This window comes from Dermacentor albipictus, chromosome 7, assembly GCF_038994185.2.
Source record: "Dermacentor albipictus isolate Rhodes 1998 colony chromosome 7, USDA_Dalb.pri_finalv2, whole genome shotgun sequence".
In the NCBI taxonomy this organism is placed as follows: domain Eukaryota; kingdom Metazoa; phylum Arthropoda; class Arachnida; order Ixodida; family Ixodidae; genus Dermacentor; species Dermacentor albipictus.
This window is the reverse complement of record NC_091827.1, coordinates 45385395-45918144: the sequence shown is the minus strand read 5'-3', so window position 1 is coordinate 45918144 and position 532750 is coordinate 45385395. Positions and strand designations below refer to the sequence as shown.

General features: G+C 47.0%; 18 protein-coding genes and 4 long non-coding RNA genes across 49 annotated transcripts; 12 read left to right on the top strand and 10 right to left on the bottom strand.

Moving 5' to 3' along the window:
* Positions 1-3338: 3338 nt before the first annotated feature.
* LOC139047401 (uncharacterized) lies at positions 3339-26923 on the bottom strand. 3 transcript variants are annotated; one of them, XM_070521226.1, is made up of 9 exons: positions 26771-26923; positions 25205-25314; positions 23604-23770; positions 20185-20282; positions 16240-16453; positions 14070-14246; positions 7997-8094; positions 6411-6639; positions 3339-3510 (listed from the first exon to the last, which is right to left on the bottom strand). In XM_070521226.1, the coding sequence occupies exons 3-9, from the start codon at positions 23700-23702 to the stop codon at positions 3484-3486; spliced, it is 942 nt and encodes a 313-aa protein (XP_070377327.1). In that variant the 5' UTR covers positions 23703-23770; positions 25205-25314; positions 26771-26923; the 3' UTR covers positions 3339-3483. The 3 variants fall into 3 exon arrangements, with proteins under 3 accessions (XP_070377327.1, XP_070377328.1, XP_070377329.1); XM_070521227.1 differs by having other exon boundaries at positions 25210-25314; XM_070521228.1 differs by lacking the exon at positions 14070-14246.
* Positions 26924-34633: 7710 nt separating this feature from the next.
* LOC139047399 (uncharacterized) lies at positions 34634-63398 on the bottom strand. Its single transcript, XM_070521225.1, has 10 exons — positions 63289-63398; positions 62504-62605; positions 60539-60719; positions 58264-58361; positions 56593-56809; positions 52509-52569; positions 50186-50238; positions 41645-41742; positions 37194-37422; positions 34634-34796 (listed from the first exon to the last, which is right to left on the bottom strand). The coding sequence occupies exons 3-10, from the start codon at positions 60635-60637 to the stop codon at positions 34770-34772; spliced, it is 882 nt and encodes a 293-aa protein (XP_070377326.1). The 5' UTR covers positions 60638-60719; positions 62504-62605; positions 63289-63398; the 3' UTR covers positions 34634-34769.
* Positions 63399-68600: 5202 nt separating this feature from the next.
* LOC139047398 (uncharacterized) lies at positions 68601-78149 on the top strand. Its single transcript, XR_011507143.1, has 3 exons — positions 68601-68715; positions 75407-75565; positions 77835-78149. It is a non-coding gene; the product is annotated as an uncharacterized lncRNA (long non-coding RNA).
* Positions 78150-90659: 12510 nt separating this feature from the next.
* On the bottom strand, positions 90660-114882 carry LOC139047960 (uncharacterized). Of its 4 annotated transcripts, none has more exons than XM_070522169.1 (9): positions 114788-114882; positions 112553-112665; positions 109143-109310; positions 107131-107220; positions 105509-105593; positions 97804-97980; positions 96712-96873; positions 93152-93241; positions 90660-90976 (listed from the first exon to the last, which is right to left on the bottom strand). In XM_070522169.1, the coding sequence occupies exons 1-9, from the start codon at positions 114822-114824 to the stop codon at positions 90762-90764; spliced, it is 1137 nt and encodes a 378-aa protein (XP_070378270.1). In that variant the 5' UTR covers positions 114825-114882; the 3' UTR covers positions 90660-90761. The 4 variants fall into 4 exon arrangements, with proteins under 4 accessions (XP_070378270.1, XP_070378272.1, XP_070378271.1 ...); XM_070522171.1 differs by having other exon boundaries at positions 114792-114820; XM_070522170.1 differs by lacking the exon at positions 93152-93241.
* Positions 114883-118815: 3933 nt separating this feature from the next.
* On the bottom strand, positions 118816-309335 carry LOC139047961 (BTB/POZ domain-containing protein 6-like). 7 transcript variants are annotated; one of them, XM_070522174.1, is made up of 6 exons: positions 309025-309335; positions 302727-302793; positions 281899-281964; positions 278210-278427; positions 275890-276181; positions 118816-120237 (listed from the first exon to the last, which is right to left on the bottom strand). In XM_070522174.1, exons 1-6 carry the CDS (start codon positions 309033-309035, stop codon positions 119941-119943), a joined length of 951 nt encoding a protein of 316 aa, XP_070378275.1. In that variant the 5' UTR covers positions 309036-309335; the 3' UTR covers positions 118816-119940. The 7 variants fall into 7 exon arrangements, with proteins under 7 accessions (XP_070378275.1, XP_070378279.1, XP_070378277.1 ...); XM_070522173.1 differs by lacking the exon at positions 118816-120237 and adding an exon at positions 270996-272532; XM_070522178.1 differs by lacking the exons at positions 275890-276181; positions 278210-278427; positions 281899-281964; positions 302727-302793; positions 309025-309335 and adding exons at positions 129204-129495; positions 145800-146017; positions 148961-149023; positions 174117-174156.
* LOC139047962 (BTB/POZ domain-containing protein 6-B-like) lies at positions 159995-174562 on the bottom strand. Of its 4 annotated transcripts, none has more exons than XM_070522181.1 (5): positions 174010-174562; positions 169363-169421; positions 168791-169008; positions 164347-164638; positions 159995-162654 (listed from the first exon to the last, which is right to left on the bottom strand). In XM_070522181.1, the coding sequence occupies exons 2-5, from the start codon at positions 169366-169368 to the stop codon at positions 162283-162285; spliced, it is 888 nt and encodes a 295-aa protein (XP_070378282.1). In that variant the 5' UTR covers positions 169369-169421; positions 174010-174562; the 3' UTR covers positions 159995-162282. The 4 variants fall into 4 exon arrangements, with proteins under 4 accessions (XP_070378282.1, XP_070378283.1, XP_070378284.1 ...); XM_070522182.1 differs by having other exon boundaries at positions 169363-169425; positions 174033-174562; XM_070522183.1 differs by having other exon boundaries at positions 174033-174562.
* LOC139047396 (BTB/POZ domain-containing protein 6-B-like) lies at positions 189410-197946 on the top strand. 2 transcript variants are annotated; one of them, XM_070521222.1, is made up of 5 exons: positions 189410-189548; positions 191419-191512; positions 195412-195629; positions 196509-196800; positions 197202-197946. In XM_070521222.1, the coding sequence occupies exons 2-5, from the start codon at positions 191507-191509 to the stop codon at positions 197637-197639; spliced, it is 954 nt and encodes a 317-aa protein (XP_070377323.1). In that variant the 5' UTR covers positions 189410-189548; positions 191419-191506; the 3' UTR covers positions 197640-197946. The 2 variants fall into 2 exon arrangements, with proteins under 2 accessions (XP_070377323.1, XP_070377324.1); XM_070521223.1 differs by having other exon boundaries at positions 189495-189570.
* Positions 203540-205599, bottom strand: LOC139047395 (uncharacterized). The gene is made up of 3 exons (XR_011507142.1): positions 205378-205599; positions 205184-205301; positions 203540-203840 (listed from the first exon to the last, which is right to left on the bottom strand). It is a non-coding gene; the product is annotated as an uncharacterized lncRNA (long non-coding RNA).
* LOC135903485 (BTB/POZ domain-containing protein 6-like) lies at positions 217065-223996 on the bottom strand. Its single transcript, XM_070521236.1, has 4 exons — positions 223991-223996; positions 220068-220285; positions 218903-219194; positions 217065-217663 (listed from the first exon to the last, which is right to left on the bottom strand). The coding sequence occupies exons 1-4, from the start codon at positions 223994-223996 to the stop codon at positions 217310-217312; spliced, it is 870 nt and encodes a 289-aa protein (XP_070377337.1). The 3' UTR covers positions 217065-217309.
* On the bottom strand, positions 235498-242543 carry LOC135903486 (BTB/POZ domain-containing protein 6-like). Its single transcript, XM_070522184.1, has 4 exons — positions 242458-242543; positions 238560-238777; positions 237392-237683; positions 235498-236153 (listed from the first exon to the last, which is right to left on the bottom strand). The coding sequence occupies exons 1-4, from the start codon at positions 242461-242463 to the stop codon at positions 235797-235799; spliced, it is 873 nt and encodes a 290-aa protein (XP_070378285.1). The 5' UTR covers positions 242464-242543; the 3' UTR covers positions 235498-235796.
* On the top strand, positions 291402-296141 carry LOC139047393 (uncharacterized). The gene is made up of 3 exons (XM_070521220.1): positions 291402-291487; positions 291915-292206; positions 295644-296141. Exons 2-3 carry the CDS (start codon positions 292033-292035, stop codon positions 296007-296009), a joined length of 540 nt encoding a protein of 179 aa, XP_070377321.1. The 5' UTR covers positions 291402-291487; positions 291915-292032; the 3' UTR covers positions 296010-296141.
* Positions 309336-309493: 158 nt separating the features above from the next.
* LOC139047959 (BTB/POZ domain-containing protein 6-B-like) lies at positions 309494-344202 on the top strand. Of its 2 annotated transcripts, none has more exons than XM_070522168.1 (5): positions 309494-309639; positions 314249-314307; positions 314667-314884; positions 334573-334864; positions 341511-344202. In XM_070522168.1, exons 2-5 carry the CDS (start codon positions 314302-314304, stop codon positions 341880-341882), a joined length of 888 nt encoding a protein of 295 aa, XP_070378269.1. In that variant the 5' UTR covers positions 309494-309639; positions 314249-314301; the 3' UTR covers positions 341883-344202. The 2 variants fall into 2 exon arrangements, with proteins under 2 accessions (XP_070378269.1, XP_070378268.1); XM_070522167.1 differs by having other exon boundaries at positions 314245-314307.
* Positions 344203-352057: 7855 nt separating this feature from the next.
* Positions 352058-386544, top strand: LOC139047958 (BTB/POZ domain-containing protein 6-B-like). 2 transcript variants are annotated; one of them, XM_070522166.1, is made up of 5 exons: positions 352058-352203; positions 356813-356871; positions 357231-357448; positions 376915-377206; positions 383853-386544. In XM_070522166.1, exons 2-5 carry the CDS (start codon positions 356866-356868, stop codon positions 384222-384224), a joined length of 888 nt encoding a protein of 295 aa, XP_070378267.1. In that variant the 5' UTR covers positions 352058-352203; positions 356813-356865; the 3' UTR covers positions 384225-386544. The 2 variants fall into 2 exon arrangements, with proteins under 2 accessions (XP_070378267.1, XP_070378266.1); XM_070522165.1 differs by having other exon boundaries at positions 356809-356871.
* Positions 386545-394349: 7805 nt separating this feature from the next.
* On the top strand, positions 394350-417409 carry LOC139047957 (BTB/POZ domain-containing protein 6-B-like). Of its 4 annotated transcripts, XM_070522164.1 has the most exons (6): positions 394350-394516; positions 399396-399458; positions 405157-405374; positions 408841-409132; positions 414068-414319; positions 416122-417409. In XM_070522164.1, exons 2-6 carry the CDS (start codon positions 399453-399455, stop codon positions 416140-416142), a joined length of 789 nt encoding a protein of 262 aa, XP_070378265.1. In that variant the 5' UTR covers positions 394350-394516; positions 399396-399452; the 3' UTR covers positions 416143-417409. The 4 variants fall into 4 exon arrangements, with proteins under 4 accessions (XP_070378265.1, XP_070378262.1, XP_070378263.1 ...); XM_070522161.1 differs by having other exon boundaries at positions 414068-417409; XM_070522162.1 differs by lacking the exon at positions 394350-394516 and adding an exon at positions 394607-394723 and having other exon boundaries at positions 414068-417409.
* Positions 417410-421724: 4315 nt separating this feature from the next.
* Positions 421725-441178, top strand: LOC139047954 (BTB/POZ domain-containing protein 6-B-like). 6 transcript variants are annotated; one of them, XM_070522157.1, is made up of 5 exons: positions 421725-421852; positions 422831-422893; positions 423261-423478; positions 424513-424804; positions 439876-441178. In XM_070522157.1, exons 2-5 carry the CDS (start codon positions 422888-422890, stop codon positions 440239-440241), a joined length of 882 nt encoding a protein of 293 aa, XP_070378258.1. In that variant the 5' UTR covers positions 421725-421852; positions 422831-422887; the 3' UTR covers positions 440242-441178. The 6 variants fall into 6 exon arrangements, with proteins under 6 accessions (XP_070378258.1, XP_070378253.1, XP_070378257.1 ...); XM_070522152.1 differs by having other exon boundaries at positions 439810-441178; XM_070522155.1 differs by lacking the exon at positions 421725-421852 and adding an exon at positions 422276-422294 and having other exon boundaries at positions 439810-441178.
* Positions 441179-453110: 11932 nt separating this feature from the next.
* Positions 453111-476863, top strand: LOC139047955 (BTB/POZ domain-containing protein 6-B-like). Of its 2 annotated transcripts, none has more exons than XM_070522158.1 (5): positions 453111-453272; positions 465487-465549; positions 470944-471161; positions 472346-472637; positions 474351-476863. In XM_070522158.1, the coding sequence occupies exons 2-5, from the start codon at positions 465544-465546 to the stop codon at positions 474645-474647; spliced, it is 813 nt and encodes a 270-aa protein (XP_070378259.1). In that variant the 5' UTR covers positions 453111-453272; positions 465487-465543; the 3' UTR covers positions 474648-476863. The 2 variants fall into 2 exon arrangements, with proteins under 2 accessions (XP_070378259.1, XP_070378260.1); XM_070522159.1 differs by lacking the exon at positions 453111-453272 and adding an exon at positions 453378-453499.
* Positions 453286-510173, top strand: LOC139047956 (BTB/POZ domain-containing protein 6-B-like). Its single transcript, XM_070522160.1, has 5 exons — positions 453286-453476; positions 498768-498830; positions 504251-504468; positions 505653-505944; positions 507661-510173. The coding sequence occupies exons 2-5, from the start codon at positions 498825-498827 to the stop codon at positions 507955-507957; spliced, it is 813 nt and encodes a 270-aa protein (XP_070378261.1). The 5' UTR covers positions 453286-453476; positions 498768-498824; the 3' UTR covers positions 507958-510173.
* On the top strand, positions 453514-457220 carry LOC139047953 (putative nuclease HARBI1). Its single transcript, XM_070522151.1, has 3 exons — positions 453514-455508; positions 455582-455723; positions 456175-457220. Exons 1-3 carry the CDS (start codon positions 454966-454968, stop codon positions 456663-456665), a joined length of 1176 nt encoding a protein of 391 aa, XP_070378252.1. The 5' UTR covers positions 453514-454965; the 3' UTR covers positions 456666-457220.
* On the bottom strand, positions 460837-463470 carry LOC139047392 (uncharacterized). Its single transcript, XR_011507141.1, has 4 exons — positions 462931-463470; positions 462779-462826; positions 461979-462087; positions 460837-461641 (listed from the first exon to the last, which is right to left on the bottom strand). It is a non-coding gene; the product is annotated as an uncharacterized lncRNA (long non-coding RNA).
* Positions 487355-490486, top strand: LOC139047952 (putative nuclease HARBI1). The gene is made up of 2 exons (XM_070522150.1): positions 487355-488992; positions 489444-490486. Exons 1-2 carry the CDS (start codon positions 488866-488868, stop codon positions 489932-489934), a joined length of 618 nt encoding a protein of 205 aa, XP_070378251.1. The 5' UTR covers positions 487355-488865; the 3' UTR covers positions 489935-490486.
* On the bottom strand, positions 494304-496751 carry LOC139047391 (uncharacterized). The gene is made up of 4 exons (XR_011507140.1): positions 496212-496751; positions 496060-496107; positions 495260-495368; positions 494304-494922 (listed from the first exon to the last, which is right to left on the bottom strand). It is a non-coding gene; the product is annotated as an uncharacterized lncRNA (long non-coding RNA).
* A 6313-nt stretch (positions 510174-516486) lies between the features above and the next one.
* LOC139047390 (BTB/POZ domain-containing protein 6-B-like) lies at positions 516487-528386 on the top strand. 2 transcript variants are annotated; one of them, XM_070521218.1, is made up of 5 exons: positions 516487-516677; positions 520068-520132; positions 520503-520720; positions 524874-525165; positions 526913-528386. In XM_070521218.1, exons 1-5 carry the CDS (start codon positions 516617-516619, stop codon positions 527297-527299), a joined length of 1023 nt encoding a protein of 340 aa, XP_070377319.1. In that variant the 5' UTR covers positions 516487-516616; the 3' UTR covers positions 527300-528386. The 2 variants fall into 2 exon arrangements, with proteins under 2 accessions (XP_070377319.1, XP_070377320.1); XM_070521219.1 differs by lacking the exon at positions 516487-516677 and adding an exon at positions 517979-518138.
* Positions 528387-532750: the final 4364 nt, after the last annotated feature.

Sequence of the window (532750 nt, the reverse complement as noted above, 5' to 3'; positions counted from 1 at the left end):
ACCCACGCTTTATCACATTACATGGGAGTGCAATACGAACAGGGCATTCCACAAAATGAAAAATCTGAGTGCGGAGCAGTGGGGGAGCGTGCTCTCCAGCGGCGACCCTATAGCCTCCAACGGAGGCTGGTGGATCATGCCCGACGAGCAGCCATTGCTCAGTGGTGCCCTGGAATAGGGGCGCCAACCATGCAGGCCGGAGATCGTCATCGACCAATAGAAGATGAAGACATCCGGTCCGACCGCTGAATCATTCTTTCTAGAGCAATAAAGTTTACGTCCTCCTTCTCCTCCTCCTCCTACTCCTCCTTCTCCTATGCCAGCGACAGGAACTGCTGTAACCGAAGCGGGAGGTATTTACGTCTGCGCACCGTTATTCATCTAGCGCTGCAACACGTCGTCTGCTACCGAGTGCTTGCGCGATGCCTGCACTTCCGAGGTAGCGAGCGCAGGAGAACCACGAACACGTGCAGAAATTTCCTTGCACTAAGTCTCAAATCGAAGAGCTCGGTGCAGGCGGTGCGCTCTGCGCTGTAAAATTGAGGACGCAAAAGTACCGGACTACCTGGACAAGCGCAAGAAGTGCAGCCAAATCAGAAGCGACCAGATAACTCTAAAGTACAAGCGCAGCGCCTTGTCTGCGGCAGGCCGTCCTCGGCATTTGATCGGCGTAGTAGGTGAGACTATTCTTTTCGCGTGATGAATGAAGCACGTGTCCTCAATTAGCCACGGTCGAAACAGGGTGACTGTCATTGGTGGCCGTCATTCCGTACTTACACACAGAACTTCACATCATCTTAAAGAAGATTGCAAATAAGGTTGGCATGAAAGTCGCTTTTTTTTTATTGAAGTGAATGTTAGGAGAGGTTGGCGCCTTTATGGTGGCACCGGCTACTCCTTGTCACTTGGCAAACGAAACAAATTTGCGTAAAAAGGTAGAATAGTGACACAAAATATAACACTCAGTAGAACACTGGATGAATAAAAAATATACAGTCCAACAGTACATGAGTCGCAAAGTTCTGTGCATTAGTTCAGTCCACGTACACATATATAAAGTCAGATGTTTTGAACAGCCAAAAAACACAACACATGTAATACACTGCAAGTACAGAACAGAGTTATACATATTGCGTAAAAGTTGCGATGACCACATAAACCACCTATGAATCACCAACAACATTTATGTAACTCATTTAGCGTATTCGAATCATCGGATACCTAATATTTTCCCAAAATGCTGGTGTCCTCTAAAACTTTTTCAGAGCAAGAAGTACTCTTTTTTGAAGGCCCGCAGTTGGCCATGGGCCAAGTATCTTTTTAAGAGTGAATGGTAATCTGTCTAATATACACAAATTAGCTTGCAGTACCGTTCTTTGTGTATCGTATTTCGTGCATTCGAGACGAAGATGATGCACATCTTCGTTTGGGTGGCCACAAGAACACTGCGGACTAGAGACACGTTTTATTCTGTACAAGAACTGTTCCGTAAATGCAGTACCAAGACGCAGTCGGTGTACCAATGCTTCAAATTTTCTGTTGCTTCGTCTGCCCCGTATAAGCAACACCACCTAGATAGCGCAAGGCCTGTTCACTACGTCATGCTAGTGGCCCAGAATTTTCACTGTCAAGGCTAGCGTGCCGAAAGCGGTCACGTTGAAATTACTGTTACGTACTCGGGAGCATCGCCATTAGATTCTATAGCAGTCGGTCTACTAGCATGACGTCAAGGATCTGAGCGAAAAGGCCTTGTGCTTTCTGGGTGGTGTTGGTACAGGTTGATCAAATTCTGCAAAACGACGTCACCGATAGTGAGGTGCAAAAGAGTGCGCAACGTAAAACGCAAGAACAGATTTTTCGTGTGCGTCGAAGGCGTAGTATACAAAAACACCACTGTCCTGTGGCAGTATGCGTGTCGGGAAGACTCAGCGTATTAGCTTAAGTGAACGCCTGAAAGAGAGCACAACAGTAATTAAAAATTAATATATGGGGTTTTACGTGCCAAACCCACTTTCTTATTATGAGGCACGCCGTACCGGAGGACTCCGGAAATTTCGACCACCTGGGGTTCTTTAACGTGCACCTAAATCTAACTACACGGGTGTTTTCGCCCCCATCGAAATGCGGCCGCCGTGGCCGGTATTCGGTCCCGCGACCTCGTGCTCAACAGCCCAACACTATAGCCATTGAGCAACCACGGCGGGTGGCGAGCACAACAGTAATGTGAGGAAAGCGGGAAAAAGGTCACCTTTCACCTCGTTGCCGCGATTGTGAGTGTGCCCCATATTTTGACCATGCTGTGGTTCTGTTCGAAGACCGAGATCGCCGCACGTGCGAGATTGTCGAGGCAGCAGCACTGGCGACATGGCGATTATGAGTGCGCGTTGAGTGAGTGAGTGAGTGAGTGAGTGAGTGAGTGAGTGAGTGAGTGAGTGAGTGAGTGAGTGAGTGAGTGAGTGAGTGAGTGAGTGAGTGAGTGAGTGAGTGAGTGAGTGAGTGAGTGAGTGAGTGAGTGAGTGAGTGAGTGAGTGAGTGAGTGAGTGAGTGAGTGAGTGAGTGAGTGAGTGTATAAGCTTTTATTTGGTCCAGCAAAACGCGATAAAACGCGCACCCGGCTAATCCCACGACGGGACTGACAGATCTAGTCTGCCGGCCCGATCGCGGGTGCGCTGGACGGCCAGGATTTGGTCCTCAAAGACGGGACTTCGCAGGAGCGCGTCCCACTCTTCCTTGGTGAACTTCGGGCCCAGCGACCCGCACTCCCAGAGCATGTGAGGTAAAGTAGCAACTTCACCACATTCCACGCAAGAACAATTCGGATAAATCTCGGGATATATTCTCTTAAGCGACGCCGGATTTGGGTAGGAGTTCGTTTGCAGGAGTCCGAGTGTGACCGCCTGCGGCAGTTCTCCGTCGGTTTCTTCATCTAAAGAATGAAATTAGTTTCCTTGGTGGCAGCTGATTGATGACAGTTGATTGTTTGTTCACAACGAACACGTGCTTGCACTGCCACCTTATCGACTGGTTACTTTCCGTTTCTGCTCCTTGTTCTTTTGTTCTTTACCCGTATTTCGTTCTTTACCCGGCTTGGATAAATATGGCTCTTCATATTTATCCAAGCCGTCTGCTAACTTCCAACTTTAGTTGGAAGTTAGCAGACGGCTTGGATAAATATGCCTGCCGTGTCGTCTTTCCAAGCGGCGTCCTAAACTTCGTCGCTCAAAATCTGAGGATCACGTGCTAGTCCGAACCAATGCCTCGCTAAATCAGGTCAGTAGTCGTTCAATAGAGGGATGTAAATGAAAGAAGGAAAGGGATCGAGGAAGCGAACACCTATGGAGGAGGAGCAATCGTTTATTGAACACCGTTCGTTCTCTTGCTCGGAGGCGCGAAGGTTGAAAGTAAACGTGCATACACAGGTGAGCCGCACGTCTCCAGCGTCTGAACGGTCGTCCAGTGTGCGTTCCGGCCCCTGCACTTGTCTCACACGCGTGATGAAAGGCCGGTGAACTGCGAACGAGAAGGAGCTCGCATGAGACAAGGCGAGATGATAAGATGTGCCGAAAAAAAATAAGATGCGCTCTCAGTGTAAGGATTTCTTAACTATAAGATTGATCCATCTGCCAACAAAATAATAGGCCCTCCTGCAGTTACTCGCTCAGTGATCGATCATCATCATCATCATCATCATCATCATCATCATCATCGTCGTCGTCGTCGTCGTCATCGTCATCATCATCATCATCATTTGGGGCGATAAACTGAAGCGATGTTGCGGCGGGGCTATGATTGCGTGGCCTAAATATTCCCATAGAATGCTCTATACGTGCTAAACAGTACAAAAAAACATATTGTTGCGGTAAGTCAGGGGGTTCTCGCGGCATTAATGGTAAATTCAAACAAAACATTACCTTTAAACAGCACTTACATTTCTAACAAGAGCACATCGTCTACATAAGCGGGAACCGTAAGAGATATCTGTTTGCAGACACTGTATAAACCTATAGAGTCACTAAATTGATAAGTAAAGTGGCTTCAGCCAGACTTATTCCGAGTCGGTGTATACACTGGCGTCGGCTCAATGGAGGCAACTGTCATTGCAGCGACTCTCGAAAGTGCAATAATTACTAGACGAAAAAAAAAGTATAGTTTCGATGCCCAATATGGCGGGTGAGAGAATCAGCACAGCGCGAGAATTGTGCGAGTGAATACGGTATATTTCCTCTCTCTACTACTCCTTCCACTACACCGTCTCGTAAGACTAGATGTGCATGAAAAAAATATTTTTTTGACTTTCCTCGTTGCTACAAGGTGTACGGAGAACTACCAAATCGATTCCAGGGGACAAAAATTTTGACTGTCCGACCCCTAGAATCCGAGGTACCAAGAAATTTGAAATATAATTTGAAAGTATGTTATTGGTAAATCAGGATTGTGAGCATCCTTGTTTTTTTTACTTGCAGTCTCCATTGCATTTTTGTTATGTTATCTGTTATCTATTGTAGTAGTGCGACTACTAGGACGTTCGTTCCTATATATATATATATATATATATATATATATATATATATATATATATATATATATATATATATATATATATATATATATATATATATACATGCAAAGGTGGTCGGGGGGTCAGGGGTCGACTTCTGGCTTGACCCGCTCGCGTCGAATGCACGTAAACTATGAGGTACAGTGATCGAGGACACAAATCCCAACAGCTCTCAGTCACTTCCGGATTCTGACCGCGTCCACTCAGGTTCTACTTAATAGTTTATCGCTGAAGAAACACTGGGTGCGAATTTTGTGACGTCACCATTTACCTTCCTTTCCTCCGCTCATATCAGCGCCGCGCCGATTAACTCTAATCTCAGCGATAACGGCGTCGCTCGAGTCTTGACGTAGCCAGCGGCGAAAGACGAAAAGAACGGAAAAGTTAGTGGAGCGTTAGAAAGAAACAAATACCTGGCATTGCACTCCGAGTGATCTAAGGACTAGAAAGTTTTGACGATTTTTTTCCGACGTTGTTTAACGACCCTAACGCGCGCAGACAACTTGAAATCCGTGAAGTCAGAGTTGCTCAGTGGCGCTAAGCTTTTTCTTTCCTTTGTGAAAAAAGAAATGAAAGCTTGACCTTCTCTATCCATCTCTGCGACTATTGAACTGATTTGGAAAGGAAAAAGGAAATGCTCGTGGCAGAAAGTTCCTTAGAAAGCTCGTAACAACTTCCAGCGTATCAAACAAAACTTGCTGTGGGGCCTGGTGAAGGGCTCACTTAAACGAGTAAAAGCGTCAATAGAGAGTTTTAACGCGAAACTACACGCGTGCGCTAACCGGCGCGCGAAATCTCGCGACCGCGCGCCTACGCATGCGCATACTTGGCGGGGACAGATCGTGCGCGTCCAAGCGTGGAGCGAGCACAGATAACTACTTTCATCATCATCATCATCAGCCTGGCTACGCCCACTGCAGGGCAAACGCCTCTCCCATACCTCTCCAACAGCCCCGGTCATGTACTAATTGTGGCCATGTCGTCCCTGCAAACTTCTTAATCTCACCCGCCCACCTAACTTTCTGCCGCACCCTGCTACGCTTCCCTTCCCTTGGAATCCACTCCGTAACCCTTAATGACCATCGGTTATCTTCCCTCCTGATAATTTCCTTAAGGATGGCCAATCCCCCACCGTGGGCATGTGCCACAGCCACCCAGAACAACAACAACGACGACGACGACGATGACGACGGCAACGACAACAACAACAGCAACAAATATCGGTGCTCTGGCTGTCTCGCGAAAATACGAAACGATGTCTACAAAGGCGAAAATACGGAGCCAAGTGGGCGCGCGCTGACGCGCGTGGCTTGTAGGTTGAAACTTCCCTTCCTCGCAAGGCGCGAGCCATCGCGCGCCGGCAAGGGCGTGTACATGTAGTTCGGTCTTGGGGTTAGGGTTATCAAGCGTTGGGGGTCGCAAATAGCCGGGCTTACAAAACAAAACACAAAAAGAAAACAAAAGTGCACGGGGCCTACAGTGGAGTTCGCGCCTCCGAGCGCTTAGAAGTACCCTAATCTAAAATTACCGAATAACATTTTATTAGAGAAAAGTACAAAAAGAAAGAACAAGACGACGCGTCGAAAAAGGAGGAGGAAGGCGCCTCCATATGCTCTCTTGCACAGTGCCACAGGGATACTTGCTCAACCATGGAGGATTTTATAATTGCTACAAAGAGATTGTCTTGAATTCTTAAACACTTTATTTTTGTTCGTTTCCTCCAGTTAGCTTCACCATTTTCAGTTTTCAATGAAGATAGCCTAATTTCATCCAAATCTTGGCCAATCCCCCACAGTGGGTGTGCGCCATCGCGTGAGGAATACCATACCACACCATAGCATGCGGCACTCACGATCTCCACGGTGTGCGTCTGAAGGTTTCGGCTGACCGTGATCTCCTTGGTGGTCGGGTCGGCCGCGGACCTCGTCAAGGGCACCACGACGGCCGACTTCGGCACCGGGGCGCCGAGCAGCGAGATGGCCATCTTGTCGGCGTGGAATAGAATGACGACCGTCATGTCCTTGTTCATCTGCAAGCCGCCCAGCGTGGCCGCAACCTGGCCGCCGTAGAACACTTTGATCCTGCCGGCGACGGGGTCGGCGAGAAACAACAAAAAAGGAAGAGGAATGCGGATCGCACCAGAAACGCGAAACAAAACAAAGAAGCGAACAAAAAGAAATTGTACAGACCCAACGCGTGTATATATATATATATATATATATATATATATATATATATATATATATATATATATATATATATATATATATATATATATATATATATGTATGTATATATATATATATATATATATATATATATATATATATATATATATATATATATATATATATATATATATATATATATATATATATATATTAAGTGAAGCTTCCGTTTCAGTGGTTAAGCGAGCGCTGCTGGTCTGCCAATTTCATTCTTGCGTCGCGCATTTCAGTCTTTCATTCAGGAAAGTGGCGAGTATTTCATTCTTTCATTCAGGAAAGTGGCGAGTATTTCATTCTTCCATTCGGAAAAGTGGCGCGCATTTCTTTCTTTCATTCAGGAAAGTGGCGCCTATTTCTTTCTTTTATTCAGGAAACTAGAACGACAGTGCATCTTTACAGGGATTTCGACGGCGCCTATTTCAAAATTCGTATGGCATGATGAACTTTGTTCAGGTACTGAAGATCAACCCTTAGGTTGACGCAGGCGGTTCCCAGGTAGGGACAATAAGGTTTAACCTTACCGCCGTATCGTGGGCCTTTTGGACGGCCTGTAGTTGATCTATAAGCACTCTACTGTGAGGGGCTCTTCACCCCCAGTCTCCTTCCTTGTCACAGTCTGTGAAAGACGCAGGACACTGCCAAAGCAAACGGTCCAGAGTAACGATGACATTACACTTCTCGCAATTGTTTGGCACCTCTCTTTCTGGATATAGCTTGTTGATAAAGTGTCGTTCTGAAAAGTCATCTCAAGTGAATACGCCTTGCAAGTTCGGCGGCTACAACTCGTCATATGCGATACGTGCCGAAAAGTAATAAATAAGAAGCTAATTATAATATTTGTTTCATTAACCGAATACGTATTTCGATTTCTTGCGCAACTGATATCCGCGTCTCAGGATAATCCAACTCACGGACTATAATTACGTTTTCCGCAACAGGCAGGCAATCGTTGATGATATGTAGTGTTTAATGGCGCAAGGGCCAAGTGACAGGCAATCGTTAAAAATTCTGTAAGACCTAAAAATAATCACCGCGTATGTACCGTAAAATAAAAAAAATAATTAAATTGCCCGTGCCAGTTTGTTATTTAAGAGGGAACTATAGAGTCACTGGCGTCCAGCAGTTTTTTTCTTTTTTCGTGTACTTCGGAAACAACACGCACTGAGTGCTTAAACCGATCGATTGATTAATCGATTGAAGCAGTCCTTACTCGCCCGTGCGACTCTCTCGCATAATGCACTTTCCGGTGAACCGCAGGACACCGCCGGCGCCCACGACGTACTGCGAGGGAAGCGTGTAGCTGTGGTTCTGCAAAGAAAAAGAGGCGGACACGTCGATGAGAGCAGTGACAGCGCAACAGCTCGGTACACTAAATATCACCACGGACCGAGGCCTATCCGCGGCATGTAGGCGATCCTTTTACAACGTCAAAGACATCTGGAGGCAACATTGAAAGGGCACGGTGCTAGAATACTTAGAACACCTTTTTCCAACGTCCAAGACATCTGGAGGTCACTTTGAAAGGGTACGGTGCTAGCATACTTAGAATGCCCTTTTCCAACGCCCAAGACATCTGGAGGCAACATTGAAAGGGTACGGTGCTAACACACTTAGAATACCCTTTTCCAACGTCCAAGACATCTGGAGGCAACATTGAAAGGGTACGGTGCTAGCACACTTAGAATACCCTTTTCCAACGTCCATGGCATCTGGAGGCAACATTGAAAAGGTACGGTGCTAGCACACTTGGAATACCCTTTTCCAACGTCCATTACATCTGGAGGCAACATTGAAAGGGTACGGTGCTAGCATACTTAGAATACCCTTTTCCAACGTCCAAGACATCTGGGGGCAACATTGAAAAAGTACGGTGCTAGCACACTAAGAACACATTTTTCCAACGTCCAAGACATCTGGAGGCAACATTGAAAGGGTACGGTGCTAGCACACTTAGAATACTCTTTTCCAACGTCCATGACATCTGGAGGCAACATTGAAAAGGTACGGCGCTAACACACTTGAACACCCTTTTCCAGCGTCCAAGACATCTGGAGGCAACATTGAAAGGGTAGGGTGCTAGCACACTTAGAATACTCTTTTCCAACGTCCATGACATCTGGAGGCAACATTGAAAAGGTACGGCGCTAACACACTTGAACACCCTTTTCCAGCGTCCAAGACATCTGGAGGCAACATTGAAAGGGTACGGTGCTAACACACTTAGAATACCCTTTTCCAACGTCCAAGACATCTGGAGGCAACATTGAAAGGGTACGGTGCTAGCACACTTAGAATACCCTTTTCCAACGTCCATAGCATCTGGAGGCAACATTGAAAAGGTACGGTGCTAGCACACTTGGAATACCCTTTTCCAACGTCCATTACATCTGGAGGCAACATTGAAAGGGTACGGTGCTAGCATACTTAGAATACCCTTTTCCAACGTCCAAGACATCTGGGGGCAACATTGAAAAAGTACGGTGCTAGCACACTAAGAACACATTTTTCCAACGTCCAAGACATCTGGAGGCAACATTGAAAGGGTACGGTGCTAGCACACTTAGAATACTCTTTTCCAACGTCCATGACATCTGGAGGCAACATTGAAAAGGTACGGCGCTAACACACTTGAACACCCTTTTCCAGCGTCCAAGACATCTGGAGGCAACATTGAAAGGGTAGGGTGCTAGCACACTTAGAATACTCTTTTCCAACGTCCATGACATCTGGAGGCAACATTGAAAAGGTACGGCGCTAACACACTTGAACACCCTTTTCCAGCGTCCAAGACATCTGGAGGCAACATTGAAAGGGTAGGGTGCTAGCACACTTTGAATACCCTTTTCCAACGTCCAAGACATCTGGAAGCAACATTGAAAGGTATATGATGCTAGCAGACTTAGAATACCCTTTTCCAACGTCCAAGACATCTGGAGGCAACATTGAAAGGTATACAGTGCTAGCACACTTAGAATAACTTACAGATGCGCGCGTTAGTACCGCCACGTTATTTTTTTTTCTTCGCGCCCTTGATCACGCTCGGTCCTTGAGTATATGCACAGTTGCGAAAACACGTAGACGTCTGGTTTGGTACGCCGCTTCGCCGAAGCGGATGGGTAGCGCAGGGACTCAAGGTACCTGACTTTGGCTGAAGAAATCGCATGTTTCGAAAATCACTGTCACTGGCTTCTTCTTCCTTGAGATTTATATCTTTTGTTATCTTAGTTTATTTTATTATTTTATTTTTTGTTTCGTTTTGTTTTATTAATACGACGTTTTCCTTTGTGCAGTGAAAGCGTAACGCGTCAGCGGCGGTTGTCCCGAGTGGGTGGACGTAGAAATGCTTGTGCATTTAGGTTCGGGACAGTGCGCTTACAGAGAAGTGTCACCACCGCTTTTCGTTCCACGTTCCTTGCAAAAGCAGGCAACTGCAGCTGCGGAAACCACAGTGGCCGGCAAGGTAAAAAAATTGATGGCGGTCTCACTGGCGCTGAGGCACATGTTTGGAGGAAAGAAGCATGGCTTCCGAGATGGGGCGACGCACGCGACAGATTTTAGTACTCAATCTTGGAGGCTATGGAAGAAGCGATCTCGTACCGAGCGTTATACAGAAGTAACAACCAAACGGCCCAAGTTGCGTTTCTTCCAATGGGTTTGCGAAATTTAGGGAGGGTTTTCTTTTGAGCAATGCCACTTGCATTAGCATAAGCGCATGACTCAGAAACGAATCGAACCGATTGTAATGGAATTTAGCGGTGAGCACAGTGTCGGAAATTAAACTAGCGGATCTTTGGCCAGGCCGAACGTTCCAAATCTGAAACGAGTGCTATTTGCAGTTGCTTCTAAATCTCTTGCGAGCAAATCGACAGCTCACCGCGCTGAATGAGAAAACAGCATCTTCTGCTCACACCGCTACACTAAAGCTTGCGACCAAAATGATATGTCGCCTTGGGGCATAACATGTGTCAAGATCAACTTTCGGACCTTAAGATCTACAGTTGTAATTCCTGCCACCGTTGCCTGCGGATAAAAGTACATTAGCGAGAATAATTCCTGCTGCTTAAGGCATTAGTAACGCAAATGCTGGGGCGGAGGAATGAACTAACCAACAGAATGAAGCTTAACCGTACACATCACTAATTTATGAAAGCGCCTGCCTAAACAAAGTACATTCCGTGATTCGAGACGCCAGCAACACGTTTAAGGAAGCAATGGTCTACTCTCCGGGAACACAGAAGTCGTATCCAGTGAACTGCTTCGAACAAGCGACCGTATAGTGTCCGCCATCTTTTTTTCCCAATGCGCATTTTTCGCATTCATGTCGCTCTCCGTTGGGCGTCGTCTGCTACTTTCGGGAAACTATGAAATGACGAGTTGCCGTCTGTCCGCCGCGATATGACCGTGATGATAAACAGCAAAATTCTTTCGATAGCCGTATTTTTCTTTGGACTCGTTCACAGCGGCATCACGACGTTTTGATAACTACGAGGCAACGCTGCGGTGCACGCCGTAACGTGAGAACTCGCGGCCGAACCTACATCAGCGGGTTCTCGGCGCGGCCGCTAGAGGGCTGGCATTTAGTTGGAGTAGCGAATAGGCTTAGGGAGCCAGAGTTGCGTGTCTGACTGAACTCGCCGCTCGCGCCGCTATTCGCCAAGCGTAATGAATGACGCCGAAGGCATCCTCCTTTGCAGGAATGCCAACTTCACGGTCGCGCCGTTGGCAGTAGAGAGGTGTGCTGGGTCACGTGTGCCCGCTAGGCGCTGAGACTGGCCGCACCCGCATTTCGCATTCTGGTCAACTTGTAGGAAAGCGGGATAGTACGTGTTTTTTTACCCTGCCGTCTCCGTTTGCGTTGCTTCGCTGTTGCGACATCTTTAAAGGGGTTGGGACACCAAATTTTGAGGCTATAAAAAGCATGTTGTAGGCTGCTTCGGTATGCAAGGACACCCCGAACGAGGTATCGGACGCTGCAAACATTTCAAAATAATTTTAATTCAGCTCCAAAAAGTCATTAAAAACTCCTTCTCGTAGTCGAGACCCATCGCTAGCGCGGCAGCTACTACGTCACAGAGGAGGAACGAAAATATTGACGTCATAGCACACCAGCTCAAAAACGTGACGTATGATGAGTAGCGATGAAATGCCGGTTACGGAGCCTGCTGAGCCGAGCGACCGAGCATAGCCTCCACTATGACCGAGCTACAGGCATATAGAAATCCTTTCTTAATACAAAGAAGGGGTAAGGCGTGCAGACACGGACACAGGAGAGAAGTGGACAACACGAACGCCGCACGGCGGCCCGCGAATGGCAAACTGCGTGCGGCGAGTTGCTGTGCCGACGGGCCTTTGCACGTTTGAGTGTAAAACAGTAGCCGGCCGACTCCGAAAGGGACCAGGGTATGCGGCGTTCGTGTTGTCCGCTTCTCTCCTCGCATAGTCGCATAGTTCGGCAGCTCGGAGCGGTCTGTCCTTCGCTTGGCCTTTCTCAGTGTGAAGGCCCGTCCACGTTACCGGCACGGAAACTCGCCGCACGCCGTTTGCCGTTCGGGGGCCCCCGTGCGACGGCGGTTTTGCTTGCGAACGGCGAGATTTCCTAGCCGTAGAGAGCACGGGCACGGGGCCCATTTGTGCGGCAGCCGTACGGCGAAGCGGCCAATCAGCGTCCGAGGAGTGCACCGACGGCAGCTTCACCGCCTCTGATCGTTCGGCGCCGCCGATATCGTGGCTAGGCCTTTTCCGGTTCACTTCGAAGCTAACGCTAACGGCGCTTCGGAATGAATCACCGACTCTCACAAGCCGCAATATTTTCTTACCGTTGTTGTCGCTCTTCGCAATAATTATAATAATCGCGACACGCACTTCGAATCGCCAGTTGACCTCTGCTGGCAGAGCACGCGTATGCGCGAGCAGACGACGCAGCATAGTTTTACGTCACTATTTTTTGTGGCCCACGTGACCAAGCCATGTTGCGTTTCCTCCTCTGTGACGTCATAGCATCCGCCGGAGCCCAGAAACCGAAACCGAAATCGCTCGGTATAATAATGCGATTATTAAATTATTTATCGGATATATATGAATCCCGCTGTGTGTATCGTGCTCCCTGAAGCATGACGCAACGTTTGAATCAACAAACGCATGAACGAAAATTTTGATGTCTCCACCCCTTTAAAGATGGGTCGGTGCTTTGCAGTGCCCCTGAGTCGCGGACATGACTGGGTGCTGTAGGAAATCGGGTCCCTCTACGTAATCAAACGATTGTGATTACTTCCCCATGATGTTATTTATTATGTCACACGCTAGTTAAGCCACGCGAGCAAAGTAGCAAGCCGCAGGTAGAAGCACGAAGAAAATCTAAATTTGCGACGCTGTGAGCATCCCTTAGATGCAAAACAATCCATCTATAACGACCCGGCTTGAAGCCATGCTTGAATCCATAATTTACTAATCGGGCGCTTACTTTGCTCGCGTCACATTGTAATGACGATAAAGAACAAGGCAGTGCCACAACTCGGTCACAAATTTATTGACGACGTCAGACGGCCCATTCCCAACGCGATCGCGTCCGATCCGGATCGAAATTCCGGATCGCGACTGCTCCTTGTATATAGGTTCATACATTGCACATATCCCTCAAGGACCCTCAAATACTAACTGCAGAGGGGGACCGATTACCCAAGCGCCACCGGCTAGACAGGAAGCTCGAATTCGCATATCGAATATAATTTGGCAAAGCCTGTATCCGTGTTATAAACTCAGCTATCTCCTGCACAGTTTCTTTCAAAGAGGCTCCTTCATGCCTAGAAAATTTTTGAAACAAAAGTGTGTACCGCTGACTGTCTACAAAAATTCGTTTCTCACTAGTACAATAAACATGTAGGACACATCACACCAAAAAGGGTGTTACTCGTACCTCTGAGATGCCATGTCGCAGTATCTGCCCGAATGCATAATCTACACCTCTGCATTTGTCGCGATAACCTGCACTTGTCATCGTTTCTTTGCTCCCTTATTCCTCATCGTAAATTATGTATAGTCTCCATTGCCCACCTGCTGCAATGCTTCGATGCAGCTGTATATATATTACAGTCTTTGATTACAGTCTTCGACCTCGGTACATCCTCCTGTATAACATTCCCTTGTACTGTATCTTGTCTGTTAATAATAAGAAACACCATTCATTCATTCATTCATTCATTCATTCATTCATTCATTCATTCATTCATTCATTCATTCATTCATTCAATGAGCAAGGGATATTGCCCACGTAGTCGAATACATACCAGTTCTGTCAGGGTCATCTGTTTAGGAGAAGTGTGGTGTGCTTCGTAAACTATAAAGCCGTGCATCTTCTTGGATTTGTCGCCTACAAACTCCTCGCCGGGGACCAGGCGCGCACAGTCCTTGAGTATGGACGCAGCGGGACTCGAAGCGATAGTGGGCGTCCCGTCCAGGTACACCTGCAATGGCGGAACGCCCGGAAGACGCGACCACGGAGGCGTTAAAGATGGCTCGCGTTTTGCAAGACCCTGCCAGGGCACACAATGTCGCAGGTAAAAAATTGGAGGACGCTTAAGCTTCGCCTTCAAGAGTGGAACGCGACAGCGTTCCCGTCGACCCGCCAAGGGGTGTAAGACAATGGGCTACGGCGCAGCGACTACGCGCCCCGCATCGGACGCGGTGAGCGTCGAGCAAGGCAGCGTTCGGCGCGGCAACGAAATGTGCGCCTGAGCAAGCGGCGCACGCCTGAGCCTTAGAAACAGCTCGTTTCTAAGGCAACATCGCGTTCACTAGAGGCGCTTTTGTACCACTTTGAAGCATCGAACTCGTGGCTGAGTGGTAGAGTCTCCGTCTCACACTCCGGAGACCCTGGTTCGATTCCCACCCAGCCCATCTTGCAAGTTGTTTTTTATTCATGAAGTGCCTGCTGGGATTTGTCGCTCACGGCCAACGCCGCGGACGCCGACGCCGACGACACCGGATTTTCTGCGACAAGAGCTCCTCAACGCTGTCGCAGGTAAAATGTCGGACAGGTAAAACCCCCAGCACAACGTGTTCGGCTTGATGCCTCTCTAAAGTTACGGAGTGCATTGCGAATCGCCCCTTGACTGCAGCCAAACTGCACGGCTCCAAGTGATAATAAATTTGGAATAGTCAGTGAGAACGCAAGATAGAGAGACTTTCAAGAAATTCAAGGTTTACATTGCACTGAGGACGACGCAACGAGCTATGGAAAGAAGAATGATAGGTGTAACGTTAAGGGATAAGAAAAGAGCAGATTGGGTCAGGGAACAAACGCGAGTTCATGACATCTTAGTTGAAATCGAGAAAAAGAAATGGGCATGGGCAGGACATGTAATGAGGAGGGAGGATAACCGATGGTCATTGAGGGTTACGGACTGGATCCCAAGGGAAGGGAAGCGTAGCAGGGGGCGGCAGAAAGTTAGGTGGGCGGATGAGATTAAGAAGTTTGCTGGGACGGCGTGGCCACAATTAGTACATGACCGGGGTTGTTGGAGAAATATGGGAGAGGCCTTTGCCCTGCAGTGGGCGTAACCAGGCTGCTGCTGCTGATGATGATCATGACATTGCATTGTACTGTCCACGGACAGATACGTCTATGATGTGTGTCTACGCTTGGTATGTTGTGAAATGTTCGCGTAGTATGTTATGTATGGGTAAACTTACGGTATGTGCACTCACTCGTCTGTGGAAGTGCGAACTTCTTTGCGCGTTCTCGGAAACGTACGAATCACGTGTGCTTACATACGGAATGCACGTTCATCTTTGGTGGGTCCCTAGACCCACGTCCTTCTGTCACATTGCCGACAGACTGTGTTTTGCGATTTTTTTTGTGTGCCACATTTTGTTACAAATTCCGTCGAGACCCCTGTGGAATAGCCGGTGCCACCTAAAGGCGTCAATCTCTCCTACTACATCGTGTCAATAACAAAAAGGGGAAGATTCTGCACAACCAAGTTGATGCAGAAGCAAAAAAGAAGTCTTTTACCTGGATTTTTTTTTCTCTTTTCCTTTTCCTCAATCTCGGCAATCAGAGTGAACAATGAATAAAGGGAAAATCAGACATCCACCCGTTCGTAGCAATTTCTACAAAGGAAACCCATACGGGTTCCTCGAAAGAAAAGCCTCATAGTTGAAGAAAAATTCGCCCTGGTCCGGGACTCAAACCCGGGACCACCGCCTTTCCGGGGCAGCCGCTCTACCATCTGACCATCTCTACCATCTACCAATGGTCCTGAGTTCGAGTCCCGGACCAGGACGAATTTTTTTTTCAACTATGAGGCTTTTCTTTCGAGGAACCCGTATGGGTTTCCTTTGTAGCAGTTGCTACGAAACGGGTGGATGTCTGATTTTGCCTTTACTCATTCTTCTCTCCACCTTGCGGGTTTCCGCAGAACTACTACGTCAAACAGAGTGAACAATCGTACGTACCTCGATTTTGTTGCTGGAATTCCACTCCAGCTGGATGACGTAAATTTTGCTGCTCATGGTGACGGGCTTCTTCAGAGTCAGGTCGTAACGGTGATGGTTGCTGTGCTGCAGGTGCTTGCTACCCACATACAGCTTGCGGTCTTGCGGATCCTGGCGCACGTAGAAGTATTTGTTGCTGTCCTCGACCGTCTCGTAGCAAAGCTCCATGAATTTGCTGCAAAGAGCGAAACATTACGTAGCTGGCCTCGTTTGAGTAACTTTCCCTAGCCGGCGAAATCTAGTGGGGCGCCTTTATTTGCTATCCCGTGTGTCATTTCTTAGAAAACTTTAGAATATAGGGACGGTAGGATCCAGATATTTTTATTTAAGCGATTGATTTTTTAACTACATAGTGTTGGAAATTGGAAAACTAAAAAAAAAATGGCTGTGGCTTAGCTAAGGTTAAGCCCAGGATGCGAAGCATACTAGCGTTTATTTTAACGCGACAGCGTTAAGGAGCTCGTGTCGCAGAAAAGCCGGTGTCGTCGGCGTCGGCTCAGGCGTGCGGCGCTTGCTCAGGCGCACATTTCGTTGTCGCGCCGAACGCTGCGTTGCTCGACGCTCACCGCGTCCGATGCGGGGCGCCTAGTCGCTGCGCCGTAGCAAAGCCACCTAGAAAGTCTCTGTAGCACGCCGCAACCTTCGCTTCTCATTCCAACGAGCAGCTCTGTCTCCAGGAGGCATCTCACCTCGTGAGTGTCTAGCAGAGGCAAGCGCAGCTGCCTCTGCTGCTTATATACCACCGCGACGCCGCGAGCGACGGCGCGAGTTGGAGCCCCGTTTCTCCTCTGTCGTGACGCCACGGTGTCACGTGGTCAGCCTTGAAGGCGACGCCGCGAGCGACGGCGCGAGTTGGAGCCCCGTTTCTCCTCTGTCGTGACGTCACGGTGTCACGTGGTATGGCATGGGGTCAAAGGTCATTGAAGGCGACACCGCCGCGCCTGAGGAGCTGGGTTGAGCTCTAGTAATATGCTTCGCATAAAAAACGACCGAAAGGGGAACTGTCAAGTTTTCAACTCTGTAACTCAAAAGCGAAAAAAGAACTTCATATGATAGTTATGCAAATTATGCGTAATAATGCATCTATAGGGGGGCGAAATTCATGTATTATACACCACTCTGAAACGCACCAATAATCTTGAAGGAGGTCGTTTGCAAAACTTGGGCGAACATTGTAACAATTTCGCGTAAGCTGTAAATTCACATATCAAATTTATCCCCTCAAGATGCTCTAACAGATTCGGTTTACGGAACTGCAGTCTCTGTTTTGGGGTGAAGGTACATGTGTGTGCACTTCGTGCTTCTATTTGTTCTTTTTCTTTTGAGACTTACCACTTTGCCACAATTTTCCCAAGGTATTCCAGTCGTAAGTCAAGATCTTGTTCATTAGAGTCTGGTAGAATTTAGCTTTCTCTCGCAAATGCAACGCATTAAATTAAAATTGGTTCAGGCGTTGTCTCGTAAAAGCATTCCTGCGTTTTACTTGTATTTTAGTAAGGCTGCATGGGAATTCACTACTCACTCTCACTACTTTCACTACACACTCACTACTTTCACTACTACTCACTACACTACACACTCTCACTACTTTCAGCGAAATTACTACGCACTATCACCTGGGTAGGAGGACTTATTCTCCCCCTCACAGCAAACTGGCTAGACCTCTGGCGTCCACTTTACGCATGCTTCAAACTAAGTGCTATCCAAATCTGGCCCTTTTCCACACGATCACTCCAGAGGCATTTAGCTCTACTTGCCCCGACTGTGAGGCTCTTAGCAATCTCGCACACATGCTCTGGCGATGCCCCTCGTTACAGTGACCCAATCGCATCACAGAAGAAGAATGGAGCTCTGCCATCCAGAGCTCAGACCTTTCGCGTCAAACCTGGGCTGTCCAGAAAGCCCACGATGCGGCGGTTAGGCTCGGCCTACCCGTCCCCACGTGGGAGCGGCCCACAGCTCTGCCCTAGGGCAAAGCTTCTCAGGACCTTGTAATTAAAGTTCTTTGTCTGTCTGTCTGCATCGGAATTGGCACCGAGCTACAACTGCCTATTTAGAGGAATCCAGCGTAAAAGTAACTGAATATTGCTGTCCTTTTTGATTAAAGACAACTAAGTACTACATTGCTACAAGGCAAACGAGACACGATCACCTGCGCTGTTTACAACCCCATAACTAACTTGATACATCCCCACAACCAACAGCATTGAATAATTTTTTTTCGCAGAATAGTAAGTGAGAGGAACAAACTACCACCAGCCCTAACACTGAGCATTTAAATAACTGATCTTATTTATATATAATACAGCCGTATGTTTCCTTGTTGGTCGTTTCATTATGGTGTTGGCACGTACTATCGCTGTTAACAGCGTTTCTATTGGCCAGTGTTTGTTTATGTTGATCATAGATCCATGTTTGCTTTCTACATCAATAACGTTTTTACTATTGAATGATTTACTCCCCATACAATCGCATTGTCTGTGTTCATAACTCAGATGTTTGTTATGCGAAAGCATCAAATGGCCCATCGAGCGAAAAAGCCGACGGTGTCTGTAGCAGCGAAAAGGCACCTAAATTCCCATTGGATGCGACGCCACGTCACGAAAGGGCCTCGACGGAGCACAGCGGGTGAATCGGAACACCTGCCGAAGCGATACCGCGCCAGGCGCTGCATTGCCGCGACGCCACGTCACCAGCACGCCTCGACGTAGCAGGCCCGGTGACGCGACGCCACGTCACGACATGGGCTGTCGTCGGCGGGCCGGTCACGTGACGCGCTCGCTCGCTCTCTCGTCGCGCAGGACGGCGTCGTGTGGCACGCGGCGTTGGCACCGCAGCCTGCAGCTGCTGTTGCTTGCTGGAGTGGACAGCACGTGCCGCTGTGCATACATTACTCGCAGCGCGAAACTCGAAGCACCACTCAGCGGCGTTCAATTGCACATCAATGCTTTCGCATTCACAACTCGGAAGAAGTGCTTAGGTGTCCGCAGATTTTTTTTATCTTTGTTTAATTGCCCCTCTTGCTGGCCCTATCAAGGACTGCTGTCTTCTGTAAACAAACAAACAAACAAACAAGCAAGCAAACAAATAAACAAACAAATAAACAAACGAACAAACAAATAAATAAATTCATTGTATCGGATACAAGCAATCCTCTAATGAAAGAGCAAAAAAGAGAACCGAGGGACCCGATTTTCGTTGCTCACAATCGTACAAAGCCAACAATGAAACCCCTATGCTTTCCTTGGTTTCATTGTCTGCGGACTTCATGTGGTTGTAAATGTATAATCCTTTACTGTCTTCTTTCTCCATTTCAAATACTTTTTCACCCCTGTATTTTGAACCTGGCTGTACAACTTCAAAGTATGTATTGGCCCGTGCCTGGTACTTGGTTACAAGTTAGAAGTTCCTGTAGCGTGAACACAATATAAACCCTGCAAGGCCCCTTCATACGAGATTTTGCAGCGCCTCTCCTGGAATCAGCGAGCCAATGAAAAGATGCACCGACTTCAGAAGCACCGTGTCTATCAAGTTCTTTTTTTTATGTTGAGATATTTTCCATACAGTCACCTGATCAAAGATTTTTCTTCCCTTGAATGCCTGAAGATTTCTTAGATCGTCTTAAACGACATACACAATTTGGCAATCATGGCTGTGTTCACAATGAAGTGCAACGTTCTTCGCTTACTTTTCAAACCAAATACTTTCCATTCAATTCCATGTTCCAAGTCAAATTTGGATTCGTTTTGCATTTCATGAATTATTCAGGAATTATAAGGAATGGGAATCGAATCGAAATCTCATCTGTACTCTATTCGATTTCAATTTGTTCAGTTGAATGTCCCTAGTGGCAGAGGGCCGCAGAGTCCGATACACAGAACATGCAGAAAAGTGGAGAGTGCTTACGAGGGTAAAATTTCAAGGACAACAGTGACCTTTGAGTCCTTCGCGCATTTATTCTTGAACTCGACTCTGAAATCCTTGTCTAGCGCATTGATTGGTTCCTGCAATATAAAAACAGCAAAAAAGCACAAATTCCTTGCAACGTTCGTACGTATAAACGACACGTAGCTTCTTGGAGTTTATGAAGAAAGTCTAAACCAATGGTCCCGCCTTAGTTAGTGTACACTTATGCTACACGCGTGTTTAACATGGTTGAACACTCGAACACAAAGCTCGCTAGTACGCATAACGACGCACGGGGACGCGATGATGTCTTGCGATTGGTGCGCGCGACGTTCATGCTTTTGTTCTTGCACGAGTTCCGTCATTTCTGGATGCGACTAGGACGTGCAAGGCACAATAGACACAAGGACGCTGAAGTAGGAAACGCATCTGTGCAAGTTGACCACCTGTATATGCCCCCTTACGAATGCGTGATCCGTACCACCACCGGTTGTTGACCAAATGTTGACCAAACGTTGAACGAATTTCGCAGGATGCGTTGTTGGGCAAGTTGGTTCATTGTAATAGGAAACATTGGTTGCGTTTTCTAGACAATCACATGTAAGAAGACAGGACAGGCGCAAACTTGCGCCTGTCCTGTCTTTTTACATGTGATTGTCTAGAAAGCGCAACCAATGTTTCCTATTACGTTGAACGAATGTTGACTGAATGTCCACCGAGTGTTGTACGAAGTCTATGCCATCATTGATGAGGCACATGTTGCTTTGAGGCCATACGCTTCAGCCACGAAGTAGACAAGCGAGCAACTTCCGGGCTTGAGAAGATTGAAATCGCCGCTTACGACTGGGGGACATTTACAGGGTCTGACTGGCTCGGATACGAAAATGTTTACGCACTCCACAAGCTTTTATTAAATGTCCTGCAGCACATAGCAAACTTTATTAATTTAGCGGGGTCACTATTAGAGACAGACATCACGGAAATTTGAAATGCACATTCACTTGAAACGATTTGTTTTAATCACCAGTTTTGAGATAAGCACTGTCAAACTTGCGGTGAAAATGCGCTGTCGCTGCATTTACTTTTTTTTTCTCAACAAAACGCCTTTTTTGCGCATTGAAGCTCGAGAATTACTGTAATGCCAAAGTATTTCGTCGCAATTTTTGGGGAACGTATATCTCGAAACTGGTGTCATCCTCTGAATTTGTTTTAAGAAGACATATATTTCGAAGTCGCCAGCTACAATGCGTAAACTGTATTATGTGCGGTGAAAAAATATCTTCAAACGTTAACTGCTGCAGCTTCGTTGATGAAAAATAGATTATGTGCAACACATTTTACAAATCACTGTTGCAGTGTCTCTATAAAACGGGCCAGCATGCTTATATTTAACTCCATTATGACGTTTTGCCGCGTGGCAACCCAAGTAGAACAAAAAGCTTCGTTAGCTCGTCAAATAGCCTTTTGATTTCTCGTGCACATTTTACGCCTAGTATTCTAGCATAAGAAGTAAACTTTTTTGCCTTATGCCACGGGGGGTTGCGAAAAAATTCTATTATCGATTGAAAAAAAAACAGCCAATGCACGCGCTGACTGGGCACGTGCTTCCACTAACTCACGCCGAGGCTTAAAACATCCTCTCGAGTGCCACGAGAATGCAACAAACTTTAGTATAAGTTGCTCGCTGTCCTCTACAGCGACTCAAATATATTTTACTTTCAGCCTATATAACTCAATAATTAACGGTCATTATCTAAGCAACTTATAAAGTGTTCCATTAAACAAAGTTTACTCAATAGAGAACTTGCGGAAAGTATCCAGAAATGTCCAAACAATTTCATTCCGCGAACGTATATCTGCGCGTGGTTGTAATTCTTTCCCGAGCTCCACAAAGAGCGCGCGAGATTTGAAAAAAAAAAAGTAACACGCGACTAGGTGCTTGGTGTCATTAGCGGTGATTGCGCGCGGTCACATTTAGCGCCGTCGAACGTGCTGACAACGAATGATCAATTCTGCACGCAGGACAAACGCACGAATAAACCGCAACCAACAATGAGAGGCTATGGCCACACCCTACGTTTCCGATGCGTCTCCTTCCAACGCTATAGAACCTTGTCGCCGTTAACGCAATCCAACAGCGAGAACGCTGACAAAACTTCAAGAAATGTCCCCTATGTGTTCATTCGGCTCCATTTGCTTCATTACCCGCCGTGGTTGCTCAGTGGCTATGGTGTTGGGCTGCTGAGCACGAGGTCGCGGGATCGAATCCCGGCCACGGCGGCCGCATTTCGATGGGGGCGAAATGCGAAAACACCCGTGTGCTTAGGTTTAGGTGCACGTTAAAGAACCCCAGGTGGTCAAAATTTCCGGAGTCCTCCACTACGGCATGCCTCATAATCAGAAAGTGGTTTTGGCACGAAAACGCCAAATGTTATTATTATTATTGTTTGCTTCATTTCATCAATAGATAACAGGTCCTTGCAAAGGAGGCAGCCAGGACCATTGTCTTCAGTCTATCGCCGTTGCTTAAGCCCTACATATGAGTTCGGCCTGCGTGTAGTATTGATAATTCGTTGATAGCGTGTTTGCAGGCACAACCAGATTTATTGCACCGCTGGGTCACGCGTATAAGTACATTTATTGCACTGTTCCACGCTAGCTTTATTCAACAGTTTTTTTTTACATGTGCTTTGTAGCGCTATGTAAGAACAGTGCAACAAACTTAATTAAACACGTGACCCGACGGTGCTATGTCTGTGGCTGTCCGGCCGCGGTGAAGACGCGCCCACTCCTTCCGTGTCATCTTGCTTCGCGAGCGGCGAAAAAAGTTTTCACCCCGTCAGGCAAACTACCGCTGACAAACTACCACAGTGCGTCCCCTCGCTCATCTTTCTTTTTCCACTCCTTGCTCCATCACCTTCGCTCGATCTAAGTTGCGTCAAGTTTTGCCACCGATGAAGGCACTCACATTCATCGTTGTAGTGTGACGTTTTTCAGTCAATGCAAAATTGTTTTTTTCGTCGCAACTTTTGCTCAGGGGTCAGCAGTTTCGGCAAACATCTTAGCACAATGGCTGCCTTCTTGTCCTGTTTGGTGCCGTTAACACTTTCGTTAAATGTTCTCAGCGTGCGTTTTAGATTCCCCTGTGTGTGTTTGTGTGTGTGCGTGTGTGTGTGTGTGCGTGCGCGCGTATATGTGTGTGTGTGTGTTTGTAAGTATTTTGCTAATATTGTTGTTTCATTTAAATTTGCAACCCTTGTGCAGAGCTTCGTCTCGGTGGTGTCGATATGAAGACCCTCGATCCTGTTGTTAGACACTCTTACATGACCCAGAAGATTAAATATTCGATTCACTACTGGCCCCATTGGGCTGGTTGACTGATAGAACGATATCTCAGCATGACGATAGGACGCACTTACGTTGAATATAATGTGCATGCCAAACTCTTTGCGCGCTTCGGCTATGAGGACCCGTTGCGCGGTGGTGATCCTTCTACCCAAACCCGGCATCTGGGCCATCTTTCTTGGAGGTGGTTGGGGGGTGCTCTCTACAACCTGGAACTCGACGGCGTCGACAGCTCTGGCGGCTGCCAGCGATTGCCGAGAAAAAAAATGAAAGAAAAGAACGAAAACATGACGTCATTGACCCGATCTTTTTCTACGCGTCACTGATAAGCAGCCAATTACAGTGAAGCGTTCCGGCCTCTTACGTGCCCGACATTTGTCTTCGCAATTATTTTAATGGGATTTGTAACGCGGGCCGCAACTGGAGGCTGCACAATTGAAGAGGTGATTGTATGAGCGTCGTTGTAATGCAGGCATGTTTGTAAAGGCTCCAGTGCGCGATTTATTGTGATGACATTGGAAATGTTGGCAGCTGTTGTGCCGTTGGATACTACAGTAACAGTATATCGTTTCATGTGCAAAGGAGGCTAACATGAGGTGATATAAAAAAAAAAGATGCAAGTGATCCGGCGAAGAAGTAAGCACATTGCGCACACAGGATTAAACAACGACAGTCACTGTAGAAACAAAGAAATAGCGAACAAATCGATCTATAACCCACACAGAATGCTGCGACATAATAATAACACTCAAAAGACATACAAAGTGTTAATATATAGATGCGGCGTCGCTTTCAACAAAGCAGTTTATCAAACCTTTCGGAACCGAATGCTTTGATGATGCCTTACTTCGTGGCAACTTTTCTACGTGAAAAGACTGTTCCTAGAATCGGCGTCAAATCGATAAACTTGTATTATAGAGTTGTAAAGGCGTAATTGTAATGATGCCCACATGCTTGTTTTTGTCTTTTTCAGTGTGTTCCTTTTCTTGCTAACTTCATCCAATCAGCTTCATGCAGTCGCCGTCGCATTCCAATTATGGTGCGCCGAAGCGCGTCCACCACGTTACCGGACCCGTCTGACAGGTTGGCGACCCCCACCTCATGCGCCGCACGTCGGCGAACTCCCGCACTCAACGGAAAGATCTAATAGCATCACAGGTACTCCTGAGGAGCAGGCAGCTGTCGATCAACAGCGCCGGGAGCAGAACCGGGAACGAGCTCGTCTGCACCATGACGATGCTGCAGTCTGGGCACAAGAAGAGGCTCGTGCAGCCGAACGCAAGCAGCAACTGGGTACCAAGGATCGGGCACCCTACCAAGCCGTCGTTTAATGAACCGTCGGTATTAACCCAGTGATAAACACCGGGGCTGTACGTTTCATCTACACTGGTTAACCATCTGTACGGAGTGCTTGTGCGGTGATTTTTCTTTACTTCTGTATGCGGATATGTAATGGTTAGATCCAAATGAAAAAAAAAAATTCAGTTGCGAGACAGCCACCAGTTTCATAGGCTTCTTTCTTCGTCTCTTGCCTGAGAGCTGAGCTTCGTTCGTAACCGTGAATCAATGGAAGCTGGCCAATTCGCAGCCATTATCACCACAACGGTATACATTTGAGCGATCGCATTGCGGTCGCTCAGGCGTATCCCGTGGGCCTTATAGTTTATTAACTCACCTTACCGGGATTCGGCGTCACTCTCTCGCCGAGCAGGCGTAGCTGGGGGGGTCTCTCACACAGCTGAGGCGCGGAGGGAGGTATCAACGGAGGGTAGCTGTGACGTTAGCCTGGAAGAGTCCCGAGAGAAAGCGCTTGCTTACAGTGGTGCCAGCTTGCACGTTACAAACGCTGATCTCATAGATTCGGTGCGTCCCTGCGGGACATTTACCAGCGTCTAGATTGGTGGGTGCAATTGATCGCGCAGCTTCAAGGGATGCAGACGAGTTACATGTCATGCTCTACGCTTTTTATTTCTCAGATGGCGCTGCCGTTCCATACGCGAGGGCGCGTTTAAGTCTCACGGAATTTTTGTCGCGTTTTGATGACTTTCTCGCTTTACCCGAAAAAAAAAAGAATTGACACACGATGTCTACCTTGGCTAAAAAAAGTCGTTTTGACGTTTCTTACGATTCTCTACAAGTCCCTAATTGAGAGCTTAGAAATTAGTCCATAATACTGAAACGTACGGCTACTTTTCATTAATTAACTAATTGCAGGTTAGGAACTAACGTCCCGGTTTCTCAACTGCACTCCGAACAACGTGCATTTTGCTTATTCACGTAGAGCGATCTGTCCTTTCTTCGTCAAACGTTCGTGCACGGTCACTGGGACGTCCTGTGCATACGAGGAAAGAGGAATCGTTTGCGTCGATATAGTCCTGTGCACCCGTGAACACGCAACTTCTTCTACAAGATGTGCTACCCCCGCTGGCTAGGCTGTATGTGATGCGGCGCTATTGTGAGCACTGGAAGTTTTTAAAGTCCGGTATATATTTGCGTATAAGGCAAACTAAAACCGCGGTCCCTGGACAAAGGTATGGAGAACCGTGCTGAAACTATCTGTTACTATATATTATTTGTGTACAACAAGTATTGACGCCATGACTCGCCTTCTCAACTCCTTGCGAGAGCAGGTCTTCTCACATTAAACAAACATGCAAAGCGTCTACGTCTCGAGTTCGTATTCTACCTCTTGGATAATGAAGCAAACGGAAATAACCGACGACTTCTACCGTTCCCAGACACCAGGCATACTAGAACAAAACATAGTAGACACTTGAAAGAGTATAGATTCCACAGTGATACATTTAAGATCTAATTTTTTCCACGTACGATAACAGAATGGAATGCACTACCTGAACACGTCATTCTTAGTAGTTCAACTGATAAGTTTGTCTCAAGACTAACCAATCATATTTCTCTACTACCTTAGCTTGAAAAATTAGATGTATGTATCGGTGTTTTTCATGTCAGTAATTGTTCGTGGTAAGTTCTCTTTTTTTTACATGTTTATAGTGCTATTGATAACTTTGTGTATACGAATTGCATACATTGACATGACTCACAGGAAAGTGTCTGTACTGCCTTTATTCTTTGTCCACAACATTTGGAAATGTTATCGACAGAAACTGTTAACCATGTTTGATAACACTTTCACAGCTGTATTTGTGCCCCGACACTGCTACAGCCTTACATATAAGGCGAGTAGTATGTATTAAATAAAATAAATAAAACAAATACTCACTCTTCAAGTTGCCGGAGCGAATAGTCGTCCTCGTCGAGCGGCTCGCGGTGGCTTCGTGGTGCGACGCGCAAGGCAAGCAGCAGGGGTCGGCTGTGATCGGGCTTCACGAACTGCCACTTCTCATATACATTAGGCATAAAAACAATGGAGAATGAATCAACCCTATGTGGAGGTCATAAACATGCATTCACTGGCGCCGCGCGCTTCAGTGTTGATCTAATGGGGCGCCCGTCAGACTGCATTGCCGGCTCGATCCCTTGCGCTTCGTGCCATACAAAGGCGCGCCTGCCGTCTCGACCATCTACCGTAATATCCCGTATTTAAGTGGGTAACTTGGCAGGACCTCCTCAGGGACACGCACAGTAGACTAGTATTGAGTATGGGTTGTACCAATAGCGAAATTTTCGAATAAAATATAACGAGAATATAGCGTGAAAACGCGCTTTTGCAAACTACGAAATGAATGCCCAGTACTGCGTAAAAATAAGCGAAACAATGTGATTGAAGACTGGGACAGCAAGGAGTGTCCTCGTATCGCTCGATATTGTTTCGCTTCCTATCACACCGTATCGAGCAGGAACCATCTGTCCCAATAACGAGACACGATAGCCAATATTTCCTCGTTGATACAGAAAGCGAAATATAAGGTTTGCCTGAAGTCCGTTTGCTAAGTTGAGGTTCATTTACATCATTTGCTATACGCATCTAACGCCGTTAACAACTTGGTTTTCAGATCAGCTAGCTGAGCTGCTCGTAAATGGTTAAAAGGAACAGATACTTTCTTCAGTATATCTGTTTCGATGGGGGCGAAATGCGAAAACACCGGTGTACTTAGATTCAGGTGCACGTTAAAGAACCCCAGGTGGTTGACATTTCCGGAGTCCTCCACTACGGCGAGCCTAATAATGATAAAGTGGTTTTGGCACGTAAAACCCCATAATTTATTTTTTTCAGTATATCTGGTCCACCACGACGACGTCAGTGAGTAAGCACAAAAGCAGCACTCCCACAGCGTGCATGCAAAGTGTTGTGTTCTTTTGAAGAAGCTAAGTGTAATACTGCACGCCACTCGACGCAGATTTACTCAGACGTAACATGGAATGAGATCGGCAAAATAAAACAATAACACTGCGCAGATCCAACGCAACATTTCGGAGTCTAGATGAGAGTGAGAGAGAAGCGGAGGAGCTAGCGTGGAGGCCACGTGATCTACGTGAAACGAAGCTGCCGTGACGTAGTTAACGAAATTTTCATAAAACTGCCCATTTCATTCCTGACTATACTTGGCGTAAAGAAAACTGGCGCGCGATGTGCCCATGTGCACCTATGCTGCGCAATGTGACAATTCCGACATTTTATTCGTGTTTATTTCGTAATCTTTGTTTATTTTGAACGCACACCGTCCGCTTCTCGGACAGTCCCCCTTTGTGGGCGTGTATGGCGCGGTGTGCAAATCGTGTCCCGCTTCAGGAATCGCTCCACTCGCGGGCGGATTTTTTTTGTTTCAGCGAATCGGCGAGTGCGACGGCTGACGTTGACAGCCGCTCGATGACGTAATCGCCACCGACAGCTTACGACGTCTCCGAAATTCAGCGAGCGCGGAAAAAAAAAAAGAAAACGCGAACGTCGTCGCAGGTCACAGGACTCGGTGAACATGCTGTAAACGGTCTGCTATGAAGGCGCTGCTGCGATACTTGAAAGACACGGGACTTTATGACAAATTGTGAATTTGCACTGTGTGACGTAGGATTGTACGGTGACACTGCGTAAGACTAGGAACGCCTTTGCGGGCTGCGTGACAGTGCCCACAAAAACAGTTCGTGTGTACATGCGTGTGCGTGTTTAGGTTTTTCTTGTCTTTTTTTTATCCTTCTCTCTCTCACCTATTGCATCCCCTTGCCCCTCCCCCAGTACAGGGTAGCCAACCGGAGATAATCTCGGGTTAACCTCCCTGTCTTTCCTTTGCCTTTCTCTCTTTCTCTCTCTCTCTCTGTAAACGAAACAATGATTTTCGACAGCGAGAGGGGCATTCGTTAGCGGCATAGCTCCTGCGTTTCACGGCGGCGCATGCTCTGAAAGTAGGTCCAGTAAGGTTTTGGCTGCAGTCGCACATTCTGTTAGACAAAGTGTACACAAAAAGAAAAAAGTAGCGGCTTATTTTACTAAGCCTCTCCTGAATTCGTGTTAAATAAAGATTTCCTTTTGTTGAACCTGCTCTGCCTGCTCTAGCGGGAGCGGTAAATGGTGGGTGACCTTGGCAACGAAGTGACCCGTATAACGAAATTTCTTGGAGGAACCGAGCACTTCGTTATAAAGGGAGTTAGACTGATCTGCCACGTGCAGAGGGGAATTCTCGCATGGTCGTGCTGTCGATTTTTCTCGCCCGAAAGATTCGGTGTGTGTGTGACGATGAGCAATGGCGACCGAGGGGGGCGTACGTAATTACGTGAACGACGTACGTAATTATCGGCTGATATCATATCGACCTCCCTATAAAGTAGCTCATGATATCGAACGATTGGCTTGATTTTCTTGTATATTGGCCTACCCGACCTTTTGGGGGGCAACTTGGCATGTGTCACCGATGCTCCCGTTTGAAAGAGCACAGAAATTTGTCATACAGAGTATTGCCAGTGCGCGTGTCATTGTGCGTAGTATCCAGAAATTAAATAACGACAACGTGCTTTTGACGTATTACCGGCTCGAAGTTACATCCAAAGCACACAGACCCCTTACGGGAATTGTGCATGATATTGAAGGGCTTCTTTTATGTCGCTACATTTCTGTCTATTTCTTCGGCTTGGTCTACCAAATTCTTTAGCCTCTGGGTATGAGTGGGAGACAATGTTAAAGGCACATAGCCTGGAAGATCAGTGAAGTCTGGTGGACCGGGCCCGGGCTGCAGTATTAGCCAACGGCTTTCTGGACTAAGAGAGCCGCCCACCTAGGGCGAAGAAAGGACACTTTCTCGCTGTTTCTTACAATAAACGTTCATTCCTCCTCCTCCTCTGGGTATGAGCCCATTCTTGAGCAATCCCACCGAATGGATGTAGACTACTCTCACGCATGGCAATAAAATCCTTAATTGTATATAGAGGGGTGTCGCGCTTCTCTGTGCCATAGTTCTCTTTAGTGCCAATCTTTCATGGGCAATCATCGTTCATCCCCATCTTCCTCGTGACAAGGCTTCGTCGGTTATTCACAGTATGCATGCTCCAGTTTTGGCGTTTGCATTTCGGCTTAGTTTGCTAACGGCGTAACGCGCATAAACATACACATCGCATGACATCAAAGTTTTGATCTGTGGGTCCCACAACGACGAACGTTGAGTGACATTAGTGGCTGTAATGACATTGACAATAATGACAGTGGTAGTATAATGACGCTGACAGTAATGACACTGACAGTAATGAGAATGAATGAACGTATGCAGCCACTAATGTCACTCGGGCGCCATTGTTGGTAACAGTTGTGGCAGGTTAATTTATTTATTACTTTTCTGACTTGTTTGTCGCGCCTTTCTCCACCGCGCTTTCAACGTGTATGCATGCGTATGTGATTTCTTGCTGCACATTGGCGCTTGTGGAGTACAGCGCGTGTTAAAACGCCTTCTATCAGGGGTTGCAGTAATTTGCCTAAACACAATAATGTGTGACCACGTTGTTGCGTGAACCATATTTAATATGTTACATGTATATAGTGTCCACAATTTTAACATGATCTGAGGCTGCGTGCTCTTGCTGGACTCCTGATGTGCTCCGGTTTTGTTTTTCTCTTCAGAGCTTCGTCTTGCCCCTGCAATGGTGAGGTTTTAAGTCCTTCGGCGAACAGCCTTGCGATTTCGTCACAGCTAGCTAAGAAAGAAACCCAATCGAGCCTTTTGCGTTAACGAAAACCACAAGCAGTGCTTTTCTTTCTTTTAACGTAAAATTCTTCTTCGCATTTCTTTCTTTCTTTTCCTTGCATTCATCGCATGCTCAGGCCGAAAGGTCAGTTAGAGGTCGATGCGTTCACGACCCGGAACCCTTAATTACTTGTGCCTCAATCACTTCGTCGCAAACATATGCTTAAACTGTTATCACGCACTGTAATAAAAGTTTAAGTATTGTTCGATAAAAAGAGCATTTTATGCGCGCCCCACTACCACAATGGCTTCGTAAGTTTCTTGCCCGCGGAATACGCCCTCGCTGCTTTTTTCTCCCAATATGGCGCCTTACGAAGGGCAACGAGTCTTTTCCCCCATCACAGGGCGAGCCGGTTAAGATCGCAAAGGGAACCCGTACGATAGACGACGTCGGAAGTCAAATTTAGCGTACGTCTGACGCTATAAACCTTTCAAAACACGCACGCGCGCACCTCGCTTTGTTATTCATGCAGCCTCCTTTCAAAGCTGGAAAGGGCTTGTCAGCGGAGATCTAAAGCGGCGCCAACGGGCTACGACCCGCTGCTGATTGATGCGCCGAATTCCAAAACCTGTAGAGCGTTCGAAGCTGTGCTATAAGGGGAGGAGTGGGGTAGCGTTTTCGTTACACAGGGTGTTTTTTTGTAGCTGCACCAAATTTTTAGAAATAGACCGAGACAGATAGCACAATTTTAGCCCTTCAGCTAAATAGTTCGGTGAGGCGCGGCCACTACTTCTACGATAAATCAAAATGCTTAAATTAATAATCACGAAAATTATGCGCTAATTAACTACATTATATTTACCTTACGGCACATATTTCAGTCTACGAATTATAAGCGGGTGAGTTCGCAAGGTGACGTGTCCAATTGAAACGAATTCCCCGGAACGAACCAGTCTCGAGATATTCATAGTTTTCAGTGTCCGACGAAGCGCACTGGTGTTCTAGTTACTTTTGTGCATGAATTGCATAAACTAGGGCTTTCCTTTAAAAACAAAGTGGAAACGTACGTACGCATGTATACACAGGAAAAGGCAGGGTGGATAAGGGCACAAGAACAAGTCGCAAAAGTAATAAATAAATAAAATTGGGACAACGCTCATCAAAATGGCGTAGAGTTACACACTAGTTGCTGTTGGTGGTGGGATATATATATATATATATATATATATATATAATTAGAGGCATCCATACAGGAGGTATTCTCGGCATAATGCATCTTTTTCATGGCTAAATAGCATTCTGATAGAACTGTTCGAGCTCCTCGATCATCATCACTGAACGTTTGGGTCAATGTTGCCCAATGAATGTTACCCGTTGTGTTCTTACAAATTATAAATTGTACCGTGTATTTGATCTGGAAGATCTCTGTAGCAGAAAACGTGTCGTATCGAAGCCCTGTTGTGCCATAGCGGTTCTATTCACCTAGCTATAGTCTACTGATATCACAGGAATCTTCAGCAAGCCTTGAAATCTACATAGATTCAGTCGAGAGTTAGGGTTCGCTTGTTGAATGTTGCCAGGTTCCGTTTCCAGTGGCGGTTTGTCAGGATCCAGAGAGTATTCCATTTGCTCGTCACGGGTCTGACCTTGGCCTTGGTCTTGTGCTCTGCAGCCGATTAGCTTGAGAGTCCGATGTTAAGAGCAACAGACGTGATAGAGGCAGTGGCCAAATACGTCACCAGGAAGGCCGATTCCGGCTCTGGTGAAGAGGTGTCTTGTTGGTTGGACCTGGTCGCAACCAAAAAGTTGCATTTGTTTGCACCTAGACTAGCAGAGTGCCACTGGCTCTCCGCGACTCTTTCTTGCTGCCAGTTTCAGGTGCCGCTCTAAGTGCTAAAGTGCGGTGGCCTGGATGAGGATTCAAACTTGGGACCTTAAGCATAGGAGCCCGTGTTCTGCCTTTACTCCACGCCGCCACCATTAGACGAGTAAGAGAAATGAATTCTCAATATTGTCATGAGTATACGCCATGTAGTGAGGCCTACTGCGTGGTGGTAGGAATAATGGAAAGTGCCAGAGCGCTCTAAATAATATAATATAACAGCTTTGCGCCAGACAGTCTCGGTTTGGTCTCGCAGAACGCAACTGTTCGTTTACGTCGTGACGCAGAACAGAAAGGCCACGAAATTGTTTTCCTGTGGCTACCTATGAATTGCGGAATCAGTGGAAGTGATCAAGCAGACAAAAGCTGCCCGAGAGTCACACCAAGAACACAGCGTTCACATTCTTCTCTCTAGGACAGACGCTGCAAGGCAGCTTAGTCACCTGGTACGCAAGCTCTCTTTAGCAGAGTGGAACAACCCAAATATAAGACGCACCAGGTTGCACGAAAAGAACCCTTCGCTCCAACGCCTACCTCCACCCGGGCTTCACCGACGTGAGGCATCTCTTCAAAACCGGCTGTGGCTGGGAGAGGCTTTCATGAAGGCGTACACAACTTTGATTGGAACGACCAACAGTGCTGCGTGCGACGTCTGTGGTGGCGAAGAGAACATCGAACATTTATTGTGCCACTGTCACCAGTTTCAGTCTCACCGCGTCTTTCCTTCCCCCTACCTCTCGCTATCTCATCTTTGTATTCCCTCTTTCCCGCCCCCAGAGTAGGGTAGCCAACCAGACGCGTTTGTGATTAACAACCCTGCCTCCTCTCCTTCCTTCCTCCTCCTCCATGACGCAGAAGGTGGCCCCGTAGGAGCAAGGTATCACCGCCTTTTGACGTTTGCTCCGGCTCGCTCGGTTGTCTGATGTGCTGCTGCATCGAGCCCCACATCGATTAGCAGCATGAGAGAAGACCGGGCGAGCCAGAGCTAGCGCCAAAACTACATAGCGAAACGCCGCGACGTCTGCTCCCACGTGACCACTTTCTGCGTCATGACGTCAGGACGCAAACACCTCCGGAGAAACAAAATCGAGTCTGACACCGCGAAACCTATTAAAATGTAGCACCGCATACATCCTTTAGAGACCATTGGTGATATTAATTCTCGTAGCAATTGTAACAGTTTGTGAGTAGTTGGTGATAATGCGTCTTATATAATGATTATTATGAAAGACGCCACGTACACAGTGACATATAGCCACTGACCCAAGTTGGCGTCAAATATAACCATTTAAGAGCAGGGCATATATCCTGTGGCAGGGAGCCTGAGGAATATATCCTGTGTCCCAAGTTGGGCGCGTCAAAGCATGGTTCATTGACACAGTGGCACATACACATCGGTCCCATACCCATTGCTTGAAGCTTGGGCGAAAGAGGGTTATTCAAGTGTAGCACATACGCACTGGCATATACCCAGTGAGCCAAGTTGGTGAAAAGACGTTTATTGAAGAGTGACAAATACTCCGAGCCAAATACCTTGTATCCTAGGTTGGCTTCGAAGTCTGGTCCATTGAAGAGCGGCCCATACACAGTGGCCCATACGCAGCGCTTCAAGCTTTCGCGAAAGATGTCAATTGAAGAGCAACGCATAGCCAGTGGCATATAGATGCAGTGACCCAAGTTGACGTCCAGGATGCTCATGGAAGAGCACCGCATACCCGTTCACATACCCAGTGTCGTGAGACGTTCATTGCAGGGCCGGTACCCCGTGGCGTACACGAGAGGTTGTTGACGTACGTACAAGAGAGGTTCATTGACATTACATACCCAAAGTTAACGAGCCCAGTTACCCAGGTTGGTCCGGCTGTTCGTTCTGAACCCGCTTCGCACAGAATAGCAGTCCAATGCTACACCTTTTCTGCCATAGACTACCAAGGGACCCTAGTCGTCGGGAAAGCGGTTAGGCGCCGATATAGAGACATTCTGCAAGCTGGGGTACGTTACCAGATGATGCTACTAGCACAAATAATTTATGTAGGGTGCTCTCAGGCTTGCCATTATTTCTTCTATCGTTTAGAGGTTTAGAATCAAAGATATCCAGTAAGAAAACCGGAAGAAAAAAATATCAGGAGAGACATCTTTTGTGGAACAATCGTTTATTGAACACCGTTCTCTTCCTCTGAAGCATGAGGGTTGAACGTAAGCACGTATACGGGCAAATAAGTGCACATCTTCGGCGGCTGAATGATGCGGCACGGGCCCGGAAGTTGTCCTTTCACGTGGATGGAGAAATGCCTGAGATCTGCAAAATAATGCGCGATGAGCCGGCATCAGAGAAACGCGAGTTGGTAAAAAAAAAGAAAGAAAGAGGAGAAGCTATTGTAACGTCTTCAGGTGCTGCGCGTGCAGTTGTGCATGCCCCAAATTGCGGGCCAAAAGCAAAAAAAAACATTGACAAGAATAATTATACATAAAACATATGTCGTGTAATATTGGGACACTTCTGATTCGAGCTTTTTTTTCTGCAAGTTTGAATAATATACATAAAGTGTTTTAGTAAAATCTGTTGCAAGGTAATTTCGCGCCAACAGGAAGATTTAGAAATATCGTCCCCAAGCCGCTTTGCGCATCCAAAATCTCAACTCTTTTGTATATCTAACAGGGTGCATTTCGCGTATGCTTTTCGCGTTTTTGCAATGATAGTCTGTCATGGGTTCACTTCCCTAGAAATTCTGACATTCGCCAGAGTCGTCGCTGAATCGAATCCCAGAAATAAATGCTAGAATTTCAAAAGAAATAAAAAAAAAACGTTCCAGTGCCTCGCCAGTATTCGGCGTCCTGGTTACTTCGCTTTCTACACAAATTTCATTTCAAGCAACTTATTTCTTAAATCACATTCGACAGGTCGTGTACGAGCGCTCCTGCGAAGGTTTTAAATTCATTTAACAATGTAACTACTCTTTATCATGATAATTAGTACGCTCGTGTAATGTGTTAACAAATGCTAAGTAATGCTGCTATAGTCCTGAGTCATATATGGGCCATTCCACGCCAACTGTCCCAACCTTGGCGCTCGACCATCAGCGATTTCTTTGAAAAAAAATGAGGACTATCTATTTAAAGCAAAAAGTCTTTGTGTAAAACATTTTCGTGAAAAAACAATTTTCAGCACCGCTAGGAACATGTGAAATTTTTTAGAAAGCTCGAAAGTGTGAGGCGTAACACGCATTGTCAAAAAATTTCCTCTTCTTAAATTAGGCGAGCACACGATTTTCCATTGAGAATAAAGATAGGCTTTTCACTTAAAAAAGGTTTTATCGATCTTTACGTTTCCGTGAGTTTCTTATACGACACTAAATATGCAAAATTTGGTGCATATTGAGAATTTTTTCGCAGAAAGGTTATGACGTCACACCGCCTTCCTCGTCGTTGCGCTCGCCTCCGCTCGCTTCGCCAGCTGCGTCGCACGCCTGATAACATGTCGGATTGAAAAGGAGAGCTCGCGTGCGCCGCAACCACAGTTGAGGCAGCAGTATGGACGGCGACAATTCTGAGAAGCAGGACGAGGCCTGGAATCGACATCGGAACGAGACGAAGAGGAAACTGATCGCCCAGGAAACAGACGAACAGCGCGCCGAACTACTGGCTAAACGCCGCAACATAGCTAGACAACCAGACTAACCTGGACTTGCAATCAAGACTAACCAAAGCTAACCATGCTATGCCTTAGCTATCGCTACCTATATCCTGGCATAGCCGAGCTAAGCCGCTGCCAATTTTTTCTCTAGTAAATGAAAGATTATCAATGAACTAGCTCTTTTTGCCCCTCAAACAACCAGAAATAGTGTTCTAAGGACGACATTACGAATGTAAACAGACTTTCTGCTATTCCGAAGCATCCCTTTACTACATAAGTCAGCCCGCACGCAAGCCTAGTCGACGCTCGTTAAGCGGGGTTAAAGTGACATTAGTATATTAGTATAAATAATTAAATAAGTCACGTATTTTCCACCTAAAGATGGCGATGGGCAAGCTAAACAAATGGCCAGTCTGTAGGATTTAAAACAGAGGAAGACTTTGTCGGCCAGTGGGGTCTTGCAATAGGGGCACCACCCTGCCGCAAGAACTACGCTTTTCTTTTTCACCCACCGTGGTTGCTCAGTGGCTATGGTGTTGGGCTGCTGAGCACGAGGTGGCGGGTTCGAATCCCGGCCACGGCGGCCGCATTTCAATGGGGGGCGAAATGCGAAAACACCCGTGGAACTGAGATTTGAGTGCCCTTTAAAAAACCCCAGATGGTCGGAATTTCCGGAGTCCTCCAGTGCGGCGTGCCTCATAATCTGAAAGTGGTTTTGGCACGTGAAACCCCATACTTTATTTGTTTACGTTTTTCACGCGCCTACTTCCTCTGAGGAACTGGGGCAGGAGCCCGTCCAGTTCCCATATAAAATAAAGTTTTTCTACTACTACTAGTACTAGTACTACTACTACTACTAAAACTACTACTACTATTACTACTACTACTACTAAAACTACAACAACAACAACTACTACTACTATTACTACTACTACTACTACTAAAGCTACTACAACTACTACTACTACAACTACTACTACTACTACTAAAACTACTAAAACTACTACTACTATTACTACTACTAAAACTACTACAACTACTACTACTACTACGACTACTCACAATTTCCACGTTGTGCGTTTGCAGGTTTCGGGTAATCCTGATGGCCTTGAGGCTTGGCCCGACAGTGCTTCTCACCAACGGTACCTTAACCGGTGGGGCCGGAACGGGTGCGCCGACGAGCGAGATGATCATTTCGGTGGCACTGAACTTTATCACGACCGTCATCGGCTTGTTCTTCTGCAGTCGCTTCAGTATGGCGGCCACCTTGCCGTCATAATACACTGTGATCCTGCCAGCGACGAGGTCGTGAAAGAAAGAAAGAAAGAAATGACGGCCACTTGAACACGAAACCGACAGAAAACAAACAAACAAAACACACACAAAAAGGAATCAGTGGCGATGTAGTGGTAAATTCGAGAGAAATGCGTTAACATTGCGTCGCACCTCTTCGATGTCCCGGATCCAACCGCGTTCGCCATATTGCAAGGTGTCTTTCAGGAGATCACTCGACACACGTCCTGCCGTTTCCAGGATATATATATATATATATATATATATATATATATATATATATATATATATATATATATATATATATATATATGTATGTATGTATGTATGTATGTATGTATGTATGTATGTATGTATGTATGTATGTATGTATGTATGTATGTATGTATGTATATACGCGTACAACTTCTACAGCGAAGCTGTTGGCCTCTAGTTGGAGTGGTCGGGAGTTTTCGTCGCGTGCTCACCCAATACAAGTGCAGTTGGAAAAAGGCTTTTTTGTTCGAGATTTCCGCGTAACAGAAATATGGCTTGTCGCATATTCTAGTTACAATTCTGCGTTTTTATGTATGTAGGTAGTGTGCAAGTCGTACTTTACCAATTTTCTGACACATTTTACTTAGAGAAGTTCAACTAGTTCAATAACGCACTTGCGCCAGGCGGAGGGCCGGCCGAAAAACAAAAGGCGGCTGAAAGGCTTTGTGTTTCGGCTTCCTCGTAAGAAGAATTACGTTTTCTCGTGTATACGAATTACAGTCCGATGCTGCCCTGTGTGCAGGTTGTGTACGTAAGTCGTACGTCACAAATTTTCTGGCGCATTTTACTTCGAGAAACTCAATTACTTCAATAAGGCAGTTGCGCTAGGCGCAGGGTCTACAAGAATGAGGATGCGTGCTGTGTTAAAGGTAACCATAATGCTCGTGTACGGCCAACCCAATGCAACCCCGAAACATCAAAGTGCCGATAGTTATTAAAGATTTGCGTCAGCCACCGGTATCGTTGTCACGCCGTTCAAGTCTGTAGGCTTGAAATTACTGCGTTACGTCTACGCTAGCCTCCTATACTAAGCCGATGGCGTTGCCCAGCACTGCGATCACTGCGCTTGGAACCAGCATGATGCATGTAAGCTCTTTGATTCGGCATTCCCTCTTTGTGACATGCACAGCAGTAACATCCGAATGAGGGATCACATAAAAAAGAATCCCGCGACTATTTGTGAGGACGCAATTTCCGCAAGACAGGTGACTGCATCATGGAGAACGGGACGGACAAGACCAAAAGAAATCGGTTCTCCCCTCTTTTTCTTTCGCGAGGAACAAAAAAGAAATGCGGCAGAACCCATCTCACGATGACTGTCGGCGGTAATGCGCCAGTTTAGAAACCACACAGCCACACAAGGTATTGCCACCGTTCAGCCGAGTTACATATGAGGCTGTACTGCAACAGGACTCTTCTTTCGCGCTTTTCTAGACACTCGGCGCCATCTACCGCCGCCGCCACGAAGACTGCACGTGACCTCCGAAATCCGCGGGGCGCCGGTGCGTGCGAATGCCGAGAAACGCGTCGTGCTGCAACGGGGCTCCTCTCTAGCGCTTCTTTCTGGACACGCTGCGCCGTCTAGCGACACCGTCGAGAAGTCCGCGCCTGGCCTCCGAGACTAGAAGCGCGCCACGCTGGTGCCTGCGAAACGCTTATAATTGCTGCCTCGCTTGCCGCACACTCAGTGGCACACACTCAGTGACGCAAGTTGGCGGCGAAGAGGCTCGTTGGAGACCAGCAGAGACCGAGTGGCAAATACCCAGTATATACCACATAACATGGTCACGTCAACGAACTGACGTAGTCCCAATCATATCGCACCCAAGCGCGGAGCAATGGGAGGAGCTGCTGTCCAGCGACCGCTGCGAAGACCAGCTATAGGTCTAGTGCGGCGTGCACGAGGGACAGCAGAGGCCAGTGGAGCCCTGGACTGGGGGCAACCGACCATTGCGATAGAGGATCGGACGAAGCAGCGGGTGAAGACCTCCGGGGAACACACCTGAAGAATGCGCCCCAGCCGCCGAAAAACAATTACTAGAGCTCTGTAAAGTTTTCACTCACTCACTCACTCACTCACTCACTCACTCACTCACTCACTCACTCACTCACTCACTCACTCACTCACTCACTCACTCGCTCGCTCGCTCGCTCACTCACTCACTCACTCACTCACTCACTCGCTCGCTCGCTCGCTCGCTCGCTCACTCACTCGCTCACTCACTCACTCACTCACTCACTCACTCACTCACTCACTCACTCACTCACTCACTCACTCACTCACTCACTCACTCACTCACTCACTCACTCACTCACTCACTCACTCACTCACTCAAAGACGGCGTCAGGGAATTTCTCTAACCGCGGCACCTACCCAGTCTCGCGTCCACAGTGATGCATGTCGGCGTGAAAGAGGTTCGTTGAAGATCGAGCTGCACGTACGCAGACGTTGCCAAATGCGCTCAATGGCACAAGTTGGTCGACGCGTGCATGATGTACCCTAAGAATGCAATCTCAGTAAAAAGAAAACGGGCTCACGCCCCAGTAGGACCTCGCATGGTCACGCCGCGTGGTTGGACAATGTACTACATCGAACCAACAGATCTATAACCCAGCATCCACTACTGCTTCGGACCCTCGCGCAGACCACGGACGGTCAGTCCACCATGCGGCAAGTGCAGTTCATACTCTAAGGCATGCTGTTATTACTACTCGAAACCATTTTATTCGTGGGTGGAAACCTGGTCCAACAGACGAGAAAGTTGCGCAATGCATCTCTACAGATTACGTTTTGAACGCCTGTCTCAGTAAACACCATAGTCATTCCGTATAACAGTATACCAATGCGTATGGGATCCTCGTATGTTTCGCCACTACTCAATGCTGCGAAACCGCAGCTTAGAGCTGCAGCGAGAACGGTGCAGTAAGCTCGCATTGGTGAAACAAACTTTCAGGAATGCGAAACTAATCTCTGAGGCCGACTGGAGGCTCAGAGACGCGCGCACGTCGCGCCCAGTGCTCCACCCGCCACAACGGACGCAGAAAACTGCGGCCACGCTGGGTTCAATTGCTTCAGCGTGCGCCTCACAGAACCGCTTTCCCGCGTAGAAGACGCCCCGTCATACTGAAGAGACCGCGCGAAGCGAGAACAGCCACCAGAAACTGCAGCTGAACTTGTTACCTGGCATACTACACGGGGAACGCTCACGGGGTCATAGAGTTTCTTAGGAAACTCTATGACCCAAGCCAGTCAGCAGGCCCACTGCCCAAAGATGGCGCCACTGCGGGCGAAAGATGGTGACACGCGTCACCAAATTGGTGTCGCCCATGAACACGGAGCAAGAAACATTTAGGAGTGGAAACTCCGCTGTTTGCGGCGACCAGAAAAGGTCACAAGCCCGCGGAGCCGTTATCGTGCTGGCGGCGCCTGGCGGCCTGGAAAGAAATTACCGCCGTTGAGAGCGCGCCGGAGCCGCCTGCCCGGGCGCTGCATTTTTTTTCTTCGCTGCGGCTTCCTCGACGCGCCGCGTGGCGCCGCCACCGTATACGGCCCCGTCGGCGCATACAACAATTGTGACCTTATCTGGTCGCCCGCGCTCGCTCGCGCTGACGGGAGTTTCACCTCCTAAATGTCTTACTCCGTGCCCATGTACAACAACAACAACATAAAAAAACGGTCTATAGAGACTGTGCCTGTAGAAAAGACGTGAGATTACAGGTGACCAAAAAAAAAAAAGCTTGTGAACTCACTTACGTGCTGAGTACGGCTATAAGGGTTATAATTTCGATGGCTATGAGGGTTATAATTTCGAACGCAAAGTAATCATTCCTACTGAAACGCTACGCGCTTCCAGTTTCATACTTTTAATGGCACGGAATCGCCATCGCTTCCAGTAATCAGCGTCGCGGACAAACGCGTACCTTTAGGAAAAGGCTATGCAGATTAAGAAAAAAAATTGTTCAACAAATTTTAACTGGATTTCGCAGAAAAAAGAATGCTGGTTCAGGCACTTAAAATTGTAGGTTTTGTATTGCGCTACAATGTATAAGATGTCCTTCAAAGAACAGTGGCCAGTCCCTTCAAGAGAACCAGACCCACTGCCGTACTGGCAGTTTTTGGTGTATACTTTAGAAATAACGCATCTGGATCGATTAATTGACTGATTGATTGAAGCAGCGCTTACTCTCCCGTTCGGTGCTCGCGCATGATGCATTTTCCGGAAAACCGCATGAGGACATTGGACGCCAAGACTTGCTGTGCGGGAAGCGTGTAGCTGTAGTTCTGCGAGGAAAAGAGGCGCCTCGATTAGAAAAAAAAAGTGGTCGTGATTGGCGAGCACAATAAAGAACAGCACAAATGGGCGTATATTTAAGCATTTCCGCGGAATATAGGCAACCCTTTGTACGCTCAAGAAATCTGGAGGCTGCTGTCAAATAGTAAACTGCACCCGCCGTGGTTGCTCAGTGGCTATGGTGCTGGGCTGCTGAGCACGAGGTCGCGGGATCGAATCCCGGCCACGGCGGCCGCATTTCGATGGGGGCGAAAGGTGAAAACACCCGTGTGCTTAGATTTAGGTACACGTTAAAGAACCCCACGTGGTCGAAATTTTCGGAGTCCCCCACTACGGCGTGCCTCATAATCAGAAAGTGGTTTTGGCACGTAAAACCCTATAATTTAAATAGTAAATTGCATGCGTATAGTTTGAATACCGTGTACATTCGTGCTAGGACAGCACTCTTCTTTAAGGCGAAAGTCTCAAGTACACCTCGTGGGTCGGAAAATGCGTTGTCCGGCGTTAACTAAAAATTGGAGGACACTTAAGCTTCGCCTTCAAGAGTGGGACGCGACAGCGTTCCCGTCGACCCGCCAAGGGGTATAAGACAATGCGCTATGGCACAGCGATCACTTACGATGCGCCCCGCATCGGGCCCACCTATCACGCGGTGAGCGTCGAGCAACGGAGCGTTCGCCGCGGCAACGAAAGGTGCGCCTGAGCGAAAGAAACGAACCAAAGAACTCGGTGTCTCGGAGGGGAAACGGTCTACGCCAGCCAAACGTCGTGATCGGCACGCGCAGAGAGATAGATAGTAATCTAAACCGGAAGCACGGCGAAGCGTCGTCAGGGGAGAGGGAGTCCCGCGACGCGCCTGGCAGCGGTCCCAATGCGCGCGCGGCGCGCCTCCTGTCGGGGCAGCGCCGTACATTGAGAGGAGGGGGTCTTCTGTGTTTGCCGCAAGATGGCTCTGCGTGTGCGGAAAGCGCAGAAGAAATTCAGCGGAAACGCACTTCGCAACTCGTGTAATTGTGACTTCTGTACGTTACATGTTCATAATTACCGATATACACCGCAGTATAACTTTCCACGGCTCGTTTCGAAGGCAACACCGCATTCACTAGAGGCGCGTTTGCACCGCTTGGAAGCATCGAACTCGTGGCTGAGTGGTAGCGTCTCCGTCTCACACTCCGGAGACCCGGGTTCGATTCCCACCAGGCCAATCTTGGAAGTTGCTTTTTATTTATGAAGCGCCTGCCGTGATTTATCGCTCACGGTCAACGCCGCCGACGCCGACGCCGACGACACCGGCTTTTCTGCGACACGAGCTCCTTAACGCTATCGCGTTAAAATTTACAGGGTTCTTACAGGGGGCGGTTCATGCCGTTCCCAAGGCGTATAGCTTTAATTCGTAACTCACTTACTTGTTGCACGCATATACATATCACGCAAATGCAGCCCATATGTAGTCCTATAACCACAGTCAGGGTCGTCATCGCACCCGCTCAGGCTCGTCAGCAGACGCTTGTGCTTATTAGCCCCGAGAATTAGGAGTGGCGCCCTCTCGCGAGTGACGTCACGGCCAGGACGCCGCTCGCTCCGGCTCGCTCGGCTGCCGCGCGCGCTCGTTCCATTCGTGTATGCTTGGGGCATGGGTGGCTCGAGCCGTACGTATTGAAGAATACGTCGGCTTCTTTCAGCTGCCATACCTTAACCACAGTTTCTTCTTCAAAAGCGCGTGAGTGGAGAAACTTTGCGGCTTGGATATCGCAAGCTAAGTAGCGTTAAAGGGGTCTACTAGGTTTTGCAATGCATATATGCGCCGTGTCTATCGGTAAATTTTGACTAAAAAAAGAATATCTGCAAATTCAACGCGCGAAGTTGTGTATGATGCTTCGCTAAACATTTAACATTCCCTTAGTATTTAGCTATGAGAGGCATTGCATTTTACGTGGAAGAAAAATTTGGTAATTGGCGTCAACATGTTATCTGATTTTAGAAAGACACTGCCCAGCGAAGCTCTCATCATGATTCCTATTACTCTGGTGTGTTGTTCTATTCAAATATGGCCATTCATTAATGCGCAAAAAAAATAGTTAGGCGCGCATTTCTTATGAAAAAGTTTGCTGCTACTTTCATCCCCCTCTGAAACAGGCCTCCAAAAAAAAACGAATTGCTCATGGCTGCTAACACGACGGCGCGTCGTGTAGAGTATTTACATAGTTAATTCACAAACACCATAGTAGCAATCACCTGAAAGAAAAGTTTCGTTGTTAAGATCGAGAGCCACTCAATTGAAAGTGATGAAATGTTTCATAGTGGCCCTCAGTAGCCTTTATCGACAATATGGCACACCCCTGATCACGTAACGGTAGCAATCGACTGTCCGTATGGCGAGGCACGCTATGTTCGCGAAACCCATCAGTTCACTACAACTTCGAATTAAAACCATAAAGCATGTTTTTTACAGCGCCAACTGGAATGGCTAAAGTATTCTCGAGCTACTACACCGCAGCTTAGATTTCCTGTATACAAAAGGAAAATTCAAGCACCTTCTGTCTCACCATGTCTCGATCCAGCGTTATTCAATTATACAAACGGATAACTATTCGCTTCGTCGGTACATAAAAGAGAACCTTGCAGGCAAATTAAGTTTGCTCCAATCCAATCGCAAACATTCATAAAGAAAGCACCACAAGCCTTGCGTATACTTTCACTTGATTTCTGACCCTCCACCGGGGGAATTTCGATATCTTCAATATGTCCCATACTACTAATCATTGACGCTTCGACTTCTTTCTGGCTGCAGCGATGCGGTCCAGCAGGCATACTTCACTAAAAAAATTGGGCCGAGCAGCCTGTGTCAGTTCGCCAAACAGATTCGTCATGTATATTCCTCAAGCAGCAAGCACCAGTAAATTTGTCAAGTGAGTTTGATTTGATTTAATAATTTCCATTTACACACACACTTGTACAGAGGAGTGGTAAGTGGAGGTGGATGAGGGAAAAAGTCGCACAGACGCGGCTTGAGGTAACCTCACCCCCTTAGGTACAATATGGCTGCATGGGGTAACACATCAAGCGCCATATAAATTACATTTATATAGTGGCCATAAAACATTGCAGTTATACAATATATGAAAGAACAGTGAAATATTTCCACAATAACAATACAAAACACACTGCGGCATTGAAATAAATAAATGATATACACTAGGTAACATAGACAAAAAAAGAGGAACATAACATACATTATTAATCATTAACAAACGCGCTCTAAAGAGGTGAGTTGAACGTGTAGCACGGAAAAGGGAACATATATTGGTACATTCCTATTTGTACTCTGTAAATAGCTGTAAGCCTTCATTAACTTTACTTCAAGTTTCCGCCGTTTAAAAAAAATGAACACGTGAAGAACCGCCCAATGTTGACAAGCAGTTAAAGAAGCAAGTGAGGCGTGTAGAATCTAAGCTCCAGTATTAGTTAAGTCCCCGTGCTACTGCCGAGCGTTTCTGTGAGGAAATGCGAAAATTCGATATTATACCATGAACTACTCGTCGTGAGCAAACCTGTTTTAGCGGAATAAAATCAACGTAACTGCTGTAGAAGTCATATATAGCCAGCTTTGTGACATACTTGTTGCACCGCGGCAGGTATGGTATCATAACTGGATTCCTATAGGCTATGCTCTTGCGATTGTCTATCCGCATATGAAAAACCCGCAATGGGCTGGTCTGCGTAGCTTCGGCTGGCACTGTAGCGTTGCCTTCGAGAGCTGCATTGTTGTCTAAGAAATTAGCTCTTTGAATAAATGTTCGCAAAGGAAGACGTCGTAAAAATATATTTGAGACGACCACCATAAGTATACAAGCAGAGAGAACGAGGGCGAACAAACGAAAACACCGCAGAAAGCGCCCGGACAACGCCCGAACTGTAGCAGACGACAGGCGCGAGTCCGTGCCCTGACGTCACGCGAGCGGCGCTCGCAGTGCCGCTCGTGTTCGTTCTCGGGGCTAATAGTCGTCCCCCATGCCATTCGCGGTGTTCGATATGTGTTTACATATGTATCCGACTTCCCCACAATGTCCAAACTTCGAGGACACCAAACGCCGAGCGCTCAGAATCAAATAGCAAACACGCTTTCTTTTTTCTTCTTTCTTTTCTTTACGAATTTGGGGTTGTCAAGTTGGGGGTGCTGTTGTTGCGCAATAGCGCGGCCTTTACTTGAGTGAATACGGTAGTCGTTCTTTTATATAAAAAATTTAAATGGCCATTAAAGGTCCGTAGATGTTCTCCTGGAAGTTCTGCAGAATGCATGCATATCGACTCGGCCTATCACCTTAGATATTTTGTTGTTCTTCCTGACTGGTGCCTAGAGTCTTTCTGCAAACAGTTACCTCTGAACTCCATGGACTAGAATAACTTTGCACGCGACTTTTGTTCAGGAAGAGCACATACCGGGTGTTTTTTTCGTAGACCATGCATAATTTTTTCAAAGTCGGCTGTGGCACGGAGCATGATTTTTTGTTCGTTGAGCTGGATTACTCAAAAAGGGGACACATTACTTGAACGAGAAATCAAAGTTCTCAGTCGACCTATTAACAAAAAGATACTAATTAGCTCCTAGGTTAATTGCATTAAGGCACATATAGCAATTTACGAGTTCCGGCCGCTGAATCCGCCCCCTCCCCCTATGCTGACAGAAACGAAACACGTTTTCCCTCAAAATGAATAATAATAATAATAATAATAATAATAATAATAATAATAATAATAATAATAATAATAATAATAATAATAATAATAATAATAATAATAATAATGTTTATGCCACACAATATACAAAACAACACAAGCAGGCCGGTCTAAGCCTTAGTTGGCTTGTAGGACCGTGCCAATGAATATGATAGACAAGGCAAAAGATGTACAAAAATTGATGAGAGATGAATAAAAAAAAGAAAAAAAATGAAAGGCAAAAAATTAAAATAACAAGATAACATTTGGTTATCTACATATAACAAAAATTGAAGAGGTAAATATTGCGATGCAAAAAAAAACAATGTACAAGAGGGTAATTTTACTCTAGCTGCTTTAAGATGTGTTTGAGCGTTCTTTTTGATGTTTGAATAATAATAATAATAATAATAATAATAATAATAATAATAATAATAATAATAATAATAATAATATAATATCCCCAATACAAACCTCTGCAAACACGCTCTGCCATTTTGGGGAACTATGGTGCACTTCGTAGACGATAAAGCCGCGCAAGGTTTTGTTGGTGTCTCCCGGGAACAGCTGGCCGGCTACAAGGCGCGCGCAGTCCCTGAGCATCGTTCCGGCCGGCTTAGTGCCGGTGATGGAGGCGGACCCGTCCAGGTAGAACTGCGATGGCGGAGCACCACGGCGAGGCGTGCAGAACCCCGCAGGGGCGTCTGCGCAAGCAGGCGTTTGGTGTGTTGCGACACCACGTACCCGAGCACACGAGGGTTGGACCCTCCCGCGTGTAGCCGTGCGCGGCTTAGCCGTGTCCGGGGAAAAGGGGATCCTGGGGGTTGAGCCAATGCCGGGTGTTTGGACCGTTACGGCCCCTCGGCGGCGGCAACACACCCCTTTGGCCTCGGCTTCACGTAGACGGCACCCCCGGACTGACCCACCCGGGGGAAATCGGCAGTCGCCTTTTCCTGTCCTCCTCTCCAATCTTCGTCTTTCTCTCTCGCCTTTTTCATCTTTCCTGTCTTCTCATCACTTCTCCTCACTTCCTAGTTTCCCGGCGGCAAGGGTTAACCTTGTGTAGCTAGCCAGCCTTGGCTATGCTGTATTTGGTTATAGCAGCGATGTACGGCTGGCGTTGGCAGGGTTTCTCTAGCAGCAACTTCTGTCACGTCCCCCTGTTGGGCTCCATGGTGGGTGGTCGGCATCGCGGCCGAAAACCCAACATTACTTATGGAACATGCTTTTCCTCAACTACCTGATCGCCCTCACAAACGAGGGCGCACCGAAGAAGTTTTTCAGTTTTTCGGACGCCAAGTCCACAATGTTCCCCGTTTTCATGTGATCCACGCAGAAAAACCAGCTAAGCAAGTGCGAACAATCTCCCCGTTCCTTGTATCTAAGTCTCTTACCGAAGTTTTTGGCCCAGGATATAAGGTGTCAAGGATGGCTAGCGGTGACCTCCTCTTGGAGCTCCGCGACCTAAAACAATTTGAGCAACTGCCTAAACTTGTATCATTTGGGGAGACCCAAGTAGTAGTAACCCCGCACCGCACGATGAATACCTCCCGTGGCGTTGTCTCCGATGATGATTTGCTAGAGCTCACTGAGGCTGAACTGTTGGATGGCTTCAGTGAACAAAATGTCATAAACGTCAAAAGAATCAAGATGAGGCGAGACGGTAAAGAAATTGCGACCAAACACATAATACTCACCTTCAATTCAAGTGTCCTGCCCGAGTCAATTGAGGCCGGGTATATCAAGCTTCGTGTAAGACCGTACGTGCCAAATCCCTTGAGATGTTTCAAATGCCAGCGTTTCGGCCACAGCTCGCAGAGCTGCCGAGGCCGCCAGACATGTGCGAAATGTAGTGCCCTTGAACACGCCACTGAAGCATGTAATAACTCTCTCCACTGTGTGAACTGTGACGGGGATCACGCCGCGTACTCGCGGTCGTGCCCCTCCTGGAAGAAGGAAAAAGAAATAGTAACTATAAAAGTAAAAGAAAATATAACGTTCAAAGAGGCACGCAGGCGGGTAGCATACCTGCCAAAGAAAAGCTTTGCCGAAGTGGCGCGTCAGGGGGCAGCGTCACAACGGCCTCCGGCGACTGTCCGACCCACACGCAGTGAGTCGGCAGTTACGCCATCTGCCCCCACGGTGGTTGCAGCTAGCGCTGCTCCGCCAACCGAGGAAAAGGGGCCATCGACCCCGAAGGTGGGCGCAGCCGAGGCTGCCTCAACCTCCCAGGTCCCTTCCAGTGCTGGCAATGGCCGGTGCAGCCAAATCCCCCAGGGAACCCCATCGACCTCCGGGCTGGTGGGCGCAGGGGTCTTGCCCTCCAAGGCGGGCCCTTCCCTGGTAACTTCTCGCTCGCAAGAGCACGTGTCCGGCGCCTCACAAGAGGCAATGGACACTACACCTACCCCCAAGGCGCCCCAGGCGCCTAAGGAGCGGCGAGGTTCCCTCGAACGCTTCAAAAAGAGCAAAACCCCGGTTACAGGGCCTCGAAAGGGCTCTGTAATCTAAGACATCCCTTCCGTTTCCGTAAACACAGCACCAATTAAATTTAAAATATGGATACACAAATCATTCAATGGAATGTCAGAGGTCTACTTAGGAATCTTGATGATGTTCAAGAACTTATCCATAAACACAATCCAAAAGTGCTGTGTTTACAGGAAACACACTTAAAATCCAAACACACAAACTTTCTCCGTACCTATGTTACGTTTCGCAAAGATCGCGATGATGCCGTCGCATCATCGGGTGGTGTGGCGATTCTCACTCATAAAAGTATAGCATGTCAATCTTTACAGCTACGTACGCCCCTTGAGGCAGTGGCGGTGCGAGCTGTTCTGCTAAACAAACTCATCACTATTTGCTCGCTTTATATACCCCCACATTACAAATTAACTAAACATGAATTTCAGTCCTTTATAGATGAATTGCCAGAACCTTATCTGGTTCTTGGCGACTTCAATGCACACAACTACCTGTGGGGCGACCCTCGTATAGATGCGCGAGGACGTCTTGTTGAACAGTTCCTTTTCTCTTCTGGTGCTTGTCTACTGAATAAGAAGGAAGCGACATACTATTCTCTTGCAAACAGAACATTTTCTTCAATAGATCTTAGCCTAGTCTCCCCGTCACTATTGTCTGAACTCGAATGGCAAGTTAACAACAATCCTTACGGAAGCGACCACTTCCCAATACTGCTTAGAACACCCGAAGAAAAGGAATATCCACCACAGGCTCCTAGGTGGAAAATTGACACTGCCGATTGGGAAAAATTTCGAACTCTATCTTGTATTTCGTGGGATGACATGTCCTCGCTAGAAATTGACGCTGCAGTCGAATGTTTTACAGCCTTCATAATAGATGCCGCATCTAAATGTACATCACAAGTAAATGGTCTATCCTGCAAACGGCGTGTCCCGTGGTGGAACGACGATTGTAGGATCGCACGTAAAAATCAGAACAAAGCGTGGGGGTTGCTACGCGCCTCCCCCACTGCGGAGAATCTTATTAACTTTAAAAAAGTAAAATCACAAGGCAGGCGAACCCGCCGGCAGGCCAGAAGAGAAAGCTGGCAAAAGTTTTTATCGGGCATCAACTCTTATACTGAGGAATCGAAGGTCTGGAACAGGGTTAACAGGATAAGAGGACGACAAACTTATTCACTCCCCCTGGTAAACCCACAAGGCGATACCCTGCTTGAACAAGCAGACTCACTTGGGGAGCACTTTGAGAGTGTATCAAGCTCCAACCATTATTCGCAATCATTCCTGAAATATAAAGAAATAGAAGAATGCAAGCCACTCATCAATAAATGCCGACAGAATGAACCCTATAATTGCCCATTTAGTGCTGCCGAGTTGAAAGCGGCCTTGAGCGCATGCAAGAGTTCCGCACCAGGATCTGATAGAATCTTATATGAAATGCTCAAAAACTTACACAATGACACGCAACTTACACTACTTACACTTTTCAACACCATCTGGGATGCAGGGTACCTTCCAACCGCGTGGAAGGAAGCCATTGTAGTCCCTATTTTGAAACAAGGCAAAGACCCTTCCTCGGTGGCAAGTTACCGCCCGATAGCCCTCACAAGCTGCATTTGTAAGGTGTTCGAAAAGGTGATAAATCGGCGACTCATTCATTTCCTTGAACAGAGCAAAATGCTTGATCCTTATCAGTGCGGCTTCCGAGAAGGGCGCTCCACAACCGATCATCTCGTGCGTGTTGAAGGGAATATCCGGGACGCATTTATACATAAACAGTTCTTCCTATCGATATTTCTCGATATGGAAAAGGCGTATGACACAACGTGGCGTTACGGAATCTTAAAAGACCTGTCAGAAATGGGCATCCACGGTAATATGTTTAATATAATCAAAAGCTATCTGTCAAATCGTACCTTCCGGGTAAAAGTCGGCAATGCACTCTCACGTCCTTTTACGCAAGAAACGGGTGTACCCCAAGGAGGCGTGCTCAGCTGCACCCTCTTTATCGTGAAGATGAACACGCTTCGTGCTTCACTACCACCCGCCATCTTTTACTCTGTCTACGTAGACGACATTCAAATAGCTTTCAAATCTTGTAACCTCGCAGTCTGCGAGAGACAGGTACAGCATGGCCTGAACAAAGTGTCAACGTGGGCAGACAGGAATGGATTTAGGATCAATCCTAACAAAAGCTCTTGTGTTCTTTTTACAAGAAAGAGAGGACTTATCCCAGATCCTTGCATAGAACTGCGTGGACAACAGATACCTGTAAACAAAGAACACAAATTTCTGGGTGTCATACCTGACTACAGACTCACTTTCGTCCCCCACATTAAATATCTTAAACAAAAATGTCTCAAAACAATGAACATAATGAAACTTGTATCCCAGACTACGTGGGGTAGTGACAGGAAGTGTCTAATGAATATCTATAAGAGCCTCATTCGATCACGACTAGACTATGGTGCCGTGATCTATCATTCTGCAGCCCCGAGCGCGCTAAAGATGCTAGATCCGGTCCACCATCTAGGAATCCGACTGGCCACAGGCGCTTTCAGAACGAGTCCCATACAAAGTTTATATGTAGAATCAAATGAGTGGTCACTTCATCTGCAGAGAACATACATTAGCCAAACATATTTTCTGAAAGTCCACTCAAATCCACAACATCCCTGTTTTAATACCATCAATGACATGACATATGCTACACTCTTTCGCAATCGTCCCTCCGTTAGACAGCCTTTCTCGCTGCGTGTGAGGGAGCTTAGTGATCAAATGCATGTCCCACTCCTCGAGCTCCCCCTAATGCATCCAGCCAAGCTACTACCTCCTTGGGAGTGGCAGCTCATACAATGCGATATATCTTTCATGCAAGTTACAAAACACGCTTCAGACATTGAAATCCAAATGCATTTCCGGGAACTCCAGCACAAACACTCCTGCACGGAGTTCTACACAGACGCATCGAAGTCACATGACGGGGTGTCCTATGCAGCCGTCGGGCCATCCTTCTCGGAATCCGACGTACTGCATCCGGAAACTAGTATCTTCACGGCAGAGGCCTACGCAATATTGTCGACCGTGAAGCATATAAGGAAATCAAAACTCAAAAAATCAGTTATATATACGGACTCCCTAAGTGTTGTGAAGGCTTTGATATCGTTCTGCAAGCACAAAAATCCTGTTATAATTGAACTCTATTCCGTCCTATGTAAAGCATATGTATCTAACCAGCATGTGACTATATGCTGGGTGCCAGGTCATAGGACCATCGAAGGTAATGTTCTGGCGGACCAGATGGCCACGTCAGTTGTACGGCCTTCTGCTAATCCCACTGCTCCAGTTCCTGTCACAGATCTGAAGCCCTTCTTACGGAGGAAACTACGGAACCACTGGCAACGCCTATGGGACGCGGAAACAAATAATAAGCTCCACGTGATAAAACCAAAGTTAGGATTCTGGCCCTCTGTAACAAAATCACGCCGAACAGATGTCCTATTCTGTCGTCTGAGAATAGGACACACATTTGGCACGCATAACTATTTACTCACTGAAAATGATCCTCCAACCTGCGGTAGATGCGGGGAGAGGCTGACCGTCCTCCACGTCCTCCTGGAGTGTCGGGAAGCCGAATATGAAAGAAAGAAACATTTTCCCTTAGCCTACCGGCAGCGCATCCCCCTTCATCCTGTTATGTTACTCGGCCAAGAACCTTTATTTGACACCAACGCAGTCCTGAGTTTTCTGAAAGATGTTGTCTTGCATGTTTTTAGCCCTACATGTTCATAGCGGGTCCTCTCTTCAGAGGACGCCGCTGTGATAGCTCCTTGGTATAGCACATGCCTCTAGACCCTTGTTTTCAAGGGCTCTGGCGAGGCAGCAGTGCTCCAAGTAATGTTACCATCTTATACATTTTATATTTTGCATCATTCTTGTACGATGGATTTTAATGTTCATAGTATTCATTAGTCATCGCCATAATTTTATAGTACGTAGATTTTACGCACTTTACAGCGAATATTTTTAGGCCACTCTACAGCCAAGTCACAGCTTCATAATACGCCGTCAACATTACCACTTGTCATGGCGCTCTTTGGCCAAACCTGGCCCTTGCGCCACAAAAACCACACATCATCAGGCGTGCAGAAACATATGATAGAATGAATAGCGTTTTTTTTATGCGAAGCATACTAACCGCACAACCACGCTCTTCCTTGCTGCGCCGCGCGCGGCCGCGTAGCTACCATATGACGTCATAATAGCTGCAAAGCGGACGCTCAAGCTTCGCCTTCAAGAGTGGAACGCGACAGCGTTCCCGTCGGCCCGCCAAGGGGTGTAAGACAATGGGCTACGGCGCAGCGACTACGCGCCCCGCATCGGACGCGGTGAGCGTCGAGCAACGCAGCGTTCGGCGCGACAACGAAATGTGCGCCTGAGCAAGCGACGCACGCCTGAGCCGACGCCGACGACACCGACTTTTCTGCGACGCGAGCTCCTTAACGCTGTCGCGTTAAAATAAAGGCTAGTAGGCTTCGCATCCTGGGCTTAACCTTAGCTAAGCCACAGCCATTTTTTACACCGCGCTGCCGAGACGTGCAGTGCGCCCCGAACCCGACCCTCATATTCTACAAAGAAAAAAACTGGCTGTGGCTTAGCTAAGGTTAAGCCCAGGATGCGAAGCATACTAGCCTTTATTTTAACGCGACAGCGTTAAGGAGCTCGCGTCGCAGAAAAGTCGGTGTCGTCGGCGTCGGCTCAGGCGTGCGGCGCTTGCTCAGGCGCACATTTCGTTGTCGCGCCGAACGCTGCGTTGCTCGACGCTCACCGCGTCCGATGCGGGGCGCGTAGTCGCTGCGCCGTAGCAAAGCCACCTAGAAACAGTCTCTGTAGCACGCCGCAACCTTCGCTTCTCATTCCAAGGAGCAGCTCTGTCTCCAGGAGGCATCTCACCTCGTGAGTGTCTAGCAGAGGCGAGCGCAACTGCTTATATACCGCCGCGACGCCGCGAGCGACGGCGCGAGTTGGAGCCCCGTTTCTCCTCTGTCGTGAAGTCACGGTGTCACGTGGTATTGAAGGCGACACAGCCGCGCCTGAGGAGCTGGGTTGAGCTCTAGTAATATGCTTCGCATAAAAGAAGAATGCCGATTAACTTTCATGCGAAGTTCGACCCACTTCCAATAGAATTTCTCGACGTCCTGTTCTGGTGGCTCTTGTTCGCAGATGGTCAAGAGAAATCGTCTGCTAACTGTTATTTTGTCTGCAGAAGGCTTTCTTAGGGACGTCGTTGGACGTCGTAGATACTACATTTCTTTTTCTGAAAAACACGTCTAAATGGCGCGTGCCTAGAAACTGAAGCTACTTTTACTGCGATAGCAATTATGTGGATACCGCATGCGCATTTCTGCCGTCGCCGTCGCCGTGATGTTCCACACAAATCGCAAGGCCGCTAACGCCGTCGTCGCGCGAAAGGCAGTGGTGGGATGGGATAGGAGGGAGAGGGAGAGGGGGTGGCGTTGTGCTCCGGCAGGCAACGGCGCATTTCGCGACCGGGAGCAAGGACAACTGGGGTGCGATCTTGTACGCGTTCCAAAATAGAACGGAGGCGGTCCGTTCCTCCGAGCCGCACACGCTTGGTCAGTTTGAACGGTGTCGAACGCCATGACGTCAATTGTGAAGTGATATCTGCTGTCGATCATTCCGTGTTGTCTGCTATCGGACGAACGCAACGGAACGGACCGCCAATTTCGCGACGGAAAGAACGGACCGCCTCCGTTCGAGTTTGGAACGCGTACAAGATCACACCCCTGACGATCGCGGCTGAATCTCGCGCGTCACATATGGAGGAAAGCGGGGAGGCAACGCGGGAAGGAGGGGGGAGGGGGGGGGGGAGTTGGCTTCGACTCCGACGCCAACTGCTGCCGCGCGCGCGCTGTCTTGACCGGGACCCGCAGACGTACGGCTCATACCTTCGTGCGCGATGTGTTCTCGCTGCTCTTGCGTTGGAGCGATAGACCGCACGAAGGTGACTTCGCTCGCCGCTGCTGCCGCGATTCCTCACGCCAGCGCTTCGACAGTGAGTGTCCGCTCGCTCATCGAGTGTGATGTGTTCAAGTTTGCTTACGCGCGCTGACGCCATGCTTGTTAATTCAGTTAGCAGGCGAATGTTTCCAAGTTTACGCGGCCGATAAATGTACTATCCTTACTTTCGCATAGCTGTCTATTATTTTGCTATCACAGTCGATGCTTCGCGTTTCGAATGAAACTCCGACCTTTTTTTTTTGTAATGATAGTTCTAAATAATTTTTTTAAGAAAAAAATTGGAGGACGCTTAAGCTTCGCTTTTAAGAACTGCGTCAGCGCCCCGTCGATCTCTCTGAGCAGAAAGGAAATGGCCTATCTGGAAAATGCTGGGTTTGCGCGTGCGACGATTTTCACTCGTGTGAGCCGGTATAAGTGCCATGCTTTTCTGAAATGAAATTCAGTTGATAGTTAGCGCATGTCCTGTCCTCTTTCCTGTCCCTGTCAATCCACCGCTATTACTTGAAACGATGCAACGAACCAACTAGCCCAAAAATCTGCACTCCTGAATTCTCACCATTCTCACCTGCGGGGTACAAGGCGTACCTCAGCTGTGATACGTTCTTAGTACGATGCGTCAAGACACGAACCACACAGGAAAAAACAACACGGACAGTAAAGAACGTCACTCGCAACTCACTTTGTTTCGCGTCTTGGCTATAGGGGTGGGCGAATTATTCAATTTTTCGAATGCGAATCGAATATTTCGCACTGACTATTAGCATTCGTACTCGAAGAGGAAGTGTACGGTATTGTCGAATATCACAAAATTACCGGTGTATTTCGGAAGAACCCACTGTTAAAACCTTTCCGCTGTTCTCCATGTGGATGACAAAGTGTCGCTAATTACCAGAGATGAAACAACCACAAATGTTTTTGGAACAACGCAGAAACAAAAATGTTTATTGGAAGCCTTGGTTTAGGTTTTGCGGCGGAAGCTTACATGAACAACTTGTAATTTTTGCTTGTATTATGTCACTGATTTTTTTTTTTGCAATCTAATTACGCGCAGTTTTATTTTTATGCTATAACCACTGATACTTTCCTTGCAAGGGCCCTTTCACAGGTGTCTACTGCGAGCAAGTCCTTAGATAGAGTTTTTTTCCCGCCAACTTCAAATCTTTTTTTTTTCAGTTACCAGTTATTTGTCGTTTTTGGAGAGCTAATCATACAGCAGCCATTCATTTTTGGAAAGCTTGTTTTCAACCAGGCTCTAAAAGCGTTTGAGATGATATTTGTGCAGTGACCAATTAGGAGTCCTGTGTTTAAAAGTGATCCTTTGTACCCAATACAGTTAGGAGTCTTCTTTATTTTTCTCTTTCTTTTTGCACTAGTAAGTACAAACGTGGTACCTAACTACATCGGAATACATATTACTGTTGCGAATGCATGCTTCTGACTATTCGACATGCGATTCTATGTTCGATGCTTATACTATCGGTGTTCGATGCGTACTCGAAGAACCCGACGTTCGCCCCACCTCTATAGTCGTATCGTAACACATCGTATCTGGCACGAACCAACTAACCCAGCCACAAGTGGAAAAGCGGTACGCACCTCGATCTTGTCATCGGCCTTCCACTCGAGCTGGATGACGTAAGGCTTGCCCGTGTCAAGCTTGGTTTTATTCAGGCGCAGGTCCTGACGGTGGTGGTTGTAGGGGTGCTGAAGTTGCTTGGTGCCCGCGTACAGCTTGCCGTCGACGGGATCGCGGCTGACGTAGAAGTAACTGTTGCTGTCCTCGAGTGTCTCGTAGCAAATCTCCATGAAGCTGCTGCAAGGAGCACGTAGCCGGGGAGTCCTTTGAGCAATTCACATAGCCTCCGAAATCGTCTAAAGTCTTAAGAGCGCAAAATATGCGAAATGTTAACATATCTTCACATATGTTAGCATGTACGCAATGTTAACATTTAACATGTGCGCGAGGCAAGTTCTGCTTCGCTTAGCCATGGAGTGAATTGTCCGTTGCTTCTCGTGTAGAGAACATAAGCAATAAAAAAAAAGAAAACGAGGGATCTGCTTGCAGTGTCAGCAAACATTTGCGCAACATGGTTCGCCAGCCTATAAGGTGCACCATGTGCAGGTTTGGCCTGGCGGTGCGTCGACGGATCGTAACTGATTACTGTCCGCTCTCTTCGTATCACCGCCTATGTGACTGCTGTGTGAACTAATTTAAGAAAAAAGGCTGTTTCTCTGTAAACTGGTGTTAACTAACCTGTTGCGCGAATCTGAATTAATTTTGCTTGTTGTTCTATAGTTTAAATACCTTGCATTTTAACTGGCCCAAACTGTATTCCCTTCGGAACTACCCATTTCTCTCAGACGCCCATACGAGATGCAATTGTTTCACTAAAACTTCTGGGCGCGTTAGTGCATACCTGACATAAAAGCTGTAACAGCGCCAATACATGCATCCACAAAGTAACAAGGACGAGGCACAATCGCTTTGTGTCGAGATGCAATTGCTACCACGTTAGCGCATTTTCAGAATGAGCGCCCACTAATCTGCTTTAATTAAGTGCGTCCAGGCTGCAAACGAGCAAAGAAGGCGTACCGAAATATGCCACCGCTAGTTACAGCTCACTCTGGCGCCTACGCCTTGTACTTAATGCAGAACGATTTACTGACGTCACTCGGGAGGCCCTGAAACTCCCAAACGTGTCGACTTTCGCCGATGTACAGTCAACCTCAACTCCTTGCGGACCACGGGATCTCGCAGAAAGTTGAATTTCCGAGTAGCCTGCGTCGTATTTCTAGTAGCCTGCATCACTACGTCGTTTGCATATACTGGCAGCGGCTGGAAATGCGAACATCAGGCTCGGTTGTGGGGCGGCTGGGATATTGAGCTTTGTCATATTACTTGGTCCGTGAAGTTTTGTGGGAGACTGTACCATACACGGAGGCCCCACGTTGTAAGCCGCGTGTATCCGGTGTAACAGCTTCGTTTAAAGATAAATTGAGTGCTGTGGAGACGGTTGCATCACAAACTGCATTATACCACGCCGGTTATAACATGAAACTACACGTTGCAACATGCCTACGCACTGGACGTTACCACGATGGCGCTAACAAACTCAACGCAATACTATCTGAAGTTCGTACAAGCAACAGGTTACTGTTCTCCCCACAAAACCAATCCTCGCCCGGAAAAAAAAAAGAGAACTGTCTGGAGCAAAATGTCTGACTCGTAGAAAAAAGCACGGGAGCGCATCTGGTGGTGAAGCTTACTTAGGCATAACTTCAACGACGATTGTGAGCTTTGAATTTTTCGCAAATTTCCTGCTGAGCTCGACTCTGAAATCCTTCGTGGCCGCACTGAATGGTTGCTGCAACATAAAGACAGAAAAAAACGTAAGCGCAAACACATTGCGACGTTGGTATGTAAATGATGCTAATCTTCTTTGAGACTATAAAGAAAGTTGAAACATATGCTTTTGTCTCTCTGTTTATGTGCACTTAATGCACGCATGTTTAACATGGCTGAAACGCTTAAATTCACAAGCTGCAGAGCGCCTTGACAGGGACGCAGTGATGTTTTTGCACTTGATGCGGTGCAACGTCTTCTGCTCTTTTTGTTGCACTAGTTTCATCATTCATGGATGCGACAAGTGCGTGGAGGTAGAAGAGACAGGAGTACGCTGAAGTGGGAAGCGTATCTGTGCAAGTCCACCGCCTCTCTCCCCATTACGAACACATGATCTGTAGCTTTACCAATTGTTGACCTGGCTAAGAAGTCTTTCCCATCTTCGGTGAGAGACAGATTACTTTGAGACCTTACGTTTCAACCATAAAGTAGGAAACCCAGCAACATGTGGGCTTGCGAATGTTGCAACCACCGCATACGATTGGGGGCATTCAGAGGGTCGAGGCAGCGTGCATTTGATGATGTATGTGTAGGCCTCCATTCATATGCTATACCGGAATACACGCTCCAAGTCAGGCGGATGCCGTACTGTTGGACACTAAGGAAACGATGTCATGAGCACGAAGGTGGTGTATGATGCTGGTGGTGGGAAGAACTGTGACGAGAGGTGTCATGATGACAGTGTTGCAGTGAACCATACCCATACCGGTTGTGACCAATACCAGTTGTGGGAGATTATTATTATTATTATTATTATTATTATTATTATTATTATTATTATTATTATTATTATTATTATTATTATTATTATTATTATTTCGTAGACATTCCGACCTAACTTCCAAGGATCAAAGTGGTATGTAATTTGGACATCTTTTACCGAAACGCTCGTGGACTTCGCTCCAAAGCACGTGAATTTTCCTGCAGTGTCATTTCGTCTTCTTTTGTTATTTCCAAAACTTGTCTCTGCAGTGAAATTTCCTCTTCCGACTTTTTTGCACCACACTACAAAGTCTTCCACAGTGACCGGTAGTTCAGTGGATCTAAACAAAAAAAGTGGTGGAGCCATGACTGCTGTCGACAGTTCACTGAGGTGTGTTCGCCACAAAGGTTAGACAGGGTACAGAAGTCGATTAGGCTAGAAATTAGCCTAACGCGCAGTGAAAAAAGAATTGATCTTTCTCTGTACCGCCGAATATTTCCCCTGTTTTGTTTGATGAGGTCATCTCTTCTAATGAAAGTACCCATATCTCCCCCTAGCAAGCACAAAGCAATCCTTCTTGGTGATTTTAATAAATCTGAAATTCATTGGAACACGCTTAGATATTCCCATTACAATTATTACACAGAGAACAAATGCAGCCTGTTGTTGGAGTTTCTGTCCTTCTGTCCCCTTCAGCAGCATTACTTGATCACCAATTCCTGTTCACTTTATCGTATGCTTATCGTAATTCCACTTTATCGCGAATGCAAGGTTTTGGCCAGAACATGGATTCTTTTTCACAATGGTGTCGTATTCTAAAACCGAATCCTTTGATTTGCGCTTTGTGTTTACCCCATGACAATGATAGTTTTGTTTCTCTTTTTACCTTGAATACTCGCACCTAGAAAAAAGAAAGGTGATCAGCTGACTACGGATCTGAAAGATGTACTGGTGAAGTATGATGTGTTAGTGTTAACGCAGATGTGGTTTGCACGTAATCCTTAAGTACTTGAGACTTGAAAAATATAGAAACACTGCTCAGTTCCTAAGTCACCAACGTGGAGGCAGTGCGTCTGTATACTTAGCGAGGGAAATTGTTGGTGATGTTATGCCTGATTCTGGTATTCCAAATGTTGATGTTGAAGCGTTGTGTATCAACGTGCACGTTGCTGTCCAAGTGATTTACCGACCACCACGTCCATGTCTCTACATACAAGGATGTCAACATCATATTATATTAATAGTAAATACACCCCCTAATTACTCGATGTTTGATTCGATTCGCTTTGCTTTTTACTCTAGGCAATTCACGCTTGATATCGTCTCCAAAACTTACTATTTCGCAGCCCCCTCCCTGCTAATTAGTTGCCCGACTGTTTGAATAATCCATTGATCGATCTCTCGCACTACTCTACCTGGCGCAGGGACTCACTTACGCTGAAGTACATGTGCATGCCAAATTCTTTGCGCGCCGCTGCTATGGCTTTCTGCCCACCGGAACTGAGGTTCCTAGGCGCTGCCGGGAGTAGAGACATCTTTCGTGGAAATGGCGGGGGTGGTGCACCACAACTTGGAACTCGACGGCGTCGATGGCTTCTTGCGGCTGCCTGCGATTTGCTAGAGAGAGAGAGAGAGAAACAAAAGAAACTGTGCGGCGAAAAAAAAAAACGCAGATCCGACGCAAGGTTTAGAATCTACGTGAGTCGAAGTTTTCGTGGTGCAGTTATAATGAAATCCCCCTCCCCGCCCCCACCCAAAAAGCAAAAAAAAGATTGCCCGTTATATTCCTGCCTCATCAGGTTCAAAGGGAACTGGCACACGTGGGTGGGCTCTACGCGGTGCGAAAACTCCAACATTCGCTCGCATTTTCTTAATTTCTCGTTATCTATTTTAACCACCGTCAACAGGCGGTGATCATCCTAAAGAGCCAGTTGGCCCAATATATGTAATGGCCGCTTCTTGACTATTCTTCCGTTGCGGGTACGGGCCATACCGTGGTAGTCGTCGTCCATAACCAACACGTGGACTATAGCTTCTTGGCCGATTTGTGTGTGTGCCCCAGTATATGGCCCCATATTATGTATGTGCCCCAGTATATGGCCCCATATTATGTATGCGCCCCAGTATATGGCCCCATATTATGTATGCGCCCCGGTATATGGCCCCATATTATGTATGCGCCCCAGTATATTGCCCCATATTATGTACGCGCCCCAGTGTATGGCCCCATATTATGTGTGCGGCCCAGTATATGACCCCATATTATGTATGCGCCCCAGTATATGACCCCATATTATGTATGCGCCCCAGTATATGGCCCCATATTATGTATGCGCCCCAGTATATGGCCCCATATTATGTATGCGCCCCAGTATGTGTGTCTTAGAATGGAAATCGTCAGCTAGGTGGGCGTTGGCACGATATGCCCTGCGCGCGCCTCGGAAGATCCTCTGCTGCGAGCATGGGCCTTAATTACGGAAATCATCGTCATGATCAACACGCGGCAACCATCCGAGATAGTTGGCGTTGGTACGATTAGAAGCATACGCACGCGCGACGACGATTGCGGGCCTACGTCGTATTTGGTTGTCGAGAATGGCCGATCGGTCGCATGCCGATTTGGACGCGAGGCCATTAAGGTGTTACTTTCGTGAATCTGCAGGCAGAGTGGTTTCAAGTGTATAAAATGCAAGAAACGGCACCACACTGGCTTTCTGGCTAGGTTAGAAGAGCTGGTGTACATGCCAAAGCTTTGATTGTTTCTCTCCTCACTCCTGGCCGGTCTGGTATATTTGTATAATGTATCTGTGTGAATTGAGTAAAGGCAATAAAAAAATGAAGTTAAACGTGCGAACGAAAAAAAAAAGTGGCTTACGCCAGACTGGACGTCCTTATTGGACGCTTGCGCGTGCTTGCCCGATTTTTGAATGTGTTGGCAACCTTAAATTTTTGTACTGCATTGTTTTCTGAAAATTCTGTTCCAATGGGATAAAGCGAAAAAATACATTCTGGCGTTATGGTTAGAGCATCGAGCAACTCCGCTGAGGGGCCGAGGTTTGAATCCCGCCGCCGGACATGTTTCTTTCATTATGAGGGAGGAACTTACTTGACGAGAACCCGACCAACCACCAGGAACAACACAGGAACGGGCGCTTAAAAGGTGCGCTCTTAAAAAAAAAATATCATGGCGTCATTGACATCCGTGAACTTTAGTAAAGCGTTCCGACCTCTTGCGCGTCTGATACGTGTCCTTACAAATGTTTAGATGCGCGTTGTTACAACACAGACCGATCTTGGGGGCTGTGCAATCAAAGGCGTGCTTGGGCAGATCCTGATGATTCTATCGCATTACAGTGGCTCAGGCGTATCATGTGGCCCTGTAGTTTATTTACTCGTTTTACCGGAAATTGGCGTCGCTTTCTCGCCGTATGGACGTTCCTCGGGATCTCTCACACAGCTGAGGCGCGGTGGAGGTATCAACGAAGAGCACCTGTGACGTTAGCCTGGAAGAGTCCCGAGAGAAAGCGCTTGCTTACAGTGGTGCCAGCTTACACTTTAAAGGTGCTCTCGCAGATACGGTGCTTCCCTACAGGACAATTGGCAGCGTCTCGATTTGTGGGTGCAATTGATTGCGTAGCTTCAAGTGGTGCAGACGGGTTAAGCCTCAAGCGCTACTTTTCCTATTATGCACAGATGTGCGCTGGAGCGCGTATCACGGCGTATATTTAAAATTTAGCGTACTTTCACTGTAGGAATAAGATAAGTACGCGATGCATCACACGTTTTTTTTTTAAGGATTCTCTGCACCTCCCAGAAAGGCAATGTCGTGTAAAGTTACTCATTACTGTTAGTTGCCTAATTTCAAGTCAGAGACGAATAGCTGCCGGTCTTTCAAACTCATTCTTCCCAACATGCATTTGGTCTTATTGACGTAGAATGAGCCGTCACCGTTTTTTAAACCTTCGTGCATGATCGCTGGGACACCCTGTACGTGCGGAAGGTAGAAACGCCTGCCTCTGGATGAACGACGGCCATAGGTCATTGCGAACGAGCAACGTCTCCTACAAGATACGATGCATTTTTTACCGCTAGGCTACGTCATCTGGCGCTGCTGTCGGTATCGAAAGTTTTAGAGCCCGGTATTCAGTGCGTACACGGTCAAGTTAAAAACCTATCTGCTACTTACTCTTCAAGTTCACGGAGCGAATAGGCTCTCTCGTCGAGTGGGTCGCAGTAGCTCGGTGGAGCAACGCGCAAGGTAAGCAGCAACTGTCGGCTGTGATGGGGCTTCACGAATTGCCGCTTCTTACATACATTGAGCGAAGATACAATTGAGAATAAGTCGTTCCTACATGACGGTCATAAAGAATGCATTCGCTGGCGCCGAACTCGTCAGTGCTGATCTAACGGGGCGCCTTTCAGGCTGCACTGCCGGCTGGCTACAGCATACTTCGTGCCTCAAACAAAGGCCGTCTCGACCAACTGCCGTAATATGCTGGATTGAAGTCGATTACTGGACAGCATTTTCTCGGGGACTGGAAATAAACTCATATTAAACACATACTGAAGAGGAAGATCTACCGGAATAACGGTGCTAGCATATGCATTCTATCGGCGCTAACATATGGAGCAGGAACTTGGATGTTAACTAAGATACATTAGAAGTAACGGGCAAGAAGTATTGAAATGAAATTGTCAGGCGTAACGTTAAGAAACAGTGGTTTGGATCGGATAGCAAACGGGGATAGCCAATAGTCTGGTTGACATTTGGAGAAAGAAGTGCAGTCGGGTATGTCTTGTAATGCGTAGGGTGGATAGCCGGTGGCCTATTAAGGTTACATAAACGGTGCCAAGTGAAGGTAGGCGCAGTCGACGACTGGATGGCGTGACGAATTTAGAAAATTGGCAACCATAAGGTGGGAATTTTCTCAGAGATCTCGCGCCTTGTCGTTATGCTCCCAAATTATCAATTTTTTTCACACCACCTATATAGTTCAATCCCGTCTGCTACGGCGCTTCCCTTCTCGCGGTACCCATTCTGTAACTCTAAGTGACCACCAGTAATCGTTCCTACAGATAACATATATTCTGTTCAACTACACTTCTCCCTCTTAATGTAAATTAGCATATTCAAACAGCAGTCTTCCCATCTCTTAAAAGGACACTAACTAGAAAAGCCGTACTGAAACCACATTAGTGAATTACTGTTCTACATTACCAACTATGCCACTGTTACCACGAGAAGAGCCTTGCTAAGCCAGAAAATACACAAAACACGAGGGACTGGTGGCGACGCCACCGTGAAGTTCCCGCACCAGCTCTACGTGAGGTCAAGAATTTTGACCGCGCTTGCTCGGACTCGGGTCTTTATCGGTAAATACCGACCACACGTTGTATTCAAGAAGAGAAAGAGACAAAGATTGAACTCTCCGAATAACAAGAACTTTCGTTGAGCCAGAGCGGCCCAAATGCGAAAAAGTACTTGGAAAACTGTGATGTTACGTGTGCAGCACTGAAGTCCCGACACTGGGATTTCAGCGTGAAAATTAAAAAAAAATCAATGGAATGTTGATTTTCATCGTCTCTGCTAATAATAAACCAATTACTGCAAAAATTAATAGAACACGCATTTATGAAGGAATACTTTATCAGTGAAAGCTGACTTGGCGTGTCTCTTTATTGGCCTTTTAACGCTAGGCCTATCATTTCCCGCTCCGCCATTCTTATTACAGCCTTTAAATACTTTTCTTCAGCTTCTTTTTTAACTTCCAAGTTTCTGCCCTGTATGTTAGTGCCGGTAGATAAAACGCAATGACTGCACACTTTGCGTCTTCAAGAATAGCGGCATGCTGCCGGTCATAACTTGGTAATGACTGCCGCGAGCGCTTCAACCTACTCTTATTCTTATGTTAAATTTCCTTCTCATGATCACGGTCTCTAGCGAGTAACCGACCTAGATAAACGCACTCTTCCACAGATTATGTAGGCTTACTGCCAATCACGGTTTCTCGTTCCCAGGCTCCTGAACATTATCTTAATCTTCGGCATAATAATTTTCAGGCCTACTCTTACCTTTCTTTTCGGCTACGGTCCTCAATCATTTGTTTCAGTTCCTGTCTATTTGTGCCGAACAGGAAATTGACATCTGGAAGACTCAGGTTGCTAAGATATTCCACGTTGACTCTCGCAACCTAATCTCCCCAGTATATCGACTTGAATACTTCTGAGCACGCAGTGAATAGCATCGGACAGTCTGTGCCTCTTTGCCTGACCCCTTTCCCGATCGGAGTTTAGGGGCTTTTCCAGTGAATAAGGTAGCTGTAGAACAATGACAGAAAGTTGCTCAGGTATTCACGTATGCTTCCTATACTCCTTGACTATACATACAATGCCTCAACGACTGCGGGTATCTCTGCGGGTTCGAATGCTTTATGGAAATTCATGAAAGCCATGCGAAGAATTTGCTTGTACTCCGCAGATTTTTCAACTATCTGATTGATGACAGGGGTGTGATCCATTGTAGAATACCCAATTCCTGAATACCCATGCCTGCTCTTCGGTTTGACTATAGTCAAGTGTTGCCCTGATTCTATTTGACACTACCAAGGTGAATGTCTTGTACGACACTCATAGCAACCTAATGGTCCCATCATTCTTCAATGGTTAATCACGTCCATTCTTATTGAATAATACGTTGTTGGCAAGTTTTCCGACTCTCCGTCAGACTTGAGGCTTTGAAGCAGTGCGGGCAAAAAAATGTCTCAAGCTTTAGGGATATAATATTTCCTCCCTTTTTTAAAAAATATTATCGTCTGTTCATCTTCTCCAGTCACTTTTTCACCAGACATGCGCTACCCTTGGTAGCTTTTTTGTAACTTCTCTTTCCATGCGTCACTCTGGAGCGCACGGATCTCCTAGTGGAACGGCGCAAGACATTCAACGGCTTCTTTAATATTTCTTTAAATATTTCAGCTACACCAATCTCTGGCAATCGGGTCTGTGCCACAGGATATTTCGGTTTAGCGAGCACGGCATTTTGACAAAAAAGGCTGTAGATATAACATCGGCTCGAAGTTGCCTCCAAAGTACACAGACCTCTTAACAGTAGGGCGCAGGATGTTCGTGGACTTCCTTGATTTTCTTAAATATCTAAGGTATGTGAGCTACACTATTCTTTAGTTCTTAAGTTCTATGAACCCATCCTTGTGCAATCGTCCAGATTGTTTCTTGGCCAGTGTCACACAAGAAGTTTAAAATCCTTAATTGTATGTTCGCATGCATACTATTCTTATGACCGCTCTTCTCTGTACAGTGATCATACGTCGTCTTCCTCGTGACATCACTTCGTCGGTGACTCACATTATGCATTTGTCTGACTTGGTATTTGCATTTTCGGCTTAGTTTGTTAACGACGTAGTGCTTAAGCGTACAAACTGCAGCAAACCGATGTTGTGATATGTGCGGCGCATAACACCAAACATTGAATGATGTTACAAGTAGCTTACACAAGAAATTTAGTTGAATACGATTTTACAGATTTCAGCATTATGCGTTGGATCTGCAAACTTTTTTTTCCAAATATCATCCACTGATCTCTTTCCCGCCAGCAGCAGCAATCATGTCAGTCTACATAGCTTCGTTATACTGATAAGCGTTGTATCATTTTTAATTTTTTGGTGATCTTTTATCTCTTGGGCCTTTTCTCCCCATTACAATGCCCGTTTATGTAAAAATCTATGGTTTCTTGTTGGCATATTCCCTGTTGTCTACTTCAGCCCCTGCAATAACGCCTTGTGTTAGGGGCTGATTAACACAAGTTACTCGCTAGTTACTCGCTAGGTTACTCACCAGTTACTCGCAAGGGACCCTGATCATGAGAAGGAAATTTAACAGAAGAATAAGACTGGGTTGAAGCGTACGCGGCAGGCATTACCTAATTATGACCGGCAGCATACCGCTATTCTTGAAGACAAAAGCTGTGCGTTCATTGCATTTTATCTACCGGTACTAACGTATGGGGCAGAAACTTGGAGGTTAACAAAGAAGCTACAGAAGTATATATAGACTGTAGTAAGAGCGACGGAACGGGAATGAAAAGACCCATAAAGAGACATGCCAAGTCAGCTTTCACTGATAAAGCAATCTTTCATACCTATGTGTTCTATTTTTGCGGTAATTGGTTTATTATTAGAAGAGACGATGATAGTCAACATTCCAAAGATTTTTTTAATTTTCGCGCTGAAATTTTCCCAGTGTCGGTACGTCAGTGCTGCACACGTGACAACACAGTTTTCAAAGTACTTATTCGCATTTGGGCCACTGTGGCTCAACGAAAGTTCTTGTTACTGGCTAATTTGAATCGTCGTCTCTTTGTCTCCTTGCATATGATATGTAGTCGGTATTTACCGATAAAGACTCGAGTCCGAGCGAGTGCAGTCAAAATTAATGACGTCACGTGGAGCTGGTGCGGGAAATTCACGGTGGCGTCACCACCATGCAGTCCCTCATTTTTACGTATTTTCTGGCTTAGCAAGGCTCTTCTCGCGGTAACGGTGACTTATTTGGCAATGTAGAACTGCAATTCACTAATGCGGCTCCAGTACGGCTTTTATAGTTGGTGTCCTTTTAATAGACAGGAAGACAGCTGTTTGGATATTCTAGCTTACATTAACAGGTAGAAAGGTAACTTAGAAGAATATGTTATGCGTAAAAACGATAACTGGTGGCCATTTAAAGCTACAGAATGGGTGCTGAGAGAAGGGAAACCCCGTTGCAGAGGGAAGTGAACTATGTAGGTGTTATGAAGAAAATTGGGAATTTTCCAGCATAACGACAAAGATAACGTGCATGAGATCTCTGGGAGAATCCCTACCTTACGGTTGCGAATTTTCTTAATTCGTCGCGCCACCCAGTCCTCGACTGCGCTTACCTTCATTTGGCACCGGTTATGTAACCTTAATAGACCACCGGCTATCCACCCTACGCATTACAACACATACCTGTCAGCAATTCTTTCTGCAAATTTCAACCACAATATTGCCTATCCCCGTTTGCTATCCGATCCAAACCGCTGTGTTCCTGTTTTCTTAACGTTACGCCTCACAATTAGGTTTCAATACTCTTTGCCCGTTACTACTAATGGGTCTTAGTTAACATCCTAGTTTCTGCTCCATATGTTATTGCCGATAGAATGCATATGCCAGCACCGGTGTTCCGGTAGATCTTCCTCTTTAGTTTATGTGTTTAATATAAGTTTACTTCCAGTCCCCGAGAAAATGCTGCCCAGTCATCGACTTCAATCCGGCGTATTACGGTAGTTGGTCGAGACGGCTTTTGTTTCGGGCACGAAGCACGCGGGAACCAGCCGGCAATGCAACCAGAAAGGCGCCCTGTTAGATCAGAACTGACGAGTTCGGCGCCAGCGAATGCATTCATTATGACCGTCATGTAGGAACGACTTATTCTCAATTGTATCTTAGCTCAATGTGTGTAAGAAGCGGCAATTCGTGAAGCCCCATCACAGCCGACAGTTGCTGCTTACATTGCGCCTCGCTCCACCGAGCTACTGCGATCCATTAGACGAGGGAGCCTATTCGCTCCGTGAACTTGAAGAGTAAGTAGCAGATAGGTTCTAGCTTGTCTTTTAGCTTCGTCGTTCAACCGACCACATTCCTTCTTTGTCATTCCATCGTCGTCACTGCGTCGTCAACAAGCTGTCATCGGCGTACCACCTTCGTCGTTCAACCGACCACATTCCTTCTTTGTCATTCCATCGTCGTCGATGCGTCGTCAACAAGCTGTCGTCGGCGTACCACCTTCGTCGTTCAACGGACCACATTCGTTCTTTGTCATTCCATCGTCGTCACTGCGTTGTCAACATCCTGTCGTCGTCGTACCACCTTCGTCGTTCAACCAACCATATTCCTGTTTTGTCATTCCATCGTCGTCACTGCGTTGTCAACATCCTGTCGTCGTCGTGCCACCCTCCTCGTTCGACCAACCTCATTCCTGCTTTGTCATTCCAACGTCGTCACTGCGTTGTCAACATCCTGTCATCGTCGTACCACCTTCGTCGTTCAACCGACCACATTCCTTCTTTGTCATTCCATCGTCGTCACTGCGTTGTCAACATCCTGTCGTCGTCGTACCACCTTCGTAGTTCAGCCGACCATATTCCTTCTTTGTCATTCCATCGTCGTCACTGCGTATTCAACAAGCTGTCATCGGCATACCACCTTCGTCGTTCAACCGACCACATTCCTTCTTTGTCATTCCATCGTCGTCACTGCGTTGTCAACATCCTGTCGTCGTCGTACCACCTTCGTCGTTCAACCGACCACATACCTTCTTTGTCATTCCATCGTCGTCACTGCATTGTGAACTCCTGTCGTCGTCGTACCACCTCCGTCGTTCAACCGACCACATTCCTTCTTTGTCATTCCATCGTCGTCACTGCGTTGTCAACATCCTGCCGTCGTCGTACCACCTTCGTCGTTCAACCGACCACATTCCTTCTTTATCATTCCATCGTCGTCACTGCGTTGTCAACATCCTGTCGTCGTCGTTCCACCTTCGTCGTTCAACAGACCATATTCCTTCTTTTCATTCCATCGTCGTCACTGCGTTGTCAACATCCTGTCGTCGTCGTGCCACCTTCGTCGTTCAACCAACCACATTCCTTCTTTGTCATTCCATCGTCGTCACTGCGTTGTCAACATCCTGTCGTCGTCGTACCACCTTCGTCGTTCAACCGACCACATACCTTCTTTGTCATTTCATCGTCGTCACTGCATTGTGAACATCCTGTCGTCGTCGTACCACCTCCGTCGTTCAATCGACCACATTCCTTCTTTGTCATTCCATCGTCGTCACTGCATTGTCAACATCCTGTCGTCGTCGTACCACCTTCGTCGTTCAACCGACCACATTCCTTCTTTATCATTCCATCGTCGTCACTGCGTTGTCAACATCCTGTCGTCGTCGTACCACCTTCGTCGTTCAACCGACCATATTCCTTCTTTGTCATTCCATCGTCGTCACTGCGTTGTCAACATCCTGTCGTCGTCGTACCACCTTCGTCGTTCAACCAACCACATTCCTTCTTTGTCATTCCATCGTCGTCACTGCGTTGTCAACATCCTGTCGTCGTCGTACCACCTTCGTCGTTCAACCGACCACATACCTTCTTTGTCATTCCATCGTCGTCACTGCATTGTGAACATCCTGTCGTCGTCGTACCACCTCCGTCGTTCAACCGACCACATTCCTTCTTTGTCATTCCATCGTCGTCACTGCGTTGTCAACATACTGCCGTCGTCGTACCACCTTTGTCGTTCAACCGACCATATTCCTTCTTTGTCATTCCATCGTCGTCACTGCATTGTGAACATCCTGTCGTCGTCGTACCACCTTCGTCGTTCAACCGACCATATTCCTTCTTTGTCATTCCATCGTCGTCACTGCGTTGTCAACATCCTGTCGTCGTCGTACCACCTTCGTCGTTCAACCAACCACATTCCTTCTTTGTCATTCCATCGTCGTCACTGCGTTGTCAACATCCTGTCGTCGTCGTACCACCTTCGTCGTTCAATCGACCACATACCTTCTTTGTCATTCCATCGTCGTCACTGCATTGTGAACATCCTGTCGTCGTCGTTCAACCGACCACATTCCTTCTTTGTCATTGCATCGTCGTCACTGCGTTGTCAACATCCTGCCGTCGTCGTACCACCTTCGTCGTTCAACCGACCACATTCCTTCTTTATCATTCCATCGTCGTCACTGCGTTGTCAACATCCTGTCGTCGTCGTTCCACCGACCATATTCCTTCTTTGTCATTCCATCGTCGTCACTGCGTTGTCAACATCCTGTCGTCGTCGTGCCACCTTCGTCGTTCAACCGACCACATACCTTCTTTGTCATTCCCTCGTCGTCACTGCATTGTGAACATCCTGTCGTCGTCGTACCACCTTCGTCGTTCAACCGACCACATACCTTCTTTGTCATTCCATCGTCGTCACTGCATTGTGAACATTCTGTCGTCGTCGTACCACCTTCGTCGTTCAACCAACCACATTCCTTCTTTGTCATTCCATCGTCGTCACTGCGTTGTCAACATCCTGTCGTCGTCGTACCACCTTCGTCGTTCAACCGACCACATACCTTCTTTGTCATTCCATCGTCGTCACTGCATTGTGAACATCCTGTCGTCGTCGTACCACCTCCGTCGTTCAACCGACCACATTCCTTCTTTGTCATTCCATCGTCGTCACTGCGTTGTCAACATACTGCCGTCGTCGTACCACCTTTGTCGTTCAACCGACCATATTCCTTCTTTGTCATTCCATCGTCGTCACTGCATTGTGAACATCCTGTCGTCGTCGTACCACCTTCGTCGTTCAACCGACCATATTCCTTCTTTGTCATTCCATCGTCGTCACTGCGTTGTCAACATCCTGTCGTCGTCGTACCACCTTCGTCGTTCAACCAACCACATTCCTTCTTTGTCATTCCATCGTCGTCACTGCGTTGTCAACATCCTGTCGTCGTCGTACCACCTTCGTCGTTCAATCGACCACATACCTTCTTTGTCATTCCATCGTCGTCACTGCATTGTGAACATCCTGTCGTCGTCGTTCAACCGACCACATTCCTTCTTTGTCATTGCATCGTCGTCACTGCGTTGTCAACATCCTGCCGTCGTCGTACCACCTTCGTCGTTCAACCGACCACATTCCTTCTTTATCATTCCATCGTCGTCACTGCGTTGTCAACATCCTGTCGTCGTCGTTCCACCGACCATATTCCTTCTTTGTCATTCCATCGTCGTCACTGCGTTGTCAACATCCTGTCGTCGTCGTGCCACCTTCGTCGTTCAACCGACCACATACCTTCTTTGTCATTCCATCGTCGTCACTGCATTGTGAACATCCTGTCGTCGTCGTACCACCTTCGTCGTTCAACCGACCACATACCTTCTTTGTCATTCCATCGTCGTCACTGCATTGTGAACATTGTGAATGTGGTCGGTTGAACCACCTTCGTCGTTCAACCGACCACATTCCTTCTTTATCATTCCACCGTCGTCACTGCGTTGTCAACATCCATTCGTCGTACCACCTTCGTCGTTCAACCAACCACATTCCTTCTTTGTCATTCCATCGTCGTCACTGCGTTGTCAACATCCTGTCGTCGTCGTACCACCTTCGTCGTTCAACCGACCACATACCTTCTTTGTCATTCCATCGTCGTCACTGCATTGTGAACATCCTGTCGTCGTCGTACCACCTTCGTCGTTCAACCGACCACATTCCTTCTTTATCATTCCACCGTCGTCACTGCGTTGTCAACATCCTGTCGTCGTCGTACCACCTTCGTCGTTCAACCAACCACATTCCTTCTTTGTCATTCCATCGTCGTCACTGCGTTGTCAACATCCTGTCGTCGTACCACCTTCGTCGTTCAACCGACCACATACCTTCTTTGTCATTCCATCGTCGTCACTGCATTGTGAACATCCTGTCGTCGTCGTACCACCTCCATCGTTCAACCGACCACATTCCTTTTTTGTCATTCCATCGTCGTCACTGCATTGTCAACATCCTGTCGTCGTCGTACCACCTTCGTCGTTCAACCGACCACATTCCTTCTTTATCATTCCATCGTCGTCACTGCGTTGTCAACATCCTGTCGTCGTCGTACCACCTTCGTCGTTCAACCGACCATATTCCTTCTTTGTCATTCCATCGTCGTCACTGCGTTGTCAACATCCTGTCGTCGTCTTACCACCTTCGTCGTTCAACCAACCACATTCCTTCTTTGTCATTCCATCGTCGTCACTGCGTTGTCAACATCCTGTCGTCGTCGTACCACCTTCGTCGTTCAACCGACCACATACCTTCTTTGTCATTCCATCGTCGTCACTGCATTGTGAACATCCTGTCGTCCTCGTACCACCTCCGTCGTTCAACCGACCACATTCCTTCTTTGTCATTCCATCGTCGTCACTGCGTTGTCAACATCTTGCCGTCGTCGTACCACCTTCGTCGTTCAACCGACCACATTCCTTCTTTATCATTCCATCGTCGTCACTGCGTTGTCAACATCCTGTCGTCGTCGTTCCACCTTCGTCGTTCAACCGACCATATTCCTTCTTTGTCATTCCATCGTCGTCACTGCGTTGTCAACATCCTGTCGTCGTCGTGCCACCTTCGTCGTTCAACCGACCACATACCTTCTTTGTCATTCCATCGTCGTCACTGCGTTGTCAACATCTTGCCGTCGTCGTACCACCTTCGTCGTTCAACCGACCACATTCCTTCTTTATCATTCCATCGTCGTCACTGCGTTGTCAACATCCTGTCGTCGTCGTTCCACCTTCGTCGTTCAACCGACCATATTCCTTCTTTGTCATTCCATCGTCGTCACTGCGTTGTCAACATCCTGTCGTCGTCGTGCCACCTTCGTCGTTCAACCGACCACATACCTTCTTTGTCATTCCATCGTCGTCACTGCATTGTGAACATCCTGTCGTCGTCGTACCACCTCCGTCGTTCAACCAACCACATTCCTTCTTTGTCATTCCATCGTCGTCACTGCATTGTGAACATCCTGTCATCGTCGTACCACCTTCGTCGTTCAACCGACCACATTCCTTCTTTATCATTCCATCGTAGTCACTGCGTTGTCAACATCCTGTCGTCGTCGTACCACCTTCGTCGTTCAACCGACCACATACCTTCTTTGTCATTCCATCGTCGTCACTGCATTGTGAATATCCTGTCGTCGTCGTAACCCCTCCATCGTTCAACCGACCACATTCCTTCTTTGTCATTCCATCGTCGTCACTGCGTTGTCAACATCCTGCCGTCGTCGTACCACCTTCGTCGTTCAACCGACCATATTCCTTCTTTGTCATTCCATCGTCGTCACTGCGTTGTCAACATCCTGTCGTCGTCGTACCACCTTCGTCGTTCGACCGACCACATTCCTTCTTTGTCATTCCATCGTCGTCACTGCATTGTGAACATCCTGTCGTCATCGTACCACCTTCGTCGTTCAACCGACCACATACCTTCTTTGTCATTCCATCGTCGTCACTGCATTGTGAACATCCTGTCGTCGTCGTACCCCCTCCATCGTTCAACCGACCACATTCCTTCTTTGTCATTCCATCGTCGTCACTGCGTTGTCAACATCCTGCCGTCGTCGTACCACCTTCGTCGTTCAACCGACCACATACCTTCTTTGTCATTCCATCGTCGTCGCTGCATTGTGAACATCCTGTCGTCCTCGTACCCCCTCCATCGTTCAACCGACCACATTCCTTCTTTGTCATTCCATCGTCGTCACTGCGTTGTCAACATCCTGCCGTCGTCGTACCACCTTCGTCGTTCAACCGACCATATTCCTTCTTTGTCATTCCATCGTCGTCACTGCGTTGTCAACATCCTGTCGTCGTCGTACCACCTTCGTCGTTCGACCGACCACATTCCTTCTTTGTCATTCCATCGTCGTCACTGCGTTGTGAGCATCCTGTCGTCGTCGTGCCACCTTCCTCGTTCGACCGACCTCATTCCTGCTTTGTCATTCCATCGCCGTCACTGCGTCGTCAACACGCAGTCCTCGTTATGCCTCCATGGTCACACGAACGACCCTGGTGAACTTGCGTCATTGGAAAGTGGGCCGATCCCGGAGACATGCAGCGTGTGTCGCAGATAGCCGAAGCAGTGGCAAATCGAAGAATGACCACCACAGATCCTAAATCAGGCATTGTTGGCGTGCTGATCGCATTACCGTCGATAGTTTTTTTTTATGTGGGTGCTGCCTGACTCGGTTTACCAACATTTTACGCCACCGTATAGAAATATTAGTGCTTAGCGCGGTTTAATTGTTCTTCGCAACTTTTTCTTGCCTATACCAGTTCTCGTTGTTGGATTGCATTATATCTGCACTACTTATCGCTTTGTTGTGGCTGTTATATTCACTAAACCAGTACTGTTACTGTTGTCCATAAATGTTCTAATCCACGATATGAATTACATTTGATTTCAGTTTAACCTTAACCTATCCATTGTTTCCTTAATTGACATTCAGTGTGTTCACTTCTATTAATTCTACAAGTTAAAGCTTTGCTGCCAACCGTCTATTATTGATTATGCACACATTCTAGCCCGAGGTTGCCATCGCAGTTTATTTGGGAGCTAGTTCTGCGTTATGGCACTCCATACAATTAAAAGGAGAATGTAATGCTTCGAAAAGTCGTATAAACTTGAGACTAATTGGGTGCGTCTTGTGAATCGCAGTTGGGAGGCCTAGTGTTGTACTTCATTATGGGCAACATGGAGTCGAAAGCGCAGAGTTGCCTGGAGGGTTCTGCGTACTCCTTCTTCAAAGGCATCTTCATGCTCGTGTGCAGCTTCCTGAGCGCCACCTTTGCCTACTACCTGCCCATCATTTTCTACGTGAGTATCCGTGCTCGTCGACTCCAGTCTCAGCGCCGAATATACAAACGCTGTCCAGCTCGAAGATCTACCAGCCGTTCGGGCGAAACTAGCCAAATTACTTCGAAAATTGTCTGCAGTGGTTGGCATAGGAAAATTTTGATCCTTGAGGAGGATTTCTGGAAGAGGCCGATGTGCGCGAGAAATCGAAGTACTTAATTGATCAATTGAAAGAATTTCCCAAATTGGGTTGGGGAAGGTAGCGAAATCAGGTTTCGACATTGCACCGACCTTGTTTCGTTCCTTACGCGCACAAACGAGGGGGGAGGGGGGGAGGGAAGAAAGCGCAGATTCGCAGTTTCCACGCAAGCGCATTAGAAACTTTTCGTGCTTTGATCCTATCAACAGACCGGTCATCTGTATTTGAAAAACAAGATCCAAATGCAGCCCACGAATTGTTCTTTCATAAAATTATTTACGTGCTACGACCTAGCGTTTCCGTTGAAATCGTGCAATCAGAGGAGCAAGGAAATATGAAAACCCTGGGTAAATGCTGCTTTGCCAAAATGATAACAAGAAAAAACAAAATGTATCACCTGTTTGTAAAATGCAGGAGTGCGCAGTTGTTGACTGATTGCAAAAAATACAGAAATAAGGTCAACAGTGAATTAAAGCAAGCAAAAATTAAGTACTATGAACTGTTTTGCTAAAAAAAATGACCCTAGGAAAGTTTGGAATGAAGTTAGAGACTTAACATCTACCAAAAGACAGAACACGGAGATAAACATAAAGGCGGCCACTGGCGTGTCGACAGGCAGAGAAGCAACAGCTGCTCTGAATGAATATTTCGTCAGCAGTACCCAGCATTCCGACAGGGAGGAACCCACGGCAACATATATAGTGAATAAATTCAGTCTTACTAACTCAGTGATACTTACACCTGTTACACCTGCTGAAGTTGTGCAGCTGCTGTTTAAAGTAAAAGAAACAACGTCTCTGCCGGGTATGGCGATGTGAGACCAGTACCGATTAAATATACTGCCGACTAATTGCACCTGTCATTGTTCACATCATAAACAGAATGTTTGAAAGCGGTATATTTCCTGATTTTCTCAAAATAGCACGCGCATGCCCTATTTACAAAGGTGGTGATGATCATTTAATGACGAATTTCCGGCCGATATCTGTCTTAGCTGTTCTATCAAAGGTGTTCGAGAGTGCCCTGAATGTTAGACTACAAACATTTTTCAGTAAATATAGTGTAATTAGTGACATGCAGTATGGATTCCAAAAAAATAAATCTTGTGAAGCAGCTCTTCTCAATATCTAACATAAAGTAATAACAAATATTGAAAATAAAATGTACACGCTAGGATTATTTGTAGACATTAGGAAAGGCTTTCATTCAGTATGCCACAGTTTATTAATTATCAATTTGGAGCAGTGCGGTGTACGAGGTATCGTATTGGACCTTTTACGACATTACTTAACCAATCGCTATCAATATGTCTGTGTAAATATTGATGTTTCATCTTACCCGGAAATCGTAACGGGTGTTCCACAAGAATTAATACTTGGACCTTTTCTGTTTATAATATTTATTAATGATCTGTGTGACATCCCCGAGTCTCTTGAACTAGTTATGTATGCAGATGATACTAACATATTATATAAAGCTGCTACTTTAACAGAGCTCGAATTAAATGTTAACAATTATCTGAAACAACTCTCTTGCTGGTTACAACATAAGCTACAAATGAATTCCTCCAAAACAAAATATATGATATTTGCTTCTACTAATAAACCACGTAAATGCAATGCGGCAATTCTTGTTGAATAGCCGCATTGCATTTATATCTGTATATATAGCATCTTATATCTGTATCTCAAATACTTGTTGTCCGAGTACCTTGTATCGCGTCGTGATATAATTCCAAGGTGTCTTTGCCCAGCACCGGAGCCAACATGCTGCAGGGGTAATTGAGTTTGCTCCGAAGATTCAACCGGGGTGCTGCGATTGCAACAAGCTATACGGTGTTGTTATGCCATTTGGCATTGTGGCTAGCAACGAGACGACCACTTCGTATTTGTGCTGATGCGTCTTTGAGGAAGTAGAACGTTTAATGAAAAAAGAAAAAAAAAGGCGAAGCGCCCGCAACTGAGTTTAGTGATTCATGGTTGGCATCGGGATATGGAGCAGTTCAAACAAGAAAGCTATCTATCGATGGCTTTAACTATCATCTTCGATGATTTGTGCCATAATTTTTTTTCCTGTATTACTCTCACGCAGGTCGTTGTTCTAATGACCGGAGGCATTCACGCCTTTCATTACGCCTACTCCACGTACAAGATCTACTACCAGTGAAGCTGGGACCGACGAAAGCATCGGTGCCTATCCGTCCCATTGCAGCGGATGTATATCATCGCCTCCGGCGTTCCCTTTGTTTAGCAGCGGCTGCTAATAAACTACATAGCGCCACGCGTACCGATAGCGTCAGTTATTAAACAGTGTAAAGTGGCTCGTCCTACTAGCATCGATTCTTCGGTGTCTCATTGTGCATATGTAACGTTCCAGAAAGCATATCATTAAAGATTGTTCCTCTTTTTTGCCTCTCCCCAGAAATATGGCGTTACGGGCCACAAATTAAACGCGGGCATGTATGGCGAATGATTTAATTGAGGTTAACCATCACGGTGCAGTTGGGAAGGCGTTATTGCACGAAATCGAGCATCGTTGTCACTGCGTCACACACTCTTTAATGAATTCCTCGCTTAACCAGCCTGGGCTGGATGACTTCCTTGGCGGCGGCGTGCGCGTTACAAGACACGCCATGCATATTTCCGTTACAAACGCGTCCCTCAGCCACCACGGTGGGCCTCGTGGATTCAGCGTTAACCCTCGTATTCGGGAGAAGGAGGAGGAGGAGGAACTCTATTATTGCAGAAACCGTTGCGCGGTGTATTCCTGGGTGGTTCCCTCTGACAGGGCTCCACTGGCGATCGCGGCTCGCCGGGCCTGGTCGAGGGTCGCCAGTTGGCTTCCCAGGTCCAGTTCGGAGAGTCGGGAATGCACCCTACCCTGAAGCCCACGCTTGACTCGATCTGAACGACGCGTGACGCGAACCTGCCGAAAGACGGTCACTGTGTGTTTGCTACGGCGCGTTCACGACAGGCGCGTCACTTACATTAAGTCGAGCATCGGCTTCGTAGTTGGGATGTATTTCAGACTACGGGGAGGCAAAACGTGTTTAACCACATGACACGACTCGCTTGACCAGTTGCGGAAAAGCGTCACAGCGGTGTGATAGGCGCACAGCGATCTGACCAATGTGATTCGTGTAACTTCGTCCTTCGTCGTCAGCTAGATGAAGGGCGCACTTAAACTTAAGCAAAGACCGCGCGTACGCCTGCCGACGCTTGGCGACGCGTGCGAGTGCGCGCCCACATGGCTCACTCATAGTCGTTTTGACGAAAGTCGTCTCGCGCTTTGTCATTGACAGTGGTTCAGTGTGCTGATACATTGATGCACGAAATTGATTTATTTTTTATAGCCATTAGGGGCCGGCGCAAAAGAAAAGTAAAGATAACGGCAGAACCCATCTCATCGATGACTGTCGACAGTAATGCGTGAGCAGTGAGCCGCTATAGGGACAACGTATTGCCACTGTCGAAACGAGTTAAGCGTAAAACTGGACGAGTCGGTTCATCTTCGTGGTAAAAGCGGGGCAAAATATAACGGCAAACACAAGTTAGAGAAATACAAAGGGCAGGCGCCGACCTGTGTATTTCCCCGCTCTGCGTTGCCGTTATGTTTGCGCCGCTTTCACCGCGAAGAGTTGTGTGTGAAATGAGAATGAGCGAACGAAACACGCGGACAAAAAAAAAAGAGTACGTAGGGCGAATGCTGGACACCTACGTAGGTGTTGTTCTTGGTGGATTGCACATCTTGGTGATATCTCGGTGAAGAAAAGCCATGCCAAAGTCGGCGAAGTTCATCGCACTGCTGCCATGAATGTTACGACGTGGTAGTTAACTTGTGCCCTTCTAAGGCCCCGAAATATTCCTTGGAGGCACAGGTCACAATGTTCTCACAATGTTTTCTCCCTTTTGTTGCAAAGTCAACGAATCCGAAAGAAAGGCTGGAAGCATTATACATTACACTTTATATTTCCGACTCTCCCAGAAATCTACAGTACAATGAACCACAGCCACTCAAAATGCGAAAAAAGAATTCAGGTTACCTTTTCTTTGTGTGCTCAATATATAAAACAAAACAAAAAGAATGATTGAAGCCTCACCATTGCAGTCACCCTTAAGACGCGCGGGATACACGTGTCAATAGGTTAGAATTAATGTGCCGAACTAACCCCTCAACAATGTAGTGAAATAGGAAAACCAGCCAACTCACGCGCAAAGCAATCGCCAGCACTCGTTTATTAGAGTGACTGTATTCTCACAAAGCCTCAAAAGTGGAGCGAAACGAGAAAAGCAACGAACTTCCGCGTGAAGGAATGGCCAGCCCATATATGCTGGAATTAATGTACTCCTATAACCCCTTAAACATGGAGTTAAAATGGAAAATCCATCAGCTCCCGTATAAACGAGTTGCCAGCATTCGTTTGTTAGAGTGAATGTACTCCTTGCAACGTTTAGAACTGGAACGAAACGAGAAAAAAAAAGAACAACTGAATCCAATGTACAGGAGATGCCAGCACGCCTGCATTCAGGTGAATAGACAAGGAGAAACCTTCAGCAGTGACGTTAAATTTGAATTCCAGCGAGATTTCCCATTAAAGAATTTTGTCAGCACTGCCTTGTTAGATTGCATGCGCCCCGAGAAATGCTAAGAAATAAAAGTTTAATCCGAAAAGCAGTCCACGTAAAGCAATGGACAGTGCTTCATTATAAGTGCAAATGTACTGCGAAGACCATTAAAATTTAAATGAATATATGTTACAAAAACAAGCAGTTACTCCCCCATAGTGTAACTCCACGCACTGCACTGTTTTTAGCACGTGAAACGCTTCGTGTAAAGTGGGGTGATAGGTACAGCGTGGTGGCGCCACTTTAGATCTCCGCATATGACAAGCTCTCGCGTATATCAGAGGAGGCTATTTGAATAGCAAAGCGAGGAGTACGAATGCAGGTTGAATGATGAAAGGTTTATCGCATTAGCAAGACGTTCAATTGAGCTTGAGTCGTCGTTTTTTGTGTGCCTTTTCTATGTGGTTTGGTTAGCGCTGTGACGGAGGGAATAACTTGTTTGCCCTTAGTGTGAGGCTCCGTGGGAGGAGAGCAGGTGGCGAAGACATACCGTAAGATCCCCTACGTTGCCCACCACGATTCGAATCCGTGCAAATGAGCGAGCGGGTGTTCAGTAGGTTTTTTTCTTCGGCCGTTTAACAGCCTGCATTTGATCGAACAGTACATGAATCTATGTCAGTGAGGTGATTACAACTTGCGCATATATTTAGCACGAAGGAAATGAAGAGCATGTTAGACCCCGGATGTGTACCTAAATCAACATGGTATTTCCAACTGCATCAACCACAACATGGATACAAATCCAGCGCGGGAGATGGAAATTGAAGACGATGAGCAAAACGAGAACAAAGTGAAAGCAGGAGCCAGCGTTTTGACAAGTGGACTTGTATTCTTAAAGGCGACTGGTGGAGTTCTCTTCTTGAAGAAGACAAATCCACTTGTCGAAACGTTGGCCCCTGCTTTCACCTTGTTCTCGTTTTGCTCAATATGGATACAAAGGAACAAAAGAAAGAAAGGCGGAGTGTTACTAATCAAAAAGCAGACATTATTATTATTATTATTATTATTATTATTATTATTATTAATGTCTGCTTATACATATATGGATACATATATGTATAAGCAGGCAGGTATATGGATACATATACATTATACAATATGGATACATATAATAATATATGTATCCATATATTATTATATGGATACATACAAGCACACAAAGGAAACAGGGAGGGAGCAAGCTCACAAAGGCCACCGAAAAGGGCACAGCGCCCGTCTACTCTTATTGGAGGATGGAATGAAAAGAGGTGAAGATAGGAAACAAAGAAATAGGAAAGAAAATAGGAAATAGACAAACGACAGAGACACGGACGAAAGGAAGTAGGAACACGGAACGAACGTCTATAAGCGGGTGCCAAATCAGTTTTCTACGTGAAAGTGAGCAAGTATCTATGGACCCGGTCACGTTGAGCAGCACTCCCTCTCGGACACAGGCAATCGTCAATGGTCGACACTTGAGTCAAATAGGTCAACATTCCTTAATTAGCAGTGCACGTTGTGTGACGAATGCGGGACAATCCAACATAAGGTGTTCAGGTGTTTGACAGGAGCCATGGGACGTACACGACGGACTGTCACACGTCCTTGACGATACAAGTGTTCGCACACGAACAGAGAGTCGTTATGTTAGTCAAGACATAAGTCTCAACCTGCGTCCTTTTCAGCTCTGACTAAAGCCTTGTAATTATAATATCATAAAGCCTCATAATTTTACCGGCAACAGCATGTTGTTAAGCAGAAAAGAAATGCCAAAGCAACTCATGAGCTAGAAAGAGCAGCACCATAACCATGTTCAAATAGTAAACATCAGAGCGCAATAGGTATCCTTGACGCGAGAAAGTCATCATGTACTTATTTTTACGATGATGGTCCGAGTACGATGATGGTTATATTTTACGATCAGGGTCCCTAGCGAGTAACTGGCCTAGACAAACACGCTCTTCCAGATTATGCAGGCTTACTGCCAACCACGGTTTCTCGTTCCCAGGCTTCTGAACATTATCTTAACCTTCGGCATAATAATCTTCAGGCTTACTCTTGCATTTCTTTTTTGGCTAAGCTCCTCAATAACTTGTTGCAGTTATTTTCTATTTGTGCCGAACAAGAAATTGTCATCTGGAAAACTAAGGTTACTAAGATATTCCCCGTTGACCCTTGCACCTATCTTCCCCAGTATATCAACTTGAATGCTTCTGAGCATGCAGTGAATAGCATTGGAGAGGTCGTGCCTCTTTGCCTGACCCCTTTCTCGATCAGAGTTTAAGCACTTTTCCAGAGAATAAGGTAGCTGTAGAATCTTGATAGACGTTTGCTTAGGTATTCACGCATGCTTACTATACCCCTTGACTACACATACAATGCTCAACGACTGCGGGTATTTCTACGGGATCGAATGCCTTTTGAAGATTCGCAAAAGCCATGCGAGGAATTTCCTTGTACTCCGCAAATTTCTCAATGAGCTGACTGATGACGTGGGCATTATCCATTGCAGAATACCCAGTTCATGAATACCTATGCTTGCTCTTTGGTTTGACTAAAGCCAAGTGTTGGCTTGATTCATCTGAACAACGAAGGTGAATGTATTGTACAATACTCAGGGCAACCTAATGGTCCCATCATTCTTCAACGATTAATCACGTCCGTCGTTATTGAATAATATGTTGTTAGCAATTAAGTCTTCCAACACGCCGGTAGACTCTTTGAAAGAGTGCGTACAATAAAATGTCGCAAGCTTTAGGGCTGTAATTTTTCCTCCATTTTTTAAAAATAAGGTTGTCTGTTCATCTTCTCTTGTAACTTTTTCACTAGACATGCGCCGCCCTTTGTAACTTCTCTTTCTATGTGTCACTCTGGCGCACACAGATCTCCTAATAGAATAGCGCAAGACATTCAACGGCTTCATTAATATTCTCTCTGGCAATTGGGTTTGTGCCACAAGATGTTTCGGTTTAGCGAGCAAGGCATATTGACAAAAAGGCTGTAGATATAACATCGGCTTGAAGTTGCCTCCAAAGCACACAGACCTCTAAACCGTATGGCGCAGGATGTTCATGGAATTATTTGATTTTCTTAAATATCTAAGGTGTGAGCTACCCTATTTTTAACATCTTAAGTACTATAAAGCCATCCTTGTACAATCCTCCAGAATGGTTATTGGCTACCGTCACACAAAGAGTTTAAAATCCTTAATTGTATGCTCCTATACGTACTAATCTTATCGCCATTCTTCTGTAGACAATGATCATCCATAATCTTCCTGGTCACATCACTTCGTCGATGACTCAAATTATGCATCTGCCTGACATGGTATTTGCATTTCGGCTTAGTTTGTTAGCGGCGTAGTGCTTAAGAATATAAATTACACGAAACGAATGATGTGATATGTGCGGTGCATATTGTCAAACGTTGAATGACGTTACAACTAAATTACACATGAAATTTAGTTGAACATAATTTTTCAGATTTCATCATTTGCGTTGGATCTGCAAACCTGTTTTCCAAGTATCCTTTATATATCTCTCCCGCCAGCAAAATCAATTTCTGTCATTCAACATAACGGCGTTATACTGATAAGCGTTGCATCATCTTTAATTTCTTGATGATTTTTAACTCTTGGGAAGACTCCTGCCTTTGCCGCACTTCTCGCTGTGCAGGGCCCAGGCAGTCACTCTCAGACTTCTACAAACAAGCACTTACCCGAGCCCCGCGGCACTGCACACAATGCACCCCGAGCGGTTCCCAAGCCCGAACGGTGTGGTGGTTATGCGGACTTCGAGCATGTCCTATGGGGCTGCGCCTCTGCCGGTCCCCCTTTCACCCAAGAGGAAATGATGAATCTCATTAGGGCCCAGGACCAGACCACTCAAATCCTGGCAGTCCAGAGGGCCGCGAGAGGACCTGATGGTCCCCGAGTAGGCCTAGCCAGGTGACGTTGAGTTTACTCGCGTCTCTTGTGGACAGAATGAAGTTGTTTCACTCACTCACTCACTCACTCACTCACTCACTCACTCACTCACTCACTCACTCACTCACTCACTCACTCACTCACTCACTCACTCACTCACTCACTCACTCACTCACACACTCACTCTTGGGCCTTTTCTCACCATTACACTGCCAGTTTATGCAAAAATCGATTGTTTCTTTTTGGCATACTTGCTGTTGTCTACTGTAGCCCATGCAATAACGCCTTCTATAAGTGGCTACCAGTTATTATCGTAAAAATAAATACATGATGACTTTATCGCGTCAAGGATACTTAATGCGCTCTGATGTTTATTATTTGAACATGATTGGGTGCTGCTCGTTCTGGCTCATGAGTTGCTTTGGGATTTCTTTCCTGCTTAACAACATGATGCTGAAGCTATAATTATGAGGCTTTATGAGGTTATAATTATGAGGCTTTAGTCAGGCTAATAAAGGGTACCAGTTGAGACGTACGTCTTGACTAACTCTACGACCCTGTGTTGGTGCGCGAACGCTTGTATCTGTGGACAGTCCGTCATGTACATCCCGTGGTACACTGTGGTACACTGTGTACACTGTGGTACATGTTCCTGTGAGACCCTTGAACGCCTTATATTGGAGTGTCCCGCATTCGTCACACAACGTGCACTGCCAATAAAAGGAATATGGACTGACTGGACTCAAGTGTACGGTCCTTGACGATTGCCTGTTTCTGAGAGGGAGTGCGGCCCAACGCGACTAGGCCCATAGAGCCTTGCTAACTTTCATGCAGAAAACTGATTTGGCCTCTCGTTTATCGACGTTTCTACCGTTTTCCTACTTTCGTTTGTCCGTGTCCCTGTAGTTTGTTTATTTCCTATTCTATTTCCTGTTTCGTTGTTTCCTAACTTCTCTTTTCATTCCCTCCTCACGAAAGAGTAGAGAGAAAGAGAGAGAGAGTAGAATTCAGGAAGGCAGGGATGTTAACCAGTCAATAGACTGGTTGGCTACCCTACACTGGGGGATGGGAGAAGGGGAAGAGAGAGAAGGGAGAGATAAGGTGTAGATACGTGTACGGACAGCACTTCAGTTAAAGACGCTTGAGCAAACCAGAAGTTCTGCGAAAACACAAAAGTGCATTCACTGCCTTCTGAGCCGATGATCGGTCGGGACGGTGCTCTAATATGGCCTGTTCACTCAGAGGACGATCATCTAGTTTCCTCAATGTGTTGCACAAAGACTGTCTTCGTGATTGAAATTGAGGACATTGGCAGAATAAGTGGTCAATGTTCTCCTCGCATCCGCAAACATCACATGCAGGAGTATCAGCCATTCCCATTAGTGCTGAGTAGGCATTCGTGAAGGCAACTCCAAGCAATAACCGACACAGAAGAGACGCTTCACGTCGGTGTAGACCCCCTGGAGGTCTGAGTTGAAGTGACGGGTTTAGTCTGTGAAATCTTGTGCGCCTTATATGTGCGCTGTTCCACTCTCCCAAGGAGATCGTGCGTGCTAGAATGCCAAGTTGCCTCGCGGCGTCGGTCCTTGAGAAAAGAATGGGTACGCAGCGGTCTTAGTAGGCACGCGTTGTGCCCCTGTGGGTGGCAGTTGCAAGCTTGCTCCTTATGTGTTTCCATATAATAATAATAATAATAATAATAATAATAATAATAATAATAATAATAATAATAATAATAATAATAATAATAATGTCATCTTCCCTTTAAGTAGTAACACTCCGCCTTTCTTTTGTTCCTTTGTATCCATCTTGTTTTATGCAGTTGTAAATACCATGTTGATTCAGGTACGCCTCCGGAGTCTAACATGCTCTTCCTTTCCTTTTTGTTAAACACATGCGCAAGTTGTAATGAGCTCACTGACACAGATTTATGAACTGTTCGATCAAAAGCAGGCGGTTAAACCGCTGAATAAAAGCCCTACTGACCGCCCACTTGGTCATTTGCACGGATTCAAATCGTGGTGGGCAACGTAGGGGATCTTACGGTATGTCTTCGCCACCTGCTCTTCTCACGTGGCGCCTCACACTAAGGCCAAGCAAGTTATTCCCTCCATCGCAGCGCTAACCAAACCACATAGAAAAGGCACACAAACAATGACGACTCAAGCTCAATTGAACGTCTTGCTAATGCGATAAACCTTTCATCGCCTGCATTCGTACTCCTCGCTTTGCTATTCAAATAGCCTTCTCTGATATACGCGAGAGCTTGTAATATGCCGAGATCTAAAGTGGCGCCACCACGCTGTGCCTATCATCCCACTTTACACGAAGCCTTTGACGTGCTGAACTCCAAAAAACAGTGCAGTGCGTGGAGTTACACTACGCGGGAGTAACTGCTTTTTTTTGTTGCATATATTCATTTAAATTTTAATGGTCTTCGCAGTACATTTGCACTTATAAAGAAGCACTGTCCATTGCGTTACATGGACTGCTTTTCGGATTAAACTTCTATTTCTTAGCATTTCTCGGGGCGCATGCAACCTAACAAGGCAGTGCTGACAAAATTCTTTAATAGGAAATCTCGCTGGAATTTCAATTTAACGTCACTGCTGAAGGTTTCTCCTAGTCTATTGACCCTAACGTAGGAGTGTTGGCAGCTCCTGTACGTTGGATTCAGTTGCTCTTTTTTTTCGTTTCATTGCATTTCTAAAGGTTGCAAGCAGTACATTCACTCTAACAAACGAATGCTGGAAGCTGGTTTAGACGGGAGCTGATGGGTTTTCCAGTTTAACTCCATGCTTAAGGGGTTATTGGAGCACAATAATTCCAACATATATGGGCTGGCCATTCCTTCGCTCGGGAAATCGCTGCTTTTCTCGTTCCGCTCCACTTTTGAGGCTTTGTGAGAATACGTTCACTCTAATAAACGCGTGCTGACGATTGCTTTACTTGCGAGTTGGCTGGTTTTCCTATTTCACTACATTGTTGAGGGGTTAGTTCCGCGCATTTATTCTAACCTATTGACACGTGCACCCATGTACCACCATGTACCCCAATGGTGAGGCTTCAATCGCTCTTTTTGTTTTGTTTTATATATTGAGCACACAAAGAAAAGGTAACCTGAATTCTTTTTTCGCATTTTGAGTGGCTGTGGTTCATTGTACTGTAGATTTCTGGGAGAGTCGGAAATATAAAGTGTAATGTATAATGCTTCCAGCCTTTCTTTCGGATTCGTTGACTTTGCAACAAAAGGGAGAAAACATTGTGAGAACATTGTGACCTGTGCCTCCAAGGAATATTTCGGGGCCTTAGAAGGGCACAAGTTAACTACCACGTCGTAACATTGATGGCAGCAGTGCGATGAACTTCCCAGACTTTGGCATGGCTTTTGTTCACCGAGATATCACCAAGCTGTGCAATCCACCAAGAACAGCACCTAGCTAGGTGTACACCATTCGCCTTACGTACTCTTTTCTTTTTGTCTTGGCGTTTCGTTCGCTTGTTCTCATTTTAGTTCATCACGTGCCAATTAGCCCACCATTTAGCCCCGTTGCTGCCCTGAGATAACTATAAATGTCACCAGCATCAAATTCAGCGAATATGGGGTAAAATTATAGCCGATGCGTTCGCGAAGTGAAATGCGTGCTGATGAATAACAGGCTTCGTAGCACAAATTGTTCAAAGAAAGTGCTCGAAAGCGCTATATGCGGGAACGATTTCAAACGGGCGACTCCTAGGTGGGCAACGTTTCGAATTCGATGGTTTAATTTCCGGCAGCTGAAATTCGTAATGCAAGTGCTCGAAAAAAAAACAGCTTCGTTAAAAATTCGGCGGTGATTCAGCAAGAGTCCCACAAGCCTGCTTTCTTTTTTTTTATTAGTCTTCCGCATCGCGAGATCAATAAATCACCATCTCTCGATAAAGCGTCAACAAGGAGTCGGTTGTTAGTGACAAGGAGGAGGAGACAAAGGAAAGGAAAGACAGGGAGGTTAGCAGTGTAAGTACCGGTTGGCTACCCTGTGCTGGGGAAAGGGGGAAAGGGAATAAAAGGAGAAAGAAGAGGGGGGAAAATTGAAACCGGAAAATTCAAACAGTAACGCGAAACTACGCACTACAGCATTCAAAGGCGGTCGCACAATTTGCATGTCCTTTAAAACTTAAGCAAAGCCCTTAAGGCCTTGAGTGCCGAAGCCCGTCTGGACCAATGGCCTAGAGCTTTTTCTTCTGTAAAGGGGCGATTGTCCAGTTTTTCGAGAGCTGTCACGAGCACTTTTCTTGGCACTTTGTAACAGGGACAGTCACAAAGGAGGTCCTCAATCGTCTCCTCGCAGCCGCAGGTGTCACAAGTAGGGTTGTCGGCCATACCAATGCGGAATGAGTAGGAGTTTGTGAATGCCACGCCGAGCCACAGGCGGCACAGAAGTGTTGCTTCCGCTCGTGGCAAAGTTAAGCGATACGACAAGGGTCACTCGCGCGCGTTCGCGGACGAAAACTGAAGGCGACTTGAAGAGCGGTCAGCGCCGCTAAACGTGGCGTGGCGGGTCGTGCTTCATCACCTCGGGTGAGTTACGTTCCTGTTGATGCGTGGTTCGCAGTTGCGACTGTGACGTTTACGCAGTCACAGAATGTACAAACTCATTGCGCATTTGGTAAGTCATGCATTCGAGCGGATCAGCGGCGAGTCGTAATTGTCATCATATGTCCTCGCACGTCGATTCGTCATAATATGGCGTCGACATCGAACCACGTACCGAGGGAGTGCTTGTCCTTTTGCTTTGAAAGCGGCATCCACCTTAATGCTATGAAGCATAAGCGGTACTTTACGGCACTTCGAGAAATCAGTGTTGTCAACGCTATTTTCGAGCATGCCGCTAAACTGGGACCACGAGTTCGCCGAGGTTTCGCTAAATCCTGTTGCCAATTCGCTTAAATTGTAGCTAAAACTGTCGAGTGACTTTTCAATAATTGAGGCTGTTTGGAACACTATAAGCCAAACTAAAATCACGCAACTAATCTACCGTAACGTTTGCGTGCACCAGCGAGCCACGCATCTCGGAGGCCACCCGCAGGCTTTGCGGCGGCGGTTCTAGATGGCGCCGGGTGTCCTTAGGGAAGCGCGAAAGGCTCCCCGCTGCGATATAAGCCTCACACACAACTCTTCGCGGTGAAAGCGGCGCAAACATAACGGCAACGCAAAGCGGGAAAATACACAGGTCGGCGCCTGCCCTGTGTATTTCTCTAACTTGTGTTTGCCGTTATTTTTGCGCCGCTTCAACCACGAGGATGAACCGACTCGTCCAGTTTTACGCTTAACTCGTTTCGACAGTGGCAATACGTTGTCCCTATAGCGGCTCAATGCTAACGCATTACTGTCGACAGTCATCGATGAGATGGGTTCTGCCGTTATCTTTACTTCTTTTTGCGCCGGCCCCTAATAGCTATAAAACTAAATGAACTTCGTGTGTCAATGTATCAGCACACTGAACCACTGTCAATGATAAAGGGCGAGACGACACTTGTCAAAACGACTATGAGTGAGCCATGTGGGCGCGCAGTCGCACGCGTCGGCAAGCGTCGGCCGGCGTACGCGCGGTCTTGGCTTTAGTTTAAGCGCGCCCTTCTTCGAGCTGACGTCGAAGGACGAAGTTACACGAGTCACACTCGTCAGCTCGCTGCGCGCCTATCGCACTGCTGCGACGCTTTTCCACAACTGGTCAAGCGAGTCGTGTCACGTGGCTAAACACGTTTTGCCTCCCCGTAGTCTGAAATACATCCCAACTACGAAGCCGATGCTCGACTTAATGTAAGTGACGCGCCTGTCGTGAGCGCGCCGTAGCAAACACGGAGTGAGCGTCTTTCGGCAGGTTCGCGTCACGCGTCATTCGCATCGAGTCAAGCGTGGGCTTCAAGATAGGGTGCATTCCCGACGCTCCGAACTGGACCTGGGAAGCCAACTGGCGACCCTCGACCAGGCCCGGCGAGCCGCGATCGCCAGTGGAGCCCTGTCAGAGAGAACCACCCAGGAATACACCGCGCAACGGTTTCTGCAATAATAGAGTTCCTCCTCCTCCTCCTTCTCCTCCTCCCGAATACGAGGGTTAACGCTGAATCCACGAGGCCCACCGTGGTGGCTGAGGGACGCGCTCATAACCGAAATATGCATGACGTGTCTTGTAACGCGCACGCCGCCGCCAAGGAAGTTATCCAGCCCAGGCTGGTTAAGCCAGGAATTCATTAGAGAGTGTGTGACGCAGTGACAACGATGCTCGATTTCGTACAATAACGCCTTCCCAACTGCACCGTGATGGTTAACCACAACTAAATTATTCGCCATACATGCCCGCGCTTAATTTGTGGCCCATAACGCCATATTTCTGGAGAGAGGCAGAAAAGAAGAACAATCTTTAATGATATGCTCTCTGGAACGTTACATATGCACAATGAAACACCGAAGAACCGATCCTAGTAGGACGAGCCACATTACACTGTTTAATAACTGACGCTATCAGTACGCGTGGCGCTACGTAGTTTATTAGCAGCCGCCGCTAAACAAAGGAACCACCGGAGGCGATGATATACATCCGCTGCAACGGGACGGGTAGGCACCGATGCTTTCGTCGGTCCCAGCTTCACTGGTAGTAGTTCTTGTACGTCGAGTAGGCGCAATGAAAGGCGTGGATGCCTCCGGTCATTAGACCAACGACCTGCGTGAGAGTAATACAGGAAAAAGAAATTACGGCACAAATCATCGAAGATGATAGCCAAAGCCAGCGATAGATAGCTTTCTTGTTTGAACTGCTCCATATCCCGATGCCAACCGTGAATCACAAAACTTAGTTGCAACCACTTCTTCGGCTTTTTCTTTTTCATTAAACGTTCTTCATCCTCAAAGACGCATCAGCATAAATACGAAGTGGTCGTCTCGTTGCCAGCCACAATGCCAAATGATACAACAACACCGTATAGCTTGTTGCAATTGCAGCACCCCGGTTAAATCTTCGGAGCAAACTCCATTACCCCTGTAGTATGTTGGCTCCGGTGCTGGGCAAAGAACCCTTGCAATTATATCACGATGCGATACAAGGTACTCGGGAAAAGTATTTGAGATACAGATATAAGATACTGCAATTATTGCATCTGATACGATAGATTCTATTTGTACCTTAAGATACTTCGATGCATTCGCAAACTTCCTGTTATATATGTATATAGTGTAGCAGGAAACGCGAATGCACGACAATGTTTGCTTGGAAATTCCTGAACCATACGCAAGCTTGCTTTATTTGAATTAAGTGTCTTTTGGCATCTCAAAATTTTTGTCATTCTCGCTCATAGTATAATATTTTTCGTTGCGAAACAATTTATTGGGTTGTTTTGGCTGCTTGACAAGAAATCTCTGTATACGCAGCGCTTGAGGCGGTTTTTGCTTGTAGCTTTCGTAATTGATGGGAATCGCTACCAGCTAGCGGAAAGCCACCTAATTGCAAGAACGTCAATAAGAAGCCATCTACACGATGGCGCAAATAGCGCTGTGGATTTTTACATTGTCCGTAAACGTATTTCCGTTTACGCTATAGCGGATCAGAGGACAGGCGTACAGCAACAAGAAGGCTGGTAGCAACATTTCTTTGTGACGCATCTTTGTATACAGAGAGCACATAAAGCTGCAATGAAGTTTCATATTCTGCTTATCTGCTCGCGTGAGGCGTTCGTTAGCGACGTATTCATTAATGTGCAACCCTTTTACGATTGTTTTTTCTTCGTCGATAAAACTTGTGCAGCCCAAAAACGTTTCATACGTATTGCAGCAGCGCAAAGCGTCGTGGGATACCGCCGTTGTTGACCCTTGTGCCGTTTAGAGCACCGATTACTATCCCACTATCCAATATCGAACCCCACTTTCCAGTTTTTGAGGCACTCCTTTGCCTCACTGCGGCTCTTATATTTCTTTTCTCAAGAGCGAACCAATCACCATTTCTTTCCGCTGCGATAAACATCTGGAGAGGGAACATCTGGAGAGGAAGCGTATCTCTATTTTCGTTTTGTATCCCAGCACCTTCTATGATAAGGGTAGCAACTCAACATAGGTGTCTGTGACGCATGATTCCAATTGCAAGCTTGTGAATGCCTTGCTCAGCTTCACCGGAAGTGGCAGACACAATTACTGGTTCCAGCTTGCTTTCTTTTTTGGGGGGTATATTTTATTTTGAGCTTTCCAAGTTTTCGTAAAGATTTGACACTTTCGCAGTGCTTAAATTCCGAGCCTGCGGACCCCGTGCTGCGTATCTGTAACCCAGAAGACGTCAGTGGAAATCACACACCATGTATATAAGTATTTATGCAAATTACACTTTGTTTAGAGGTATCTCAGTGTACATCCTGCGTTGTACCTAACATTCGTCCCACTCAGCATGTACAGGCAGTCTACTCTGGCGGTCCAACAGGCGTAGGAGAGCAGGCCTCACCAATGGTTCTGAGCAGGCAAACCAACTGGACGAAAAGCTTCGGACCTACTTCTCTGTATAGAAATAAAGGCCTGACTATTTGATGCAACAGGTCTGAGCCTTCCAAGTTTACTGGTATTGCCGACAGGATTTATGAGCCTGACCTCTTGATCTAATTTGTCGAACCACCTGGATGTTTGTTGTCACCAATTTGTTATATTAGTCAGGCCCATTCGGTACAACCGAAAAGTCCAATTGGACCTATTGGATGTCTCCAGTGGGTGTCTCAAAAGAGAATTGTAACTATCCCATCATTTCTAATTGGAAATTTCCAACTGCAACGAGCAACGTTTTCTTGGCTGTTTACCTTCGATGCGGTTAGCTACTAGCGCCAGGAAGCAAACAATGCGTGAAGGGGTTTATCGTCGCACTTACGGGAGGCCCGCCGACTTCGTTCGATTCTCGGACAACCCCGACGCTTGTGAAGATGTACATGAATGCGGCCGTCCCGTTGAACAGCACGTACTGCGAATGCGTCGAAGGCCGAGAAGATAAGTTGGATGCAATCGACGCCAAGCAATATTAGCTTGCAGTTGACTCGCAAACGCGACATGGACCGTTCTGCTGTAACGGTCTCTTAGAACGGTTCTGTTTGATTAGAAAGCGTTCTCCGGCACACGTAGAAACTTCCGTTTACGGAACACTAAGCCAAGCTGGTAGCTGAGACCCACAAGTAACAGCGATTACCTTGTTCAGTCATTAGTGCTATTAACTCTATCATTGCCAACTGCAGCTATACGAAGGCAGTAAATAGTGTGGCAATTAGGCACTAACTACTAGAGGCTCTTTTTGGGGAATATATAAAATATACGTTCGTGTCCGTCTTTAGTCTAGTCACGCTCTCTACCCCATTTTTTTCTGCGCGGCGCCCTTTTATGTGGCGACATCATGCGTTGCGAAGTAGATGATTTATTGAAGTCAGTCGGTGACGTTTCATTGCAGCGTGCCTCGCGTAGAGGCAGTTGCGCGTTGACTGTTTGGCTGAGGGTAAGGATACCTCCAGAGCACGCTGCTTTTTTTGTTTGAAGCGCCACCTATTTTCGCATAGCGCACGGCCTTGACACCTTGCAGGCGGTATCGTAAGCGCGTGATCTACGAACCATGCTTGTCTGAATGAATGAATGAATGAATGAATGAATGAATGAATGAATGAATGAATGAATGAATGAATGAATGAATGAATGAATGAATGAATGAATGAATTTATTTGTGCTGTCTACAACAGAAAGGAAGCAGAAGCTAAAGGCGATGTAGCTTGACCAAGGCTTCTGCTCCCACAACAGTTCGGCACGCAGGCCGTACGCAGCAACATGTATCATACAGACATACTCAAATCAACTGGAGAGTCGCGAGACAGAATATTATTTTCGTGAAACAGAACATGCATTCAAGAAATACGAGAAACCAACAGGATACTCAAAGTACGGTGCATTCCGTTTCAGACGAACCACAACCAGAAAACAAAAGACTGACCATTTATAATGTGGCTCTAATCAGACAAACTCAACATTGTTCAGAATGGGAAAATTTTTTATTGATTTATTCGGATATTCTGTAATTTCATCTTCAAAATCACGTAGGCGATTTAGTAGGGAAGGTGCCTGGTAACTGATAAGTTGTTTTCCGTAATTGGTTTTTATTTTTGGCGTTCTCCTGTTATATTGTCGATGGCTGTAATGCAGATTGGTGGGTACATTCAAGATGCACTGTGATTTGTTTTGTTTAATGTAATGCAGCAACTTGTAATAGTACACCTGGTTTGCCTTTAACATAGATTCTTCCATAAAAAATGGTGTAGTTCTAAAGTTTTGTACAGGGTCATAATATCCCTCGAATGCGCGTAAGACTTTTTTTTGTAGCACTATCAATATATTATAATTTTTTTGCGCAGTGCCCCAAATTAAAGTGCAGTAGGTTAATCTAGAACAAAAGAGTGCGTAGTATAAAGAACTTTTCAACCATGGAGGAACGAGAGTACTCAGTCTGTATAAGCAACCAACAGTTCTGCTTAGTTCGATAGCGAAATTTGTCGATGTGCATGTTCAATAGGCCAAATCTTCTTGGAACCACACTCCCAGAAATTTTTGACACTTTACCTGCTCTATCAACCTATCTTCAAAAAGAATAGCCGCATCGCATTTACGTGGTTTATTAGTAGAAGCAAATATCATATATTTTGTTTTGAGGAATTCATTTGTAGCTTATGTTGTAACCAGCAAGAGAGTTGTTTCAGGTAATTGTTAACATTTAATTCGAGCTCTGTTAAAGTAGCAGCTTTATATAATATGTTAGTATCATCTGCATACATATCTAGTTCAAGAGACTCGGGGACGTCACACAGATCATTAATAAATATTATAAACAGAAGAGGTCCAAGTATTAATTCTTGAGGAACAGCCGTTACGATTTCCGCGTAAGATGAAACATCAATATTTACACAGACATATTGATAGCGATTGGTTAAACAATGTCGTAAAAGGTCCAATACGATACCTCGTACACCGCACTGCTCCAAACTGATAATTATTAAACTGTGGCATACTGAATGAAAGGCTTTCCTAATGTCTACAAGTAAACCTAGTGTGTACATTCTATTTTCAATATTTGTTATTATTTTATGTGAGATATTCAGAAGAGCTGCTTCACAAGATTTATTTTTTTTTGGAATCCATACTGCATGTCACTAATTACACTATATTTACTGAAAAATTTTTGTAGTCTAACATTCAGGGCACTCTCGAACACCTTTGATAGAACAGCTAAGACAGATATTGGCCGGAAATTTGTCATTAAATGTTTATCGCCACCTTTGTAAATAGGGCATGCGCGTGCTATATTGAGAAAATCAGGAAATATACCGCTTTCAAACATTCTGTTTATGATGTGAACAATGACAGGTGCAATTAGTCGGCAGTATATTTAATCGGTACTGGTCTCACATCGCCATACCCGGCAGAGACGTTGTTTCTTTTACTTTAAACAGCAGCTGCACAACTTCAGCAGGTGTAACAGGTGTAAGTATCACTGCGTTAGTAAGACTGAATTTATTCACTATAGATGTGGTCATGGGTTCCCCCCTGTCGGGATGCTGGATACTGGAGACGAAATATTAATTCAGAGCAGCTGCTGCTTCTCTGCCTGTCAACACGCCAGTGGCTGTCTTTATGTTTATCTCCGTGTTCTGTCTTTTGGCAGATGTTAAGTCTCTAACTTCATCCCAAACTTTCCTAGGGTCATTTTTTTATTTTAGTAAATAACCGTCCATAGTACTCAACTTTTCACTTGCTTTAATTCACTGTTGACCTTATTTCCATATTTTTTGTAATCAGTCAAGAATTGCGCACTCCTGCACTTTGTAAACAGGTGATACATTTTGTTTTTTTCATGTTATCATTTTAGCAAATCAGCATTTATCCAGGGTTTTCGTATTTTCTTGCTCCTCTGATTGCACAATTTCAACGGAAACGCTAGGTCGTAGCACGTACTCATTTTATGAAAGAACAATTCGTAGGCTGCATTTGGATCTTGTTTTTCAAATACAGATGACCAGTCTGTTGATAGGATGGAAGCACGAGAATTTTCTAATGCGCTTGCGAGGGAACTGCGAATCTGCGCTTTCTTTCCTCCCACCCCTCGTTTGTGCGCGAAAGGAATGAAACAAGGTCAGTACAATGTCGAAACCTGATTGCGCTACCTTCCCCAACCCAATTTGTGAAATTATTTGAATTGATCAGTTAAGTATTTCGATTTCTCGCGCACACCCGCCTTTTCCAGAAATCCTCCTCAAGGATCAAAATTTTCCTATACCAACCACTGCAGGCAATTTTCGAAGTAATTTTGCTAGTTTCGCCCGAACGGCCCGTAGATCTTCGAGCTGGACAGCGTTTGTATATTCGGCGCTGAGACTGGAGTCGTCGACGAGCACGGATACTCACGTAGAAAAGGCTGGGCAGGTAGTAGGAAGAGGTGGCGCTCAGGAAGCTGGACACGAGCATGAAGATGCCGTTGAAGAAGAAGGTGTACGCGGTGCCCTCCAGGCAGCTCTGCGATTTCGTCTCCGTGTTGCCCATCATGAAGTACAACACTAGGCCGCCCAACTGCGATTCACAAGACGCACCCAATTAGTCCCAAGTTTATACAACTTTTCGAAGCATTACATTCTTCTTTTAATTGTATGGAGTGCCATAGCACAGAAGTGGGTCCCAAATAAACTGCGATGGGCACCTCGGGCTAGAATATGTGCATAATCAATAATAGACGGTTGGCAGCAAAGCTTTATAGTTGTAGAATTAATAGAAGTGAACACACTGAATGTCAATTAAGGAAACAATGGATAGGTTAAGGTTAAACTGAAATGAAATGTAATTCATTTCGTGGATTAGACATTTATGGACAACAGTAACAGTACTGGTTTAGTGAATATAACCACCACAACAAAGCGATAAGTAGTGCAGATATAATGCAGTCCAACAACGAGAACTGGTATAGGCAAGAAAACGTTGCGAAGAACAATTCGCAACAAGAGCAAGACACTTTATATCTTCGTCTAATTAACTCAACGCTAGTAGGTCGAGTCTGAACTCGGCCTAACCAAGCTCCACCCGACATGCTTTGCGCGCAGGCACTGCAATGGCGAGTCGAGCCACCCCTCGCTATCGGGTTGACCAAACTCGACCCGACACTTGCTCTGCCCGACAGGCTAGCGTTTACGTGAACCCCAATAGCCGATTTCGGCTTGAAGAGCCGACTAGGCGCGACTTTGTCGGATTCAAAGCATTACTGCGGGACACCGTGAACTAGGACAAAAGCGCAGTGCAGGCAAGAACAAGTGTCTGTCCTTGTCTCTTCTGTCCTCGTGCAAGAATTCGTGGTTCTGTACTTTGAATTATGCATAACGAAATGAGGGGGGGAGAGGAGGGGGCTCGAACCCTCGTCGTTTATAGAGTTCACGTAAACGCGGCCTATGCGACGTCGCAAAAGACCGCAACCGTGGCGAACGAGGCGTGTGCACAAAGACGGCATCTTACGATCTCCAAGAAGTTGAAGAGCCCGTTGACAGTGCCGACGTACTCGTCGAAGGAGACCTCGAATACGCGGCCGCGAACTGCTACCATGGTATCCGCAACGGCGTAGATCCTCGAGGGAGACTCCTAGGGCTGGTGTCGACGGTGGAGGGAGTGTACGGCCTGTCGTTCGAGGGCAGCCTGGGCGCGAAAGGGGCAAAAGATTCACGGACCTGAAGGCTGCTCAGGGACAGCTCGGGACAGCTCTAGTCAGTCCTTAGGAGGAAGCTTTCGCTCGGGGACACCTACCTATATACATGGGAAAATACGCAGGAATACAAATACACAATGAAAACGAGCACAACCCATCATCTATGATGGGATTCGAACTATGACCTACACCGCTAAAAGCCAAGGTTCTATGTATGTCAGTTGCGACGGGAACGATCTGCGAAGCGCGGTTTCTGGGGAGCTGAAACACTTTTCGCTGCTTCAAGACTCCGCCCTATAAAGATGTTTCTTACAAAAGTTACTGGAGGGAACTATGACCCTGTGGTCGTTAGGCGACCATGGGAATGATGCATGCCTTTGTATGACCTTCGTTCTTGGCGCTTCCAGCGTTCTTGTAACTACATTTACAATGACTTATTATCTTTCTAAATATTCAGGTATACCGGTCGCTTTAAGAAAGCCACCAAGAAAATTAGTGCCCGCACACACGCGTATTCATTGCGAATTGTTGCACTTATGCCGCAATATGCTGCTCATGTTGAGCAATGTTGAACGTCACAAAAGAAAGCTTGAAGCTAGAAGGAAGAAATTCAGTCAAACTAATGTACTGCAGATCATTGCCTTGCTGACTAAACTATCCTACTCGCAGCTACGGTAGACAGTAGCTTCATAGTCTCCTCAAGTCATTTCTGCAGGAAGCCCTGCAGGTGCTACCAAATTTCCTTCCGGAACTGCAATGCAGGCAGAATCAATTGAAGACAGATGATCAAGACATGCTAGACGACTCCCAGTATGCGCGATAGGAAAGAAGTTTATATGCCTGCGACAGCGTCGCTCACCTAGCACCAGGACCGTCCGGATTGGACTCTTCTTCTTCGTCGGCTCTGTGAATGTTGCGCACCCACTACGTATTTCCACTAGGTTTCCATTGCGAACCATGGCCAAGCGCCCTTGGCAGCTACGTGCTATACATTGGATGCAACAACTACTACAACAATAACGACAACAACGTAATACGGGGCATTCAACAGGCAACGCTCCTTAAGGGATAGTTAACCGTTTAACCCTAGAGCTTCCTATTAACTCACTATAGATACATCTGGTGCTGTGATCATTCAACTACAATGAGAATAACGGTTGGTATACTGATGTCTCTGCTATTCGCGCCCGTTGCTTAAGACGTTCTTGCTGCTTTATTTATTACCCCTTTTATGCTTTAGTTGGCCCAAATTTCAAGAAAATCCTAGCTTTTATAACCCCGAAAGGCATCAGACTGCGCACATGTGCGATTACCGTGAGAACTGTTGCATTTATTGCTCAATATATTCTTGAAAAAAAATTTAGTTGCAGAGTTATAACTTAGTTTCAGAGAAACGAAGTTAGCCGAATCCATGTGCTATCATTTCTGATGGAGGCTCCACTTGCTCCACGCTTGTAGTCTGCTCTTTCTAGTAACTTCATTATCAAGCCATCTGCGCTCAACTACCACTTTATGGGAAACTTATGTAGGTAACAATAAAAGTCGGGAAGAAGGCAGCGTGTTCCTAGAGATCGCACACAGGCATCTGATATTCGATCAAGTTAAGCGTAAACGTGTATTGCTAGCGAGCACGAGTTCCACTGATGATAATGATTACGGTGATGATGGCGATGGTGGTAGTGGCGATAGTGATGTGATGATGACAACAGAAATTTCGACTCATACCAAGTGCAGTGCATCGGCGAACAATGGGGCTGCGTGGACAAAAAGTATTTTGAAGGCTGTTCGATTTAAATCTGGCGGATAAGGCTGTTCAAGAAGAAAAGGAAAGGACCCGATATTGAAAGCGGAAACACGGTCACAAGCATTGCTGATGGAGAGGTAAGTCGAACGCAATATTTGAATCAAAATGGAGATGTCCGCCCACAGCAAAATGACTGACATGCTACTAAAGAGTATTAGGTTGACAGATGAAATAAAAAAGAAAAAGAAAGCAGACACAGAGGACGAATGGAGATGATCAGTAAAATCAAGAAAAAATCTAATTGCAGAGACGTTCCTTTCTGAAATAAATAAGACGTAAGAAAAGAAACATATTAAAGGGGCTCTGAAACAATGTTTGAACATAGTAAGGAAATGTTGCCGATTTGTGAATGAGGCTCCTGTGAACTTGTGAGCTAAATATTATTTCGCAGCACGGAGCAGGGATTCCACCTCTTGTAAAATTCGGACTAGAATAGCTTTCTCTCACTTCCGCAATGTCGTCATGCAGCGTCACCGCAAGCAGCAGGACCCGCAACAGCTATTGGCTAATTTCGTAATCGTAAGAGCACTCTTAGTAATAAAAATATTGTTCAATTGAGTTAAATAAACGAAAAGAAAGTCGCACTCTTGCCCGAAAGGCGAAGCGTGGATTGCGATAGCAAATTAGTAGACAGCTATACGAACTCAGAATAGTTGTTTTAACGGCCGTATAAACTTGTAAACATAGGCATACTATAACTAAATTAACAAATACGATGTCACGCACACACAAGAAAACCTGAGCACACATCTCACCCAATGACCGCGGAAACTCGCTGTAAGTACGCTGTAGTGAGGAAACGCGGAAGCAGCAGCGAGCGAATTGGCCTTCGTGCTGCGTCTCGCATCAACGCGAGCTAAGCCGCGAAAACACAGCGCGCGGCGGACTCAGTCTCCGTCGCAGATGGCTCTCTAGATTGCGCGGTCCAAGAGGGCGCGCGCGGCTACGCAGCAATAAAGCCCCTCGAACTTCGTGAAGTAGTGCCACGCTTTGGAGAATGCCGCCTCCTCCTCGCGCGCTCTGGCCGAGGCCGCCGCCACGTCGCTATTGGCCTAATAGTATCACGTGGGCCCTAGCACTTTGCTTCAGCACCATTTTTGCTCGAGAAGCGTCTACAGAGTGGCGAGGAGCGCATGTTGATGCCGTTGCTACGTTCGAGCATTGTAGGCGGCGCCACGGTCGAGGAGGGAGCGCGAAAGAGAGGAGAAACGAGGAGAAGTGAATGCAAAGGAGGAGAGTGGCACTACTTTACGAAGTTTAAGGGGCTTTACGCAGCAACCGCCGCAGTAGAACGTGCCCTCCCTCACCTCCCTCCGGAACCGTGCGCTCGACAGAAGGCGGTGCGCTTCCTCCCTACTTGCCTCCCTTGCGTGCGGGAGTTGGAGCCGCCATCACTGGCTCGCCTTGGCACGCTTTGACTCACACACGGCGCGCGGCGACGGTGCTTTACACGGAACCTCACAGCGACGGCGACGGCGACAGCTAAACTGCACCTGGAGTGTCCATAAATTCCTATCGCGATAAAATCTGCTATCTGAGCCATTTGAGTCTGCTATCTCAAAGACTGATAAGCCATTTCCTTGTTGCACGGTTGGGCCAAAGATAGCCGCTCGTGGCTGCGTCAGCTACGTATTGCCTCCGAGGTGAACATCGTAGCGCGGATACCACGACCGCGACGGAGTGCCGCCATGAGCTGCCTCGCGTTCAATGTTTGCCGTTTGCGCTGCGATGTTTCCAGCACACTAGTCGAAATGAAAGGGGACAGAAAGCACCGGTCCGATAACTGCGTCTAACTTCGCTTGTGCTCGAAATATTAGAAACGTTATTACTGCAGGACATTTACGAGGCGACGTAATTTAATAGTGATGCCATTATACCATTACTTAGAAAAGTGTTTTCAGGGTCACTTTAACGAAAAAAGGTACTCAGACGGAGAAAATCATGCAGGACTTGATCAACACTATTTTGTGAAAACGTCAAACGCGTTTTTGCCGCGAGCAGTGCAGCACCAGCGTTTTCCAAGGGCCCGACAGCGGGTCACACTTCAAGGCATGTATCTCGGACGAAGTTCAACCAGCTTTTAATTGGAATTCCTAACGCACGAATCTCTGACCTGCCCTCAAAATTTATAAGGGCCTCTTTTCTCACATTTGTTGCTTCTTAAATTTTTTTTGTTGTTACTCTTGTGAGGAGTTCATCCAGCTTTTAATTATAACTCTTGATGCCGCAATCCCGAACCTGCGTTCAAAATTTACATGGTCCCCCCTTTTTTCGCGTTCCTTGCTTTCTTAAATTTTATTTTTCCGTCACTCTTGCGACGCTCGCTACATACTCCTCTCACACATTCCTTTGTTTCAGCCATGAAGAGTCACCTTCGTATGTTTATGTTTTTCCTGTGCCCCGCAGTGCGTATATGCTGTTCAATGATTTTTGACATCACCTTCACACCCGTCAAGGACGGCAAGTGTTAGTTGGTGTGATGAGATATGGAAATTAGCAGATCATAGCACAAAACTGACTGATTCTAGACTGGGTTATTAGAGCTAGGTGGAACAAGCATTCATCCTAGCAGTGGGCATACATAGGCGGGTGCTAAAGATTGCATAGGAAGGAATCAGTGGAACAGTATTTAGGGGTAATCATACCGAAATCATAGATCAACGTGCAACTATACGACCATGCGTAGATGGCGGTGAGGCTTTTGAAAGAAAAATGAGAATATGGTGCAACGATTCCAATATTTCTAGGAATTGTTTCGAGTAACAACTTCAAAAGGGCAATGGAAAGCCAAGCTTTTGCGCATCCGCCGTTTGATATCACGAAGGACGTAATAAATTGCAGCAAGTTTCTGCTTAAGTTCGCCGTCTTCTGTCCCTAGCAGCGGGAACTACCAAAGCGCTGTCCACTTTCACATAATTTGATTAAGTACATCGTTGCAAACTGCAGGACACCACGGGACAAAAAGTTACAGAAGCACTTAAGTCTCCTCACGTGCATTGAATGCGAAAGCATTCTGAATCCTCCGCGCGGTACTCTTCACTTGGTCATGCGCTTGAACTGGGCAAAGTCAATTATGAGGGTGGGCCAGTGAAATCTGGGAGTGGGCCTGGTCGGTTTTTGAACGTGGGCCAACTCAATTTACGAATCCTGGGGGTGGGCCACCCAAATCTTGTGGGTGGGCAAAGTCAATTTTGGGTGTGGGCCAGGTCGGTTTTGAACATGCGTCAACTCAACTTCTGAATCAGGCGAAGTCAATTTTGCGGATGTGGGCCGCCCAAATTTTGGGAGTGGGTAAAGTCAATTTTGCGAGTGGGCCAGGTCGCTTTTGAACGTGAGCCAACTAAATATTCGAATTGAGCAAAGTCAATTTTCTGGGTCGCGAAGTCAACTTTTGCCAAATACAACGGATATTTAGCAATTTCGTTATTAATACATCCGTACCAACTCGCTCAGAGATCAAGCCCATTAGTTATTTGGTACAGTCGGATATGCGGTGGTTGCAAGATTTTTATCGTGGAGAGCGGTTGAGGTACAGCAAGAAAGGATAAACAGGGTTAATTTCACAACAAATGAAGCGGAATCCTGCCACGTGACATAAAAAATAGTCAAACCTGCTTTTAAATTGTAAACAAGTTTGTATAGTTCGCTGGAACGGCTACTTATTCCATTGGTGGAACAACAACTTCCCCTTTCGGCGTAGCTCCTGGCGCAGGCAAGAAGACTGTTTGGCGCAGCAGCAAGCACTTCTGGCGCAGAGTTCAATGCACGTGTTTTCATCATATACCACGCACACTTTAACTCATATAGTCGACATATCGTGGCGATGGGTTTGCGCGAGGCTTACCCCGCAAGCGCGATCAGGAAATCACACGACGCTTTTCGACACACCGAGGCACAAATGGCGCTACCACCGCTTTCGTCGATACGGCCCACAGAAGGCATCAGACAGACAGATCGTCAACAAACACGTGTTTATAACACAAGATGCGACACACTGCCATAGTCACGGCTTGTGCGCAAAGGCTTACCGCAAGACCGATCAGTACGCGCTCTTTCACTATACATCACATCACGCAACGTACTCATGTCATGCCATACATATTAAGGAGTTCACGACGTTGTGCGGCTACAAGAAAAAATTTGCCTCAGTGACACTGCGCATGGGAGAGACCTAAACAGGGCTCTGCGTCGGCGACTATTTCACTGAAATAGCGCAGCGACCCAAGCTCGACGCAAAACTTCAACAAACATGCCATCGCCTATCGAGGTGGCGCCTCTCGCCGTATACCAAATTGGACCTCATCCGCTAATAACAATGCACCACGTGCGATTCTGATCGCAGCGGGTATTTTACAAAGCCCTGCCATCAACCATAAACATCGAAAAAGCTTAAGTTTAATCCGAGAATGTGACATCCTCCTTCGTCAAGTTGCGTGGTACCACGGAGGTTCGATGGCCACCGAAACGAAGCGCCACCAAGATGGTACAGCGGCACTAAATTGTACTTGCGTGAGAGAAAAATGCGCGAAGGCCGAACTGCACGGGCTCCGACGGACCCATATAGATTCTCACTATACAATGCGAAATTCCATGGACGGGCCTCTGCTTCCATCTATGGTGACGGTGATGATGATGATGGTGATGATGATGGAGTGCTGTTGATTTTGGTTTGTTTTGCTAGCTGCGAAGCATTGACGGAAAGGGGGATTCGACCTTATGCATGCTTTCGCGCAGGCGCGGCCCAATTTTATGCTTAAATGCCGTTTTGACGCAGCATGGGGCAAAGGCCCGTCTCTCCGCGCAGTTCGGCGCAATTGGCGCAGCCGGTCCGCCACTGTTATTGAATATATTCGTTGGAAGGGCTGACACATGGGCTTGCTTTGGGAAGGGGTAATAGGCACGGTATTCTACATCTCCCTGTAGATGCCTGTTTCCAGGACGAAGGGCCACACACGGTTAATCAATCAATGAACTAGTCGACCTATGAGGCCTGCCACCAAGCAGACATTATCTGACTTTCCCAGCCAGCCAGCCAGTGTACATTCTGGACACTTTCAAGTTCCACCATATTGTCAAATTCTGAAGTGGCGTCATTTTCAACCAATCGGAGCTCCCATGATGGCGAATTCGACAATATGGAGGAATTTGACAATTTCTGAAATGCCATCCTCGCTTTGCTCATGCCACGCCGGCCCAGCGCAACCCAGCTCAGCCCTGCCCGTTGAGCCACCCAGCCAGCCACCAGCCCACCGCAGGTAGCCACAGCTAGCCATACGATAAGTCAGTCAAAGACCAGTCACTCTGTTACTCAAAGACACCCATTTGCTGGTTGCTCAACCTACAGTAAGATCAAAAACTTCGCTATAATCGAATTTTGACTCGCGACAAAGCGTCAGGTAGCGGTTTACTTATGTTAGTGGTACGCTGCATTGAAGCAGAGCCAAGCATGCAGTTCACTTTTTCTACCGACCAGTCCTGCATCACCAGTTTAACAGTAGAGCCACACCGTCCCTCAATGGGCTGTTTTCTGAACAGGGAACTTCTATTTACGACCGAACCACAGAGATTCTTCGGCGACAAAGTATCAGCGCGGTGGCGCGCAGATTAACCTTACAATGCATGCGCGCAAAAAAAAAGTTATATTAAAAAGTACAGATGACGCTTTGCAACCCAGCCAGCTGGGCTTTCGACGGTGCAGACTCCTCAGAACCAACCGGTATCTCCTTTCTGGATGTACACCTTGAAGTAGGCGTAGACACAGTGCACGGTGTGCAGTCCTCCGACCAAGTAGCCGATCATCTGAGCGTAGTGAAAAATAGAAGATACGCAGTAATAAATCAACATCGAATCGACATCGACTCGACATCGAATCAACATTGAATCAACATCGAATCAACATCGCCGGCGCAAGCACTGGCTACGCAGTCATGGCGCTTTGCGGCTGAGCAGACGGTTGGTGGTTCTGATTTATTGGTGCATCGTGCGTAAAGACCCCCCCCCCCCGCCCCCGTTCTCCTCGCGGTTTGAGCATCGTAAACAGATAATCTCGGTGCTTCGATCACGTGCTGACGATCGTATCAGCAATGTATCACACGACTGTACGGCTCGAGCACGACTGAGAGCTCAAACGAATGCCCGCGCGCTTTTCCACTCGAGGGATCCCCGGTTTCCTGTCGGAGAATCAAGGCCAGACGCGTAAACGCCTTTATGTGAGAAGCGATGTTTGCAACGTCAGCGATTACGACACCCGTCTTCAGTAAATGATACCCTTGGTGCACTTGAAGCCCTTGCGTTCAGCGGGAGCAGTGGTAAAGCAAACATGTCCGTAATAGACATTAGTAAGAGGCGATTGGAGGATTGGTGGAAGTAGGGAAACGACAAAAGACGGAGACGTACAAAAGCGCAGATCGCAATAGGGGATCAGAAAATTGGGGAGAGGTGTTCATAGTGTTTTTTTTCTTTTTTCATTGTTTCACCTAGGTAGGACATTAGGCAGTAGAATAACAAGAGCTTGGTGGCGCATACATACATACATACATACATACATACATACATACATACATACATACATACATACATACATACATACATACATACATACATACATACATACATACATACATACATACATACATACATACATACATACATACATACATACATACATACATACATACATACATACATGTAAAGTTGCTAATCCCCGCCATAGAGATTAGTAAGAGGCGATTGGATGATTGGTGGAAGTAAGGAAACGGCAAAAAACGGAGGCGTACAAAAGCTAAGTTTGCAGTAGAGGGTCAGAAAATTTGGTTGTGGGATTTCATGGTATGTTTTTCTTGTTTAACTCAGGTAGGACATTAGGTGGCTTGGTGGCGCAACCCACCATCCCGTTCTAAAGGGGACGCTCATAACAAATCCCTCCATGGAAGGAGGTTTACAAGAAGGTTTACAACTTTCAGATTAAGGAGATGTAAGCAAAGTGCCACACTGAAAAAGCATGTATACAACATACCTGATTAGCTCAAGCAGTCTAAGTAAATATTTATTACTGCCCTGTTTCAAAGAGGATAAAAAAAATCATCATGTATAAAAGAAAAATTCCCACCCACATGCGACACTGCGGCAATGAGAAACGCCTTACTGAAGGGCTCCACATAGAATTTCAATACAGGGGGTTCGTTTACGTACACCCAGAGCTAGCAACGCGAGCGTAGTTACCTTACAGCCCCAGCTGAATGAACACGGGTTCGACGAATGCGGGTTTTGACTATACAATACATTTACATAGCATTCCTAGCTAAATGCTCGGATGCCAGCGACACACTGTGCTCACCGAATAGACCGGCACTTCTTGACTGCCTTGCATGGTAGAGAAGGCGCCGATAAAGTAGCAGAAGGCGCCCACTCCTTGGAAGGCGACGTACTGCGAAAAGCAAGAAAGAAACTGTTCGTCATTGCCAATAGCGTGCACAGGTTACTAATGGAGTGCGCGGCGTGAGACAGAGAAGTGAGCTTTCGAGCAGCGTAAATCTATCACGCACACTCGAACACAAAAGCTTACAAACCTCTCGTATCGAAAGTTGGATCGCACGACATCGCTTCTCCCCGCGACGAGGGTGTGGACAGCAACGAAAAGCGTCATCTTTTTGTTCGTGATTCAAGGAGTTTTGTTTAAATTTCGTTATTCGCTGACGTTGCCCCGTGCCGTTCTATAGCACCGAATGCCGCATCGGCCGCGAATAAAACGGCTCGGGGCCCGTCCGGATGCTTTTTAACGCTTCACTGACAGGACAAGGCAGGACAGGACAATACAGGACAGGACAGCACAGGATAAAAAAAGCAGCGTGAACGACAAGCAGCGCCGTGTATCATCCCCTCTGCTTGTTCGTCCTGTATTCTTCCCACTGTTCAATGACGCATGCCTTACCAACAACGCAAAAGCCTTTACCCCCTCGCATGCCTTTTGATGCATTCACGACACAGTGCACCCATGAGTAGGTGGGATTCGCTCTTGTTTTTCGGTCGGACTGTTCATTTTGGAATACAACGCCTAGCCTTGCTTTTTGTGAAAATCAAATGGCCGGAACCTTTTTTTTTTTTACCTTCCAGAATGTGTTTCAAATTTTGCTGAGAATTAACTTAGGTTTAAGTTTGCCTACGGCAAGAGACTGCTCGCTTTGAAGATACGGTAGTCCGCGGTGGCACTGAGGCTATAGCGCTGCGCTGCTGAGCACAAGGTTGGTAAGATTACTTTCAATGGTAATCGATGGCCCAATGAATCCCAACGTTTTCCTAAAGAGCGAACCATATACAATTAGAAGCGACGCGGAGTACCGCACCGACGTGCCTAGAAGGTACGTTATTAAGTGTATAAAAAGATACGCAAATAAGAAAATAAAGTATTCAAATATTTATTTGTTTGTTTAATTAATCATATTAAAGTAATTATCTTCTATGAAAGACCGCCACTTAACCTAAGGTGCACATTATGTTCCTCACGTTCTTATCGCGCCAATTTAACTGTTAAGCATAAAGTATGGATCAAGCGAAATATTATTGGCACCTCTATTGTGCTTACACACACTTATGTTAGTGCCCATATTGGATATTCAGAGCCTAGAATATATTTTTGTGTGTATTTTGTCTTAGCCTGGTTTTGTTTGCAACGATATGTACTGCTGAGGAAGTGGGCTGAAGCCAGTGCATTATTACAACAAACAATTTCCCGCTGTAAAGGCGGTTGCTAACAGCCTTGCTAAACACAAGAGCATCTAGCCGAACCAACTAGCCTAACATCTTATCATTCTAAACCAAATAAGTTGCAGCAGAGTTACTCGTGATGACACGTACAGTCGACCAATAAAGTTCACGGACCACGGGGTCTCAGAAAATGCTAAGTATACGAGCAGCCTTTAAAAGTAGCCAGTAAAACCGCGCATCACAACGTCGTTCGCATATACCAGTAAAGGCTGAAAATGGGAATACCAGGCTGCATTTGGAGGCTGCGGAGATATTCCGCTTTTTGTCAGGTCTCTTGGTCCGTAAACTTTTTTTGGTCGACTGTACACCCGGCCACAAAATATTACGGACCATGAAATCTGACAAAGAGCTCAATATCTCCGTAACCTCACAACGCAGCCTGGTATTTGCATCTAGGACCTCGACTAGGATATGCTAACAACATTGCCGCATACAATTTTACTGGCTATTGCTACAGGCTGGTCGGGAATGGAGCGTTTTCTGAGATCCTGTGGTCCGTAAACTTTTGTGGCCGGGTGTACATCAATGGGCTTTTCGCCCTCTGACCCTTCGAGCCCGTAACAATTTACGTGCTGCATAACTCACGTAAAGCGTGCGCGGCAGGTAAAAGGCGCACTCGGGGCTGGACATGCTGGCCACCAACATGCAGACGCCGTTGAAGCTGAACGTGAAGGCCGAGCTCGACAGAAAGCGCACCGCCTTCGAATCTCCAGGGACGGCCGACACCAGCACGTACAGGTAGAGGCCGCCGACCTGCGCGCGAACAACTTGCGAGTTTGTGAGCCTCGAAACACGCAGCCTCCGGGATCGCGCGCCGCGCCCATCTCGGAGCCCACGCTCGAAGCGTACGTTTTTTTTTTTTTTTATGCGAAGCATATTACTAGGGCTCAACCCAGCTCCTCAGGCGCGGCGGTGTCGCCTTCAATACCACGTGACACCATGACGTCACGACAGAGGAGAAACGGGGCTCCAACTCGCGCCGTCACTCGCGGCGTCGCCTTCAAGGCTGACCACGTGAAACCGTGACGTCACGACAGAGGAGAAACGGGGCTCCAACTCGCGCCGTCGCTCGCGGCGTCGCGGCGGTATATAAGCAGCTGCGCTTGCCTCTGCTAGACACTCACGAGGTGAGATGCCTCCTGGAGACAGAGCTGCTCGTTGGAATGAGAAGCGAAGGTTGCGGCGTGCTACAGAGACTGTTTCTAGGTGGCTTTGCTACGGCGCAGCGACTACGCGCCCCGCATCGGACGCGGTGAGCGTCGAGCAACGCAGCGTTCGGCGCGACAACGAAATGTGCGCCTGAGCAAGCGCCGCACGCCTGAGCCGACGCCGACGACACCGGCTTTTCTGCGACACGAGCTCCTTAACGTTGTCGCGTTAAAATAAAGGCTAGTATGCTTCGCATCCAGGGCTTAACCTTAGCTAAGCCACAGCCATTTTTTTAACTGTACAAACGCCGCTATAGGGGATGCCGATCGCAAATAAATGGTGGCTCAGCTGACGAGTTTGTAAACGACGAGCAAATGTTTTTCAGTGAACTGGAGCGCCATCGCATTACAGTAGTGGGACGAGGGAGCAGCGCCTCATCGGATGCAGGTATAAGAGTGTTGTGTTCGCTGGGGGAGATTAGTGTAATAATACAAATACGGACATCGTTTCTTTTTCCTGTTTTGAAGGATGCTAAGATGGCGAGACTAGGAAATATTTTCTTTTGCCTAATTAGAGACGGCGCATCAGTAGGCGGCATAAAAGGAATCGTTCTGATCGAATGACTTGACATTATTCGGCAGAAGTTATAGGCAGATGTGGGTTCGCCCAGGTATTGGCGCTTCCGCGCAACAACCGTTGTTCTCCAGCGGCAGAATCATTCGGAACAGTCACCATCCATGCTTCAGCTATTCTCCCCACGAAGGCCAATTAAGATGCAGTCTAAAAAGCAACAGACATTCGATCATTTCCACAAGCAAATTCTATCATTTCCATTCGTATATACGAAATTCCCGACATTCACACAATCCTACTCGAAAAATTACTTAGAGCAGAACCTTGGTTTGAGCTAGTTGGTCAGTCACAATCAAAAAAAGAAGAATTCACGGCGCGAACTAGATGGGGACAAAGAATACGACAACACGGCCGCCAACGTTCAAAATAAGTTTGTTCAGAACGAAAATCTTTCAGAAACACGGCCTAGGCACGTGATCGCTGTGAACACGCTGGCAGAGCATGTTCACGAAGTTCCATTATGTTCCCATCGCGAAGTTTATAGGCCGAGCTAGGGAAAAGACAGAGAGGCAGGTTAGAGGCTTATTAGATCGAGCGCATATGGATGATGCCTGTGTCAGCATGCCGTCTCTATCTCTTCTAGACAAGGAGCTCCTTTTCTTCTGAGCAACCTTCTGCGCCTAATGTGCGCAGCTGGTCACTGAGCATTCGTTCTTGCATTCGTTATGCTGTAGCACGTTAACCGTGATCACCTGACTTGGCTGCGGTTATGAAAAATTGCTCCTTTGAAGTTGGGAAGTTTGGCGCTCGTCGTGTCGCTGTGTGTGTTATTTGTTGTTGTTGTTGTTGTTGTTGTTCGCGTCTAGTTTGCGCAGTGAATTTCTTTGGATTACTGAGAAACTAGGCACACTTCGTGCGTTCGCTCAGAGACCGGCACCTCCGCGAAGTAACCGCGGCTCACCCGGCAGCAACAATCATTCCACGCATTCACCACTCACGTCCGGCTTGCTCCCTCTAGAATGTAATACGCGGCGATATCCCTCATATTCGGACTGAACGCGAGTGTTCGATTACATTGTGACTTACGTCTTAGTTGACATCAAGGAAAAGAAATGGGCATGGGCAGGAATGTAATGAGGAGGGAAGATAACCGATGGTCATTAAGGGTTACGGACTGGATTCCAAGGGAAGGGAAGCGTAGCAGGGAGCGGCAGAAAGTTAGGTGGGCCGATGAGATTTAGAAGTTTGCAGGGACGACATGGCCACAATTAGTACATGACCGGGGTTGTTGGAGAAGTATGGGAGAGGCCTTTGCCCTGCAGTGGGCGTAACCAGGCTGATGATGATGATGAATTCGCAATCGGTTATGAACCGAATACCACAAACCGTGGGTCGGCACGCCCACTCGCGACTGCAGCTGACTCGATCCAGGCTGATGTGATAGGCTTGAGAAAACGCGTGAGAGAGTAACAAGTGATGAGAGATGGAGGTGACGCGACGCGGGTATTGAGGCGAGCGCCGGTGATTTCAGTGAACGTGGAGTGTGAACGAGAGAGAGAGAGAGAGAGAGAGAGAGGGAGAGAGAGAAGGGAAGAAGGAAAGGCACGGAGGTTAACCAGATTGAGTCCAGTTCGCTACCCTACATGTGGGGAGGGGAATGGGGAGTGCGAACGAGAGTGCGCGTAAGAGAGGGCATGTGGATATGAACGTGACTGCCGGCGACTGTTAGTGGCCGTGAGTTTGTGCGCGAATTGGCGTCGACATTGGCCGTGCATTGGCTTCGACGCGCGCACATGAGCGCGAGCGGTTGCCAGTAAGCGTGAATGAATGTCACTGTATACGAACGCGAGCGAGTGTTGGTCATCATGAATACAAGCGCGAGTGAGAACATAGTCTACAAAAAAATATTGGTGTGCTAGTACAGAAAACCTTTATGTTGGTAAAGAAACATATGACGTCGCTGGCACGCAGGCGCGTGGGCTGAAAAAAAAATGAACATTTTGTGTTGTTTTTTGTCGAGTCACTTCAATTCACGGCCGCAACAAGCTGTGCATTCCTGGACGAAGATAAAGGACTCATGACCGATATAATCGTGCACTAATACGTGGACCAGAAGGTTTGCGGTAGGCAACCGTAGGGTAGCTATGTCTATGACGTCATGGCCTGCACGGAAGCTGGTCGTTACGCTTATTCTGCAGACATATATGTACCAAGGGCTACTCGATTCGCGTACGAAATTTTAAATGTCCGCACACCCAGATTTCTACACTTACCATCTCCAAGAAGTTAAGGATTCCGTTCGGTCTGCCCACGTAGTTGTGGAGGCCAATGGTGAAGACAGGCCTCCTCTTGATTCCGAAAATCGAAGGTCGCGGCAACGGCACCTCTGCAGATCGCAGAACAACAACAACAACAATAATGATAACAAACGCAACAGCGATAATTATCCTACGACATAGGCGCGTTTAGGGGCCGCGCACTGGCACCTCCAACGCGATATTCGGCAACGCTGCGCGCTCTGCGATGCCAGAACCCATCCGGAACGGCGCACAAAAACCCCCGAGGTGCAGGGAGAAGTCGCGGGCATCCGAGGCAAAGCGCCATGCGGCACAGCGCTCAATAGGGAAGCATATGGCCGCCGTTCAACGTAAGGAGCTCAAAGACTACACCTCCACGTGTATAGTGACGGCACTGTGTGTCAGCCAAGAGACTGAGCCACTGCTCCCAATACCAGCGCGACAGTGCACCAGTAGCTTGCCAACCATTCATTGCCGATCGATGCACCAGTAGAGCATCGTCACCAATTCCGTGACGACAGAGTTGTGCACCAGATTGCACGCACGACGCAGATAATCTTGAACGTTGAAGGTCCCTCGCCTTCGATCAGGGAGTCCGCAAGCCGCGACCAGCACGCCAAAGGACCAGTGGCGCAAATAACAAAAACTGCTTTAATTTACGATATAATGAAACACTCAAACAATTACCGCAGCCTCGCCGCCAATAGCAGAAAAGAGCGAGGCAAGGAAGCAAGCAGCAGAACAGCGAGGCAACAAAATATACAAGCCAAAGGGAGCGACGAAAGAACGGCTGTTACAAACCGTCAACCAACACGATCTTTCGGTCGATAGAATAATGCACAAAGCGCAGAAAGCAAGCAAGCACCGAACCAGGCGCGCAGACACAGTCCCAGAAGCGAACAAGAGCACTCTTTCACGCGGACATAACGCAAAAACGCTTTTCGCCCCGCTCTGCAGCACGCTCGGAAAGAAACCTAGACGGGCCACGCCCCACCAGCGCCTCCCCAGGCCCGTGCCCCGAAAAAAAAAAAAGTTGGCTGAAGGCTTAGCTTGGTTAAGCCTGGAAGATTGCGAAAACAATATCCTTGGCTGCGCCTTGGTTCGGCTGATGGACATGGTTGCCCTTTGTTAAACTTATGGCTATACATCATCCGACATAGCACAAGGCAGCGCGCCGACCACTGCGAGGAACCGAGCTGTTTATCCTCCCATTTATCCTCCTAGCGTGACGTCACACCAGCGAGCGCCCTCTCTCGGTAGCGCCGCAGCATCTGCGCGCAAGGCTTCGCCTCCACCATCGATGCCGCGAGCTGGCTCCCCGTCTCTCGGCCTGGCGTGACGTCACACCAGCGAGCGCCCTCTCTCGGTAGCGCCGCAGCATCTGCGCGCAAGGCTTCGCCTCCACTATAGTGTACTAGAATAATGTTCTAGTATTCTTCAAGTACACCATAGCCTCCACCATCGATGCCGCGAGCTGGGGCCCCGTCTCTCGGTCTGGCGTAACGTCACACGGTCACGTGACGCGCAGCTGCGTAAGGAGGCGCCACGACCACCCATGGGCCTAAAGTGCGAGCAGTATTGCTTTCGCAATAAAAAGCCCCGAGTGCCGTCTCCGCTGCTTTCTTATCGGACAGCCGCCTTCCCGACAGTCCCCGCGCGAGTTCTTACGATAACGCGATCGGCGCGCGTGCTCCATGCGACGAGTGCCGCTGTGGCGCGCGTTTGAAAGGCTTCCCCCGTGCGCGCTGCAGAGAGGGCCCAAGGGCCCGACAACGTACACGCGAGCACCGCGACCCGATTAATCTGTAGTTTACGGCTGTGCATGCGTATAACATGGCCACACCACGAACATAACCAGCGATAACAGCGTGCTCGTTTTTAACATCTGAATTTTTGAACAGCCCGACAGCGGTCATAGTAAGGAGGCTCAGGGTCAGAGCGCTGTTGTCCCGTGCGCCTACTCTTTGTCCTGTGCCGCGCTGTTCAAACCATCGCTGTTAAACCAGGGTGTCGAGATACGACGACCGTGCTCGAAGACGTCTTTGTAAGCTGAGGGTTGCTCCTCTTACCCGGTACGAATTCGCCCAATAAACAGTTATGGTGTTAACACTTTTGACATTGTTCCTGGCGCTTCCCAGTCACTGTGATGTGACAACGTTCAGCGTGAGCTACTGATAGGACGGAGGAAAAGTTAGGAGTCGGTTCGCTTGCCTACGTCAGGAAATCCGGAGAACTCGGAGACGTTCATGTTGCCGCAGCCCACTTCCTCTATTTCTTCTTCCACTGGTTCACTTCGGTTTGGTTTGGTGCCTGTGGTTATGGCTCAACCCACTACGAGAGATTCACCATAAAGAAGGGGCGGCAGTTGGGAAAAATTGGAAGAAATAAGACTTAAACGAAATTTTGTACGAGAGGAAAGTAAACGGAGGGACCGATTTTTATGTCATAACTTACGAAACCGACAAACAAAGACACCAAGGCCATGGCTTAGCGGAAATGACATGTACAGCCATTTTCAATGCAGGAAGTACACAACACTTAGCTGGAAGAAAGGCATTACAGCTGAAACTCGATTTAACGGAGTGATGACCGCGTTCGAATTATTTCGCTAAATCGGGAAGTTCGAAAAATCGACTAAGGGATTTTCTGGTCCTTCGAAATATAAAATCTAAAGAATGCTTACTGCAAAAATTGTACTGTGAAATGCTTGTTTGGTGCCTCTAGACGCGGTTATGACTGCTTTGGTTACTATGTATATAACTTCCCGAGCCCAGCAGGTATAGGTAATAGATCTCGTCTGCACGAGCCATGGGGTCTTGGTTAATAAATAGGGTACACCTACAACCTGCGCGAGTCATGCGGCTAATAGCATGACTACGTAAACCCGTAGAGTGGATGCTTATATGGTGTCGTGCAGTGCCAGATGTCTTGCGAGTGGTCACCTCTCATATGTTCTACGTACCATAGTTGTCTTTACTTGTATGATCTGTCACAATCATATTCCAGAATTTCGCGCTTTCGTTCAACATGAAAGCAGCAGTAAGCGCGCTATTTGCTCGTAAGTAACCGCCTTATTGAAATAAACCAACCCTTCGTAAAATTACAGAAAGCAGTAAGCGCGCTATTTTGCTCAAATCAGACAAAAAAGAACAAGCGCAATGAAAACAAAGTATTTGTAAAAAGAAATTGCCACACTTTTTCTGTTTCACAAATTTTTGACAGCGCACAGAAGACATTTCGCAAGAACCGAGCTGCAAAATTATGCATAGGACCTAGCGCCTTATATGTACAAGATTGCATTTATTAGATGGGATCTCTCTTGCAAATCGCTCAACTCATGCTCGAGGACGCCGGCAGATTCACCACTCGTGATCACTTTCATTAATTCTCGCACACATACCCGTGTGCTGCACATAAGCAGACAAAATGTATGAGCTGGGCCTATACTTGAAGTCACCAAATTTCACCCGAGCTCTCACTGTGCGAATCCCGCGTGGAATTCTACGCCCTCATGCCTACCTGATACACAGACTACATTTAGGCGTCGCTTTCACGCGCAGGTACTAGCATATCACTGTACTGGTGGACTCCCCGGCCAATTCAGTGTATGGCGCTGTTGAGAATACAGGCTTATGGTGTGCCCTGTCCGTGCGCGCGAAAGACGGACACTGACAGCTACGTTGAGGCATTTGGACAGCAGACCACTATCGGAGGACCTCCTGCTAGGCACATGGCAGGAGAGTTGGCAGACGATAGAGGCAATGCTTGCTGCTTCACGTTTCTTAGGCGAGACGGCCCTAAACTCGCGCATGTGATAAAAGCACATATGCGATGTGTTCTTTCATGTCGTTTCTCCCATCAGCAACCCCCATTGTGACCCTCTTCCGTTTTCTCTTCCCGTGCGCAGAGTAGCAGGCCACATACTCCACTTTCCGGCCAACCTCTCTGCCTTGTCCAGTCAATAAACTTCTTCTTAGTGTGAAACCTTCAACCTACTGCAGGTTTCCTTAGCTGAAATGACGTTGATCGTACTGCGCTAGTTCTGCATTGCTTCAACCGCCGATTCAAGGTCCATACGCGTATACCTGTGCTCGTTTGATTTAGCGTTGTTTTTCCAAGCGCCAGTACATGTCCCACTTTCCAAGATGCTGTTCTTAAACTTTTTTGAACATGACCGATGGTCACGCTTAGAAGTTCGGAACAGGGTTTCCGGTGTCCAACTGACCTTTCCGTTACGCCAACGGCCATCGGTGTCAGGTCACTTTATCCTGCGCTTCACCTTCCCCGTAATGCGAAGACAAAACTGGGTTTGTAGTCTAGTGCCCTGCCATTCAAATTCCCAACCCTGCGACAACGTGCAACTGAGTACACTATCAATGCGCTACTGAGCACTGTAAACCGATTTACACCCTTCATGGTGTTTTTGTCTATAGCTCGCACTATTACACCTTTATCTGGGTACTGGCGTGAGTGAAAGACCGATATGCACCCCTAAGGATCCTTAAGGCTGTAAACTGGTTTACAGTACAGCGTTGGCGACTGGCGAATTTTTTGTCTCGTGTAGCTTGCCCCGCAGGTGGGTCCGAGTGATGGCCTCTGTCCAGCTATTTCTGATTACACAACAGGCAACACTGTAGCTGAAGAAAACAACGTTGAGCACGTCACAGATTTGTCGTCGCGATGATGGCAGTGCCTGTTGTGAAAGCCCACTTCATTCGTAGAAATTGAAACCACAACTGCAGGGATCACCTGAAAAGTTTCTTGTTTATTCAAATATTTGCTATCGCAACACAACAGTGCCTCAGATGATGCCATCGAATCGAGTGCCAGGTACGAATGCATAGAAAAGAAAAAGCAAAGAGCAAGCACTACTAATGCAGCCGACACTGAGTGCAACAAGTCAAAAGAGGCGACAGGACTCACATGACGTCATTTATTGAAGGCTTAAGAGGTGGAAATACAAGTACACGAGCAATCACACTCACGACGGTGTCACGCCTTGACATCGCTTTAGTTACACTTGTAATATGAAACAATAACTGCACTTACAGCATACTGAGAGAAGCGAGATACACAGTACAGTCGTACATTCCAACCAAACTTTGTTTTTCACAATGTGAAAAGGTTGCCCTTTTACAATGCAGGTTTACAGTTTAGTACACACGGCTAAATCGTATTCAGTAGAAACTGTGGTTGTGTCGAGTAAGAGGAGTGTTGCTTATGTCTCTGAAAATGAACCCCAATATTTATTAGCCTTCAAATAGGGACGATAAGCTAATTTTAGTAAGTTGTTTTTTACTGCCAAAACAGAATGCTTCTGTTTCAAAGAAATTGGTGAAACGGCTCTGAGGAACAGAAGTGCTGTGGATGCCGTGTAACGTTTTTGTACAGTGAGCGTGAAACATACAACCGCAGTAACTTGACAGTAAACCTAGAACTTTCTTATATGGAAACAACCACAATACGTTTGAAGTGTTCCAACACGACCTAGCTAGCTGGATTTCAACATTGTGATAATGCACCATGCGGGACTATACAAGATGGACGACTGTGAAAGGCGCAGTTTGAGATTCTTTGTGCGCTCTTGCCCGCGGCTTGCGTTGCTGAAAGGACTGTTTGAGGTTTTAAAAAAATTAGAGATCTGAGACTATTTTTGCTGGCTACGTGACAGAGCACTGGCCGAGATCAGATTTTGCGGGATAACTTCCAATGTGAACGTTAATGAACTCTTTAGCACTCATTGCGCTTTCTAGTTAGTCTTTGGAAGAACGTTCATGAACTCTTAAGCACTCATTACGTTTTCTAGTTAATGTCTTTGGAAGGCACGTTGTAATTAGTGAATTTAAATCGGACGCGATTCAAACCATAACTTTTCGTTATCGGAACTCTGTAATTGGCACGAGTTTTAACACTTTCAATCTGCAACATTTGTTTAGTATATTCCCGCACGCCAGATTGTTTCAGCAAGGAAAACTCTTACACGCAACCGCATTGCATTTTGTGACAAAATTAGAGTGCCTACATAACAAAGCTTGTGCGATATGCAGTTTCTACTGAAAACTAATAGCTCCAGTCACGGCATTTATTCCAAATTCTGCGAAGACAGCATGCCCCCTGCAGTTCCTGCAAAATCTTGTTAATGTTTCTATTCCCCCTTACTTATCATGCGAGTTCACGCATCCACCATTCCCATGAAAAATTGTTAGCAAACGGGACCTTAATAACCTACTTTCAATAACCTCACACAGTCATAGCAGAAAACCATCAATAGGCATTTTACGTTTTCAACAAAAAAAAATAAATCTTTCACTTGAACTATTGACGTACAGCCAAACCTACTTGACAGAATACTGAAATACACTCATGATTGCACAGCAGTACAATATAAAATGCTCTCGCTCCATAAATATTCTGGCACAGAAGCAGAGATGAAAGTCAAATACAGCACACATCTCGACGAACTCGATCTTTAAATTGGATTTTGACAAGAAAAGGTCTCGGCAAGCGTGCATATGAAGACATTTTTACGAACAATGACGTGAGAGTAAGTTTTGACTATAAACTTCTTTCTCTTGAAACGTTTGCGAGATGCACGAATCGTCTTTCTCAACAACCGTTGTCTCTATTTGCGTGAAACCTGCTGCAGCATTATAGAAGAGTAGGAACCCAGTGACAGTTGGGAGAAGATTTTTCTGTGGGAATATACCGAATGAATTTGCTTTAATTTAGGCATCGAATTTGCAGACTTCCCTTTAACAAAACAAACAAACACATGAACAAATGCATTTTTGTAAACTGGCATGGATCAGAACGCGACGAACGAATGCTTAGTCACGTTACTACCATTTCTCCACACACTTATGCAAGCATTACTGAAATAAAGAAAACTGCGCTTTCTACAGATACTTTTTCGCAGAACGCACATAAACAATGTAGTTATTCAACGTAAATTGATGAAGGTATGACAATCAAGATGTCGTTACAGACGCAGTGGAAAATCTTGATGTCTCTTTCCGCTGCTCAATTCACAACTTCTACATTTGGTACTGCGCTTTTACTTACACATTAATTCAGTGGCTCAAGAATATAGACCTTCGCTGACAACAATTTATCTCCTTTCAATGCAACAAATTTTATTCAAACAGGCACAGTGGTTGCTAGACAAGATATCTTCTGCATTAACGTAAGTTGGAGATGGGAAATCAGTTGGTTTGGAGTGCGCTAAAAGCTCTTTCAAAAGCCACACAAGACAGATTTGTCACCGTAATACCAGACGAAACTGTCACTGTCACACATAAAATGGAGGCCTCCACTAGCTCAGGCTATTGGCCCAACAGTTTTGTGATGTACTATTTTCATTGAAATCAACCAATCACAAAATTGCGTGGCCGCGTCTCCCGACATACCCATTCTGGCAGATCAGTGCACCCTCTGAGAAACAGGTTGCACAAAATGGCGAACGCGTCTTCTTTTCCCATCACACCTTGCGCGTCCTCGGAGGTGATCAACTCCACGAATTTCGACGATGACAGCGCCAAGAACCTCAGCTTCGGCAGGAAGGCGGCAATGGTCGTCTTGAAGTCCATGGCACCCGCCTTGCAATATGATCGCGCCCATCGTAGCACCGCTTGAATTACAAAAATCTCTTGTGTATTTCTCACCTGCAGCAACAGAGTCACAGTTTAATAGAGTTACACAAAATCATACGCAAATACTTCATTGTAATTTATGTTGCGCAAGATATTGGCTTAGGATTGCAAGTGGCTGCTAGGACTGTCCCTCAAGTTAGCTTTAAGCTTCGACCAAAAGTAGAACAGGCCAGTATAACTTGAATAAAAACGTACCTGCAATAATCTGGCAATATTACTACAAATATCTGCTAAATATTTTCAGTAGCTCATGATTGCGCTCTGCGTACCATAATCAAATCCCAAAGCATATCACATCGCAACAGTTTCGGTGGAGGCACAAGATAAACCAACGACGCCCCTGGAGAACGACGACCAACCAGCCAAACAGGCGCAATCTGTGAAGCTTTGCTTAAGTGGCCAAATTGCCAGTCTAGAAGCAGAGACGGCTTCCCACGGCGACAGCTCTCCACTTCTCAGTGTCCCACAGTAGCCCCAAATCAAGCCACAAACATTCGCCAGAAAAGCCGGGGACGAGCTGGACGGATGACTCAGCTCTACCAACGAGCAAGCCGGTTCAACGGCTCGAGCGCCACCGCCCAGCTGAATAACGGTGCCTTCTTCCTTGAGTTAACCGCGTCTTCGTGGCATGAAAACCACAAAGACACTTCCCCAAAGTAGGAGAAGTTTGTAGACGAAATCAAGAAGTGCTGCGGGGATCCGGCGGTAGAAAATGGGCCGAAGAAACATTCATGTTGCGAGTTAAAGTTCCCGGCGCAACCTGCACAACATACGTCGAAGCCCTTAAGCTTAACCTCAAATGGGTGAAGAAGGAAATGTTGGTTATCTTCTAGAAGGGATCGTCAATGACGGGTACCAGAGTCCCTGTAACGTAAAACTATTCAAATCTGTTTTTACTGCCATTTATTGACGTCCCATTTGCGTAACCCACGACACAAGCTTGGGGCAGTGACCCGGAGCGTTACTTTCACCACCCAATTTCTCCTCGTATGTAGGTCATAATCAATCTACCCGAGAAAGTGGGTGCGATTTGGAAAACATGATTTTTGGACGCTGAAAAGAAACACAAATGAAAAACACACAGTATTAAAGCGCTCATACACAAAACCATGGCGCTGTTTCCATGAGCGTGTTTCCTCCATTGCGTGTGTCCCTTTTAGCGCCCTAAAATCGTCCTTTTCCAACTCGTGTATGGGTCACTTTTGTTTGCTTTCAAAACGAATAGCATTGCCTACTGTTGCGGCTCGTGGTAGCGTTTAGGCCAGGAATCCACCAGGCACAGGGATGAGTACATCCGGTAGCAGGAATGAAGGAAAGTGGGTGCATTTTACATTGGCTCAAAATACGGAAGCCCACTCTATGTAGGAGCACGTTCAATGCCTGACTCGCACCAAGACACGTCAGCGCATTTCTCACTGCACCAAAAGTTTCCGCTTTTAAAACAGTCGTCTTCTAATACCCTAGGGAATCTGATGACTGTATCTAGGACAGTCATAATCGTTGAACCGCTCGCAAAATCCCTCACACTAAATTGCATCGTTTCGCCGGACTCCGCCTGCTATGTTGCACCATTCATTCAGCTTCTCAGGGTCAGGTTCAAGAACAGGGGTGTTCGCGGTAGTTATGGCTTCTACTGTAGGCGCGGTCGTTGTCGCCTTGATGCGAACGCCTTTGTTTGTGCGCCACAGTCTATGTCGGGCCTCGTCTCCGTCTGGGCGCGCGCTGAAGGGCGGCCTCAAGGAAACCTCCAAGGAATTTGCCAGAGTTATCCAATAGCTTGAGCCATGGGCTTGAGCCAATAGGTATGCCCTCATGGTTGGAATGCAGTCATGGTCGTTGCATCGTCGACATTACAGCTTCGTCATCCGACTTCGTGTCATGTCATCGTGGTCACGCCGTCATCTTCGTACAGTCGTCAAGCATTCTTTGTCATACCATCATCGCGAAGCCATCGCGGTCATTCCATCGTCGTCGCACCAGCTTCGCCATTCGGCTCTTGTACGCTGTCGTCAAGCAGTGTTCATCATCCCATTCCTCATACCAGTCATGGCATCGTAGCCATTGCCTTGCCAGAGTTGTCGCCATGCATTTGCTGGCTAACTGTCGTCACGATTTCTCGTGGTCATTCCATCGTTCACTTCATGCGATTCATTTCATCCACTTCATGCGATTCTCATCATGCCATCGTCGTCACACAAGCGTCGTCACACCACTCGTCACGCTGTCGTATTATAATCGTCATTTCAGAAACGTCATAACCGTTGTCGTAATGCCGTCGTTCGTCATACCACTTTCGCCATTCTATCATCGTCATTCCTTTCTATCGTAATCACGCTGGTCATTCACTCGTAATAAGGCCGGCGTTGTCATGTGATTGTCCTCGCTGCATGGTGTTGAAGTTTCAGTAATGCGACCATTGTACGGTCGTACTCGCGCTGTTGTCGTTATGCGATCATCATCACTGCAGAATCGCAATCTTATTGTCGTCATACTACTTTTGCCGTTCCATTGCAGTCATTCCATCATCGTCACTGCGTCATCGTCAATCATCGTCATGCCATCGTGCCCATTGGCGATCTCGGCAAGCGAGTGCCACAGCAACGTTGGCCGGTGCTCGAGACTCTGCAGATCGCATGAAGCCGAAGGAATCGAAGACTCAGAATGATCCCTACAGATAAACGGGAGTAGGAATTCAGTGTTCTGCTATATTGCTCAAATTATAATCGCATTACCGTCGTGAGGTGGGTTCTGCGGTAATTTTTTCCTAAATGGATCTCCGATTGGCGTAATGGCAGATATACTCGTGCATTCAGCTTTTATGACACCAGACAACACTTTCAAGTAGGTTTAGTCTTTGTAACGCCCCTGAGACTTTTGATGTTTATGAAAATGATACTGCGCGGCCTGAAATGGAAATTGGTTTATGTGACTTTGACGACATCATGCTTTTTTGTCACATATTTATAGAGGACAATCGTCTACTTGCAGTGGCGTAGCCAGAAATTTCGTTCGTGGGGGGCTCACTTTGCAGCTCGGCCTCCTCCTTATAGAATTAGTCGAGGGATCTATATATATATATAAATATATATATATATATATATATATATATATATATATCATTCAACAACCTAGTTTAATTTTTCGTACATATGCAACGACCAGGGGAAAATCTTAATGCTGCTGTCCTTTGTTAGAATGTATTGCGACTAATTGCTCTGAAATTATAGTCGCAACAAAGAGCACACATAAAAAGCAGGAGTTCTGCAAAATATACGAGGGTGAGTCAAATGAAAGTGAGCCAATACGAATATACGACAAACGGGGTACTTTATTTAAAAGTAGTCACCATGAGTATTTAGACACTTGTCCTACTAACGAGTCGCGTAATTCCCGTCTCATAAAACTCCTTGGGTTGCTGCCTCAAAAATCTGTAAATGACTACACGTTATCTGAATCTTGTTCCCTTGAACAGTTTTTTCAAATTTTGCCAAATGTGGAAGACGCAAGGCAACAGGTCTGGGCTGCATGAGGGATGTTGCAGCGTTTCCCACTTGAACTTCGCCAGTTTTGTATTAACCACATCAGCAACGTGGGAACGGGCAATGTCGTGAATCAAGATGTTCCCAATGCTCAATTTTCCACGTCGTTTGTTCTTGATTGCGACATGCAGCTGATCCGACCTTTCACAATATCTGAAACGATTTAGAGCATCTCCGGGTTTAGAAAATTCGATCAATAATGGCCCCTAACGATCTAAAAAGAAGTCAACACTTTTCCGGCAGAAATGACGGCCTTTGTTTTCCTTGGGAGTGGTGAATTCAAATGTTTCCACTGTAAGCTTTGCCGTAGTGCTTCAGGCTACTAGTAGCGGCACCACGAGTCATCCCCGGTCACAATTGCAGACAAAAAGTCGTCACCCTGATCTGGGGTTCTTTGACGTGCACTTAAATCTAAGTACACGGGTGTTTTCGCCTCCATCGAAATGCAGCCGCCGTGACCGGGATTTGATCCTGCGACCTCGCGCTCAGCAGCCCAACACCATAGCCACTGAGCAACCACGGCCTTTTCAATTGTGTTGGGGGTGATTGCACGGCGGCTTTGGCCCGGCCATGGATCGTCTTTGTAACTTTCATGTCCTCCTTTGAACAGTTTGCTACAACGCTTCACAGTGGCCAATGAAACGCAATGTTCAACGCATACAGCATCCATACGGCAAATAATTTCTTTTTAGGAAACATCTTCATTTGTCAAAAACCTCACGACACGAAGCTGTTCAACTTTTGGAGTGTCCATTATATCACGCAACCATGTTCATCCCAGTGTATGAGAGCATTAAATAACATTTAACCTCACATCTGCATGTCACTTGTAAATGAGATGCGTATGTGCTACGCGCATGCCTCGGAAATAATTAACCGAACCATTATTGCGCGGAGCGGGTTGTCTCACTTTCATGTGACTCGCCTTCGTACATTAGAAATGCGAAGATACAATGGAATATACAAATGTCAAGATACAGCTTGATACAGGGCAAAAAATTGTCACTGGAAACAAAGTTCACTGCGCATATACACAAAACCTCGCAACAAGATGTTTAAATATAGCCCCCTCCCGTAAAAGTCTACAATAAATCTACGTACCTAAGAAAAAGTCACCATATATAATGCGACAAAGAAGGCAAATAAACAGGTTGCGCAACCACAGATTCACAGATCACAGCACCCCCCCCCTCCCTCCACTCCCAAAATGTATCGCGTGCGACGGAAGGCGGCGCGCTTCCTCCCCGCTTTTCGCCCTTGCGCACACAAGACTAAGCCACCATCGTCGGCTCACCCCCACCCCTTCCCCCCACACTTTCACTCGCACATAGAGCATGCGGCGCGCGGTCACGATGTTATCGCCGTTGGCCTTTATTTATACGGAACATGACGGCAACGGCAGGAATGCGCCTGGTGTCTTCATATAGCTGCTATTGCAGTAATATAATAGTATCCGGCAACTGAAGCGTCCCATGGCCGATTACTTTCCGCAAAAGAAGTAACAAAATCGAACTTTCACCATGCGACAATTCGCTGCGCCGCAACAATGTCATCTTTTTTTCTTTTGTGGGGCGGGGGGCGGCGAAATAGAATAACGCAAAGGAAAGCATGTTGGCTACAATCGAATGCCTAGTTTGGGCACCTAGTGTGGCTACCGAAGGAATATCGAAGAAAACGTGGGACGCTTGGTCCACAGAACATACGCATACTGCTCGGTATCCTACACCGGCGAGACAAAATTTTCCGGAGAGGTTGCGCTCAAGCGAACGCGTTGCAATCCGTCGAGTCCCCGCAGTGCTGGCGGTGAGCGACTATGCATTGTTTCTGTTTCTCGTCTGCTAGCCAGAAAGCGTCCAAAACTCTGCCAGGCGAAAATGCGGTCGGCCAGAGAAAAACGAACGCGCATACAAGTGCGCCGCGCAATTGTCGATGCAGCACGAGAAAAACGCATGCTCTCTGGCTGGATCGGCAGCCCGCGGGTTGCGAGAACAAAAAAAGAAAGGGAGGGGGGGGGGGGGGGTCTGAATGTATTCTCGCGAATAAAAGTCTAGGTAGAAAAATAAATAAAACTTAGTTACAATAAATGGTGGCTTTAGTGTCTTGACATGGATGCTTTGGGGCAGGTGAAAAAAAAATATTCCTATTCTTTTCTGTGACCTGATGGAACAAATGAACCACCACAACGCTTTGTCTCATCGGACCTCGCTGCGTGCTTTGTCAACTTGTCTGACAGTATGTTGATTTGGCTTGTCTCGTTGTATGGCCCGATGTACGACTTTAGAAAAGTCGATGCACCTTTGGCGTCAAATGTTTACGACAGCATTAAACCCACAAAGTTCCTGAATTGAAAATCTAAAGCACGACTTTGGAAATGTGAATGCACATTTCGCATCAAAATGTTATGAGAACTTTATACCCACAAAGTTTCAGAATTGAAATCCAAGCGCTCCGTAGATTCCGCGGCCTCCGCGAGATGCCGAGACGAGCCCGCTCGCCATCAAAACGCCCCTGAAATTTTGTGCTCGGTGGGGCTCCTTGCGTTACGATATTTGACTCCAGATGCATGGGCGATTCCGCGAAATCCAGCCCGATTTCGCAATGTTCGCTCTAAAATGTCTTTTCGAGCGTGAATTGACATTCTAGATAAAATAGAGCATGATTTCCGGCGCCGGTAGTTGTTTTGGTCGGCGGCGCATGACAGCACGAAAAAATTTCGGGGGGGGGGGGCTGAAGCCCCATAAGCCCCCCCCCCCCTGGCTACGCCCCTGTCTACTTGGTTTTGACATGCCTTGGAAAAAATGCCCATACGCTCAACTCGGATAACTGCCACGTTGGCCAATAAAAAGCCGACAAAGGTCACACATCACGGCTTCGGACTCCTTTGCAAGCGTGGTCGATGCCAGAAGATTCTAGTTCGGTCCACCTGCCCTTCCGTCATCACAGATGGCTCAAGTGATGTGACCTACGCGATTGCTCGTCTCCGATTTCGTGGCCACCGTTCCAAGACGCAGCTTGTTCGCATCGCCGGCCTCAGGCGCTGTCAACCCAGTGATTGGCCCACTGGCCTCACGTGGGCCTTCGCAGCCGGCTTCGTTTGCTTACAGTCGCGCTTCAGCGCCATGTTTTTCTTGGGAGACGTCTACGGAGCGGCGAGGAGCGCATGATGGCGCCGACGCTCATCCATGCTGTTTTGATTTGCGAAAGCCTTGAAGTATGTTTTGTGGCAATTGCGACGTCGCTTCACGGCGTTCTTTATTATCATGACCTACTGCACCTTCGAATGCCAGAATAGTTTTAGCAAAGACAAGAAGCTATTCTCGATACCGTCAGGTAAGCGCGACGGGCAATGACATGGCTTCACCAAATCGGGAGGGAGAACTTCTGACACACACCCTCCACACGACAATGCGAGGTAAGTTGTGTGTCTCTCATATTATAGTATGTGTCGGGTTTGTGTAAAACGTTGCGGGCCATAATGTAGTAGACATGGCACAGTTCACTGAGCATGTCATTTGTCTGCACGCTTTACAGCGATTCCTACGCCAAGTGTGGTTTTTTTTTTGTATAAGCACTACGTGGTCGTGTTAGTGGCATTTGGTGCGTGTAATCGTTTTGTACGATAACCGGCTTAACTTCGCGGGCACGCCTGGCTGTGTGCAATAACGGGATTACAAAACTTCTAAGATTCAGCACAGTATATTCTGTCAAAATTTCAGGCTCGGTCATCAAATCTCCTCTAAGGAAAGCAACTCTCCGCCTTTTGTGGTTACGTGCTGGCCTTCTTTAGACAGAAAAGCTGTGCATCCTTGGCGGTTGCTCGGTGGATTTGCGACACAAAGGAACCGATGGAAAGCGTGTGCGTTTTCTCGAAACCGAGTTACGCAGCGCGTTCGTCGCCGAGCGACAGCATCATGGCTCATTGAGACGCACGTGCTAATTGGTGTGATCTTTGAAGTGTGCAAAGGTTAAGATGTGGCGGGAGAGCACACGGAAAGAAAACGTGCGGTCGCCCACTCGTTCCTTGGCTGGTTTAGTCGTCGTTCGTGCTCGTTCGTTTAGTTCGCACGCTCGTTTAGTCGTTCACTCGCTCGTTCGTCCCACTGTCAGTTCCTACGGCCACTATGTCTCTGAGAAGCACTTGGTGTGCGACATGTGACTGGAAAAGCAAACCTGTAATGCATCTATGCTTAAAATAAACTATGAACTTGCAACCCGAATGCTGTTTCATATTAGTTTGACCTCTATTGAACATCATTTCACTTGCCGCAATTTCGGCCGCGTCATAGCGCGGCAATTCTATGCGCGGTCATGAATATATAAAGTCATATCTCACAAATGTTACTTCGAAGCGGGCGCAGCAGAACTCAATGCGTGCGTCTCATAGTGCAACTCGGTTCGCGACAAGTACGCCACTTAGTGAACGGACGAGCTAATGCACGATGAAATGTTATTCGTTATAAGTCAATAACCTGAAAAAAATTTACTTAAGCCCACAATGCTATTGTTTGATACTGAGTGAAGCGCTGTTATCGCGTTACCGCTTCGCGAAAAACGAAAAAAATGAACTGATTTTATTTTCTATTTACGCAGACTCCAGACTCGATGATCGGCGGCGGAATTTCTGTCGACGTTGAGGCACGAAAACCATAACACCACCAGCGCCCACCTCTGAGCCTTTGCGCCTGCTTAGAAGATTGGCAAGCACGCACGTTGGAGGCACTGTAGCTAGCAATACTCTTTCGAACCTTCACAGCAGCAATAGTTCGTGCCCTCTGTCAACCTTTGTACGTCATAGCTGATACGCGCCGCGAATTCACATGGTAAGGACGGCGCGAATTATGTAGGCTACTGAGAGCTTGCTGGAGGTCAGTATCTTGGCATCCGAACGTAAACGTGTTATTTACAACCATTCGCCGCAAGATGCACGCTTGACATATGCTGCGTACCGAATTGCAGCGCACGCGATACATTCGGATTCATGGCATAGCGTTAGCGTTCGTTCAGAAACTTTAAAAAATAGTTATCAAAACAGAAGAAAGAAAGGCTGCCGTGACTGAATTCCTATACCCGTCAAATAAAAATTCTACCCTGTACACGAAGCTACTCGGAGCTAGAAGGCCAACGCGAACGCTTCAAGGCGCGAATGCATGCACTGCCTTGCTATGCGTGAAAGAGAGGAGAAAGGAGGAGGAGCGAATACGGAGGAGGAGAGTGTTGCTGTTCACGAAGTTTAACGGGCTTTAGGATCTCCCCGCGATGCCACCAATGCGCCTGCCCCTTCCTATTGGAGTAGCGCAGTCTGCTGAGTCCGCAAGCCTATGATTTTTTTTGTGTGTGTTTTGCTCAATATCATTATCGGAGGAATGCAGTCCATACAACTCTAGTTTCATGCTGAGCAAATTCTTCGTATGAAATTCTTGTCATGCGATTAGCGGTTACCTTGTCCAGAACAAGATGCACGATCTCCGGACGGCTATTCAAGAACGTGTCGGAACTCAGCACAACCTCGCCTTTGTAATAGAGCACTGCTTCCACCACTTTGTCCAGCGATCCATAGCCGCTCACGAAGGCACAGTCGAGCAAGGTACAAGCTTCTTCGCCGTCGACCTGCTCGCAAAGGTAGTCCAGGCACGCACTTGCCAGCTCTCCGAAGAGATATTTCTCCGCTGCAGCATGTGTGTGCAAGGCTTCAAAACAATTTTCGATCCTCGCCTGTCCCGCGTACACGTACCTGCAAAACAAAAGCCGAGTGGCAAATTAGCTGTCACAGATGAGCTTTTCAGGAAACATACAATGGCAATACAATGTAGCTGTGTAACAGGACCGGCGAAAGAAAGAGCCTGGTCCTTAATATGCATCGAAAAATTAAGACAGCGCACGCTTATAATGTAATCCCTGCAAAGAGATAGCATGAGAAAGACGTTGAGGATAAACTGACGATGCAAACGAGTGTCGAACACACAGTACCATATTTCCTATGAAACGCAAAGTCCGGAGAGCGACTAATACGTAAGCAGCACGGTCGCCGGAGTGAGAGCGGGTTGTACTTTAGAGAATAAAATTTATCTAAAACAGCTTAAGAAAAAAATAAGTGTATCCCGCCGAGATATGGAAATTGATGTAACCGCAGTATATAATTTACAATATGCTGAGATTTATATAGTAAAATTCTGATTCATGCACAACATAGAGTATGCTTTCTATCAAGGAGGAGTGAGCTTTAGATACTCAATGGTTCAGCAAGCGTTATGGCGAAACATTTTCCCTTTAGCGACCAGCGACAATTTTTAGTAACTTGGCAGAACCATTGGCGACATTTTAGCGACTTCGAAGTCAATAATAAACAAAAATGGTAGGCGACTCTAGTCTAAGACTTAATAGATAATTTTAGCACGTCCGGTTTTCTGGCAAGCGCGGTCGGTTTGCCGGTTTAGCGGGGGCGTAAACGTGAGCGGCCAGCTGGTGGTGCAAAGCTAAACCACACAAACACAAAGCCTATTGCTATATTCTGCTTAGCTACTGGAGTAAATTTTCGACAGCGGCGTAATCGTGTTCACCATTACGCCGCGACAGAAAATTTGCACCAGCAGCGAAGCAGGATATAGCGGGTTACTGCAATTTTAGCTCCGTGTTTGTCTTGAACTCTACTCCACCAGGCGGCTGCACCCGTTCGGTCGCTCACGTTGATGCCCCCGCAAATCCGGCAATCCGCCCAAACCACCCCCGTTTGCCGGAACGGCGGAGAAGCTAAAAGTCTCTAATGTCTCTTAGTGGAAATCACACTTCGGCGTTGGTGCTCTTTACGTTAACTTTAGGCGAACGAAACGCACGAACTGTACTCGGCGGAAACGGAATTTTCCAATAATTAGGCGGTTAAATATCATGCCACCTTCTTGCGTGTGACGTCATTACTTCCGCTTTCTACTTCCGGCTTTCAAAGAGTTTCGCCAATGTTGCGCTAACGTGGCGGATGTCTAAAGTCTACGGTTCCCTGTTTTGGTGTGCGGTAATCAGCGATTTCCAATTCTAGTTATTCCATACACTTCAGTAACTCAACTTGTAACTATTCTTATGCTGTGACATTAAATCTATAGTGAAACCCATCAATCTTGTATTGCACTATTTTTTTTTTCTATTTCTTCCGATTTATTTTGAATTTCGACCCCGGTCGTTTCGTGATTGGATCGAACAAACTTTAACAAAGGCCCTGCAGGACGCACGTCAGCGCGCAGTGGGCGTCTTCCACGCAGAGACCGACAGGGAGGACCTGGCCAAGCGGCCGCTGCGCGAGCCTGCTGGACGGCCCATTACTGGTCTTGTAAGATCGGGCTTCGTAGGGTCTTCTCCCACTTGTCCGAGGTAGAGTCGGGCGGAGCTGTTTCTACACTCCTAATTCTAATTATTCCAGGCACATCAGCAACTCAACTTGTAACTAAGCTTATGCTCCCATATCATATTTGTAAGGAAATCTATGAATTCTGGACTGTACTATATTGCTACGGAATAGTATTACCGATGACGAAGAGGCGAGCAGTAAGAAGACGACGACAACGATTGGAGGCTAGCGCGGGCTGTTGCCTCTTGGCCAAGTGCGGCGTATTACGTTGTAAATATACTTGTATATAGCTTTTCATTTGCGTCTTCTTACGTAACATATCTGGTGGAGGTGGACGTTCCCTGTACCTCGTCACGGAGCTTCGCAGTGGACGGTACGTCGAGCCTAGCTTCATGGCTCCCGGCGATGACAATTCGACTCAGCCGCCTCCGACTCCTCCTGCCACTTCGACGACCTACATCTCTCTCCCTGCTCCTCGTGATCCTGGCGTATTCTCGGGCAAAGATGGGGACGACGTCGACGACTGGATCAGCCTGTACGAACACGTCAGCCGCAATAACCGGTGGGACCCTACTATCATGCTCGCCAACGTAGTCTTTTACCTCGGTGGCACACCTCGAGTTTGGTTTCGGACGCACGAAGAGGAGCTCACCAGTTGGGATTCGTTCAAGCAAAAGCTCCGAGACTTGTTCGGCAACCCCTACGGTCACAAACTTGCCGCGCAGAAGGCGCTTTCCGGCCGTGTGCAGACGTCAACAGAGCCCTATGTCACGTACATTCAGGACGTCCTGGCTCTGTGCCGCAAAGTTGATGCACACATGCCTGAGTCAGACAAGGTATCCCACATCCTCAAAGGCATTGCCGATGACGCCTTCAACTTGCTCGTATTCAACAACGTCGCGACGGTGGATGCTGTTATCAAAGAGTGCCGCCGCCTGGAACTCGCTAAAAGCAGACGTATCAATCAGCAGTTTGCCCGTTTGCCCAACACCCCAGCGACTTCTTCCTGTGCCGACGTATCCTCGTCCCAACAACACCGGCGATATTACCAAGATCGTTCGGCGTGAGATTGAGGCCGCCTATCCGGCTGCCTTCGACTCCAGCCCCACCAACGCACCGGCAGTCACGGTTTCCCTGATCCAGGCAGTTGTCCGCCAGGAGTTCGAAAACATGGGCATTCACACCATCTGCTCGGCCCATCACCCTGATACCCATCCGGCTTCTTCGATTCCGCCCCGTCCCGCAGCGTCTTACCCACCACGTTTCCGCAACCCAGCTGAATGGCGCACTGCTGACGACAAGCCCATTTGTTTTCACTGCCGTCGCATCGGGCACATTTCTCGGCACTGTCGAAGTCGCTGGACTTCCCCGACCCGGTCTGCTTATACTGCCTATTCTCGCCCCTCGGGTGGCCCTTCTCGTCCTTATGCCGCACGCTCCGATAATGCCGCCACTGACTCTCCTGCGCCGAACCGCCCCTATTCTCGTTCACCTTCGCCCCAAGGACGACAATCTCGCTCTCCCCAGCCCCGTCGCTCCTTTTCGCCGACTCCCTTCGGACGCCGCTCCCAGCCGGAAAACTGAATGATGCAGCGCCTCGAGGTGACGCTGCATTGCTCCCTACGCCGCCAAATCCTCCACTGACGTTGCCCACTCATCTGAACCTTCTTGAGGTGCAAGTCGACGGTGTTCCTGTATCTGCTCTTCTAGACACTGGGGCGCATTTGTCGGTAATGAGCGCGGACTTTCGTACCCGCCTGAAAAAAATAATCACGCCCGCCACGCCGCTTGTTGTCCGTGTCGCCGATGGCGGAACAGCCCCCGTAATTGGTATGTGTGCCGCCCGCGTCTCCTTCGCCGATCGCTCAACAGTCGTGCTATTCACGGCCACCGCCCACTGTCCCCATGACATCATCCTCGGCTTAGACTTCCTCTCCGCACATTCTGCTCTAATTGATTGTTCCGCCCGTACTCTCCGCCTTGACCTGCCTGTTCTGGATCCCGCTGAACCACACCCCAGTCGCCTCAGTTCCGTCGACTTTGTTCGCTTGCCACCTACGGCACTGACTTACGTTGACCTAGTGTCATCCCCACCAATGTCCGACGGTCACTATATCGCGGCTCCTATACAAGACGTCCTCCTTACACACGGGATCACGGTACCTCATACCGTTTTATCTATTACGGCTAATTGCGTCTGCCTGCCAGTGGTCAATTTTGGCTTGACGACACAAGTGCTGCCACGCGGGATGTCTCTGGCCCAGCTTTGCTCATTCGAATATCACTCAATAGCTTCTATTGAGGTAGACAGCCATTCAGCCGATCCTCCTCTACCATCTCAGTCGACAACTTGCACCATCGCCGACTTACAGAAAATGATTGCGCCTGTTACGTTTCGCCTACGACGCGCGGTAAAGCCAGCGCGGATGCAACGTACGCCGGAGCTTCGTTCCAAGCGGCGGACATTTTGGCCCGTTCGGAGCGGCCGCGAGCGCGCCCCGCCGAGCGCGTCCCGGCATGTTCAGTGCCACGTGTCTTTGTGTGTGCGTGTGTGTGTGTGTGCCCACGCTTGTCAAAGCGCGGCAGCCGGGGAGAGGAGCTCCCCCAGTGTGAAGCGAGGAGGTCTGTCCGGCGCCGGCCCGGCTGATGCGTCACCTCCTTGTCCCAACGTGTCTATCAGTCCGTCCGTCGCCGTTGTCACGTGGCGTCATCTCGTGACCTTCCCTCTTGCCCTCAACTCCGAGAGTATAAGAGCAGCTGCCCCCGGACGCCAGGAGAGAGGCTCCGATTTCTTCTGTTGAGTAACGTGCTCTCCCGTCTCTCTACTTCGGTCGACCTGACCGCCCGCTCTTTGCGATGCTAGAATAAACAAGTTGTTCTGTTAGCAGTCGCCTCATGCTTTGCTGGGACCTTCGGATGCTTCCAGTGTGCCCCAGGCCGCCAGGCCAACGCTACCCTTGGGGCTTGCGACCCATTTGCAACAACGGGCGCCAACGGTCCGGTTGCAACAACGGGTGTCAGCACTGAGGTTCCGACAGCTGGTGGCAGCGCTGAGATTCCAACAGCCGGTGCCATCGGTGCGGTTCAAACATCTGGTGGCAGCGGTGGGATCGCGACAACGGAGGCCAGCAGCGAAGAAATGCGGTTGACTGTATGCTGAGCAGCACAACGACCATCCGGGAGCAGTGCAACGAGCCCTGTGTGATGACTGGTTGCCTGCAGCGGAACGACTGCGCTGAAATCTTGGCTGCGAGGTTTGGTGAGTGCGGGACTTTCTTCTTCTGAGTTTTGCCAGGCTTTTGTTAGTGTCAGAAACAGAGCTGGTAATTGTGGTTGTCGTTGCTGCCGGGTTAGTTGCGGCAAGACAATAGTAGGCAGTAGAGAAAGCAGCATTCAGAGCAGCCATGGATTTGAAGTCGTTGCGCAAACCGAAATTGTTGGAGCTTGCAAGAGAGTTGGGTCTGGATGTCTCAGACAAACTCAGAAAAGCAGAACTGCTAAGGGTTATTCTTGAGTTAGGAGCTGAGGATGACGAGCTGTCGGAATGCCTTGAGACCATTGAGGAGAGGGAGACTGCAAAAAGACAGGAGCGCGAACTTAAAGAGCAAAAAGATGAGCTTGAACGTAAAGAACAGAGAGAGAGAGATGAGCTTGAAAGAAAAGAACGAAACGAGAAAGAAAAAGAAGAGCGTGACCGTCAACACGCTTTGGAAATGAAGCGTCTCGAGGTGGAGATGGAACGCGCTCGTAATGGAAGTCAGGCACACGGTGCAGGAGAACGAGTATTGTTTAAAATGACTGACCTGATGCGGCCGTTTAAGCTTGGAGAGGACATTGGTTTGTTCCTGGTTAACTTTGAGCGAACGTGCGAGAAGCAGGGGTTCTCTCGGGAAACGTGGCCACAGCGCTTGCTCACTTTGTTACCCGGCGAGGCGGCCGACGTAGTCGCTCGCTTGGAGAGAGAGGAGGCAGAGGATTTCGACAAAGTGAAATCGAGTCTGCTAAAAAAGTACAGGCTGTCCGCGGAGGCGTTCCGTCGGAAGTTTCGAGAAAATGAGAAAGGCAAAAGTGAGTCGTATACAGAGTTTGCCTACAGGCTTATGTCAAACATGCAGGAGTGGCTCAAAGAAGAGAAAGCGTTTGGTGACCACGAGAAAGTTCTGCAGTGTTTCGGGCTGGAACAGTTTTATAGTCGGTTACCTGAGAACGTGCGGTACTGGGTCTTGGATAGGCCAGACGTTAGTACGGTGGCTAGAGCCGCTGAGCTAGCCGAAGAGTTTGTGACGCGTCGGGCTCGCGGAGCTAAGGACGGTCAAAAGGGTGAATTTGGCTCTAAGTTCGAGAGGCCGAAGTTCACGCCCATGAGAGCAAAGGGGGACACACGTACTGCGGATGCGAGTGAAAGCAGTCCGACCGAACGTAAGGAGACGGCGGCAGCCGAAGCCGAACGCAGAAAGCGGTTCGAGACGAGGCAAGCGCGCGTTTGTTATACGTGCCAGAAGCCGGGTCACTTTTCGGCGCAGTGTCCGGAAACAAAAGCAAAAGTAGTGTTTTTGTCATTATGCAGCACTGACGAGAACATGAAGCTTCTCGAGCCTTACATGCGAGACCTCCTCGTGAACGGGAAGGAGTGCCGAGTGCTTCGCGATTCCGCAGCTACGATGGATGTAGTTCACCCTTCTTACGTAGAACCCGATATGTTCACGGGCGAGTGCGCATGGATCAAGCAAGCCGTGGAAGCTCATAGCGTGTGTCTGCCCGTAGCAAAAGTGCTTATTGAAGGACCTTTCGGAGCACTTGAGACGGAGGCGGCAGTGTCATCTATGCTGCCCCCCCAGTACCCGTACCTATTTTCGAACAGGTCCGATCACCTCCTGCGCGAGAAGGGGCTTTTGTTTGGTGAGGCTAGCGTTCAGGCCTTAACCAGATCGAAGGTTCGGGAGCTCGCTGCAAAGGCGGTAGTTGCGGGGCCGACGTTGTCGAACGATGAGAAAGGGTCAGAGGCGCAGCAAGCTGATATTCAGAGCGCGCCCGAACTGAATAAAACTGAGTCTGTAGCGTTAAAGGCACCAGATACTGAAGAAGAAAATCCCGACACGGGAAAGTTAGAAGAGCTATCTGAAGATTTGCTCATCGCGCCTACGTCAGACGGACTTAATAGGTTGCTAAAAGTCAGCCGGTCGGCTTTGATAGCCGAGCAAAAGAAGGATGGCAGCCTAGAAAACATACGCTGCATTGTCAAGGAAGGTATCGCCAAGAAAAATGCTCGCTTTGTGGAAAGAGGTGGGGTCCTGTACCGGAAGTATGTAGACCGCAGGGGAGTGGAGTTCGATCAGCTGATCGTGCCTCAGTGCTACCGTCAGGATCTGTTGCGCTTGTCGCATGGGGGTTCGTGGTCCGGACACCTAGGAGTTAAGAAAACTAAGGACCGTCTCTTGCAAGAGTACTATTGGCCAGGGTGTTTTCGGGACGCAGACCACTTTGTGAAGACATGCGACACCTGTCAGCGGGTGGGCAAACCAGGGGACAAATCGAGGGCGCCGTTGAAGTTGGTACCTATCATTACGGAGCCTTTTAGACGGCTCGTTATTGACACAGTGGGACCTCTGCCGGTAACAGCCACGGGGTACAGACACATTTTGACTGTGATCTGCCCAGCGACAAAGTTCCCTGAAGCAGTGCCGCTTAAAGAACTCAGCTCAGTTGAGATAGTCAATGCACTACTGTCCATATTTGCGCGAGCTGGTTTCCCTGCGGAAATCCAATCAGATCAGGGCACAGTGTTCACTAGCGCTTTGACGACAACTTTTCTCCAAAGGTGTGGGGTAAAGCTGTTACACAGCTCAGTGTACCACCTACAGTCGAATTCCCTTGAGAAGCTCCTCTCCGTCATGAAGCGCGTGTTGAGAGCCTTGTGGTTTGAACAACAAACTGACTGGGAGCTGTTTCTGCCTGAGGTGATGTTAGCATTGAGGACCGCGCCGCATGCGGCTACGGGGTTTTCGCCAGCTGAGGTAGTGTACGTTCGCTCGCTGCGATATCCGCTTCGCATGCTTCGGGACGGATCACTGCCCTCTCCAATGGCTGCAGACTATCTCTTTCACAAATGGCCGCCTCCTGCGCTGGAGCCTTGCTGTGCAACAACAATCTTTTGAGGTGCGTTACAAAAAGGGGAGTCTCAACGGTAACGCCGATGGCTTAAGTCGAAGCCCCTAACGTGGGAATCAGCCTCAAAATTGTTTGTTATTGATGTTTTTCTTCCTGAGGCAGGATTTTTAACATATTGCTTTTGTGTAGTGTTTCAAAGTGATAATATGCTTTCTAGTGCAATTTTCCAATTTGTGAACGCGTTCTGAGTGCTGCTAGACTACTGTAAGGAACTAGGCAGTAGTATTAAAGGGGAAAGAGCCTGGCATGGCTTAGTGAGGGTTGTGCCGTGCTTGCTGACTGAGCGGCTGAGTTTCGGCGTAGTTCTAACGCTTGCTGGGAACGAGAGAAAAATGAGAACTCTCGCGAAGTCACTTTGCAGTGTCCTCTGTGAACCTGAACGTGAGAACGAGGCCTTCTCGGTGCGCTGCGCTCAAGAAACGCCGAGGGACGACCGACTTCGGTTATGAGCATCATCGAGCGACATCCCTCCGGACAGCGGATGCAGTCCCCTGACCATCGGGATCTCCCTCCCCCGGCGGGGCGGTCTGTTACGTTTCGCCTACGACGCGCGGTAAAGCCAGCGCGGATGCAACGTACGCCGGAGCTTCGTTCCAAGCGGCGGACATTTTGGCCCGTTCGGAGCGGCCGCGAGCGCGCCCCGCCGAGCGCGTCCCGGCATGTTCAGTGCCACGTGTCTTTGTGTGTGCGTGTGTGTGTGTGTGCCCACGCTTGTCAAAGCGCGGCAGCCGGGGAGAGGAGCTCCCCCAGTGTGAAGCGAGGAGGTCTGTCCGGCGCCGGCCCGGCTGATGCGTCACCTCCTTGTCCCAACGTGTCTATCAGTCCGTCCGTCGCCGTTGTCACGTGGCGTCATCTCGTGACCTTCCCTCTTGCCCTCAACTCCGAGAGTATAAGAGCAGCTGCCCCCGGACGCCAGGAGAGAGGCTCCGATTTCTTCTGTTGAGTAACGTGCTCTCCCGTCTCTCTACTTCGGTCGACCTGACCGCCCGCTCTTTGCGATGCTAGAATAAACAAGTTGTTCTGTTAGCAGTCGCCTCATGCTTTGCTGGGACCTTCGGATGCTTCCAGTGTGCCCCAGGCCGCCAGGCCAACGCTACCCTTGGGGCTTGCGACCCATTTGCAACAACGGGCGCCAACGGTCCGGTTGCAACAACGGGTGTCAGCACTGAGGTTCCGACAGCTGGTGGCAGCGCTGAGATTCCAACAGCCGGTGCCATCGGTGCGGTTCAAACACGCCCGACATGCCGTCCGAGCACGCTCGTGAGCTCTACCGCGTTCTGTTTTCCTACAACGATATTTTTGACTTTCACGATCGTCCTTTGGCCCAAACTACAACTGTTAAACATCGCATTAATACCGGCGATGCCCCTCCTATTCATCGCCGCCCGTATCGAGTGTCACCGGTTGAGCGTCACGTTATTCACGCTGAAGTTCGCAAAATGCTTGCCAATAACATCATAGAACCGTCATGTAGTCCATGGGCGTCACCGGTTGTACTGGTAAAAAAGAAGGATGGCTCATGGCGCTTTTGCGTGGATTATCGGCACCTTAACAGGGTTACCAAAAAGGACGTGTATCCCCTACCTCGGATCGATGACGCCCTTGACTGCCTCCATGGTGCTCGCTACTTCTCTTCTATTGACCTCCGCTCCGGCTACTGGCAGATTGCTGTGGACGATCTCGACCGCGAGAAGACTGCTTTTGTAACTCCGGACGGTCTTTATCAATTCAAAGTGATGCCGTTTGGTCTATGTAACGCTCCTGCCACTTTTGAACGCATGATGGACTCCCTTCTTCACGGTTTCAAATGGTCCATATGCCTGTGCTACTTGGACGACGTCATAGTATTCTCCCCAACGTTCGCTACGCACCTCGAGCGCCTCTCGGCAGTCCTGGACGTTTTTCGTCGCGCCGGTCTGCAACTGAACGCATCGAAGTGCCAATTCGGCCGTCGCCAGATTACCGTCCTTGGGCATCTCGTTGACGCGAACGGAGTGCAACCGGACCCAGGCAAGATCCATGCTGTTACGCACTTTCCTGTTCCGAAGTGTGTCAAGGATGTGCGCAGCTTCATCGGCCTTTGTTCCTACTTCCGCCGTTTCGTGAAAAATTTCGCGGCCATAGCACGACCACTAACCGAGCTTTTGAAGAAAGACGCCCCTTTCCAGTGGGGCGATAACGAGGCCTCTGCATTCTCGCATCTAATCGACGTTCTCACAACGCCTCCCGTTCTGGCCCATTTCGATCCTTCTGCGCCTACCGAAGTTCGTACTGATGCCAGCGGTCACGGAATAGGCGCAGTACTGGCACAACGCCAGCGCGGCAACGACCGTGTTATCGCTTACGCCAGCAGGCTCCTCTCACCCGCGGAGCGCAACTATTCCATCACTGAGCGTGAGTGTCTGGCCCTAGTTTGGGCGGTTGCGAAGTTCCGCCCATACTTATATGGCTGACCCTTTTCCGTTATCACAGACCATCACGCGCTTTGTTGGTTATGCTCATTGAAAGACCCTTCAAGAAGACTTGGTCGCTGGGCCTTACGCCTCCAAGAATATTCGTTCTCTGTCACCTACAAATCTGGCCGACTACACAAGGACGCTGACTGCCTGTCTCGCTACCCGGTAGACGAGCCTGACGACGCCGACAGTAGTACCGCCGACGGCATTTTCTCTGTGTCTGCCTTCGCTAACATCGCCGATGAGCAGTACCGAGACCTATCGCTGCGAGTACTCATCGAGCGTCTGCGCTCTACACCTACCGACGCATCCGTTCGCCGATATGTCCTCCAGGGCGGCATTCTGTACCGAAGGAACTTCCTCCCTGACGGATCTGATCTTCTTCTTGTCGTGCCAAAACATCTACGACAGACTGTGCTCTTTGAGATGCATGACGCACCTACTGCAGGACATCTTGGCGTAACCCGCACGTACGACCGCGTCCGCCGCCGCTTCTATTGGCCTGGCCTCGCTCGCTCCGTCCGACAGTATGTTGCTACCTGCGATACCTGCCAGCGTCGGAAAACACCTCAGGTGCTACCTGCCGGTCATCTCCAGCCGATCACTGTCCCTGTGGAACCATTCTTTCGTGTTGGATTAGACCTCCTCGGTCCCTTTCCCACGTCATCCTCTGGGAACAAATGGGTAGCCGTCGCGACTGATTACGCCACCCGATACGCTATCACGCGGGCTCTCCCTACCAGTTGCGCCACTGACGTCGCGGACTTTCTCTTGCGTGACATTATCTTACTTCATGGCGCCCCGCGACAGCTGCTCACTGACCGTGGTCGTAACTTCCTCTCGAAAGTTATCGCCGACATTGTACGTTCCTGCTCCACTCAACACAAGCTGACTACCTCATTCCATCCTCAAACCAATGGCCTGACAGAGCGGTTAAACCGTACTCTTACCGATATGCTGTCAAAGTACGTTTCCAAGGACCACCGCCACTGGGACAATGCCCTTCCTTACGTCACATTCGCTTATAATTCTTCCCGGCACGACACCGCCGGATTTTCTCCCTTTTATCTGCTCTACGGTCGCGAACCGACCTTGCCCCTTGACACGGCACTTCCTCCTGCTTCGATCTCAACAAGCGAGTATGCGCGCGACGCCATCGCTCTCGCCGACCATGCACGCCAGCTTGCCCGTGCTCGACTGACGGACTCGCAAACCACTCAGCAGCGTCAGTACAACGCCCGCCACCGTGACGTACAGTTTTCGCCTGGTGCGCTCGTGCTCTTGTGGTCGCCCTCTCGTCACTTCGGACTTTCACAAAAGCTCCTTTCGCGATACACAGGGCCCTACCGCGTGCTGCGCCAGGTGACGCCTGTGACGTACGAAATTGCCCCTGTGAGCTCAACCTCGTCATCTACTGTGGCACCTAGTGATGTCGTGCACGTCAGTAGGCTCAAGGCCTACTACACTGTTTCCAAGTCCGGCCTTTAGTCGCTCCGGGACGGCGCTTTTGCCGCCGGGGGTAGTGCTACGGAATAGTATTACCGATGACGAAGAGGCGAGCAGTAAGAAGACGACGACAACGATTGGAGGCTAGCGCGGGCTGTTGCCTCTTGGCCAAGTGCGGCGTATTACGTTGTAAATATACTTGTATATAGCTTTTCATTTGCGTCTTCTTACGTAACAATATTTTTCTATTTTTTCCGATATATTTTAGATTTCGCTCCCGATCGGCTCAGTGATTTTTTTCTTCACCAACCTCTTGCCATTTCATGGGTTGTGGTGTGCTGTAATCTGTTTACACTGTTTTCTAAAGGTTCTTCATTCTTGTTTTTATCATTTGCTTTTGCTGTTTTAACGATTAACTAGAATTATTTCTTTTTTACCTTGTATGGGTTTTCAACGAGCATGGGTTTCTGTTTCTTTAGCCTGTACTATGCCAAATCACGCACCTGTACTTTATGATAGTTATTGTTTCACTTTTAACCACTCAGGCTTTAGCTGCCAAAGGGAAGCTCGCCAGTATTGCATGAATAACTAAATTCTCAACCTATTCAAAGCTTCGTGTTCGCTTTCTTTTGTGAGGAAACTGCGTTCTAATGTTTAAATATTGTTTGTGCTAAATAAAGGTATATATACATTTTTATCGGCGAAGTAAATATCTGAAAATTAAATTACGGGGTTTCACGTTCCACGACCACTTTCTGATTATGAGGCACACCGTAGTGGGAGACTTCGGAAATTTGGACCACCTGCGGTTCTTATAGTTCACCTAAATCTAAGTACACGGGTGTTTTCGCATTTCTCCACCATCGAAATACGACTGCCGTGTCCGGGATTAGTTCCCACGACCTTGTTCTTAGCAACCCAACACCATAGCCACTAAGAACCACGGCGTGTGGCCAAATAAATGAAACCAATCTTGAAATTACAGGGAAACCTCAATTTCACTATTGAGGTTCCTAGTATCATAATCCAAGTAACCCGAATCAATTCCTAGATCAAGACTTCAAACAGCATGGCAGACTTCTAGAGGTGGGGCAGTTTACCAACTGGAACCGAGTAGACCCTGTGTGCTATATAAATGCTGGTGATGAGTGCGCTGAAAAACCAATGTGGCCGAGACTACGCGCGCAGTTGAAGATGCCCGACCCTCAGTATCAGGGCTTCAAGCGGTTTTCTGTAGACTCGAGTGATCTTGGCCGGGACTCCAGGTGCAGCTTTCAGAAGTGGGGAGGAGGGGTAATGGCCTACCTTGCCCCCCCTTCAGTTCTGGGTTGGGGGAAGCAAGTGCACCCCCCCCCCTGTCCACCGCCTCTGTAGATCGGCTTATGACTGCTAACTTAACCCACAACCGGGGTGGAAGTGCCCTAGGAAGTTTTGCGGCAGCTCTGGCAGCAGCGAGCTTGGCAGGATGGAGCATGTTTGAAGCAAGAATTGTCTCTTTTGGAGCAGTAAATCCGCGTTTTGAAGCAGCTCAGTAAAAGCCAATATGACTGAAATACGGGAATGTGAAACAGCGGTGTCCTTTATTCTGCTTTGAAGAACACTATTATGTTACGGCAAATCAGTTCTGCGGAAGACCGCAAGGCGAGAAACATTCACGACAGGGAAAAATTGTCATCCACCTGACTGTAGAACGAAGCTACAAAAGAAACCCATACAGGCTTCACACCAACCGCCATTAAATTACACACCGAGAATGTCAACTAAATGTTTAACCAATCTTTAAATAATTAACCAATGGTGTATTTCCCGCAGTGTGCCATACAGTTCAGATGAATTTGATTTAAATGATATTTGGATGTTGATTCCAGGATAGCAGACTAAATTTAGCGCTGCTCGGAACAGTACAGACCACTTGCATACGCAATTTATTACAACCTCAATTTAGCTAGTTAAATTGAGTTATCTAACTTAAAAATTAAAACTAAATCTGGTTAAATTACGCTAGTTGACTTAAAAACTAAATCTTCATGTGGTCCTGACAACCTTCCAAACATTTTTTTTTGAAACGTTATGCTGAAACTATTGCAAGGTTCCTTCTTATTATATTTCGTGCTTCGTTACTTGCTGGAAAATTAGCGGATGACTGGAAGATAGCCAGAGTTGTACCTGTATTCAAGAAGGGCGACTGTTCATTGTTACAATATTACCGTCCAATATCACTGACATCCTCATGTTGTAATTTAATTGAACATATTGTTCCCAAGTAGATCAACGAATTTCTAGATGAACATTCAATACTGTCTCATTTTCAACACGGAGTTGGAAAAGGTTATTCAACAGTTGCACAGCCTGTAACCGTAATTAATTCACTCGCCTCATGCCTTGGTAAAAATGCTGAAATTACTGCTGTATTTCTTGATTTTAGCAAAGCCTTCGATACAGGTCCACATGACAAACTAATACTAAAGCTTACACATCTTGAGCTCCCAGAAATATTCATCGCATGGATAACAAAATATCTAGGAAATCGTCGTCAGTACGTGGGAATTAATAAGCAACAGTCTGGCTGTATTCCGGTCAACTTGTGAGTTCTTCAAGGAAGTGTCCTAGGACCATTGCTCTTTTTACTTTGCATAAATGATATTACTACTTGAATCCATTCCAGTGTGCAAATTAGCATGTTTGCTGACGACTGTGTGCTTTTTAGAGAAATCACTTCAACAAATGACCAAACTGATTTAAATACTTCTCTAGCTGTCATTATTGATTGGTGCAAAATGTGGGGATTGCAGCTTAACGCTGAAAACACGGTCTGTCTTCGCTTCACTCGTCATAAAGCTCCACTAACCTTTAGTTACACGTTGGGTTCGTTGCCTATGCAGGAAGAAACAAACTATAAGTATTTGGACGTCACAATTACTAACAATTTATCAGGGAATTTACACATATCTGCTCTTCGGCCTAGCGTACATGATATTTTTTGCGACATAAACTTAAAAATTCCCCACCTAACGGAAAACTGATTGCTCATCATTCATTCATTAGAGTGAAACTTCAATATGCATGTGTTGTTTGGCACCCGTTTACTAAACAAAATGTAAAATGTCTCGAAAGGGTACAGAAGAAAGGCGTGAAATTCATATATTCAAAATTATCTCGATATGATTCTTCCTCAACAATAATGCGTGATAATGGCATCGGAATCCTTGAGCAGCGAAGGGAACACTTAAGAATTCGATTTCTTCCCATGCTTTTTAATTGAGATTTATCAATTAATCCTGCATCCTATCTGCCTAGTTCACCGTCTAGGCTACCTCGACACCATCATCCGAATTCACTAACACCTTATTTTGCACGGAGGGATGTATTAAAGTATTCATTTTTCCCGAACTATAACGGACTGGAATAACTCGTTGTTGCCTGTTTCAATGGATTGATTCATTGTATTAGTGTTGTGCCTTACCACCCTGGTTGATTGATTAATGCATTGTATTGTTGCTGTGTTTAATCACCCTGCTTGAACCTGAACTAGGTCTGCAGTATGAAATATATAAGATAGAATAAATAAATTAACCCACACACTTCTATCTATGCTTGCACATCACCCATGACCTGCACCTCATTTCAGAAAATATAAACAATGCGCCTCGTTTTCTTGACAGGGTACATCGGGGAAACCAAATGCAAACTCCACATGACGGCTGAAAATAGGGAATAACACGAGGCTTACATTATTTCGCCCTTTATCAAGCTAACAATGTGAAAGCTTCTCCCTTACATTACATTTACTATGCTCAAAACTTCCGCCAAATCTGAGCACGGTGTCATGTAGACTTCTTTTAAGACTATTTGAAACAGCGCGAAAAACGACCGCATGACACCTTGGAACACTTAAATAAGCAATTTTCTACGAAAACCTGCAAATAACCTACACAAATTGAACATGCATCGTAAGTCAGGGAACACATGTTACCTATTTCAGCGAAATATGAACGTGTCTCCTATATAGTTCACTGAGGACACCGGGAAAACGTACTACAGGCCTCGCATAACGCGTGGTATTTTGGAGTATTATGATGATTATTCCCGAAGCCCGAAGTAATCCTACGCGTTTCAATGTTTCGGTGCGCGTCACCAATAGACTGACCCCCATTTTGTCCAAATGTGAAACGCCTGCGGTTTTTCGTCCTTACACGGCAGTGAGCAAATTTTGCAGAACGCCTGTCAACAGGCCAAAAGAGAAAGTTCAACGTTTTTTATTTATCTCCCACATAAAACACCCTTCAAAATTTGCCCCCTTATCACGCTTAACACTTTTGCCCTTCTCTCTCTCTCTCTTGCCCACTTCCTCAAAAAATTTTTGGGTGATTAAATTTTTTTTAAATACCTTCGAACACCTTTCAGTGCTTCTAGCCGCTCTAACAACTTCGCTGTAAAAGGACGCACTCCACCGTCGTACAACAATCACAAGTGGTAAAGGCCATGTAAAGGCCATGTAAAGGCCACGCTTACACTTTGCGAACAATGCACGCGTGCCTTTTCGGGATCGAAGGCGTGGGACATTTCTAAAAAGACATAGTAGGGTAATGCCTTTGACAACGGCGGATCAACACGGCTGAAAGTACTCACTTCAAAAGGCCATAGAATCCATCAGGGTGGAGGTCTGTGATGACCACGGTGTCGTTTTCGGGAAGCTGACCGTAGAACATGGCTTCGAAAACTGCACTACTCAAGGCCAGTAGTTGCTTGTGAGCCTTGAAGGTCTTCGAGGTGTCGAATTTCTCCGGTTTCACGACGAACTCTACGTCAGCGTGATCTCCGCTTTGCAGGAATTTCTCCAAGTTCAACTGCAAAATGACATCGGCTCTCTCAGAAGCATCTCGACATAACTTATCCGAATTGGCTTCCACGCAAGTTTCTTTCAATGTAAAGTTTCTATCTGCCTAAACAAGACAGTCCACATCGCGTGCAAGCTATACCTGTTCTGGTTTATGAAATACCGAGGCAGGACATACATGCATGAAATACCGAGGCAGGACATACATGCAAGGCTAGCGAAAACGCTAGTGTCAGTTTCAAAGTGGCCATCCAATAAACGCATGCAGTTGTGTGCAGGGATAGACGCAGCGATGCAAGTTTTGGAGCAGCAAATTTGTCACTTCGGAACAGTATCAATTATCCGTTTGGAGCAGTAAATACGCGTTTTGGTGCAGCTTGTTGAATGTCAATATCAGTGAAATACAGGTATCAGAAGAAAAGGTGTTCCTATTTCACATTGCAGAACCCTATTAGGTTATGGCTGATCAGTTCTGCAGAAGACGGCAGGCGAGCAAAATACATGAAAAGGAGGAGGAGGAATAAACATTTCACGAGGAGAAAAAATTGTGGGAAGGGAGCGGCATAGGGTGGGTGCCTATTTCAAGACTCCAGTGGCCACCACGACCCGCCGCCGCCTTCTGGACCTGACTGCCGCATGAAGCTACAAAGGAAACCCGCACAGGTTTCTCAGAAACCACCATTAAATTACCTGCTGGATGTCCCTACTAAACGTGGGCAAGAAAAAAGTAACGGAAGGCTTTTTCCGTGAGCACCGCTCACTTGATATTCATAGGACAGCTAGTATTATTGCTAGGTAAGCTTTCTTTTCTTTTTCCAATGGAAGCATTTCTTGGCGAACACTTGCCACATTGACAGTATCTATCTAGCCGCCTACGTTTTGGGGCTCTCATGGTCGTTTCGTTAACTTGTGGCGAATTACAGTGGGGACAAGAGGAGCACTCAAAAGCATGCTGAAAGTGCTCTTTCCAGGCACAGCATGTTTCAGTGGTCGAACAGGAGTGGGAGTGGCGTTTTCCAGTGGTGGAACAAGAGCAGTTTCGCTGCGCCGAGTGCAGCTGGGGGCAGTCCGCACTGCTCTCGCCTGAAAAGCTTACTACATAGAAAGTCACGTGATTCAAACCGTCACATCCTCCTCATTTGTATTAACTTCGCTTCAGCCGGTGATCGCAGCGGCAATGCCGGCAACCAAGCGTAGTAGCTGTTTTGGCCCCCGTGACTTTGACGCCGTTGATATGAACGAGCTTCGCAACGATTAAGCGACAGATACTCGCATTTCTAGCACACCTTGCTTCTCGTCGGATCCGCCGAGGACAGCGGCAGCAAAGCGTGTTCGCCTTGCTGAAGTGCTTGAGGCGCTCGGCGGTGACAGCAGCGAAAGCTACTGTCATCGGATGCTTCGGAGGATGCGTCGGCGTTGCACAAATGCATGTTATACGCGGCCGCGAACCGCTGAGCTAAAGCCCCTGCATCTACGCGCCACCGCCGCGGCGGTGGCGCGTAGATGGAGGGGCTTTACGCTGAGCACCCGACGACCACAACACGATTACACGTGTTTTGCCGCTCTCCCACAGGGAATGCTGGGACGTCGATGGCTAGTGTCACGTGGTGCATTTCTCCTCACACGCCCCCCTCCGAGTGTTCGGGCTCTCACTGTGCTGCCACCCGACTCCGCACTGCGCCGCGCTCTGCTTCAATTCTCTCAATGGAATTCGCCATTGGTATGTAATATGATTGGCATAGTATGACAAGAGTGTATGACGAACATAAACGATCTGTCGTGACACGAATATTGTGACATTCTTGTCATTTAATGAGCTTGCTTGCGCCATTTATTCACACGTACATAATCTCTCCCCGTATCGTTGTTACTATCATTGTGAAGAAGGCCCCCGTATGGGAGCCGAAACGTCTTGGTTTCTTTTCTTTTAATGTTATTGGTCGGCGTCGGTTTTACCCTTGACTATGAGCAATTCCGACCAAACGAGTTTTCGCCGAACTCTTGATTTCACCAAAGCCACTACGCCACCACGGAGGGTTCTCTACGAATCCTAGGTTGTTTTAAATGCTGCTATTGGTCATTTGTAAAGGAGATGTACAGCTTTTTCACTGATAGCTTATCGATTAGCTAATTAAAAGTGTTCGAGCACAATGAACGAGAACTATTCCCAGTGGCCACCATGAACAACTCCCATTAAGGTACAGTGAACGCCGTTCTCGTGGTGCCCCCAGGTAATTTTTAACCCTTGCCAACCGTCAGTTAAGATAGCAGAATAACGCATAATAAAGGTGAAATGACTTACTGGTCATTGCACGTTTGCCAGTACTTTACATCACTTGCCGAGAAACAGCTCTAAGATACTTTGTTTTTCTAAATAATAAAGGGATAAAAATATTTATTGGCTTTCCAGGCTGCGTCGTCGTCCAATATTTTGAATAAGCTCGATTATTCTGGCTCAGTCGCGGTTCATGCACTGGGTGCATGAAGCCAGTGTAAAACGGCAACCGATATGTCGTGCACCGAGCTATGGTTTATTAAAAACTTTCGACTTGAACTGAGTTATAATGCATTGTATAGCATAAACAGTTTTCAACATCTTGTCGCCTACAATTATGCCACTAAACACCCCCCACACTCCAAAGATGCCAACGCTGAAACGGACTGCAGGGCTAAGCGCTGGCCAACGCAATCCTGTGACTGTGTGATTGCCACTGGACACGTAGATTCTGCTAAATTTGGAAACTGGATTCGAAATTAGTGTTTTGGCTGAGGCTGGCGCATCTCCATGGTTTCGCGCAACTTGGCGCAATTGGGGCAACACTTCAGTCCATGCGTGTTTGATGCTGATATACTGTGTCGAGGAGTTATAACAGCACAATGCTTTTTATTTGTTGCTACAGACCCAAGGCTTACGCACGTAGTAAGTCTCAAAAAAGAAAAAACGAACACTCACCGGCATTGTCGTTCCCCTCGTCGGCTGTCACTCGATATCACAGATAGGGAAGGTCAGGTCAATCTGCGATAACCAATCGCCACCGTGAAACGGGCGCCTTACCATGATATTAAGCCGGTCGCAGTTCCCAAACAGTGCCTATGCTATAGTGTTCTTTACATATGTATTGTTTCCAACCCTGCTAAAATCCCCAATGGGGATTGCAGTGTTGATAAATAAAAAAATAAAATAAAATAAAACTGTTCTGATATGAGCCCCTCCAGTTCACGGGGGAACAGACAGAACAGATATAAACCCGCTACGCCAACATTCTGGAGACGACTGTACACGGAACAGATTTCCGCACTGCCAGCGAACGGTGAGCGCCAAATGCCACGGGCCTATCGTGCGTATAGAAATCTAAGGCGTATTGGAGTTTTGCGACAGCGCGTTTTGTCAGCCGTAACAGCGGTAAATCGAACAACCAACAAATTTAATAATGACTAAACGTCGCTTTATGTCCTAAAAACGGGATGAGAATAAATGAAAACTGATTTTAGCGTATATTTTTTTCTTCTATAGCGTCAAATAGCAAGCGGCAATGGCGAATTCAAATGAAACGTGGCCGTTGCCATGTTGGCATACCATGAATACGCAAGTCACGCAAGTCCGGCCGACGCTATATCCAATAGCCAGCTTGCGTACGTGACCGCCAAGTATGTCTTATAGCCTTCAGCGCATGCATCCTCTAGGCCCTCTGTACTATATACTCTATAGCTATTTTCGTCAGCTGAAATGGAGCGTGCGCTAAGCGAGAGGAGCGCACTGCATTATTAGGGGAAGGGAGGGGCGAAGGGGAGGGGAGCTACCATCCGCGTTTAGTTTTCAGCAGTGTCACTGTTCTTATATTACCACCTTAACGAAACGGAAGTAGCGCCCTTCTCGTGGCAAGGGGTTCAATAACGGCGTGCGGAACTGAGCCTGGCATTAAGACCTTCGCTTGTACATATCTACTGATGACAAACTGGAACTGAAGAAGTTCCTGGGAAGCCCTCCAGGATTGAAGAACTACGAGAGACTTTCCTTTCAAGACCGACCAATATGCGTTTCCTCTGTCGAAAGCCCTTTGACAAGCACATCAAAGCGCAATACATAAAGGCCGCATTACGATGTGAAAAACTGGCCATTCAGTGACACTCCGCTTCTTAAGTGTTTTAGGTTTATTATTGATCGCAGGATAAATGCCTCCGATCGAACACAAGGAACTTCGCCCAAGTGATGCCACAGCCATCACTGATACTCTGGTAGATAACTTTGAGCATTTTTTGTCAATGAGTACCGAATGTCATGTTGACAGTCTTGTTGATAATTTTTGTCGTTAGTGAAATCTTGCATCAATAACTACGTTCAATTTAAAAAAAAGATAAATAATAAACTTCCTTGGATTAACCGGCATATTCTGAACCTCTCACGCCATGTCGAAAGACTACGTAAATCAAACCATTCTAATCCTGCACTTCGCGTTCCTTTTGAAAAAGCCGAGGAACTTCGTACTCGTACTAAAAATGCTAAATATTTCGATTGTTCAGTGCAGCTGCCTCTACTACTTAAATCAAATCCTTGCAGGTTGTGGACATCAATTTTACCTAGTGCAAGGTGCAGTACCTCTTTCTAGATTAAGGACGCTATTACTAATGACTCCACCGTAGTTTCCGAATGCTTTTAACTCGTACTTCCAATCTGTTTTCATTCTCGATAATCATGTAGTTGCAAAATATAGTTGCTTTGCGCAAACTAATAAATTAGACGATATCATAATAAGTGCTGATGGTGTCTTAAACCTAATCTTGAATCTCGACACTAAAAAGTGTGCCGTTCCTATGGTATCCCGAATCCTTTCCTTGTGAGATACACCCTATGGACAGGTCAGTACCTTACTGTAATCTTCCAGAAATCCTTAGACTCTGGCGAAGTACCAAGTTAACGGAAAACAGCCAAAGTCTTGCCTTTGTATAAATCAGGGGATAAACGATTCCCTCTATCTACAGGCTGATATCTCTCACACCCCAGTCATGCAAGGTATTAGAGCACATTATTCAGAAACATATAATCGAATTCCTTAACTCCAATCATGTTCTAAAATCTGCCTAGCATGGTTTCCGTCGCGGTTATAGCACTGTAACGCAATTAGTCGATTTTCTTCATGATATCGCTTCTAACGTAGACATAGGTAATCAAGTGAATGCCATCTTTATTGATTTATCTAAAGCTTTTGACTCTGTGATTCATTCTTAACTACTGATAAAATTAAACACCATATTCAATTCATGGATGGCCAGCTTTCTTCACTATCGCTCACAATTTGTTTCTCTTAGTGGACTCAACTCCTGTCAACGTTACGTCAGGCGTTCCTCCGGGATCCGTTTTAGGCCCTTCATTATTTCTAGTATACATCGATGATTTACCTTCTAGCATCTCAACTCAAGTCAGACTTTATACAGATGACTGCGTATTATAAGAATCTATTAACTCCATTGATGACCCCCACCGTCTTGCCCAATCTCTTATGTCTTTCTGCGCTTGGTGCAAAATGTGGCAAATAAACATCAACTGTAGTAAAACAGTGGTGATGTCATTGTCCAATAGACAGAGCCCCCTCTCGTTCGATTCTTCTCTGGGTGGCATCCAACTTAAAAGAGTATCTCAGTATAAATACTTAGGTGTCATTTTAACCGAACGTCTTTCATGGCCTAAACATATTCAACATGTTAACGGTAAAGCACTAAAAAAAACTAAGTTATTTGCGCTGTACTTTACCCAAGACCCCGCGCGATACTAAACTGCTGCTATATAAAACGCTGATTCGCCCCGTACTAGAATATGCATCTGTCGTCTGGGTCCCCTACAAACAATGTGAAATAAGCTCGCTCAATACCGTTCAACGAAAATCTATCCGTTTCATTGGCCAGAATTACAGCCACACTTTCTTACCAACACAGGCTCAACGATCTTCAAACATTGAACCATTACTTTCACGTCATCACATTGAAGCCCTAAAGCTATTATATGCAATTATGAACTCCACCTCTGGACTTTCTGACTGTGGCTATATCACATTTACTAACACAAGTTGTACCCGTAATTCCCACGCCTTGAACAAAACACCTATTTATGCCCGTACTAATACATTCAAGTACAGTTTTTTTGCCATGTGCAATAGAGCTTTGTGATATTCTACCCGGAAACATTCGTTCACTATCACTAAAAGATTTGATAGCTACCACTGGTAAGCACTTCGCTAACATGTAAAGCGCTTCTTTTTGATAATTCACGTTTTTGTGTTGGTGTGTTTTTTATGTGTATTGTATAGCAATGTATTACGTCCCCACTCGTGCGACAGCCCTATATTGGGCTGCAGTATTTGTGTAAATGAATGAATGAATGAATGAATAAATAAATAAATAAATAAATAAATAAATAAATAAATAAATAAATAAATAAATAAATTTCAGTAGGCCTACTGGTTTGTGTCGATTCTTTCCTGATTCGGCGATAAAACTTCAGAATACGTAATTCAGTTTCGCACTACTTCTCCTACATTACATAAAATTTGCTACTTTTTAACAGATGACTGCTAAAGAGCGATCAACTTTTACTACACACAAGTACTAGGTGCCTTAGTATTCATATTTGAGATTAAGAATAGTGCAAAAATTCGGGTACCTGATGCCACCTGAGTCCCTTTAAATAAAAGAGTTCTGAAGGTTCAAACATTACATACCTGTAACAGTTCGGGTGTTTAAAATTTGGTGTACGTCATGTGTGTTTTGAGAACGTTTACCGTGCAGATAATTTGGAGGTCATTGTATGTATTACTGCTTCGCATACAGTACAACGTAAAACTATTACCAATACACACAGGGTAGCCAGCCGGTATTTACACTGGCAAACCTCCCTGTCTTTCCTTCCCTTTTGTCTTGTATTACCAATGCATCAGTGCCGGCAAAGATTCCATTAAATGCCTTTTTTGCCAGCGAAAATTTTCTACTTATTCTTCAAGCGTAAATGTACGAGGCCCGCTGTTATTCATGACCTGCGGCAACATTGCTTTGTGCAAAGGCGGACTCTGTATTTCGGCGATACACGCGCCAAAGTGGCGCCATCTATCGTTTCCCAGCGCATGCATCGAACAGCACATAAACATGTTCCTCCGATTCGGAAACTCAAGCGGATCGATCTCTGCGCAGTCGTATTACACGGGTTTATGTACCGAACAACACAGACGACAGACATATTTTCTTAAAGCGCAAGCGTCGCAACCAGACGTGTACGTAACGAATTACATGTAATTAATTACTTGTAATCAATTATATTTTTCGTGGTGGTGTTCTTTAAGGATTTCCTTGTTTACCATGTAACGACAACTGTAACACAGTAAATTTTTTCCGGAACCAATTACATGTAACCAGTCACTTTGCTGACGATACAACCTGGAACAGGCGACGGAACTTGGAGAACCTGAATTTCACGAAAACTACAGTGAAATGTAGAATTATCCAACGCAGCAAGCCCGCCAATGTGCATGTTTAGACAGGCAGACACCTGAGCTCAGTATTTGTTTCCTTATTAATCTGGTGCTGCTACGCCTCGATGGCAAAAACCACTTAGGACGTCGACCGCCAGCAAATCCGATAGGGATGACGTTTTTTCAGCTCAGTTCCTTCTCCTCTATTACTCGCAAAGACAATCGCGATGCCTACGATAGCCACGACTAGGTTAAAGAGAATATTGAAATTTAACGTGCCTAACCAGCAAGGCATTTATCACAGCAGCATGGCGGGTTGACAGATTAGTGGTGAGAGCTGCGGGTTAATTTTGACAACTTGGGGCTTTTTCTAAAGTCCACCCAAAGCACAGTGCTTGAAGTTTTGAATTGGTTACTTTTTTTTAAAATATAAATTCTCAAGAGTGGTCGCTGCCGCCGGAAACCGAAACCACGATCTCGAGCTCAGCAGCACAACCCCATAGCCTCTGACCCACCACCGCGCTACACACTCTATATTATACAACCAATACGCTACGTCAAATACGCTAACAAAATGCCCATCTCGAATTGAAGGAAGTCACAAAATCACTTAACCACAATAAGCCCACATCACATTACGTGTGTAGCTGGAAATGCTTAATCTGCTCATGTTTAACTTCGTACGGGAAAGAACGTACGACTCTCTGGTATACAGTTGCACAGGTAAGGTGACATACACAGATACACTGGCACGAAAACACTCAGTCAGTCGCAAGAGTTTACGGGAATTGTGATTCGCGAGGAGAAAGTTGAACCTTTACGAACCCTGGCCGCACACGTGGTCTCGAATTTAAACTCGTCAACCACAAAGCGATCCATTAAAACAAAAGCGCATTGCCTTACCAAAGCAGAAATTCACATTCGACGTGATACCCGTGTCCCGTAAACTTTCGCGCCCGGCTGCACCTCGCGCTACGTGTTTTCGTGTGTCCGTGTGTGTCGCCTGCCGTGCGCCAACTTCGCATTGCAACCATACGCAATGCTGTCACGTCATATATCAAATGGCCCCCGTCAATGCACTTCTCAAAGAAGTCGTTCTGCAGCGGATCCACGGTCTATAAATGTTGCGCCGAGATGGAGAGCTGTTTCTAAAACAAGAAGGACGGCAGAAGTGATGAGAAAGGCACAAATTCATACTTGCGTCCACGTCGAACCGGGATTCATGTGCCAACTACAAGGTCACACCCGCGCCATACCAAAGCGATGCACGGAAGTCCACGTGAGAAAACGATACTTTGCGCTGCACAGCGAACGGAGCTCACAGAAACACAGCTCGAGGGTCGGGAACGCATACAAAAAATTAAACAGCCGTGGTGTAAATTCGCCGATGAGCATGACTGATGAGAATGGCAGAAACTTATACTTACGTGCACTTTGAACGGGTACTCACCGCGCCAGAGAGACGGCAACACCAACACGATGCACAAATGCCCACGTGAGAAAACGATACCACGCGCGGCGAAGCCGACCGATGTCACTGATACACGGCTCTCAACTAGCAGCGCGCACACACGCACACACACACAATCAGGCGGGCGCACGGACCAATAGACAGCTTTTTCGGTGAGGAGGAACGTAGCCTCGAACCAGCGCGCCGGGCAGCTTTCCTCCTCGCCCTGTTATGTGCGGATTCCCTTTCCCCTCAGCGGCAGCTGGGCAAGGTAATGGTTTAATTGCGAATTAGCGCGATTCTAACGCTTTCTGTCTGGGATTTTTGCGATGTCAGCTGACTTAAGGTCGACGGGCTACCACTCTGCTCTATTCGGCAGCAAAAATAACTTTCGGAAGCAAGGCTGAAGTGCAACTTCAGCCGCGGCGACTTCGTGGACACCGCCGCTGCGATAACAAGAGACGCGTCCGCTTTGTATTGCTAGCATAAACAGAAAGAACTTGATGCCATCGCGCGTATGTACGGAGGGTTTTGTTCCCAGTGAGCGCTCGGCAGCGAACTCGGAACTGGGCGCCCATGATCAAACTGGGTTATGAAAGAAAGGTGCGTATTGGAATCGGTCACCTATTGCGAATGGATGAAGCTATTTCTTCGTGCATGCAAATTAAACTTATGCTGTCCAAACGTGTTCCAAGATTATCCTGCTTGGCAACCAACGTTCAGCGGAAGTTGACCGAAGTCATGGTATGAAAACAGCACATGCCGACTAAGAAATGAAGGTGCGTTCTTTTCCATTCTGTAACCAAAGCTATGCCTACACTGTGCCGGCAGACCCTACTTCGCATGGGCTCTCCCGTTCTTCCGAATCTCACCGGCAAGCTCTCGACGCCACTCAACGCGCGCTGTAATACTGCAGAAAATAAAGTTGCTGTTGCAAAGAGTAGTTATTCGTTTTTCAAGCCTCTCGAGTAGGCGGTGTGCCATTGCACGCACAGGCACCATTCAAGACATAAAGAGCGCACATAATCTTTCAACGCGTCGCGTGCGTCTGGTTGATCGTGGCATATTCGCGGCCACTGTCATCAACTCGTTTTATACATGTTAACAGCCCTTTCGATCGAGTTACTTCACGGTTCTTTGCTTGGACTGCGAGGAATTTTCGCTAATATCTGTCACACTAAATTTCCCTGAACGTTGTATCATGTTTGCCTTCACTTGGCTGCGGCGGTTGTAGTGAGATCTTGGGTTCGATTACCTGACGCGGTGGCTGCCTTCCGGTCAGGGCGCAGTGAGAATACCTACGTGTGCCCAGCTTTCAGTGCACATTAAAGAACTACAGGTTGTCAACATTGACCCTGTGCCTTTACATCGGCGTTTGTTGTAGCCCGCGGTGTTGCTTCGAGAATTCAAGCTGCGTCAGTCCTTTACCTTGAAGCGTAGGTCACGTGTCGTGCCCACGTCGGCGGCTTTCTCGTGGACGTGCCTATTTGCATACCGCTTTTGTCTATTTGCAATTCCGAAACCATACCGAACAATATGCTTCTGCTGCTTTTCTGGTGTATATTTATGCTGCAATTGCAAGAAAGGCGGTTGTCCTTTTCGCGTTGCTTAGTGGCTACGGTGTTGAGCTGCTAAGCACGAGGTCGCGGGATCGACTCCCGCCCACAGCAGGCACATTTCGAGGGAGGCCGAATGCGAAAACGCCTGGGTACTTAGATTTAGGTGCACGTTGAATAACCCCAGATGGTCCAAATTTCTGGAGTCCCCCACTGCGGCATGCCTCATAATCAAATCGTGGTTCTGGCACGTGAAACCCCATAATTTAATTTTCACGTTGACAGCAAGTGCCCTTCACCATTGGTCAAAACTTTTTGAACCACCCCCACTTTGCTTGGCTGTCACGCAACGTTACGAAAACGGCGATAGCTGCCCATCTGATATGACGTGAACACACCGATTATGCATGACCGGAAAGAAGAAAATAAAAATGGTTGTTTATGATTCGACACCTTTTCGCCATTAGCGCTCGGCTATTGGTCAAAAGTTCTCCGGCGACACCCACTTCACCTGCCTGTCACCTGACGTCAAGAAACCGGCGAGAACTCACCGCGTCAAACTGACGCGAACGCATTGAAGTTGCATTAATATGCCGAACAAAACTGAGTTTTTTTCTGAGTAGGCACAGGCTGTCCCGTTGCGAAAGGAATAAAAAATGGCTGCCGCCGATGGCTCAGGCACTGGCTACTCGCACCAGCCAAAGAGCATGGGTTTATTTGCATACAAAGCTGTCAAGACGCCGTGCTGTCAAGCTATCGACGACGGTTTGCCGCACGTGAATTAAGGTTTAGAAGGTCTTTTCAGAGAGGCGACAGATGGGCAGCGCGTTTGCTTCCAAAAGAAACGACGGTTCCAAGTGGACGCACCGTCACGATCTGCTCGTATGCCTTTTGCCTTCCGCTGACGGCACGAGTGCTGCGTGCAAAAAACAGGGGCCGTATAACGTAAAACTATTCCATGCCGATTTTATTCCAAACTCCTGATGTCAACTTTACGCAATCGCCGACGCAAGCATGGGCGGTGACCCGCAGAGATATTTGAACAGCCCAATCAAATGCCTCCCCTGGTTCATAGGAGCATTGCTACGGCGGAAGCCCGTTGACCTCACAGTCGGAGCGATGACGGTCGAGTGACAGGGTTTTATAACCCGCTGCCATCCCGTGCAGGTAGGGAGACGAGTAACGCGGAGCTCTCGGAAACCAGGCGTCGGAAGGTGCGTACGTGTTCCTGTCTGCCGCCGTCGGCTATTACAGTAAGCAGATGAATGTAAAGACAAATTACAATACAAAGAAGAAATGAGGAAAAAAATTATAAATGGGCCTTTTCTGTTTGCGGACTGGCATATTTTTTCTTAATTTCAACAGAATTGGTCTCCATACAGTAAAGTGCAAATGTAATAAATACTGTGAGCGAAATAACATTTGTTTGTCTCTTTACAATCTTCAATTAACATTTGTGTGTTGCAGCTTCACCAGCCCCGCAAGTATAGGTGACGGACCTAATAGGCACGAGCCAAGTGGTCTTAGTTACTAGAGTCTCTGTACATCCTTTCACACGCCCCCTATGCTTATTCTCTCCCTCTTTATATTCCCCTTTCCCCCACCCCCAGTGTAGGGTAGCGAACCGGGCGCTCGTCTGGTTGACCTCCCTGTCTTTCCTGTCGTCAGGAATGCGGTATCCTTGAGACGACAGAACACCTCTCGTGCATCGGCCCGCGATTTGATTTGCAGAGAAAATCGCTGACAGACACGTCAAAATTTGTCGTTGGACCATTAACTGAAAAGATTCTATTGGGACCTTCGCCTCATCCTCGTCATCAGCCTGATAGTCTGTAGGCTCTCAACAAATTTTTGTATGACAGCAGACTGGACAGGAGACTCTGAAGATTCTTAGGGCGTGCAAGATTTTCACGGCCATCTTCATCCTCATAATCAACGTCTTCTCTATTCTGTCTACACCCTTTACCCTTCCCCCAACGCCGAGTAACAGGTCAGAACATTGATTCAAGCCGACCTCTCAGCTTTTCTATAGTAATAAACACCTCTCTCTCTCTCTGTGCTTGCTCTCTCTCTCTCTCTAGCTAAGTTGCAGTTACAACCAGGACAAGTCATGCCGCGAATCTTGTAGAGTGGATGGTGCCGCGCAGTGCCAGGTGCCTTGGTACCACATCTCTCGTCAGCGGTCACATCTAGTATGTTCTACGCAGCATGCTTATCTCTATATACATTATCTGTTACAAGCACATTCCAGTATATCACCCTTTATGGCGGGAGCAAACTCTCAGCCCCTTATTGGAAGAAAGTGTAAAAATTGCAGAAAAGCAATAAACAGGCAATTGCGCTCAAATCAGACAGAGAACAAGCTAAACTAAAAGTATATGTTACAAGAAATTGCCATATTGTTCTGTGTCTTTCACAAAACTTTTTCTACGGTATGCAGAAGACATTTCGCAATACAGGAGCTGTGAAATTATGCACATGACCTAGCGCCTTATATGTACGTTTCATTTATTAAACAGACGTGCTCCACCGAGCAAATCGCTTAACTCGTGCTCTAGGACGCTGGCAGATTCACCACTTGAGAACACATTTGTTCATCCTCGCATATATACCCGTGTGCTACACAGAAGCAGATAAAATGTGTGATCTGTACATATTTATTCTCACTCAGGTTCAGCCAAGCTTTCACTGCGTGAAGCCTTCAAGCTGCAGCAGGTTTCCTCAGCTGAAATGACGCCGATCGTCCTGCGCTGGTTCTGCTTTGCTTCGGCGCTGGTGCAGCGCCCGTACGCACATCCCTGTCCACATTTGATTTAGAGTTGTTTCTTCAAGTGGGAGTATATTTCCGAGTTTCCACGATACTGTCCTTCTGAAGCATTCTTGAACACGTACAATGGTCCCGCTTAGAAGTTCGAAACTTGGTTTTCGCTGTCCGGCCGACCTTGCAATTACTCCAACGTCCACTGTCATGAGGCAACTTTATTAAGCTTTGTAAACCGATTTACATCCTTCGTGTTGTTTTTGTCCATAGATCACAGTATTACGCCCTTACCTATGCACGGGCGTCAGTTATAGACCGATATGCACCCTTAAGGATCCTTCAGGGTGTAAGTCGATCTACAGTGACGCGTTGGCGGTTGTCAATTTTTTTATTTCGTGAAGCCTGCCCCACACATGAACTCCGATCGAGTGGTTGCCTGCATGCATGTATTTTTAATTCCACAGCAGGCAATACTGTAGCCGAATAAAATGACGTTACGCGCTTCAGGATTTGTCGTCGAGATGATGGTGGTGCCTGTTGTAGAGAGCCCACTTCAGACGTAGCAATTGAAATCACAACCGCAGGGATCACCTGAAAATGTTCTTTTTTTTCAACTATTTGCTATCGCAACACAACAGTCCCTCAGGTGATGCCAGCAAATACTTCGTGCCACGTACAAATGCATACAAAAGAAAAGGCAAAAAGCAATTGCGCTGCCAAATCAGCCAACAGTGAGGGTGTCAAGTCAAAAGACGCAAAAGGCCTCATATGACGTCATTTATTGAAGGCTTAAACAGTGGAAATACAAGTACACAAGCAATCACACTTGCGCTGTCAGACCTTGACATCGCCTGAGTAACAGTTGTAAATAAGGCAATAACTACACTTACAGCACAGTGAAAGAAGCCACATACACAATATACATACATCCATTCCAACCGAAATTAGAGTTCCACAGTGTGAAAAGATTGGTATATTACAATACACGATTGCAGCTTAGGGCACATGGCTAGAAGCACTCATGGTTGTGACGCCTAAAAGGATTGCTTATGATATTCCAGCTGCCCTCTATGTATATGAAAGTAAACCCTGAATATTCATTGATTTCTAAGTAGGGCCAGAAAGTTAATATAGTCAGTCGTTTGTTACTACCGAAACAGAATGCTTCTGTTTCAAAGAAATTGGTGAAATGGCTCCAAGGAACAGAAGTGGTGTGGATGCCGTGTACCGTTAGCGTACAGTGAGGAAGAAATTACAACCGCAATAACTTGACAGCAATCCTCGAACTTTTTTTAGATGTAAACGACCACAACACGTCCATAGTGTACACATTTGAGCTAGCTGGTTAGATTTATACCTTGTAACAGTGCAACATGTGGGCCCACACAAAGCGGATGACTGTGAAAGGCGCAGTTTGACATTCGTTGTGCTCTCGTGTTCGTGGCTTCCGTTTTTGTAAGGTCTGTTAGAGGTTATTAAACATGAGAGATTTGAGACCATTTTAGGTGAATGAGCTACACAGCAGTGGCGGACGTCATATTTTGCTCAATAATTGCCAACATGAGCATTAATGACCTCTTGAGCACACATTACGTTTTCTCATTAATGTCATTAGGAGGGATGTTGTCATTGCTGAAGTCGGACACTATTCAACGCATAACATTTCGTTTTCGGAACTCTGTGATTTGCACCAGCTTCAAGAACTCGACATCTGCAACATTTCTGGTTAGGTTAGATTTTGTGCAGAGAATTTCCGCACGCAGAACACTTGAATGGAAACACAATGCATATTGTGACACATTCAGAATCCGTACTTAACGAAAGTTGGGGCATATGCACAACATTTCCACTAAAATGTTATCCCTTCAGTAACGGAGTTTAGTCGAAGTCATGCGATGACAGCATACCTCCTAAAGTTGGTAAACTGGCAAAATTAACATATTTATTTGACATTTACTTACCATGCAAGTTCTGGCATCCACCATTGCTGAATTTTTTTCAATAAGTATCGCCCTGAATAACTTTCTTTGAATAATCTGACACTGTCATCGCTGAAAAACACGCGAATTAGAGCTTGAGGATTTCAAAAACTAAAGAAACACATCTTTCACACAGAACACTTCGCGTACAGAGAAACCACTTTAACAGAGTACTGACACACATTCATGATTACGTGCACGTAAAATATGAATGCCACTCGCTCCAAAAATAACCCGATACGGTAGCACAGATGAAAGGAAAATACAGCATACAACTCACCGAAATCAATCTTTAAGTTGGTTTTTGACAACAAATGCAGCGCTGTCATATTCGGCAAGGGTGCATATATATGAACAACTTTTTACGAACAGTCACATGAGAGCAAGGTTTGCCCTTACTTTTCTCTTGAAACGTTTGCGAGACGCTAAATATAAACAATCGTTTTCTATGTTTTCGTAAAATCTGATGCAATTTTATAAAAGTGTAAAAGCCCAGTGAGAGTTGGGAGAGGACTTTGCTGTTTAGACCGGCCTGTGCTTTCACAAAAATCGTGTGAATATACTGAATAATTTTGCTTTAAATTAAGCATCAAATTTGCACGTTTCCATTTAAACGCACAAACAAACAAACAAACAAACGCATTTAAATAAACTGGCACGGATCAGTACGCCATGAGCGAAATGTGATATATACGTTGCTTCGGCAAGTTACTACCATTTCTCCAACCTATCCTATGCAAGCATTTTATAAAGTAAACTGCGCTTTCTGAAGAGCCCTTTTTGCAAAACTCCCGCGTAGTGATTACACGTAAACTGATGAAGTTATACAAATAAAAATGTTGTGACAGAACCAGTGGAAAATCGTGGTCTGCTTCTGCTAACCTAACTTTTACTTACATATTTATTCAATGAATAAAAAATATGGAAATTTGCTGCCAACAGTCACGCAATCTATATCTTTTTAATGCACACCATTCATTCAAACAGGCACAGTCATAGCTGAACAGGATATCTTCTGCACTGCACGTACGTTCGTGTGGTGAAATCAGTTCACCTGGGGCCTAAAACTTTCTTAAAAGTCGCTGTCAATGTAAGAGCTGTCACTGTCATCCCAGTAAGACCTGTCGCTCCCAGACAAGCCAGTCGGGTCATCTGTCGTCAGACGGCGTGGCATATTCTCCCGGCATACCCACTCCGGCAGTGTAGCGCGCCCCTCGTGGATCACGTGACACAAAATGGCGAACGCGTCCTCTTTTTCCATCACACCTTGCGCGTCCTCGGAGGTGACTAACTCGACAAATTCCGACGATGACAGCGCCAAGAACCTCAGTTTCGGCAGGAAGGCACCGATGGTCGTCTTGAAGTCTGTGGCACCCGCCTTGCAATATGATCGCGCCCACTTGAGCGCCGCACGAACTATCAAAATTTCCGGTACATTTGTCACCTGCGAATATATTTGAGAATACATACAGGAATACATTTGTCACGTGCAGATACATTGTTGTAATTTCCATTGCACAATATGTTGCCTTCAAGATGCAAGTACAAGGAGCTGATAGCCTGTATAAAGTTAGCATTAAACTTAAGCCGAAGGTAAACAGGGCAGTATCATTTGAATAAAAACGTACCTGCAATCATCTAGAGATATCACGACAGAAAATTTGACAATATTTCCGGGAGCTCATGACGTTCTGTGCAGCATAATCAAATCCCAAAGCATGTCCCATCGTAACAGTTCTGGTGGAGCAACCAGACAAAACGGCGCCCCCGAAGAACGACAACCAACCGACCAAAGAGGCGCAATCTGAGCTTTGCTGACGTCGCCAAATTGAGTCTACAATGAGAGATGGCTTCCAACGCCGACAGCTCCCCACTCCTCAGCCTCCCGTGGCAGCAAAAAATCGAGCCACTAACCTTCGACGGCTGTTGCCGGAACATCCGGCGAAACGTGGACCGATCACAACGTGGGAGAAGTTCGTAGATGAAATAAAGAAGTGCTCCAGGGATCCAGCGGCTAGAAAGTGGCCACGGCTAACGCTAATGCAGCGACCATAACTTCCCGGCGCACAGCATACAACGAAGTACTTAAGTTTAAGTTTTGCAAGGCCCTCGAACCTCAAATGACGAAGGAGGTCAAGGTTGGCAATCTTCCGAAAGAGATCTAAAGGATGTTTACCAGGGACCCTGTGACGTAAACTTCTTAAAATGTGTTTTCACACCAATTCCCTGACCTTCCATTTACGTAACCGCCGACGCAAGCACCGGGCGTTGACCCACAGCGTTGTGTTAACCGTCCAATCATACACTCTCCTCGTGTATAGAAAATCGGTTTTGTTCGTTTTCAAAACGGATAGCATTGTCTGCCTTGACAGCTTTATCGAATTAGCCGACAAGAGACGAAGAGTACGCAGCAGCGGAGAGGGTTTTGTCGGGTACAAACTAGCGGCAGTGAAAGTAGATGATCGGATAAGGAGGGTGGTGCGTGCGTCTGACGCCAGGCCGCTACCGCTTGGTTAGCCTGCGGCGGCTGGTGGAAAATCGCGACGGCGTGCAACGGAAGGATAAAAATGCCGCTAAGGCGGATCTTCAGCGAAGAGTCGGCAGAGCGACGTCCTATAAGTGTCGAAAGGCGTCAACAGCATTATTCTGCCAGGTAAAAATATGTATTACAGCAAATCATTAATCACGTTCTCCCCTGAATGCGACATCGTGATTCTACCTTGTCATCCGACTGTCATGTCATCCGACTGTCATGTCATCCGACTGTCATGTCAGCATTGTAAGCTAACTCGGCACGCTGGGACGAATATAGAGAAAACACAAGCACCCGATTTCATTGACATTTCTCAACACGACAAATATTAATGTCAGCAAAACGCGCGCGAATGCTGAGGAATAACTGCGGATTGGTCGCTTTTGATCAGGTGAGCAGGCGAATAAAATAGTGCTGTTCAGAGCCGTACTCATTGAAGAAGCGCCATCTTTCGAACTTTCCCACCCGCTCGCCTGCTCCTTACTATTGGAGCAGCCAAGTCACGTGACACCGGGCGCCTACGATTTTTTGCAGCCCCTGCTTAAATACTTTCATGCTAAGCAATCTTGGTATGAAATTCTGGCCACGCGACTAATTTGTTACCTTCTCCACAACATGAAGCACCGTTTCCACACGGCTATTGAAGAACGCGTCGGAACGCAGAACGTCCTCGCCGTAGTTAGCGAGCACTGCTTCTGCCACTTTGTCCAGCGATCCGTAGCCGCTCTCGAAGGCACAGTCGAGCAAGAGACAAGCTTCTTTGGCGTCGACGTGCTCGCGAAGGTAGGTCAGGCACGCAGTTGCCAGCTCTTCGAAGAGATATTTCTCCGCTGCAGCCTTTGTGTGCAAGGCTTCGAAACAATTTTCGATCCTGGCCCGTCCCGCGTACACGTACCTGCAAAACAAAACCGAGGTGGCGAAATAGCTGTCACAGACGAACATATCGCCAAACATACAAGAGCAGATACAGGGGTAAGTGCCGGAGGTTTTGTTTTTCCTAAATGGCACAATAAATAATGCGACGTATAGCACGACAGGCAAATAAAGAAAAAAAAGCTTCGTCGTTAATAATATGCATCTAAAATTTAAAACACGACAACACAGGCTAATAACATAAACCCTGCAAAGACATAGCGGGCGACAAACAGTGGAGGTAAAATAATGTAAACGAGTGCCGAACATACGGCACCTTATTTGCGATGCACCGCAATGTCTAGAAATCGACTCATGTGAAAGCAGACTGGTCGCCGGATTCAGAGCAGAGCGGATTGTACTTCGGAGAATAAAATTTCACTCAAGAAGTTTAAAACCAACAAAATTATGCGGATCCCACCTATAAGTAGGTATTGACGTAACCGTGGCGCTATTGATACACTATTTGCCTTCGGCGACCAACTACATTCTTTGGCCTATTTTTTTTCTTTATTTATGGGGTTTCTACGTGCCAAAACCAATTTCTGATTATGAGGCACGCCGCAGTGGAGGTCTCCTGAAATTTCGACCACTTGGGGTTCTTTAACGTGCATCTAAATCTAAGTACACGGGCGTTTTCACATTTCGCCCCCATCGAAATACGGCCGCCGTGGCCGGGATTCGATCCTGCGACCTCGTGCTCAGCAGCCCAACACCAAAGCCACTAAGCAACCACGGCGGGTTACATTGTTTGGCAACGTGGCAGCATCATTGGAGACGGCGGCTCCAAAGAAAGGTGCTTCAGAAATGACTTTCTAGAGCGTGCGTCATCATTAAAAAATGCTAGGGAAAAAAGGTGCCCGAAATTGGCTGTACCGCACGCTGGTCTCCACTCACCAGGGGCATGCGCTGTGGTTAGTTGCGATGAAGCAAACGGGCTTCAAATTGTGGTCACAAAATGCGCGTTTTTTTTATTATTATTTTATCATGAAACCTCTGGAAAGGGTCTTTACACTGCGGTTGCTGGAGATGTTTAAGTTCCATTGGCGGACAAATTTGCGAGCATAGCACTAAGTTACGTTTCAAGACTTACCGCAATAGATGTAAAATTTAGGGTAACGTTTCCAATGCAGCAGGTCAACAATAGGAGACGAGCTGTGGGAAGCCATGCTACAGTTGGGCTTGTCCACGCGAATCAATGCATCGCCTTCGTTTCTCACGTCCTTCGGACAAATCAATACTGCACGGAGCGAGCATTCAGATGGATCAAGAGGCGGCAACGTAATCTCACCGGTACAAAGGTACACAATGTGAACATGAGCAAGGTCACTTATTTGATGAGCGCTTAAAGCTACAAAATTTTCAGACATAGAGTAGACCAAGCGTCTATACCTCATGGGAGAATCAGGTTACCTGTGATTGTTCCAAGCGCGCTAAAACTTTCACCTTAAAACCTGGACGTAAACGGAGGATTTCAGCTGCTATCTTACATTATTTTCTAAATGAATCTTTAACATAAATTAGGTCTTCTACACCCTCCTAATAAATTTTTGTTAACCTGCATGGACTCTGGACTAACAGCCAAAGCTTGCTGGATGTTAGCCTCTATTTGTAGTGTTGCAAGAGCACCTAAACAGCATCAAAATCTCTAGACTATTTTAGCGACAATATTAGCGACCTTCCAGCAGGATATTGCGAAAATCTTGCGAATTCTTTGCCTCAGTTTAGTGACATGTTCGAAAAAAGATAGCAACATTGTTCATCAAACCAATTAATATTCACTAGATATGCTAATATAGATAGGTTGGACTAAACTTTTTTGTATGAATGCGCTCTCAACGACCGGAAACATAGATAAAGGTGTTAAAATTTTATGCAGTGGGAAACGGTGTTGTGATATAATAGGTTTAAGTGAAACTTTCTTTGATGTGTGCGCAAATACTTATTTACGTTGTTCATACGAGTACATATTGCAGGGCCTCTTCGTTCCCCGAGCAGGAGTACATAAAAACCGAAAATAACATTGAGCATGTCATACAACAGACAATTCGTTACTTTTAAATATGAAATTACGTACACAAAACAATTTCTCCGAAGCCAACAAACACTCGCACCAAGGACAACACAGGGGAAATCACTTGTGCTTAATAAATGAAATAAAGAAACGATAAATTAATGGAAGTTAAAGTGGATGAAAAAAGAACTTGCCGCAGGTGGAGAAGGATCCAACAACCTTCGCATTTCGCGTGCGATGCTCTACCAATTCAGCTACCGCGGGGCCATTTCCTCATCCACTTTTTTGGGTATTTACGTTTCCCAGTAGAATCCTGGGAGTGTTAGCCAGCGCCACCACACACAGAGCTAGGCGGCGGATGTGGCACATCCTTTCTGTCGCAGGCGCCACGAGAACGTGACCTTTTTGGGTGAAGGCCAACCGGTCAATAAGCCCACATATGCTACCTGAAGGCATCAGTGTTGCCGGATTCGAGACTCTCGTTATGTAGTAACGACAAGAAAAGGGGGCTAACCGAGGGGCTCGACTTATTGTTTCTTTATTTCATTTATTAAGCACATGTAATTTGTCGTGTGTTGTCTTTGGGGTCAGTGTTTCTTGGCTTCTTATAATACGGTTAATAAAAAATCCGGCCCCTCGGTAAGCCCCCTTTCTTCTCGTGCACAAAGCAACGCAGTTTTAATACTTACTCAATGCGAAACAATATTTTTTTCAAGTACGAAACCCTTCTCAAATACGGTTAATCAAGTGATGGCCTACTGTGAGAATTTTTTGCAGTTGCAAATTTTCACATAACACACCCGCACGAAAAAGTCGTATAAATCATTACTATTACGTCTTGATTCACGCCTTATTTTCAAGTCATACAACATTTATTAGTACAGTGGAATCAGGGAAAAATCAAATTCGCTTAGAAGGAAATGCGAGACAAACGGAACGATGATAAGAACTTGCCTCCAACAGGCACGAACAGAACTTCAACTGAAACTGCTATACGTAACTCATTCGCGTTTGCAACAAAATTCCACCAAACATGCAGAATGGCGATGACATAAATAGCAACGAAAACTCAATTCATCAGTAAGTTGCGGGAAATTTCCTTGTAATTAACGATGTCGAAGTGGAAAAGGCGGTTCCATCACGAGGACTTCGCTATAGGCAAGTAAAGATCCCCGATGAGCCAGGGAGCATTAGGGAGTCGGTCAATCCGTGCAGTTGGGTTGCCATTACTGCTTCGTTTACTCCATTTCGTTCATTACGTGAAAGTTTTCCCAGACATTACAACTACTATGCTCACAAGCTCCACCAAATGTGAACACGGTGTCATGTAGGCATCTCTTGACACTATGGGAAACAACGCGAAAAACGGCCGTGTGACACTCCAAAACACTTGAATGAGTAATTTTCTATGCAGGCTGTTATTTACTTAACCAAACTGAACATTTATCGTAAGTCACGGACAGCACGCACAGTTCAACAAAATATAAGCAAGTTCAACGCATAGTTCACCGAGGACACCGGAAAAACCTATTACAGGCCTCGTATAACGCATGGAAATTTGGAGAATGCTAGTGCTAATTGTTTACAATGCACGAAATTGCTCTAAACATATCAATGCTTCGGTGCATGTCACCAATAGACTGCCACCATTTTGTCCAAATCTGAGACTCCTGCCATCTTTGGTTCTTACAGGGCAGTGAGGAAACTGCATAACGCCAGTTAAAAGGCCGAGAACGAAACTTCAGCAATTTTCATTTATCTCCGAAACAACGCACAGACTTCAAGTTTGCCCGCATTATCACCCGTAACATTTTCCCTACTTCCTGAATAAAGCTCTCGAAAGATTAGATTTTTTGTACAATGCCGTCCAAACAGACACGATGTATTTCAGTGCTTCTAGTCACACAATAGCTTCGCTGTAAAAAACCATATTGCACTATTTCACAGCAATCACAATTGAGATAGCCGGTACACTGAAGCACTCGGTAAAGGCCTCGCCTATTCGTTGCAAACAATGCACGTGGATCTTAGCTGGGTCGGGTCCGTGCGACATTCTAAAATACATAGTAGGGTAATGCCTGTGACGATGGCTCATCAACCCGGCTGCAAAAGTATACTCACTTCAGAAGGCCGTAGAATCCATCAGGGTGGAGATCAGTGATGACCACGATGTCCTTTTCGGCAAGCTGACCGTAGAACATGGCTTCGAAAACTTCGCTACTCAAGGCCAGTAATTGCTTGTGAGCCTTGAAGGTCTTCGAGATGTCGAATTTTTCCGGCTTCACGACAAACTCCACATCGGCGTGATCGCCGCTTTGCAGGAATTTCTCCAAGTTCAACTGCAAAACGACGTCGGCACTTTCAGAAGCGTCTCTAAACAACTCATCGGAATTGGCCGCCAAGCAAGTTGATCTCACTGTATAGTTTCCGTCTGCATAAACAAGACGCTCCACGAGGCGTGTAAGCATATTTGTGTTGTGGTTTACTGAAAACAGGGGCATCAAACGTGCAAGGCTAGCGACAACGCTGGTAGCAATAGTGTCAGAAAAGTGGTGCCCCAAATAACCGCATGCAGCCGGGTGTGGTGCCAATACTGTAGTCCCAGAGACTTAGAACGCCATAACGCTCTTTCTTGCGACAGAGACTAGCGTTCTGGAGATAGGAAGTCTGTAAATAAAAAAGCAAACACTCACAGGCATTGTCCTCCCCGTCGTCGGCTGTCACTTGATCTAACGGAGAGCGAAGGTCCAGCCTGTCTGCGATAGCCAGTCGACACCGTAAGGCGGGCGCCTTAACATAATATTAAGCCAGTCACGATTCACAAACACAGTTTTGATATGGCGTTCCATCCGTTCACAGGGCGACATACACAGCAGCTACAAAGCCGCTACACGCACATCCTGGAGACGGCTATATATGGTAAAGCAATATGCACTGCCAGCGAATGGGGAGCACTAAATGTCACGGGCCCATTGTGCAGGTACGCATCTAAGGAGTTTCGGGGCAACGACCACGTCTTTTGCCAGACCTAACAGCGGTAAATAGGACAGCCAACAAATGTAATAGCGACTAAACATTGCTTTTTGTCCTGAAAGTCGAATGAGACTAAACAAAAACCGATTTGCCATCCTTTTGTTTTCCGCGGTGTCACTATACTTTGCTTAGTTCCTTAAGGAAACGGAAGTTAGCGTCCCGTCTTTCTATGGCAAGAAAGTCAATAACGACGCGCGGAACTGAGCCTGACCTTAAAGGGCCCCTCACGAGGTCTGGCCATTTTGAGCTGACAAGCGCTGAGCATACATTGCGCGATAACGATCGTGTCTGCAAAGTATTACGTCGCCACGCGCCTCGAAGATATCTGAAATTTCAAACCGAACGCCATTTTTCCTTCTCCTCGCGGCCGACGCGCTCCAAGCCGGACGGTGACGTAGTCGTGTCCGCAGTGTGACGTCGCTCGTGGTGACACGTGACTTCGAGAATTATTCAAGGCATCTGTGCGATCTGTTGCTTCAATTGCCGAATTTGAACTTTAGAGAAATAATAAAACATACAAACTGAATGTCTGCGTGTTTTTTGTGTTACTTCGCACCAAAGCAAGAGAGATAGATGTACTTCCGCTTCGTCTGCTTGTTCCCACGGTTGTGCGGTCACGTGCGCAGGCACCAGAACTATGCCATTTTCTACCGTATTCCATTGCGTGATCATGTTTGAGAGGCAGCTAGCCTCTACCGCATGGTGTGGGCATGCCAATTTAATCCGATAGTTGACCCCATTCGAAATCACTCCGAAGAGCAGTGGGAGGCTATTCTGCGCAGCGATGATCCTGACCGTCAGCACCGGCTGGTGGAGAGGGTCAGTGCAGCAGCAATAACCAGTGGACTACCAGACTAGGCGGCCCACCCACGAGTTCTACGAATATTCAGCAAATAAAAACGTTTTCAATCAATCAATCAATGTGATCCGCTTCTTCTGTCTGAGTATTCGTGTACCACTAAATTATACCGCTAGTCATGTTTCCTTGTGCACAGCGAGCAAAATCGTGCGCTGTGCGAACGAGACAACAGCTCGCGCGCGACGTCGTCGGCGGAAGTGCGTAGCGCCAAAAAAAAAAATGAAGGCCCTGTGACGTGTTCGTCCCGCGATCCTCCAGGTCCGGTATGGGAGAACGCAGGGAAGGAATTTCGCTTGCAGAGGTTAGACGAGGCGAGTGGAGAGAACGTCTTGCTATGCAGTGTAGCTCGCCTTCTGAAATCATGGGTTCCCGGCACTGAAATATTTCTATCTAGGCTATTAATGAGCCGATGTGAATTCTTTTTTTTTTTGCGGCAGAACGTTCCTTAGAGAACACGTAACAACTTGCAGCGTATAACCGAAATTTTCTATGGGGCCTGCTGAGGGGCCCTTTAAGACCTCCGTCTGTACACATCTTGTCCGATGCTAAACTGGAACTAAAAAATTTCGTGCGACGACCTCTAAGATTCAAGAACTACGAGAGGCCTCCCTTTCTAGACCGAACGATATGCGTTACTTGTCGAAAACGCTCACAAAAGCAAATCAAACCGCAATGCAGAGAGACCGCATTACGATGCGAAGAAACTGGTCATTCAATGGCACCGCTCCTAACAGGTGTTTCAGGTTTATTATTAATCGCAGGAGAAATCTCTCTCAACAAACACAAAAGTTTGCCCCAGGGTTGCTGCAGGTACTAACATTTCAGTAGGCATACTGACCTTCGTTGATTCTGTTGTGATTAAGCGATAAAGCTCCACCCCAGTCTGGAATTTTTTTTTACTACTTCTACTTTATAGGAAATGTAATACTTTTTCAACAGATGACTGCCAAAGAGCGATCAACCTTTAATAAATACGAGCAATATGTTCCTTAATATTCATATTTGAGAGTAACAATAGTCCAAGAATTCAAGTACTGGGTGTCATCCGAGTTCATTCTAAAACAGTTCGGAACGTTCGACCATGGCGTAGCTATGAAAGTTACGGTGTCTGAGATTCCCTGTGCGTCGTCTGTGTTTTCCGAACATTTATCGCGCAAAGACATTTCGGAGGTCGTTGTATGTATCACGGCTTCGCGTATAGAGCAGCATGGAACTACCAATTAGCACTAGGTCTGCGCCAGCAAGAAGTTCGTTTACAGGAACCTCTTCGAGCAACTTTAAGATGCTATACCTAATTTTAAGCCATAATTCTACTGAGCCCATTACTATTGATCACATGCGGCAAAGTTTATTTGCGCGAAGGCGCACTCAATTTTCTGGCGAAGCACGAGCCAACGTGGCGTGTTCCATTCCTTCGCAGCGCATCCGTCGAACGACATATAAACATGTTCCTCCGATTCGGAGAGTAGAACGAGATGCAGGAGAGGTTGGCAACTTGGCTTCATAGGTGATGCTGACTGTACTACTTGTCTCTTCGGCAAACAGTACACAGCGAGAATGGCAGGCTCAAAGAGACAAGCAAGCAAACAAAGAAAACAAGGAAGAGAAAATGCCAAAATAAAATGAAAATAAAAGTCGGAACGTGCTATCCGAATAAGTCCCAGTTAGCACATCGTACGTGAAAACACCCACAATTTGGACAGCAAGTAATAAAATATCGTAAAATATTACGCAAGAATGACAATACACCGACCTCACTTGCAGTTCACAAGCAGTGCCACAAGGATAGCCTATAGTACAATACAAGGCTACACCACAAGTTGTAACACATTCGCGGGCATTTTAGGCACGCAACGCTGCAGCTTTACACTTTAGTACAGGAATATTTGTACAAAACGTGGTTTATGCATGTTGAGCAGATTACATCGCTCTAGCAATTCTCCGTAGTTCCTGACGCTTCGATAAATTATTTTACGGCCTTAATTGCACGTTATTGCGGCTCGCTTGTTGTACGCGGTCTAAATACTGTTTCACCTAGAGGCCGCCCTTTGTCAACGCTTATTTAGGACGGTAACTAGGGATCCGGAGGGCGCCTGCACGTACACGCTTAAACACAGGGAAAGCTCCTTGCAAAAGCCATGTCAAACAGTGCTGCGCTTCAGGCTCATATTCCCCCAAGCTTTTAAATAAAAAGACACAAGCCTCGTCTTCTATTACTGGCAAAGACAATCGCAGCGGCCTACGAAAGCCACGACTACGTTAAAGAAATGTTAAAATTTAACGTGTCTTAACCAGCAAGGCATTTATCAAAGAAGCATAGCGGGTTGACAGAATAGTGGTGAGCTGCGGGTTAATTTTGACAACATGGGGCTTTTTCTAACGTGCACTCAAAGCACAGTGATTGAGATTTCGAATTCTTTGCATTTTTCTAAACTTAAATTCTCAAGACTGGTCGATTCAGCCGGAAATCCAAACCGCGATATCTAGCTCAGCAGCGGAAACCCATAGCGTCTGACCCATCGCCGTGTTACCCTCACTCTACATCATACATACAATCTGTTACACCTAATACGATAACAAAATGCACATCACGAACTGGAGAGTTTCTAGAAAGACACAAAAGCACTCAACCGCAAGCAATAAACCTACATCGTATTACGTGTGTCGCTAGAAATGCTTAGCCTGCTCAAGTTGAACTTCGTAGCTGGGCAGAACGTATGAGACTATGCTGTACGGTTCCACTGGTAAGGTGACATACACAAATACACTGACACAAAGACAACGGTCGAACACTCAGAGTCAGTCGCAAAATTTTACGGGGAATGTCATTTGCGAGAAAGTTGAACTTTTACAAACCCTGGGAGCACACATGGTCTCGAATTTACACTCAACTACACAGCGATTCATTAAAGCAAAAGCGTCATGCCTTACCAGAGCAGAAATTAAAACATGCCGTGAAACCCGTGTCCCGTAGTCTTTCATGCCTGGCTTTACCTAGCGTTACACGTTTTCCTGTGTCCCGCCTGCCGTGCGTCACCTTCGCAGTGCAACCATACACAATGCAGTCACATCATATATCAACTGGCCCCCGTCAATGCACTTCTGATGGAAGTTATACTACGACAGATCCACGGTCTGGAAATGTTGCGCCCAGATGAAGAGCTGTAGCTAAAATAAGCAGGACAGCAGTAGTGATGAGAAGGGCAGACAGATACACTGTGTGTGCGCGCCGCCAGGGTATGCACGGTGGAAACTACAAAGCAAAACCCGCGCAAACCAAAGCGATCCACGAAAGTCCACGTGAGAAAACGATACTTTGCGCTGCACAGCCAACGGAGCTCACCGGAACACAGCTCAAGGGTCGGGAACACATACAAAAAAATTAACAGCTGTGGGGTGAATACGCCGATGAGCATGACTGATGAGAATGGCAGAAACTTATACTTACGTGCACTTTGAACGGGTACTCACCGCGCCAGAGACACGGCAACACCAAGACGATGCACGAATGCCCACGTGCGAAAACGTTACCATACGCTGAGGAAGCCGACCTACCTCACTGATACACGGCTCTCTTCCAGCAGCGCACACACCCTTGCACACACAGGGACACACACAATCAGGCGGACGCACGGACCAATAAACTGTTTTATCGGCGAGGAGGAACGTAGCCTCGAACCAGCGCGCCGGGCCAGTCTCCTCCTCGCACCGACATATGCGGATTCCTTCCAGCGGCAGCTGTGCAAGGTAGCAGTTTATTGGCGAATAAGTGCGATTCTAACGAGTTGTGCCTTGCATTTTTGCGATTTCACATGTCTCAAGGTCGACGGTATACCACTTTGCTGTATTAGGCAGCAAAAATAACTTTCGGAAGCAAGCGCGACGTGCATCATGAGCCGCGGCGACTTCGTGGACACTGCCGCTGCGATAACACAGACGCGTCTGCTTTGTATCGCCAGCATCTTGATGCCGTCGCGCGCATGTTCGCACGGTTTTGTTCCCACTGAGAGCTCGGCAATGAACTCGGAACTAGGCACCCATGATCAAACTGGGATATGAAAGAAAGGTGCGTATTGGAATCGGTCACCTATTGCGAATGGATGAACTATTTCTTCGTGCACGCACATTCAACTTATTCTCTTCAAACATGTTCTAAGTTTATCATGCTTGGCAACCAACGTTCTGGCGGAAGTTGACCGAAGTCATGTTATGAAAACAGCACATGCCGAATAAGAAATGAAGGTGCATTCCTTTCCATCCCGTAACCAAAGCCATGCCCACCTTGAGCCGGCCGGCTCTATAGTTCACATTGGCTCTTCCGTGCTTCCGAATCTCGCCGCCGGGCTGTCGACGCCGCTCATCGCGCGCTGTATTATTCCAGAAAATAAAGTTGCTGTTGCAAGGAGTAGTTCTTCGTTTTTCAACTCTCTCGAGTAGGCGATGTGCCTTTGCACGCACAGGCACCACTCGAAACTCAAAAGAGTGCGCATAATCTTTCAACGCGTCGCGTGAGTTAGATTGATCGTGGCATATTCTCAGCTACCATAGCTCATTTTGTCCGTGTTAACAGCCCTTTCAGTCGATTTATGTTACATTTCCTTATTTTTTAAACCTTGATGTCCGGGGGCCTGACAAAGACTGCTAAAAACTCTTTCCGTGAAAATTATAGAAGCACGAAAGCTAGCAAAACGTTATTCTTCGGAGCTTCGCAGTTACCTGGATTGGGCTAAGCTCGTGCGGCACACCGCATGACACGTGGGGCACCTCTGATTGTTGTCCCCTGAGTGATACCTCAATAGAGTTCAAGGCTAGGTATACAATGTTAACAAGCTACTTGTGTACGTTACCTATCGACAATGTTCAGACTTGCCTCCGATTTCGATCGCGGGCAGAGCTGCGGGAGCGCCTCTATGTCCATTGCGATTTTATATTACGGCTATATCGAAGCTAAGAGCTTAGTGACGACATGCTAAGATGTTTCCCAATCCAAACAACTTGTTGACGCCTTTCAGCAAAGCGCTAAAACTCGCCACTCGTCGTCAACAGCACTTTCGCCATGCACCCTCGTGGGCATACCAGCATGGCGCCGGACGGCAGACGGTGCTGTCATCGAAAATGGCGGCGCCCTCAGTAAAACAGTCTATAGGATTACACCGTTACACTAAGTTCCCCAGCAGTTGCAAGAGTATGACGAGGGATGGCGGGACTGTTGGCCTCCTATGTGCCAAAGCACGCCGCCCATTTATATCTTGAGATGATGAAGTGTAGAGTGTACCAGAGGCCAGACAAAACGTGGTGGTCCCTGGCAGGGCTTAGGGCAGTGAGGGCGTACGCGACGAAGTTCAGGGTGTTGTCTGCAGTTCACGCTATGAGCGAGGACTTGGAAAAGAAAGTAGATAAGGCACGATTACACTAAACGTGAGGCAATTCTCGGGCTGCACCGTGTGCGTTGGTGTACGAGAGCACCTGAACTGATGCCGTTGGGGGAACGGTGAACGATTCGCACGCATTTGTCCATTTCGTAATGATCCAGTTCATATCTTACGTACTTTGGCCTTTGCCTCGGGCGCCGCCGATAACGCCAGCGTCACTGATGATAACGAAAGGATGAGCAATAAGTGGATATTACGAGACACCATTCCAGGCATACAAGGACGGCGATGAATTTTCGCTAATATCTGTCACAGTCAATTTCGCTGAACGTTGTATCATGTTTTGCCTTCACTTGGCTGCGGCGGTTCTACTGAGAACCCTGGTTCGATTACCTGACGCGGTGGCTGCCTTTCGGTGAGGGCGGAGTGAGAATACCTACCTGTACCCAGCTTTGCATGCACATAAGAACTCCAGGCTGTCAACATTGACCCTGTGCCTCTACAGTGGCGTTTTTTTTTTTTGCCGTTGTTGTTCGATATTCAAGACTGGTGTGTTTCCTAACGAGCTTAAACGCGGAAAAGTCATTCCAGTTCTAAAAAAAGGTGACAGTACATTAATACATAACTACCGCCCTATTTGTATTTTACCCTTTTTCAGCAAAGTTTTGGAGAAATTAATCGCAATGCGTCTAACCAAATATCTCACTAAATTTAACATTCTCTCTTCATGCCAACTTGGCTTTCGTAATGGATACTCCACAGATTTGGCACTGATACATCTAACTGACCAATTAAAAAAAAATAATTGACGATGGTCTATTTGCAGGTTCAGTTTTCACTGATATAACAAAGGCATTTGACTGCTTAAACCATATTATCCTTTTTACTAAACTTGAGGCTATCGGTGTTCGTGGTGCTGCGCTCTCATTATTAAAAAGTTACTTATCAAATAGGGTTCAAATTGTGTCTGTATCTAACGTCTACTCCAGAGAACAAACCACTAACATTGGCGTCCCTCAAGGATCCATCTTAGGACCACTACTGTTTTTGATTTATATCAATGACCTACCTAACTGTTTGTCCTCTACTAAGTGCATTCTGTACGCTGATGATACTACCATATTTTCCTCTGATAAACACATGTCACTTCTTATTAACAAGCTAAATACTGATCTACAAAATGTTTTAAGTTGGTGTAATGCCAACCTATTATCCATTAATGCCACTAAGACTAAATTTGTTGTATTTTCCTCACATCAACAACATTCGGCATTCTCCCCTTCTTTAACTTTCGGCTCACACTCCATCTCTCCCAGTCCATGCTCATCTTGGGATTTCTCTTGACTGCAGCTTGAAATATAAAGATCACATTTCTCACATCAAAAAGAAAATAGCATTCGGTATTCGCGTTCTAATTAAAACTCGTCCCTACTTTACACATAATACATTAATCTCGCTATACTACTCATTCATTCACTCTCATATTAACTACGGCATACTATGCTGGGGTAACACTTATAACACTCACTTGGCATCCCTCCAGGTAATCCAGAACCAGTCCATAAGAATAATTACAAGCAGTTCACGCTTTGCTAATGGAAAATCCTTACTACATGAAAACAACATCCTAACCATTTCAGAACTGACCAAATATAATCTAGGAATTTTATTCTACAAATATATGACTAAGGAACTACCATCAATCTGCTTCTCACCTTGTGACCTAATAGCTCATAGTCACACTAGATTTGCACTCAATAATAATTTTCTTCTACCTAAAGTGCGAACTAACTATGGTAAACAGACTGCGGAATTTTCCGCTATATCGCTTTGGAACACTTTACCCCCTATCATCAAAAATGCAAAAAATTTATACCAATTTAAAAAAGAACTAAAATCATTCATAATAAATACGTACTGAAACTCTCCTCATTTTTTTTTGTATTCCGTTTTTTTATATTGTCCTGCTGTTAACAAGTGTTCTTATTACTCATATGCTATAAACATGTTTCGATATTACTCTTAGTTCTCATCTATACTACTGTTGCTTTAAACTTTGTATAACATCATAAGTGTCTTTAGCAGGAGGTCCTGATACAGTCTTTGACTTTGGGACCTCCTTATGTATACTACGCACATGCAATTATCTGTATTTTTACTAATAAATAAATAAATAAATTGTGAAAATTGTGAAATTGTTGCTTCGGGAATTCAAGCTGCATCAGTCTTTTACCTTGAAGCGTAGGTCACGTGTCGCGCGCACGTCTGGGCCTTTCTCGTGGGCGTGCCTATTTGCATACCGCTTTTGCCTGTTTGCAATGCCGAAACCATACGGAACAGTGTGCTTCTACTGCTATTCTGGTGCTTATTTATGCTGAAATTGCAAGAAAGGTGGTTGTCTTTGTTGCGTAGCTAATTGGCTATGGTGTTGGGCTGCTAAGCACGGGGTCGCGGGATCGAATCCCGGCCAAGGCGGGTGCATTTCGAGGGAGGCGGAATCCGCAAACGTCTGGGTACTGAGTAAGTACTCAGTCTGGGTAAGTAAAGAAATGTGAAGCATAAGCTTGCAGCCAACGCTTAAAATTTTTCTCTGTTTACGAGGACTCCTGCTCACAGAGCGATCACTTTTGTTCACTATATTTCTTTCGGTAGGTGCACACAAAATTGCGATATTATTCATTTTACTGATGCGTTACAGAGGCGCAAGCACGATGCTTTAGTTCTCCTATATTCGGCAATTTGAACAAATAAAGGTTGATGGCATAAACAAAAACGTCACGCCCTACAGCATGTAGAATTTAACCTTTTCTTTTCGTAAAGTAAGCCTTACGAAATCCGGGGTGGTGTACGCCGCATAAAAAAGACTTCTTCGTTAACATGTATTCCGATATAGGAGCTTTTGAGGTCAAGCATTGTCTTAACATTTGCAATTGATTCGATGTTTGCAGGTTCGCCAGGCCAAGTGATCTACGATAAGTGGTCTTCTGAAACGAAGCAGACTAAAAATGCTTGTTTCGTTTACCTTTTGTTGCTGCAGTCTTCACGTTAACTATGTTTTATTGCAAACTCAATTATGCGGCCGTTCGAGGAGTGCATTTGCCGTCGTTGTCGCCGTGCTGTCAAGCTATGGACGACGGTTTGCCGCACGTGAATTAAGGTTTAGAAGGTCTTTTGAGAGACGCGACAGACGGGCAGTGCGTTTGCTTGCAAAAGAAACGACGGTTCCAAGTGGACGGACCGCCACGATCTGCACGTACGCCTCTTGCCTTCCGCTGAAGGCACGAGTGCTGCGTGCAAAAAACAGGGGCCGTATAACGTAAATGTATTCCATGAAGATTTTATTCTAATCTCCTGATGTCAAATTTACGCAATCATCGACGCAATCATGGGGCGGTGACCCGCAGAGTTGCTTGAACAGCCCGATCAAACGCCTCTCCTGGTTCATACGAATATTGCTACGGGGGAAGCCCGTTGACCTGCCCGGGGGAGCGATGACGGCCGAGTGACAGCGCTTGATATCCCGCTGCCATCCCGTGCGGGTCGGGAGGCGAGGGACACGGAGCTCTCGGAAGCGCCACGCACTGCAACGGCTTAATGGCTGTGGTGCGACCACGTACACGCAATGGGAAGACCACGTCTCGGCGTCGGAAGGCGCGTACGTGTTCCTCTCTGCCGCCGTCGGCCATTACAGTAAACAGGTGAATGTAAAGACAAAATACAATATAAAGAGAAATGAGGAAAATATTTTGGAAATGGCCTTTTCCAGTAAACGGTCTGACATTATACTTCTTCATTTCAGCAGAATTGGTCTCCATGCAGTAAAGTGAAAATGTATTAAATACTGTGAGCCAAATAAAGTTTGTCTCTTTGCAATCTGCAATTACCGCTTGTGAGCCGCAGCTTCACCAGCCCCGCAAGTATAGGTAATGGGCATAGTATGCACGAGCCAAGTGGCCTTACTTAGAGTCCTCGTACATCCTCCCATACCCACTCAGTGCTTACTAACCCGCCATGGTTGCTCAGTTGCCGCATTTCGATGGCGGGCGAAATGCGAAAACACCCGCGTACTTAGGGTGCATGTTAAACAACCCCAGGTAGTCGAAATTTCCGGAGTCCTCCACTACGGCGTGGCTCATAATCAGAAAGTGGTTTTGGCACGTAAAACGCCCTAATTTTTTTTCAGTGCTTACTCTCTCCATTTTTTCTCTCTCTATTTCTTTTCCCCCAAGCCAGTGTAGGGCAGCAAACCGGGTGCTCGTCTGGTTGACCTTCCTACCTTTCCTGTCGCCAGGAATGCCGCATTCCTGAGACGACAGAACACCTCTTGTGCATCTGCCCGCGATTTGATGTGCAGAGAAAATCGCTGAAAGACATGTCGTCAAAATTTGTCATCGGACCATTAACAGAAAAGATTCCATTGGGACCTTCGCCTGATCCTCGTCATCAGCCTGATAGTCTGAAGGCTCTCAACAAATTTTTGTACGAGCGCAGACTGGACAGGAAGCTTTGAAGAGTCTTGGGGCGTGCAAGATTTTCACGGCCATCTTCATCTTCATAATCAACGTCTTCTCTATTCTTTCTGTCTGCACCATTTACCCTTCCGCCAACGCCGAGTAACAAGTGAGGCGAACCTTTCGCCCAGAAACCCGAAGCGGGGCACCGTGGACGGGCAGTGCCGCACAGTCGTGGATCAGGGTCGAACTTACCCCGCAGCACCCGCCGTGGTTGCTCAGTGGCTATGGTGTTGGGCTGCTGAGCACGAGGTCGCGGGATCGAATCCCGGCCACGGCGGCCGCATTTCGATGGGGGCGAAATGCGAAAACACCCGTGTGCTTAGATTTAGGTGCACGTTAAAGAACCCCAGGTGGTCGAAATTTCCGGAGTCCTCCACTACGGCGTGCCTCATAATCAGAAAGTGGTTTTGGCACGTAAAACCCCAAATATTATTATTTACCCCGCAGCAATGACGTGTGTCTACGCCTTTGTCAATGAAAGCAAACCAGTCCTGGTAGAGAGTCGCGCACGATTACCAACAGCTTCTTCTCGAATCGTTGAAGTGCCTTAAACGCTGAAGAAATAAAAATAGTGGTAGCCCATTGGGCTGAGCGTTGATGCAGTGTGGCGGTCAGGTTGGTATCTGGCAGATTGTCAGGTATTTAGTTGCCTTCTCCTTGCCACGCTTTCTCCACACACCCATCGTGCGACAAAAAAAACACCCTTTGTTATGCCCCAGTGAGTGAATAAATAAACATCTAGTCCGGTTTGAATAAAAAAAGCAAAGTCAGAAGTTTGGCTCTACACCCATTCTCGAGCCGCTCAACCAGAGTGTCCAAACCTCCAGAAATTGGTGTGTGCTTCTAGCAATGTGGATAGAAAAACGTACCCACGTGTTATATCTTTTGCAATATGCCTGCGCATATTGCACGCCGAAGCCCCTTTTCTTTAAGCTTCCTCAGAGGCCATGGTCGTATTGACATACTTTAGCTTGCTGAGTGTTCTGGCGTGTTCTGTGCACATTGTGTGTGTATCGTGCATTGGGGCAAATAGTTTTATTTTTCCACCGCGCCCGTTTTGAGTGGCGTTTCAGGTGTGGCGCCAGGCGAAGCTCTTCAGGATTTATGAGACTCTCTTTCTGTCTCTCTCTCTCTCCCTTGCGTTTCTGTGCACTGTGACGCAAGATAAATATTACACGCGTCGTTGTTCTCTCGGCTGTACCTCCTCTCCTCATCATTCATCCACCGGAATGCCTAAAGCATCGCCTCGGACATCGGGGACGTCGCTTTCTCGACGTCTGAAAGTGCCCGAACTGGTGTTTTACATATCGAAGTAGGTTGACAAGGAGGTAGTGCATCAACCTGTAAACATTTCGTGACATTTGACAGTGTGATCTGTGGGGTGCGTAAAGATCGAATGAAAAGTACAGGTTCAGGCAAAATAAGAAGGGAATAAAATGCTTCGCGTCCCATCGCTTCGCTCGATGCATGCACTCAAACGTGCGCGTTAAATCTACGCAATTTTTGTCTTTGGCTTCTCTTCCGTCGCATTGGAAAAAAAAAATTCGATACCGTCGCAAGTCACAAACGCGTATCCGTTGCGAGTAGCCCGAAATCGAGGCGTAAGAAGCGTTCTCAAATTGCGGCCTAAATAGTTGGCGTTCTAACAAATATGCCTAGGCTCCGCATCCGCTACCTCTTGTTCTCTCTTTATCGCCACAGAAAGTTTCGGTTTCGGCGGTCGGGCCATCGAGTGAGACGTGTTCATGCTTCCTTCTGCGCGTGCTTAACCCCATGCTTGTTAATTTAGCTATTAAGCGAATGTTTGCAAGTTTATTCGGCCGATAAGGCTACTCTCCTTACTTCGTATAGCTGTTTACTGATTTGCTATCGCAATTGATGCTTCGCCTTTCCAAGGAAACCGACTTTTTTCTGTCTCTTCGAAATCCCTTTAAGCAGAGTCTGCTATATTAATCATTTAACTTACTTCGGACCAACACTTAGGTCTAAGAAGGAGGGGCGAAAGAAAGCGCTTAATCAGCGACCCCCGACCATAAAAAAAAAGTAAGGTAAAGGAAGCACTTTTCCTTAAGTGGGAAAAATTCCCCTTTCGAACCATGCTCCTCTAACACCACGTAGCAAGACGAAAGACAACATTGCATGCCCGGTACTGTTCTTTCGGGAAAGAGGGAACGGTCCAGTACACCTACGGAGCCAAGTAAGCACGAAGGCCGGCAAGCAGCCAATACGCCCTAAGTGTAGTAAACGTCCAGAAGAACTTGCAGCGGCCACAGTGCAGGCTACAGACACTACGGAAGAGGTGGCAATAGCCCTAGCAGCCACCATGCGGCCAGCTCAGCAGCTGCGTCATGATACTTAACAAAAAATGGCGTTTTTTCGTGTCAGAACCACGATATGATTATGAAGCACGCCCGTAGTGGGGGACATCGAGTCAGTTTTGACCACCTGAGGTTCTTTAACGTGCATACCCGATGCACGGTATACGGGTGTTCTTGCACGGCCCTGCGGAGTGAGATGGAACATGGCGCGCTCCGTAGCAGACGACGCGATTGTCGCCACCCTGTGCGGTGAGCGAGGAGGACAACGAGACACACTAGTGGTCGTCTGAACACCACGTGACCACCACCTCCGCTTCCGGTGAAATGCTGAGTCTCGTTCTTTCATGCGCGAAGCCACGCAGCTCCCTACGCTTGTTTTCTTTAACGGGTCGTAATAAAAAGTTGCTGTGACCAGCCATTCCTGGTGCTCACGAGGTATTGAGTGCTCGTACAGTAATTATGGATTATTTTGCTTTATTTATGAGCAATATCACCATACCAACAGAGAGAGACATAAAGGAAAGGAAAGGCAGATCACCATACCTATAACCTTATTGCTGCAAGGCATCAGCAAATTCTGCGCTTTGTGATGGCACCGTCGATGAGGCGAGGTCCGATATTTCGGGAAGAACTTTACTATCGACATGGAATATCTGATATCCTCCACCCTTCGTACACTCGCTATAGTCTCATCCTTTATGTCGGAGAAACCGTATTGTAGTTCCTACAACTTCGCAAATACAGGGTGATCATTTTAAAGCTTTATGGAATATTTAGAAACAGCCTGTTACATAAACATAGTTCCGGTCCTTGAGCTGGATTGCTCAGAGGGGCGGAAATTACTTCCACGAGAAATGGAGACGCACATTCAACTAATTTACTAAAGTCTACTAATTATTTTATGAATTAATTAATTCACGGCACATACTGCAATTTACGAATTCTGATTTCCAGAATGACGCCAGTTTGGAGATAGGGTCAGTTTGGAGAGAGCACAGTTTGGAGATAGTAGATAGATGCACTGCTAGTTAAACCATACGCGTCCCACAGCAAGCGGGCAGAACATGAGTGCATGCAACGCGTCACCCTTTCAGCACTCTAGCAACATTGGCGCGTGACGAAATGGCAGGTTAGGAGAGAGAGAGAGGGGGGGGGGATGAGTCACGCGCTATCACACCGAAGAGACAAGGCACGTGCAGCGTTTACAGTCGGGCAGTCAAAGTCTATCGCCTTCAGGTACAGCAAAAAATGGCTCGCGTGGGCTGGCAAGATGTAAGACCAGATTGCCAGGCCCTCTGCTACAGATAGCGCAGTCTACTCAAATTGACACAGCCTCAATCTATCATTACAATTGCAGTTGTATCACTGCATATTTCACCATCGCACGCAACACAGTCGTGTCAAATGTGGTCTCGGAGTAGCCTTCGCCAAGTTGTGCAGCTGTCGCATCGGAGTGGCTGACTCACCCACGTGAGCCAAGTGCCCATGTGAAGAGCTCTATCGGTCATCTTTGCTGCAAAATTAGCCGCTTCCACGAACAACGCCAGCTTTGCCGATGCACCTTGAGAATAGCACACCATTGTCAAAGTTTTCCACGCGGTGGTTAGTAGACGATGATGTCGTCGAATTGAAGCGTCTTATAGGGACTTCGAAGCTTCCGCGAACAACATGAATCGCACGACAGAGTGCTCCTCTTTATAAACTTAAATGTGTATTCACGCGCGAAGTGTCTGAGAACGCTATGGGAATTAGAAGGATGCAATGTTCCAGCGAAACAGTTAAACACGCAAGCACGAAAGAAGAGTAAACGACAGGCGAAAACTGCGAACCCGAACCAATTAGACCAGCTCGCCATCCGCGCGGTTAGAAGACTGTCTTTCTTTTTTTCGTTTCTTTTTTTTTCCCTGTCATTACCTCCGAGTATACGGGAAAAGACCATTTATTTTATTGGGCCGTTTTCGTTGTTTTTTTTTCATATGATTGCTCCGCATTTCTTCGTGAACTGCTAAGTAATTGTAAACGATTTAACTTCACCTAACTCGATCGTTTCACGGATCCATACAATATCGTAACGTTAAGATGTCGGTGATACACTACACACCTTTTACTTTTTCTGTAAACGGTCACCGTTTCCCACGTCAAGCCTGCAGGCCAGTGTTCATATTAGCATGTTCATGTGAGCGTGTTCATGTAATGTTCATGAACACGGTCACATGAACATGCGGTAGCCACATCCCACGGTGTAGCCTCCCGCAGGATTTTCCTCTCGCTAGAAACACCCTATTCACGGGCTTCGTTCGCGGAGCATTTGCCATTACACGGACATTTCGAGGGGCAGTTTTGTTTCTGTAAAAGTGAACCTTTTAAAGAACAGCCTTCTTTCCCTCTTCATTCGACTTTTCCACTGCTGCTGATGCTGTCGCACTCTAGCACGGCGCGTCGGAGTTCTTTCAGAGTGTGTATACACATGGCGGAAGCGCGGTAGAGAAAAATATGCGATATGATTAACTTTTTCGGACCATTACAACGCTTCACCGGAGCGCTATCTGGAGCTCCCTGGGCGCCGACACAGTACCATCTTGACGGCTGTAATTACCCGTGACCTCCCCGCACAAGCACTGAACAAACTGCGGCGCTTACCTTTGTACTAACGTGAAACAGTCCCGAGGGAAGCGAGATAGAATGGCAGAGGGGAGAGGGGATAGAGATTGGGTAGAGCCGACGCCGTCGCGTAACGAATGAATAACAGCCCTGCCACTGTTCGCCCACAGCCCCGTAGAAGGGAGGGGGGGGGAGAGAGATAAAGAATAGCTGACGTGACCAGGCAAGCAAACGCTGCTTCTAGATAGGACAGTGGTTAAGGGTAAATGGGATAAATTTAAGTTGAAGGTACAGTAGGGTACGCTTCTTCTATTTCTGAAAAAAAAAACGAACATGCAAACATGTCACGCGGCCAACGTATGCAGGACGTGCAGAAGCAGAGCGGCATTAATTAAAACGCACCGCGGGGTCCTAGGTGACACTACGGAAGCGGTCGCACGTCAAATCAACGCTTCCGTGCCTCTGCGGTAGCTTTACGGCTACGGCATTGCTCGATGTCGCGATTTTGATGCTGGCCGCGGCAGCCGCATTTCGACAGGGGTCAAAAAAAAAAAAACGCTCGTGCACCTACATTTAGATACACGTTAAGAGAACACCGTGGTGTCAGAATGAATCGGGAGTCCGCCACTACGGCATGCCTCCTGGTGCCTCGTGGCCTTCTAGTCTATGCGAGCCACTTCGCGCTACAATCCAAGAATATGTTACCGTACCAACTCGTCCAGCTTTCTATCCTTTTGCATGCCTCATAATCGCATTGTGTTTTGACCAAGTACAATATCCATAATTGAATCAAAGTCGAACACTTGTGCCACGATGTGATGTGCCGAGTGAGGCAATGAGAAATGCATACTTTCTCGTGAGAAAATGTTCCAAAAGCCAGGGGAACTCATGCTTCAAAGTGTTGTTTACACTGGCTTAACTCTAACCTCTAACCGTGGCCCCCTGCCGGATGTTTACGGCACTTTCATAGATAAATAGGATGTATTTCTCATTTGTTGCCATTGTGTACTGACGATGCCACCCGCATAGGTGGCGAAACGTCTATGTTTTTGTTATACTTTGTTGAGTAAAGCCAGTGTAAACAACACTTTGAAGCATACTTTCTCGGAGGTTACGAACAATATCGCACCAGAACGCCTCAAGACTCTTTGTGTGCTCTGCCTAGCACGCGGAGAAACGAAAGGTGTTGCACGCAATGTAACTTTCAACATCAACTCACCGCTCTCACATTGCACTGCACGCTGAATAAATTATACATTTGCCGTCAACGTCACTTCTAATTATCGTCGACCAAAGCAAACAGCACTGAAAGCTTCGCTTACATCGATTCCCGCAGTGCGTGGGACCCGCATAATTTTTTTTCTCAGGCCACTTTGTTGCTGTTACTGTCGTTCACAATAAAAGTTGCCCTCTCTTTTTTTTATATGTATAAAAATATGTATGACACTATACTGACAATGTTCGTATGTATTCGGTAACGACGTCTCTTTTTCATTACGCTAACTTTCGTTGACCCCCTTCTGAAACTGACTGTGTAAAAGATTTACTGTATGACCTTCTCATAAATGTACATATCTTTTACGGATCCTTTATTACCTTGTCGAACGCTGGAATTCGGCCTGTATAACACATGCTGTTCGTCTACTAGGTTCCCGGTATTTCTCCTTTCGCTTGTACAAAAAGGGCACACGGGGCTAGGGGCCTAGTGAGCTGACTCACGTCGCCACCTTGACCAATCAGGTGACTCACTGACTCACATCGCCTCCTTCTTGCTTCGGCGCCTCGACAATCATGTACTCACGTATTGTCAGATAAACGCAGTGTCAATATCTGTCAGACTATCTCCCTCCATAATCCTTCCAGCTAACCTCCCGACTTTCTTTTCTTGACACAATCTCGCGGAGCATTTTCCTTTCCGGTACGCGACCCCTTTCCTCCTTTCTCAAACGCGTTTACTGGGGACCCCACGTGGGCGCATCGCTTCGCATTCTGGTGGCCAGAAAGCGACGTGGATTCACACATCGTGGTCGTCACTCTTGTTCCGACGTCCACGGTGACTGTTCGTCCGCTAAACTGTCCGCGAACGGTGGTGACGTCGTCTCCTCAGCGTTGGGTAAGTCGTATTTGGCTCTTCTGGTCCGTCTTTTTATTTTTTTAGTAACAAGCTGCATGTACGCGAGAAGTGATTGAGGGGATGCACATAAGAAACGGGCGAACGCGAGCTTAGATAATTAAGCACTGAGTAGAAGGTGGCACGTTTCGAACCAACGTCTTGTACCGGAGTAAGTCGGTATATACTTCACAAAATACGCGTAGCTTTAAAACACTTGAAAAGAGATGGTACATGAACTTCTTTTTTTTTTTTAGGTTTTCCCTGTTTTTGTAATTTTTTTTTATTCGCGTAACGACTTCTGTCACAGATTTCAGCCATAGCACACCTTCTAAGTTGGTTCCCGGGAGCGTTTGTTAGCGAACCGGAGACTATATGCTAATTAGACGAACACCAACCAATTAGATTCGTTAATTCTGACCTAACGATTACCGCCACCAACGGCAATGAGTTGGATGCGGCATCGCGAAAAAAAAAATAGCGACGAATTTTTCACTCCTGTCCTGTTAAGGACAATCGTACGACTGCAACAACTTCAAGTGTTCGATCAACAAGTTAACCTTTCCCCAACAATAATGGTTTCATCCTAAGTCTTGCTTTCTAATGAACCGATGCTTTCAACACGTCGAGTCATTAGAACGCAAGAAAGAATTCAGCTTGCCTACTGTGAACCTTGTTTTGTTGTTTAAATGTGTATTCGTGTTTACTGCGTGACTAGCAAGGGGCGTAGCTGTTACATGCACCGTCTTGCCTCAAGCGTGTCACGTTAGCGGTCCCAGAAACTCGCGTGCGGAGAAATGAAATTCGAATTCCCGGAAAAATGAAGCCCCGATTCCTATTTTTTTTTCTGCAGCACTATAGCAGCTTTGGTCATAGCACATCGAAAGGGATTTAAGAAGCTCCATTCTATTAGTAGGAGAAAATAATACTTCCTCCGATATATAATGTTTTCTAGAACGTCTGAATCGATCATTCTCAAAATTTGTATAGCGACATGCATAACAAACACGTAGCGGCACGTGCACGCGTAGTTGAAGCGGCGGGACTCCATTACACGTTCTCGCCGAATCGGCGTGAGATGGGGGGGGGGGGGGTCTTTTGTCGCAGTAAGGGGGGCAACAACTTGGACGTGATATCGCGAAAAAAAAAAACGGTAGCGACGAATTTTCATTACGAGTAGAAAGCATGCGATCAACGACATGACGAAGAGAATGACAGAGACCACCACAGCGCTGTGGTCTGTGTCCCTCTCTTCGTCCTGTTGTTTAGCACTGTTTTTCTGCCCGTAATCAGGAACCAACCAGCCCAATTGCGTGCTCTTCTGAATATTCACTGTTGTGCGAATGAGCACGATGGCACGCCCGTAACAAGAGGGCAAACTGGGTGCCACCATGTTGTCGCGCATTCACGTGGTAACCGGCGGGCCAATCGTCCAGAAAACTACATGCCCCCCCCCCCCTTCCGAGAAGCCCTCAAAATTCCGTATACCCACGCATTTGGAGTCCCAGGGCTCTATTGTCGCCATTGAACGCCTTCAAGGAAGTCAACCCGGCGCGTCGTTGGAAAACCTCCCTACCTTTCCCTCTTTATATTTCTCTCTCTCTTTCTCTCTTGACGATCGCGGAAGCTTGGCATTGTACACGGGTGTGTAGGATTCGCGGATATGAAAGGGCTACCGACATATTTCCAACCATTCACTTCTTTTTTTTTGCTTTAAGTGAGGACCTTTGCGCCCTAGAAAAAACTGTGAATGTCCACAGAGCAGTATAAAATATGTAATATATAATCTATTACAGAAAGAGTTACTAAAATGTCAATATGTTTTGGGACTATAGATGTCTAGGACCCTAGCTTAGCGCAAAAAATATGTACAGTGGGAAACATCGTGTCAGCGACCCTTTAAGCAGCTTCCATTCAGTCGTCGTTGCGCGGAGGGTGATTAGGCACTGCGCCGTTTATGGACATGTGTGGTGGGTTGATGCCGGACGTAGTTCCCGCTGCACTGCACGGAACTGGGGCGAGCACGCAGCGAGGAGGAGAGAGCGCCTGTGCTGGAGGGTAGCGAATTTCAGGTACAATGGCGCAGTGATGTAGGTACGGCGCTTGTCCCTGTGTGTCGCTTGCTTTGCATATATCTTCTAGTTCGCGCTGCTTTAATCTCATGGGGCACTATAGAAACATTCGCGAAAAGATTTTTGTTTTTTTTAGGAATGCGCCATTGATTCCGCAGACTGACTGTGAGCTCATACACGGCATATACGTTCAAACACCGCTTCAATATATGCCACTCATTTCCGAGCAGGGCTTTTTTTTTTTTGCAAAAGTCGTGTAAGCGTTGGAAATTCATGTATCAGCTTTGTACGCCTTGTGTAGTCTACCAGGTGTTGTTTCGAGAACTGTGATTTGGCTATTTTTGGAGCAGAATTGTGGATTTTTTAAACTTTGCGTTTCGTTTTTTTTTTTCGACACGTTGCGGCAATTTTCGGCACATTCTTGTAAAAAAACATTAGAGGCGCTAAATCAAAATTATGTTTCCGACAGTCACTAGACTTTCACTTCCTCTCTCATTAGGTGCAACAAATTTCATTCAACTGACTCAAAGAGCTCTCTCATGAAAGCAGTTCTCCATTTTACATATGCTTGAATCAGACGTGTAGACGTTATAACCCGTAATATAACGTATAATACAGAGCATAATACATTATAGCTTACAATATAATATAACGCATAATATAACCTGTACACGTTGTGCAGGAAAATGCAGCCAATTACAGTTAGTTCTTTCAAAATTGTAAATGATTACGATTACTAATTACTGCCCCATGAAAGTCATTGAGAAATTACTAAACTGTAACCGATTACCTTAAGGTTACTTTCCTCCCTACTATCATTAAACCTTCACAAATATACACTGTAGAGAACGAGTCGGATATATTCGGTATTCTTTCCTCGTTTTCTTGTTAACACATCCGCAGCGACACCGAAAATTCGCTGAATGTGAGTGGTGGCGCTGGCTAACGCACCCTGGGTTCTACTGGGACACATAAATACCTAAGAAAGTGGATGGGGAAATGGCGCCGCGGTAGGTCAATTGGCAGAGCATCGCACGCGAAATGCGAAGGTTGTGGGTTCGGTTCCCACCTGCGGCAAGTTGTTTTTTCATCCACTTTAATTTCGAATAATTTATCGTCTATTTATGTTCATTTATTAGGCACAAGTAATTTCCCCTATGTTGCCCTTGGTGTCAGTGTTTGTTGGCTCCTCATGATATGACTATATATATATATATATATATATATATATATATATATATATATATATATATATATATATATATATATATGTATATATATATAATGCGTTGAAAACTTATTTGTTGTGAGCTTTGCGGTATATGTATCAAGTTTATTACCACAAGTGAAAATTAAGGTTCATAAATTCCTTTCGTAAATTTCTTGCCGATGCCCCACCGGCATTATGTCAGCGTGACGTCACGGATGTCAAACTATCTTCTCGTATTTATATAGGCTGGTTGTCCCTAATGCCAGTCTAAGGAACATGCCGAGTTCCGCCAGTGCTGGTTCCGCATTTGGCTCATCTCAAGTACAACGTTGTCCATTTTTTTACGATTAAGAAAAAAAACATTTACCCGCGCAAGAGCAGACGCGGCATAAATCTATGACGTCACGGCGATCTGTTGCGAAAAGTTTTAAGGCGGCGCCTCCATAAGCGTGTCTCGTTATTCCATAATTTCGGATTACGATGATTCGCCTTCTTGTGGTGAGATGGATGGTTTGGCATTGTAGAAGTGTTTCTGTTTATACGGATAAAGTTTATTTTGTCTATATAGTGTTCCTTGAAGGTTAAGCTCAGCTATCTGAGGTTCTTTGATCAGCTTTATTCATGATGGCTCCTGCTTTTTTTTCCTCTTCTTTCCCGCAGGTGCCATTCATATTTGCGGCCTCAGTGATCCTCGCCAACTTGGTTGTTTTCTTCTTCAGGCAAGCGACGTGCCACGAGGACCACAGCCATGTCTGTAAGTGTCCGATTCCACCCCCCTCCCTTTTCGATCGAATAATGCGTAATAATGAGAACTTCATGAGTAGTTATGTAAAAACTATATAAATGAGCTATAAAAGTAGAGAGTAAACGACGATATATGTGCGTAGAAAATATGTCACCAGGAACGAAAAATATGGCCGCCACTTCCTATGAGGGGAGAGAGAGAGAGTACATGTTAATGAAGAGAATGGAGGAGAGGTTGGCCTGGAGAGCGTGTCTCTAGCCTGCTACTCCTCACTGGGGAAAGGGGAAGTGGAAATATAGGGCAAGGTAGGTGGCAGGTGATAATGTTATGGTACAATGAGGTACTATATACACTATATATGCAAGGGGAGTTATGCGAAGCATTATAGAGTAGCTCCTTATTTGTGCGCTTGGGGAGCTGAACGTCCTTCAGTTTTCTCCTCCGTTAGATTAGCGCAGCGCTGCCTATCCCTGGCGGTTCTGACGCACGACTTAGAAGCAACGGCCACTTTCTTTGGTCGATGCAAGTTTGCACCTCGGTGAGCAGGCGCAGCTGTGGTTGGTGGCACACTCGATGTCCACTCGTTGCACCAATGAGCGCGGGCTTCCGCGCCACGTTGTAGGGAGATTGCCCGGTAGCTGCGCCCTCTAGCGCGTGAAGGGGGCGGAGCTTCGGACCTCGTTGCAGGTAACGTAATCTTCGTGTCCAGAGGATCCAGGGACACCAAATTATCGTGTGGTCGCGCGACTCGCCTTACGTGATCTCTTACTTTGTAGATAATACAAATTGACCGTTTTAAAACTCCCGAGCTAGCTTATCACTTCGCACTCCTCGGTAAACCGAGAATTGATCACGTGATTGAATTTTATTTTAGATTTCGTTATTACAGCACCATTCTTTATATTTTAGACATTATTAGGTCTAGTTTAACATTTAGCATTACTTTGTCGGATTTATGAGTAGAAAATTGATTTCGAAGGTGGGACGAGAAATTCAAAACGACCCTGCGTGACCTTGCATATCATGCGTCGCATCGTAAAAAAAAGAGAGAAAAAGGAAGTAAGTGACAGCATGCGAGAGACGAAAAAGCGTATTTTTACAAAGAGAGAGAGAGAGAGAGAGAGATGTATATAGGAAGGCAGGGATGTTAAGTCAAGGGTCTGGTTGGCTACCCTACGCTGGGCGAAGGGCAAGGGAGAGAAGGGAGAGTATTTGTACAGGAATTTGGTAAGCACGACTAATGCCAAGTCCGTTCGCATGTGGTGCCAGGTCTGCTCACTTGGCGTGCGCTTTTTTCTGTTGACGAGTTCACTGCGTAGTTCCAAGCTCTTGTAGTTCTGCGTAGTTCGGAACGCGAGTTCAGAAATGCAGTCGCAAGGCGGTGCCAAGCCCTTCCGGAGACAAACGCAAAAGCGCCGATACGGTGCGCGTCGTCCGTGGTTGTGCGTTCGAATCTCGCGCCTTGAAGTTGCTGACGTTTGTCAAGGCTGCGCTCTGAACCTCCAGTGCGAGTGCATAGTTTTGTCGGATTCGCAACTGCCGTGCCGCGAAGAAAGTGGTTGACGGTGGCTCTTTGCGAGAACTCTTTGAAGACACCGTAATGCCTCGGGAACACGACTGGCGCATAAGCTCGGGAAATGGAAAATACATTGCATGCGCCTACATTTGCGAGCATGTGGGAAGCAGCTACCTTGAAATCGGGTCCATTACTTCGAAATCGGAATAAATACGAATGCTCGCTTCGTCTAGTGGACGTGGGTGCGGTCAATTCAAATTTACTGTGCAGTTTTGGACAACGCGCGTTTTACCAACACGGTCACTTACCATTTTTCCCAGCTAACGTTATGCACGCCGTTAAAAATGACGAAGAAAAAAACCACTATGCAGCATACAATTATAAAGCATACGGTGTTCTTTCGTCACATGTCCGAAAACCGAACATTGCAGTTCTTGTAACAGTGTTTTGTACCGGTTTCTTTTTTCTTGTTGTTTTTTGCTTATCATAGCTTGGGTAACGTTAGCTGAGACACACTATATACTAGAATGACGTCTTCAGGTGAATCAAGACCGCAATTTATAGACAGAAACTCCAACAAGATTTCCCATTCGCTAAATTGAGTATAAATGAGTGCTACATACCACTTAAGCAATATATTTCCAAAGCTGCGCAGGACTGGTGATTGTGTAGCCTTCTTCTTATCAGCTTCTGCTCAGATCTGAAAGCAGACGACGCGCGCACCTGGCGGTTGTCGCAATGACGTAAGTCCTAGGGCGCAGCCTCCGAGATTTTTCGTCGTGCCGCGGGCGCCGCCTCATATCTCGGAGGTCATGCCGAAGAACCACGCGCTGTATATGACGTACCGCTCTCGGCAACCGGTAATGACTACCTTTCTTTTTTTTTTCAGTTTCGCAGTCACGAACGGTTGCTTTTGTGACCTTTTCGTGACGCTTCCGCCCGAATTTAAATCGTCAGATTTTGCCCGGTATATCTGCTCAGTCCTAGACTAGGCCTGTTACGCGGTCGGAAATATTGTTATAATGCAGGCGCACTCCTGGTTGTCAGCGGATGTGACGTGAATCCTAGATCATGGTTTCCAATAATTTGAGCGTTAGTCGGACGCCTCCTAGTCTGAGAAGTCGTGCCAGTGAATTGCGCAGGTGTTCCATGTTCTGCGCCATTACATGCGAGCGGCAATGGAGGCTCTTTTACAGCGAAGTTTTTTTTTTTCTTTGTCCATACCCACCTGGGTTTAGCGGGTATGCCACTGCTGGGTATGTCGGCATTACGGCGAATATCTATGTAGCTCTTATGTGCGTCGAAGGTTTGTTAAAACATTTTTGCTGAGAATATAAGATTTGAGAAGTTGAATAATTATTATTAACTGGCTAATTAGGTGAACTGCGAAAACAGGTCTGATTTACTCAAAGCGACGGCAAACAACATTGCTTTTTGGTCTAGCTACGTGGCACTTAATTATTTTTAAGTTTTGGCATAATTTACGTGGTGGCAAATATCAAAGCGAGGGAGTATAACAGAGCTATTTGTGTTATACAGATCTGTATCTGCGTGATACTAATCATGAACGACCCAGATCTGTCTTATAGCTATGTGTATCTACGTGATACTAATCGCGATTAAGCCTGATCTCTCATCAATATTTCTCGCACAGGCTAAACAATAATGTTAGCTTGCAGAAAACCCACAATCTATACTATCACAGAACAATACCATTAAAGGTCACACTTTAAGTTACCTGTCCTTGCTTCTTGCTCTGGATTGCAATTTATGCTGACCTTCGTGTCGTGGATCCAAAACTAGCCACGTAGGCTACTTATCCAGATGACACTGTATACCACATTGTGAAACAATATGCTGGAACAAACTATTTTCTTCTTTATTTTCTTTTTCAATCTAAAGCGATGCTCTCAAACGCAGTCAAACAGTTCCTATCATAGGTCAGCAGTGTGGGCACTCACCTCCGCTCACACTCACTGGCACTCACTCGCACAAGTAAAACTCTTGCTTGGGCTAGTTGGTTCATGCTTGAAGTAGTAAAGGCAAGGCGCAGAAGACCATGACTCAGGAAGAAGAACGCAAATGACAGGACCGGCGCCGGTCCTGTCGTTTGTGTTCTTCTTCCCGAGTCCTGGTCTTCTGCGCTTTGCCTTTGCTACTTCAAGCATAAACCAACTAGCCCAAGCAAGAGTTTTACTTGAGCATATTTCTTCTACATTGGGCCCTTTCATTAAGTCCTGGTCTTCTGCGCCTTGCCTTTACTACTTCATTCACTCGCACACCCACTCACGCCTTTGAAATGAGTGCGTGCACTCATCAGTGAGTGCGCCGGCCTGTGTTTCCTATACAGTGGGCCTTCAACGTCAGTTGCGCCTCCGTCGTGTCTTTGCAGCTGGACTTCGGTGTCTTCCTGGAGAGCGGCAGGTATGCCGACGTTGAGTTCGTCGTGCGGTCCGGCCCGTACTCCGTGTCCAGGACCTTCAAGGCGCACAAACAGCTGTTGGCCATTCGCAGTGACGTATTTGGCGCCATGTTTCGCGGATCGCTCCGCGAACGGGACACCGTCCTCATCAGGGACCTGCACCCCGATGGCTTCCGTGGGCTTCTCAAGTGAGTCCGTATACTATCGCGCAATTTATTTCCCTGTTTTTGTCTTATTATTCAGAGACCTGCGAGGGCATTCTGTAAAAGTCCACCTAGTGGAGTGTCCATTTCGGCCGCTGAAGATTGGATGCAGCTGCACGAGCGAGGAGGAGACGAGCGGCCCCAGCCAATCAGCAGCGGCCGAAACGGACAGTCCAGTATAGGTGGACTCCTACAGAATACCTCCTCCGCAGAATATTACCCGAAGTGGGTAATATAGCTTCTGACGACCTCTGGACAGTTCTAGATCAGTTAGATACAGAAAACCGTTCACCTTGAACGAGATTTTGGGACCGTGGCCTCGAATGTCCCAGCTACGAAGGGCCACAAAAGCGATGCTGCGATATTTGAAAGCTACTGCATTGAGTGACCGTCTGTGATCCTCACCGTGTGTTCGTCAGTGATATAGAGCAGAAAACTGTCACCACGTCGGCGATATTCACAGTGGACTTTCTCTTCTTCTCTTAATTCTTGCCTCCCTTTTCCCTTCCACAGTGTAGCGTAGCCAACCGGGTTCCGTTTCCGTCCTGGTTGACATCCCTGCCTTTCCTTTATTCTTTTCCCTCTCTTCTTTTTCCACATCGCGAAACAAGGAAAATTCGAATTTTTTCTCTGAAAACGACGCAATTTCAGCGCCAGGTATATTAAAAGGTATGGACCATAAAATGCCATCTCGCTGCAATATCTGAGTGTGAGCAAAATGGTGGCGAGTGCGATATCTCTTCATGACGTTCGGCGAAAGACAAACGTCTCCGAGTGTTACTTCTGCAGGAAATTTCGATCACGTGATCCCGTCCTTCCGTCTGTTTCTTAGCCCTTTCTTTCATTCCCTTCACTTCCTTACAGGTACGTATACACAGGACGGTCCGCTATCAACAACATCGAAGATGCCATCTACACAAGAGACGCGGCTAAGAAGTACCGCTTCCTAGATCTAGCCAACACCTGCACCGAATACATTGAAAGTCACCTCGAAGCAGAGGACGTCTGCACGGTGATCGACTACTCGTTCGTGTCTTACGGTGAAGTCAGAGACGACGTGGTGGAGGAAGTGATCTTGGACAACGCTGAATCCGTGCTGTCGTCTGCTGCCTTCACGATCTCCATGGAGCAGACGGTGAACTTCGTTTTGGACAGGGTAAGCCATTATTTATACGCATGAACTAAGTGACGTACAAACTAACTTTACCTAAACGCAAAGTCCTTGCGACACGTGGGTGTTGATGAAACGATAAGTAATGTAAATGAAAGTGGACGAAGAAACAGTCCATCAAGGAGCGGCACACGTCCTACTGGCACATACCCAGTGCTCCAATCAAGCGTGTACGTGTTTCGAGTAACACTGACCAATATCGGCGTGAAAAAAAAAGATAGCTAAAGAGAAGCCCCGGTGCACACAGTGCCGCATAATTCGGTGACCCAAGTTGGTGCGACGGTTAGTGGCCAACCGTGTTCTCTCGCACGGTCTATGTATATATACTTTGGCCTATATTACGACCAGTACGACGTTTTACTAATACGGCAACTCCACCCACGCAGGTGCACGGCGTTCCGGCGAAGGTGGTCATCAGGGCCGTGCTCCGTTGGGCAGGCGCGCAGTGCGGTCCCGACGTCGCCAAGTGGGAGCACAGGGGGACAGTCGCCGCCGCTGTGAGGAAGTTCCTGCCCAAGCTCAAGTTCCTGGCGCTCAGCGTGCGGCAGATGGCCAAATTCATCAGGGATGACGCCACGTGTGACATTCTCTCGCCGGACGAGGCGTCCGCCATCTTGTGCGAGATTCTCGAACCCGGGAGGGTGTCCCCGCTGCCGGAGTGGCTGAACCCCGAGCGTGACATTTTGACAGGCATGAATCGACTTCCCGGGAACGGAGGGGGGCTCCCCTCCCCTAATGCGGAGGGGGGCTCCGCATTAGACGTCGCTGAGTCGGCGCCGATTCGATTCTCTTGCGCGGACGAGATGATGCGGCCGGATTCCTAAAACGCGACCACGCTGTGTCGCCGAAGCAAAGGCAAACGGGACACCTTCCTTCTTACTTTCTTTATCTGCATTTCATTTTTTTTTATAAAGGCGCTATGATGTTACCTCTCTCTTCTATAGTCTGTCCGTAGTCATTTTCTGTAATCTGTGTGTAAGAGAAAATTACCTTCCAGCGTCGTGCTCTTGTGCCACGTTCTCAGGTGGAGAAGAATCTCAAATCAAGCTGTTCCCGCTTTTTATTCTAATTCTGTCGGTCTTTGCTTGTCTGTGCATGCGCGCGTTCAGTTATATGGTGAATAAAAACAATATGAAGGCTGCTTGTGTGCTTTCCATTTCAACCCTGGCAGCAACGCCGACATCGGACACGTCGCAGTGTCTGGTGGATTCTGTTGTCGAGCCGCGACGGAAATATATGTGTTTCTTGTTTTTTTTTATTTATTTTTTGGCCGGGTTGCAATGGGCTCGCGAGAGGCCCTTGTAATAGACGTATACTGCTTTCTTTGAAATGAGGCTTTCGTTAATACTTTCCTGGCCGTATAGCTGCAGGGTGCCGCTGCTGTCTTGACGAATAGATCGGCTAAAGAAAACAAAAAAAAGAAAGAATTGAATGACAGGCGCAATGGCTGCGCCGTATATCTGCAAGCAAGCAAAGCTGCAAGCATTGGAAAACAATCGCGCCTATCTTTGTGCCGTTCCAACGCCAGCTATCTTTTTGGAGGGGATGGCCACGTGAGTCCCATCGCGCAGAACGGGTGCGCAGGGCGCATGCGCGACTTTTCCTTTCGCGTCAGACACGCAGGAATGAAAATGGCAAACTTACAGCGTTTCATGGATCGCTTCACATATTCACATTCAGGCATGTGCGCTGGATCTGCACAATATGCTAAATGAGGAGACAGTGGGAAAGAAAATGGGCCACTGTTGAAGCGGTTATTATTACAGCGGTCAAAATCAAATTCAGTCATTAAATAACCTACGGAAAAAAAGGAAAAAGAAGCAGAAAAAGAACAATGGAGGAGGAATAGAGAGGGCCTAACTTCGATTACGCGTCTATTAAAATACATGTAAAAAAACGCAGAAATGCTTTTTCGAGATGACCACTTGATCGATTGAAACGAACTCTATCGCACTTGAAATAGAGGGAAAACGCCGCCCACTTCAGCACCACTGTCACGATTTCGCCCACAGTTGTGGCGTTGGAATTTGCGTTCGCATGTAATCAAGACGACAGGTAAAAAGCGCAGTTATATATAACACGTATACGCACGCGATGGTTGGAACTGAATTCAATTCATTCAACATCGTTACGTGATATCAGGACCATGAACAAAAAAAGACACTTTCCCGGAACAAATTTCAAGAAACACAAGCTCTCGAGAGCCAATCGGAGACTCAACATGGCGGATAACGGCGGCCATGCAGCCGCCATGCGTGTCGAGAACACGGTGGAAGAAGAGAGGTATTCAAGCAGAACTTTTTGTTGGGCTAGTTGGTGCACGTTACTGAAGTACTAAAGCCCCAAACAGACGACACAAGAAGAGACACGGACGAGCGCAACTTCTTGTTGGGCTAGTTGATGCTTGTTACTGAAGTACTAAAGCGCCAAACAGACGACACTAGAAGAGACACGGACGAAAGCAACATTTTGTTGGGCTAGTTGGTGCAGGTTATTGAAGTACTAAAGCGCCAAACAGACGACACAAGAAGAGACACGGACGAGCGCAACTTCTTGTTGGGCTAGTTGATGCTTGTTACTGAAGTACTAAAGCGCCAAACAGACGACACTAGAAGAGACACGGACGAACGCAACTTTTTGTTGGGCTAGTTGGTGCAGGTTATTGAAGTACTAAAGCGCCAAACAGACGACACAAGAAGAGACACCGACGAGCGCAACTTCTTGTTGGGCTAGTTGATGCTTGTTACTGAAGTACTAAAGCGCCAAACAGACGACACTAGAAGAGACACGGACGAACGCAACTTTTTGTTGGGCTAGTTGGTGCAGGTTATTGAAGTACTAAAGCGCCAAACAGACGACACTAGAAGAGACACGGACGAGCGCAACTTCTTGTTGGGCTAGTTGATGCTTGTTACTGAAGTACTAAAGCGCCAAACAGACGACACTAGAAGAGACACGGACGAACGCAACTTTTTGTTGGGCTAGTTGGTGCAGGTTATTGAAGTACTAAAGCGCCAAACAGACGACACAAGAAGAGACACGGACGAGCGCATCATCCGAGACTCCTCTTGTGTCTTCTGTTTGGCGCTTTAGTACTTCAGTAAGAAGAGAGGTGCTCCGACGGCGCACCCGCGCTAGAGTAGTTAAAATTCACTGTACCCGCGCTGGGGCTAGAAAGTGGCCACTTCGTGTGACCGGAAGTGAGCGCCGTAACTACGGCCAGCACGTCTTCCGGGGGCCTTGCTCTCCGCCAATTCTGCTGGCGCAAGCGTGGATAATTTACGACCTCAGTCAGCGTTGAAACGTCCATACCTAAAGATATGCTCTTTTTCGTTATTCAGACGCCTAAATTCTGAGCAGGCGCAAGGTTTTGTGCCGCTTGCTGTCTAAATACCATACAGAACGGTTGAAATCTGGGCCGGTTGGTACATACTTGAATGAAAAAAACAGTCAAAAACACAAAGGACAAGAGGAGAGGTTCACACCACTACGACTGAACTAACTAAGCGCTTACTTGAAAAGGAATTTGAATTTCTAGGTCGGTCACGATAGAAGTGTTTCTTGTCTTTTCATGCTATGTGATCAGCGATGATGCAGTTGTGCATGCTCTGCTGGCCTTGCTGGGACTACACCGATTCTAATAAACCTCAGTTGATAGTCCAGTCGTTGTGGTGTGAACCTCTCCTCTTGTCCTTTGTGTTTTTGACTGGTTTTTTCGTTCATTCATGTCTAAATACTGTCATTGCCGACACGAGAGACACGCGTGGTCTGGTCGAACAGACGATGCGTAATCGGAGGCTGCTCTTGTAAACCTCAAGACGCGAGTCCGGCTTCTGCACAAGGCTGCTCACGTATTTCAAAAGCTGGTGAGAGCCGAAGCAGTTTTCCGGAAACATGCTGAAAGGTCTTGATGTTTACGACCTCACCATCGATGAAATGCTTCATAAGCATCGCATTCGAATTCCATGTACCGAACGCAAAGTAGATATTGCAGCGCATCTATTAAATTACTTTGTTGCGCTGAGCATGTGACAGTTCTGCAAACAAAGAACGTCCGACAGCAACAAGTCGCGCAACTGGAGAAAGCTTGTGTGAGCTATAGATACATGCGCTGTTCTGGCCAGCCGAGGGGTCCAATGTGAAAGCTCTTGGTGCAAACAACCGGCAGTCGAGTGATGAAATGAAGCCACATCTTCCGCGACTCCTACGCGGCTTTAAATGTCCATCGGAGCAGGGTAACACGAAACCAAACATCTGCGGATCAACCAACGGCGGGATACTCGATATCTCGATACCGCCGATACGGCCCAAGCTTGCAACGTGCTTGCAAGCGTGTGCGTCTGCTGAAGGGAACAAAGACATGCGGTGCTGTTCGTGTTTCTGCGTTGCTTATAACTTTCCTGTTTTGAATTCTTTCGTTTTAACCATTCAAGTATATAATTGCCCGTTTACTTAAACCTGATAAACGACCTGCTTAATTATAATGCCGGGCACTGCTTCTCTCGCAATAAAAACAAGGAAAGCGAATGCAGTTTTCTTTGGCTATTGCCCTCCTAACACAATTCAGAAATCGATTATAGCGCCCCTCAAATTTCACTTTGCACTTTTTCAGAATGAGCAACGCATGACCTGTGCATGTTGACAGCCGTGGAAGCTTATCTAGTGCACTGGCACTCCTCTAAATGCGCGTCACACCGTGCTCGCTTTGGAATTTTATTAATTATGCAATTGTAGTGAGTGCCTGTCTTTCTCGTAAATATCAAAACGAGAGCCTAATACCGCCATACGCCAAGGTGACTGCTGCTAGACCCCTCATTTCATAAATCACTCATGCGGTCTCGAGGGGAATAAAATCTCGGAATGTCGGCAGAAATATAAAGGGACGTTCGTACAACCAAATAGTCGTTTTGAGCAGGCGAACGGCACATATGCATCGAAATAAAGCGCCTCAGCCGAGCGCGCCTATAGAAGCGCCAGCAAAGCGAGCCAAAAAGTTACGCACGCCTTTGCCGCAAGGGGCGGCACCTGTTCTGTGGGCCTAAAGTCAGTCACACTAAGTGGCTGCGCCTAGCGGCATCGTCGAATCGCCTCTCTTCTTCCACCGAAGTCCAGAATAGAGCAGCCGCCATTATCCGCCATGTTGACACTCCGATTGGCTGTCTAGAGCGCGCGTGTCTTGAAATTTGTGTTGGGAAACGGAAGTTTTACAAAATTCAATTTTGCGGATTCATCAAGATGACGAAATGTGACGTGGTGCTGCAAATTTTATCGACTAGTACGTACATTGTCTTGGTCCTTGGCAGCTACAACGTTAGCGCTTCAAAAATAAAGTGAGCGGTTCCCAGGGGAAAATTTCCAACTGGGATCCAACTGGTTTCAGCTGGGACCAACTGGTCTCAGCTGGAATATGCCAGAATATGCTATGCATTAAGCTTTTAATGCTTAAATTTGAATATTGAAGTATCAAATTAAGCATAGCAAACGTGATATGCTGGGCATTGCAAGTTTTAAACTACTGATAATTAGCATCCTAGCAATATTTTTTGAATGTATCAGAAGCAATTTCATAGCTGACCAAGTCTTTGGTGTTGATACGAACTCTGCATGATTAAAAAAATTTCTTTCACACTTATGTTACACACTATATATATTAAGTTTAAGGCATCTTGAAGATTATAGAAAACGGTGGTAGAAAAGGTGGAAAAAGGTGGAAAAAGGAGTGGTGGTGGAGGCCAGTAGCATTTAGAAAAAACAAGTGATCAATGACTTATATGCAAAGCCTTTCGCACTACTTTTACAAAATAGGTTTTCTCCCTAAAGTCTATATATATACATGGCAAAGCCCAGGGGAGTATTTCTACAAGGCTCTCCTGGGGCAGCTGTGTGCTTTCAAGATATGTGCAGTCATGAGTGCTGGAGTTGCTACAAATTTTCTGCAGACTGCAAAATACCTTAGGTTAGCTGATGTATCCTTAAAGGACACTATGTGCTCAATCTTTACAAACAAACCCTAAGAGGTTATGAGAGCCGTGGAATCTCTCTTGTGTGGCCTGCTGTACTGTTCACTGTGGAACACATACCCACAGACTTCAACTCTGTCGTGTTCAACAATAGGATCGCTTACAATGTCACGAAGCTTAGACTTAACAAAGCCAAGGAGTGGTTCATGCAGTTCTCGTAGTTTGCCTAACTGCAGCACTGCGTTCTTGCACGAGGCTTTCTTACCTTTTGACATGAATTTCTGTGTTTGCATGGTGGCCAATGCTTTCAGTTTTTTGCTGCTGTCACTCATCAGCAAACGTTCAACAATTTGCAATGAAACACCTTTGCCTGATGTCACTAGCTCTTTCAGCTTACCAAGGTTTGTTTCAAATCCAAAGCACGAATGTGCCAAAGTGGTCCCTGAAGAACTACACTCTTTGGCAAGTGCATGATTTGATGCATATTAAAAGTCATATGCTTCTTGCTGTACAGAAACTGTGTGTCTACAACAAATCTCGCAAGGCAGTGTGTGCTTTCCGTGACATCTCTTGAAGACACACAGTCCTTCAGCAAGAGGAAAATGCCTTTTACAAAAAGTGAGAAATGTTTCCTGTATTCTGATGGCAAAATTCCTTAAAGGCATGGAAGTGCAAAATACAAAAGCCACTGTTGCCATTTTGTAGTTTTCCAATACTTTCTCAAAGCCAAAGAACGCTGAAGGCGAATAAAACAGAGTGGCGGCTTTAGACTTTGAAGGCGGTTGTCCAGAAGTTCAAAAACCTGTGGTGCCCCAATATAATATGGCTCATTGACATCTGTTAGCCACAGATCAGTGAGCTGCTGAGTCACTCCAAGCAACACATAGTGCATATAATCAGGAGTAAATCCCCAAATTATATCGTATTCTCTCAGGTTGATGAGAGGAGACGGCCCTTTGATACCACTGATTGATGTCCCATATGATGCAGCTTCAACAATTTGTTGAAGTGTTACGTCATGCGTTCGCTCTTTGGGAATGTTGTCTGCTGGGTACTTGATGGTTCCTACATGCATGTACATAAAAGTATAAATTAACCATACCACAGAACAGACTGCAGTACTTAACCTTTCACTGCAATTGAAAAGATTGCAAGATTTTAGTAAAAAATATAGGTACTTCTAAAACTTACCTAAACAACATGGATGTTGAATACAATATGCTCTAGTTTGAGAGGACTGCAAAATTAAAAGATTACAAAATTAAACAAGCATGGCATAGTACACATCAAACTACAATGCATCACTATATGAGGTCTGTTTAATTTGCCTGCGCCACCTGAACCAGCCACGAGGTGCTGCACACTGCCATTTGTTTCAGCGGTGTCGCAATGGCAGCCTCTAAACAATGCGAGAAAAAGGTGCTGGGCTGGTTACCGATTTTTCAGCAACTTTCCTACTGACAGTACCACGTTAGCACAGACATGCAGATACGAAGCAAACAATGCAGCACATGGGCACAAACCCCGTTGAAACCCTGCTCGCATGCATCTGCTGTGTCTATGCAATGTGAGGTGCGCTGTTTACGTCAGACATGTATACTAGATGTTGTGTATGTGTATTTACCATAGCCCACAATTCCACTGTTTGTGTCAATCGATTAGCGATACTATTTCGAATTAAACAACATAATGTCTGTAGATTGTCAGCGCAGGTGGTATTCTTGTGTATTTATTGCCCTCTAAACTCAAGCAATAAAATTACAAGGAAGAAGAATCACCCACATGTTTGCCTGTGAAGGCATGGCATGTTTAGGTTCGACAGAATGTTTGTTGTTTTGCAGTGGAAAAAATGCTTATTCGTTAACCGAATGTATGTCATGTACATGTATACTCCTTCCTGCTGTATTTAAGAACAAACATATCAGAAGTTGCCATGTACCTGTGGTTTAAGGCCTACCAAACTTGCACAGACACCGCACATTATGTAGACATGTATAAGGCCTGCACTACATCTGCACCTCCGCATTCCGTTTTCAAGTGTAGCATTTTGCTTGCATTGCTGTAATCCAGCTGCACCATTTATGACCTTCTCAAGCTTTGCTGTGGACTGGTTCACATTGGTGCCGGTGAATCGAACGAACCTATGAAATCGCACCCAAGTTCCTTCAAAATGAATTTTGTCAAATTGAAGGTTGGGTTGATGGCAGTGGATTAAATTGAACGTTCGATAAGAGGTACTAATTTCAACAGCCCCTTTCTCTTAAATGAAGTCCATACATATGCCACAGAGAGAGGCATGTAAATTGAACAGATGCAAATTTGCCACAGTGCACGAGCAGGATTAAAAAGCTGGATGAAGAGAGTGGACAAAAGCCAAAAAAGGAGGATAGCCACAAGAATGTTCGCACCATCTACACTCTCCCCTGGGTGAAGACACCAGCTGCAGCCATGGTAGCCATTAAACTGGACGCTGTTCTGGAGGAGCGCTCTTGCCGGTGCACCAGCAGTACAACTTACACAGTACACCTGTAATGACAAAGTACGAGATGAGATTAAGATACTGCTAAGTAGTTATCACAGACATCTGCCTGAGCTCAATTACCTTGGAGTGAATGCTTTGCGACCCAGCTTTCCATGTGACTCCAACCGTTTCAAGCTGATTCATCTGCTCCACGAATGATTTTACGAACGCAGTCATGTCAGCATGGGACTGTCCATACCACAAAGCTGGTATCAGAACATTCTTGCTACGCAGATGTGGTGGCAACTCATTTATGGTAACTTGAATAGGCCAAATTGAATACGTGGATGATTTGAAAATCGGTGCCCCATCTACATTGAGCAGTAGCATTACGTCGTGACGTGAAATCTTCGCCTTAATGGCTTTACACGACTGACCGTCAGTGAAATCACTCATTTGGATATTATCTCTGTTCTGAGCAATGTCTTCAAGTTGGCTGGAAAGGGCAGCTGCCACACATGTATCAGCAAGGAGAGAGGAGATTTGCTGTTGAAGTGGCAACGTCAAAAAAAAGTGGTCATCGAGGAGCATTTTGCGGCCACTGTACTGGTTATGACAGATTGCACAGCAGCCCTCAAAGCTGTTTGTTTCTTGAAGTTTTCCTGAAGTTTCAGCCAGCCACGTCAAGCATTCTGCGCAGTAAAAGTGAAACCTCGCGGCTTCGACACCTGCACCAACATACTTCTTGAAAAGGTATTTGGTTGCAGGAACGTCGTTCCTGTCAAGAACGTACGCGATCAGCTTCTGGAGAGCTTCGACGCCATTCCAGGGAAGCCCAAACTCTGTAGCAAAATTCACTGTTAAAGCAAGCAAGTCTTGCGGCGGGAGACTGTTGTCTGCGTCTTCATGGTCACCATCATCTTCCGCAGAAGCTGTTCCAATATTGCTCGGGTCACCAGATGAGAAAAAGTGATCTGTTCTATTGGCAGTGTCACCAGACAGTGCTGAACATTCACTGATATCAGAAAACTGGGAAAACAGTTCAGCTTCATCCTGGCCATCATCGCCTAATTCTGCTGCCTGGCTGTCTGTGTGAAGGGGCGTTGCGTCAGAGTCAGGCTGCTGTATAGCGGCGTAGCGGTGGACAGTGATACAGCAGAGGCACTTTGTGCGCCTGTAACATGCGGGTCACATGAACGAGTTCCCATCAAACGAAATCTGTTCGTCTTTGGGAGATCCGCGACACTATTACTACCACCACAATCAAGTTAGCATTTCCTCCGCTTCATCTTCGACACGTAGCTTTATACGGTACAACACAACGTGACGCGTTTACAAACTGATTTACACTCGGAAATACGGCGCATAATGACTGCAGTCGCTCAATTTAACACACTTATGGCACATGCCATCGAGCCTCAATGTTCTTCAGGGCGACCCACTATCGGATACACACCGCAACAATCACCAGGACCGCAGGGCTCCACACGACAATCGACCGCGACACACAACCCACACAACATAACGCCGATGACGATGGCGGCAATCAGTACACTGAGCGGTCAATATCTACAATAAAACTCAAGCCAGACAAAAAAAACGAAACACAAATAGTTATCTATATTACACATTCATTATGAATACATACTATTACCCAGTCGTACTTATTTATTTATTTATTTCAGTATACCCTAAAAGTCTTCACCCAATTGCTTAGTAAACAATTTTTGCCCGCAGTTTTGTTTAGTACTATTATATAAAATTAGCATGTGTCAAACGTTGTGCAAGAATGTGTAGAATAGCGTGAAATTTAAAAAAAATTAAAATTAGCCGAACCGAATATGGTCTCGAAGTAATTTGGCCGGCGGAGGTGATATGGACATCATCAGCGTCATGGAAGCCGATGTGTCGCTTATTGCATACTATTTTGCCACCGGCCTTTGCAATTTTTCTTGTGTCTTTCGTCGTCAGTGGTTAGTTGTGTTTTCTATCGTTTGTCTTTTGTTCGCTCGTCGTTTAGTTCATATATCTCGCTCAGCTTTTGTGCCTTTTAATAGTCTCTTGCCTTCCGAATTTGTTTAGTATCAGCCGCGCTTTCTCTTTGGCTCATTTGTTTTATTTTAAATACTATTAGCGTTAGCTACGTCATGTTCGCACTCGTACGCTTTGTCCACGAAGAGGAGAACAGTCTTCACATCGTGCACATTGACGACATCGAGGTATTTGACCCAAATCATTCGATGAAATCACTCGCAGATTTTGATAATAGACGGCTATATTCTGTCATGTGGCGGGACGACGTCAATGAAGAAAACACGGGAACCTACAGTGTACAGATCTTGATGTTGGACCGTAAGTGGCCAACATTCTCGTTTATGAAGGTGTTTCTATTTCTCTACCACTTGTGAAAATTTTGAAGTCGCTCGCAACATTCGCATATCTGGAGACCGTGCTTTGCGAACAGAACCAATGCGGGATTGTAACCCATTACTTACAAAATCCGACACTCGCATGTAGACAGCATGCAATTTATTGTAGATCATTGTTTAATTAGCACTGATTCATTTAACGGCGACGATCGTTCTTGGAGCTGGAATGCAGGACCGGTAATTAACTAAAGAAAACTACGCTATATCTCGAAATATACATGTGTAAATGAAGATATGCGAAAATATATGGCAGTAAAGCAGATATGCACATGTGTGCAAATAAAAATAGTAAAGGAACATTAAAACTGTGATGCATGGGAAGTTAATTAATGGAGTTATGGTAATATTAAGCGGGTGTAATACATTCACTCATCTTGCTGGTTAAATAAATATTACACCACCGGACTTCGGCTGCTTTCGCAAACTTCTTCAAAATGTACTCTTGGCTGCTAGGATGTTAGGTGAAACTTCTTAGGAAAGCAAGAAACATAATGCTCTGGTTTTTGTGCGTTAAAGGCACACGAGGCGGCTTGGAGAAACGGCAAACGGCAAAGAGGGTGCACATACCAAAACTCTATGTGGACGATGACACAACTGAAGATGAAGAAGATAAAAAGAAAGAAAGGTAATGATATTTTTCGAACTGTCACAGGAGTATAAGCCAAGTATATCAACAAAGTACAGCATGCATTGTTTGCACATTTCATTTAGCCTAACTTAAAATTGCACTCCTGCATACACATGTATGAGCCGCTGGATAGTATGCTATCCAGTGGCTCATAGTGCTGCTCCACCAATAGTTTTTCACGGGGGGACTGTGCATGCTTTCTTTTTTTCTGTCTGTAGAGGCGAAAGCATCATCGCGCCGCTGCGATGACAATGGCGTATGAGCAAATTTTGCACCCAAATGGGAAGGCTGCATTAATCAGCAATGAATGTGTTCTAACGAGCCAAGCTGAACAAAGAAAGGTAAGTGCAACTTGAATTTAGTAGCTAGCTGATGTTTATTTGTAGCATAGCCATGGCGTGCTCGCAATAACGCCAGACCAGTGAAGCATCAGCGTAGTCAGTAGAACAAAATGAACGTTTATTCAAAGGTGTAGAGCGTATTTATAAGTAGCCGAGTGGCAGGAAGATAGAAAGGAGCACGTGTTAGTAGTGATAATCCGAACTCGAAGGATCGCCAGATAAGGCGATAAAGGTGCGCGCACTTCGAAAATGCGTTAAGTTGCAACATTATTACAAAGCTGACATTTATCTTGCCTGCAGGGCGCGAAACGGACACGAACTCTGTCGAGTTCGTCGTGTGAAAGCGACTCGCTTTGCTCTATGAGCGAGTTGCTTCAAGCAATAAAAGAAAAAAAATTTGGAAGCAAGGAGCCCTCGATCTCCAGAATCAAAATCGAAATCTGCTTGAACAAACGTTGCCATTGCAACGCTGCCTCCAGTCACAGATATTTAACTGTAAGTGCATCTATGTTTTCATGCTGGTGTTCAACTTTGCACTGCAAAGAATGCACACTTGACAATCACAAGTTCATAAAATACATAAATCATGTGTTCTCATTATTGTTTTAGTGGAAACGAGGTTCAAATTCCTCCCATCTGGTGGGCCTGCAAGTCCTGCAGGCTCTGAAATGGCCCAAATTCCACTTGAAGAGCATGATGAAAGACATGGTAAGCTGTGCGGGGCCCGAGCAATGCAGCCATTCCAAGAGACGTTTTTAGCTTTACATTGCTGCTGTTGGCTTATGTGCTTTTGAAGAAGCATGTTCATCTTTGATGAAAGCCGTGGGAGAAATGTATATATCCTTTTGTATATTCTCCATGCAGACCTGCCAGAAACTCCACCAGCACTGCGGGGTATTCCACATGCGAAACCCACTGCATGACAGCCCGCCCAGACTGAAGGTAATTTTATACAGCATAAATTTGCACTACAAATGCTACACATATGTCACAACCATTCGCATCATTCAAATGTGCATTCAGTGAAATGTGCATTGCATTTCTTCCTGTCAGTTCCAGAGCTGGTATTGGAACACATTCGAGTACGATTGAGTGCTCCTTGTGGTTTAAGCCAGGGGTCCATTTTTTCACAAAGGTTTAGATTGCATGGCCTCCTTCCAACATATATATTGCCATAAAAGCATGGCGAATTTCAGAGAAGGGCAATGTTTTGAATCCTCGCAATCAGATCCCTGTCGATTCCAGGGTGCTTATGTCATTGTCACAGTGAACAACATTGCTTTACATGTACCTACATATGCTTATTCAGACTATGCTTCCATGACTGGTAGTGTGGACGAGCACTAAATTTCTGGTAAATGGTTTACTCGAGACCGAGGCACAGATATACACTGAGGATGCACACATGCCTTCACAAATGCCATGGATATTGGGAAAACTTCTTGCTTTGATACATGAGAAAACGGGCACAATATCGTAATGCACACCAGAATCAATGAAATATGTTCTTTTTCTGGCAGAGGGAGGCACAAAGGGCACCTAAAGTTGCAGTGATTGCTTCTACAGCTATTATTCTTATTACTTTGACTTTGTCTTGGCAAAACCAAGGTTTGTAAAAAAATAGTCTGCATCCACACGTGCTAAATGCAACACTAGCCGCTTATTACATCCTTTCTTGACATTGTAACACTTGCTTAATATAACCTTCAGGCAATGGGCCATCTGGCTCACTTGCTAAACAACTGCTTTCTTGCAATTCACATAAGGCATTAAATAGCATTTTTTCGCAAGCATACATATGTTCTGTCTGGTTGTGGACTACTCTTGCGAATTGTTTCTGACTTGCATGGGGCCAAAAAGCTACCTTAAGGGCGCAGTGTTGCAGCCTTTTCAAGTCAACATTATGGGCAGCAATGTCGCTGTTGTGCTGTCTTACTTGCGTAAAATCTTGCACAGTTTGAGAGGTCTGCCAGAAAGTGTTGTTAAGGTAGTTTTTTTCAGTCCCATGATGGTCAAAAGCAATATGTAAGAAGAGTAGCAGTCCACTACCAGATAGGACGTACGTATTCTTGCAATAGAAATGGCTTTTAGTACTTTTTGTGGATTGCAAATAAGCCGTTGTTTAGCGGATACCAAAGTTCTTTGGCAAGCTCTGTGCCAGCTAGTTGGGCCATTGCCTGAATCTTAAATTAAGAGAGCATTATAATATCGGGAAAGAATGCAGTGAGCAGCTTGTGTTTCGTTGTAGCACATCTGGGCGCAAACCATACGTTCAAGGGATCTTAGCTTTGCAAAAACACAAAGTAATAATAAGATTAGTAATTGGAAGCAGCGAAAATTGCAAAGTTAACTTCACTCTGCCGCTTCTTCTGTCAGAAAAAGAAATGTGATTTGTAATGGTCTGTGCTCTGACACTGACAGTTTTTTGGCACAAAACGTCATATCTCCACCTGAGGCATTTAACGGCATTTGTTCTGTATGTACACAAACACACACACACACACAAACACACACACACACACACACATACATACATATATATATATATATATATATATATATATATATATATATATATATATATATATATATATATATCGTTAACACTACCACTTGTCATGGCGCTCTTTGGCCAAACCTGGCCCTTGCGCCATAAAACACTACACATCATCATCATATATATATATATATATATATATATATATATATATATATATATATATAATGTGTGTGTGTGTGTGTGTGCCTCAGTGCCACTCATTGAATGTCAGCTTCTGTCTCACTCCTCTTTTCTAGCATTTCAAACCTGTTATGTCATACCAACAAGGCCAGATATCAACTGTTGTCTGCTAAAAACGTTTCTTTTTCTGCTTACAGCAGAGAAGACAAACCTTTCATATACAGAAGACTGCTTTGTAAGTGATATTTTGTTGCTTAACCACTGCTTAGCAGTTTGTCATAAAATAATAACAGAAGTATTTTGCTCATGTATAGCACAATTACTGCATGTGTTTAGTGCAACATAGTTCCATTGAGGCGTTTTACAAACGGGTCAACTAATTACAGCTCGCCCACTGCTTTCATGCCTTTCTGTGCTCGTTGTTAGTGTGATGATTTCCTTATGGTGTTATGCAAGCAAATAAGCTAAATTGTCACAGTGAGCTTGGTTGTGCCATATGTGTCAGTGGTAGAAGAAACCTGTGACGTACTTGTATAAGTACTGTAAGCCAACTACAACAAGGTCAAGCAACATGTGAAAACTGAATGGGAATGTTTGGGAGGTAGTACTGTTTGGAGGTAGTAATGGTAGTAATTGTTTTTGTCTTTAATTAACATGGTAAAAGAAAAAAATGCACTCAACTGATGGTAGCAGCAGGACCTGTAGCCTCTATATAACACTCTGTGAAGCTAATTTGGACGCTGCCCCTTTTCTATTTTCATGGGTGGTGTGTGTGCAGGTTACGTAAACTTGTCTGAAGATCATTGACCATTGCAGTTTTGTTTTTGCAGTTTCACCTAAAAGATGGCTTCTGTATTTCTGGTGCACAAGAGGCTAAAATATTTGCCAACAAGAAAGGGATGCTTGTGTGTAAGGACACAGTGAATGCTCTGTGGAGTAACACGGTCCTTGCCACAAGGAGCGTCAGCGGCAATGAAGCCCCCAGGAAGAGGGCATTGGGCGAGCTGCCGAAACAGCAGTTAACCCCAAAGAAGGTGGATGTCGTAGTGGGTAAGCTGTCGCAAAATGTTAATGCCACCACTAAAAATGCAGCTTTGGGTTTGAATGCTGCAGCTCACTCAACAGTAAACATTTGGGTAGGTTGTGGTTATACTGAAATGATGGAAGACAGCACAGTATCTTTTTCCATTGCTTTTAATTTATTGTACTGCTTCTACTTTACATTGCTTGGTGGCAGCCTAAGAGCTTTGTGCAAGGCCCTGCTACAGAATCAGACAGCATTTTTTCTCTGTGCTTCCGTGCTTGAAAATGTAGTTCTCAAGATGTGCTGATAGTTTTCATCTATGGGAGTATCTTGTGTTGTTATATTACTGTAATTTGCAAACCAAGAAGTCACAGCAAATGGTTTCAGAAAGCTTGTGTTCACACTGTCACAGACAAATGAACATTGGAAGACTTGGCAACAGTCATAATTTTCACATGGACATTTATGAAGTAATGATCATAAAACTTTAATTACGTTGAAGTGCACAACTTCTGGAAATGCAGAACCCAAGTGACCTTAAGTGGACGAAAGTGAGTTTCAACTAAACCATTCATCAAAGGACACAAGGGTCGTGTTTAGTCCTAGTTTCTAGGTACATTGAAAAGTTTGTTTACAAGGCCAAAACGTTTTGTATTAGAAGAGCATGCCTTTATTGTAATGTCATGGAAATGCGCAAGTGTAATTAGCTGAAGCATCTATACAAATTCTCCCTAAATGAAACAGTGGTACTTCTACCACTTCATTCTTAGGTTATTGCTAGTGCAGATAATGTAACTTAAACATACACAGATAAGATCATTTGTCATAATGAGAATATTTTCTATATTCTGCTTCAATCACTATATCGTTGTATGATTCTTGAAGTTAATTTTTTGCTTATGCAAGAAACATTACAATTGTTTTCAGCTACAATCCAGCACTGGGGCCAACAGAAGAATGTGGATGTGTCCGACACACTCAAGAATTTGTCAAAGCTCCTCACTGAGAAAATACAAGATGTTTGGAAGGCCCTTCGAAAGATGGAGTTCAAATAAATAAAAAAAGCTGAACTGCCTTTGTTGCGTGAAATCCATCAGCAGAACACACATTTGGTAGGCTTCTATTGTGACCGGTTGCAATGGGGACCAACTGGGACCAACTGGGACCAGTTGCGATGGGGACCAACTGGGACCAGTTGCAATGCGACCAACTGGAACCAGTTGCAACTGGGACTAACTGAGAATTCTTTCATAAACCAGTTGAACTGAGACCAGTTGCATCCCAGTTGCAAGTTTTCACGTGGGTTGATTCAACACAGCAAACTTTCTGCAGCGTTGTCCACTTTTCCCTGCCGCGTTTTTGTTGCAATCAAGATTAATGCATTTTCGCACAATCGGAATTCATGACAACGGCGTCTTCTTTAATTTATAAAAGGGAATGTACAGTCGCGGACAGAACACTCTTAGAAAAGTTTACACGCTTTGGGGCTTACCTTGTTCCACAACAATAATCGTCATCCGTCTTGCCCGCGTTTCCTTTCTCTAACGCGGCGAGCCCGGTACTTCCCAGTCACGAACGGCATGCGCGTTATCAGTGTGACGCAGCATTCTCGACAGGAAAGTAGCGAGCGCCGAGTTTTCAGGAAAGGAAACGCAAGCAAGGCAGATGACGATTATTGTTGTGGGACAAATTTACAACCCAAAGGGTGCAACAGTTTTTTAAGAGTGTAAGGCGGTGCCTTGAAGGTTCCTAACGCGGTGCGAGTAACCAGCGAAGTGAACAAGAGATGGCAGCGCCGGCGCTTGCGTCGCGCAAGCGGACACCTCTGGCGCTCGCAACGCCATCGGTGATATTCGGCCGTTTCTCAGCCAGCCGAGTCGGGCTGAGTCAATTGCCTTTCGCGAGATAGCGATAACGCAGCCTAGAACGTGCACTCATCGCCACTGGTGGGTCGCGTATGTTGTCTCACAATAGAAAACAAGCGCGTTGGCGCCGACGTACGACGACCCATTCCGTTTCCCGGGTACACGCATCCTAACCGTGATGCCGAAACTCCCTGTACCTCCCTTGTGGCACTCGCTCCCATGACGATATTACATAGACAACATGCGGCGGCAGCACTGCTTCCACCACTGGCGGTTGCCAGATATCCAACTGGAAATAATTCGCAAACAAAACAACGCATCCATGACGTCACTGATGAGGTAAGAAGGTAGAAGTAGAGGGAGCGCCACCGGAAGGGAGAGGCTTGCCGCGAAGCCCTCCTTTCCCACTTCGCATGCAAGCGGGTTGTGTTCGTGCTCTCTTGCAAGTTCGCTGGCCGCATGGCAGAACTCGCTGAAGTGTGCCGTCTTTACCAAGCGCTTTTTCTTTTTCTGTCGCGTTTAGCTTGGAGGCTTCTATTCATTCATAAAGCACGGGGACAGCGTTCCTACACGCCAGTGCCGAGCAGTTATAATGAAAATTATTTATGTAGCGAACTGTCGTTAACCACGAATATTCGCAGGTAGTATACTACATTTCGTCATTTCGTGAAAGTAGTAGCTTTGAAATAGCCCGGTCAAACGGGCCCTTTCAAAGTCCTTTGAACCGAAGATCCTTCACTTCAAGGGAGAACGCGCACTGTCACACGGGCACAGTAAAGGAGCCCTACTGGAAGGGAGCTTTAAGTCAAACGAGTGCGAGTTCGTCCTTTGAAACCTCAAGCGAACACCCTCGAGCCTAGAGGGCATCTGAAACCAGAAAAAACAAATACCCCAGCGTGTGGGTACAGTGGATTTTAGCCACTGTAGGGCGTGCGCGCCGTCGGAGCACCTCTCTTCTTACTGAAGTACTAAAGCGTCAAGCAGACGGAACAAGAAGAGCGCTCGTCCGTGTCTCTTCTTGTGTCGTCTGTTTGGCCCTTTAGTACTTCAGTAACATGCGCCAACTAGCCCAACAAAAAGTTCTGCTTGAATACCTCTCTTCTTCCACCGTGTTCACGACACGCATGGCGGCTGCACCATAGAGTTTCTCACTATAAAACCTCGAGGGTAATCTGGCGCCACCGTCTATGGGAGTTTCTTAAGGGGGCACCGTGCCGTCATGGGAATGACGGTATATGTGTCTGCGAGGCTCGTGTTGGTTGGTGTTGTAAGAGGCTTCGTCTAAAACGTGGATATGGCTACGCAAATAACGCGTTCTAAAAGTAAAATCTTGATAAAATGTTTCCATTCACGCATATTACATCTTTACTCACCCACGATGCATGACCAAGCGAATAAAAGCAAGAAAAGACGACCAACTGTTTCAAAGCGAGCGCAAACCTTGTCCTCTATGCTCCAACTTTAGCGGCCCACTGATACTTTTTACGTAACATGTAGTCGTACACACAATAACAAGTTCTCATAGTTAAACAAAACATGTTTTCGCGTAATAATAAAGCTAAAACAGCTTTTTACTTGCTGTTCTAGTAGAAAATGAATCATTGTGCCAGACGGAACGGTACTTGCCAAGCGCGTCTTCAAGGTGTCCTGTCTCTACGAGAACGATGCCAATCCGAATCCACAATATACCGGCATTCCCATGCATACCACAGCGCAGCAGCGCCAGATTTCCCTCTAGGTAATGTAGTGAGAAACTCTATGGGCTGCACGCGTCCGGCATTATCCGCCATATTGTCTCTCTGATTGGCTCTCGAGAGCTCGCATGTCTTGAAATTTGTGCCGGCAAAGTGGCTTCTTTTTTTTTGTTCGTGGTCCTGATATCACGTAATGACGTTGAATGAATTCAGTTTGAACCATCGCGTGCGTATACGTGTTAAATATAACTGCGCTCTTTACCTGTCGTGTTGATACCGTGCAAGTGCAGATCCCAACGACCGCATCGGTGGTCGAAATCCTAACGGCGGTGCTGAAGTGGGTGACGTGCTTTTTTTTTTGTATTTCAAGTACGATAAAGTTCGTTCCAGTCGGTCAAGGGCTAATCTCAGAAAAAAACATTTCTGTCTTTTTTACACGTATTTTAATAGACAGCATCTGAGTTAGGCCCTCTCTGTTCCTCCTCCATTGTTCTTTTCTTTCAGTTTTTCTTTCCTTTTTTTTTCTCGTGGATTATTTAATGGCTGAATTCGATTTTGATCGCTGTAATAACAACGTGCTCAACACACGTCACAAATATACGTGCGATTGTTTCGTAATGCTTGCAGCATCGCACTGCTGCATTGCTGCGGAAACGACGTTCGGCATTGCGCCCATCATTCAATTTTCTTTTCTTTCGCGGAAGAAGAAAAAAAAATGTTAAGTTTACTAGAGTCTATTGTGGACCAAATAAATTTGTCTCACTCACTCACTCACTCTTTCGCGGAGCTATTCGTCAAGACAGCAGCGGCACCGTACAGGTATGCGGCCAGAGAAGTAGCAATGAAAGCTTCATTTCAAAGAAAGCAGTATACGTCTATTACAAAGGCCTCTCGCGAGCCCATTGCAACCAGGACAAAAAGAAAGATCTGATATACCCGTCGCGGCTAGACAACACTCGACCAGACACTGCGATGTGTCGATGTCGGCGTTGTTGCCAGAGTTGCAATGGAAAGCACAGAAGCAGTTTCCGGATTTTTTTTTATCACCGTTTATTTGAACGCGCGCATGCGCATACAAGCAAAAAAAAATCACTTCTGCGGAAAACCCACCGAATTAGAATAAAGGAGGGAAAAAACTTGATTTGAAATTCTCCTCCGCCTGAGAACTTGACACATGAGCACGACACCGGAACGTAATTTTCTGTTACGCACAGATTACAGAACATGACTATGGACAGACTATAGAAATTACGGGGAACATCATAGCGTCTTTATATGTGTTAAAAAAGCAGAGAAAGAAAGTACGAAACAAGATGTCCCGTTTGCCTTTGCATCGGCGGCACAGCGTGGTCGCGTTTTAGGAATCCGGCCGGATCGTCCCGGCCGCGCAAGGGTACCGAATCGGCGCCGACTCAGCGACGTCTAATGCGGAGGGGGGGTTCCCGCGAAGTCGATTCGGGCCTGGCGAAAATGTCCCGCTCAAGGTTCAGCCACTCCGGCAGCGGCGACGCCCTCCCGGGTTCGATGATCTCGCACAAGATGGCGCACGCCTCGTCCGCCGAGAGAATGTCCCACGTGGCGTCGGCCGCGATGAATTTCGTCATCTGCCGCACGCTGAGCGCCAGGAACTTGAGCTTGGGCAGGAACTTCCTCACAGCGGCGGCGACTGTCCCGCTGTACTCCCAGTTGGCGACGTCGGGACCACACTGCGCGCCTGCCCAACGAAGCACGGCCTTGATGACCACCTTGGTGGGAACGCCCTGCACCTGCACGGGTGGAGTCGCGGTATAAGTGAAACGTCATACTGGTCGTGATATAGACCAAACTATATGGACTGCGCGAGGGAACAACGGTTCGCCACTAACCGTCGCACCAAATTGGGCCACTGAGTATTCGGTAATGTGTACACACTGCCTTTCTTTAACTATATTCTTTTGCAAGCCGACATTGGTCACTGTTAGTAGAAACTCTTACACGCTTCAGCAGAACTTCTTGTTGGGCTAGTTGGTGCATGTTACTGAAGTACAAAGCGCCAAACAGACGACACAAGAAGAGACTCGGACGAAGCGCTCGTCCGTGTCTCTTCTTGTGTCGTCTGTTTCGCGCTTTAGTACTTCAGTAACTTACACGCTCGATTGGTGCACTGAGTATGTGCCAGTAGGGTGTGCGCCACTCTTCGATGGACGTGTTTGACGCCATGTTGAGTATAACTAGGAAAGAGCGCCACTGGGAAAGTGCCGCTCTTGAATGACGAAAACAATAAAGCTCTAAGCTTCCCCAAAGCTGCACGAAAAACGAAATAACCGACGTCGCGAAGGTTCCTCAGGGACAGCGACCCGACGTTTTAGCAGGCTGGGCCACAAACGCGCTGCCTATGCGCCGCTTTTCAACGAACCTCTCGCCAACATGGATCACTCAGAATGTCCCATTGGGTGTGCGATGCGACAGAACAATTCTAAGCGTTCGCACAAATTGGCGCGCCACGAATTTCGGAGGCCACGCACATGATTCGCGACGGCCCCGTTGGATGGCGCGCAGTGTTGTTAACGAAGCGCTGAAGAGGAGTCCCGCTGCAGTAAGCGCCTCATGCGTAAGTCGTTTCGATGGTGCCAATACGTTGTGCCGCTATATTGATTCAATGGTAAATGTATTACCGTCGGCAGTAATCGTGACATGGGTTCTGCTGATTTTTCTTCTCTCTCTATTTCTAAGAAGCGCAATGCGCTACAGTAGCATTCGCGTGAACGCATCTTCTGATCCGAGCAGCGGCGTATTTGCTGCGGCATGGCTACACTGTTGCCGACTGCATATGTAACAAGTAGAATGCGCTAACAATTTACGCTATCCGCGCTGTTACACGTCTGCTACAAGTTCCGCCAGACTTTAGACAGGAACTTGTCGGAAAGCTTGGCCATCAACACCCACATGTCGCAAGGACTTTGCGTTTCGGTAAATTTAAGTTGCTTTGTGCGTCACTTACTTCATGCATCTAAACAATGACTTACCCTGTCCAAAACGAAGTTCACCGTCTGCTCCGTGGAGATCGTGAAGGCAGCAGACGACAGCACGGATTCAGCGTTGTCCAAGATCACTTCCTCCACCACGTCGTCTTTGACTGCACCGTAAGTCACGAACGAGTAGTCGATCAACGTGCAGACGTCGTCTGCTTCGAGGTGACTTTCAATATATTCGGTGCAGGTGTTGGCGAGATCTAGGAAGCGGTACTTCTCAGCCGCGTCTCTTGTGTAGATGGCATCTTCGATGTTGTTGATAGCGGACCGTCCTGTGTACACGTACCTGTAAGGAAGTAAAGGGAATGAAAGCAAGGGGTGAGAAATAGACGGAAGGACGGAATCACGTGGTAAAATTTCGTGCAGAAGAAACAACCAGGGACGTTTGTCTTTCGCCGAACGTAATGGAGAGATACCACACTGGCCACCATTTTGGTCGCACTCAAGTTATGCAGCGAGATGGCATATTACGGTCCATATCTTTTAATATAACTGAGCGATGTAATTGCCTCACTTTCAGGAAAACAAATGCGAATGTTCCTTCGTTAGCGATGTGGAAAGAGATAAGAGCGGGAAACGTATAAATTAAAGGCGGGGATGTTAACCGGGACGGAGCCCGGTTGGCTACCATACACTGGGGAAGGGAAAAGGGAGGGAAGCATTAAGAGAAGAAGAGAAAGCCCACTGTGAATATCGCCGACGTGGTAGCAGTTTTCTGCTCTATATCACTGACGAAAACTCATGTAGGATCACAGACGGTCACTCAATCCAGTAGCTTTCAAATATCGCAGCGGCGCTTTTATGACGTTTTGTAGCTGCGAAATTCGAGGCCATGGTCTTGAGATCTTGTTCAAGGTGATCGGTTTTCTATCTAATTGATCCAGAGCTGTGCAGAGGTCATCAGAATGTATATTACCAACTTCGAGTAATATCCTGCGGAGGAGGTATTCTGTAGGAGTCCACCTAGTGGACTGTCCATTTCCGCCGCTGCTGATTGGCTGGGGCCTCTCGTCTCTTTCTCCCTCGCACAGCTGCATCCAATCAGCAGCAGCCGTAATGGACAGTCCGCTAGGTGGGCTCTTACAGAATACCCCCCCCCTACCCCCAGGTCTTTGAATACTATGACATGAACAAGGCAATAAATTACGCAATTACTCACTTGAGAAGCCCGTGGAAGCCATCGGGGTGCAGGTCCCTGATGAGGACGGTGTCCCGTTCGCGGAGCGGTCCTTCAAACATGGCGCCAAATACGTCACTGCGCATGGCCAACAGCTGTTTGTGCGCCTTGAAGGTCCTGGACACGGAGTAGGGGCCGGACCGCACGACGAACTCGACGTCGGCATACCTGCCGGTCTCCAGGAGGTCAGCGAAGTCCAGCTGCAAAGACACGGAGGCACAAATTTAGCATCGCTTTAGATTGAAAAAGAAAAGAAAGAACAAAATAGTTTATTGCGGCCTATTGTTGCACAATATGGTATACAGTGTCATCTGCATCAGTAGCCTACGTGGCTATTTTTGCATCCACAACATGAAGGTCAGTATTGCCATCCAGAGGCAGAAGCAAGAACACATAATATTATTTGTGGCCTTTGAAATTATTGTTCCGTGATGGTACAATAGCTAGATTTTTGTTTTCTTTTTTATTGAAGCTAGATGTCTCATTCCAGATTTTCGCACTGAGAAATATAGGGAACGTTGACCGTACCTATAAAGTATGGGTTTTCAGCAAGCTACGATTATTGTTTAGCCTGTGCGAGAAATATTGATGAGCGATCTGGCTTGTTCGCGATTAATATCACGTAGATACGGATATCTATAACACAGTTCTGTCTTTTACGCGATTAGTATCACGCAGATACAGATATGCATAACACAGATAGCTGTGTTATAGTCCCTCGCTTTGATATTTGCCACCACGTCAATTATGCCAAAACTTAAAAATAATTAAGTGCCACGTGGCTAGACAAAAAAAAGCAATGTTGTTCGCCATCGCTCGGAGTAAATGAGACGTGTTTTCGGAGTTCACCTAATCAGATAGCTTATAACAATGGTTCAACTTCTCAAATATTATATTCTCAGCAAAGTGTCAATGAGACAACTGGGAACCATCCTGAAAAATTCGCGATTAAATTTGCTGTTGGCCGATACGGGCGACAAAAATGATTTTACAAGCCCGAAAAAGAAAGCGTTCTAAGAACAAAGGAGGGCAGAGGTTGGCTTACTGGCACAGATTTGTCCGTCAGCATACAAGCATTATATAATCCCGTTTACTGGTTCTTGCATTCGACGCACATGAAACTTTAATGTCATCCGCAAAGGTATTCGCCGAGGTGCCGAAGTACCCAGTAGCGGCACACCCGCCAAACCCAAATGGGTATAGACAGACAAAAATGACTTGGCTGTAAAAGAGCTTCCATTGCAGCTCGCATGTAATGGCGCAGAACATGGAACACATGCGCCATGAACTCCGGCATGACGTTGCAGTTTAGGAGGTACCCGCTTAACGCTCAAATTATCGAAAACCGTGATCTAGGATTTACGTCATATCCGCTGACAATCAGGGGTGCGCCAGCATTTGCAGCAAAAATGTCGGATCGCGTAAAAGGCCTATAGTTTAGGACTAAACAGCTATACCGGGCAAAATCTTACGATTTAAATGCGGGCGGAAGCGTCACGAGAAGCTCGCAAAAACAGCCGTTCGTGACTGCGAAACAAACAAAAAAAAAAGTTGTCATCCCCGGTTGCCGAGAGCAGCACGCCACATACAGCGCGAGGCCCTTCGGCATGACCTCTGAGATATAAAGCGGCGTTCGCGGCACGCTGAAAAATCTCGGAGTCTGTACTCTAGGACTCACGTCATAGCGACAACCGCCAGGTGCGCGCGTCGTCTGCTTAGGTACCTTTAGGTCTAAGCAGAAGCTGCTCAGAAGAAGACTACGCAATCACCAGAGACACGCTGCTTCGCCAATATATTGCTTTAGCGGCATATAGCACTCATTTAACTAGCATGGCGCTCTTTGGCCATACCTGTCCCTTGCGTCATTAAAAATAAAAAAAATCATAGCACTCATCTATACTGAATTTAGCCAATGTGAAATCTTATTGGAGTTGTTTATAAATGCTGGCTTCGATTCACCCGCAGACGTCATTCTAGTAGTGTGTCTCAGCTAAAGTTACCCAAGCTATGATGAGCGAAAAGCAATAAGAAAAAAGAAACAAATCCAAAATACGGTTATAAGAACTACGGTGTACGGTCTTGAGACATGTGGCGATAGAGTACCGTATGTTTTATAATTGTATGCTGCATTGTTGTTGTTTTTTTCACCATTGTTAACGGCGCGCGCCTAACATTAGCTGGGAAAAATTGTAAATGACCGTGTTGGTAAATGGTATATTCACTAAAACTGCGCAGTAAATTTGCATTGACCGCACCCACGCCCACTAGCTAAAGCTAGTATTCGTATTTAGCCCGATTTCGAAGTAATGAACCCGATTTCAAGGTAGCTGCTTCCCACAGCCTAACAAATGTCGACGTATGAAATGCATTTTCCATTTCGTGAGCTTATGTGGCAGTCGTGTTCCCGAAGCATTACGATGTCTTCAAAGAGTTCTGGCTAAGAGCCACCGTCAATCGTTTTCTTAGCGGCAAGGCAGTTGCGAATCTCACAAAATTATGCACTCGCACTGGAGGTTCACAGCGCAGCCTCGACAACGTCAGCGACTTCAAGGCGCAAGATTCGAACGCACAACCACGGACGACGCACGCCGTATCGGCTCTTTTGCGTTTGTTTCCGGAAGGGCCTGTAGTCGCGTGGTGACTGCATTTCTGAACTCGCGCTTGGAACTGCGCAGAACTAAAAGAGCTTGGAACTACGCAGTGAACTCGTGAGCAGAAAATGTGCATGCCAGGTGACCAGACTTGGCAACAGATCCGAACGGACTTGGCATTAGTCGTGCTTACCAAATTCCTGTGCAAATACTCGTTTTAGTCTCCCGCATGCTGTCACTCGCTATTTTTTTCTGTCTTCCTTTTTATATGATGCGACGCATGATACGAGAGGTCACACAGGATCGTTTTGAAGTTTTTGTCCCACCTTCGAAATCTATTGTGTGCTCACAAATCCGGCAAATATTGCTAAATGTTAAGACCTAATAATGTATAAAATATAAAGAATGGTGCAGATAATAACGAAATTTAAAATAAAATTCAATTGCGTGATCAATTCTCGGTTTACCGAGGAGTGCGAAGTGATAAGCTAGCTCGGGAGTTTTAAAACGGTCAATTTGTATTATCTATGAAGTAAGAGATCACGTAAGGCGAGTCGCGCGACCACGGGATAATTTGGGGTTCCTGGATCCTCTGGAAAAGAAGATCACATCGCCTGCAGCGGAGTCCGAAGCTCCGCCCCCTTCACGCGCTAGAGGGCGCAGCTACCGCGCAATCTCAATTTGTTTGTGTCTTTTTTCATTGTTTAACCTAGGTAGCATATTAAGCAGTATAGTAGCAAGAGCTTGGTGGCGCAACCCACCGCCCCGTTCCAAAGGGGACGCTCATAACATCCATCCATCCATCCATCCATCCATCCATCCATCCATCCATCCATCCATCCATCCATCCATCCATCCATCCATCCATCCATCCATCCATCCATCCATCCTCCCTACAACGTGGCGCGAGGTGCACGCTCATTGGTGCAACGAGTGGACATCCGGGTGCGACTAACCACAGCTGCACCTGCTCCCCGAAGTGCAAACTTGCATCGACCAAAGAAAGTGGCCGTTGCTTCTAAGTCGTGCGTCAGAACCCCCAGAGATAGGCAGCGCTGCCCTAATCTAATGGAAGAGGAAAATCGAGGACGTTCGGCTCCCCAAACGCGCAAATAAGGAGGTGCTCCATAGTGCTTCGCATATAACTCCCCTTATAGGGAATTTCGGCCATATTTTGTGTTTCTGCTGACATATTTCCTCCGCACATGCATCGTCGTTTACTTTTTACTTCTATAGCTCATTTCTATAGTGTTTACATAACAGTTCTCATTATTTGGTATTATTCGATCGAAGGAGGGAAAATCAGACACTTACAGACATGGCTGTCGTCCTTGTTGCACGTCCTTTACTTGGAGCAGAAAACAGAGAGGATGGCGAGGCAGCAATATGACGCTGAGGCAGCGAATATGAATGGCACCTGCGGAAAGGAAGGGAGGGGGCGGGGTTAAGCCGGAGCCATCATGAATAAAGGTGATCAAAGAACCTTAGAAAGCCGTGCTTCACCTTAAAGAGACACTGTATAGACAAAATAAAGTTCATCCGCATCAACAGAAACACTTCTACAATGCCAAAACCATCCCTCTCATCATAAGAAGGAGAAACATCGTAAGCCAAAATTACGGAATAACGAGACACGCTCATGGCGGCGCCGCGTTAAAACTTCTCGCAACAGATCGCCGTGACGTCATAGATTTATGCCGCGTCTGCTCGAGCCCAGGTGAATTTTTTCTTATTTTGTTAATAGTTGAAGATGGTCAACGTTGTACTTGAGATGAGCCAAATGCGGAACCAGCACTGGCGCAACTCGGCAAGTTCATTAGACTCGCATTAGGGACAGCTAGCCTGTATAAATACGAAAACATAGTTTGAAATCCGTGACGTCACGCTGACATAATGCCGGTGGGGCTTCGGCGAGAAATTTATGAAGGGAATTTATAAACCTTACTTTTCACTTGTAGTAATAAACTTGCTATATATAGCGCGTAGCTCGCAATATATATATATATATATATATATATACATTCAGTGTATGCTCATGTGCTTTAGCGCTAGAGTCTATTTAAGAAATTCCGGTGCGGCCTGTTCAAATCAGACTGCTACGTAACGACTTACGTATAAGTTTTTACTTGTAATCAATGACGCTTTTGGTAATACTGTACTTTAACCATAACTTTGTTTAGTCGGTAACACTCCTCGTAATTCAATTACTTTTTTTCATTTACTCCATTACATGTAAACAGTTACATCTTTTTTTTTTTGGCGAAACGAGCTCTGACAGACGACTCAGATTCAAGAACTTAAATTCGGCGGAAACTATAGACCAATGAAAACATCTACGTGGGTTACATCCTTCCCACAACTGACGTCATGCAGCGCTACACCTGCAGCCCCCCCCCCCCCCCCCAACGTGCCTGCCTCGCAGATTTGCACACTTCTCTTAGAGATGCGACCCTCTGAGCACTTCTCATATAATAAATTTCTCTCCCTATCTCCAGGAAGCGCTTATAGCTGATAAGACTTGTAGGCGCGTCATGGATGATGAGAGCTGCTGCTGAATTCTACGCTTGTAGCAGTGTATGACTGCTATAACAAAGACAGAGAACTAGAAATCACCATTCTCTTTCTATAACACCATTAAATCCGCTAGTTAATTGTTTTAAATATTCCTTTTTTCCAAGGACCATCACTGATTGGAATAACCTCACGGATGATGTTGTCAGACAGACATCATTACATTCATTTCAAGAGCATTTGAATTGATTGTTGTTCATTGACCTTGTCGCTGTATTCTCATGTGGAATTTCTATGTGCAATTTTGTTTTCTTTGTGTCTGTAATGCTGTATCTTAACACAGTGTTTCCCACCTGCTATGATCTTGTGTACAAGATGGCAGTATTCATAAATAAAAAAAAGAGAAGCATTTGGCTGGTTAACTCATATGCTCCAATCTGTTTGATGTTACTTGATTCAAATGCGCCTATTTTTTTTATTCTAATGCACGAACGGTATTTACACGGCTGAATAATATGCAGCAAAATATTAAACTACATTACAGACTGGGACACCTTTTCCAGGAACGCGAACGTTTGCTGGCGTCCATTACCAATCTGTGGTTTGAATCTAAATGGCTAACGAGTGAAGTGCGCTGAGAGGAGGTTTGCCAGCGATGGCCACTTCAGACGCTGGTGCCAGGAAATCACCTAATACGATTGTTCAATTTTCTTTTCACGGCTCTGTCGTGAACGCATTGTTCTAGCCACATCAACAATAACGCACTCCTGGATAACCCAGACCCGAGAATCACGGCATAGAATGATCGTAATCGTATCAGCAAGACGTTCGTTAGTTACCGTATACGCTGTTTCAGTAGTTCCATGCAGCATAGCCAAGGCTACGTGACCCGCGAGCGCACATTCTTAGGCAGCGAAATGTAGTGCCACACTTGTGAAAACCGTTGGACGACTAAATGACCCTGACAACTGGTTTTGACCCCCCTTTCTTACGTGGAAGCTTCCCCATAGGTCGCAGGTCGGTAAATCGCTCGATTTCCCTTCGTTCTTTACTAAAATATTTACCGAGGCTCTATAACACTGTAAATAGACTTCTCCATTTGTTCGAATGAAAACGCACCGACAAGAAAACTAATGCATGTGCTGCGGTACAGACATTAATTTGCATTTAAAAAGTACAAACGAGTGATTTTACAGTGTCTAAATTCGTCCCTGTAGTCAGCACGAATCGCGCCTCCCTCAGTGTACTGCTTCGTCTTCTCAAAAATGGCGTCCGCGGACTTGCTTACGTGGTGTCGTACCAAGCTGCTCTTTCACGCAAATAGGAAAGAATGAGTTGGCGTTGAATATGCTTGGAACCATGCGCAAGGAATGCGGTAAACGTGAACCAATTCTAATTTTTAAAAAAGCGGCTGCCCTTACGAATGTCGGCGAGAGCTCCGCGTACAAGTGTATGTTACAAAAGGGGTCAAGAGACGGTGCTGCCGTCGCGTGCAATAACACGCTGCAGAACTTTTTGTTGGGCTAGTTGGTGCATATTACTGAAGTACAGTAGCGCCAAACAGACGACACAAGAAGAAGAGACACGTCCATGTCTCTTCTTGTGTCGTCTGTTTGGCGCTACAGTACTTCCGTAATAACACGCTGGCCGAGTACACCTTCAGAACCCTCCACATCGGTCGTCTCTGGAACCTCCTCCTTCCCATTTGTATCTCGAAACATCTTGGAAGACGAACGCCTTTCTGGTGTCAGAGCGAATATGAAACGAGTTTCCTGCATCCCTGCGGTCGCAACAGCTGATTTCGATGAGCAGTAGCAGTGTTAGTAGATGCTGCGGCTGCCGTCGACCTTTAGTCGTCTGCCATCGCAAAAATCCGAGACAGAACGCGTTAGAATCTCACTAATTCGCAACTAAACCGCTACATTTCCAAGCTGCCGCTGAGAGAAAACGAAATGTGCACATAGTAGTGCGAGCAGAAGAGCAGCGCGGCGGGCTGGTTCGAGGCTACGTACCTTTCTCCCTCCCACCCTCTCTCTCTTTTAATCCCATCTCCCCCAACGTGCTGGCGTTGAGCCGTGTTCCCGCATGGGTTGCAGAAAATAGCGCTAGCCTTTCCTCCTTCCCCACAAGAAAGAACCACTTCTCTCCTCCTCGCCGATAAAACGGTCTATACGCAGCCCTTCTCTGCGGGGCTCACATTTAACGAATTTTCATTGTCGATGCGGATGTGTTCACAAGAAAACGAGGAAGGAACACCGAATATATCCGGCTCGTTCTGTATACTGTATATTTGTGCAAGTTTAATGAAAGTAGGGAGGACAATAACCTTCAGGTAATCCGTGACTGTTTAGTAATTTCTCAGTTTCTTTCGTGGGGCAGTAATTAGTAATCGTAATAATTTATTATTTTGAAAGAAGTAAGTGTAAATGGTTGCATATTTCTGCATAACGTGTACACGTTATAATATATTATAAGCTATACTGTATTATACTCTGTATTATACTCTGTATTATACGTTATATTACGGGTTATAACGTGTACATGTCTGATTCAAATATATGTAAAGTGGAGAAATGCTTTCTTGAGACAGCTGTTTGACTAAGCTGAATGAAATTTCTTGCACTTAATGAGAGAGAAAACATAATATTGATTTAGCGCCTCGAATGTTTCTTAGCTAGGAAGTGTCGAAAATTGCCATGATAAAAAAAAAATGAAACGCTAGGTTCAAAGAAATGCTAAACCGTGCTTTAAAAATCGCCGTATCACAGTTCTCGAAACAACACCTGGTAGACCACACAAGGCGTACAAAGCTGATATATGAATTTACAACGCTTACACGGCTTTTGCAAAATAAAAGTCCTGCTCGGAAATGAGTGGCACATTTTCGAGTGGTGTATGAACGTATATGCCGTGTACGAGCTCACAGTCAGTCTGCGGAATCAATTGCGAGTTCCTACAAAAAGAAAAATATTTTCGCGAATGTCCCTATACTGCACCATGAGATTAAAGCAGCGCAAACTAGAAGATACATGCAAAGAAAGCGACACACAGGGACAAGCGCCGTACCCACATCACTGCGCCATTGTACCTGAAATTCGCTACCCTCCAGCACAGGTGCTCTCTCATCCTCGCCGCGTGCTTGCTCTCCCCAGTTGCGTGCAGTGCAGCGGGAACTACGGCCGGCATCAACACACCACACAAGTCCGTCAATTGCGCAGTGCCTAATCGCCCTCCGCGCAACGACGACTGCATGGAAGCTGCTTAAAGGGTCGCTGACACGATGTTTCCCAGTGTACATTTATTTTTTTTGCGCTAACCTAAGGTAGTAGACATCTATACTGCAAAAAGAAAACATACTGACGCTTTACGTGTAATAGAAGATATATTACATCATTTATGCTGCTCTGAGGACATTCACAGTTTTTTCTAGGGCACAAAGATATAGACTCTTCACTTAAAGCAACAACAAAAATGAATGCTTGGAAATATGTCGGTACCCCTTTATTATCCGCGAATCCTACACACCCGTCTACAATGCCAAGCTTCCGCGTCCGTCAAGAGAGAGAGAGAGAGAGCGAAGAAGAGCGAGGGGTAGTGAGGTTAACCAACGAAGCGCCCGGTTGACAAGGCGTTCAATGGCGACAATAGAGCTCTCGGTCTCCGAGTGCGGGGGCTTCCGGAAATGAGAGGGGGGTGGCATGTAGTTTTGTGAACGATAGGTCCGCCCGTTATCACGTGAATGCGCGATAACATGGTAGCAACCAGTTTGCCCTCTTCACACTTAATTTCGCTCTTGCTTCTTGCTACAGCCTCTCCGCAGTGACAGCGAGAAATAAATGGTAAAAGTAGCCTTTGCTTCTTCTCATGCTCATGAGAAAGTACTAACGATGTCTAATCGTTATTATCGAGATGCGCTGCTTCATTGTGCGTTGTTAGGCCTGACGTGCCATCGAGAGCTGCGAAATTGTGTCGATTTCTAGCTACCAGATTGTGTGTGTGTATGTGTGTGTGGGGGGGGCACAGAATTCAACGCTGGCGTGTGGAAACAATGAAGCTGAGTACCTATTGCAACATGAAAAATATGTAACCAATCAAGGTAGAATGAATGCAACTGTGATGAAGAATAGGCACTGTTGAATTACAATAGGTACAAGGTGGCGAGAGGGATTTGGAAAGGTGCGGTGGTCCGTAGTCTGACTTAGGCAATGCGGTACTGTGCATGACAGCAGAGATTCGAGCAAGAATGGAAATTAAGCATCGAGGGGTAGGCAGGCTTGTTTTGGGAGCACGCGGAAATACCCGAATTCAGGGGGTGCAGGGCGACACGGGATGGACATCATTCGCGGGAATGCAAGCTAGCAGAAAGGTAGAATTTGAGCAGCGATTGAGAGAAATGACAGGAAAGCGGTGGGCAAGGAAAGTCTGCAATTGCTTATACACGAGGAATTTTGACTCGAAATGGAGGAAGCGCCACCGAAAAATTGTCACGCATATGTTTGGACAACAGCTGGGAAGCAAGCCAAGAAACATTGGTTAAAAAAAAGGTTAAAAAAAACAGAGAGGGGTCTGTGGGAAACAGGGACACAGACGAAAGCAGCACTAGGGACGTACAGAACTGTGAAACAGGAAATTGCCGACGAAAATATCTGCGATAATTCACGGGAAAGCGCTTTGTTGTACGAAGCTAGTACAAGATTATTGCGGACTAAGACGTTCCGAATCAAGTGCTACGTCATGCGGGGCGAATAGAGCGGAAACAGGTGAACACGTGATACTTTCCTGTAAAGGTATTCACCCTGCAGTCCGGAACGTGGGGGTGGACTTTTTTCAAAGCATTGGGGTTTAGGGTCAGTTGATGAAAACAAGAGACTTTAAGCGGTTAGAAATTACCAAACGGAGGTTATCTGATTGGTGGATAAAATCAAGGCAAGAGTGACATTTCAACCTCCCCTTAGTACAACATGTATTACAGCATCACGGCCAGGAGGCGTGTGCTGCCGCCCGATTTAAAGTGTTTTAGCCTTATTCATTCATTCAACAATCCATCCATCCATCCATCATGGTGACACGAAAGTCATTTTTACTGGTGATGACAACGTAATAAAACTGAACCTAGCACACTCTGCTTAAAGCGCTGACTTTCGCGGCGCATTTTCGGTTTTCGCTACGGGTGTACGGTTGTGCTCATTCGTACAACCAAGAAAATTCAGAAGAGTACGCGATCGGGCTGCTTGGTTCCTGATTACGAGCAGAAAAACAGTGCTAAACAACAGGACGAGGAAAGGGACACAGACCACAGCGCTGTGGTGGTCTTTGTCCTTCTATTCGTCGCGTCGTCTATCGCATGCTTTCTGCTCGTATGAAAATTTGTCCCTACCATTCATTTTTCGCGATATCACGTCCAAGTTGTTGCCCCCCCCCCCCCCTTACCGCGACAAAAGGCCACCCACCGCCAATTCGGCGAAAACGTGCAAAGGAGTCCCGCCGCTCCACCTAAGCGCGAACGTACGTGCTACCATGTTTGTCATAGATGTCCCTTTAGGAATTTGGCGAATGATTGATTCAGACGTTCTAGAAAAAATATATATCGGAGGAAGTATCACTTTGTCCTACTAATAAAATGGACCTTCTTAATTTCCTTTCGATGTGCTATGACCAAAGCTGCTATAGTGCTGCAGAAAAAAAAAAGGAAACGGCGCTTCATTTTTTCCGGGAATTCGAATTTAATTTCTCCGCACGCGAGTTTCTGGAACCGCTAAAGCGACACGCTGGAGGCAAGCCGGTGCATGTAACAGCTACGCCACTTGCTAGCCGCGCATCAAACACGAATAAACATGGAAACAACAAACAACGTGCACAGAGGGCAAGCTGAATTATTTCTTGCGTTCTAATTCTTGCTTTCTAATGAACCGACGCGTTGAAAGCGCCGGTTCATTAGAAAGCAACAATTAGACTGAAACCGATATGGTTAGGGAAAGGTTAACTTGTTGATTGAGCACTTGAAGTTGTTGCACTCGTACGATTGTTCTAACCGGACAACAGTGAAAAATTCGTCGCTGCCTTTTTTTTTCGCGACTTCGCGTCCAACTCATTGCTCTTCGTGGCGGTAATCGTTAGGTGAGAATTAACGAATCTACTTGGTTGGTGCTCGTCTAATTAGCATATATTCTCCGGATCGCTAAGAAACACTCCCGGGCACCAACTTAGAAGGTGTGCTATGGCTGAAATATGTGACAGAAGTCGTAACGCGAATAAAGAATAAAATTACAAGTACAGGGAAAACCTAACATAAAAAGTAGTTCGTGTACCTTCTTTTTTCAAGTGTTTTAAAGCTACGCATACGTTGTCAAGTACACCGACTTACTCCGGTTGAAGACGTTGGTTCGAAACATGCCACCTTCTACTCACTGCTTAATTATCTAAGCTCTTGTTCGCTCGTTTGTTATGTGCATCCCCTCAATCACTTCTCGCGCACATGCAGCTTGTTATTGAAAAAAAAAGATGGACCAGAACAGCAAAATACGACTTACCCAACGCTGAGGAGATGATGTCAACACCGTTCGCGGACTGTTTGGCGGACGAACTGGCACCGTCGATGTCGGAACAAGAGTAACGACCACGATGTGTGAATCCACAACGCTTTCTGGCCACCAGAATGCGAAGCAATGCGCCCACGTGGGGTCCTCAGTAAACGCGTTTGAGAGAGGAGGAAAGGGGTCGCCCACCGGGAAGGGAATTGCTCCCCGAGGTTGTGTCAAGAAAAGAATATCGAGAGGCAAGGCTGAAAAGAATATGGAGGAAGGCCCCGCTGACCTGCGTTGACAATGCGTTTATCTGACAATAAGCGAGTACATGGTTGTCAAGGCGCTTAAAGAAGAAGGTTGAGATGTGAGTCAGTGAGTCACCTGATTGGTCAAGGTGGCGACGTGAGTCACCTGACTAGGCCCCTAGGAACATGCGCCCTTTCTGTACAAAGGAAAAGAGAGATATCGGGAACCTCGTACACGAACAGCATGTGTTATACAGGACAAGTTCCAGCTTCCGACAAGATAATAAAGGATCCGTAAAAGACATGTACATGTACGAGTAGGTCATACAGTAAATCTTTTACGCAGTCAGTTTCACAATGGGTCAACGAAAATTAGTGTAATGACAAAAAGACAAAAGGACGAGATGCAATGCAGATAATACAAGGGATCTCATTACCGATACATACGAACATTGTCAGTATATGTCAGTATAGTGTCATACATTTGCTTATACATATAAGAAAAAAGAGAGGCCAACTTTTATTGCGAACGACAGCAACAGCAACAAAGCGGCCTGAGAAAAATAATTATGCGGATCCCACGCAGTGTGGGAATCGACGTAAGCGAAGCTGCTTGCTTTGGTCGACGATAATTAGAGGTGCCGTTGACGGCAAATGTTTAATTTATTCAGCGTTCAGTGCAATGTGAGAGTGGTGAGTTGATGTTGAACGTTAAAATTGCGTGCAACACCTTTCGTTTCTCCGCGTGCTAGGCAAAGCACACAAAGGGTCTTGAGGCGTTCTGGTGCGATATTGTTCGTAACCTCCGAGAAAGTATGCATTTCTCATTGCCTCACTCGGCACATCACAGCGTGGCAGAAGTGTTCGACTTTGATTCAATTATGGAGATTGTACTTGGTCAAAACACAATGCGATTATGAGGCATGCAAAAGGATAGAAAGCTGGGCGAGTTGGTGCGCTAACATATTCTTGGATTGTAGCGCGGAGTGACACGCACACAGACTAGACGAATGCCACGAGGCACCTTTAGGCATGGCGTAATGGCGGACTGCCGATTCATTTTGACACCAAGGTGTTGTTCTCTTAACGTGTATCTAAATCTAAATTCACGAGCGTTTCTTCTTTATTTCACCCCCGTCGAAATGTTGCTGACGCGGCCAGGACCAAATCCACAACCTCGAGCTACGGCGTAGCCGTAAAGCTACCCCGGTGGCACGGAAGCGTTGATTTGCCGCGCGATCGCTTCCGTAGTGTCGCCTAGGACTCCGCGGTCGTGTTGATTCCGTGCAAGTGCAGATCCCAACGACCGCAACGGTGGGCGAAATCCTAATGGCGGTGCTGAAGTGGGTGACGTGTAGTTTTTTTTTCTGTATTTCAAGTACGATAAAGTTCATTCCAATCGGTCAAGGGGTCATCTCAGAAAAAAACATTTCTGCGTTTTTTACACGCATTTCAATAGACAGCGTCCGAGTTAGGCCCTCTCTGTTCCTCCTCCACTGTACTTTTCTTTCAGTTTTTCTTTCCTTTTTTTTCTCTTGGATTATTTAATGGCTGAATTCGATTTTGATCACTTTAATACCAACGTGCTCAACACACGTCACAAATATACGTGCGATTGTTTCGTAATGCTTGCAGCATCGCACTGCTGCATTGCTCCGGAAACGACGTTCGGCAATACGCCCGTCATTCAATTTTCTTTTCTTTCGCGGAAGAAGAAAAAAAATGTTAAGTTTACTCGAGTCTCTTGTGGAACAAATAAAGTTGTCTCACTCACTCACTGACTCACTCACTCACTCTTTCGCGGAGCTATTCGTCAAGACAGCAGCGGCACCCTGCAGGTATGCGGCCAGAGAAGTAGCAATGAAAGCGTCATTTCAAAGAAAGCAGTATACGTCTATTACAAGGGCCTCTCGCGAGCCCATTGCAACCAGGGGCGCTATTCTGGACATTCCGCCATTTTCTTCGGAGCGTGACGTAGGCGCGACGCAAACAAAATGGCGCTGGTGGCCCGGTTTTGCTTACGTAACGTGACGCCAACTTGACGTTTCGCCTAAGAAACTGAAATGAAGGCACTGAATGTAGCGTTATCGGTAAAGCAAAACAGTTTTCCTCCGCAGTAAAAATAAAGCAGCTATCTCAAAGCGTATGATTATTCTGTCGAAAACGCTTCTCGCTTCCGTCGTCTGCTGCGTACAAGCCGTCGTCTGCTTCAGTAGCTCGGATGCGTGTCCCTGGAAAATGGAATGAGTCATCGCATGTTCGTGCCAACGCGCTTGTTTTCTTTCTTGAGACAACATACGCGAACTACCAGTGGTGATGCGCGCACGTTCTAGGCCACGTTATCGCTATTTCGTGAAACGCAAGTGACTCAGCCCGACTCGGCTGGCTTAGAAACGGCCGAATATCACCGATAGCGTTGCGCGCGCCAGAGATATCCACTAGAGCGACGCAAGCGCCGGCGCTGCCATCTCTTGTTCATTTCGCTGGTTACTCGCACCGCGGGAGGAAACTTCAAGGCGCCGCCTTGCGTACATTTCTTTTTGTAAGTTAGAAAAAGGCCGTTGTCATAACTTTTGATTGTGCGAAAAGGCATTAATCTCGATTACAATACAAATGCAGCAGTGAAAAGTGGACAACATTGCTGAAAGTTTGCTATATTCAACCAATATTATTTCGTATTTACGCGTTCTTTTAAAAAACGATGGCCCAAAACACAAATGCCAACACCACCCGAGAGCGATGCAAATACTATGAGCACGCGTTATGAACAAAAGATTTTCGTGGCGCCAAACGACGGGGAAAATGTGGCGATACGCATTCCTCTCGGCTGCCATTGCATATGGCTTCCCATTAGCATAATTCGCGCGGCTCGTCGCAGCAAAAATTATGGCGGAAAATCTCAGCAATGGCGGCCCTGCGCAACGTCACGCATCGTCAAAATGACGTTTACGAAACAGCCCTTCCTGTGACGCTCCTCATGAGATATTCCTTCAGCCAATCAGCAAGCTGGCATGGCGCATATCTTGAATTGCCACCACATATTCGCGCAATTGCAGATACATTGCACTGGCTTCTGCACGCTACCGCTCACATTCTTTTTGAAGCGCTAACATCACAACATATCTGCCAAGGACCAAAAAAATGTATTAGTCCATAACATTTGCAGCTCCACGTCACGTTTCGTCATCTTGATGAAAACGCAAAATTGCATTTTGCAATACTTCCGCTTCCCGGCACAAATTTCAAAACACGTGACCTTTCGACAGCCAATCAGAGAGTAAACATGGCGGCTAATGGCGGCCGTGCAGCCGCCATGCGTGTCCAGAATAGAGCCCCAGGACAAAAAGAAAAATCTGATACACCTGTCGCGGCTAGACAACACTCGACCAGACACTGCGACGTGTCGATGTCGGCGTTGCTGCCCAGAGTTGAAATGGAAAGCACACAAGCAGTTTCCGGATTTTCTTTAATCACCGTTTATTTGAACGCGCGCATGCGCATACAAGCAAAAGAAAAATCACTTCTGCGGAAAACCCCCAGAATTAGAATAAAAGGGGGAAAAAACTTGATTTGAAATTCTTCTCCGCCTGAGAACATGACACATGAGCACGACACCGGAACGTAATTTTCTGTTACGCGCAGATTACAGAAAATGACTATGGACAGACTATACAAATGACGGGGAACATCATAGCGTCTTTATATGTGTTAAAAAAGCAGAGAAAGAAAGTAAGAAACAAGATGTCCCGTTTGCCTTTGCATCGGCGGCACAGCGTGGTCGCGTTTTAGGAACCCGGCCGGATCGTCCCGGCCGCGCAAGAGTACCGAATCGGCGCCGACTCAGCGACGTCTAATGCGGCGGGGGGCGGGTTCCCGCGAAGTCGATTCGGGCCTGGCGAAAATGTCACGCTCGGGGTTCAGCCACTCCGGCAGCGGCGACGCCCTCCCGGGTTCGATGATCTCGCACAAGATGGCGCACGCCTCGTCCGCCGAGAGAATGTCCCACGTGGCGTCGGCCGCGATGAATTTCGTCATCTGCCGCACGCTGAGCGCCAGGAACTTGAGCTTGGGCAGGAACTTCCTCACAGCGGCGGCGACTGTCCCGCTGTACTCCCAGTTGGCGACGTCGGGACCGCACTGCGCGCCTGCCCAACGGAGCACGGCCCTGATGACCACCTTGGTGGGAACGCCCTGCACCTGCGCGGATGGAGTCGCGGTATAAGTGAAACGTCATACTGGTCGTGATATAGACCAAAGTATATGGACTGCGCGAGGGAACAACGGTTCGCCACTAACCGTCGCACCAAATTGGGCCACTGAGTATTCGGTAATGTGTACACACTGCCTTTCTTTAACTATATTGTTTTGCAAGCCGACATTGGTCACTGTTAGTAGAAACTTTTACACGCTTCGGCAGAACTTCTTGTCGCGCTAGTTGGTGCATGTTACTGAAGTACTAAAGCGCGAAACAGACGACACAAGAAGAGACACGGACGAAGCGCTCGTCCGTGCCTCTTCTTGTGTCGTCTGTTTTGCGCTTTAGTACTTCAGTTACTTACACGCTAGATTGGAGCACTGAGTATGTGCAAGTAGGATGTGCGCCACCCTTCTATGGACGTCTTTGACGCCATCTTGAGTATAGCTAGGTATGTGCCACTGGGAAAGTACCACTCTTGAATGACGACAACAATAAAGCTTTAAGCTTCCCCAAAGCTGCACGAAAAACGCAGTAACCCACGTCGCTAAGGTTCCTCAGGGACAGCGACCAGACGTTTTAGCAGGCTGCGCCACAAACGCACTGCCTGTGCGCCGCTTTTCAACGAACCTCTCGCCAACTTGGGTCACTCAGAATGTCCCATTGGGTGTGCGATGCGACAGAACAATTCTAAGCGTTCGCACACAGTGGCGCGCCAGGAATTTCGGAGGCCACGCACATGATTCGTGACGGCCGCGTTGCATGGCGCGCAGTGTTGTTAACCAAGCGCTGAAGAGGAGTCCCGTTGCAGTAAGCGCATCACGCGTAAGTTGTTTCGATGGTGCCATTGCGTTGTGCCGCTATATTGATTCAATGATAAACGCATTACCGTCGGCAGTAATCGTGACATGGGTTCTGCCGATTTTTCTTCTCTCTCTATTTCTAAGAAGCGAAATGCGCTACAGTAGCATTCGCGTGAACGCATCTTCTGATCCGAGCAGCGGCATATTTGCTGCGGCATGATTACACTGTTGCCGACTGCATATGTAACAAGTAGAATGCGCTAACAATTTACGCTATCTGCGCTGTTACGCGTCTGCTACAAGTTCCGCCAGGCTTTAGACAGGAACTTGGCGGAAGGCTTGGCCATCAACACCCACATGTCGCAAGGACTTTGCGTTTCGGTAAACTTAAGTTGGTTTGTGCGTCACTTACTTCATGCGTATAAACAATGACTTACCCTGTCCAAAACGAAGTTCACCGTCTGCTCCGTGGAGATCGTGAAGGCAGCAGACGACAGCACGGATTCAGCGTTATCCAAGATCACGTCTTCCACCACGTCGTCTTTGACTGCACCGTAAGTCACGAACGAGTAGTCGATCAACGTGCAGACGTCGTCTGCTTCGAGGTGACTTTCAATATATTCGGTGCAGGTGTTGGCGAGATCTAGGAAGCGGTACTTTTCAGCCGCGTCTCTTGTGTAGATGGCATCTTCGATGTTGTTAATAGCGGACCGTCCTGTGTACACGTACCTGTAAGGAAGTAAAGGGAACGAAAGCAAGGGGTGAGAAACAGACGGAAGGACGGAATCACGTGGTAAAATTTCGTGGAGATGAAACAACTAGGGACGATTGTCTTTCGCCTAACGTAATGGAGAGATACCACACTGGACACCATTTTGGTCGCACTCAGGTTATGCAGCGAGATGGCATATTACGGTCCATATCTTTTAATATAACTGAGCGATGTAATTGCCTCGCTTTCAGAAAAACAAATGCGAATGTTCCTTCGTTTGCGATGTGGAAAGAGATAAGAGCGGGAAACGTATAAATTAAAGGCGGGGATGTTAACCAGGACGGAGCCCGGTTGGCTACCCATGCACTGGGGAAGGGAAAAGGGAGGGAAGCATTAAGAGAAGAAGAGAAAGTCCACTGTGAATATCGCCGACGTGGTAACAGTTTTCTGCTCTATATCACTGACGAAAACTCATGTAGGATCACAGACGGTCACCCAATCCAGTAGCTTTCAAATATCGCAGCAGCGCTTTTATGACGTTTTGTAGCTGCGAAATTCGAGGCCATGGTCTAGAGATCTTGTTCAAGGTGATCGGTTTTCTATCTAACTGATCCAGAGCTGTGCAGAGGTCATCAGAATGTATATTACCAACTTCGGGTAATATTCTACGGAGGAGGTATTTTATAGGAGTCCACCTAGTGGACTGTCCATTTCGGCCGCTGCTGATTGGCTGGGGCCTCTCGTCTCCTTCTCCCTCGTACAGCTGCATCCAATCAGCAGCGGCCGTAATGGACAGTCCACTAGATGGACTCTTACAGAATACCCCCGCCCCCTACCCCCAGGTCTTTGAATACTATGACATGAACAAGGCAATAAATTACGCAATTACTGACTTGAGAAGCCCACGGAAGCCATCGGGGTGCAGGTCCCTGATGAGGACGGTGTCCCGTTCGCGGAGCGGTCCTTCAAACATGGCGCCAAATACGTCACTGCGCATGGCCAACAGCTGTTTGTGGGCCTTGAAGGTCCTGGACACGGAGTAGGGGCCGGACCGCACGACGAACACGACGTCGGCGTACCTGCCGCTCTCCAGGAGGTCAGCGAAGTCCAGCTGCAAAGACACAGAGGCGCCACTTTAGCATCGCTTTAGATTGAAAAAGAAAAGAAAGAACAAAATAGTTTATTGCGGCCTATTGTTGCACAATATGGTATACAGTGTCATCTGCATCAGTAGCCTACGTGGCTATTTTTGGATCCACGACACGAAGGTCAGTATTTATTGCCATCCAGAGCAAGAAGCAAGAACACGTAATATTGTGTGTGGCCTTTAAAGTTATTGTTGCGTGATGGTACAATAGCTGGAAGATTTTTGTTTTCCTTTTTTATTGAAGGTAGATGTATCATTTCAGATTTTAGCACTGAGAAATATATAGGGAACGTTGACCGTACCTATAAATTATGAGTTTTCGGCAAGCTACGATTATTGTTTATCCTGTGCGAGAAATATTGATGAGAGATCTGGCTTGTTCTCGATTAGTATCACGTAGATACAGATAGCTATAACACAGTTCTGGCTTGTACGTGATTAGTATCACGCAGATACAGATATGTATAACACAGATAACTGTGTTATAGCCCGTCGCTTTGATATTTGCCACCACGTAAATTATGCCAAAACTTAAAAATAATTAAGTGCCACGTAGCTAGACAAAAAAACAATGTTGCTCACCATCGCTTGGATTATATGAGACGTGTTTTCGGAGTTAGCGTAATGAGATAGCTAATAATAATGATTCAACTTCTCAAATATTATATTCTCAGCAAAGTGTCAATGAGACAACTGGGAACCATCCTGAAAAATTCGCATTTCAGTTTTCCGTTGGCCGATACGGGCGACAGAAATGCTTTCACAAGCCCGAAAAAAAAAGTGTTCTAAGAACCAAGAAGGGCAGAGGTTGGCTTAATGGCACTGATTTGTCCGTCAGCATACAAGAATTATATAATCCCGTTTGCTGGTTCTTGCATTCGACGCACATCAAACCTTTATGTCGTCCGCAAAGGTATTTGCCGAGATGCCGAAATACCCTATAGCGGCATACCCGCCAAACTAAAGATGGGTATAGACAGACAAAAATTACTTGGCTGTAAAAGAGCCCCATTGCCGCTCGCATGTAATGGCGCAGAACATGGAACACATGCGCCATGAACTCCGGCATGACGTTGCAGTTTAGGAGGTACCCGCATAACGCTCAAATTATCGAAAACCGTGATCTAGTATTTACGTCATATCCGCTGACAATCAGGGGTGCACCAGCATCTGCAGCAAAAATGTCGGATCTCTTGAAAAGCCTATAGTTTAGGACTGAACAGCTATGCCGGGCAAAATCTGACGATTTAAATGCGGGCGGAAGCGTCACGAGAAGCTCGCAAAAACAGCCGTTCGTGACTACGAAACCGACAAAAAAAAACAGTTGTCATCACCGGTTGCCGAGAGCGGCACGTCACATACAGCGCGCAGCCCTGCGGCATGACCTCCGAGATATAAAGCGGCGTTCGCGGCACTCTGAAAAATCTCGGAGTCTGCGCTCTAGGACTCACGTCATAGCGACAGCCGCCAGGTGCACACGTCGTCTGCTTAGGTACCTTTAGATCTAAGCAGAAGCTGCTAAGAAGAAGACTACGCAATCACAAGACACAAGCTTCTTCGCCAATATATTGCTTTAGCGGCATATAGCATATAGCGGCATTTAACTAGCATGGCGCTCTTTGGCCATACCTGTCCCTTGCGCCATTAAACATCAAAAAATCATAGCACTCATCTATACTGAATTTAGCCAATGTGAAATCTTATTGGAGTTGCTGTTTATAAATGGTGGTTTCAATTCATCCGCAGACGTCATTCTAGTATACAGTGTGTGTCACTAGCGTTACCCAAGCTATGATGAGTGAAAAAAATAAGAAAAAAGAAACAAATCCAAAATACGGTTATGAAAACTACGGTGTGCGGTCTTCAGACATATGGCGAAAGAATACCGTATGTTTTATAACTGTATGGTGCACAGCTGCTTTTTTCGTCATGATTGTTAACGTCGTGCCTAATATTAGCAGGAAAAAATTGTAAATGGCCGTGTTGGTAAATGGTGTCTTCACTAAAACTGCGTAGTAAATTTGCATCGACCGCACCCACGCCCACTAGATAAAGCTAGTATTCGTATTTAGCCCGATTTCAAAGTAATGAACCCGATATCAAGGTAGCTGCTTCCCACAGCCTCGCAAATGTCGACGTATGCAATGTATTTTCCATTTCGCGACTTTATGTGCCAGTCGTGTTCCCGAAGCATTACGATGTCTTCAAAGAGTACTGTCAGAGAGCCACCGTGAATCATTTTCTTGGCGGCAAGGCAGTTGCGAATCTGTCAAAATTATGCACTCGCAATGCAGGTTCACAGCGCAGCCCTGACAACGTCAGCGACTTCAAGGCGCGAGATTCGAACGCACAACCACGGACGACGTGCACCGTATCGGCGCTTTTGCAATTGTTTCCGGAAGGGCTTGGCGCCGCCTTGCGACTGCATTTCTGAACTCGCGCTTGGAACTACGCAGTGAACTCGTGAACAGAAAAATCGCATGCCAAGTCAGCAGACTTGGCACCAGATTCGAACGGACTTGGCATTAGTCGTGCTTACCAAACTCCTGTACAAATACTCTTTTTCGTCTCCCGCATGCTGTCACTCACTATTTTTTTCTATCTTCCTTTTTATATGATGCGACGCATCAGGCCACACAGGATCGTCTTGAATTTTTCGTCCCACCTTTGGAATGCATTTTGTGCTCACAAATCCGGCAAATAATGCTAAATGTTAAACTAGACTTAATAATGTCTAAAATATAAACAATGGTGCACTTAATAACGAAATTTAAAATAAAATTCAATTGCGTGATCAATTCTCGGTTTACCGAAGAGTGCGAAGTGATAGGCTAGCTCGGGAGTTTTAAAACGGTCAATTTGTATTATCTATGAAGTAAGACATCACGAAAGGCGAGTCGCGCGACCACGGGATAATTTGGGGTTCCTGGATCCTCTGGACCCGAAGATAACATCGCCTGCAACGAAGTCCGAAGCTCCGCCCCTTTCACGCGCTAAAGGGCGCAGCTACCGCGCAATCTCAATTTGTTTGTGTCTTTTTTCATTGTTTAAGCTAGGTAGCATATTAAGCACTATAGTAGCAAGAGCTTGGTGGCGCAACCCACCGCCCCGTTCCAAAGGGGACGCTCATAACATCCATCCATCCATCCATCCATCCATCCATCCATCCATCCATCCATCCATCCATCCATCCATCCATCCATCCATCCTCCCTACAACGTGGCGCGGAGGCCCGCGCTCATTGGTGCAGCGAGTGGACATCGAGTGTGCCACTAAACACAGCTGCGCCTGCTTCCCGAAGTGCAAACATGCATCGACCAAAGAAAGTGGCCGTTGCTTCTAAGTCGTGCGTCAGAACCCCCAGAGATAGGCAGCGCCGCCCTGATCTAATGGAAGAGGAAAATCAAGGATGTTCAGCTCCCCAAACGCGCAAATATGGAGCTACTCCCTAGTGCTTCGCATAAAACTCCCCTTATAGGGAATTTCGGCCATATTTTGCGTTTCTGGTGACATATTTCCTGCGCACATGCATCGTCGTTTACTTTTTACTTTTATAGCTTATTTCTATAGTGTTTACATAACTACTCATCGAGTTCTCGTTATTCGGTATTATTCGATCGAAGGAGGGAAAATCAGACACTTACAGACATGGCTGTCGTCCTTGTGGCACGTCCTTTACTTGGAGCAGAAAACAGAGAGGATGGCGAGGCAGCAATAGGACGCTGAGGCAGCAAATATGAATGACACCTGCGGAGAGGAAGGGAGGAGGGGGGAAGCAGGAGCCATCATGAATAAAACTGATCAAAGTTCCTTAGAGAGCTGTGCTTCACCTTAAAGGGACACTATATAAACAAAATAAAGCTCATGCGCATAAACAGAAACACTTCTACAATGCCAAAACCATCCCTCTCGTCATAAGAAGCAGAAACATCGTAAGCCAAAATTACGGAATAACGAGACACGCTTATAGCGGCGGCGCCTTAAAACTTCTCGCAACAGATCGCCGTGACGTCATAGATTTATGGCGCGTCTGCTCGTGCGCAGGTAAATGTTTTTTTTTTTTCGTAATCGTAAAAAATGGACAACGTTGTACTTGAGATGAGCAAAATGCGGGACCAGCACTGGCGGAACCCGGTAAGTTCCATAGACTCGCATTAGGCACAACCAGACTATATAAATGCGAGAAGATAGCTTGAAATCCGTGACGACGTCACGCTGATGTAATGCCGGTGTGGCTTCGGCAAGAAATTTACGAAGGGAATTTATAAACCTTAATTTTCACTTGTAGTAATAAACTTGATATATATACCGCAAAGCTCACAATACTCACACACACACACACACATAAACACACACACACACACACACACATATATATATATATATATATACATATATATATATATATATATATATATATATATATATATATATATATATATATATATATATATATATATGTGTGTGTGTGTGTGTGTGTGTGTGTGTGGTTGTGTGTGTGTGTGTATTGTAAGCTTTGATATATATATATTCAGTGTATGCTCATGCGCTTTAGCGCTAGCGTCTATTTAAGAAATTCCGCTGCGGCCTGTTCAAATCACACTGCTACGTAACGAATTACGTATACGTTTTTACTTGTAATCAATGACGCTTTTTGGTAATAATGTACTTCAACCATAACTTTGTTTAGTCGGTAACACTCCTCGTAATTCAATTACTTTTTTCATTTACTCCATTACACGTAAACAGTGACATCTTTTTTTTTTGCGAAACGAGCTCTGACTGACGACTCAGATTCAAGAACTTAAATTCGGCTGAAACTATAAACCAATGAAAACATCTACGTGGGTTACATCCTTCCCACAACTGACGTCATGCAGCGCTACGCCTGCATCACCCCAACGTGGCGGCCTCACAGGTTTGCACACTTCTCTTGGAGATGCGACCTGATTTCTCATTCAATAAATTTCTCTCTCTCTCTCTTCTGGAAGCGTTTATAGGTGATAACACTCATACGCGCGTCGTGGATGATGAGAGCTGCTGCTGAATTCTTTGCTTGTAGCAGTGTATGGCTGCTATAATAAATACAGAGAAGCTTTCGACTGGTTAACTCGTATGCTTCAATCTGTTTGATGTTACTTTATTCGTGTGCGCCTATTTTTTTTATTGTAATGCACGAACGGTATTTACACGGCTGAGTAATATGCAGCATAATATTAAACTACGTTACAGACTGGGACACCTTTTCAAGGAACGAGAACGTTTGCTGGCGTCCTTTGCCAATCTGTGGTTCGAATCTATATGGGTAACGAGTAATGTGCGCCGAGAGGAGGTTCGCAAGCGATGGCCACTTCGGACGCTGGTGTCAGGAAATCACCTAGTACGATTTTTCATTTATCGTTTCACGGATCTGTCGTGAACGCATTCTTCTAGCCACAGCAACAATAACGCATTTCGCTTCCTGGAGAACCCAGACCCGAGCATCACGGCATAGAATGTTCGTAATCGTATCAGCAAGACGTTCGTTCGTTACCGTATACGCTGTTTCAGTAGTTCCATGCAGCATAGCCAAGGCTACCTGACCCGCGAGCGCAGGTTCTTGCGCAGCGAAATGTGGTGCCGTAGTTAGGAAAACGGTTTGACGAGTAAATGACCTTGACAACAGGTTTTGACGCCACTTTCTTGCTTGAAAGCTTCCGCACAAGTCGCAGGGTGGTATATTGCTCGATTTCGCTTCGTTATTTCATAAAATATTTACTGAGGCTCTATCACACTGTAAATAGACTTCTCCACTTGTTCGAATGAAAACGCACAGACAAAAAATTATGCAGTGCTCCCTCACATACATTATTTGCATTTAAAAAGTACAAACAGGTGATTTTACAGTGTATAAATTCGTCCCTGTAGTCGGCACGAAGTAAGCCTCCCTGAGTGTACTGCTTCGTCCTTCTCAAAAATGGCGTCCGCGGACTTGCTTTGCGTGGTGTCGTACCAAGCTGCTCTTTCACGCAAATAGGAAAGGATGAGTTGGCGTTGAATATGCTTGGAACAGTGCGCAAGGAATGCGGTAAACGTGCATCAATTCTAATTTTAAAGAAAACGGCTGCGCTTAAGAATGTCAACGAGAACACCGCGTACAAGTGTATGTTACAAAAGGGGTCAAGAGACGGTGCTGCCATCGCGTGCAATAACACGCCGCAGAACTTTTTGTTGGGCTAGTTGGTGCATATTACTGAAGTACTGTAGCGCCAAACAGACGACACAAGAAGAAGAGACACGTCCATGTCTCTTCTTCTTGTGTCGTCTGTTTGGCGCTACAGTACTTCAGTAATAACACGCTGGCCGAGTGCACCTTCAGAACCCTCCACATCCATCGTCTCTGGAACCTCCTCCTTCCCATTTGCATCTCGAAACATCTTGGAAGACGTCGCGTCGCCTTACTGCATTGCAAAATCAACGCTGGAAATCGTTTTGTGAGTCCCTCGACCCGCGTAAACCTCTGTCGGTTGTTTGGAAAACAATCCGTGGACTTCGATCAGCTCCTCAACAGCGTCGTCCATTTAAGTCTCTAGCCCTACATCAAGGACGCCGAGAAGTCGAGGTAGCCGAAGATTACTGCGCAAGGATCGCGCGTCCGGCGCTCACGTATTCACCTTGCGCACCTATTCCCATTGTGCCCCCTTGCTCCCGAGATGCTCGTATGGACGCTGCTTTCTCCTTCGAAGAACTGGAGGCCGCACTTGCTGGGTGCAGGCGATCTTCGTCACCAGGACCCGATGGCATCACATACTCTGCGCTTGCAAACCTTGGTCAAGAAGCCAGAGATGCCCTTCTTGGCCTATACAGCGCATCATGGCGTGACGGCCTGGTCCCTACAACGTGGAAATCCAGTCGGCTTGTTCCACTCCTCAAGGCTGGCAAATCCCCGTTGGAATTATCATCTTACCGTCCAATAGCACTGGCCAGCTGTGTCGGCAAGGTAATGGAGAGAATGATCCTCGCACGGTTAGAATGGTACTTGGAATTTTACAACGTCTATCCAGAGGTAATGGCTGGTTTTCGACGTGGCCGCTCGTCAATAGATAGCGTTATCGACCTGGTAACATACGTACAACACCAGAAACATCTGAAACGAATCACTGCGGCCCTATTCCTTGACGTTAAAGGTGCGTACGACAATGTAGGTCATCATGCAATACTGGACGCCTTAGAAGCTGTAGGGATTGGTGGACGCACCTTTCGCTGGATATGCAACTATTTGAATGGGAGATCTCTTTTTATTTTGACTGAAGACGGACCAACGCAGCCTAGCTATACCAGTCGTGGTGTACCGCAAGGCGGAGTACTCAGTCCTACCCTTTTCAACCTGGTGCTCATTGGTCTCGCTGATTCGTTACCGCAAACCGTTCAACTCTCCGTATATGCAGACGGCATTTGCATATGGGCTTCAGGCGTGACACGTGTACAAGTCCGCGCACGACTTCAAAAAGCCTCAACGGTTGTGTCAGGATACCTAAGAAAACAAGGCCTGGAGCTTTCCGCTGAGAAATGTGCACTCGTTGCTTTTACTCGCAAATCGATGGCTCCTTATGCTTTGCGGATTAATGACCAAATTATACGATATAGCCGAACGCACCGATTTCTTGGCGTCATCATTGATAGAGACTTGTCTTGGAGCCCTCACATCTCGTACATGACAAAGCGTTTGGCCGCCATTGTGGACCTTCTTGCGTTTCTCGGCGGGAAGTCCTGGGGCGCGACAGTACCGTCAATGTTGCAGCTATACAAAGCACTGTTTTTGGGCTTCCTGCGGTACAGCTTACCTGTATTAGGAAATACTTGCACTACGAATATTCGCAAACTCCAGAGCGTGCAAGCCCAAGCACTCAGGACTTGTCTCGGTCTTCCCAAAACAACGTCATCGATTGCGACAGTGGCCATAGCCAGAGACGCTCCTTTGACAGTATACATTGATACAGATGTCCTGAGAGCGCACATCCGACACCTGACTCGGATCCCCTCACACCATCTTGCTTGCTTGCCAGCAAAAAGGCCACTTTCAACCTTTGCTAAAACTATTGCAAGACATCAATCGTACTTGCCATCAGAATTTACGCCCGCTACACGATTGTCAGATCCACTGTGGTGTCTGCACCAGCCCCAAGTTCAACTGACAATTCCAGGAATCGGGAAAAAAGCTGGAGCGCCATTGCAAGCTTTGAAACAAGCAACATTGGAGCACATTCACAACGTGCACAGATTCCGGCAACATGTCTACACAGATGGTTCGGTGAAACTCAACAGCTCTGCTGCTGCAGTCATCATCCCGGCACAATCTGAGGAAATCAAATTAAGAACTTCATGTGTGACCACATCGACGGGTGCAGAACTCGCGGCGCTCCATGCTGCACTTGATTTCATTAAGCAGAAGCCTCCGCAACAATGGACAGTCTTTAGTGACTCCAAGGCAGCCCTTGAGTGCATACGAAGCCCAATGCGCCACGGACCGAATGAACAACTGGCCTCAGAAATTCGGCACATATATCATCAAAGGTATGGCAAGGGACACGACATAATCTTTCAGTGGCTTCCAGGACATAGTAACATCAGCGGGAATGACCACGCCGATGAAGCCGCCCGATCTGCACATGAAAGTGGTCAGCGAGTCGTCATTCCGTTTTCGCGACCAGACGCTGCGGCTGAGTTGCGATTGATGTCCCGTGAGTGTATTTTGCCCCTGTGGGACTCAAATGTTTTCACCATGTGTCGGTTGCGTTCATTGTCTCCGGACATACGGATGCACCTCCCGCCTGGATTACCACGACGTGAACAGACCATGCTCTACCGTCTGTGGCTAGGTGTTGCCTTTACAAACGCCTATGCTTTCCTCATAGGAATGGCCAACAACCCCACGTGCGACACATGTAACATCGACGAGACGCTCGCACACATTATCTGTGTCTGCCCGCGATACAGTGCTGAGAGACAAGTGATGTGCAGTGCACTGGACCAGTTGGACAATCGTCCACTTTCAGAACTAAAAGCTTTAGGCCAATGCTCCGATAGGACATCCGCGTTGAAGGCCTTACACGCGCTAGTAAGGTTCTTGCGGTCTACGGGGCTTCACGACAGACTCTAAGAATGCCGCCTCCTACCGCTCTGTAGTGTACGCGCTTTGTTTGTGCTTGTCTCCCTTTCTATCTCCCCCTTCTACTCTGTTTCTCTTTTTATCCCTCTTAACCCTTCCCCCTGCGCAGGGTAGCCAACCGGAATTACCTCTGGTTAACCTCCCTGCCTTTCTCTGCATTATTTTCTCTCTCTCTTGGAAGACGAACACCTTTCTGGTGTCAGAGCGAATACGAAACGAGTTTCCTGCATCGCTGCTGTCGCAACAGCTGATCTCGATGAGCAGTTGCAGTCTTGGCAGATGCTGCGGCTGCCGTCGACCTTTAGTCGTCTGCCATCGCAAAAATCCTAGACATAACGCGTTAGAATCGCACTAATTCGCAATTGAACCGCTGCATTTCCAAGCTGCCGCTGAGAGAAAACGAAATACGCAAATAGCAGTGTGAGGAGAAGAGCAGCGCGGTGGGCTGGTTCGAGGCTCCGTACCTTTCTCCCTCCCACCCTCTCTCTCTTTTAATCCCATCTCCCCCACCCTGCTGGCGTTGAGCCGTGCTCCTGCGTGGGTTGCAAAAAATAGTGCTAGCCTTTCCTCCTTCCCCAAAAGAAAGAACCACTTCTCTCCTCCTCGCCGATAAAACCGTCTATACGCAGCCCTTCTCTGCGGGGCTCACATTTAACGAATTTTCATTGTCGATGCGGATGTGTTCACAAGAAAATGAGGAAGGATTACGGAATATACCCGGCTCGTTCTGTATACTGTATATTTGTGCAAGTTTAATGAAAGTAGGGAGGACAGTAACCTTGAGGTAATCGGTCACTGTTTAGTAATTTCTCCGTTTTTTTTCGTGGGGCAGTAATTAGTAATCTTAATAATTTACTATTTTGAAAGAAGTAAGTGTAGTTGGTTACATTTTTCTGCATAACGTGTGCATGTTATATTACACGTTATATTATATTATATTCTATACTGTATTATACTCTGTATTATACGTTATACTACGGGTTATAACGTGTGCACGTCTGGCTCAAATATAAGAAAGTGGAGAAATGGTTTCTTGAGACAGCTGTTTGACTAAGTTGAATGAAATTTCTTGCACTTAATGAGAGAGAAAACATAATTTTGATTTAGCGCCTCGAATGTTTCTTAGCAAGAAAGTGTCGAAAATTGCCGTGGTAAAAAAAAATTGAAACGCTAGGTTTAAAGAAATGCTGAACCGTGCTTTAAAAATCGCCGCATCACAGTTCTCGAAACAACACCTGGTAGACCACACAAGGCGTACAAAGCTGATATATGAATTTGCAACGCTTACACGGGTTTTGCAAAATAAAAGTCCTGCTCGGAAATGAGTAGCATATTTTCGAGTGGTGTATGAACGTATATACCGTGTACGAGCTCACAGTCAGTCTGCGGAATCAATTGCGCGTTCCTAAGAAAAAAAAATCTTTTCGCGAATGTCCCTATACTGCCCCATGAGATTAAAGCAGCGCGAACTAGAAGATATATGCAAAGAAAGCGACACACAGGGACAAGCGCCGTACCCACATCACTGCGCCATTGTACCTGAAATTCGCTACCCTCCAGCACAGGTGCTCTCTCCTCCTCGCCGCGTGCTTGCTCTCCCCAGTTGCGTGCAGTGCAGCGGGAATTACGGCCGGCATCAACACACCACACAAGTCCGTCAATTGCGCAGTGCCTAATCGCCCTCCGCGCAACGACGACTGAATGGAAGCTGCTTAAAGGGTCGCTGGCACGATGTTTCCCAGTGTACATTTTTTTTTTGCGCTAAGCTAAGGTAGTAGACAACTATACTAAAGAAAAAATATACTGACGTTTTACGTGTAATAGAAGATATATTACATCATTTATGCTGCTCTGAGGACATACACAGTTCTTTCTAGGGCGCAAATATATAGAATCTTCACTTAAAACAAAAAAAAATGCTTGGAAATATGTCGGTACCCCTTTATTATCCGCGAATCCTACACACCCGTCTACAGTGCCAAGCTTTCGCGTCCGTCAAGAGAGAGAGAGAGAGAACGAAGAAGAGCGAGAGCTAGTGATGTTAACCAACGACGCGCCCGGTTGACAAGGCGTTCAATGGCGACAATAGAGCTCTCGGTCTCCGAATGCGGTGGCTTCCGGAAATGAGAGGGGAGTGGCATGTAGTTTTGTGAACGATAGGTCCGCCCGTTATCACGTGAATGCACGATAACATGGTAGCGACCAGTTTGCCCTCTTCAAACTTGATTCCATCTTGCTACTGCCCCTCCGCAGTGACAGCGAGAAATTGGTAAAACCAGCCTTTGCTTTCTCTCACGCTGAAGAGAAAGTATCGGCGATCTTTAATCGTTATTATCGAGATACCCTGCTTCATTGTGCGTTGTTAGGTCTGACATGCCATCGACAGCCACGAAATTGTATTGATTTCTAGCTACCAGATGGGAGGGGGGGGGGGGCGCTACAAAATTCAACGCTGGCGTCCGGAAGCAATGAAGCTGAGTACCTATTGCAACATGAAAAATATGTAACCACCAGAGGTAGCATGAATACAACTGTGAGGAAAAATAGGGCACTGTGGAATTACAATAGGTACAAGGTGGCGAGATGGATTTGGAAAGGTGCGGTGGTACGTAGTCTGACTTGGGCAATGCGGTCCTGTGCATGAGATCAGAGGTTCAAGCAAGGATGGAAATTAGGCAGCGAGGAGTAGGCAGGCTTGATTTGGGAGCACACGGAGATGCACAAAATCAGGGGGTGCAGGGTGACACGGGATGGACATCATTCGAGAGAAGGGAAGCTAGCACAAAGGTAGAATTCGAGGACCCATTGAGAGAAATGGCGGAAAAGCGGTAGGCAAGGAAAGTCTCCGGTTGCTTGTACACGAGGAATGTTGACACGAAATGGAGGAAGCGCCACCAAAAAATTGTCACGCATATATTTGGACAACAGCTGGGAAGTGAGCCAAGAAACATTGGTCAAGAAAAAGGTTAAAGAAACAGCTAGGTGGTCTGTGGAAAACATGGACGCAGACGAAAGCAGCACTGGGGACATACAGAACTTTCAAACAGGAAATCGCCATAGAAAATATCTACGATAATTCACGGGGAAGCGCTTTGTTGTACGAAGCTAATACAAAAGTATTGCGGTCTAAAACGTTTTGGGTCAAGAGCTAAGAGATACGTCATGTGGGGCGAGTAGAGAGGAAGGGGAAACAGCTGAACATCTTTAATTTTCTATAGAGGGCTTCACCCTACAGTTTGAAACAACCGGGTGGACTTTTTTCAATGCATTGGGGTTTGGGGACAGTTGCGCAAAAAGAGAGACTTTAAGCGGTTATAAATAACCAAACGGAGGTTATCTGATTGGTGGCTAAAATCAAGGCAAGAGTCACCCTTCACTCACTACAATATGTATTACTGGTCACGGCTAGGAGGCGTGTGCTGCCGCCCGATTTAAAGTGTTTCAGCCTTATTCATTCATCTATCCATCCATCCATCCATCATGGTGACACGCAAGTCATTTTTACGGGTAACGACAATGTAATAAATCTGAACCTAGCACACTCTGGTTAAAGCGCTGACTTTTGCGACGCAATTTCAGTTTTTGCTACGGGTGTATGGTTGTGCTCATTCGTACAACCACGAAAATTAAAAAGTGTACGCAATCGGGCTGGTTGGTTCCTGATTACGAGCAGAAAAACAGTGCTAAACAACAGGACGAAAAGAGGGACATAGCCACAGCGCTGTGGTGGTCTCTGTCCCTCTCTTCGTCGTGTAGTTTATCGCATGCTTTCTGCTGGTATGAAAATTCGTCGCTTCAGTTTTTTTGTCCGCGATATCACGTCCAAGTTGTTGGCCCCTCCCCCCCCCCCCTCCTCTTACCGCGACAAAAGGCCACCCCACCGCCAATTCGGCGAAAACGTGCAATGGAGTCCCGCCGCTTCACCTAAGCGCGAACGTACGTGCTACCATGTTTGTCACAGATGTCCCTTTAGGAATTTGGCGAATGATTGATTCAGACGTTCTAGAAAAAAAATATATTGGAGGAAGTATCATTTTCTCCTACTAATAAAATGGAGCTTCTTAATTTCCTTTCGATGTGCTATGACCAAAGCTGCTAGAGTGCTGCAGAAAAAAAAAATAGGAAACGGCGCTTCATCTTTTCCGGGAATTCGAATTTCATTTCCCCGCACGCGAGTTTCTGGAACCGCTAACACGACAGGCTTGAGGCAAGCCGGTGCATGTAACAGCTACGCCACTTGCTAGCCGCGCATCAAACACGAATAAACATGTAAACAACAAACAACGTGCACAGAGGGCAAGCTGAAATATTTCTTGCGTTCTAATTCTTGCTTTCTAATGAACCGACGCGTTGAAAGCGTCGGTTCATTAGAAAGCAACAATTAGACTGAAACCGATATGGTTAGGGAAAGGTTAACTTGTTGATCGAACACTTGAAGTTGTTGCACTCGTACGATTGTTCTAACCGGACAACAGCGAAAAATTCGTCGCTACCTTTCCTTTCTTTTTTTTTTTCGCGACTTCGCGTCCAACTCATTGCTCTTCGTGGCGGTAATCGTTAGGTGAGAATTAACGAATCTACTTGGTTGGTGTTCGCTAATTAGCATACATTCTCCGGTTCGCTAATAAACACTCCCGGGCACCAACTTAGAAGGTGTGCTATGGCTGAAATCTGTGACAGAAGTCGTTACGCGAATAAAGAATGATATTACAAGTACAGGGAAAACCTAAAATAAAAAGGAGTTCGTGTACCTTCTTTTTTTTTCAAGTGTTTTAAAGCTACGCGTATGTCATCAAGTACACCGTCTTACTCCGGTTCGAGACGTTGGTTCGAAACATGCCACCTTCTACTAACTGCTTAATTATCTAAGCTCTTGTTCGCTCGTTTGTTATGTGCATCCCCTCAATCACTTCTCGCGTACATGCAGCTTGTTATTGAAAAAGAAGACGAACCAGAACAGCAAAATACGACTTACCCAACGCTGAGGAGATGATGTACACCGTTCGCGGACTGTTTGGCGGACGAACTGGCACCGTCGATGTCGGAACAAGAGTAACAACCACGATGTGTGAATCCACGACGCTTTCTGGCCAGCAGAATGCAAAGCGATGCGCCCACGTGGGATCCTTAGTAAACGCGTTTGAGAGAGGAGGAAAGGGGTCGCGCACCAGAAAGGAAATTGCTCCCCGAGATTGTGTCAAGAAAAGAATATCGGGAGGCAAGGCTGAAAAGAATATGGAGGAAGGCCCCGCTGACCTGCATTGACAATGCGTTTATCTGACAATAAGCGAGTACATGGTTGTCAAGGCGCTGAAAGAAGAAGGTTGAGATGTGAGTCAGTGAGTCACCTGATTGGTCAAGGTGGCGTAGTGAGTCACCTGACTAGGCCCCTAGCACCATGTGCCCTTTTCGTACAAGCGAAAGGAGAAATACCGGGAACCTCGTACACGATAAGCGTGTGCTATACAGGACAAATTCCAGCGTTCGACAAGATAATAAAGGATCCGTAAAAGACATGTACATATACAAGTAGGTCATACAGTAAATCTTTTACGCAGTCAGTTTCACAATGGGTCAACGAAAGTTAGCGTAATGACGAAAAGACAAAAGGACGACATGCAACACAGATAATACAAGGGATCTCATTACCGAATGCATACGAACATTGTCAGTATAGTGTCATACATATTTTTATACATATAAAAAAAAGAGAGGGCAACTTTCATTGTGAACGACAGTAACAGCAACAAAGTGGCCTGAGAAAAATAATTATGCGGATCCCACGCATTGTGGGAATCGATGTAATTGAAGCTTTCAGTGCTGTTTGCTTTGGTCGACGATAATTAGAGGTGACGTCGGCGGCAAGTGTTTAATTTATTCAGCGTTCAGTGCATTGTGAGAGTGGTGAGTTGATGTTGAACGTTCACATTTGGTGCACCACCTTTCGTTTCTCCGCGTGCTAGGCAAAGCACACAAAGAGTCTTGAGGCGTTCTGGTGCGATATTGTTCATAACCTCCGGGAAAGTATGCATTTCTCATTGCCTCGCTCGGCACATCACATCGTGGCAGAAGTGTTCGACTTTGATTCAATTATGGAGATTGTACTTGGTCAAAACACAATGCGATTATGAGGCATGCAAAAGGACAGAAAGTTGGGCGAGTTGGTACGCTAACATATTATTGGATTGTAGCGCGAAGTGACACGCATAGACTAGAAGGCCACGAGGTACCATTAGGCATGGCGTAGTGGCGGACTGCCGATTCATTTTGACACCAAGGTGTTGTTCTCTTAACCCATTAGGGACCGGTTTCTTTTTTTTTTCTTCCTATCTAGAAATAATCTAATATATTAGCTTACCTTTATACTAATAATTCACATATAAAAAGTTATTACTCTTGCCTCATTAGTTTTAGAAATATAGCCCGTGACCATATGGTCACGCTGGGCCCTTACGCTACAGCAAAATACGCGAAGTGAAAAACATTTATTTCAAGCCATGAAACGCCACAAAAAACATACATAGCGAATAGTCGAGCACTTATTTAGTGTGATATGGTTTAAATCATGGAATACACATGCCGACGTCATACTTTGCACGTTTTGGGCGCACCGCGTTGTTGCAATTATCTCATGCAGACCTCCACCTCTTGCCATTAGGTATTGGTGCTACAAAGTGGGCCACTTGGTCATGCCCTGTACCAGTCAGGACATCACCAGTCTTTGGGATTCTGCGTTGACCAGGCCCTCTAGGCTTATTGTCCCATCGCATCAGGTAGCTTTCTGCAATTTGCCTGCGGAATTCCACGTGCGTGACGTTGAACCCTGTGCTACGAATTAGCGTCCAAGTGTTGCTGATGGATACATCACAAAGTCAAGTGAAAATCGGCCACCACCACTTTTTGCCAGGGATTGCAAACCTGTAGGCATCTACATTTGTATCCATCTGGTCCGTACCTCCCATAAATCTTGTACTGAGCAACAGTGTTTGGACGGGCCTCCTTGATTCGATTCTTTTGAACACGAGAGTACCTGTCGGCAGATGACATTGGCTCTACGCCTTGAATGGTGCTTACGATCGTTACTACAGAACTGTCCATCCAGCGGACAACAATTATCCCATTGTCGCTCAGCACGGGCTCTTCGTGCTCGCGAGGTTGGCGCTTGACGAGTTCTGGTCCAGCGATATAGGGCATTTTTTGTGAGCACGGTTCTGCTTCACTGTGTCCGTGCCTTCGTAGCCCTGTGCCTTGAGATGCCTGAGTAGCTGCATGCTTGTGAATAAATTATCAAAATAGAAAAAGAAAGGAAGGTTGTGCGTCTCTGCTGCGAGTTCATCCCCCATTTGAAGAAGTGGCGCCGCTGCATTTGCGAAGTTCTTTTCATATTTTTGAGATGTTCCGAGATCCCCTGCTTGCCTTGATACCCTTTGAAGTTTACAAGGTATCCGTTCTTGGCATTTAGCCGCCATACTTTACGTCCGAAGCGAATAGGCTTTCCGCGTATGAACTGTTTCCAGTCATGACGACCATAATACTCAATCATACTTTCGTCATAGCTCAGGCGACGCACAGGTTGAAAGTGCTCCAGAAATCTTGCTTTCAATAGGGCCATCAATGGGCGCAACTTTGCCAAATTGTCACGAAGTGTTAGGCTTGCATGTCGATCCGTGCAGGAATCACATTATCTGTATGAAGCGATTTCTTCGCATAGCATTCTAGGCCATCGTGTTGCACATATCCGTGCCACTGTCCCGATAGCACTTTCTCTCTGGCAAGCGGTTATAGCCGGAAAAAACAAGTACTCCAAGAAAACTTATGTTAATTCTTCTTTGGTAACCTTTGGATCAGGCATATTCAAAATAACGTTTCTTGTTTGTTCGACTAACAGCTCCCCGACGGCTTCGTCAAAAAAGAGCTCGAACAACTCAACAGCTGAAAAGTCCTTGTAAGCAGCAAAGTTTCGGTCGGGAAATATGCCAAGGCTTTTCTGGAGATCACTCTTCGTCCACTTAGAAGCAGTGGATAATTTCGCAGGAATGGCCGCATCAACTGCAGCAGAAGAAACCTCTGATGTTCCGTCACTTTGCCCGCCGGGGTCGTTGTGGTCAGACTCGCATCCACCAATGCTGCGTCCGTCAGAGAAAACAGCTTCAGCGCCGGCTCATAGCTGCCGCCCGCTTAGATTGTCAATGAGCCTGTCTGAGTCTTCATCGGCCGAGTGTTCATCCAAATAGGTGCTAGCCTATATCGAGCTGCCAGATCTGGCAGCTCGATATAAATCACTGACACATTGTCATCTTCCTCTTCGAGTATCTTCACTATTTCTTCCAACATCTACCTTTTCAGACAATAAAATAACAAATAACCACCGTAGGAACGCGCCAGCAGCCGTGCAAGAGATGAGAATGCAGTTTAAAAAAAATAAAAAGTTCGGTATCCTAAAGGCCCAGCGTGACCATATGGCAACGCACAAGATAACGTACTCGTTCATGGATAAATCAAACATAATTCTTTCCCAAAGGCTCATCGAAGGTCACATATTCAAAGAGCAATATGGAGGTAGCAATATCCAACAATTGCTTAAGCAAGTATACATATATATATATATATATATATATATATATATATATATATATATATATATATATATATATATATATATATATATATATATATAGTGAAAAAAAAAAAACACTTAACCTTTGCAGCGATGCATCGCGACGCTACTCGCATAGCAACACTTATTCCCGCCTCTGCGAGGGGCTCCCACAAAATGACTGACAGCTGCTGACACTTGGTATCCATAAAGGGGACTCTAATCTGTCAATCGGCATGTCAAAGGCGATTTTGGTGCCATTTAGTTATTCTTAATTAATTGAAATCCACTGTGCAGACTAACGTGACCATATGGTCACGCTGGTCCTTAATGGGTTAACGTGTATCTAAATCTAAATTCACGAGCGTTTCTTCTTTATTTCACCCCGTCGAAATGCGGCTGCCGCGGTCAGGATGAAATCCGCGACTTCGAGCAATGGCGTAGCCGTAAAGCTACCCCGGTGGCACGGAAGCGTCGATTTGCCGCGCGACCGCTTCCGTAGTGTCGCCAAGGACTCCGCAGTGCGCTTTACGCGGTGCGCTTCAATTATTGCCGCTCTGCTTCTGCACGCCCTGCATAAGTTGTCCGCTCGACATATTTGTAGGGTGTTCGTTTTTTTTTTAGAAATAGCAGAAGCTTACCGTACCGTACCTTCAAGTTAAATTTATCCAGTTTCCCCTTAACTCTGCCCAGTGGCGTAGCAACAGGGGGGGGGGGGGGGGGGGGGCCGGGGGGCCGTGGGCCCGGGTGCAAGGGTCGAGTGGCGGGGAGGTCATTCATGCCTGAATGCACCCCTCTTTCCACCTACTTGACTGGGCGCAAATTGCAAAGAATGCTCCGGTATCCAGTAGCCCGAGCTCAGGCACCCGATGCGTTGCGCCGCAGAATTGTCGACTGCAGCTCTATCAACACCCCACGAAATAGTTGCACGAATGTACGGGCTAACAAATTTAATTCGCGAAATGGTCGCTAAACTACTCGCCTTAGCGGAACGTTTCAGGTGGGGTGCGCTCGTGCTGTGCGTTCATGCTGGGAGCAGGAGTCGCGAAACATACAGTGAGGCGTTTTTAGGTGTTGAGGCTCTTGGGTCCCTCTTCCGTTCAGATCGCGCAGCGAAGACGAACAAAGACAGCAGCAAGAGGGCGTTCAACCTGCGCGCCCGGCGCTCGCGTTTACGGCGAAGCGTTCGTTGAGAGCGACGTTGCATAAATGGGGCCGTCAAAAGTCACGAATGGTTTTCTCTGGATCGTCTTCAGACTCGGTTCGGCCGAAGAGTTTGGCGGCGTATGACTCGACAGGCTGTAGTCGCGGGCCCGCCGGGCTGTCCGGCTCGCTTTTACTTCCCCTCTCCCGCTGGCTCCGAGAAGCCGCTGCGAGACCTGCCGTTATGTTTCACGCTTTCCTTCTTACCCTCGAACGTTTCAGAAAACTGTTGTTGTTGTGTGACTTCATGTCACAAGTACAGTGTCTGTATCAGCTGCACAGAATTTTATAAAAAAAAAGAAAGGTGAATTTTGTAAGGATATTTCCCGATCGAGATTCTATAAAGTTATGTCTTTTTGTGATTACTAGGAACTGGGTAGCGCAAAAATATGGCAGATAAGTAAGAACCATATCCTTAATGATCCCGTAATTCGTACTTATAGAGGAAGCACTTCAACTCGAGAATGGAGGACTCAGCCATATTATTAACTCAACAAAAACTTCTTAAACAAAATCGTTTTCGGTGCTACAACCTATAGTACTTTGGCACTGCGGGCGGCGCCCGGTATGAAACCCGGAAATTGTCGATATCCTCGCCTTCCTCGACTACATCAGGGGGGGTGGGGGTGACAGAAGACCTATGGGCCCCGGGTGCCAGACGACCTAGCTACGCCACTGACCCTGCCCTTTCCAGTAGTAGCGTTTCCCTGCCTGCTCACGTACCTATTCTTTATCCCCCCCCCCCCCCCCGCCCTTGTATGGGGACTGCGGGCGAACAGTGGCACGGCTGTTATTCATTCGTTCCGCGACGGCGTCGGTTCTACCCAATCTCTGTCTCCTCTCCCCCTCTCCCCTGTCAATGTATCTAGCTTCTCTCAGGACTGTTCCACATTAGTACAAAGGTAAGCGCCGCAGCTTCTGCGCTGCTTGTGCTGGGGTCACTGATAATTAGAGCCGTCAAGATGGTACTGCGTATACGCCAAGGGAGCTCCAGATAGCACTGCAGTGACGCGTTGTAAAGGTCCGAACAAGTTAATCGTGTCGCATTTCTTCTCTGCCGCGCTTCTGCCATGTGTATATACACTCTGAAAGAACTCCCAGTCCGGCGGAAAATTAAAAGAAAGATAGAAAAAAAGCTGCGCTGTAAAAGCTTCGCTCTTAAAGAAACAAAACTGCTCCTTTAAATGTCCGTGTAATGGGAAATATCCCGGCAACGAATCCCGTGAATGGGGCGTTTCTCGCGAGAGGAAAAATCCTGCTGGAGGCTACACCGTAGCTACCTTGCCTTCATGAACATTACATGAACACGTTTAGATGGCCTGCAGAGTTGACGGGAGAAACGGTGACCGTTTAGAGAACAGTGACAGAAGTGCAGTGTATCACCGACATCTTAATAACGTTAGGATTTTGTATGGACCTGTAAAATGATCTAGTTAGGTGAAGTTAAACCGTGTACAATTACTTAGCAGTTCGCGAAGAAATGCGGAGCAATGATATGAAAAAAAAAATAAGAACGAAAACGACTCAATAAAATGAAATGGTCTTTTCCCGTATACTCGGAGGTAATGACAGGGAAAAAAAAGAAACGAAAAAAAGAAAGACAGTCTTCTAACCGTGCGGATGGCGAGCTGGTCTAATTGGTTCGGGTTCACAGCTTTCGCCTGTCGTTTACTCTTCTCTTGTGCTTGCGTGTTTAACTGTTTCGCTGGAACATTGCATCCTCTCAGTCCCCTACCCTTCTCAGACACTTCGCAAGTGAATACACATTTCAATTTATTAAGAGAAGCACCGTGTCGTGCGATTCGCGTTGTTCGTGGACGCTTAAAATGTCACTATAAAACGGTTCAATTCGACTACCTCATCGTCTACTAACCACCGCGTGGCCAACTTTGACGATGGTGTGCTATTCTCAAGATGCATCGGCAAGTCTGGCGTTGTTCGTGGAAGCGGCCATTTTTGCAGCAAAGATGATCGATAGAGCTCTTCACATGGCCACTTGGCTCACGTGGGTGAGTCAGCCATTCCGATGCGATAGCTGCACGACTTGGCGAAGGCTACTCCAAGACCACATTTGAGACAACTGTGTTGCGTCCATTGGTGAAATATGCAGTGGTATAACTGGCAATTGTAATGATAGATTGAGGCTGTGTCAATTTGAGTAGACTGCACTATCTGTAGCAGAGGTCCTTGAAATCTGGCCTTACATCTTTCCAGCCCACGCGAGCCATTTTTTGCTGTACGTGAAAGCGACAGGCCTTGAGTGCCCGACTTTAGACGCTGCACGTGCCTTGTCTCTTCGGTGTGATAGCGCGTGCCTCACCTCCCTCTCTCTCCGAACCTGCCATTTCGTCACGCGTCAATGCTGCTAGAGTGCTGAAAGGGTGACGCGTCGCATGCACTCATGTTTTGCCCGCTCGCTGTGGGACGCGTGTGGTTTAACTAGCAGTGCACAATTTTAGGTACGAAACACGCGCAAGGTGACCACGTTTGAGTTTTATGGAATTAAAAAAAATCGCCTGTGACAAATAGCGTAATTCTTTTCCTTTCGCAGGATTATTCGAAGAGGTGGACCTTACTAGCATGAGATATCGGAACACATATTCGACTGATCAACAACATTCACCAATTAACTCAATTATTTACAGCACATATCGCAATTTACGAAATCTAGCCGCTGAGAATACAAGACGTGTTCGCTTCAAATGAATTTCCAAGATGACATCAGTTTCGAGATAATATTTCCCAGAGTGTGGAACGAGATACATGCGCGTTTCAGTTATACGTTTGTGCTTCAATGCATAAAATAACACTTTGTTAACAAAGTAAGTGGAACAACAGTGCATTTTTACAGAAAGCTTCATGACCTGACAGACGCACACGCCCGTTTTTGGAGGTATGGCAACTCTGGTTGAGCGGCTCGAGAATAGGTGTAGGGCCAAATATCTGAATTTGCTTTTTTTAATTCAAACCGGACGTTCAGTTTATTTATTCACTCATTGGGACATAACTAAGGGTGTTTTTTTTTTCTTTTTTTCGCAGGATGGGTGTGTGGTGAAAGAGTGTCAAAAAAAGGGGCAACTAAATAATGCGCCGGAACCCAACCTGACCGTCAAACTGCATCAACGCTCAGCCCAATGGGCTACCACGTTTTTTTTTTTTCAACGTTTAAATAAATTAAATTATTGGGTTTTACGTGCCAAAACCGCTTTCTGATTATGAGGCACGCCGTAGTGAAGGACTCCGGAAATTTCGACCACCTAGGGTTCTTTAACGTGCACCTAAATCTAAGTACACGGGTGTTTTCGCATTTCGCCCCCATCGAAAATGCGGCCGCCGTGGCCGGGATTCGATCCCGCGACCTCGTGCTCAGCAGCCTAACACCATAGCCACTGAGCGACCACGGCGGGTTTTTCAACGTTTAAGGCCCTTCAACAATTCGAAAAGAAGCGGCTGACAATGCTGCGCGACCCTCTACCAGGACATGCTTGTGCACATTAATAAAGGCGGAGACGCACGTCATTACTGCGGGGCAAGTTCGACCCTGTTCCAGTACTGTGCGACACTGCCCCTCGACGCTGCCCGGCTTCGGCTCGTCGACATCGCTCGACGTTGCTCCGCTTCGCGTCTACTTATTCGCAGCATGCGCTCGCGTTCTAAACAATTAACGCTCCGAAAGTCCATGTCGAAGTCCGTACTTAAGTTCCGCGGCCACACGGCTAGCGAACCCCTGGTTTCCTGCTCTCTCGACCCCCGGCCCTGGCCCCAGTGTGCCAGAGCTTGCGCCCCCTGCGCTTTGGCACGTCACCTGGCAGACGATGCGACACGTTCCGGCCACCTGTTCGAGCGCTTCCTTCCGTGCGCAACTGTGACGTCACGCTTTCCCCTCTCCCTCGCTCCTTCCACGCACATGTGGGGCTCGTCTCCTGTACAACTCTTCTGGCATGGACCTCTTCATATAGGTGTAAAAGATATCTTGTCTGAAATGAAACAGTTGCTGGTTAGCGGCTCTGCCTGTGTCCTGTGTTCTATAACAGGGATGGGGGGGAGGGGGGGGCGCTGCGATAAAGCTTAAGTATTATTGGGCGGGAAAGTAAGCACACGTCAGAGAGTCATAGAGGAAACAGCAAAAAAAAAATCGAATGTATAGCATTACGTGGCGGTATTGTAGTCGAGCTCACAAGGAATAACCCATATCCAAAGCACAAGTTGGAGTACGCGTATCAGCGAAGCGTTCGTAAACCGGTGTGCGATTAATGAATTGTCGCTATGGTTATTGCTATGAGAATGTTTTAGGGTGTATTATTATTGCCGGTATTTTTTGTGTTTCCAGTAAGTTAAAAATGCTCGTTAATTTAGTTAGTATGCCCATGTTTAGAAGTTTATGCGGCCGATAATACTACTATTCTTATTTCGTATAGCTGTGTACTCATTTGCTATCGCCACCGATGCGTCGCCTTCCGGGAGAAACTGCGACTTTTTTACTTCCCATAAACACATTTTCTATTTCTAAGGCTTTGAGAGTTAAGGGACACTAAAGGCAAATACTAAGCAGACGTAGAGTGTTTAAATAAAATTCCAGAATCCTGGCAACGCTTGTGTTATGCCAAGAAAAGACTTAGTTTACGAGAAAATATTGCATCTGAATACCTTTTTTTCGAAATTGAAATCTCCCGCCATCCAACGGACTGGTGACATCGCATACGCCATCACCACCCTTTCCTGCCGTCTGTGAGTAAAACGGCGCCCGACAGAGGGCGGTACCAAGCCAAGACAGAGCGGTGGATTCGCCGCTGCAGCTGCTTTTTGGTCAAGTGGCGTATACCATTCGGGCACCCCGTGACATCACATGGGAGTTGAATTCTCTGCAATTTGCTGTTTTTACGAGCCAGTAAAACCAGTGTAGCACTGCGCGATAACGAAACCACTGAAACGCGAAATCGTGGGCGGGGCAGAGTCGGGCGAAGACGAAACCTTTCGACCGCCCGCGTCGTTGTCAAAGGGTAATTTGAAGTTGTTTTCCTAAAAATGAAATAGAACTGGACAAGTAGCATTTTATTTACTCTTATATACGAAGATGTTTTTTGCGACGACTGGTTGAGTACTAGCGGCAGAATTTAAATGAGGAGTGCTCTCGTCATCGGACAAGCACTTTAATGTCCCGGGCGAGTCATTCATCATATCCCGCGTTAACCTAAATTTCTCAATTATTAAAGCTCTACTCACGATAGTATAGACGCCTTAGAGATTGTCAATCACTAACTTATCACTTTAGCCTGACTAAAAATTGTCATTTAGGTTCCCTTTCATGGAAAGGAGAGCCGGATGTTAAAGGAGAATATAAAGGAATTGGTTTCCAGCAGAGCGTTCCGAGACGGACAGGAAGAGACGACGTCACACGCAGGTCGTCGTCTCTTCCTATGCTGGCCTCGCGGATCGCACTTGACGGGATCAAAGCGTCCGCTGTCCAGCTAGATAACGGGTCGAACGCAGTTGAACATTTAAAACAAACTTTAATTACACTGAGAAGGTCAAAAAAGGAAGTCAAAAATACACAAAACGTTCAGTTTTAGCCCCGTAAAAAAGTGGTCCGGTCTCTAGGGCTGGTGGGGCGAGTCTGCCCGTCCCGCGCTTTTCCAACTGTGGTTTCCATCCCCGTCGCCGCCCCCAGGCACGGGAAACAACAGCCGACACCCCGAAGCGTCGTCACTGGGTTTCTTTCAGGAACCGAACGGAGGGAGCGGGGTCCTTTCTCTCGCGCACAGCTTGGAGTCCGCGGGGGGCCAGTGAAAGAGAAAGCCATAAAAGTAAGGAAGGCTCGCTTCCCTCTTGAAAGAAAAGTCTGGCCGTGCATTCGCGACGCGCACAGAACACTCCCCGTCTGGTGTCTTCCGTTGTTAAGACGCCACCACTATATCACGGTCACAGCAAACGCACAACTTCTGTTGTTGGCCGGAAGAATGTTTTCACAACCCCGTCTTTGGCTGTTTTCAGCTCGACCTTGCGCACCCTTCCATCTGCACTGGGCAGGCTTCGTGTAATCACTCCGACGGGCCAGTCGTTGCGGGTTGCTTCTTTATCCCTGAGTAGAACGACGTCGCCTTCTTTGAGGTCGGGTTTTGCTGCTTGCCATTTTCGGCGTTGTTGCAAAGTAGTGACATACGTTGTGCGCCAGCGCTTCCAGAACTCGTCAGCCAGGTTTTGCACGAGACGCCAATGCCGTTTGTAGAGGTTGCTTGTATCTAACTGCCCAGTTGTTACAGATGCGCTTCCGTGTTTTTGGGTTAAGAGTGTCGCCGGAGTTAGGATTGTGGGATCTTCGGGGTCAGACGAAGTAGGAGTTATGGGCCTGGCATTAATGATGGCCGCAACTTCTGCCAAAAAGGTTGCAAGAATGTCATGCGTGAGTCGTTGATGACGTGACTGCATGAGCATTGAGTCAAGAATGCGACGTGCAATGCCTATCATCCGCTCCCACGCACCGCTTATATGGGACGCGTGCGGTGGATTGAATATCCATTTGCAGCCGTTTCCGCCGAGGAACTTGCCTATTTGTAAGCGATGAATGCCCTCTGAGCTGATCCCAAGTTGTCTGCAAGCTCCGATAAAATTGGTCCCGCAGTCAGAGCGTATTAGCTTGACGGGCCCTCGCACTGCTAGGAACCTCCGGAAGGCATTAATGAAACTCGACGTATCCATTGATTCGATCAGTTCAATGTGCACTGCGCGAATGCTTAAGCAAGTGAACATGACTGCCCAGCGCTTGCTGTTTGCAACACCACCTCTCGTTCGGCGAGAGGCAATCATCCAGGGACCGAAAACATCGATTCCAACATTCGTGAAAGGAGGATCTGTGCTGATTCGATCTGCCGGAAGGTCAGCCATCTTCTGGTCGTGAAAGCGCCCTCGCAGCTTCTTGCATGAAATGCATGCTTGCAGCACGGATGAGATGCACCTTTTACCTCCGACGATCCAATACCCAGCAGCTCGTACTGCTCCTTCTGTGAAGTGTCGGCCCTGGTGTTGCACGCATTCATGGTGGTGGCGCACGAGAAGCGTCGCCACATGGTGCCGACCTGGCAATAAGAGAGGGTGTTTCTCATCGTCTGGAAGGTCGCTTCTGTTCAAGCGGCCGCCGACGCGGATCAAGCCGTTGGCGTCTAAGAATGGGTCAAGCTTTCGAAGCGAGCTTGTCTTGTGAACCTGCTCTCCTCTCTGGATACAGCATATCTCTTCATAAAATGCGTCCTGCTGTACTGCGCGAATGATGACGAGCCTGGCTTTGGAGAGCGCCTCAACGGGAGCTACCTCTCCTTGTGATGCGTTCTTTGCGCGATGGCCAACCTGGATCAGACTTGCTACAGCACGAATGAGAGATTTCCAGTTCGAGAGTCTATGAAAGCGTTCAGCTCCGAGTCGCTGTCGTCTGTTCACCTCCGTCGCCAGAGTGCAGACTTTAGGGCGTATTTCTTTGTCTTCATCAGGATTTAAGAGGATGAAGCTCGACGACCGTGCTTCCTTTTCTCGTCGTGAGAGAAAATCAGGTCCGGACAACCAGTTCGTGCTTTTAAGCTGTGCTGCTGGAATCGCTCTAGTGGCGTGGTCTGCTGGATTTTCGTCTGTGTGAACGTATTTCCATTGTTCAGGTTGCGTGCTGCTACGTATCCGCTGCACCCTGTTGGCCACATACACGTAGAACCTTCTTGTTTCGTTGTATATGTAACCCAAGACCACTTTGCTATCCGTGTAGAACGTGACCGAGTTCGGCTGGAAGTCCAATTCTCGTAGTATAGAATCGGTCATCTCTACAGCAAGCACTGCTGCACACAACTCAAGCCTTGGGATGGTGTGTTCTGGTTGTGGAGCAAGCTTGGCCTTTCCCATCACAAATCCGACGTGTCTGTTTCCTTGCTTGTCAGTCACGCGTAGGTACGCCACAGCTGCGACGGCCCTTGTGGACGCGTCTGAAAATACATGAATGTCCCTGCTTTCGGCTTCAAGCGTCGAGACTGGCGCATACGTTCTTCGCACGTGAAGGTGCTGTAGTGTCTGGAGAGAGTTCTTCCACTCGTCCCATCTCTGCTTTTTCTCGTCCGAAAGCGGTGTGTCCCAGTCATAACCCTTCGTCACGAGGTCACGGAGAAGGTACTTGCCTTGAACCGTTATTGGAGCCACAAACCCTAGTGGATCGTAAAGGCTGTTGACGGTCGACAGCACTCCTCGCCGCGTATATGGCCTGTCCTGACGAGGAGCCCTGAAGACGAAGCTGTCGTCGCCTATGTCCCACAGCAGACCGAGACTTCTCTGCGTAAGCGACGCGTCTGTGCCGAAGTCGAGGTTCTTCAGTCCCTGGGCGTGGTCCTCTCGAGGAAATGCATTCAGCACATTCTGCCTATTCGAAGCTATCTTGTGCAGCCTTATATTAGCCGTTGCAAGCATTTTCTGTGTTCTTTGCAGCAGACTAACGGCATCTTCTTCGCTCGGAAGAGACTTAAGTGCATCATCGACGTAGAAATCTCTTTCAACGAACTTCCTGGCGTCTTCGCCAAATCGGGGGGCAGCTTGTTGGGCAGTCCGTCGAAGGCCATACGTTGAAATAGCTGGCGATGGGCTGTTGCCGAAAACGTGAACCTTCATTCGGCACTCTATGATTTCTCTGGAGATATCGTTGCCCTTAAACCAGAGGAACCTCAGGTAGTTCTGATGGTCCTCGCGAACCATGAAACTGTAGAACATTTGCTGGACATCCGCTGTAACCGCAACTGGTTCTTGCCGGAAGCGTATCAAAATCCCCACGAGGTTATTCGTCAGGTCAGGGCCGGTCAGGAGGACGTTGTTCAGAGATACCCCTTCATACTGAGCGCTGGAGTCAAATACGACTCGGATTTGATCAGGCTTCTGGGGGTGGTGAACGCCGAATATGGGCAGATACCAACATTCTTCGTCCACGTGAAGTGGTGGAGCTTCCTCCGCATGACCCTTGATGAAGAGCTCGTTCATGAAGTTCACGAAACGTTCCCTTGTTTCAGGATTTTTTCGCAGGGTACGCCGTAGCGAGAGCAGACGAGACAGAGCTTGTTCTCTGTTGTTCGGAAGCCGACTTCTCGGTGTGCGAAAGGGGAGAGGGGCGACCCAATTGTTTAATTTGTCTTGGGTGAATTCACTGTTCATTATCTTGAGGAATGTCTTGTCTTCCATGGAGAGAGCACGCTGGTTGTCAAATTCTGTTGTCTCGAAAAGATTCGGGGCCAGGTTGTCATCCAATGTTGCTGCCAATCGTAAATCTTTTGAGGCCTTATCCGCAGAGTAGAGAATCGGCGCCTCCCTAACAAAGAAATATCTTGGGCATGGCTCAAAAAGAGATGGTCGCCCACTGCCCAGCACATGGGTCTTGAACACGTTGACGCTGCCCGTTTTCCGCGTTCGAACAACGCAAACGTCACCGACAATGACCCATCCGAGGTCGAGCTTCTGAGCATACGGCGCGTCGTGGGGTCCGTTGATTGTCTGACGAACCTTGTGAGCTCTTAGGATGTCCCGGCCAAGAAGGAGCAGTATTCCAGCCTCCTCAAGAGGCGGAATGTGATTTGCTACTGACTTCAAGTGCGGGTAGTGCCTTGCAGCGTCAGGTGTCGGAATTTCCTCTCTGTTTTCTGGAATTGCCTTGCACTCGAGGAGAGGTGGAAGAGGAAACTTGACTTCGCCTGACATGCTCTGCACGAAATAACCATGAGCGACTCTTCCAACCACTTCAGTACTGCCGGAGCAAGTGCGGAGCGTGTATTGCGTAGGCGTCCCCTTCACTCCGAACTCGTTGAGGAGTTCTGGCCTAACCAACGAGCGATTACTCTGGTCGTCAAGAATCGCGTACGCTCTAACTGTCTTCTCAGGCTGAGTCTCATGGGTGACCTCTACGAGGCAGATTTTGGCACACGACCTTGTGCTGTTGTCAACGTTTGCCACTTCAGTACGCCTAGATGTGACTCTTCTTTCTGAGTCATCTGTGGTACTGTCATCAGACCCACTAGCCCTTGACGGCTCTGAGGTTGGCGGTGCTGGGTGAAGCGCTGTGGCGTGGTCGGCGCTGTCGCATATGAGGCATCTCACAACTGCCTGACATTGCCACTGCATGTGGTTCTTGGATGAGCAGCATCGTAGGCATATCCCTTGCTTCTTTATGAAAGATTGCCGCTCTTCCAAGGTTTTCTCACGGAAGGCGCGACACCTTTCCAAAGGGTGAGGTTTCTTGTGATATGGACACCACCTTTTCAAGTCCTTCGATTCCGGTTGCTGTTCGTTAGCAGTGGCATCTTTATTAATTTTGGCAGAAGCAGGATCCACTTCTGTTTTTCTCGCTGACACAGACGATCTTTGCCGCGTGGTCTTGGTAGCATTGTCTTGCTTCCTCTGATTGAATTCAGACGGCGCATTTTGTGCACGCAAGATGAAACTCGGGTCGTTCCTCATGCTGGCCTGATCTCTAACAAATTTGCAAAAGAAAGAAAAGGGTGGAAATGCAGTGTCATGATCTTTTTTGTATTTCGACCCCACTGACATCCAATTTTCTTGAAGTCCCGATGGCAACTTCGAAACAATTTTGTTGACCCCTCTTGCGGTATCCAAATAGCTAAGACCGGCAAGATACGGGTCAGTTTTTGCAGCCTCAAGTTCTAGCAGGAGGTCGCCAAGTTCCTGGAGTCTGGTATTTTCCCGGTAAGATATCTTCGGGAAGTCTTCCAGCCGCTTCAGTAGTGCATCCTCAATTGCCTCAGGGCGCCCAAAGACGTCGTCGAGCCGTTTCCACACAACGTTCAAGCCCGTTGAAAAGTCATCCACGTGCACCGATTTCAATCTCCGAGCCTGATTTGACGATTCAGGGCCGAGCCATTTGATGAGAAGGTCCAGCTCTTCCTGGGCCGAAAGACCTAGATCTCTGACGACACCTTTAAACGATGATTTCCAAGCGCGAAAGTTCTCAGGTCGATCATCAAACTTGATAAGACCGCTTGAAACAAGGTCTTTGCGGCACAGGAATTTGAGGACATCGGCTAGCTCTGAGCTTGAACTGTTGTGTGCCGGGGCGTGCACAAGCGGCTGCGGTTCAACTCGTAAGTCCATAGGACGACTCGTCGCTCCAGCATGCTTAAAACTTGGGTTGTTAGGGGCAGCATGGTAGTCAGGTGGACGTTCATCAGCTCGCAGACACATCGAATTATTCGCAGCTGTGTTGGCCCTCGGCGACGTGTGAACATTGTTTACGTCGTCGCTAGAGTTGGTGGCAGCCACCTCAGTAAACACGAGCGCAGAGTTGCGTAGGGCTTGCTGTTCATCGATATAACTCCTAGTCTGCAGCGTTCGGTCCACAGGAGGGAGCGTGCGCATGCGCTCCCCGCCATCCTGCTCCACGGCTGCCTCGAGCGCATTCGCCTGTGCGTTTGCAGCTGCCGCTTCTTTTTCATGCTGCAAAATATCCAATTCAGCCTCTATCCTTGCCTTCTCAATACGGATCGCGGCCTCTCTGCGACCAAACTCTGCTCTGGCCCGGACGGCTTCAGCTTGTGCGCGTACTTGTACGGCGGCTAGGCTGATTGTTGACGAGCCCGATCGTCGTGACCTCGAAGAAACGCTTGAGTGGGCCGATAGAGAGTGCTGCGACATTACCTCTTGTAAGCGGTCGCGTTCTCGTTCTGTAGCCTCACGTAATTTGTCGCTTACAGTCACATAACGATCTGCGTCGATTGCTTTTTGAAGTTCTAATTCCTGCTGGGCTTCAGATCTGCTTGTTTTGGCGAGGAAGGTAGCGTACCTGGCGGCGACGTGCTCGTAGCGCTCATAGCTTGCGCGAAGCTGCGTTGCGGCGTTGTTAACGTCTTCCTCTTTTGCACATGACACTTTGAAAATAGCTGTCTCCACGTTCTTCCAGGCAGCGTCTATTCTCCGGCAGTGCTCTTCGCGGCTCGTTTCATACGTTTCTTTAGCTTTCATGGAAAACGTAGTTGCTCTTTGTGGTCGAATATTTGCCGTGGAAGCTTCATGCTCTGCTGTCATAATTTGAGACGTTTCAGGCGTCAGCTTGTCCTGATCCATTTTGGCGTGCGTGCTTCACGACGTATCTCACTCAAAGCGGACGTATGCCGTGAAGCCTGCTAAGCTGCGCGATGAAATTTGAAACGAGCCCACCTTGTCGTTGCCCTGTATGCCGTCAGCTGCTCAACTTGTAGGCGATGCCGTGTCCTTGCAGTAGGCGGATGTCATGGTCCAACCGGAGGTCTTGCCGTGCGACGTATTCCACTGCAGCGGATGTTGAGTTGGCGGCTGATGGCAGTCGACTTCACTTTTTTACTATGCTGGCCTCGCGGATCGCACTTGACGGGATCAAAGCGTCCGCTGTCCAGCTAGATAACGGGTCGAACGCAGTTGAACATTTAAAACAAACTTTAATTACACTGAGAAGGTCAAAAAAGGAAGTCAAAAATACACAAAACGTTCAGTTTTAGCCCCGTAAAAAAGTGGTCCGGTCTCTAGGGCTGGTGGGGCGAGTCTGCCCGTCCCGCGCTTTTCCAACTGTGGTTTCCATCCCCGTCGCCGCCCCCAGGCACGGGAAACAACAGCCGACACCCCGAAGCGTCGTCACTGGGTTTCTTTCAGGAACCGAACGGAGGGAGCGGGGTCCTTTCTCTCGCGCACAGCTTGGAGTCCGCGGGGGGCCAGTGAAAGAGAAAGCCATAAAAGTAAGGAAGGCTCGCTTCCCTCTTGAAAGAAAAGTCTGGCCGTGCATTCGCGACGCGCACAGAACACTTCCTGTCCGTCTCGGAACGTCCTGCTGGAAACCAATTCTGCTATGTGCATTCAACATGCTCAGCCAAGCACTATTCTGAAGTTTAAGGAGTGTTGCTTTGCAAGGATCACGTTGAGGAGAACCGTGACTACAGAAAAGTTCGGTTGCTGTTGGCGGTGGCAGACGTGAGGCAGGGTTGCTTATGCTCTACATTGAGAATGGAATCGCGAAAGGTCCTATTTCCGACAAGTTCCCGTTTCGACTAGAAAGTCCCCGTAGCAGCTACGGATGTAGACGACCGAAAACTCCCAAGAGCCTAAAGTTCTACAGGTAACGGTCGTGCGATCGAGGAGAGAATAACCTGTCACGTGAAACACTGCAAAACGAGAACGTAACTCTTTATACAGGTAACGGTCGTGCGATCGAGGAGAGAATAACCTGTCACGTGAAACACTGCAAAACGAGAACGTAACTCTTTATTGAGAAATTCAGGTAACAGAACGACGAGTACATCATGAGCGTCAGGCCTTGAAACTCATTAGATTAGTTGTCTTACAGAGTTATGACATATTAGAACAGAAAAAAATATATGCACCGATACACTGAATACAACAAAATGAGTAATGTACATATGTTGTGCACGTATTTGTGATACTATCACAGTTAAAATGCTATAAAGAACAAAACCGTCATAAGCAGCTGAGCACAGCCGATGGACCAGTGGTCCTACGAACCGAAAATTATCTATGACTGCAACCATCAGCAGTTGACCTGTCACGTTAAAGACGGTATCGACCCTTACGGGCACACGTAAAAATTAAATGATATGTGCAAGCCGGCACTGTCGGAAATGTGGCAAACTTGAAGTGCAGCGGCCTTTGAAAAAATATGTATATATAAAACACTCGTGACAACACATAAAAAACGATATAAGTATGGTGTGAAGCAGTTGGCCAACACTGATTAGAAGAAATTAGTAGCGAAGTTTGCACTAAAACAAATGCGACTAGCGGAGTACGACTAGCACTGCAATTCTGCCCCATTCAAATGCCTTTTTGTTGGCAGCGTACTTTTTAATGCAGGGTTTTGTATCATAACTGTCCAGTAATTTCAGTAATGCCCTGAGGTATCGAAGTTATTTGTAGAAGATACGCTGCAAGAACAGATGAATAAAAAGTGCATCTTTTAGAATGAAAGCATTAATTTCGGCCACGAAAGCGCGAGAATGCCGGGACCGGGAGAGTGGGACAGGGAGGAGCCGCAAGCCCCGAATCACGACAGGCAGTTTAAGGTAAGAACGTCCTCAAACTTACGAGAGAACCGACCTCGGCACCTCTTGCGCGGACTCGCACACGCCATTAACTTTACTAATAAAGGTCGCGTGACATAAGTAAAAAATACTAAGAAAACATTCGTGGCAAGTCCTCCTTTTTGTTCTGGCCTTCTCTTGCTGTGTTAACGAGAGGGGGGAGGGAGAGCAAGGAAACCAAGTATAGTGCAACCTTTCAAAGGTTACAACACAAAGATAAAAAAAAACGGTGCGGTATCCCCTACAGGCAGCACAGTGCGCCAAAGCTTGTGGTCGTATGTGGACTGCACGAGGTAGCTACAGTAGGGGTCGATTGAAACGAGGCAGCCACAACGTTTGGACTCTTCAGCAGGTGAAAAGTCCAAAGTTACTCATTTTTAGGGGTCGAACAGCGCGGCTTTCTCTCCGGGCAAGCCCACGGCGGCATCTCGATGGACTTGTTGCATAAGAAGAGACTCATGATCGCGAAGGCGTCGTCCTTGTCCAGCACGCCGCGCGTGTCGTCGGAAGTGTTGAAGGTGACGAACTCCTCGGGCGACAGCGCCAGGAACCGCAATTTGGGCAGGAACGGGGCCATGGCTGTCTTGAGGTCGACGGGCTTGTCGTCTGTTGTGGCTATTTTCTGGCAGAATGATTGCGCCCATCTGTGTACCGCGAGGATCACGTACATTTCCGGCACGTTGGTCACCTGCGGTCATGAAGTTGAAAACCGCGAAAAAGACTGTGCAGCCCATCCGAACTACGCCAGGTTCACCCTTAAAGCGACAAAAGGCTGAGAGAGTTGTTAATGATTCGTGGTTTTAATCTCTTCCGATTCTTCTCAGTTGATCATCCCCGATTGTGATTTCTTTTTCGTCCCACTTTTTCTCGTGTTTTGTGCGTTAGCTTTGAAATTATGGACTGTTGAAGATCATGCACTTTTTTGGAAAATTTGAGTCATGGGGGAGCTTCATTCCGCTCAGGGCTAACTCCGATGCTGCCCAGATGCACGTAAAATGCAGAAATGTTTTCGTGAGGCAACATCGAGACCGATTTGAAGCAAATTTGTTGCATTCCGGAAAGCAAGCTTAATTTTAGTGACTGCATGAAACACAATTTTATATTGGTCCTGGATATCTCATGAGATGCCAAAGATTGCTAAGTTAAAAAAAGCACACAAGCACGAAGTTTATAAATCGTACCTTTGCACCAAAAATGGATATCGCTGTTCTTGAAACCAGTTCTGTGCATCTTTGAGCGCTTAAAGGAGACATATTCTATATATGTACTTGCAGCTTATCTGAACTTGTCACAACGTTTGCAAGCGTTTTGAAAAAGTCCCACTAACTTATTAGCGGCGCACTTGAGAGAAATGCATAATACATAAGTATGCTTCGCCTTATATGTACCAATAGATGCAGTTTACAGAACGGTGATATCTTTTTCATTGCGAGCTCCAGGGGTAAACTTCCTCTTATCTAAACGGATACTAAAGACCAAACATCTAAATAGCTACTAAAGACCAACACTAAGCCATTTATATATACCTAGTTGTAAACAGTTTTTTAAATACTCCGTACTCGCAAAATTTTGACGAGAAAAGGCAGGTCATTAGTGAAGAACAAACGTTTCATGAAATTACTTTAACTGTGGCTGTTGGGCGAAGCGATATTTTCGGAAGTTGCTACATTGTTTCTTTGGTTGCTTTGAAATACAACATGGGTCTCCTGTACAGGCAGTGAAATCCCCGAGAAGATGCTATCCAAATTGATGACGTAACCCGGTATCGAGCAAGAACGAACGAAGGGCAACGAGGGCACCGCCTGTATTTCATAATTTGCTTAGTTGTGGCATACTAATGCTATGTTCAGACTACGTTCGTAAGGCGCCGATTTTTCGTAACATGCGGAAGCGCAACAAGCGTATGCATGTAGTTCAGACTGCGAACGTAGAGGTACCAACGTGCGCAATTCACGCAAAAATAGTGGGTGAGAGTGTTAAAGGGTCGGCAACATTTACGACTGTGATATTACGACCGTTGCGACACAGCCAATGAACGATAAGCTTTCAGTTTTCAACAACCGGTGACGACACTTCCGTTCTCCCGTCTGCAGACAGCTCCGGGCGCGGAAAGTGCCATTCCGCCATTCCGTGCGCACGATTAGGTTGGCTGTGTTTGTGAAAATTTGTGCAGTGCGCCTTGCGAGACTGTATTCAGTTGATCTGGTTTATCCGCCGAGGAAATCGACGGCCGCAGATGCGTGCTCCAAACTTCGATGGGTGTTCTCACTAGGTTTTCAAAAAAATAAGCGGAACTGCTGGGGCGACATTCGCATGAAGTTATGAAGCATCACAGCGTCACCAACTCGGAGCTTGGCGAAAAGGTTGTGAAAATCGCCGTCCACGACCTTGCCGAGAAATACTTGCCGCGCCCAAACCCTTCTGCGTCGCCTTCGTCGTCTTTGTGCGATTGAATACATGACTATAAGTTTGTTTTGAGCATGAATTTCTTCGATCTCGGCCAGCGCTTGCATGTTGACAGGAGCCATATTGGACCGCTGGTGACGTTGATTCTGCAGCTCCAAATTTGATTGACCTGTTGTAAAAGCCGTAATTTACGCAGCAATAAATGTGAGCAAAGGTGCCGGCTTAACTGCCGTAACTTTTTTTACAGCCGTTACGTTCGATACGCCGAAAGAGCTGTTACGCGCGTTACGACCGTAATGTGAACATAGCTTTAGCCTCTCGCCACGGTAACACACGTGTTGCTCTTTGCCGAAGCGTGATTTACAAGTAGAGCCAAATTCTAAAATAGTGTGCCGAAACCACCTACGATGATTGCCAACGTCAGCGAATAGCTGAACGCTTCAAGAAAGCTATTGGCTTTATTAAAGGAACGGTGCACGTGTATTCGTCGCAGTGAATATATTTAGGTAACGTTGGCTGTTTCAGTGCGCGATTCCCTTAAAAAAAAGCAGAGCCAGTAACCAAAAATTGGCAGTGGCTTAGCTCGGCTATGCCAGGATATACGTAGCGAAAGCTAAGGCATAGCATGGTTAGCCTTGGTTAATCTTCATTGCAAGTCCAGGTTAGTCTGGTTGTCTAGCTATGTTGCGGTTTTAGCCAGTCGTTCGGCGCGCTGTTCGTCGGTTTCCTGGGCGATTCGTTTCCTCTTCATCTCGTTCGGATGTCGATTCCAGGCCTCCTCCTGCTTATCAGAATTGTCGCCATCCATACTGCATCCTCAACTGTGGTTGCGGCGCACGCCAGCTCTCCTTTTCAATCCTCCGACATTTTATCAGGCATGCGACGCAGCTGGCGAAGCGAGCGGAGGCAAGCGCAACGACGAGGAACGCGGTGTGACGTCATACCAAACGGCGGCGGCGGCGGCGAGGCGCGGCGCAGCGGCGGAACACCTGTGGCTCGGCGCTACTAGTGGCGCATGCGCAGTAGTGACTAGGGAGCGAGAGACAGAGAAATATCCGCGGCGAGGCTCGCGTTGTGACGTCATGTGCCTCCTCGGAGCACCACCAAGGCGAAATCGCAAGTTCGCGGCCAGTAAAGCTTTCGCTTTAAATATCTCCATCTAGCCTTAATAAATGTGGACAGCAAGTGCGTCTCAAAGGAGGTGTGACAGGTGGAGTTTGAAAACGAACGCACCCCGGAAGGCGAGCGCGCCCACCTTTTCCGCAGGCGTCGTTGTTCCGACCTCTAACCGTCAACCACCGACCCCGAGAACTGGCGAAAGCGCCAATAAAGGCTATTCACTTTTATTTGAGTATACTTAGCTAACCTGCACAGTTACAAACGTACATCCGCCCTTAGTTCGCCCCGCCCCCAACACCACTAAGAAGGCAAGTAAATATCTAATGCTTTCTAAGGAAAAGAGATTAAGGTAGCTACTCTCCCCCATCCCCTCGCCACATTCAAGGCACTCCAACCAGAAATTCCCAGCACACTGCTCAGGAGAACTAACACGTGCTTAAGGTGTTCGGGGTAAAGTATGACGGTCACTGTATATGCCTTTAGTACTCAGTTAGGCTGCGATCAAGTAAACACTTCTCACCTTGTCCAGAACGTAGTGCACCGTCTGTTCCAAGCAGTCGGTGAAAGCGTCCGACGCCAAGACGGCCTCAGGACGCTCTTCCAGAAGACGCCCCACAGCGCCGTCGACGTCCTCGCCGCCGGTCAGCAAAGTGTAGTCGATGACGTGACACACGTCGTCAGCAGTCACGTGACCCCTTATGTACTCCGAGCAGGCGAGGGCCAGGTGCGGCACGAGATACTTGTCAGCCGCCGTCCTCGTGTACATGGCTTCCTCCGTGCTTTTAATCTTGGGCTTACCCGTGTACAAGTACCTGGAACAACGAAAGCGATAGCATGAGATGCATGTGGCATGCAAGAAGCCCGCCAAACTACACCTCCCGAAATCCGCTGAAAATCATCCACAGGAAATCTTAACCCGCAAGAAAAATTAGATATTGGTGTTGGGCTGCTTAGCACGAGGTCGCGGGATCGAATCCCGGCCTCGGCGGCCGCATTCCGGTGAGGGCGAAATGCAAAAACACCCGTATACTTAGATTTAGGTGTACGTTAAAGAACCCCAGGTGGTCAAAATTTCCGGAGTCCTCCACTACGGCGTGCCTCATAATCAGAAAGTGGTTTTGGCACGTAAATCCCCATAATTAAAAAAAATAGATATTGGGAGCAGGCAATCTTTAATGATCGGTGCGCATGAATGCGGAAAAAAAAGAATATTCGCGCCAGCGGTGTGCAGCAATTGTTAACGTAGTCGCGGACAGAATAAAATGGACCACGGGATCTCCGAAAACGTTCAATTCCCGAGCAGCCTGTAGCAGTAACCAGTAAAACCAGTAAATACCAGATTGCGTTGTGAGGTTGCGGAGATATTCAGCTTTTTCTTAGATTTCATGGTCCATAATATTCTGTCCACGACTGTACATCCTCACTTGCGGAAATAACCGCGAGCAAGGCGGCGAGCCTAAAAACGCCTGCCGCGGCTTTCGCGGCAAGAATTATCTGGCCGCGCAGGGCTGGGTCCCGGACCCATTCTTTTGCGGCGCCGCGTTTCCGCCAGCACGAACGAGCCAATCACGAGCCAACGCTCTCGCCGGCTAGCCCGAGCGGAGCGTGCGCCGTGTCCCAGCAGACGGGGTCTATATCTTCGCAACAGTGATGGCATGGGAAAGAACTACAGCCCTTCTTACTATAACATATATTTTGTTATCAGTGTGCAGGTGGTGAAGGGCAGGCGTCTGCTAATCAGGCAGGCTGTAAGCCCAGTATAACGACCTCGCCAGTTGGTTGCCAAACGCGGCCATCTCAGTAGTGACTATGACAAACAAGACCAAACTGGAATTGCAGAGGACAATGTTCTGCGTGCTTTAATAATATGGCACCAACACAGTGCTGTATATTAACGCGATAGCGTTAAGGAGCTCGTGTCGCAGAAAAGCCGGTGTCGTCGGCGTCGGGTGTCGGCGTTTGCGGCGTTGACCGTGAGCGATAAATCACGGCAGGCGCTTCATAAATAAAAAGCAGCTTCCAAGATTGGCCTGGTGGGAATCGAACCAGGGTCTCCGGAGTGCGAGACGGAGACGCTACCACTCAGCCACGAGTTCGATGCTTCCAAGCGGTGCAAACGCGCCTCTAGTGAATGCGGTGTTGCCTTCGAAACGAGCCGTGGAAAGTTATACTGCGGTGTATATCGGTAATTATACAGTGGTGTCATATTCCTTCACAGGTTATGTGCCAAAAATGCGGAGATATTACAGCTCACACGTGTTCTAGCATATAGCGTGCGGTTTGTACAAACGTAATAGCGTACTTACCCGATGTATTCGTTTCTGCAGTCTGCACAGCCCTCAGTGTGGCCATTGCGGACTTGTATGAGGTCTTGAAGTTTTATTGAATCGAGAGACAGCGAAAATGACAGGTTAGAAAAAACGCGAAACACGCCTTCCGCCCAGCTAAAAGGTTTCGCTTTTGCGCAGGGTCGCGTCTCCCGGCGTGGCAGCCCAGGCCTGCTACTTCGCGGCGCTTGGGATAGATGGCGCCACCGGCGCTTATCAATATGGCGGCACGCTTTGAATTCACGGTGTTCTCGTGTATATGATATGCAGTAAACACCAACTAGGCCACACTCAAGTTATTCTGACGTACAGTCAGCATTTAATCATTCATTCACTTAAACCATCATGTACGTCGACCTTGTCTTTTTAGTGTAGACCCTAGGTTCACTCTTTTATTTAATAGTGCATGCACATTTCGTTCGCTATCTCGCATGTTTGCTGATTCGCGCGGGATGAAGTCAGCGAACTGACTCATTAATAGACTACTGTTTGACATAACTGCACCGAACTCACTTTAGAAGGCCGTAAAAGCCATCAGGATGGAGGTCGGTGACGACCACGACGTCCTTCTCGGGGAGCTGACCGTAGAACATGGCGGCGAACACCTCGTTCTTCAGTGCCAGGAGCTGCCGGTGGGCCTTGAAGGTCTTCGATACGGGAAACTTTACTGGTTTTACGGCGAACTCCACGTCCGAGTACTGGCCACTTTCTAGGAACTTCTTGAAGTTGAACTGCGGTATGGGTTGTCGAGCTTAAGAATACATAACTTGACACGTGATAACACTGAATATAACCGCCGAGCGGAGCAACATGCAAGAGGACTTCTCAAAACTTTCTCAACCAAATCCAATTAAAAGCCAATTGTATCGATGCTAACTGGTTCTATGTGGAGTAGCGCCAAAGATGAATACTGAAAATTAAATTATGGAGTTTTACGTGCTAAAACCACTTTCTGATTATGAGGCACGCCGTAGTGGAGGACTCCGGAAATTTGGACCATCTGTGTTCTTCAACGTGCACCTAAATCTAAGTACGCGGGGGTTTTTGCCCCCAACGAAATGCGGCCGCCGTGGCCGGGATTCGATCCCGCGACCTCGTGCTCAGCAGCCCTACACCATAGCCACAGATCAACCACGGCAGGTATGAATACTGAGGCCTTAACAACTGTGCTTCAGAGAATTGATTTACGCAGAGCGTCCAAGTTTATTTGTAATCAGGGTTTGTACGTCACTGCAATGTAGGAGGACGCAACCAAACCTTGGGCGTCGAACCTAAGAAATACCGGTTTGGTTCGAATTCAACGTGCTCCGATTTTGTTCCGGTTTCGAGAAATAAAAATTATACCGGATTACAGCACTGGTTAAGCGCAGTCCACACTATCTTTCACTGCGTCCTGTTGCACAGTGCTACCGGCTCGTCCGCATACGCTAGTTCTGCCAGCAGGAAGCACAGATAGGCTCCCTTAGTGGTGAGATAAAAAGATAGCTCGCTTGCGAACGAACGAAAGGTAACAAATAAAGCTTGCCGAGAATGTGAACAGCGATCGCGCAGTCCGGTGTCCGGTCTTTTACTTTCCTTTATTATTTATTAGCATAAACTCGTGCATCGGACGTAGACCTTAGATGCATTTATAGGAGTGACAGCGTTTGCCGGAGTTTTAGCTATTTAAAAAAAAGACGAAAAAGAAAAGAGGCTGATAAGAATGGGCGGGGACGTTTTTCGCTATGATGGGCAGTTTACGAACAAAATTTCGCCTATATGGGAGCTTACTTGTTGGTATAATAATGACAGAATTAAAGAGACGGAGGGAGAGACTGAAGGAGGACAGACAAGGGGATCAACGAAGGTCTTCTCCGGTTGGCTACCGGGGTTGAGAACAATCCCTGTCTGCGTCCTGTGTCCGTAGCATACACGGCACGTTACCTTTACAGCAGGTTAGGGAGTCAATTTTTCCACTGATTCAGGTACTACTAAGTTTCCGGAGGGTTATCTGTGGTATGTCATTTGCGGTGTCGACCACACCGCAAATCGACATCAACTAGAGATTCAAAGTTCGGATTACGGGAATTGATGGTCGGCTGACAGGTGTTTTCCCTCTACACATCCCTGTCACCACCACGTAAAAATTCGTAAAGAGCCCGCTGAAATGACATCGACCAGTGAGAGAGGAAAGTTTTACGCAATAGCGTTCTTGTTTTTATAGTGAGATACAACTGGACATTATTTTGACAATTATTTACCTTCGACGAAGCGCAAGCAGCATCAAACTTGAAACAGCAGAGTCTGTCGAGCGAAACATTCCTCTTTAGATTACAGTGACTCTTTAAACAACTTTGGTGTTGCTGATTTTGCCGGCTTTAGGAGTTTGAATAAACTTTCGAAACAGGCACCCCTGTGGCGCCATTTCACCACCTGCTGTGGTGAAACGACATTTAGAAAAAAGGCAGACCACCGCGCGAAAATATCTCACGTGTAGAACTTTTCGTAAAACAATCGGCGTTTGCAGCTTGAAGTTTGCTTGCCGCACGGACTCGGCAGAAAGGAGTACTGGGGCGCTATAAACGAACAGCGGTCGCAACATGTTTCTATTTCATGTTTCCTCCATGATGGGTGAAACATTTTTCGGGCCAGCCCCGTTAGGCCTGTCGCTCGCGCGATGTCACGAAAACCGCGAGACCGTGCGCAAACTGATTATGCATGGATAGACCGAACAAAAGAAATTCCTTCCGATTCTAAGCACCTTTTCGCCCTTAGCCCTCGCCTATATATAGGTCAAAATATTTTGGCTTCGCCTATCTACCTCGCGCCGTTATACATGGCTTGAAGACTCAGCACATGAAAGTAATGTGTACGCCCTAAAGATTCATTATTATGCCGAACAAAAGTGAATTTAGCTGGAGCCCTGCGTAGGCCCGTTCCAAAAGGAAGGATAGCTGCCTATGCAAGCGATTGTTCTGGAATTGGATACCCGTAGCTGACGGGAATACAGGTGCTTTCTGAGCATAATACAACTTTTTGGCTGTCACTATAACGTTGCTGTGCACCTTCCAGCACGCATACGACATTGCCCGGCAAACTTCGCTGAGGATCCGTTTTAGCGGCATTTTCATCCTTCCGTTGCACCCCACCGCGATTTTCCACCAAAGACCGCAGGCTAAGCAAGGGCAAGCGGACCAATCGCCGACGCCGGCACCGCCCTCCTCATCCGGTTATCTACTTTCAGAGCGCCAGCTCTGACCCACCGAATCCCTCTCATTAGTGCGCGCTCCTGGCCTCTTGTCAGCCAATTAGACAAGACACGCCTGTCATGGTAGACAATGCTATCTGCTTTCAAGGCAAGCGAAAGTAACCTCCTATTAGAGACGTTTAGCGTGTCCGGTATTCAGGCAAGCGCGGGCGGTTTTCCGGTTTAGCGGGGGCGTCAAGGTGAGCGGCCAGATTAGTGGCGCCAGCTGGTGGCGCAAAGCTCAACCACGCAAACACAGAGCTAATTCCTATATTCTGCTTAGCTGCTGGCGTAAATTTTCGACAGTGGCGTAATCGTGTTCACAGTTACGCCGCTGGCAAAAATTTGCACGAGTGGCGAAGCAGGATATGGTGAGTTACTGCAGTTTTAGCTATGCGTTTGGCTGGTTGAGCTCTACAACACCAGGCGGCTTCACCGCTCACGATTACGCCCCGACCATCCGGTAATCCGCCCAAACCGCTCCCGTTTACCGGAATAGCGTACAAGCTAAAAGTCTCTATTACCGAGAGTAGCGTTTGATTGGGCTTTCAAACAACTCAGCGGATCGCCGCCCAATGTGTTAGAGATTAGGTGAATTGCACGTCGGGAGATTGGAATAAAATCATAATAGAAAAAGTTTTACGTTATGCGACCCCTGTATCTACGCACAGTTAGCGCTCACGCCACCACAGGTAGGTAGAGAACGCTGCCGCGGCTCCGCTGACAAGGCGTACGAGCAGATGGTGAGGGGTGCGTCCACTTGGATCCGTCGTTTTTTGCAGACAACGCTGTGCCTGTCTGTCGCGTATGGTAAAAGACCTTCTAACCCTTAATGCACGCGTCGCAAACTGCACCGTCGATGCTTGTCAACATGGCGACGAGTACGGCGAGAACAAGCCTCGAATGGCCGCACAATTAAAATTGCAATAAACCGTAGCAAACACGAAGACTGTAGTCACCAAAGGAACGAACTTACAGCAAACATTTTTCGTCGGCGTCGTTTGAGAAGATCACTTGGAACAGGTGAATGGGCCTGGCGAACCTGGAAACGGTGAAGCACGTGCCAGGGTTAAGAGAAAGCTTTGCAGTAAGAACTCGCACATCCGAATACAGGGGGAGACGTCCTTTTTATGCGACATACACCCAACAGCATACACAACAACGCAAAACTGAGACTTGTGCGATTTGCTCGTGCCGACATCAGCGCATGGCCATATATGACAAAAACGACAGTACTGTTTCCCCGCACAATGCCCAATATGAATGGTTCGCGGCGCCAGGCACATTGAAGGAGCACGCGGACACGACAATTTTCGCATTTGCATATATCTTTCGAGGTAAATTTATGTCCTACGCCCCAGTACCTTAGATCCGGAAAGCCTCGGATCACAGTAAATAATTTACTAGGACAGAGTTTCTACGGACACTGTCGGTTTCGTTTCTTAGGAGCCGCGCTTGCCGTTATGTCCTCCACGAGAACCGTATTTTCGACGCTTTGCATAAGGACACTACGAATACCAAGGCACTATTCATCGACGCATATTAAAGGCATAATAATAACGTCACCAAGGATTCGCGGATTGATTTATTAACATCCGGCGGCTAGGCCTACTCACAATACCGGCACTTGTTTGCAGATGTAGCCACGAATGTCTAATCCACTGTAAGGGCAAAAGACGCAACACTTCTGCCTTTCTCATACTCAGAACTGGAATGACGTTCCCCAATTGTTTGTTTTATCCTCCCACACCATATCGACGTTTCCTTTTTTCAATAATTTGTAGCGTCCATAATATCAACGTTCACGCATGTGTAGAAGGCATACCAACATAGTATATCCAGAACTTGCGCCGAAAACGTGATGTGAAACCAGCGGGAAAGCATGGCGTGACACCGGCGTCTCTGCAGAAGCAGATACGTCTGTAAGCAGCCACTATGTGTCACGACTCTGAAGAACACGCGCCTTCTCCCTATTATGATTGACATAACATTAGAAGACCTGCTGAGGACAGCAAAGAACGCGATGAGAGACCAATGATCGGCTGCCCTTACGCAAGCAACACATTCCAATGTTCCTCACAAAAGTTCTACGGCCCATGTGGCTAGCAGATAAGTTGGCTTGGGCTCTCGTTCGTTTTTGGCTTAGAGAACTACGACACCCCTTTTAGTGTAGAGTCACGGTCTTTTAAAGTTCGTACTAGTTCTTTTCTTTGTTTTTTTGATTTGGTACATTTAGGAAAGTGTGTTAAAATAATTCAGGTAATAAATGAAAATTCTGTTTCCTACTGTCTTTGAATTCAGCCTCCTCACTGCGCTATATCATTCAAATTGGCTCAGTGGCTTCCTAATGAGAGAGTTCGTGCGTTTCACGTGCATTTGAGGAGGGAAACACGGCTGGGACGCAAGGCAAGGTGTTCTCTTAAAAGCAACCGGTGGTGTGCGAGCATCCCGAAAAAGATGTTGTTTAAATGTGTGCAGATACAAACGAACGCGGCCCAAATGGACACGATAGAATGCTGTAAAGTTGTTAGACATATGTTCTGGAATACCGAAATGATCAATCGTATCGCGAAAAGAGGCATGGTAGACCAGAAAAGACACGGAAAGGCCTCGGACTTTTCGAAGAAGCAGCCCGTGACATTACGGATGTTGATGGCAGATTACGCTGTGACATAAGATAATAAGTAAAGGGTCACCATCGCCAAATTCGAGAACTTCGAACAGGAACCATTTCGCAGGAACGTGCATTCCGTCATACCCCCGCCATCGAAATGAATCGTTCCTGTTCTGAAAGGATACTACGTTCAACTGATTTACTGTTTCTGTATAGTGTCCCTTCAAAGTTTTGAATGCTCATGCAAGTCGTATTGCTTAAAACGCCAATAGCTCACACAATGGGACAGGCCTGTAGCAATTTCCTTGAAGGAAAACTGTACTACAACGTTCCATTTCAGTACAGTATAAATGTTTCTGGACGCCGTCACGCAACACATCGCGCTACACTCACACCGAGCGCTTCGTGAGATCGGCAATACGTCAAATCGGCGCAAAATTTTCGAATTTGTCGTGCCTGCATAGTCGATGGTGCAAGCGTTAGGGTGAAATTGGATCTCAAAGTTGGATCTCAAACGACATTCAAAAGTACTTGCTGTCAGCGTAAAATGACACAACCGCCTCTCTTACACTGGGTGCATAACCACACCAGCATAGCAGTAGAAATTTCATGTTCGTTAAGATTTGCAAATCGCAAACAGACAAAAAGCGGGACGAGCATAGGCACTTCCCAGGTCCACGAGAAAACCGCCGACGTGCGCTACACACGTAACGTTCGCTTCAAGACGGAGGACTGGCGCAGCGTAGTCTCGGAGCAACAACACGAAAAACGACGCTGGAGCTACGAAAAACGACGTTGTAGAGCGCTCCAGATAAGTGTTGATAGCCTGCAGTTGTTTAATGTGCAGTCAAAGCTGCGTACACGTAGGTTGTCGAAGTCTGCCCTCGCGAGAAGGCACGCGCCGCGTCAAGGGATCGAACCCGCGATCTCAGAAGAACCGCCGCAGCCACGGCAAAACATGACGCAATACGTACGGCGAAATTGAACGTGACAGGCATTAGCGAAACTTCCTTCCCGTCCTGGTATTCTTGGAGCCGTGTTCCGTAACAACGCTTATATTCCATTGTTTCGCGATCATCCGTGCTGCTGGGGTAAATGGCGGCGGCCGAGCCCAAAGCCAAAGTACGTAAGATTAACTGGATCATTAGAAAATATGACATGTGCGAGCGAACAGCCCTACTCACCCTTCCGCCGATGGGATCACCTTACGTGCTCTCGTACACGAAAAAGTATGTTACGCAGCCCACTCTTTGCCGCACTTTTGCGAAAGTGAGTCGAATGTACTTTCTTCCCAGTCCTTCGCTAACAGCGCGAACCACAGACAACTCCTGAACTTCGTCGCGTATGCCCTCATCACCTGACACGACCACGACGCCACACCACGCTTTGTCTCAACACAAGTAGACTCTACTCTCCACCAACTCTATGCTTTCCACTATCTCATACAAATCGTGCGCGTGCTTTGGCCCTAGGAGGCAGGCAGTGGCGCCCTCCCTCGTCGTACTCTTGCAACAGCTTGCGAACTTTATCTAATGGTGTAATCCTATTGGTCCGTACGCCCGCCTGCTTGTGTGTGTGCGTGTGTGTACGCGGCTAGAGGTGAGCTCTCTGTGTCGGAGCGCTCGGTCAGCTGCGCCTCGCGTGGTATCGTTTGCTCACGTGGGCATTCGTGCATCGTCTTGTTGCCGTAACGTCGTGGCCCTGTGAGTACCCGTACCAGCTACACGTAAGTGTAAGTTTCTGCCATTCTCATCAGTCATGCTGCTCTACGTATTTACACCACAGCTGGTTATTGTATCTGTTCCGACCCTTCAGCTGTGTTTCGGTAGCCTCCGGTTAGCTGTGCAGCGCAAAGAGTCCTTTTCTCACGTGTAATGTCCTGCATCGTTTTTTTTTTTGGTTTGGCCCGGATTTGACCTTGTATTTCGCGTCGTGAGTACCCGGACGACGCACACGCAAGTGTGTGTTTCTGTCATTATCACCACTTCTGTAGCTTTGCTTATTTTAGCCACAACTCTTCTATCTCGGCGCAACATTTCAAGACTGTGAAACAAAGCATACTAAAACTGCGGACAACAAAATGATGGCAGCTCCCGTTACCCTCCGCACCCTACCCACTCCCTTCCCCTCCCAATCCAATGTACTCCCGCTATACGCTCACTCTATTTGAGTTTACCCAACTGTCTTAGCTAGTGAATAACATATAGGGCCCACGCCTGCGCAGAAGGCTTTAAGATGTACGTTGCGGTCACGTACGCATGCCGGCTATTGGATTTAGCGTCAGCTGGATTTGCATGGCTTGCCTATTCATAGCACGCTGACGTGGCGACGGCCACGTTTCATTTGAATTCAACCGTGCTACTTGCTCTTTGTCGCTACTAGAGAAATACACGGTAAAAACACTTTTCGTTTACTCTCATCCCACGTTGAGGACAAAAAGCGATGTTTTATCGTTATTACTGATGTTAGCGGTCTGATTTAGCCGTGTTAGGTTTGACGAAAGACACCGTCGTTGCCCCAAAGCTCCTTTGATTTATATCTGCACAATGGACCCGTGTGGCATCTTGCGCCCACCATTTGCTGGCATTGCGGATGACTGTGCTATAAATAAAGGCGCTTCCATGGCATATGCGCGCACCAGGCTCATAGCTGTTCTGTATGTTGCACTCTGAACGGGTGGAACGCCATATCGAAACTGTGTTTTTCCATAGTGAGCGGCCGAATGTTACGGTAACGAGCCCGTTTTACGGTGGTGACTGGTTATCGCAGATTGACTGGACCTTCCCTCTTCGTTATAGCGAGTGACAGCCGACGACGGAGACGACAATGCCTGTGAGTGTGTTTTTTTTTTTCCTACAGATTTCCTTTGCGCATAACGCTAGCCTCTGTGACAAAAAAGAAAGCATTATGGCGGTGTAAGTCCCTTGGACATTGCTGCAGTATCTGCGTTCGACACGGTTGCACGCGTTTATCTGATCCCCCCCTCCCCCCCCCCCCCTTGAAACAACTGACACTGGATGTCGAGTGGCGTCGATAGCTGTGCACGTCTGAGGTGTCCCGGTATTCCGTAAACCACAACACGTATAGCTTCCACGCGACGTTGACTCTATTGTTTATGCACAGAGAAAGTTAAGAGCCAAAGACACTTGCGTAACGGCCAATTCCGATGAGTTTTGTAGGGACGCTCCTGAAAGTGCCGACGTCGTTTTGCAGCTGAACGTGGAGAAATTCCTGCAAAGCGGAAATCACGCCGATGTCGAATTCGTCGTGAAATCGGAAAAATTCGACGTCTCGAAGACCTTCAAGGCTCACAAGCAATTACTGGCCTTGAGTAACGAAGTTTTCGAAGCCATGTTCTACGGTCAGCTTGCCGAAAAGGACACCGTGGTCATTACGGACCTCCACCCTGATGGATTCTACGGCCTTCTGAAGTGAGTCCTTTGCAGCTGTGTTGAATAGCCGTCGTCACAGACATTACCCTACTATGTCTCTTCGAATGTCGCACGGCTTCGATACAGAAAAGACAAGCGTGCATCACCAAGAATATGCGAAGCGTTTACCAAGCGCTTCAGCGTGCCAGCTATCTCAGTTATGATTGTTGTAAAATGATGCGTTATGTCCCTTTACAGCGAAGCTTTTGTGCGACAAGAAGCATTCAAAAACGTCATGCCTGTTTGGACGGTATTCTATAAAAAAATCTAATTACTCAAGAGGTTTATTCAGAAAGTAGGGAAAATGTTAGGGGTGATATATGCGAGTAGACTTGAAATGTGCGCGTTATTTCAGAGATAAATGAAAGTTCCTGAACTTTCGTTCTGGACCTTTTAACAGGAATTATGCAGTTTCGTGACTGCCCTGTAAGGACCAAAGACGGCAGGAGTCTCAGATTTCGGCAAAATGGGGGCGAGTCTATTGGTGAAGTGCACCGAAGCATTGAAGCGTGTAGGGTAATTTTGTGCATTGTAAAACTTAACACTAGCATTCTCCAAATTTCTATGCGTTATACGAGACATGTAATAGGCTTTTCTGGTGGCATCAGTGAGCTATGCGGGACACCTTGCTTATATTTGGTTCAACTGGGTAGTATGCTGTCCGTCACTTACCATAGACGTTAGTTTGTTTGAGGTAATTAGAGCCTGCGTAGAAAATTTCTCATTAAAGTGTTTCAGGGTGTCATACGGCCGTTTTGCGCGTCGTTTCCCATAGTCTTAAGAGAAGCCTACATGACACCGTAGCTGGTGTGAGCATAGTAACTATAATGTCTGGGAAAGCTTTCACGTAATCATCGTCACGGAGTAAAGGAAGCAGTAATGGCAACCTAACCGCACGAACTGACCGACTCCCTAATGCTCTCTTGCTCATCGGGGATCATTACTTGCCTGTAGCGAAGCCCTCGTCTACATCCTCAACTACAATTAAATATACCGGAACTTACTGATGCATTGAGTTATCCTTGCCATTTATGCCATCACCACTTGGGATGTTTGGTGGACTTCTGTTGCATACACCAAAGAGTTAGGTGTAGTAGTTTCAGTTGAAGTTCTGTTTAGCCGGACTTCGCAAAAATGTTTCGTTCCATACAACACAACTTTGTTAACATCGTGCCTGTTGGTGAAGTTCTTATCATGGTTCCGTTTATCTTGCATTTCCTTTTAAGCGAATTTGGTTTTGCCTGGATTCCACTGTAGTAATAAATGTCGTGTGACTTGAGAAGAAGCAGTGAAGCGAAACGTACTAGTAATGATTATATGACTTTGCATTCGAGTATGTGATGGGAAAACTTTTTACTGCAGAAAATTGTCACAGTACGCCATGACTTGATTGACCATATTTCATATGCGTCTCGTACTTGAAAATAGTGTTTCGCATTTAGCAAGCATTAAAACTACATTGTTTTGTGTACGTTATTTGATATTTAAATGTAACGAATTGTTGGTTCCATGACATTCTCTATATTATTTTTTGTTTTTGTGTACTCCTGCTCGGGCACGATGAGGCCCTGCAATGTGTACCTGTATCAACAACGTAAATAAATATTTGCACACACATCAAAGAAAGTTTCACTTACCCCTGTAATATCACGACACAGTTTTCCACTGCGTAATATTGTTAACACCTTTATGTTTCCATTGGTGCAGAGTGCACTTATACAAAAAAAGTAAAATGTTATTTCAGTTCGAAGCATATTAGCATATTTAATAATTATTGATTGGTTTGATGAACAGTATTGCCATCTTTTTTCAAACATGACGCTAAACCGAGGTAAATAATCCGCTAAATTTTCGCAATATCCTGCTCGTAGATCGCTAAAATTGTCGCTAAAATAGTCTAGAGATTTTGGTGCTGTTTAGGTGTTCGTGCAACACTGCTAGACAAATTGCCTGTTTGTCTAGTGTCCATGCAGGTTAACAATAAAAATTTATTAGGAGGGCGTAGAAGACTTATTTCATATTAAAAATTCACGTAGGAAACAATGCTAAGTGACAGCTGAAATCTTGCATTTACGTCCAGATTTTGAGATAAATGATTTAGCGCGCTTCAAACAATCACAGGTAACCTGATTCTAGAAGCGCTCGTGAAAGAAGGGATCTTGCTCATGTTCACCATGTGTACCTGTGTACAGGTGCGATGCTACGTTACCGCCCCTTGATCTATCTGAATGCTAATTCCGTGCAGTATTGGTTTCTCTGGAAGCCGTGAGAAACGGGGCCAGTGCATTGATTGGCGTGGACGAACCCAACAGTAGCAGGCCTTTCTACAATTCATATGTCCTATTATTCACCTGCTTCACTTGAAACGTCTTCATAAATCTTAAATTTATTGCACTAAGTCCACCAATCGAACTTAACTAAGCAAATCCAGCTACCGCACTGTTTTATAAAGGCCCTTTCCAAGTGTTTCATGAAGACGAACAAAAAAACCCAAGAAAAAAAATGAAACCGCGCATTATGTGAGCGCAATTTGAAGCCTGTTTGCCTCATCGCAACTGACCTCTGCGTACGCCCATGGTGAGTGGAGACCACTGAGCCGTACAACCAATTTCGTCCACCCTTTTTCTAGCTTTTGAATGATAAAGCGCCCTCTAGAAAGTCATTTCTGAAGCAAGTTTCTTTGAACTCGCTAAAATGTCGCCATCGGCTCTGAAACATTGCTAATGAATGTAGCTGGCCGCTAAAGCGACAAAAATGTGTCTCTTAACAGACTTAAAAGTCGCTAAATCTGGCGACAAAATCGCTAAAATGGCAATGCTATTGCTGAATCATTTGGTGCCCTAAAGCTCACTCCAGCGTATAAGAAACCGTACTATAGGCTATGCGTTAAGTTTCTTGCGCATGAATCGGAGTTTTGAGATATCAAGAGAGAGAGAGAGAGAGGAAAGGGGAAAGGCAGGGAGGTTAACCAGAGAAAAAAAAATCCGGTTGGCTACCCTACGCTGGGGAGAGAGGGAAGGGGGAGGTAAAGTGGAAACAAAGTAGAGATAAGGAAAGGAAGGAGCATAGACACACAATCACAATCGGTCACTGTCACCGAACACTGTCATCGCACAGCACACTGACACCTGTAGCACTATCAACATCTGTTCAGGCTACAGTCGCCTGTCCAGTTCTGTCGCCCTCAAGAACCGCAACAGTGCCCTCGTCGCCCTCTGCTGCGATGGCTTATGATGGCGGTATCTTAAAATGAGTTCCTCTGTGAGAGGTCTTTGGTCAAAGCGCGCCATCGCGGTTGCAAGTGATTGTCTCTGTAAAGTATATCGAGGACAGTCACAAAGAAGGTGTTGAAAAGTCTCCTCGTTACCACAGTCCTCACACGAGGCGTCGTCGGTCCATCCAATTCGGTAAGCGAAAGACTTGGTGAAAGCCACCCCTAGCCATAGTCGACAAAGCAGGGTAGCTTCGCGACGACAGAGCCCAGCTGGAATGCAAAGGCGTAGGGAGGAGCCAAGATGGTGGAGTCGGTAGTTGTGAAAACTTCCAGCGTTCCACAAGAATAACGGGATGTCACGGCTGATCATTCGAAGTTTACGAGCGGCATCTGTCCTTGATAACGGTATCGGCTCCTCTTCGTCGCCTTGAAGAGCCGACCGAGCAGCGTTATCAGCGTGTTCGTTCCCTATGACTCCGCGGTGACTTGGGAGCCACTGAAATGTCACGTGGTGTCCTTTCTTAGTTAAGGTATGTATGAGTTCTCGAATCTCAAATACCAGTTGTTCGTGTGGTCCACGCCGCAGGGCTGATAGCAAAGATTGCAGTGCAGCCTTGGAGTCACTGAATATTGACCACCTTCGAGGTTGTTCTTGGTTGACGAGACGAAGTGCAGCGCGAAGGGCTGCAAGTTCCGCGGCCATCGGTGTCGTTGGGTGACATGTCTTGAAACTGATGGTGGTGGCTTTCGCTGGGAAGACCACGGCTCCAGAGGAACACTGGAGAGTTGCCGATCCATCAGTATAAATGTGTACGTGTTCGGCGTACCTCTCGTGCAAAAGAAGCAGAGTTAGTTGTTTAAGAGCTGGTGATGACAGCTCAGATTTTTTCCTGATTCCTGGTATGGTGAGGTGCACTGCGGGTCGAGCCAAACACCATGGAGGAATCGATGGCTTAGTTGCGGGGGTGTAGCCTGATGGGAGGCAGGTGTAATACTCCGAAATCGTAGTACAAAAAGCTGCCTGCGGCCTTTCTGATGGTAGTGTTGCCAGATGGTGGGAACAGGCACGGGCAACGTGCCTAATGTGCACTCTCAACACTTCTACCGCACTGTGTGTTTGTATTTGAGATATCAAACTCGACGTAGCATATATTGATGTTAAAATGGCTGGCATCTGTGGCTGCCGCCCACTGGAACGACAACGACGAAGTAAGAAGCATTATTAAAGGAACACGGTTTTGCCAAGGGCTCTTGTTGACTTCGTGACAATACGATACGCTGCGGTTACGTCAATGCCTACATAACGGTGGGATCCGCGTAATTTTGTTACTTTTAAACTTTTTGAGTTACATTTTATTCTACGAAGTACAATTAGCTCTGAATCGAGCGACCGGTCTGCTTACACAGTCGCTTTCTGGATATTGCTCTGCATCGCAAATAAGGTGGCGTATGCTCAGCACTCGTTTATATGATTATTTCATCTTAACCGTTCGTCACGTACTATCTCTTTGCAGGGGTTATATTATTAGTCTGTGTTGTCGTGTTTATATTTCAGATGCGTATAGACGAGGCTATTTTTTTTTCATTTGCCTGTCATGCTATACGTCGCTATAACGTATTTTGCCATTTTGGAAAAAGAAAACCTCCGGGACTTACTCGTGTATCTGCCCTTGTATATTTGGTGATATGTCAGTCTGTGACAGCTATTTTGCCACCCCGTTTTTGTTCCACAGGTACGTGTACGCGGGAGAGGACAGGATCGAAAATTGTTTTCAAGCCTTGCACACAAAGGCTGCAGCGGAGAAATATCTCTTCGAAGAGCTGGCAAGTGCGTGCCTGGCCTACCTTCGCATGCACGTCGACGCCAAAGAAGCTTGTCTCTTGCTCGACTGTGCCTTAGAGAGCGGCTACGGATCGCTGGACAAAGTGGCAGAAGCAGTGCTCGTTTGCGATGCCGAGGCTGTGCTGCGTTCCGACGCGTTCCTCAGTAGCCGCCTGGAGACGGTGCATCTTGTTCTGGACAAGGTAACAGCTAATCGCACGACAAGAATTTCATACCTAGGTTGCTTAGCATGAAAGTACTGAAGCAGGGGCTGCATTCCTCCGAGGACAATTTCGAGCAAGGAAAAAGAATCGTAGGCGCGCGGTGTCACGTGACTGGGCTACTCCAATAGGAAGGAGGAGGCGCGCAGCTTCCGGCTAGGAGAAGTAAGAACGGCGAAGAACGGACGAGCGGGTGGCAAAGTTAAAAAAAATTAAATTATGAGGTTTTACGTGCCAAAACCACTTTCTGATTATGGGGCACGCCGTACTCCGGAAATGTTGACCCCCTGGGGTTCTTTAACGTGCACCTAAATCTAAGTACACGGGTCTTTTCGCATTTCGCCCCCATCGATATGCGGCCACCGTGGCCGGTATTCGGTCCCGCGACCTCGTGCTCAGCAGCCCAACACCATAGCCACTGAGCAACCACGGCGAGTGCGGCAAATTTCAAAAGGTGGCGCTACTTTAGTGAGTACGGCTCCGAACAGCACTATTTTGTTCGACTGCCGCTTAGACCTGGGCAAAAGCAATCGTTCTGGAGTTATTCTAGCAATCCCGTGCATTTTGCAGATATTAATATCTGTCGTGTTGCAGGTTACTTTAGCATGTTGCAGGTTACTTTAGAATAGAAAAAACCAGGATTATAAGCTTGAAACTTTAAACTGCGCGGTTAACGTGAACAAGCTGCGCCTTGGAACGGTAGCCAGGAGACGAGCGATCGCTTACGTCGCATCACGTGAGCGATCGGTGATGACGAAAGTTCCGGTGCACTGAACCAGAAACTTGTGGCACAGACCGCGCTCGCGAAGTGTCATGGAAGCCGTGCTGTGTCAGCCTTGCCGTACGACACTTCCCGTTCTTGTGAGTCGTTGCTGATCTTGGACCGCTGCTGGGAGGCACGCGTACGGATCTGAGCTGTGTGACGTGCTTCCTAAGCAGGGCAGAGGGTCTGGGCGATAGAATGGTTCACGTGAGGAGTTAAGCGCAGAATGGTGTCAATGAAGCAACGTGGTGGACGAACAAGAAGCGGTAGGGGTGGTAACCAATGGTTTATATTTGTGCACTATTGCAAGCGATCACGACGAAAGACAAGATGTCGTGCATGTTTTGTGCCTGGAATTTACGTACGTGAAAATGACATTCGTCAAAGTTTAGTTAATGCGCTCGACGAGGCCATTTGTCTGCGGGTGGTGTGGGGACTCGTGACGAAATTGGCAAACAGAGACGCAAGAGCTCTTTGACTACGTCGGACACGAACTGGCGACCGCGAGCGCTCACATTCTCTCGCATTATAACAAAGGGCAGCAGGAAGCACGAAACATCGATAGCCGTGGCCGTTGGCATCGCTGCGGATTCAGCATAGTGAACTACTTGATCGACGTAGACCGTAATCCAACACTAAAAATGTTTACACCCTTAGGGGTCTTTTCTCATCGCACTGGTAACACATTTACCGTTAGTGCCTTACAAATATTTATAGAGGCCGACAACGAAGGTCTGACTAGACGTGCGATTACAAAAGACGTAGTTGGAAACTGTAACCATTCTGACAGTCTTGGACGCTTAGGACTATCCGACAGTGAGAGATATCAAACTCTCCTGTCGGATATTTCTGAGGATATATTGACGTTTATCTGATATGGCGCGTAAACATCTCGTGCACGAATAGATCTAACAACAAAAATAATTATTTTCCATATCTTTGTCGCCACCAGTCGGGCCCACGCTGCCCACTTCTTACTGCCGAAGAGTTTTCGGACTGCACCCACTTCGCATTTCTTACCGCGCAACGTCAGAAAATAGTGATAGCTCACCACGTCAAAGTGACGTTTGTGCATTAAACGCGTTATAATGCCGAACAAAACTGAATTTCTTTTTAAGTAACTACTGCGTTCCGAAAAGAATAGATGCCTACCCGCCGTTCGCTCTGGCACTGGGTATCTCGGAGCTGCAGGGGTGAACGTGTTTAATTATTTGCCTCCCGTAATTTACGTGGAAGAATAACCCTGTTGAGGCCTTCCGACACGTATATCGCTCTGCCAACTCTTCATTGAAGATCCTTCTTTGTGGCATTTTTATCCTTCCGTTGCACGTCGTCGCGATTTTTCACCAGCCGCCGCAAGCTAACCAAGTGGGAGCTGCCCAGTATCGGACGCACGCACCACCTTCGTCATGCGATCATCTACTTGCACAGCGCTAGCTTGTACCCGACAAAACCCTCTCCACTGCTGCGTACTCCTCGCCTCGTCTCAGCCAATTAGATAAGAGAAAACGCTCATGGTAGACAATGCTATCCGTTTTGAAAATGAATGAAACTGACTTCCTATACAGGAGGAGATGATTCCTATTGGGCGGATAAAACAACGCTGCCGGTCACCAACCGGTGCTTGCGTCGGCGGTTACGTAACTGGAACGTCAGCAGATTGTATGAAAACTTAATTTAACTGTTTTGCGTTATAGAGCCCCTGGTACACATTCTTGACGATCCTTTTTAGAAGATGGCCAACCTTGACCTCTTTCGCCATTTGACGTTCGAGGGCCTTGCACAACTTAAACTTAAGCACTTTGATGTATGTCGTTGCAGGTTTCGCCGGCAAGTTGGGCTCACTGCATTAGCGTTTGCTGCGCCCACACTGTAAAATAATTTACACCCTTAACAGCGAAAAAGCGTGGAAATGTGTCTATAACTGACACTCCTAGGGTGGGATCTATATAACTATAGGCGTGCTATGATTATTTCATAAGTACGTTCATGATACAGCGCCATCAGTTCTGCCTCTTGAAACTCCTCACTACAGGTCGCAACGGTTGTACAATTTGTTGAACTTCATGCGCATCTGCAGAAAGACTAAGTTATTTAACTACTCCCCTCTTCCAAGAGCCATTCGCCTTTGGAACGATCTTCCTAGCGCCATCGTTATGAGAATGAACAGGAAAATTTCCGGCTTCTAACAACGCATTTTTCAAAGTCGACATAACCTAACGTGTTATTTTTCTTACCTTTCCTTTTAATAATGTGCAACTATCCGTTAAATGATGTTTTGGTATATCCTAACTATGTCCCGCTCGCTCTGTAATTCTATTGATTATATTTTACTGTGTGAAAGCTTATTCAGTGACCTGTCGCGTTCAAAAGCATTCGATTTGTCCATTGTACAATTGTAACACCACATTATATATTTTAACGTATTTCTTACACTTTATTTTTGTATATGTATTCACATGTATTCTATTTGATGTATGTTATAATCTTTGAGTGCACTCGCCCCTCTAGGGGCCTCTAAGGTATCTTTAAAAAAATACTGCGCGGCTTACTTTCGGCTTATGCTTAATGCTAACACATTGCGCAACGTAAATTAGAACAATATATCTGCAGGTGACAAATGCATTCGTGTATGTATTCGCAAATATATTTGCAGGTTACAGATGTACGAGAGATTGTGATAATTCGTGCGGTGCTAAAGTGGGCGCGATCATTTTGCAAGGCGGGTACCACAGTTTTCAAGACGACCATTGCCGCCTTCATGCCGAAGCTGAGGTTCCTGGCGCTGCCATCGTCGGTATTTGTGCAGTTCATCACCTCCGAGGACTTGCAAGGTGTGATGGAAAAAGAAGACGCGCTCGCCATTTTGTGCAACCTGGTCCACGAAGGGTGCGCTGAGCTGCCAGAGTGGGTGTGCCGGGAGAATGTGTCACGCGGTGAGACAATGACAGATGACATGTCTGATGGCGACAGGTCTGTCTTTTCTGACAGTGAGAATAACTGGTATGAAGATTACGATTGAGAAAGCTTTAGGCCACAGGTGAACGGATTTCTCTAGTCAAACGTACGTTAAGCGTGGAAGATGTCTGTTGAGCAACCACTGTGCTTGTTAGAATGAGATCTCTTGCATTAAAAAGGGATAAATTGTGCAACTGGTGGCAGCAGAGTTCGATATTTTTGAGTCATTGAATTGATATGTAGGGAAGTGAAGTACCAAATATAGAAATTTTCAACTGCGCAGCAGAAGGAGGCATCAAGATTTTCCACTGCTTCTGTCACAACAGCTTGTTTAGCATACGTTCATCAGATTACGTTGAATCACTACGCGTGAGTTCTGCGAAAAAGTGCTCTTCAGAAAGCGCAGTTTTCTTTATTTAACAAATCCTGGCATAGGAGAGGTTGCAGAATTGGTAGCAGCGTGCCGAAGCAACGTGTATACTATCTCGATTCGCTCATTGTGTACTGATTCGTGCCAGTTTATAAAAATGCGTTTGTTTGTTTGTTTTCTAAAGGGAAACGTGCCAGTTTGATGCTTAATATAACGCAAATTATTCAGTATATTCTCACCATGTTTCCCAAGATACAGGCCGGTCTAAACAGATAAGTCTTCTCCCAACCGTCACTGGGGTTTTTCTCTTTCATACAATCGCAACAGGTTTTACGCAAATATGGACAACCGTTGTTTAGAAAGATATCGTGCGTCTCGCAAACGTTTCAAGGGAGAAGTGTAGGTAAACCTTGCTCGTTCATTGTTCGTAAAAGGTTCACATTCACACTTTCCGAATATCAAAGCGCTGCATTTCTTGTCAAAAACCAATTTAAAGATCGATTTCGGTGAGATGCATGTTGTATTTTGCTTTCATCTGTGCTTCCGCATCGGGTTATTTGTGGAGCGAGAGGCTTTTATATTTTACGTGCACCTAATCACAAATGTATGTCAGTACTCTCTGTTAACAGGTTCGTCTGTTCGCGAAGTGTTCCGAGTGAAAGATATGTTTCTCTAGTTGTTGAACTGCTCACGGTCTAATTCGCGCGTTTTTCAGCGGTGACAGTGGCGGATTATTGAAATAAAGTTATTCGGGGCGATCTTTACTGAAAAAAATTCAGCAATCGTGAACGCCAGAACTTGCGTGGTAAGTAATCGTCAAATAAATACGTTAACAAGATTTTGCAAGTTTACCAAATTTAGGAGGTATACTGTCATCGCAGAAGTTAAACGCAGTTATTGAAGGGACAACCGATTTGTGTTGCGAAATTCACTGTTTCCATTTAAGTGTTTTTCGTGCAGAAATTCTCTGCACAAAATCTGACCTAACCGGAAATGTTGCAGATGTCGAGTTCTTGAAGCTGGTGCAAATCACAGAGTTCCGAAAACGAGAGGTTATGCTTAGAATAGTGTCCGACTTCAGCAATGACAACATCCCCCCTAGACACATTAATGAGAAAACGTAATTAGTGCTTAATAGGTGATTGACGCTTACGTTTGCAATTATTGCGCAAAATTCGACGTCCACCACTGCTGTGTAGCTCATTCACCTAAAATGGTCTCAAATCTCTCATGTTTATTAACCTCAAACAGGCCTTGCAGAAATGGAAGCCACGAGCACGAGAACACAATGAATGTCAAACTGCGCCTTTCGCAGTTGCCCGTTTTGTCTAGGCCCACATGTTGCACTGTTACAAGGTTGAAATCTAACCAGTTAGCCCAAGTGTCTACATCATGAACATTTTGTGGTCGTTTGTATCTGAGAAAGTTCGAGGATTACGGTCAAGTTATTGCGGTTGGAAGTTTCTCCCTCACTGTGCATTAACGTTACACGGCATCCCCACCACTTCTGTTCCTTGGAGCCATTTCACCAATTTCTTTGAAACAGAAGCATTATGTTTCCGTAGTAACAAACCACTGACAAACATTAATTTTCCCACCCTTCTTAGTGCTTAATGAATATTCAGGGTTTATTTTAATATACATAGAGGGCAGCTGGGATATCATAAGCAGTCCTTTTACACGACATGACCACGAATTTTCCGAACAAGATCTAGCCGTGTACTCTAAGTGTGATCAAATCGTGTATTGTAAAATATCAATCTTTTCACACTGTGGGAATCCGATTTCGGTTGGAATGCATGTATGTATATTGTGTATGTGGCTTCTCTCGCTGTGCTGCAAGTGTAGCTAATGCCTTATTTACAACTGTTACTCAGGCGATGTCAAGGCGTGACAGCGCAAGTGTGATTTCTGTGTACTTGTATTTCCACCTTTAAAGCCTTCAATAAATCACACTCACACTCACTGTTTGCTGCTTTGGCAGCGCTTGATCTTTGCTTTTTCCTTTCTATCCAATCTGTACCTGGCATGAAATAGTTTCTGGCATCACCTGAAGCACTGTTGTGTTGCGGTAACATATAGTTGAAAAAAGAAGAAACTTTTCAGGCGATCCCTGCGGTTGTGATTTCATTTACTACGGCTGAAGTGGGCTCTCAGAACAAGCACCACCATCTACTCGACGACAAATTGTGATTCGCGTGTCGTCGTTTTCTTCATCTGCAGTATTGCCTGTTGTGGAGTGAGAAACACATGCAGAGGCAACCACTCGGAGTTCATGTGCAGGGCAGGCGTCACGAAAAGAAAGAATAATATCGAAAAGCGCCAACGCTGCACTTTAGACCGACTTACAACATGAAGGATCCTTAAGGGTGCATATCGGTTTATAGCTGACGCCCGTACAAAATTAAGGGCGTCATAGTGTGAGCTATAGACAGAAATACCATGAAGGGCGTAAATCGGTCTACAGTGTGCTCAGTAGCGCATGGTAAGTGCGTTCTGTTGCACATTGTCGCATGATAAGTGCGTTTGAATACCAGGAGCCGTACAGTACAAAGCCCAGTCCTTGCCTGGCCTTGCAGCGAAGATAAAGCGCTTAATAAAGTGGCCTGACGACAGTAGTCGGCGTAATCGCAAGACCGGTCTGACACCGAAAACCAAGTTTCCAACTTCTTAGAAGGACCACTGTACCTGCTCAAAAAAGCTTGAGGAAGACAGTATCATGGAAACTGGGAAATCTACTCCCACTTGAAAAAAAAAACGCTATATCAAATGAGGACGGGTGTTTAACCGGCGTTGAAGCAGAGTAGAACCATCTCAGGACGATGAATATCATTACAGCTACTTTAACCTGCTGCAGCTTGAAGGTTTCACGCAGTGAAAGCTTGGGTGAACGTAAGTTAAAGTAATTCCACATCACACGTTTTATCGGCTTCTCTGTAGCACACGGGTGTATATGCGAGGATTAACCGTGATCACCAGTGGTGAATCTGCCGGCGTACTTGAGCACGAGTTGAGCGATTTGCTTGATAGGGTACGTCTGTCTAATAAATGAAATGTACATAAAATTTTGCTGCTCCTGTATTGCGAAATGTCTTCTGTACACTGTTGGAAATTTTTTGTGAGAGATACAGAAAAATATGGCAATTTCTTGTAACACATACTTTTAGTTTATGAAGGTAATCACGGTCACTGACCAAGTCTGATGAATAATCTGGCGTTTGGGAACCGCGTACGGTTTCCTTGTTCACTGATTTAGGCAGGAAATCGTGTTTGACAATTTAGACAGACAATCTGTTGCCAAAGAAAAGAGCATGTAATCCCGACGGCTGCTAGAATCTCTAATCATTCAATCGACGCCAGCTGCGATGAACCGGACACCAGGGACTATGCCTGCCGTTTACGCACGTTCGTTACGTCACGTGCTGGCTATATAAGTGACGACGATTTCCTGTCTAAATCAGTGAACAAGGAACCCGTACGCGGTTCCGAAACGTCAGATTATTCATCAGACTTGATCAGTGACCGTGATTCCCTTCATTTCCATGTCTGACCAGACGAACTTTTGTCGAACCCTTGATTATGTTACCTGTAGTTTAGCTTGTGCTCTGTCTTATTTCGGCACAATCGCCTGTTTATTGCTTTTCTGCAATTTTTACACTTTCTTCCGATAAGGGGCTGAGCGTTTGCACCCGTAATAAAGCGTGAAATTCTGGGATGTGCTTGTAACAGGTCATACATGTAGAGATAAGCATGTTACGTAGAACATAGAGATATGACCGATGACGAGAGATGTTGTACCAAGACATCTGGCACGGCGCGGCACCATCCCCTCAACAGTATTCGCAGCATGACTGCGACTGCAACTTAGCTAGAGAGAGAGAGAAAGGTATCTATTATAACAGAAAAGGTGAGAGGTCGGCTTGAATCAATGTTCTGACCTGTTACTTGGCGTTGGGGGAAGGGTAAAGGGTGTAGAGAGAAAGAATAGAGAAGACCTTGATTACGAGGATGAAGAACTCGGTGGAAATCTTTTACGCCCCAAGGCTCTTCAAAGTCTCTTGTCCAGTCCGCTCTCATAAAAAAATTTGTTGAGAGCCTCCAAAGTGAAAACGTACTACAAACGGCCATTCACAAAGTCGAAAAGTATATCCAAGGGACGGAAGTCAAATGCTCCCCGAGTAAGTCAGAACTACTCCTTTACCAGCCCACGCGCAGAGGCATGCCACCAAAGAGCTACACAGGACCCCGGGAGTACGAGGAAATCGGTCTGTACACGGAACACGGAAACGCAATCCCTTAAGTAAACAAGATCAAAATCCTCGGAATGGTCATTGAGGCCAACAGAACTAACGGCGAAACCGTGACGAAGATCGAAGGCAAAGTCACCAGCGCCACGAGTCTCGGAGAGGATAACCAACAGACACGCGGGCATGAAGGAAGAAAACGCCATTCGACTGATCCACTCCTTCGTTGTCAGCCACATCGCCTACGTAGCCGCGTACCACAACTGGTACGTCGCGGAAAAGAACAAGATCAACACGCTCATAAGTAAAACGCACAAGATGGCTCTGGGCCTCCCGGAATCGACGAGCACCGAGCTCCTGGCCCAGCTGAGCATACACAACACTCTGGAATGAATAGCCGAAGCACAACGCATCTCGCAGCCCGAACGCCTGTCGACTACCGCACGACGGGAAGGCACATTATGAACAAGCTCGGGATAACGTACCACAACCAGCACGACCAGAAAATGCAAATCCCCAACAAAATGACAGACACCGTTACGGTGGCAAACATCCCAAGAAACGTGCTCCCCGATTACAGCTGAAGGAAAAGAAAGGCTAGAGCCGAGGCTCTGCCTCGTTCATTCGACAGGGAGAGAAACGCGCGCTTTGTCGACGCAGCCGAATATCCGAACGGCCAGAAATACGCCGCCGTATAGCCATCGACACAAACTACAAAATCAGAATCGCATGCAGTGTTTTTACACCAAACATTCGAAAATATCAGAGCAAGCAGCGATCGCGCTGGCCCTCACAGACCAGGAATGCGAAGTCGTACTAAGCGACTCGCAAACGGCAGTAAATAGTTACGCCAAAGGTAGAATTTCCAAGGAAGCCCTGTCCATTCTGGCCAAAGCGGGTAGATCCAAAACCGCGAGCTCGAGGATCGTATGGTTCCCTGCGCACGTCACCACGGAAGGCGACGCGTTCCCGAACCTGACCGAGACGACACACCGGACGGCCCGGGACATGACCCGCGGCGCCGAACAGGGCAACGCCTCTCGCACGACAGCGAACACTCCGCGCAGAACGGGACAGGCTCACTAGATACAATGACATAACCAGTGCATATCTAAACGCCAGAAGGATATACCCACCGCCGATACACCCAAATTGTACAGGAAGCAGGCCGTCGCCTGGAGACAGCCCCAGACGAACACCTTCCCTAATCCATACCGTCTGAAACGTATCTTCCCAGATAAGCATCAGGACGACACGTGCAAACTGTGCCAGGAAGGACCAGCAACACTCAAACACATGCTGTGGGAGTGAAATGTAGTTATAGGAAGGATGGCATTTGCTCCGGAGACCCTGTCGTCGAGGTGGGCCGCGGCTCAGCGCAGCTAAGACCGCGGAATACAGGCGTGGGCAGTCCAGCAAGCCCGTGAGGCGGCGTTGAAGCAGGGCCTTGACGTTCCCCCGTGGGAGACCTGAGCCCGGGTCGCGTTAAATCTTGCCGGACGTTTAATAAAGTTGTATCTATCCAACCGTCCATCCATTCAGACTATCAGGCTGATGACGAGGATCATGCGAAGGTCCCAATAGAATCTTTTCAGTTAATTGTCCAATGATAAACTTTGACATGTTTGTCAGCGATTGTGTCTGCACATCTAATCGCAGGCAGATGCACAAGAGGTGTTCTGTCGTCTCAGGAATACCGCATTCCTACGAGAGTAAAGGCAGGGAGGTCAATCAGACGAGCACCCAGTTTGCTACCCTACACTGGAGGTGCGGAAAAGGAGAATGGAAAGAGGAAAAAAAGGAAAGAGTAAGCACTGAGTGCGTGTCGGAGGATGTACAGGGACTCTGGCAACTAAGACCACTTGGCTCGTGCCTATTAGGTCCATCACCTATACTTGCGGGGCTGGTGAAGCTGCAACACACAAATATTAATTGAAGATTGTAAAGAGACCAGCAAATGTTATTTCGCTCACAATATTTATTACATTTTCACTTTACTGTATGGAGACCAATGCTGTTGAAATGAAGAGAAATTATGTCAGGCCATTTCACAGAAAAAGGCCATTTCTAAATTTTTTTTAGTAATTTCTCTTTATATTGTCATTTATCTTTACATTCACTTGTATACTGTAATGGCCGACGGCGGCAGAAAGGAACACGTACGCACCTTCCGACGCCTTGTTGTGGTCTTCCCATTGCGTGTACATGGTCGCACCACAACCATTAAAGGGCCCCTGAAACGGTTCGGACAAAGAGTACAGCTTAAGTAGAACATTCGCACCACAATTTAAGTGAAGCGTTACGTATTAACGGAGCTACAAGCGATTAGAAGTTACCCTCCTCCGTAGCCATGCTTTTCCTCCTCAACTCGTTCGCCGAGCGAGCGGGGCTAAGCTCCGCCTTCACTGGCTCCGCGTCGCGATGCGACGTCACATCATCCACTTCCGGTTGTTTTGGAGCCCGCCCCCGCCCGCGCGAGACCTTTCCGCTAGCCGCTTGGCCGTCGACTCCAAGCGAGAGCTATCGAAGCAGCGTGCGTTTCGAGCATTCTGTCGTTGCGCCGAACGTGTCTGGTATTCCGGTAACCACAGGCAAGCTGGTCATTTCGGCGAATGACCGGAGGCATAAACTCAAGCTGATGAAGGAACTTTAGCGTAGACGTACGCGAGCGGCCTGGTCGGTCGCACGGTCCAGACACTTGTTGGCGCAGCGCATAAACAGCAAAACAAAGCGCTAATTTTGCTCTAACCAAGTGTTAAACATTTTAAACATTGATAAAAACAACGTGTTGATGATTACACTCCTGCGAAAAATACGCACCAGCAGCAAAGAATACACTTCGTTGCTGCTACGGTGTATGGTTAAGCTCTGTGCCACCAGGTGGCTGCACCATGCAGACCATTCACATTTTCCCTTCTGCTCATCTCATGGCTCATCCCGTTACGGCACAGTCAAGGGGCCAGACCCTGTCCCCTTGCGCTTACGTTTGCCCTAATACCGGACTCGCGAAGCACTATTGCGTTAGTAATCTTCCGGTGTAAAGTGACGGCCACAAACGCGCAAATCCTGGCGCCGATCGGATAGCGGCAGTCCGATGCGCAGCAGCCAGTTCGCTCGTACGCTGCCTTGCAGAAGGACACGATGTCGCAGCTTGACATATTGCCAGTCGCTATGTTTGCAGTCCACAAGGCAACAAAGTCGAATCATAGTGCTCGCGAAAAGACTGAGACCAACTCTGACCGCAGAGCTCTCGTCAAAATGGAGTTCGTTGTAACACAAGGAGACAACACTTGCTGTGTGCCGGAAGTGCCTAAGTGTACTGAAAAATTGTTCTTGTGCACTCTTTACCTTACTTTCTTTTTACAAAAACAACTTAACTAACATTCCAACTATTACGAAGATCATTTATTTACAATAAAGTTGGAAAAATTATCGATCACGCGCCCTGGTCAGCCAATCGGGTAGCTCGCCCCACTGACGTCATATGGGTGATTTCGGTCATATGGGTAGGGGCGGCTTAAAATTCCGCCGAGCAGTGTGCTGCGATCGGCAGCTATGTGCAGTTTTAAAGCCTTCTAATAAATTACATGCTTTACGCGGAGCACTTAGATGTGCCAATTAATTATCAGAAGGACCTAGGCTAACGACTCAGTACGTTTGTAGAAAATCGCCAAAAGCGTTTCAGGGTCCCTTTAAGCCGTTCCAGCACGTGGCGCTTCCGAGAGCTCCGTGTCCCTCGCCTCCCTACCTGGACGGGATGGCAGCGGGAAATAAAGCGCTGTCACTCGGCCGTCATCGCTCCCACGGGGAGGTCAACGGGCTTCCCCCGTAGCAATGCTCGTACGAACCAGGAGAGGCGTTTTATTGGGCTGTTCAAACAAGCCTGCGGGTCACCGCCCAATGCTTGCGTCGGCGATTGCGTAAATTCGACATCAAGGGTTTGGAATAAAATCTTCACGGAATACTTTTACGTTATACGGCCCCTGTTTTTTGCACACAGCACTCGTGCCGTCAGCCGAAGGCAAGAGGCATACGAGCAGATCATGACGGTGCGTCCACTTGGAACCAGTCGCTTCTTTTGCAAGCAAACACACTGCCCATCTGTCGCCTCTCTGAAGAGACCTTCTAAACCTTAATTCACGTGCGGCAAACCGTCGTCCATAGCTTGACAGCACGGCGACGACGACGGCAGATGCACGTCTCGAACGGCCGCATAATTGATATTGCAATAAAACATAGTTAGCACGAGGACTGCAGCAACAAAAGGTAAACGAAACAAGCATTTTTAGTCTGCTTCGTTTCAGAAGACCACGTATCAGAGATCACTTGGCCTGGCGAACCTGCAAATACCGAATCAATTGCAAGGGTTAAGAGAATGCTTCACCTCAAAAGCTCCTTTGTCCGAATATATGGGAACGGAGGAGTCTTTTTATGCAGGACACACCACCCCGGATTTCGTAAGGCTTACCTCACGAGAAGAAAAGCTTGAATTCTACAAGCTGTGGGGCGTAACGTTTTTTATTTATGCCATCAATCCTTATTTGTAGAAAGTGCCAAATATAGAATAACTAAAGCATCGTGTTTGCGGTTCTATAAATAAAAAAATATTACAATTTTGTGTACATCTACCGAAAGATATAAAGTCTGAGCAGGAAACATGGGAAAGTTTTAAACATTGGTTGCATGCTTATGCTTCACATTTCATTGCTTACGATGCAGAACATGGCTGCACAACATACGGCCCACGGCAAAACTGAGACTTCAACGTTGTGCCTGCGCTGGCATCAGCGCATGGCCACATACGACAAAAAAGACCGTTTTCTTTGTCAATGGAATACCCAAAATGAGTTTTCAAAATTTTAGTTTTCAGTAAAATAAGATCCTACACCTCGAAAATTTAGAAAAACACCGGAATGCCTCAGATCGCACTGAACAATTTAACAAGAACGCTTTTCTACGGCTAGCGTTGCTTCTTAGGAGGCGTTCCTGCCGTTACGTCCTGCACGAGAACCGTAGTTCGAGGCTTTGTATTAGGACACAATGAATACCAAGCCACTTGTCAACGAAACGTATTAAAGGCATCATAATAAGGTGATATAATAATGATTCGCGAACTGATTTATTAGCGAGAGACTGTCAGCCCTATTTACAACGCCGGGACTCGGTTGCAGGTATATCCACGAACTTCTAAAACACTGTAAGGGCTCAGGACGCAACGTAATTCTGACCTTTTCGCCCTTAGAACTGGAATCAACCTGACCGGCAGTGGAGGCATGACAAGCCAGGAAAGACAAGGAAAGGCGTCGGAGTTTTCGCAGAAGCAGCCCGTGACATTACGGTTGTTGATGGGGGATTACGCTCTATCATAAAGTAATCAGGAAATAACCATCGCCACATTTGAAAACTTGTGATTAACCGCCATTACGCAGGAAAATGCATGACGTCATGCCCGCTTCGTCGAATGAGTGGTTCTTGTTCTGGTAGGGTATACTACGTTAATCTTATTTACTGTTACTGGACGTACAGTGTCGCTTTGTAGTTTTGAAAAAAGAAAATGCGGGAGACCCAACGAGTTGAAATCTATCTACAGCGAAGGTTTGTGTCGAAGCACTGCTACGCGCACGCACGCACGCAAGCGTGCACAAATTATACCGATCCGTTTGTTAAGCGGAGTTGCTAACTAATGGCGAGTACGGCGGGCGCTTTGAACGCGTCATGGTTTCAGAGGCAGCACGCGCATATCTAGGTATAGCGCAATGCGAATGCATTCTATCAGCAAGAAGCGTTTACTTCCTCGTTACCATGCAGCAGCTAATGCGTGGAGGCGTGGGCCATCTGGTGGTGTTGCAAGGAACCCGAGTGGCGCGCGTACTACGCTGTGATTGGCCAGGTGGTAGGTAGCAAGGGTCGCAAAACCCGCTTTTTACGCCCATGCGCGTCACATTGCTTAAGACGCCAATGGCGCGCACTGGGACATGCCTGTACCAGTTTTGTTTTTAGACTCTACTAAAATGTTCAATTTCGGTGCAGTGCACATGTTTGTGGACGGCGTCACGCAACGTCTGCTTGGCGCTTCACTCACAGCGACCGCTTCGTGCGGCCAGCCATACGTCAGATCCGCAAAATTTAGTATCAGTAGAAATTACTGCATTAGTATGAAATTACTGCTTACACAACTATTCAGGGAAGTTGGATCTCAAACGGCGGCCAACAGCACTTGCTCTCAACGTAAAAATTAAGTTATGGGATTTTACATTCCGAAACCAGAATCTGAATATCGAGGCACATCGTAGTGGAGGGACCCCTGAAATTCGGACCTCGTGGGGTTCTTTAACGTGCGCCTAAATCTAAACACCCGTGTGTTTTCGAAATGCGGCCGCCGTGGCTGGGATTCGATCCCGCGACTTCGTGCTCGGCAGCCCAACACCATGGCCACTAAGCAACGCAAGAAAGACAACCGCCTTTCTTGCAATTGGAGCGTAAGTATATACCAGAATAGCAGTGGTTTCGGGATTGGAAACAGACAAACGCGGTATGCACGTATAGGCCTGCACACAAGAAAGCCGTCCACGTGCGAAAGACACGTGACCTACGCTTCAAGGCTAACGACTGGCGCAGCTTGAATCCTCGAAGCAACAAGGTGGGCTACAAAAAGCACCTCTGTGGAGGCACATGGTTAATGTTGGCAGCCTGTAGTTTTTGAACGTGCACTCAAAGCTGGGTACATGTAGGTTTTCTCAGTCCGCCCTCATCGGAAGGCAGCCACCGCAGCACGTAATGGAACCCGGTTTCTCAGCAGAACCGCCGCAGACAGGTGAAGGCAAAACATGATACTACGTTCAGCGAAATAACCTGTGACAGATACTAGCGAAAATTCCTCGCCGTCCTTGTATGCCAGGAGTGGTGTCTCGTAATATCCATTTATTGTTCATTCGTTATCATCAGTGACGCTGGCGTTATCGGCGGCGGCCGAGGCCAAGGCCAAAGTACGTAAGATATTAACTGGATCATTAGGAAATAAGGCAAATGCGTGCGAACCGTTCACCATCCCCCCTCCCTTTCCCCCCGCGGCATCTGTTCGGGTGCTCTCGTACACCCGAGCTTTGCCGCACATTTAGTGTAATCGCGTCGAATCTACTTTTTTTTCAAGTCGTCTCGCTCACAGCGTGAACCGCAGACAGCGCCCCGAACTTCATCGCGTACGCCCTCACTGCCCTAACCCCTGCCAGCGACCACCACGCTTTGTCGCTCCTCCAGTACACTCTGCGCTTCCTTATCTCAAGATATAAATGGGCGGCGTGCTTTGGCGCATAGGAGGCTGACAGTCCCGCCATTCCGCGTCATACTCTTGCAAGTGCTTGCGAACTTAGTGTAACGGTGTAATCCTATAGACCGTTTTATTGAGAGCGCCGGTATTTTGCGATCACAGCGCCATCTATCGTCCGCCGCCAAGCTCGTATGCGCTCGAGGGAGCATGGCGAACGTGTTGTTGACGACGAGTGGCGAGTTTTCGAGCTTTGCTGAAAGGTGTCAACAAGTTGTTTGGATTGGGAAACACCTTAGCATGTTGCCACTAAGCTCTTAGCTTCGATATAGCCGTAATATAATATCGCAATGGACATAGAGGCGCCCCCGCAGCTCTGCCCGCGATCAAAATAGGAGCCAAGTCTGAACATTGTCGATAGGTAACGTACACAAGTAGCTTAACATTGTATACCTAGCCTTGAACTCTATTGAGGTATCACTCAGGGGACAACAATCAGAGGTGCCCCATGTGTCATGCGGTGTGCCGCACGAGCTTAGCCCAATCCAGGTAACTGCGAAGCTCCGAGGAATAACGTTTTGCTAGCTTTCGTGCCTCTATAATTTTCACGGCAAGACTTTCTAAACAGTGTTTGTCAGGCCCCCGGACATCAAGGTTTACAAAATAAGGAACTGTAAAATAAATCGACTGAAAGGGCTGTTAACATGGATAAAATGAGCTGATTATGGTAGCTGACAATATGTCACGATCACTCTCACGCGACACGTTGAAAGATTATGCGCACTCTTTTAAGTTTCGAGTAGTGCTTGTACGTGCAAGGGCACATCGCCTACTCGAGAGAGTTGAAAAACGAAAAACTACTCTTTGCAACAGCAACTTTATTTTGTGCAATAATACAGCGCGCGATGAGCGGGGTCGACAGCCCGGCGGTGAGATTCGGAAGCACCGTAGAGCCCGTGTGAACTATAGGGCCGGCTGGCTCAAGGTGGGCATGGCTTTGGTTACAGAATGGAAAAGAACGCACCTTCATTTCTTATTCGGCGTGTGCTGTTTTCATAACATGACTTCGGTCAACTTCCGCCAGAACGTTGCTTGCCAAGCATGATAGCCTAAGAACACGTTTGAACAGAATAAGTTGAATGTGCGTGCACGAAGAAATAGTTAACTTCATTCGCAATAGTTGACCGACTCGAATACGCACCTTTCTTTCATATCCCAGTCTGATCATGGGTACCCAGTTCCGAGTTCGTTGTCGAGCGCACACTGGTAACAAAACCCTCCGAACATACGCGCGATGGCATCAAGTTCTTTCTGTTTATGCTGGCGATACACAGCGGACGCGTCACTGTTATCGCAGCGGCGGTGTCCACGAAGTCGCCGCGGCTGGAGATGCACTTCAGCCTTGCTTCCGAAAGTGATTTTTGCAGCAGAATACAGCAGAGTGGTATACCGTCGACCTTGAGACATATGAAATCGCAAAAATGCTAGGCACACCTCGTTAGAATCGCACTAATTCGCCAATAAACTGCTGCCTTGCCCAGCTGCCGCTGGGAGGAATCCGCATATATCAGTGCGAGGAGGAGAGTGGCCCGGCGCGCTGGTTCGAGGCTACGTTCCTCCTCGCCGATAAAAATCTATTGGTCCGTGCTCCCGTCTGATTGTGCGTGTGCCTCTGTGTGCGCGTCTAGTAGAGAGCTGTGTATCAGTGAGGTAGGTCGGCTTCCCAGCGCATGGTATCGTTTTCTCGTGTGGGCATTCGTGCATCGTCTTGGTGTTGTCGTATCGCTGGCAGCCTGAGTACGCGTTCGAGGTGCACGTAAGTATAAGTTTCTGCCATTCTCATGAGTCATGCTCATCGGCGTATTCACCCCACAGCTGTTAAATTTTTTGTATGTGTTCCCGACCCTTGAGCTGTGTTCCGGTGAGCTCCGTTAGCTGTGCAGCGCAAAGTACCGTTTTCTCACGTGGACTTTCGTGCATCGCTTTGGTTTGCGTGGGTTTTGCTTTGTAGTTTCCACCGTGCATACCCGGATGGCGTGGACGCAAGTATAAGTTTGTGCCCTTCTCATCACTCCTGCCGTCCTGCTTATTTTAGCCACAGCTCTTCACCTTGGCCCCACATTTCTAGACCGTGGATTTCGCTATAGTATAACTTCTTCCAGAAGTGCATTTACGGGGGCCAGTTGATATATGACGTCAATGCATTGTGTAAGGTTGCACTGCGAAAGTGGCGCACGGCAGCCAACACTCACTGACACACGAAAACACGTAGCGCGAGGTACAGCCGGGCACGAAAGTCTACGGGACAAGGGTTTCACGGCCTGTGTTAATGTCTGGTTTGGTAGGGCATGACGCTTTTGTTTTAATGGATCGCTGTGTAGTGTATGAGTTTAAAATCAAAACCATGTGTGCTCCCAGGGTTTGTAAAAGTTCAACTTTCTCACAAATGACATTTCCCGTAAACTTTTGCGACTGACTCTGCGTGTTCGACCGTTGTCTTCGTGTCAGTGTATTTGTGTATGTCACCTTACCAGTGCAACCGTGCAGCATAGTCTCATACGTTCTGCCCAGCTACGAAGTTCAACTTGAGCAGGTTAAGCATTTCCAGCGATACACGTAATACGTTGTAGGTTTATTGCTCGTGGTTGAGTGCTTTTGTGTCTTTCTAGAAACTCTTCAGTTCGTGATGTGCATATTGTTATCGTATTAGGTGTAGCAGATTGTATGTGTTATGTAGAGTGAGGGTAGCACGGCGATGGGTCAGACGCTATGGGGTTCTGCTGTTGAGCTCGAGATCGCGGTTTCGATGTCCGGCTGAAGCGACTAGTCTTGAGAACTTAATTTTTTTTAAATTAAAAAAATCGTAAGCTCAAGCACTGCGCTTTGGGTGCACTCGAGCAAAAACCGCAGGTTAGCTAAATTAACCCGCAGCTCACCACTATTCTGTCAACCCGCTATGCTGCTTTGATAAATGCCTTGCTGTTTAAGGCACGTTAAATTTCAACATTTCTTTAACGTAGTCGTGGCTATGGTAGGCCTCTGCGATTGTCTTTGCCAGTAATAGAAGACGAGGCTTGTGTCTTTTTACTTAAAAGCTTGGGGGAATATGAGCCTGAAGGGCAGCACTGTTAGACATAACTTTTGCATGGAAGTGTAGCTCCGTTTCCGTGTGTGCGTGCAGGTGCGCTCTCGATCCCTAGTATACCGTCCTAAATAAGCGTTAACCAAGGGCGGCCTTTAGGAGAACAAGTATTTAGGCCCCGTTCAACAAGCGAACCGCAAAAACGTGCAATTAAGTCCGTAAAATAATTTCCAGATGCGTCAGGATATACGGAGAATTGCTAGAGCGATGTAATCTGTTCAACGTGCATGAACCACGTTTTGGACAAATATTCCTGTGCTAAAGTGTAAAGCTCCAGCGTTGCGTGCCTAAAATGCCCGCGAATGTGTTACAACTTGTGGTGCAGCCCTGTATTGTACCGTATGCTATCCTTGCTGCACAGCATGCGAACTGCAAGTGAGGGCGGTGTATTGTCATTCTTGCGTACCTTTTTACGATGTTTTATTACTTGCTTCCAAATTGTGGGTGTTTTCACGCACGATGTGCTAACTGGGACTTAAGCGGATAGCACGTTCCGACCTCTATTTTCATTTTATTTTAGCGTTCTCTCTTCCTCGTTTTGTTTGTTTGCTTGCTTGTCTCTTTGGGCCTCCCATTCTCGCCATGCACTGTTTGCCGAAGAAACAAGTAGTACAGTCAGCATCACCTATGATGCCAAGTTGCCAAACTTTCCTTCAGCTCGTTCTACTCTCCGAATCGGAGGAACATGTTTATATGTCGTTTGATGGATGCGCTGCGAAGGAATGGAACGCGCCACGTTGGCTCGTGCTTCGCCGGAAAATAGAGTGCGCCTTCGCGCAAATAAACGTTGCCACATGTCATCAATAGTAGTGGGCTCAGTAGAATTATTGTTTAAAAGTAGGTATAGAATCTTAAGGTTCCTCGAAGAAGTTCCTGCAAACGAACTTCTTGCCGGCGCAGACCTAGTGCTAATTGATAGTTCCATGCTGCTCTATACGCGAAGCCGTGATACATACAATGACCTCCGAAGTGTCTTTGCAGGATAAATGTTCGGAAAACACAGACGACGCACAGGGAATTTCAGACACCGTAACTTTCATAGCTACGCCATGGTCGAACGTTCCGAACTGTTTTAGAATGAACTCGGATGACACCCAGTACTTGAATTTTTGTACTATCTTTAATCTCAGATGTGAATATTAAGGAACATATTGCTTGTATTTATTAAAGGTTGATCGCTCTTTGGCAGTCATCTGTTGAAAAAGCATTACATTTCCTATAAAGTAGAAGGAGTAGTAAAAAAAAATTCTAGACTGTGAAGCTTTATCGCTTAATCACAAAAGAATCTACGAACATCAGTACGCCTACTGAAATATTAGTACGTGCAGCAACACTGGGGCAGACGTCTTTGTGTTTGTTGTGAGAGATTTATCGTGATTAATAATAAATCTGAAACAGTGGTTAGGGGCAGTGCCATTGAATGACCTGTTTCTTCGCATCGCAATGCGGTCTCTATGCATTGCGCTTTGATGTGCTTGCGTAAGCGTTTTCTACAAGAAACGCATATCTTTGGGTCTAGAAAAGGAAGCCTCTCGTAGTTCTTGAATCTTAGAGGTCGTCGCACGAAGTTTTTTCAGTTCCATTTTAGCATCAGTACAAGGTGTGTACAGATGTGTCTTAAAGGGCCCCTCACCAGGTCCAAAGCAAATTTTGGGTATACTCTGCAAGTTGTTACGTGTCCCCTAGGGAGCGTTCTCCCGCAAAAAAAAATTTCAAATTGCCTGAATAATAGCCTACACAGATATATTTGACTGCCGCGAACCCATGATTTTGAGCAGGCGGGCTCCACTGCCAAGCAACACGCTCTCTCCACTCGCCCCGTCCAGCCGACCCAAGTGAAATTCGTTCCCTGAGTTCTCCCATACCGGACCTCGAGGATCGCGGGACGAACACGTCACGGGCCCCGCCTTCATTTTTTTCTCCTCGCTTTCTTTTTCGACGCTGCGCACTTCCGCCGACTGCGTCGCGCGCTAGCTGTTGTCTCGTTCGCATAGCGCACGATTTTGTGCGCTGTGCACAAGGAAACACGACTAGCGGCATAATTCAGTGGTACACTAATACTGAGGCAGAACAAGCGGATCACAGAACATGATCACGCTCCGGAACACGGTAGAAAATGGCATAGTTGCGGTATCTGCACACGGGACAGCACGACAGTGGGAACAAGCAGACGAAGCGGAAGTACAGTGCTCACGGAATGAAACGCCTCAATTTAGGGCTAATTAATGCCCATGTTTTCGTTTCCACCGGCTGCAGTTCGTGTCACATCGACGTAATTTTGGTGCCTACACTTAGATCGAAGTCCGAGTCGACCAGATTCGTAGCGACATGACGTCGTACTCTCGAGTTCTCTGCACATATGGAGGGTTCTACCAAATGCTCGCTGTCGCGTTTCATTCCGTGAGCACTGTACATATCTCTTGCTTCGGTGCGAAGTAAAACAAAAAGCACGCAGACATTCCGTTTGTGTGGTTTAGTATTTCTCTCAAGTTCAGTTCGTCAATTCAAGGTACGAATCGTACAAATAACATATGTCTTGAATAATTCTCCAAGTCACGTGTCACCACCAGTGACGTCACACTGCGGACACGACTACGTAGGCGCATGGGCACGACTACGTTACCATCTGGCTTGGAGCGCGACGCCGCGAGGAAAACAAAAAAGCGGCGTTCGGTTTGAAATTTCAAATATTTCCGCGGCGCGTAGCGATGTAATACTTTGCAGACACGATCGTTATCACGCAATGTTTGCTCTGCGCTTGTCAGCTCAAAATGGCCAGACCTTGTGAGGGGCCCTTAAGGTCAGGCTCAGTTCCAAGCGTCGTTGTTGACTTTCTTGCCATAGAAAGAAGGGACGCTAACTTCCGTTTCCTTAAGGAACTAAGCAAATGCGGAAAACAAAAGCATGGCAAATCGGTTTTTGTTTAGTATCATTCGACTTTGAAGAGAAAAAGCAATGTTTAGTCGTTATTGCATTTGTTGGCTGTCCTATTTACCGCTGTTAGGTCTGATGACAAAAGACGTCGTCGTTGCCCGGAAACTCCTTAGATGTGTATCTACACAATGGGCCCGCGGCATTTAGTGCTCCCCATTCGCTGGCAGTGCAAATTGCTGTACCATATGCAGTCGTCTCCAGGATGTGCGTGTAGCGTCTTTGTAGCTGCTGTGTATGTCGCCCTGTGAACGAATGGAACGTCATATCAAAACTGTGTTCGTGAATGGTGACCGGCTTAATATTATGTTAAGACGCCCGTCTTACGGTGGCGACTTCCTATCGCAGACAGGCTGGACCTTCGCTCTCCGTTAGATCGAGTGACAGCCGACGACGGGGAGGACAATGCCTGTGAGTGTTTGCTTTCTTTATTTACAGAATTCCTATGTGCTTAACGCTAGTCCCTTTCGCAAGAAAGAGCGTTGTAGCGTTCTAAATCTCTGAGACTGCCGCATCGGCACCACATACGGCTGCATGCGTTTATTTGGAGCCCCACTTTTAAACTGACAATGTTGCTGCCAGCACTGTCGCTACCCTTGCACGTCTGCGGTGCTTCGGCTTTCAGTGAACCACAACACGCATAGCTTACACGCCTCGTGGAGCGTTTTGTTTATGCAGACGGAAACTTTACAGTGAGATCAACTTGCTTGGCGGCCAATTCCGATGAATTGTTTAGAGACGCTTCTGAAAGTGCCGACGTCGTTTTGCAGTTGAACTTGGAGAAATTCCTGCAAAGCGGCGATCACGCCGATGTGGAGTTCGTCGTGAAGCCGGAAAAATTCGACATCTCGAAGACCTTCAAGGCTCATAAGCAATTACTGGCCTTGAGTAGCGAAGTTTTCGAAGCCATGTTCTACGGTCAGCTTGCCGAAAAAGACACCGTGGTTATCACGGACCTCCACCCTGATGGATTCTACGGCCTTCTCAAGTGAGTATATTTTTGCAGCCGTGTTGATGAGCCGTCGTCACAGGCATTACCCTACTATGCATTTTCGAATGTCGCACGGACCCGACCCAGCTAAGATCCGCGTGCATTGTTTGCGACGAATAGGCGAGGCCTTTACCGAGCGCTCCAGTGTACCGGCTATCTCATTTCTGATTGTTGTAAAATAGTGCATTATTTTTTTTTTTGACAGCGAAGCTTCCGTGTGACTCAAAGCACTGAAATACATCATGTGTGTTTGGACGGTATTCTACAAAAAATCTAATCTGTCGAGAGCTTTATTCAGGAAGTAGGGGAAATGTTACGGGTGATAATGCGGGCAAACTTGGTGTGTGCGTTGTTTCGGAGATAAATGAAAATTGCTGAAGTTTCGTTGTCGGCCTTTTAACGGGCGTTATACAGTTTCCTCACTGCCCTGTAAGCACCAAAGACGGCTGGAGTCTCAGATTTGGACAAAATGGCGGCAGTATATTGGTGACATGCACCGAAGCATTGATACTTGTAGAGCGATTTCGTGCATTGTAAACAATTAGCACTAGCATTCTCCAAATTTACATGCGTTATACGAGGCCTGTAATTAGTTTTTCCGGTGCCCTCGGTGAACTATGCGTTGAACTTATATTTCGTTGAACTAGGCAGCATGCTGTCCATGACTTACGATAAATGTTCAGTTTGATTAAGTAAATTACAGCCTGATACAAAAATTACTCATTCAAGTGTTTCGGAGTGTCATACGGCCGCTTTTCGCGTTTCCCATAGTGTCAAGAGATGCCTACATGACACAGTGTTCACATTTGGTGGAGCTTGTGAGCATAGTAGTTGTAATGTCTGGGAAAAGTTTCACGTAATGAACGGAATGGAGTAAACGAAGCAGTAATGGCAACCCAACTGCACGGATTGACCGACTCCCTAATGCTCCCTGGCTCATCGGGGATCTTTACTTGCCTATAGCGAAGTCCTCATGATGGAACCGCCTTTTCCACTTCGACATCGTTAATTACAAGGAAATTTCCCGCAACTTACTGATGGATTGAGTTTTCGTTCCTATTTATGTCATCCCCATTCGGCATGTTTGTCGAACTTTTGTTGCATACGCGAATTAGTTAGGTATAGCCGTTTCAGTTGAAGTTCTGTTCGTGCCTGTTGGCGGCAAGTTCTTATCATCGTTCCGTTTGTCTCGCATTTCTTTTAAGCGAATGTGATTTTTCCCGGATTCCACTGTACTAATAAATGTTGTATGACTTGAAAATAAGGATTGAATCAAAACGTAATAGTAATGATTTATACTTTTACGTGTGAGTATGTTATGTGAAAATCCGCAACTGCAGAAGAGAGAGAGAGAATGAAGAGGAAAGGCAGGGCGGTTAACCAGATATGAGTCTCCGGTTTGCTACCCTACACTGGGGATGGAGGATAGTATTTAGAAAGATGACAGAGAAGAAAACGCTAAAAAAGGAAAAAAGAGAAACACGCACACATGGAGACACACACACACAAAAGGCGTTCCAGTTAAAGTCGTTTACACAGAGCGGTAGATCGCATAAAGCGCAATAGCGCTTGCACGGGCTTCTGCTGTGACGGTAGGTCCTTTCGATGTTGGAGAATTCTTTTTTCGGATAGCGGTTGGTCATCCAATTGGTCAAGTTCGGGGCGAAGGTTTGCCCTCTGTGGACTGTACTGCGGGCAGGCGCACAAAACATGGCCAACTGATTCTTCATGGCCGCAGTGGTCACAGGTTGGGGTGTCGGTCATCCCTATGCGGAATGCACAGACTTTGGTAAAGGCGACACCCAACCAAAGTCGATATAAAAGGGTGGCGTCTCTACGGCGGAGCTGTGATGGCGCTCGAAGACTTAGTGTGGGATCAAGTGAGTACAGTCGCGTATATCTTAAATGTGGCTCATTCCATTGCGACGCGGTGCACTGCCGAGCAAGTAGGCGGAGCTTTCGTGCTGCGTCTGTTCTAGAAAGAGGAATTGGGACGTGGCGCTCCTCAGTATGGGCTGAGCGGGCAGCGTGATCCGCCCGTTCATTGCCGATAATCCCGCAGTGACTTGGAAGCCACTGGAAGGTTATTTCGTGGCCTGCATCATTTATATGGTGTAACGTCTCTGTAATATGCAATATTAGTTGTTCGTGCGGTCCGCGTCGTAAAGGTGACAGTAGAGACTGTAGTGACGCCTTCCAATCGCAGAATATTGTCCACTTGTGTGGCGGTTCATCACCAATGTGATGAAGGGCAGTAAATAGCGCTGCGAGCTCTGCTGCCGTCGATGTTGTCGCGTGGGTCGTCTTAAATTTGATTGTTGTAGCTTTCGCTGGTATGACGATTGCCGCTGCGGAGCTGCTTGGAAGGACAGATCCATCAGTGTAAATATGCGTAGAGTCACGGTAGTACTCGTACAAATGTAGTAGCGTGAGCTGTCTAAGGGCTGGTGATGATAGATCAGCTCTTTTCGAGATACCAGCTATTGCAAGGTTAATTTTTGGCTGAGTGAGGCAACATGGAGGGATCAAAGGTCTCGCAGGCGGAGTGAAACAAGCTGGCAATGATTCATCATATGCGGTTATCGTTTGGCTGAAAGATGTGTTTGGTCTGTCCACTGGTAAAGAGGCTAAATGATGAAGAGGAGTCCTGGCTAGATGCCTTATATGGGTCCTGAGTACTTCAATTTCAATGTGGGTCTTGGCAAAGTGGTCTCTAGCGACTGCTATCGTAGCCACTGTTGAACCACTCTTGAGGCAGGCCTAGACAGATCCGGAGCACTTGACCCTGAAGACTTTGTATTGTGCGTAGATTCGTTTTACCTGTGTTGTTTATTGCTGGCAAGCTGTATCGCAGAAATCCTAGAAAAAGCACCCTGTACAGTTGCAACATGGCACTTGGCGACATTCCCCCGGTCTTGGCAGTGAAAAACTGGAACACGTGGCAGATGGTCTGTCAACCGTTTTTTCACGTATGATACATGTGGGCTCCATGACAAGTCCTTGTCGGTTATGACACCTAGAAACTTGTACGATCGGACCCGTCGTATTATTTGGCCATTTATCATTACACTGTAGTTTGCCGTGGCTTTGCGCGTAAATGGCACTAGCGCGGATTTCTCGGAGGAAATTTCCAGGCCTCTATTACGGAGGTAGATAGCAGTTTGTGTGGCGGCTCTCTGAATTCTCGCTCGCAACTGTAGGCGTGTTACTGCAGATGTCCATATGCAGATGTCATCCGCGTACATCGATAGTCTGACTATGGCTGGCAGGTGCTCAAGGAAAGCAATTAGTGTTAGATTAAATAAAACAGGGCTAAGTACACCGCCCTGGGGGACGCCGTGGTAGCTATAATGTAGACAAGTATGGCCTCCCTCGGTGCTTACAAAAAAAGGATCGCATGGATAGATAGCTCCGTATCCATTGAAACATCCGACCACCCACTCCTACCTCTGCGAGAGCAGAGAGGATGGCTTCATGCGTAACGTTGTCATACTGTAGGAGTTGAGGAGGACTTCGGGAAGAAACACTTGAGAGGTTTATTTACATTATGTACAGTGAGAGTCAATTAACAGTCGTACAGTCATTACGGGCCGGCAGCAACTCGGACGCTGCGGCCCGTCGCAAGAAGTTCGAAAGAGACGAATCAAGGAATGGTCTAGGAATGCTCTAGGAATCTCTGCTGCTGCTCCCGGTCTTCGTCTTTTAAGCCCTTCGGTCTCGATAAGACACGTAACGTTCGGCCAATGGGAAAGCCCGCTTAGGTGACGCCATTTTCGGCCAATCGGCGAGCCCGCTCGGGCGTCGTCATTTTCGGCCAATGGTAGGCGCCCGTGCGATGGAGTCACACCCGGCGAAGAGAGTCGCTCCTTGGTCCCCGTGCGGTCTTGCCTTGCTGACTTGCAAAGTGCCGTCCCCGTAGAGGGTAGGGGGCGATGCCGCCAGGTTGTCACGGCGCATTATAACCGTCTTTCTTCGGGACCCACTTTACCCGCAACAGTGCCAGGACGGAAGAGTCCCTTCCCCTCACTTTCGGGAAGAGCCAAGCAGTGATTAGCTCCACCGGCTGCACACGAAGTGGGGTCCGCCAACTTGTTTGCACGTGCCGTGCCTCAGGAATGTGGCATCAGTGTTTCTGCGCTCCTTAATTAGCTGTGGTGCGATTCGATGTGGTCTGGGGAACTCGAAGTAGGCTCAGGAAACGGCCCCGTATCTAACAGCTCGTCCTCGCCCCGGAAGTTTGGAATGGCCGGTGAACTCAATTCGCTGGCCATGAGGAACGCTGAAAGGACCTGCAGGGTACTGGTGTCGAGTTTCGTTTGACGAACTTCGGGATCCTGGGCCCTGGTGAACATACGTCAAACAAACAAACAAAACAACACAGCGCTGCACCACGCTTAAGCGCAGGTTCTTCATCCCTGACTCGCCAGGCTATTACTGAGTCAAAATGAACCCTGATCTTTTATTTCCCCAATTTTGACAAAGCAGTTCCAACCACCTTTCAAACAGCTATCCATTTCTCCCCGAATGCCGACAAGACCAGAGTGCTATTGTTGTAGCAACAAATAATGAACACCTCGCGATACTACATGTTTACAAAAAACGCGTCTTTTAAATCTCGAGCTTCTCAGACAATACATAAACAGAGCTCATACCTTACACCGACTACCGGTTACACCGGTTACCTACTGTGACAATATTGAAAGAAACTTAAATCGCGAAAATTATCCGAGTGCTCAAAAAATAAAACCAAACACTTCATTTCTACGGAAGCGCTCTTGGCCTCCTTTTCCAAATGCTTACGACTGACTCATACTTTGAGCCGTACTCGAGGGGGTCGCAGTCCGAAAGCTAATCTGGCTAAGGAGGAACAACAAAAGGGCTTACTCACTATCAGCTCCCCCGAGACGTTACAGTCCCCTGCCAATTTGCGTCCTGGCGCCCCGCTTTCATCATGACCTCGATTGACCGCGTCGCTACTCCCCACCTGGTCTCGTCTTGCCACCTTGCGCTTCTTCGTACAGCACGCTGAGCTTCGAAAAGCACTACGGAACGACGAGGAATTTAACTGTCCCGTGCCCTTTGTCAGCGTCCGTGCAGGACATGCTTCTCGGTCCCCCTTCGACCTGTGGCTCGAACGTTTAGGATGCGTCAACATCGTCAGTGACGACCGCACCTTTCTTCTCCTCGCGCCCTGCCCTTTTGGGTCTCTCGCCGTCTTTGGCGGCGCTACATTAGTCACCGCATTCCTATCTTTAGGGCGCTTCTTTCTGCGGCGCTTTCTCTTGGAATTCCCTTTTATGTCGCCTTCTGGCGTCTCGTGCTGGCCGTTACACATTTCGTCGGCCCGGATCGGTCTCTTACCCGCACAGTCTGAGTGATTTACATTTAAATCAACACTCTCCCTGCCTCGACTGGCGGACAGCTCAACCGACTCCTGAACAATGCAGCAGGCTTTACTCGAGTTATGCAACTCGCACTCTTGCGAACTGCCCTCTACTGCATTGTTCAGCTCACGCTGTGCATCGGCACACAGCCCGTCGGTATCGATCGCTGTCTCACGAGCACAGGCCGAATGATTAATAAGTGAATCATCCCTATCTAGGCTATCTAGACTATCTAGAGAGCTGCACCGATCCCTGAACAATGCAGTTGTATTCTCTTGAACTACGCAGTTCGCAATCCTGAGAATTACCCTCAACTGCATCGTCCAGCTGGCACATCACTTCGGCACGCAGATCTGACTCGACATGGGTGCTCGCGTCTGTCGGGTCAGCAGTGCCCTTTTCTTCGCTAGCAACCTCGCCAACATTACAAGCGACGCACACGCGCGGTAACTGTGCCAATTTATTCACAGCTGGCCTAGCTGTCTCTACAGTGCTCTGTCGGCACAGCACCTCGTCCCTCTCACTGCGGCCTTTAACGGCCTATGTGTCCACTAAGGCATCGTTAGCAGTCACCAATCAATGTGCAGCCAATCTCACAGGCAATACGTTTTTCGTCGGCTTTTGGCGAAAATCTGCTAGATACATTCTCATTCTTTTGCTCTGTTCTGCCTACAGAAGTTTCAGATAGGCGTTGTCTTTGTTCCTTTAACTGCTGAAAATATTGTATCTGTTTTTCCAATGCTGCTATCTCTTTCTCGTGCTTTTGCTTACGTTCGTGATACTCACGTTCACGTTCATTCTCGCGTTCTTGACGCTTACGCTCACTCTTACGTTCACGACGCTCACGCTCCCGTGGTTCTTGTATCACCTCCCAAGCAAGCTCAATGCTTTCATCATCAGTGCCACAATCTTGAATCGCCTTTATGATAGCTGGCGTTTTCATCTGTTCGTCCGCCTCAACTCCCAAATCGTCGCACACCAACAAGTCTAACCTCGTCAACCTTCTAAGATCCATGGCAGCTGCCCCGACTGTTGGTTAGAACTGCCTTCCTTAATTAATTTGTGCAAACACACAATGCAACAAATTCCCGATTCCCAGAACTATCAAAATGAACACACAACATTTGAGTCTGGCGAATCAAAAGGAAAAAAACCACGCGCTCATTTACGGTTGCAGCACCCTGCCATCTGGTTCATTGATCCGCTGTTCCCGGTTCCTCAGGGTTCCCTGGACGAAGGCTCTTTTTCGCTGTTCCGGGTACCTAAGGATTTCTCTCGACGAAGGTTGATCCGTAGCGCTGCCACCAGTTGATGCATTTAGAGGCGATCCCACCGCTGCCACCAGTTGTAGGAGCTGAGGAGGACTTCGGGAAGAAACACTTGGGAGGTTTATTTACATTATGTACAGTGAGAGTCAATTAACAGTCGTACAGTCATTACGGGCCGGCAGCAACTCGGACGCTGCGGCCCGTCGCAAGAAGTTCGAAAGAGACGAATCAAGGAATGCTCTAGGAATCTGTGCTGCTGCTCACGGTCTTCGTCTTTTAAACCCTTCGGTCTCGATAAGACACGTAACGTTCGGCCAATGGCAGAGCCCGCTCAGGTGACGCCATTTTCGACCAGTCGGCGAGCCCGCTCGGGTGTTGTCATTTTCGGCCAATGGTAGGCGCCCGTGTGATGGAGTCACACCCGGTGAAGAGAGTCGCTCCTTGGTCCCCCTGCGGTCTTGCCTTGCTGACTTGCAATGCGCCGTCCCCGTAGAGGGTAGGGGGCGATGCCGCCAGGTTGTCACGGCCCATTACAACCGTCTTTCTTCGGGACCCACTTTACCCGCAACAGTGCAGGACGGAAGAGTCCCTTCCCCTTACTTTCGGGAAGAGCCAAGCAGTGAATAGCACCACCGGCTGCACACGAAGTGGGGTCCGCCAACTTGTTTGCACGTGTCGTGCCTCAGGAATGTGGCATCCGTGTTTCTGCGCTCCTTAATTACCTGTGGTGCGATTCGATGTGGTCTGGGGAACTCGAAGTAGGCTCAGGAAACGGCCCCGTATCTAACAATACGCCCCTTTAACGTCGAGGAATAAAGAAGCGCAGAGACGTCAGTCAGTCAGTCAAGAACTTTATTGAGGTCCTGAGGGGTCTAAGCCGTTGGAGATCGCACGCGGCGAGCTCCTTGGGCCGAAACCGTAGGCGACGCCCAAGTCGGGACGGGAACGTGGTGACGCTCCGCCAGTTCTTGGGCCCTCTGGACGGCCTTGAATTGCAGTTTGAGGTCCGGGCTTTTGAGGGCTTCTTCCCATTCGCGCTCACTGGAGAGAGGGCCCTCTGGTAACGCGGTACATTGCCAAAGCATGTGCGAGAGTGAGCAGTAGGGTTCTGGGCAGTCTGGGCAATGTGCCGGAATTTCTGAATTGTAGTGGCTTAATAGGCCTCGTGACGGATACGAGGCCGTTTGCAGCATTCGAAACGCGGCCGCCTGCGCGCGCTCGAGTTTGGCGTGCGGGAGCGGGTATTTCATTCTGCCTTTTCGATAGTGTGAGGTGATTTCTTGATATGTGAGTAGCGGGTCATTAAACTGAATGTCCAGCCCCTCGGAGGCCGTGGGACCGTCGCGGCGGGCAAGTTCTCGCGCACGGTCATGGGCCGTTTCATTGAGGTTGGGTTTTTGCGGGTGGATGTCCTTCCCCATGTGAGCGGGGAACCAGGAGAGGCACCGTTTGCACTCGTTTGAGCTCGCTAGTAATATATGCGCTACCTCTTTCGGTACATTGCCGCTTTCGTAAGCCCGAATTGCAGCACGCGAATCCGTGAGGACATGGGTAAATGTGGGGTCTGCCATGGCGATGGCTACGGCTATCTGTTCGGCTTTAGCGCTAGTGGTCGATTTAACCGATGCCGATGACCGTAACGTTCCGTTGCCGTCCACAACTGCTATCGCGATAGTTGATGTATTGCCGTACTGGGCCGCGTCAACAAATGCGGTGGCTTCACGATCCGCGTCTGTGCGGTCGAGAATCGCGCGGGCGCGGGCCCGACGCCTACCCACGTTGTATAGTGGGTGGACGTTTCTGGGAAACGGTGAGACTTTGTAGTTGTCTCTAATTTCACTCGGTAGGGTAACAGCGTGCTCGAGATAGGGAGATGGGGAGACATTAGCTTCGCTTAAAATTAGTCTACCGGCTTTGGACGAGGATAGGCGGAGTATTTGCGCCATAGTCTGAGCCTCGATCACTTCGTCGATGTTGTTGTGCATGCCTAGCTGATCAACCTTTGCTGTACCTGCTCTTTGTGGAATGCCCAAGACCTGTTTGATGCTCTTGCGCATGAGTGTGTTTAGTTTCGTCTTTTCTGTTTTCGTCCAGTTGTGGGCAGAGGCGACGTAATTAATATGGCTCATAAGGAACGCGTGGTATACGCGCAGTAGGTTATCTTCGCAGAGACCCTTCCTGCGCCCTGAGACTCTGTGGATGAGTCTGATCATATTTTCGGTTTTGGCGGTTAAGTGTTTGATCGAGTGTGCGTGGCATCCGGTGGCTTCGATTAGAAGCCCAAGAATGCGAATGTGGTCGACTCGCGGAATCTGTTGGCCGTCTCTTGTATGTAGTGCGATCGGAAGTTCGTCTAGAGGAGTTAGGTATCGGACTCCTTGGCAAGACTTGCGATATAGTAAGAGTTCCGATTTCTTGGAAGATAGCTTCATTCCTGTCTCTAGTAGGTACTCCTCCGTGGCATCTAGGGCAGACTGTAATGCCTGCTCCATGTCTGCCAGGGAGCCTCCCGGGCTCCAGATGGTGATGTCATCTGCGTATAGAGCGAAATTTACGTTCGGGATGTCTCGTAGTTTGTCTGCGAGTCCCTTCATCACTATGTTAAAGAGTAATGGAGAGATGACTGAGCCTTGCGGTGTTCCGACGGAACCCAGCGTGTAGCAGTCCGACTTAAGTTGTGAGACTCGCAGTCGGGCTTCTCTGTCTTTTAAGAAGGAGCGCACGTACTCCTGAAATCTCTGGCCGAGGCCGAGGCCTGCCACAGACTCCAATATGAAGCGGTGCGAGACGGTGTCGAATGCTCTCGTGATATCGAGGGCGAGGATGCCTCGAACGTCTCTTGTTTTAACGTCAAAGACCTGTCTTTTTAGGAGCAACATGACATCTTGCGTGGAAAGGTGGGGTCGAAACCCTACCATGTTGTGTGGGAGGAGTTCGTGTTCCTCAATGTAGCGTGACACTCGGTTTTGAATGACGTGCTCGGCTACTTTACCCACGCATGAGGTAAGAGAGATAGGGCGTAAATTGTCGAGGTTAAGTGATTTGCCGGGTTTTGGGATAAGGACCACCGTGGCCGTGCGCCATTGCGTTGGTACCTCTCCTGTTTCCCACACGTGGTTGATGTCTTTAAGGAGTAGTGTAATGGCCTGGTCGTCTAAGTTACGTAACATTCGGTTGGTTACCCCGTCGGGTCCTGAGGCCGATCTGCTGTTGAGGTTGTGTAGCACCTCTCGAACTTCTGCTTCCGTGAAGGCAGCGTCTAGTTCGGGAGTGGTGTCGCACTTTATGCTCGGGTAATCGTTGGGGTGAGCGTCGCCTAATGGAAGGTAACGTTTGGCGATTTCTGCCAGGAAGGACTCTTCTGTTCCCCCTTTCGCTTTATGTAAGTGTAAAAGTCGGTCTAGCGCGTGGCTGTGATTGTCCTTTGTTTGGCTGTCGTCTAACATGCGTTTCAGGAGGTTCCACTTACCTCCGGTCCGCATGCGGCCGTCGACCGCCGAACATAGTTCCTGCCATTGGAGTCTTGTGAGCTCCGTACAGTATTGTTCGATATCTCGGTTGAGTATCGCGATGCGTTTGCGCAGGCGTCTGTTGAGACGTTGTTTTCGCCATCGCGCAAGTATCGAGGCCTTGGCCTCGAGTAAGTGTGCGAGGTGAGGGTCAACCCTTGGGACCTCCAATTCCGTTTGTATGGTTTTCGTGGCTCTAGCTACGTCGCCCTTTATCGCAGACAGGAGCTCTGCGAAGGAATCGTACGTGTTCGTGTCTTCCTTCCGTAACTGGCGGAAGCTATCCCAGTCTGTAAGGGTGAAAGACCGGGGTGGGGCCGCCGTGTTTGGTATTTCTGTGCGTATGACGAAGTGATCGCTGCCCAGGTTCTCTTGCGTATTCGTCCATGTGTAGTTTGCTACATTTCGGAGTAGCGTGAGGTCCGGCGTAGTATCGCGTTGTGTCGACGTACCCAATCTGGTGGGGAACCTGTGGTCCGTCACCAGGGTGAGGGACAGGTCGTCGATCGCGCGCGAGAGGTTGTTGCCGCTAGGCTTGATTGTGGGATAACCCCACGACGGGTGGGGGGCGTTGAAGTCCCCTGCGATAATGAGCGGTGAGTTTCGTGCCAATGATGTGGCTTTAATAAGGATCGCGTGGAAAGATTGTTTGTAGTGCGCGGGGGAGCTGTAGACGTTTAGTACAAAAATGCTTTGTTTTAGGAGTCGGTTAGGTACGAGCTCGATTAGGATCGCCTCGATGCGACTGTTTTTCGGAAGGACGTTATGCACGATATGCGCGAATTTTCTATTAACGAGCGTGGCGATGCCTCTCCTGGCGTCCCCTCCTTTTTGGGAGACGGGGCTGTACCCTGAGAGCGTGAGGGTTTCACATAGGGTTTCTTGTAATAGTATTACGTGCGGCTTTTTGGGTTGAATTTTGAGGTACTGTTGCAGCGAGGATTTGCGTTTCGCGTAGCTAGCGCAATTCCACTGCCAAATTTCTAAGGTGTCCCGTGTCGTGTTAGCCATGATGGTTTTGCGGGGGATTTATTGGTGACGAGGGGTGCGTCGTCGTGTCCATCTGTTGTGGCTGACTAGCTTTGTTTTTAATTTTTATGGCGACTTTATTTTCGACCACCTCTACACGACTCGTTAGGATACGAATACTTTCTAGGTTCTCTCGCGTGAGGCGCAGAATTTCGCCTAGGGTGTCTTGCGGTGCATTACTCTCTTCTTCCGTCTCTGGGAGCGGAGGGGGCTTGCGTTTGGCTGTGCTAACTTTTACGTTTGTCTCCTGGGGTGGTGCTTGTTTGGGAGCTTTAAGGTTTTGAATCTCCTGTTTTGCGTCATTAAGCTGCGCTGTAAGCACTTGTATGGTGGCCCGGAGACCCGCTAGTTCCTGTCGTAGGGCTGTGACTATCTCGCTCTCATGCTCGGGCAATGAAGACCGCGTTACCTGTCTGGTAGATGAAACGTCTCGTTGCTGCTGCTGGTGATGTCTCCCTCGTACTCGGTCGGCCCACGTCAGTTCCGTGGGGCCGGATGTAGGGCGCCCCCTGGAGCAGGACCGGCTGCTGCGTCGTCCCCTGGAGCGGGAGCGGCTGCTGCGTAGGGCGCTGCGGCGCTCGGGTGTCGGCGTGACCGAGCGACTCCTTGTGGTCGCTACGGGAATACCCGAGGTGGCGGCCGAGTCCCTGTGACTGGCGCCGCTTGGTCCTTGGGAGCGGCTACGGCCGCGTCGGTTGCGTCTGCGGCGGCGTCTCTGTCGAACGATGTAAGGGACCTGAAACTTGCGCTTGCAGTCCTTGTCGGCGGTGGGGTGCGGTCCGCCGCACAGGGTGCAGTGAGGGGAACACTGGTGATCCTCCGCTGGAGTTTTGATGCCACACTTCCGGCACCACGTCGTACTGGGGTTAGGGCAGACATCCGCGCGGTGACCGATGTTGCCACAGTTGTAGCAAACTTCTGTGTGTCTGCGAAAGAGTGTGCATCGAACAATGCTTGCTCCGCAGTAGATGTAATTTGGTACTTGCATTCCTTGGAAAAGGATTGTCACGGCTGTGGTGTTCTTGATTCTCTTCACCTCCAAGGCGTTGGGGTTGCGTTTCGTGACGATCAGTTCTCGGAGTTGGGAGTCGTTGAGCTCGAGGTCAATGCCTCGGACTACGCCTTTGCAGGTATCATCGGGTGGCGCCGGGTATACTGCGACCCGATACGTAGTATCTTTCATGCGAATTTGTTGCACCGTGGCGTATGCTCTTGCATTACGTTCGCTGGGGGTGCAGATGATGAAGATATTCTGAGTTACGTTGGGGCAGATGGAGTCTTCCGTGAGGTCTTGAGGAGCCAGGGCTGCCGCCATTGCCAGAGCTTGCTCAACCTGCACTGGTGTAGATTTGGCCACGTTAAGACCGTCTCGCGGTCTCACGATTATACGGAACGTGTCCCTCGGTAGCTGAGGGAGTCTCGAGGTAGCGACGAGGCGCTGGTATGCGCTGTTCGGTCCGGCGGTGCGCTCACCGTCCCTTCGTCTGCCACGAGTACTTGAACTTGCTCCTTGTGGTTGACTGGCCTTTACCTTGCGTGATTTGCGGTTATATGCCGCAATCCAGCCCGGGTCATTCGCATCTTCCGGCGATATCGTCTCACCGGGGACGATTTCCATGGCGGCAATGACTGACTTGCGGTGTTAGGCCTAGGCCTACCCGCCTTTGAACGACGAGGTTGAGAATTCGAATGCAGAAAATGTTGAGAAAGAATCCACCCACCGAAATAAATCCGGTATCCACGGAATCCGTGTAACTTGCTGCTTTCGTTGGTACACAATTCACTTCGATTTAGCGTGAATAACCTCGTGAAATCATTGATGATATCGGGAGCCGATGTTTGCACGTCCGCACCAGTCGGCGCCCCACTATTTTTTTCGCGCAGAGACGCTGACGGCATTTCTCATGTTGAATCTAGGTGACCAGGTCGACGACGTTATCGATCGATGATCGACCGTGTCGGAAGCCCGCCATGGCATCTGGGTAGGTGTTCTGGTATTCCAAGTACCACTCCAGGAGTCCTAGGACCATCCGCTCCATTACTTTGCCTACAAGCTCGCCAAAGCGATCGTGCGATATGATTAGAGTCCCAACGGCGACTTGCCAGGCTTCAGCAGTGGAACAAAGCGACTTGTCTTGCAGGTTGCTGGTAGCGTGCCATCTCTCCAAGACTCATTGTACACCTCAAGGACAGCACCTCACGCTCGCTCCCCCAGGTGACACAGAGCTCGGCAGGAAATTCCATCAGGTCCTGGCGCTGATGTGCGGCTACACAAAACTAATGCTGCCTTAAGTTCGTGGGTTGAGAATGGTAGATCCATCCGACGATCACGTGGTGGCGGACAGCTGCTTGAAGGCGATGGAATGAGAAATCCTCTGCCACGTCAATCTCAGATCTCTTTTGAGAGAGGGAAAGCGCCTTGAATAGGAGTCGCTGTACGGGGAGCGTCCGGAGACCGCGCACCGTTCTCCATAGTTGCGATAAAGGCTTGCGTGGTTCTAGCGACTCACCGAAGGCAGTCCACCGTTGCGATTCGAGCTGGTCTAACCGGTGCTGTATCTTCTTTTGCGTGCGTCTATCGGTTCATAAGTCATCCATTGTCTTCGTACGTCGGTATCTTCGTTCAGCACGTCGTCGGATTGCTCGAAGTCGTTCTAGTTCCACATCAAATTCCGTCAGTTTCGAAGAGCATGTGAGAGTACGCACAGTGTCTTGCACCGCGCTCTTGATTGCCTCTTCCAAGTCGAAGATGGATTGGCGTCGCAGTGTTCTTCCATAATAGACTGAAATTTAGGCCACTCCACTCTTCGGATCGTATCCCGTATTTTGGAAGGGGGCAATCCTTTGATCTTAATGTCCGTGGGGATATGGTCGCTTCCGTGGGTCTCTATGTCTGCAAATCACCCTGCACGTCTGACAAGGCTTCGTGAGACGAAAGCGAAGTCAAGACAGCTGCTGTACGTGAAGCCACGTAAGAACGTAGGACTTCCATCATTCAGCAGCCAACGTTCATTACTGGAGGCGAAAGATACCAGAGCTCTGCCTCTTGCGTTGATCATCGGACTTCCCCAGAGTGTATGATGGGCGTTGAAATCTCCAATGATGACCCAGGAATTGGAAGTTGAGGAAAGGATGTCTTGTAGTCTTTTGTAATCAAATCGACTTGACGGAGATAGGTAGGCGCCCACAAAAGTAAAGGTCAAATTCTTTTTCCTTACGTTTAGGCATATATATCGATTATTGTCATTAGGTGGTACAGGCGGATCAGTGTAAGTTAGGTCACGGCGAATAAACACCAAAACCTTACTGTTTTCATAAACAGTTGTCGACATAAACGATTCATATCTGGGGCGCCTGATCGTGTTCGATAAGTTCGGCTCGCAAATGACGATAATGGGAAACATATTGGCATAGAAGAAGCGACGGAAATCTGAAATGCGTGCTCTGAGTCCTCGGGCATTCCACTGAAACATAGCTGCATGTCGAACGTCTTCCCTAAGGACCGTGGCTCTGGAGCCATGGTCTATTCAAGGGTTGCAAGCACCGGACTCAGAGTGTCCAGTACTTGAAGCGCACTTCTGGCAGACGGTGTGTGCATGTTGCTTAGCAACCCGCGAATGGCATTTATTAAAGGCCTAATAAGTGCTATAACTTGCTCATCTGTTTTCCGCGACCCCTCGGATACAGCACCTTGCAGTACTGGGGGCGGCTTCTTCTGCGGCTCTTCTGGTGGTCGTGTACGCGGAAGTGGCGGCCATTCCTTTGTGAAGAGAGATCTGGTAGTTTTCTCCCTTCCAACTTTGGTGTTCAAAGTGCTGGAAACGTCCGCTGATGATGCTGCATGACGAGTTGACTTTTCCTGAAAGCTTCATGTTTTCCGTCGTGAAGACCTTCGACAGTGACGTCGTCTTCGCCGTACTTTCACAGCGGCCTTTTTGTGAATAGAGTTCTCTCTCGCCATTTGTTTAAGAATGGTGATCTCTTTCTTAATCTCGGGACAGTCTTTGGAAGAGGCGCAGTGATCACCATGACACTTAGGACACCTTAACGTGGTTGCGCTGCAGTTGTCTGCTGAGTGGGGTTCGGCACATCGAGGGCACACGGCCGAATTTCTGCAAAAACCCTTCACATGTCCGATCTTCTGACAATTGAAGCATTGCATTGGTGTTGGAATAAATGGTCGAATCTGGTGGCGAAAGTGGCCGACCTTCACGTAGGATGGAAGGCAGTCCCCTTTGAACGTTATCCTCACACAACGTGTGTTGCCGAGGCGACCAACATGCACAATGACGTTGTGTTCACTTGCTGGTTTTATGAGGATTGGAAGGTCTGCGTTTGGTATTTCACTGTCAATGTCATAGATGACTCCTGTTATTGTGGCACCATTCGCTGGCACGATGGATGGGACCTTGATATTTCCCAGCTGCGTTACATGTTAGAGTATGGTCAGCGCGCTCGGGTTCATGACATCGATTGCCAGGATGTTTCACGTAGTGTTTATCCTGACATCCTTGAACTCGTTCGGCACGTTGAACTCGTTCGGGGTGTTGTACATCCCGAGGATGTACAACACCCCGAGGATCATTTACTGAGATTCATTTATTAAGCACAAGTAATTTCCCCTATGTTGTCCTTGGTGTGACTGTTTGTTGGCTTCTTAGAAATCGTTTTGTGTACGTAATTTGATATTTAAAAGTAACGAATTGTCTGTTGCATGACAAGCTCAATCTTCTTTTTTGTTTTTATGTACTCCTGCTCGTGCACGAAGAGGCCCTACAATATGTACTCGTATGAACAGCGCAAATAAGTATTTGCGCACACATCAAAGAAAGTTTCACTTAACCCTATTATGTCACAACACCGTTTCCCACTGCGTAAAATTTTAATACCTTTATCTATGGGACGTATTCTGAAACGTTCGCCGCGGCGAACTTTTCGCACTGGCCACGCCTCCTCCGTAGCGGCGCGCGCTGAATGGCTGCTTTGACAAAACCGGAAATTCAGGTGGCGCAAGTGAATTTCCGGTTTTGTCAAAGCAGCCATTCAGCGCGCGCCGCAACGGCGGAGGCGTGGCCAGTGCGAAAAGTTCGCCGCGGCGAACGTTTCAGAATACGTCCCTATGTTTCCGGTCGTTAAGAGCGCATTTATACAAAAAAAGTTTAGTCCAAGCTATATTAGCATATCTAGTGATTATTGATTGGTTTGATGAACAGTGTTGCCATCTTTTTCGAACATGTCGCTAAACTGAGGCACAGAATTCGCTAAATTTTCTCAATATCTTGCTCGAAGGTCGCTAAAATTGTCGCTAAAATAGTCTAGAGATTTTGATGCTGTTTAGGTGCTCTTTCAACACCACAAATATAGGCTAACACATAGCAAACATTGGCTGTTCGTCCAAGGTGCATGCAGGTTAACAAAAATTTATTAGGAGGTTGTAGAAGACCTAATTTATGTTATTAAAGATTCATTTAGAAAATAATGTAAGATGGCAGCTGAAATCCTGCGTTTACGTACAGATTTTAAGGTTAAAGATTTGGCGCGCTTCAAACAATCACATGTAACCTGATTCTCTCATCAGGTAGGCGCTTTGTAATTTTGTAGGTTTAAGCGCTCGTCAAAGAACTGATCTTGCCTATGTTCACATTGTGTACCTTTGTACAGGTGAGATTACGTTGCCGCCTCTTAATCCATCTGAATGCTCGCTCCGTGCAGTATTGATTTGTCCGAAGGGCGTCAGAAACGGAGGCGATGCATTGATTCGCGTGGACAAGCCCAACTGCAGCACGCCTTTCCACATTTCGTATCTCCTGTTATTGACCTTCTGCGTTGGAAACGTTGCCATAAATTTTACGTTTATTGCAGTAAGTCTTGAAACCTAATTTAGTGCTATGCTCGCAAACTTGTCATCTAATGAAACCTAAATAAACATCTCCAGCAACCGCAGTTTAAAGACCCTTTCCAAAGGTTTCCTGAAAAAGAAAACGCGCATTTTGGGACCACAATTTGAAGCCTGTTTGCCTCATCGCAATTAACCACTCCCTTGGTGAGTGGAGACCACCGTGCGGTACAGCCAATTTCGGGCATCTTTTTTTTCTAGCTTTTTTTTAATTATAACGAACGCTCTCGAAAGTCATTTCTGAACCATCTTTCTTTGAAGCCGCTACGTCTCCAATGATGCTGCCAGGCTGCCAAAGAATTTAGCTGGCCGCTGAAGGGGGAAAAAAATGTGTCGCTTAACAGATTTAAAGGGCCCCTGAAACGGTTCGGATAAATTTTGTAGACGCGTGGAGTACAGCTAAAGTTAATCATTGGCACCATAATTTGTGTAAAACGTCTTGTAATAAGAGAGCTACGGACGATTACAAGTTATCCTCCTGCATAGTCATGCATTTTCTCCTCAACTCGTTCACCGAGTGATCGGGGCTAAGCTCCGCCTTCGCTGGCTCTGCGTCATGATGGCACGTCGTGTCGTCGGTTTCCCGTTCTCTGGGAGCGAGCGCGCGAAACCTCTCCATACTCTCCGCCAGCTGCATGGCAGTCGACCCCAAGCGGGAGCTATCGAAGCAGCGTGCGTTGCGAGCATTCTGTCGCAGCGCCGAACGTGTCTGGTATTCCGGTACCACAGGCAAGCTGGGCGTTTCGACGGATGGCTGCGGGCGTAAACTCAAGCTCATGAAAGAACTTGCGCGTCTAAGTACTTGAGCGGCCTGATCGGTCTGCACGGCCCAGCCAACCTGTTGGCGCAGAGCTTAACCAGCTAAACAAAGCGCTAATATTGCTCTAACCAAGTGTAAAACACTTTAAACATTTACAAAAACAACGTGTTAGCGATTACACTCCCGCGAAAAATTTACGCGAGCAGCAAAGAAGAATACATTTTGTTACTGCTACTGTGTGTGGTTGAGCTCTGTGCCAACAGGAGGCAGCACCGTGCAGACCATGTACATTTGCGCTCCTGCTCATCCCGTGAAACGACACGGTCAAACGGCCAGGACCTGTCCCCTTGCACTTGCGTTTACCCTAATACCGGCCTCGCAAAACGATATTGCGTTAGTAATCTTCTGGTGTAAAGTGACGGCCGCAAACTCGCAAATCGTGGCACCGATCGGATAGCGTAAGTCCGATGCGCTGCAGCCAGTCCGCTCGTCTGCTGCCTTGCAGAGGGACACGATGTCGCAGCTTGACATATTGCCAGTCGATGCGTTTGTAGTCCACAACGCAGGAAAGTCGAATTATAGTGCTCGCGAAAAGACTGAGACCGACCCTGACCGCGGAGCTGTCGTCAAAATGGAGCACGTTGTAACACAAGCAGACGACGCTTGCTGCTTGCCGGAAGTCCTTAAGTGTAGGGAGAAATTGTTCTTGTGCATTCTCTTTTTGTTACTTGCTTTCTATAGAAACAAATTAACTAACACTCAAACTATGGCGAACATCATTTGTTCGTCATAAAAGTGGAAAAATTATCGATGCCGCACCCTGGGCTGCCAAACGGATAGCTCGGCATACTGACCTCAATTGGGTGATTTAGATCATATGGCTGGGGGCGGCTGAAAATTCCGTCGAGCAGTGTGCTGCGATCGGCAGCGATGTACATTTTTAAAACATTATAATAAATTACACGCTTTACGCGGAGCACTTAGATGCGTCAATTAATGATCAGAAGGACCTACTCTAATGACTCAGTACGCTTGTACAAAATCGTCAAAATTGTTTCAGGGTCCCTCAAAATTAGGTAAATCTAGCGTCAAAATCGCTAAAACGGCAACACTGTTGCTGAACCATCTAGTGCCTTAAAGCTCACTCGAGCGTATAAGAAACGGTACTATATAGGCTATCCGTTAAATTTATTGTGCAGGAACCGAACTATTGAGATATCGAACGCGGCGTGGAATATATTGAGGCTGGCACCTACGACTGCCGGCCACTAGAACGAGAACGATGAACTGCATCGTAGAACACGCGTTGTCCGAGTGACTACCATTGTTTTGAGGCAGCAACAACATTATTAAAGGACCACGGTTTTGCAAAGGCCTCTGTTAACTTCGTGAAAAAACGATACGCTACGGTTACGTCAATTCCTACTTATAGGCGGGATCCGCATAATTTTGTTACTTTTAAGCTTTTTGAGTTACATTTTATTATCCCTAGCAAAATACGCTCTGAATCTGGCGACCGGTCTGCTTACGCGTGAGTCGATTTCTAGACATTGCGCTGCATCGCAAATCAGGTACCGTATGTTCGGCACTCGTTTACATTATTTTAACTTCACTGTTTGTCGCCCGCTATGTCATTGCAGGGGTCATTTTATTAGCCGTGCATATTATTAACGACGAGGCTTTGTTTTTCATTTGCCTGCCATGCTGTACGTCGCTGTATTGTATTGCGCCATTTAGGAAAAAGAAAACCTTCGGGACTTACCCGCGTATCTGCCCTTGTATGTTTGGCGAGATGTTCGTCTGTGACAGCCATTTTGCAACCCCGCTTTTGTTGCGCAGGTACGTGTACGCGGGAGGGGCCAGGATCGAGAATTGCTTTGAAGCCTTGCACACACATGCTGCAGCTGAGAAATATCTCTTCGAAGAGCTGACAAGTGCGTGCCTGGCGTACCTTCGCAAGCACGTCGACGCCAAAGAAGCTTGCCTCATGCTCGACTGTGCCTTCGAGAGCGGCTACGGGTCGCTTGACAAAGTGGCGGAGGCAGTGCTCGCTAGGAACGGCGTGGACGTGCTGCGTTCCGATACGTTTTTCAATAGTCGTCTGGAAACGGCGCATCTTGTTCTGGACAAGGTAACAGTCAGTAGCGTGACGAGAGTTTCATGCCAAGATTGCTTAGCACGAAACCCTGCTGTAGCATGGGCTGCATTCCTCCGAGCGCGATTCAGAGCAAGAAACAAAAACAAATCGTAGGCGCCCGGTGTCACGTGACTGGGCTACTCCAATTGGCGGCGAGGAGTTACGGAGTCGCCATCTATCGGAAGCGACTCGCTGGCGTAGTATGAAGGATCACGTGGCGCGCTCCTCATAGGTTTGGCGTCATAGGCGTTTTGTTCGCCTGTTCACCTGGTCAAAAGCAATCGTTCCGGACTTATTTTATAGGAATCGCACACATTGTGCAGATAATGTCTGCCGTGTTGAGAAATGTCAATGAAATTGTGTGCTTTTGTTTTCTACCTATTCGCCCCAGCGTGCTGCATTAGCTTACAATAAACAAGGTGAACGCTGACCGGCGTATATAAAGGATTAAGACGCATGTTCCAGGTTACTTTTAAAAAAAAACCTGGATTATCAGCTTGAAACTTAACTGCGTGGTTAACGTGAACAAGCTGCGAACGGTAGCCACGAGACGAGCGATCGCGTACGTCGCATCACGTGAGCGATCGGTGATGACGAAAGTTTCGGTGTGCCGAACCAGAAACTTCTGGCACAGACCGCGTTTGCTAAGTGGCATCAGAGCCGTGCTGTGTCACCCTTGTCGTACGACACTTCCCGTTGTTGTGAGTCGTTGCTGATCTTGGAGAGCTGCTGGGAGGTAAGCATACCTATCTGAGCTGTGTCACCTGCTTCCTCAGCAGGGCAGAGAGTCTGGGCGATAAAATAGTTCACGTGAGTAGTAAAATGCAGAATGGGGTCAAGGAAGCTATGCGGTGGACGAACGTAATGAAGTGGAAGTGACGGTAAACAATGGTTTATTGTTGTGCAGTGTTTCAGGCGTACACGATAAAAGGCAAGATGCCATGAGTTTTTTGTTCCTAGAATCTACGTACACAAAAGGATATTCATCAAAGTTTGGTTAATGCGCTCGACGAGGCCATTTGTCTGCGGGCGATGCGGGAACTCGTGACCAAGCTGGCCAACAGATACGCAAGAGCTCTTCGACTACGTCGGCCGCGAACTGGCGACCGCGATCGCTCACATAATGTGGGCCTTTAAGACGCATTATAACAGTGTGCAGCAAGAAGCACGAAACATCGACAGCCATGGCCGTTGGCATCGCCGCGGATTCAGCATAATGCGTCACTTGTTTGGCGTAGACCGTAATCCAACACTGTAAAAATTGTGTTTTCTGAAAAAGGGTGTGTTCTTGCCGCACGTAACACCCTTACCGTTAGTTCCTCAGATATTTATAGAGGCCGGCAACGGAGCTCTACCTAGATGTGCGATGACAAAGGCTTAATTGGAAACTATGTAATCAGTCTGACAGTCTTGGGCTGCGCATAAAACTATCCCACAAGAGAATTATACAGGGAGAGCTAGGAAACTCTCCTGTCAGATACTTATGAGCGCCCAAGGGTGTCACAATGGTTACATATTTTTCAACTGGATCTTCTCTCATCGCACGTCTAGTTAGAGCTCTTTTGTGGTCCTCCGTAAATTTTTGTAAGGTCCTAACGGTAAGGGTATTAGGGTAAGGGTGTAAACAATTTTACAGTGAACGGTCGTCGTTAGTTGAGTGCGGGAATGGGCTGAGAAGGTCGACTCCAACCATTTCGAAAGGAGATGGTGGTAGTGTTACGGGGCGAAGGAATTCGTCCGGATCAGCAGTGGGGCGCTTATTTGCAGTTGTAACAGACCACATACCGTATACACTCGTGTGAGAGCCGCACTTTCTTTTCCGCGATTTTGATGGGGTGCGGCCCTTCCACGCAAGTGTGAAATTTTGTTCAATTTTAGATCCACGTATGGAAAAACCTGTTTAATCATGCCATATATACCTAGGGATGGGAGATCTGGCATCAAGTTGCGGACATCCTCGCTAGATGTCTTCATCGGTATCGCTGCTCGGGCTCGGCTCGTCGCCGCTGCTCGGGTCATCCGCACGTTGATGTATCCGATCGTCCTCTGTGCCGTCCATGGCATTGGAAATCCCGGTGACCTTAATCCTCTTTACGATAATGTCCGTGGACACCGCACGCCACGCGTTTAAAATCCAAGAGCAGACGAGCTGAAGTGACGCCCTGCTTAGTCGTCCGGTCGGCGTTTTCTCGTGGTTGCCCGCTGCCATCCATTCAGGGTACTGGCCTTTGTATTCTGCCTTAAACGGCCTATTAATAGACACATCCAGTGGTTGCAGCATGCTTGTTAAACCGCCGGGGATGACCGCCAGATGCGTACGAGGTTCTGCAAGAGTTGCCTTCACGCGCTGTGTGAGGTGGCCACGAAAGCTGTCCAATATGAGCACGGCCTTCCGTCGCAGCAGGCCTCCCAGCTGGTTAGCCCACCAAGTTTTCACCCAGTCCACCACTAGTTTATCGGACATCCAGCCCATTTCTTGCACTCTGACGATGATTCCATTCGGGAAGCTATCCTTGGGCAGCGTCTTTCGCTTAAACACTACGTACGGGGGGAGCTTCCTTCCGTCCGCTGTGACAGATAGCATTACAGTGCAGCGCTGACGCTCGGCACCGGTCGTGCGCACAAGGACGCTCTTCGCGCCGGTTTGCTTGACCATCTTGTTCTCTGGAGCATCGGACCAAACAGGCGTTTGGTCCGCGTTTCCTATCTGGTCTAGGTGGTACTCGTGCTCCGCTCGCCGCGCGTTAACAAAGAGGTGAAACTTGATCCCTTTGTCATCGTACTCGCGTGGAAGTCTTCGGCAGAGTGTTGCCCGGCGGCGGATGCTGAGTTGTTGCCGCTTCATAAATCTCCGAAGCCATCCCTCGGTTGTCTTGAAATCCGTAGGTGAAATGTTCATGTGGCGTGCGACTGCAAGGGCCTTGACGCGGAGCATCTCGGTTGACAACGCACAGCCGTCTTTCCTGATGTCCGTGACGCATTTCGCGAGCTCCTTCTCGAGTGTTGGAAATTTGCAAGGCTTGTCGCGGAATGATTTGCTAGTCTTGTTTGTCGCGGCCAGCTCTTCCTTTTGGTCGCACCAGTGAGGCACGCACTTGAAATTCCGGCCGGCTGCACGTTTTCTATTCTGTTCGGCGTATGCGACAACTTGAAGTTTCAACGCAGCATCGTATGCGGTTAAGCGTTTTTTTTTTTTCGTTTCCATCGCAAGCGGTTGTGCTATGGGCAGTCCTCAAAGCGAACGGCGGCACAAAGGATCAATGGCGCTGGCGAGAAAAGCGACAAGATCTCCCAGATAGTGCCGCGCTTCTGAAACTCACAGATAGCGCCGCGTGACGAAACCGCAGGACAGCTATTGCCATCTGGTGGCTGCCGCGAAATGCGCGCCGTACGCGAAACGTGACGACGCTGCCGTTTGCTGGCGAGATTTTTTTTTTCAAAATTTGCACTGCCAAGTTAGGGGGAGTGGCCCTTACACGAGCGCGGCCCTTAGTCGAGTGTATGCGGTACTTTTCTGTATTCTGTCGCAGCCTACACCAAGTAGAATGGGCTCTGAATGCGGTGGTTTGTTACTAGTGAAACTCATACGCCCAGTGGTCGCGTCGCGCGTAACGATGCATTTGAGGCCTCAAGGTCTTCTGGTCGAATAGGAGGAGGCGGTACCACATCAGCCTAGTTCTTTTTGCCGAGCAGGTCACCTTGGACGACGAAGCCATTGTTACCTGTCGGCTGAGCACCTTAGGAAAAGAGGACATCCAGGCTACGGTCGTTGCGTTGCTCTTCTAGAAACTGGCTAGATCCGGAAAGGAATGTCATAACTAGAGAACCAGAAGTTCATTGAAATTGTCGGTGGCACATGTACTTATTGGTGGAGAGCCTTGAAAAGCAGTCGCCGTCCGTATGACGATGTCCACTCTCGTAACAGACTGTGAAGTCAAATTCGTGCAAGCGTAGCGCGCAGCGACCAAGTCGACCAGACGAGTCATGGAGACCAACCAATCAGCATGGTGAATAATCAGAAATGATCGTGAAACGGTGGCCGTTGGCATATGGATAGCACAATAGGAAAAAAGAATGATGGCACTCATGTTCAGTGACGGTGTAATTGTGTTCGAACTTGCTGAATGACATGTTGGGCGTCGCCAAGGCGTTGGGCGAGGACAGCGCCAAGGCCTATTCCTTTAGCGTCGACGTGCAACTCTTGCGGTAGAGGGGTGGGAATCAGAGTATGCGTCTAGAAGAGCTGGAAGAGAACATGAACTCGAGTTGACGAAATAGCATAGATAAAGAAGCTTTAATGAGGGAAAGATAGAGGACGGAATCGCATTCTGCTGTCCAGGTAAAAGGCGCACCATAGCATGGCAATGAAGTCAGAGTCTAGGCCGTATTGGCAAAGTTCGGTACAAAACGTTGAAAGTACTAGGAAAAACCGAGTTAACCTTTCAACTCGCTTTGTGACTGCGGTTATATAATGTCGGTAATTGCGGTGGCCTTTTGTGAGTGGTCGCACACCGTGCTTGCCCGCTAGATATCAGCGCACTAGCGCGATATCACAAATTAAGTGACATTTCTTCGACTTGAGGGTAAAGGCATTTGCTATTTCTTGGGCCTCTTGGTAAACTGACTTGGAAAGCATATTTAGCGCCAGCAGACAAGGACAGAAGGGACACGACATCACAATGTGCTAATTTCAACAACTTGATTTTCAGGAAACACACACCTATTTAACCCATGCACAGTGGTGCCACCTCATCCAAATCTTAGCCATCCAAAAAAATATCTAACAAGTCGACCGAAGGGGCACCAATACACTTATCACTATTCCGACAGATAGCCTGAGCCTCAATAATCTATCGCACATCTTTATCTTTGTCCTTAGCAAGAACTCGGCAGGATCCATACACCGGCGCACAGCCGCATTCCTGACAGTGAGATGACAGATGACCGTATTGCTTATATTTCACGTTTAGGCTATGTTCCCGTAATCGGTCATTAAGACACCTTCCTGTCTGTCCGATGTATTTTTCCCACAGGACAGCAGGACAAAAGAGAGAGAGAGAAAAGGGGAAAGAAGGACAGAGAGGCTAGCCAGTGTTAATACCGGATGGCTAACCTGTGCTGGGGAAATGGATAAAGGGAATAAAAGGAGAAAGACCCAATGGCTCAAGCCCATGGCTTAAGCTATTGGATAACTGGTAAATGAATAGACGTAGGATGCCTCACGGCGACGCTATTACGAGAGGAGAATGATGAACCTGGAGTGAGGACGACGAAATGACCGCGATGGTTTCAGAATGATATTGTGAGCAGCGATTGCATGACGATGGTGTGTCGACGATGACATGACAGTCGGATGAGAAGTTGCATGACGATGACGCATTCAGAGGAGAACGTGATTGATTATTTGTCTGTAATAAAAGTTTTTACGTGGCAGAATAATGCTGTTGACGCCTTTCGACACATATAGGACATGGCTCTGCCGACTATTAGCTGGAAATCCACCTGAGCGGCATTTTTATCCTTCCGTTGCTCGCCGTGGCAAATTTTCCACTAGCCACCGCAAGTTAACCAAGCGGTAGCGGCCCGGTGTCAGACGCACGCACCACCCTCCTTATCCGATCATCTACTTTCACTGCCGCTAGTTTGTACCCGACAAAACCCTCTCCGCTGCTGCGTACTCATCGTCTCTTGTCGGCTAATTCGATAAAGCTGTCAAGGCAGACAATGCTATCCGTTTTGATAATGAACAAAACCGATTTTCTATACATGAGGAGAGCGTATGATTGGGCGGTTAAAGGAGCGCTGCGGGTCAATGCCCGGTGCTTGCGTCGGCGGTTACGTAAATGGAAGGTCAGGGGATTGGTGTGAAAACACATTTTAATAATTTTACGTCATAGGGTCCCTGGTACACATCCTTGACGATCCCTTTCGGAAGATGGCCAACCTTGACCTCCTTCGTCATTTGAGGTTCGAGGGCCTTGCAAAACTTAAACTTAAGCACTTCTTCGTTGTATGCTGTGCGCCGGGAAGTTATGGTCGCTGCATTAGCGTTTGCCATGTCCACTTTCTAGCCGCTGGATCCCTGGAGCACTTTATTTCATCTACGAACTTCTCTCACGTTGTTATCGGTCCACCTTTCGCCGTATCTTCAGCAACAGCCGTCGAAGGCTAGTGGCTCGATTTATTGGTCCCACGGGAGGTTGAGGAGTGGGGAGCTGTCGCCGTTGGAAGCCATCTCTCGTTGTAGACTCAATTCGGCGACTTCAGCAAAGCTCAGATTGCGCCTCTTTGGTCGGTTGGTTGTAGTTCTTCGGGGGCGTCGTTTTATCTGGTTACTCCACCAGAACTGTTACGATGGGATATGCTTTGGGTTTTGATTGTGCTGCACAGAACTAAATCATGAGCTCCTGAAAATATTGTCAAATTCTCTGTCGCGATATCTCTAGATGATTGCAGGTACGTTTTTATTCAAATAATACTGCCCTGTTTACGTTCGGATTAAGTTTAATGCTAACTTTATACAAGCTAACAGCTCCTTATACTTGCATTTTGAAGGCAACATTTTGCGCAATGGAAATTACAACAATATATCTGCACGTGACAAATGTATTCGTGTATGTATTCGCCAATATATTCGCAGGTGACAAATGTACCGGAAATTTGGATAGTTCGTGCGGCGCTCAAGTGGGCGCGATCATTTTGCAAGGCGGGTGCCACAGACTTCAAGACGACCATCGGTGCCTTCCTGCCGAAACTGAGGTTCTTGGCGCTGTCATCGTCGGAATTTGTCGAGTTCGTCACCTCCGAGGACGCGCAAGGTGTGATGGGAAAAGAAGACGCGTTCGCCATTTTGTGTCACGTGATCCACGAGGGGCCCGCTACACTGCCGGAGTGGGTATGCCGGGAGAATATGCCACGCCGTCTGACGACAGATGACCCGACTGTCTTGTCCGAGAGCGACTGGTCTTACTCGGATGAGAATGACAGCCCTTACATTGACAGCGACTTTTGAGAGAGTTTTAGGCCCCAGGTGAACTGATTTCACCACTCGAACGTACGTGCAGTGCAGAAGATATCTTGTTCAGCTACGACTGTGCCTGTTTGAATGAATGGTGTTGCGCATTAAAAAGATATACATTGCGTAACTGTTGGCATCAGATTTCCATATTTTTTAGTCATTGAATAAATATGTAAGTAAAAGTTAGGTACCAAATGTAGAAGTTTTCAACTGCGAAGCAGAAGCAGACCCAAGATTTTCCATTGGTTCTGTCACAACATTTTGATTTGTATAACTTCATCAGTTTACGTTTAACCACTACGCGGGAGTTTTGCGAAAAGGGCTCTTCAGAAAGCACAGTTTTCTTTATAAAATGCTTGCTGCATGCATAGGATAGGTTGGAGAAATGGTAGTAACTTGCCGAAGCAGCGTATTTATCACATTTCGCTCATGGCGTACTGATCCGTGCCAGTTTATTTAAATGCGTTTGTTTGCTTGTTTGTGTGCTTAAATGGAAACGTGCAAATTTGATGCTTAATTTAAAGCAAAATTATTCAGTATATTCACACGATTTTTGTGAAAGCATAGGCCGGTCTATACAGCAAAGGGTTCTCCCAACTCTCACTGGGCCTTTACTCTTTTATAAAACTGCAGCCGATTTTACGCAAATGTAGACAACGATTGTTTATATTTAGCGCCTCGCAAACGTTTCAAGAGAAAAGTACAAGCAAACCTTGCTCTCATGTCACTGTTCGCAAAAAGTTGTTCATATATATATACACACTTGCCGAATATGACAGCGCTGCATTTGTTGTCAAAAACCAACTTAAATATCGATTTCGGAGCGTTGAATGCTTTATTTTCCTTTCATCTGTGCTACCGTATAGGGTTATTTATGGAACGAGCGGCATTTATATTTTACGTGCACATAATCATGAATGTGTGTCAGTACTCTGTTAAACAGGTTCCTTTGTACGTGAAGTGTTTTCTGTGAAAGATGTGCTTCTTTAGTTTTTGAAATCCTCAAGCTCTAATTCACGTGTTTTTCAGCGATGACAGTGTCAGATTATTGAAAGAAAGTTATTCAGGGCGATATTTACTGAAAAACATTCAGCAATGGTGGACGCCAGAACTTGCATGGTAAGTACATGTCAAATAAATACGTTAATTTTGCAAGTTTACCAACTTTAGGAGGTGTGCTGTCATCACATGACGTCGACTAAACTTCGTTACTGAAGGGATAACATTTTAGTGGAAACGTTGTGCATATGGCCCAGCTTTCGTAAAGTACGGATTCTGAATGTGTCACGAAATGCATTGTGTTTCCATTCAAGTGTTTTGCGTGCGGAAATTCCCTGCACAATATCTAACCTAACCAGAAATGTTGCAGATGTTGAGTTTTTGAAACTGGTGCAAATCACAGAGTTCCGAAAACGAAATGTTATGCGTTGAATAGTGTCCGACTTCCGCAATGTCAACATCCCTCCTAATGACATTAATGAGAAAACGTAATATGTGCTCAAGAGGTCATTAACGCTCATGTTGGCAATTTTTGAGCAAAATCTGACGTCCGCCACTGTTCGGTAGCTCATTCACCTAAAATGGTCTCAAATCTCTCATGTTTAATAACCTCAAACAGACCTCGCAAAAACGGAAGCCACGAACACGAGATCACAACGAATATCAAACTGCGCCTTTCACAGTCATCTGCTTTGTGTGGACCCGCATGTTGCACTGTTACAAGGTTTAAATCTAACCAGCTAGCTCAAATGTGTACACTATGGGCATGTTGTGGTCGTTTCCATACAAAAAAGTTTGAAGATTGCTGTCAAGTTATTGCGATTGTAATTTCTTCCTCACTGTACGCTAACGTTACACGGCATCCACACCACTTCTGTTCCTTGGAGCCATTTCACCAATTTCTTTGAAACAGAAGCATTCTGTTTCGGCAGTAACAAACGACTGACTATATTAAATTTCTGGCCCTACTTAGAACTTAAGGAATATTGAGGGTTTACTTTCATATACATAGGGGGCAGATGGGATATCATAAGCAATCCTTTAGGCGTCACAACCATGAGTTCTAGCCATGTGCCCTAAGCTGCAATCGTGTATTGTAATGTACAAATCTTCTCACACTGTGGGACCCGAATTTCGGTTGGAATGGATGTATGTATATTGTGTATGTGGCTTCTTTCACTGTGCTGTAAGTGTAGTTATTGTCTTATTTACAACTGTTACTCAGGCGATGTCAAGGCCTGACAGCGCAAGTGTGATTGCTTGTGTACTTGTATTTCCACCGTTTAAGCCTTCGATAAATGACGTCATGTGAGGTCTTTTGTGTCTTTTGACTTGACACGCTCACTGTTGGCTGATTTGGCAGCGTAATTGCTTTTTGCCTTTTCTTTTTTATGCATTCGTACCTGGCACGAAGTATTTGCTGGCATCACCTGAGGCACTGTTGTGTTGCGATAGCAAATAGTTGAAAAAAAATAGAAAATTTTCAGGCGATCCCTGCGGTTGTGATTTCAGTTGCTACGACTGTAGTGGGCTCTCTACAACAGGCACCACCATCATCTCGACGACAAATCGTGATGCGCATAACGCCGGTTTATTCGGCTACAGCATTGCCGGCTGTGGAATTAAACATGCATGCAAGGAGGCAACCACTCGGAGTTCATGTGTGGGGCAGGCTTCACGAAATAAAAAAGTCGACAACCGCCAACGCGTCACTGTAGATCAATTTTCACCCTGAATGATCGTTAAGGGTGCATATCGGTCTATAACTGACGCCCGTGCATAGGTAAGGGCGTAACACTGTGATCTATAGGCAAAAAACAACATGAAGAGTGTAAATCGCTTTACAAAGCGCTCAATATAGTGGCCTGACGACAGTGGACGTTGGAGTAATTGCAAGGTCGGCCGGACAGCGAAAACCAAGTTTCGAACTTCTAAGCGGGACCATTGTACGTGTTCAAGAATGCTTCAGAAGGACAGTATCGTGGAAACTCGGAAATCTACTCCCACTTGAAGAAACAACTCTAAATCAAATGAGGACAGGGATGTGCGTACGGGCGCTGAACCAGCGCCGAAGCAAAGCAGAACCACCGCAGGACGATCGGCATCATCTCAGTTGAGGAAACCTGCTGCAGCTTGAAGGCTTCACGCAGTGAAAGCTTGGCTGAACCTGAATTAGATTAAATAAGTACAGATCACACATTTTATCTGCTTCTGTGTAGCACACGGGTATATATGCGAGGATGAACAAATGTGATCTCCAGTGGTGAATCTTCCAGCATCCTAGAGCATGAGTTAAGCGATTTGCTCGATGGAGCACGTCTCTCTAATAAATGAAACGTTCTACATATAAGGCGCTAGTTCATGTGCATAATTTTACAGCTCCTGTATTGCGAAATGTCTTCTGCACACCGTAGAAAAATGTTTAAGAAAGACAGAAAAATATGGCAATTTGTAACATATACTTTTACTTTAGCTTGTTCTCTGTCTGATCTCAGCGCAACTGTCTGTTTGTTTCTTTCTGCAATTTTTACACTTTCTTCCAATAAGGGGCTGAGAGTTTGCTCCCGCCATAAAGCGTGAAATTCTGGAATGTGCTTGCAACAGATCATGCATATAGAGAAAGGAATGCTACGTGGAACATACTAGATGTGACCGCTGACGAGAGATGTGGTGCCAGGCACCTGGCACTGCGCGGCACCATCCACTCTACAAGATTCGCGGCATGACTCGTCCTGGTTGTAACTGCAACTTAGGTAGAGAGAGAGAAAGCAAGCACACACAGAGAGAGAGCAAGCACACACACAGAGAGAGAGGTGTTTATTACGATAGAAAAGCTGAGAGATCGGCTTGAATCAATGTTCTCACCTGTTACTCGGCGGTGGGGGAAGGGTAAAAGGTGCAGACAGAAAGAAGAGCGAAGCCGTTGATTATGAGGATGAAGATGGCCGTGAAAATCTTGCACGCCCCAAGACTCTTCAAAATCTCCTGTCCAGCCTAGCTGCTCTCATACAAAACTTTGTTGAGAGCCTTCAGACTATCAGGCTGATGACGAGGATCAGGCGAAGGTCCCAATTGAAACTTTTCAGTTAATGGTCCAACGACAAATTTTGACGTGTCTGTCGGCGGTTTTCTCTGCACATCAAATCGCGGGCAGATGCACAAGAGGTGTTCTGTCGTCTCAGGAATACGGCATTCCTGATAACACGAAAGGCAGGGAGGTCAACCAGCCGAGCACCCGGTTTGCTATCCTACACTGGGGGTGGGAGAAAGGGGAATGAAAAGAGGAAAAAATGGATAGAGTAAGCACTGAGTGCGTGTCGTACGATGTACAGGCCCTCTAGTAACTAAGACCACTTGACTCGTGCATACTAGGTCCATCACCTATACTTGCGGGCCTGGTGAAGCCGCAACACACAAGTCTTAATTGAAGATTGTAAAGAGACAAACAAACGTTATATCGCTTACAGTATTTAATAAATTTTCACTTTAATGTATGGAGACCAAGGGTGCGATCTTGTACGCGTTCCAAACTCGAACGGAGGCGGTCCGTTCTTTCCGTCGCGAAATTGGCGGTCCGTTCCGTTGCGTTTGTCCGATAGCAGACAACACGGAATGATTGACAGCAGATATCACTTCACAATTGACGTCATGGCGTTCTTCACCGTTCAAACTGACCAACCGTGTGCGGCTCGGTGGAACGGACCGCCTCCGTTCTATTTTGGAACGCGTACAAGATCGCACCCCAATTCTGTTCAAATTAGGAAAAATTATGGCGGGCCATAAAGAGAAAAAGACCATTTCTAAAGATATTTACTCATTTCTCTTTATATTGATATTTATCTTTACACTTATCTGTATACTGTAATGGCCGACGGCGGCAGAGACGAACACGTACGCACCTTCCGGCGCCATTAAGCCGTTCCGCTGCGTGGCGCTTCCGAGAGCTCCGTGTGCCTCGCCTCCCTACCTGGACGGGATGGCAGCGGGAAATAAAGCGCTGTCACTCGGCCGTCATCGCTCCCACGGGGAGGTCAACGGGCTTCCCCCGTAGCAATGCTCCTATGAACCAGGAGAGGCGTTTGATTGGGCTGTTCAAACAAGCCTGCGGGTCACCGCCCAATGCTTGCGTCGGCGATTGCGTAAATTCGACATCAAGGGTTTGGAATAAAATCTTCACGGAATACTTTTACGTTATACGGCCCCTGTTTTTTGCACACAGCACTCGTGCCGTCAGCCGAAGGCAAGAGGCATACGAGCAGATCATGACGGTGCGTCCACTTGGAACCAGTCGCTTCTTTTGCAAGCAAACACACTGCCCATCTGTCGCCTCTCTGAAGAGACCTTCTAAACCTTAATTCACGTGCGGCAAACCGTCGTCCATAGCTTGACAGCACGGCGACGACGACGGCAGATGCACGTCTCGAACGGCCGCATAATTGATATTGCAATAAAACATAGTTAGCACGAGGACTGCAGCAACAAAAGGTAAACGAAACAAGCATTTTTAGTCTGCTTCGTTTCAGAAGACCACGTATCAGAGATCACTTGGCCTGGCGAACCTGCAAATACCGAATCAATTGCAAGGGTTAAGAGAATGCTTCAACCTCAAAAGCTCCTTTATCCGAATATATGGGAACGGAGGAGTCTTTTTATGCAGGACACACCACCCCGGATTTCGTAAGGCTTACCTCACGAGAAGAAAAGCTTGAATTCTACAAGCTGTGGGGCGTAACGCTTTTTATTTATGCCATCAACCTTTATTTGTAGAAATTGCCAAATATAGAATAACTAAAGCATCGTGTTTGCGGTTCTGCAATGCATCAATAAAACATATATTACAATTTTGTGTGCACCTACCGAAAGATATAAAGTCTGAGCAGGAAACATAGGAAAGTTTTAAACGTTGGTTGCAAGCTTATGCTTCACATTTCTTTGCTTACGATGCAGAACATGGCTGCACAACATACGGCCCACGGTGAAACTGAGACTTCAACGTTGTGCGTGCGCTGGCATCAGCGCATGGCCACATGCGACAAAAAAAGACAGTTTTTCTTTGCCAGTGGAATACCCAAAATGAATTTTCAAAATTTTAGTTTTCAGTAAAATAAGATCCTACACCCCGAACATTTAGAAAAATACCGGAATGCCTCAGATCAAACTAAATAGTTTAACAAGAACGCTTTTCTACGGCTAGCGTTGGTTTCGCTTCTTAGGAGGCGTTCCTGCCGTTACGTCCTGCACGAGAACCGTAGTTCGAGGCTTTGTATTAGGACACAATGAATACCAAGCCACTTGTCAACGAAACGTATTAAAGGCATCATAATAAGGTGATATAATAATGATTCGCGAACTGATTTATTAGCGAGAGACTGTCAGCCCTATTTACAACACCGGGACTCGGTTGCAGGTATATCCACGAACTTCTAAAACACTGTAAGGGCTCAGGACGCAACGTAATTCTGACCTTTTCGCCCTTAGAACTGGAATCAACCTGACCGGCAGTGGAGGCATGACAAGCCAGGAAAGACAAGGAAAGGCGTCGGAGTTTTCGCAGAAGCAGCCCGTGACATTACGGTTGTTGATGGGGGATTACGCTCTATCATAAAGTAATCAGGAAATAACCATCGCCACATTTGAAAACTTGTGATTAACCGCCATTACGCAGGAAAATGCATGACGTCATGCCCGCTTCGTCGAATGAGTGGTTCTTGTTCTGGTAGGGTATACTACGTTAATCTTATTTACTGTTACTGGACGTACAGTGTCGCTTTGTAGTTTTGAAAAAAGAAAATGCGGGAGACCCAACGAGTTGAAATCTATCTACAGCGAAGGTTTGTGTCGAAGCACTGCTACGCGCACGCACGCACGCAAGCGTGCACAAATTATACCGATCCGTTTGTTAAGCGGAGTTGCTAACTAATGGCGAGTACGGCGGGCGCTTTGAACGCGTCATGGTTTCAGAGGCAGCACGCGCATATCTAGGTATAGCGCAATGCGAATGCATTCTATCAGCAAGAAGCGTTTACTTCCTCGTTACCATGCAGCAGCTAATGCGTGGAGGCGTGGGCCATCTGGTGGTGTTGCAAGGAACCCGAGTGGCGCGCGTACTACGCTGTGATTGGCCAGGTGGTAGGTAGCAAGGGTCGCAAAACCCGCTTTTTACGCCCATGCGCGTCACATTGCTTAAGACGCCAATGGCGCGCACTGGGACATGCCTGTACCAGTTTTGTTTTTAGACTCTACTAAAATGTTCAATTTCGGTGCAGTGCACATGTTTGTGGACGGCGTCACGCAACGTCTGCTTGGCGCTTCACTCACAGCGACCGCTTCGTGCGGCCAGCCATACGTCAGATCCGCAAAATTTAGTATCAGTAGAAATTACTGCATTAGTATGAAATTACTGCTTACACAACTATTCAGGGAAGTTGGATCTCAAACGGCGGCCAACAGCACTTGCTCTCAACGTAAAAATTAAGTTATGGGATTTTACATTCCGAAACCAGAATCTGAATATCGAGGCACATCGTAGTGGAGGGACCCCTGAAATTCGGACCTCGTGGGGTTCTTTAACGTGCGCCTAAATCTAAACACCCGTGTGTTTTCGAAATGCGGCCGCCGTGGCTGGGATTCGATCCCGCGACTTCGTGCTCGGCAGCCCAACACCATGGCCACTAAGCAACGCAAGAAAGACAACCGCCTTTCTTGCAATTGGAGCGTAAGTATATACCAGAATAGCAGTGGTTTCGGGATTGGAAACAGACAAACGCGGTATGCACGTATAGGCCTGCACACAAGAAAGCCGTCCACGTGCGAAAGACACGTGACCTACGCTTCAAGGCTAACGACTGGCGCAGCTTGAATCCTCGAAGCAACAAGGTGGGCTACAAAAAGCACCTCTGTGGAGGCACATGGTTAATGTTGGCAGCCTGTAGTTTTTGAACGTGCACTCAAAGCTGGGTACATGTAGGTTTTCTCAGTCCGCCCTCATCGGAAGGCAGCCACCGCAGCACGTAATGGAACCCGGTTTCTCAGCAGAACCGCCGCAGACAGGTGAAGGCAAAACATGATACTACGTTCAGCGAAATAACCTGTGACAGATACTAGCGAAAATTCCTCGCCGTCCTTGTATGCCAGGAGTGGTGTCTCGTAATATCCATTTATTGTTCATTCGTTATCATCAGTGACGCTGGCGTTATCGGCGGCGGCCGAGGCCAAGGCCAAAGTACGTAAGATATTAACTGGATCATTAGGAAATAAGGCAAATGCGTGCGAACCGTTCACCATCCCCCCTCCCTTTCCCCCCGCGGCATCTGTTCGGGTGCTCTCGTACACCCGAGCTTTGCCGCACATTTAGTGTAATCGCGTCGAATCTACTTTTTTTTCAAGTCGTCTCGCTCACAGCGTGAACCGCAGACAGCGCCCCGAACTTCATCGCGTACGCCCTCACTGCCCTAACCCCTGCCAGCGACCACCACGCTTTGTCGCTCCTCCAGTACACTCTGCGCTTCCTTATCTCAAGATATAAATGGGCGGCGTGCTTTGGCGCATAGGAGGCTGACAGTCCCGCCATTCCGCGTCATACTCTTGCAAGTGCTTGCGAACTTAGTGTAACGGTGTAATCCTATAGACCGTTTTATTGAGAGCGCCGGTATTTTGCGATCACAGCGCCATCTATCGTCCGCCGCCAAGCTCGTATGCGCTCGAGGGAGCATGGCGAACGTGTTGTTGACGACGAGTGGCGAGTTTTCGAGCTTTGCTGAAAGGTGTCAACAAGTTGTTTGGATTGGGAAACACCTTAGCATGTTGCCACTAAGCTCTTAGCTTCGATATAGCCGTAATATAATATCGCAATGGACATAGAGGCGCCCCCGCAGCTCTGCCCGCGATCAAAATAGGAGCCAAGTCTGAACATTGTCGATAGGTAACGTACACAAGTAGCTTAACATTGTATACCTAGCCTTGAACTCTATTGAGGTATCACTCAGGGGACAACAATCAGAGGTGCCCCATGTGTCATGCGGTGTGCCGCACGAGCTTAGCCCAATCCAGGTAACTGCGAAGCTCCGAGGAATAACGTTTTGCTAGCTTTCGTGCCTCTATAATTTTCACGGCAAGACTTTCTAAACAGTGTTTGTCAGGCCCCCGGACATCAAGGTTTACAAAATAAGGAACTGTAAAATAAATCGACTGAAAGGGCTGTTAACATGGATAAAATGAGCTGATTATGGTAGCTGACAATATGTCACGATCACTCTCACGCGACACGTTGAAAGATTATGCGCACTCTTTTAAGTTTCGAGTAGTGCTTGTACGTGCAAGGGCACATCGCCTACTCGAGAGAGTTGAAAAACGAAAAACTACTCTTTGCAACAGCAACTTTATTTTGTGCAATAATACAGCGCGCGATGAGCGGGGTCGACAGCCCGGCGGTGAGATTCGGAAGCACCGTAGAGCCCGTGTGAACTATAGGGCCGGCTGGCTCAAGGTGGGCATGGCTTTGGTCACAGAATGGAAAAGAACGCACCTTCATTTCTTATTCGGCGTGTGCTGTTTTCATAACATGACTTCGGTCAACTTCCGCCAGAACGTTGCTTGCCAAGCATGATAGCCTAAGAACACGTTTGAACAGAATAAGTTGAATGTGCGTGCACGAAGAAATAGTTAACTTCATTCGCAATAGTTGACCGACTCGAATACGCACCTTTCTTTCATATCCCAGTCTGATCATGGGTACCCAGTTCCGAGTTCGTTGTCGAGCGCACACTGGTAACAAAACCCTCCGAACATACGCGCGATGGCATCAAGTTCTTTCTGTTTATGCTGGCGATACACAGCGGACGCGTCACTGTTATCGCAGCGGCGGTGTCCACGAAGTCGCCGCGGCTGGAGATGCACTTCAGCCTTGCTTCCGAAAGTGATTTTTGCAGCAGAATACAGCAGAGTGGTATACCGTCGACCTTGAGACATATGAAATCGCAAAAATGCTAGGCACACCTCGTTAGAATCGCACTAATTCGCCAATAAACTGCTGCCTTGCCCAGCTGCCGCTGGGAGGAATCCGCATATATCAGTGCGAGGAGGAGAGTGGCCCGGCGCGCTGGTTCGAGGCTACGTTCCTCCTCGCCGATAAAAATCTATTGGTCCGTGCTCCCGTCTGATTGTGCGTGTGCCTCTGTGTGCGCGTCTAGTAGAGAGCTGTGTATCAGTGAGGTAGGTCGGCTTCCCAGCGCATGGTATCGTTTTCTCGTGTGGGCATTCGTGCATCGTCTTGGTGTTGTCGTATCGCTGGCAGCCTGAGTACGCGTTCGAGGTGCACGTAAGTATAAGTTTCTGCCATTCTCATGAGTCATGCTCATCGGCGTATTCACCCCACAGCTGTTAAATTTTTTGTATGTGTTCCCGACCCTTGAGCTGTGTTCCGGTGAGCTCCGTTAGCTGTGCAGCGCAAAGTACCGTTTTCTCACGTGGACTTTCGTGCATCGCTTTGGTTTGCGTGGGTTTTGCTTTGTAGTTTCCACCGTGCATACCCGGATGGCGTGGACGCAAGTATAAGTTTGTGCCCTTCTCATCACTCCTGCCGTCCTGCTTATTTTAGCCACAGCTCTTCACCTTGGCCCCACATTTCTAGACCGTGGATTTCGCTATAGTATAACTTCTTCCAGAAGTGCATTTACGGGGGCCAGTTGATATATGACGTCAATGCATTGTGTAAGGTTGCACTGCGAAAGTGGCGCACGGCAGCCAACACTCACTGACACACGAAAACACGTAGCGCGAGGTACAGCCGGGCACGAAAGTCTACGGGACAAGGGTTTCACGGCCTGTGTTAATGTCTGGTTTGGTAGGGCATGACGCTTTTGTTTTAATGGATCGCTGTGTAGTGTATGAGTTTAAAATCAAAACCATGTGTGCTCCCAGGGTTTGTAAAAGTTCAACTTTCTCACAAATGACATTTCCCGTAAACTTTTGCGACTGACTCTGCGTGTTCGACCGTTGTCTTCGTGTCAGTGTATTTGTGTATGTCACCTTACCAGTGCAACCGTGCAGCATAGTCTCATACGTTCTGCCCAGCTACGAAGTTCAACTTGAGCAGGTTAAGCATTTCCAGCGATACACGTAATACGTTGTAGGTTTATTGCTCGTGGTTGAGTGCTTTTGTGTCTTTCTAGAAACTCTTCAGTTCGTGATGTGCATATTGTTATCGTATTAGGTGTAGCAGATTGTATGTGTTATGTAGAGTGAGGGTAGCACGGCGATGGGTCAGACGCTATGGGGTTCTGCTGTTGAGCTCGAGATCGCGGTTTCGATGTCCGGCTGAAGCGACTAGTCTTGAGAACTTAATTTTTTTTAAATTAAAAAAATCGTAAGCTCAAGCACTGCGCTTTGGGTGCACTCGAGCAAAAACCGCAGGTTAGCTAAATTAACCCGCAGCTCACCACTATTCTGTCAACCCGCTATGCTGCTTTGATAAATGCCTTGCTGTTTAAGGCACGTTAAATTTCAACATTTCTTTAACGTAGTCGTGGCTATGGTAGGCCTCTGCGATTGTCTTTGCCAGTAATAGAAGACGAGGCTTGTGTCTTTTTACTTAAAAGCTTGGGGGAATATGAGCCTGAAGGGCAGCACTGTTAGACATAACTTTTGCATGGAAGTGTAGCTCCGTTTCCGTGTGTGCGTGCAGGTGCGCTCTCGATCCCTAGTATACCGTCCTAAATAAGCGTTAACCAAGGGCGGCCTTTAGGAGAACAAGTATTTAGGCCCCGTTCAACAAGCGAACCGCAAAAACGTGCAATTAAGTCCGTAAAATAATTTCCAGATGCGTCAGGATATACGGAGAATTGCTAGAGCGATGTAATCTGTTCAACGTGCATGAACCACGTTTTGGACAAATATTCCTGTGCTAAAGTGTAAAGCTCCAGCGTTGCGTGCCTAAAATGCCCGCGAATGTGTTACAACTTGTGGTGCAGCCCTGTATTGTACCGTATGCTATCCTTGCTGCACAGCATGCGAACTGCAAGTGAGGGCGGTGTATTGTCATTCTTGCGTACCTTTTTACGATGTTTTATTACTTGCTTCCAAATTGTGGGTGTTTTCACGCACGATGTGCTAACTGGGACTTAAGCGGATAGCACGTTCCGACCTCTATTTTCATTTTATTTTAGCGTTCTCTCTTCCTCGTTTTGTTTGTTTGCTTGCTTGTCTCTTTGGGCCTCCCATTCTCGCCATGCACTGTTTGCCGAAGAAACAAGTAGTACAGTCAGCATCACCTATGATGCCAAGTTGCCAAACTTTCCTTCAGCTCGTTCTACTCTCCGAATCGGAGGAACATGTTTATATGTCGTTTGATGGATGCGCTGCGAAGGAATGGAACGCGCCACGTTGGCTCGTGCTTCGCCGGAAAATAGAGTGCGCCTTCGCGCAAATAAACGTTGCCACATGTCATCAATAGTAGTGGGCTCAGTAGAATTATTGTTTAAAAGTAGGTATAGAATCTTAAGGTTCCTCGAAGAAGTTCCTGCAAACGAACTTCTTGCCGGCGCAGACCTAGTGCTAATTGATAGTTCCATGCTGCTCTATACGCGAAGCCGTGATACATACAATGACCTCCGAAGTGTCTTTGCAGGATAAATGTTCGGAAAACACAGACGACGCACAGGGAATTTCAGACACCGTAACTTTCATAGCTACGCCATGGTCGAACGTTCCGAACTGTTTTAGAATGAACTCGGATGACACCCAGTACTTGAATTTTTGTACTATCTTTAATCTCAGATGTGAATATTAAGGAACATATTGCTTGTATTTATTAAAGGTTGATCGCTCTTTGGCAGTCATCTGTTGAAAAAGCATTACATTTCCTATAAAGTAGAAGGAGTAGTAAAAAAAAATTCTAGACTGTGAAGCTTTATCGCTTAATCACAAAAGAATCTACGAACATCAGTACGCCTACTGAAATATTAGTACGTGCAGCAACACTGGGGCAGACGTCTTTGTGTTTGTTGTGAGAGATTTATCGTGATTAATAATAAATCTGAAACAGTGGTTAGGGGCAGTGCCATTGAATGACCTGTTTCTTCGCATCGCAATGCGGTCTCTATGCATTGCGCTTTGATGTGCTTGCGTAAGCGTTTTCTACAAGAAACGCATATCTTTGGGTCTAGAAAAGGAAGCCTCTCGTAGTTCTTGAATCTTAGAGGTCGTCGCACGAAGTTTTTTCAGTTCCATTTTAGCATCAGTACAAGGTGTGTACAGATGTGTCTTAAAGGGCCCCTCACCAGGTCCAAAGCAAATTTTGGGTATACTCTGCAAGTTGTTACGTGTCCCCTAGGGAGCGTTCTCCCGCAAAAAAAAATTTCAAATTGCCTGAATAATAGCCTACACAGATATATTTGACTGCCGCGAACCCATGATTTTGAGCAGGCGGGCTCCACTGCCAAGCAACACGCTCTCTCCACTCGCCCCGTCCAGCCGACCCAAGTGAAATTCGTTCCCTGAGTTCTCCCATACCGGACCTCGAGGATCGCGGGACGAACACGTCACGGGCCCCGCCTTCATTTTTTTCTCCTCGCTTTCTTTTTCGACGCTGCGCACTTCCGCCGACTGCGTCGCGCGCTAGCTGTTGTCTCGTTCGCATAGCGCACGATTTTGTGCGCTGTGCACAAGGAAACACGACTAGCGGCATAATTCAGTGGTACACTAATACTGAGGCAGAACAAGCGGATCACAGAACATGATCACGCTCCGGAACACGGTAGAAAATGGCATAGTTGCGGTATCTGCACACGGGACAGCACGACAGTGGGAACAAGCAGACGAAGCGGAAGTACAGTGCTCACGGAATGAAACGCCTCAATTTAGGGCTAATTAATGCCCATGTTTTCGTTTCCACCGGCTGCAGTTCGTGTCACATCGACGTAATTTTGGTGCCTACACTTAGATCGAAGTCCGAGTCGACCAGATTCGTAGCGACATGACGTCGTACTCTCGAGTTCTCTGCACATATGGAGGGTTCTACCAAATGCTCGCTGTCGCGTTTCATTCCGTGAGCACTGTACATATCTCTTGCTTCGGTGCGAAGTAAAACAAAAAGCACGCAGACATTCCGTTTGTGTGGTTTAGTATTTCTCTCAAGTTCAGTTCGTCAATTCAAGGTACGAATCGTACAAATAACATATGTCTTGAATAATTCTCCAAGTCACGTGTCACCACCAGTGACGTCACACTGCGGACACGACTACGTAGGCGCATGGGCACGACTACGTTACCATCTGGCTTGGAGCGCGACGCCGCGAGGAAAACAAAAAAGCGGCGTTCGGTTTGAAATTTCAAATATTTCCGCGGCGCGTAGCGATGTAATACTTTGCAGACACGATCGTTATCACGCAATGTTTGCTCTGCGCTTGTCAGCTCAAAATGGCCAGACCTTGTGAGGGGCCCTTAAGGTCAGGCTCAGTTCCAAGCGTCGTTGTTGACTTTCTTGCCATAGAAAGAAGGGACGCTAACTTCCGTTTCCTTAAGGAACTAAGCAAATGCGGAAAACAAAAGCATGGCAAATCGGTTTTTGTTTAGTATCATTCGACTTTGAAGAGAAAAAGCAATGTTTAGTCGTTATTGCATTTGTTGGCTGTCCTATTTACCGCTGTTAGGTCTGATGACAAAAGACGTCGTCGTTGCCCGGAAACTCCTTAGATGTGTATCTACACAATGGGCCCGCGGCATTTAGTGCTCCCCATTCGCTGGCAGTGCAAATTGCTGTACCATATGCAGTCGTCTCCAGGATGTGCGTGTAGCGTCTTTGTAGCTGCTGTGTATGTCGCCCTGTGAACGAATGGAACGTCATATCAAAACTGTGTTCGTGAATGGTGACCGGCTTAATATTATGTTAAGACGCCCGTCTTACGGTGGCGACTTCCTATCGCAGACAGGCTGGACCTTCGCTCTCCGTTAGATCGAGTGACAGCCGACGACGGGGAGGACAATGCCTGTGAGTGTTTGCTTTCTTTATTTACAGAATTCCTATGTGCTTAACGCTAGTCCCTTTCGCAAGAAAGAGCGTTGTAGCGTTCTAAATCTCTGAGACTGCCGCATCGGCACCACATACGGCTGCATGCGTTTATTTGGAGCCCCACTTTTAAACTGACAATGTTGCTGCCAGCACTGTCGCTACCCTTGCACGTCTGCGGTGCTTCGGCTTTCAGTGAACCACAACACGCATAGCTTACACGCCTCGTGGAGCGTTTTGTTTATGCAGACGGAAACTTTACAGTGAGATCAACTTGCTTGGCGGCCAATTCCGATGAATTGTTTAGAGACGCTTCTGAAAGTGCCGACGTCGTTTTGCAGTTGAACTTGGAGAAATTCCTGCAAAGCGGCGATCACGCCGATGTGGAGTTCGTCGTGAAGCCGGAAAAATTCGACATCTCGAAGACCTTCAAGGCTCATAAGCAATTACTGGCCTTGAGTAGCGAAGTTTTCGAAGCCATGTTCTACGGTCAGCTTGCCGAAAAAGACACCGTGGTTATCACGGACCTCCACCCTGATGGATTCTACGGCCTTCTCAAGTGAGTATATTTTTGCAGCCGTGTTGATGAGCCGTCGTCACAGGCATTACCCTACTATGCATTTTCGAATGTCGCACGGACCCGACCCAGCTAAGATCCGCGTGCATTGTTTGCGACGAATAGGCGAGGCCTTTACCGAGCGCTCCAGTGTACCGGCTATCTCATTTCTGATTGTTGTAAAATAGTGCATTATTTTTTTTTTTGACAGCGAAGCTTCCGTGTGACTCAAAGCACTGAAATACATCATGTGTGTTTGGACGGTATTCTACAAAAAATCTAATCTGTCGAGAGCTTTATTCAGGAAGTAGGGGAAATGTTACGGGTGATAATGCGGGCAAACTTGGTGTGTGCGTTGTTTCGGAGATAAATGAAAATTGCTGAAGTTTCGTTGTCGGCCTTTTAACGGGCGTTATACAGTTTCCTCACTGCCCTGTAAGCACCAAAGACGGCTGGAGTCTCAGATTTGGACAAAATGGCGGCAGTATATTGGTGACATGCACCGAAGCATTGATACTTGTAGAGCGATTTCGTGCATTGTAAACAATTAGCACTAGCATTCTCCAAATTTACATGCGTTATACGAGGCCTGTAATTAGTTTTTCCGGTGCCCTCGGTGAACTATGCGTTGAACTTATATTTCGTTGAACTAGGCAGCATGCTGTCCATGACTTACGATAAATGTTCAGTTTGATTAAGTAAATTACAGCCTGATACAAAAATTACTCATTCAAGTGTTTCGGAGTGTCATACGGCCGCTTTTCGCGTTTCCCATAGTGTCAAGAGATGCCTACATGACACAGTGTTCACATTTGGTGGAGCTTGTGAGCATAGTAGTTGTAATGTCTGGGAAAAGTTTCACGTAATGAACGGAATGGAGTAAACGAAGCAGTAATGGCAACCCAACTGCACGGATTGACCGACTCCCTAATGCTCCCTGGCTCATCGGGGATCTTTACTTGCCTATAGCGAAGTCCTCATGATGGAACCGCCTTTTCCACTTCGACATCGTTAATTACAAGGAAATTTCCCGCAACTTACTGATGGATTGAGTTTTCGTTCCTATTTATGTCATCCCCATTCGGCATGTTTGTCGAACTTTTGTTGCATACGCGAATTAGTTAGGTATAGCCGTTTCAGTTGAAGTTCTGTTCGTGCCTGTTGGCGGCAAGTTCTTATCATCGTTCCGTTTGTCTCGCATTTCTTTTAAGCGAATGTGATTTTTCCCGGATTCCACTGTACTAATAAATGTTGTATGACTTGAAAATAAGGATTGAATCAAAACGTAATAGTAATGATTTATACTTTTACGTGTGAGTATGTTATGTGAAAATCCGCAACTGCAGAAGAGAGAGAGAGAATGAAGAGGAAAGGCAGGGCGGTTAACCAGATATGAGTCTCCGGTTTGCTACCCTACACTGGGGATGGAGGATAGTATTTAGAAAGATGACAGAGAAGAAAACGCTAAAAAAGGAAAAAAGAGAAACACGCACACATGGAGACACACACACACAAAAGGCGTTCCAGTTAAAGTCGTTTACACAGAGCGGTAGATCGCATAAAGCGCAATAGCGCTTGCACGGGCTTCTGCTGTGACGGTAGGTCCTTTCGATGTTGGAGAATTCTTTTTTCGGATAGCGGTTGGTCATCCAATTGGTCAAGTTCGGGGCGAAGGTTTGCCCTCTGTGGACTGTACTGCGGGCAGGCGCACAAAACATGGCCAACTGATTCTTCATGGCCGCAGTGGTCACAGGTTGGGGTGTCGGTCATCCCTATGCGGAATGCACAGACTTTGGTAAAGGCGACACCCAACCAAAGTCGATATAAAAGGGTGGCGTCTCTACGGCGGAGCTGTGATGGCGCTCGAAGACTTAGTGTGGGATCAAGTGAGTACAGTCGCGTATATCTTAAATGTGGCTCATTCCATTGCGACGCGGTGCACTGCCGAGCAAGTAGGCGGAGCTTCCGTGCTGCGTCTGTTCTAGAAAGAGGAATTGGGACGTGGCGCTCCTCAGTATGGGCTGAGCGGGCAGCGTGATCCGCCCGTTCATTGCCGATAATCCCGCAGTGACTTGGAAGCCACTGGAAGGTTATTTCGTGGCCTGCATCATTTATATGGTGTAACGTCTCTGTAATATGCAATATTAGTTGTTCGTGCGGTCCGCGTCGTAAAGGTGACAGTAGAGACTGTAGTGACGCCTTCCAATCGCAGAATATTGTCCACTTGTGTGGCGGTTCATCACCAATGTGATGAAGGGCAGTAAATAGCGCTGCGAGCTCTGCTGCCGTCGATGTTGTCGCGTGGGTCGTCTTAAATTTGATTGTTGTAGCTTTCGCTGGTATGACGATTGCCGCTGCGGAGCTGCTTGGAAGGACAGATCCATCAGTGTAAATATGCGTAGAGTCACGGTAGTACTCGTACAAATGTAGTAGCGTGAGCTGTCTAAGGGCTGGTGATGATAGATCAGCTCTTTTCGAGATACCAGCTATTGCAAGGTTAATTTTTGGCTGAGTGAGGCAACATGGAGGGATCAAAGGTCTCGCAGGCGGAGTGAAACAAGCTGGCAATGATTCATCATATGCGGTTATCGTTTGGCTGAAAGATGTGTTTGGTCTGTCCACTGGTAAAGAGGCTAAATGATGAAGAGGAGTCCTGGCTAGATGCCTTATATGGGTCCTGAGTACTTCAATTTCAATGTGGGTCTTGGCAAAGTGGTCTCTAGCGACTGCTATCGTAGCCACTGTTGAACCACTCTTGAGGCAGGCCTAGACAGATCCGGAGCACTTGACCCTGAAGACTTTGTATTGTGCGTAGATTCGTTTTACCTGTGTTGTTTATTGCTGGCAAGCTGTATCGCAGAAATCCTAGAAAAAGCACCCTGTACAGTTGCAACATGGCACTTGGCGACATTCCCCCGGTCTTGGCAGTGAAAAACTGGAACACGTGGCAGATGGTCTGTCAACCGTTTTTTCACGTATGATACATGTGGGCTCCATGACAAGTCCTTGTCGGTTATGACACCTAGAAACTTGTACGATCGGACCCGTCGTATTATTTGGCCATTTATCATTACACTGTAGTTTGCCGTGGCTTTGCGCGTAAATGGCACTAGCGCGGATTTCTCGGAGGAAATTTCCAGGCCTCTATTACGGAGGTAGATAGCAGTTTGTGTGGCGGCTCTCTGAATTCTCGCTCGCAACTGTAGGCGTGTTACTGCAGATGTCCATATGCAGATGTCATCCGCGTACATCGATAGTCTGACTATGGCTGGCAGGTGCTCAAGGAAAGCAATTAGTGTTAGATTAAATAAAACAGGGCTAAGTACACCGCCCTGGGGGACGCCGTGGTAGCTATAATGTAGACAAGTATGGCCTCCCTCGGTGCTTACAAAAAAAGGATCGCATGGATAGATAGCTCCGTATCCATTGAAACATCCGACCACCCACTCCTACCTCTGCGAGAGCAGAGAGGATGGCTTCATGCGTAACGTTGTCATACTGTAGGAGTTGAGGAGGACTTCGGGAAGAAACACTTGAGAGGTTTATTTACATTATGTACAGTGAGAGTCAATTAACAGTCGTACAGTCATTACGGGCCGGCAGCAACTCGGACGCTGCGGCCCGTCGCAAGAAGTTCGAAAGAGACGAATCAAGGAATGGTCTAGGAATGCTCTAGGAATCTCTGCTGCTGCTCCCGGTCTTCGTCTTTTAAGCCCTTCGGTCTCGATAAGACACGTAACGTTCGGCCAATGGGAAAGCCCGCTTAGGTGACGCCATTTTCGGCCAATCGGCGAGCCCGCTCGGGCGTCGTCATTTTCGGCCAATGGTAGGCGCCCGTGCGATGGAGTCACACCCGGCGAAGAGAGTCGCTCCTTGGTCCCCGTGCGGTCTTGCCTTGCTGACTTGCAAAGTGCCGTCCCCGTAGAGGGTAGGGGGCGATGCCGCCAGGTTGTCACGGCGCATTATAACCGTCTTTCTTCGGGACCCACTTTACCCGCAACAGTGCCAGGACGGAAGAGTCCCTTCCCCTCACTTTCGGGAAGAGCCAAGCAGTGATTAGCTCCACCGGCTGCACACGAAGTGGGGTCCGCCAACTTGTTTGCACGTGCCGTGCCTCAGGAATGTGGCATCAGTGTTTCTGCGCTCCTTAATTAGCTGTGGTGCGATTCGATGTGGTCTGGGGAACTCGAAGTAGGCTCAGGAAACGGCCCCGTATCTAACAGCTCGTCCTCGCCCCGGAAGTTTGGAATGGCCGGTGAACTCAATTCGCTGGCCATGAGGAACGCTGAAAGGACCTGCAGGGTACTGGTGTCGAGTTTCGTTTGACGAACTTCGGGATCCTGGGCCCTGGTGAACATACGTCAAACAAACAAACAAAACAACACAGCGCTGCACCACGCTTAAGCGCAGGTTCTTCATCCCTGACTCGCCAGGCTATTACTGAGTCAAAATGAACCCTGATCTTTTATTTCCCCAATTTTGACAAAGCAGTTCCAACCACCTTTCAAACAGCTATCCATTTCTCCCCGAATGCCGACAAGACCAGAGTGCTATTGTTGTAGCAACAAATAATGAACACCTCGCGATACTACATGTTTACAAAAAACGCGTCTTTTAAATCTCGAGCTTCTCAGACAATACATAAACAGAGCTCATACCTTACACCGACTACCGGTTACACCGGTTACCTACTGTGACAATATTGAAAGAAACTTAAATCGCGAAAATTATCCGAGTGCTCAAAAAATAAAACCAAACACTTCATTTCTACGGAAGCGCTCTTGGCCTCCTTTTCCAAATGCTTACGACTGACTCATACTTTGAGCCGTACTCGAGGGGGTCGCAGTCCGAAAGCTAATCTGGCTAAGGAGGAACAACAAAAGGGCTTACTCACTATCAGCTCCCCCGAGACGTTACAGTCCCCTGCCAATTTGCGTCCTGGCGCCCCGCTTTCATCATGACCTCGATTGACCGCGTCGCTACTCCCCACCTGGTCTCGTCTTGCCACCTTGCGCTTCTTCGTACAGCACGCTGAGCTTCGAAAAGCACTACGGAACGACGAGGAATTTAACTGTCCCGTGCCCTTTGTCAGCGTCCGTGCAGGACATGCTTCTCGGTCCCCCTTCGACCTGTGGCTCGAACGTTTAGGATGCGTCAACATCGTCAGTGACGACCGCACCTTTCTTCTCCTCGCGCCCTGCCCTTTTGGGTCTCTCGCCGTCTTTGGCGGCGCTACATTAGTCACCGCATTCCTATCTTTAGGGCGCTTCTTTCTGCGGCGCTTTCTCTTGGAATTCCCTTTTATGTCGCCTTCTGGCGTCTCGTGCTGGCCGTTACACATTTCGTCGGCCCGGATCGGTCTCTTACCCGCACAGTCTGAGTGATTTACATTTAAATCAACACTCTCCCTGCCTCGACTGGCGGACAGCTCAACCGACTCCTGAACAATGCAGCAGGCTTTACTCGAGTTATGCAACTCGCACTCTTGCGAACTGCCCTCTACTGCATTGTTCAGCTCACGCTGTGCATCGGCACACAGCCCGTCGGTATCGATCGCTGTCTCACGAGCACAGGCCGAATGATTAATAAGTGAATCATCCCTATCTAGGCTATCTAGACTATCTAGAGAGCTGCACCGATCCCTGAACAATGCAGTTGTATTCTCTTGAACTACGCAGTTCGCAATCCTGAGAATTACCCTCAACTGCATCGTCCAGCTGGCACATCACTTCGGCACGCAGATCTGACTCGACATGGGTGCTCGCGTCTGTCGGGTCAGCAGTGCCCTTTTCTTCGCTAGCAACCTCGCCAACATTACAAGCGACGCACACGCGCGGTAACTGTGCCAATTTATTCACAGCTGGCCTAGCTGTCTCTACAGTGCTCTGTCGGCACAGCACCTCGTCCCTCTCACTGCGGCCTTTAACGGCCTATGTGTCCACTAAGGCATCGTTAGCAGTCACCAATCAATGTGCAGCCAATCTCACAGGCAATACGTTTTTCGTCGGCTTTTGGCGAAAATCTGCTAGATACATTCTCATTCTTTTGCTCTGTTCTGCCTACAGAAGTTTCAGATAGGCGTTGTCTTTGTTCCTTTAACTGCTGAAAATATTGTATCTGTTTTTCCAATGCTGCTATCTCTTTCTCGTGCTTTTGCTTACGTTCGTGATACTCACGTTCACGTTCATTCTCGCGTTCTTGACGCTTACGCTCACTCTTACGTTCACGACGCTCACGCTCCCGTGGTTCTTGTATCACCTCCCAAGCAAGCTCAATGCTTTCATCATCAGTGCCACAATCTTGAATCGCCTTTATGATAGCTGGCGTTTTCATCTGTTCGTCCGCCTCAACTCCCAAATCGTCGCACGCCAACAAGTCTAACCTCGTCAACCTTCTAAGATCCATGGCAGCTGCCCCGACTGTTGGTTAGAACTGCCTTCCTTAATTAATTTGTGCAAACACACAATGCAACAAATTCCCGATTCCCAGAACTATCAAAATGAACACACAACATTTGAGTCTGGCGAATCAAAAGGAAAAAAACCACGCGCTCATTTACGGTTGCAGCACCCTGCCATCTGGTTCATTGATCCGCTGTTCCCGGTTCCTCAGGGTTCCCTGGACGAAGGCTCTTTTTCGCTGTTCCGGGTACCTAAGGATTTCTCTCGACGAAGGTTGATCCGTAGCGCTGCCACCAGTTGATGCATTTAGAGGCGATCCCACCGCTGCCACCAGTTGTAGGAGCTGAGGAGGACTTCGGGAAGAAACACTTGGGAGGTTTATTTACATTATGTACAGTGAGAGTCAATTAACAGTCGTACAGTCATTACGGGCCGGCAGCAACTCGGACGCTGCGGCCCGTCGCAAGAAGTTCGAAAGAGACGAATCAAGGAATGCTCTAGGAATCTGTGCTGCTGCTCACGGTCTTCGTCTTTTAAACCCTTCGGTCTCGATAAGACACGTAACGTTCGGCCAATGGCAGAGCCCGCTCAGGTGACGCCATTTTCGACCAGTCGGCGAGCCCGCTCGGGTGTTGTCATTTTCGGCCAATGGTAGGCGCCCGTGTGATGGAGTCACACCCGGTGAAGAGAGTCGCTCCTTGGTCCCCCTGCGGTCTTGCCTTGCTGACTTGCAATGCGCCGTCCCCGTAGAGGGTAGGGGGCGATGCCGCCAGGTTGTCACGGCCCATTACAACCGTCTTTCTTCGGGACCCACTTTACCCGCAACAGTGCAGGACGGAAGAGTCCCTTCCCCTTACTTTCGGGAAGAGCCAAGCAGTGAATAGCACCACCGGCTGCACACGAAGTGGGGTCCGCCAACTTGTTTGCACGTGTCGTGCCTCAGGAATGTGGCATCCGTGTTTCTGCGCTCCTTAATTACCTGTGGTGCGATTCGATGTGGTCTGGGGAACTCGAAGTAGGCTCAGGAAACGGCCCCGTATCTAACAATACGCCCCTTTAACGTCGAGGAATAAAGAAGCGCAGAGACGTCAGTCAGTCAGTCAAGAACTTTATTGAGGTCCTGAGGGGTCTAAGCCGTTGGAGATCGCACGCGGCGAGCTCCTTGGGCCGAAACCGTAGGCGACGCCCAAGTCGGGACGGGAACGTGGTGACGCTCCGCCAGTTCTTGGGCCCTCTGGACGGCCTTGAATTGCAGTTTGAGGTCCGGGCTTTTGAGGGCTTCTTCCCATTCGCGCTCACTGGAGAGAGGGCCCTCTGGTAACGCGGTACATTGCCAAAGCATGTGCGAGAGTGAGCAGTAGGGTTCTGGGCAGTCTGGGCAATGTGCCGGAATTTCTGAATTGTAGTGGCTTAATAGGCCTCGTGACGGATACGAGGCCGTTTGCAGCATTCGAAACGCGGCCGCCTGCGCGCGCTCGAGTTTGGCGTGCGGGAGCGGGTATTTCATTCTGCCTTTTCGATAGTGTGAGGTGATTTCTTGATATGTGAGTAGCGGGTCATTAAACTGAATGTCCAGCCCCTCGGAGGCCGTGGGACCGTCGCGGCGGGCAAGTTCTCGCGCACGGTCATGGGCCGTTTCATTGAGGTTGGGTTTTTGCGGGTGGATGTCCTTCCCCATGTGAGCGGGGAACCAGGAGAGGCACCGTTTGCACTCGTTTGAGCTCGCTAGTAATATATGCGCTACCTCTTTCGGTACATTGCCGCTTTCGTAAGCCCGAATTGCAGCACGCGAATCCGTGAGGACATGGGTAAATGTGGGGTCTGCCATGGCGATGGCTACGGCTATCTGTTCGGCTTTAGCGCTAGTGGTCGATTTAACCGATGCCGATGACCGTAACGTTCCGTTGCCGTCCACAACTGCTATCGCGATAGTTGATGTATTGCCGTACTGGGCCGCGTCAACAAATGCGGTGGCTTCACGATCCGCGTCTGTGCGGTCGAGAATCGCGCGGGCGCGGGCCCGACGCCTACCCACGTTGTATAGTGGGTGGACGTTTCTGGGAAACGGTGAGACTTTGTAGTTGTCTCTAATTTCACTCGGTAGGGTAACAGCGTGCTCGAGATAGGGAGATGGGGAGACATTAGCTTCGCTTAAAATTAGTCTACCGGCTTTGGACGAGGATAGGCGGAGTATTTGCGCCATAGTCTGAGCCTCGATCACTTCGTCGATGTTGTTGTGCATGCCTAGCTGATCAACCTTTGCTGTACCTGCTCTTTGTGGAATGCCCAAGACCTGTTTGATGCTCTTGCGCATGAGTGTGTTTAGTTTCGTCTTTTCTGTTTTCGTCCAGTTGTGGGCAGAGGCGACGTAATTAATATGGCTCATAAGGAACGCGTGGTATACGCGCAGTAGGTTATCTTCGCAGAGACCCTTCCTGCGCCCTGAGACTCTGTGGATGAGTCTGATCATATTTTCGGTTTTGGCGGTTAAGTGTTTGATCGAGTGTGCGTGGCATCCGGTGGCTTCGATTAGAAGCCCAAGAATGCGAATGTGGTCGACTCGCGGAATCTGTTGGCCGTCTCTTGTATGTAGTGCGATCGGAAGTTCGTCTAGAGGAGTTAGGTATCGGACTCCTTGGCAAGACTTGCGATATAGTAAGAGTTCCGATTTCTTGGAAGATAGCTTCATTCCTGTCTCTAGTAGGTACTCCTCCGTGGCATCTAGGGCAGACTGTAATGCCTGCTCCATGTCTGCCAGGGAGCCTCCCGGGCTCCAGATGGTGATGTCATCTGCGTATAGAGCGAAATTTACGTTCGGGATGTCTCGTAGTTTGTCTGCGAGTCCCTTCATCACTATGTTAAAGAGTAATGGAGAGATGACTGAGCCTTGCGGTGTTCCGACGGAACCCAGCGTGTAGCAGTCCGACTTAAGTTGTGAGACTCGCAGTCGGGCTTCTCTGTCTTTTAAGAAGGAGCGCACGTACTCCTGAAATCTCTGGCCGAGGCCGAGGCCTGCCACAGACTCCAATATGAAGCGGTGCGAGACGGTGTCGAATGCTCTCGTGATATCGAGGGCGAGGATGCCTCGAACGTCTCTTGTTTTAACGTCAAAGACCTGTCTTTTTAGGAGCAACATGACATCTTGCGTGGAAAGGTGGGGTCGAAACCCTACCATGTTGTGTGGGAGGAGTTCGTGTTCCTCAATGTAGCGTGACACTCGGTTTTGAATGACGTGCTCGGCTACTTTACCCACGCATGAGGTAAGAGAGATAGGGCGTAAATTGTCGAGGTTAAGTGATTTGCCGGGTTTTGGGATAAGGACCACCGTGGCCGTGCGCCATTGCGTTGGTACCTCTCCTGTTTCCCACACGTGGTTGATGTCTTTAAGGAGTAGTGTAATGGCCTGGTCGTCTAAGTTACGTAACATTCGGTTGGTTACCCCGTCGGGTCCTGAGGCCGATCTGCTGTTGAGGTTGTGTAGCACCTCTCGAACTTCTGCTTCCGTGAAGGCAGCGTCTAGTTCGGGAGTGGTGTCGCACTTTATGCTCGGGTAATCGTTGGGGTGAGCGTCGCCTAATGGAAGGTAACGTTTGGCGATTTCTGCCAGGAAGGACTCTTCTGTTCCCCCTTTCGCTTTATGTAAGTGTAAAAGTCGGTCTAGCGCGTGGCTGTGATTGTCCTTTGTTTGGCTGTCGTCTAACATGCGTTTCAGGAGGTTCCACTTACCTCCGGTCCGCATGCGGCCGTCGACCGCCGAACATAGTTCCTGCCATTGGAGTCTTGTGAGCTCCGTACAGTATTGTTCGATATCTCGGTTGAGTATCGCGATGCGTTTGCGCAGGCGTCTGTTGAGACGTTGTTTTCGCCATCGCGCAAGTATCGAGGCCTTGGCCTCGAGTAAGTGTGCGAGGTGAGGGTCAACCCTTGGGACCTCCAATTCCGTTTGTATGGTTTTCGTGGCTCTAGCTACGTCGCCCTTTATCGCAGAGAGGAGCTCTGCGAAGGAATCGTACGTGTTCGTGTCTTCCTTCCGTAACTGGCGGAAGCTATCCCAGTCTGTAAGGGTGAAAGACCGGGGTGGGGCCGCCGTGTTTGGTATTTCTGTGCGTATGACGAAGTGATCGCTGCCCAGGTTCTCTTGCGTATTCGTCCATGTGTAGTTTGCTACATTTCGGAGTAGCGTGAGGTCCGGCGTAGTATCGCGTTGTGTCGACGTACCCAATCTGGTGGGGAACCTGTGGTCCGTCACCAGGGTGAGGGACAGGTCGTCGATCGCGCGCGAGAGGTTGTTGCCGCTAGGCTTGATTGTGGGATAACCCCACGACGGGTGGGGGGCGTTGAAGTCCCCTGCGATAATGAGCGGTGAGTTTCGTGCCAATGATGTGGCTTTAATAAGGATCGCGTGGAAAGATTGTTTGTAGTGCGCGGGGGAGCTGTAGACGTTTAGTACAAAAATGCTTTGTTTTAGGAGTCGGTTAGGTACGAGCTCGATTAGGATCGCCTCGATGCGACTGTTTTTCGGAAGGACGTTATGCACGATATGCGCGAATTTTCTATTAACGAGCGTGGCGATGCCTCTCCTGGCGTCCCCTCCTTTTTGGGAGACGGGGCTGTACCCTGAGAGCGTGAGGGTTTCACATAGGGTTTCTTGTAATAGTATTACGTGCGGCTTTTTGGGTTGAATTTTGAGGTACTGTTGCAGCGAGGATTTGCGTTTCGCGTAGCTAGCGCAATTCCACTGCCAAATTTCTAAGGTGTCCCGTGTCGTGTTAGCCATGATGGTTTTGCGGGGGATTTATTGGTGACGAGGGGTGCGTCGTCGTGTCCATCTGTTGTGGCTGACTAGCTTTGTTTTTAATTTTTATGGCGACTTTATTTTCGACCACCTCTACACGACTCGTTAGGATACGAATACTTTCTAGGTTCTCTCGCGTGAGGCGCAGAATTTCGCCTAGGGTGTCTTGCGGTGCATTACTCTCTTCTTCCGTCTCTGGGAGCGGAGGGGGCTTGCGTTTGGCTGTGCTAACTTTTACGTTTGTCTCCTGGGGTGGTGCTTGTTTGGGAGCTTTAAGGTTTTGAATCTCCTGTTTTGCGTCATTAAGCTGCGCTGTAAGCACTTGTATGGTGGCCCGGAGACCCGCTAGTTCCTGTCGTAGGGCTGTGACTATCTCGCTCTCATGCTCGGGCAATGAAGACCGCGTTACCTGTCTGGTAGATGAAACGTCTCGTTGCTGCTGCTGGTGATGTCTCCCTCGTACTCGGTCGGCCCACGTCAGTTCCGTGGGGCCGGATGTAGGGCGCCCCCTGGAGCAGGACCGGCTGCTGCGTCGTCCCCTGGAGCGGGAGCGGCTGCTGCGTAGGGCGCTGCGGCGCTCGGGTGTCGGCGTGACCGAGCGACTCCTTGTGGTCGCTACGGGAATACCCGAGGTGGCGGCCGAGTCCCTGTGACTGGCGCCGCTTGGTCCTTGGGAGCGGCTACGGCCGCGTCGGTTGCGTCTGCGGCGGCGTCTCTGTCGAACGATGTAAGGGACCTGAAACTTGCGCTTGCAGTCCTTGTCGGCGGTGGGGTGCGGTCCGCCGCACAGGGTGCAGTGAGGGGAACACTGGTGATCCTCCGCTGGAGTTTTGATGCCACACTTCCGGCACCACGTCGTACTGGGGTTAGGGCAGACATCCGCGCGGTGACCGATGTTGCCACAGTTGTAGCAAACTTCTGTGTGTCTGCGAAAGAGTGTGCATCGAACAATGCTTGCTCCGCAGTAGATGTAATTTGGTACTTGCATTCCTTGGAAAAGGATTGTCACGGCTGTGGTGTTCTTGATTCTCTTCACCTCCAAGGCGTTGGGGTTGCGTTTCGTGACGATCAGTTCTCGGAGTTGGGAGTCGTTGAGCTCGAGGTCAATGCCTCGGACTACGCCTTTGCAGGTATCATCGGGTGGCGCCGGGTATACTGCGACCCGATACGTAGTATCTTTCATGCGAATTTGTTGCACCGTGGCGTATGCTCTTGCATTACGTTCGCTGGGGGTGCAGATGATGAAGATATTCTGAGTTACGTTGGGGCAGATGGAGTCTTCCGTGAGGTCTTGAGGAGCCAGGGCTGCCGCCATTGCCAGAGCTTGCTCAACCTGCACTGGTGTAGATTTGGCCACGTTAAGACCGTCTCGCGGTCTCACGATTATACGGAACGTGTCCCTCGGTAGCTGAGGGAGTCTCGAGGTAGCGACGAGGCGCTGGTATGCGCTGTTCGGTCCGGCGGTGCGCTCACCGTCCCTTCGTCTGCCACGAGTACTTGAACTTGCTCCTTGTGGTTGACTGGCCTTTACCTTGCGTGATTTGCGGTTATATGCCGCAATCCAGCCCGGGTCATTCGCATCTTCCGGCGATATCGTCTCACCGGGGACGATTTCCATGGCGGCAATGACTGACTTGCGGTGTTAGGCCTAGGCCTACCCGCCTTTGAACGACGAGGTTGAGAATTCGAATGCAGAAAATGTTGAGAAAGAATCCACCCACCGAAATAAATCCGGTATCCACGGAATCCGTGTAACTTGCTGCTTTCGTTGGTACACAATTCACTTCGATTTAGCGTGAATAACCTCGTGAAATCATTGATGATATCGGGAGCCGATGTTTGCACGTCCGCACCAGTCGGCGCCCCACTATTTTTTTCGCGCAGAGACGCTGACGGCATTTCTCATGTTGAATCTAGGTGACCAGGTCGACGACGTTATCGATCGATGATCGACCGTGTCGGAAGCCCGCCATGGCATCTGGGTAGGTGTTCTGGTATTCCAAGTACCACTCCAGGAGTCCTAGGACCATCCGCTCCATTACTTTGCCTACAAGCTCGCCAAAGCGATCGTGCGATATGATTAGAGTCCCAACGGCGACTTGCCAGGCTTCAGCAGTGGAACAAAGCGACTTGTCTTGCAGGTTGCTGGTAGCGTGCCATCTCTCCAAGACTCATTGTACACCTCAAGGACAGCACCTCACGCTCGCTCCCCCAGGTGACACAGAGCTCGGCAGGAAATTCCATCAGGTCCTGGCGCTGATGTGCGGCTACACAAAACTAATGCTGCCTTAAGTTCGTGGGTTGAGAATGGTAGATCCATCCGACGATCACGTGGTGGCGGACAGCTGCTTGAAGGCGATGGAATGAGAAATCCTCTGCCACGTCAATCTCAGATCTCTTTTGAGAGAGGGAAAGCGCCTTGAATAGGAGTCGCTGTACGGGGAGCGTCCGGAGACCGCGCACCGTTCTCCATAGTTGCGATAAAGGCTTGCGTGGTTCTAGCGACTCACCGAAGGCAGTCCACCGTTGCGATTCGAGCTGGTCTAACCGGTGCTGTATCTTCTTTTGCGTGCGTCTATCGGTTCATAAGTCATCCATTGTCTTCGTACGTCGGTATCTTCGTTCAGCACGTCGTCGGATTGCTCGAAGTCGTTCTAGTTCCACATCAAATTCCGTCAGTTTCGAAGAGCATGTGAGAGTACGCACAGTGTCTTGCACCGCGCTCTTGATTGCCTCTTCCAAGTCGAAGATGGATTGGCGTCGCAGTGTTCTTCCATAATAGACTGAAATTTAGGCCACTCCACTCTTCGGATCGTATCCCGTATTTTGGAAGGGGGCAATCCTTTGATCTTAATGTCCGTGGGGATATGGTCGCTTCCGTGGGTCTCTATGTCTGCAAATCACCCTGCACGTCTGACAAGGCTTCGTGAGACGAAAGCGAAGTCAAGACAGCTGCTGTACGTGAAGCCACGTAAGAACGTAGGACTTCCATCATTCAGCAGCCAACGTTCATTACTGGAGGCGAAAGATACCAGAGCTCTGCCTCTTGCGTTGATCATCGGACTTCCCCAGAGTGTATGATGGGCGTTGAAATCTCCAATGATGACCCAGGAATTGGAAGTTGAGGAAAGGATGTCTTGTAGTCTTTTGTAATCAAATCGACTTGACGGAGATAGGTAGGCGCCCACAAAAGTAAAGGTCAAATTCTTTTTCCTTACGTTTAGGCATATATATCGATTATTGTCATTAGGTGGTACAGGCGGATCAGTGTAAGTTAGGTCACGGCGAATAAACACCAAAACCTTACTGTTTTCATAAACAGTTGTCGACATAAACGATTCATATCTGGGGCGCCTGATCGTGTTCGATAAGTTCGGCTCGCAAATGACGATAATGGGAAACATATTGGCATAGAAGAAGCGACGGAAATCTGAAATGCGTGCTCTGAGTCCTCGGGCATTCCACTGAAACATAGCTGCATGTCGAACGTCTTCCCTAAGGACCGTGGCTCTGGAGCCATGGTCTATTCAAGGGTTGCAAGCACCGGACTCAGAGTGTCCAGTACTTGAAGCGCACTTCTGGCAGACGGTGTGTGCATGTTGCTTAGCAACCCGCGAATGGCATTTATTAAAGGCCTAATAAGTGCTATAACTTGCTCATCTGTTTTCCGCGACCCCTCGGATACAGCACCTTGCAGTACTGGGGGCGGCTTCTTCTGCGGCTCTTCTGGTGGTCGTGTACGCGGAAGTGGCGGCCATTCCTTTGTGAAGAGAGATCTGGTAGTTTTCTCCCTTCCAACTTTGGTGTTCAAAGTGCTGGAAACGTCCGCTGATGATGCTGCATGACGAGTTGACTTTTCCTGAAAGCTTCATGTTTTCCGTCGTGAAGACCTTCGACAGTGACGTCGTCTTCGCCGTACTTTCACAGCGGCCTTTTTGTGAATAGAGTTCTCTCTCGCCATTTGTTTAAGAATGGTGATCTCTTTCTTAATCTCGGGACAGTCTTTGGAAGAGGCGCAGTGATCACCATGACACTTAGGACACCTTAACGTGGTTGCGCTGCAGTTGTCTGCTGAGTGGGGTTCGGCACATCGAGGGCACACGGCCGAATTTCTGCAAAAACCCTTCACATGTCCGATCTTCTGACAATTGAAGCATTGCATTGGTGTTGGAATAAATGGTCGAATCTGGTGGCGAAAGTGGCCGACCTTCACGTAGGATGGAAGGCAGTCCCCTTTGAACGTTATCCTCACACAACGTGTGTTGCCGAGGCGACCAACATGCACAATGACGTTGTGTTCACTTGCTGGTTTTATGAGGATTGGAAGGTCTGCGTTTGGTATTTCACTGTCAATGTCATAGATGACTCCTGTTATTGTGGCACCATTCGCTGGCACGATGGATGGGACCTTGATATTTCCCAGCTGCGTTACATGTTAGAGTATGGTCAGCGCGCTCGGGTTCATGACATCGATTGCCAGGATGTTTCACGTAGTGTTTATCCTGACATCCTTGAACTCGTTCGGCACGTTGAACTCGTTCGGGGTGTTGTACATCCCGAGGATGTACAACACCCCGAGGATCATTTACTGAGATTCATTTATTAAGCACAAGTAATTTCCCCTATGTTGTCCTTGGTGTGACTGTTTGTTGGCTTCTTAGAAATCGTTTTGTGTACGTAATTTGATATTTAAAAGTAACGAATTGTCTGTTGCATGACAAGCTCAATCTTCTTTTTTGTTTTTATGTACTCCTGCTCGTGCACGAAGAGGCCCTACAATATGTACTCGTATGAACAGCGCAAATAAGTATTTGCGCACACATCAAAGAAAGTTTCACTTAACCCTATTATGTCACAACACCGTTTCCCACTGCGTAAAATTTTAATACCTTTATCTATGTTTCCGGTCGTTAAGAGCGCATTTATACAAAAAAAGTTTAGTCCAAGCTATATTAGCATATCTAGTGATTATTGATTGGTTTGATGAACAGTGTTGCCATCTTTTTCGAACATGTCGCTAAACTGAGGCACAGAATTCGCTAAATTTTCTCAATATCTTGCTCGAAGGTCGCTAAAATTGTCGCTAAAATAGTCTAGAGATTTTGATGCTGTTTAGGTGCTCTTTCAACACCACAAATATAGGCTAACACATAGCAAACATTGGCTGTTCGTCCAAGGTGCATGCAGGTTAACAAAAATTTATTAGGAGGTTGTAGAAGACCTAATTTATGTTATTAAAGATTCATTTAGAAAATAATGTAAGATGGCAGCTGAAATCCTGCGTTTACGTACAGATTTTAAGGTTAAAGATTTGGCGCGCTTCAAACAATCACATGTAACCTGATTCTCTCATCAGGTAGGCGCTTTGTAATTTTGTAGCTTTAAGCGCTCGTCAAAGAACTGATCTTGCCTATGTTCACATTGTGTACCTTTGTACAGGTGAGATTACGTTGCCGCCTCTTAATCCATCTGAATGCTCGCTCCGTGCAGTATTGATTTGTCCGAAGGGCGTCAGAAACGGAGGCGATGCATTGATTCGCGTGGACAAGCCCAACTGCAGCACGCCTTTCCACATTTCGTATCTCCTGTTATTGACCTTCTGCGTTGGAAACGTTGCCATAAATTTTACGTTTATTGCAGTAAGTCTTGAAACCTAATTTAGTGCTATGCTCGCAAACTTGTCATCTAATGAAACCTAAATAAACATCTCCAGCAACCGCAGTTTAAAGACCCTTTCCAAAGGTTTCCTGAAAAAGAAAACGCGCATTTTGGGACCACAATTTGAAGCCTGTTTGCCTCATCGCAATTAACCACTCCCTTGGTGAGTGGAGACCACCGTGCGGTACAGCCAATTTCGGGCATCTTTTTTTTCTAGCTTTTTTTTAATTATAACGAACGCTCTCGAAAGTCATTTCTGAACCATCTTTCTTTGAAGCCGCTACGTCTCCAATGATGCTGCCAGGCTGCCAAAGAATTTAGCTGGCCGCTGAAGGGGGAAAAAAATGTGTCGCTTAACAGATTTAAAGGGCCCCTGAAACGGTTCGGATAAATTTTGTAGACGCGTGGAGTACAGCTAAAGTTAATCATTGGCACCATAATTTGTGTAAAACGTCTTGTAATAAGAGAGCTACGGACGATTACAAGTTATCCTCCTGCATAGTCATGCATTTTCTCCTCAACTCGTTCACCGAGTGATCGGGGCTAAGCTCCGCCTTCGCTGGCTCTGCGTCATGATGGCACGTCGTGTCGTCGGTTTCCCGTTCTCTGGGAGCGAGCGCGCGAAACCTCTCCATACTCTCCGCCAGCTGCATGGCAGTCGACCCCAAGCGGGAGCTATCGAAGCAGCGTGCGTTGCGAGCATTCTGTCGCAGCGCCGAACGTGTCTGGTATTCCGGTACCACAGGCAAGCTGGGCGTTTCGACGGATGGCTGCGGGCGTAAACTCAAGCTCATGAAAGAACTTGCGCGTCTAAGTACTTGAGCGGCCTGATCGGTCTGCACGGCCCAGCCAACCTGTTGGCGCAGAGCTTAACCAGCTAAACAAAGCGCTAATATTGCTCTAACCAAGTGTAAAACACTTTAAACATTTACAAAAACAACGTGTTAGCGATTACACTCCCGCGAAAAATTTACGCGAGCAGCAAAGAAGAATACATTTTGTTACTGCTACTGTGTGTGGTTGAGCTCTGTGCCAACAGGAGGCAGCACCGTGCAGACCATGTACATTTGCGCTCCTGCTCATCCCGTGAAACGACACGGTCAAACGGCCAGGACCTGTCCCCTTGCACTTGCGTTTACCCTAATACCGGCCTCGCAAAACGATATTGCGTTAGTAATCTTCTGGTGTAAAGTGACGGCCGCAAACTCGCAAATCGTGGCACCGATCGGATAGCGTAAGTCCGATGCGCTGCAGCCAGTCCGCTCGTCTGCTGCCTTGCAGAGGGACACGATGTCGCAGCTTGACATATTGCCAGTCGATGCGTTTGTAGTCCACAACGCAGGAAAGTCGAATTATAGTGCTCGCGAAAAGACTGAGACCGACCCTGACCGCGGAGCTGTCGTCAAAATGGAGCACGTTGTAACACAAGCAGACGACGCTTGCTGCTTGCCGGAAGTCCTTAAGTGTAGGGAGAAATTGTTCTTGTGCATTCTCTTTTTGTTACTTGCTTTCTATAGAAACAAATTAACTAACACTCAAACTATGGCGAACATCATTTGTTCGTCATAAAAGTGGAAAAATTATCGATGCCGCACCCTGGGCTGCCAAACGGATAGCTCGGCATACTGACCTCAATTGGGTGATTTAGATCATATGGCTGGGGGCGGCTGAAAATTCCGTCGAGCAGTGTGCTGCGATCGGCAGCGATGTACATTTTTAAAACATTATAATAAATTACACGCTTTACGCGGAGCACTTAGATGCGTCAATTAATGATCAGAAGGACCTACTCTAATGACTCAGTACGCTTGTACAAAATCGTCAAAATTGTTTCAGGGTCCCTCAAAATTAGGTAAATCTAGCGTCAAAATCGCTAAAACGGCAACACTGTTGCTGAACCATCTAGTGCCTTAAAGCTCACTCGAGCGTATAAGAAACGGTACTATATAGGCTATCCGTTAAATTTATTGTGCAGGAACCGAACTATTGAGATATCGAACGCGGCGTGGAATATATTGAGGCTGGCACCTACGACTGCCGGCCACTAGAACGAGAACGATGAACTGCATCGTAGAACACGCGTTGTCCGAGTGACTACCATTGTTTTGAGGCAGCAACAACATTATTAAAGGACCACGGTTTTGCAAAGGCCTCTGTTAACTTCGTGAAAAAACGATACGCTACGGTTACGTCAATTCCTACTTATAGGCGGGATCCGCATAATTTTGTTACTTTTAAGCTTTTTGAGTTACATTTTATTATCCCTAGCAAAATACGCTCTGAATCTGGCGACCGGTCTGCTTACGCGTGAGTCGATTTCTAGACATTGCGCTGCATCGCAAATCAGGTACCGTATGTTCGGCACTCGTTTACATTATTTTAACTTCACTGTTTGTCGCCCGCTATGTCATTGCAGGGGTCATTTTATTAGCCGTGCATATTATTAACGACGAGGCTTTGTTTTTCATTTGCCTGCCATGCTGTACGTCGCTGTATTGTATTGCGCCATTTAGGAAAAAGAAAACCTTCGGGACTTACCCGCGTATCTGCCCTTGTATGTTTGGCGAGATGTTCGTCTGTGACAGCCATTTTGCAACCCCGCTTTTGTTGCGCAGGTACGTGTACGCGGGAGGGGCCAGGATCGAGAATTGCTTTGAAGCCTTGCACACACATGCTGCAGCTGAGAAATATCTCTTCGAAGAGCTGACAAGTGCGTGCCTGGCGTACCTTCGCAAGCACGTCGACGCCAAAGAAGCTTGCCTCATGCTCGACTGTGCCTTCGAGAGCGGCTACGGGTCGCTTGACAAAGTGGCGGAGGCAGTGCTCGCTAGGAACGGCGTGGACGTGCTGCGTTCCGATACGTTTTTCAATAGTCGTCTGGAAACGGCGCATCTTGTTCTGGACAAGGTAACAGTCAGTAGCGTGACGAGAGTTTCATGCCAAGATTGCTTAGCACGAAACCCTGCTGTAGCATGGGCTGCATTCCTCCGAGCGCGATTCAGAGCAAGAAACAAAAACAAATCGTAGGCGCCCGGTGTCACGTGACTGGGCTACTCCAATTGGCGGCGAGGAGTTACGGAGTCGCCATCTATCGGAAGCGACTCGCTGGCGTAGTATGAAGGATCACGTGGCGCGCTCCTCATAGGTTTGGCGTCATAGGCGTTTTGTTCGCCTGTTCACCTGGTCAAAAGCAATCGTTCCGGACTTATTTTATAGGAATCGCACACATTGTGCAGATAATGTCTGCCGTGTTGAGAAATGTCAATGAAATTGTGTGCTTTTGTTTTCTACCTATTCGCCCCAGCGTGCTGCATTAGCTTACAATAAACAAGGTGAACGCTGACCGGCGTATATAAAGGATTAAGACGCATGTTCCAGGTTACTTTTAAAAAAAAACCTGGATTATCAGCTTGAAACTTAACTGCGTGGTTAACGTGAACAAGCTGCGAACGGTAGCCACGAGACGAGCGATCGCGTACGTCGCATCACGTGAGCGATCGGTGATGACGAAAGTTTCGGTGTGCCGAACCAGAAACTTCTGGCACAGACCGCGTTTGCTAAGTGGCATCAGAGCCGTGCTGTGTCACCCTTGTCGTACGACACTTCCCGTTGTTGTGAGTCGTTGCTGATCTTGGAGAGCTGCTGGGAGGTAAGCATACCTATCTGAGCTGTGTCACCTGCTTCCTCAGCAGGGCAGAGAGTCTGGGCGATAAAATAGTTCACGTGAGTAGTAAAATGCAGAATGGGGTCAAGGAAGCTATGCGGTGGACGAACGTAATGAAGTGGAAGTGACGGTAAACAATGGTTTATTGTTGTGCAGTGTTTCAGGCGTACACGATAAAAGGCAAGATGCCATGAGTTTTTTGTTCCTAGAATCTACGTACACAAAAGGATATTCATCAAAGTTTGGTTAATGCGCTCGACGAGGCCATTTGTCTGCGGGCGATGCGGGAACTCGTGACCAAGCTGGCCAACAGATACGCAAGAGCTCTTCGACTACGTCGGCCGCGAACTGGCGACCGCGATCGCTCACATAATGTGGGCCTTTAAGACGCATTATAACAGTGTGCAGCAAGAAGCACGAAACATCGACAGCCATGGCCGTTGGCATCGCCGCGGATTCAGCATAATGCGTCACTTGTTTGGCGTAGACCGTAATCCAACACTGTAAAAATTGTGTTTTCTGAAAAAGGGTGTGTTCTTGCCGCACGTAACACCCTTACCGTTAGTTCCTCAGATATTTATAGAGGCCGGCAACGGAGCTCTACCTAGATGTGCGATGACAAAGGCTTAATTGGAAACTATGTAATCAGTCTGACAGTCTTGGGCTGCGCATAAAACTATCCCACAAGAGAATTATACAGGGAGAGCTAGGAAACTCTCCTGTCAGATACTTATGAGCGCCCAAGGGTGTCACAATGGTTACATATTTTTCAACTGGATCTTCTCTCATCGCACGTCTAGTTAGAGCTCTTTTGTGGTCCTCCGTAAATTTTTGTAAGGTCCTAACGGTAAGGGTATTAGGGTAAGGGTGTAAACAATTTTACAGTGAACGGTCGTCGTTAGTTGAGTGCGGGAATGGGCTGAGAAGGTCGACTCCAACCATTTCGAAAGGAGATGGTGGTAGTGTTACGGGGCGAAGGAATTCGTCCGGATCAGCAGTGGGGCGCTTATTTGCAGTTGTAACAGACCACATACCGTATACACTCGTGTGAGAGCCGCACTTTCTTTTCCGCGATTTTGATGGGGTGCGGCCCTTCCACGGAAGTGTGAAATTTTGTTCAATTTTAGATCCACGTATGGAAAAACCTGTTTAATCATGCCATATATACCTAGGGATGGGAGATCTGGCATCAAGTTGCGGACATCCTCGCTAGATGTCTTCATCGGTATCGCTGCTCGGGCTCGGCTCGTCGCCGCTGCTCGGGTCATCCGCACGTTGATGTATCCGATCGTCCTCTGTGCCGTCCATGGCATTGGAAATCCCGGTGACCTTAATCCTCTTTACGATAATGTCCGTGGACACCGCACGCCACGCGTTTAAAATCCAAGAGCAGACGAGCTGAAGTGACGCCCTGCTTAGTCGTCCGGTCGGCGTTTTCTCGTGGTTGCCCGCTGCCATCCATTCAGGGTACTGGCCTTTGTATTCTGCCTTAAACGGCCTATTAATAGACACATCCAGTGGTTGCAGCATGCTTGTTAAACCGCCGGGGATGACCGCCAGATGCGTACGAGGTTCTGCAAGAGTTGCCTTCACGCGCTGTGTGAGGTGGCCACGAAAGCTGTCCAATATGAGCACGGCCTTCCGTCGCAGCAGGCCTCCCAGCTGGTTAGCCCACCAAGTTTTCACCCAGTCCACCACTAGTTTATCGGACATCCAGCCCATTTCTTGCACTCTGACGATGATTCCATTCGGGAAGCTATCCTTGGGCAGCGTCTTTCGCTTAAACACTACGTACGGGGGGAGCTTCCTTCCGTCCGCTGTGACAGATAGCATTACAGTGCAGCGCTGACGCTCGGCACCGGTCGTGCGCACAAGGACGCTCTTCGCGCCGGTTTGCTTGACCATCTTGTTCTCTGGAGCATCGGACCAAACAGGCGTTTGGTCCGCGTTTCCTATCTGGTCTAGGTGGTACTCGTGCTCCGCTCGCCGCGCGTTAACAAAGAGGTGAAACTTGATCCCTTTGTCATCGTACTCGCGTGGAAGTCTTCGGCAGAGTGTTGCCCGGCGGCGGATGCTGAGTTGTTGCCGCTTCATAAATCTCCGAAGCCATCCCTCGGTTGTCTTGAAATCCGTAGGTGAAATGTTCATGTGGCGTGCGACTGCAAGGGCCTTGACGCGGAGCATCTCGGTTGACAACGCACAGCCGTCTTTCCTGATGTCCGTGACGCATTTCGCGAGCTCCTTCTCGAGTGTTGGAAATTTGCAAGGCTTGTCGCGGAATGATTTGCTAGTCTTGTTTGTCGCGGCCAGCTCTTCCTTTTGGTCGCACCAGTGAGGCACGCACTTGAAATTCCGGCCGGCTGCACGTTTTCTATTCTGTTCGGCGTATGCGACAACTTGAAGTTTCAACGCAGCATCGTATGCGGTTAAGCGTTTTTTTTTTTTCGTTTCCATCGCAAGCGGTTGTGCTATGGGCAGTCCTCAAAGCGAACGGCGGCACAAAGGATCAATGGCGCTGGCGAGAAAAGCGACAAGATCTCCCAGATAGTGCCGCGCTTCTGAAACTCACAGATAGCGCCGCGTGACGAAACCGCAGGACAGCTATTGCCATCTGGTGGCTGCCGCGAAATGCGCGCCGTACGCGAAACGTGACGACGCTGCCGTTTGCTGGCGAGATTTTTTTTTTCAAAATTTGCACTGCCAAGTTAGGGGGAGTGGCCCTTACACGAGCGCGGCCCTTAGTCGAGTGTATGCGGTACTTTTCTGTATTCTGTCGCAGCCTACACCAAGTAGAATGGGCTCTGAATGCGGTGGTTTGTTACTAGTGAAACTCATACGCCCAGTGGTCGCGTCGCGCGTAACGATGCATTTGAGGCCTCAAGGTCTTCTGGTCGAATAGGAGGAGGCGGTACCACATCAGCCTAGTTCTTTTTGCCGAGCAGGTCACCTTGGACGACGAAGCCATTGTTACCTGTCGGCTGAGCACCTTAGGAAAAGAGGACATCCAGGCTACGGTCGTTGCGTTGCTCTTCTAGAAACTGGCTAGATCCGGAAAGGAATGTCATAACTAGAGAACCAGAAGTTCATTGAAATTGTCGGTGGCACATGTACTTATTGGTGGAGAGCCTTGAAAAGCAGTCGCCGTCCGTATGACGATGTCCACTCTCGTAACAGACTGTGAAGTCAAATTCGTGCAAGCGTAGCGCGCAGCGACCAAGTCGACCAGACGAGTCATGGAGACCAACCAATCAGCATGGTGAATAATCAGAAATGATCGTGAAACGGTGGCCGTTGGCATATGGATAGCACAATAGGAAAAAAGAATGATGGCACTCATGTTCAGTGACGGTGTAATTGTGTTCGAACTTGCTGAATGACATGTTGGGCGTCGCCAAGGCGTTGGGCGAGGACAGCGCCAAGGCCTATTCCTTTAGCGTCGACGTGCAACTCTTGCGGTAGAGGGGTGGGAATCAGAGTATGCGTCTAGAAGAGCTGGAAGAGAACATGAACTCGAGTTGACGAAATAGCATAGATAAAGAAGCTTTAATGAGGGAAAGATAGAGGACGGAATCGCATTCTGCTGTCCAGGTAAAAGGCGCACCATAGCATGGCAATGAAGTCAGAGTCTAGGCCGTATTGGCAAAGTTCGGTACAAAACGTTGAAAGTACTAGGAAAAACCGAGTTAACCTTTCAACTCGCTTTGTGACTGCGGTTATATAATGTCGGTAATTGCGGTGGCCTTTTGTGAGTGGTCGCACACCGTGCTTGCCCGCTAGATATCAGCGCACTAGCGCGATATCACAAATTAAGTGACATTTCTTCGACTTGAGGGTAAAGGCATTTGCTATTTCTTGGGCCTCTTGGTAAACTGACTTGGAAAGCATATTTAGCGCCAGCAGACAAGGACAGAAGGGACACGACATCACAATGTGCTAATTTCAACAACTTGATTTTCAGGAAACACACACCTATTTAACCCATGCACAGTGGTGCCACCTCATCCAAATCTTAGCCATCCAAAAAAATATCTAACAAGTCGACCGAAGGGGCACCAATACACTTATCACTATTCCGACAGATAGCCTGAGCCTCAATAATCTATCGCACATCTTTATCTTTGTCCTTAGCAAGAACTCGGCAGGATCCATACACCGGCGCACAGCCGCATTCCTGACAGTGAGATGACAGATGACCGTATTGCTTATATTTCACGTTTAGGCTATGTTCCCGTAATCGGTCATTAAGACACCTTCCTGTCTGTCCGATGTATTTTTCCCACAGGACAGCAGGACAAAAGAGAGAGAGAGAAAAGGGGAAAGAAGGACAGAGAGGCTAGCCAGTGTTAATACCGGATGGCTAACCTGTGCTGGGGAAATGGATAAAGGGAATAAAAGGAGAAAGACCCAATGGCTCAAGCCCATGGCTTAAGCTATTGGATAACTGGTAAATGAATAGACGTAGGATGCCTCACGGCGACGCTATTACGAGAGGAGAATGATGAACCTGGAGTGAGGACGACGAAATGACCGCGATGGTTTCAGAATGATATTGTGAGCAGCAATTGCATGACGATGGTGTGTCGACGATGACATGACAGTCGGATGAGAAGTTGCATGACGATGACGCATTCAGAGGAGAACGTGATTGATTATTTGTCTGTAATAAAAGTTTTTACGTGGCAGAATAATGCTGTTGACGCCTTTCGACACATATAGGACATGGCTCTGCCGACTATTAGCTGGAAATCCACCTGAGCGGCATTTTTATCCTTCCGTTGCTCGCCGTGGCAAATTTTCCACTAGCCACCGCAAGTTAACCAAGCGGTAGCGGCCCGGTGTCAGACGCACGCACCACCCTCCTTATCCGATCATCTACTTTCACTGCCGCTAGTTTGTACCCGACAAAACCCTCTCCGCTGCTGCGTACTCATCGTCTCTTGTCGGCTAATTCGATAAAGCTGTCAAGGCAGACAATGCTATCCGTTTTGATAATGAACAAAACCGATTTTCTATACATGAGGAGAGCGTATGATTGGGCGGTTAAAGGAGCGCTGCGGGTCAATGCCCGGTGCTTGCGTCGGCGGTTACGTAAATGGAAGGTCAGGGGATTGGTGTGAAAACACATTTTAATAATTTTACGTCATAGGGTCCCTGGTACACATCCTTGACGATCCCTTTCGGAAGATGGCCAACCTTGACCTCCTTCGTCATTTGAGGTTCGAGGGCCTTGCAAAACTTAAACTTAAGCACTTCTTCGTTGTATGCTGTGCGCCGGGAAGTTATGGTCGCTGCATTAGCGTTTGCCATGTCCACTTTCTAGCCGCTGGATCCCTGGAGCACTTTATTTCATCTACGAACTTCTCTCACGTTGTTATCGGTCCACCTTTCGCCGTATCTTCAGCAACAGCCGTCGAAGGCTAGTGGCTCGATTTATTGGTCCCACGGGAGGTTGAGGAGTGGGGAGCTGTCGCCGTTGGAAGCCATCTCTCGTTGTAGACTCAATTCGGCGACTTCAGCAAAGCTCAGATTGCGCCTCTTTGGTCGGTTGGTTGTAGTTCTTCGGGGGCGTCGTTTTATCTGGTTACTCCACCAGAACTGTTACGATGGGATATGCTTTGGGTTTTGATTGTGCTGCACAGAACTAAATCATGAGCTCCTGAAAATATTGTCAAATTCTCTGTCGCGATATCTCTAGATGATTGCAGGTACGTTTTTATTCAAATAATACTGCCCTGTTTACGTTCGGATTAAGTTTAATGCTAACTTTATACAAGCTAACAGCTCCTTATACTTGCATTTTGAAGGCAACATTTTGCGCAATGGAAATTACAACAATATATCTGCACGTGACAAATGTATTCGTGTATGTATTCGCCAATATATTCGCAGGTGACAAATGTACCGGAAATTTGGATAGTTCGTGCGGCGCTCAAGTGGGCGCGATCATTTTGCAAGGCGGGTGCCACAGACTTCAAGACGACCATCGGTGCCTTCCTGCCGAAACTGAGGTTCTTGGCGCTGTCATCGTCGGAATTTGTCGAGTTCGTCACCTCCGAGGACGCGCAAGGTGTGATGGGAAAAGAAGACGCGTTCGCCATTTTGTGTCACGTGATCCACGAGGGGCCCGCTACACTGCCGGAGTGGGTATGCCGGGAGAATATGCCACGCCGTCTGACGACAGATGACCCGACTGTCTTGTCCGAGAGCGACTGGTCTTACTCGGATGAGAATGACAGCCCTTACATTGACAGCGACTTTTGAGAGAGTTTTAGGCCCCAGGTGAACTGATTTCACCACTCGAACGTACGTGCAGTGCAGAAGATATCTTGTTCAGCTACGACTGTGCCTGTTTGAATGAATGGTGTTGCGCATTAAAAAGATATACATTGCGTAACTGTTGGCATCAGATTTCCATATTTTTTAGTCATTGAATAAATATGTAAGTAAAAGTTAGGTACCAAATGTAGAAGTTTTCAACTGCGAAGCAGAAGCAGACCCAAGATTTTCCATTGGTTCTGTCACAACATTTTGATTTGTATAACTTCATCAGTTTACGTTTAACCACTACGCGGGAGTTTTGCGAAAAGGGCTCTTCAGAAAGCACAGTTTTCTTTATAAAATGCTTGCTGCATGCATAGGATAGGTTGGAGAAATGGTAGTAACTTGCCGAAGCAGCGTATTTATCACATTTCGCTCATGGCGTACTGATCCGTGCCAGTTTATTTAAATGCGTTTGTTTGCTTGTTTGTGTGCTTAAATGGAAACGTGCAAATTTGATGCTTAATTTAAAGCAAAATTATTCAGTATATTCACACGATTTTTGTGAAAGCATAGGCCGGTCTATACAGCAAAGGGTTCTCCCAACTCTCACTGGGCCTTTACTCTTTTATAAAACTGCAGCCGATTTTACGCAAATGTAGACAACGATTGTTTATATTTAGCGCCTCGCAAACGTTTCAAGAGAAAAGTACAAGCAAACCTTGCTCTCATGTCACTGTTCGCAAAAAGTTGTTCATATATATATACACACTTGCCGAATATGACAGCGCTGCATTTGTTGTCAAAAACCAACTTAAATATCGATTTCGGAGCGTTGAATGCTTTATTTTCCTTTCATCTGTGCTACCGTATAGGGTTATTTATGGAACGAGCGGCATTTATATTTTACGTGCACATAATCATGAATGTGTGTCAGTACTCTGTTAAACAGGTTCCTTTGTACGTGAAGTGTTTTCTGTGAAAGATGTGCTTCTTTAGTTTTTGAAATCCTCAAGCTCTAATTCACGTGTTTTTCAGCGATGACAGTGTCAGATTATTGAAAGAAAGTTATTCAGGGCGATATTTACTGAAAAACATTCAGCAATGGTGGACGCCAGAACTTGCATGGTAAGTACATGTCAAATAAATACGTTAATTTTGCAAGTTTACCAACTTTAGGAGGTGTGCTGTCATCACATGACGTCGACTAAACTTCGTTACTGAAGGGATAACATTTTAGTGGAAACGTTGTGCATATGGCCCAGCTTTCGTAAAGTACGGATTCTGAATGTGTCACGAAATGCATTGTGTTTCCATTCAAGTGTTTTGCGTGCGGAAATTCCCTGCACAATATCTAACCTAACCAGAAATGTTGCAGATGTTGAGTTTTTGAAACTGGTGCAAATCACAGAGTTCCGAAAACGAAATGTTATGCGTTGAATAGTGTCCGACTTCCGCAATGTCAACATCCCTCCTAATGACATTAATGAGAAAACGTAATATGTGCTCAAGAGGTCATTAACGCTCATGTTGGCAATTTTTGAGCAAAATCTGACGTCCGCCACTGTTCGGTAGCTCATTCACCTAAAATGGTCTCAAATCTCTCATGTTTAATAACCTCAAACAGACCTCGCAAAAACGGAAGCCACGAACACGAGATCACAACGAATATCAAACTGCGCCTTTCACAGTCATCTGCTTTGTGTGGACCCGCATGTTGCACTGTTACAAGGTTTAAATCTAACCAGCTAGCTCAAATGTGTACACTATGGGCATGTTGTGGTCGTTTCCATACAAAAAAGTTTGAAGATTGCTGTCAAGTTATTGCGATTGTAATTTCTTCCTCACTGTACGCTAACGTTACACGGCATCCACACCACTTCTGTTCCTTGGAGCCATTTCACCAATTTCTTTGAAACAGAAGCATTCTGTTTCGGCAGTAACAAACGACTGACTATATTAAATTTCTGGCCCTACTTAGAACTTAAGGAATATTGAGGGTTTACTTTCATATACATAGGGGGCAGATGGGATATCATAAGCAATCCTTTAGGCGTCACAACCATGAGTTCTAGCCATGTGCCCTAAGCTGCAATCGTGTATTGTAATGTACAAATCTTCTCACACTGTGGGACCCGAATTTCGGTTGGAATGGATGTATGTATATTGTGTATGTGGCTTCTTTCACTGTGCTGTAAGTGTAGTTATTGTCTTATTTACAACTGTTACTCAGGCGATGTCAAGGCCTGACAGCGCAAGTGTGATTGCTTGTGTACTTGTATTTCCACCGTTTAAGCCTTCGATAAATGACGTCATGTGAGGTCTTTTGTGTCTTTTGACTTGACACGCTCACTGTTGGCTGATTTGGCAGCGTAATTGCTTTTTGCCTTTTCTTTTTTATGCATTCGTACCTGGCACGAAGTATTTGCTGGCATCACCTGAGGCACTGTTGTGTTGCGATAGCAAATAGTTGAAAAAAAATAGAAAATTTTCAGGCGATCCCTGCGGTTGTGATTTCAGTTGCTACGACTGTAGTGGGCTCTCTACAACAGGCACCACCATCATCTCGACGACAAATCGTGATGCGCATAACGCCGGTTTATTCGGCTACAGCATTGCCGGCTGTGGAATTAAACATGCATGCAAGGAGGCAACCACTCGGAGTTCATGTGTGGGGCAGGCTTCACGAAATAAAAAAGTCGACAACCGCCAACGCGTCACTGTAGATCAATTTTCACCCTGAATGATCGTTAAGGGTGCATATCGGTCTATAACTGACGCCCGTGCATAGGTAAGGGCGTAACACTGTGATCTATAGGCAAAAAACAACATGAAGAGTGTAAATCGCTTTACAAAGCGCTCAATATAGTGGCCTGACGACAGTGGACGTTGGAGTAATTGCAAGGTCGGCCGGACAGCGAAAACCAAGTTTCGAACTTCTAAGCGGGACCATTGTACGTGTTCAAGAATGCTTCAGAAGGACAGTATCGTGGAAACTCGGAAATCTACTCCCACTTGAAGAAACAACTCTAAATCAAATGAGGACAGGGATGTGCGTACGGGCGCTGAACCAGCGCCGAAGCAAAGCAGAACCACCGCAGGACGATCGGCATCATCTCAGTTGAGGAAACCTGCTGCAGCTTGAAGGCTTCACGCAGTGAAAGCTTGGCTGAACCTGAATTAGATTAAATAAGTACAGATCACACATTTTATCTGCTTCTGTGTAGCACACGGGTATATATGCGAGGATGAACAAATGTGATCTCCAGTGGTGAATCTTCCAGCATCCTAGAGCATGAGTTAAGCGATTTGCTCGATGGAGCACGTCTCTCTAATAAATGAAACGTTCTACATATAAGGCGCTAGTTCATGTGCATAATTTTACAGCTCCTGTATTGCGAAATGTCTTCTGCACACCGTAGAAAAATGTTTAAGAAAGACAGAAAAATATGGCAATTTGTAACATATACTTTTACTTTAGCTTGTTCTCTGTCTGATCTCAGCGCAACTGTCTGTTTGTTTCTTTCTGCAATTTTTACACTTTCTTCCAATAAGGGGCTGAGAGTTTGCTCCCGCCATAAAGCGTGAAATTCTGGAATGTGCTTGCAACAGATCATGCATATAGAGAAAGGAATGCTACGTGGAACATACTAGATGTGACCGCTGACGAGAGATGTGGTGCCAGGCACCTGGCACTGCGCGGCACCATCCACTCTACAAGATTCGCGGCATGACTCGTCCTGGTTGTAACTGCAACTTAGGTAGAGAGAGAGAAAGCAAGCACACACAGAGAGAGAGCAAGCACACACACAGAGAGAGAGGTGTTTATTACGATAGAAAAGCTGAGAGATCGGCTTGAATCAATGTTCTCACCTGTTACTCGGCGGTGGGGGAAGGGTAAAAGGTGCAGACAGAAAGAAGAGCGAAGCCGTTGATTATGAGGATGAAGATGGCCGTGAAAATCTTGCACGCCCCAAGACTCTTCAAAATCTCCTGTCCAGCCTAGCTGCTCTCATACAAAACTTTGTTGAGAGCCTTCAGACTATCAGGCTGATGACGAGGATCAGGCGAAGGTCCCAATTGAAACTTTTCAGTTAATGGTCCAACGACAAATTTTGACGTGTCTGTCGGCGGTTTTCTCTGCACATCAAATCGCGGGCAGATGCACAAGAGGTGTTCTGTCGTCTCAGGAATACGGCATTCCTGATAACACGAAAGGCAGGGAGGTCAACCAGCCGAGCACCCGGTTTGCTATCCTACACTGGGGGTGGGAGAAAGGGGAATGAAAAGAGGAAAAAATGGATAGAGTAAGCACTGAGTGCGTGTCGTACGATGTACAGGCCCTCTAGTAACTAAGACCACTTGACTCGTGCATACTAGGTCCATCACCTATACTTGCGGGCCTGGTGAAGCCGCAACACACAAGTCTTAATTGAAGATTGTAAAGAGACAAACAAACGTTATATCGCTTACAGTATTTAATAAATTTTCACTTTAATGTATGGAGACCAAGGGTGCGATCTTGTACGCGTTCCAAACTCGAACGGAGGCGGTCCGTTCTTTCCGTCGCGAAATTGGCGGTCCGTTCCGTTGCGTTTGTCCGATAGCAGACAACACGGAATGATTGACAGCAGATATCACTTCACAATTGACGTCATGGCGTTCTTCACCGTTCAAACTGACCAACCGTGTGCGGCTCGGTGGAACGGACCGCCTCCGTTCTATTTTGGAACGCGTACAAGATCGCACCCCAATTCTGTTCAAATTAGGAAAAATTATGGCGGGCCATAAAGAGAAAAAGACCATTTCTAAAGATATTTACTCATTTCTCTTTATATTGATATTTATCTTTACACTTATCTGTATACTGTAATGGCCGACGGCGGCAGAGACGAACACGTACGCACCTTCCGGCGCCATTAAGCCGTTCCGCTGCGTGGCGCTTCCGAGAGCTCCGTGTGCCTCGCCTCCCTACCTGGACGGGATGGCAGCGGGTTATAAAACGCTGTCACTCGGCCGTCATCGCTCCCACGGGGAGGTCAACGGGCTTCCCCCGTAGCAATGCTCGTACGAACCAGGAGAGGCGTTTTATTGGGCTGTTCAAACAAGCCTGCGGGTCACCGCCCAATGCTTGCGTCGGCGATTGCGTAAATTCGACATCAAGGGTTTGGAATAAAATCTTCACGGAATACTTTTACGTTATACGGCCCCTGTTTTTTGCACACAGCACTCGTGCCGTCAGCCGAAGGCAAGAGGCATACGAGCAGATCATGACGGTGCGTCCACTTGGAACCAGTCGCTTCTTTTGCAAGCAAACACACTGCCCATCTGTCGCCTCTCTGAAGAGACCTTCTAAACCTTAATTCACGTGCGGCAAACCGTCGTCCATAGCTTGACAGCACGGCGACGACGACGGCAGATGCACGTCTCGAACGGCCGCATAATTGATATTGCAATAAAACATAGTTAGCACGAGGACTGCAGCAACAAAAGGTAAACGAAACAAGCATTTTTAGTCTGCTTCGTTTCAGAAGACCACGTATCAGAGATCACTTGGCCTGGCGAACCTGCAAATACCGAATCAATTGCAAGGGTTAAGAGAATGCTTCACCTCAAAAGCTCCTTTGTCCGAATATATAGGAACGGAGGAGTCTTTTTATGCAGGACACACCACCCCGGATTTCGTAAGGCTTACCTCACGAGAAGAAAAGCTTGAATTCTACAAGCTGTGGGGCGTAACGTTTTTTATTTATGCCATCAATCCTTATTTGTAGAAAGTGCCAAATATAGAATAACTAAAGCATCGTGTTTGCGGTTCTATAAATAAAAAAATATTACAATTTTGTGTACATCTACCGAAAGATATAAAGTCTGAGCAGGAAACATGGGAAAGTTTTAAACATTGGTTGCATGCTTATGCTTCACATTTCTTTGCTTACGATGCAGAACATGGCTGCACAACATACGGCCCACGGCAAAACTGAGACTTCAACGTTGTGCCTGCGCTGGCATCAGCGCATGGCCACATACGACAAAAAAGACCGTTTTCTTTGTCAATGGAATACCCAAAATGAGTTTTCAAAATTTTAGTTTTCAGTAAAATAAGATCCTACACCTCGAAAATTTAGAAAAACACCGGAATGCCTCAGATCGCACTGAACAATTTAACAAGAACGCTTTTCTACGGCTAGCGTTGCTTCTTAGGAGGCGTTCCTGCCGTTACGTCCTGCACGAGAACCGTAGTTCGAGGCTTTGTATTAGGACACAATGAATACCAAGCCACTTGTCAACGAAGCGTATTAAAGGCATCATAATAACGTGATATAATAATTATTCGCGGACTCATTTATTAGCGAGAGACGGCCGGCCCTATTTACAACGCCGGGACTCGGTTGCAGATATATCCACGAACTTCTAAAACACTGTAAGGGCTCAGGACGCAACGTAATTCTGACCTTTTCGCCCTTAGAACTGGAATCAACCTGACGGGCAGTGGAGGCATGATAAGCCAGGAAAGAAAAGGAAAGGCTTCGGAGTTTTCGCAGAAGCAGCCCGTGACATTACGGTTGTTGATGGGGGATTACGCTGTATCATAACGTAATCAGGAAATAACCATCGCCACATTTGAAAACTTGTGATTAACAGCCATTACGCGGGGAAATGCATGACGTCATGCCCGCTTCGTCGAATGAATGGTTCTTGTTCTGGTAGGGTATACTACGTTAATCTTATGTACAGTTCCTCTACGTATAGTGTCGCTTCGCAGTTTTGAAAAACGAAAATGCGGGAGACCCAACGAGTTGAAATCTATCTACAGCGAAGGTTTGTATCGAAGCACTGCTACGCGCACGCACGCACGCAAGCGTGCACAAATTATACCGATCCGTATGTTAAGCGGAGTTGCTAACTAATGGCGAGTGCGGCGGGCGCTTTGAACGCGTCATGGTTTCAGAGGCAGCATGCGCATATCTAGGTATAGCGCAATTCGAATGCATTCTATCAGCAAGAAGCGTTTACTTCCTCGTTACCATGCAGCAGCTAATGCGTGGAGGCGTGGGCCATCTGGTGGTGTTGCAAGGAACCCGAGTGGCGCGCGTACTCCGCTGTGATTGGCCAGGTGGTAGGTACCAAGGGTCGGAAAACCCGGTTTTTACGCCCATGCGCGGCATATTGTTTAAGACGCCAATGGCGCACACTGGGACATGCCTGTAGCAGCTTTTTTTTTTAACTCTACTGAAATGTTCAATTTCAGTGCAGTGTACATGTTTGTGGACGGCGTCACGCAACGTGTGCTGGGCGCTTCACTCACAGCGACCGCTTCGTGAGGCCAGCCATACGTCAGATCCGCAAAATTTAGTATTAGTAGAAATTACTGCATTAGTATCAAATTACTGCTTACACAACCATTCAGGGAAGTTGGATCTCAAACGGCGGTCAACAGCACTTGCTGTCAACGTAAAAATTAAGTTATGGGATTTTGCATTCCAAAACCAGAATCTGAATATCGAGGCACATCGTAGTGAAGGGACCCCTGAAATTCGGGCCTCGTGGGGTTCTTTAACGTGCACCTAAATCTAAATGCCCGTGTGTTTTCGAAATGCGGCCGCCGTGGCCGGGATTCGATCCCGCGACCTCGTGCTCAGCAGCCCAACACCATGGCCACTAAGCAACGCAAAAAAGACAACCGCCTTTCTTGCAATTGGAGCGTAAGTATATACCAGAATAGCAGTGGTTTCGGCATTGGAAACAGACAAAAGCGGTATGCACATATAGGCCTGCACACAAGAAAGCCGTCCCTGTGCGAAAGACACATGGCCTACGCTTCAAGGCTAACGACTGGCGCAGCTTGAATTCTCGAAGCAACAAGGTGGGCTACAAAAAACGCCGCTGTAGAGGCACAGGGTTAATGTTGGCAGCCTGTAGTTCTTTAACGTGCACTCAAAGCTGGGTACATGTAGGTTTTCTCACTCCGCCCTCATCGGAAGGTAGCCACCGCATCAGGTAATCGAACCCGGGTTCTCAGCAGGACCGCCGCAGCCAAGTGAAGGCATAACATGATAACAACGTTCAGCGAAATTGAGTGTGACAGATATTAGCAAAAATTCCTCGCCGTCCTTGTATACCTGGTACGGTGTTTCCTAATATCCACCTATCGTTCATTCTTTCGTTATCATAAGTGACGCTGGCGTTTTCGGCGGCGGCCGAGGCAGAGGTCAAAGTACCTAAGATATGAACTGGATCATTAGGAAATAAGCCAAATGCGTGCGAACCGTTCACTCTTCCCCCCCAACGGCATCAGTTGAGGTGCTCTCGTACACCGGAGCATTGCCGCACATTTAGTGCAATCGCGTCGAATCTACTTTTTTTTTCACGTCCTATCGCTCACATCGTGAACCGCAGACAGCGCCCCGAACTTCTTCGCGTACGCCCTCACTGCCCTAACCCTTGCCAGCGACCACCACGCTTTGTCGCTCCTCCAGCACGCTCTACGCTTCATCATCTCAAGATATAAATGGGCGGCGTGCTTTGGCGCATAGGAGCCCGACAGTCCCGCCATTCCGCGTCATACTCTTGCGAGTGCTTGCGAACTTCGTGTAACGGTGCAATCCTATAGACCGTTTTATTGAGAGCGCCGGTATTTTGCGATGACAGCGCCGTCTGTCGTCCGCCTCCAAGCTCGTATGCGCTCGAGCGAGCATGGCGAACGTGTTGTTGACGACGAGTGGCGAGTTTTCGAGCTTTGCTGAAAGGTGTCAACAAGTTGTTTGGATTGGGAAACATCTTAGCATGCTGTCACTAAGCTCTTAGCTTCGATATAGCCGTAATATAATATCGCAATGGACATAGAGGCGCCCCCGCAGCTCTGCCCGCGATCAAAATAGGAGCCAAGTCTGAACATTGTCGATAGGTAATGTACACAAGTAGGTTGTTGACATTGTATACCTAGCCTTGAACTCTATTGAGGTATCACTCAGGGGACAACAATCAGAGGTGTCCCCATGTGTCTTGCTGTGTGCCTCACGAGCTTAGCCCAATTCAGGTAACTGCAAAGCTCCGAGGAAGAACGTTTTGCTAGCTTTTGTGCTTGTATAATTTTCACGGTAAGAGTTTCTAAACACCGTTTGTCAGGCCCCCGGACATCAAGGTTTACAAAATAAGGAACTGTAAGATAACTCGACTGTAAGGGCTGTTAACATGGACAAAATGAGCTGATTATGGTAGCTGAGAATATGCCACGATCACTCTGACTCACGCGACACGTTGAAAAATTATGCGCACTCTTTTAAGTTTCGAATGGTGCCTGTGCTTGCAAGGGCACATCGCCTACTCGAGAGAGTAGAAAAACGAAAAACTTCCTTTGCAACAGCAACTTTATTTTCTGTAGTAATACAAAGCGCGCAATAGGCGGCGTCGACAGCTTGCCTGTGAGATTTGGAAGAACGGGAGAGCCCATGTGAACTAGGGTCTGCCGGCACACGGTGGTTACAGAATGGAAAAGAACACACCATCATTTCTTATTCCCCATGCGCTGTTTTCATAGTATGACTTCGGTCAACTTCCGCCAGAACGTTGGTTGCCAATCATGATAACCTTAGAACATGTTTGAACAGAATAAGTTTTAATGTGCGTGCACGAATAAATAGTTCATCCATTCGCAATAGTTGACCGACTCCAATACGCACCTTTCTTTCATATCCCAGTTTGATCATCGGTGCCCAGTTACAAGTTGGTTGAAAAGCGCTCACTGGGAAAAAAAAACCGTGCGAGCATACGCGCGATGGCATCAAGTTCCTGCTGTGTATGCTGGCAATACACAGCGGACGCGTCTCTGTTATCGCAGCGGCGGTGTCCACGAAGTCGCCGCGGTTGGAGATGCGCTTCATGCTTGCTTCCGAGAGTTATTTTTTGCTGCCAAATACAGCAGAGTGGTAGCCCTTCGAACCTTGTATTTGAAATCGCAAAAATCCCAGGCACAACTCGTTAGAATCAGGCTAATTCGCCAATAAACTGCTACCTTGCCCAGCTGCCGCTGGAAGCAATCCGCGTATATCAGTGCGAGGAGGAGAGTGGGCCGGCGCGCTGGTTCGAGGCTACGCTCCTCCTCCCCCGATCAAACGCTCCGTTCTTCCCTGCTCCCGCCTGATTGTGTGTGTCCGTGTGTGCGCAGCTAGTAGAGAGCCGTGTGTCAGTGAGCTCAGTCAGCTTCGCAGCGCATGGTGTCGTTTTTCTCCCGTGGGCATTCGTGCATGGTCTTGCTGTTGCCGTATCGCTGGCACCGTGAGTACCCGTACAAGGTACGCGTAAGTCTCTGCCATTCTCATCAGTCATGCTCATCGGCCTATTTACCCCCACGGATGTTTTAAGATTTTTGTATGTGTTCCCGACCCTTGAGTTCCCTTTCGGTGAGCTCCGTTAGCTGTGCAGCGCAAAGTATCGTTTTCCCACGTGGACTTTCGTACATCGTCGTGGTTTGGCGCGGGTGTGGCCTTGTAGTTGGCAGTGTGAGTACCCGGACGACACACACGCAAGTATAAGTTTTGTGCCCTTCTCATCGCTTCTGTCGTCCTGCTTGTTTTAGCCACAGCTCTTCATCTCGGCGAAACATATCAAAGACCGTGGATCCGCTATAGTATAACTTCCATCAGAAGTGCATTGACGGGGGCCAGTTGATATGTGACGTCACTGCATTGTGTATGGTTGCACTGCGAAAGTGGCGCACGGCAGGCGAAACACACTGACACACGAAAACACGTAGCGCAAGGTACAGCCGGGCGCGAAAGTTTACGGGACACGGGTATCACGGGAAATGTTAACTTCTCCTTTGCTAAGGCATGACGCTTTTGTTTTTAATGGATCGCTGTGTAGGTGGTGAATTTAAAATTCGAGACCATGTGTGCGGCCAGGGTTCGTAAAAGTTCAACTTTATCGGAAATAGCAATCCCCGTAAACTTTTGAGACTGACTCTGAGTGTTTTCGTGTCAGTGGATTTTCCGTATGTCACCTTACCCAGCGTAACCTTACGCCAGGGTACGTTCTTCTCGGTACGAAGTTAAGCTTGAGCAGGTTACGCATTTTTAGCGACACGTAATATGATGTGGGCTTATTACTTGTGGTTAAGTGATTTTTCTGTCTGTCTTCAATTCGTGATGTGCATTTTTATTAGCGTATTCGATGTAGCGTATTGGTTGCATAATGGGCTTCTTCGATTTTCGGAGTTCTGGCAGCCCGCTGGGAGCCAGACGGCAGCCAGCTAGTTCCGGTTCTGACAGGAAGTCACGTGGGCTGGGATCCCCAAGACAACCCGAACCTGCCCGAAGTTTGCAAAATCGAACGCCGGTACAGCTGGCCAAATGTAAACATGCTACCAGCATGGCAGCGCCCGTCGAGGCCGACGCGCGCTCGGCGTAGTCGGCCCATTTGTGCGTTGCCAGCTTGAAAATATATAGTTGTATTCAGGAACACGATCACTTTCGCGCGATTTCGCGCGACTCGGCCAACCTCGCCTTGCGCAGCGCAACCGATGGCCTCCGACGAGGCGCATGACAAGACGCGAAATCGTGATTGTATACTCGAAAGCGATAGCTGGAGGATCCCTGCTCGCAGCGATCACGTCGACCACCGGCGACAATGATGAGTTGGCGTTGTGTCATCACAAGACATGAAAAAGCAGGTTAACGGGTACGTCTCATACGCATAAAATTTCGCGCCGACCTGTTTGGGCTTCGATTTCAGAAAGTTTGTTGTGGCTGATGGTGCTTCTCATTTAAGGAGCTGGGGACGCGGCTGGCGCGTGAAAATGCACGTCGCCTGTGACCAGCGAAACGTTTCACACGAAAAACAACATTGGTCGCAATCATGAGAGCAATAAGCCAATGTACGTGCGTCTAAATGTACCGAGTGCAATCTGTGTATTCTTAGATCAACGGCCTGCAGTTCGAACTCATGTCGGTTTCGAGCTGCCACCCAAGCATACGACGGAGAGACGGAGCGCACACGGGCTAGCTGCAAAGCCTTAGCTAACTGCAGAAAAAGGAGATACATCCGCATGCATACGCGAGATATGTGAAAAGGAACGCCATCAGTGAAAGACGAACCCAAAATGTACCGCAATGTGTGAATGAGCGCCTACAGCTTGCGTGGAACACGATGCAGATAACATGCACGCATGAGAGCGCGGCGTGCTGATCACTGCCGCGAAGAAGCAATCAGGGGACACACACACACACAAAAGCTTCAAACGGTTCACCACGGCTCGTATCACACCGCTTCGCGATGCGGAACGGAGCGTTAGCACCTAAAACGATAACGCTAGAAGTAAGGAAATCCGAAGATGACCGTAGACAGTTGGCTGAGCGAGGCAAGTTTAAGTCCTCAAGCGCCCGTGTAGCAATCCGTGAAGTCCCCGTAAAGATGGCGGCGAGCGCCCATCGCCTCTTTTAGTCGTCTGCTAGCCAGAGAACTTCCAGAGAGCAGCCAGACCAAAATCGTCCTGGCAGGTTCTGGCAGCCCGCGGGTAGCCAGAACCGTCCAGCGCGAGCAAAACGAACGCCCGGCGGAAGTGCGTAGTGCGGTGGGCGGAGCAACCCGAGAAAAACGAAGACGCTCTGGCTGGCTCTGGCAGCCCGCGGGTAGCCAGAAGTGGAAAATCGAAGAAGCCCAATATAAAGTGAGCGTAGCGCGGCAGTGGATCAGACGTCATGGGATTGCGCTGCTGAGCTCGAGATCGCGGTTTCGGTTACCGGCAGCAGCGACCACTCTTGAGAATTGAAATTTGAAAAAGTAGCAAATTCAAAACTTCGAGCACTGTGCTTTGGGTGCACGTTAGAAAAAGCCCCATGCTGTTAAAATAAACCCCGCAGCTCTCACCACTATTCTGTCAACCCGCTATGCTGCTGTGATAAATGCCTTGCTGGTTGGGCACGTTAAATTTCAATATTCTGTTTAACCTAGGCGTGGCTATCGTAGGCTTCTGCGATTTTCTTTGCTAGTGATAGAGAATGGACTGAGCTGAAAAACGTCATCCGTTTGGGATTTGCTGGCAGGTGACGTCCTAAGTGGCCTTTGCTATCGAGGCATGCCAGCACCAGCTTGATAAGGAAACAAATACCGAGTCCCGGTGTCTGCCTGTCTAAACATGCGCATTCGAGTTCGCCAAATTCAGGTCAGCTCCGTCGCCTGTTACAAGTTGTATCGTCAATAAAGTGCTGGTTACATGTAATTGGTTGCTGAAAAAACGTTAAGTGAATTACAGTTGTGGTTATATGATAAACGAGGAAAACCTTAAAAAACAAGACACCGAAAACATAATTGGTTTCAAGTAATTATGTACATGTAATTCTTTACGTACACGTCTGGTTGCGGCGCTTCTGCTTTAAGAAAATATGTCTGTCGTCTGTATTGTTCGGCGCACAAACGCCTATAACACGACAGCAGAAAGCTCGATCTGCTTGAGTTTTCGAATTGGAGGAACATGTTTATACGCTGTTCGATGCATGCGCTGCGAAGCGATAGATGGCGCCACTGTGGCGCCTGTATCGCCTAAATACGGTCCCCTTTTGCACAAAGCAATGTTGCCGCAGGTCATAAATAACAGTGGGCCTAGTAGATTTATGCTTGAAAAATAAGTAGAAAATTTTCGCTGGCAAAAGAGGCATTTTAACGGAAGTCTTTCCCGGCAAGGATGTATTCGTAATAGTTCTACGCTAAACTATATGCGAAGCAGTAATGCATACAATGACATCTAAATTATCTTTGCACGGTAAATGTTTAGAAAACACACGACGCGCACCAAATCTGAAATACAGTAACTGTTATAGGTGCGCAATTTTTGAACCTTCACAACTATTTTATTAGAAGGAAGTCAGGTGGCTTCAGGCACCCGAATTTTGGCACCATTCTTAATCTCAAGTATGAATATTAAGGCGCCTAGTACTTGTGTTTAGTAAAAGTTGATCGCTCTTTAGCAGTAATCTGTCAAAAAGTAGCAAATTAGATGTAATGTAGGAGAAGTAGTGGTAAACATAAAGATTCTGAAGCTTTTATCGCTTAGTCACGAAAGAGTCGACACAAACCAGTAGTCCTGCTGAAGTGTCAGTAGCTGTAGCTGTGGCATTACTTGGGCTGAGTTCCTTGTGTTTGTTCAGAGAGATTTAGTGTGCGATTAATGATAAAACTAAAACAATTATTAAGCGGAGTGTCACTGAATGGCCAGTTTTTCACACCATAACGCAGTCTCTATGTATTGCGCTTTGATGTGCTTGCGTAAGGGCCTTCAACGGAGGAAACGCATATTGTTTGGTCTAAAAAGGAAAGTCTCTGGTAGTTGTTTAATCCTGGAGCTCTTCGCAGGAACTGTGTCAGTTCCAGTTTATCATCCGATGTGCCCAAGCGAAGGTATTAATGCCGTGCTTAGTTCCGCCCGTCGTTATTGAACCCCTTGCCACGAGAAGGGCGCTACTTCCGTTTCGTTAAGGAACTAAGCAAAGTACAGTGACACTGCTAAAAACTAAATGCGAGTGTAGATCTCCTTCCCTTCGTCCCTCCCTTCCCCTAATCACTGCGCTCCTCTCGCTTTGTGCACGCTCCATTCAGCTTACCCAAATAGCTAGAGTATATAGTACAAAGGGCCCAGAGGATGCGTGCCCTAAAGGCTATACGATATGCTTTGCGGTCACGTACGCAAGCACGCTATTGGATTTAGCTTCGGCTGAATTTGCATGACTTGCGTATTCATGGTGTGCCAACGTGGCAACGGCCATACTTCATTTGAATTCGCCATTGCCACTTGCCATTTGACGCTAGAAGAAAAATGTACCGTAATATCAGTTTGCGTTTAGTCTCATCCCGTTTTGTGGACGAAAAGCAACGTCTAATATTTATTACATTTGTTGGCTGTTCGATTTACCGCTGTTAGGGCTTACAGAGACGCTGTCCCGAAACTCCTTATCTTTCCATGTGCATCATAGGCCCGTGGGATTTAGCGCTCACCTTTCGCTAGCACTGCGGATCGCTATTCCATGTACAGTCGTCTCGAGGATGTGGGTGTAGCGGGTTTGTAGCTGTTCTGTCTGTTCCCCTGTGAACCGGCGGAACGCTATATCAAAGCTGTTTGGGAATTGCGACTGGGGCAATATGATAAGGCGCCCGTTTCACGGTGGCGATTGTTTATCGCAGATTGACCTGACCTTCCCTCTCTGTGATATCGACTGACAGCCGACGACGGGACCGACAATGCCTGTGAGTGTTCGCTTTTTTCTTTTTTGAGACTTACTATGTACTGTCGCAAGAAAAGGCATTTTGGTATTATAAGTCCTCGACACAGTGTATCAGCATCAAACACGCGTTGATGGAAGTGTCGTTCCAATTGCGCAAATTGCGCAAAACCATCGAGCTGCGCCAGCCTGAGCCAAAAGACTAATTACGAATCAAGTCTCCAAATTTAACAGAATGTACGCGTCCAGTGGCAACCACGCAATCATAGGATTGCGCTGTCTAGCGCTTAGCCCTGCAATCCGTTTAAGCGTTGGTATCTTTCGAGTGTGGGTGTGTTTGGTGGCAAAATTGGAACTGGGCGACAAGAAGATGAAAACTCTTAATGCTATACAATGCATTATAACTCAGATCTAGTCCGGAAATTTTGATAAACTATTGTTCGGTGAATAAAATATCGGTTGCCATGTTACACTGGCTTCATGCAGCTAGTGTCTGAACCGCAACTGAGCCCGAATAATCCAGCATTCAAAATATTGGACGATGACGCAGCCTGGAAAGCCAATAAACATTTTGATCCCTTTATTATTTTGAAAAACAAAGTATCTTAGAGCGGTTTCTTGGCAAGGGATGTGATATACTGGCAAACATGACCAGTATGTCACTTCACATTTATTATGCGTTATTCTGCTATATTAACTGACAGTCGGCAAGAATGAAAAAAGTAGCTGGGGTCACCACGAGGACGGCGTTCACTGTACCTTGATGGGAGCGGTTCATGGTGGCCACTGCGAATATTTCTCGTTCATTGTGCTCGAACACTTTTAATTAGCTAAATTTTAAAATTAGGCTGATTCATAAGATGTGAACGAAAAAGTTGTGAATGTCGTTTGCAAATGACCGATAACAGCATTTGAAACGACCTAGGATTCGTGAAGAACCCGCCGTGGTGTCATAGTGGCTTCGGTGAAATCAAGAGTTCGACGAAAAGTCGTGTAGGTTGAATTCCTCATAGTCAAGGGTAAAACGGATGCCGACCAATAACATGAAAAAAAGAAACCAAGACGTTTCGGCTACCATACGGAGGCCTTGTTCACAATGAAAGTAAACGGAAGGAGGGAGAGATTAAGTACGTGTGAATAGATGGCGTAAACAAGCTGATTACATGACAAAGATGTCATGATATTCGTGTCACGACATATCGTTTATGTTTGTCATACACTCTTCTCACACTATGCCGATTTTGGTACATACAAACATAACGAAAGCACCCCAAGATGTAGGCGGCTGTTTCATGACCTACATGACAAATATGTCCTGCCATTCGTGTCACGACACAGATCGTTTATGTTAGTGATGCAGTATTATCATACTATACCAATTATGGTGCATACCAATGGCGAATTCCATTGAGAGAACAGAAGTGTCATGATATTCGTGTCACGACAGATCGTTTATGCTCGTCATACACTCCTCGTCATACACTCTTGTCATACTATGCCAATTATGATGCATACCAATGGTGAATTCCATTGAGAGAACAGAAGTGTCATAATATTCGGGTAACTACAGATCGTTTATGCTCGTCATACACTCTTGTCATACTATGCCAATTATGGTACATACCAATGGCGAATTCCATTGAGAGAACAGAAGTGTCATAATATTCGGGTTACGACAGATCGTTTATATTCGTCATACTCTTGTCATACTATGCCAATTATGGTGCATACCAACGGCGAATTACATTCAGGGAACAGAAGTGTCATGATATTCGGGTCACGACAGATCGTTTATGCTCGTCATACACTCTTGTCATACTATGCCAAGTATGGTGCATACCAGCGGCGAATTACATTCAGGGAACAGAAGTGACATAATATTCGGGTCACGACAAATCGTTTATATTCGTCATACACTCCTGTCATACTGTACCAATTATGGTGCATACCAATGGCGAATCCCATTGAGAGAACAGAAGTGTCATAATATTCGGGTGACGACAAATCGTTTATATTCGTCATACACTCTTGTCATACTATGCCATTTATGGTGCATACCAATGGCGAATTCCATTGAGGAGACAGAAGTGTCATAATATTCGGGTCACGACAAATCGTTTATGTTCGTCATAAACTCTTGTCATACTATGCCAATTATGGTGCATACCAATGGCGAGTTCCATTGAGAGAACAGAAGTGTCATAATATTCGGGTCACGACAGATCGTTTATGTTCGTCATACACTCTCTTCATACTATGCCATTTATGGTGCATACCAATGGCGAATTCCATTGAGAGAACAAAAGTGTCATGGTATTCGGGTCAGGACAGATCGTTTATGCTCGTCATACACTCTTGTCATACTATGCCAATTATGGTGCATACCAATGGCGAATTCCATTGAAGAGACAGAAATGTCACGATATTCGGGTCACGACAGATCGCTTATATTCGTGATACACTTTTGTCATACTGTGCCAATTATGGTGCATACCAATGGCGAATTCCACTGAAGGAACAGAAGTGTCATAATATTCGGGTTACGACAGATCGTTTATATTCGTCATACACTCTTGTCATACTATGCCAATTTTGGTACATACCAATGGCGAATTCCATTGAGGAGACAGAAGTGCATCATATTCGGGTCACGACAGATCGTTTGTTTGTCATACACTCTTGTCATACTATGCCAATTATGGTGCATACCAACGGCGAATTACATTCAGGGAACAGAAGTGTCATGATATTCGGGTCACGACAGATCGTTTATGTTCGTCATACGCTCTTCTCATACTATACCAAGTATGGTGCATACCAGCGGCGAATTACATTCAGGGAACAGAAGGGTCATGATATTCGGGTCACGACAGATCGTTTATGTTCGACATACACTCTTGTCATACTATGCCAATTATCGTGCATACCAATGGCGAATTCCATTGAGAGAACAGAAATGTCATGATATTCGGGTCACGACAGATCGTTTATGTTCGTCATACACTTTTGTCATACTATGCCAATTTTGGTACATACCAATGGCGAATTCCATTCAGGAGACAGAAGTGCATGATATTCGGGTCACGACAGATCGTTTGTTTGTCATACACTCTTGTCATACTATGCCAATTATGGTGCATACCAACGGCGAATTACATTCAGGGAACAGAAGTGTCACGATATTCGGGTCATGACAGATCGTTTATGTTCGTCATACACTCTTGTCATACCACTATGCCAATTGTGGTGCATACCAACGGCGAATTCCATTGAGAGAACAGAAGTGTCATGATATTCGGGTCACGACAGATCGTTTATGTTCGTCATGCACTCTTGTCATACTATGCCAATTATGGTGCATACCAATTGCGAATTCCATTGAGAGAACAGAAATGTCATGATATTCGGGACACGACAGATTGTTTATGTTCATCATACACTCTTGTCATACTATGCCAATTACGGCGCATACCAACGGCGAATTACATTCAGGGCACAGAAGTGTCATGATATTCGGGTCACGACAGATCGTTTATGTTCGTCATACACTCTTGTCAAACTGTGCTAATTATGGTGCATACCAACGGCGAATTACGTTCAGGGAACAGAAGTGTCATGATATTCGGGTCACGACAGATCGTTTATGTTCATCATACACTCTTGTCATACTATGCCAATTATGGTGCATACCAATGGAGAATTCCATTGAGAGAACAGAAGTGTCATGATATTCGGGTCACGAGAGATCGTTTATGTTCGTCATACACTCTTGTCATACTATGCCAATTATGGTCCACACCAATGGCGAATTCCATTGAGAGAACAGAAATGTCATGATATTCGGGTCACGACAGATCGTTTATGTTCGTCATACACTCTTGTCATACTATGCCAATTTTGGTACATACCAATGACGAATTCCATTGAGGAGACAGAAGTGCATGATATTCGGGTCACGACAGATCGTTTATGTTCGTCATACACTCTCGTCATACTATGCCAAATATGGTGCATACCAGCGGCGAATTCCATTGAGAGAACAGAAGTGTCATGATATTCGGGTCACGACAGATCGTTTATGTTCGTCATACACTCTTGTCATACTATGCCAATTATGGTGCATAACAATGGCGAATTCCATTGAGAGAATTGAAGCAGAGCGCGGTGCAGTGCGGAGTCGGCTGGCAGCGCAATGAAAGCCGGAACACTCGGAAGGGGACGTGTGAGGAGAAATGTACCACGTGACGCAAGCAATCGACGTCCCAGCGTTTTCTGTGGGAGAGCGGCAGAACACGTATGACCGTGTTGTGGTCGTCGGGTGCTCACCGGTTCGCGGTGAGCACCCGACGCGGTGACAGTAGCTTTCGCTGCTGTCACCGTCGAGCGTCTCAAGCACTTCAGCAAGGCGAACACGCTTTGTTGCCGCTGTCCTCGGCACATGCGACGAGAAGCAAGGAGTGCTAGAAATGCCAGTAATGCCAGTATCTGTAGCCGAATCTTTGCAAAGCTCGTTCGTATCAACGGCGTCAAAGTCACGGGGGCCATAACAGCAACTAGGCTTGGTGGCCGGCATTGCCGCTGCGATCACCGGCTGAAGCGAAATAAATACAAATGAAGAGGATATGACGGCTTGAATCACGTGACTTTCTCCGTACTAAGCTTTTCAGGCGAGAGCAGTGCGGACTGCTCCCGACTGCTCTCGCAGCAGCGAACCTACTCTTGTTCCACCACTGGATGACGCCCCTCCCACTATTGTTCGACCACTGAAACACGCCGAGCCTGGAAAGAGCACTTTCAGCGTGCTTTTGAGTGCTTCTGTTGTCCCCACTGGAATTCACCACAAGTTAACGAAACGACCTTCAGAGCACCAAAACGTAGGCGGCTAGATAGATACTGTCAAAGTGGCAAGTGTTCGCCAAGAAATGCTTCCCATTATAAAAGAAAAAGAAAGCTCGCCTAGCAATAACACTAGCTGTCCTATCAATATCAAGTGAGCGCTGCTCACGGAAGCCGCTCGTTTTTTTTTTCTTGGCCGCGTTTTGTACGCACATCCAGGATGTAATTTAACGGTGGTTTCTGAGAAACCAGTGTGGTTTTCCATTGTAGCTTCATGCTGCGGTGAGGTCCAGAAGGCGGTGGCGGGTTGCGGTGGCCACCGGAGTCTTGGAATAGAGACATACCCTGCACCACTCCCTTCCCTCCATTTTTTCCCCTCATCATGGAATGTCTCTTCCTCCTCCTCCTTTTCATGTATTTTGTTCACCTGCCGTCTTCTGCAGAACTGGTCAGCCATACCCTAATATTGTTCTGCAAAGTGAAAGAGGAACACCTTTTCTTCTGATACCTGTATTTCACTATTGACATTCAACAAGCTGCACCAAAACGCGCATTTACTTCTCCAACACGGATAATTCGTGCTCCAAACCTGCTCCGAAGTGCCAAATTTGCTGCTCCCACAGCTGCTCAAAACTTGCTTCGCTGCGTCCATCCCTGCACATGCGTTTATTTGATCCCCCACTTTGAAGCTGACACTAGCGTTTTCGCTAGCCGTGCATTAATATCCTGCCCCGGTATTCCATAAACCGCAACACGTATAGCTTACACGCGATGTGGACTGTCTTGTTTATGCAGAGAGAAACTTTACAGTGAAGGGAACTTGCGTGGAAACCAATTCCGATAAGATATGTCGAGATGCTTCTGAGAGAGCCGCTGTCATTTTGCAGTTGAACTTTGAGAAATTCCTGCAAAGCGGATATCACGCTGACGTGGAGTTCGTCGTGAAACCGGAACAATTCAGCACCTCGAAGACCTTCAAGGCTCACAAGCAACTACTGGCCTTGAGTAGTGAAGTTTTCGAAGCCATGTTCTACGGTCAGCTTCCCGAAAAGGACACCGTGGTCATCACGGACCTCCACCCTGATGGATTCTACGGCCTTCTGAAGTGAGTACTTTCAGCCGTATTGATCCGCCGTCGTCAAAGGCATTGCCCTACTGTGTCATTTTTAGAATGTCCCACGCTTTCGATCCCGGAAAGACACGCGCGCGTTGTTCACAAAGTGTAAGCGTGGCCTTTACTAAGCGTGGCCTTTACATGGCCTTTACCACTTGTGATTGTTGTGAAACGATGCAGTGCGTTTATTTACGGCGAAGTTGTTACAGCGTCTAGAAGCACTGAAAGGTGTTAGATCTGTTTTGAAGTTATTCTAAAAAAATGTAATACCGAAAAATTTTATTGAGGAAGTGAGCAAAGTGTTCAGCGTGATAAGGGCGCAAATTTTTATGTGTGCTTTATGAAGGACGAAAAACCGCAGGCGTTTCACATTTGGACAAAATGGGGCCAATATATTGTTGACGCGCACCGAAACATTGAAATGCGTAGGATTACTTCGGGCTTTGGGAATAAACAATAATAATACTCCAAAATACCATGCGTTATGCGAGGCCTGTAGTACGTTTTCCCGGTGTCCTTGGTGAACTATGTAGGGGACACGTTGCTCATATTTCGTTGAACTAGGTAACATGCTGTCCGTGACTTACTATGCATGTTCTATGGGTGTAGGATGTTTGGAGCCGTCGTGGAAAATTCCTTATTAAGTGTTCCAAGGTGCCATACGGCTGTTTTTCGCGTTTCCCGTGTAATCCTAAAGGAAGCCTACATGACACAGTCTTCACACTTGGTGCACGTTTTGAGCATAGTAAATGTAAGGCATGGGAAAGCATTCAGGTTTATAGCTTGATAAAAAACCGTCGAAAAAAAATTAGCCCTCGTTTTATTCCAAATTTTCACGCGTCGTGTGGAGTTTGTAGTTGGTTGCCCCGATGTACCTTGTCAAGAAAACGAGGCGCCGCTGTCGAAAATTAGAGAGTTTTAGTGCGTCCGGTATTCCGGCAAGCGCGGGCGGTTATTAACCGGTTGAGCGGGCAGGTAAACGTGAGCGGCCAGATTGGTGGCCCCAGCCGTTGGTGCAAAGCTCAACCACACAAACACAAGGCCTATTGCTACATTCTGCTTAGCTGCTGATTTAAATTTTCGACAGTGGCGTAATCATGTTCACCATTACGCCGCTACCGAAAATTTGCACCACCAGCAATTTTAGCTCTGTGTTTGTCTGGATGAACTTACTCCACCAGGTGGCTGCACCGCTCCGGTCGCTCACGTTTACGGCCCCGCAAATCCGGCAAACCGCCCCCGTTTGCCACAATAGCGGACAGGCTAAAGGTATCTACTTACACCGCAGCTAAGCAGAAATAGTAATCGGCTTTGTGTTTGTGTTGTTGAGCTTTGCACCACCAGCTGGAGCCACCAATCTGGCCGCTCACGTTTACGCCCCCCATTCCAATATAACTGTGGCATTTCGAGTGGGTCTTTCATGGAACATTTATCCTTTTATTTAGAGAATGCCTATGTAATGTGGGAAGATATATTTTTCAAGCAATAGTCGGAGGTGTGTATTGGTGCCAAAATTGCCCGAAGTTATGTTGACAGGAAAGTAGAGAAAGTCTTAAATGGAAGGTATATTCAAATTTTTCGATACGTGGATGATTTCCTAATTTCAATTAGGTCTAAGGGTGCTGTATGTGTGCCTGACTTACTCGATGTCTTTTCTAAGCATGGGTCTGGACTGAGCTTCACACATGAGATCCCACAGAGGAACGTCCTGCAGTTCTTAGATCTGAATTTGATCTTTTTGTCTAACCATGTATGCTGGCGATACGCTCCCAGGAGTGAAAAACCTCTTGTAAACTACACGTCTTGTCACTTTAAGCTTGTTAAATTGGGAATTGTAACAGGATGTATTGGTATGGCTGTCAAAAAATCGTGTGCTCATCAAATGTCCAGTAGCCTGATGGTCCAAGCCCAGAGATGCAGAGAGGCCGGTTTTCCAGATTCTGTAATTGTGGCTGGTGCTAATAAGATTACAAAAGCGCTGAAATGTTAGGAACAGCCCAAAGAAAATGTAGCGGGGAAAAAAGCTGTTGTCATGCCTTATGAGCACGCGTTGTCACGTCGTTTTCAGAGGGTAGGGGCCAAGTACGGTGTGAGGGTCGTTTTTTGTGCTCCGATGAAGCTGGGTAAAATAGGGGCAGCAGTTCAGAGGAAGCAGGAAGGCTTTACACGGAATGCTGCATGCAAGGTATATCATGTCAATAAGTACATCAGTTGCAAGAAGGGCGCTGTCTACCAAATTCCTTTATCTTATGGTCAAACTTACATTGGCCTGACAGGCCGTTGCATCAATATTAGACTAATGGAGCATGCCAATTCATTGGCCAAAAAAGACACTAACCTGGCAAAGCATTACATCATTTGTAAATGCGTACCTTTCTTTGACGATACACAATTGTTATTTTTTCATAGTGACACGACTACCAGAGAAGTCGCTGAAGCATTCCATATCATCAGAAAATCTAATAGTTGCGTTAGCAAAACATCTTTCATCCTGTCAGCAAAAGAATTGACATTGCTGCATAAAGGGTAGATTGCAAGGCAGGTACATCGCGTGCGTATGTTGGCTGTCCGGAGTTTGTATCTGATCATCGATGTATGACCGGGCGCATGCGTGCCCAGTTTTGTACGTATACCTTGACTTCTTACTTCAAATCAGTTGTAAGTTCACCGCCGTGTTTTTCTCCTCCTGTTTCTGGTCCTGTCGTCTAGCGCTGTTTGAATTTTTATTGTTACCACGTTTACGTACCCGCTCAACCGGCTTACCGCCCGTGCTTGCAGGAATACCGGACGCACTAAAATTGTCTCTTAAGTCAAAGGCTAGGGTCGCCTGGCATTTTTGTTTCTTTTTGACTTCGAAGTCGCTAAAATGTCGCCAATGGTTCTGTAAAGTTGGTAGGGATTGTCGCTGGTCGCTAAAGGGAAAAGTTTGTCGCTAAAACGCTTGCTGAACCATTGGGTATCTAAAGCTCACTGCAGCTTGTGAGAAAGCATACTCTATGCTGTGCATGAATCAGAATTTTACTATATCAATACCGGTATACTGTAACTGATATACTGCGGTTATATTAATCTCCATATCTCGGCAGGATACACTTATTTCTTTAGTTATTAAACTGCTTCAGATAAATTTTATTCTTGGAAGTACAATCCGCTCCCAATCCGGCGACCGTGCTGCTTACGTATTAGTCGCTTTCTGGACTTTGCGTTTCATAGGAAATATGGTACTGTGTGTTCGACACTCGTTTGCATCGTCAGTTTATCTTCAACGTCTTTCTAATGCTATCTCTTTGCAGGGATTACATTATAAACGTGCGTTGTCTTAATTTTTCGATGCATATTAAGGACCAGGCTCTTTCATTCGCCGGTCCTGTTACACAGCTACATTGTATTGCCATTGTATGTTTCCTGAAAAGCTCATCTTGGTCAGCCATTTTGCCACTTCGCTTTTGTTTTGCAGGTACGTGTACGCTGGACAGGCCAGGATCGAAGATTGTTTGGAAGCCTTGCACACAAATGCTGCAGCGGCGAAATATCTCTTCGAGGAGCTGGCAAGTGCGTGCCGGGCCTACCTTCGCGAGCTCGTCGACGTCGAAGAAGCTTGTACCTTGCTCGACTGTGCCTTCGAGAGCGGCTATGGATCGCTGGACAAAGTGGCGGAAGCCGTGCTCTACAAGAAAGGAGAGCGTGTGCTGAGTTCCGACGCGTTCTTGAATAGCCGTCCGGAGATCGTGCATATTGTTCTGGACAAGGTAACCGCTAATCGCGTGACAAGAATTTCATACGAAGGTTTTGCTTAGCATGAAACTAGAGTTGTATGGACTGCATTCCTCCGAGAATGATGTTGAGCAAAACACAAAAGAAATCATAGGCTTCCGGACTCAGCAGACTGCGCTACTCCAATAGGAAGGGGGAGGCGCACTGGTGGCATCGCGGGGAAGGGAGAACGGCGGAGATCCTAGAGCCCGTTAAATTTCGTGAAGTAGCGACACTCTCCTCCTCCGTATTCGCTCCTCCTCCTTTCTCCTCTCTTTCACGCATAGCAAAGCAGTGCATGCATTCGCGCCTTTAAGCGTTCGCGTTGGCCTTCTAGCTCCGAGTAGCTTCGTGTACAGCGCAGAATTTCTATCTGACGGGTATAGAAACTGAGTGGCAGCAGCCTTGTCTTTTTCTCTTTTGATAACCTTTTTTAATATCTGAACGGAAGCTAACGCTACGCCATGACTCCGAATGTATTGTGTGTGCTGCAATTCGGTGCGCAACATTTGTCAAGCGTGTGGCAAGAGCTTGTTTCGAACGGTTGTAAACAACACGTTTACGTTCGAGTGCCAACATACTGATCTCCAGCAAGCTCTCGGTAGCCCGTATAATTGGCGCCGTCCCTACCCTGTGAATTCGCGACGGGTATCAGCTATGGCGTACAAAGGCTGACAGATGGCACGAACGATTGCTGCTATGAAGGTTCGAAAGAGTATTGCTAGGTACAGTGCCTCCAACGTGCGTGCTTGCCAATCTTCTAAGCAGGCGCAAATGCTCAGAGGTGGGTGCTGGTGGTGTTATGGTTCTCGTGCCTCAACGTCGACAGCAATACTGCCGCCGATTATCGAGTCTGGACTCTGCGTAAATAGAAAATAAAATTTGTTTTTTTAGCGTTTTTTTCGCGAAGTGGGAACGCGATAACAGCGCTTCACTCAGTATCAAACAACTGCATTGTGGACTTAAATAAATTTTTTTCAGGTTAGTGACTTACCACGAATAACATTTCATCGTGCAATAGCTCGTCCGTTCACTAAGTGGCGTACTTGTCGCGAACCGAGTTGCACTAAGGTGCTCGCACTGAGCTCTGCTGCGCCCGCTCCGAAGTAACATTTGCGAGATATGACTTTGTATAGTGATGACCGCGCATAGAATTGCCGCGCTATGACGCGGCCGAAATTGCGGTAAGTGAAATGATGTTCAATAGAGGTCAAAGTGATATGAAACAGCAGTCGAGTTGCAAGTTCATAGTTTATTTTCAGCATAGATGTATTACAGGTTTGCTTTTCCAGTCACATGCCACACCAGGTGCCTCTCAGGAACATAGTGGCCGTAGGAACTGATAGTGGAACGAACGAACAAGCGGACGACTAAACGAGCGTGCGAACTAAAAGAACGAGCACGAACGACGACTAAAGCAGCCAGGGAATGAGCGGGTGACCGCACGTTTTCTTTCCGGGTGCTCTGCCGCTGCGTCTTAACCTTTGCACACTTCAAAAATAACACAAATTAGCACGCACGTCTCATTGACCCATGATGCTGTCGATAGCCGACGAACGCGCTGCGTAACTCGGTTTCGAAAGAACGCACACGCTTTCCATCGGTTCCTTTGTGTCTCAAATCCACCGAGCAACCGTCAAGGATGAACAGCTGTTCTATCTAAAGAAGGCCAGCACGTAACCACAAAACGCAGAGAGTTGCTTTCCTTAGAGGAAATTCGATGATCTAGCCCGAAATTTTGACAGAATAGACTGTGCTGAATCTCAAAAGTTTTGTAATCCCGTTAGTGCACACAGCCAAGCGTGCCCACGAAGTTAAGCCGGTTATCATACAAACCCATTAAGCGCACCAAATGCCGCTAACACGCCCACGTAGTGCTTATACAAACAAAGCAAACTTCGCATAGGAATCGCGACAAAGCGTGCAGACAAATGACCACATGCTCAGTGAACTATGCAACGTCAAAACAAGAAACAAGCACTCACCGCAGACACAGCACCACGTCGCAAACCGCTGTCAGGCAGTTGTAACGGTTGGGGTCGGGCATGAAATAGATGCTAGCTGGCCCATGCCGTCGTCCAATTTATCCACGCTGAAGACGTCGTTGAAAGGGGGGACTTGTTCTCATCGAGAACTAGCAATATGGTATTTCTTTACAGCATCTACATGAGAACGTTACAGTTCATCAGTCTAGCATGACTGAACGAGAATGCACTCTCAGCAGCCGCGCCACGGCTGGTTATAAACACTATCCTCCCTAGGTCCCTAGGTGAGACAAAAAGGCCGTTCAACCGTCAACCGATTCGGAGCGTTCAAAGTAATCGCAGCCGACCCGCCTTATAGGGGGAGGGTTTACTCACCACGCTGAGTTGAGTGGGTTTTCGCAGACAGAGGTCTTGACCCGAGCAGGCGCCTCTTTATCCCAGAGTTGACCCTGCAGTCAGTGGCCGCCGCGTCTGTCCATTGACTGAAGATTTCTAAGCTGCATGAGACGGCACCGCAAAATCTTTACCAGGAGCTCCCCTGCTCCAAATAGACCGTGACGGTGTCGGCGTAAACACTAACACTACTTGCTCCGCCGATTGCGTCTAGCCATCTTGACACCATTCCTTTCGGGACACGGCGCATTGTCCTCCTTACAAAACGAGTCACCGCCGCAGCCATGCTCGCCGATGTCCTGTTGACTCGGCGCCTTGTTGTTTTCACAAAATGAGTAATTGCAGCAGACCTGCCGGCGCCATTTCGACGGTCGCTTCCCCGATCCGGTCACACGTAGCAGATGTCATGATTGGTATGAGGAATGGGATGAGGAAGAGTGCTTGACAACGACAGCCTACGAGAGCCGAATGTCGAAGCTGGTGTAACGACGATGGAATGACCGCGAAAGCTTCACGATGATAGCATGACAACGAATGCTTGAAGACTGTATGATGATGATGGCGTGACCACGATGACATGACACGGAGCCGGATGACAAAGCTGTAATGTCGACGATGCAACGACCGCGAGTGTATTCAAACATGAGCGCCAACATATTGGCTCAAGCCCTTGGCTCAAGCTATTGGATAACTCTGGCAAATTCGTTGGACGTTTTCCTTGAGGCTGCCCTTCAGCGCGCGCCCAGACGGTGAGGAGGGCCGACATAGACTAGCGCGCAAACAAAGGCGCTCACATCAAGGTGACAACCACCGGCCCCCTTAGTAGAACTGATAACTAGCGTGAGGACCCCCGTACGTGAACCTGACCCTGAGACGCTGAATTAATTAAGGAAAGGGGCCAACGTCGAAGGCTACCGTGGGAACCGCGTCGACGTCGATTTTCCAGATTCCTGGGCGATTATGACTTCTGCGGGGGTGATGGTGCAACATAGGAGGCGGAGTCCGGCGAAACGATGCGATTTAGTGAGAGGGATTTTGCGAGCGGTTCGACGATTACGATTGGCCTACATACAGTTATCAGATTCCCTAGTGTTGTCTTCTAGGGACGACGACTGTTTTAAAAGCGGTAACCTTTGGTGCAGTGAGAAAAATGCCGACGTGTCCTGATGCGAGTCAGACATTGTATGTGCTCCTACATAGAGTGGGCTTCCGTATTTTGAGCCAATGTAATATGTACCCATTTTCCTTCATTCCTGCTACCGGACGTACTCATCCCTGTGCTGGGTGGATTCCTGGCCTAAACGCTACCACGAGCCGCAACAGTAGGCAATGCTATTCGTTTTGAAAGCACACCAAAGTGACCCATATACGATATGGAAAAGGATGATTTCAGGGTGTGCAATGACAAGCGCAATGGAGGAAACGCACGCATACAAACAGCGCCAAAATTTTGTGTATGAGCGCTTTGATTCTGTGTGTGTTTCTCACTTGTGTAGCTTTTCAGCGCCCAAATCTCATGTTTTCCAAAGCGCACCACGTTCCCGAGTAGATTTATTATGACCTACATACGAGGAGAAATTGGGTGAAGAAAATAACGCAGCGGGTCACTGCCCGAAGATTGTATCGTCAGTTACGCAAATGGGACGTCGGGATATAGCAGTAAAAATATATTTGAATAGTTTTGCGTTATATGGATTCTGGTACCCGTCATTGACGATCCCTTTTAGGAGATAACCAACCTTGCCTTCTTCACTCGTCTGAGATACAAGGGCCTTAAGCTTAAGTACTTCGACGCATGTCGCGCAGGTTGCGCCGGGAACTTGAACTCGCGGCATGAATGTTTCATAGGCCCGTTTTCTACCGCCGGATCCCCGGAGCACTTCTTGATATTGTCTACGAACTTCTCCTACTTTGGGAAAGTGTCTTTGTGGTTTTCATGCCACGAAGACGCGGTTAAGTTAAGGAAGAAGGCACCGTTATTCAGCTGGACGGTGGCGTCCAAGACGTTGAACCGGCCTGCTCGTTGGTAGAGCTGAGTCATCCGTCCACCTCGCCCCCGGCTGTTCTGGGGAACGTTTGTGGCTCGATTTAAGGCTACTGTGGGACACTGAGAAGTGGAGAGCTGTCGCCGTGGGAAGCCGTCTCTGCTTCTAGACTGGCAATTCGGCCACTTAAGCAAAGCTCCACAGATTGCGCCTGTTTGGCTGGTTGGTCGTCGTTCTCCGGGGGCGTCGTTGATTTATCTGGTGCCTCCACCGAAACTGTTGCGATGTGATATGCTTTGGGATTTGATTATGGTACGCGAGCGCAATCATGAGCTACCGAAAATATTTAGCAGATTTTTGTAGTAATATTGCTAGGTGATTGCAGGCACGTTTTTATTCAAATTATACTAGCCTGTTCTACTTTTAATCGAAGCTTAAAGCTAACTTGAGCGACAGTCTTAGCAGCCACTTGCAATCCTAAGCCAATATCTTGCGCACCATAAATTACAACGAAATATTTGCGTATGATTTTGTCTAACTATAATAAACTGTGACTCTGTTGCCGCAGCTGAGAGATACACAAGAGATTCTCGTAATTCAAGCGGCGCTACGATGGGCGCGATCATGTTGCAAGGCGGGTGCCATGGACTTCAAGACGACTATTGCTGCCTTCCTGCCGAAGCTGAGGTTCTTGGCGCTGTCGTCGGAATTCGTGGACTTCATCACCTCCGAGGATGCGCAGGGTGTGATGGAAAAAGAAGACGCGTTCGCCATCTTGTGCAACTTGATTCAGACAGGGGGCGCTCCGCTGCCAGAATGGGTATGTCGGGAGCATTTACTTCGCCCTTATGTGTTTGGTTGATTTCAATGAAAATAGTACATCACAATACTGTTGGGCCAATAGCCTAAGCTAGTGGAGGCCTCCATTTTATGTGTGACAGTGACAGTTTCGCCTGGTATCACGGTGACAAATCTGTCTTGTACGGCTTTCGAAAGTGCTTTTAGCGCACTCCAATCCGACTGATTTCCCATCTCCAACTTGCGTTGATTGAGAAGATATCTTGTCTAGCAACCACTCGGCCTTTTTGAATAAAATGTGTTGCATTGAAACGAGATAAATTGTTGTCAGCGAAGGTCTATATTTTTGAGTCACTGAATGAATGTGTAAGTAAAAGCGAAGTACCAAATGTAGAAGTTTTCATTTGAGTAGCAGAAAGGGACATCAAGATTTTCCACTGCTTCTGCCACGACAACTTGATTATTATACGTTCATCAATTTACGTTGAATAACTACTTTGTTTATGTGCGTTCTGCCAAAAGGTATCTGTAGAAAGCGCAGTTTTCTTTATTTTTAAAGAAATGCTTGCATAGGAATGTGGAGAAATGGTAGCAACGTGACTAAGCATTCGTTCATCGCGTACTGATCCGTGCCAGTTTATAAAAATGCATTTGTTTGTGTGTGTGTTAGTTTTGTTAGAGGGAAGTCTGCAAATTTGATGCCTAACTTAAAGAAAATTTGGTATGTTCCCACAATTTATATGTTCAATAAGCAAAGTTATTCGGTATATTGCCACAGAAATGTCTTCTCCCAACTGTCACTGAGTATTTACTCTTCTGTTATACTGCAGCAGGTTTAACGCAAATAGAGACAACGGTTGTTTAGAAAGACCATTCGTGCATCTCGCAAACGTTTCAAGAGAAAGAAGTTTATAGTCAAAACTTACTCTCATGTCATTGTTCGTAAAAATGTCTTCATATGCACGCTTGCCGAGACCTCACAGCGTTGCATTGCTTGTCAAAATTCAATTTAAAGATCGAGTTCCTCGAGATGTGTGCTGTATTTGACTTTCATATCTGCTTCTGTCCAGAATATTTATGGAGCGAGAGCATTTTATATTGTACTGCTGTGCAATCATGAGTGTATTTCAGTATTCTGTCAAGTAGGTTTGGCTGTATGTCAATAGTTCAAGTGAAATATTTATTTTTTTGTTGAAAACGTAAAATGCCTATTGATGTTTTTCTGCGATGACTGTGTGAGGTTATTGAAAGTAGGTTATTAAGGTCCCGTTTGCTAACAGTTTTTCATGGCAATGGTGGATGCGTCAACTCGCATGATAAGTAAGGGGGAATATAAAAATTAACAATATATTGCAACAACTGGGGGCATGCTCTCTTCGCAGAACTTGGAATAAATGCTATGACTCAAGCGATTAGTTTTCAGTAGAAACTGGGCATATGGCACAAGCTTGTTATGTAGGCACTCTAAATTTGTCACGAAATGCAATGTGGTTGCGAGTAAGTGTTTCCCTTACTGAAACAATCTGGCGGGCGGGAATATACTAAACATACATGTTGCACAATCTGAGTATTAAAACTTGTGCCAATTACAGAGTTCCGATAACGAAAAGTTATGGTTTGAATGGCGCCCGATTTAAATTCATCAATTACTACATGCCTTCCAAAGACAAACTAGAAAACGTAATGAGTACTCAAGAGATCATTAACGCTCATATTGGGAATGCATGGTCGCGCAAAATGTGATGTCCGCCACTGCTTTGTAGCGTAGCCAGCAAAAATAGCCTCAAATCTCTCATTTTTGTTAAACTCAAACACTCCTTTCAGAAGCGGAAGCCACTGGCCTGAGCACACAAAGAATGTCACACTGCGCCTTTCACAGTCGTCCACCTTGTCTAGACCCGCATGTTGCACTTAATATTACGATGTTGAAAATTAACCAGGCAGCTCAAGTGTGTACACTATGGACATCTTGTGGTTGTTTCCATCTAAGAAAGTTCGAGGATTACTGTTACATTATTGTTTGCGAACTGTACTGTACTCACTGTACGTAAAGTTAGTTAGTTTAATGGGGTTTAATGGCGCAAAAGCAGCTAAGGCTATGCTGCGCCAAACACGAGGTGTTCTAAAATACAGTTTATAAAGTGAAAGACTGTGTTAATAATCTATATTTTATGTAAAAATCCAGTGTCGTCTAAAAATTTACGGACGTCACAAAATGGGACTAGTGGATCATCGCCTAAAATTAGAGCAGAGTGTAACGGTATGTGTTGTTCATATAATTTGTGCAAGAGTGCTCGTATGTGTGTTTCAATCTGCGTCACTGTACGTAAACGTTAAACGGCATCGACACCACTTCTGTTATTTAGAACCGCTTCATCAATTTACATTAACAAAATCACAGGGGGCAGGGAAAGCGACCATTGTGGGCTCTGTTCAGAAACAGGAACACTCCCACACATAATGTGGGAATGCTCCTCGCTCCCGTTCTCTGATCCCGCCGTCAGCAGCGAGACTGACTGGACAGCCTGGCTCAGTTCCGGGGACGTCGACCGACAACTTGAACTGGTGGACTGGGCGGAAAAGGCCAAGCAGGCCCAGGGCCTTACTTGAGCCCTAACCCTCAGCCGCGTCCCTCTTTACCCTTCCCCCTTTCAATAAAGTTTATCACCACCACCTTCATCAATTTCTTTGAAACGGACGCATTCTGTTTCCCTAGTAAGAAACAACTCGCTATAAAATTAGATTACCGACCCTATTTAAAGCCTAATGAATATTAGGGGTTCATATTCAGAGACATTGAGGCAGCTGGGATATCATAAGCCATCCTCTTACGCGACACAACCACAAGTTCTTGTGAATACGATCTAGCCGTGTGCTCTGAACTGTAATCGTGTATGGTAAAAGATCAACCTTTTCACATTGTGGGACTCAAGTTTTGGTTGGAATGTATGACTATACTGTGTATGTCGCTTCTCTCACTATGCTGTAAGTGCAGTTATAGCTTTATATTACAACTGTAACTCAAGTATTGTCAAGGCGTGACACCGCGAGTGTGATTGCTTGTGTACTTGTATTTCCACCGCTTAAGCTTTCAATAAATGACGTCATGTGAGGCCTGTAGCCCCTTTTGACTTGTCGCACTTAGTGTGGGCTGCTTTGGCAGCGCCTGCTCATTGCTGTTGCCTTTCTATGCATTCGTACCTGGCACTAAATATTCGCTGGCATCACCTGAGGGACTGTTGTGTTTCGATAGCAAATAGTTGAATAAACAAGAAACTTTTTAGGCGATTCCTGCCGTTGTGATTTCATTTACTGCGACGGCAGTGGGCTCTCATAACGGGCACCACCATTTCGACGACAAATCTGTGACGCGCTGAACGTTGTTTTCTTCATCTACAGTATTGCCTGTTGTGGAATCAGAAATGCATGGACAAAGGCCATCACTCGGATCTACCTGCGGGGCAAGCTTCACGAAAAAAAAAATTCGCCAGTCGCCAACGCTGTATTGTAATCCAGTTTATAGCCTTAAAGATCCTTAAGGGTGCATATCGGTCTATCACTGACGCCCGTACGCAGACAAGGGTGTAATAGTGTGAGCTATAGACGAAAACACCATGAAGGGTGTAAATCGGTTTACAGTGTGCTCAGTAGTGCATTGTGTTAAGAATGGCGAGCTGCAATGCGGGATTGCCACCTAATTACGACTGGGGAACAAGACGCGCATCCGCCACTCTCCGTCGTTTCAGCTAGGATGCGTTCGATGAAGCGGGCTTTGTGCTGAAAACGCCGCCATCCTCTAGCCCCATCGCCGTTGTGACGGAATGAGTTCGGCGGGCGAACTATTGTGCCCAAACTCCCCAGCGCGGACCTGATCTGCTACGCGTGCGCGAGCTGCCGCGGGAAAGCCGTTTTTTGTTGCTTCCCACGCGCCGACCGGGACGCAGGACAACGAGCTACCCACCATGGCTCCGAGGTAGCCGGAACGGCTTCCCTCTGATGTCGGCTCCGGACATGGGAATGTGTGTGCCTTTGTGTGCGTAGGCCGTCCTGCGGGAGGCGGCTAGTTTTGCGATGAAACACGAACGTTCGCCGCCTTGTATCGCCGGCAGACCGAGTGTTTAAAAACTGCTGTTGTGCGGGTGCTCGACACACTTCTCTTGAGCAGTCATGTTGGACTGACACTCTTTTTCTCAAGCAGTCATGTCAGTCTGATTTAAATACTGTATATAAACCCGTATTCCTCGTTCTCGATGAGAAGCAGTCCTTCCCTTCATCATCGTCCTCAGCGTGGATAAGTTGGACGACGGCATGGGCCAGCTACCTTCTAATTCATGCTGGACTCCAATCTTGACAACGGATCACGAGCGATGGGATTGAGCTCCCAATCCTGACAATTGTTAGTGTACTCAGTTGTACATTGTCGCACGATTGTGAATTTGAATGCCAGGGGCACTAGACTACAAACCCAGTTTTTTCTTCGCATTAAGGGGAAGGTGGAGCGCAGGATAAAGTGGCCTGACGGCGATGGCCGTTGGCGTAACGGAAAGGTCGGTCCGATACCGGAAACCCAGTTTCGAACTTCTAAGCGTGACGATAGCACATGTTCAAGAAAGTTTAAGAAGGACAGTATCCTTCTTAAGTATCCGGCGTGGCGAGTAGGCCCATAAAAAGCAGAGCCCACTCGCCAAGCCGCAAAGAAACACGCAGGTGAGTCCAGTGTGGCTAGCGTCGCTGATGGACTGCTATGTTTAGCGAGCGCACTTTGATATTTAACGAGTTGTTTGTCTTCCGCGTGAAAAACGTTGAATAATATATGTTTTGTGAAGGAGGGTTATTTATAACTTCTACGAGCGTAACTAAAAGTTGGAAAAAGCAAACTCCGCTTAATGCGCCTCCAGCGGCTTCTTGTAATGCTTCGTTATCGCCCTTGTGGCGCGAGCGTCACGTCCTTGAGGGTGATCCCCCTCAGGAAGTCTCGCGCTCCCTCATCCTAGAGCAGTTCGTGTGTGCCTTCGTGAAACCGTTATGGCGTTGTATCTCAAAGTAATAAGCGAAGCCTCATCACCACATTTTAGAACTTGTTATCAACAGTCCCTACGCAGAAAAATGCATGACGCCATACCCACGTCATCGAACCAGTGATGATTGCTCTCGGTAGAAACGACGTTAAACGTATTTGCTTTTTCTCTATAGGATCCTTTCCAAGTTTAAAAAGGAAATGCTGCAAATCCAACGAGCTGGCATCTATAAACAGCCAAGCTTTGTGTGAATGCATAAAGAGTCGAAACAGGAGTACACGCATGCACGCACGAATACACACACACAAGCCCATTCGCACACAAATTATACCGAGCCTTTCTTAAGCGGAGCTGCTGAAAACGAGCGATTACGATGGACGCCTTGAACGCGTCATGGTTTCCGAGGCAGCACGCGCACACCTGCGTACAGCGCAATTCGAAACCATTCTATCCGCACCAAGCGTTTACTTCCCCATTACCACGCAGCTGCGGAGGAAGCGCCATCTGCTGGTGGTGCAAGCAACCCTGCGACCCACTGTGATCGGTTGGCATTTTAAGGCCGCAGCCATGGTCACGAAACCCGGCGACGTTCCCACAGGAAAGCTTCGCTTTTAATACTCGTGCACTTGACATAGCTTCAAGGCAATGACAACCAATTTTCATGGGTCTCCTGAGTGTGAGACGGAGACGCTACCACTCAGCCATGAGTTCGACGCTTCAAAGCGGGTCGAAACCGCCTATAGTGAATGCGGTGTTGCCTTAGAAACGTGCCGTAGAAAGTTATACTACGGTGTATATTGGTAATTATGAGCATGTAAATTACAGAAGTCGCAGTTAAACGAGTAATGAAGTACGTTTCGGCTACATTTCTTTTATTTAGTGCAATGCAAAGCTTACCGGTCAGTGTGTGTAATCGTGATGTTCTGGCGCGGAAAACGCCTTGGAACATTTTTGATCAGAATTTTTCGATCTGCAGTGAGGTTGTAGTCGTTCATTGGAATTAAGCATGCTGAAAACGGTGATAAGTGAGCGTAACACTGGGAGGCTGATGACAAAAGTGGGCGTAGCTACATGATATGATTTTGTTTATCGAGTCGATGTTTTTGCGATTATTGTTTTCTGAATTGTTGAAGTATTTCTGCCATAATAGCTCCGTGTTTTCGGGATTTCACGTCCAACCGCTCTGGTATTTAACCAGTCGAAACGAAACCAATCGCATCGAAAACGATATGGTGCCTTTACACGTGATGCGGAGTACAGCGTTCTGCCGCAACGACACGTGCGATTTTGATTTCCGGAGCGTAGAATAATGCGCGGGTGTATAATAATATACCAACTGCACTTTTAAGCAATATTTACGCTGTACTTAGTAACAGTCGACTTGCGTACAATATCTAATAGACTACATCTGAAGTTGCCATATTTCACTGCCAGGCCTAGCACTTACTGGTTTTTCATATTTTGTTTCCAAATTTAAACTTATATTTCCTACGTAAATGGCGAACAGCGTCTTGGAATCTATCACTATAAATCATCTTAATTTCATTTCGATCAACCCCTCGCAGCTCATTTTGGCCAGTTGTCAGTCCCTTTAAACGCTATTGGCTCCCACTGGCAGAGGCCTGTACTAGATTCTTTTAAACTAAACTGTATTGCAATGTTCAGTTTCAGCGTAGTATAAAGGTTTGTGGACGGCGTCGGGCAACCTCTCCTGGCGCTTCAGATCCGCGCAATGTTTTGAATGTGTCGCGCCCGTATAGTCGATGATGCAAGTGTTAGGATGAAATGACTGCTTATACCACTATTCAGGGAAGTTGCATCTCAAACGCCAGTCAAAAGCACTTGCTGTCATTGTAAAAAAGACATTGTAAAACAACTGGCATAACTATACCGGGATAGCAGTAGAAGCTTCCTTTTAGTTAAGGTTTGGGCGTGGTAAACAAAGGCGGTACGAACGTAGGCACGTCCACGAGAAAGCCGCCAACGTGCGCAAGACACGTGACCTACGCTTGAATGACGCAGCTTGAATTCTCGAAGCAACGACGCGGGCTACAAAAACGCCACCGTAGAGGAACATGTGCTAATGTTTACAGCCTGCAGCTCTTTAATGCGCGCTCAAAGCTGGGGGCACGTAGGTTTTCTCACTCCGCCCTCATCGGAAGGCAGCCACCGCATCAGGAAATTGAATCCGCGATCTCTGTAGAACCGCCGCAGCAAAGTGAAGGCAGAACACGATGCGATACGTATAGCGATTTTGAATGTGACAGACATTAGCGACAATTGCTCGCCGTCCTTGCACACCAGGAACGGTGTTTCGTAATATCCACTTATTCATTCTTTCGTTATCATCAGTGAGGCTGGCGTTATCGGCGGTGGCCGAGGCAAAGGCCAAAGTACGTGTGATATGAACTGGATCATTGGGAAATAGGACAAATGCGTGCGAACAGTCCGACTCAGCGTTCCGTCAAAGGGAACACTTTAGGTGCTCTCGTACACCGAAGTACACGCCGCAGCGCGAGCTTTGCCGCACGTTTCGTGTAAGTTCGACGAATCTACTTTCTTTACCAGTCCTCTCGCTCACAGTGTGTGAACCGCAGACAAGCGCCCTGAACTTCGTCGCGTACGCCCTCGGAGGCCTCACCTCTGCCTGCGACCACCACGCTCCGTCTCTCCTCTAGTACACTCTACTCTCCAACATATCATCATCGCGCGGCGTGCTTTGGCGCATAGGGTGCCCGCAGCGACGCCCTCACTCGTCATGCTCTTGCACGTGCTTGCGAGCTTGGCGTATAACGTTGTAATCTTATTGGCCAGTTCACCCGCCTGTTTGTGTGTGTGTGTGCGTGTGTGCGCGCGGCTGTGGTGAGCTCAGTGGGCTTCGCAGCGCAACGTATCGTTTTGTCACGAGGGCGATGGCGCATCTTCTCGGTGCTGTCGCGCCGCTGGTACCGTGAGCACTCGAACGACGCACCAGCACGCGTACGTTTGTGCCATTATCATCACTTCCGCCATCTTGCTTGTTTTAGACACGGCTATTTATCTCGGCGCTACATTTCTAGACCGTGCATTCGCTGTGTTGGCGTCCACCACTGGAAACGCTGGCGCTGCCGTCGGCGTGACGTGTTCTGAGGGATCACGTGAAGACCGCCGCCGTGACGGCTGCTCCGGAGGCGCTGAAGCGAGCTGAAAACGATAGTTCAAAGTCCCACCTGCGCTGCTGCGATTCTGATTACGTGAGGAGGTTTTCTCGCTTAGGGTGTGTGCTTGACAACACGTGAAAGCATTATAATAGGCAGCGGCTGCCTTTGAAGGCGCCGAACATTGTAAGCTACTGCTATGCGTGTAATGGTAAATGGATAATGCGTAATTGGATATGCGTGTAAGGGGTTTGTAGCAGTTATGTCTGTTTCCCTATGAACGGATGGAACGCGATATCAAAACTGTGTTTGTGAATTGTGACCCACTGAATATTATTGTAGAGCGCCTACTTTAACCGCAGCTACTGGTTATCGCAGATTGACTCGACATTCCCTCTCGCTGATATCCAGTGACAGACGACGACGGGAACGACAATGCCTGTGAGTGTGTGTTTTATTTGTTGTTTTTTTGCGGATTTCCTACGTTCATAACGCTAGATTCTCTCGTTAAAAACATAAAAACGCATATTGGAGGTTATAAGTCCCGGAGTGATTGCGTCACACATGGCAGCATGCGTTTATTTGGTGCCCCACTTTGAAAGCGACACTAGATGTCGCTACCAGCGTCGTCGCTAGCTTTGGACGTATGCCGTGCCCCTTGCGTAAACCACAACACGCATAGCTTACACGGGTCGTGGACTGTCTTCTTTATGCCGAGAGAAACTTTACGGTGAAATCAACTTGCATGGCGGCCAATTCAGACGAGTTTTGTAGACATGCTCCTTAGAGAGCCGATGACGCTTTGCAGTTGAACTTGGAGAAATTCCTGGAAAGTGGCGAGCTCGCTGACGTGGAGTTCGTCGTGAAATCGGAAAAATTTGGCACCTCGAAGACCTTCAAGGCTCACAAGCAATTACTGGCCTTGAGTAGTGAAGTTTTCAAAGCCATGTTCTACGGTCAGCTTGCCGAAAAGGACACTGTGGTCATCACGGACCTCCACCCTGATGGATTCTACGGCCTTCTGAAGTGAGTGCATTGCAGCCGTGTTGATTCGCCGTCGTCAGCCATCACCCTACTATGACTTTTTCGAATGTCCCGTGCCTTCGATCTTGAAAACACACGCGTGCATTCTTAACAAAGTGTAAGCGTGGCCCTTACCAAGCGCACGTGAAGACCCGTTCTAACGGTTTTCTAAAGAGAGAGAAAAACAAAACGTGAATTTTAAAGCATAATTTGAAGCTTTTTTCTGTGCAATTAAACACAGCCTCTACTTTCGGTGAGCAGAGACCACGGTTGCTTCGTCATGGTCACAAAGTGCACATGCCATCCAGCCAATTTCCGCCGTCTTTCCATAGCTTTTGAATCATAAAGCGCAGTCTAGAAAGTCGCTTTTGAAGCAATTTTTTTTTCAACTTGCAAGTCGCTAAGTCGCTTTTCATTGCTTTTGAATCGTAAAGCGCGATCTAGATCATGATTTTCGAAGAACCTTCTTTGAACTTCGAAGTCGCTAAAATGTCGCCAATGCTTCTGCCGTGTTGGTAAAAAATGGCACTGGTGGCTCAAGGGAAACATTTGTCGCTAAACAGACCATAAGTTTTCTAAATCTAACGAGAAAATCGCTAAAGCATTTCCTGAACCATCCGGTATCTAAAGATCACTCGAGCGAGTATCATATATGACACTCTGCGGTTGCATCGATTGCAACATATCGGTGTGATCCACTTAATTTTGTCAGTTATTCAGCCGTCTCGGATAATTTTTTTCTCTAAAGTACAGGCTGTTCTGAATCTGCCGACTGTGCTGCTTTCTATTGCGTTCCATGAGAAATAATGTGCCCTATATAAAACACGCATTCACGCCATTACTGTATCTTCAATATTTGTCTCTTGGTCTCTCTGTGCAGGGGTTGCATTATAAGCGTGTGTTGTCTTAATTTTTTTGATGCATGTTAAGGACGAGGCTTGTTCATTCGCCCGTCCTGATGCATTGTATTTCCATTGTATACTTCCTGAAAAGGTAATCCGTGAAAGACATTTGGCCACCTCGCTTTTGTTGTGCAGGTACGTGTACGCGGGACTGACCAGGATCGCGAACTGCTTCGAAGCCTTGCACACAAATGCTGCAGCAGAGAAATATCTCTTCGAAAAGCTGGCAAGTGCGTGCCTGGCCTACCTTCGCATGCACGTCGACGCCAAAGAAGCTTGTCTCTTGCTCGACTGTGCCTTAGAGAGCGGCTACGGATCGCTTGACAAAGTGGCAGAGGCAGTGCTCGTTAGCGATGCCGAGGCTGTGCTGCGTTCCGACGCGTTCCTCAGTAGCCGCCTGGAGACGGTGCATCTTGTTCTGGACAAGGTAACAGCTAATCGCATGACAAAAATTTCACACGAAGATTGCTTAGCATGAAACTCCGCTGTAGAATGGGCTGCATTCCTTCGAGCATGATTTCGAGCAAAAAAAAAGAAATCGCGTGCGCTAACGGCAGGGAGCCGGCGAACGGGTGGCAAAGTTCAAAGGACGGCGCTGCTTTAGTGCGCACGGCAACAAACATCGGTGTTTAGTTCGCCTTTGCACGCATAGATGTGGTTAGTAGCAGTTGTTAAAGCGTTTCTTTAGCTGTCGCGTGCATCGTACAGGAATTAATGTTTGTCGTGTTGGGAAATGTCCATAGACGGTTTTATTGAGTGCGCCGCCATATTGCGATGGCAGCGCCGTCTGCCGTGCGGCGCCATGCTGGTATGTAGGATCGCGCTGGAGGGTACCCGGCGAACGCGCTGTTGTCTAAGAGTGACCAGTTTTCACGCTTTCCCGATAGGGTTCAACAAGTGGTTTGGATTGGGAACCTTATTATAGAGTCTTCACTAGACCTTTAGCTTCGATATTGCCGAACATTGAACGGTGACGGGCCTAGAATTGCTCCCGCAGCTCTGCCCATGATAGGAACAGGGGGTGAGTCAAGCCTGAACATCGTCAGTACGTAAAGTATACGTGTATGGTATTATTATTGTATGTCTAGCCTTGAAATTTATTAAGGTATCATTGGATCAGGAGACAACAATCAGATGCTTTTCCATGCGTCATTCGGTGTGCCGCACCAGCGTACATCCCAATTCACGTAACAGTTAAGCTCCGAGGAAACACGTTTTGCTAGCTTTCCTGCTCCTATATTTTTGTGGTACGATTTTATGAACATTGTTTATCTGGCACCCGGTTATCAGGCTTTACAAAATAAAGAAATGTAATATAACTCGATCGAAAGGGCTGTTAACATTAATTGAATGAGCTTATGACAATGGCCACGAATATACCACAATCAACCAAACGCACGCTACGCGTTGAAAGATTATGCGCAATCTTAGGTCTCGAATGGTGCCTGTGCGCGGAAGGGGACGGCGCCTACTCGAGAGAGCTGAAAAACGAACAACTACTCTTAGCAACGGCAACATTATTTTCTGCAGTAATATACAGCGCGCGATGAGCGGCGTCGACAGCTTGACGGCGAGATTCGGAAGCAAAGGAGAGCCTATGTGAACCATAGGGCCGGCCGGCACACGGTGGGCATGGCTTTGGTTATAGAATATTACAGTTGAAGTATGTACCTGGTCGTTGGAGGTTACAGTTGGAATATGTATCTGGTGAACAGCTGGTCAGCATGGACCCTTGGTTCGGGGTTCCAAAATTTTCCTTGTAAGAACAGCATGAACATGGTGTAAATAAAATTGAACACTCAATTTTAATAGCCGACTTGCCTGCATAACCGCGAATCGTTCGAAAAAACTCTTCTGTGCTTCGTCCCTCGTGCGGCCTTAGAAGCGTCCCTGAAAGCTATGAAACAATTGCCTTGTATGGCAGGGAATTTTTTATTGTGGCTCTTCACTAACCACTTAAGCGAGCAATGTAACAAATTCGCGTTTAAAGTGAACAGCACTAATTGCTACGGTTCTTTAAACACTATAGTTTCGTGTCGTCGAAACTTTTTCACAATTTCGTACACGCTCGCCGCGATCGTGCCAAGGAATTGCATGCTTTAGCGCGGAAAATGATGCCCCATACCCTTTTGCGTCCCTTAGCCACGCACGCGGCCAAAACGAAGCGCGGGCATCCAAGCAACCGATTTCCTGGCGTCATTGAAACACCTGTCAACGTACCGTGCTCCAGAGTTACTGGGATGAGAGCGCTTCAAGCGGGCGACGCCAACAAGCTGCGTCGTAGAAGGGTAGACACGAGACGAGCATTCGCGTAAGTCGCATCGCTTAAGCTATCGGTGATGACGAAATGGCCAGTGTACTGAACCAGAGTCTTCTGGACTAGACCTTTCTTTTCGTGCTGAAGTTAGGGCAACTTTTCAATGAAATGCCAGAGGCTCGAAGTCCCGCATCTCGGATTTGCGTCAATTTGCCTTGAAGAATGGGTTTCCTATACTTGTTATTTGTGAACCGAATGTGTCAATTCCATACAGATAATCTGGTTAGGAAGTTTTTTCTTCTTCCACAAGCGAGGAACCATGCAACGTTCTCATTTACACCCGCACGGACTTGACCTATGTTTTGCATACTGTTCAGCCTCATGACTACAACCAATACGTATGTCTCCGCGTCAGAAAAAGGAAACTGTCTTTCACTCTTATTGGTTGTTACATCTCCCCATTGAGGCAGTTTGAATGTGAAAGACTGAAATATATATTAAAGGCAAATTATGGCCCCTGGGTCATAACTGGGGACTTCAATGCGCACCACTTGCTTTGGGGAAGCACCAAGATCTACACCAGGGAAAGGAATGTTATGTCGCTTGCCTCTGATTATGACATCTGCATCATGAACGATGGTAGCCCGATCTATGTGCGCGGTCCGGTGTGTAGCAGCTGCCTCGACTTGAACTTAGTGACACGGAGCTTCACGTGTTAAATGGTTTTGCGACATCGAGACTCACGGAAGTGACATATTTAACAGAGAGAGGCGGGAGAGTTGGTGGTCGATATTGGAATGCATTATGTAACCGCGCAAACGTCAACGGACCTGTGTGGACCAGTGTCCTGTGTGTTCCTTCTCCGTCCGCTGTCGTTTGCGCCGTTACATAATGCATTCCAATATCACGGAAGTGATCACATCCTACCTACCTAAATATTAATAGACTCACTCGGTCTTGCTTTCGTGCTGTCCAGACTATGTTTACGTCGCTTATGAAAGAAGGCTGTCGGGGAGGTTTCGCCGTCAACGTCGACGACACCATCGCAGAAGCAATGAAAGCTGCCAAGTGTTTATTATCGCAGCCGCCAAACGGAACAGATTTCGACTCAGCACTTGAGAGACTTCGTGCGATTCGATGGTGTGCAGAGCGACGGTACATACGTAATAAATCAATTTATGATCTCAAAGACGCATGACGCATTCAGAAGAAAGTTCGGCGTCCCCCAGACAAAGTAGAGAGTGACGATGGAAGGCCTCATGTGAATCACTGCACCCACGCAAACATCTTTCATATATATGGAGCACAGTCCGATGTCTTCGTTCATCTTCGCAACCACAACACCAATTCGCAGCTTTGGCCCTCCATCGCGGCCAAAATTAGTTTTGGTGTGATGGAGGAATCCTGTGCGAAAGGCACTGGCGAGCCTGTCAACACCGACATTGATGTAAGTGACCTCCCTGCGGCTAGTGTACCAGGAATGAACGGGTCCTTTACCATGAACGAACTCCAAGCTGCCCTGACCGTTTCTAAACGATCATCCTCTCCACGCCCTGACGGCGTCACCTATGCTGCCGTGGGACACCTTGGACAAGAGGCAAGAAGGGCGCTTCTGGACAGTTTCAACAGCTCCTGGCATAGAGGTACAGCTCCTCGGCAATGGAAGTCGGCTGGTGCCTTTGCTAAAGCCGGGAATATCTCCGCTGGACTTGGCGGCATATCACCCTATCGCTCTGCCCAGCTGCATCGGAAAAATGAGAGAAAGGGTGGTCCTTGCACGTCTAGAATAGTATCTCGGGCGTTGCAATGTCTACCCCGCTTCCATGGCAGGCTTTCGTCGAGGTCTTTCCTCATTTGATAGCTTCATTGACGGATAAGGTTTGGGCAACAGGAAAAAATCCGTAAGCGCATATCAGTTGCGCTCTTTCCCAACGGGAAAGCCGCGTATGACAACGCTGCACAAGACGCCGCCATCAGCTCACTGAAGACTATAGGAATCGGCGTCCCTATGCTTCGCTGGTTATCCGACTAGATAACTCGCGGGTGTTTCTTTTGCACAAACAGAAGATGGCCCCACAGCTGAATATTACACTAACTGCGGCGTGCCCCGAGCAGGAGTATTGAGGCCCACGTTGTTCAATGTGACGCTCATTGGACTAGCTGAAGTTTTACCGAAAACAATCTACCTCTCGATATACGCAGATGACATAAGCCTTTAGACTTGCACGGTTACTCGCCTTCAGGTTCGCGTGATTGCAGCGGGCAGCAACTTTGACATCAACATACCTTCAAACATAAGGCTTTACTGTATCGACCGAGAAATGTCCATTGATGGCATTCACATTTAAACCTATGACATTATACCCAGTCTCGATTAATGGACCCACTATCACCTATGGAACGACCCGTCGATTCGTGAGTGCAATAATCAACAGTAATCTTTCCCGGAGCCCTCATGGCACGTACCCAATGAAAAAACTGTTGTCGATCGCCCAGGTACTTAGATTCATGTGCTGGAAAACATGGGGCACATCTGTACGCTTCATGCTTCAGTTGTGCCGAGCTAAATCCCTAGGGTATCCACGCTACAGCCTTCCAGTGTTGTACAGTACGTGCCAGTCAAATATGGAGAGCTTACAGGAGCAAGCATTGCGCACGTGTTTAGGACTTCCTCGCCGTGCCTCAGCAGCTGCAACAATCGTGCTCGCCAAAGATAATCCCATTTACTACTGTGGATTGCCTTAGTATGCATATCCGTCGTCTTCCCCGCGTCCCCGATCATCACTTCGCCGATACCTTGTGCAACGTTTTCTGAAGATATAATCACCCATACAGATTGTCTTTCATTATGATACATACCAACGGAAAGCCTTCATTGCCCATGTGGCGTCTCCAACAGCCTCAGGTGCGCCTAAGTATTCCGTGTGTCAAGAAGAAGGCCAATCACACAAAAATAGCTCTGAAACAGATCACGCTGTTAATAATCAATGAGACATACGGAGACCGTATACACATCTATACTGATGATTCAGTCTCACCTACCAACTCTTCAGGTGTCATCACTGTCGGTGTTGTCTTTCCGGCTACGAAAACCACAATGAAATTCAAGCTTTCACACATGACAACAGCAACGGCGGCAGAGCTTACTGCCCTGCTTGCTGCTGTCAACTACCTCCTGCAAGAGACACCTAAAATAGGTCCTTTTTTGCGACTATAAAGCCGCACTTCAGAGTCTGCATTTTGCCCTCTATAATAGGACTCATGGGCAGCTGACGTGGAATAAGAGAAAATCACCATCAAGCTATCGCTAAAGGGCATTAAATTATATGAGCTCGCTGACTACGCCGCCCGGTCTGCCCATATGGAAGCCGGACCAGTTCCAATCGCCTTATCCAGAAACGCCGCTGCAAGAAAGCTTCATATCGTGGCGAAATCTATGACACACGAATATTGGTCTTCTCCCAACCTCCCGTAGTGTCATCTTCATAGGCTGGGTCCATCCTTTAAGCTATAAGTGCCATCAAAAGTTTCCCGCTCTGAGGCGACAGTATTGTGCCGCCTCAAGCTCGGGGTGGCATTTACGATGGCCTGCTCGTTCCGCATTGGAATGGGGGATACGCCCATGTGCGACTCTTGTGGAACCAGAGAAACGATTGAACACATCCTATGTATCTGTCTCCAGCACGACGTCGAGGGTGAAGCTCTCCGGACAGCACAGAGCCAGCTGGACTCTACCATTTTCAGAAATTAAGATCCTTGGACCATGACTGTACGCGTCGATGGCAGAGAAAGCCACGAGAGCGTTGTTGAAATACTTCTAGTTGACAGGTCTTGGCAATCGTGTGTAGTCTCGGTGCGAACCTTCAAATGTGCGCGAAGCTGTGTTCCGTCTATCTCGCCTCATTCTCTACGTTCCCATACCCCTTGCCCCAGTGCAGAGTAGCAAACCGGAAGTGCCTCTGGTTAACCTCATTGCCTTTCTTGTATTCTATTTCTCTCTCTCTCTGGCACAGACTGTGACTGCGAAGGCGTCAAAAGCCATGCTGTGTTATCCTTGTCGTTCGACACAGCCCGATGGCGTGAATCGTTGCTGATCTCGGAGCGCCGCTGGGAGACCCATGAACGGAGCTGAGATTTGCCACCTGTTTACTGAGCACGGTGGAGAGCCTGAACGATATGAGTCCACGTGGAGAGTAAATTGCACAATGGTGTCAAGCAACTATGGGGTGGCCGAACATAAAGGGGGAAGAGGAAGAGGCTGTAACCAGTAGTTTCTTGGCATGCCGTGTTGCAGGAGTATGTGGTAAAGGACAAGATGTCATACCAATTTTGTGCCTGGAATCTACACACCTCGAAAGCATGTTCGTCAAAGTCCGATTGGTACGCTTAACGATACCATTCCTCTGCAGGTGATATGGGGCCTCGTGAGGACACTGGAACACATACAGACGCAAGAGCTCTCCGACTACGTCGGCCACGAACTGGTGGCCGCCATCGCTCACATTATGTGGGCATTTATGACACGTTATAACAAAGGGAGCATAAAGGACAAAATTTTCCTACCCATGACCCTTGTAATCGCTGCGGTTTCAGCATATTTCGCCTGTTTATCGATTAAGACTGCAGTCCAACGGTTGTCATTGGTTCAGTGCGGGTAGGGACTGAGATCTACTTCAACCCTTTCGAAAAAAGACGATGGCAGTGTTACAAGGTGAATGAGTCCGAGCGGAGCATTATTAGGACTTTTGCTAGCGCTTGTTACCAGTGGTCACATACGTTTCTGTATCCTGTCGAAGTCGAAAATGCCACTTACTGGACTCAAGCATTTCACGTTATCCTACGTTGCCTCCATGTACGGATACACCGAACATGTTTCTGCAATTGGTTCTGTAAAACAGACCTCCTCCGCGGCAGCTTACATGGTACCTGGGATGAGGATCACGCAACAGACAAGAAAAGAGGTTCGCACCACAACGACTGGAGGTGTGAACCCCAGTGTGTGTGAACTGACGAGAAGATCATAAAATTTCATTTTTACCGGTATGACATCAACGCAACAGTTAAAGATAAGACAGCGAACGTCGTCAACAGCAGCTGGGTCGACCAGCGTTCGAGAAGCAATCCGTTACATACTGCAACAAAACCTCCATAAATGGACAGTGTTCTGTGATTCAAAACCGGCGCTGCAACTCATGAGCAATTATATGAATCACAGAACCGCATATTTGTCCTCTGGTTTACGACATCATGGCTCTGCTTGCTGACTCGTCTCAATCCGGGCGTACCGTTGTGCTGCAGTGGATTCCTAGCCATTGTGGCATAGCTGGAAATGAGCAGGCTGACGCGGAGGCAAAAAGGGCGCACACTGACGAGAAGAGTATAAAACTTCATTTCTCCCGGTATGACATCGACGCCTTGCTCCACAACTCCACCAAAGCCCCTATGACGCGGTAGTGGGACAATACCGAACATCGGCAAAAGCACCTCCATAGACTTGACGTTCGTTTGCGATTCCGGCTTCTACTTCGGCTGCGGAGACGCCAGGCAACACTTATCCATCGATTACGGCTCGGTGTGGCGTACATTCGCCGATAACTCTAAAAGATTGGACGCAAAGGGGACCCTGACGGTAGGGTCGGTCACACTCACGAGACAATAGATCACTTACTTTGCATGGGCCCTCTAAATGCGGCAGAGCGAAGGACACTTAAATTTAGTGTTGACAGATTTAAATTTACTGTTTGCTGTTTGGGCTACCGCTCCCTTTCGAAAGAAAAGCTTTTAGGCGCGTGGCAGAAAAGTTGAACATGCCCAACGCACCATAAAGTTCCTGTTGAACTTTCTATATGAGACTGGCTTAGACGGTCGTCTCTAGAACCTGTGAAAACAGGTCTTTTGATACGGGAAGACAGTGCCAAATGTATTTGCGCGATAAAGTTTTGCGTGGACGAAATTACTCCTGCGTGTAGTGTGCTTGTAGCGCACGTCCGCTTATTAGGCAGCGTGTATATAGCAGCTCATTGCACTAAATGATAATCACCTGCCACCTACCTCTCCCTGTATATCCCACTTCTCCTCACCCCAGTGAGGAGTAGAAGGCTAGACACATGCTCTCTAGACCAACCTCTCCTCCTTTCTCTTCAGTAAAATGTACTCTTCATCCTCCTTCACTACGCTAACTCGTCCCCAATGAAACCTTCTCCACTTCTGTGTGCTCGTTGCCGCTTGTCAGCCAAGCAGATAAGAGGAACCTGTCGAGGTAGGCAATGCTATTCGTTTCGGAAGCAATCAAACGTGACCTATATACGAGGAGAGTGTTTGACTGAGCTTTTCAAACAACGCCACGGGTCACAGCCCGATGGCTGTGTCGGCGGTTGCGCAAATGAGACGTCAAGAGATTGAAATAAAAGCTGATTGGAATAGTTTTCCGTCGCAGGGCCCCTGGTACACGTCTTTGGTGATCTGTTCGGAAGATGACCAACCTTGTCCTCTTCCGTCATCGGAGGCTCGACAGCCTTGCACAACTTTGTAGCGTTCCTAGTTAAAGGACACAGTAGACTTAAAGCATTGCTGTGGAACTGGCGTCCATCTTGTCTACCTTTATTTCTCACTTCTCCCTTCTCTTCTTCTGTCCCCCCGGTTCCCGCGCTTCTTCATCTTCTATTCGAAGGCTCATACCGCTTCACCCTTCCAGGTTTCTTTTGCTAACCCCTCCTGGGGTAATACTTGAAAACGTTTCCAATCGAAGCACATTCAACTGAGCCCCGTTCACCAATGTACCACACAGTCTTCAATATTCCTTTCTGAGTGGCTGTCTTTGTCACAGAGTAAGGACCATAAAATTTGGCACTGGATTCTCTTACTCCTTTCCTAACTAGGATGAGGTCGGTGACTTGAATGTCTGGGATAGCTGAGCAATGTCTCTTGTCAAAATTTTTTTTCATTCGTTTACGGTACCTCTCCTCCTGTGATTTTTGTTTCCTTTCCTCGACGATCTTGAGATTGTCTAACAGCCCCAGTTCAAGGTCCGCTTGAAGAATAGGGGTCTCTCCTGAAGAAGCGAACTGCGGGCTGCATCCCAAGCCACTGGTGTAGGAGCGATTGTGATGTCTTACAGCTGCTTCTAAAGAGCATTTCCATCCACCAGGGAAACTATCGTACATCCTAATGTATTGCTTCACATCTCGTATAGCGCGCTCTGCAAGCCCATTCGCCGCGGGATGGTATGGTGCACAGAATTTGATTGATATATTGTGGTCTCGAGCCCATCTTGCTAATTTTTCACTCTTGAACGCTGGTCCGTTGTCACATACGATCTTTCTGGTTGTCCTAAACATATCCCGTTTGAGGAGGGCGATGACACTATTCGCATCTTCTTGTCCTGCCCGTGCCGCGACCATCCTGGTGCACTCATCTATGGCCAGAAGAAAAGCTTGCGTTTTTCGGACTCCTTCTCGTTTCTTATTTAGCTCGGCAAAATCCAGGTGTATAACTTCAAAAGGCACGTTCGAGTGGCAAGGTATTATCATGGCGTCTGTAGGCTGCTTGTATTTCACTTTGTTGACTTGACAAATGTGGCATGAACGAACGTATTGATTGACGTCTTCTTTCATGTGAGGCCACGTAAATCTCTTGACTAGCTTGTTGTATGTGCGCCAAAATCCGTCATGTCCTCCAGATTCTGGGCTATCGTGGTACAAATAAAGCACCTTGGGAACCAGCGTTGGCGGGACTTGATAGCGACCTGCCATAAAAATTAATTGTTCAGTGCCTTCCCACAATTTTACTTCATTGATTTCTTCCGATTGTTCTTTATTGGCCTGTATCATCAGTCGAGACAATGCATCTGCATCAGTCAAAAGGGGTCCAGGTCTGTGGGAGATGGTGAAATCAAACTGCTGCAAGTAGTTCACCCATCTGGCGATACGTCCCTTAGGTTGGGTCATATTCAAGAGATGAGTGAGTGCCTGGTGATCCGTGAACAAAGTAAACTTCGCACCTTCTAGGTACGTACGGAAGTACTGAATTGCTTTAAGGACAGCAAGCGCTTCCTTTTCAGTAGTGGTGTAGTTGACTTCAGGTGGCTTGAGGGTGTAGCTGTAGTAGCCTACTACATGTCGCTTTTCTCGGCCGGATGCTTCTGGACATTTCTGGTACAAGACTGCACCTGTTCCATAATGTGAGGCGTCGGTATTCAGTTCAAAGGGTAAAGTGAAATCTGGTATGCGTAGAATAGGGTCAGCAGAGATTCTGTGCACCAGATCACGGTAGACTCTCTCACATTCCTCATCCCACTCAAATGGAACTTCTTTCTGCGTTAGGCGCGTGAGGCATCTTGTTTTTATAGCAAAGTCTTTTATGAAAGGTCTGAAATGTCCTGCTAATCCCAAAAATACACGCAATGAGTGGACGTCATACGGTTTAACCAGTTGGGATATTCTCTCGACGGACTCTTGTTTCGTGCTTTTGGTAGTCCCATCAAATACTCTTCCAAGAAACACAACTTTTCTTTGAAAGAATGCACTTTTCTTAAAATTAACCTTGAGTTGTGCCAAGCTCAAGGCATTTAATACCTGAGAAAGGTGTTCCTGATGTTCAGCCTCTGTTTTGGAGAAGACGATAATATCGTCTATGTACACGTTACAAAAGACACCCAGAAAAGGCTTCAGGACTTCGTTCATAATCTTCTGGAACCATGCTGGCGAGTTTTTCCAGCCGAAAGGAAGCCGGTTATACTCGTACAGATCAAAGGGCGTGATAAAAGCAGTGTACATTTTTGTTTCTTCGGTTAGCGGGATCTGCCAGAAACCTTTGCACAAGTCAATGCGTGAAAAAATCCGGCAACCACCTGTCTCATCTATAATCGTGTCTATCTTCGGCATGGGAAATGGTATAAGGTCTGTTTGGCGATTGAGAACCCTGTAATCTGTGCACAGTCGGAAAGTTCCATCTTCCTTCGGCGCAATAGTTATGGGAGAAGCGAAGGGTGACACCGAAGGCCGGATTATATCGGCGTCTAGCATCTCCTGCAATTCTTTCTTCAACCATATCTTACGTTCTCGTGACATGTTATAAGGTGATTTTCGGATGACGGTCTTGTCAGTTAGTTCGAAAGGCACCTTGTGCGACTTCATCTCTTGTGGATAGCTTCCTACGCATACCAGTTCAGGGTAGGTCGTTGCAATATCTTCCGCGCACTTGACAATTCTCAGGTTATCTTTTCTATCTTGCTGTGTCTCTTCCCTTGATAGTCCTTCCACTAAAACTGCATCGTCCCAATATACGTTGATTTTTAGTTTCTTTATGTCTGGTCTGGATAGCAGAAAGTCGTACGTCACCCCCGTTATCACCAGTACGTCACTCTCTATTTCATGACCTTGGAACTCGATGTTTACTGAGGCCCACTGATTATGCATTGTCACTTTTCCATCGTACCCTTGCACCCGTAGTACTCTTCCACTATGCAGGTGACTTGAATCTACCATCTTGGCATTTATTATAGACACAGAAGCACCGCTGTCAACCAAAGCCATCATATGTCTATTTCCCACTTTGACAGGAATGTGAAGTAAGCTAGAGCAAGTTAAATAAACAGTCTCAGTTGTGGTCATCGGGTCGGACTGATCACCCTTGTTTATTAGTTTTTTGTTGTCGGAGACTCTTGAGCGTCTGAAAGTATGGGGACAGGGTCGTTGTCGACGTTATTCACTCGACCTCTGGGAGCACGCCAACCCAAGCTCTCTGTACTGCCTGCAAGGCGGCTCAGTTCTCGCGGATTACGGCTTGACCAATCCGCGCCGGTCCGTCTGAAGCGACTGCTTGAGCCAGCGGTTATATTTTCGTCTGAAGTAGATGGTATGTCGTGAAGGCACTCCAAGAGCCCGTCTATAGTTTTAGGTGATCGTGCTTGCGCTATCTTCAGGACTTCCGCGGGCAATCCGTGCATTATTAGAGCTACTATGGCAGAAGGAGGAAGCATAGGCTCGGCCAGCTTTAAAAGGCGGCGTTTTTCAAAGAAATACTCGACGGGGGAGCCCTGCGTGAATTTGAAATTGAGCGCGGCGTCCCATCTTTGCACTGGGTTGCTTCGGAATGTCTTCAAGAATTTTTCCTTCCACTGGTGCCAAGAGTTGCCAACATCTTCAATAATGTGCAGATCGTACCACTTACGTGCAACACCTCTTAAATAACTACGCATGTTGGTAATTTTGTCCTCATTAGAGTGCCATTTGTTCTTCCCAGCGGCATATTCATAGAATTCAAGCCAACTTTCTGGGCTTGAAGACTTGCCGTCGAAAGTATCGGGTTCGACAAATTTAGTCGCCGGCTTCTCAGCGTTTAGAGAGCTTATAAGTGACGTCACCAGTTGGTTTTGTTGCGCCATCTGTTCTTGTTGTAGCTGAAGAGCTTTCAAAACGAGGCTCACCTCTTCTGTCGAAGACCGTGATGCAGTGTTCTTTCGACGCATGGGTTCAAGAACTAATTCGTCGAAGATCGCCAGACGCAAGTTCACTTTCACCGCACCCTTCCGACGTAGTTCAGCAATGTCTATGGAAGCCTTCTCTAAAACCAGGTTCACGAGGTCTGCCGAGTTGAGTTCGCGAGGTAGTTCCACCGCTGGTTCGTCTTGAGCTTGGTATCTCGAAAAGATGATCTTCTCTGCGGAGGTCTCCTCGAGGAAAAATGTTACCCACATGTTGGAGTCAGTTGTCGGCTGCGCCAAAATATTGTAGCGTTCCTAGTTAAAGGACACAGTAGACTTAAAGCATTGCTGTGGAACTGGCGTCCATCTTGTTTACCTTTATTTCTCACTTCTCCCTTCTCTTCTTCTGTCCCCCCGGTTCCCGCGCTTCTTCATCTTCTATTCGAAGGCTCATACCGCTTCAAACTTTTTAGGCACTTGGATGTGTCTCGTGCAGGTTTCGCCGGGAACGTGTGCTCGCTGCATTAGTGTTTGCTCTGCTACATTTTTAGCCGCCGGATCCTAGTAGCACATCTTGGTTTCGTGTACTAGCTTCTTCCACCTTGTGAAAGTGTCTTTGGTTTCATGCCATGAATACGTGGTCTTCTTGAAAAAAAGGCAGCGTTGTCCAGCTGGGCGGTGGTATTGCACCCGTTCCTCTTCTTCCAGGCTTGCTCGTTCGTAGCGCTGTGCCATCCGTCCACCTCGTCCCCGGATTTTCTGGCTGATGTTTGTGGCTTGATTTAGGGCTGCCACGGGACGCTGACAGAAGAAGGCGAGTTTTCGTCTTCGCAAACCATCTCTGTTTCTAGACCGGCAATTCGGTGACTTCAGCAAAGCTCCACAGATTGCGCCTCCGTGTTCGGTTCGTCCTCATTCTTCGGTGACGCCGTTGCTTTACCCCGCGCGTCCACCAAAACTATTACGATGGGATATGCGTTGCGATTTGATGGTGATATGCATAAAGCAGTCATGAGCTACAGAACATATGTGCCAAATTTTCTGTTGTAATATTCCTATAGATGACTGTGGGGACATTTTTATTCAAATAATACTGGCCGATCGTACTTTCGGCTTAAGCCTAAGGCTAACTTTGGTAGACAAGCTAAGAGCCTCTTGTACTTGCATTCCTTAGGCAACATATTACACAATAAAAGGTATTGCAGTAAAACGCATTGTGGCGCTAGTTGGTGCACAGCTTTCAAAAGATGGAGCGACATAAGTGACGGCACACTAGGAGGGAACAAAGACAGGACAAGGCGCTACTTGCAACTGTTTCAAAATACCGTGGGAATTTCTTTGGATCACTTCATAGCACTCCCGGATTTTTATTTGCGTTCAACAGCTGTTTGTTTTGAAGGCCTGTGTTATGTGCAAGAGAAATGAGTTTCTATTGACTCGTGCATGGCTCCCGTACATTGCAAAATTTTCCTTTCGGGCAACGACAGAGCGCTATTCAATGTGTTTGACGGAGGCAAAGTGCTCAAGGTGTTTAGGTATGTTGATGATCTTTCAATTTTACTGATGGAACGATCTCCCATGACTTGCTCGCGCACTGTGCGGGGCATATTATCTGATCACAAATAGCAAAGCAAAGGCTTAGATTTTAATTTTAAACTAGCCACGGATAGCAGCTTGCAGCTTTTTGATCTTCACATAACCCTTACTGACGAAGGCTCCTGCTGCATGTACCGACTCCGTGCCCGCAAGGAATTGTTGCCGTATGACTCTACACACTCTAAAACTGTTAAACGTGCGATTGCCACTATGTGCCTCGAATCATCCCTTAAAAAATCGTGCTCTCATAAGGCATAAACAAGCTTCGACGAACAGATGTTGAAGTTGAGCAAGGCTTGCTTTCCTTGTTTGGTTTTAAGCGCAGTTTTGGAGGCGTTATTGAAAAAGGTGAAAAAAGAAAGCAAAAGCAGCAGTGAAGATGGTCAAACATTTGAAGATAAAGCTAAACCAGTGGTGATATTGTATTCTGTTGTTTTTTCGCGCCTTGAAACCTTGCTACATTGTGCCACCTGATTGGCTCTGATGACTCTAAGAAAGTAGGATGTTTTATTAAGCATACGAACCCTTTTGTGAAATGTGAAGAAGGGTTCGTATACCGCATACCGCTGAAGTGTGGGAAAGAGTATATAGGCCAAACTGGCCGATGTATTAATGAACGCCTGCGGGAGCATAAGCTTTCATTGAAAAATGGTTATGGTTTAAACTTGCCCCTTCATTGCAAGGCCTGCGGGAATGAGAATAAACAATTATGGGAAGCAACAATCATGTTTAAAAGTAATGATTCTGTACTGCATGAAATGTTGGAGGCCAACCAGATTAAGAAAGGAGGGGACGCCTGTGTCAGCACCCCGTCTCTGAATATTTACACAAATGGAAGCATGTTCTTAGATAAGTTGTAGATTTTGAATAATCGCGATTCCTTTCATATATATCTTTAGTATTCTCGCGCGCGCGCTTTCACATAATCAGTACACCTCTTTTTTCATCGCCCTCTCACCATGGCTATACGATCAGCCGCCCTTGACTGCAATAAACAGTTGCAAGTAGCGCCTTGTCCCGTCATTGTTCCTTCATAGAGTGTGCCGTCACGTCTGGCGCTTCATCTTTTGAAAAGATGTTACGCAACATACATTACAACAAAATATTTGCGCGAGGTATTGTGTGAGTCTAATAAATTGTGACTCCGCGACCGCAGGTGAGAAATGTACGAGAGATTTTCGTAATTCGTGCGGCGCTAAGGTGGACGCGATCATATTGCAAGTCGGGTGCCATGGACTTCAAGGCGACCATTGCCGCATTCCTGCCGAAGCTGAGGTTCTTGGCGCTGTTACCGCCGGAATTCGTGGAGTTCATCACCTCCGAGGACGCGCAAGGTGTGATGGAAAAAGAAGACGCGTTCACCATTTTGTGCTACCTGATCCACAAAGGGCGCACTGATCTGCCAGAGTGGGTATGCCGGGAGGATGTGAAACGCCTTGCGACATTGTCTGACAATGTATACAGTAGCAGCTCGACACGCCTTGGGACATTGCCTTGCCTTTTAGAGTCTGAATACAGTAGCAGCTCTGAATATGACTATCACAACTCTGAATATGACCCTCGCTATGACTATCGCTATGACTCTTAAATTAAAGGCAGATGATGTCTTGTTGAGAAACCACCGTGCCTGTTTGAACGAAATGTGTTGCAATAAAGAGACATAAATTGTGTAGCTCTTGACGCAGAGTTCCATACTTCATGAGTCATTGAATTCTTATGTAAATGAAGGAGTCGTTAGGACCAAATTTAAATGTCTTCAACTTTGTAGCAGAAACAAACACCAAGATTTCACACTGCTTATGTCACAACATCTTAATCAGTATATGTTGACCACTTTACGTACGGCACTACATTGTTTACGCCAGTTCTGCGAGAAGTGCAATTCAGAAAACGCAGTTTTCTTTCTTTAACAAATGCGTGCATAGAAGTTGAAGAAATGGGTGGTTATGTTTCGATGCAACGTAAACGGTTTTTCCACTCGCTTATCGCATGCTAATCCGCTGCAGTATACAAAATTGCATTATCTTGTTTGTTTTTCCTTTATTGAAGGGCAGCAAACCTGCAAATTCGATGCTTAACTTAAAACAACATATTGAATAAATCCCCGTCATTCCTTTTTCTTAAGCTGCAGGAGGGCCTAAACAGAAAAGCTTTCTCCCAACTGTCACTGTGTCCTTACTCTTTCCAACAAGTGCAGCAGAGACGCTTCACGCAATTAGAGACAACTGTTTAAAAAACATGCGTGCATCTCGCGAACGTTTGAATAGAAGGAAGTCTATAGCAAATCTTACTGTCATTTCATTGTTTGTAGGAACTTGTTCATATTGTTGCGGAAGGGAAGAATCAAGACGGGAAATATATTTACAGTATGTACGCGATTGAGAAGTACAAGTCCACAGAAGGCAAGCCGCTGAAGCGTCGTCGTCTTCAGCCCCAAGCTCATGCTCTTCCTCAATGTTGTGCAGAACAGTGTAACAATAGGTACGCTGGGTGATCTTTCAATAAATTTTCCAGTTGGTGGTACAGCGCTCGTCCTGTGATGTGTGTTCTTGATTGATGACTTCGTCTTCGCGCTGCTTCAACTATAACTCAAGAGGAAACAACTCGCCCAATTCAAGTTGTTGCTAATACGTACGCTTGCCGAGATGCCATATAGCGCTGCACTTCTTGTCCGAAACCAGTTAGATCGATTTTGGCGAGACATGCTGTATTTTACTTTCATCCGCGCTTCTGCACCGGGTAATTTATGGATCGAGGGGCTTTCATACTTCACTGGTAAATAATCATGAATGTGTGTTGGTACTGTGTGAAACATGTTCGTCTGTAAGCGAAATGTTCTCCGTCAAAGATTGCTTCTTTAGTTGTTGAAATCGTCAAGCTGTGATTGGCGTGTTCTTCGCAATGAGTGTGTCAGATTATTGAAAGCTGTTTATTCAGCACAATATTAACTTTAAAAATTTCACAGCAATGATGCACTCCAGAACGTGCATGGTAAATAAATATAGAATAAGAACTTTAAAAGATTTTGCAAATTGAACAAGTTTAAGAGGCATGTTGTTATTGCATATTTTTATATACCCCGTTAGTGACATCATTACCTTTTAGTTGAAGCTGTGCACCAATTCCGGTTAGAAGCATTGAAGCGGACAGCATTATTGCTATAGCATGACCTCTACAGTGACCGCTTACATGTTTACAGCGATGGATCCGTCATGAACACTAGTTAGGCAGCTGCGGTATTTGTCCCAGTGAAATCTACAGCGATAAAATTCACGACGTCGCACTTGAACTCAGCGATGGCTGTCCAAGTTCCAGCTCTGCGTGTAGCAATTCAAATGACTAATAAGGAGACGCCCCAGAAACGATCCATCTTCTGCAACTTCAAGGTCGTTCTCGAGTGTTTGCTCTCTGCATTACGCCGTTGACCCCATCAATGACTTTTGTGGACACACGAGCAATTTACCATCGGGCAATTGAGAAATGACATGGCATCGTATTTCAGTGGTTGCCAAGTGGTTGTGGTATCCTTGGAAGCGAGCAACCAGAGACAGCCTTCTCCACATGACAGTGGCGATTGCGTCGCTAAACCAATGTCGAGAACAGGCGCAGCGGGAGCGCTGTGTTCTCGAGCTTACTTTGGCCTAGTGGAATTCAGCAGACCTTAAAAATCAGCGCTTTTGTTCTCTGGATTGTCATCCGAATCTCCGCCTTCCACATGGCTCAACACGGCGAGAGGTAACTCTCACTTGTAGTCTGTTGCTTGGAGCAGCTTTTACTAATGCGTACTCCTACCTAATCGAAATGGCCGGAAATACAGAATGTCAATTTGTGGGAGAAAAGAGACGATAGCGCACTTTCGGCGTAATTGTGCTTGTTTCTAAATACGCAAAGAAAAGTAAACAGCCCCACTCTCGACAAGAGTGCTAACCATCCCCTTAATGGAGGCCACAAATGTCTTACCCTGGTCCCAGCCAACGTCTGCCCGAACAGCTTTAGTATGGCTAGTGTGCTTTTTAATAGCAACGGGACTAATCCAGAAACTATAGAGTGTGCGAAATGATACGTTCATCTTTTCTCCCTTCACCCCATCTCCCTGCGCAGAGTAGCTAACCGGGCGCTCAATCTGGTTAACATCTGCCTGTCACTTCGTTTTCCCTCCCTCTTGTGCATATGGCGCAACTTTCGTTAATAACCGACTCTAAATGTGTCACGAAATGCATTGTCGTTCCAAATTGAGAGTTTTTCATTCAGAAATAATCTGCTGTGCGGGAATACACTAAACAGAAATGTTGCAGATTTTGAGTATTAAAGCTGGTGCAAATCACAGAGTGCCGATAACGAGAACTTATGGTTCGCATAGTGTCCGACTTCAATTTATCAATCACAAAGTGCCTTCCAAGGACAGTGACTAGAAAATGTAATGTGTGCTTAAGAGTTAATCAACGCTCACATTTACAATTACGGCGCAAAATATCATGTCCACCACTTCTCTGTAGCTCAGTCATGAAAAAGAGTCTCAAATCTTATTTTCGTTAACATCAAACACTCCTTGCAGAAACAGAACCCAGAGGCACGATCGCATAATCAACGTCAGACTGCGTCTTTCACCGTCGTCCGCTTTGTCTAGGCCCGCACGTTCCACTATTACAATGTTCAAATCTCACCAGCTAGCTCAATGTGTGCACTTTGAACAATTTACTGATCATCTTTATCCAAGAATGTTGGCGGATTACGGCCGCGCTATTGCGGTTCGAAGCTTCAACTTCACTACGTAAATGTTACACGGCATCCACACCACTTCTGTTCCACAGAGCCGTGTCACCAATTTTATTGCAAAAGAAGCATTCTGTATCGGTAGTAACGAACAATTACGTAGATATTGAGGCAGGTGGGATATCAGCAGCAGCCCTCTTACATCACACAACCACGAGTTCTTCCGAACAATATTTAGCCGTGTGCTTCGAGATGTAACGTGTATTCTAAAATATCAATGTTGCCACATTGTGTGACTCAAATTTCGGTTGGAATGTGACTATATTGTGCATGTGGATTCTGTCACCATATTGTAAGCGTAGCTACTGCCTTATTGTAAAACTGTTACTCGAGCGACTGTCAAGGCGTGACACCACGAAATGTCATTGCTGGTGTACTTGTATTTGCACCGTTCAAGCCTTTATGAAACAACGTCATCTAAGGCCGGTCGTGTCTTAGATTAGATTAGGTTCTTAGATTAGGTTCGAATGCCGGGGGCAGTGGAGAGCAAAGCACACTTTTGTTTCTTTTTACGGCGAAGGTGAAGCGCAGTATGAAGTGGCCTGCACACGACGGCCGTTGGCGTAATCGAAAAGTCGGCGAGAGACCGCAAACCCAGTCTCGAACTTCTAAGAGAGACCATTGTACATAGTTCCAGAAAGCTTAAGAAGGACAGTATCGTGGAAACCTGAGTCGGTAAATGTACTTGCACTTGAATAAACAACGATGCATCAAATGAGGACAGGTATACGCGTACGGGAGCTGAGCCGGCGTTGAAGTGAAGTAGAACCAGCGCAGGACCATCAACATCATTTCAGCTAACAAAACCTGCTGCAGGTTGAAGGCTTCACACAGTGAAAGCTCGTGTGAAACTTAATGAGTTCCACTCCAGATCACACTTTTTAACTGCTTCTGTGAAGCACACGGATAGATATGCGAGTATGAATAAAATTTATCACCAGTGGTGGATCAGCTACCATCCTGGAACATGAGTTGAGCGATTTTCATGAAAGAGCGTGTCTGTCTGATAAATGAATTGTACTTGTACGGGGCTAGGTCCTATGCATAATCTTACAACTCCAGTTTTGCGAAGTGTCTTCCGTACACTGCTGAACAATTTCTTGAAAGACACAGAAGAATACGGCACTTTCTTGTAACATATACTTTTCTGTTCATTTAGCTTGCTTTTTGTCCGATTTCAGCGAAAATACCTGTTTAATGCTTTTCTCTAATTTTACAGAAATCTCAGTTTCTTCCAATAAGAGGCTGAGAGTTTACTCCCGTCATGACTGCAGCTTTCATGTAGAGCGAAAGCGTGAAATCCTGGGATGCGGTTGCAACAGATCCTACGTGTAGAGATAAGCATGTTACGTAGAACGCATGATATATGACCACTTACAAGACATCTTGTGCCAGATACCTGGCACTGAGCGACACCATCCAAATATCCACTCTACAAGGTTCGCGGCATGAGTCGTCCTAGTTGTAACTGCAACTTATCTAGTAACTAAGACCACTTGGCCCGTGCATACTACATCTATTACTTATACTTGCGGAGCATGGCGAAGCTGCAGCACACAAATGTGAATTGAAGATTGTAAAGACACAAACAGATGTTATTTCGCTCACAGTATTTATCACATTTTCACTTTACTGTATGGGAACCAATGCTATTGAAATGAAACATTTTCTCTGACCATAAACAGAAATAGATAATTTTTAAAGCTTTACGCACTTCTCTTGACATTGTAATCTATATTTATATTTCTACTGTGATGGCCGACGACGGCAGAGTGGGACGCGTAAGCACCTCCCGACGCCCGGATGTGGTCTCCCCACAACCAATGGGAGAGCTCAAAACATGACATCGAGGGATGGTTGTGCGATGTCCTTCCGTTGCGTTTCCGAGAGCTCCACGTCCTTCGCCTCCCTGTCTGGACGGGATGGCAGTGGGTCATAAAACGCTGTCACTCGGCTGTCATCTCGCCCACGGGGAGGTCAACGGGTTTCCCCCAATGAGACGGGCGTTTGATTGGGCTGTTTCAAACAACTATCTGATTCGCCGCCCAATGCTTGCTTCAGAGATTACGTAAATTGTGCGTCAGGAGTTTGGAATAAAATTATGACGGAAAAGTTTTACGTTCTACGACCACATATAACGAAAAGTTTTACGTTCTACGACCACATATAACGAAATTGCGCAGCACTTTTATCTCGGCAGGAGAGAGTTTCCCCTTCCACACAAGAAGTTAAACAGAGCGCAGGCATTGACCCTCAGATTACTGCAAACAGGCTCATATCCCAGCCCGGCTTTATTCCACAAAATTTATCCCGACACCTATGCCACTAGTTCTTGCAGGCATTGCAATGACATCGCTAGCCTAGATCATATGCTCTGGCGTTGCCCCTCGTTACGAGGCACAGAAGAAATCAATGATGACAAGTGGCTCTCCGCTATCCAGAGCCCTGATGCCGGGGTGCAACTATGGGCTGTCCAGAGGGCCCACGATGCGGCGGTCGGGCAAGGCCTGACTGTCCCAACGTGGGAGCGGCCCGCAGCGCGCTGAGTCGCGTACCTCAGGACCTTATTAAAGTTTCGCATCCATCCATCCATCCTACGGCCCGTGTTCTTACGCACAGTTAACGCTCATGCCGCCACTGGAAGTGCCGATCACGCTGCCGTGGTTCCGCTGAAGAAGCCTACATGCAGATCGTGACGGTGAGTCCGCTTTTGCAGGCAAGCTCTAAAGGCTTTTTTTCAAAAACCTTAATTCACGTGCCGCAAACCGTCGTCGACAGCTTGACAGCACGGCGACAACGACGGCAAAAACGCGCCTCGAACGGCCGCATAATTGATATTGCAATAAAACATAGTTAACACGAACACTTTAGTATCAAAATGGACAAACAACAAACATTTTTAGTCAGCTTCGTTTCAGAAGATCACTTGCAGCAGATGAATGGGCCTGGCGAACTTGCAAACATTGAATCAATTGCAAGTGTTAAGAGAATGCTTCACCTCAAGAGCTCCTGTATCCGAATACATGGAACGGAGAAGTATTTGTTATGCAGCATACACCAACCCGGATTTAGAAAGGCTTCTTTCACGAAAATAAAAGGCTGAGTTCTACAAGCTATAGGGCCTAACGTTTTGTGTTTCTCGTCTATCTTTATTCATTTGGTGGAAATCGTCAAGTATATAGAATAACTAAAGCATCGCGTTTGCGTCTCTGTAACGCATCAATAAAATAAATAATATCACAATTTTGTGAGCACCTACCGAAAGAAATATAGTGGACAAGATCACTCTGTCAGCAGGAGTCCTCGTAAACAGAGGAAAAGTTTAAACGTTGGCTGCAAGCTTATGCTTCATATTTGTTTGCTTAAGATGCAGCACATGGCTGCACAATATGCGGCCCAAGGCAAAACTGAGACTTCAACGTTGTGCTCGTGCCGGCATCAGCGCACGGCCATTTAGGACGAAAACGACAGTTTGCCAGCAGAATACCCAAAATGAATTGTTCGCGGCGTTCGGCACATTAGAGGAGCACTGACATGATAATCGTAAATGTTTATTTTTATTTCTCAGTAAATTAAGATCCTACACCTCGAAAACATTGAAAAAGCACCGGAAAGTCTCAGATCACCCTAAACAATTTAACAGGACAGCTTTTGTACGGCTAGTGTTGGTTTTGCTTCTCAGGAGGCATGTCTGCCGCTACGTCATGCATGATAACCGTCGTTCGAGGCTTTGTATTAGGACACTGCGAATAGCAAGCCACTTCTCATCGACACTCAATAAAGGGATCGTAATAAGGTGACCAAGGATTCCCGGAGTGAATTATTAGTGTGAGACTACTAGCCCTACTCACAACACCGGCACTCGGTTGCAGAATTCGTCACGAACCTCTAATCCACTGTAAGGACACGGGACAAAACATAGTTCTGCCCCTTTTATTTTATATTTAGCACTGGAATCAATCTGACCGGCAGTGGATCCATGGTAAGCCAGGAAAAACACGGAGAGGCCTCAGAGTTCTCGCACAAGCAGCTCGTGACATTACAGATGTTGAGGGTGGATTATGCTGTATCATAATGTAATCAGGAAATCACCACCTCCACATTCGAGAACTTGTGATTAACAGGCATTACGCAGGAAAATGCATGACGTCATACCTGCGTCATCGAATGAATGGTTCTTGTTCTGGTAGTGTATACTACGTTAAACGTATTTACTGTTCCCCTACGCATAGTGTCGCTTCGTAGTTTTGAAAAAAAAAAAGAAAATGCGGGAGACTCAACGAGTTGAAATCTATATGCACCGAAGCTTTGTGTCGAAGCACACCTACGCGCACGCACGCACACAAGCGTGCACAAACATACACCGAGCCTTTTGTTACCCGCCGTGGTTGCTCAGTGGCTATGGTGTTGGGCTGCTGAGCATGAGGTCGCGGGATCGAATGCCGGCCATGGCGGCCGCATTTCGATGGGGGAGAAATGCGAAAACAACCGTGTACTTAGATTTAGGTGCACGTTAAAGAACTCCAGGTGGCCGAAATTTCCGGAGACCTCCACTACGGCGTGCCTCATAATCAGAAAGTGGTTTTGGCACGTAAAACCCCATATTTAATTTTTTTTTGCCTTTTTTAAGCGGAGTTGCTGACAACTGGCGAGTACGACGGACACCTTGAACGCATCATGGTTTCAGAGGCAGCACGCGCATATGTAGGTACAGCGCAGTTCGAATGCATTCTATCAGCAAGAAGCGTATACTTCCTCGTTACCATGCAGCAGCTAATGCGTAGTGTTCCTGTATATGCTCCCGCAGGGAGCAGAGTTGCGCATACCTTTTCCGGCGCCGCTCGCACACCTATTGGCCGAACGCGAAAAATGACGTCAAATGATCCGCGCCGCTGCGAAGCCAACTTTACAGGCGCATCACCGACTCATGCGAACTCGTCGTTTCCGTCAGTGCCATCGCCATTGCAATCAGCGGACCGTCGATCGTGCGTTGAGAGGAGCAGCTGCGGGTTTCAGGTTTGGTATTCAACGATGTGAAGTCAAGGACCTTGGTGAAGTGATACGAAACACATCGTACTGGCACTTGTATTGTGCCAGTACGATGCCAAAAATGTGTTGTCAGATTCCAGTCTGCACTGTGTGAATAAATACTCTGCAAGTTTGCCATCTTGATGTGATTAGTGCAATAAAAATAACCTGTTGTTACTCTTAATAGCTTTTCGCCTTTCCATTTTCTTTGAATACTGCCCCCAAGGTTCCAAGAACCAGCACACTTGGCGTGCTGCCAGCAGCCGTTCATGCATTCCCTTGTATGAAATAAATTTGATCTAGAAGCTCTTGCATCTTGAATATTTTTCTACTTGCAGATTCGCTGCTACTATATAGCTGATTAGTCTGCGGTATGAATGAATCCTAAAAGTAAGCTTTGCTTAAAATGTGCGCATGTGAACATTTTGAAATGCGCTTAAATCTGTGTCTGCACCGCATGTATCGAAAACGTGCAGCTGTTGTGAACGATGGTTAGTGATAAATGACGCTCTGTTAACGGTCACTGACATAACTGCAGGCACGATAGCTCTCTTGGCGACGGTCATTAATCGGCTGGTTTCGGCAGCCAAAATGCGCTAAGTGTCCACTTACGTGTGTGAAGTTTTAAACACTCTTTAAAACATGTCTTGCTTTCTGACAATGATAAGACAACTTCATATGCATGCTGAAAATCATTGCACCGCCTTTTGTGGCGACGTACTGCGCATTTGCGAGCGAACTTTAGAGCTGTTCGAGCCACGGGAGTATTTTATTTTGGGGAATCGAAGGCGGTCCTACCCCCTATTTGTACGTTCATGTGTGTGTTGTATATGCGTGTTTACATAGGTACATACAAAGTTTCGGTTGGTTGGAAGCCCACCCCTTCCGAATGCACGAATGACTCATTCGAGCGTAACCTGTATTAAGAAGTGCCCTTTGCTAAGCGCCTGCGAACAATTGGCGCTTGTAGCTCGCGACCACTAGAGAAAAAGGCGGAACACCGCGCGGCATTTGGCTCCTGCGCGCGCGAGGAGGAGCTTCGCTGCAGAGCTGGATCTCGACGGCGGACCTATGCGCAACTCTGCTCCCTGCGGGAGCATATACAGGAACACTACTAATGCGTGGAGGCGACGGCCATCTGGTGGTGTTGCAAGGAACCCGAGTGTCGGGCGCACTCCGCTGTGATTGGTCGGCCTATTCAGCAAAGAAACACAGCCAGGCGGTAGCAAGGGTCACAAAAACCCGCTTTTTACGCCCGTGCGCGTCATATTGCTCAAGACGCCAATGGCGCACACTGGGACATGCCTGTACCAGTTTTGTTTTTAAACTCTACTAAAATGTTCAATTTCAGTGCAGTGCACATGTTTGTGGACGGCGTCACGCAACGTCTGCTGGGCGCTTCACTCACAGCGACCGCTTCGTGAGGCCAGCCATACGTCAGATCCGCGAAATTTTTCAAACGTCTCGTGCCTTAATAGTAGACGATGCAAGCATTAGGAAGAAATTACTGCTAACACAACTATTCCGGTAAGTTGGATCTCAAACTGCGGCCAAGACCAGTTGCTTTCAACGTAAAAATTAAATTATGGGTTTTTACGTGCCAAAACCACGATCTGATTATGAGGCACACCGCAGGGGGGGATAGGGGGGGAACTCCGGAAATTTGAACTACCTGGGTTTCTTTAACGTCCACCTAAATCTAAATACCCGGGTATGTTCGAAATGCGGCCGCCGCGGCCGGGATTCGATCCCGCGACCTCGTGCTGAGCAGCCCAACACCATGGCCACTAAGCAACGCAAAAACTACAACCGCCTTTCTTGAATTTGTAGCATAAATATATACCAAAATGGCAGTGCAAACATCATGTTCGGTAAGGTTTCGGCATTGCAAACAGACAAGAGCGGTATGCACATAGAGGCATGCACACGAGAAAGTCGTCCACGTGCGAAGGAGACGTGAAATACGCTTCAAGGCTAAGGACTGACGCAGCTTGAATTCTCGAAGCAACAAGGTGGGCTGCAAAAAGCACCTCTGTGGAGGCACTTGGTTAATGTTGACAGCCTGTAGTTCTAATGTGCACCCAAAGCTGAGTACAGGTAGGTTTTCTCACTCCACCCTCACTGGAAGGCAGCCACCGCATCAGGTAATCGAACCCGGGTTCTCAGCAGAACCGCCGCAGCCAAGTGAAGGCATAACATGGTACAACGTTCAGCGAAATTAACTGTGACAGATATTAGCTGAAATTCCGCGCCGTCCTTGTATACCTGGTACAGTGTTTCGTAATATCCACCTATTCTTCATTCTTTCGTTATCATCAGCGACGCTGGCGTTATCGGCGGTGGCCGAGGCAGAGGCCAAAGTACGTAAGATATGAACTGGATCATTAGGAAATAAGGCAAATGCGTGCGAACTGTTCACCATCCCCCCCCTCCCTCCAGCGGCATCTGTTCAGGTGCTCTCGTACACCGGAGCATTGCCGCACGTTTAGTGTAATCGCGTCGAATCTACTTTATTTCGAAGCCCTCTCGCCCACAGCGTGAACCGCAGACAGCGCCCTCAACTTTGTCGCGTACTCCCTCACTGCCCTAACCCCTGCAAGCGACCACCACGCTTTGTCGCTCCTCCAGTGCACTCTACGCTTCATCATCTCAAAATATAAATCGGCGTGCTTTGGCGTATAGGAGGCCGGCAGTCCCGCCATTCCTCGTCGTACTCTTGCAAGTGCTTGCGAACTTAGTGTAACAGAGTAATCCTATAGACCGTTTTATTGAGAGCGCCGCTGGATGGATGGATGGATGGATGGATGTTATGAGCGTCCCCTTTGGAAAGGGGCGGTTGGTCGCGCCACCAAGCTCTTGCTACTATACTGCCTAATATTCTACCTAGGTTAAACAATGAAAAAAGACAAAAAAAACACTATGAACTACCACCCCCAAATTTTATGATCCCCTATTGCGAACTGTGCTTTTGTACGTCTCCGTCTTTTGTCGTTTCCCTACTTTTCTTCCACCAATCCTCCAGTTGCCTCTTACTAATGTCTATTGCGGACATGTTTGCTTTACCACTGCTCCCTCTGAACCTAAGGGCTTCAAGAAGGCCAGTGGTGCCTAAATCGACCGCTGGGTAGACGTCTTCACATTCTAATAAAACATGCTTCGTAGTTTCCCTAGCTTGCCGCTATTTTGCCGCTATTTTTCGATGACAGCGCCGTCTGTCGTCCGCCTCCAAGCTCGTATGCGCTCGAGCGAGCATGGCGAACGTGTTGTTGACGACGAGTGGCGAGTTTTCGAGCTTTGCTGAAAGGTGTCAACAAGTTGTTTGGATTGGGAAACATCTTAGCATGTCGCCACTGAGCTTTTAGCTTGTAGCTGTAACATAGAACGGCGATGTGCCTAGAGGCGCTCCCGCAGCTCTGCCCGTAATCGAAATGGGAACCAAGTCTGAACATGGCCGATGGGTAACGTGCACAAGTAGCTTGTTAACATTGTGTGCCCCTAGCCCCGAACTCTATTGAGGTATCACTCAGGGGACAACAATCAGAGGTGTCCCCATGTGTCATGCGGTGTGCCGCACGAGCTTAGCCCAATCCAGGTAACTGCGAAGCTCCGAGGAATAACGTTTTGCTAGCTTTCGTGCCTCTATAATTTTCACGGTAAGACTTTCTAAACAGTGTTTGTCAGGCTCCCGGACATCAAAGTTTACAAAATAAGGAGCTGATTATGGTAGCTGAGAATATGCCACGATCACTCTGACTCACGCGACACGTTGAAAGATTATGCGCACTCTTTTGAGTTTCGAAGGGTGCCTGTGCGTGCAAGGGCACATCGCCTACTCGAGAGAGTTGAAAAACGAAAGACTACTCTTTGCAACAGCAACAGCAACTTTATTTTCTGCAATAATGCAGCGCGCGATGAGCGGCGTCGACAGCTTGCCGTTGAGATTCGGAACAACGGGAGAGCCCATGTAAACTATAGGGCCGGCCGGCACACGGTGGGCATGGCTTTGGTTACAGAATGGAAAAGAACACACCATCATTTCTTATTAAGCATGTGCTGTTTTCATTGTATGACTTCGGTCAACTTCCGTCAGAACGCTGGTTGCCAAGCATGATAACCTTAGAAAACGTTTGAACAAAGTAAGTTGAATGTGCGTGCACGAAGAAATAGTTCATCCATTCGCAATATTTGACCGACTCCAAAACGCACCTTTCTTTCACATCCCAGTTTGATGATGTCTGCCCAGTTCCGAGTTCGTCGCCGAGCGCTCACTGGGCACAAAACCCTCCGTACATACGCGCGATGGCATCGAGTTCTTTCGTTTTATGCTGGCGACACAAAGCGGATCCGTCTCTGTTATCGCAGCGGCGGTGTCCACGAAGTCGCCGCGGCTGAAGTTGTACTTCAGCCTTGCTTCCGAAGGTGATTTTTGCAGCAGAATACAGCAGAGTGGTAGCCCTTCGAACCTTGTATTCTGAAATCGCAAAAATCCCAGGCACAACTTGTTGGAATCACGCTAATTCGCCAATAAACTGCTGCCTTGCCCAGCTGCCGCTGGAAGGAATCCGCGTATATCAGTGCAAGGAGGATAGCGGCCCGGCGCGCTGGTTCGAGGCTACGTTCCTCCTCGCCGATAAAACGTTCTATTCGTCCGTGCGCCCGCTTGTTTCTGTGCGTGCGTGTTTGTACGCGGCTAGTAGGGAGCCGTGTATCAGTAGGGTAGGTCGGCTTCGCAGCGTGGTGTCGTTTTCTCACGTGGGCATTCGATCGTGCATCGTCTTGCTGTTGCCGTATCGCTGGCACCGTCAGTACCCGTACAAGGTACGCGTAAGTCTCTGCCATTCTCATCAGTCATGCTCATGGGCCTATTTACCCCACGGATGTTAAAAATTTTGTATGTGTTCCCGACCCTTGAGTTGTCTTTCGGTGAGCTCCGTTAGCTGTGCAGCGCAAAGTATTGTTTTCTCACGTGGACTTTCGTACATCGTCTTGGTTTGGCGCGGGTGTGGCCTTGTAGTTGGCAGTGTGAGTACCCGGACGACACACACGCAAGTATAAGTTTTGTGCCCTTCTCATCACTTCTGCCGTCCTGCTTGTTTTAGCCACAGCCCTTCATCTCGGCGCAACATTTCTAGACCGTGGATCTGCTATGGTATAACTTCCATCAGAAGTGCATTGACGGGGGCCAGTTGATATGTGACGTCACTGCACTGTGTATGGTTGCACTGCGAAAGTGGCGCACGGCAGGCGACACCCACGGACACACGAAAACACGTAGCGTGAGGTGCAGCCGGGCGCGAAAGTTTACGGGACACGGGTATCACGGGAAATGTTAACTTCTCCTTTGCTAAGGCATGACGCTTTTGTTTTTAATGGATCGCTGTGTAGGTGGTGAATTTAAAATTCGAGACCATGTGTGCGGCCAGGGTTCGTAAAAGTTCAACTTTATCGGAAATCGCAATCCCCGTAAACTTTTGAGACTGACTCTGAGTGTTTTCGTGTCAGTGGATTTTGCGTATGTCACCTTACCCAGCGCAACCTTACGCCAGGGAGTCGTACGTTCTTCTCGGTACGAAGTTAAGCTTGAGCAGGTTAAGCATTTCCAGCGACACGTAATATGATGTGGGCTTATTACTTGTGGTTAAGTGATTTTTCTGTCTGTCTTCAATTCGTGATGTGCATTTTTGTTAGCGTATTCGATGTAGCGTATTTGTTGCATAATATAGAGTGAGCGTAGCGCGGCAGTGGATCAGACGTCATGGGGTTGCGCTGCTGAGCTCGAGATCGCGGTTTCGGTTTCCGGCGGCAGCGACCACTCTTGAAAATTTAAATTTTAAAAATGAGAAATTCAAAACTTCCATCACTCTGCTTTGGGTGCACGTTAGAAAAAGTCCCATGTTGTCAAAATTAACCCGCAGCTCTCACCACTTTTCCGTCAACCCGCTATGCTGCTGTGATAAATGCCTTGCTGGTTGGACACGTTAAATTTCAATATTCTTTTAAGCCTAGGCGTGGCTATCGTAGGCATCCGCGATTGTCTTTTAGAGTAATAGAGGAGAAGGGACCGAGCTGAGAAACGTCATCCGTATGGGATTTGCTGGCAGGTGACGTCCTAAGTGGCCTTTGCTGTCGAGGTATGCCAGCACCAGCTTGATAAGGAAACAAATACCGAGCCCCGGTGTCTGCCTGTCTAAACATGCGCATTCGCTTTCGCCAAATTCAGGTCAGCTCCGTCGCCTCTTACAAGTTGTATCGTCAGTAAAGTGCTGGACCGGTATAACGTAAAACTATTCCGTTTTGTTTCTATTCCAACATGGCCGACACCGCTCGGTCATTGGTCGAATTTTTTGAGGCCGCGCCTATTTTTCCTGCCTGTCAAGCGACGTCAGGAATGCACAAAAACTGCCACGTCAAAGTGACGTTTACGCACTCATTATGCTAAATTATGCCGAACAAACCCGGCAAATTCGTGGAATAGCCGGTGAGTGCCCCGGTCCGTTTGGAATAGAAAAAAATGGCGGCCTTCGTGGTTTGTTTGGCGGCGGCGGCGGCGGCTCGTCTGTGCGGGCGCGGGAGGAGAGAGCCCGAGGATGCGTTTGACATGCCAGACGATCAGTTTCGGCGGCACTTTCGCCTGAAGAAAGAAACTGTGCGGTGGCTGTGCGACGAAGTGGCGGAGGAGCTCGGAGGCGTGAGAACTTCAGCGCTGTCGGTGGAGCGGCAAGTGTTGTGCGCGTTGCGATTCTTCGCAACGGGCAGCTTTCAGGCCTCGGTAGGGAGCGAGGAGACGATCGGCGTGACCCAGCCTGCGGTCAGCAAGTGTGTGCGACGCGTGGCGGAGGCAATCGTCCACGCCGGGGCCCGCAACAAGTGGGTCCATTTCCCGAGGACGTCGGAGGAGAAGGCGGCCGTGAAGGAAGGGTTCCTTCGACGCGGCTCCATTCCCGGCGTCATCGGATGCGTGGACGGCAGCCTGATAGCCATCATCGCACCGAAGGGCGAGCAGAAGGCGGCATTCATGTGCCGCAAAGGGTACTACGCCCTCAACACAATGTTCGTAAGTATCTTAATTTTTGTCTAATTGGCCCGTGATCGCAACGCGTGGCTTATGCTGTGCGCGCTCTCGTCAGATCTGCGACGCAGGCATGCGGATCCTCGCCATCGACCCTCTGCGACCGGGGTCAGACCACGACGCCCACGTCTGGAGAACTACGTGGTTGCGTCGTCGGTTCCTGGAGGGGCATATTGCCAAGGCCGGCGAACACCTCCTCGGTGAGCAGCGGGAAAATTTTGTACAGTTGCAATTCTGGCAGCAAAGCGTGCTCGCGGCGTAAGAGAATATTGAAGCCCGAACCCCTTATGTTATAGTCAGGTTATTAAGTATAGGCGAGATGTAGAAATTTTCCAATGGTATCCGCACGAAACAAAGTGACAACACACCTTACTTTAAACTAATTTTTAATGTGAGTGTACAGTGCACACGTTGTCACATTCTTTTTTTATACCGACAGTCATTTGTGAATGAAGACTACACAAAAAGCTGCCTTGCTGCAAATAGGGATGCTGTGTCCCAGCTATTGTTATCTGTGATCACAGCTGGGTCAGGTGCTCAGCCTGTATATTTCTTTATTGCAGCCTTTCTGTAGTAGGTGCATTTTACATGGCCCATGCTTCGCCTACTAAACTTTGTGCAGATTTCATACCATTTTTTATGATCCTGCAGGTGACAGCGGCTACCCCCTGGAACCATGGCTCCTGACCCCAGTCACAGGCCACCCTCCCGTACACACTGCAGAAGGCAGGTACAACACTGCACATGCTGCCATGCGGTCCGTAGTGGAGCGGTGCATTGGGCTTCTGAAGAGCCGCTTTCGCTGCCTTCAGCGGTACCGCGCCCTCCACTACCAACCAGAGCGCGCTGCCAACATCGTTGCAGCATGTGCAGTGTTGCACAACTTGTGTCTTGATGAAGGTGACGTGTTGTTGGATGATGTTAGTGATGACAGCAGCAACAGCAGCAGTGACGATGAAAGTGGCAACCCCTCCCCACAGAGAGTTCCCCAAGTGAGGGCAGCACGCATGATGTACATGAGAGGCTGTGCTGCCCGGGATAATGTTATTAGCTCATTTGGCACGACACGGCAGCAGCACCAGCGATACCTGCAAAGGGTGCGAAGGCGGCTGCGTCGACAGCAGCACCGACAGCAGCAATAAACATGTGCCTGACACTGCAGGCAGATGTTTATTACTGCTGTCTACACATCTAATAGAGAGCAGGAACCAATGTGAAGGAATGTGTGCAATTAGTGGATAGCGTGCTGCTTTTTTTATAGAATCTGCTCAATCATAACCAGCGTTTTCACGTGTCCTCTGCCAGTGAGCTGTCACTACCGGAGATGATTGCATCATTCCACTGTGACACTACATGAGAGCCTTTCATTTAGTACCTGTGGATAGAACACTTTGTGTTCATCAGCAGAATGTTGTAGCTACTTCTCTGGGCAGCTGGGGTTCGCCAAATGATTTGCTGCTGCTGCTGTTGCTTCTGTCATCACCGACACTGTCACCGCCATCTGCACTGTGCATGGGAGGATGTTGGTCTTCGCCTCCTCGCTTCCTATTTGGGCTGCTGCCAAGCACAACACTTCTCGCTCCACCATGTGTACTGTGCTCACGCACCTTGTAGGCCCTGCGCTGTTTTGCCACACAGCCACCGCACAGTTCCTTGACATAAGGCCAAGTTATGCCGAAAATGATCGCCTGGCATGTCGAGCGCGTTGTTCTCCCTTGGGAGAGTGTGCATATGTAAATAGTTCTGAAATTGAAGGAACATAAATTGTAAATATTCATTTCAAGTGCAACTTGCATTGTTTAAAATCGTTTATTTATATCTGCATTGTAAATAAAACCATGTGATCGATCTTCAATGCCGTCTTTCATCAAAGGAAATGACAGACAAGTACACAGAGCATGGCTTCATGGCGCCAAAATAGCCGTGTGATGTTCACTACATGGGACCCAGTACACTACCACTGGGCCGTTGGCAGATGTTAAATTGCATAAATATGACACGAGCATAATGACATTTTTTTGAACTCGCAGACAACCATTTTTCTTCATCCAGCAACTTAACAGCAAGAAAGATCTCTTCTCTATTATGTAGTTGGCATGTTTGTAGCACAAAACAGTTTCTTTTCAATGACTAGTGCGGTAATAAGATCACAATATAAAGCAGCCATGACATGCTTCTAAGGAACGACAAGTGAGAAAATGCTTGGCACTAAAACGGTATTTCATATAACGGCTGCAAGACCAGCCTGGCAGCGAATGTCAAAATAGCGGCCACATCGATGGCTCTGTTACATACTTCGCAAACTGTGCTCAACTACAATGGGGACTAGATTGTATTGCTATCATAGGTAAGGACACCTGAAATATCACAGCGAGCACCACAGGTAACAGGTGCTTGGTGTGACCAGTGGCTACGTCATCAAGAATATTGTGATACGCATGCGCAAGCCTGGTCTGCCTGTGTATAAACACACTTCGACACACAGCCACCGCACAGTTTCTTTCTTCAGCTCAAGCCAGGAGCACGAGGCAGCGTCAAGCCAGCCCGAAGGGTGGCGGTTGTTATTCAAGAACGCGTGCAACAGGAACTCGATAAAATGGAGCGCGACCTCGTCATTGCAAAGGTAACTGAAACTACTGTCTGGTCAAGTCACATGGTCGTAGTGGTTAGAAATGACAAAGTACGCATTTGTTTAGATCCTTCGGATTTGAACAAGGCCTTGCTGAGAGAGCACTATCATATGCCAACATTAGAAAATGTTGTTCCGCGCCTGCATGGGGCAAAATACTTTTCAACTGTAGATGCGTCATCAGGGTTTTGGCAAATTAGGCTTGACGAAGAAAGTTCATTAATATGCACTATGAGCACTCCGTACGACCGCTACAAATTTCTGCGCATTCCCTTTGGGATTGCCTCTGCCCCGGAAGTTTTTCAACGGGCAATGCACCAAGTAGTAGAAGGCTTAAGTGGCGTCGCCGTTGTAATGGATGACATCCTAGTCTGGGGAACGTCTCAAGAAGAGCATGACAATAACCCAGCAGCTTTACTTGTGCGCTGCAGGGAACACAATGCAAAGCTAAATAAAAAAGTGCCATTTTTTGCAGCCGCAAGTTCGTTACATGGTACATATCCTCACACAAGAAGGACTTTCCCTGGATCCCGGGAGAGTGGAAGACATTTTGCAAGTACCGCCACCCACTTCCAGTCCGCATTACCCTCGCGGCAACGGCATGGCTGAAAGGGCCGTCCGAAAAGCAAAGAAACTGCTCAAGAAGTGCCGGTATGGAACGCTGGAGTTCTACAGTGCCTTGCTAGAATGGAGGAACATGCCAAGGGGCGACCGCCTGAATTCGCCCGCACAACGACTCGTGGGACGCAAGACGAGGACTAAACTTCCAGTACTTGACTACCACCTCGAACTGCAACCCGTGCCAACCGAAATTGTCCGAAAGCGACTCGACGAAACAAGGCGCAAACAACGTGTATTCTACAACAGAACAAGGCGAAGTCTACTGGATATTCACAGGGCCTCCACGGTGACTGTTTATGATACGACACACAGGACATGGGCACCAGCAGTTGTCATAGGCCCGGCAAGTACACCGCGCTCTTTTGTTGCAACAGAGAATGGGCAGCATCTACGACGCACGAGTGAGCACCTGAGATCAACAGAAGGACAAGCTTTCCCCCCGCAGAACGAGTGTACAACAAGGACCGCTCAGCCGAGCAACACCGAGCAGCAAGCACCTCAAGAGGCGCTCCGTAGAAGCACACGACAGCGTAGAGAGCCGCAACGGTACCCTCTCCCATAACGCCACACATAGACAGTTCAGTGGAAGCTGTGCAAATTGACCTATTAGCTAGTTGTGCGATCTTTCGTACAATCTTGTTTTTGTTTTTGTTTTCTCAAAGGAAGGAAGATGTGACCAGTGGCTTCATCATCAAGAATATCTTGATACGCATGTGCAAGCCTGGCCTGCCTGTGTATAAACACACATGCTTCTCGCAATAAAGCGCTCTTTCGTTTCCTGCTGCTCGGGTGTGTACACTTGGTGTTAACAAAAATACCAATTCGGCTACTTTGCGTAGGCACGAATGCTTATGCATTGCAAACATGACATACATATGGCATGAAAATTGATTTCCAGTTATCACAGTATTGTAGTTATTAAGCGCACCTGTATGTGTGCGAGACAATGTCATAGTTGGCGTAAAAGTGATTGCACAGTGTATCTTCCGTGGAAGAATGGCGCACATTGAAACATATCAGTAACAGCAAAACAAAAGTGAACAACACCTAACGAAAATATGGCAAAAAATGTACATATAAGTTATACCGTCTCACTTGGACAAAGGTCAATACACATGAAATGAACTTGGGGAAAAAAATACGGTAAAAAACAAACGCAAAAATATGACAAAAATTGTAAATATAACTTATACCGTCTCACTTGGACAAAGATGAATACACACTAAATGAACTTGGGGAAAAAAATATGGTAACGAACAGAAACGCAAAAATATGGCAAAAAATGTACATATAAGTTATACCGCCTTACTTGGACAAAGAACAATACACACTAAAGGAACTTGGGGAAAAAAACGGTAACGAACAGAAACGCGAAAGGTCTACATATAAGTTACGTAATGCCTCACTTGGGCAAACTTGCACTACGTATTAAAATAAACATGACAGAAATTACCTTGGAAAAAAAATATGATTAGGGACAGAAATTACGGAAAACAGCCATATCATCCTTTAGTGCTGCATAAAAAAAAAACATGCATAGATAGGCGACACTTGTACCTAACAAAGCACTAAAGGATGATATGGCAAAAAAAAAAAGCTGCCCCTTATTGCTGAGGCGGCTCGCGCAGGTGGGCGAGGGCGGCCAGCAGCTGGCGCAGCGTGGTCGCAATGAGAGTGGTCGCCTCTCGCGAGCCACGCATCTCGGCCACCAGCTGCTCGAGGACTTGCCGCGTCGCTCGCTGCTCTTCCACCAGCTGCGAAACAAATTCACTTAGTTAGCTACAGGTTATGCAATGTAAATGCTCGATTTGCACTGTTTGCAAGTCTTGCAGTTTCAGCAAGGTTACTCTTGAGGGCAGCGAGATCATTCACATATGACATGACAAATGGCCGTGCAAACGTACATGGTCTGTTATGTTAAAAACGTGTGAAACGTAACAAATCCTACCAAGCTGCCTCTGCCTGTCAGAAGGCAGTATTGGTGACTAGTTGAATTGTTAAACAAATTATGATCATGCTGTCGCGATACATGCAACCATGGAAAAGTTTTGTAAGTTGCTATGTGTTAAAGAACACCTCAAAGGAGATGTATAAACGTGCATGAGCCAATGAGCCAAATGACTACACATGCCTCTCATGTGTAACATGGTTGTAATGTACATTATTACCATGTGCCCTAATCACCTCTTCAAAAAATGACCCGGCCAAGTTGTACGCACCTGCCGATGTTGCTGCAGCAACTGCTGGTGGAAGCTTGCGGCCTCCGCGTTTGCCGCCTCAGCTAACCGGCTCTGCCGGGCATAGTCCGCGACCGTCCTTGATGCGGCGTCCGTAAGGACCTGAAGTCGGGGTGGCCTGCGGGGCTGCTGCCGAGCTGATGGTCCGTAAAAATAAAATCAGTAAACAGCGGTTAAGAAAACTAATTTCGCTCCATCCTGCATAGACATTTTACTGGTTCATTATCAGGTGGAAGCCCAGAAAAATAATTCCGGCAACACACCGTTCACAAAATGAACAGTCAATTTGCATAAACAAAAAGGCACTACACCATCATAAAATACTACACTGATAGTACTTTCAGCTTGTACGCTGCATTACAAATGGTGTTAACAGTCACATTATTGTTCCATTTTGCAGCGACCCTTAGGCAGGCACTTCTTCTTTGCCATGTAAATAATATAAATACACAATTTCTGTTTCTAAGGTCTTAATAGATAATGCTTGGAGTGATGCGTTCGTATTGCAATAGCTGCTGAAGTGCCTTACGTGCAGTGCCACTGGTGCCACCAGTGCCACCGAGACGCGCGCAGCTGCTGGTGGGGCAGGGGGCACTTCAGCGGACTCCTCACTACTACTGGCTGCGTCCTCCTGGAACAATAAAGTACAGGACATAATGTGATTAAGTTCCATCAACTGGTTGCAATGTCTATTTCACTTATCACGCAATTCCTAATCCATCATGCGACATACTAGTGCCTTGGAGCTTTGACAACTCGTCGCTAATGCTTTTCGGATTAACGAGTCCCACCACAAGGTGTTTCTAACAGCAGTGGGGCAGCATTTCCGTTCTTGCAAAGTACGGATATCATGTGCTGGCATGTGTGTTGAATTGTAAGAATACACACACAAGCACACAACGGAAAAATATTCACCACGGTGTAACTGCCCGACATCGGTACACATAGCAACGAACATTGCTGCTCACCTCAGCATCGCCGTGAAAAAAATCCGCAGGGGCGGAAGCTGGGCCGGTATGGGCGAGCACGGCGAGCACTCGACCCTCCAGGCCGCCCAACTTTCCACCTCCCGTCTTCCTGCAAATGCATGAACACCGTCAGCTTATACGTTCCGAAGACGTTGCTAGTCGCGGGCTCACCTCTTTTCGGCGCCAACCTGCGCCGGGAGTTTTTTGCATTCATATGTCATGCGCGCCCAATACAGGCGCCAGCGCCGGGCTATCTTTACTGCCGGCCCGACGGCGTTCAAGGCGGCGGCAATTTCTGTCCACAGTTCCCTTTTTTGGGCAGCACTCATACTTGGCGAGAGGCTGGTGGAGCCTCTCGCCAAGTACGGATGCTGCTCCATAAACTCCACTAGCATAGCGGCCTGCGCGGCAGAAACGCGCGCGCTGTTGCTACTCTCCGCCATTTCTTTTTCGCGCTCAGTTTTCGCCGGACCGCAGCGAATTAATACCAACAAATCGTACCGTTTCAGATATCAATTCGTCGTTAAAACATAACGGTTACATTCATTTAATGTGTCGTTATTTTATCACGCCATAAATGCCACGTTAAATTTAACACAAGTGAATAACAACAACAAAAAAACTTTTCTCGTGCGAATATCCAGCAGAAGTATCTGTACCGCCCGCACGGGGGAATGGATCACTGCGCAGCAGTGTGTGGCAAAGAAACAAAAATGAGCCTCTCTTACAGACCACCCTCGATTTAAATCATGACTACATTCGGAGACAGTTGCGATCGTTTATAGAAAACGTTTACTTACCAGCTATCTGTTGAGATGCCTTCCAACCTTCATCGATCCTTCCGTATCCTATGCGAATAAAAGCAAAAGTGAACACCATGCGATCACCCAGCAGATGTTCAGATGGTACTGCTCAGTCACTAAGCACAAGAAAGAATGATGCGTTTACTCACCGAGCACTACGCTTTCGCAGTCTTCATGATGTTCACAGCTTCCAGAATTCTTTTCGGGCGAAAGTACCGCGTACGGCGAGATTTCAACTAATCACGTTACGGACAAATATACACCAAGTGCGGGCCACAGGACCGATCAGCTGTTTTCACGTAGCCGCCATCTTAAGTGTGCGTAGCGAAATGGATTGGATGCGGAATTGGCACGTGTGTGGCTATGACTCAAAAAATTAAAATATTTGTGCTTACTTTCAAGTGCGCTTCAACTTCTCTTGCGTTAAAAGATTACAAAACACTTTTACTCTCAGCGACATACAATTGTTCTTTTATCAGACGTTTATGTCTTTATGTCACTTGCTATACGGTCCCTTTCCAAATAAAAAACAAGCAAAACATACTTCCGGCAACGATGGAGGCTGCTGATTGGACAGATTGAAAAACGTCGCTGGTTCCCGCCCCCATACGCAGAAACTGTCGCGTCATTTTGACGTCCGGAGTTTGGAACACTTTTTGTTTGGAATAGAGTTACGTTATCGCGCCCCTGGTTACATGTAATTGGTTGCTGAAAAAAAGTTAAGTGAATTACAGTTGTGGTTACATGATAAACAGGAAAGCCTTAAAAAACAAGGCACCGAAAACATAATTGGTTTCAAGTAATTATGTACATGTAATTCTTTACGTACACGTCTGGTTGCGGCGCTTGTGCTTTAAGGAAGTAGGTCTGTCGTCTGTATTGTTCGGCACACAAACGCCTATAACACGACAGCAGAAAGCTCGATCCGCTTGTGTTTTCGAATTGGTGGAACATAACACGACAGCAGAAAGCTCGATCCGCTTGAATTTTCGAATTGGTGAAACAATGTTTATTTGCTGTTCGATGCATACGCTGCGAAGCGATAGATGGCGCCACTGTGGCGCCTGTATCGCCGAAATACGGTCCCCTTTTGCACAAAGCAATGTTGCCGCAGGTCATAAATAACAGTGGGCCTAGTAGATTTATGCTTGAAAAATAAGTAGAAAATTTTCGCTGGCAAAAGAGGCATTTTAACGGAAGTCTTTCCCGGCAAGGATGCATTGGTAATAGTTCTACGCTAAACTATATGCGAAGCAGTAATGCATACAATTATATCTAAATTATCTTTGCACGGTAAATGTTTAGAAAACACACGACGCGCACCAAATCTGAAATACAGTAACTGTTATAGGTGCGCAATGTTTGAACCTTCACAACTATTTTATTAGAAGGAAGTCAGGTGGCTTCAGGCACCCGAATTTTGGCACCATTCTTAATCTCAAGTATGAATATTAAGGCGCCTAGTACTTGTGTTTAGTAAAAGTTGATCGCTCTTTAGCAGTAATCTGTCAAAAAGTAGCAAATTAGATGTAATGTAGGAGAAGTAGTGGTAAACATAAAGATTCTGAAGCTTTTATCGCTTAGTCACGAAAGAGTCGACACAAACCAGTAGTCCTGCTGAAGTGTCAGTAGCTGTAGCTGTGGCATTACTTGGGCTGAGTTCCTTGTGTTTGTTCAGAGAGATTTAGTGTGCGATTAATGATAAAACTAAAACAATTATTAAGCGGAGTGTCACTGAATGGCCAGTTTTCACACCGTAACGCAGTCTCTATGTATTGCGTTTTGATGTGCTTGCGTAAGGGCCTTCGACAGAGGAAACGCATATTGTTCGGTATAAAAAGTAAAGTCTCTGGTAGTTCTTTAATCCTGGAGCTCTTCGCAGGAACTGTGTCAGTTCCAGTTTATCATCCGATGTGCCCAATAAGGGAAGGCATTAATGCCGTGCTTAGTTCCGCCCGTCGTTATTGAATCCCTTGCCACGAGAAGGGCTCTATTAACGTTTCGTTAAGGAACTAAGCACAGTGACACTGCTAACAACTAAATGTGAGTGTAGATCCCCTTCCCTTCGTCCCTCCCTTCCCCTAATCACTGCGCTCCTCTCGCTTTGTGCACACTCCATTTCAGCTTACCCAAATAGCTAGAGTATATAGTACAAAGGGCTCAGAGGATGCGTGCCCGAAAGGCTATACGATATACTTGGCGGCCACGTAGGCAAGCACGCTATTGGATTTAGCTTCGGCTGAATTTGCATAACTTGCGTATTCATGGTGTGCCAAAGTGGCAACGGCCATACTTCATTTGAATTCGCCATTGTCACTTGCCATTTGACGCTAGAAGAAAAATGTACCGTATATCAGTTTTCGTTTAGTCTCATCCCGTTTTGTGGACGAAAAGCGAGGTCTAATATTTATTACATTTGTTGGCTGTTCGATTTACCGCTGTTAGGGCTTACAGAGACGCTGTCCCGAAACTCCTTATCTTTCTATGTGCATCATAGGCCCGTGGGATTTAGCGCTCACCATTCGCTGGCACTGCGGATCGCTGTCCCATGTACAGTCGTCTCCAGGATGTGGGTGTAGCGGGTTTGTAGCTGTTCTGTCTGTTCCCCTGTGAACCGGCGGAACGCTATATCAAAGCTGTTTGGGAATTGCGACCAGGGTAATATGATAAGGCGCGCGTTTCACGGTGGCGATTGTTTATCGCAGATTGACCTGACCTTCCCTCTCTGTGATATCGACTGACAGCCGACGACGGGACCGACAATGCCTGTGAGTGTTCGCTTTTTCTTTTTTTACACTTACTCTGTACTGTCGCAAGAAAAGGCATTGTGGTGTTATAAGTCCTCGACACAGTGTATCAGCATCAAACACGCATGGATGGAAGCGTCGTTCCAATTGCGCAAATTGCGCAAAACCATCGAGCTGCGCCAGCCTGAGCCAAAAGACTAATTTCGAATCAAGTTTCCAAATTTAACAGAATGTACGTGTCCAGTGGCAACCACGCAGTCATAGGATTGCGTTGTCTAGCGCTTAGCCCTGCAATCCGTTTAAGCGTTGGCATCTTTCGAGTGTGGGTGTGTTTGGTGGCATAATTGTAACTGGGCGACAAGAAGATGAAAACTCTTAATGCTATACAATGCACTATAACTCAGATCTAGTCCGGAAATTTCGATAAACCATTGTTCGGTGAATTAAATATCGGTTGCCGTGTTACACTGGCTTCATGCAGCCAGTGTCTGAACCGCGATTGAGCGCCAATAATTAAGCTTATTCAAAATATTGGACGACTACGCAGCCTGGAAAGTCAATAAACATTTTCATCCCTTTATTATTTTGAAAAACAAAGTATCTTAAAGCGGTTTCTTGGCAAGGGATGTAATATACTGGCCAAACATGCAATGACCAGTATGTCACTTCACATTTATTATGCGTTATTCTGCTATATTAACTGACAGTCGGCAAGAAGGAAAAAGCAGCTGGGGTCACCACGAGAACGGCGTTCACTGTACCTTGATGGGAGTGGTTCATGGTGGCCACTGGGAATATTTCTCGTTCATTGTGCTCGAACACTTTTATTTACCTAAATTTTAAAATTAAGCTGATTCATAAGATGTGAACAAAAAAGTTGTGGATGTCGTTTGCAAATGACCGATAACAGCATTTGAAACGACCTAGGATTCGTGAAGAACCCGCCGTGGTGTCGTAGTGGCTTTGGTGAAATCAAGAGTTCGACGAAAAGTCGTGTAGGCGGGATTCCTCATAGTCAAGGGTAAAACGGATGCCGACCAATAACATTAAAAAACGAAACCCAAGACGTTTCGGCTACCATACGGAGGCCTTGTTCAAAATGAAAGTAAACGGAAGGAGGGAGAGATTAAGTACGTGTGAATAGATGGCGCAAACAAGCTCATTACATGACAAAGATGTCATGATATTCGTGTCACGACAGATCGTTTATTTTTGTCATACACTCGTCTCATACTAACCAAATTTTGGTACATAAAACATAACGAAACCACCCCAAGATGTAGGCGGCTGTTTCATAACCTACATGACAAAAACGTCATGCCATTCATGTCACGACACATCGTTTATGTTCGTCATACACTCTTGTCATACCATGCCAATTATGGTACATACCAATGGCGAATTCCATTGGAGAACAGAAGTGTCATGATATTCGGGTCACGACAGATCGTTTATATTCGTCATACACTCTTCTCATACTATGCCAATTATGGTGCATACCAATGCGGAATTCTATTGATGGAACCTGTCCAGTTCTGTCGCCCTCAAGAACCGCAACAGTGCCCTCGTCGCCTGAACAGATGTTGATAGTGCACCAAGTGTCAGTGTGCTGTGCGATGACAGTGTTCGGTGACAGTGACCGATTGTGATTGTGCGTCTATGCTCCTTCCTTTCCTTTCCTTATCTCTACTTTGTTTCCACTTTACCTCCCCCTCCCCTCTCTCCCCAGCGTAGGGTAGCCAACCGGATTTTTTTTTTCTCTGGTTAACCTCCCTGCCTTTCCCTTTTCCTCTCTCTCTCTCTCTCTCTCTCTCTATTGATGGAACAGAAGTGTCATGATATTCGGGTCACGACAGATCGTTTATGTTCGTCATACACTCTCGTCATACTATGCCAATTATGGTGCATACCAATGCGGAATTCTATTGATGGAACAGAAGTGTCATGATATTCGGGTCACGACAGATCGTTTATGTTCGTCATACACTCTCGTCATACTATGCCAATTATGGTGCATACCAATGGCGAATTCCATTGAGAGAACAGTAGTGTCATGATATTCGGGTCACGAGAGATCGTTTATGTTCGTCATACACTCTTCTCATACTATGCCAATTATGGTGCATACCAATGGCGAATTCCATTGAGGGAACAGAAGTGTCATGATATTCGGGTCACAACAGATCGTTTATGTTCGTCATACACTCTTTTCATACTATGCCAATCATGGTGCATACCAATCACGGATTGCATTCAGGGAACAGAAGTGTCATGATATTCGGGTCACAACAGATCGTCTATGTTCGTCATACACTCTTGTCATACTATGCCAATTATGGTGCATACCAATAGCGAATTCCATTGAGGGAACAGAAGTGTCATGATATTCGGGTCACAACAGATCGTTTATGTTCGTCATACACTCTTTTCATACTATGCCAATCATGGTGCATACCAATCACGGATTGCATTCAGGGAACAGAAGTGTCATGACATTCGGGTCACAACAGATCGTCTATGTTCGTCATGCACTCTTGTCATACTATGCCAATTATGGTGCATACCAATGGCGAATTCCATTGAGGGAACAGAAGTGTCATGATATTCGGGTCACAACAGATCGTTTATGTTCGTCATACACTCTTTTCATATTATGCCAATCATGGTGCATACCAATCACGGATTGCATTCAGGGAACAGAAGTGTCATGATATTCGGGTCACAACAGATCGTCTATGTTCGTCATACACTCTTGTCATACTATGCCAATTATGGTGCATACCAATAGCGAATTCCATTGAGGGAACAGAAGTGTCATGATATTCGGGTCACAACAGATCGTTTATGTTCGTCATACACTCTTTTCATACTATGCCAATCATGGTGCATACCAATCACGGATTGCATTCAGGGAACAGAAGTGTCATGACATTCGGGTCACAAAAGATCGTCTATGTTCGTCATGCACTCTTGTCATACTATGCCAATTATGGTGCATACCAATGGCGAATTCCATTGAGGGAACAGAAGTGTCATGATATTCGGGTCACAACAGATCGTTTATGTTCGTCATACACTCTTTTCATATTATGCCAAACATGGTGCATACCAATCACGTATTGCATTCAGGGAACAGAAGTGTCATGATATTCGGGTCACAACAGATCGTCTATGTTCGTCATACACTCTTGTCATACTATGCCAATTATGGTGCATACCAATGGCGAATTCCATTGAGGGAACAGAAGTGTCATGATATTCGGGTCACAACAGATCGTTTATGTTCGTCATACACTCTTTTCATATTATGCCAATCATGGTGCATACCAATCACGGATTGCATTCAGGGAACAGAAGTGTCATGATATTCGGGTCACAACAGATCGTCTGTGTTCGTCATACACTCTTGTCATACTATGCCAATTATGGTGCATACCAATGGCGAATTCCATTGAGGGAACAGAAGTGTCATGATATTTGGGTCACAACAGATCGTTTATGTTCGTCATACACTCTTTTCATACTATGCCAATCATGGTGCATACCAATCCCGGATTGCATTCAGGGAACAGAAGTGTCATGATATTCGGGTCACAACAGATCGTCTATGTTCGTCATACACTTTTGTCATACTATGCCAATTATGGTGCATACCAATGGCGAATTCCATTGAGGGAATTGAAGCAGAGCTCGGTGCAGTGCGGAGTCGGGTGGCAGCGCAGTGAAAGCCGGAACACTCGGAGGGGGGCGTGTGAGGAGAAATGTACCACGTGACGCAAGCAATCGACGTTCCAGCGTTCTCTGTGGTAGAGCGGCAATACATGTATAGCCGTGTTGTGGTCATCGGGTGCTCACCGGTTCGCGGTGAGCACCCGACACGGTGACAGCAGCGAAACGTCTCAAGCACATCAGCAAGGCGAACACGCTTTTTTGCCGCTGTCCTCGGCACATCCGACGAGAAGCAAGGAGTGCTAGAAATGCGAGTAATGCCAGTATGTGCAACCGAATCTTTGCGAAGCTCGTTCATATCAACGGCGTCAAAGTCACGGGGGCCAAAACAGCGACTACGCTTGGTTGCCGGCATTGCCGCTGCGATCACCGGCTGAAGCGAAGTAAATACAAATGAGGAGGATATGACGGCTTGAATCACGTGACTTTCTCCGTACTAAGCTTTTCAGGCGAGAGCAGTGCGGACTGCTCCCGACTACTCTCGCAGCAGCGAAACTGCTCTTGTTCCACCACTGGATGACAGTGCTTCCACTCCTGTTCGACCACTGAAACACGCCGAGCCTGGAAAGAGCACTTTCAGCGTGCTTTTGAGCGCTCCTGTTGTCCCCACTGGAATTCGCCACAACTTAACGAAACGACCCTGAGAGCCCCAAAACGTAGGCGGCTAGATAGATACTGTCAAAGAGGCAAGTGTGCGCCAAGAAATGTTTCCCATTAAAAAAGAAAAAGAAAGCTCGCCCAGCAATAACGCTAGCTATCCTATCTATATCAAGTGAGCGCTGCTCAGGTAAGCCGCTCGGTCATTTTTTTTCTTGGCCGCGTTTAGTAGGCACATCCAGCATGTAATGTAATGGTGGTTTCTGAGAAACCAGTGTGGGTTTCCATTGTAGCTTCATGCTACGATGAGGTCCAGAAGGCGGCGGCGGGTTGCGGTGGCCACCGGAGTCTTGGAATAGAGACATACCCTGCGCCACTCCCTTCCCGCCATTTTTTCTCCTCATCAAGAAATGTTTATTCCTCCTCCTCCTTTTCATGTATTTTGCTCGCCTGCCGTCTTCTGCAGAACTGATCAGCCATAACCTAAGTGTTCTGCAATGTGAAATAGGAGCACCTTTTCTTCTGATTCGTGTGTACGTGCGTGTGTGTGCCTAGGTGTTTTTTTTAATCATTCTTTCTTTCTCACCTATTGCATCCCCTTTCCCCTCCCCCAGTACAGGGTAGCCAACCGGAGATAATCTCTGGTTAACCTCCCTGTCTTCCATTTGCCTTTCTCTCTCTCTCTTTTCTTCTGATACCTGTATTTCACTCATATTGACATTCAACAAGCTGCACCAAAACGCGCATTCACTTCTCCAACACGGATAATTCGTGCTCCAAACCTGCTCGGAAGTGCCAAATTTGCTGCTTCCACAGCTGCTCAAAAACTTGCTTCGCTGCGTCCATCCCTGCGCACAACTGCACGCGTTTATTTGATGCCCCACTTTGAAGCTGACACTAGCGTTTTCGCTAGCCGTGCATGTATGTCCTGCCCCGGTATTCCATAAACCACAACACGTATATCTTACACGCGATGTGGACTGTCTTGTTTATGCAGAGGGAAGCTTTACAGTGAAAGAAACTTGCGTGGAAACCAATTCCGATAAGTTATTTCGAGATGCTTCTGAGAGAGCCGATGTCATTTTGCAGTTGAACTTGGAGAAATTCCTGCAAAGCGGGGATCACGCTGACGTGGAATTCGTCGTGAAACCAGAGAAATACGACACCTCGAAGACCTTCAAGGCTCACAAGCAACTACTGGCCTTGAGTAGTGAAGTTTTCGAAGCCATGTTCTACGGTCAGCTTCCCGAAAAGGACACCGTGGTCATCACGGACCTGCACCCTGATGGATTCTACGGCCTTCTCAAGTGAGTACATTTAGCCGTGTTGATCCGCCGATTCAAAGGCATTACCCTACTATGTCTGTTTAGAATGTCCCACGCTTTCGATCCCGAAAAGACACGCGCGCATTGTTCGCAAAGTGTAAGCGTAACCTTTACTAAGCGTGGCCTTTACATGGCCTTTGCCACTTGTGATTGTTGTGAAACGATGCAGTGCGTTCTTTGACGGCGCAGTTGTGTTGTGTGTTGTCAGCTTTGTTGGCGGCTTTGTGTTGGTGTGGTTGAGCTTTGCACCACCAGCTGGCGCCACCAATCTGGCCGCTCACGTTTACGTCCCCGCTCAACCGGCTAACCGCCCGCGCTTGCCGGAATACTGGACGCACTAAAATTGTCTATTAGGTCGAAGGCTAGGGTCGCCTGGCATTTTTGGTTATTTTCAACTTCGAAGTCGCTAAAATGGCGCCAATGGTTCTGTCAAGTTGGTAGTGATTGTCGCTGGTCGCTAAAGGGAAAAGTTTGTCGCTAGAACGCTTGCTGAACCATATAAAGCTCACTCCAGCTTGTTAGAAAGCATACTCTACGTTATGCATGAATCGGAATTTTACTATATCAATACCAGTACACTGTAACTGATATACTGCGGTTATATTAATCTCCATATCTCGGCCGGAAACACTTATTTTTTTAGTTATTAAACTGCTTCAGATAAATTTTATTCTCTAAAGTACAATCCGCTCTCAATCCGGCGACCGTGCTGCTTACCTATTAGTCGCTTTCTGGACATTGCGTTACATAGGAAATAAGGCGCCGTATGTTCGACACTCGTTCGCGTCATCTGTTTATCTTCAATGTCTGTCTCATGCTATCTCTTTGCTGGGATTGCGTTGTAAGCGTCCGTTGTCTTAATTTTTCGATGCATATTAAGGACCAGGCTCCTTAATTCGCCGGTCCTGTTACACAGCTACATTGTATTGCCATTGTATGTTTCCTGAAAAGCTCATCTGTGACAGCTATTATTATTCTAAAGACTAGCGCACAATATCAGGGAGAAAGACAGAGAAGACGACAGGACGAGGGCTAGTCCTGTCGTCTTTGTCTTTGTCCCTGATATTTTGCGCTAGTCTTTAGAATAATGATGACACCCCAACTAGCCCAGCTTTCTGCCTTGATCGCTGTGACAGCTAGTTTGCCACTCGGCTTTTCTTTTGCAGGTACATGTACGCTGGACAGGCCAGGATCCAAAATTGTTTCGAAGCCCTGCACACAAATGCTGCAGCGGAGAAATATCTCTTCGAGGAGCTGGCAACTGCGTGCCGGGCCTACCTTCGCGAGCACGTCGACGCCAAAGAAGCTTGTCTCCTGCTGAACCGTGCCTTCGAGAGCGGCTATGGATCGCTTGACGAAGTGGCGGAAGCCGTGCTCTATAAGAAAGGCGAGGGTGTGCTGAGTTCCGACGCGTTCTTGAATAGCCGGCTGGAGATCGTGCATCTAGTTCTGGACAAGGTAACCGCTAATCGCATGACAAGAATTTCATACGAAGATGTTGCTTAGCATGAAACTAGAGTTGTATGGACTGCATTCCTCCGAGAATTATGTTGAGCAAAACACACAAAAAAATCATAGGCTTGCGCACTCAGCAGACTGCGCTACTCCAATAGGAAGGGGGAGGCGCACTGGTGGCATCGCGGGGAAGGGAGAACTGCGGAGGTCCTAAAGCCCGTTAAACTTCGTGAAGCAGCGACACTCTCCTCCTCGGTATTCGCTCCTCCTCCTTTCTCCTCTCTTTCACGCATAGCAAGGCAGTGCATGCGTTCGCGCCCTTAAGCGTTCGAGTTGGCCTTCTAGCTCCGAGTAGCTTCGTGTACAGCGCAGAATTTCTATCTGACGGGTATAGAAACTGAGTGGCAGCAACCTTTTCTTTTTCTCTTATAACTTTTTTTTTAATATCTGAACGGAAGCTAACGCTATGCCGTGACTCCGAATGTGTTGTGTGTGCTGCAATTCGGCGCGCAACATTTGTCAAGCGCGTGTGGCAATATCTTGTTGCGAACGGATGTAAGCAACACGTTTACGGTCGAGTGCCAACATACTGACCTCCAGCAAGCTCTCGGTCGCCTATATAATTCGCGCCGTCCCTACTGTGTGAATTCGCGGCGCGTATCAGCTATGAGGTACAAAGGCTGACAGATGGCACGAACGATTGCTGCTATGAAGGTTCGAAAGAGTATTGCTAGCTGCAGTGCCTCCAACGTGCGTGCTTGGCAATCTCCTAAGCACGCGCAAAGGCTCAGAGGTGGGTGCTGGTGGTGTTATGGTTCTCGTGCCTCAACGTCGACAGCAATACTGCCGCCGATCGTCGAGTCTGGAATCTGCGTAAACAGAAAATAAAATTAGTTTTTTAGCGTTTTTTCGCGAAGCAGGAACGCGATAACAGCGCTTCACTCAGTATCAAACTGCATTGTGGACTTAAATAAATTTTTTTTCAGGTTAGTGACTTATCACGAATAACATTTCATTGTGCATTAGCTCGTCCGTTCACTAAGTGGCGTACTTGTCGCGAACCGAGTTCCTCTAAGGTGCTCGCATTGAGCTCTGCTGCGCCCTCTGCTTCTTCCTTAAGCTAACTTAAGGAAGAAGGCACCGTTATTCAGGTGGTTGGTAGCGTTCAGCCATTGAACCGGCCTGCTCGTTGGTAGAGCTGAGTCATGCGTCCACCTCGTGCCCGGCTTTTCTGGCGAATGTTTGTGCCTCGATTTACGGCTGCCACGGGACGCTGAGAAGTGGAGAGCTGTCGCCGTCAGGAGCCGTCTGTTTCTCTAGACCGTCAATTCGGCCTCTTCAGCAAAGCTCAGATTGCGCCTGTTTTGTCGGTTGGTCGTCGTTCTCTGGGGGCGTCGTTGTTTTTTCTGGTGATCCACTAAAACTGCGATGACGGGATATGCTTTGGGATTTGATTATGGTACACAGAGCGCAATCATGAGCTACTGGAAATATTTATCAGATTTTTGTAGCAATATTGCTGATTGCAGGCACGTTTTTATTCAAATTACACTGGCCTGTTCTACTTTTCGCCGAAGCTTAAAACTAACTTGAGGGACAGTCTAGCAGCCACCTATACTTGCAATCCTAAGGCAGTATCTTGCGCAACATAAATTACAACGAAATATTTGCGTACATTTTGTGTAGCTCTATTAAACTGTGACTCTGTTGCCGCAGGTGAGAAATGCACAAGAGATTTTCGTAATTCAAGCGGTGCTACGATGGGCGCGATCATATTGCAAGGCGGGTGCCATGGACTTCAAAACGACCATTGCTGCCTTCCTGCCTAAGCTGCGGTTCTTGGCGCTGTCACCATCGGATTTCGTGGAGTTCATCACCTCCGAGGACGCTCAGGGTGTGATGGAAAAAGAAGACGCGTTCGCCATTTTGTGCAACCTGATCCACAAAGGGTGCGCTGATCTGCCAGAATGGGTATGTCGGGAGAGTTCGCCACGTTGTACTATGTTTGGTTGATTTCAATGAAAATGGTACATCAGAAAACTGTTGGGCCAATAGCCTAAGCTAGTGGAGGCCCCCATCTTATGTGTGACAGTGACAGTTTCGTCTGGTATTACGGTGACAAATCTGTCTTGTATGGCTTTTGAAACTGCGTTTAGCGCACTCCAAACCAACTGATTTTCCATCTCCAACTTACGTTAATTCAAAAGATATCTTGTCTAGCAACCACTGTGCTTGTGTGCATAAAATTTGTTGCATTGAAACGAGATAAATTGTTAAAATGTGTTGCATTCAACCGATATAAATTGTTGTCAGCGAAATTCTATAATTTTGAGTCACTGAATTAATGTGTAAGTAAAACTGAAGTACCAAATATAGAAGTTTGTTCGTTTTGTTTTGTTAGAGAAAACCCTGAAAATTTGATGCTTAATTTAAAGCAAATTTATTCGGTATATTCCCGCAATTTCTTGTATAACACAGGCGGGTCTATAGAGAAAAGTCTTCTCACAACTGTCACTCGGTTTTTTTTACTCTTTTATAGAACTGAGCAGGTTTTACGCAAATATAGACAGCGATTGTTTAGATTTAGGGTCTCGCAAGCATTTCAAGAGAAAGACGTGTAGCCAAACCTTACTCTCATGTCATTTTTCGTAGAAATTTGTTCCTATGCACGCTTGGCGAGACGCCACAGCGTTGCATTTCTTGTCAAAAACCAATTTAAAGGTCGAGTTCGTCGAGATGTGTGCTGTATTTTGCTTTCATCTGTGCTTCTGTGCCAGAATATTCATATAGCGACTGCCTTTTATATTGCACTGCTGTACAATTACAAATGTACTTCAGTATCCTAGCTGTCAAGCAGGGTTGTCTGTACTTGAATAGTTCAAGTCAAAAATTTTTTTGTTGTTGAAAACGTAAGGTGCCTATTATAGTTTTTCTGCGTTGACTGTGTGAGGTTATTGTAAGTAGGTTATTAAGGTGACGTTTGCTAACAATATTTCATGGCAATGGTGGATGCGTGAACTTGCATGGTAAGAGCGAACATAAACATTAACAAGATTTTGTAACAACTGCAAGGGGCATGCTGTGTTCGCAGAATTTGGAATTAGTGCCGTGACTGTAGCTATTAGTTTCCAGTAGAAACTGTGCATATCGCACAAGCTTTGTTATGTAGGCACTCTAAATTTGTCACAAAATGCAATGTGGTTGCGAGTAAGTGTTTCCCTTACTGAGACAATCTGGCGGGCGGGAATATACTAAACATACATGTTGCAGAATCCGAGTATTAAAACTCGTGCCAATTACAGAGTTCCGATGACGAAACGTTATGGTTTGAATGGCGTCCGATTTCAGTTCACCACTAACAACATGCCTTCCAAAGACAAACTAGAAAACGTAATGAGTGTTTAAGAGTTCATTAACGTTCATATTGGGAGTTATCGCGCCAAATCTGATGGCCGCCATTCTTTTGTAGCGTAGCCAGCAAAAATAGCCTCAGATCCCTCATTTTTGCTAACCTCAAACAGTCCTTTCAGAAATGGAAGCCACGGGCCCGAGCACACAAAGAATGTCAAACTGCGCCTTTCACAGTCGTCCGCCTTGTCTAGACCCGCATGTTGCACTATTACAATGTTCAAATCGAACCTGCTTGCTCAAGTGCGTATACCATTGACATCTTGTGGTTGTTTCCATCTAAGAATGTTCGAGGATTACTGTTAACTTATTGCTGTTTGATGTGTGACGCTCGCTGTACGTAAACGCTAAACGGCGTCGACACCACGTCTGTTCTTTAGAGCCGCTTCATCAATTTCCATGAAACAGAAGCATTCTGTTTCGGTAGTAAGAAACAACTCGCTAAAATTAGCTTACCGACCCTATTTAAAGCTTAATGAATATTAGGTGTTAATATTCAGAGACATAGAGGCAGCTGGGATATCATAAGCCATCCTCTTACGCGACACAACCACACGTTCTTGTGAATACGATCTAGCCATGTGCTCTGAACTGTGATCGTGTATTGTAAAAGATCAACCTTTTCGCATTGTGGGACTCAAGTTTTGGTTGGAATGTATGACTATACTGTGTATGTCGCATCTGTCACTATGCTGTAAGTGCAGTTATTCCTTTATATTACAACTGTAACTCAAGCGATATCAAGGCGGGACACCGCTAGTGTGATTACATGTACTTGTATTTCCACAGCTTAAGCCTTCAATAAATGACGTCATGCGAGACCTGTCGCCTATTTTAACTTGTCGCACTTAGTGTGGGCTGCTTTGGCAGCGCCTGATCTTTGCTTTTTTTTTCTATGCATTCTTACTCTGCACTAAATATTTGCTGGCATCTCCTGAGGGACTGTTCTGTTGCGATAGCAAATAGTTGAATAAACAAGAAACTTTTCAGGCGATCCCTGCGGTTGTGATTTAAATTTCTGCAACTGAAGTGGGCTCTCCCAACAGGCACTACCATCATCTCGATGACAAATCTGTGACGCGCTCAGCGTTGTTTTCTTCAGCTACAGTGTTGCCTGTTGTGGAATCAGAAATACGTGAACAGAGGCCATCAGTCGGACCCAACTGCGGAGCAAGCTTCTCGAAATAAAAAATTCGCCAGTCGCCAAGGCTGTACTGTATACCAATTTACAGCCTTAGGGATCCTTAAGTGTGCATATCGTTTCGTCACTGACGCCTGTGTGCAGATAAGGGTGTAATAGTGTTAGCTGTAGACGAAAACACCATGAAGGCTGTGATTCGGTTTACAGTGTGCTCAGCAGCGCATTGTTAGTGTACTCAGTTGCACGTTGTTGCACTGTTGTGAATTTGAACTCTAGCGGCACTAGACTGGAAACCCAGTTTTTCCTCGCATTGAGGGGAAGGTGAAGCGCAGGATAAAGTAGCCTGAACACGATGGCCGTTGGCGTAACGGAAAGGTCGGTCGGACACCGGAAGCTCAGTTTCGAACTTCTTAGCGTGACGATCGCGCATGTTCAAGAAAGTTTAAGAAGGACAGTATACAGGAAAGTGCGAAAGGTACTCCAATTTCACATGAGCACAGGTACAAATCAAATGAGCACAGGTATACGCGTACGGACGTTGAACTGGCGGTTGAAGCAAAGCAGAACCAGCGCAGAACGCTCAACATGATTTCAGCTAATAAGACCTGCTGCAGTTTGTAGGCGTCACACAGTGAAAGCTCGTGTGAAACTTAGCTGTAGTCCACATCACTCGTTTCATCTGCTTCTGTGTAGCACACGGGTATGTATGCGACGACGAATAAATAAATGGAGAAAATGATTGACGCGCGACTTCAATTGTGGTGTAATGAAACGAATGTGCTGTCCAACTACTTAGTAGGTTTTAGAAAACATAGATGCAGAATGGATGCAATATTAGATATAGTAACCTGTGTGGAGCACGAGCGTGCACGTGGGAACATGACTATAGCAGTATTCCTAGACATCAAGAGGGCATTTGACACTGTTAGTCACGTTCATGTTTTGTTAAGCATGTTGGAACTTGGTCTGTCTGGCAGGTCCTTGCGATGGATTTCTGAATTTCTATCAAGTCGCAAAATATTTGTTCAGACGGGTGAAGGGAAGAGTGCTGAACATGTTGTCAAACAGGGAGTACCACAGGGAAGCGTACTCAGCCCCTTCCTTTTTAACTGCGTCATGGCTGATTTAACAAGAAGGCTGCCATCACAGTTAAAATTTTCACTGTATGCAGATGATGTGTGTATTTGGACATCTGGGTCTAACACTCAACTACTTCAAATGGCATTGCAAGACGGCATAAATATAATCAACAAATTTTTGAGAGAGAGAGGAATGGTACTATCACACGCAAAGACAGCTGTATTACCCTTCACTCGAAGGCAGTTAAAAAAGTTCACTCTTAATCTGGAAGGACACCCTCTAATGATTTTCAAACAGCATCGATTTCTAGGCATAATACTTGATAGGCAGCTATCCTGGGCACCCCATATAAAGAAACTCGAAAACGAGGTCAATGCCGTAGTGACTGTACTTCGCAGACTTGCAGGCGCATCATGGGGCGGATCAGTATCGTCCATGATGACTGTTTACAATGCATTAATACGACAAAAAGTTGCGTATTCCGCGCCCATCTTACACGGACTTTCCCACACGTCAGAAGAGCGACTTCAAAGACTTTTAGCTAGAGGACTACGCCTATGTCTAGGAGTTCCACGAGCGACTTCTAGTTCTCTTGTAATAGCTGAGGCTCGCCAATCACCATTTCCAGTTATGCGAACAACAGAAACATGCCGGCATTATTTCCGTCTTCAAACCCAGCATAAAAACCACCCATTGGCTCTAGACATAATGAAACGAGATAGAAGTTATGTTCATATAGAAATTCAAAAAAATCTTCACATATTGCCAAGAAATGAATTTTGGAACTCAGACATCGAATATCCTCCTTGGCTGCTTACAGTTCCTAAAATCGAATTGTCAGTAGATGGGATATTCAGCAAAAGAGAAATGTTCATTCGAGCTGCTCAACAACTAGCGCTGCACCAGATATATATGCGGTATTCAGGATACACACACGTCTATACAGACGGCTCCAGTACGGCAGCCTCTTCAACTTCATTTATTATACCACACCTCAACAAACAAGAATCATTTAAGTTATCTCGTGCGACTTCGTCCACAACGGCTGAACTGTTCGCAATCCTATGTGCGATAAAATTTATATTGTCAGTAAGAGATGCGCAAAAATGGGTAATTTTCAGCGATTCACAGGCGGCTCTAACATCACTCTGCAACACAAAGGGAAAAACATTTAGTGACAGTATAATATATGAAACACTTAAAAACCTCACAAAGGCAAGCGAAGCGAAACATGCAATATCATTCCAGTGGCTACCAGGGCATTACGACATTCCTGGCAACACAGCAGCCGATGCAGCAGCACGACAAGCGCACCTAAAAGATGATACGGCTCCGCTCCCAATATCAAAGGATGAGTTACGCTGCATTATAAGGACAACGTCTCTCAAATTGTCTAGAAACACTTGGTTTGACCAGAATTCTAAGAGCTCGGACTTATACCATATTGATCCATTTATTGAATTCAAATTTTCATTGTCATCAGATAGAACTATGGAAACCCTTATTCATCGATTAAGGCTAGGCACTGCTTACACAAAGCATTTCTTACACAGAATTGGTCGTGCGGAAACCCCGAATGTGATTGTGGATTTATAGACAAAGATATATATCACCTCCTTCTAGATTGCCCACATCACGACACACCAAGAAGCCGACTTAAATCAGCGCTAATTAAATTAGATCGCAGACCTTTCAGTTTAAGGAAACTTTTGGGCCCTTGGCCAACAACGGCCTTGCAGAAGAGTGCTTTAAAAGCACTAAAGACTTTTCTTGAAGACAGCGGCATTGCTGGACGTTATTAGCGCTTTCATTGTTCCCTTCATTTCATTGTCACTGTGTATAACCATCTGTTTGTGAATTATGTTATGTTGATTGTTCTGTTGAGACTATGTGATAATGCATTTACACGATGTATGTACCACCCGCTGACTAGACAATGTGTTATTAGGCGACAATATCTTTTGTACTTTTCAGACTTTCATCTAAATAAGTGTGGAGACATTTACATTGTATATTGTGTGTACCATGTATTCCTTACGTCATACATAGTCTTCCCGTGGAAACGTTGCGTGATAAGTCCTGGTGCTTGTGTGAAAAGACTATTTGATATGTAACCTTGAACCCTGTACGATGTATGATGGAACCACTCAAGAGATGAGGAGTAGCCGGCGCCTTAAATTGTGCGCCAACATCTCCTTATATCATATCAATAAAAAAAATGCGATCACCCGTGGTGAACTTTCCGGCATCCTAGAGCCTTAGTTAAGCGATTTGCTTGACAGAGCACCTCTGTCTAATACATGAAATGCTGTACATATAGCGCGGTAGGTCGTAGCATAATTTTACAGCTGCTGTTTCGCGAAATGTCTTCTGCGCACTTTTGAAAAAGTGTTGTGAAATATACAGAAAAATAGGCGATTTTTCGTAACATATACCTTTATTTTCGTTTAGCTTGTTTTTTTTTTATTCCAGCAAGATTACGTGTTAATTATTTTTCTGTAATTTTACAAAATATGTTAGTTTCTTGCAATAAGGGGCTGAGAGTTTACTCCCGTCATGACTGCAGCTTTCATGTAGAACGAAAGCGAGAGATGCTGGGACGCGGGCGCCATGTTTACCTCGTTGTTGAAGGTGTTTACATGAACCCGACCGAAGCACGTCGAAGCGGCTTGTCGGGCTGGAATACGCCTGTCTAGTTCATGTAAGCGCAAGCCGGTTGGGCTGAACAAGCGTCGCGCCGGGCTCTGTCAGCCCGACTGCATGGGGAAGGTTGACCCAGCCTAAACCGTTTGCAAACATGCATGCAGCATGCTTGTTTGTTTTCTGCTGCTGCTGTCACGAGAAGGTTTAAGGACTAGTCAAGTTGCTCTTTTGTAACCTTTTTCCTTATATCCTCCATAAACTTTTATATTTATGGAAATAAATTCATTCATTCATTCATTCATTCATTCATGTAAACCCGAGTGCGTCGGTACCATTAGCGCCGAGACTTCCGCGGGACCACTGCGACGTCGCCATTTAGGCGCCGGCAGCGGGAATGACATGAGGACAGCGCCAAGACAAGGCAGTGTGCAGTGCAACCTCATCGTAGTGATAAGACCCGTGCATATGGCAGCGGGAAACGGAAGCCCAGGTCGAACGCGTTTGAGTCTCGACTCGTCGCTGTGTGCCGTCGTTGTCCGGACTCGTCAAAAGCGAGTCGCTGTAAACGCGCTCGCGTCGGGTTCGTGAAAGCGTAGCCTTTTGTCGCGCTACTCGTGCAGTGGTCGGTGTGGTCACTCGTGACCGGCACCGGCACCGAACGCAAAATTAAAAGAAAGCTCCCCAGGTCACCGTGCACGAGGTGTTGTGTGTTGAGTTGTAGCTTGCACCAGTTCGGCTCATAAGACGCAGCGCCCACTCGCCACGCCGCAACGAAACACGCAGGTGAGTCCAGGGTGGCTAGCGTCTCTGTTCGCACTGCTATGTTTAGCGAGCGCGCACTTTCATTTTTAACGAGCTCTTTGTCTTCTGCTTGAAAAACATTGAATAATATATGTTTTTTTTATGCGAAGCATATTACGAGAGCTCAACCCAGCTCCTCAGGCGCGGCGGTGTCGCCTTGAAACCACGTGACACCGTGACGTCACGACAGAGGAGAAGTGGCTTTGGCTCAACTCTTGCAAGACGGGCTGGGTGGGAATCGAACCAGGGTCTCCGGAGTGTGGGACGGAGACGCTACCACTGAGCCACGAGTACGATGCTTCAAAGCGGTACAAAAGCGCCTCTAGTGAATGCGGTGTTGCCTTAGAAACGAGCGTTTCTAAGGCGTGCGTCTCTTGCTCAGGCGCACATTTCGTTGCCGCGCCGAACGCTGCTTTGCTCGACGCTCACCGCGTCCAATGCGGGGCGCGTAGTCGCTGCCCTGTAGCCCATTGTCTTACACCCCTTGGCGGGTCGACGGGAACGCTGTCGCGTTCCACTCTTGAAGGCGAAGCAGTAATGCATGAGTTGTTTCTTCGTCTAGCCGAACCAAATATAGCCAAGCAACAGCAGTTCACCAGGCTAAACAGTGGTTCAACAACTAAAATAAAGGCTAGTATGCTTCGCATCCTGGGCTTAACCTTACCTAAGCCACAGCCATTTTTTTGAAGGACAGTTATTTATAATTGCTGCGAGCGTAATTATAACTTGGAAAAACCAAACGCCACTTAAGGCGCCTATAGGGCTTCCTGTAATGCCTCGTTATCGACCTCGGGACACGAGCGCCACGTCCTTGAGGTTGATCCCCCTCAGGAAGTCTCGCGAACCCTCATCCTAGAGCAGTTCGTGTGCGCCTTTGTGAAGCCGGTATTGCATTGTACCACAAAGTCAAGTAATAAGCGAAGCCTCGTCACCACATTTTAACACTTGTTATCAACAGCCCTTACGCAGGGAAATGCATGACGTCATACCCACGTCATCGAACCAGTGATGATTGTTCTGGGCGGATACGACGTCAAACGCATTTACCGCTTCTCTATAGTATCCCTTCGGAGTTCTTTAAAATATGCTTGAAATCCAACGAGTTGGAATCTATAAACAGCGAAGCTTCGTGTGAATGCATAAAGAGTCGAAACAAGAGTACACGCACGCGCGCACGAATACACAGACACAAACACAAGCCCGACGCACGCAAATTATACCTAGCCTTCTGTTAAGCGGAGCTGCTGACAGCGAGCGAGTACGACGGACCCCTTGAATGCATCATGGTTTCAGAGGCAGCACGGGCACACCTGCGTACAACGCAATTCGAACCCATTCCATCATCTACAAGCGTTTGCTCCCTCATTACCACGCAGCCGCGGATGCGCCGAGGCGAGCGCCATCTGCTGGTGGTGCAAGGAACCCAGCGGCCCGCTGTGATTGGTTGGCCTTTTAAGGCCGCAGCCATGGTCACGAAATCCGGCGATGTTCCCAGAGAAAATCTTCGCTTTTATTGCTCGTGCACGTCACATTGCTTAAAGGGACTGACAACCAATTTTGATGGTACGCATTTTTTTTTTAGTGCAATGGAAAGCTTACCGGTCAGAGTGCCTAATCGTGAAGTGCTGACGGTGAAAACGCCGTGGAGCATTTATTAATCAGAATTATTTGATCCGCAGTGAGGTTGTAGTCGTTCACTGGAAGCATGCTGAAAAATGGTGATAGGTGAGCGCAGCAGTGGGAGGCAGATGACAAGCGTGGCCGTAGCTGTGGCATAGTGTGATTTTGTTCATCAAGTCGATGTTCTTGCGATTCTTGTTTTCTGAATTGTTGAAGTATTTCTGCGGTAATAGCTACGTGTTTTCGGCGTTTCGTGTCCAATCGCTGTTGCATTTAACCAGTCGAAACGAAACCAATCGCATCGAAAAGGAAATGGCGCCTTCACACGTGATGCGGAGTACAGCGCCGTCTATCGTCCGGCGCCATGCTGGTATGTGGGATCGCGCTGGAGGGTGCACGGCGAACGTGCTGTTGACGACTAGTGGCGAGTTTTTGCGATTTCCCGAAACGTGTCAATAAGTTTTTTTTGGATTGGGCAACTTCTTAGCATGTCTTCACTAAGATTTTAGCGTCGACGCATCCGGAATATCGGACGGCGTCGGGCCTAGGGGCGCTCTGGCAGCTTTCCCCACGATCGAAATAGGAGGCGAGTCAAGTCCATACGTAACGTATACATGTAACGTGTTATTATTGTATGTCCAGCCTTGAACTCTACTGGGTATCACTCAGGCGACAACAATCAGAGGTGTCCCCATGTGTAATGCGGTGGGCCGCACCAGCTTACATACCAATCCAGGTAACTGCGAAGCTCCGAGGAAGCACGTTTTGCTAGCTTTCGTGGTCCTAAAACTTTCGCGTTAGCCTTTTCTAAAAGTTGTTTATCTGGCGCCCGGACATCAAGCTTGACAAAGAACTGTAAGATAACTCGATTGAAAGGGCTGTTAGCATGGATAAAATGAGTTGATGATAGTAGCTGCGAATATGCCACGGTCAACCAGACGCACGCGACGCGTTGAAAAATTATGCGCACTCTTAGGTCTACAATGGTGCCCGCGCGCGAAAGGGAATACCTACTCGAGAGAGCTGAATACGAACAACTACTCTTTGCAACAGCAACTTGCAGTAGTAGTACAGTAGTACTACAGTAGTACAGTAGTACTACACAGTGGCGTAGCCAGAAATTTCGTTCGTGGGGGGCTCACTTTGCCGCTCGGCCTCCTCCTTACAGCATTAGTCGGGATATATATATATATATCATTCATCGACCTTGTTTACATTTTTGTACATATGCAACGACCAGGGGAAAATCTCAATGACGCTTTCCTTTGTTAGAATGTATTGCGCAGGAGCAGCTGTCACCACTCGTGTATTGCGAGCAATTGCTCCGAAATTATAGTCGCAACAGAGAGAACATGTAAAAAAGCAGGAGTTCTGCAAAATATACGAGGGCGAGTCAAATGAAAGTGAGCCAATGCGAATATATGATAAACGGGGTACTTTATTTAAATGTAGTCGCCATGAGTATTTAGACACTTGTCCTACTAACGAGTCGCGTAATTCCCGTCTCATAAAACTCCTTGGGTTGCTGCCTCAAAAATCTGCAAATGACTACACGTCATCTTTTGACACGAATCTGCTTCCCTTGAGCAGTTTTTTCAAATTTTACCAAATGTGGAAGACGCAAGAAAACAGGTCTGGGCTGCATGAGGAATGTTGCAACGTTTCCCACTTGAACTTTGCCAGTTTCGTATTAACTACATCAGCGACGTAGGAACGGGCAATGTTGTGAAGCAACATGTTCCCAATGCTCAATTTTCCACGTCGTTTGTTCTTGATTGCGACACGCAGCCGATCCGACCTTTCACAATATCTGAAACGATTTAGAGTCTCTCCAGGTTTAGAAAATGCGATCAATAATGGCCCCTAACGATCTAAAAAGAAGTCAACACTTTTCCGGCAGAAATGACGGCCTTAGTTTTCCTTGGCAGTGGTGAATTCAAATGCTTGCACTGTAAGCTTTGCCGTAGTGTTTCAGGCTAGTATAGTAGCGGCACCATGAGTCATTCTCGGTCGCAATTGCAGACAAAATGTCGTCACCCTCATCTGGGGTTCTTTGACGTGCACCTAAATCTAAGTATGCGGGTGTTTTCGCATTTCGCCTCCATCGAAATGCAGCCGCCGTGACCGGGATTCGATCCCACGACCTCGTGCTCAACAGCCCAACACCATAGCCACTGAGCAACCACGGCCTTTTCAATTGTGTTGGGGATGATTGCACGGTGGCTTTGGCCCGGCCATGGATCGTCTTTGTAACTTTCATGTCCTTCTTTGAACAGTTCGCTACACTGCTTCACAGTGGCCAATGAAACGCAATGTTCAACGCATACGGCAGCCATATGGCGAATAATTTCTTTTGGGGAAACATCTTCATGTGTCAAAAACCTCTCAACATCAAGCTGTTCAACTTTTGGAGTGTCCATTATGTCACGTAACCCTGTTCAACCCAGTGTATGAGAACATTAAAGAACATTTAACCTCACCTCTGCATGTCACTTGTAAATAAGATGTGTATGTGCTACGCGCGTGCCTCGAAAATAATGAACCGAACCATTATTGCGCGGGGCGGGTTGTCTCACTTTCATTTGACTCGCCTTCGTACATTAGAAATGCGAAGATACAAAGGAATATACATATGTGAAGATGCAGCGTGATACAGGGCAAAAATTGGCACTGGAAACAAAGTTCACTGCGCATATACAGAAACCCTCGCAACAAGATGTTTAAATATACGTATACACATAATATATATAAGTCTCCAATAAATCCACGTACCTAAGAAAAAGTCATTATATATAATGCGTCAAACAAGGCAAATAAACAGGTTGCGCAACCACAGATTCACAGATCACAGCACCCCCTCCCCCCCTCCCTCCACTCCCAAAATGTATCGCGTGCGACAGAAGGCGGCGCGCTTCCTCCCCGCTTTTCTCCCTTGCGCACACAAGCGAACGCGTTGCAATCCGTCGAGTCCCCGCAATGCTGGCAGCGAGCGACTATGCATTGTTTCTTTTTCTCGTCTGCTAGCCAGAAAGCGTCCAAAACTCTGCCAGGTGAAAAGGCAGTCGGCCAGAAAAAAACGAACGCACATCTAAGTGCGCCGCGCGGTTGTCGATGCAGCACGAGAAAAACACATGCCGCTCTGGCTGGATTGGCAGCCCGCGGGTTGCGAGAACAAAATAAAAAGATGAGAAAGAGGCTTAATGTATCCTCGCAAATAAAAGTCTAGGTAGAAAAATAAATAAGAACTTAGTTACAATGGTGGCTTTAGTGTCTTGACATGGATGCTTTGGCGCAGGTGAAAAAAAATTCATATTCTTTTCTTTGACCTGATGGCACAAATGAACCACCACAACGCTTTGTCTCATCGGACCTCGCTGCGTGCTTTGTCAACTTGTCTGATAGTATGTTGATTTGGCTTGCCTCGTTGTATGGCCCGATGTACGACTTTAGAAAGGTCGATGCACCTTTGGCGTCAAATGTTTACAACAGCATTAAACCCACAAAATTCCGGAATCGAAAATCTAAAGCACGACTTTGGAAATGTCAATGCACCTTTCGCATCAAAATGTTATGAGAACTTTATACCCACAAAGTTTCAGAATTGAAATCCAAGCGCTCGGTAGATTCCGCGGCCTCCACGAGATGCCGAGACGAGCCCGCTCGCCATCAAAACGCCCTTGAAATTTTGTGCTCGGTGGGGCTCCTTGCGTTACGGTATGTGACTCCCGATGCATGGGCATTTCCAGGAAATCCAGCCCGATTTCGGTATGTTCGCGCTGAAATGTCTTTTCGAGCATGAATTCAGGACATTCTAGACAAAATCGAGCATGATTTCCGGCGCCGGGAGTTGTTTTGGTCGGCGGCGCATGACAGCAAGAAAAAATTTCGGGGGGGGCTTAAGCCCCATAAGCCCCCCCCCCCTGGCTACGCCCCTGGTACTACAGTAGTACAGCGCGCGATGGGCGGCGTCGACAGCTTGCCGGCAAGATTCTACGCCGATGACATCACTCTTTGGATGACTGGCGGTTCCGATGGAGAGATTCAAGACACTCTACAGGCCGCAGCAGACGCCGTCGTGGCTCATGCCGGGGCTATGAATCTCACATGCTCCCCTCAAAAATCCGAGCTGCTACTTCTGCCATCCCACCGGGGGTCCGGAAAACACATGTCTAGTATAGAGGTGATCCTAAACCACATCCCCGTTACTAGAGTGGACAGGCTCCGGGTGCTCGGCTTACACATTCAAAGCAACCGGCTCAACACATATACCCTACATACACTCCACACTACAGTCGATCACACCCTGCGCCTTCTAGGGCGAGTCTCCAATAAACATGGCGGACTAAAGGAGGCCGAACTTCTCCGCTTGATTCAGGCCTTCGTTATCAGTAAGATTACATTCGCAACACCATATCTACATTTCCTTAAATCAGAATCAGATAAGATCGACACTCTTTTACGCAAAATATATAAATTCGCTCTGGGAGTCCCCATACGTACCTCCACTGATAGGCTAATGCTTACTGGAACTTTCAACACACTTACTGAACTCACAGAAGCCCACCTCACATCCCAATATAGCAGACTTTCTAACACCGCAACAGGTCGACACATTCTACAAACCCTTTCTATCACTCCGGCACCCATCATCAAGACTAAATACACCATTCCACATCACATACACGAGAACCTCTGCATCCCCCCACTTCCTAAAAACATGCACCCTGTGCATCACAAACAGCGCAGGAGGCAGCGAGCAAAGGCTCTCCAAAAACAATTCTCCACCTCTAAAGACGTGCTCTATGTCGATGCCGCCGAATATGGGAGCAGAAATCATTACGCAATATCAGTCATTAACTCTCACGGCCAGGTCGCTGCGGCCGCTTCCATTCCTGGCTCTTCCTCGGAGGAGGCGGAGGAAGCGGCCATAGCCCTGGCCCTCACAATTCCAAATTCATCAGTTATCGTTAGCGACTCCAAAGCAGCCATACATAACTTCGGAGCGGGTAGGGTCTCTAAGCCAGCCCTTTCTCTCCTCTTGGTCCATCCTTTCCACCAAACTGTGGCATTAATCTGGACTCCCGCGCATGCGGGCCTTGCCGGAAACGAGGCGGCTCATGCCAGTGCCCGAGGATTTACTGTCCGGGCTCAGGCATCACATGTGTCGGACCTCGCCACGGAGGAGGCGTCGTTTACAGCGCGGGATCGACTTATTACTTATCACGACATCTGCGCACACTACCGATTAGACCGCTTAACCTTTCCGCCACTCATGGGCAAATCCCCGCGTAGGTGTGAAATTCTGTGGCGACAGCTGCAGACTCGCACCTTTCCGTCCCCTTACCTCCTCCACCGCATTCATCCCGCCATTTACCTTTCTCCCTCTTGTAAATTCTGTGTCTCTCCCAAAGCAGACTTAAACCACATCATGTGGGGGTGCCCTAAGCACCCCCTTCCCCCTTTCCTCAAACAATTAATATCTAGTGAGGAGCAGTGGGAGGCTGCCTTGCGCGCTCTCGTCAGATCTGCGACGCAGGCATGCGGATCCTCGCCATCGACCCTCTGCGACCGGGGTCAGACCACGACGCCCACGTCTGGAGAACTACGTGGTTGCGTCGTCGGTTCCTGGAGGGGCATATTGCCAAGGCCGGCGAACACCTCCTCGGTGAGCAGCGGGAAAATTTTGTACAGTTGCAATTCTGGCAGCAAAGCGTGCTCGCGGCGTAAGAGAATATTGAAGCCCGAACCCCTTATGTTATAGTCAGGTTATTAAGTATAGGCGAGATGTAGAAATTTTCCAATGGTATCCGCACGAAACAAAGTGACAACACACCTTACTTTAAACTAATTTTTAATGTGAGTGTACAGTGCACACGTTGTCACATTCTTTTTTTATACCGACAGTCATTTGTGAATGAAGACTACACAAAAAGCTGCCTTGCTGCAAATAGGGATGCTGTGTCCCAGCTATTGTTATCTGTGATCACAGCTGGGTCAGGTGCTCAGCCTGTATATTTCTTTATTGCAGCCTTTCTGTAGTAGGTGCATTTTACATGACCCATGCTTCGCCTACTAAACTTTGTGCAGATTTCATACCATTTTTTATGATCCTGCAGGTGACAGCGGCTACCCCCTGGAACCATGGCTCCTGACCCCAGTCACAGGCCACCCTCCCGTACACACTGCAGAAGGCAGGTACAACACTGCACATGCTGCCATGCGGTCCGTAGTGGAGCGGTGCATTGGGCTTCTGAAGAGCCGCTTTCGCTGCCTTCAGCGGTACCGCGCCCTCCACTACCAACCAGAGCGCGCTGCCAACATCGTTGCAGCATGTGCAGTGTTGCACAACTTGTGTCTTGATGAAGGTGACGTGTTGTTGGATGATGTTAGTGATGACAGCAGCAACAGCAGCAGTGACGATGAAAGTGGCAACCCCTCCCCACAGAGAGTTCCCCAAGTGAGGGCAGCACGCATGATGTACATGAGAGGCTGTGCTGCCCGGGATAATGTTATTAGCTCATTTGGCACGACACGGCAGCAGCACCAGCGATACCTGCAAAGGGTGCGAAGGCGGCTGCGTCGACAGCAGCACCGACAGCAGCAATAAACATGTGCCTGACACTGCAGGCAGATGTTTATTACTGCTGTCTACACATCTAATAGAGAGCAGGAACCAATGTGAAGAAATGTGTGCAATTAGTGGATAGCGTGCTGCTTTTTTTATAGAATCTGCTCAATCATAACCAGCGTTTTCACGTGTCCTCTGCCAGTGAGCTGTCACTACCGGAGATGATTGCATCATTCCACTGTGACACTACATGAGAGCCTTTCATTTAGTACCTGTGGATAGAACACTTTGTGTTCATCAGCAGAATGTTGTAGCTACTTCTCTGGGCAGCTGGGGTTCGCCAAATGATTTGCTGCTGCTGCTGTTGCTTCTGTCATCACCGACACTGTCACCGCCATCTGCACTGTGCATGGGAGGATGTTGGTCTTCGCCTCCTCGCTTCCTATTTGGGCTGCTGCCAAGCACAACACTTCTCGCTCCACCATGTGTACTGTGCTCACGCACCTTGTAGGCCCTGCGCTGTTTTGCCACACAGCCACCGCACAGTTCCTTGACATAAGGCCAAGTTATGCCGAAAATGATCGCCTGGCATGTCGAGCGCGTTGTTCTCCCTTGGGAGAGTGTGCATATGTAAATAGTTCTGAAATTGAAGGAACATAAATTGTAAATATTCATTTCAAGTGCAACTTGCATTGTTTAAAATCGTTTATTTATATCTGCATTGTAAATAAAACCATGTGATCGATCTTCAATGCCGTCTTTCATCAAAGGAAATGACAGACAAGTACACAGAGCATGGCTTCATGGCGCCAAAATAGCCGTGTGATGTTCACTACATGGGACCCAGTACACTACCACTGGGCCGTTGGCAGATGTTAAATTGCATAAATATGACACGAGCATAATGACATTTTTTTGAACTCGCAGACAACCATTTTTCTTCATCCAGCAACTTAACAGCAAGAAAGATCTCTTCTCTATTATGTAGTTGGCATGTTTGTAGCACAAAACAGTTTCTTTTCAATGACTAGTGCGGTAATAAGATCACAATATAAAGCAGCCATGACATGCTTCTAAGGAACGACAAGTGAGAAAATGCTTGGCACTAAAACGGTATTTCATATAACGGCTGCAAGACCAGCCTGGCAGCGAATGTCAAAATAGCGGCCACATCGATGGCTCTGTTACATACTTCGCAAACTGTGCTCAACTACAATGGGGACTAGATTGTATTGCTATCATAGGTAAGGACACCTGAAATATCACAGCGAGCACCACAGGTAACAGGTGCTTGGTGTGACCAGTGGCTACGTCATCAAGAATATTGTGATACGCATGCGCAAGCCTGGTCTGCCTGTGTATAAACACACTTCGACACACAGCCACCGCACAGTTTCTTTCTTCAGCTCAAGCCAGGAGCACGAGGCAGCGTCAAGCCAGCCCGAAGGGTGGCGGTTGTTATTCAAGAACGCGTGCAACAGGAACTCGATAAAATGGAGCGCGACCTCGTCATTGCAAAGGTAACTGAAACTACTGTCTGGTCAAGTCACATGGTCGTAGTGGTTAGAAATGACAAAGTACGCATTTGTTTAGATCCTTCGGATTTGAACAAGGCCTTGCTGAGAGAGCACTATCATATGCCAACATTAGAAAATGTTGTTCCGCGCCTGCATGGGGCAAAATACTTTTCAACTGTAGATGCGTCATCAGGGTTTTGGCAAATTAGGCTTGACGAAGAAAGTTCATTAATATGCACTATGAGCACTCCGTACGACCGCTACAAATTTCTGCGCATTCCCTTTCGGATTGCCTCTGCCCCGGAAGTTTTTCAACGGGCAATGCACCAAGTAGTAGAAGGCTTAAGTGGCGTCGCCGTTGTAATGGATGACATCCTAGTCTGGGGAACGTCTCAAGAAGAGCATGACAATAACCCAGCAGCTTTACTTGTGCGCTGCAGGGAACACAATGCAAAGCTAAATAAAAAAGTGTCATTTTTTGCAGCCGCAAGTTCGTTACATGGTACATATCCTCACACAAGAAGGACTTTCCCTGGATCCCGGGAGAGTGGAAGACATTTTGCAAGTACCGCCACCCACTTCCAGTCCGCATTACCCTCGCGGCAACGGCATGGCTGAAAGGGCCGTCCGAAAAGCAAAGAAACTGCTCAAGAAGTGCCGGTATGGAACGCTGGAGTTCTACAGTGCCTTGCTAGAATGGAGGAACATGCCAAGGGGCGACCGCCTGAATTCGCCCGCACAACGACTCGTGGGACGCAAGACGAGGACTAAACTTCCAGTACTTGACTACCACCTCGAACTGCAACCCGTGCCAACCGAAATTGTCCGAAAGCGACTCGACGAAACAAGGCGCAAACAACGTGTATTCTACAACAGAACAAGGCGAAGTCTACCGGATATTCACAGGGCCTCCACGGTGACTGTTTATGATACGACACACAGGACATGGGCACCAGCAGTTGTCATAGGCCCGGCAAGTACACCGCGCTCTTTTGTTGCAACAGAGAATGGGCAGCATCTACGACGCACGAGTGAGCACCTGAGATCAACAGAAGGACAAGCTTTCCCCCCGCAGAACGAGTGTACAACAAGGACCGCTCAGCCGAGCAACGCCGAGCAACACCGAGCAGCAAGCACCTCAAGAGGCGCTCCGTAGAAGCACACGACAGCGTAGAGAGCCGCAACGGTACCCTCTCCCATAACGCCACACATAGACAGTTCAGTGGAAGCTGTGCAAATTGACCTATTAGCTAGTTGTGCGATCTTTCGTACAATCTTGTTTTTGTTTTTGTTTTCTCAAAGGAAGGAAGATGTGACCAGTGGCTTCATCATCAAGAATATCTTGATACGCATGTGCAAGCCTGGCCTGCCTGTGTATAAACACACATGCTTCTCGCAATAAAGCGGTCTTTCGTTTCCTGCTGCTCGGGTGTGTACACTTGGTGTTAACAAAAATACCAATTCGGCTACTTTGCGTAGGCACGAATGCTTATGCATTGCAAACATGACATACATATGGCATGAAAATTGATTTCCAGTTATCACAGTATTGTAGTTATTAAGCGCACCTGTATGTGTGCGAGACAATGTCATAGTTGGCGTAAAAGTGATTGCACAGTGTATCTTCCGTGGAAGAATGGCGCACATTGAAACATATCAGTAACAGCAAAACAAAAGTGAACAACACCTAACGAAAATATGGCAAAAAATGTACATATAAGTTATACCGTCTCACTTGGACAAAGGTCAATACACATGAAATGAACTTGGGGAAAAAAATACGGTAAAAAACAAACGCAAAAATATGACAAAAATTGTAAATATAACTTATACCGTCTCACTTGGACAAAGATGAATACACACTAAATGAACTTGGGGAAAAAAATATGGTAACGAACAGAAACGCAAAAATATGGCAAAAAATGTACATATAAGTTATACCGCCTTACTTGGACAAAGAACAATACACACTAAAGGAACTTGGGGAAAAAAACGGTAACGAACAGAAACGCGAAAGGTCTACATATAAGTTACGTAATGCCTCACTTGGGCAAACTTGCACTACGTATTAAAATAAACATGACAGAAATTACCTTGGAAAAAAAAATATGATTAGGAACAGAAATTACGGAAAACAGCCATATCATCCTTTAGTGCTGCATAAAAAAAAAACATGCATAGATAGGCGACACTTGTACCTAACAAAGCACTAAAGGATGATATGGCAAAAAAAAAAAAGCTGCCCCTTATTGCTGAGGCGGCTCGCGCAGGTGGGCGAGGGCGGCCAGCAGCTGGCGCAGCGTGGTCGCAATGAGAGTGGTCGCCTCTCGCGAGCCACGCATCTCGGCCACCAGCTGCTCGAGGACTTGCCGCGTCGCTCGCTGCTCTTCCACCAGCTGCGAAACAAATTCACTTAGTTAGCTACAGGTTATGCAATGTAAATGCTCGATTTGCACTGTTTGCAAGTCTTGCAGTTTCAGCAAGGTTACTCTTGAGGGCAGCGAGATCATTCACATATGACATGACAAATGGCCGTGCAAACGTACATGGTCTGTTATGTTAAAAACGTGTGAAACGTAACAAATCCTACCAAGCTGCCTCTGCCTGTCAGAAGGCAGTATTGGTGACTAGTTGAATTGTTAAACAAATTATGATCATGCTGTCGCGATACATGCAACCATGGAAAACTTTTGTAAGTTGCTATGTGTTAAAGAACACCTCAAAGGAGATGTATAAACGTGCATGAGCCAATGAGCCAAATGACTACACATGCCTCTCATGTGTAACATGGTTGTAATGTACATTATTACCATGTGCCCTAATCACCTCTTCAAAAAATGACCCGGCCAAGTTGTACGCACCTGCCGATGTTGCTGCAGCAACTGCTGGTGGGAGCTTGCAGCCTCCGCGTTTGCCGCCTCAGCTAACCGGCTCTGCCGGGCATAGTCCGCGGCCGTCCTTGATGCGGCGTCCGTAAGGACCTGAAGTCGGGGTGGCCTGCGGGGCTGCTGCCGAGCTGATGGTCCGTAAAAATAAAATCAGTAAACAGCGGTTAAGAAAACTAATTTCGCTCCATCCTGCATAGACATTTTACTGGTTCATTATCAGGTGGAAGCCCAGAAAAATAATTCCGGCAACACACCGTTCACAAAATGAACAGTCAATTTGCATAAACAAAAAGGCACTACACCATCATAAAATACTACACTGATAGTACTTTCAGCTTGTACGCTGCATTACAAATGGTGTTAACAGTCACATTATTGTTCCATTTTGCAGCGACCCTTAGGCAGGCACTTCTTCTTTGCCATGTAAATAATATAAATACACAATTTCTGTTTCTAAGGTCTTAATAGATAATGCTTGGAGTGATGCGTTCGTATTGCAATAGCTGCTGAAGTGCCTTACGTGCAGTGCCACTGGTGCCACCAGTGCCACCGAGACGCGCGCAGCTGCTGGTGGGGCAGGGGGCACTTCAGCGGACTCCTCACTACTACTGGCTGCGTCCTCCTGGAACAATAAAGTACAGGACATAATGTGATTAAGTTCCATCAACTGGTTGCAATGTCTATTTCACTTATCACGCAATTCCTAATCCATCATGCGACATACTAGTGCCTTGGAGCTTTGACAACTCGTCGCTAATGCTTTTCGGATTAACGAGTCCCACCACAAGGTGTTTCTAACAGCAGTGGGGCAGCATTTCCGTTCTTGCAAAGTACGGATATCATGTGCTGGCATGTGTGTTGAATTGTAAGAATACACACACAAGCACACAACGGAAAAATATTCACCACGGTGTAACTGCCCGACATCGGTACACATAGCAACGAACATTGCTGCTCACCTCAGCATCGCCGTGAAAAAAATCCGCAGGGGCGGAAGCTGGGCCGGTATGGGCGAGCACGGCGAGCACTCGACCCTCCAGGCCGCCCAACTTTCCACCTCCCGTCTTCCTGCAAATGCATGAACACCGTCAGCTTATACGTTCCGAAGACGTTGCTAGTCGCGGGCTCACCTCTTTTCGGCGCCAACCTGCGCCGGGAGTTTTTTGCATTCATATGTCATGCGCGCCCAATACAGGCGCCAGCGCCGGGCTATCTTTACTGCCGGCCCGACGGCGTTCAAGGCGGCGGCAATTTCTGTCCACAGTTCCCTTTTTTGGGCAGCACTCATACTTGGCGAGAGGCTGGTGGAGCCTCTCGCCAAGTACGGATGCTGCTCCATAAACTCCACTAGCATAGCGGCCTGCGCGGCAGAAACGCGCGCGCTGTTGCTACTCTCCGCCATTTCTTTTTCGCGCTCAGTTTTCGCCGGACCGCAGCGAATTAATACCAACAAATCGTACCGTTTCAGATATCAATTCGTCGTTAAAACATAACGGTTACATTCATTTAATGTGTCGTTATTTTATCACGCCATAAATGCCACGTTAAATTTAACACAAGTGAATAACAACAACAAAAAAACTTTTCTCGTGCGAATATCCAGCAGAAGTATCTGTACCGCCCGCACGGGGGAATGGATCACTGCGCAGCAGTGTGTGGCAAAGAAACAAAAATGAGCCTCTCTTACAGACCACCCTCGATTTAAATCATGACTACATTCGGAGACAGTTGCGATCGTTTATAGAAAACGTTTACTTACCAGCTATCTGTTGAGATGCCTTCCAACCTTCATCGATCCTTCCGTATCCTATGCGAATAAAAGCAAAAGTGAACACCATGCGATCACCCAGCAGATGTTCAGATGGTACTGCTCAGTCACTAAGCACAAGAAAGAATGATGCGTTTACTCACCGAGCACTACGCTTTCGCAGTCTTCATGATGTTCACAGCTTCCAGAATTCTTTTCGGGCGAAAGTACCGCGTACGGCGAGATTTCAACTAATCACGTTACGGACAAATATACACCAAGTGCGGGCCACAGGACCGATCAGCTGTTTTCACGTAGCCGCCATCTTAAGTGTGCGTAGCGAAATGGATTGGATGCGGAATTGGCACGTGTGTGGCTATGACTCAAAAAATTAAAATATTTGTGCTTACTTTCAAGTGCGCTTCAACTTCTCTTGCGTTAAAAGATTACAAAACACTTTTACTCTCAGCGACATACAATTGTTCTTTTATCAGACGTTTATGTCTTTATGTCACTTGCTATACGGTCCCTTTCCAAATAAAAAACAAGCAAAACATACTTCCGGCAACGATGGAGGCTGCTGATTGGACAGATTGAAAAACGTCGCTGGTTCCCGCCCCCATACGCAGAAACTGTCGCGTCATTTTGACGTCCGGAGTTTGGAACACTTTTTGTTTGGAATAGAGTTACGTTATCGCGCCCCTGGTTACATGTAATTGGTTGCTGAAAAAAAGTTAAGTGAATTACAGTTGTGGTTACATGATAAACAGGAAAGCCTTAAAAAACAAGGCACCGAAAACATAATTGGTTTCAAGTAATTATGTACATGTAATTCTTTACGTACACGTCTGGTTGCGGCGCTTGTGCTTTAAGGAAGTAGGTCTGTCGTCTGTATTGTTCGGCACACAAACGCCTATAACACGACAGCAGAAAGCTCGATCCGCTTGTGTTTTCGAATTGGTGGAACATAACACGACAGCAGAAAGCTCGATCCGCTTGAATTTTCGAATTGGTGAAACAATGTTTATTTGCTGTTCGATGCATACGCTGCGAAGCGATAGATGGCGCCACTGTGGCGCCTGTATCGCCGAAATACGGTCCCCTTTTGCACAAAGCAATGTTGCCGCAGGTCATAAATAACAGTGGGCCTAGTAGATTTATGCTTGAAAAATAAGTAGAAAATTTTCGCTGGCAAAAGAGGCATTTTAACGGAAGTCTTTCCCGGCAAGGATGCATTGGTAATAGTTCTACGCTAAACTATATGCGAAGCAGTAATGCATACAATTATATCTAAATTATCTTTGCACGGTAAATGTTTAGAAAACACACGACGCGCACCAAATCTGAAATACAGTAACTGTTATAGGTGCGCAATGTTTGAACCTTCACAACTATTTTATTAGAAGGAAGTCAGGTGGCTTCAGGCACGCGAATTTTGGCACCATTCTTAATCTCAAGTATGAATATTAAGGCGCCTAGTACTTGTGTTTAGTAAAAGTTGATCGCTCTTTAGCAGTAATCTGACAAAAAGTAGCAAATTAGATGTAATGTAGGAGAAGTAGTGGTAAACATAAAGATTCTGAAGCTTTTATCGCTTAGTCACGAAAGAGTCGACACAAACCAGTAGTCCTGCTGAAGTGTCAGTAGCTGTAGCTGTGGCATTACTTGGGCTGAGTTCCTTGTGTTTGTTCAGAGAGATTTAGTGTGCGATTAATGATAAAACTAAAACAATTATTAAGCGGAGTGTCACTGAATGGCCAGTTTTCACACCGTAACGCAGTCTCTATGTATTGCGTTTTGATGTGCTTGCGTAAGGGCCTTCGACAGAGGAAACGCATATTGTTCGGTATAAAAAGTAAAGTCTCTGGTAGTTCTTTAATCCTGGAGCTCTTCGCAGGAACTGTGTCAGTTCCAGTTTATCATCCGATGTGCCCAATAACGGAAGGCATTAATGCCGTGCTTAGTTCCGCCCGTCGTTATTGAATCCCTTGCCACGAGAAGGGCTCTATTAACGTTTCGTTAAGGAACTAAGCACAGTGACACTGCTAACAACTAAATGCGAGTGTAGATCCCCTTCCCTTCGTCCCTCCCTTCCCCTAATCACTGCGCTCCTCTCGCTTTGTGCACACTCCATTTCAGCTTACCCAAATAGCTAGAGTATATAGTACAAAGGGCTCAGAGGATGCGTGCCCGAAAGGCTATACGATATACTTGGCGGCCACGTAGGCAAGCACGCTATTGGATTTAGCTTCGGCTGAATTTGCATAACTTGCGTATTCATGGTGTGCCAAAGTGGCAACGGCCATACTTCATTTGAATTCGCCATTGTCACTTGCCATTTGACGCTAGAAGAAAAATGTACCGTATATCAGTTTTCGTTTAGTCTCATCCCGTTTTGTGGACGAAAAGCGACGTCTAATATTTATTACATTTGTTGGCTGTTCGATTTACCGCTGTTAGGGCTTACAGAGACGCTGTCCCGAAACTCCTTATCTTTCTATGTGCATCATAGGCCCGTGGGATTTAGCGCTCACCATTCGCTGGCACTGCGGATCGCTGTCCCATGTACAGTCGTCTCCAGGATGTGGGTGTAGCGGGTTTGTAGCTGTTCTGTCTGTTCCCCTGTGAACCGGCGGAACGCTATATCAAAGCTGTTTGGGAATTGCGACCAGGGTAATATGATAAGGCGCGCGTTTCACGGTGGCGATTGTTTATCGCAGATTGACCTGACCTTCCCTCTCTGTGATGTCGACTGACAGCCGACGACGGGACCGACAATGCCTGTGAGTGTTCGCTTTTTCTTTTTTTACACTTACTCTGTACTGTCGCAAGAAAAGGCATTGTGGTGTTATAAGTCCTCGACACAGTGTATCAGCATCAAACACGCATGGATGGAAGCGTCGTTCCAATTGCGCAAATTGCGCAAAACCATCGAGCTGCGCCAGCCTGAGCCAAAAGACTAATTTCGAATCAAGTTTCCAAATTTAACAGAATGTACGTGTCCAGTGGCAACCACGCAGTCATAGGATTGCGTTGTCTAGCGCTTAGCCCTGCAATCCGTTTAAGCGTTGGCATCTTTCGAGTGTGGGTGTGTTTGGTGGCATAATTGTAACTGGGCGACAAGAAGATGAAAACTCTTAATGCTATACAATGCACTATAACTCAGATCTAGTCCGGAAATTTCGATAAACCATTGTTCGGTGAATTAAATATCGGTTGCCGTGTTACACTGGCTTCATGCAGCCAGTGTCTGAACCGCGATTGAGCGCCAATAATTAAGCTTATTCAAAATATTGGACGACTACGCAGCCTGGAAAGTCAATAAACATTTTCATCCCTTTATTATTTTGAAAAACAAAGTATCTTAAAGCGGTTTCTTGGCAAGGGATGTAATATACTGGCCAAACATGCAATGACCAGTATGTCACTTCACATTTATTATGCGTTATTCTGCTATATTAACTGACAGTCGGCAAGAAGGAAAAAGCAGCTGGGGTCACCACGAGAACGGTGTTCACTGTACCTTGATGGGAGTGGTTCATGGTGGCCACTGGGAATATTTCTCGTTCATTGTGCTCGAACACTTTTATTTACCTAAATTTTAAAATTAAGCTGATTCATAAGATGTGAACGAAAAAGTTGTGGATGTCGTTTGCAAATGACCGATAACAGCATTTGAAACGACCTAGGATTCGTGAAGAACCCGCCGTGGTGTCGTAGTGGCTTTGGTGAAATCAAGAGTTCGACGAAAAGTCGTGTAGGCGGGATTCCTCATAGTCAAGGGTAAAACGGATGCCGACCAATAACATTAAAAAAAGAAACCCAAGACGTTTCGGCTACCATACGGAGGCCTTGTTCAAAATGAAAGTAAACGGAAGGAGGGAGAGATTAAGTACGTGTGAATAGATGGCGCAAACAAGCTCATTACATGACAAAGATGTCATGATATTCGTGTCACGACAGATCGTTTATTTTTGTCATACACTCGTCTCATACTAACCAAATTTTGGTACATAAAACATAACGAAACCACCCCAAGATGTAGGCGGCTGTTTCATAACCTACATGACAAAAACGTCATGCCATTCATGTCACGACACATCGTTTATGTTCGTCATACACTCTTGTCATACCATGCCAATTATGGTACATACCAATGGCGAATTCCATTGGAGAACAGAAGTGTCATGATATTCGGGTCACGACAGATCGTTTATATTCGTCATACACTCTTCTCATACTATGCCAATTATGGTGCATACCAATGCGGAATTCTATTGATGGAACAGAAGTGTCATGATATTCGGGTCACGACAGATCATTTATGTTCGTCATACACTCTCGTCATACTATGCCAATTATGGTGCATACCAATGCGGAATTCTATTGATGGAACAGAAGTGTCATGATATTCGGGTCACGACAGATCGTTTATGTTCGTCGTACACTCTCGTCATACTATGCCAATTATGGTGCATACCAATGGCGAATTCCATTGAGAGAACAGTAGTGTCATGATATTCGGGTCACGAGAGATCGTTTATGTTCGTCATACACTCTTCTCATACTATGCCAATTATGGTGCATACCAATGCGGAATGCTATTGATGGAACAGAAGTGTCATGATATTCGGGTCACGACAGATCGTTTATGTTCGTCATACACTCTTCTCATACTATGCCAATTATGGTGCATACCAATGCGGAATTCTATTGATGGAACAGAAGTGTCATGATATTCGGGTCACGACAGATCGTTTATGTTCGTCATACACTCTCGTCATACTATGCCAATTATGGTGCATACCAATGGCGAATTCCATTGAGAGAACAGTAGTGTCATGATATTCGGGTCACGAGAGATCGTTTATGTTCGTCATACACTCTTCTCATACTATGCCAATTATGGTGCATACCAATGGCGAATTCCATTGAGGGAACAGAAGTGTCATGATATTCGGGTCACAACAGATCGTTTATGTTCGTCATACACTCTTTTCATACTATGCCAATCATGGTGCATACCAATCACGGATTGCATTCAGGGAACAGAAGTGTCATGATATTCGGGTCACAACAGATCGTCTATGTTCGTCATACACTCTTGTCATACTATGCCAATTATGGTGCATACCAATAGCGAATTCCATTGAGGGAACAGAAGTGTCATGATATTCGGGTCACAACAGATCGTTTATGTTCGTCATACACTCTTTTCATACTATGCCAATCATGGTGCATACCAATCACGGATTGCATTCAGGGAACAGAAGTGTCATGACATTCGGGTCACAACAGATCGTCTATGTTCGTCATGCACTCTTGTCATACTATGCCAATTATGGTGCATACCAATGGCGAATTCCATTGAGGGAACAGAAGTGTCATGATATTCGGGTCACAACAGATCGTTTATGTTCGTCATACACTCTTTTCATATTATGCCAATCATGGTGCATACCAATCACGGATTGCATTCAGGGAACAGAAGTGTCATGATATTCGGGTCACAACAGATCGTCTATGTTCGTCATACACTCTTGTCATACTATGCCAATTATGGTGCATACCAATAGCGAATTCCATTGAGGGAACAGAAGTGTCATGATATTCGGGTCACAACAGATCGTTTATGTTCGTCATACACTCTTTTCATACTATGCCAATCATGGTGCATACCAATCACGGATTGCATTCAGGGAACAGAAGTGTCATGACATTCGGGTCACAACAGATCGTCTATGTTCGTCATGCACTCTTGTCATACTATGCCAATTATGGTGCATACCAATGGCGAATTCCATTGAGGGAACAGAAGTGTCATGATATTCGGGTCACAACAGATCGTTTATGTTCGTCATACACTCTTTTCATATTATGCCAAACATGGTGCATACCAATCACGGATTGCATTCAGGGAACAGAAGTGTCATGATATTCGGGTCACAACAGATCGTCTATGTTCGTCATACACTCTTGTCATACTATGCCAATTATGGTGCATACCAATGGCGAATTCCATTGAGGGAACAGAAGTGTCATGATATTCGGGTCACAACAGATCGTTTATGTTCGTCATACACTCTTTTCATATTATGCCAATCATGGTGCATACCAATCACGGATTGCATTCAGGGAACAGAAGTGTCATGATATTCGGTTCACAACAGATCGTCTGTGTTCGTCATACACTCTTGTCATACTATGCCAATTATGGTGCATACCAATGGCGAATTCCATTGAGGGAACAGAAGTGTCATGATATTTGGGTCACAACAGATCGTTTATGTTCGTCATACACTCTTTTCATACTATGCCAATCATGGTGCATACCAATCCCGGATTGCATTCAGGGAACAGAAGTGTCATGATATTCGGGTCACAACAGATCGTCTATGTTCGTCATACACTTTTGTCATACTATGCCAATTATGGTGCATACCAATGGCGAATTCCATTGAGGGAATTGAAGCAGAGCTCGGTGCAGTGCGGAGTCGGGTGGCAGCGCAGTGAAAGCCGGAACACTCGGAGGGGGGCGTGTGAGGAGAAATGTACCACGTGACGCAAGCAATCGACGTTCCAGCGTTCTCTGTGGTAGAGCGGCAATACATGTATGGCCGTGTTGTGGTCATCGGGTGCTCACCGGTTCGCGGTGAGCACCCGACACGGTGACAGCAGCGAAACGTCTCAAGCACATCAGCAAGGCGAACACGCTTTTTTGCCGCTGTCCTCGGCACATCCGACGAGAAGCAAGGAGTGCTAGAAATGCGAGTAATGCCAGTATGTGCAACCGAATCTTTGCGAAGCTCGTTCATATCAACGGCGTCAAAGTCACGGGGGCCAAAACAGCGACTACGCTTGGTTGCCGGCATTGCCGCTGCGATCACCGGCTGAAGCGAAGTAAATACAAATGAGGAGGATATGACGGCTTGAATCACGTGACTTTCTCCGTACTAAGCTTTTCAGGCGAGAGCAGTGCGGACTGCTCCCGACTACTCTCGCAGCAGCGAAACTGCTCTTGTTCCACCACTGGATGACAGTGCTTCCACTCCTGTTCGACCACTGAAACACGCCGAGCCTGGAAAGAGCACTTTCAGCGTGCTTTTGAGCGCTCCTGTTGTCCCCACTGGAATTCGCCACAACTTAACGAAACGACCCTGAGAGCCCCAAAACGTAGGCGGCTAGATAGATACTGTCAAAGAGGCAAGTGTGCGCCAAGAAATGTTTCCCATTAAAAAAGAAAAAGAAAGCTCGCCCAGCAATAACGCTAGCTATCCTATCTATATCAAGTGAGCGCTGCTCAGGTAAGCCGCTCGGTCATTTTTTTTCTTGGCCGCGTTTAGTAGGCACATCCAGCATGTAATGTAATGGTGGTTTCTGAGAAACCAGTGTGGGTTTCCACTGTAGCTTCATGCTACGATGAGGTCCAGAAGGCGGCGGCGGGTTGCGGTGGCCACCGGAGTCTTGGAATAGAGACATACCCTGCGCCACTCCCTTCCCGCCATTTTTTCTCCTCATCAAGAAATGTTTATTCCTCCTCCTCCTTTTCATGTATTTTGCTCGCCTGCCGTCTTCTGCAGAACTGATCAGCCATAACCTAAGTGTTCTGCAATGTGAAATAGGAGCACCTTTTCTTCTGATTCGTGTGTACGTGCGTGTGTGTGCCTAGGTGTTTTTTTTAATCATTCTTTCTTTCTCACCTATTGCATCCCCTTTCCCCTCCCCCAGTACAGGGTAGCCAACCGGAGATAATCTCTGGTTAACCTCCCTGTCTTCCCTTTGCCTTTCTCTCTCTCTCTTTTCTTCTGATACCTGTATTTCACTCATATTGACATTCAACAAGCTGCACCAAAACGCGCATTCACTTCTCCAACACGGATAATTCGTGCTCCAAACCTGCTCGGAAGTGCCAAATTTGCTGCTTCCACAGCTGCTCAAAAACTTGCTTCGCTGCGTCCATCCCTGCGCACAACTGCACGCGTTTATTTGATGCCCCACTTTGAAGCTGACACTAGCGTTTTCGCTAGCCGTGCATGTATGTCCTGCCCCGGTATTCCATAAACCACAACACGTATATCTTACACGCGATGTGGACTGTCTTGTTTATGCAGAGGGAAGCTTTACAGTGAAAGAAACTTGCGTGGAAACCAATTCCGATAAGTTATTTCGAGATGCTTCTGAGAGAGCCGATGTCATTTTGCAGTTGAACTTGGAGAAATTCCTGCAAAGCGGGGATCACGCTGACGTGGAATTCGTCGTGAAACCAGAGAAATACGACACCTCGAAGACCTTCAAGGCTCACAAGCAACTACTGGCCTTGAGTAGTGAAGTTTTCGAAGCCATGTTCTACGGTCAGCTTCCCGAAAAGGACACCGTGGTCATCACGGACCTGCACCCTGATGGATTCTACGGCCTTCTCAAGTGAGTACATTTAGCCGTGTTGATCCCCCGATTCAAAGGCATTACCCTACTATGTCTGTTTAGAATGTCCCACGCTTTCGATCCCGAAAAGACACGCGCGCATTGTTCGCAAAGTGTAAGCGTAACCTTTACTAAGCGTGGCCTTTACATGGCCTTTGCCACTTGTGATTGTTGTGAAACGATGCAGTGCGTTCTTTGACGGCGCAGTTGTGTTGTGTGTTATCAGCTTTGTTGGCGGCTTTGTGTTGGTGTGGTTGAGCTTTGCACCACCAGCTGGCGCCACCAATCTGGCCGCTCACGTTTACGTCCCCGCTCAACCGGCTAACCGCCCGCGCTTGCCGGAATACTGGACGCACTAAAATTGTCTATTAGGTCGAAGGCTAGGGTCGCCTGGCATTTTTGGTTATTTTCAACTTCGAAGTCGCTAAAATGGCGCCAATGGTTCTGTCAAGTTGGTAGTGATTGTCGCTGGTCGCTAAAGGGAAAAGTTTGTCGCTAGAACGCTTGCTGAACCATATAAAGCTCACTCCAGCTTGTTAGAAAGCATACTCTACGTTATGCATGAATCGGAATTTTACTATATCAATACCAGTACACTGTAACTGATATACTGCGGTTATATTAATCTCCATATCTCGGCCGGAAACACTTATTTTTTTAGTTATTAAACTGCTTCAGATAAATTTTATTCTCTAAAGTACAATCCGCTCTCAATCCGGCGACCGTGCTGCTTACCTATTAGTCGCTTTCTGGACATTGCGTTACATAGGAAATAAGGCGCCGTATGTTCGACACTCGTTCGCGTCATCTGTTTATCTTCAATGTCTGTCTCATGCTATCTCTTTGCTGGGATTGCGTTGTAAGCGTCCGTTGTCTTAATTTTTCGATGCATATTAAGGACCAGGCTCCTTAATTCGCCGGTCCTGTTACACAGCTACATTGTATTGCCATTGTATGTTTCCTGAAAAGCTCATCTGTGACAGCTATTATTATTCTAAAGACTAGCGCACAATATCAGGGAGAAAGACAGAGAAGACGACAGGACGAGGGCTAGTCCTGTCGTCTTTGTCTTTGTCCCTGATATTTTGCGCTAGTCTTTACAATAATGATGACACCCCAACTAGCCCAGCTTTCTGCCTTGATCGCTGTGACAGCTAGTTTGCCACTCGGCTTTTCTTTTGCAGGTACATGTACGCTGGACAGGCCAGGATCCAAAATTGTTTCGAAGCCCTGCACACAAATGCTGCAGCGGAGAAATATCTCTTCGAGGAGCTGGCAACTGCGTGCCGGGCCTACCTTCGCGAGCACGTCGACGCCAAAGAAGCTTGTCTCCTGCTGAACCGTGCCTTCGAGAGCGGCTATGGATCGCTTGACAAAGTGGCGGAAGCCGTGCTCTATAAGAAAGGCGAGGGTGTGCTGAGTTCCGACGCGTTCTTGAATAGCCGGCTGGAGATCGTGCATCTAGTTCTGGACAAGGTAACCGCTAATCGCATGACAAGAATTTCATACGAAGATGTTGCTTAGCATGAAACTAGAGTTGTATGGACTGCATTCCTCCGAGAATTATGTTGAGCAAAACACACAAAAAAATCATAGGCTTGCGCACTCAGCAGACTGCGCTACTCCAATAGGAAGGGGGAGGCGCACTGGTGGCATCGCGGGGAAGGGAGAACGGCGGAGGTCCTAAAGCCCGTTAAACTTCGTGAAGCAGCGACACTCTCCTCCTCGGTATTCGCTCCTCCTCCTTTCTCCTCTCTTTCACGCATAGCAAGGCAGTGCATGCGTTCGCGCCCTTAAGCGTTCGAGTTGGCCTTCTAGCTCCGAGTAGCTTCGTGTACAGCGCAGAATTTCTATCTGACGGGTATAGAAACTGAGTGGCAGCAGCCTTTTCTTTTTCTCTTATGATAACTTTTTTTTTAATATCTGAACGGAAGCTAACGCTATGCCGTGACTCCGAATGTGTTGTGTGTGCTGCAATTCGGCGCGCAACATTTGTCAAGCGCGTGTGGCAATATCTTGTTGCGAACGGATGTAAGCAACACGTTTACGGTCGAGTGCCAACATACTGACCTCCAGCAAGCTCTCGGTCGCCTATATAATTCGCGCCGTCCCTACTGTGTGAATTCGCGGCGCGTATCAGCTATGAGGTACAAAGGCTGACAGATGGCACGAACGATTGCTGCTATGAAGGTTCGAAAGAGTATTGCTAGCTGCAGTGCCTCCAACGTGCGTGCTTGGCAATCTCCTAAGCACGCGCAAAGGCTCAGAGGTGGGTGCTGGTGGTGTTATGGTTCTCGTGCCTCAACGTCGACAGCAATACTGCCGCCGATCGTCGAGTCTGGAATCTGCGTAAACAGAAAATAAAATTAGTTTTTTAGCGTTTTTTCGCGAAGCAGGAACGCGATAACAGCGCTTCACTCAGTATCAAACTGCATTGTGGACTTAAATAAATTTTTTTTCAGGTTAGTGACTTATCACGAATAACATTTCATTGTGCATTCGCTCGTCCGTTCACTAAGTGGCGTACTTGTCGCGAACCGAGTTCCTCTAAGGTGCTCGCATTGAGCCCTGCTGCGCCCTCTGCTTCTTCCTTAAGTTAACTCAAGGAAGAAGGCACCGTTATTCAGATGGTTGGTAGCGTTCAGCCATTGAACTTGCCTGCTCGTTGGTAGAGCTGAATCATGCGTCCACCTCGTGCCCGGCTTTTCTGGCGAATGTTTGTGCCTCGATTTACGGCTGCCACGGGACGCTGAGAAGTGGAGAGCTGTCGCCGTCAGGAGCCGTCTGTTTCTCTAGACCGTCAATTCGGCCTCTTCAGCAAAGCTCAGATTGCGCCTGTTTTGTCGGTTGGTCGTCGTTCTCTGGGGGCGTCGTTGTTTTTTCTGGTGATCCACTAAAACTGCGATGACGGGATATGCTTTGGGATTTGATTATGGTACACAGAGCGCAATCATGAGCTACTGAAAATATTTAGCAGATTTTTGTAGCAATATTGCTGATTGCAGGCACGTTTTTATTCAAATTATACTGGCCTGTTCTACTTTTCGCCGAAGCTTAAAACTAACTTGAGGGACAGTCTAGCAGCCACCTATACTTGCAATCCTAAGGCAGTATCTTGCGCAACATAAATTACAACGAAATATTTGCGTACATTTTGTGTAACTCTATTAAACTGTGACTCTGTTGCCGCAGGTGAGAAATGCACAAGAGATTTTCGTAATTCAAGCGGTGCTACGATGGGCGCGATCATATTGCAAGGCGGGTGCCATGGACTTCAAAACGACCATTGCTGCCTTCCTGCCTAAGCTGCGGTTCTTGGCGCTGTCACCATCGGATTTCGTGGAGTTCATCACCTCCGAGGACGCTCAGGGTGTGATGGAAAAAGAAGACGCGTTCGCCATTTTGTGCAACCTGATCCACAAAGGGTGCGCTGATCTGCCAGAATGGGTATGTCGGGAGAGTTCGCCACGTTGTACTATGTTTGGTTGATTTCAATGAAAATGGTACATCAGAAAACTGTTGGGCCAATAGCCTAAGCTAGTGGAGGCCCCCATCTTATGTGTGACAGTGACAGTTTCGTCTGGTATTACGGTGACAAATCTGTCTTGTATGGCTTTTGAAACTGCGTTTAGCGCACTCCAAACCAACTGATTTTCCATCTCCAACTTACGTTAATTCAAAAGATATCTTGTCTAGCAACCACTGTGCTTGTGTGCATAAAATTTGTTGCATTGAAACGAGATAAATTGTTAAAATGTGTTGCATTCAACCGATATAAATTGTTGCCAGCGAAATTCTATAATTTTGAGTCACTGAATTAATGTGTAAGTAAAACTGAAGTACCAAATATAGAAGTTTGTTCGTTTTGTTTTGTTAGAGAAAACCCTGAAAATTTGATGCTTAATTTAAAGCAAATTTATTCGGTATATTCCCGCAATTTCTTGTATAACACAGGCGGGTCTATAGAGAAAAGTCTTCTCACAACTGTCACTCGGTTTTTTTTACTCTTTTATAGAACTGAGCAGGTTTTACGCAAATATAGACAGCGATTGTTTAGATTTAGGGTCTCGCAAGCATTTCAAGAGAAAGACGTGTAGCCAAACCTTACTCTCATGTCATTTTTCGTAGAAATTTGTTCCTATGCACGCTTGGCGAGACGCCACAGCGTTGCATTTCTTGTCAAAAACCAATTTAAAGGTCGAGTTCGTCGAGATGTGTGCTGTATTTTGCTTTCATCTGTGCTTCTGTGCCAGAATATTCATATAGCGACTGCCTTTTATATTGCACTGCTGTACAATTACAAATGTACTTCCGTATCCTAGCTGTCAAGCAGGGTTGTCTGTACTTGAATAGTTCAAGTCAAAAATTTTTTTGTTGTTGAAAACGTAAGGTGCCTATTATAGTTTTTCTGCGTTGACTGTGTGAGGTTATTGTAAGTAGGTTATTAAGGTGACGTTTGCTAACAATATTTCATGGCAATGGTGGATGCGTGAACTTGCATGGTAAGAGCGAACATAAACATTAACAAGATTTTGTAACAACTGCAAGGGGCATGCTGTGTTCGCAGAATTTGGAATTAGTGCCGTGACTGTAGCTATTAGTTTCCAGTAGAAACTGTGCATATCGCACAAGCTTTGTTATGTAGGCACTCTAAATTTGTCACAAAATGCAATGTGGTTGCGAGTAAGTGTTTCCCTTACTGAGACAATCTGGCGGGCGGGAATATACTAAACATACATGTTGCAGAATCCGAGTATTAAAACTCGTGCCAATTACAGAGTTCCGATGACGAAACGTTATGGTTTGAATGGCGTCCGATTTCAGTTCACCACTAACAACATGCCTTCCAAAGACAAACTAGAAAACGTAATGAGTGTTTAAGAGTTCATTAACGTTCATATTGGGAGTTATCGCGCCAAATCTGATGGCCGCCATTCTTTTGTAGCGTAGCCAGCAAAAATAGCCTCAGATCCCTCATTTTTGCTAACCTCAAACAGTCCTTTCAGAAATGGAAGCCACGGGCCCGAGCACACAAAGAATGTCAAACTGCGCCTTTCACAGTCGTCCGCCTTGTCTAGACCCGCATGTTGCACTATTACAATGTTCAAATCGAACCTGCTTGCTCAAGTGCGTATACCATTGACATCTTGTGGTTGTTTCCATCTAAGAATGTTCGAGGATTACTGTTAACTTATTGCTGTTTGATGTGTGACGCTCGCTGTACGTAAACGCTAAACGGCGTCGACACCACGTCTGTTCTTTAGAGCCGCTTCATCAATTTCCATGAAACAGAAGCATTCTGTTTCGGTAGTAAGAAACAACTCGCTAAAATTAGCTTACCGACCCTATTTAAAGCTTAATGAATATTAGGTGTTAATATTCAGAGACATAGAGGCAGCTGGGATATCATAAGCCATCCTCTTACGCGACACAACCACACGTTCTTGTGAATACGATCTAGCCATGTGCTCTGAACTGTGATCGTGTATTGTAAAAGATCAACCTTTTCGCATTGTGGGACTCAAGTTTTGGTTGGAATGTATGACTATACTGTGTATGTCGCATCTGTCACTATGCTGTAAGTGCAGTTATTCCTTTATATTACAACTGTAACTCAAGCGATATCAAGGCGGGACACCGCTAGTGTGATTACATGTACTTGTATTTCCACAGCTTAAGCCTTCAATAAATGACGTCATGCGAGACCTGTCGCCTATTTTAACTTGTCGCACTTAGTGTGGGCTGCTTTGGCAGCGCCTGATCTTTGCTTTTTTTTTCTATGCATTCTTACTCTGCACTAAATATTTGCTGGCATCTCCTGAGGGACTGTTCTGTTGCGATAGCAAATAGTTGAATAAACAAGAAACTTTTCAGGCGATCCCTGCGGTTGTGATTTAAATTTCTGCAACTGAAGTGGGCTCTCCCAACAGGCACTACCATCATCTCGATGACAAATCTGTGACGCGCTCAGCGTTGTTTTCTTCAGCTACAGTGTTGCCTGTTGTGGAATCAGAAATACGTGAACAGAGGCCATCAGTCGGACCCAACTGCGGAGCAAGCTTCTCGAAATAAAAAATTCGCCAGTCGCCAAGGCTGTACTGTATACCAATTTACAGCCTTAGGGATCCTTAAGTGTGCATATCGTTTCGTCACTGACGCCTGTGTGCAGATAAGGGTGTAATAGTGTTAGCTGTAGACGAAAACACCATGAAGGCTGTGATTCGGTTTACAGTGTGCTCAGCAGCGCATTGTTAGTGTACTCAGTTGCACGTTGTTGCACTGTTGTGAATTTGAACTCTAGCGGCACTAGACTGGAAACCCAGTTTTTCCTCGCATTGAGGGGAAGGTGAAGCGCAGGATAAAGTAGCCTGAACACGATGGCCGTTGGCGTAACGGAAAGGTCGGTCGGACACCGGAAGCTCAGTTTCGAACTTCTTAGCGTGACGATCGCGCATGTTCAAGAAAGTTTAAGAAGGACAGTATACAGGAAAGTGCGAAAGGTACTCCAATTTCACATGAGCACAGGTACAAATCAAATGAGCACAGGTATACGCGTACGGACGTTGAACTGGCGGTTGAAGCAAAGCAGAACCAGCGCAGAACGCTCAACATGATTTCAGCTAATAAGACCTGCTGCAGTTTGTAGGCGTCACACAGTGAAAGCTCGTGTGAAACTTAGCTGTAGTCCACATCACTCGTTTCATCTGCTTCTGTGTAGCACACGGGTATGTATGCGACGACGAATAAATAAATGGAGAAAATGATTGACGCGCGACTTCAATTGTGGTGTAATGAAACGAATGTGCTGTCCAACTACTTAGTAGGTTTTAGAAAACATAGATGCAGAATGGATGCAATATTAGATATAGTAACCTGTGTGGAGCACGAGCGTGCACGTGGGAACATGACTATAGCAGTATTCCTAGACATCAAGAGGGCATTTGACACTGTTAGTCACGTTCATGTTTTGTTAAGCATGTTGGAACTTGGTCTGTCTGGCAGGTCCTTGCGATGGATTTCTGAATTTCTATCAAGTCGCAAAATATTTGTTCAGACGGGTGAAGGGAAGAGTGCTGAACATGTTGTCAAACAGGGAGTACCACAGGGAAGCGTACTCAGCCCCTTCCTTTTTAACTGCGTCATGGCTGATTTAACAAGAAGGCTGCCATCACAGTTAAAATTTTCACTGTATGCAGATGATGTGTGTATTTGGACATCTGGGTCTAACACTCAACTACTTCAAATGGCATTGCAAGACGGCATAAATATAATCAACAAATTTTTGAGAGAGAGAGGAATGGTACTATCACACGCAAAGACAGCTGTATTACCCTTCACTCGAAGGCAGTTAAAAAAGTTCACTCTTAATCTGGAAGGACACCCTCTAATGATTTTCAAACAGCATCGATTTCTAGGCATAATACTTGATAGGCAGCTATCCTGGGCACCCCATATAAAGAAACTCGAAAACGAGGTCAATGCCGTAGTGACTGTACTTCGCAGACTTGCAGGCGCATCATGGGGCGGATCAGTATCGTCCATGATGACTGTTTACAATGCATTAATACGACAAAAAGTTGCGTATTCCGCGCCCATCTTACACGGACTTTCCCACACGTCAGAAGAGCGACTTCAAAGACTTTTAGCTAGAGGACTACGCCTATGTCTAGGAGTTCCACGAGCGACTTCTAGTTCTCTTGTAATAGCTGAGGCTCGCCAATCACCATTTCCAGTTATGCGAACAACAGAAACATGCCGGCATTATTTCCGTCTTCAAACCCAGCATAAAAACCACCCATTGGCTCTAGACATAATGAAACGAGATAGAAGTTATGTTCATATAGAAATTCAAAAAAATCTTCACATATTGCCAAGAAATGAATTTTGGAACTCAGACATCGAATATCCTCCTTGGCTGCTTACAGTTCCTAAAATCGAATTGTCAGTAGATGGGATATTCAGCAAAAGAGAAATGTTCATTCGAGCTGCTCAACAACTAGCGCTGCACCAGATATATATGCGGTATTCAGGATACACACACGTCTATACAGACGGCTCCAGTACGGCAGCCTCTTCAACTTCATTTATTATACCACACCTCAACAAACAAGAATCATTTAAGTTATCTCGTGCGACTTCGTCCACAACGGCTGAACTGTTCGCAATCCTATGTGCGATAAAATTTATATTGTCAGTAAGAGATGCGCAAAAATGGGTAATTTTCAGCGATTCACAGGCGGCTCTAACATCACTCTGCAACACAAAGGGAAAAACATTTAGTGACAGTATAATATATGAAACACTTAAAAACCTCACAAAGGCAAGCGAAGCGAAACATGCAATATCATTCCAGTGGCTACCAGGGCATTACGACATTCCTGGCAACACAGCAGCCGATGCAGCAGCACGACAAGCGCACCTAAAAGATGATACGGCTCCGCTCCCAATATCAAAGGATGAGTTACGCTGCATTATAAGGACAACGTCTCTCAAATTGTCTAGAAACACTTGGTTTGACCAGAATTCTAAGAGCTCGGACTTATACCATATTGATCCATTTATTGAATTCAAATTTTCATTGTCATCAGATAGAACTATGGAAACCCTTATTCATCGATTAAGGCTAGGCACTGCTTACACAAAGCATTTCTTACACAGAATTGGTCGTGCGGAAACCCCGAATGTGATTGTGGATTTATAGACAAAGATATATATCACCTCCTTCTAGATTGCCCACATCACGACACACCAAGAAGCCGACTTAAATCAGCGCTAATTAAATTAGATCGCAGACCTTTCAGTTTAAGGAAACTTTTGGGCCCTTGGCCAACAACGGCCTTGCAGAAGAGTGCTTTAAAAGCACTAAAGACTTTTCTTGAAGACAGCGGCATTGCTGGACGTTATTAGCGCTTTCATTGTTCCCTTCATTTCATTGTCACTGTGTATAACCATCTGTTTGTGAATTATGTTATGTTGATTGTTCTGTTGAGACTATGTGATAATGCATTTACACGATGTATGTACCACCCGCTGACTAGACAATGTGTTATTAGGCGACAATATCTTTTGTACTTTTCAGACTTTCATCTAAATAAGTGTGGAGACATTTACATTGTATATTGTGTGTACCATGTATTCCTTACGTCATACATAGTCTTCCCGTGGAAACGTTGCGTGATAAGTCCTGGTGCTTGTGTGAAAAGACTATTTGATATGTAACCTTGAACCCTGTACGATGTATGATGGAACCACTCAAGAGATGAGGAGTAGCCGGCGCCTTAAATTGTGCGCCAACATCTCCTTATATCATATCAATAAAAAAAATGCGATCACCCGTGGTGAACTTTCCGGCATCCTAGAGCCTTAGTTAAGCGATTTGCTTGACAGAGCACCTCTGTCTAATACATGAAATGCTGTACATATAGCGCGGTAGGTCGTAGCATAATTTTACAGCTGCTGTTTCGCGAAATGTCTTCTGCGCACTTTTGAAAAAGTGTTGTGAAATATACAGAAAAATAGGCGATTTTTCGTAACATATACCTTTATTTTCGTTTAGCTTGTTTTTTTTTTTATTCCAGCAAGATTACGTGTTAATTATTTTTCTGTAATTTTACAAAATATGTTAGTTTCTTGCAATAAGGGGCTGAGAGTTTACTCCCGTCATGACTGCAGCTTTCATGTAGAACGAAAGCGAGAGATGCTGGGACGCGGGCGCCATGTTTACCTCGTTGTTGAAGGTGTTTACATGAACCCGACCGAAGCACGTCGAATCGGCTTGTCGGGCTGGAATACGCCTGTCTTCATGTAAGCGCTAGCCGGTTGGGCTGAACAAGCGTCGCGCCGGGCTCTGTCAGCCCGACTGCATGGGGTAGGTTGACCCAGCCTTAAACCGTTTGCAAACATGCATGCAGCATGCATGTTTGTTTTCTGCTGCTGCTGTCACGAGAAGGTTTGAGGACTAGTCAAGTTGCTCTTTTGCAACTTATTTCCTTATGTTCTCCATAAACTTGTATATTTATGGAAATAAATTCATTCATTCATTCATTCATTCATTCATTCATTCATTCATTCATGTAAACCCGAGCGCGTCGGGAGCATCAGCGCCGAGACTTGCGAGGGACCACTGCGACGTCGCCATTTAGGCGCCGGCAGCGGGAATGACATGAGGACAGCGCCAAGACAAGGCAGTGTGCAGCAGTGCAACCTCATCGTAGTGATAAGACCCGTGCATATGGCAGCGGGAAACGGAAGCCCAGGTCGAACGCGTTTGAGTCTCGACTCGTCGCTGTGTGCCGTCGTGGTCCGGACTCGTCAAAAGCGAGTCGCTGTAAACGCGCTCGCGTCGGGTTCGTGAAAGCGTAGCCTTTTGTCGCGCTACTCTTGCAGTGGTCGGTGTGGTCACTCGTGACCGGCACCGGCACCGGCACCGAACGCAAAATTAAAAGAAAGCTCCCCAGGTCACCGTGCACGAGGTGTTGTGTGTTGAGTTGTAGCTTGCACCAGTTCGGCTCATAAGACGCAGCGCCCACTCGCCAATCAAGCCGCAAAGAAACACGCAGGTGAGTCCAGAGTGGCTAGCGTCGCTGTTGGCACTGCTATGTTTAGCGAGCGCGCACTTTTATTTTTAACGAGTTGCATGTCTTTTGCGTGAAAAACATTGAATAATGTATGTTTTTTTTGGAAGGAGCGTTATTTATAATTGCTACGAGCGTAATTATAAGTTGGAAAAAACCAAACGCCGCTTAAGGCGACTATAAGGCTTCCTGTAATGCCTCGTCATCGGCCTCATGAGACGAGCGCCACGTCCTTGAGGTTGATCCCCCTCAGGAAGTCTCGTGAACCCTCATCCTAAAGCAGCTCGTGTGTGCCTTTGTGAAGCCGGTATTGCATTGTATCACAAAGTAAAGCAATAAGCGACGCCTCGTCGCCACATTTTAACACTTGTTATCAACAGCCCTCACGCATCAATGTGCATGACGTCATGCCCACGTCATCGAACCAGTGATGATTGTTCTGGGCGGATACGACGTCAAACGCATTTACCGCTTCTCTATAGTAGCCCTTCGGAGTTTCTTTAAAAAATGCTGCAAATCCAACGAGCTGGTATCTATAAACAACGAAGCTTTGTGTGAATGCATAAAGAGTCTAAACAGGAGTACACGCACGCGCGCACGAATACACAGACACGAACACAAGCCCGGCGCACGCAAATTATACCGAGCCTTCTGTTAAGCGGAGCTGCTAACAACGAGCGAGTACGACGGACCCCTTGAATGCATCATGGTTTCAGAGGCAGCACGCGCACACCTGCGTACAACGCAATTCGAATCCATTCCATCCGCTACAGGCGTTTGCTTCCTCATTACTACGCAGCTGCGGATGCGCCGAGGCGAGCGCCATCTGCTGGTGGTGCAAGGAACCCAACGGCCCGTGCGCTGCGCTCTGATTGGTTGGCCTTTAGGGCCACAGCCATGGTCACGAACCCCGGCGATGTTCCCACAGAAAAGCTTCGCGTTTAATACTCGTCACGTCACATTGCTTAAAGGGACTGACAACCAATTTTGATGGTACGCATTTTTTTTTTCAGTGCAATGGAAAGCTTACCGGTCAGAGTGCCTAATCGTGAAGTGCTGACGGTGAAAACGCCGTGGAGCATTTATTAATCAGAATTACTTTATCCGCAGTGAAGTTGTAGTCGTTCACTGGAAGCATGCTGAAAAATGGTGATAGGTGAGCGCAACAGTGGGAGGCAGATGACAAGCGTGGCCGTAGCTGTGACATAGTGCGATTTTGTTCATCAAGTCAATGTTCTTGCGATTCTTGTTTTCTGAATTGTTGAAGTATATCTGCGATAACAGCTACGTGTTTTCGGGGTTTCGTGTCCAATCCCTCTTGTATTTAACCAGTCGAAACGAAACCAATCGCATCGAAAACGAAATGGCGCCTTTACACGTGATGCGGAGTACAGCGCCGTCTATCGTCCGGCGCCATGCTGGAATGTGGTATCGCGCTGGAGGGTGCACGGCGAACGTGCTGTTGACGACGAGTGGGGAGTTTTTGCGATTTCCCGAAAGGTGACAATAAGTTGTTTGGATTGGGCAACTTCTTAGCGTGTCTTCACTAAGGTTTTAGCTTCAACGTATCCGGAATGTCGGACGGCGACGGGCCTAGGGGCGCTCTGGCAGCTGCCCCCACGATCGAAATAGGAGGCGAGTCAAGTCCATACGTAACGTATACATGTAACGTGTTATTATTGTATGTCCAGCCTTGAACTCTATTAGGGTATCACTCAAGCGACAACAATCAGAGGTGTCGCCATGTGTCATGCGATGGGCCGCCCCAGCGTACATACCAATCCAGATAACTGCGAAGCTCCGAGGAAGCACGTTTTGCTAGCTTTCGTGGTCCTAAAATTTTCGCGTTAGCATTTTCTAAACGTTGTGTATCTGGCGCCCGGACGTGAAGCTTGACAAAGATCTGTAAAATAACTCGATTGAAAGGGCTGTTAGCATGGATAAAATGAGTTGATCATAGTAGCTGCGAATATGCCACGGTCAACCAGACGCACGCGACGCGTTGAAAGATTATGCGCACTCTTAGGTCTACAATGGTGCCTGCGCGTGAAAGGGAATACCTAGTCGAGAGAGCTGAAAAATGAACAACTACTCTTTGCAACAGCAACTTTATTTTCTGGAATAATACAGCGCGCAATGAGCGGCGTCGACAGCTTGCCGGCGAGATTCGAAATAACGGGAGGGCCCATGTGAACTACAGGGTCTGCCGGCACACGGTGGCCATGGCTTTGGTTACGGAATGGAAAAGAACGCACCTTCATTTCTTAGTCGGCATGTGCTGTTTTCATAATACGTCCTCGGTCAACTTCCGCCAGAACATTGGTCGCCACGCATGATAATCTTAGAACACGTTTGAACCGAATAAGTTTAATGTGCGTGCACGAATAAATAGTTCATCCATTCGCAATAGTTGACCGACTCGAATACGCGCCTTTCTTTCACATCCCAGTTTGATGACGGGTGCCCAGTTCCGAGTTCGTCGCCGATCGCTCACTGGGAACAAAACCGTCCAAACATACACGCGATGGCATCAAGTCCTTTCCGTTTATGCTGGCAATACAAAGCGGACGCTTCTCTATCGCAGCGGCGGTATCCTCGAAGTCGCCGCGGCTGACGATGCACTTCAGCCTTGCTTCCGAAAGTTATTTTTGCAGCTGAATACAGCAGAGTGGTAGGCCGTCGACCTTGAGACATCGGACATCACTGAAATCCCAGGCACAACGCGTTTAATTGGAACACTGCAGTGCGATTCTAACTGACAATTAAACAATGGCAATGGCAATGGTGGCAACTAAACCGCTACCTTTCCAAGCTACCGCTGGGAGTAAACGGAATCGCACATACCAGCGCGAGGAGGAGAGCGGCGCAGAGCGCTGGTTTGAGGCTACGTTCCTCCTCGCCCATAAAACGGTCTATTGGTACGTGCGCCCGCCTGTTGGTGTGTGTGCGTGCTTGCGTGCGCGGCTAGCAGAGAGCCGTGCATCGGTGAGCTCGGTCGGCTTCGCAGCGCATGGTGTCGTTTTCGCACGTGGGCATTCGTGCATCGTCTCGGCGTCGCCGTATCGCTGGCACCGTGAGTGCGCGTACAAGGGGCACGTAAGTATAAGTTTCTGCCATTCTCATCAGTCATGCTCATCGGCCTATTTACCCCACAGCTGTTTATTTTTTGTATGCGTTCTCGACCTTTGTTTGATCTGGGTTCCGGAGAGCTCCGTTAGCTGTGCAGCGCGAAGTATCGTTTTCTCACGGGGACTTTCGTGCATCGCTTTGGCTGGGCCCGGGTGCGACCTTGTGGTTGGCACCGTGACTCCCCGTACGAGGTGGGCGCAAGTACTAAGTTTGTGGCCTCCTCATCACTTCTGCCGCCCTGCTTATTTTAGCTACATCTCTGTCTCGGCGCAGCATTTCTAGGAGAGTGTGTTGGGAGGCTGGTTGGTAAGACATTATTTCGTGAACCCAAACTACCCGAGGGACGAGACTCCGAGGTAGAAGAAGACGGGATGAACTCAGTTCGTTATAGCGTACCTTCTTTCAAAAATGCTATGGCGGGTCCAGTTGGTATATGACATGACTGCATTGTGTATGGTTGCGCTGCGAAGGCTAGCACACGACAGACGACACACTGGGCACAATGTGTGTCTGCGTGTGTAACACGTAACGCGAGGTATAGCCGGCCACAAAAGTTGACGGGACACGGATGCCATGACAAATCTGAATTTCTGCTCTGTTAAGACATGGGACACCCTTTTTACCGAATCGCTGTGTAGGTCGGAAAAACGGCAAACTTCTGACCGGTGTTGTATAAGGCGCGGGCCGCTCTTTTCGCCGCGATGATAGATTGGATGTTTTACAAGCATGTAACCGGTAAACGGAGGCCTCAGGGGAGCACCTGAGGTTATATTAAAGCATGCGGCGCATGATCTCCAGGGCACCCAAGTGGTAGCGGGGGGATCAAACTGGAAGCAGGGCGGCCCGTGGGTTGGCGCCGTGGAGGCCGAAGCGTGCCAGGAGGTGTTCGCATAAAAAATAGCGGACAGCCGATCTTATACACCCTTGGCACGCGAACGTTTTGCCGGCGCGGATGTATTGGTACTTGTTAGTTATACGCTGTACTATACGAGAAGCAGTAATACATGCACTGACCTCCAAAGTACTTTTGCAGGCTAAATGTTTTGAAAACACACACGGCCCGCAGTAAACCTCTAACAGCTTCACTGTTATAGTACACTACGTTCGAATCTTCAGAATTGTTTTAGAAGGAACGCAGATGGCACCAAGTACCTGAATTTTTTTTACTATCGTTAATCTCAAACGTGAATATTAAGGCACATCTTGCTTGTTTGCAGAACAAGTTGATCGCTCTTTGGCAGTCATCTGTTGAAAAAAGTTGTAAATTTGGTAAAAGGTAGGCGAAGTGGTAGAAAAAGGAATGACAGATTCTGAAGCTTTATCACTGAATTACAAAAGAACAGACAAAAATCAGTAGGCCTTCTGAAATGTCAGTGGCTGTGGCATCACTTGGGCAGACTTCTTTGTCTTTGTTCAGAAGTATTTATCCGTCGATTAATAATAAACCTAAAGCACTTATTAAGGGGAGTGTCATTGAGTGACCAGTTTTTCACATCGTAATGCACCCTCTATGTATTGCGCTTTGATGATGCTTGTCTAAGGACTTTCAACAGAGGAAACGCATATCGTTCGGTCTAGAAAGGGTAGTCTCTCCTAGTTCCTTAATCTTATAGGTCTTCACAGGCACTGCTTCAGTTCTAGTTCATCGTCAGTACAAAATGCCTACAGACGAGGATCTTAATGTCAGGCTCAGTTCTATGCGTCGTTCGCTGGCAATCCGGAATCGCTGTACCGCAGATAAGGTCGTCTCCAGGTTACGCATGTAACGGGTTTTGTAGCTGTCCTCCATCCGTTCCCTTGTGAAAGGGTGGAACGCCATATCAAAACTGTGTGAATTGTGACCGGCTGAATATTAAGGTAGGGCTCCCGTTTTACGGTGGCGATTGGTTATCGCAGATCGACTGGACCCATCCTCTCCGTTATACCGAGTGACAGCCGCAGCGACGGGGACGACAATGCCTGTGAGTGTTTGCTTTCTTCATTTACAGACCTCCTATGCGCGTAACGCTAGTCTCTGTCGCAAAGGAAAAGAAAGCATTGTGGCGTTCCAAGTCCCTGAGACCGCAGTGTTTGCACAACACACGGCTGCATGCGTTTATGTGGTGTCCCCACCTTGAAACTGACACCAGATGTCGCTACCAGCGCTGTCGCTAGCCTTGCACGTCTGCGGTGCCCCGGTTTTCAGTAAACCACAACACGCATAGCTTACACGCCTCGCGGAGTTTCTTGTTTATGCAGAGAGAAACTTCACAGTGCAAATAAACTTGCGTGGCGGCCAATTCCGACGAGTTTTGTGGAGACGCTCCAGAGAGAGCCGATGTCACTTTGCAGTTGAACTTGGAGAAATTCCTGGAAAGCGGCGAGCACGCCGACGTGGAGTTCGTCGTGAAGCCGGAAAAATTGTACATCTCGAAGACCTTCAAGGCTCACAAGCAATTGCTGGCCTTGAGTAGCGACGTTTTCGAAGCCATGTTCTACGGTCAGCTTGCCGAAAAGGACACCGTGGTCATCACGGACCTCCACCCTGATGGATTCTACGGCCTTCTGAAGTGAGTATATTTTGCAACCGTGTTGAATCGCCGTCGTCATAGGCATGACCCTACTATAGGTATTTTCGAATGTCGCGTGGACCCGACTCAGCTAAGATCTGCGTGCATTGTTCGCAAGGAATAGGCGAGGCCTTTACCAAGCGCTTCAACGTACCGGCTATCTCAGTTGTGATTGTTGGAAAATAGTGCATTAAGTCCTTTTGCACCGAAGCTGTCAGTGCGGCTAGAAGCATTCAAAAACGTCATGTCTGTTTGGACGGTATTCTATTAAAAATTTCATCACTCAAGAGATTTATTCAGGAAGTGAGGAAAATGTTAAAGGTTATGTGCGGGTAAGTTTTAAAGTGTGTGCGTTATTTAGGAGATAAATGAAAATCGCTGAACTTTTGTTCTCGGCTTGTTAACAGGCGTTATGCAGTTTCTTCACAGCCCTGTAAGCACCAAAGACTGCAGGCGTTTCACATTTGCACAAAATGGCGGCGAGTCCATTGGTGACGTGCACCGAAGCATTGAAACGTGTAGGGTTATTTCGCGCTTTGGAACTAATACTGGCATTCCCCAAAGTTCCATGCGTTATACGAGGCCTGTAGTAGGTTTCTTCCGGTGTCCACGCGTTATACGAAGCCTGTAATACGTTTTTTCCGGTGTCCACGGTGAACCATGCAGGACACGTTGTTCATATTTCGTGGAACTAGGTAGCATGCATGCTGTGCGTGACTTGCGATGCATGTTCAATTTGTGTAGGTTCATTACAGCCTTTATATAAAATTACTCATTCGAGTGTTCCATGTGTAATACGGCTGTTTTTCGCATTGTTTCCCATGTACGCGCTTAAAGGAAGTCTACATGACACCGTATTCACATCTGGTGGAGCTGGTGCGAATAGTAAATGTAATGTCTGGGAAAACTTTCAAGTCATCAGCTTAATAATGAGATTTGCAAAAAAAATACTCAACTGTCGTTTTGTTCCCTATTTTCACGCGTTATATGACGTCTGACATTTGTTTTCATGATGTAACAGGTCAACAAAACAAGAAACATCGTTTATATTGTTACGTGTGGAAAGACACAGACGAAAGATGCTATTTACACGCTATTTACACTGGAGCCAGGCAGCCAGGCTGACACTCACTCGTGCCAAGGGCACCGACCAACTTCTTCGTCGTTCTCGCGGCGGCTCGTCTCTTGAGCATCGCTCGATGATATCGTAATAATATTTCGTGAAAAGAAGGGGAAGGTTATGGGTGATGTGCAGGCAGAGCTCAAAGTGTGTGGTTTAATTGAGGCTGTTGTAATAAATTACGCATGAGAGTGTTCTGGGCACTTCCGGGTGTTTCATGCGAGTGTCCCAAAGTTTCGTCTGTTGGGATTGCGTAGTTATACAAATGCCACTTATAGCCAATTGTATGAAATTCAACTGAAGTATAGGGTATGCTGGGACAAATGTGAAGCTAAATACATGCAAGTGAAACACGGCATTTGTTAAAAATTTCTTCAGCCACTGCTCGAAAGCATTGCGTGACCAGTTTATATTTTGTGGAAATGAGGGTAGAGGAGTATGTTACGTGTAATGCGTAGCGAAACGTTTGCGATTTTTGGTCTAATCAGGAGTGAATAAGTGCAAATAACGGAACCGTTTTTTTGGCATTTTCATGCGTTATACGAGGTTTGTGCCACGTTTCCCCTGTTTCCTCGGCCAACTAAACAAGGCATTTCGTTAAGAAAATCTATGATTGGACATCATATCGTCTGGTGGACACCATTCCGGTAGGCGTTCTGTTTATTCTGCCCATCATGCACCGCGCTTATATACGGGTAAAATTAGCGGTCTATCAAGGTCAATGTCAGTCCTCAAAAACTTCTAAAGTGAATAGTAATCTCTGCCTACTTCAGCGCCATTTTGAGCCTTTCTATCTATCTATCTATCTATATATATATATATATATATATATATATATATATATATATATATATATATATATATATATATATATATATATATATATATATGTCTATCTATCTATCCTCTTACGCCGACTCAGTCGCTTAAGTTATCTACCTGCTTAAGCCACTATGTATGACTTGGTTGACCATATTTTATAGGCATTTGGTGCTTCAAGATGCTGTTTTATATTTAATACCATCTTACAAATGCACTGTGTTTGTCTACTTTGTTTGATATCATTTAAATGTAACCCAGTGTTTGTTCCATGAGATGCTCTGTGTTGTTGTTTTTGTTTTGTTTTTTATGCACTCCTGCTCGGGCACGAAGAGGCCCTGCAATATGTATAAACAATGTAAATATTTTCGCGCACATCAAAGAAAGTTTGACCAAATCCTGCAATGCCATAACAGCGTTTCGCCCTAAATAAAATGATAAAACCTCTATATCTATATATCTGGCAGCGGAGAGTGCACTTGTACAGAAAAGCCAAATCTTATTTTAGTTAAAAGCATATTAGCACATTTATTTGTTGTTGATCGGTTTGCTAAACAGCGTCGCCCACTTTTTTCGAACGTGTCGCTAAACTGAAGCAATGAAGTCGCTCAATTTTCGCAAAATTTCGCTCCAATGTCGCTAAAGTTATCAATAAAACAGTAGTGATTTTGATGTAATGTATGTTTTCTTAGAACACTACATTATAGGATAACATCTCGGAAAACGTTTCCCGTTCGTCCAGTGTCCATGCAAGTGAGGAATAAACTTAATTTATTAGCCGTGTATGAAAGACACATTAAAAATGCATTTAAAAACAATGCATGATGGCAGCGCAAGTACTGCGTTTACGTTCAGATTTCAAGATGAAAAATTTAGCACGCTTCGGAAAAATCACAGGTAGCCTGATTTTCCAATCACAAAGACGCTTGGTCCACTTTGTGCCTGCAACTTTTCTAGCTTTAAGCGCTCGTGAAAGAATAAATGACCCGGCTGTTGTTAACATTGTGTTGAAAGTAACCTGACCTTTATACAGGTAAAATGCTAAATTGCCTCCCTTTGATAGATGGGAATGCTCCGTGCAATATTTGTCCTAAGGCCGTGAGGAAGGGAGGCGGTGCGTTGATGTGCGTGGACGAACCCAACTGTAGCAAGCCTTTCTATAGTTCATATGTCCTGTTCAGTTAGAAACCTCACAATGAATATTTAATTTATGGCAAGTCTCGAAAACTAATTTATTGCTATGCTCGCAAACGTTCGCCAATCGAACTTAAACAGCAGTATGGAGACTCTTTCTGAGAACTTCCTAAAGAGAGAGAGAGAGAAAGGTGCATTTTGTGAGCACAGTTTGAAGCATGTTTGTCTCGGCGCAATTACCCACAGCGTGTACCCTTGGTGAGCGGAGACCCTCCTTCATCATGGTCACTGAGTTTTCCTAGATTTCGAATCATAAAGCATGCCGTAGAAAGTCATTCTTAAAGCACATTTTTTTTATCTTTTAGGTCGCTATAATGTCGACAGTGGTTATGATACATTGCTAACGATAACGCTGGTCTCTAGAGAGACCAATGTGTCGTTAAACAGACTAAAGATTCGTTAAATCTGGCGACAAAATCGCTAAAATGGCAACACTGTTTCTGAACCATCCAGTGTCTAAAGCTCACTCCATCGTACTAGAAACCGTGCTGTAGGCTATGCGTTAAGGTTCTCGTGCGTGAATCAGAATTTTGATATGTCAAACTCGACGTAGCATATGCGATACGCTGCGGTTACATCTGTTCTTACATATCGGCGAGATATACTTAATTTTCGTACTTATTATGCTATTTCAGATAAATTTTATTCTCCGAAGTACAATCAGCTCTGAATGCGGCGACAGTACTGCTTACGCATTAGTCTCCTCCTAGTCATTGCGCTGCATAGGAAATAGGGTGCCGCACGTTGGGCAATCGTTCTCATGATTATTTTATCTCCACTGTATGTCGCCTGCTATCTCTTTGCAGGTGTTATATTATTAGCCTGTGTTGTGTTTTAAATTTTAGATGCATATATACGACGCGGCTTTTTTTTTATTTGCTTGTCAAACTGACATCTCCAGCATACTCATTAAAGCTCGTTTCTCCCTCTCTCCGGGACTTACCCACGTATCTGCCCTTGTATATTTGGTGATAGGTGCGTCTCTGACAAATATTTTGCCACCTCGCCTTTGTTATGCAGGTACGTGTACGCGGGACAGGCCAGGATCGAAAATTGTTTTGAAGCCTTGCACACAAAGGCAGCGGCGGGCAAATATCTCTTCGAAGAGCTGGCAACTGTGTGCCTGGCCTACATTCGCGAGCACGTCGACGCCAAAGAAGCTTGTCTCTTGCTCGACTGTGCTTTCGTGAGCGGCTATGGATCGCTTGACGAAGTGACAGAAGCGATGCTCGTTAGGAAAGTCGGGACCGTGCTGCATTCCACCGCATTCCTCAATAGCCGTCCCGAGACGGTGCTTCTTGTTCTGGACAAGGTAACGGCTAATCGCATGACGAGAGTTTCATGCCAACGTTGCTTTGCATGAAACTTTACTGTAGCATGGGCTGCATTCCCCTCGGAGCATTCTTGCGAGCGAAAAAATTAACAAATGGCGAATTCGGCACATCGCGCCGGTGTGCACGGGGCCGCCCTGTTGCGATGACGATTGGATGAAACGGCGCACGAGGGTGCCCAGGGGCGCACCAGTGCGATTTGTCGAGGACGCCAAGAGAAATCGTAAGCGGGAAGTGTCACGTGACGGTGCTAGCCCAATGGGAATAAGGAGGCGCGCAGCTGGAGGCTCGGCGTAGGGAGAACGGCGGTTAGCAAGCGAAGGGTGGAAAAGTGAGAAGTATGGCACTAGTTTAAAGGGACACTAAAGCGAAACAATAAATCAGTTTAGACTAATGCAGCATTGTTTGAGAACCCTGCAGGCAGTCATTAAAAAATATTGTTTGATTATTAGACGAGAAAATGAAGGCCCAAGTATCAGTACTTGAATTTCGCGCTGAAACCCCAGCGCCGGTACGTCAACGTGACGTCAGGGATTCCAAAGTATGTTTTCGCGTTTGGGCCGCGTTGGATGAATAAAGGTTCGCGAAACTTGCCATGTTGAATATTTAGTTTCTTTAGACCACAATGTAGTCAATCTGTACCGCTATATACAATTAGTAGGCCCTAGAAGATGCCATCAAAATCCAAGACGCCACAGCCCCCAGGTGCGGGAACTTGAATAGGCGTCGCCACCCGTATTTCGTTCTTGCGCTTTTTCTGGCTTACCAAACGTCGTATAGTTGTAGCAGTGGTGCTTTTGGTGTTGTAGAACGGTAATTCACTGTTGCCGAAGAAATCATTTTTCACTTAAGTGTCCCTTTAATGAGCACGTCTCCGGCCGGTAACTCGCAGCGTTGTTTGAAACGTGTTATGAAACGCGCTCCTCGTTCATGGGATACCAGCGCTGAAATTTCGCACGCCAACTGCAGCGCCGTAACACAGCCTGGCGAGCGGTGGGTACAGTTTACAGCAGCACGTGCTCCGATTTTCCATCGCCAAATTCAGCGCTCGTTTTGAAGCCCATGCGTCCAACAACCGATCTGTTTACGGCGTGCTACTGCGGCGTGTTTCATAAGCAAATCGTGGTTTCTGAAAGTTAAACCCCAGAATTTAGTTTTTTTTAACGCTACCATGAGCTCCCGAAATTATTTACCAAAGAAGTATTTACCAAGTTTAGGCAAACGTTACTTTCATGTCATTGTCCGTCGGATAGTAGCAGATGACCTGTATGACTTGAATGACAGCGACAGGTGTGTCTCGTATGACAATGACTAATGAAAAAGCTTTGGGCCACTGCTGAACTGATTTCTCCACTCAAATGTACGTTAAGCGAAGCCGATATCTTGTAGGGCAACCACTAACTGTGCCTGTTTAAATGAAATGTGTTGCATTAAAAGGCGATAAATTGTGCAACTCGTAGCAGCACAGTTGCATATTTTTGAGTCACTGAATTCTTACGCAAATTGTCTGTAGTAACATCGCTATATGATTGCAGGTACATTTTCTTATTTCAGATAAAACTGGCCTGTTTTACTTTCGGCTTAAGTTTAAGGCTAACTTTGAGGGACAGGCTACCAGCCCCCTGTATTTGCACTGCCTTAGGCAACACATTGCGCAACATAAATTACAACAGTGTATTTGCGCACGACATTGTGTACGTCTAACAAACTGCGACTCCCCGACCGCAGGTGACAGACGTTCGAGAGAATTTAGTCATTCGTGCGGCACTAAGGTGGGCGCGATCATTCTGCAAGGATGGCGCCACGGACCTCAAGACGACCGTTGCCTCCTTCCTGCCGAAGCTGAGGTTCTTGACGTTGTCGTCGTCGGAATTCGTGGAGTTGATCGCCTCCGAGGACGCGCAAGGGGCGATGGAAAAGGACGACGCGTTCGCCATCTTGTGCAACCTGACCCACGAAGGGTGCACTGAGCTGCCAGAATGGGTATGCCGGAAGACTATTCCGCGCCTTCTGAACGACTTGCCCGACCCGTATAACCGAAAAAGGAGTCTCTTGTGCGACAGCGACATAGGTGACCCGTACTGTCGAAGAAAATATTCGTCAGATTGGGAGTGATTTCTCCACTCAAACGTATACATTAGGAGCGGGAGATATCTTCTTGGGCAACCAATGTGCCTGTTTGGATGAAATGCGTTTTCAATTAAAAGGAAAACGTTTAACTGGTGACAGCAGAGTTTGAGTCATTGAATTATTATCCAAGTAAAAAGGAAAACAGAAATCAAGTGCCAAATTTAAGGGTCTGCAACTGCGCCGCAGAAACCGACGTGAAGGTTTCGCGCTGCATCTACTCGAGTTCTGCGAAAAGGGCTATTCAGATAAAACGCGGTTTTCTCTCTATAGCAAATGCGTGCATAGCAGTAGTTGGAAAAATGGCAGTATCGTTTCGGAACAACGTATGTACTGTTTCGATTCGCTCATCGCGTTGTCCCTCTTCCTACACTGCAGGGTAGCAAACCGGACGAGCGTCTGGTTAACCTACCTGCCTTTCCTGTATTCTATTACTCTCTCTCTCTCTCAATGCGTAGTAATTCGCGGCAGTTCACAAAATTGCGTTACCTCGTTTGTTTGTTTGTTTTTTGTTAAATGGAAACCAGTCCGCAAATTTGGTGATTCATTTAAAGCCAGTAATTCAATCAATACCCACCACTTTTTTGAAAACATGGGAGGATCTAAACAAGGAGGGTCTTCTGCCAACTGTCATTGCGTTTTCTTTTCTTTTTTTACTCTTTTATACAACTGCAGTAGGTTTTGCTCAAACAGAGACAATGGTTGTTTAGAATTAACATTCGTTCGTCTCGCAGGCGTTTGAATAGAACAATGTGTAGGTGGAAAACCTTACTCTCATGTCATTGCTCGTAAAAAGTTGTTCATATGCACACTTGCCGAGATGTCACAGCGCTGCATTTCTTGTAAAAAAAACGAATTAAAGATGGATTTTGGTGAGATGTATGCTATGCTTTGCGTTCATCTCTGCTCTGTATTGGGTTAATTATGGAGCGAGAGGCTTCGATATGTTTACTGGTACGGTAGACATGAATGTATGTCAGTGCTGCGTCAAACAGGCTCCTCTGTAAGCGAAATGCTCCGGGCCGGATGTTTTTTTTTTGTTTGTTTGTTTAGTTGTTGAAATCGTCGTGCTCCAATAAGCGTGTTTTTCTGCGATATGACTGTGTCGGATTATTTAAAATAGGTTACTGGGGGCGATTTTTTACTGACCGAGTTCGTAGCATTGGTGGACGCCAGAACTTGCACGATAATTGAACGGCGAATAAATACGTTAACAAGCAAAAGAGTACGCATTTGGGCTGGTTGGTTCATGACTACGAGCAATAAAAACAGCGCTAAACGACGGGACGAGTGAAGGGACACAGACAACGGCGTTCAGCCAACGGCAGTCAGTCAGACAACAGGCAGTCAGACAACGGCAGTCAGCGCCGTTGTCTGTGTCCCTTCACACGTCCCGTCGTTTAGCGCTGTTTTTATTGCACGTTAACAAGATTTGGTAAGTTTAACAACTTTAGGAGGCATGCTGTTATCGCAGAGTGAGTTTGTCCGAAAGAGAGCGAATGGCAAAAGTTGGTTTCTCGTTGCCCTCAGTACAGGGCATCGCTTTTGGCGTTGTTGGTATAACTTTACGATAAATGTTTATTTGTACACGTGTGCATTGTTTCCCGCATGTTTATCTACACTGGACATATTAGTATTTGTTTTGAAAACATCTATACATTTGACTGGAAAGGGAAAACGAAGAGCAGGCTACAACTGCCACCGGAAGGGGCACAACGCCTGCCTACTGTTCAGGAAGGAGGTGTCAGAAACATCGAAATGTAAACTAGAAAGGATGGGCGGAAAGAATAAAGAAAGAGCAATCGGACAAATGTTAAAGAATAAAGAAGAATACACAGTACAGTTCACACACAGTAGGGCCAGCCACTGCAGGTCACACTACTACAGAATGTTAAATAGAACAAATAATGCTTGAGTTACAAACGTCAACCTAAGTTAATTCTAGAAAAGTAAATAGAGCGCGATGAGCCTGATCGCGTAGAGGCGCACAACCACTGGGATACAAACATTCGTCGAGTGTAGTTCACAGCAGGTCAAGGATATGATAACCCATCACTAGCGACATGCGCTGTGCACTGAAAGCAGGACACTCCAATATCAGGTGCTGAAGTGTCTCGCAGCGACCGCAAGACGTTCACGATGGACTAGCCACACGTCCTTGTCTGTATAAACGTTCGCATACTTTCACACAGCCAACCCTCAGTTTGAGTAGTTGCGCTCTAGCGCGACGAGACAAGCCTCGACCGCAACCGCAGGGCGGGAACGTTCCATTTGCGACGCGCTGGTCTGTATGCTGCTTGAGTAGGTGGCGACGTATCAGCAAAGGAGCGTCAACAATCTTGCATAAAATTTCAGGACAGGTACAGTTATGAGCGCAAGTTGAAACCAGTCGATCAGCCTCTTCATTTCCGGCGATACCAAAGTATTCATGCATTGAGCAACGAGAGAAACCGCACGTGATGAAATTTTGTTTGCAGACTCAGTAATGCTGCGCACAACTGGGCAGTCAATCTGACTGCGTTGTAACTTGCTAAGGGCAGCGCGGCAGTCCGTAAAGATAACAATATTCGATGCGGTTAACTCCTCTTGAACGTATTTGAGTGCAACGCACTGAAATACGAAGAAACTTTATTGCAAGTCCGGCGAGGACGCGAACTCGTCGTGCACCCGGCTATTCCCACGTCGGGACCGGCAGGTCTAGCCCACTGGCCCGGTCGCGGACACGACGGACAGCCAGGATTGGCTAGCTGACGTGTCGCTCTTTTGGCTCCCTCATGCAGGTGTGCGCGAAATTTAAGGGCGAAAAGACGCAGTCGAGGTAAGTACATGGTGCTTCAAATGGCTACGTTGATTGTACCTCCCTTAGTCCGTCTATACTTCGAACGTTCATTGTTCGCACACATTTCGTATCTCATTTGTATATCCTAACATCTTGGGGGTTTTGCGCGCCAAAAACCACGATATGATTACGAGGGACGCCGCAGCGGTGGGCTCGCGAGTAAAAACTGACCACCTGGGGTTCTTTAACGCGCACGTCAGTGCTCTCGGTTGTGGGGACCCCTCTAAACCCCTATCTCCTGTTCACGCGCGACTTGGGCCATTCGCCCGCTCGATCGCGGGACGTCGACATGCAGTTCCAAGCCTCGTTTTTGGACAGCGCCCATTCTCCGCTGGCGCCGGCGCGACGCGGAGCCGGCTGCTTGTGCGCGCTGCTCACGTTACGCCGTCCGCCGCGCGTAGGAACCCGAGCAGCGGACCCCCTCGCGCCCTCTCTTCGGCTTCTCTCTGCTTCAGCATCGGAGGTACGCGGCGGGGGCCTTCGCCCGACAGATTTCGACTTTCGGCGCTCTGGGCTGTCGGACGTGCGGGGGCCCACTTGATCCCGCGCCTCTCTGAGCAAGCCCCCCCCCCCCCCAACCTTTGTGTGTGGCGAACCTGCTCGGAGCAGCCGGTGTGGCGAAGCAGACTTCCCGGGAGCTTTTTTATTTATTTTATTTATTTATGATACCCTCAGGGTCAACAGACATTACAGAGGGGAGTGGTACAAAACACAGAAAAACATTATTTTAACTACAAGAAGCAGCACAATGTTTCTAATTATGCGATAGTAGTTATGAAGAGGCAAAATACATGTCACAAAAAATACCATATATATACAAAGAAGCAGTCCAGTTTTTCTAATTATACAATGATAGCTATGGAGAGGCAAACAAAAACATGTTACAGGGCATTGGTTAATGAAATCACAAATTTTTCATGATCTGAAATTACTCACCCGTAGTCTGCGATTGCCACCCTAGTGCCGTACTCCTGTATTGCACCCGCATTTTGTACGTAACATGCAATAACCCACCCCTCCCCCCAGCAATTTGCTTGTACCACGGTTGGAGTCGTCTCTACGCCTTGCCGGCGAGTCAGCGAACCCGCCGCGGCGCCCCCTTGCGTGCACTAGACATCACATCAGAGATGTTAATTATTAGGAATAACTTAGACGTAAAAGAAAACGCAGTTCAGACTCAAACAGATTCAGCAGCAATAGAGGAGCCTGAGAGAACAAAATTTAACATACAGAGATTCTGCTGGAAAAATCAGAATAAGTATCCCTAGTTACACGGCCGCAGGGCCCGATGAAATCCCAATACAGTTAATCAAAAACCTCGGTCGGAAGAGCAATGCACTGCTGACTAATGCCATGGAGGAAGTGATTAGAACGAAGAAAATTTCGATTCCATGACGTAAAAGCAACTTCATCTACAAAGGCAGAGGTGATAAGGATAAAACGAGCTCGTACATGCCAGTTACGGTAACGTCGGTGATATACACGGTGTTTCAGCGAACACTTTAAAAAATCTTTCAAAGTTGCCTGTGGCAGATATCACAATTCTAGATCATGAGCTGGTCTACTCGAAGCGACGGACAATACTCGCACAAAAAATTGAGATGCAAAATTGACTAATTAATAGAAATTGTCTAATTACGTGTTAACTAATTACATTATGGCCCATATTGCAATTCGCAAATTCTATCCATGCAGTTCGCAAGGCGGATCCACTTGGAACGACTTTTCAAGATTGCACCAGTTTCGAAATGTAAATTGCCGAACTATGCGGAGAAATGCATTGGCGTTCCAGTTAATTCTTTAACAAAACGTCATTTCATGCTCTGAAGCACACAAGTAACTGGAACGCCAATTCATTTCTCCGCAAAGTTCGGGAATTTATATCTCGAAACTGGTGTCGTTCTGAGAATTCGTTCCAAGTGGATCCACCTAGCGAAGTCCACTGCTAGAATTAGTAAATTGCAATATGGGTCATAATTATCTAAAAAGTTAATTAGTGAATCCTTGTTAATTAGTAGATTTTGTATTTCAGTTTTTTGTGTAAGTAATGTCCGCCACTTCGAGTAGACCGGCTCATAAACTAGAATTATCTGCCACAGGCAACTTTAAAAAATTTTGAAAGTGTTCGCTGAAACAGCCTGTATCGAATCGCAGTGCAAGATAAAATTAGAACTGCTTAAGTGCGTGGGAAAAAATGATGTGCTGTAGGAACTACAGAATGGGTTCAGACCATTCTGGGCTCAAATCATTGTTTTCATGTTCTGCGTCATATGGCTTAGAAAGTGATCTCAGCCATGTGGCTTAGACAGTGATCGTCTTAGCCATGTAGCTTAGTGATCTCAGCCATGTGGCTTAGAAACTGGTCTTCTCAGCCATGTGGCTTAGAAACTGGTGTTTTCAGCCACGTGGCTTAGAAAGTGGTGTTCTCAGCCATATGGCTTAGAAAGAGGTGTTCTCAGCCATATGGCTTAGAAAGTGGTGTTCTCAACCATATGGCTTAGAAACTGGTGTTCTCAGCCATGGCTTAGAAAGTTGTGTTCTCAGCCATGGCTTAGAAAATGGTGTTCTCAGCCACACGGCTTAGAAAGTGGTGTTCTCAG

What these genes read in the sequence shown, in the direction of transcription:
- LOC139047955 (XM_070522158.1), top strand. An exon ending in GGATTCTACGGCCTTCTCAA is followed by an intron (nt 471,162 to 472,345) that starts GTGAGTACATTT and finishes TTTCTTTTGCAG; the next exon opens with GTACATGTACGCTGGACAGG. An exon ending in TGCATCTAGTTCTGGACAAG is followed by an intron (nt 472,638 to 474,350) that starts GTAACCGCTAAT and finishes CTGTTGCCGCAG; the next exon opens with GTGAGAAATGCACAAGAGAT.
- LOC139047953 (XM_070522151.1), top strand. Translation starts at nt 454,966, where the DNA reads ATGGCGGCCTTCGTGGTTTGTTTGGCGGCGGCGGCGGCGGCTCGTCTG. An exon ending in ACGCCCTCAACACAATGTTC is followed by an intron (nt 455,509 to 455,581) that starts GTAAGTATCTTA and finishes CGCTCTCGTCAG; the next exon opens with ATCTGCGACGCAGGCATGCG. An exon ending in GGCCGGCGAACACCTCCTCG is followed by an intron (nt 455,724 to 456,174) that starts GTGAGCAGCGGG and finishes ATGATCCTGCAG; the next exon opens with GTGACAGCGGCTACCCCCTG.
- LOC139047952 (XM_070522150.1), top strand. Translation starts at nt 488,866, where the DNA reads ATGCGGATCCTCGCCATCGACCCTCTGCGACCGGGGTCAGACCACGAC. An exon ending in GGCCGGCGAACACCTCCTCG is followed by an intron (nt 488,993 to 489,443) that starts GTGAGCAGCGGG and finishes ATGATCCTGCAG; the next exon opens with GTGACAGCGGCTACCCCCTG.
- LOC139047954 (XM_070522152.1), top strand. An exon ending in GGATTCTACGGCCTTCTGAA is followed by an intron (nt 423,479 to 424,512) that starts GTGAGTGCATTG and finishes TTTGTTGTGCAG; the next exon opens with GTACGTGTACGCGGGACTGA. An exon ending in TGCATCTTGTTCTGGACAAG is followed by an intron (nt 424,805 to 439,809) that starts GTAACAGCTAAT and finishes CCGCGACCGCAG; the next exon opens with GTGAGAAATGTACGAGAGAT.
- LOC139047390 (XM_070521218.1), top strand. Translation starts at nt 516,617, where the DNA reads ATGTCGGACGGCGACGGGCCTAGGGGCGCTCTGGCAGCTGCCCCCACG. An exon ending in GGATTCTACGGCCTTCTGAA is followed by an intron (nt 520,721 to 524,873) that starts GTGAGTATATTT and finishes TTTGTTATGCAG; the next exon opens with GTACGTGTACGCGGGACAGG. An exon ending in TGCTTCTTGTTCTGGACAAG is followed by an intron (nt 525,166 to 526,912) that starts GTAACGGCTAAT and finishes CCCCGACCGCAG; the next exon opens with GTGACAGACGTTCGAGAGAA.
- LOC139047957 (XM_070522161.1), top strand. An exon ending in GGATTCTACGGCCTTCTGAA is followed by an intron (nt 405,375 to 408,840) that starts GTGAGTACTTTC and finishes TTTGTTTTGCAG; the next exon opens with GTACGTGTACGCTGGACAGG. An exon ending in TGCATATTGTTCTGGACAAG is followed by an intron (nt 409,133 to 414,067) that starts GTAACCGCTAAT and finishes CTGTTGCCGCAG; the next exon opens with CTGAGAGATACACAAGAGAT.
- LOC139047399 (XM_070521225.1), bottom strand. Translation starts at nt 60,637, where the DNA reads ATGTCTCTACTCCCGGCAGCGCCTAGGAACCTCAGTTCCGGTGGGCAG. An exon ending in GTCGTTGAAGTTATGCCTAA is followed by an intron (nt 56,810 to 58,263) that starts GTAAGCTTCACC and finishes TGCTCCTTGCAG; the next exon opens with CAGCTTCATGGAGATTTGCT. An exon ending in ACTCTCAAAGTGCTCCCCAA is followed by an intron (nt 41,743 to 50,185) that starts GTGAGTCTGCTT and finishes TTTTCCTCGCAG; the next exon opens with AACTACAGCTACACGCTTCC.
- LOC139047961 (XM_070522173.1), bottom strand. An exon ending in GCCGACGAAAAATGTTTGCT is followed by an intron (nt 278,428 to 281,898) that starts GTAAGTTCGTTC and finishes CCCATACCGCAG; the next exon opens with TTCAACTTCAAGAAGTTCCT. An exon ending in TGCACTACGTTCTGGACAAG is followed by an intron (nt 272,533 to 275,889) that starts GTGAGAAGTGTT and finishes TCATGACCGCAG; the next exon opens with GTGACCAACGTGCCGGAAAT.
- LOC139047401 (XM_070521226.1), bottom strand. Translation starts at nt 23,702, where the DNA reads ATGGCCCAGATGCCGGGTTTGGGTAGAAGGATCACCACCGCGCAACGG. An exon ending in GTCCTTGAAATTTTACCCTC is followed by an intron (nt 16,454 to 20,184) that starts GTAAGCACTCTC and finishes CGCTCTTTGCAG; the next exon opens with CAAATTCATGGAGCTTTGCT. An exon ending in AGATGACCCTGACAGAACTG is followed by an intron (nt 8,095 to 14,069) that starts GTATGTATTCGA and finishes TTTTCTTTGCAG; the next exon opens with AACCACAGCTACACGCTTCC.
- LOC139047393 (XM_070521220.1), top strand. Translation starts at nt 292,033, where the DNA reads ATGCACGTCGACGCCAAAGAAGCTTGTCTCTTGCTCGACTGTGCCTTA. An exon ending in TGCATCTTGTTCTGGACAAG is followed by an intron (nt 292,207 to 295,643) that starts GTAACAGCTAAT and finishes ATATATTTGCAG; the next exon opens with GTTACAGATGTACGAGAGAT.
- LOC135903486 (XM_070522184.1), bottom strand. An exon ending in GGCTTCCGTGGGCTTCTCAA is followed by an intron (nt 237,684 to 238,559) that starts GTCAGTAATTGC and finishes ACTTCCTTACAG; the next exon opens with GTACGTGTACACAGGACGGT. An exon ending in TGAACTTCGTTTTGGACAGG is followed by an intron (nt 236,154 to 237,391) that starts GTAAGTCATTGT and finishes CCATCCGCGCAG; the next exon opens with GTGCAGGGCGTTCCCACCAA.
- LOC139047960 (XM_070522169.1), bottom strand. Translation starts at nt 114,824, where the DNA reads ATGAACGTCTCCGAGTTCTCCGGATTTCCTGACGTAG. An exon ending in CTCCGGATTTCCTGACGTAG is followed by an intron (nt 112,666 to 114,787) that starts GCAAGCGAACCG and finishes TGCGATCTGCAG; the next exon opens with AGGTGCCGTTGCCGCGACCT. An exon ending in TCTTCAACTTCTTGGAGATC is followed by an intron (nt 96,874 to 97,803) that starts GTAAGATGCCGT and finishes TGTGAATCGCAG; the next exon opens with TTGGGCGGCCTAGTGTTGTA.
- LOC139047959 (XM_070522168.1), top strand. An exon ending in GGATTCTACGGCCTTCTCAA is followed by an intron (nt 314,885 to 334,572) that starts GTGAGTATATTT and finishes TTTGTTGCGCAG; the next exon opens with GTACGTGTACGCGGGAGGGG. An exon ending in CGCATCTTGTTCTGGACAAG is followed by an intron (nt 334,865 to 341,510) that starts GTAACAGTCAGT and finishes ATATATTCGCAG; the next exon opens with GTGACAAATGTACCGGAAAT.
- LOC135903485 (XM_070521236.1), bottom strand. An exon ending in GGCTTCCACGGGCTTCTCAA is followed by an intron (nt 219,195 to 220,067) that starts GTGAGTAATTGC and finishes ACTTCCTTACAG; the next exon opens with GTACGTGTACACAGGACGGT. An exon ending in TGAACTTCGTTTTGGACAGG is followed by an intron (nt 217,664 to 218,902) that starts GTAAGTCATTGT and finishes CCACCCGTGCAG; the next exon opens with GTGCAGGGCGTTCCCACCAA.
- LOC139047958 (XM_070522166.1), top strand. An exon ending in GGATTCTACGGCCTTCTCAA is followed by an intron (nt 357,449 to 376,914) that starts GTGAGTATATTT and finishes TTTGTTGCGCAG; the next exon opens with GTACGTGTACGCGGGAGGGG. An exon ending in CGCATCTTGTTCTGGACAAG is followed by an intron (nt 377,207 to 383,852) that starts GTAACAGTCAGT and finishes ATATATTCGCAG; the next exon opens with GTGACAAATGTACCGGAAAT.
- LOC139047956 (XM_070522160.1), top strand. An exon ending in GGATTCTACGGCCTTCTCAA is followed by an intron (nt 504,469 to 505,652) that starts GTGAGTACATTT and finishes TTTCTTTTGCAG; the next exon opens with GTACATGTACGCTGGACAGG. An exon ending in TGCATCTAGTTCTGGACAAG is followed by an intron (nt 505,945 to 507,660) that starts GTAACCGCTAAT and finishes CTGTTGCCGCAG; the next exon opens with GTGAGAAATGCACAAGAGAT.
- LOC139047396 (XM_070521222.1), top strand. An exon ending in GGCTTCCGTGGGCTTCTCAA is followed by an intron (nt 195,630 to 196,508) that starts GTGAGTCCGTAT and finishes ACTTCCTTACAG; the next exon opens with GTACGTATACACAGGACGGT. An exon ending in TGAACTTCGTTTTGGACAGG is followed by an intron (nt 196,801 to 197,201) that starts GTAAGCCATTAT and finishes CCACCCACGCAG; the next exon opens with GTGCACGGCGTTCCGGCGAA.
- LOC139047962 (XM_070522181.1), bottom strand. An exon ending in GGATTCTACGGCCTTCTGAA is followed by an intron (nt 164,639 to 168,790) that starts GTGAGTATACTT and finishes TTTGTTTTGCAG; the next exon opens with GTACGTGTACGCGGGACGGG. An exon ending in TGCTTCATGTTGTGGAGAAG is followed by an intron (nt 162,655 to 164,346) that starts GTAACAAATTAG and finishes ATATATTCGCAG; the next exon opens with GTGACAAATGTACCGGAAAT.